The 561259-nt window shown below is 55.2% G+C and overlaps 12 protein-coding genes across 66 annotated transcripts in view; 9 read left to right on the top strand and 3 right to left on the bottom strand.

Annotated features, from left to right (window-relative positions):
- Positions 1 to 13748, bottom strand: part of PCNX3 (pecanex 3) — a 26843-nt gene extending 13095 nt beyond the window's left edge. Inside the window, exons 1-17 of the mRNA XM_054035956.1 lie at positions 12489 to 13748; positions 10070 to 10266; positions 9613 to 9718; positions 9029 to 9068; positions 8212 to 8307; positions 6447 to 7826; positions 5906 to 6035; positions 5411 to 5580; positions 4540 to 4636; positions 3869 to 4004; positions 3372 to 3532; positions 2912 to 3065; positions 2363 to 2395; positions 1743 to 1914; positions 1325 to 1435; positions 909 to 1000; positions 429 to 538 (exon numbers count right to left, since the gene is read on the bottom strand). Of these exons, the coding sequence (XP_053891931.1) occupies positions 429 to 538; positions 909 to 1000; positions 1325 to 1435; positions 1743 to 1914; positions 2363 to 2395; positions 2912 to 3065; positions 3372 to 3532; positions 3869 to 4004; positions 4540 to 4636; positions 5411 to 5580; positions 5906 to 6035; positions 6447 to 7826; positions 8212 to 8307; positions 9029 to 9068; positions 9613 to 9718; positions 10070 to 10266; positions 12489 to 12641 (3338 nt within the window). The 5' untranslated portion in view covers positions 12642 to 13748. The remainder of the gene's footprint in view (positions 1 to 428; positions 539 to 908; positions 1001 to 1324; positions 1436 to 1742; positions 1915 to 2362; positions 2396 to 2911; positions 3066 to 3371; positions 3533 to 3868; positions 4005 to 4539; positions 4637 to 5410; positions 5581 to 5905; positions 6036 to 6446; positions 7827 to 8211; positions 8308 to 9028; positions 9069 to 9612; positions 9719 to 10069; positions 10267 to 12488) is intronic.
- A 2374-nt stretch (positions 13749 to 16122) lies between these two features.
- Positions 16123 to 30541, top strand: MAP3K11 (mitogen-activated protein kinase kinase kinase 11). Its single transcript, XM_054035951.1, has 10 exons — positions 16123 to 17238; positions 21446 to 21626; positions 21872 to 22020; positions 22236 to 22411; positions 22993 to 23233; positions 23798 to 23911; positions 26856 to 26997; positions 27330 to 27421; positions 28000 to 28518; positions 28837 to 30541. The coding sequence occupies exons 1-10, from the start codon at positions 16548 to 16550 to the stop codon at positions 29304 to 29306; spliced, it is 2775 nt and encodes a 924-aa protein (XP_053891926.1). The 5' UTR covers positions 16123 to 16547; the 3' UTR covers positions 29307 to 30541.
- Positions 30542 to 37687: 7146 nt separating this feature from the next.
- On the top strand, positions 37688 to 57670 carry LTBP3 (latent transforming growth factor beta binding protein 3). 3 transcript variants are annotated; one of them, XM_054035943.1, is made up of 28 exons: positions 37688 to 38449; positions 42092 to 42424; positions 42826 to 43061; positions 43246 to 43351; positions 45285 to 45377; positions 45582 to 45704; positions 45902 to 46060; positions 46429 to 46614; positions 47292 to 47308; positions 47556 to 47640; positions 47806 to 47901; positions 48270 to 48395; positions 48932 to 49063; positions 49339 to 49467; positions 49958 to 50077; positions 50340 to 50462; positions 50901 to 51023; positions 51768 to 51887; positions 52468 to 52596; positions 52697 to 52864; positions 53218 to 53301; positions 53676 to 53804; positions 54162 to 54299; positions 55360 to 55500; positions 55900 to 56061; positions 56492 to 56572; positions 56823 to 56954; positions 57246 to 57670. In XM_054035943.1, the coding sequence occupies exons 1-28, from the start codon at positions 38191 to 38193 to the stop codon at positions 57398 to 57400; spliced, it is 3885 nt and encodes a 1294-aa protein (XP_053891918.1). In that variant the 5' UTR covers positions 37688 to 38190; the 3' UTR covers positions 57401 to 57670. The 3 variants fall into 3 exon arrangements, with proteins under 3 accessions (XP_053891918.1, XP_053891919.1, XP_053891921.1); XM_054035944.1 differs by lacking the exon at positions 45285 to 45377; XM_054035946.1 differs by lacking the exon at positions 50340 to 50462.
- A 76-nt stretch (positions 57671 to 57746) lies between these two features.
- MEN1 (menin 1) lies at positions 57747 to 66952 on the top strand. 2 transcript variants are annotated; one of them, XM_054035952.1, is made up of 10 exons: positions 57747 to 58202; positions 58906 to 59356; positions 59688 to 59896; positions 61628 to 61756; positions 62082 to 62122; positions 63198 to 63285; positions 63658 to 63794; positions 64072 to 64210; positions 64732 to 64902; positions 65133 to 66952. In XM_054035952.1, exons 1-10 carry the CDS (start codon positions 58158 to 58160, stop codon positions 65577 to 65579), a joined length of 1857 nt encoding a protein of 618 aa, XP_053891927.1. In that variant the 5' UTR covers positions 57747 to 58157; the 3' UTR covers positions 65580 to 66952. The 2 variants fall into 2 exon arrangements, with proteins under 2 accessions (XP_053891927.1, XP_053891928.1); XM_054035953.1 differs by lacking the exon at positions 57747 to 58202 and adding an exon at positions 58436 to 58536.
- Positions 66953 to 68414: 1462 nt separating this feature from the next.
- MAP4K2 (mitogen-activated protein kinase kinase kinase kinase 2) lies at positions 68415 to 91580 on the top strand. Of its 2 annotated transcripts, XM_054034720.1 has the most exons (33): positions 68415 to 68590; positions 70789 to 70899; positions 72981 to 73038; positions 73449 to 73539; positions 73775 to 73839; positions 74460 to 74515; positions 74967 to 75014; positions 75430 to 75472; positions 75897 to 75969; positions 76419 to 76550; positions 76822 to 76884; positions 77146 to 77227; positions 77624 to 77731; positions 78330 to 78408; positions 78855 to 78913; positions 79563 to 79603; positions 79967 to 80005; positions 80480 to 80510; positions 80596 to 80755; positions 81381 to 81493; positions 81804 to 81845; positions 82046 to 82130; positions 82517 to 82596; positions 82969 to 83029; positions 85093 to 85216; positions 86245 to 86303; positions 86438 to 86541; positions 86800 to 86977; positions 87290 to 87358; positions 87445 to 87531; positions 87756 to 87826; positions 88078 to 88133; positions 91393 to 91580. In XM_054034720.1, exons 1-33 carry the CDS (start codon positions 68495 to 68497, stop codon positions 91478 to 91480), a joined length of 2652 nt encoding a protein of 883 aa, XP_053890695.1. In that variant the 5' UTR covers positions 68415 to 68494; the 3' UTR covers positions 91481 to 91580. The 2 variants fall into 2 exon arrangements, with proteins under 2 accessions (XP_053890695.1, XP_053890697.1); XM_054034722.1 differs by lacking the exon at positions 70789 to 70899 and having other exon boundaries at positions 68416 to 68590.
- Positions 91581 to 94218: 2638 nt separating this feature from the next.
- On the top strand, positions 94219 to 111178 carry SF1 (splicing factor 1). Of its 7 annotated transcripts, none has more exons than XM_054036335.1 (13): positions 94219 to 94765; positions 96876 to 97004; positions 99804 to 99879; positions 102740 to 102892; positions 104030 to 104119; positions 105055 to 105238; positions 105642 to 105757; positions 105856 to 105963; positions 106963 to 107143; positions 108045 to 108285; positions 108852 to 108911; positions 109004 to 109174; positions 109698 to 111178. In XM_054036335.1, exons 1-13 carry the CDS (start codon positions 94234 to 94236, stop codon positions 110033 to 110035), a joined length of 2379 nt encoding a protein of 792 aa, XP_053892310.1. In that variant the 5' UTR covers positions 94219 to 94233; the 3' UTR covers positions 110036 to 111178. The 7 variants fall into 7 exon arrangements, with proteins under 7 accessions (XP_053892310.1, XP_053892312.1, XP_053892311.1 ...); XM_054036337.1 differs by having other exon boundaries at positions 94262 to 94765; positions 108857 to 108911; positions 109698 to 110040; XM_054036336.1 differs by having other exon boundaries at positions 94262 to 94765; positions 109004 to 109178; positions 109698 to 110040.
- A 17890-nt stretch (positions 111179 to 129068) lies between these two features.
- Positions 129069 to 146226, top strand: PYGM (glycogen phosphorylase, muscle associated). Its single transcript, XM_054035397.1, has 20 exons — positions 129069 to 129474; positions 132017 to 132118; positions 132287 to 132365; positions 135387 to 135490; positions 135873 to 136004; positions 136637 to 136748; positions 137117 to 137199; positions 137927 to 138070; positions 138301 to 138393; positions 138553 to 138699; positions 139128 to 139291; positions 140021 to 140135; positions 140769 to 140870; positions 141120 to 141267; positions 141736 to 141794; positions 141898 to 142039; positions 142676 to 142883; positions 143393 to 143527; positions 144002 to 144068; positions 144764 to 146226. Exons 1-20 carry the CDS (start codon positions 129232 to 129234, stop codon positions 144914 to 144916), a joined length of 2532 nt encoding a protein of 843 aa, XP_053891372.1. The 5' UTR covers positions 129069 to 129231; the 3' UTR covers positions 144917 to 146226.
- Positions 146227 to 149101: 2875 nt separating this feature from the next.
- Positions 149102 to 164888, top strand: RASGRP2 (RAS guanyl releasing protein 2). 4 transcript variants are annotated; one of them, XM_054036079.1, is made up of 17 exons: positions 149102 to 149186; positions 152142 to 152345; positions 153873 to 153975; positions 156516 to 156578; positions 156871 to 157002; positions 157704 to 157854; positions 158096 to 158269; positions 158459 to 158575; positions 159182 to 159463; positions 159759 to 159836; positions 160222 to 160344; positions 160711 to 160826; positions 161208 to 161349; positions 162317 to 162353; positions 162774 to 162932; positions 163813 to 163881; positions 164226 to 164888. In XM_054036079.1, exons 2-16 carry the CDS (start codon positions 152273 to 152275, stop codon positions 163869 to 163871), a joined length of 1809 nt encoding a protein of 602 aa, XP_053892054.1. In that variant the 5' UTR covers positions 149102 to 149186; positions 152142 to 152272; the 3' UTR covers positions 163872 to 163881; positions 164226 to 164888. The 4 variants fall into 4 exon arrangements, with proteins under 4 accessions (XP_053892054.1, XP_053892052.1, XP_053892053.1 ...); XM_054036077.1 differs by having other exon boundaries at positions 159759 to 159848; XM_054036078.1 differs by lacking the exon at positions 149102 to 149186 and adding an exon at positions 150546 to 150729 and having other exon boundaries at positions 159759 to 159848.
- Positions 164889 to 181006: 16118 nt separating this feature from the next.
- Positions 181007 to 478141, top strand: NRXN2 (neurexin 2). Of its 28 annotated transcripts, none has more exons than XM_054035003.1 (23): positions 181007 to 181104; positions 203483 to 204638; positions 229232 to 229249; positions 238714 to 238743; positions 275747 to 275815; positions 292441 to 292742; positions 296105 to 296149; positions 315446 to 315607; positions 316440 to 316878; positions 325519 to 325902; positions 327176 to 327379; positions 330937 to 330963; positions 336666 to 336785; positions 337478 to 337862; positions 338296 to 338486; positions 343066 to 343239; positions 344031 to 344150; positions 402331 to 402512; positions 428221 to 428392; positions 435110 to 435199; positions 448711 to 449033; positions 462349 to 462427; positions 473965 to 478141. In XM_054035003.1, exons 2-23 carry the CDS (start codon positions 203921 to 203923, stop codon positions 474858 to 474860), a joined length of 5130 nt encoding a protein of 1709 aa, XP_053890978.1. In that variant the 5' UTR covers positions 181007 to 181104; positions 203483 to 203920; the 3' UTR covers positions 474861 to 478141. The 28 variants fall into 28 exon arrangements, with proteins under 28 accessions (XP_053890978.1, XP_053890979.1, XP_053890995.1 ...); XM_054035004.1 differs by lacking the exon at positions 181007 to 181104 and adding an exon at positions 196435 to 196457; XM_054035020.1 differs by lacking the exon at positions 181007 to 181104 and adding an exon at positions 196469 to 196548 and having other exon boundaries at positions 296105 to 296128; positions 337481 to 337862; positions 474556 to 478141.
- A 16948-nt stretch (positions 478142 to 495089) lies between these two features.
- On the bottom strand, positions 495090 to 503819 carry TIGD3 (tigger transposable element derived 3). Its single transcript, XM_054035131.1, has 2 exons — positions 503702 to 503819; positions 495090 to 502448 (listed from the first exon to the last, which is right to left on the bottom strand). Exon 2 carries the CDS (start codon positions 502392 to 502394, stop codon positions 500949 to 500951), a length of 1446 nt encoding a protein of 481 aa, XP_053891106.1. The 5' UTR covers positions 502395 to 502448; positions 503702 to 503819; the 3' UTR covers positions 495090 to 500948.
- Positions 503820 to 509531: 5712 nt separating this feature from the next.
- On the bottom strand, positions 509532 to 518710 carry SLC25A45 (solute carrier family 25 member 45). 14 transcript variants are annotated; one of them, XM_054034490.1, is made up of 8 exons: positions 518418 to 518508; positions 517884 to 518028; positions 515787 to 515856; positions 514974 to 515017; positions 514229 to 514300; positions 513772 to 513957; positions 513124 to 513391; positions 509532 to 512840 (listed from the first exon to the last, which is right to left on the bottom strand). In XM_054034490.1, the coding sequence occupies exons 2-8, from the start codon at positions 517926 to 517928 to the stop codon at positions 512572 to 512574; spliced, it is 954 nt and encodes a 317-aa protein (XP_053890465.1). In that variant the 5' UTR covers positions 517929 to 518028; positions 518418 to 518508; the 3' UTR covers positions 509532 to 512571. The 14 variants fall into 14 exon arrangements, with proteins under 14 accessions (XP_053890465.1, XP_053890472.1, XP_053890467.1 ...); XM_054034497.1 differs by lacking the exon at positions 518418 to 518508 and adding an exon at positions 516214 to 516644 and having other exon boundaries at positions 517884 to 517899; XM_054034492.1 differs by lacking the exons at positions 514229 to 514300; positions 514974 to 515017 and adding an exon at positions 516062 to 516644.
- An 84-nt stretch (positions 518711 to 518794) lies between these two features.
- On the top strand, positions 518795 to 537270 carry FRMD8 (FERM domain containing 8). 2 transcript variants are annotated; one of them, XM_054035172.1, is made up of 11 exons: positions 518795 to 518870; positions 519685 to 519769; positions 520724 to 520891; positions 523685 to 523786; positions 524257 to 524315; positions 525938 to 526104; positions 528321 to 528539; positions 528924 to 529047; positions 529423 to 529569; positions 529972 to 530170; positions 530761 to 537270. In XM_054035172.1, exons 1-11 carry the CDS (start codon positions 518865 to 518867, stop codon positions 530880 to 530882), a joined length of 1398 nt encoding a protein of 465 aa, XP_053891147.1. In that variant the 5' UTR covers positions 518795 to 518864; the 3' UTR covers positions 530883 to 537270. The 2 variants fall into 2 exon arrangements, with proteins under 2 accessions (XP_053891147.1, XP_053891146.1); XM_054035171.1 differs by lacking the exon at positions 518795 to 518870 and having other exon boundaries at positions 519667 to 519769.
- The last annotated feature ends 23989 nt before the right edge of the window (positions 537271 to 561259 follow it).

Below are 561259 nucleotides of genomic sequence, written 5' to 3'. Positions count from 1 at the left end.
CCTTAGAGGTGGAAAAACCCCAGCCTTGGGCTGTAACTGCCCTGTTTTAAGCAATTTGTCCTGAATTGGCACTCTCAGTTGGGTCCCGCCAGAAGCAGCTCGTTACAGGGGGTTATAGGAGTTCGTTCCCTCCTCACAGGAGCAGCATCGGGAGTGGGCCCCGGACACCTCAACCTCTCTCCACGGGGCCCAGCCTGGCATCCCCACGACAGAGCATCCCCCTGCCGCACTCCCCAGGACAGATTTGCCATCCATGGCCAGGGGACAAACCTTTGTCCTCCCAGAACTAGGGCTTGAACCCAGGAGTCCTGACTCCCCGCCCCCACTCTATCCCAGCAGAGTGGGGATAGCAGGCAGGGGCCCTGGCTCCCAGTCCCCGCAGTGGAAGATGGCCCAGCCTGGCTCTCCCCCAGCCCTGGGGTACACACCACAGCACAGTGGGGTCGCTGCTCTGGCGACTCAGGTGGTAAGACAGGGCGACCAGGAGGCCGCAGAACACGGAGAAGAGGACGGGGACGTGCTGGTCACCCCACGGGGCCTGGAGAGGAGAGAGGAGAGAGCATGAGTCCCGGTGCAGGGAGGCCCCCCCAGCCTCAGAACCCCCGGCCCATCGGCACTCACACATCACACTGTGCCTCAAAACACAGCCCAGCCCACACGGAACCAGAGTCCTGGGACTTCCACCAGTCCTCCACCCTGGGGTTGGACTGAAACCAGGGTTGCCTAGAGGGGAAAGGCCCCATACCCCATTCGCCACCCCCGTCCCACCACCGCAGGGCCAGATGGGAGCTGGCGCCCCCTAGAGGGCAAAGGCCCTATACCCCATCCTGAGTCAGCCAGTCCCCCACCCTAGGGTTGGATCGGAGCCGGCGTCCCTTAGAGTCCTCCTCCCCCATGCACCCAGGTACCTTAATGGCTCCGAGGCAGAAGCCATAGAGGAGGACAGCGACCAGGAGACTGCGCAGGAGACTGAAGAGGGCAGTGAGGGGGCTGGTGGCAGCTAGGAAACAAGAGAGGTGGCAGGGTCAGTGTCAAATAGGAATATCCTCCAATTGCCCCGTCCAGGCCCTGTGCACACACCAAGGTTGCAGCACCACCTGCTGCCCAGCACTGGCACGGGGCAGCAACAGCAACACACCTGCCAAGCTAGAGAACCCAGGAGTCCTGGTTCCCAGAACCCCCTGATCTAACCCACCAGACCGCTCTCCCTCCCTAGAGCTGGGACAGAACCCAGGAGTCCTGGCTCCCAGACCCACCCTGCTCCCACTACTAGATCCCATTCCCCCTGTGGAGCTGGGACAGAACCCAGGCATCTGGGCAGTACCTGTGCCGCCAAAGATGTGCATATCCACCTGCTCCAGCAGGTACATGAGGCAGGTGTTGACCTGGGGCAGGAGCCCGAAGAGGAAGATGGCAGGGAAGCAGAGGGTGAAGACTGTGAAGGACACCACAAATGCGGGGGTTAAATCAGTGACCCCCACCCCCGAATTCCCACTGCAGAGCGGGACTGCCTCCACCCCTACCTAGAGAGAAAGCCCCCCTCATACTGGTGAATGGAGTCCACAGAGAAACCTGGATAGCACCCCTTAACTCCTCGCTGGGGCACTGCAGAATCACAGAGCCCCTTACCCCCGGCTGGGGCGGCGGGGGGGGGCTGCAGCAGGGCACGGGGAGGTGGTGCCCCTTACCCCCGGCTGGGGAGGGCGGCAGCAGGGTGCAGGGGGATGGTGCCCCACACTCACCAGTGGTGACATCCCGGACACCGTAGAAGAAGTCTGTTGAGAAGAGGGTGAGCCCGTAGAAGGTGATGGGTGGGAAGGGCACAGCCCGGGCGCACAAGTCCAGCACCCAAATCAGCATGCAGGCCACGCAGAAGTAGACAGGCCGGCTGTAGGCAATGATCCAGTTGTGCCCCTGCAAGACAGCATGGGGTAAGGGGCATGGGGGCAGCCAAGGGGCTGGCCCTCCCCACATCTCAGGGGTGAGGGGCAGCCGAGCTCCCAGCTGGCGCTAGGGGCCCCCCCTGCCGCCAGCCACAGCCGACAGACCGGGCACTGCACGGGCCAAGGGGCCTGCACCCAACTCCCAGAAACCCCCAGCTCCCAGGAGTCTCCGTGCCTGCAGCACTAGGCACCAACCTACACTGAGGACTCCATGGCCCATTTATACAGAGATCCAGCGCTTGGTGCTGAGATGCAGCTGCCTCTGGGGTGGGGCACATGGCTGGTTAGAGAGGAATGGTTCACCCGGAGCTATAATATCCCACTCCCTGTAGCACAGCACAGGGGCATGGGGGCCAGCACTGATTGCAAGGGGAGAGTGCCCCCTCCTGGCCCTGCAGTCCCCCAGGAAGGTCACTTACGTGCATGGGGGAAGCAGCATCAGGCTGGACGCTCTGAAAAACAGAATCAAGGTGATTTTAGTGATGTTCGTTTCCCCAGTAAGCACTCACCGGAGCGGGGCTGGGAAGTAAAACGGGCCCAGCACCCCGCTGGAGGCGAGGAGCTGGGATTTTTGTGATTAGCCAGTGTCAGGGGCTGGATCTCACAGGCGAGCAATTTAAAAGGGCTGGGGTGCCCCCTGTTAGCCTGCCACAGAAGAGAGTGGTGGCACTGCCAGAGGAGAGTGCGTGAGTGGCTGAAAGGCCAGGACTGTCTGGGCACCGACAGCAGCCAGGCACAGGCAAGACTCCGTCACTCTGGAGGCAGGGGTACCAGTGCAGCTCACTGTGCTGGGTGCCCCGAGAACTGTCATAGTAGGGCTGAAGGTCAGGGTTAAGTGATCCCAGCAAAGCTGGGGCAGCCTGAGCGCACCCAGGGCTGAGATAGCAGGGGACTGTGGGTGAGGACTGCGGGGCAATGGCAAAGCTGTGCAATGCCCAGAGGACATGGCCACACAGGCGGGCTCTCACCTTGAGCAGCGAGTACTGGCAGCTGGCGATGACCAGGCAGAACTGGAAGACCCAGATGTCGCGGAAGAAGCCCTGCAGCAGCAGCAGGTAGCCCAGGAAGGCCACTAAGGACCCCAGAGACACCACGAAGATGTTCTCCATCACTCGCCGGTTCCTGGGGGGCCCAGAGCATGAGGCGGTGTCAGCCACTGTGGGCAGGTGCCAGCAGGTTCCCCAGGCACCCAGCGCTGCCAGGGCCCCAGTCTATACAGCCATAACCCGGGCAGCCTGCTGGATGGGCTTACGGAGCTGGTTCCGGTGGGGCGATAAACCAAGCTGCATGGGCCTATGGGGCTGATCGGTGTGTGCGGTGGGGAAAGCAGGCTGGACGGGCCCATGGGGCTGATCAGGGTGGGGTGGGGGGCAGTAATCAGGCTGGACGGGCCCATGGGGCTGATCAGGGGGTGGAGGAGAAACTGACCGGTCGAGAAGTGCCAGCAGCGCCAGCCGGTCGTAGCGCACCCGAATCCAGCGCCCAGGCAGCACCCAGTACTTGTAGTACTGCCGCGGCTTGGACTTGTCCTCGATCATCAGTGTGTTCTCCTGGGACTCGTGCAGGGACTCCTGATCCAGCAGGTCAAACTGGGGGGAGAGCAGGCTCAGTGGGGTGCAGGCACCCTGCCCATAGACCACCAACAGCCCAGCCAAGCCATGATAAGGGGGTGCCCCCTCCAGACAGCACAGAACCCCCCAGCAAACCACACCCCATGCAAACCCCCCCCAACAGAGATCCCACCCCTCTCATGGGTAACCCACTCACACTGAACGGGGTGCCCCCCACCGCAGAGACCCTGCTCCATCACAGAGACCAGGCCCAAAGTCAACCCTCCCCGCATCAGACCCCCCCAAAACCTCCCCCCATCTGCCAATAGAGCCCCCTTAATGGCCCAACTCCCAGGGCATTGACCCCCCCCTTACCTCAGGGATTTCCAGGGGTACCCTGCGCACCTGCATGCCCTGCAGCACCACAGGGCGCGGCTGCAGCAGCGACAGGGCGGGCGTCCCCTCGGGCACGTCGGTGGAGTTGAAGCTGGAGGAGTGCGAATGCCGGTCCCTGAAAGGGCAGCAGGGGTCAGGGACATGAGAGGAGAGAGTGAAGGAAGCAGCCCCGCCCCACCACAGCTCCAGATCCTGGACTCACGGCTCCACCACTGCATAATGAGCAGCACAGCGCCCCCTAGGGCCACACTGGACACTGGGGCCAGCACTGCCTGTGAGGGGGGAGTGCCCTCTGCTGGCCTCTCGCCCTGCAGCACGGCGCCCCCCTAGGGCCAGCACTGCCTGTGAGGGGAGAGCATCCCTGCTGGCTCCCCCAACCCTACAGCACAGCACCCCTTAGGGCCATGCTGGGGCCAGAACTGCCTGTAAGAATGCTGCCTACTGGTCCCTGCCCTGCTCCCTGCAGCTCCCAGGATTTCCCTGGGGGTTTGCCACCCAAACGCTGACCTGGCCCCTCCCAGCTTAGTAGAGGGCACCACAGACCCTGCCAGTGATTTCCCCCAAGCCCCGCCCCTCCCCGGGCACTCCCTAGTGCTGGGGACAGGGAGCAGCGTGCCATGACAAGCGGAGGAGAAGGGGGTGTCACTCACCAGGCGCTGTTGGTCACATGATCCACACTGACCTGCTGCCCCACTGGGTTCTCGTAGCCGCCTCCTGCCAGGCCAAAGGTGTAGGAGCGCCGCACACCTGCAGGGGGAGGCAGGGAGCCAGCTAGACTGGGGGACGTGTAGCAGTTGAGGAGGGGAGACCCCACAGCCATGGGGCTGGAAGGAACAGCCCCGCGATGGGACCAGCCCCTGGCTACAGTCACCACATCAGCCAGGGAAGCCCTGGCAAATTACAGGCCCCCCTCCGCAAGGGAATGCCCCCCGACTCTACCTCAGGTGGAGGGTGCCATGGGGAATAGACAGTTCCCCCCCCCCCGCTGCAGATTATTTATAAGAGCAGCAGCCCAGGGCTGGGATAGCAGGGGGCTTGGATAGGGATTGGGGGCACTGGCAGAGCTGGGCAGGAACCCAGGGGTGAGAGATAGCAGGGGGCTGCAGGTCAGGATTGAGGGGCACTGGCAGAGCTGTGTGTGGGGAGCCCAGGGCTGCAGTCGCAGTGGGGTGTGGGTAGGGATTGGGGGCACTGGCAGGGCTGGGCAGGAGCACAGGGCTGGGATAGCCGGAGGCTGTGGATAGGGATTGAGGGGCACTGGCAGGGCTGTGGGGGAGCCCAGGGCTGGGATAGCCGGGGGCTGTGGATCAGGATTGAGGGGCACTGGCAGGGCTGGGGGGGGTGGGGGGAGCCCAGGGCTGGGATAGCCGGAGGCTGTGGATAGGGATTGGGGGCACTGGTAGGGCGGGTGGGGGCGGGGGAGGTCAGTGGCACTGTTAGATTGCCACACTTTGTAACCTCCCCGCAAGCCCCAAGGCCCCTGAGGGGGCAGGGCAAGCCATGGGCAGTGAGTGTACTCACCACTCTCGTCGTAGAAGTAGTGCACGGCGCCCTCGGAGGTGTCGTCGAAGTTGCAGGCCTCGTGGATGGCGCCTCGCGGGAGCAGCAGGGAGCTGGCGAACTGCAGAGCTGAGGGCAGCGTGAGCGCCCGTGAGTGGGAGGAGGCACGGCCCCGTTGCAAGTCTTGCAGGCTGCAGAGAGAGGGGGACAGGGCGTCAGGCTGCGCCAGCCAAGGCTCAGCCATGAGCACAGTGTGGGGAGGCAGTGTTAGCAAGACGGAGGAGCAGGGCTGGGATAGCTGGGGGTTGCGGGTCAGGACAGAGTGGCACTGGCAGGGCTGGGGGGAGCCCAGGGCTGGGACAGCAGGGGGCTGTGGGTCAGGATCAGGGTGCCCGGGCCAGGCTGGGGGCTGGGGCCAGGCTATGCTGTTAGCAGACTCTGGGCTGTTTGGGGTGGGACTGAGCGAACATCTGCGTGGACCGGTGTGTCAGTGTCTTGTGTGGGGAGAAGTGTCACCTGGGTGGGGACCCCATCACTGAGGATGGGGGTGTGGGGTTGCTGCCCGCGTTGTGCCTCCGCCTCATGGCCTGGGTGCGTTTGACACTGCTCGCTCGATCCCGCTTGCTCCCCTCCTCACCTGTGGCAGCTGCAATGGAGAGAGAGAGAGCTGTCAGGAACCCCGGACTGAGAGTACCCCACCTAATGGGGACCCCCTCCAGAGGGCGCTGGCTCCGATCCAGCTCTAGGTCAATAACGATTACAAGTCAGCCCCATCTGTGAGACGAGCGTGCTGGGTCTCAACCAGGTTCCTAATGGGCCAGGAGGCCCCATCACACCAACCCCAGCCCTTCAGAGACTGAACAGGCCACAAAGGCTAAATCCCACTCTGTCCCTGGACCGGGGGGTCTCCATGCCAGCTGTGGGCTCACACACAGGACCCTGGGGCTGAAGGCTGGGGTGGGAGCAGTGTGCATGTTTGTATGTGTGTGTGGGGGAAGGGGCACATCACTCCCCACCCCAGCTCCCAGGGCTGCCAGAGCCTCCCGCGGCTGCTCACCTCCCCCGACGGCCCCCTCCTCCAGCAGCTCCCCCCTCCAACCAGGCTGGTTCGCCGACTGGCTGCGGGTGCTGCCCCCCGACTCCAGCCGCCGCGGGGGAAAGTGCTCCTGCTGCCCTGTTCGGGCCTCTAGGTCCGACTTGGAGACAGTGAGCACCGCAGTGGCCTTGCTGTCCCCACTGCCCCCGTCCATGCTGAGCACGCGGGCATGGGTCTTGGCGCTGGCCGTGCTGGCGCTGCGCTGGGCGTAGTGCGGGCGCTTGGGGGGCTCAGCAACCTCGGGGGCTGGCTCGGCCTTGGGGTTGCGGCGCGGGCGCTGGGGTACGGCCTCCGGGGAGTAGCAGGAGGTGCTGGAGGAGGTGTCGGAGCTATAGTTGTGCTGGGAGGGCAGGCTGGAGGCATGGCTCAGGTCACTGCCATCGCTCGAGTCCTCATCCTCAAAGAAGGTCTCGCTGTAGGCCTTGCTGTCTAGGATGGCGCGCACGGGGGCATAGTCCCGCGGGTACCCGCTGTCAAAGCTGCTGCTGCCCCCACCATGTTTGCGGGAGGGGCGCCGGCGCCCTGGCTTGTGCCCCGGGCGCAGCAGGGCCAGGTCTTTGGGCCGCACCACCTGCTCGGCTGGGCCCTCCCAGGGCTCCCCGTCGCCCCGCACAGTCTCCAGCGAGGCCAAGGTGTTCTGGGTATCGTCTGTGTGGCTGGCGAAGCTCAGCTCCCCCAGCAGGCCCTGCTCGGGCGAGCGCAGCAGCTCGCTGTCCGACAGGGCATCAGTGTCGCTGCCGTCCGGCAGGACCCCAGTGTCCAGGACCGGCGCCGCGTCCCCTGCTGGCCCCAGCGAGGGGCTGTCCAGGTGGGTGGAGTTGGTCTTCTCACTGCGGTAGCTGCTGAGGGTGCTGGGCGTCTCCTTGTCGGTGCCACTGAAGCAGCTGTCGGAGGAACCAGCCTTGCGGGAGCGCTCCTCGCTGGGCTCACCCCGCCCCTCCAGGGGCCTGTAGTCAGTGCCCGAGCGTCGCTTCTCCTTGCGGCTGCTGGTGCGCAGGATGGTGCGCTCGGGCAGCGCCAGGCTCAGAAAGCTCTGGCTCAGCTCCTCGCTCAGGCTGCTCTTGATCAGGGGGCTGAGGGGGGTGTCGCCCGCACTCTCTGATTCGCTGGCATGCCAGCTGCCAGGCAGCTGACGCGGGGCCCCTCCGCCCGGCCTCACCCCTGACAACGATCCCATGCCCAGGGGGGACTGGTCGGAGGAGTCTGTGCTCTGGATGGACGTCTGAGCTGGCAGTGAGGGGGGTGGCTTCTTCCCAGCTGCAGGGGGCTCTGCCTTGGGAGGGGGCACTGGGGCCTCACCACAGGACCCTGGGGCGAGAGAGGCCAGCTGCGAGTCGCCAACTGCAAGGGAGCAAGATAACATGGGTTACACAAACAGCAGGGAAACTGAGGCACGGGTAGGGCACCATGCTTACCCAATGAGCCGGGAACTGGGAATAGACCCCAGGAGTCCTGACACCCAGCCCCCCTACTCTAACCCACTGGACCCAGTCCCCTCCCAGAGCTGGGACAGACCCCAGGAATCCTGACACTGCACTCCAAGCAGTAGACCCTTTCCAGCAATAACACAGTGCCCCCATCCCAGGTCCCTCCTGGGTGCAGCTCACAAGCTGTTTACTGCACTGGAGGCGGAGATGCCCGGTTCCATTTTGTCCCCAGGAATCCTGGGAGCCAGGCTCCCCCCAGGCTGTACAGCCCCACCTCACCCCCCACGCAGGGCACCTACTGATGTTCTCCTGGGAGCCACGCTTGAGCAGCTCGCGGTCCGCCGAGGTGACAATGACGTTATTGCTGCCCTGCTCCCGCACTAGCTCCTTGATGTCTGAAGGGCGAATGGAGAGGGAAGGAGGCATTACTGGAGTGCAGGGGCTCCTGATCCCAAGGGGAGACCTGCCTTCCCCGCTCCCTTCGCACCCCATGCCACCCAGAATCGCCTACACTGCTGCCCTCTCCCCACCTTACACCACCGGCTAGAGACACCTAGGGCACCGCCGGGCTCCCCCCTCAGGCAGTGGAGTCAGGGGTGGGGCTTCAATATCCACAATGGATCCAGCAACTAGTGGGGCTCAAGTCACTTTAAAGGGGCTCCAACATACAGATGTTGCAGCTGTGCCCCCTGGGTACCTGCAAGTCTGAGTTTCTTTGGGAAACCTTGGTCTAGGTGGCTTAAGGAATGTAACATGGGGCCTTTCCCCTCTAGGGGGCGGTGCCTCCGATCCAGCCCCAGGGTTGGGGGACAACCTGGGCATGGAGAAGAGGATACAAGGCCTTTCCCCTCTAGGGGCCCCCAGCTCCAGTCTGGCCCCAAGGCAGGGGAGTCAATGGAATATCCACCCCCAACTCTGTGGTTCTGGTTGCCAGGGGAGGGACAAGGCAGGATATTAAGCAGCAAAAGGCAATCAGGGAACACCCTGGAGAGGGGCAATTCCCACAGCTGCAGCCCGGGGCAGGCTCCTCAAAGGGTCAGGGACCCTAGTGGGGGGCAAAATATTTGCACTGGGCCAGCTGGGCTACTGGGGGTGGGGAGCCTGCCACCCACTCACCTCTCACTGCTCCCGCGTCCTCCAAGTGGGGCAGCAGCTCCTACGAGGGGGAATCAGTCAGGGGGTTACATGCCAATGTCCCCAGCCAGGCAGGCCCAAGAGAGCCCTTCGCTGCAGAGGGCCCAACGCCCAGCCCTCCTGATGCACTGATGGGGCCTGCGGGGCATGGATGGGGTTTTCTAGACGCCCTGCTGCAGGGCAGCCACCACAAACCCTGATGCAAGCGTAACTGACCCAAACGCCAGGCTCAGGCTGCGAAGAGCATGCAGCAGTGGCTGTGGGAGGGCCAGGCGCCTCACTGATTGCACCGGGGTGAGGAAAGACAACTCTCCCTCCTCCCACCCCAAAGAGCCAAAGTGCTTTATAAATTAGAGAGGACTCTCCACCCCCAACACCCACCACTCACATGCAGAGGGGCTAGTTGTACATGGACCCCTTGCCCAGCACTCACACACACATACGCCTCAACTCCCTGGGCTGGGGAAGGTTGTAGAAACCCAGCTCTCCCAGGACGAGGGATCGCCAATGGGCACATCCCAGCCAGGAAGGCAACAGGAAGCCCAGAGGATCCCCCTAGTACTCACCATGACTTGGTTGAAACCAAATACTGAGTGCTGGGAGCTGCATCTCACCGGGGGTGTGGAGCTGACTTTCCGGAACACTGTCATCTCGACTCCCCCTCCCGGGTCTCTGCAGAGAGAGGGAGGGAGCATTGCATGGACATGCACTGACGGTTGAGCACAGTTAACACAAGCACAGAGGAGAGCAGTGTGAACAGACCTGATGCCCCGGATCAGACCAACAGGCCCCCAATGCCTGATTTTATATATATATATCCACCCCCCCCACACACACATAGTCAAGACCAATGAGCCAACCTGAGAAGCAGCTGAATCTCCATGTCAGGTAAAGGATCCCTGTATAAACAGCCCCCACATCCCACCGGCAGCTGTATCTTAGCACGAGGTGAAGGATCCCTGTACAAACATCCCTGGATCTCACTGCTCTCCCCTTCATGCACCCCAGATGCTGGAGACCCACCTGGCCAGGTTGCTGTCATCCCCTGCAGTGCCCTCCTCAGCCTTGGCCCCATCAGTCAGCACCGAGCCGGCCTTCTCCACAATCTCGCCCTGGTCAAACATGGTGTGCAGTCGAAAATTGATGGTCTTGATGGTGGTGAAGAAGACGGCTATAACCGCACAATATACGCCGGCTACCAGCATGCTGGGCGGCAGCACCTGGCAGAGAAAGATGGGACAGCATGGGGTTAGCACCAATCGGGGCATTAGGGGGCCACCATGCTCTCCACCAGGGACCTCAGCCTACTTCGCCTGCTACACAGAAACTCAGGCACTGACCATGACTTGTCAGGCTAAACCCAGGAGTCCTCCCAGGCCCTCCTCCTCCTCCCCTCTAACCATTAGACCCCACTCCCTTCCCAGAGCCAGGGAAAGAACCCGGCCTCCCAGCCATCCCCAGCCCTACTTTAACCACTGAACCCCACTCCACTCCCAGAGGCAGAAATAGAACCCAGGAGTCCTGCCTCCCAACCCCTCCCCCTCACCCCCAACCACTGGGTAACACTTCTGGTTGTAATCCATGGGCTCTATACACTCTTGGCCCCTTGGGGAAGCTGGTAACAGAGCTCCAGGTCAGCAGCGTTTGGGTCGCTTTCTCTGCCATCGCCTCCGTTAAAGCTGCTTGTTGAGATAGTGTTTAAGTGTTTTCAGCTGCCAAGGGACATTCATGCACAGGACTCCTGGTTTTTATCACCAGTGTTGGGAGCACAGTGCAGCCTAGTGGGTGACAGCAGGGTTCTATCTCCAGCACTGCCCACCGACTTGGTGTGCAACACTGGGCACTCTGACTCAAGTGAAGTTGATTTTTATTTACCACCCGTAACACCACAGTGCCAGGAGCCCCAGCCATGGCCCAGCACCCTGTCCCCAACACAAACTGGGCGAGTTTCACAAAATATCCCCCTGTTCTCTTTGGCTACAAACATTCCCCTGCAGCATCTGCCACATGCCCTCCACCCCGAGCCTTGGGTCAGAGGAGTGAAAGTGGCTTTCAATGCCCTTTTCGCAGCTAGGCTATTTCAATCAGTGCAGGTACAGGGCAGGGAATGGCATTGTGAGGGCCGGTATCAGGCCTGCTCTGGTTCTCTCGGTTTTCACTGCCTCGGGCATCACTTGTAACAGCAGCTCAAGCAAGGCCTTGTCATTATTTGTTTGTGTTACGGTTGCACTTACGAACTGCTTCCAAGCTCAAGCCTTCTCTTCCTCAGCAGGTATGCTCATAGCACGCCAGCCTCCAACTGAAATTGGGCACCCTGGTCACACCAGGAGCTGCCTGGACCCCTCTACTGCTCTTTGCCAAGATCAGGGGCACCCTCATGCCACACAGACCACTCAACTGCCCTAGGCAGAGATCGGGCAAGGACCCCCTGACCAAGACTGTGCCCTCCTCCCCCCATGGCTCCAGGCACTGTACAGACTCCTCTCCCCACTGAGACTGAGGCCCCCATTGTGCTGGGTGCTGCTTGGATCCCTACCCCCAATCATGACCAGAGCCCCCCACCACTGCACAGATCCCCCTCCTCCAACTGAAGGCTGCAGCTCTGTTGTGCTAGGAGCTGTGCAGACGCAGTGACAGGTGGTCCCTGCCCCAGAGAGCTCACAACAACAGGCAAAGGTAGGATCATCTCCCCATTTTACAGATGAAGAAAGTGAGACACCGAGGCAGGGCAGGACTGAATACAGGCATCCTACACTCCACTCCAACCCCTCACACACAAACCCATCACCCCTCTCTGAACCCCAACATGCCAATCACCCCCTCCACCAAAGGCTCAGAACTCCAGGGCCCCCAGTGACAACAAGGGACCGAGAGTCCCCTCTCGCCTAGAGTCTCCCACGCTGCTTCTAATTTCTGTGCCAAGTTCAGTGGTGAGGGGAGCTCATTTCCAGGGGAGAGTTAGCTCTGGGGATCAGGCCCTACATTACAGAGCAACAGCTCAGTGCAAAGCAGGGTCAGGGAGGCGCGGTGAGAAAGATACAAGTTCTACTCCCAGCTCTGCCACCTGTGGGGTGACCTTGGACCACATCCTTCACTGCTCAGTGCCTCAATTTCCCCTCCCACCCTTTGCCTACTTAGACTGGGAGCTCTTCAGTGCAGACAGCCTGTCTGTGCACAAACGGGGCAGGGGGCAACCTCAGTGAGGGGTGTCTTTACAGCACCCAGAACAACAGGGGCCCTGGTCAGAGTGCTAAGCCCTACTGAAATACATATGCTAAATCATGCCAGGGCATAAATGCAAGATCAGGTGTTGCAGGACCCCAAATTGGGGCATCAATGCCAGGACCCCACACCCCAGGTTACCAAGAGTGATGTGCACGAGTGGCACTAGTGTCAGGAGCCTAACTCCAAGTCTGCAGTGAGGGGCCTGAAGTGGACTCACCATGTAGAGCAGGAAAGGGAAGGTGAGCAGGAAGATCCAGGTATAGAGGTGGAAGCAGTTGGAGAAGGTGCTCTGGTGGGGATCGAAGAACCAGCCGCCCGTCAGCGAGGCCCAGACGCCCTGGCGCAGGATCTGCAGCACCTGCGAGCCCATGGCCACGGCGGTGCCTCTTCCTCCTCCCCCTCCGCCCGTTCCTGCTGCTCAGGGAACGTGACTGCCAAGCTTACACCTGTAATATCCTTCATCAAGGCAACTTGAAGGCCATGATCCACAGGCTGGGACCCCAAACACCAACCCCACCCCCCTCTCCCTGTTAAACCAGGCTGCACTCCTCCAGCAGGGATGGGCACCTCACACACCCACACGTGAGACCCTCAGCTACCGCTGCTGTGAAGTCTCACTAGCCATCCGGGGGGCTCTTCTCTCTCCCCGTCAACAAGCCTCCTCTCTCCCTCCACATTCACCACCTGACACTCCGTTCATGCCATTATGATTACTGGAGCGGGGTGGTCTCCACTGTCACAAGGAAATTACAATTAAACAGGCTGAGGAAGGAGGTAGGGTGGCAGGGAGCTAACTCTCCAGTGGAGGGGACTGCCTCAAGTAGAGGTGGGACCAACTGGGGGCATAGGAGAGGGCGCCCTGGGGAACAGGCTGGCACCTGCCTTGTTGCCGCTGAACAGCAGCCCAGCAGATGGGGACCCCAGGAGAGGGGCGGCTCAGTGAGGTGAATGGCCCAAGAAGGGTAGTGGTCAGCACAGTGGTGAGGGGGGACCGTGGGTGGGAAAGCACGACCCTGTGGAAAGAGTAGCTGGTGCAGTGGGTTAGGGGAGCAGGGCTGGGGAGGCAAGCAAGTGGGGACCAAGGCAGGAGGGTTGGGGGGCAGGGGAGCCAAGACAAGAGGGAGCTTAGGTAAGGGGCAGGGGTGGGGAACCCCACAGGTGAAGGACCCAGACAGCTGGGGGAACCCGAGGGTCGGGGGGCCCAGGAATAGGGGATGCGGACAGCGGACCCCACGGGTGAAGGGCCCAGGCAGCCTGGAGAAACCGCGGGTAGGAGGGTCGGAGCCAGCCCGAGCGGCGCCCACCAGGCACCCAAGAATGCTAAGGGGTCCCAAGATCTTGTTCACTTCCGGGGTCAGAGGTCAGTTCGGTAGCCCCGAGCGGAGGGGGCACCCGGCCGCGGCACCTCAACCCAACTAGAAACTGGGGAGGCCGGAAGAGGAGCCCCGGGAGCAGCAGGAACAGCAGGAGAAGCACGCATGCGCCGATCACCTCCCCCCCCCCATACACACACACACACACACACACAGACAGGAAGCGGAAGTGAAGGTGCTTGGGTCAAGTGAGAAACCGCTGACGGCTGAAGCATCACTGCGCATGCGCTGAATTGTTCCTCTATACGCATGCGCACTACTACCACGCTCCCCGGCCCAATGAGAAATTGTCTCTGTACGCGTGAGCAGATTTCGCGGAACTTTGTTCACGCATGCGCATTGGGTTTATTACCGCCATTCTTCCCTCTCAATTGGGTCCTTCGAGCGCTGAGGCGCTCGGAGGTGCGCATGCGTACACAAGTTGAGGGCCCTAAATGGGCAACTGATCCCCAAGGCGGATAGAGGATGGTGAACTGCGCATGCGCATGGTCCGTTCGTTCGTGCGCTCTCTACGTCTTAATTCCTATTGGACTGGGTAGTTTGATCGATATTTTATTCCCCCAATGAGCATTGAGGAAGGTTAAAGGGGTGTGTTGGGGGCGCGAATGCTCCCTAACTAAATAATAGGCTAGAGAAGAATGGGGTGGGGGTGGTGAGTGGGAGAGCTGAGCTGCATCAGTCTGGACTTCCGGGTGTCTGCCCGCCTATGGGGCCCGGTTAGCTGGGCACTGGCAGTCCCCATGGAGATGGATTTGGAAGGGTAGCCCAGGCTGTGGTAATGTCCATCCTGTCTCCCTACCAGGTTCCCAGGGGATGATGTTCACTGCTGCTTCATCAGGATCCCAGGCTCCTGGGTAGGACCTGGGGCTCTGATGGGGCACTGGCTGCCCCAGATGTATGGGGCCCACAGCCAATAATCTGTGACCCCGATTTGGATGCTTGATTCTTTTCCCCATTACAGGCTGTCAGTGGAGCTTGAACAACTCCACCCAGGCCTCCAGGCACCATCCTCAAAGCTTCACGTGTCACTTTGTTCGCTAGCTGCAGTAGTAGGCTAGTATGAAATAGGAGCCCTGTATGGAATATTGGGGGTAGAAAACTGGGTCAGAGTGAGTGGGGTTAGGAATAAGCAGGGTTCATACCCCTCATCCTCTCCCTCTTGCTGAGGGGAAGTCAATGGAGTGATGCCCAAGGATCAGGCCCCAGTAGGAAGCAATGAGGATTGACAGTTAATTATTATGTATTATATGAATTGCAAAAGCTTTCTACACAGACACAACGTGAGTGACAGTCCCTGATCCAAAGAGCTCACAGTCTAAATAGTGTGAGGGAAAGGACTCAGTTAGGGTCCCACAGCAGACCAATGTCAGAATCACAAATAGAACCCAGGAGTCCTGAGTCCCAGTCAAGTGCTATCAGTATGGGGTCAAGGTCCATACAGTGCCCAGTGCAATGGGGGCTCCGATCTTGGTTCAGGTTTATACAGTGCCTAGCACAACATGGCCCTGATTTCAGTCAAGGTCTGTGCAGCAGCCAGTTGGAGAGGGGCCGTGATCTCTGTCAGAGTCTGTCCAGCACTATCGTATACACACACTAACAGTCTGAGACAGTCCTTGCCCCAGAAAGCTTACCACAGGCCCCCCCGCCTAACTCACTCCGCTGCCGCTCCCAGAGCTAGTAAGAGAACCCAGGCGTCCTGGCTCCCAGCCCCTCCCCCACTCTAGTCGGACTCCTGAACTGTGTCTCCGCTCTTGTTCCTTTTCCTTTGTCCCGGTAACAATGTGACCCGCTCCGCCTTCCTGGTCCCAGACTCCACCCCAGAGCCTGTGCGGGGCGGGGGGACGAGCCAGGCCAGCGGGCGCTGCACTGGGGGAGCCGGAGCACACCCCGGGAGAGGCGGAGAGACTGGGCCGCCGCCGCGGACGATCGATCTTTGCGCCCGGAGCCCGCTGGTTTCCTGTGGGTGCCGGGGGTGTCCAGCGACCGAGGGGCAGAGGCATTTCCCACGCCCGGACCGGCCGGGATCCTGGAGAGACGCCCCCAGGAGCGGCGGCTTCCAGCCGGGGAACTTCTCCAGCCGAGGCATTTCCTCCTCGCTCTACCGCGGCTTGGGACAGAGCTCGGGCCGGGCCAGGAGGGAGCGGGGTCTGGGCACGGCAGGGCGCGGGGAGCCGGGGCCTCTGGGTACTTAGAGATCGCCGGGGCCGTAGCTAGATCGGAGTGCAGGACCCTGCAGGCAGAGGGGCACTTCTGTAGCCCTGGGGGGATAGGCTGTAGGGGGCGGCCCTGGGAGAGGGGACAGGCTGTAGGGGGCGATACTGGCCCCTGTGTGTGTGTGGGGGGGAACAGGCAGTAGGGGGGTGATCCTAGCCCCTGTGGGGGGGGGGCTGTAGAGGGTGATCCTGGTCCCTGGGGGAGGGACGGGGTGTAGGGGGCTATCCTAGCCCCTGTGGAGGGGGGCAGGCTGTAGGGGATTATCCTGGTCCCTGTAGGGGGTGAACCTGGTCCCTGTGGGGGGGAGCAGGCTGTGGGGGGTGATCCCACCCCTTGTGAGGGGGAATAGACCAGAGAGAACAAGTCTGTGTCCCCCGGAGAGGGAAGGGGGAATAGACTGCCAGGGATCATCGTGGCCCCTGGCAGGGGGAATAGATTGTAACTGGGATGAATCTGCCCCAGCAAGAGGGGGATTAAACTGTAGGAGCTGATCCTGGTTCCCAGATGGAAGGGGACTCCTGTAAGTGGGTGGGTTTCCCAGCCCCATAACCACCCTTCTCCCGTGAGACCCCTGTGAGCCGGGACCCCCAGCCTGGCCTTGCAACACCTCTCTGGGAAGATGCCCATGCCGTGAAGGGCCACATCTGGGCAGGGTCCCACTAGAGGCTGCCCCCAGCCTCTGACCCAGGATGGAGCCATTGAAGAACCTGCTGCGGAAGGGCGCATGGGGGCCGGAGCGGAGTGGCGGGGCGGCCTACACCAACCCGGTGTGGACGGCGCTCTTCGACTACGAGGCGGCAAGCAGCGATGAGCTCAGCCTGCGCCAGGGGGACCGCGTGGAGGTGCTGTCATGGGATGCCACTGTGTCTGGTGATGAGGGCTGGTGGGCAGGCCGAGTGCGGAGCCAGGTGGGCATCTTCCCCTCCAGCTACGTCTCCTTGCAGCCCGTCGGCTATGGCGAGGCTCCAGTTCACGCCGACTTCCGGGAGCTGCGGCTGGAGGAGGTGATTGGGGTGGGGGGCTTCGGCAAGGTGTACCGCGGCAGCTGGAAGGGCGAGCTGGTAGCGGTGAAGGCGGCGCGCCAGGACCCGGATGAAGACATCAGTGCCACAGCGGAGAGTGTGCGCCAGGAGGCCCGGCTCTTCGCCATGCTGCGCCACCCCAACATCATCACCCTCAAGGCCGTCTGCCTGCAGGAGCCCAACCTGTGCCTGGTGATGGAGTATGCGGCTGGGGGCCCACTCAGCCGCGCCCTGGCCGGGCGCAGGATCCCTCCCCATGTGCTGGTGGACTGGGCGGTACAGATTGCCAGGGGCATGCAGTACCTGCACTGCGGGGCCATCGTACCTGTCATCCACCGCGACCTCAAGTCCAACAACAGTGAGTGTCACTCTGCAGTCACACTGTCCCATGGGATCCCTCTAGCTCCATTGGTGTCCCTCAAACCCGACCTGCAGGTAGTGGCAGAATATCCATTTGGCCAATGGGGCCTGTGCCCAGGGGCCCTGGTCAGTTGGGTGGCCCCTGGAAAAATGGGCACCCTGTGCCCTGACTAACTCTGCCTGCCTGGCGCTCCTGCCAGGGAAAGCCCCTGCATCCCAACCCTGCTCCCCAGCAAGAGCGCTGGAAGGGGGGGCAGGGCAAGCCCCCACACCCCAACCCCATTTCCCTGGCAGGAGCGCCGGGACGGGGTAGGGAGACTGCAGGCAGGAAGGGGTGGGGAGGGCCCTCCACTTGCTTTGGCCCAGGGCCCCACAAACCCCTAATCTGCCTCTGCCTGCAGTCCACTAGTGTACCTCAATCCCAACCTGCAGCCTCCTGCTATCCCAGCCCTGCCCCCCTCCCTGCACCTCTCACACAGCTCAGCTGGTGCATCTGAGTTCTGACCTCACTGACCCTGGGCAGCAGGAAGTGATGACAGTTATGGGACCTTAGAAAAATGTTTGATTTTTAACATGTACATAAAATGCAGGGGGCAGGGAATGGGATTCAGGTTTTGGCCCTCCCAGGGGCACTGGCTCCGATCTAGCCCCAGGGTCCGGGACTTGCTGGCTCGGGGGTTCCATTGGATTGAATGAGATACCAGGAGTGTTAGGGCATGTCTACACTGGGATAAAAGACCACTGCACAGCCACAGCTGGTCTGGCTCAGCTGACTTGGGCTCGCCAGGGTCTCAGAGCCTGGTCTCCAGCCTGAGCCCAAACATCTACACTGCAATTTTACAGTCCCGCAACCCAAGCTAGGTAAGCAGAGCCGGGCTCAGACTCGGTGCTGCGGGTTTGTCATCACAGTGTAGACGTCCCCTTAGAGGCTTGAACGGTGAGGGAGCCTGGGGCCAGACTGAGCTTGATTAGGAGGAGTGGAGGTGAATGGTTAGAGCAGGGGAGGCTGAGAGTCTGTCCCCAGCTGTGGGAGGGGAGTGGGACCTAGTGGTAAGAGCAGGGGTGGGGTTAGAAGCCAGGACTCCTGGGTTCTATCCCTGTTCCTACCTAATAAATAATGAACTGGTTAAGTGGAAGGTTGGGGTCATGACTTTCGCCCTGGTTGACCCTGTCCCTGTTAGGATCCCACTGGCTCCTAAGGAGCTGATTGGCTGGCACTCCCTTGGACTAGGCCACCATTGAGTTCCCAGCATGCCCTGGTGCAGGGGGTGGGCAGGCGGGGGCTGTGGCTTGTGTGGTGCCTGGATCAGCACTCCTGCAGCACTGGGAGGAGCTGGGGTGGGCAGCTGGGGCTAGAAAGGGTCACAGGGCAGGGGGTGGGGTGGCGAGACTGAGGGGGACTAGACACATGCTGGCAGGAGGGCACAGGGACACATGCCAGCTGCCCCTTGTGTTTGTGCCTGGTGGGAGGCACAGGCTCACAGCTGGCTCTGTACAAATGGCCCCTCCCAGGCTGAATCCCCAGGTTCCCTCCCCTTTCCGGGGCTGCAGCCAACCCCCAAGGCAGGGGTGGCCTTCCTCAGGGACTGGGAGAGGGCAGCATTGGGGAGCAGGCTGAGATTGGGACCCTCGGAGGCTTGATGCTATACAGATCACGAGCCCCCCAACTGAGATCAGCGCCCCATGGGGATGGACTCCACACAGACCCTGACTCCCACCCCAATTGAGATCAGGGCCCTGTGGGGCCAGACACTGCACAAACCCCCAACTGAGATTGAGGTCCTGTTGGGCCAGGCACTGCACATTTCCAGAATGAGAGAATCTCTGCCCCTAAGAGCGCACAGTTTGAATTGACTAAAGGGTGGGAGGGGAAACTGAGGCACTGGGGAAGGAAAGGGACTTACCCAAGGTCAGAGGCAGAGCCAGCAATAGAACCCAAGAGTCCTGACGCCCAACCCCCACTGCTCTAACCACTAGCTTCCACTCCCCTCCCAGAGCTGAAATCAGTGTGGTTGGTGGTGGGTGCAGTCATTAGCCCACACTGGGGGGGAGGGGAATGTGTCAGTCTCTATGACCCATCCCGATATGGCTGCGGGGGTCGTGTCCACAGGCTGAGCCCCTCCCCCACCCTGCCCGTTTCCTGTCTTTCTAAATTAGACTGGTTCCTGTCTGCCCAACTAGCTCTGGAACCGGCTCCACTGGAGGTGCCTGTAGCTGGGGCGGTGTTTGGAGGAGGGCAGTGCTGCCTATCCTGCCCCCACACAGTGAGGAACTCCCTTTAATGGAGTCCTGGCCTGCCCGAGGGGCGTATAGGCTTTGGGGGACACGGGGAGGGAGGACACTGCTTGGGCAGGGGTCTGGTTTTGGGGTGGCTGAGAGGGACTGGGGAGGGAAGGCCACAGTATGAGGAAGAGACACTAGGTTGGGGAGAGGAGTATTGGGGGGCTGTGGTGGGGATGTAGAGCACTGCAGCATGGCAGGATCCAATGGGGGGAGGTCACAGCATGGGGAAGAGGGATAAAATTGGGGCTGTGGGGGAGGGGAGGAGTTATTGGGGTGGCTGTGGGGAGGGGGCTATTGGTGGACTGCAGTGGGGGAGGGATTATTGGGGGATGCAGGCTGGGGGAAGGGCATTGAATGGGGGGCTGTGGTGGGCATTGGGGGCTGTGGTCTGGAGAGCAGAGGGGGTGTGGGATGGGACAGTGGGGGCTGTGATCTGGGGGCCCCTAGGGTGGGGGAGGGAGTATGGGGGGCTGCTGACAGGGGGCGGTTGGAGCTGTTGTCCAGCCGTCCCCCCGGCCCCCAGCTGTGGGAGCGCCTGGCCTGGCCCAGGGCCTCCCTTCTCAGCTTCCTTCCGGCAGCTTCCTGCCCTGGTTTCCTGCCCCCCTCAGCTGGCAATGGTGGGGGGAGAAGAGAGAAAACAGCAGACCGGGAGGGAGTGTAAGTGCAGAGGACCCAGGAGAGGGGATGGCAGAGGTGAAAAGGGGAGGGACTCAAGGCGGGGGGGGGGGGGATTCCAGCTGTGCTCTGGTGCCTGGGAAAGGGACCCCTATCTTGCTCCTCCCCCTCCCTCCTGGAGGGTCCCCATGGCAGATGGCTGTACTGGAGAGAAAGGAAGGAGGGAGGCAGTGGCTGCAGCGCTAGGGATGTGGCTGCAGCGTTGGTGGGGAGGCTGGCGGGGGCAGCGCAGGGGGTGTGGCTGCAGCGCTGGGGGGGACTGGCAGGGGCAGTGCTGGGGGTGTGGCTGTAGCGTTGGGGAGGGACTGGCGGGAGCAGCGCTGGGGTGTGGTTGTAGCTCGGGAGGGGACTGGCGGGAGCAGCACTGGGGTGTGGCTGTAGCTCGGGGGAGCTGGCGGGGCTGTGCTGGGGGTGTGGCTGTAGCTTGGAGGGGGGACTGGCAGGAGCAGCGCTGGGGGTGTGGCTGTAGCGCTGGGGGAGCTGGCGGGGCCGTGCTGGGGGTGTGGCTATAGCTTGGGGGAGAGCTGGCAGGGGGCAGTGATGGGGGCAAATGGCCAGGGGCAGCGCTAGGGGTGTGGCTGCAGCTGGAGGGGAGCTGGCGGGGGCAGCGCTGGGAGTGTGGCTGCAGCATTGCGGGGGGGACGGACTGGCAGGGGCAAAAGACAAAGCACTAATTCTCCAGCCAGCCATGCACAATGGGCCGCTTAGTGCAGCACAGTCCCAGGGAATGTTTCTCTTTCGCCTACGGGTCATGGGGCTACAGAGCCCAGCTGGGCGGAGCTGGACGCCAGGAATCCTGGGTTCTCTCTCCAATTCTGGGAGGCGAGTGCGGGCTAGTGGTTAGAGCAGGGGGGCTGGGAGTTGGGGCTCGTGAGTTCTATCCCCGGCTTTGCTACTGAGACTCTGCGCAGAGTTTGCCCAGGTCCCTCCTCCCTGCCTCAGTTTCCCCTGTTGTGAAATGCTCTTGAGCCAGCTTTGCCAAGGAGCAGCTGCCGGTGATCCGTCCCCACTGGCACCTGCCTCAGCATGAAATAGCCCATGAGCCCTGGGAAAGGGGAAGTGATACCAGGCCTCTAATATAAGAGCTTATGTCTCTACAACAACAGGAAACGTGCTGTAAACAGCACATCAGCCATGGCTGGGAGGCCTTGGGGCCTGTCCCCTTTAAGAGGTGTGGGCTCCGATATGTGGGACATGGCGCCTTTCCCCTGCAGGGGCACTGACCCCTGTCTCCCTCACCCCCCAAGTCCTGCTGTCCCAGCGTATTGAAGAGGAGGACATGAATGGGAAGACGCTGAAGATCACAGACTTTGGGCTGGCGCGAGAGTGGCACCGCACCACCAAGATGAGCGCAGCTGGCACCTACGCCTGGATGGCACCCGAGGTCATCAAGGCTTCCACCTTCTCCAAGGGCAGCGACGTCTGGAGGTGAGCACTCACAGGCCAGCCAGGATGCCTGGGTTCCATCCCAGCTCTGGGAGGGGAAAGGGGGTCTAGTGGGTTGGAGCCAAGGAGGCTTGGAGGCAGGATGCCTGGATTCCATCCTAGTACTGTGGGGGGAGGGAGTCTAATGCCCATTTCCCTCTTTCCTGCCCCTCCTTGGGTTACCACGGGGATGAGGGATGCTGGGGATGGTCTCCTCTCATCTCTACTAACACTCTCTCCCCTCCTAGCTATGGTGTGCTGCTGTGGGAGCTGCTGACTGGGGAAGTCCCGTACCGCGGCATCGATGGGCTGGCTGTGGCCTACGGCGTCGCCGTCAACAAGCTGACGCTGCCTATCCCCTCCACCTGCCCCCAGCCCTTCGCCCAGCTCATGGCAGGTAAGGGCAGGGAGGGAATCAGGACTCCTGGGTTCTATCCCAGCTCTGGGAGGGGTGTGAGGCCTAGTGAGTAGAGAGACAGCAGGACCTGTGTCTCACCAGGGCCAGATCCTGGGTGGCTGGGCAGAGTGTGAGCGAGGCAGAGTTTGCCCCACCTCTGCTGGATGAGACAGACCCTGACATGTCCTGTTTCTCCACCTCCCCCCCTCCCCCAGAGTGCTGGGACCAGGACCCCCATGGGCGGCCCAGCTTCGACTCCATCCTGGCCCAGCTGACGGCACTGGAGGCCCAGGTGCTGGAGGAGATGCCCCAGGACTCCTTCCACTCCATGCAAGATGACTGGAAGCTGGAGATCCAGGGCATGTTCGATGAGCTCCGAGCCAAGGAAAAGGTACTGCTCCCCCATGCCCCCTTCAGCCCAGCCTCCTACTCCCCACTGAGTCCCCACAGCCTGGCCTCCCCTCAACCCCCACAGTCCAGTCCCCCACTCCCTACTCAGGCCCCACACTCCCCACTGAACCTCTGCAACCCAGCCCCCCCCCAATCCCTCCACTTTGCACTGAGCCCCCCCAGCCCAGCCCCCCCACTCCCTACTGAGTCCCCCCCACTCCCTACTGAGTCCCCAAAGCCCAGCCCCCCCACCCTACTGAGGCCCCCCCTCCCACTGAGCCTCCCCCCCACTTCCCACTCAGCCCCCACAGCCTTGGCTCCTACTCCTTACTGAGCCTCCCCACTGAGCCCCCTGACTGTTCCCCACAGCCTGGCATTCCCATTTCCCTCTAAGCCCCCCTCCAGCACAGCACCCCATGCCAAGTCCACTCCTGCCCCCCTCCCTGCAGCACAGCACCCCTTCCCTGCTCCCTCGTGCCCCCTAATGGTGCCCAGGGGCACTGCGGTCAGTGCTGGCAGTGAAGCGTGAGCCCCCTGCCCTCCCCCCAGCGGCGCGGTGACCCCATCCTCACCCCACGGCAGGAGCTGCTGAGCCGGGAGGAGGAGCTGCAGCGGGCGGCGCTGGAGCAGAAGTCCCACGAGGAGTTCCTGCGGCAGCGGGAGCACCAGCTGGCACAGTGGGAGCTGGAGGTGTTTGAGCGGGAGCTCACACTGCTCATCCAGCAGATGAACAAGGAGCCCCCCAATGTGAAGCGCAGGAAGGGCACTTTCAAGAGGAACAAGCTCAAGGGGCGGGACAGCGAGAGGATCAGCATGCCCCTCGGTACAGGCCTGGGGGCTGCGGGTTGGGACGCATCGGGAGAGCTGGAGGGAGCCCAGGGCTGGGATGGCAGGGGACTACGGGTTGGGATTGGGGGCACTAGCAGGGTTGAGGGCTAGGGCAACCCAGGGCTCATAGCAGGAGGGTTGCTCCCCCTCCCTTGCTCTGAGTCCCCATTTCTCCCTCTGCCACCCTGCTCCCCTCCGTGGCCATGTGCCCAGGCCACGCCCCACTCTGGGCTTTGGCTGGGAGTATGGAGGGCTCCAGGCTGTGGTTACTCAAAGCTAATTACCTTGTTTACTCTTCTTTCCCAGCAGGGGCGGGTGCGGGTAATGCTGCTAACGGAGACACCCGGTGTAAATCTGGAGTGTCCGGGCAGACACCAGTGTGGAATCCAGCCCTGACCCCATTGCAGTCAGGGAGTGACTCTGGATTGACCCTGGGGAGCTGAGATCAGAATCCGGCCCTGACCCCAGTACAGTGGGGTGCAGTGATCTTTTGGAGGTGGTGACTATGGGGGAGGGGCAGGGGACTGTTCTCACCCATCTCGTTCTCCCTGCCCCCTAGATTTCAAACACCGCATCACGGTGCAGGCCTCTCCCGGGCTGGACAAGAGGAAGAACGTCTTCGAGGTGGGGGCTGGGGGCTCCCCGACCTTCCCGCGCTTAAGAGCCATCCAGTGTGAGTGAGACACTGCAGCTGTAAGGGGCCAGGAGCTGGATTAAGGCTCTGTGCTTGCACCATGCCCCCCACCCTAGGGAATAGTGGCTTGGTGATCCCCTGAACTTACTCCATCATTTGGGGTGTATCTGGCTGGGGAGGGAGAGCTGTGCTGTCATCACCTTCTGGCCAATCAGAGAGGCACAGGTGATGATATCATAAGTATTCACCCATGATGTCATTTCCTTCTGGTCAGTCAGAGAAGCACAAACTATGATTAAGGCTACGATTATGTCACAAAATCTGTGATTTCCAGAGACCTCCGTGACATTTTCTGCTTCAGCCCCAGGGCCATGGGGCTGGAGCTATCAGCCAGCAAGGGCACCAGAGCTCTCAGCTGCCGGGGCCCTGAAGCTCCAAGCGGTGTCAGGGGACCCCACACACACACAGCTCCCAGCCCCCATGGGCAATGGGGGGCCTTGCAGCTCCCAGGTGCGTGCCCAGAGCTCCAGACAGCCAGAGATCTGAGCTACAGCAGGGGGTCTCCACAGATCTGAGTCACCATAGGCGGCCTCCGGAGCTCCCACTCACCAGTCCTGGAGCTCCGAGCCTCCACGGGCAGTGGGGGCCCGCAGCTCCCAGCCGCTGTGAGTTGTAGCAGCGGTGGGTGCTGGACCCCCCCACTCCCCATTTTGTCAGGGTTATTTTTAGTAAAAATAGTGAATTTTTGTGTATTGCCCGTGACCTGTCTGTGACTTTTACTAAAAATTTCCTTGACAAAATCTTAGCCTTAACTATGATGTTATCACTATTTGGCCATAATTAGGGTTACCATACGTCCGGATTTTCCCGGACACGTCCAGCTTTTTGGGCTTCAAATCCCCGTCCGGGGGGAAATCCCAAAAAGCCGGACATGTCCGGGAAAATCGGGACATGCGGGGCCAGCGGTGCTGGGCCGGGGGCCGGGGACTGGGCCGGGGGCCGGTGGTGCTGAGCCGGGGCCCGGGGCCGGGCCGGCGGTGCTGAGCCAGGGGCCGGGGCCCGGGGCCGGCGGTGCTGAGCCAGGGGCCGGGGCCCGGGGCCGGGCCGGCGGTGCTGAGCCAGGGGCCGGGGCCCGGGGCCGGGCCGGCGGTGCTGAGCCAGGGGCCGGGGCCCGGGGCCGGGCCGGCGGTGCTGAGCCAGGGCCCGGGGCCGGGCCGGCGGTGCTGAGCCAGGGGCCGGGGCCGGGGGCCGGGCCGGCGGTGCTGAGCCAGGGGTCGGGGCCGGGGGCCGGGGCGGCGGTGCTGAGCTGGGGGCCGGGGCCGGGGGGGCGGTGCTGAGCCGGGGGCCGGGGCCGGGGGCCGGGCCGGCGGTGCTGAGCCGGGGGCCGGGGCCGGGGGCCGGGCCGGCGGTGCTGAGCCGAGGGCCGGGGGCCGGGCCGGCTTTGCTGAGCCGGGGGCTGGGGGCCGGGGTCGGGCTGGCGGTGCTGAGCCGGGGGCCGGGGCCGGGGGCCGGGCCGGCGGTGCTGAGCCGGGGGCCGGGGCCGGGGGCCGGGCCGGCGGTGCTGAGCCGGCGGTGCTGAGCCGGGGGCCGGGGCCGGGGGCCGGGCCGGCGGTGCTGAGCCGGGGGCCGGGGGCCGGGGCCGGGCCGGCGGTGCTGAGCCGGGGGCCGGGGCCGGGCCGGCGGTGCTGGGCCGGGGCCGGGCCGGCGGTGCTGAGCCGGGGGCCGGGCCGGCTTTGCTGAGCCGGGGGCCGGGGCCGGGCCGGCTTTGCTGAGCCGGGGGCCGGGGCCGGGCCGGCGGTGCTGGGCCGGGGGCCGGGGCCGGGCTGGGCCGGCGGTGCTGGGCCGGGGGCCGGGCCGGCGGTGCTGGGCGGGCCGGGGGTGCTCGGCCGGGAGCTGGCCTGGGGCCGGAACCCCAGGGCCCGAGCCGACCCAGGCTGGAGACGCCGGGGGGGCCAGACTGGGCCGCGCCTCCTTCCCCGCCTTACCTGCTTCAGGCTTCCCGCGAATCAAATGTTCGCGGGAAGCAGGGCAGGGGGCGGAGTTGGGGTGGGGACTTTGGGGAAGGGGTGGAGTTTGGGCGTGGGCGGGGCCGGGGCCCTGTGGAGTGTCCTCTTTTTGGACACTCAAAATATGGTAACCCTAGCCATAATATAATTTTGTACAATAAGAGCCGCCCCCAGGGGTCAGTTACACAGGGTATAATGATCCATGGGTTGCTTTATATTCCCCCCTCTCCCCATATACACACACACACACACACACACATATACCCCTCCCCTCAGCACCGATTGGCCAGAATTAAATTACATCACTGCTGTGCCTTTAGCATGTCCATCCTTATGTTGATTGGATGGAGTGAAGTGACATCACCTGTTGTTGAGTCTGATGACTCAACATGGTGTTGACTGGATGAAGGAAAACGATATCACAGGAAGTTGCTTGTGTTATCACTTCCTGTGACTAGCTCCGATTGGACCAGAGTAAATTACACTGCGGGAAGATGCAGGGATTTGCTGTTCCATTGTGGTCTGTGCTTTGTGCTGATTGGCTGACAAAATGACATCACATCTTATGACAACATTACACAAGTTGATCAGAGAGAATTAAATCTTATCAGAGCATGTGACCTCATCTCTTGGGCCTCCCTGGTCAGCAGGAAATGACATCACAAGCGATTATATGTGACACAATTGCTTGTGATTTCTGATTGGTCTGAATGAAATGATATCACACAAAGATTGCATGTAACTTAGTTATGTGTGCTTTTCTAATTGGCCAGAAAGAAATGATGTAATTAGGATTATATGTGACATTACTTGTGCTTCCCTGATTGATCAGAAAGAAATGATATCACGGGGGACATACTGACATCACAAAATATTCACCCACCATGTTCTTTTTTTCTGACCAATGCTCTCCGTCCTGAGTAGGGGGCCCGGCATAACATCATCCCCCACTGAACCATGTGTTCCCTCCCATGCAGTGGAGCCCGCCGAGAGCAGCCAGAGCTGGGGCAGACAGGCACCACGCCGCACAGATGAGGCCTGGAATGGGGAGCGCCGCCCTGGCAAGAACTGGGGTCCCGGATCCCCCAAGCCCTGGGAGGGCAGCACCCAAAATGGCAGGTAGGGGATGCTGCTTCCCCTCTCCCATACACCCTTCCTTTCCCCTCCCTAAGCCCCTCACCTTGGTGTTTGGGGTTGGGGGAGAAATCCCGGCTGACCCCGATGATCACTAACTATAATATTAATAATGTTGAGCCAGGTACTGAGATGGGAGCCAGGATTCCTGGGTTCTTTCCCAGCTTGGGGAGGGGAGTGGGGTCTAGTGGGTTACAGCAGGAGGGCTGGGAGTCAGGATTCCTGGGTCTTCGTTGTCCCTCCTCTAGCTGCTGCTCCTGGCTGTCCCCCCTCCCTGTCCCTCTCAGGATTCTAATCCCCACCCCCATCCCCTGCAGAAGGAGGTCCCGGACGGAGGAGACAACCTGGTATGTTGAGCCGGAGGAGCCCAATCCTGTGGAGCCAGCCCCACCCCAGCCTGCCCTGAACGGTGAGTCCCCATGGGGCAGGGGACACGGGCTGGCTCTGGTGTCAGGCCCAGACTCCCCAGCATAGGGCCTGGGGAATTCAGCACCCAGAGAGCGTGTCACTGCATGTATGAGAGGAGCTCCTGCTGATGTCCTGAGCACCGCACGCTGCCCTCGACTGAGGTCAGGGCTGGGCAGCACATGCTCCCCCTGCTGAGATCATGGCCCCCCTTGGGCCTGGCACCACACAGACCCCCCTGGCTGTGAGCAGGGGCCCTCTTGGGCTGGGCTCCACCCCCCCCCCCCCCCCCCCAGCTATGATCAGGGACCCCCCTTGGGCCCGGCACTGCACCAACTCACAGAGAGACAGTCCCTGGTCCAAAGAGCTCACAGTCTGAATAGCTGAGTGTGTGTGAAGATGGATGGGGGCAGAGGAGGAGGGGGGATGGATGCGAGGGATCTGTGGGAGGGTGAATGGATGGAGGGGAATTTGCTGGGGGGAATGGGACATGCTGGCTGTGTGTCCTGTTCCCTGCACTATCCCAGGCAGGGGATTCCCAGCATGGGCGTTGTTGCTTATGGCTCTGTCCCTTCCTTGCAGGTGATGTCCTCTCTCTAGGCCCCAACGGGACCCAGGAGTCCGAGGAGCAGCGGGCACCGGCTCCGGAGCGTATCAGCACCCCCAAACTCATCCAGAGAGCACTGCTGAGGGGCACAGCACTGCTGGCCTCTCTTGGTCTGGGCCGAGACCTGTCACAGGCCCGACGGGAGGAGAAGGGGGAGCCCCCACCCGTGCCCACCCCCCCGCCTTCTCCTGAGCTCATCCGCTTCTCCCCCAAGGACACACACTGCCCCGCCCTGCTGGTGGAGCTGGACCAGGGTGGGCTGGCCCGGACGCCAGGGTCCATGAAGGAGGACCAGGAGGGGCTGGCCCAGACACCAGGGTCCATGGAGCAGGGCCAGGAGGGGCCGGCCCAGACACCAGGGTCCACGGAGCTGCTCATCCACCTGGTCCCAGGTGGTGATAGAGGGTCCCTGACCCCCTTGTGGGGTCAGAGGTCACCAAAGAGCCCACGATGTGAAGAGGAGTGGAGTCCTGGCAGCAGGGCGGATAAGTGGGGTAAGTGGGGAGTGACGAAGATGCAGAGACTTTTCCCACTCGGGGTGCTGGCTCCAACCCAGCTCCAGATGGGGGATGGGTTGAGTCAGGTGGATGGGGAATGGAGCCTTTCCCCTCTAGGGGGTGCTGGCTCTGACTCAGCCCCAGGATGGGGGATGGGGAATGGGGCCTTTCTCCTCTAGAGGGCGCCAGTTCTGACCCAGCCCCAGGGCAGGCGATGGGCTGATTCAGCTTGGGGGTTGGGGTTTGGCTTTGGGTTTTTCCAGTAGGCACTCACCCACTTGTTGTTCTAACATCCCCTGTTCTCTCTCACCGTAGGTGGGTCCCTCCCATCGCCCTCATCCCCCTGCAGCCCCCACTCACCACGCCCCTCCCCACAGACCAGCCTCATCTCCCGGCCCCGCCCCTCCCCTGTGCGCAGCCGCATCGACCCCTGGAGTTTTGTGTCGGCTGGGCCCCGTCCCTCCCCAGCCCAGTCCCCCCAGCCAGAGCCACGCCGGTGTCGGGCGGTGACCCCCGACTCCAGCAACCCCTTCATGACCTCCGACCCCTTCTTCCACCCCTCACCGGGACCTTTTGACTCGGAGACCTTTGACCCTTTTGCCTCGGCGCCCAGATTGACCGGTCTTTCCTGCCGCCTGGACCATGGCCAGCTCAGTCCCTACCCCTCGCCCCCTCCACGCCACTCCTCTGGCTTTCCTGCCCCTCTGGAGCAGACCAAAGAGACCCACCCTCTGCCATGGTGGGTGGCCAGAGCCCCGCAGGAGGACAGCAGAGTCCCAAAGTGAAATGGGCGATACAGGAAGTCCTGGCCTCTTTGGACAGTTGCACACAGGAAGTCCTACAACGAAAGTGGGCAATACTGGAAGTCCCACCCTCCTCAGACTTTGCATGGAGGAAGTCCCGCCCTATTTGGACAATTGCACACTGGAAGTCCTGCCCTCCTCAAGTTCTGGGCACAGGAAGTCCCATCTTGCATGGATCATTGTACCAGATACAAGGCTCAGGTTGGGGTGGTCTCTGTGTTGGATGTTTGGGGAGTGCTGGGAGCTTTCACTATACACTGGAAAGGTAGGGGAATTCGGGGGAGCTCCTGTGGGGTAACTGGGGCACCTCCCCTCTCCTTAAAGAAGAGACTAACAGTGGCTTGGATGCCCTCTGAGCCTGGTGCCATGTTACACATGGCATGAGGTTGTCAGGTCTCTGCCAAACTCCCACCCTGGTCCTCAGAACCACTGCATAGGTAGTGATCACTGTTTGGGAGTGAGGGGCACTGGCAGAGCTGGGGAAGCCCAGGGCTGGGATAGAAGGAGTGAGGGGCACTGGCTCAGCCCATCTGTTTCATGAACACTAATAATGGGCCCCCTCTGTTCCCAGCGTGGGGTTCTGGTGTCCGGGTTGGGGACCAGCCACCCCTCCCACAAGGTAGCAGCCCCTTTTGCTGAGAGCACGGGGTGTCTTGGGGATATCCCTGGGTGCGGGGAAGGACACTGGGAGGGGTCGAGATGGGATCACCCCCCGCTTGCTACATTCCCGAGCACAGACTGGCTGCAGGTGAGCGTGCGCCTTGGTGTGCAAGTGTTGGTGTGTGTACAAGGCTGGGAGTGCTGTGTACTCAGGCGAGTGTGCAAAGCATCAGGGGGTGTGCGTGCCTTTGTGCTGGTATCTATGGGCGCGTGCGAAGCCGGAGGCGTGGGAGCACGTGTGAGGGCTGGCCTGGGTGGGGCTGTACTGATACGTGAAGCTGGGCATGCTCGCCCATGCATGGGCTGGAGACAGGTGTGCTTGGGAGCAGCTGTGCCATCACCTGCACTTCCAGCGTGGGAGTCTGCTGCTTCCCTCCCCCATCTGTGGGGTCCCCGTTAACTCCATCCCTTCCTCCTGCTGTGAGTTCCTGCCCTGGGGACGGGGGGGGGCAGGCCATGTCAATACCCCTGTAACTGCACCAAGACCCCAGGCTGGGGAGCAGCTGAAGCCTGGGCTGCCTGTGGATTGAGACCAAATAAACTCCCAGCTGCCTCCAGCTGCTACCTGCTGCTTCCATTCTTGCCCCTGCTTTGGTTCCGTCCCCACCCACCCCCTGCAGCTCGCTGCACCCTCTCCCCCGGGTTATGATCTCAGAGCACCAGTAGGAGAATGCACAGGGTGCACTAGGTCCAGGGCAGGCCCTTGAGAGGCTTGGCCACCTTTGCACACCTGCCCGGTATGGGCATGAGCCTAGCATGGGAGGGAGCAAATGTGGGTGTGCGAAGACCTCTGGGTGCAGAAAGGACTCGGCTGTGTGTATGCCCCTCGCATGCCTGCCTGCCGCAGTGCCAATCACTGCTGCTTTACACTGACTGCCTTGCTCTCACGGTGGCCCTGGGTGCATGGTGCTATCCAGGGCACGTGGCTCTGGTGCCTGTGTGAGGGCATGCATGAATCTTGCAGGTGCCACATTTTGCTCCTGGCTTTGTTCAGGCTGACCCCGACTCCAGCCCCAGGGAAGCTCAGGACACCAAAGTGGCTCGGCCCCATTTGCATGTCCATGCATGTGCATGCATGCCCCTCGCCCGCGGAGGTGCCAAGTGTGGCTTTGAACATCACTGGGGGCTCAGCACTGACCCAGGTACTCTGTGTGCCCATGCATGCAGCTCTCCGGCAGTGCTGCTAGTGCCATGCGCCCCTGGCACACGGGAGGAAGAGGGGCACCAGTGACTGCTGCACACGTGTGCCAGCATGACCCTTTTGCACAGTGATCTTCCCTGGGTGAGGGGATTCCACCCACCACCCTGAGCATCAGTGGGGCTGGAACTTCCCAGAGCATCAGCATCCGCAGCCTCCAGCCAAAGCAGGAATCTCCCAGAGCTGTTAGCCACTTGCGGGGGAGCAGCTGGGACTGTGTCCAGCAGGGGGCAAGAGAGACACACACAGAGCAGGGCTCATTTCCCCAGCAAGGGGATGGACACAGTCTCCCAGCTCGCCCCTGACACATGCAGGTGTAGGGGGTACCTCCGCCTCCCACCTACACACACTTCTGAAGGGAGAAGCCTGTGCAGGGGCCCAGCCCGGCCTGAAGAGTTTCTGCCCCAGGGGGCATTTGGAGGATTGGAGCATGGGTAGAGAGGGGGAACCACTTCTGATTGCAGGAGATTGGTTGTGCTGCTATTATGTGTACTACTGTAGAACCAATACATGCCCCCCCCCGCCAACTGAGATCGGGGCCAGGGGCTGCACAGACCCTCACTGAGAGCAGGGCCCCCATTGAGCTGGGTGCCACACAGACATGCCCCCTCAGATTAGACCCCCGTCGAGCTGGGCACTACACAGAGCCCCCGATTTATTTAGACTGTGAGGGACCACTGTGCTCAACTAGTCTGACCTCCTGCATAGCATGGGCCATAGGATGTCCCTGCATGAGTTCCTTCTTCTACCAGAGCAGCTCTGTTAGAGAAACATCCCTGCGAAATTTTAAAACGGGCAGTGATGGAGAATCCAGCACCGTGGGTATAGTGTCCCACTGGCTAGTGACCCTCCCTGGGATCAATGGGGATCTTATTTCCAGTATGATTTTGTCTAGCTTCAACTTCTCGCCACCGGATCTTGTTAGCCATAGCCCTCCCTGGGCTGGCTATCTATCTATAGGAACAGAGGCTAAAATAGGGAAAGAACAAGTTAAAAATTACTTAGACAAGTCAGATGTCTTCAAGTCACCAGGGCCTGATGAAATGCATCCTAGAATTCTCAAGGAGCTGGCTGAGGAGATATATGAACCATTCGTGATTATCTTTGAAAAGTCATGGAAGATGGGAGAGCTTCTAGAAGACTGGAAAAGGGCAAATATAGTGCCCATCTATTGAAAGGGAAATAAGGACAACCCGGGGAATTACAGACCAGTCATCTTAACTTCTGTACCCAGAAAGATAAGGGAACAAATAATTAAGCAATAAATTTGCAAACATCTAGAACAGTGTTTTTCAATCCGTGGCTCACGACACAGTACTGGGTCACGGCATGTAAAGCGCTGGGTTGCCTTGCTCTGGTCAGCACCGCTGACCGGGACGTTAAAAGTCCCATCAGCAGTGCTGCCCAGCTAAGGCAGGCTAGTGCCTACCTTTTCCAACACCATGCTGTGCCCCAGTAGCAGCCAGCAGTGGTCCGGCTTGTAGGCGGGGGAGCCACAGGGCTCTGCACGCTGCCCCCATCCCAAGCACTGGCTTCCCAGTCAATGGGAACTGGGGGTGGGCACGGAGCCTTTGGGCAAGAGTCACGCGGAGCTGCTTGCGTGCCTCCACCTAGGAGCCAGACCTGCTGCTGGCTGCTTCCAGGGCGCAGCACGGTCTGCAGTGCACCCTGGCTGTGCCGCTGACCGGGAGCTGCCAGAGGTAAGTCTGTGCCCGTACCTCAATGCCCCAGCCCTGAGCCCCCCCCAAACCTGGAACCCTTTCCTGCACCCCAAACCACTCATCCCCTGCCCCAGCCCAGAGCCCTGACCTCCTCCTGCACCCCAACCTCCTGCCCCAGTCCTGAGCCCCCCCAAACCTGGAGCTCCTCCTGCACCCCAAGCCCCTCAGGCCCAGCCCAGAGCCCTGACCCCCTCATGCACTCCAACACCCTGCCCCAGCCCTGAGCCCCCCCAAACCCAGAGCCCCTCCTGCATCCCAAACACCTCAGCCGCAGCCCAGAGCCCAGAGCCCTGACCCCCTCCTGCACCTCAACCCCCTGCCCCAGCCCAGAACCCCCTCCCACACCCCAAACCCCTCATCCCCAGCTCCATTGGGTCGCATGCATTTTCTTCAACTAGATCCCCAGAAAAAAAGTGTGAAAAACACTGATCTAGAAGATAATAAGGTGATAAGTAACAGCACGGATTTGTCAAGAACAAATCGGGTCAAACCAATGTGATAGCTTTCTTTGACAGGGTAACAAGCCTTGTGGATGAGGGGAAGTGGTAGATGTGATATATCTTGACTTTAGTAAAGCTTTTAATAGTCTTGCGTGACCTTCTCATAAACAAACAAAGGAAATGCAACCTAGATGGAGTTACTATAAGGTGGGTGCATAACTGGTTGGATAACTGTTCCCAGAGAGTAGTTATCAGTCGTTCACAGTCAAGCTGGGAGGGCATAACGAGTAGGGTTCCGCAGGGACCAGTTCTGGGTCCAGTTCTGTTCAATATCTTAATGATTTAGATAATGGCATAGAGAGTGCACTTATAAAATTTGTGGATGATACCAAGCTGGGAGGGGTTGCAAGTGCTTTGAAGGATAGGATTATAATTCAAAATGATCTGGACAAACTGGAGAAATAGTCTGAAATAAATAGGATGAAATTCAATAAGGACAAATGCCAAGTACTCCATTTAGGAAGGAACAATAAGTTGCACACATACAAAATGGGAAATGACTGCCTGGTAAAGAGTACCACGGAAAGAGATCTGGGGGTAATAGTGGACCACAAGTTAAATATGAGTCAACAGTGTAACACCATTGCAAAAAAAGCAAACATCATTCTGGGATGTATTAGCAGGAGTGTTGTAATCAAGACATGAGAAGTAATTCTGCTCTACTCCGCACTGATTAGGCCTCAACTAGAGTATTGTGTCCAGTTCTGGGCACCACATTTCAGGAAAGATGAGAACAAGTAGGAGAAAGTCCAGAGAAGAGCAACAAAAATGATTAAAGGTCTAGAAAACATGACCTATGAGGGAAGATTGAAAAAAATGGGTTTGTTTAGTCTGGAAAAAAGAAGACTGAGAGGGGACATGATAACAGTTTTCAAGTATCTAAAAGGTTGTTACAAGGAGGAGGGAGAAAAATTGTTGTTGTTAATCTCTTGAGGATGAGACAAGAAGCAATGGGCTTAAATTGCAGCAAGAGAGGTTTAGGTTGGACATTAGGAAAAAATTCCTAACTGTCAGGGTGGTGAAGCACTAGAATAAATTGCCCAGGGTGGTTGTGGAATCTCCATTATTGGAGATTTTTAAGAGCAGGTTAGACAAACACCTGTCAGGAATGGTCTAGATAATACTTAGTCCTGCCGTGAGTGCAGAGGACTGGACTAGATGACCTCTTGAGGTCCCTTCCAGTCCTATCTATCTATCTATCCCCAATACCCCCTCTATCTATCTATCCCAGGGATGGGCAAACTACGTCCTGCGAGCCGTTTTAAACCAGCCCGTGAGCTCCCACTGGGGAGTGGAGTCTGGGACTTGCCCCACTCTGGCGCTCCAGCCGGGGCGCTGGGTCGGGGGGCCGCACCATGTGCATGGCCCTGCTCCAGCTATCCAGCTGGGGCACAGGGTTGGGGGCCGCACCACTGCTTCTGGGAGCTGCTTGAGGTAAGTGCCACTCGGAGCCTGCGTCCCTGAGCCTCTCCCCACGCCCCAACCCCTGCCCCAGACCTGATCCCCCTCCCGCTCTCCATACCCCTCAATTCCAGCCTGGAGCACCCTTCTGCACCCCAAACCTCTCATCCTCAGCCCCACCCTAGAGTCTGCACCCCTTCCCACACCCCAACCCCCTGCCCCAGCTCTGATCCCCCTTCCGCTCTCTGAACCCATCCCAAAGCACCCTCCTACACCCCAAACTCCTCATCCCCAGCCCCACCCCAGAGCCTGCACCCCCAGCCAGAGCCTGCACCCCCTCTCACACCCCAACCTCAATTTTGTGAGCATTCATGGCCCGCCATACAATTTCTATTCCCTGATGTGGCCCTCAGGCCAAAAAGTTTGCCTACCCCGATCTATCCCAATACACCCCCTCTATCTATCTATCCCCATACAATCCCTCAGTACTAGGTTTACCATGCGCCGGGCCCAGAGTCAGAAGGGGCCCCGGCCAGCCCGATATCCCTGCCAGCTGCCACGCCCCTGCTCCGCCTCTTCCCACCCCTGCTCTGCCCCAGCCCCACCCCCACTCCACCCCTTCCCCCCCCAAACCCTGTCCCCTGAACTACTTGTCCTGGGGGACTGCAGCAGGGGTCAGGCCGCCCTGCACTCACCAGAGGGAAGTAGAGCAACCCGGCCCCAGCCTGCTTCACTCTGCCAGCTCCCAGCTGCGCTGCCGGTGACTGCTGGGGGCAGTACCCCCCTACCCCCCAAGTCCCAAGGCTGGGAGCCAGGAGAGCAGAGTGAAGTGGGCTGGGGCCGGATTGCTCCACTTCCTGCCGCCCCATGAGTGCAGGGTTGGGCCTGCCCTGCAATCATTGGGCAGCAGGAACTGGAGCAACCGGGATCCAGCCTACTCCGCCGGCTTGTGCTGGGAGGCGGTTCCCCCCTACCCCCAAGCCTGGGGAGGAGATGGAGCGGTGGGGAAGGGGCATGGGATGGGGAAGAGAAGGATAGGGGAAGCAGGGGCAGGGGGGAAGAGGCAGGGGAGAAGGAAGGGGGTGGGATGAGGAGGAGATGAAGCGGTGGGGAAGGGGCATGGGATGGGGAAGAGAAGGGGATGGCAGAAGCGGGGTCAGGGGGGACGCTGGAGCCCAGCATGCGGTATCCCCTTGGCCGATGCTGGGGCTCCCTTGATAAGCAGGCCCATCGAACCCTCACCCCGACAAGCCCCACCTCCCCTGCACCTGTACCACCCCACTGAGCCCCCCCAGACACCCTCCACACTGAGCCCCAACCACCTGCACCTGGACCCCCACCCAAATGAACCCCACATCCCCTGCACCTAGACCCTCCCTGCTGAGCCCCAAACACCTTCATCTGGATCGCCTGCAGAGTCCCATTGCCCCTGCACCTGGAACCCCCCCAATGAGCTTCTGTGCATCCAGATCTCCCACTGAGCCGCCCAGACTGCCCCACAGAGAACTCTTACCCCCACCTGGATCCCCCCACACTCAGTCCCTCTGCACTTGGCTCCTGCTGCTAGGCTGAGCCTGCTCACCCACACCTGCTGTGCCTGGCACAGGAGGGCAGGGCCCTAGGGTGTTTCTGGGGCAGACCTGGGCCTTGCACTGTGTCAAGGTCGGGTTCAGCCTCACTGCCGAGTCCCTGTCCCGGGGTGGGGTGGGGGAAGGCTGCAGGGTAATCTCCCACCTCCATGCAACCAGTGGCCTGTGCTCCCCACTGCCATATTGGAGCCTCCACATTTATTTATTGACAAATAAAATTTGCAGAATTTTAAAATATTGTGCGCAGAATTTTTAATGTTTTGGTGCAGAATCCCCTCAGGAATATGGGGTGCTGTGCAGCTGTGATGGTGGGACTGTGAGGAAGGTGCTGGGCAGTGGGGAGATCTATGGGCGGGGGACACTAGGCAAGCGGTGTGGTGTGCAGGGTGCTGTGCAGTTGTGGTGGGAGGCCAGCGGGGGAGGTCTCTGGGAGGGGTGGTGGCTGGGCATAGAGATCTGTGGTGGAGGTCTCTGGGCGAGGGGGCGCTGAGCATAAGGGTGGGGCACTGTGCAGCAGGGCTGCCCAGAGGATTCAGGGGGACTGGGGCAAAGCGGGGGAGCAGTGGCGCTTGTACTCACCTGACGACGGTCCGGGTCTTCGGCGGCATTTTGGCGGCGGGGGGACCTTCAGTCGCTCCTTGTCTTCCGCAGCACTGAAGGACCCCCCACCGCCAAAGATCCAGACCGCTGACAGGCCAGGGCTCGTGGGGCCCCTGCGGGTCCTGGGGCAAATTGCCCCCCCTCTGAGCGGCCCTGCTGGGCAGGGGAGCGGTGTGGTGCAGGCCCACCTTCAAGGGGAAGGGACATGCTGGCAGTACAGGGCTGGGCAGGCCAGTGTGCATCTGGCAGCTGCAGGTTTGTAAACAGAGCCCTCCTGCTGGGCTGCTCCCACCGCACTGTGCCTCATTGCCCCCAGCCCACCCTTCACTCTGGAGACTGCCCATTCCGACCCCTGCACCTTACCCCATGGGGGTCCACAAATATGTTTGGCATTGGGCCCACAAAACGTTAATCCGGCCCTGCACCCCTTCTATCTATCTATCTTTCCCCAATACACCCTAACTATCTATCCCCCCCTACGGAGAGCCCATGCCGCTCCGATTGGGGTGCTGCCCCCCTCTGTCCATCCCTCCCCCTTGTGGCCGTGTCCTGGGCAGGGCTCCGAGGCGGGGAGTGGGGACAGCCCCTCGGAGCCGCCCTGCTGCCCGGAGCCAGCCCTGGCTCTTGGCCCCCGGCCCAGATTCCTGCCCCCGGCCCGGGATTGGCTGAGCGCGGCACAAACAGCCGGCCGGCCAGCCGCCCCGTCTCGCTCCCTCGCTCCGCCATCCCGGCCCTGCGCCTCTCCCCTTCTCCCTTCTCCTTCGCTCCGTCCGCAGCGGCGCGCGGGGAGACAGGCGCCGGCCGGAGGCGGGGGTGGCGACGGGGGGGCTCCGGAGCCGGGCAGAGCTTGTCTGTCGGTCTTTCCTGCCCTCGCTGTCTGTCCGGGGGGAGCGAAGGAAGGAGAAAAGGCACCGGAGAGAGGGCGGGGTGGCCAAGGGGGCTCGGGGAGGGGAGCGAGGGTTTCGTTCCTTCCTTCCTCGCCGATCCTTTCCCCGTCCCCTCCATCCTCGCCCTCTTTGTTTCCCTCTGCCCGGGCCAGCGGAAAGGGGAGGAAGGAGCTGCAGAGAAGGAGTGTGGAGGCGGTCCCTGGGCGGCTGAGCTGTCTCCTGCTGGCTCTTGGCTGCAGGGGCTCCCTTGCCCCCTCTGACCGCCTGCCAGGCGGCTGGTGCCAGGGCGGGGCTGGGGGACGATGTAAAGATGCCCCGGGGGCTGGCATTCTGGGTGCTCCTCTTGCCCTGGCTCTGTGCCCCCGGGGCACAGCCCGCAGCACCCGCAGCCTCGGAGCGGGCGGCCGTAGCGCGGGAGCGCTTCAAGGTGGTCTTCGCCCCGCTGGTCTGCAAGCGGACCTGCCTCAAGGGCCAGTGCCGGGACACCTGCAAGCAGGGCAGCAACATGACCCTGATCGGCGAGAACGGGCACTCAGCTGACACCCTGACCGGCTCAGGCTTCCGCGTGGGTGAGCACGGGGTACAGGCCGGGGCACGGAGGAGGGACAGCAGGGGTTGGCAGTTATGTGAATAGGGGCATTGGGGGCTTTGGTTGTCCAGGGAGGGGACTGAGCGGCACTGGGGATGGGCTGTATGGGGGAGGGGGTGCACTGGAGAGCCCCTCTGGGGCAGAGGGAGGTGCTGGGGGCAGATCAGGGACGTGGGGGATAAGGGGCTATTGGAACACGTCTCCCTGATTTCCGCTCTGCGTCAGCATGCAGGCTCTGCCTGTGTGGCTGCACTCACCTGTGTGGCTCACACCTGTCTCACCAGCATCGGTTGCACGCAGGCTTTTGCACACTCACCCTGGCGCACTTTGGACATGGAGCTGCTCATATGGCTCCATTTCACCTGTCACATGCTTCTCTTCACATGCGTGTGCCCCTGACATGCTGACACCAGTAGAGGCCCCCAGCCCCTCACCCACACATGGTGCGTGGCCGGGCCCCTTGTCTGCGCACACATTTGTGCACTCACAAATCTCGCATGTTGTGCCACCGTCGTGCTCAAGTGGGTGCATTTCCTCCTGTGGGCACTTGCCGACGCACTAACTAACACTCAGAGGCTTGCACGCTTGGCATTCACTTAGCCGTGCGTGCACTCTCCCCTCTTCCCTGGCAGTTCTTCCAGCAGCAGTTCAGGGCTGGAGGAAAATCTCGCCTCAGCGAATGGCCCCGTCCCAGCTCCCGTCCCCTGGGGCCCGTCCGACGCCTGCACCTCCGGCAGCCGGCCTCCAGTTTAACACGCACATGCGTCACACGCACACACATGGAATCCAACGCACACACAGGCAAGGAATCTAACACACACACACTCTCACACACCCAATCTAACACTTGCACACATGCAATCTCATGCACACACCACGCAATCTACCATATGCACAAGCTAACACACCCAGTCTAACATATGTATGTGCACACACAAACACAATTAAATGCACATGCATACACCCACTCACACAATCTAACACACACGTGCGTGCAATCTCACTTACCCATACACACTCATACAGGTTCCCCCACACACTCTTACCCCCCCCCCACACACACACTGGCACACACTTGGACATGTGCTCTCACACGCACACTCCTTTGCACTCACAGGAGCCTGGGCCAGCTCCAGCTGCGAATTCCCTGGTTTGTAACATTCCTCAGCTGATGCTGGTGCCCCTCCTGTCAGGCACCATGCCAGCCCCCCCCCGCCCCCTCCGCAGCTGGGGGAAAGATCTCTGATGCCCCTTCATCCTCCTGCTGGGGGACGGCTGGTATTGGGGGTGGAGTGACCTCTGGGGCTAACTGAATCCAGAGTTGGGCTGGATCCAGCCCGGAAAATCCCCTCCTGGCCCAGGGCGGGCCCAGCACCTGCACCCAGCCTTTGGTGGGGGAGCGGGAGGGCTGGAGGGTTCAGGGGAGGAGAGTTTTTTTTGGGGGGTGAACTCTTTGATCCTTGCTGAACCAGTTCTACCTCCCCACTGTGGGTCTGACCCAGACCTCAACCCCTCCAGTCACCCAGTCACAGACCCTTGGGGAGACCCTCCCCCTGCCTCCCAGCTGGCCCACCCCACATGTCCCTCCCCTCCACACTCCTCCCCCCATGCTCCATCCTTCCCCCAATACCCCTCCCTTCCCTGCCTGCTCCCATTCACCCCCATGCACCCCATCCATGCACCTCACCCCATCCATGCACCTCACCCCATCCTCCATCCAGCCCCCCTCCCACTGTGTGCACCAGCCACACACACTCTGCTCCCCCCAACTTCCCCTGCCCCCCTCACTCAATCCCACCCCAGCATGTGCCTGTCTCCCCCCCCCCCCCCCCCCGTTTTGTCTCAGTGACACAAAGAGACTAAAAATACCTCCGGCTCCAGAAACCGCGGCCTTTATTGACTTTGCACTTGGGAGGGAATGAAATTGAGTCACTGCTGGAAGTGAGGGGGCTGGAGCAGGCGCCAGGTGACCCCCCTTCGCCCACCAGTGCTGACTCGCAGCCCCCTGTCATCCCAGCCCTGAGCTCTGCCACACAATCGCTCAGTCCCGACCCACAATTTTCTCGGTCCCTGAAATCCCTCTCCCACCCCAGCACACTTTTTCAACTGGACACCATGATTCTCCTTCACTTCCTGTCCTACCATGGTGTGTGGCTGATCAACAGCCCTTCACGCCCCACCCCAGAGGTAGCCACATCTCAAGCCCTGAGTGTGCAGTGTGTCGGCCTTTTCGATGATGGGACTGCCGCAGGAGCCATCTGCTGTCTTTTTGATATTGTCCTGAGTGTTTGGATAACTCCCTGCTCCAACACTGAGTCACCCGCTCTTGAGCCAGGGCAGCTGGCTGGGCCTGGGAACCGGGTATATACGCACCACTCCCTCCCCTGAGCCAGGGCTGGTCAGCTGCCCCGGCAAACTCCCCACTCAGAGAAATAAACCAAACCAGCCTCAGCCTGGGAGTCAGAGCAGGGATGGTGGTGTTTGCTGGGACTGCTGGCTCTGGGAGGGGAGTGGGGACTAGTGGCTAGAGCAGGGGGCTGGGAGTAAGGGCACCAGCTCTGATTCACTCTGTGACCTGAGGGATGTCACTTCCCGCCTGGATAGCCTCAGCTGGGTATTTCACCCTGTGTGGGTTTGTGGGGAAGGATGTGGGGGAGGAAGGGCTTGTGGTTAAGGCCCTGGGGCCAGGAGACCTGGCTTCTTTTCCTGCCTCTGCCACAGACACCCTGTGTGACCTCGGGTGAGCCCCTTCCCCCTCCAGGCCTGTGTCCCCCGCCATCCTATGTCTATTTAGACTGTAAGGCCTGTCTGTCACCATGAGTCTGTGCAGTGTCTGGCACAATGGTTCCTGATCTTGTGTGTGTGTGTGTGTATATACACAGCACTCAGCACACCGAACCCTAATCTCGGTGGGGTGTGTGTGTGTGTGTGTGTGTGTACAGCACTCAGCACACCGAGCCCTGATCTCGGTGTTGTGTGTGTGGGTAGCACCCAGCTCACTGGGCCCTGATCTTGGTCGGGGGCCTCTAGGTGCTGCCCCAATACTAACAGGGATGTTAACACATTGGTGTTACATTAGTCCGTGGAGGCCCAGCTGAGATCACAGACTCACACAGAGGAAGAGTTCCTGCCTCTTGTGCTCTGGCCAGCTTCCCCCTCACCTTGTGTGTACCCTGGCTTGCCCGCCGGCTACCCCCACAGTGTGTGCTCTGGCTTGCCTGCCAGCTCAACCCCATGTGTGCCCTGGCTTGCCTGCCGGCTCACCCACCACGTCTGCCCTGGCTTGCCCGCAGGCTCCCCCCCGCATGTGCCCTGGCTTGCCCACCGGCTCCCCCCGTGTGTGCCTTGGAGCAGGGGTTGGATGAGGCAGGGAGCAGGAGGTGGATGGGGCAGGGAGCAGGGGGTGGGTGGGGACAGGGGCCAGGGAGCAGGAGGTGGATGGGGCGGGGGTAGGGAGCAGGGAGTGGGTGAGGCAGGGAGTAGGAGGTGGATGGGGTGGGGGCAGGGAGCAGGGAGTGGCTGCGGGTGGGTGGGGCCAGGCGACTGCGGGGTGGACACAGGCGGTGCGGCAGTGGGGGCAGCGTGGGGGTCCCTGGTCTAATCTCCCTCTCTCTCCCCCCAGTGGTGTGCCCGCTGCCCTGTATGAATGGCGGGCAGTGCACATCCCGTAACCACTGCCTCTGCCCCCCCGAGTTTACGGGGCGCTTCTGCCAGGTGCCGGCGAGCCGCCAGGCCCAGGCCCAGGGGGGGCAGCAGCTGCTGCAGCCGGCAGCGCTGGGGCCCCTCGAGGGCCCGGCAGGTGAGACGGGCTCCAGCAAACACGCCATCTACGCCGTGCAGGTGATCTCCGACGCGCATGGTGCCGGGGAGCCACCCGCCGGCCACAGCCCCAAGGCCACCGTCAGCCACTCCACCTTCATGGTGCCCCTGGGGCCTGGGCACCACTCGTCTGAAGGTACTGCTGCTGGGAGTGGGGTGGGGGGCCTGGGGAGTGTGATGGGGATGGAGGGCAAGGAGGGAGTGATAGGGCGAGTGGGGTGACAGGGTAACTTGGAGTGAGGGGGTGATGGGGCAGGGGAGGGGTGACTGGGTGAGGGTGATGGGGGCAGGGGATGTTGGGGGTGAATGATTGGGCAGAGGGGTGATGGGGGCAGGAGACGGGTGATTTGGGTGGGGGTGATGGGGGCAGGGGTTGTTGGGGGTGAATGATTGGGCAGAGGGGTGATGGGGGCAGAGGGTTAATGGTGGGGGGGCCTCTCTCATTTAGGGGAAGTGCCGGGTGTTGTTGCCCGGGGAGGTGGGGGTCAGTGTCAGGGGAGGGTCTATGTGCTGACACCCACTCGGGCCCCACTCCAGTACAGGTCCACCCCCCTCTGCTGAATGTGCGCGTCCACCACCCGCCCGATGCCTCCGTGCAGGTCCACCGCATCGACAGCATCAGCACCGAGGGCACCGGGCCGGGCGCCCAACACCACCTCATCCAGCACCCGGCCCAGAGCTCCATGGGCCAGAAACCCCCCACACCCCATGCCCGGCCCCACACGCACAAACCCCTGGGACGCTGCTTCCAGGAGACCCTGCCCAAGCAATCTGTGAGTTGCCCGCTCCCCCAGGAGGCGCTGTGCTAAAGGGAGGGGGGCGGGAGTCAGCAGGGGGTGCTGTGGTACAGGGAGCAGTGGGGTCAGCAGGGGGTGCTGTGCTGCAGGGTGAGGTGGCGTTCGTGGTCTCACTTGCCTGTCGTTTCTCTCTCCGGCGATGGGGGGCACCATTTCTCAGTGTGGGAGCAACCCCCTTCCAGGCCTGACCAAGCAGGAGGATTGCTGCGGGAGCATCGGCACCTCCTGGGGGCAGAACAAGTGCCACAAATGCCCCCACCTGCAGTGTAAGTAATGCCTGCGGCCCCCTTCCCCATACAGCCTCACAAGCCCCCCTGGCCTGCCCCCTGCTAGTGCTCCTGCCCCCACCCCACAGCGCCCCCTGCTGGGAGAGGCTGGGCCGGAGTAGCCAGGAGCTCCCCCAGCCAGTGACCCTGCAGCCCCTCTGCTAGCGAAGAGGGGCTGCCCAGTGCGGGGGAGCCAGGACGGACCCACTGAGGGTCGGTGAGGGCTGGTGTTTGGCTGGTGCTCCCACTTCTCCCCCTGGCCTGGCGCCGACCTCTCCCAGCCTGGCACAGGGTTTACGGGAAGCCTGGATGGGGCCTTATGTAGCCAGGCTGTGGCCAGCTGGGCTGCCACATTCCAGCATCTTGCCTTGGGAGCTGGCTGGGCAGTGCCCACCGGTCCCTCCCAGAGCTTCCAGGGCACCATGGCGGGGGATGCGGGGCACAGTGCCCTATGCCCAGCTGGCTAAGATGGGGAGGAGATGGATCAGGTAGCAGGTTCCAACCCTCCATTCTCCCCCTCCCCCTGCACCTACCCCCCTTCCTGGCGCTCCCACTCAATGACTTTTCCAGCTCCCGGGGATCTGTGAGCCGCAGGGTGTTTGTGTTAGAGGTAGCCAAGAATGTGCTTCATGGCCTGGCTCCTTGTTCTCTGGCTGGGCAGGGCCCCCCACCCCTCTCCCTTTCATCACGCTTCGGCTCTTCTGGGCAACTTCCTGTCTGCAGCCGCCACCCACCCATCCCTGTGGGAAGCGCTGCCCAGCCCCTGGGGGTGAGAGGAGCATGTGGGGTAGGAGAATGGAACCGTTTGTTACCTGAGGGAGTACACGGGTGCTGCCACCCTAGCCTCTCCCAGCAGGGGGCGCTGCAGGGAGTGGGGCAGGAGCACAGGGGGAGTTCTCAGCTGGCCATTCTGAGCTAACTTGCCCCTGGGGGCAGTTTCTCCTTACCCATCAGTGAGTAGCCAGCTGTGACTCGGGGGTGGGGGGCTGTCCCTGTTCCCCCTGTCTCTCACTGCCTCTGTTGCCCACGTGAGATGTGATAATGCCTCACCCTTTTTCTAGACCTGCCCTCTGCACAGGCCAGTGGTGGTGAGTCTGTCAGGTTAATAATTCCCATGGTCCCTTGGAATTCTGTTGCCTTTTGAATCTCACTGGGACAACCCCCCTCATCCCCAGCATCCCCCCAGCGCATCTTTCTCTTTCTTCTCAGTCTTTCTTTCCATCGCTCCCCCCCCTCCATGTTCCCCAGCTTGGACGGATCAGGAGCAGCCTGGCTGCACACGCCTGCTGGAATGAACATCGTCCCATGTCCCCGCCCCCCGCGCCTGCTGGCCTGGCTGTGGTAGTGAGACCAGCGCAGGCGCTGGCTAGCTGATCGCTGCTTCCACCAGCACCACCCCCACCAGGGCCGCTGCTGATGGGGGCGAGGAGCCAGAGACCCTGGGCCAAGAGACAGCGCGTCCAAACCGCCGTCTGTGCAAGCGTCTGGCACCCGTGCTGGGCTGTGTCTGTGCCTCTGCTATTGCAATGGTGATGCAGACTCCCATATCCCCCACAGCTGGAGATTACACCGTGTCTGGCTAGGTGCCGTGCAGACCCTCATAGCCCCCTCCCCCATACCTGAGGTCTGGGCCCTGCCCAGGCTCTGCGCAGATACAAGAGACGGTGTCTGCCCTGTTGGGCTCAATGTCTAGACAAATGAATAGGAGGGGAAGGAATGGCACCGAGTGGGAATGGGACTTGCCTGAGGTCAGTGGCAGAGCTGGGATAGAACCCAGGAGTCCTGAGTGCCAGTCTCTCCCTGCTCTAACCCGCTAGGCCCCACTTCCTTCCCAGAGCCTGGGCTAGACCCCAAGAGTCCTGCCCTCACTTGTACACCACGCTGCGTCCTCGCTCCCGCTGATTCCCCCTCTGGGGTTTGTTGTGTGTTGCAGACTCGGGGGTGCAGAAGACAGGCCCGATCCGAGGGGAGCACGGGGGTGATTGCCCACAGGGATACAAGAGACTGAACAGCACCCACTGCCAGGGTACCCAGCGGGCGCTCTCTGGGTGGGGGGACTGAAGACCTGCTTCTGTGTGTGTGTTGTGTCCGTGGGAATGTGTCGTGTGTTGGGCTGTGCTGTGCTGTTGACCCATCTCTCCTCAAACACACTTTAATGAGTGTGTTCTGTGGGCAGTGTGCGTTGTGTTGTGTGTCGTTGTGTTGCTGACCCCTCTCTCTCCCCGTGCAGACATTAACGAGTGTGCCATGCAGGGCGTGTGCCAGAATGGCGAGTGTCTCAACACCCAGGGCAGCTTTCGCTGCGCATGCAAACCTGGCCACATGCTGGGCCCATCCCGCAGCCAGTGTGTCCGTATGTAGGGGGACCAGGGGTAGGCTGGGGGGTCAAGGGGACTGGGAGGGTTGGGCAGGGGGCTTGGAGCTGCATTGACCCTGTCTCCTGGGGGGGGTGATGGGGGCTCAGTGTCTCTCTGGGGAACCCAGCTGGGGGCGGGGGGATGAGGAGAGGGGCTCGGAGCAGCACTGACCCTGTCTCTCCCGGGGTTGCAGCAGAGAAGTCGGGGGAGAAGAGCCTGTGTTTCCGGCTGGTGAGCCCAGAACTCCAGTGTCAGCACCCACTGCCCACTAAGCTGACCCGCCAGATGTGCTGCTGCAGCGTTGGCAAGGCCTGGGGGGCCCGCTGCGAGCGCTGCCCGGCTGATGGCGCAGGTAAGGAACCGCAAACTGGGCGGGGATGGAGTATCTGCCACAGCACTGCCACGGGGAAGCTCGCAGTGCTGGAGTCACCGGCTGGGGGCACTGCCACGGGGAAGCTCACAGCGCTGGAGTCACTGACTGGGGCACTGCCACAGGGAATTTCTCAGTACTGGTGTTCCTGGCTGGGGCACTGCCACAAGGAAGCTCACTGCGCTGTAGTCCCTGCCTGGGGGCATTGCCACGGGGAAGCTCACAGCGCTGGAGTCACTGACTGGGGCACTGCCACAGGGAATTTCACAGTGCTGTAGTCCCTGGCTGGGGCACTGCCACAGGGAAGCTTGCAACACCAGCGTTAACCTGTCTTTTCTCCCATCTGGCAGCTGCCTTCAAGGAGATTTGCCCAGCGGGGAAGGGCTACCACATCCTGACGTCCCACCAGACCCTGACCATCCAGGGGGAGAGTGACTTCACCCTGCACATCCACCCCGACGGCACCACGGACCTGCAGCAGCAGCGCGAGTTGCCCAGCCTGCCACCCCTCGAGGGGGACTCTCAGGAGTCCGAAGGTCAGAGACCCTGGGGAGGAGACTGGATTGGGCACGGGGGCCAGGGCGGTGCCACTGGCACTGTGCTCACCAGGACATGGGGGTTCCCTAAATTTTCCCCTAGTGAACCCCAGTAATAGCAGGGGTTGTACCCCACGTTGAACCCCAGTGTTCTCACAGGCTGTACCCTACATTGACCCATGATGAATCCCAGTATTCCCAGGGGCTGTACCCCAAATTCTCCCATTGTGAAACCCTCTGTGAGAATGTGGGGTTCACAGACAGATAATTTGGAGGTCCCTATATTCTCCGAGGGACAAGCCCACATTCCCCAACAGTGAACCCCATGTTCTCACAGAGGTGTGCCCCACATTCTCCCATGGTGAACTCCACGTTCTCTGGAGCACCCCAAATTCACTAAGGGTGAACCCCACTTTCTCAGATCTGTTACTCCCTTCTTTGTTGGCAAACCCCCAAATCTCAGGGGGCAAACCCCATGTTGTCAGAGCTGTTACCCCAAATTCTCTAAGGGCAAACCCCATTTTTCAGGAGTACACCCTGTTGTCTAAGAACCCCAGAATCCCAGAGCTGGGAGACCCTGCTCTCAGAGCAAACCCCCCACTCTCAGGAGGTGAACCCCACATTCTCAGCCTGGCATGGCAGGATCTGATCCCGGGCCCTGTGTTTGTCTTTTGCAGCTGTCACCACGGCCATGGTGAGTAGGGCCTCCAGAGCAGCAGAGGAGCAGCGGATGAGCGGAGGGGTGATGCGGGTGTGGGGGGAGGATGGAGGGAGTGGGAAAGGAGGTGCTGGAGGGTGGTGGGTGAGAAGGAGGGAGGAGAGGAATGAATGAAAGAACAAGAGAGGGGGAGGAATGAAGCGAAGCAGAGGGAGGAATAGGGCACCCGGCTGGGTAGTGGAGAAGAGCAGGTGCCCCCACCGTTTAACCACTCCCCCTCCAGCTGCCAGCGTATCGGACCAACTCAGAGGAGCAGTCAGTGGACCAGTTCTATGCCAGTGCAGCCACCCTGGGCGCCCGCTACCCTGGTGAGTGATGGAAGAAAGGGCACTGCTGCGGGGAAGCTCGCAGCGCTGGAGCCCCCGGCTGGGCACTGCTGCGGGGAAGCTCGCAGTGCTGGAGCCCCTGGCTGGGCACTGCTGTGGGGAAGCTTGCAGCGCTGCTAACCCTTTTCTGTCTCCATTGGGTCCCAGAGGTGGTGGCCCGTCCCACGACTGCCATGGTGCAGAAGGTGCTGCCGGATCAATACACGCGTAGTGCCGTGGAGATCGCACCCACGCAGGTGACAGGTGAGAGCCTCATGGCAGGGGTGGGGGGCTGCACGCCAGCAACCTCCCCCTCCCCTTTGGGAGAAATTTCACATTCCATGGACCAAACTTCCCTGCTGGGGCCCCACTTAATTATCGAGGTGAACCCCAAACATTCCCCAGCGACGTGCATGTTCTCAGGGGGGTCCCCCAAGTCCTTTCCGGGCCAACGATGTCTCCTGAGCGCCCCGACCCGATGCAGTGTGGTCCCTGCAAGCTGCTATCGCAGCGGCCCTAGGGGTGGGGAACTCCTGGCTCTTCTGGGGATCAATGAGAAAGAGATCTCCTGGCTCCTATGTCTGAGCCATTCGTCCTGATCCCCCCGGGACTGCGTCTGTCTGTCCCTGCAGAGACGGATGAGTGCAAGCTGAACCGCAATATCTGTGGCCATGGAGAGTGTGTCATGAATTTGTCCGGCTACACCTGCATCTGCTACCCGGGCTATCGCTGGCACGCCCAGCGCAGGTTCTGCACAGGTAACATGCTGCCTTGCCCTCCTTTGTGGATGTGCGACACATGCCCAGGGACAGGCATGTGCATGGCTGTGCGGTGGCACATCATGCCCACTCCGCTGCATTCACGGAGGTTTCAGCACCCTGGAGGGTCACAAGCATCTGTATGATGGAGTGACCCCCGGGTATGCCTGCATATACAGGTCTGTGATGCCCCCCCCAGCCTGTATGCAAGGGTGCGACGTGTGTCCGCACAACAGGCATGCGACATGCCTGCACAGCTGCACAACAGGTGTGCAACATGCTTGCACAGGTGTGACACGACCACACAGCTATACAATAGGTGTGTGACACACCCACAAGTCGGCCTGTGGAAGTCTGAGACACCCACCCTGCTTGCGCATGCTGGTAGCTAGGCCTGTAACACATGCACAACTACACATGCAAACCTGTGACCCCGGCCCCTGACATACGCATGTGGCCAGGGCTGTGACAGGCCGGCATCCCGGCATGGCGGGGGTCAGTCATTCTTTCTCCTTCCCGCCCCCCGCCTACCACAGACGTGAACGAGTGTGAGGCGGAGCCATGTGGCATCGGCAAGGGCGTCTGCATGAACACGGGCGGCTCCTACAACTGCCACTGCAACCGGGGGTACCAGCTGAAGGTGCACAAGGGCGTGCGCTCCTGCGTGGGTGAGCACCCTGGGGGCAGGGGCTGGGGGAGGGGCTGCTGGGAGCTGGGGAAACGGGGCATGGGGGAAAGGGGGTGGGGGGATGAGCTGGGGGAAAGGGGAGCTGAAGGATGGAAAGAAGGGCTGGGGGCTGGGAGAAGGGGGGCTGGAGGGAAGTGCGCATGGGGAATGGGAAGTGGGCATGGGGGATGGATAGGGAGTTGTGGGGGAAGGGGTGATCAGTAAAGTCCTGTCCCCCCCCCTCCTCTGCCCTGTTCACACCCACCTCTCCGGCAGACATTGATGAGTGCTCCAAGCCCCACATCTGTGGGGACGGGGGAGCCTGTGTCAACTACCCTGGGCACTACAAGTGTGAATGCCACCCCGGCTACCGTCTCAAGCCTTCCCGCCAGCCCCTCTGTGAAGGTAAGGGCTGGCTGGGCTGGGCTGGAAAGGGAGAGGGAGGAGAGAGCCCCAACAGCCTGGGAGACAGAGACCCTACAATAACAAACCAACGGCCCTGAGAGATTCTATCATAACAAGTGGGTGTGCACAGCTGAGCAGTAGTGAAAGCCAGAAATTTCCAAAGACCCTACAAGAACAAACAGGTGCACACAGCTCCAGAGTTACTGAGAGACCCCACGACAACAAACCAGTGCCCCGAGAAACCCTACAATAGCAAACCAATGTCTAGGCCCAGAGTTTGCACGAGACCTCAGAACAAGAAGACAGTGCCCCTGAGCAACCCTTCTCACAACAACCTGTCGAGTAGAGTTGTCAGAGACCCTACAATAACAAACCAACTCCCCACTTGCCAAAGGGCTCGCTGAGTCCTCAAGGGCCCTGCCCTGTGCTCTGCCCCTTGTGGGGCTCCCCCAAAGGCCCCTCACCCTTCACCTTTTCTCTCTCCCCACAGACATTGATGAGTGCCTGGACACCGGCACCTGCCCCGACGGGAAGTGTGAGAACCGGCCAGGCACCTACAAATGCAGCCCCTGCCCTCCGGGCTTCCGGGGCCAGCATGGGATTTGCTATGGTAAGCGCTGGCCACAGAACCCAGGAGTCCTGGATCCCAGCCCCCGGCTCTAACCCAATAAACCCCCATCCCCCTAGTGCTGAGGTTAGTGCAGTATCTGGGGTGTGACTCTCATGCCCCCGTGGTGGGAGGTGCCCTGTGCAGCCCCCAATGGGCTGGGGGACATTCGGCCCAGACCAAACTTGGCTGCAGGGGACTGGGTTGCAGGTCAAAAGTTGCATGGGGGACAGGGTTGGGATTCAGTGTCTGTGTCCCCCCCCAGATGTGGATGAGTGCTCCGAGGAGACCCCGTGCAAACACGGCTGGTGTGAGAACCTGCCCGGCTCCTTCCGCTGCACCTGTGGGGAGGGATTTGCACCCACACCCAATGCCCGGAGCTGCCTGGGTAACTAGATCTCCTGCCCTCCCAGGGCCTCCCTGCTCTAACCACTGCACCCCACTCCCCTCCCAGAGTCCCCTGCTCTAACCACCGCACCCCTCCCCTCCCAGGGCCCCCCTGGTCTAACCACTGCACCCCCTGCCCTCCCAGAGCCCCCTGCTCTAACCACCACACCCCTGCCCTCCTAGAGCCCCCCTGCTCTAACCACTGCACCCCACTCCCCTCCCAGGGCCCCCCTGGTCTAACCACTGCACCCCCTGCCCTCCCAGAGCCCCCTGCTCTAACCACCACACCCCTGCCCTCCTAGAGCCCCCCTGCTCTAACCACTGCACCCCACTCCCCTCCCAAGGCCCCCTGCTCTAAGCACCGTACCCCCTGCCCTCCCAGATCGGAGGACAGAAGCCAGGATTCTGACTCCCTGCCCCCCGCTCTCTCTCCCTGCAGATGTGAATGAGTGTGAGGATCGGGGGCTTTGCCCCAACGGGGTCTGTGTCAACACCCTGGGCTCCTTTAAGTGCCAGTGCCCAGCTGGCTTCCACTCAGTGAAGGACAGGCCACGCTGTGAAGGTGAGGGGCTGGGCCATGGGGTGGAAGGGTGGAGGGGGCTGAGCTGGTGGTTGGGGGGCATGTAGGGCTCAGGGTGAGGGATCTGGGCCAGGGAACTGCCTGTGGGCACTGGGGCTCAGTGGGGGGGTCAGCGGGTCGGGGGGGCTGCCTGTGGGAGTAAAGCAGCTGTGTGAAGGGGCTGGGTGGAGGGGTTTGTGGACATGGGAGCTGTGAGAGGGTCAGGCTGGGTGGCCATGCAGGGGGGGCTGGACGAGGGGGCCAGGCTGGGTTGCCACGTCTGGGGTGGGGCTGGGTAACGGGGCCAGGCTGGGTGGCCATGTCAGGGGGATTGTGGGGGAGCTGGGCTGGGTGGCCTTGTTGGGGGGGGAGAGGGGGCTGGGTGAGGGGGCTGGACCGGGTGGCCATGTGGGGAGGGGATGGGCGAGGAGGCTGGGTGGCCATGTCTGTGGGGGGGCTGGGTGAGGGGGTTGAGCTGGCCAGCCATGGGGGTGGGGGCTGGATGACCATGTCCAGCAGGGCGCTGGGTGGCCATGTCCGGGGGCGGGAGGGCTGGGTAAGGGGCCAGGCTGAGTGGCCATGACCGGGGAGGCTGGGTGGCCATGTTTGGGGGCAGGGCTCGGTGACAGGGCCAGGCTGGGTGGCCATGTCCGGAGGGGTGGGTGTGGGTGAGGGGACCAGGATGGACGGCCACGTGAGGTGGGGGATGGGAGTGGCCCCCTGACCCCGCAGCTCTCCATGTTGCAGACATTAACGAATGTGACTTCCCGGCCGCCTGCATCGATGGCGAGTGTGTCAATTCTGTGGGCTCCTACCGCTGCCTGTGCCGCGCCGGGTACAAGCTGGTGAATGGCAGAAAGTGTCAAGGTGAGGTGAGGGTGTGGCACAGACAAGTGTGAACATCTGTGTGTGTGTGGGCACGGCATGCCAGGAGTCTGGTGTTCCACACATGGGAGTGTGACACAGTGAGGAAAGCGTGTTGCACTGAGTGTGAGCAGCTGTGTGTGGCAACACAAGGACATGGCACACAGGGGCTAGGTAGGAAAGTCTGGGCATGGCGAGGTATGAAGGCCCGTGAAACACTAGGCTTCAGGAATGCCTCGTGCCCAAGCGTGAGCCTGATATGCTGCAAACTGGGCCTGCCACGAGTAAGAGCAAATACCAGGGTGTGTGTGAGGGACAGAATGTGTGGAGCTGCACAAAGCAGTGCAAGGGCCCATGCATGTGTGTTTTAGTGAGCGTGGCACACTGGAAAAGGAATGAGTACAAGCCTGTGTGTGTGTATAGCTGGGTGTGAGTGTGAGTTTGTGTACTGTAGGGTGCCACACACGGGGCATAGGTTTGTGGCGTGGATGAGTGTGTATCTGTGAGTGGGCACAGGTGTGGTTGTGCAGCAAGCGTGCCATTGCACATCCCCTGCCTCTGTCTCCCACTGGTCTCCTCCCAGATATCGACGAGTGTGCACTGGACCCCAGCTTGTGCCTGCCCCACGGGACGTGTGAGAATGTGGACGGCTCCTACATGTGCGTGTGCAATGAGGGATACACCCCATCTGAGGATCAACATAGCTGTGAGGGTGAGAGTGGGATGGGGGGGCCTTCCCCTCTGAGGGGCACTGGCTCTGATCTGGCGCCAGGGTGGGGCACTGTGGGATTGATTTACCCTCTTCCCCCCAGATCTGGAGCCCCCCGACCACAAGAAGGAATGCTACCTGAACTTCGATGACACTGTTTTCTGTGACAGCGTCCTGGCCACCAACATCACCCGCCAGGAATGCTGCTGCTCACTGGGGGCTGGCTGGGGTGACCACTGTGAGATCTACCCCTGTCCCGTGCCCAACTCAGGTGGGACACACCCTACCCCCTCCTCCATGCCACCTTCCCCCATTCCCACTGCCACCAATGAACCATGGAACTAACTGCTACTGCACATGGTGTGACTGTGAACATCCAACTCCCAGGCTCCAAGGCAACTACTAGAATCCAGATGGGGGGGTAGGGTGTCAGGAAGGCATTACCCATAGAGGGAGTGGGGGGATACTGGGCAGGATGGGCCACTTGGTCTGATGTGGGGGCAGGGAGGGGGGATACCAGGCTGGATGGGCCAAAGGTCTGATCCATGGGACAGGGAGAGGGAATATCTGGTCTAGACATTAATCCCTCTTCCCCAATGTGCATGTCCTCCCCTTCCCCTGCAGCCGAGTTCCACTCCCTGTGCCCTGATGGGAAAGGATTCATCCTGGATGACAACATCCTGAACTATGGCATCCCCGCCCACCGGGGTGAGTGCCAGGGCCCACACCCTGATCTGCTTGGCGCCTGCACTCGAGGGTTGGGGGATCAGAAGCCAAGATTACACCTTCCCTTGCACCCTCCCCCATGAGTCACAGGGATTCCAACCCTGCAACCCTCCTACCTGGCCATTACAGCCCCCCACACTCCACCCCAGAGGCAGCTGCATCTCAGTGCCAGCCAAGGGATCCCTGTATAAACAACCCCCATATCCCACCCCAGAGTTGGCTGTATCTCAGCACTGGACAAGGGATCCCTGTATAAACAGCCGCCGCACCCCACCCCAGAGGCAGCTGTATCTCAGCGCTGGGCGAGGGATCCCTGTATAAACAGCCCCCCTTCCCCACCCCGGGGCTCCTTGCAGACATTGACGAGTGCAGCCTGTTCAGGGAGGAGATCTGCAAGGAGGGGAAGTGCGTCAACACGCAGCCGGGCTACGAGTGCTACTGCAAGCAAGGCTTCTACTACGATGGCAACCTGCTCGAGTGTGTGGGTGAGGAGGGCGAGTGGCATCAATTCGGGAGGGCAGATACCCTGGTCTAGAGCTGGGGAGGGGTGGGGGGGCAGACAGGGATGCTGTTCTAGGGGGCGCTGCTGTGATCGGGCCTTGGTGGGGGCGACTGGCTGGCTCAGGGGGGTGAGTGGGGAATGCGACATGGGACCGGTCCCCTCTAGGGGGCGCTGCTGTGATCTGGCCTTGGCAGAGGGACTGGCTGGCTTGTGGGGGTGGGGGAATGGGACACAAGCTTTCCCCTCTAGGGGGCACTGGCTGTGATTGGGGTGGGGCCAGGTGGCCAGGAGGGGTGCCGAAAGAAGGGACTAGGCTCTGAGCCATGCCCTTTCCCCCCAGATGTGGATGAGTGCCTGGACGAGTCGAACTGCGTGAATGGGCTGTGTGAGAACACGCGGGGGGCCTATGTGTGCACCTGCCCTGCCCCTGCCGTCTATGACTCCAACCACAAGAAGTGCCTGGCACCCAGCGAGATCGGTGAGTCCCCTTCACGCATGACATGAGCTCACTGGGTCTGAGCTTTGGCCCTGGCCAGGTGGGCAGCCCCATCACAGCCCTACCTCCTCCTGGCCCCTTTGCAGGTGGGATGCTGGGGACAGAGCTTCCTTCCTCCCCAGGTGAGGGGCACATTGGTGGGGTGTGGATTTGTGAGCAAAGATGCCCCCTGCTGGCCCTTGGTGTCATGATGACCAATTTGGGGTCCTTGGTGCCATGACAACCCACTGAGCCTGTGACATTAGAGCAGGGGTGGGCAAACTTTTTGGCCTGAGGGCCGCATCGAGTTTCGTAAATTGTATGGAGGGCCGGTTAGGGGAGGGGTTGTGGACCGGCCCCCACCTCCTATCTGCTCCCCCCCCCAGACTCCTACCCCATCCACACATCCCCGCTCCCTGTTCCCTGACCGTCCCCGGACCCCCGCCACCCCATCCAACCCCCCCTCCTTCCTGACTGCCCCCCCCAGGACCCCTGCCCCCATTCAACCCGTTCCCCCCCCGACCAACCCGACCCCATCCACACCCCTGCCCCTGACCACCACCCTGAACTCTCTTGTCCTCTATCCAACCTCCCCCCCCCCCACTGTGCCCCCTTACCATGCTGCTGGCAGTGCTAAAGCTGGGCCACCACGCAGCACCAAGCACCGGATCATGCCAGCCTCTGAAGCTGTGCTGCCCCAGGAGCTCACAGCCCCGCCACCCAGAGTATTGCCGCGGAGCGAGCAAGCTGAGGCTGTGGGGGAGGGGAAACAGCGGGGGGGAGGGACTGGGGGCTAGCCTCCGGAGGCAGGAGCTCAGGGGCCGGGCAGGACGATCCCGCGGGCCATAGTTTGCTCACCTCTGCATTAGAGGTGATTCTTGCTGGCCCCTGATGCCATGGTGACCTCATCAGGCGCAGTGTTACCATGTTGACCCTGGCTGGCCCCTGATGCCATAGTGACCCTTGTCAGTCTGGTGGTGCCATGGCTATCCCTGCTAGTCCCCAATGCCATGGCAACCCTGTCAAGCCCCTGATGCCCTGTGACCGTATCCTGGTCCTGCAGATGTGGACGAGTGCCGGGACCCCGGGGCCTGCCGGCACGGGCGTTGCATCAACACGCTGGGCTCCTTCTACTGTGAGTGCAGCCTGCCCTGGATGCTGGATCCCAGTGGCAAGGAATGCCAGCTCCCCGACATGCAGGCAGGTGAGGGGCACGCAGGGCTGAGTGCTACTGCACGGGCCCAGGAGAGTGGGGGTGCTTGGGATTGTGAACCTGACTCTGTGAGCGAGCAGGGGAGCGAGTGTGAATGAGTGAGTGTGAGCGTTTCACTGAGTGTGAGCAGGAGTGACTGTGTGTCCCTGATTGTGAGCCGGGGTGAGTGTGAGCACGTCACTGATTGTGACCATGGTGGTTACGAAGATTGTGAGTGTGTCCCTGTAGTTGCCGGTGCCCGTGTGTGGGTGTGCACCTACTTGGGTGTGCAGTGAGTGTGGTGGTGTGCACAAGGGCCCGTCCAGCATGCCAGGCCCTGTGGGAGTGTCTCCTGCGGGTGCTGGCAGGGACAGTGCTGTGGGCTCCCCTCCTCTCTCTCTTCCCTGGCAGACCGGGCAGCTGATCGGCGCGACATCTGCTGGCAGCACCGGGGGGAGGACAGCATGTGTGCCTCCCCACTCAACGGCTACCACCTGACCTATGAGGAGTGTTGCTGCCGCTACGGCAAAGGCTGGGGCTTCCAGTGCCGCGCGTGCCCCCCCCGCAGCCCAGGTAGCACGCATGCCCAGTCTGCCCTCTGGGGCTGTTGGCTTCAGTCCTGGGGTGGGGGCTCTGGCTGACTCAGGGGATGGGGAGTGGGGTGTGGGGCCTTTCTCCTCTGGGGGCTGCTGGCTCCTGTCTGGCCCCAGGGTGGGGGCGCTAACTGTCTCAAGGGGATGAGGAATGGGGTAGGGGACCTTTCTCCTCTGGGGGCTCTGGCTGGCTCAAGGAGATGGGGAGTAGGGTATGGGGCCTTTCTCCTCTGGAGATTGCGGTCTCCTGTCTGGCCCCACAGTGGGGGGACTGGTGGCTCAGAGGGGCGGGGAGTGGGGTACAGGGTCTTTCCACTCTGGGGGCTCTGGCTCTAGTTGCACTGGGCAGGATCTGATGGGATGTGATTCACTGCTATGTGTCCCAGGCTGGTTGTTGTGGTTCCTTGCAGGGCAGCAGTGTCAGCCATCTCAGAGCGAGAGCAACTCCTTCTGGGACCTCAGCCCCTTGTTCCTGGGCAAATCCCGCAAAGGTTAGTGATCCTTCTATACACTGCCCCCATGTCCATCCCAGAGGTGGCTGCATCTCATTGCAGGCCAAGGGGTTCCTGTATGAACAGCCACCTGCGCCCCACCCAAGAGTCAGCTGCATCTCTGTGCCAGACAAGGGATCACTCTTCCACATGTCCCTTCCCTCAGTTTCAGCTGCATGGGAATGGGCTCCCTGCCATTCCCATGGTTTCATCTGTGTCCCCCCCACCTTTGTACCCTACCCCCTCTCAGAGGATGACACCTCAGAGGAGGATTCAGATGAATGTCACTGCCTGAACGGCCGCTGCGTCCGGACCTACCACGGTGCAGTTTGCGAGTGCCCTGCTGGCTTCCAGCTAGACGCCACCCGCATCCGCTGCCTGGGTAAGAGTGCCAAGCCCCGTGAATTACATGCACTGCAAAGGGATGTGCTCTCCACACCACCAGGGCTCCTGAGTACTGTCTTGGGACGGGAGTCTGGTCTAGTGGATTAGAGCAGAGGTGGGGTTGGGAGCCAGGACTCCTGGGTTCTCTTCCCTCTTCACCTTTCACAAACAGTGCTGCTAGCTGTCTCTCGGTGCCTGGTCTATTGGGAGATGCAGGTTGAAGACCCATACTCACGCTCCAGACCACAGCCACTCCATTAATCCTTTCCCTCCCTCTCTCCACCCACAGACATTGACGAGTGCCGGGAGCTGAACCAGCGAGGCCTGCTGTGCAAGAACGAGCGCTGCATCAATACCAATGGCTCGTACCGCTGTGCCTGCAAGCCAGGCTTTGTCCGATCCCGCCACCATGGGGGCATGTGCATCCCCCAGCGTCGCCGATAGCCCTGTCATCCACCGGGGGCGCTGCCAGCTGACACAAGAGAGACACTCTGTCGCTAAGGGTTCACATCCTGTTTGGGGGGAACGTAATATTTTTTAATTGCTAAAAATGGGGCATTTTATTGGGTTTTCCTCCATCTGCAAGATTTTTTTATTAGCATTATCTTAGGGCTGCATTTGCACTCGTTTCTGTAGGAACCAGGTATACAAAAGCCATCAACCCTGTAAATAATGAGAAGGAAGCTAATTAATTAATTAAATTGCGGGAGTGGATCCTGGGCTAGGTGTTTTGTGTGCTGTGCTGTCTGCATTGGTGGGGGAGGGCAGACTCTACAGCTGCTGCCCCCCAACAGTGGGTGCTGTGACAAGGGAGGCAGGGCAGCCTGCATCCTTGCAACCCAACCCAACTCAGCCCTCCGAATGGCCCCCCGTGGAAAGCCTGGGCACAGCTCTGACATCATGCAGTACACCCGTGATGTCATCAGCCACACTCCCCTAGACTGTAACTCCTGCCTTGCAAGGCTGGCTCCGGCACTGTTGTGGGGAAGCTCACAGCACCACGGTCAGCTGTTGGGCCAGGACTGCAGTCGATGATGACATTAAAATTCCCACTCTGACTTGGACAGCTCAAATGGCCTCAAGGTTTAAAAAAAGTAAAGGCCCAGACTGGCGCTGGGTGCGGACAGCCCTGCAACGCCTCCGGCTGGAGTAGGCCATGCGACTACTGTGCCCGTAATTCCTTGAAGAACTACAAGTTTCAATGCACTGCCAGAAAAACTACAGCTCGCAGCATGCACCACGGCAGGTGGGCCCTCCCCCTCGGGCGCCAAACTTCATTTCCCAGGAGGCCGTGGGCAGTCAGTTAACGGGACCACCACTCCCAGCATGCCGTGGGGCACACTGGCGTCCCTACCCAGGCATCAGACTACATTTCCCATAAGGCACCGGGGTTAATTATAAGCTATAACTCCCAGCATGCCTGGGAGACATGGTGTGATTGGCTGGCCAGGCGGACTACAATTCCCATCGTGCCCTGCGGAACTGCGGCTCCCATGGTGCCTTGCGGGCCTAGCATGGCTGCTGCTGTACCTGTGCTGGGGGAGTGAAGCTGGAGGGGGGCGGAGGGGCTGCTGCTTCTGGTAAAGGGTGCCTGGGGGAGGGGGAGCGTCGTGGAGGGAGGGGGACCAGAGAGCAAGTGTGAAAAATAGGGACACTTTCTTTTCGGGTGGGGAGGGATAGTTGTCTGTGTAAGACAAAGCCCCTAATGGCTGGTCACCCTCGATGGGGGGCGAGGGTCCCTTTCAGTGGGTGGCGGGGCGGAGAGAGAGACAGAGATGGGGGTCCCCTTCAGTGGGGGTGAGAGACAGGGGTGGGGGTCCCCTTCAGGGGACAGGTGGAGAGAGAGGCAGACACACAGCTCCTGACTCCCAGGTCTGGCTGTCTGACCTGGCTCTGGGAAGGCCCTGGCCCTCTCCTCAGCCACACCTGATGCTTTCTTCTCTCCCCAGCTGCCCGCCATGGGGCTGAAGCCATGGCAGAAGGCCCTGTTCCCGCTGCGCTCGGTGGAGGACGTGGTGCGGTTATTCATGGCCGAGCTGCAGCAGGAGCAGCCCGATCTGGTGCTGCTGTCGCTGGTGCTGGGTTTTGTGGAGCATTTCCTGGCTGTGAACCGCGTCATACCCACCAACGTGCCGGGCATCAGCTTCGAGCCACGCCCGGGACCTGAGCCCGACAGCCTCACCTACTTCCCTGTGGCTGAGCTGTCCATCGTGGCCGCGCTGTACGCCCGCTTCACCGCCCAGATCCGTGGTGCTGTCGACCTGTCCCTCTACCCCCGGCCCGAGGGCTTCTCCTCCCGTGAGCTGGTCAAGAAGGTGTCGGACGTCATCTGGAACAGCCTCAGCCGCTCCTACTTCAAAGACCGGGCCCACATCCAGTCCCTCTTCAGCTTCATCACAGGTAGGGGGCCCACTAGCATGGGGGTGGGAACAGTACCGCCCTGGCCCAGTGTGGGGCGCTGCACTGGGGCAGCCCGAAAATACTCAGCTATGCTTTTCCTCTTGCCTGCTCCTTTGCAGCACAGCACCCCCTAGTGATGGCTCATTGGAGTTGGGACTGACTGAAAGCAGAGCACCCCCGACTGAGCTCCACCCTGCTCTTTGCAGCATAGCACCCCCTAGCACCACACTGGTGCAGGGGTCAGCACTGACTGCAAGGGGAGAGCGCCCCCAATGAGCCCCATGCTGCTCCCTGCAGCATAGCACCCCCTAGTGCCATGTGTTCCTTGCAGGCACTAAGCTGGACAGCTCAGGGGTGGCCTTTGCTGTGGTGGGGGCCTGCCAGGTGCTGGGGTTGCCGGATGTGCACCTGGCGCTCTCGGAGGACCATGCCTGGGTGGTGTTTGGCCGGGACGGTGAGCAGACGGCTGAGGTGACCTGGCACGGCAAAGGCAATGAGGACCGGCGCGGGCAGACCGTGAATGCTGGCGTGGCTGAGCGGGTAAGTGAGGGGAGGCCATTAGCTTTGAGGGGTTGGGGGGTTGCAGTGAGACGTAGCTGCAGAAGGTGGTGCAGTGAGGGGAGGGAATGGGGCTTGGGGTCTGTGCAGGGCTGGGGCTGTCTGCTTGTATCAGAAAGCTGCTGTGCAAGACCCCCTGGGCTTTAACCTTAGTAGATGGTGCAATTGGTAACTAATAACTGATCCACATTAATTGCTGTCAGTAAGGTATCTCCCAGACTGAGATCAGGGCTCCATCCATGGGGCCAGCTGCTGCTCAGACCATGGGCAAGATCTGGGGGGTTCTGTCACATTCTGGGGCGTAATGCAGACCAGTGAGGGGTGTGTCACCACCTGCCCTGGGTGCTGCGCAATGTTTTGCTGCTGTAGCTCCCACCTGGGCTTCCCACAAACAGCATAGCAGCATGCAGGTCCCACCCTGAGTGTCTGTGGATAGCCGCAGTCCTGGTCCAGCAGCTCTGACCCCAGCAGCCTGTCAGCAAACATCAGCCATTCTCTGGCTTCCAGCAGCCTTAGTTACCACCCGCAGGGCAACTCCAGCTCCTGGTCCCAAATTTTTTGCACTGTCCAGTCCATCCCTGGGTGGGTCAGATATTAGAGGTCAGTATGCAGCAGTTTGCTATTTTAACTGGAGTTACCCAGACGGCTCAGTTGAAACACAGCACAGGATTGGACTTGATTTAAAAAGAATAAAACCAGTTGAATTACAGAGAGAATGTGAGTGAGAACAAGTGTGTGGTGTAAAGTCAGAAACAGTTACAAGGGAAATCCCGATAAAGCGCATTCTAGTAACTAAACGCAACAAACTGGACTTCGCATGTGCTCCCAGCAACAGGACAGCCCCAGTTTTCTGGTCAGAATCCCTCACAAAGGCTGGTTCCTTTGTCTTCTCAGGTGTGAGAGAGAGAGAGACAGCCCCTCCCCCCAAGTGTGTTTGCCCCTCATTTTCCTAGTCTGTCCCCTTTGACATGCACTGTCCTGAGGTTACCCCTAGATCAAGTTCCTTCCTGCGGTGAGGATGGAGCCATGGGGTCTTGTGATAAAAGTGGTTCCATGCTGTTTGCTAAAATGCAGACTGCTCTGTTCCTTCCCCAAAGAGTGGCCACTTGGCTGGTGTTTGCCAGTTAACTCTGGTGACACCTGGCTAGAAGTGCCAGCTTGTCCTTTGAGGAACAGTCCCTTCCGCCCCTCTGCCTTGTCTGGTAAACACATTTCAGTCATAATGTCTGCTTACGTTTGTTACTCTCCATATAGGGCTGCTCCACACATCCCACCAGGATATTACTGAGCAGGGAGTTGTTACTTTTCAAATCATACCTCACAGGACATATTTGATACAAATATTACAGTGGTGTGCAGGGTGTGAATACAGTGGTGCATTCAGTCACTGGCCCCCATCAGACCAAGTGCCACTGAGACCCTGGCTGAGATCAGCTCCCCCCGCATCGGACCAGGTGCTGCTTAAACCCCAGCTGAGATCGGGGCAGGGGCTGCATGAGGACAGGGGCTGCTCAGACCCAGTGAGAGACAGTCCCTGCCCTGAAGAGCTCACAATCAGAATAGAGGCATCAAGAGGGGAAGGGACTTGCCCAACATCAGAGGCAGAGCTGGGGATAGAACCCAGGAGTCCTGGCTCCCAGCCCCACCCCCCAGCTCTGGGCTTAGGGGTAGCCTGGCCCAGCTCCCTCACTCACTTGCCGCTGTCCCCCGCAGAGCTGGCTGTACCTGAAGGGCTCGTACCTGCGCTGTGACCGGCACATGGAGGTGGCCTTCATGGTGTGCGCCATCAACCCCTCCATCGACCTGCACACTGACAGCCTGGAGCTGCTGCAGCTGCAGCAGGTGGGACATGCCCCCTCTCCATGTGTGCGCGTCCAGGCCCCTTCCCCCTGGGCACACCCCCATGCCTGCCCTATCCACAGGCCCATCTACTCACTCCCTCCCCGCATGGCCCCCTCTAAGGTTGTTCTAGTCTCCTCTACCCCACATCCCTCCAGTGCCGCGCGCACCCCACACCCTTCCATGTTCATCCAACCATTTGTCCCTCCGCCATGCACGCCCCTCCCTTCCATCGAGATCTTATCTACAGGGGACGCGGGTCTCATCCCCTACCCCCACCCTCCATGGCTCTGTGTCCTCAATAACCCACCCTCCCCTTTCCTTGCAGCGGCTCCTGTGGGTTCTCTACGACATGGGGCACCTGGAGAGGTCAGTACAGCTGGGCTTTTGAAACCACAGCTCAGGGAGGGAGGTCTAGTGGTTGCGGGCGGGGAGGCTGGGAGCCAGGAATCCTGAGTTCTATCCCTGGCTCTGGCAGGGCAGTAGCATTTAGTGGGTTAGAGCTGGGGCGGGGGAGGGAGGCCTGGGAGCCCGGACTACTGGGTTCTATCCCAGTTCTGGGGGGCAGTGGGGGGCACCCCTTGGACGTGAGCTATCACCTCTGATCATTAGTTTCTCCATCTGCAGGGTGGGGATCATTAGGCGTGGCAGACGCAAGTTTTTATTTTGTATAGTTTTGACAGCTAACATTGATGTTTATTTGTAAGCGTTTTTCCTGTTTGTATTGATTTTAAATGTTCAGCTCTGGGGGACGTTCTCAGGGTCAGCCTGTTGTTTAGTGATGGGAGCGGTTGAGATGGCAAAAGTTTGCAGCTTTGTAACCGGTAGCACAAACTGTCCCCGTCCCCTGTCCAAGTACGCCAAGGAGATGTCCTTCAGCCGGCCGCCTTGGCGCGCTCTGCTGACTTTGCCTGGCTGTAAACATTGTTTTTTAGCGACTGAAGTGTATTTTCACTGGTTTGTGCGTGGTGGAATCCCTCCCAGCCTAGGGCTGGCGACCCCGGCCTCCCTTCGTAAAGTACGTAGAGCTCCAGGGCTGGGAAGCGCTGGCTGGGACCTAGGCAGGGTTGGTGGGGATGGAGATGTTCTCTAGCAGAGCCCAGCTCTGGGCCAGGTCGGCTCTTCTCCTCCTGCCTGTGGGGCTGGCCTGTGAGCATGTTCCGCTGGGATGTGTGTGCCAAGGAGTCGCAGTGCAGAGCACACGGTGCAACAGGGGATGGCACTGGCAGGAGCCAGTGGGTGGGTCTTACCCAGCACCCCTTGAAATCAATAGGTCTTTTACCATCTGCTGCATTGGGGTGCCCCGCCCCCAAGTGCCAGGCATTGCAGTGCTGCCCCAGTGCTGCCTGTTGGGGGCAGAAGTCAGGATACAGGGTCCCTCCCCCCCATTCCAGCTGCTTGTCTCCCCAAGGTAACACCCCTGTCTGCTCTGCTGCCCGGGCAGGTACCCAATGGCACTGGGCAACCTGGCTGACCTGGAGGAGCTGGAGCCGACACCAGGCAGACCAGACCCCCTCTCCATCTACCATAAGGTGAAGGGGTACAAGCTGGGATTGCAGGGGTGGTGGGTCGGGCTCAGGGGCACTGGCCGAGTTGGGGGAGCCCAGGGCTGGGATCGCAGAGGACTGTGGGTCGGGACTGAGGGGAGCCCAGGGCTGGGATCGCATGGGACTGTGGTTCGGGACTGAGGGACACCGGCAGAACTGGGGGAGCCCAGGGCTGGGATCGCAGAGGACTGTGGGTCGGGCTCAGGGGCACCGGCAGAGCTAGGGGAAGCCCAGGGCGGGGATTGCAGGGGGTTTGTGGTTGGGATGTAATTTGTAAAACATAAATGTTCCTGAGTAGTTTGGTGAGAACGTCCTTTTATTCTGTGTCTTCTTCTGCGCCAACCCCTCCTCCCCCAGGGCATCAGCTCAGCCAGGAAGTACTACAACAATGAGCACATCTACCCCTACATGTACCTGGCTGGCTACCACTGTCGCAACAAGAATGTCAAGGAGGCGCTGGAGGCCTGGGCTGATACAGCCACTGTCATCCAGGAGTGAGTGCCCCAGGAGCCTGCCCTATGGCCCCAAACCTTTCCCTTCATTAGGGCCTGGCTGGCCACCAGCCCATGGAACTGCTTGCCTAAAAAGGAGACTGGAGTGATTCATGTCTGGAAGGACATGGTGCCTCTCTCCTCTCGGGGGTGCTGGCTCTGATCTGGCCCCAGGCCTGGGGATTGGCTGGCAGCGGGGGAATGGGACATAGGGCCTCTCCCCTCTATGGGGCACTGGCCCCAGCTGCTCACTGCCTCCCTTGTTCCCGTCCTCCCCCAGCTATAACTACTGCCGTGAGGATGAGGAGATCTATAAGGAATTCTTCGATGTGGCCAACGACGTGGTTCCCAACCTGCTCAAGGAGGTGGCCAACCTGGCAGAGCCACTGGAGGAGAAAGGTGCTGGGGAGAGAGGAGAGGTGAGAGGGGTACTGAGTTGGATGGGACTCTGGGATGGGAGGGGGGTGATAGAGGGACACCAGGCTGGAGGGGCTCTGGGGCTGATCTGTGGGGGTGGGGGGACGACACCAGGCTGGAGGGGCCATGGGGCTGATTTGTGGGGACGACGACACCAGGCTGGAGGGGCTCTTTAGCCCTTGGCACGTTGGGCCCCTGGGAGGCACTCACCCAGGGGTCGGCAACCTTTCAGAAGTGGTGTGCCGAGTCTTCATTTATTCACTCTAATGTAAGGTTTTGCGTGCCAGTAATACATTTTAACGTTTTTAGTAATATATAACTAAACTATTGTTGTATGTAAAGTAAATAAGGTTTTTAAAATGTTTAAGAAACTTCATTTAAAATTAAATTAAAATGCAGAGCCCCCCGGACCGGTGGCCAGGACCTGGGCAGTGTGAGTGCCACTGAAAATCAGCTTGCGTGCCGCTTGGCACGCGTGCCATAGGTTGCCTACCCCTGCACTAACCCCTCTCTCCCCGTTCAGGGGTCCCCGGTGCAGGCTGGGGGCTCAGCCTTGCAGGACCCTGAGTGCTTCGCCCACCTGCTGCGCTTCTATGATGGCATCTGCAAGTGGGAGGAGGGCAGCCCCACACCTGTGCTGCACGTGGGCTGGGCCACCTTCCTGGTGCAGTCGCTGGGACGCTTTGATGGGCAGGTGAGGGGGGACCCTGGCAGGGGTGCGTCTGGGAAGAAGCGTGCGTTGAGTGGTGAATCATCTGAGCTGGGGGGCTCAAGTGGTATTGGGGGGGATGGAGAGTGTTGTGCTGAGTTTGGGGGACTTGGGGGGTCCCCGCTGGATTTGGGGGCTGGTGCTCTGGGGGGGCTTGGGGGTTTGGCAGTGGCTGTGGGGTGCTGGCCCCTCCCCTGACTCCCTCCCTCCCCCAGGTGCGCCAGAAGGTGACAATCGTGGCGCGGGAGGCGGAGGCCAATGAAGACGATGAGCAGGGCAGTGAGGACCCCCGCGAGGGGCGCCGGCGTGGACCCCGCCGCGAGTCTAAGCCTGAGGAGCCCCCCCTGCCCAAGAAGGCCTCCGAGCGCCGGCGCCCCAGCTCGGGCCAGCGGCCAGACAAGCCCCCTGCGACAGAGAAGGAGGAGGGGGGGGCCCCCGCCCCGGGGGTCCCTCCTGTCCCTCCCCCTGAGGGGCCTGTCCTCACCTTCCAGAGTGAGAAGATGAAGGGCATGAAGGAGCTGCTGGTGGCCGCCAAGATCAACTCGAGCGCCATCAAGCTGCAGCTCACGGCCCAGTCCCAGGTGCAGATGAAGAAGCAGAAGGTGTCAGCCCCAAGAGACTATACCCTGGCCTTCCTCAAGCGCCCCCGCAAATCCCTCTGAGCCCCATGGGGGACGCCGGGGTGCAGTGCTGCCCCCTGCCAAGCTCTGCCGGACTCAGCTTCACGGGGCGAGGAATTGTTGCCTTTAAATAGGGCATGGGGAAGCGCCCTGCCCCTGTCTCTCCCAGGTGCAGGGGCTGCCTCACCCCTGCTATAGCTTTCCTGGGCTCCCCATGGTGTGAGGGAGGGGGCTCTGTGGGTTTGATGCTGGGGCAGGGGGGAGCTTTAATATTACTCCCCCTCTGAGACAGGAGCTGACATGGCCTGAGCCCTCTTGAGCTCTGGGGTTCAGGGGTGATGAGTTCTGTGTGTTCTCCATGTATCTGGGAGAGTTGCAGGAATTGAGTGGAGGTTCTCTCTACCTTGCACTCCTTCTGCTGAGGAGATATGGCCCCCTCCCCTCTGATACACACTGGGGTACTTCTGGGTGAGGTGTCTCCAAAATACAGACCCACCTGAGCCAGCCCGTGCCCTGCCCATGGGCCGGGCTTGTGCCCACACCCTCTAGAGGAGAAGGAAGCCGCATCCCATTCTGTGCCCCCAAGCCAGCCATGGCGGGAGGGGAGCTCTTTCTCTTTAGGCTGGGAGTGGGTGGGTTAGCAGCTGACTTTGATCTTTCCAGAGTCCAGCTGCTGTGTCCTGAGCTTCCAAGGCATCTTCCAGCCCTGCACAAAGCCCCGGGTAGAGCCACAGCTGTTCAGCGTGGCGGATGCGGGGCTTTGTACCTCTCCCCCCCTCCCCCCGGAGTTTGTAATGTAAACTTCTTCCTCCCCCGTCATGCTCCCTCCCCCCCATCTCACCCCTCTAGGTGGTCATGCTCCCCCTTCTGTTCTCAACTGAGGCCTTTCCCTTGAGAGCACTGGACCTGCTGTAAGGGATAGGGGCAGACAGCAGGGGTTGCTGGGGGGAATCTGAGCATGCCACCGGCACGAGAATAATGGGGTGTGACCAACCATTGGGAACGCAGTGGGCTTTCTGTTGGGCTGTGATGGGTCCCGCTAAACAAGTCCCAGCAGGGCCATAGTATTCATAGTGGGCACTGCCTTCCCCGTGCAGCTCAGGCAGAGAGCTCCTGAGGCTGTGCTAAGTGGGGAAGCCCACGGACTTCTAAGCAGCATGTCCTGCTGGACCCCACTGTCTCCCTCCAGTGGCTGACATGGGGTTTGCATTGAAGGGCCATGGGGGGCAGAGCTGGGGTGGGGGCAGGCAGGGCTTTGTACAGTTAGAAGGGGGGTGGATGGTGCTGGGGTGGGACAGCTTTGGCAAGACTGATAAACAGCCTGAGGGTTCCCAGAAAGGGGGGGGGGAATTCGTCTACTAAATGTGTATTTTTTAGTAGCATGAAGGGTTAATAAAAAAGTTGGTTTTAAAATAGTCTGTCCCTAGTGGCTGGTTTGTTTCTTGCAGGAGCTGGCTGGGGGGAGCTCCCAGCTACTCCAGTCCTGGCCTCTCCCAGCAGGGGGCGCTGTAGGGAGTAGGATAGAGGGCCCCCTGCAATACACTCCCCTCCTTCCTCCCTGGCCTCAGGCCCCTGCCAATCTCTCAGCCCTTAGGCCCAGACAAGCTAGTTTTCCTGCTGCCTTTGCTCAGGGCTTGGCTGGTGCGTGGCCTGTGTCCATGGGCACCAGGTTTGTATAATTTTTGGTGGTGCCCAGAATGGGTCCAAGCAGAGCCCTCCCATCCATAGGATGGACTGGGGCTACTGCCCCCGGCCCTACCCTTCAGGGGGATGTGGGGTGCCGAGTATCCTGGCACCGGCAGCAGCAAGTGACCTGGTCCCAATCTGCTCCGCCCTGCTCATTCCTGCCATTGCTTGGAGGTGGGGGTGAAAGTTGGAAGGAGGCGGGGTGAAGGCTTGGGGGAAGGGGTGGAATGGGGGCGGAGTGGGGCCTTGGGGGAAGGGTGGAGTGAGTGGGGGCAGAGCAGGGGTGGAAAGAGGGGCTGCTCACTGGGGCCAGGCCCCCTGATATCCCCCCAGGCTGCCCTGGACCCGTGTCCCCCTGAAGTGTGAGGCCCCTCAACGTGTGTCCTATGGACAGGACGGCTCTGAAAATATAAGCCCAAACAGTGGTGGAGCTGGGCCCACATTCCTGAATATTGAGTGCAGCATGGGAACTAGGGGCCTAAATAACTTGCCGCCTATGTCTGTGTCTAGTTCTAGCCTACAGTGGGGTTTCCTGCAGTGCCAAGGGGGGGAGAGGGGGTTCTTGAGCCAGCCCTGCGCAGGCTTTGTGGCGGGCGCTCGGTTCAGGCTGTCAGAAGTGATCAGTGATGTTTGCAGCAGAGAAAGATAATTTAGTGCTGACCCCAGGCGGGAAAGGGGGGTGGGAGATGCCTGTTCAGCTCAGAGCGGGGATGGATTTTCCTGCCCATGTGTAGGTGGGTTATAGTGCCACAAGACTATTGGGGGTGCATGGCCTTGGCCTAGCCCTCTGCAAAGGGGCATCTCAGATTTGGGTACAAAACCCAGGAGTCTGACTCCCAACCCCTCACCCCACTAGGCCCCACTCCCCTCCCAGAGCTGGGCTAGAACCCAGGAGTCCTGACTCCCAGCCCCTCTCCCCCCCAGCCCCTCTCCCCCCCCACTAGGCCCCTCTCCCCAAGCTGGCCGAAAGCCATGGGGGGTGGCCGTGCTCTTTGCAGGCTCCTATTTTTGGGGGGCGGAGTCTCCAGCAGGAGCAGCATGTGTGACCCCTGTGCCCTTGCCCTGGCTGCTCTCCCCACCAGCAAGGCTGATTTTCTCTCCCCTTCCCCATCCCATCAGCAGGGCCTGTCCCCTCCCCTGTTTGGGGGTGTGACCCCCTTCGTTCTCCCCGCCCCCAGGGGGGCAGGGCTGGCTCCGCTTCCCTCCCCGCTGGTTCCCCGGCCGGCCGGGCCGCGCTGCGCCGCGCCGTACCCTGCGGCTCCCCGGGGACCATGAGCCTCTTGCGGGACGTCTCCCTGCTGGACCCCCGGCTCCGCTACGAGCTGATCCAGCGCATCGGGGCGGGCACCTACGGCGATGTCTACAAGGTGAGGGGGCGTCGGGCTCACGGGCCGGAGTGGAGGGCGGGGGGTGCACGGGCCGGAGAGGAGGGACTTGGGGCCAGGGGCGTCTTCAGGCACCAGCACAGCAAGCGCCTGACTGCCGTGCTTGGGGCGGCAAAAAACACAGAGCCGTCCCTGCTTGGGGGACGGCTTGGAGGTGCACGGCCGTGTGTAGAGGGGACCCTAGGGCATGGGGAGCTGGGGTAGGGGCAGGGGTATGGTGGGGAACCGAGGAGGAATTGGGGTGCGTATGGGGGGCATGGCAGGGAGCCATGGGCTGAGGGGAATTGGGGTGGGGGCAGGGGTCATGGCAGAGAACAGAGGGGGGCGTGGGGAGCTGGAGCAGTGGTCCTATGGAGCAAAAGAGCAGGTATGTGGGGTTGGAGAGATGAGGTAGGGTGCATGGTGGCCCAGGAAGATAAGAGGGGACACTGGGGCCCTTGAAGCTGGGGTGGGGGTTGCAGGGAGCTAGGGGATTTCCTGGCCTTTGGGAGGTATGTGAGTCAAAGGGTCTTGGGGACACTGGAGGGTGGGGGCTGCAAGGCAGGAGGGTGGATTTTGTGGCCTGGGGATGGGGAGTAGCCTGGGGGTTTAGGAGCTGGGATACAGTGGGGTGTATGAATGGGGGAAATGAGGGCTCAGGGGTGGGCCTGGCTAGCCCAGAAATCAAGGGGAGACTAGGGTGGATGAAGGATCTTGGAGTATTTGTGGGACTCCTAGGGAATTGGGGTCAGAGGATCCCTGGGAGATTCAGGGGGAGCTAGGGGATATATGGGGGCAGGGGAGCTGGGGGTGCATGGGGGGGCAGAGTTGTTTGGGGTTGTGCTAAGGGCAGGGGGTGTGTGCACAGGGAAATCTAGGGGCTGGGGGCGCCTGGCAGGATTTTTGTCCTGGGCGATAGAGCAGGATAGCAGTGGTTGCCAAGACCAGCTTGATGCATGGGGGGCATGACCCAGATGCCTGCGGTGGGGTTCCTGTGAGGTTCCCTTTTCGGGCAAGAGGTGGGGGATTGTCCTGGGAGTGGATGGGGGAAGTGCACAGGGCATTCTGAGGAAGGGGCTGATGTTCAGGTCTGAGGAGTGTATGTGGGGGGAGGATACAGGCATAGGCAGGTGGCGAGGCATTGTGCATGGGCAGAAACGTGTGGGGGAGCCCCTTGAGGGGTCCCTGGGGCACTGTCAGAAACTCAAACCACTGCAACTGGCACTTCATTGCCAGACCAGGAAGGTGTGAGGGGATGGAAGGGGAGCTGCTAAGACAGGGAGGGCCTCCCTCGAGAGGGGTCCAGTGCATGGGGTGACCTGTCCTGGGTTTGAGCAGAGGGCCCGGGAGCCAGGACTCCTGGGTTCTACCCCAGGGAGGGGAGTGGTTCTATTCCTGCTGGTGGTGCAGACTTAGCCCTGCCTACACTTGGGGAATAGCTCCACAACACTGAGCATTGCGAAGCATGAGCTGACATTTGCATCAGCTAATTAGGGTTCATTCCCGAGGCTTCCTTTGCCCCCAGCACCTGAGGTACCATGGCTGTGGCTGGCTGGATCTGAACCAATTTCAGGCCATTTGGGGGGATCTAATGCTTCCCCTTCCCAGACACTAGGGTGGCCAGAACCCCTGTGCTGCCAGCTGTTTCTGTGCCACCATTATGCCGACTCAAAGGTGTTGTGCAGCCGGGGTTGTGTGGGGGTAGACAGGCTCTGTGCCCCTTGCCTGCTGGGCCACTCATAACACTCCTCCTCCTCCCAGAGCTGGGCCCGCAAGGTTAGCTCCAGGGCTGAGATCTGCCAGGGTCAGGAGTGAATGAGCGGGGCCAAGAGGCAACCATTCCATGCTCAGACTCGTAAATTGTTTTTCTTTGATGGAGGAAATGGGGACACAGAGTCCCTGGAATGGGAGCGGGGGAGAATGTGGAACCTGGTACTGGGGGGAAGGAGCGGCACAGAGCCCCTGACATACGGGAAGCACCGGATACCTGGCATGTGGGCACAGAGCCCCTGGCGTGAGGGAGGGAAGCTGCAGGGAATCCCCGCGATGGAGGGGCTGGGAGGGTGGCCCCAGGGAGCAGTGTGGGGCTGGAGGGAGGCAAGGAGCTGGGGTGGGCAATGCGCTGGGCCTACAATCGCTGTGAAGCCTGCGCCTCCTTGTGCTCTCTGGTTTGAGAACCAAGGGCCCAACATCTTGCCCAGTCTCCTACACAGCCTGGGCGCAGACTCCCCGCTGCGATGCCTGCCCCAGCACAGGTCGGCGTGCCAGGCGGGAGCAGAGCTTTGAGCGATGCCCAGAGAGGCCAAGCGCTGGTGAGTTCATTGCACGCGACTGGGAGCCAGGACTCCTGGGTTCTATCCCCAGCTCTGGGAAGGGGGTTGGGGTCCGGCAGTTTAGACCAATGGTTCTCAACCCAGGGTCCATGTACCCCTGGGTACGCTGAGGTCTTCCAGGGGGTACATCAACTCATCTAGATATTTGCCTAGTTTTACAACAGGCTACGTAAAAAGCACTAGCGAAGTCAGTACAAACTAAAAAATTCATACAGACAATGAATTGTTTATACTGCTCTAGACACTATCCACTGAAATGTAAGTACAAAATTTATATTTCAATGGATTTATTTTATAATTATATAGTAAAAATGTGAAAGTCAGCAGTTTCTCAGTAACTATGCTGTGACACTTTTGTATTTTTAAGACTTATTTTATAAGCAAGTAGTTTTTTGGTGAAGTGAAACTTGGGGTACACAAGACAAATCAGACTCTTGAAAGGGGTACAGCAGGCTGGAAAGGTTGAGAGCCACTGGGTTAGATGGGGTGGGAGCCAGGACTCCTGGGTTCTATTCCTGACTTTACCACTTAACTTTTCCTGACTTTACCACTTAACTTGGGCATGTAAATTCCTCTCTTGGTGCCTCTGTTTGCCTTCCCATCCTGTGTCTAATTAAATTGTGAGCTCTTTGTGGCAGGAACTGGTGCTCACTGTCTGTGCAGTGCCTGGCCTGATCTCAATCAGGGGGTTGTGCAGGGCATAGACAGGTAGATCTTAGGGGCGTATTATGGCCTACAGGTCCCTGAGATTAGGGGTGAGAGGGTTCCTGGGAGTCAGGATACCTGGGTTCTCTCCCTGGCCCTGGGAGCCTCTGGGGTCTAGTGGTTTAGCGGTGGGGGTGGGACGGGGGCTGGGCGACAGAACTCCTGGGTTCTATCCCAGCTATGGAAGCAGAGTTGGGTCTAGTGGTTAGAGCGTCTCCCTCTTCAATGCTCTTTATAAAGCTGAAATCATTAATTCCTCTCTCCCTCCCCCACACGCCTCGGGCAGGTGCAGGGCTCAGAGCGATAGAACAAACCGGAGACATGGGGAGGGTGAAAAGGAAATTGCTTAACGTCAGGAGATGGCGTCTGTGCAGTGGTGTGGCTTAACTTGTGTCTGTGGGCTGGGGTGGGCACCTGGCCCTGTCATGCCTGTGTCCTGGGGAGGGGGCATCAGAGCCCCCTGCCCCCACCCCAGCTCTGGGCTGCTGGCATGGGGAGTTCACATCCTGTCTGTCTGTCTGGGCATCAGCACAAGGACGCTTTGCAACATGTCCTACCTGCCACAGGGCTGGGTGTTGGAGAGCTCAGCTGGGATGGGGAGGTATCTGTCTCTCCCCATCCACCCACCATCTGCAGCTAGGCCCCAGGATGGGGTAGAGTTGGAGGCAGGAAGTGCTGGGTGGGGCGGCGGGGGGGGATTGGCACCGGAAACCCGGAACAAGGCTGTTTTGGTGTCAGAAACCACGAGTGTGAACAGGGGAGAGACCCTGAGATGGGGAGGAGGGGGAGAATGTGGTGGGGGGGAGGACAACAGAGGCTCCAGATCGGGGAGAGAGGTGGGTAGGGAGGGGTACCCTCTCCTCAGGGGGAAGGTGGGGTACAGAGCTGGGAGAGACGGGCCCTCAGGTTGGTTGGAGGAGAGGTGGGGCCTGGGCTGGGGGGGATCCCAAATTCTGGGGTTCAGGGAGGGGTGCAAAATGGATCTCAGGCTCAGAAATGGGGTTTGGGGGAGCTCCTTGGGGGGTGTATCTAGACCCAGGACCATTTGGGGAGTGGGGAATCCTTCTGCACTAGGAGACTGGGGGCAACTCTGGGCCCTGAGAACGGAGCCTTCCAGGCAGCAGGGTGTGTTGGGGGAGGCGGGGCTGGGCTGGTAATGGTGGGATACCAGCCAGGCCTGGGGAGGCGGTGGGGTGATGGCTGCATCTGGGAGACAACCTTCCCGCTGCAGCCCAGAGGAGGGTGGGGGCACTGATCTGGGAAGAGCTGGATCCCGATCCCCCCCCCCACCCCATAGGCGCATAGACAGCTAATGCTGAGGCCCCTGCGAGTGATGGCCCCTTCCCTGTTCCTAGGCCCGGGACACCCAGACAGCGGAGCTGGCTGCCATAAAGATCGTCAAACTGGACCCAGGTAAAAATCCAAACCTCCCCCCCAGAATCACTGCTCCAGTGGTCCCCACATCACGCTCATGACTCACCCAGAATCACTGGCCTAGTGTGTCTCTAAGTGACCCCTAAATTGCTCCAGTCTACCCCCAAATTGGCCCTGAGACTCACCCTGGTGCACCCCAGTATCACCCCCCAGTGCTCCCCCCACCCCCATTGCAGTGCTTACCTTTGGTCCATAAGGAACTATCTGTGACCCTCCTTAGCCTGTTTAGCCCCTGGTGCTGCCTGGGCCCCCTGTGGGTGAATGAGGAGCACTGCAGCCAGCTTGCAGGGGTTAGCTCTTGTGGAGCTGGCTATGTCCCTGACACAGCTCCGTTGGGATGATGCCCTCAGCCCCCTCCCTGACATACCCCCAACTCCTCTCATTCCCAGGGGATGACATCAGCTCCATCCAGCAGGAGATCACGACGCTCAGGGATTGCGGGCACCCCAACGTGGTGGCGTATTTCGGCAGCTACCTCAGGTGAGACACGCCAGGGGCGCTGTGCTGCAGGGAGCTGGGTGGGGGTGCTCTCCCTTCACAGTCAGTGCAGCTCTAGGAACAGATCACCTCAGATAACTCCATTCAACATCCCCCCCCTCCCCAGATTTTACATGAGTTTCCTTCACTTCCTGTGCAAAACTTGGTATCAACAGCTCCACCCCAGAGACGGCTGCATCTCAGCGCTGTGCTGACATCTCCTCCCTTGCTCCCTCAGGAATGACCGTCTCTGGATCTGCATGGAGTTCTGTGGAGGAGGATCCCTGCAGGAAATCTACCACAGTGAGTCCCTGCCCTGGTGTAACTAGAAACAAGGAGGGAGGGTGGCAGCTGGGAGTCAGGATTCCTGGGTTCTTTTCCCCACTCCTCTTCCAGGGACAGTAACCAGGACTCCTGACTCCCAGCCCCACAGCTCTAACCCACAAGGCCCCACTCTGTTCCCATAGCTGGAATCCTGGTTCCCATGTGCTCTGACATTGGGAGACAGAACGTTCTCTCATCAGGATGTTGTAAGAAGAGGCATTTGTTTCACTTTCTGGTCGGTTTCCCTTCCTGTTTGCAAAATGCCTCTGGTTCCTGGTCATGTGGGGGTTGGGGTGGATAGGAGGAAGTGAGAGGCAGGGGGGTAGATAGGAAATGGGGGGCAGGCAGGGGGGCGGATGGGAGGAAGTGGGGGGGCAGTGGTACAACATGGAGAAGGTGATGAGGCAGAAGCTAGATGTGTTGGATTGTGTGTGGGGGATATTTGGGGGGCTGTGGTAGTGGGGTAATTGGGGTGTTTGTAGCTGGGCATTGGAAAAGATTATGGGGAGTGTATTTGGGGAGTGGTTGGATTGTGGCAGGAGAATAGTGACCCCCCCCCCCCAGGTGTGTATCTGTCCACGTCTGTATGTCTCTTCCAGCCACAGGTCCCCTCTCTGAGAAGCAGATTGCCTATGTGTGCAGAGAAACGCTGCAGGTGAGTAAACAGAGAGCCGAGGGTCAGATTGGAGACTTCGAAGCCTCTGTTGGGCACCTCACATTTGGGGGCACATGAGATTGGGGATGAGTGCCTGTCCCCAGCTCTGGGAGGGGAGTGGGGTTTGAGGATGGTGGGGAGGTGGGCTGGGAGCCTGGACACCTGGGTTCTCTGCCTGGGGCTGTGTCTGATGGGGCCTGGGCCAGGCAGGAAGTCCTTGTTTCCCGTTGATTGCCCTGCAGTTTCCTCTGTCCCTGGCGGCAGGAAGAGCTGTGTGAGTTGCAGCACAGGCTCTAGCTTCGTCACCATGGAAGGGGGGGGGGGGGTCCACAGGTGGCTGATGCCCTGAATATACCAGCATCCTCCCCAGGGTCTGGGAGGTCAGTCTGGGGGGGGCGTGGCAACATGTGTGGATGGGGGGACACTCAGAAGGTTATTCCTCCCTCTCCAGGGCCTGAGCCACCTACATGCCAAAGGCAAGATGCACCGGGACATAAAGGTGAGGCCCATCCAGCCCTAGATCCCCCGCATCAGACCCATGGGCCCATCCAGCCCCAGATCCCCCCCTTGGCCCCCTGGGTCAGACCCATGAGCCTATGCTGGGGATCACCTTTGCTTATTAATCCCCTTTTCCCAAGTTAACACCAATAGGACCCAGGCAGCTGACTCTGTTCGCCACCCACACTTGGCCCTTCACTGTGGTAACATTCTGTAGCATGTTGTTCCCAGGGTTAACAAGGGTAGTGGGAGAATCCCATTGGGCTTGGGGAGGGGAAGGATCAGAGAGTGACGTTCCCCTCCCTCCTTCACCAGCCCATTGGGTTCATCTCCAGAGCAGGCTGCTTTAGCAGGGGCGGTCACTCCAGTGGAGCAGTGGTTCTTCCTGCACCGACACTTTCCCTTTTTTGGTGCAGGGAGCCAATATCCTACTCACCCTCTTTGGAGATGTGAAACTGGGTGAGTTACTTGCTCTTCCTCCTTCCCCATAGAAAACCTGGATCCCTGTGTGGGTTGGGGGGAGCCCAGGGCTGGGACACCAGAGGGGTGTGTGTGTCAGGACAGAGGGGCACTGGCAGAGTTGGGGGTCAGGGAGGAAGTCCAGGGCTAGGATAGTGAGTGACTGTGGGTTAGGATTGAGGGACTCCAATGTGTGGGTGGGGAGAGCCCAGGGCTGGGATAGCAGGAAACTGTGGGTCAGAATTGAGGGGCCCCAGTGGAGCTGTGTGTGCCCACCTGTCTTCCATCCATGGTGGTGACTAATGACCCATCATGACAGGTACTGTACAGACCCACAATATGCATATGGGGTCCCTTCCCCATAGTGCCCCCTTACAAGGGTTCCTGTTGTTCCCCCCCCTTCTCTCTCCCCCACATCTTGCAGCGGATTTCGGAGTCTCAGCTGAACTCACAGCATCAGTGGCGAAGCGGAAGTCCTTCATTGGGACCCCCTACTGGTACCTCACACCCCCACCCTCGCCCCCGCTACCCGCCAGGAGAACATGGTGGGGGGTAGTAGAGTGAACTGGCCAACCCAGCCTATCTCACCATTGGGACACCCCATCTGGGGCTGTCTTGGAGCTTGGGGAGGTGGTTTGGTGGGGCAGAGGGAGGCAGCATCTTGGTGTTTGGAGTGCGGGGATGGAGGAGGGTGTGGGGGTGCTTTGGGGTGCCCAGCAGCTGGGAAATTGGGCTGGAAAGCCGGGAATGGCTTGTGATGAGGAGGCTGGTGAGCTGAGCCTGATGCCTGGACCCCAGGGGTGGCTTGGCAGGTGTGTGTGTGAGGGGGATGTCATGGGTATAGCTGGATGCCTGGGTCCCCTTGAGAGCTGGGAAGCTGGATGCCAGAGTCCCATTCGTATGGCCTGGTGTTGTCTGATTGGTCTGCGGCCCCTCCCTCATCTAGGATGGCCCCTGAGGTGGCCGCAGTGGAGAAGAAGGGCGGCTATAACCAGCTGTGTGACATCTGGGCCATCGGCATCACGGCCATTGAGCTGGCCGAGCTGCAGCCCCCGCTCTTCGACCTTCACCCCATGAGGTAAGAGGCCAAAGAGCGGAGCACCCCCTTGGCATGGGCCCAGCTGGTCTCTCTCCTCCCCACAGCGAGGAAGTGACGTGAGTGCAATGAGGGGGAGGAGAATCGGGTCGAGCTGCTGGAGGCAGAGTTGGATGCAAGGGAAGATCTGGGATCGAGCCCCCCTCCCAGCTCTGTCTGTCTCCCTCGCAACCCTCAACGTGCTGGTTCTGTCTGTCTGGTTCCCCTGCCCCCTGATCTCTCTCTCTCTCTCTCTCTCTCTCTCTCTCTGCAGGGCCCTGATGCTCATGTCCAAGAGCAGCTTCCAACCCCCTAAACTGAAAGACAAAGCTCATTGGTGAGTGTTGCTGCCGGCCTCTCCCAGCAGCAGCCACTGCAGAGAGCAGGGCAGGAGCTGGCTGTTGGGGAGCTCCCAGCTACTCCAGCCCCAGCCTCTCCCAGCAGGGGGCGCTATAGGGAGTGGGGCAGGAATGCTGGGGTTGGAGGGTGAGGATTCTATTTTAAAAGTGATGGAGAATTTGGGGGGCTTGGCAGGGCTGGGGGGTCTCCTGAGGGACCAAGGGGGATTTAATGATTCCCCCTTTGCCCCCCCCCCCAGGTCCCCAGAATTCCACCACTTCCTCAAACTGGCCCTGACCAAGAACCCCAAAAAGCGACCCACAGCGGAAAAGCTGTTACAGGTGAACTGGCTGAAGGGGGTGGTGGCTGAGCAGGGGGGTAATTGGAGTGAGGAGTGTGGGAGCCATTGGGGGTGGTGTGGGAGAAGCTGGGGGGACTGTACTGGAGTGGGGGGCAGGGTGTGTGTCAAGGAAATGCGGGTTCAGTGTGGCAGGGTTGGGACGTGGAGAGTGGGGGGCAGGTGGGGGCAGTGCAGGGTGTATGCGTGGGGGAGATGGGGGCAGTGGGGCTGTGAAGTGTCAGGGGAGAGAGATCGGGGCGTGAGAGAGCTGGGGGCAGTGTGTGGTCTGGGGAGGGTTTGGGGTGGGGAAATGGGGCATGCTTCGTTGGACAGTGGGGGGCTGTCTGGGGGGAACATTTGTCTCCCAGTTTCAGCACCATGACCCTTGTCCCCCCAGCACCTGTTCACCAGCCAGCCCCTTGCCCGCACCCTGGCCATCGAGCTACTCGACAAGGTCAACAGCCCTGACCTAGCTGCCCCGTCCCTGGATGACGGAGACTTTGAGGTACCTGCCCTGGGGGAGACTCCAGGCCCGCCCATTATGCCCCTGCAGCCTCTCTGGGCACTGACCCACCACCTGGCTCAGCTCAGTCGCTAGGCTCGGTTACCATGACAAACAGCCAGTGATGGGGGCAGCCTGGCTCCGATGAGTCCCCTGTCCCAGTGCCCAGCTCCCCGCCACTGAAGCTGAAGCCTGTTGCCCCAAGATGATGTGTGTGTTGATAGAAATGGCCCTGTCCTGGGGTGGAATTTGACCAGCGACCGGGCAGCCCTGCGCACCCTGCAGCTCCCAGTGATGCTGCCCCGCTCTGGGGATGCATAGGACTGTGTGTGTTTGGTTTCTGGGGGCTGCCGAGCTGGCACTTACCCCGATCAGCCCCCTCCACCATTACAATCCAGCCCCACACCACGAAACCAGTTGGGCCCAGTTCTGTGAACTGGCTGGGAAGAGGGGCCACGGTGAAGTGGGAGAGTTGGGGACTTGAAATGGACTATAAGTAACTGTTCCCCATCTCCCTGCCCCCTCCCCCATCCTGTCTGTGTGCCCCCCAAATCTCCTTGCCCCCTTTCTTCCCTCTCCCCCCCCCACTGTTTCCTATAAGGTTTACGACATCTTTCCAGACAAAATCCACTCCCGTGGGGCACATGGCCAGGCAGAACGGACGCTCTCTGAAATCCAGTGTAAGTCACCCCTGCTGCCCCTAGACTGGTGTACCCAGATCCAGGCACCCTAGCACAGTCACCACTCCCCCCCGTTTATTCAGGGATCCATCGCATGGTGCTGAGATGCAGCTGCCTCTGGGGTGGTGTGCGGGGGCAGTTGAACAGTCACACAGCAAGGCTACACAACAGCTTAGGGAAGAGAAGATGAATCCTGAATCCAACTGGAATGATGGGGGGAAGGATGGGCAAAAAGAATGGAATCTCCCAGAGCTGGGTTTTGGCCCGGATGCCTGGGTTCACAGGATCTTCAAAAAGCAGGAGTGGTTAGCAGCAGGGCTGTTTGCCTCACCCCTGAATTACAGCTGATGCCTCCTGCTAGTCCTAGCTGCTCTGGGGGCGGGGGGGAGGGGAATGGAGTGTGTCTCAATCAGCAGATGAGCCAATTTGTATAATTTGATTTTCAGTTAATCAAGTTAAATTCGGGCCCCCACTGAGAAAAGAAACAGAACCATATTGTGGTCTGGTGAGTGGAAACACCATTAATTCTTTGCCTCTCCCAGAAGGGGGTGCTGTAGGGAGCAGGGCAGGAGCTCTGGCCGTGGGGGGAGCTCCCGGTTACTCCAGCCCTGGTCTCTCCCTGCAGGGGGCACTGTGAGGAGCGGGGCAGGAGCTGGCTGTGGGGGGAGCTCCCAACTACTCCAGCCCCAGACTTGTCCAGCAGGGGGCGTTGTGGGGAGCAGGTAACTCCATATGGGTTACAAGCAGTAGCGTAGCTGAGGGGGGAGCGGTGGGCCCCCACTGAGCACAAGTGGTGCCTTGTCAATTTCCTGGCGCCTTTGTACTCACCCGGGGGAGCGATTTAAAAAAAAAAAAAAAAAAAAAGCGCCACCCGCTGCGGCGCTTTTATTTTACTCACTCGGTGGCGCTTCGGGTCTTCAGCGGCACTTCAGCAGCAGGACCTTCACTCGCTCCGGGTCTTCGGCGGCATTTCGGTGGCGGGACCTTCAGTGCCGCCGAAGATCCGGAGCGAGTGCCGGTCCCGCCGCCGAAGGTCTGGAGCGCCACCAGGTGAGTAAAAGTGCTGAAGCGGGTGGCGCCTTTTTTTTTTTTTATTGCTCCCCCTGTCCCTCCACCTGGCTACGCCACTGGTTACAAGTCTTGTCCTTCCACAGAGGGAAGAGGAGGATGATTGGACGTTGCTAGGAGCTGAAGAGTAAGTATCTGTCTGGTGGTGGGGAGAGGAACCAAGGGAGTCTTGGGTTAAAAGTTCGGCCTCCCCTGTCCTGCCTGGAAGTGTCGCATCAGGGGGTGGGGGTATGGGGAACTGAGCAGCGCCTCCTACTGGATAATCTGGGAGCAGGGGGGTTGATGGCTCCAAGTGCAGGTAAACAGGCAATTTAGTCAGCTCTAAGGATGGGGATGGCTGTGAGCACTGGGCTCTAGTGGGTTACAGCAGGGGAGGCTGGGAGCCTGGACTCCTGGGTTCTATCCCACCCCTGGGAGGGGAGTGGGGTCTAGTGGGTTGGGGGGCAGGTAATGTGTGGCCCATATCCCTACCCCCTCTCCTTGTCTTTAGGAGTCTCCTGCAGTCTGTGGAGGAGGCGTTGGAGGAAAGGTAAAGCTGAGACTCAGGGTGGAGTTGGGGCAGGCAAAGTGTATGTGTGGGGGGTCCCTTCACCTTCCACCAAGCTGTAGAGATCAGGTCATTTCAGTGGTGGGGGGAGGGGCAGTAATGCAGAGTCCCTGCCCCCACACAATGAGTTTTACAAGCATCCTTGCCACTCCCCCCTCACAGAGATGCGCCTGGTGCGTGTGTGGCGGGGGTTGACACGCGGGCTGTTTTGGGGGGCAGGGGCAGCGGTGTGAACTCTGCTGACCCTGCTCTCTGCAGCTGCTTTGTATCTCCCCCTCCTCAATCCCAGATCTGGAACATGGCAGGGATGAATGTCGGAGACCCCTGATGTCCCCTTGGAGACTCCCCAGAGGAGGGAGTTCCCCCCCCCCCCCAGGGCCCCCACTTTTGCTCACATAAGGGACTGTCCCTCTCCAAGCCCCACCCCTGACCCTTCTCTCTGTCTTTCCCTTACAGGAGTTTGACCATTCGCCCAGCGTCTGGAAGGGTAAGTTCTTCTACACACATCTCCCCAGGCAGCTGCCTGTCCTGGCACAAGTCCCCTCCCAATCTATGACTGTCTCTCTGCCCAGGTCCCCACCCCAGAGGATCAGCCTGTGGACCCCCACTGCATCCCTGAGAACGAGACGGGAACAATCAAGAGAGCATCACTATGGGACCCGATGAATTGGGAGCTGCAGGTCATGGAGCCTGGGGGTGGCTCAGAGACCATGAGGAGACAGACCTCAGCAGGTACCAGGGTTTGACACAAGATGCGGAGGACTGGCTGGCTTAGAGGGGCAGGGAATGGGATACGGGGCCTTTCCCTCTAGGGAGTGCCAGCTCCAATCCAGCTCCAGGGTGGGGGACTGGCTGGCTCTTGGGTGGGAGTGGGACACAGGGCCTTTCCTCTCTAGGGGGCGTCGGCTGCGTTCAGGCCCCAGGTCCGTAGTGAATGAAAGTTGTTCCCACCTGTGAGATGAGTTGGCTGTATTTCAGCCCATTGGTCCCTAGCAGGATGGGGCCTCCCATCACACTGACCTCCTTATTGGCAGAGAGGCCAGGGGGCTGAAGAGGCTACTGGGGACTCTGCTTCCCTCACACCATGACCCCAGATCGGCAGGCAGAGTGATGAGGGACTGGGGGAGGGGGCCAGTGTGTGTGTGTGACACTCTGTGGAGGTGCCCAGAGGATCCCCTGCCAGGACGATTGCAGGGGATAACAGGGCCGTTTAAGCACCACAGTCTAACGCAGGTGAGGAGTAGGGATCTCCAGTGGGGCTGAGAACTGCGAATGGAGGGGGCCCCTGGGTGGGTGGGGGCTGCCAGGGCAGAGCTGACTCTGATAGGCAGGTGCTGTGTGTGTCCCCCACCTCCAGGCAGCCCAGAGTCAGGTGACGTCCAACCCCCCCTGCACACTGGCTCCCCAGAGCCTGGAGCCTCCCTGCTCTCCACCGAATGGGCCACCATGAAGAGGAGGGAGGAGACAGAGGTAGGTGCAAACAACTGGGGGAGCAGGCCTTGGTAGAAAAGGGGGGGGTAAGAGATTATGGGGGGGCCTGGCAGTCATGGTGCATAGGCAGCAATGCAGCAGGACTCCTGGGTTCTATCTCTCGCTCTGGGAGAGGAGTGGGATGCAGTGGTTAGAGCAGGATGTTGGGAGTTAGGACTCCTGGGTTCCAGCTTGATGTCTGGGTGTTGGCTGGTGCCCCAGTGCTCTTGTTGCCTCTCAGGTGGGGTGGGCAGCTCGGCATACTTCTTTTGGTGGTGTGTGGTGTTGATTGGCTTTCTCTCTCTTTCAGAGATCCAGCTGCCATGGGCTGCCTCCCACCCCCAAGGTCCATGTAAGTGCCATTCCTCAGCATCTCCGTGCAGGGAGTGCTGTAGACAGGGTGGGAGCGCTGCCTGTTGGAGTTGCTCTTGGCTACTCCAGGCCTGGTCTGTCCCAGCAGGGGGCGCTGTAGGGAGCTGGGCAGGAGTGCTGGCAATGGGGGAAGCTCCTGGCTACTCAGGCCCAGCCTCTCCTCTGGTCTCTCCTTCACAGATGGGTGCTTGCTTTTCCAAAGTCTTTAATGGTTGCCCTCTAAAGATCAACTCAGCTGTGACGTGGATCCATCCAGAGACACGAGGTAGGGCCCCCGGCTGCCTCCAACACAGCTCTCTGCTCCCCACAATGTCCATATTAACCCCATCTCCCCCCGGCTGCTCCATTTGGGGCTAGGGGGAGGAGGCTGATTCTCCTCCTACATTCAATTCACTGATGCACTGGTTCAGTTTCACCCTATGCCCTCCTGTTTCCCACCATCCTTGCCGCACTCTCCAGCCTTTGTCATAGCTGAGCCAATCTGGGGACTTGATTTCCCCGCCTCCAGCCCCTGGGTACCAGCTCTGAGCTCCCAGCCATTGGGCTGAAGAGGGGCATGTGGGTAGGAGGGGAGCAGGCACACTGCTGGCTTCTAAGTGGGTGCTGGGACTCCGGCCCTTCCAAATCTAACTCTGGCTGGCCTTGTTTCAGATCAGTACCTGCTGGTAGGGGCTGAGGAGGGGATTTACGCACTCAACCTGCATGAACTCCATGAGGACACCATGGAGAAGGTGAGATGCCAGGAGATAGAGGTATAGCTTAATGCTGTGGGAGCTCCTGACCTCTCCCAGAGAGGCGGCACTGTAGGGAGCAGGACAGGAGCACTTGCTGTGGGGGGAGCTCCAGGCTACGCCAGCCCTGATCTCTCCCAGCAGGGGTCGATGTGGGGAGTGAGGCAGGAGCGCTGGCTGTGGGGGGAGCTCCTGGGTACTCCAGCCCTGGTCTCTCCCAGCAAGCCGTGCTGTGGGGAGCAGTTAGTAATTAACTAACTAAACGATGGGCAAGATGGGCAGAGATAATGGCAGTGCTGCATGTAGTTTCCTGATTAAGTTGACTGAAGAGCTAACTGGTGAGGTGTCTGTCGTCCCCTCCTTCCCCCCCAGCTCCTGCCCCACAGGTGCTCCTGGCTGTACTGTATGAACAACGTGCTGCTCTCCTTAGCAGGTGAGTGAGTAGGAGAGGCACCAGATCTGGGCTTCCTCCCAGTCTGGAAACTGTAGATTCCTTTGGCTACAGCTACTGTGAGATGCACAGAATGTCATACAAGTTATCAAGGGGCATCAGCCGGGAGGTGGAGGGGGCTGAGGTAATCCAGGCTGGGATGGCAGTGGATCTAATTTACCTCGATTTCAGTAAGGCATTTGATATGGTTCCACATGGGGAATTATTAGCTAAATTGGAAAGGATGGGGATCAATATGGAAATTGAAAGGTGGATAAGGAACTGGTTAAAGGGGAGACTACAATGGGTCGTACTGAAAAGTGAACTGTCAGGCTGGAAGGAGGTTACTAGTGGAGTTCCTCAGGGATTGGTTTTGGGATCAATCTTATTTAATCTTTTTATTACTGACCTTGGCACAAAAAGTGGGAATGTGCTAATAAAGTTTGCAGATGACATGAAGCTGGGAGGTATTGCCAATACAGAGAAGGACTGGGATATCCTACAGGAAAATCTGGATGACCTTGTAAACTGGAGTAATAGTAATAGGATGAAATTTAATAGTGAAAAGTGCAAGGTCATGCATTTAGGGATTAATAACAAGAATTTTGTTATAAACTGGGGATGCATAACTTGGAAGTAACAGAGGAGAAGAAGGACCTCGGGAGTATTGGTTGATCACAGGATGACTGTGAGCCACCAATGTGATATGGCCATGAAAAAAGCTAATGCGGTCTTGGGATGCATCAGGCGAGGTATTTCCAGTAGAGATAAGGAGGTTAGTACCATTATACAAGGCACTGGTGAGACCTCATCTGGAATCCTGTGTGCAGTTCTGGTCTCCCATGTGTAAGAAGGATGAATTCAAACTGGAACAGGTACAGAGAAGGGCTCCTACAATGATCCAAGGAATGGAAAACCTGTCTTATGAAAGGAGACTCAAAGAGCTTGGCTTGTTTAGCCTAACCAAAAGAAGGCTGAGGGGAGATATGATTGCTCTCTATAAATATATCAGAGGGATAAATACCAGGGAGGGAGAGGAATTATTTAAGCTCAGTACCAATGTGGACACAAGAACAAATGGATATAAACTGGCCATCAGGAAGTTTAGACTTGAAATTAGACGAAGGTTTCTAACCATCAGAGGAGTGAAGTTCTGGAATAGCCTTCCAAGGGGAGCAGTGGAGGCAAAAGACATATCTGGCTTCAAAACTAAGCTTGATAAGTTTATGGACGGGATGGTATGATGGGATAGCCTAATTTTGGCAATTAATTGATCTTTGACTGTTAGCGGTAAAATATGCCCAATGGCCTGTGATGGGACATGAGATAGGGTGGGATCTCAGTTACTACAGAGAATTCTTTCCTGGGTGTCTGGCGGGTGAGTCTTGCCCGCATGCTCAGGGTTTAGCTGATCGCCATATTTGGGGTCGGGAAGGAATTTTCCTCCAGGGCAGATTGGCAGAGGCCCTGGGGGTTTTCGCCTTCCTCCGCAGCATGGGGCACGGGTCATTTGCTGGAGGATTCTCTGCACCTTGAAGTCTTTAAACCACAATTTGAGGACTTAGAATCATAGATTATTAGGGTTGGAAGGGACCTTAGGAGGTCATTTAGTCCAACCCCCTGCTCAAAGCAGGACCAATCCCCAACTAAATCCCCAAATGGCCCCCTCAAGGATTGAACTCACAACCCTGGGTTTAGCAGACCAATAGCTCAGACATAGGTTAGGGGTTTGATACAGGAGTGGGTGAGTGAAATTCTGTGGCCTGCATTGTGCAGGTCAGACTAGAAGATCATAATGGTCCCTTCTGACCTTAAAGTCTATGAGTCTATGAGAACTGCAGGTCAGGATTGAGGGGCACCAGCAGGGCTGGGTGTGGAGCCCAGGTTGGGATGGCCAGCAGCTGTGGGTGGGGTGAGGGGCACCGGCAGGGCTGGGATGGCCAGGGCTATGGGTGGGGGTGAGGGTCACCCTCAGATCTAGGTGCAGTTTCCTTAGGATAGCACATTAGGATCCACCATCCTAGTATCCAGTGCAGCTCGCTCTCTCTCTCTCTCTTTCTGTGCAGGGAAATCCTCCCAGATCTCCTCTCACAACCTCCTGGGCCTCTTTGAGCAGCGGAGGCAGCTGCAGAAGCGGCAGGTCCCCCTCTCCATTGCCACCAACCGGCTGACTGAGCGCATCATCCCCAGGTGCTGTGCTTGGCTCTGCATCTGAAACTCCACCGAGCCGGGAGGGACCGAGGGTCAATCCCCAGATGGGGCTGGGTGTCCTCATAGCCTTGTAATTGGCCACTTCAGGCTGAGGTTCCCTCATGTTCCCTTAGGGCCCAGTATCCCCTTGGATTAGATCAATGGGCCCCTCTAACCCACTGCCACCCTGGGTCCATCCAGAGTAGTATCCCGCATCTCATGCCTGCCATCCTGAACCAGACCAATGGGCCCATCTACCCTGGTCTCCTGTCTTCATTTGCAGCATCTGCTGGATGCCTCATTTTCCAATGCTACCTTGAGTGGGGGAAGCTCCTTCCTGACCTCCCTGGTTGTAGTCAAGCCCTGAAACCTGACCTTTGTGAAGTGTACAATTAGCCTGTGGTACACTCTGCCACTGGCTGGCGCTGAGGCGAAGAGTATAGTGAGTTTCCCAGAGGGACAAGTGCTCAGTGAAGAATGAGAACGACCAGATTTAGACTAGCTCATGGTAATGAATTTGGAAGGAAGCTAAATCCTTCTGCTTGAAGGTTTAAGAAGATCCCTGTTAGGGATTAGGATGAAACCCTCGTGAGGGCAGATTATCCCAATCGGCCTGATGTGGGGCTTCCTCTGAAGCTATTGTCAGGGACGGGACAGTGGGCTAGAGGGCTCCTGTCTGATCCAGTCTGGTGGCTCTTGTGTTCCTAAGAGTCCAAAATAACCGTCAGTCTTACCATGATGGGTGCATGGATACATCTCACAATCCTAACAGCAGCCGCGATCTTCTCTCTGAAAACTCCCCATCCTTCCTTCAACCCTCATCCAGTTCTTTGCTTCTCCACTATTTTATAGCGGAGAGTTCTATGGGTTAACTGGCTGACAGTTCTCCTCCCCTTAGGGTAACTGTGGGTGGATTTGCATCATGCCTGGCTGTAGAATCCCCTCTCCACTCAGCCCCTCATCCTGCCCCCTTTAGTCCTCCGGTGGCAGCTCATTCCTTCCTTCTGTTCTGTTCCTCCTCCCTGCAGGAAGTTTGCGCTCTCCTCCAAGATAGCAGATACCAAGGGCTGCCTCAAGTGCCGAGTGGGTGAGTGTGATTCTGACACGCCACCGGGGTGCCTCCTGTGGGACGGATCGCTGTCTCCCTGGGGACAGGGGAGCCCCTCAGCTGATTGCTCTCCCCCTGGGGGAACCCATTCACCTGCCTTGGTTGCCTTTCAGTTCGGAACCCCTATTCCGGCAACACCTTCTTGTGCGCTGCTCTTCCCTCGAGTCTGGTGCTGTTGCAGTGGTACGAGCCCTTGCAGAAGTTCATGCTGCTGAAGGTAGGTCTGGGGTGTGGGGGGAAAAAGGGGTGCTGGAGCCACTGGTGAACCCAGGAGTCTCATTGACTCTGATGTAGGCCTGCATGGAGCTAAAATCTGCAGGGCACTGCTCTGGAGGGACACTTGCCCTAGATTGGATGCTGCTCTGGTGGGGAAAATTTGTCAGGTCCTTTTCACTGACGGCACTGCCCTAGGGAAGCTCGACACATGGGAGAACCCATTGCTGCTGAGATCTCAGCCTCCCCTCCCTCACCCCAGCACTTTCCTGTGGCCCTGCCCATGCCCCTGAGCCTGTTTGAGCTGCTTGTGGTGGACACGGAAGAGTACCCTCAAGTGTGCGTGCGTGTTGTGGACCGAGACCGGCCGAGCCAGGAGCTGGAGTTTAACGTCCTCTCGCTCAGCACCAACTCCAGCCTCAGCACCGAGCCCTCTGCAGGTAAGAGACGCCCAAGCGGAGAATGGGACATGGGGCCTGTCCCCTCTAGGGGGTATCAGCACATATGGGCCCCAGGGTGGCAGGGGGATGAATGGCTGGCTTAGGGGAGGCAGGGAATGGGACTCAGAGCCTTTCCCCTCCAGGGGGTGACAACTTCAATCTGGCCGCAGGGTGGGGACTAGAACTCAGGGCATTTCCCCTTTGGGGGAATTGGTGGGCTCCAAGGGGAGGGAACGGGGTATGAGGCCTTTTTCCACTAGAGGGTGCCAGCTCCCCTAGGGTCTCAATGTGTCTCTCCGGCTGTTGTTGCAGATGGGGCCTCCAGCGTGGCCTGCCACGTGACTCAGATGGACAGAGACACAGTCCTCGTTTGCTTTGAGTGTAAGTCCCTCCCCCAGCATGGCCCTCTCATTGGCTCAGCCTTGGCCACAGCTGGTGCTGACTGCCTCACTCTTTCTCCCCTGCAGACTATGTAAGGACAGTGAACCTGTGTGGGGCCCCCAAGAGAGCCCTGGCCCCAGAGCTGACCTTCAACTTCCCCATTGAGACAATTGGTGAGTGGAGGGAGGTCTCTTGGGGAGAGAACTGCCACTGGCCGGCTCATCTCCTGGCCCACACTCCTGCCTGGCCTGGTGACCTCAGGAGCTGTCCAGCCTTCTGTTCCAGCACCCTCCTCCCTGCCCTGGTAGCAGTGTCCTCCATCTGCCAGCTTCCCCCAGGTGGGGGTCATCCATACCACCCGCTGCTCACCCCCTTCTTTCTGTCCCTCCCACCGCAGTGTGCCTTCAAGACAGTGTGCTGGCCTTCTGGAAACATGGCATGCAGGGCCGCAGCCTGGAGGGCAACGAGGTGAGTGCAGATTGGGGCTTGGGTGGACATGTCTCCTTATCTTCCCCAAAGAGGGGGATCAGACTCTGCAGGGGGGATTAACTTGGAGATGATGCATGGAGTTGGTATTGCTCCTGATGGAGACCACATGGTATTGGAACTGTCCCCTTCTCTCCCACCACCCTGGTTTGGGAGGGGGATGGAGATGCACTGACCCAGGAAGGAGCTGGACTGGGAGAACTGTGTGCTGATCTGACCCTTCTCCTTGACAGGTGACCCAAGAAATCACAGATAAATCCAGGGTGTTCCGGGTGCTGGGAGCCAACAGGTGAGGCCCCAAAGTGAGAATGTGGTCAGGGCAGGTTGCAGCAGGGAGTGCACCACCAACAGAGAATTCTTGTTCTGCTCTCTCCACTCTCTGATCAAGTGGTGTGGCCTGCTCCGGCTGGCTACCCCTGTCTGGCTGTGCCATTGGTAAGAACTTGTTGCCGGGCTGCAAGGCTGGGACAGTGGGAAAATTATCTGGGGACTGGGAGACCAGGAGCTGTGAACTTCTTTTCCTTCCTCTTGCATGGGCTGGGTCACTTCAGTAGCCGGTCACCTGACTCTTTATTGTGTCCATCCTGTGCCCCTGTTCCTGCTGGATGTTATGTGACTGGGTGGATTTGTAGGCCTGTTTTGAGGATGCATGGCGCTGTCAGGGTTTGGGCTGCATTCTGGGGTAGCTGGAGGTTCTTCTTCGAGAGATGTCCCTGTGGGTGCTCCACTACAGGTGTTGGTGCGTCCCTGCGCCTTCGCCCGGAGATTTTTGCAGCAGTACTCATAGCGGCCACGCATGCTCAGAATCTGCCCCCCCGCTGTGACTCTAGGGTAATAGAACGCATGCGTGGCCGGTCTCCTCAGTTCCTTCTCAACCGTCCCCGGCCTGAGACGGAGCTCAGCAGACTCATTAGAGAATCCTTCACTATTGCCTTAATTATCCTTTAGAAACCAGTTTTTTCTGTCAGAACAACATCCGGGTATCAGCTGCTTATCTTCCCGGAATCATGAACACCACAGCGGACGAACTGAGCAGACGCTTCCCATGGGACCACGAGTGGGAGATAGACGAGAAAACCATTCACAACGTATTCAGCATCTGGGGTTACCCAACAATAGACCTCTTTGCAACTGCAAAGAACAAGAAATGTCTCAATTTCTGCTCCAGAGCAGGACTGGGCAAACATTCCCTGGGGGACGCATTCATGATCTCATGGCACCGAAACCTATTCTATGCGTTTCCCCCGATACCAGTTCTCAACAGGGTTCTGATAAAAATACGAACGGATCGAGCCAAGGTGATCCTCATTGCCCCATCGTGGCCCAGACAACCATGGTTTCCCTTCCTCACCAGAATGTCAATCCAACCACCAATCTCCCTGCCGCTTATTCCGAACCTTCTATCTCAGCAGCACGGTCGTTTTCTCCACCCCAACCTGTCCATGCTTCACCTCAAGGCCTGGTTCCTACGTGGTTCTCCCAACGCGAATTAGATTGCTCCGAACAAGTTCAGGAGGTGCTCCTACATAGCAGAACGCAAGCTACTCGCAAGACCTATCTTCAAAAGTGGAAACGATTCACACATTGGTGTTCTGCCAAACATCTTTCTCCTACCTCGGTACCTCTTCCGTTTATATTGGACTATCTCTTGGGCCTTAAGCGATCCGGCCTTTCTTTCAGCTCCATCAGGGTCCATTTAGCTGCTATTACGACTTTCCACGACAAAATTGATGATACGTCTGTCTTTGCTCACGCTACTACGAAGCGTTTCCTCAAGGGCCTACAAACCTTATATCCAGACATTAAACAACCGACCACCCCCTGGGACCTTCATCTGGTACTGTCTGCCCTAACTCAGCAACCCTTCGAACCCCTAGCCACGTGCTCCCTTTTACACCTCTCCATGAAAACAGCGTTTCTAGTGGCAATTACTTCTGCCAGACGGGCAGGAGAAATAGCAGCTCTCATGGCTCATCCACCATATACGATATTTTTTAAAGACAAGGTTACCCTCAGATTGCATCCCAAATTTCTTCCAAAGGTTCACTCATCATTCCATATTAATGAACCCATACACCTCCCGACTTTTTTCCCGAAACCACATGCAAACTCCTTTGAAGCCTCAATGCATACACTAGATGTTCGCAGAGCCTTGTCATTCTATTTGGATAGAACCAAACCCTTTAGAACCTCCTCTAGACTTTTTGTCTCTGTTGCAGAGCGCTCCAAGGGCATGCCTATTTCTACCCAGAGACTCTCGAACTGGATCTCCCAGTGTATCCGACTGTGCTATCAGATGAAAGGGGTTGCACCTCCAGATGGCATTAGAACACACTCCACTAGATCTCTGGCTGCCTCCATCGCGTTCTTACGCAAAGTCCCCTTGGCTGACATTTGTAAAGCAGCCACCTGGTCATCTGACCATACTTTTGTTAAACACTATGCCCTTATTCAAGGCCCTTTATCTGACATACGCTTGGGCAGGGCGGTACTCTCGACGGCGTTCCTACCAGATCCGAAGTCCCTACCTCCTTAAGATACACTGCTTTTAAGTCACCTGTAGTGGAGCACCCACAGGGACATCTCTCGAAGAAGAAGAGGAGGTTACTCACCCTGTGCAGTAACTGACGTTCTTCGAGATGAGTGTCCCTGTGGGTGCTCCACTACCCACCCTCCTCCCCTCTACTTCAGAGTTGGGGGGCCTCCGTGGTAGAGAAGGAACTGAGGAGACCGGCCACGCATGCGTTCTATTACCCTAGAGTCACAGCGGGGGGGCAGATTCTGAGCATGCGTGGCCGCTATGAGTACTGCTGCAAAAATCTCCGGGCGAAGGCGCAGGGACGCACCAACACCTGTAGTGGAGCACCCACAGGGACACTCATCTCGAAGAACGTCAGTTACTGCACAGGGTGAGTAACCTCCTCTTGCGTGGTGAATGTGCCGCATTGGGGGCTGGATTTGCATGGTTGGGTTAAGGTGGGTATTGCATGGCTGGGATGAAGTTATTCTATTCTATATAGAGTTTTATACTGTGCTTACCACTGCAGTATCACAGCACCTGCCAGTAGCGCATTAGGCATAGTGGAGGTGGTTCTCTCATTGTCTTGCCAGGAAAGAAGCATGTGCAGGGAGTGGCACATGCTTGGTTTGATTGGGGTTTATATAATAAAATGCTGCTGTTTATATTATAAATGGTGAGGTCAGAGAAATGTGCCCAGCACTTGAATCAAGAGTGGATTTTGCATGGTTGGGTTGGAGAGGCTGGTTTTGCATGGTGGTCAGGGTTGGGGGGCTGGAGCTGCATGGTGGGTTTGGTTTTGTGTGGTAGGTGGGTTGCATTCATGGCTGTGGGACTGTGATGGGGTCTGGGTTGGGTGGTGGGGTACAATCATGGCTGGGGCTGGCTTTGCCGAGTTGCATTTCTTGCTTGGGTATGGCACCTCTCAAATCATGTCTGAGTTACCAATCTCCCCTTCTGCTCAAAACGTGCTCTGCCCATTTGTCTCTCCACATTCACTCATTGCTCTTGCCTCTACCCCTCCTCCCAGAGATATCATCCTGGAGAGCACGCCCACGGAGAATCCCTTGGCTCACAGCAACCTCTACATCCTAACGGGACACGAGAGCAGCTACTGAGCGTGTGGAACTGCCTTTCCAATATCCCGTGTGGAGGGGGAAATCCTGCTGTGATGTTTAAACTGCTGATAGCTGAGAAGCTCAGTGGAGGCGCACAGATAGCGGGAGCCTCGGGGAACTATTCCCATGAGCGGGGCCTGTCTTCTGCTGCAGGAATCCATGTCAGATGAGTTCTACTCTATAAACTCTACAGTCCACTTGTCCTATTGTCCAAAGTCTTCCTGAGATACCCCTACTTTCCAGGAGTGCATGGAGAGATTCCCTCCCCCCTTTTAGGGCCAGCATCTCCTGAGACCCTTATTTCTGCAATAATTGACTACAGCCAGTCCAAAGACACCTCCGCAGTCTGTCTTGACTGATACCTGTGCCTGCTGAATGCTTCCCCCCCTCCCCAGTTCTTAACCCTAAGAAGATGTCTTCTGGAGACACAGGGTGTGAAAGTGTCCTCCTCCTCCAGCTTCAAGATGAAGACAATCGGTTTTCCAGTGGGTGCGTTGTGTTCCCCATGTAGCACTTAAGGTCCAGAAATCTGGCACACGCCTTCAGCTGCAAAAGGAGTGGGAAAGCAATTCTGTGTCTCGTCATTCAAGGTGTGAGCAACAAGCAATGCCTGAGGTGGGACAAACCTATTGAATTTAATCAGTGGCTGGGATACCTGTTTGACTATTTTGGTAATGGTTGGGCCGATTGCTTGGCTGGATGGGTTCTGATGGGGATGAGTGGGATGGCTAGTTGAGCATCCAGATAGGCTGGTTTGAGCAGCTGGCTGGTGGCAGAGAGAGCTTGAGTGCTTGTTGGTTGGGTGTGGTGATTATTAGGATGGGTTTGGTTGATGGGGCAGGTACAATGGCTAGGTGAGGGACTTGGTTACTGAGCAGGCCAATCGCTTGGTTGAGTGGGTGGCTGATTGAGGTAAGAGAGGTTTGAGTGTGTCTGCTATGGAGGGGCTGGGTGCATGGTTGGCATGACTGCTATTTTGAGTGTGAAAAGATGGGTGGATGGATGGCTGCTTTGAAATGAAGCAGAGTGCTTCATACTGGCAGGCAGTATGTTGCATTGGCTGCCTGCTGGGATGCCTTGTTCTTTTGCTACCTTGGAAACCAGTGCCAACCCCAAATGCCAGTGTGACAGAGACCAGGATCCTGGGGCCAACAGCTCTACTAACTCAGGCAGTGGAAGCTTCCCTTTCCGTTTTGCTAATTTCTCTGTGGTTTTTAACTGAAAGCTGGAATTTATGGATAAAAGAAACCAAACTTGAAAAAAATATGCTATTTAAAAGATAAAGAGACATTGATATTAAACCTGTCTTTCATTTGCTTGGTGTTAATTGGGTGAATCACTCAAGGGAAGAGCCACTGGGGCCTCTTTGCCTGTTCAGCTCTACTGCTATTCTAGCTTTCCTCCCTAATCTTTAATACTGTCACCCCTATTGGTAAGGACTGGTCTTCAGTCCTGCCTGAAACCTCCTTCTGGCCTCTATGAAAATGGGGGTTGGGGGAGCACAGAGCTCTATCCAATATCACTGGGACCTGGGCAGGGATAAGGAAAACAAGAGAACTAACACGGCTGCTACTCTGAAAAGAGAACTGATGTTTGTTTGGGGCTGGGACTGTGCTCGCCTTGCAAGTGAAAAGCAGCCCCACAGCAGGAAGTGGACCCTGGAGACAGGAGTTTTGTGGAGAAGGAGAAATAGCTGCTGAGCGGGGAGCCCGAAGGGAGAAGAGTGCACTAGATCAGGCCCTAGCCTACTGCTCAATGACTCCTATGCCCTAACTGCAGTCGGGGGGGGGGGGGGGAGCAAGGACTCCCGTGAGTGCCCCCAGTCCTATCACCATGGTACTTACCTTGGCTCCTAACCTGCTCCTTAGAAGGCCCTGCCAGGTGTAGGGGGTGAGATTCAACCTGAGCATGCCCAGTAGTGACTGCAAGGTGTGGCCCCTGCCCCCTCCTGCTGGGCACATCCCCCCCCTTGGTGTGTGCGGGGAGGTAACACACTTCCCTTGGCCTAGCTCCCATGAGCCTCATGGGCTCCTAGCAGGGTGAAGGGGGGTTGGTTCCCATGAGCCCTTGGGGCTCCTAGCATGGGGGGGAGGGGTGTCTACTACCCTCCCAACACTGACTGGGGCTTAGTCAGCACCCTGCCTCGCGCTTGCCCTGTCACTCACCAATCAGGGAAAGAACGCCCCGTTAGTTGATAGGCCTCATAGCCCAACCATGACCGCCCGCGCAGCGTACTGCCCAATGAGAGCGACCCTCCGCATTAACGTCACTACCAACCACCCCCGCACAGTACGGGGTCTTCCAACGACCTTTCCAAAATCTCTAAGGCGCACCGCGCGTGTGGCAAAACCCCTGCAACCAATCCCGACGCGGCTCGCCACCCCGAGTGCCCGCCCTCCGTCTCTTCATCCAGTACCAACACGGACACTGAACTAGGCTCCCGCCCACCGTGCCATACAGCTAGTACCGCGCCTTGCGTTCCCAGTCAACCAATCATAACTTGTCTTTCCCCCATGCTGCTCACCCATCCTGCCTCTCAACCATTCCCACCGCAGTTCGCTGCAGAGTGACATCTCAGCTGACCTATGCGCGTTGCCTCCACCACTCGACTGCTCTTCTCCAATCGCTTTCCTTCACTGGAGCGGCTCGGCCAACGGGCCGCCGCGGAAGGCCAATGGACGTAAGAGTCTGCCAATGGAAGGACGCGCGAGTGTGACTGACATCTCCACGGCCAATGGCTTTCGAGCAGCTTTATGAGGTGCAAAGGCTGGAAGGTTCGCGAAACGCGAACTGAAGAGACTCTAATGGCGGCGACTGGAGCCAACGCCACGCCGCTAGGGAAGCTCCATCCACCCCCACCGCCGGGGAAACCGGGCTACCCGATGCCTCCGCCGGGTCCCCCAGGACTGGTCCTTCCAGGGCCCCCACCTCCACCACCCCCAGGCCCGGGCCAGGCCCAAGCAGCTCTGCTGGGCCCTATGGCGGCTGCTGCGTACCCCTTCGCCGCGCTGCCGCCGCCGCCTCCTCCGCCACCTCCGCCCCCTCCGCCGCCCCAGCCTCAGCCCCCGCCGCAGCAGCCGCAGCCCCCACCGCCCCCACCCCCGCCTCCTCCTCCGCAGCAGCAACAGCCGCCGCCTCAGGCCGGGGGGCCTCAGCCCCCACCTCAGTACGGACAATACCGGTATCCGTCCCCGCCGCCGCCCCCGCAGGGCCACGAGCAGCAGCAGCCGCCGCCGCCGCAACAACAGCAGGATGAGAACGGCCCGGGAGGGGGCAGTAATCACGGTGAGGGGCAGAACAAAAGTGGGGAGGGGGCAGGGTAAAATGGAGGGGGAGGAAGAACTGGGTTGGGTGGGGGTCAGTTCTATGGATAGGGTTGAGGCTGGGATTAGAGGAACTACAGGGCAATGGGGATATATAGCAGTAGAGTTAAGCTCAGCAGGGAAGAGGTGTGGAAGTTAAGGGGCTGGAGTGGTGGGGGATACACTAATGGGGCAGTGCTAAGGGGTGAAGGGGCAGGCTTGGGGCCTTTTGAGGTTCGTTGGTAGCATAGGCTGAGGGAGTAAGTTTGGAGAACGTTGCACTGAAAAGCAAAGGGATGGGGGGGCTTGAGATGGTCCATGGGAGTTGAAGGGGCATAAATTTAGGGGTGGTTATAATTTTGGCAATTGTGGGACGGGATAGAAACTGCAATGGTGTAAATTGGGGGTTTAAGGGTTTATGGGATGGGAGATGGCTATGAGACTATGTTGTAGGGGTATTTGGGGGGGGATGAGGTAGATTTGAGAATGGGAGGAAGAGATGATGTTGGGTGCTCTAGGAGAGGAAAGAATTTGGGGTAAATAAAGGGGTGGGATGGGGGTATAGAAAGGGTAGGTAGAGAGTAGACTGGGAAAGGGGGAACTGAGGCACAGTAGGAGAAAGGGATCTGAATCCTGCCAAATGTAGGGAAATGAGGATGGGGGCCAGGATGGGGTTGAGGTGGTGGCTGCTCTCTTTTCTGAGGGAGGGAATGAAGAGAATATTCTTCTTAATTGGTTGGAGAGACATGGTTTGTGGTAAGAAGGGAATGTAAACAGATCTAGGGGTTGGTAACTTAAATGGGGGTTCTAGGTAATACACGTGGGCGTGTGCTAGTCGGGGAGCTTTGGACACAAAATAACTGCAGTTCCTAAGGCACTGAACAGCCTGACATGGGTATTCTTGGAAGAGACGAGGCCTGGTGTTGTCTGTAGGAGTTAGCAAATTACTCATACAACCAAAATGGAGGTCTCTGTAGGATTGGGAAGAAATGGAGGATAAAGGCTGCCCTGGTCTCTTTAACTTCCTATTTTTATTAGTCTCCCCCTTTAGCTAGATGATTAGGGATAGTTAATCCTGTTAAGCTTTTAATGTTTTTTAGAAGAGCACATTTTGGAAATGTGTTCAATCCTACGACAAAATGCATGCTCTTCTGGCCATACCTGTGTGAAAGCAAGTCATAGATCAGCATCATAAAAAAAAGGGAGGATTAACAATTTCCGATACTACTGTTCAAGGAAAACTGCTGTGGGGTTTTAATAGTTTCCCATCACATCCAACATAAATATCCCTAGAACGTTTACTGTTCCCTCCAGGGATCTTGTAATGTGTGCAGAGAGACTAAATGTGAAATGGTGCTGTGGGAGGCAGCCATGTTGCTTTGCTGACGAAGATCAGAACTGCAGCGTTCCCTTTAAAAATGGTGGCTGAAGTGACTAGAAAAATGTTAGTTGGATTGGAGAGCAGTTCTTTTGCTTTGGAAAGGTGATCTTGAAGCATCTTCCTGTTTTCCCGTTTGTCTTACCTTATGGAGGGGCATAACTTTGTAGTTGATACCACTGTTTTGTTGAATTTCAATCTCACTGCTGGTTCTACCCCTTGCTGATTTGCAGATAATAAATAAGTCTTAATGTGGCAACGTTTGCTGATTAATTTCTGCCGTGCTGCTATTATCTATATTATGGTAGCACCCCGTGGCCTCAACAGAGAAGCACTCCCACTCTGCAAGGTGCTGTGCAAACATGGTGACAGTAAGATTAAAGGCTAAATAGACAAGGGGTGAAGGGAAACAGGCACAGAGAGATGAAGTGATTTGCCCAAAGTCACATGGCAGGTCAGTGATTAGACTAGAATATAACTTTGGTTCAGTGTGCTACCCTGTAGACCTTACTGCCTTTGTGTGCAGTTCTCCACATCCCAGTGAGTTTTGGTATTGAAAGGAGTAGGTAGCCTTGACAGTATTTCTGACTTAAGGGAATTGTGTGTGCTCAATGTTGCAGCCATTATTGTTTATGTAAGATGTATGTATTAAGTCAAATTGTATGCATGAAGGTATTTCTACAAAGTGTGTCTAAAGAAGGATGCTTGCCCTTAGATTTCCCTAATAAGAAGCGGAAGAGAAGCAGATGGAACCAAGACACCATGGAGCAGAAGACTGTCATCCCAGGAATGCCCACTGTTATCCCTCCTGGACTCACTCGTGAGCAAGAGAGAGCTTATATAGGTAAATACACGTTCTTCCCTTTTTCCATCTGATCTGCTATCTGGTAATCCTGAGACTATTTCTGGTTGCTGAGTGTTTGGAAAGTTAACTATGTTTTTTCTAGACTTCAAGTTATTGTGGCCTTATTCCATAACTTCAAATCAGTAATTCACACATTTTTTGCTCAGTCGTGCCCTGTTGCAGGTCCCGTCGTGCTTGTGACAAGAGTAGTGTTCTCCACAGGCATGGTGAAAATGGAATGCCTAGAATAGTTTTTGTAGGGGTGGGGTGATCCTTTCTCTAGGTATATTAGCCTCTATTCTCAACATCTATTTAGTAATCTCATTACAGTCAGTGGGGGCCTCTAGGATTACCTCTCCAGTGGAGAACACTGCCTGCCGGTACCTCTTTCACAGCACAGCCTTGCACCAGAAATCCCCTCAAACCTAGTCTGACTTCCTTTTGGGCTGCTTAATTTTTTAAAAAATGACCTCTGTAGAAGTTCAATTTTTGTGTTCAAGGTGGCATTGGTCATATTGGTTTTGCTCTGAGGGAAATTGAGAAACTTTTGCTTCTGTTCTTTGTGGCAAGAAATCTAAACCTTCAGCATCTCTTCTAGTTTAGAGCTCTGCTAAATGAGCTCTATTCACATGCACACAGACTGCTGGGAAAGGGATACTGCTTAGACCTATGGGAATGAAGGGTTTTGAAATGTTAATTGTGAAAACAAGGAATTTCAAAGGTTAAGATTTGTCTTTGGGACTACACCATTCCTGTATGGGAATAAGAATGTTTAAGTGACTTGGTTTATAAATACAAGGTTTAACATTAACTTTGCCTTCAATTGCAAACAATGATGCTAAATTCACTTTTCATGAACTACCAAATATAAGCCAGGAGGGTGAAAAAGGGCAAGAAAGTCCTAATCTGTCTGAGACTTTGCATTGTCACATGTAATTCTAGTCCTTGCATTTTACATAAAGCAAGCTCTTCTTCACAAGACAGTGTGATCCAGTTCATCTCTCTCGGGTTGAAGATAATCCTTGGTTTCTTTCTTCTGCATAACCACTGAGAATTTTGACTTGCTTTGTAACTAGTCATCTTGTTCAATGCTGAGATCTGGTTATGGTTTACTTAAGTTTGTTAATAGTTTACTGTCAAGGTTGCTAGGTCAGTTTCTAGACTGTGGGTTTTGCCCTTGATTCTGTCAGTTTCTGTACCAGAATATCTTCTCTAGGCAGAAATATAAAGCAGATTTTGATCCAGTATCATAAAACAAATATCTGTTATTTAAAGGAAGAGCCAGGTGTTAGCTGCATTGCCAACTACTGCTCTACAGAAGGAAATGAGACATGAATAGTCTGACTTCCAGATTTTCTGAAGTTGCTGTTTTGTTACTTGTGTAGAGCCCTATGTGTACGTGCTATTTCAGCAACAAAGCTAAGACCTGTATCATGCCCCAAAGAGCTTATGATGTTTGCATAACTTAAAACACAGGATATGAGATTGGAAGAGGGAGACATGAGGGATTGAGGAGGAGAGATGTGGGGTTTGGGGGCTAGGCAGAGCCAGGATTGCTTGAAGAACAGTTTAAAGAAGAGAAGTGATTGGTAGGCAAGGACAGTGAGTGTCCCAGTTTCTCAGAGGCTCTAAATATCATTTGAAGGGAGTTAGAAGAAGTGCAAGACATATTGCACACAAAAAGAAAGCAAGGTTTCTGTGCCAATGATGCAATCTTAAATTGGAACCATCATAAAACTGCTGCCAATTGGATGAAATAACTGCAGCTCAGAATTCTCAGTCTATGCTAAGGTAAGAAGCAAATGTAACACCAGCACTTTTATTTAAAAATAATAATAAATGGGGCAGGGATTTTGAAAAGAAATAGTGTGGATCAGATTAGCACCCCTCTCCCACGTGCTATTCAGCTTCTCCAGAAATTAACCAAATCACATTGCTCGGGGTTCAGAGATCCTGATCTTTCTTCTTTTGTACAGCGTCAGGGACCCAGAACTGAGTCAAGCTTAACTGCTTGTACATTTTAGTAATTTACCATCTGAAAATTGACCCTGAATTTTTCTGACTTACCTTGTCCATGATCTATGACAGCAGCAGACTTTTTGGAGTCTGTACATAGTGTGGGTTAGTTAGCATGGGTACAGTGCATGCAGTTTCTGTATGTTTGTTTTTATTTACCTTAAGGAGTTCTGTTAAGAATAAAGACATGCACAGGTGCATGGCCCATGTGCTTTTGCCTTAGGAAAAGAAATGAGACCTTTTCTAAACTGGTATGTCTGACTTCAGCAATATTAATTCAAGTCACATTTTTAATTGGCTCTGAAATCATCAGTAAAATTATTTTGATATTTACAGACATTGTTACTCTGCTATGGGAAGAAGAAGTCCAGTAGGACAGTGGAATTGCTTGCAAAGGCATCTTCCATTAGGCCTGGAACTAATACCAGTTTTAGCAGGTCAGAAAGAGTTTTGGCTTCCAGTGACTTGCTGGTTGTAGTCTCAGAGATCAGACAGTTCTTTCTGCTAACTCCATTTCAGTTGAGTACTTTGCTTTCTAATTAATAATCCTCTTTGAAGAAGGCTAGCTAGATGTAAATAAGATCAATGTGGGCTTTTCTGGATTCCTGCTGAACTTAGCTGGCTGACATAACATTGTGCGGGTCTCCTTCGATTTATTCACAATATCAGTCGTCCATTGCAAAGTTTCCCGTTCTTCATGCTTTGATGTTAAGATTTGAGATGTTATTTGGTAACAATGTCTTTTTTCCATCCTTTTTTCTTTCCTAACCTGGTTTCTTCCAGTGCAACTGCAGATTGAAGACCTGACTCGTAAACTGCGCACAGGAGACCTGGGCATCCCCCCTAACCCAGAGGACAGGTTGGGAAACAGTTTTAACCAGCTGACAGTAACACTTTTACCTTTTTTAATACATTTTTTTGGTGGCATCATAATGTGTCAGTTCAATACAATCCTGCTCTAGTCAGATGACTGCAATGCTCTTTGTGGAGGAGAGCTGGGGTTTTTCTGTTAGGGAAGATGGAATGGAACCAATTCTAGCCCTACAAAAACCACAGGGAAAAGGGTAATAAGGGTATATCATTGTTTTTGATTTTCTAAGGTTGTAGGTTTAATTAACCTGACTTGTTTTAAGGGAAATTAAGGTAGCCAATTAATGTACTTTTTCAGGGTCTGACTTGTGCACATGCCCAGTATCTAGAGGTCTTTCTCACAGGTTCACCTTGCAAACTTTTAAGCACTATTTTATTTTATTTTAATTTTAATTTTTTTGTTTGTTTTTGCATCATTGAGTTTGAGCAGCCTGGAAACATACTCTGATCAGCTTATATGGCAGAGCTTTCTGCTTGGTGGTTGAGGATGATTTTTTAAAAGCCAGATGAGTTTTCTAACCAATTTCTTTGCTGCCAGCTATTGTACAGCATTGGCCAACATCGGGGAATTCTGGGGACTCAAGGTGGTGGGGTAATTCCAGCCTCGTTTACTCTTTTTGAAGTGAAAACGTTGCAATAGGTTTTTGGACAGCTGTGGCTATGTTGGGCTTCAGTGACATTCTGAAAAGTAACAGCATTTAACCACTTTATTTTTGTAGTTGGGTTGTTAGCATGGAACAGCAGAGTCTGGATTGTTTACCGGAGGGGAGTAAACCCCTCTTTCCCCCCCAATCTTCCAGCTAGAATTTGTTGTGTTATAGCATTTAGCACAACTGAAGTAGTTTTGCATTTAAAATGGGAGTGAAACCTTCTTTGGCTTGATTTCTACCCAGCTGAAGGTGTATTAGATCAGTAAGATGGTGTCATGGATGTTAAAGCCATTCACTTCTGCATCTTTGTTTAGCCTTGCTAGGAGTCAAATTATTATGCCTTATTTCCTTGCAATAACTAGTTTTCTTTAGCACACAAATTTTGCACTCCCATTGCACTTTTTACATTACAGGGCACCACTGCATAGTGTCTTTTTGACTAACTTTCACCATTATTACAAATTACTAGTAAACTTTGAAAGTTTTTTTTTTTAATCCTTTTATTGTCAGGAGGGAATAGATGTAAAGTCTATCCTTTTTCCCTTGCTCTTGGTTTTTAAGATTGAGTTGGAGCAATTGTCCTAACTTGACTGACAGATTGGCATTTCTTATGTGAACAATAACCCAGACTGATGAGGGGAGACTTATTGGTTTCTTAATTTTTTTCCTGTGAAGGTGAGGCATTGCTGTAACAGCCTTTAACATTTTTAATGATCAGTTTAGCAAAAGACCCCAAAGCCAAAGTTGTCTGATCTGTCAAATATCAAACCTGTTAGTGGTTTAAAAAAAACAATTTATTGGAGTTTCTGATTCAGTTACAGAAGAGTCTAACTCTTAATTGCTCCTCAGCAGTTCAACAGAATCAAATGCATGAAATGACTGTCTTAGCATTAATTTCTGAAGGTGTAATCTCAAAGTTAAGCCATTTAATAATTCATTGTTACTTGAATTCTTTAAAATGTGTTTCTAAACCAACTACTAGCTAACATGAGTTTAAAATGCTTAGTAAAAACAAGCTGGGAGGGTGATATCTTGTATTTTTGTGTTGCTCTCTCTGCTATTGGACTGTGTTACATTTATTCAAATCCTAGAAATGGAGGTGTAATTTAGACATGATTAGTCCTGATCAAACCTGACCTTTTATTCCATGTGTTGATGGTTCACTTTAGGCTCAGAAGACAGTGGGATCAACTGATTTTAATCCTTGCTCTAACCCGGTAGAAAAAGTTTCTCTTAACCTAAAACAAGGGTGTAGGTTTCTGATTACTTCCGGGATGTATTTTTTTAATAACCTGATCCACATAATCTCTTCCCTTCTTGCAGCTAATCCTAAATTTTCCTTCATGTTTTAAAAAAGGTCCATAACTTAATCAAATTTCTAGGAGTGTGACTTTTTTCTTACCGCAAACACAGCTGTGGTAAATCAAACTGACTCTTTTATTTTAGCTTTACAACATTTTGCTGTTAAAACAAAACAAAAAAAATTCTGCTTTCTGGGCATCTAAACCCTGTGGAGAAAACAGGGCTCTCCATAGAGGTTTACAGGTCCAGACTGTGGACCAAGAAAAGGCGGTTTGACCCAGCCTCTAAGCCTTAACACAGAAAACAGGTTGAGAGTCGGCCTTGAAGCTGCCAGCACAATGATGGAAAAGCCAGGACAGAAGCCATGACCGTCTCTCTACACTGGGGCAGTGAACTAGATTTAATGGGTGTTGCCAGCAGGATTAGTCACCTTTGATTAAAGACTAATCTCTTTTGTTACTCTGTTATGGTGTTAAAAAGTCCACGTTTAACCTGCATTACCTCCTGCGTTAGAAGTCTCTCTAAACTCATGGCTGCATTGCCTAGTGACGCTGGAAAGTTTGTTCTCCGTGCGAATTAACTCTCTCCACCTTCCCCTTTAAAATCATGAACACACTCGTGGCAGAGTTGCTGTCATTGTAGCTGTTTACAGCCTTGCTACCCCCATAAAGCACCTTATTTCCCCCCTCCTCGTGGCATACAGTGTTTTGCTGCAACCTCCTTATCCATGTAGTCATAAGACAGGCATGAATGAACTTACACCTTCCTTTCCTGTGGTCTTAATAGCACATTTAGCCCTGATTTGCCTAAATTATGCTAGGGTTGAGGGGAAGCTGTACTTGTAAGTGGACACTTGGGTTTGACCACGGGAGGAATAACCATGGGTGTTTTCTGCAGGTCCCCTTCCCCTGAGCCCATTTACAATAGCGAGGGGAAGCGCCTGAATACCCGTGAGTTCCGCACCCGCAAGAAACTGGAGGAGGAGAGGCATAACCTCATCACAGAGATGGTGGCCCTCAACCCGGACTTCAAGCCACCAGCTGATTACAAGTAAGTGGAGGGAGAAGATCCTGCCAGATGTTATGGGTAGGCCTTTGCACTGTCATTCCTGGACGGTTTCATCCTGTCCCAAAATCCAAGTTTGACTATTGCCCTATCCCAGCTTCCTCTGCACAAGTGCTGCTGTGTAAATAGCTCTTTGGTGACCACTGCTTTATAGGTAGATCCCAACCAGTTGATCATAATTGACTGGACAATCCTGGGGACTCCCGCAGTTGACTGTGATCTCAGGTGGTGTAGCGAGGTTGCTCCCTGCCTGTCCTGACCCCACGCTGCTCCCGGAAGCAGCCAGCGCGATCCCGAGGTGGCGGGGGGTGGGGGGGTCTGGCGCGAGGGTCTTGGTGCGCTGCTCCTGTCTGCCAGCACTGCCCCCACAGCTCCCATTGGCAGCTGAGGGGGTGATGCTGGCAGAGAGGGGCAACATGCAGAGCCGTGTGCCCCATGCCCCCCCATAGGGGCACGTTGGCCCTTTCTGTGAGTGGTGTGGGGCCGGGACAGCCTTCACCTTGCTGCGCTGCCAACCGAGAGCTGCCTGCGGTAAGTGCTGCCTGATGGGAGGCTACGCCCCAGTCCCCTCCCAGAGTCAGCACCCCAAATCACCTCCTGCACCCCAACCCCCTGCCCCAGCCCTGACACCCTCCTGCACCCAGAACGCCCTCCTACAGCCCTGAGCCCCCTACCAGAGCCTGACATCCCTCCCCACCCCACCCCCCCGAGTTTGCTCCCCTCCTGCACTTTGGCCCCAGGCTCAGTCCGGAGCCCCCTCCCACACTGCAAACCCTTCAGCCCCCGCCCAGAACCTGCACCCTTTCCCAAACCCCTGCCCCAGCCAGGTGAAAGTGAGTGAGGGTGGAGGAGAGCGAGCGATGAGGGGAGATGGAGTGGGCGGGGCTTTGGGGGAAGGGGCAGGGTAGATCCTGGGTTGCCCTTAAATTCAAAAAGTGATTTTGGGCTTAAAAAGGTTGGCGACCATTGCTATAAAGCATATAACCACTGTTTCCCTGGACTACCAATGCATTCTGAACTGGGGAAAGAGTTCTGATCTGAGCTGGCTCAGGTTCCTTGTGGAGATGTCTGTTGGCTAGCTATATGCAGGTCTTGATGATGATACTTGATTTTTTTTTTCAGGCCTCCAGCGACCCGAGTGAGCGATAAGGTGATGATCCCACAGGATGAATATCCTGAGATTAACTTTGTGGGGCTTCTGATTGGACCCAGGTGAGCTGCTACTCGTCTCTGTGAAATGAGGGTAGTTCAGAGGTGATCAAATTTGGAGTCCAAGAGTTTGACAGTAATGGAGAGTGCTGGCTTATTTGCTTATGCTTGAGAGATGGTGCTGGTAAAAGCACATCAAGACTCTAGCAGATAGATGGTGTGACATCAAGACCAGAGTAGAATTGGCAGCCTTTAAAATGGTTCAGAACATGTCTCCAAGAGCCAGGCTGAATGTACTATGGGATTTTAAAGGCAAAACGATCCAAGTAGCTTTACTGCCTTGCTGGGCGCTTGGAAGCTATTCCAGTTCTAGTCTCCACCCTGCAAGTCACCATATCTTAATGTAGGACTTCGTGGCACTGAAACAGACTACCTGTCATGTTATCTTCTGACAGGACATCCTCGATAGCATGTCTGACATAGTGTGTTTATGCTTTCTCTGGGAATGCAGAAAGATTCCTTGTGTTTGAGGAGTGTGTGCTTGGCATTGACCTAGTGCTGGATATACGCTGGGAATTTACACCAGCATAGGTGCATCTCTCAGGAGTGTGAAAAATCCATACCCGTGAGAGATGTGCTTATGCTGACCTAACTCCTATTGTAGACAGCACTAGGTCAATGGAAGAATTCTTCCAGTGACGTAGCTAACGCCTTTTGGGAATGTGGCTTACCTATGCCAACAGGAGACTGCCTCCTGTTGGTATAAGTAGTGTTTATACTGAAGTGCTACAGCTGCAGTTGTGCTGCACTAACGGTTTAAGTGTAGACATACCCCCTAGAAGTGTTCTAAACAGGGTGTTGATTGGGGTAAAACTGACCCCACATGAAGAAGAGTACTTGAGGCAGTGATACAGTCCCATTGGGAGTGAAGTAGCATCGGGGGGGAGTGGAGAAATCCCCCAGTTGGCATGGGAATAACACAACCATTTGTTCTACAGAGGTAATACACTGAAGAATATTGAGAAGGAATGCAATGCCAAGATCATGATCCGGGGGAAGGGGTCGGTGAAGGAAGGGAAGGTGGGCCGAAAAGATGGCCAGATGCTACCTGGAGAAGATGAGCCTCTTCATGCTCTGGTCACTGCCAACACCATGGAGAATGTGAAGAAGGCTGTGGAACAGGTATAAATGCAAAGCTCAGGATGGTCAAACCAAAAACATCTGGGGGAGTCTGTCTCAGCTACGGTAAAAGATCACATTGTGGAAACTCAACTCAAGCTTGCCTCCTGCATTGTAATCCATTGCCAGCCTCTTATTCTGCGTACTTGCTTTTATTTTTGAGGCAAAATGATGAAATAAATAAGACCTGTCTGGGAACTTTGGAGGAAGATTCAATCTCAGCACTCCACTCATAGGAGTGATATGGAGGAACATAGGAAAGGAATTGGAATGAGGGGGCTAGCTTTATCATTGGCCTGTAGGGGAGCTGGAATTCTAACGGTGTAGACCTGCATTTGGGAGCTGAATTTCTCAAAGGCAGATAAGGGTTTGAGCTTGATACCACTAAGCAATATGTCTCTTCCAGATCCGAAATATTCTGAAGCAAGGCATTGAAACACCAGAAGACCAGAATGACTTGCGGAAGATGCAGCTGCGTGAGCTGGCCCGGCTTAATGGGACGCTGCGGGAAGATGACAACAGGTAAGTACCTGCCAGTTGGAAGTAGCAAAGTCAGTGCAGCTGCATATGTTTGCTGCTGCTTGAGTGTCAAGCTGATCTAATTATGCTTTATCGCTTAGGATCCTGCGGCCATGGCAAAGTGCGGAGACCCGCAGCATCACCAACACCACTGTGTGTACCAAATGTGGAGGAGCTGGACACATTGCCTCTGACTGCAAGTTCTCTAGGTAAATTTCCCAGGCCAGCTTGTTTAGGCAATCTTCTGTCAGCTGTGCCTGCTCATCATTTATGTCAGCAGATGGGCTCTGTGATTGGAATGCTATAGCTTTCCAGAAGGGTGTCTTAGCAGCTAATTGCAGCAGACCATCCAGCTAGTCCTAGGAAATCATGTACTATCAAACGCAGAAGCACTTGACAAATCAGTCTTCCTCTTAGCACAATACCCAGGGAAGGGGTAGGAGTTAGCGAATACTAGGCTTGGAAATTAATCCTATACAATACCTAATGGTGATTAGAAATGGGGGTCCAAACCAGCCTCTGATTGGGATAAAGGAACTTTTCCTGGGATAGGTTATTTCTTAACTGTATGGTTTCTGGTACCTACCTTTTGAAGCAGCGGCTAGTGGCTGATGCTGGAGATGGGATAGTGGGCTAGATGGAGGCACTGGCCCAATCCATGCTGGTAGTTTTCTGTATTCATTTAGCTTCACAGCTTACTCCATATGAAGCCTAGGAGATGAGTGATGTAGCTTTGGATCCATCGGTCCTGTACAGTGGACTCAGCTCCCCTCCCATAGCATTGGTATCTGGAGTGTGGCTTAGAGCAGTGGTTTTCAACCTCCGGTCCACAGACTATCTAAGGGGTCTGCGAAAGGTGACAATAATAATAATAATAAAAAATCCAAAGGCATTCTGATTTTCTGATCAATCTAAAGTATGTGAATGCTCCCACCTACAGGTCAAAACCCCAAATTGTTGTCTTTACCATAGAAGCCCACAGTTTAACACCCTTTCTCAAACTGCATCGAATGTTGTCAAGCACGTGCAACTTTTATAGTTGAAGTCTGTTCAGTTAGACTAAAAACTAACTTCTGTGGTAGGGGTCTGCAGACCACAGGTTGAATTTCCAAAAGGGTCTGCACCTCCATTTGAAATTTTTTAGGGGTCCGCAAACAAAAGAAGGTAGAAAACCTCTGGCTTAGTGGCATGTGACTTTTTGCTTCCAGACCTGGCGACCCTCAATCTGCTCAGGACAAAGCCCGCATGGACAAAGAATACCTGTCCCTGATGGCAGAGCTGGGAGAAGCTCCAGTCCCAGCATCTGTGGGATCTTCCTCTGGCCCCACCAATACACCTCTGTCAAGCGGGCCCAGACCTTCGGGACCAGGAAACAACCCGCCTCCTCCTGTGAGTGATTAGGCCTTTTCACCTGCTAGTATTTGCTTGAAAGGAAACACTTTACAATAGGCCCCTTTTCTCCATCCCCATGCACTGCGGTGTCCGTCCCACAGCTTTTCAGTGGTGGTGACAGGAATCAGTCCCCCTTTTTTTTGAATGGTTCATAGGGAAAGAAACAAACAACTGTGCAGTCAGTTCTGGGTTTTGTCCTATTTTTGGGTGCTCCAAACTATGTTGAGGGAGTTGGAAATTCTCATGTAGAGAGAATGAAAACGTTGGGATTGTTTAGGGAACATAGATTTATAAATGAATCTCCTAGAGAACGGAGATCAGGAGCTTCTGTTCTCCCTGTACTTACTCGCAGTACAAGCACAAGGGAACACAGTGAAATTGAAAGGTGGCGATTTCCGAATGAGCCACAGAAATACTTTTCCACACTACAGATAATTGCCCTGTGGCACTCATTGCCATAATACTGAGGCCAAAAAGTGAGCTAGATTCAAAAAGGATTGGACACTTCTACAAACACCAAGAATATCCAGAGTTACAATAGCCAATGTTAACAAGCTTTGACAGGGATGTTACACCACCTGCTTCGGAGCTTACCCCAGTCTGTAACTGGTAAGGAACAGGGTGAGACCTAATGTCAAGCAGGTTATCCCACATCTGGCTGATACAGGGTGTGGTTTCTTGCACCTTCCTCTGAAGCGTCTGGCTCTGGCCACTATCAGACAGGGTATCACACTAGATGGACCCTCCAAGTCTGGTCCTGGCTTGTAGTTCCCATAATACAACAGTTAATAGTTAGCAGTCTGGTTCCACCTTTCCTCTCTGAAGTACATGATCAGATGATGGCTTTGATTGTATTTAAAGGCATGTCTGAATAGCTCCTTTCTCTCCCCCACTGTAGAACCGTCCTCCGTGGATGAACTCCGGCCCCTCTGATAACCGGCCCTACCATGGGATGCATGGAGGACCTGGGGGTCCAGGTGGGCCTCACAACTTCCACCACCCCATGCCCAACATGGGTGGGCATGGTGGCCATCCAATGCAGCACAATCCCAATGGCCCACCACCCTGGATGCAGCCACATCATCCACCCATGAACCAGGGGCCACATCCTCCAGGTCACCCGGGCCCCCACCACATGGGTAAGTACATTCCAAGGCACTGCGGGTACGGGGGGGTTGGCTTGGGCGGGGACTGGTGTTGGGGAGTGCTCTGTAGTTGAGATGCACTCCACTAATCGGCATGCTCCCTCTCAAAGCAGAAGGGTTTATCCTTACAGCCTCAGGGTTTAGGCTACAGCAGATACTCAGACCTCAGTGGTTCAGGAGCCAAGTTAGTGATCAGCATTACCCAAAAGAGCCACAGCAATGTGAATGACAGGAGAATTATTTAGTGTTTTTACACACACGTGCACAGCAAATAAGTTAATAACTTAGTGCAAGTTGATAACTTAATTGGTTAATTGGGCAAAGTATCCTGATTGGTGGTGGTTTAAATCAGTGTTTTAATATGAGCTGCAGAAGACACGTTAAAGAGCCACTTGAGGCTGGAGAGCCACAGTTTTGTATCCCTGGGCTACGGTGTCTGCATGGGCTCTTGTCTGTGGACAGGGCTATTAGCTAACGAGTTGACTTATTGGGGGAGAATGGGGAAGAATCTCCTAGTCTCATTAACTGGCACTAAGGCTACGGTCTTTCATTCCCTCAAGATCAGTACCTGGGAAATACGCCTGTGGGCTCTGGGGTCTATCGCCTGCATCAAGGAAAAGGTGAGTGTCTTGTGTCACAAGCCCTTAACCAAGTCACGATTCAGTGTCGCCTCGATGCCCAGCCCCTAATCGGCCGCCCCTCTCCCTTGCAGGTATGATGCCGCCGCCGATGGGTATGATGGCCCCGCCGCCCCCTCCGCCCAGTGGTCAGCCTCCCCCGCCTCCCTCTGGTCCTCTCCCCCCATGGCAGCAGCAGCAGCAGCCTCCGCCGCCACCTCCCAGCAACAGTATGGCGTCCAGTACTCCCTTGCCATGGCAGCAAAGTGAGTAAGAGCAATTCTCTTACCTTCATCCCCATCCCGCATGCGTGCGAGAAAGGGACACTACCCCACTCACCCATATGGTTACATGGGTGTAGAAGGCGGAGTAGGGGAGGTGGGAGCACGGCAGCATGTTTGCAGAGGCTGGGGTGGTACAATTTCCCCATCCCCATTGCTGCTCTCCGCTGCCCATTGGCAGGGAAACACTGTCATAGCAGTTAGTTCCCCTCTGCTGCGTTTGGGAGCTGCACTCCTGCACCCCACTTGCCCAGCTGTTAGCTGTGCCAAAGCAAAGATGGAAATAGCTCTCTGCATGAAGAGTTCTCCATATGACTCCCTTGCCCTGACTGACGCCAGAGAATACTCCCTACACTCCCAGGACCAGTAGTGCCCTCTGTGCATGTGGTGAGCCTGCATCCCATGACAGTCCAGTCCCTTTAGCGAGGCTGACACTTCCCTTACCTACAGTTACTCCGAGCTTCACCCCTGATCCTTTCAAGTGACCTTTTTCTTCTTTAAATCCCAGATACGACGACCACCACCACCACGAGCGCTGGCACCGGGTCCATCCCGCCATGGCAGCAGCAGGGGGCTGCGGTGGCGGCTTCTACGGGGGCCCCGCAGATGCAAGGCAACCCCTCCATGGTCCCTTTGCCTCCAGGGGTCCAGCCTCCGCTGCCGCCCGGGGCCCCGCCTCCTCCGCCGCCGCCGCCGCCTGGCTCCGCGGGCATGATGTACGCCCCGCCCCCTCCCCCGCCCCCCATGGACCCTTCTAATTTCGTCACCATGATGGGGATGGGGGTGCCGGCCTTGCCACCATTCGGCATGCCCCCCGCGCCTCCGCCACCCCCACCACAGAACTGAAGGATGGATTTTTTTCTATTCAATTGTTTCATAAAATGCTGAATCTCACCTTATGGAGCCAGGAATCGGAGGGGAGAGGCACGTGAAGCCAGGCTGCTGGGAACGTGCCAGAGATTACATCTCACACCCTCCTCCTTACTCTATTCAGAATGAAGGCTCGGGGCTTTGTCATGTCCGATTCCTGTCCGACTGGTGTGTTTCGGTAGCAGAATCCACACTAGCTCTCAGGGCACTGTAGCACGGAGTTTCTCTTCTGAAGCAGGGGCTGCCGGGGCTCCCAAAGTGAGATTGGAGGACTCTGGGAATGCAGTGAGGACACTCCCTCAGCAGGAACCTGCCTGTAGCTGGCTGGTGGCCATGTTGGGAGAAAGGACAGTTCTGTGAAGCGACGCAACTCTTCCCTTGAAGAACGCGGTCGGAACGCTGGCTCCATATTGTGAACCTGTTTGTTACTTTATTTCCATTCTTTCTCTCTCTCTCTCTCTCTGCAACTTAAATTTGAAATCCATCTGAAGAGAGCAATGCTCTCTGAGTCTGGACTCTTTCCAGCACTGCCAGTGCCTGGAGGTTGGAATGCGGGCAAGGGGCAAGCAAATGGATTTTAGAGATCTCCTTGGACATGACTTCATACCAGAGGAAAGAGGCAGGAAAGTACCATAGCTGATCTTTGGGCCCTGTGAACCCCAGTGCTAATACACCCCAAGTCAGGGCTTTGGCTTGGGGAGGGTTGTTTCTGTCAAGGGGCTACTATACAAGACAATGGTGGTAAGCATGCTGGAGGGGTGGGGTCCATTGTCCTCTTAACTGTGGGTATTGGAATGCCCCATAGGGAGCAGTAGCGAGTTGTTAGTGGTTAATTGGGTAGTTAGGAGGTTTCAGTAGGCACTGAGAAGGCCCTGCTACTGCATACACTCAAGGTCCATTTGCTTTTCACTTGCCATGTGCCTAGAATCTTTTTAACATCTGAATGTTTTGTGGTCTGGGGTCCCCTTGCCCCCCAAATTGGAGCGATTTCTGTTGACGATAATGTGTAAAACGCTCTTCCGTTCAGTCACCCGCAGCCATTTCTTACTGCTTTTTGTGTATGAATAAAACTGCATTAGAGGGGAGGTTCCAATGAATAAAAGCAGTTTTTTTTATAAAGGCCTAATTAATTCTCAGTGACTTGGATGGGGGAAACCCATTACCATTTGCTGCCAACAAGTGGTGCTATGCTCCACTGCAGGAGTTGGGCTATATTTCTTAAAGGCGGGGTTTGGGGGTATGATCCCTTGCACATTTGTATGGAAAGTGTGTGCTCCTGAAAGCTCAGCTCTTCTTGAGGCCTTCAGCCTTACAAACAAGGTCCTTGCTGCGCTGGGAGGTCAGTGCCACAGCAGCAATCCAACTGCAGGATATTTCTGACACCCCTGTTGCTGGGATGGTTGGGAGGGCTGCATGATCTGCTGTCACATTGTCTGACCCATTAAAGGGTCACTGGCTCAATTAACAGTTCATGCTCTGTAGCGCTACCCACTCCTTAAGCCAAGGGCTAGCTAAAACACCAACAACTCTTGCATGGCAATACTGGGTGGCGTGGTTCATCCAGTCACTGCTACCACAGTCTCCATGCCCATGGCAGATGTGAGCAGAGATGACTGAACCTCTCACTCTAGTCCCCTGAGGAGCATTTCTTCCACTTCACTGCAGTGTGCTGTTCCTCCTCCAAGCACTGCACATCATTTGTGTGAGTAGGACCAGCAGAATGTCCCTGCATTGTGCCAGTTTCCCTAGTGGATTTGGGTCAGGAAAAGCATGCAGTGACTGCGTATAAATACTTCAGTTGATCATCTAGCTCTGATACAACTATGGGCACAGTTGACTTAGAGGTGTAGTAAAATGGAGATTTAGATTCCCTCTCACTTGTGTAAATACTAATAAGTGTGAATGGACAGAATGACATCAGCCCAGGTCTGTTTATTGGCTGAGTCTCCGCTATGTGGTGCTGAACATCAGCCTCTCCTTCCATCTTTGACTCCTTTAAAAGAAACTCGGTGTTGGTGATGGTTGCAAAGTTACCAAACAGCAGCTAGATCACCTGCTCTGATCACATGGATAGCACTTTAATCTCAGTGCACTTTAACACTCAAGAGTTAGGTCTCCCAGCTCCCCATGTAGGGAGGCAGATCGGTGTTTCTCCAGCAGTAGAATAGGGATGATGTGTTTGGAGTGCCTATTCACAAGATAACATGGATGAGTGGCAGAATTGGGGTTGGGATCGGGTCCTCTGGTGCCCGGTCCCTTACTCGGTCTTTAGTGAAATTAACCAAGATACTGAAGCTTGGTAATTGTCAGACTCTTGTCACTGAGACCATTTACTCTGGCATGCTGTCTCAGGGCCACTGTGAAATAACGTGCTGGTGTAGTTTCTTCACAGCCTGCTGTAACTGTGTGCTCTTGTTATCAGGGTCTCAACTTTTTAATCCTTATTCAGGTGTGTGTGTGTGTGTGGGGGGGGGGGGTGTATGTAAAATAAAACCCAGTTCTCAATGACTCCTAGTCCCTACTCCCCTCCCAGATCTGGGAATTGAACACAGGAGTCCTGACTCCCAGTGTCCCCTGCTCTAAGCATCAGCCCCCACTCTTTCCAGAGCCCATAGAGCCAGGGGTCCTGGCTCCCAAATCTATCTAAGCCACACAGATCCCAGTTAGGAGGGGTATCCTCCACCAGTTGCTGATCATCTTCCTTAAGCTTCCAAGATCCTTGAAACAGGAAAATTTTTGAAGCAAAACCAAGCTGTGTGACAGGTGCCCAAATACATTCCTTCTTCCTGCTTTACAAGAGGAAGATGATCTATGGGCAGAGGTGGTGTGGCCCATGCGACAGTATTAGGACGCGGAACACCTGGGTTTGATTCCTGGCTCTGCCAATAATCCACTACATGATCTTGGGTAAGATGCTTCTCTTTGTGCCTGTCTCCTTTCCCACCTTTTTGTCTGGGGCTCAGGAAGCTACGGACTCCTCTTGTGACTGGAAACAGGGTGATCCTGCTTGAGTCTAGGCTGTAAACTTGAAGCAGGGACTCTCACCACATGTGCACTGTCCCTGGCATGACAAGCCTCCCCCCTTCAGTCGGGCCTGGGCTGCACCTTGTATGATGTGGGGGTAGAAGTGCGCTGTATTGGTCAGGGCCTCTAGGCCTACCTGAATCTGAAGAGTCTTGCTCTATTGGACCTTTTTCAACTCCAGGTAGCTTGGCTTAAGTGCAGGAGAGTGAAAGCTTGTCTGCTCCTGCAGTTCAGCTGTTTCAGAGGCAGTGAACAGTGGTGGGGTTTGGGACGGGCTGAGGCAATACCTCAATTCCCCATAGGCATGGGGGAAGGCTGGGATTGTCATGATGAGGTGCTGCGAGCAGCCCCATGTCCAACCCTGAAGCCACTACTGTGCCAGCATTGATTCCTTTCCACAGCCCCTTATTTCTGCCAAAATGTGGGAGGCTGGCGAAGTAGAGCCATGCAGACCAGGAAGCAAAAAAGACTGCAATCTACCCATGCACTGGAAGTTCCTGTAGCTCCGAGTGTGGCAGAAATGTCCCTTCCCGTTGTCCCTGCTCTGTGACCTATTGATGTGTGAAAAGCTTTGGTGAAGGAGCCCTTTCGTGAGTATGGCTGTGCCTGGAATATAAATGAGGCCAGCAGAGATGGTTCTGGTGGCAGTCATGGATATGAGTTCCACTCCAGAGGGCCGCCAAAGCGCTGCAGAGAAAACAGGCTGTTTATTTGATCAGCAAAACAACCCCTTCCTGTTGGGATTCAGAACCTGAAGCAGCCCCTCCCCAGCTCTTTGTTAAAAGCAGGGTGATCCTGGCATGCTGTAGACCCCCAGGTTTGAGGCATGCCAGCTGTCTCCCGTCGCCTGATGTGACCTGAAGGAGGGCAGACAGCTGGAGAGAGTCTGAGGTTCCTTTCTCCCCTGGTGCTGCAGGACAGGATTCAAGCTAGTGCAGTCTGAGGAGCAACCTGTTCACCTGGATGTCCAGTCTGGTATCATCCAAGCTCCCAAAAGGGCTTTAGCTTCCCAGGGTGGGTTGACTTTTTTTAATGCAATGGTTCTCAAACTTTTGTCCTGGTGACCCCTTTCACACAGCAAGCCTCTGAGTGCAACCCCCCCCCCATACATTAAAAACATTTTTTAATATATTTAACACCATTGTAAATGCTGGATGCAAAGCGGGGTTTGGGGTGCAGGCTGACAGCTTGTGACCCCCTGAGGGGTCCTGACCCCCAGTTTGAGAACCCCTGTTTTAATGGAAATGAAGTGTGCAAATCCCCTGGCACCACTGTCTCACCTGAGCCTTGTAGAGGTTAGTGGGCCTGAGAGTTGTCTTGGGTGTGAGACTCTTGCCATTCCTGGCTCTGTCACAGCCTTTCTTGGGGCCTTGGGCAAGTTGCTTCATTATTCTGGGCCTCAGCTCCTATCTGTAAAACAGGGATAATGCTCATTCTTTTCTCCCATTCTCTTCTGCTCTCTCTAGATGGCAGCTCCATGGGGGCTGGGACTCTTGCCCTGTCTGTCCAGCACCTGGCATGGCAGCTGTTGTGGGGGGGTCTGGTGGCACCCACCCTGCTGGGGATCCTTGAGCTTGGATGGGGCTGTTAATCTAAATGGACAAGGCAAAGGAAGGCCCCCCCACTTTACAGATGGGGAATTTGCACCCAGCCAGGAATGCAACTCTTGCCCGCATTCACGCAGGAAGCTTATGGCAGTGTTGAGAATGGGCCCCAGGAGTCTCCAGTCCCTGCAAAGAAAGGCACCTTTGCAGCGGGGGGGCAACACACTTGACTGTTGAGCTATTGATACACACCCCCGGCTCCTGACAGTGCTGGCTCCCAGGGCCTGCTCCTTGTGTTTTCCCCACAAGCACCTTGGTGCTTCCTCTCCTAATGTCTGGGAGGAGCCACCAAACCACCCTTTAGGTGCTATTGCTGACAATAAAAGCAATGGCCATATTGACTGGGAAGCACTTTGGAGCACAGCCTGTCGTCTTGTGTGTGAACAGCACCTGGTGCAGTGGGGCCCTGGCCTGTGCCTGGGGCTCTTTGCCATCCAAATAACTGCGGGGAGAGCTGGACACAGGCTGCCTTGCTTTAACATGGGAATATCTTCCCCTCAAGCCTTGGCTGGTATTTCATAGGGTTGAAGGCTAGAAGGGACTGTTCAGATCATCAAGTCCATCTTCCTATGCAAAATCCTACCTAGTGGTTCCTGCCTCCTGCCCATATCTGGTGGTTGAGCTAGAGTGGGGCTGCCAGAACCAGGGCCAGCTCCAGGCACCAGCCCAGCAAGCAGGTGCTTGGGGCGGCCAAGGGGAAGGGGCGGCACATCGGGCTGTTCCGCGGCAATTCGGTGGCGGGTCCCTCTCGGAGGGAAGCACCTGCCGCCGCATTCCCTCCGAAGAAGAAAGCAGCGCGGTGGAGCTGCCGCTGGAGTGCTGCCGCTCGCAATTGCGATCGCGGCTTCTTTTTTTTTCCCTGCCGCTTGGGACAGCAAAAACCCTGGAGCCAGTCCTGGCCAGAACAACCCTCTGTGCTGGAGAATCCACCACATCTCAAAGTAAGTTGTTCCCATTGTTAATTGATCTTCTCTGCTCCTCTTTACATCCCTCCACTGGCTCCCCCTTCTTCCTGTCAAACACAAGCTGCTTCTCCTCATCGTCAAAGCTCTTCACTGCCTATCCCCGCCCCATCTCTCATTCGCTAGTGAGCTGTCGGTTCCTGCCTCTGATCAGCCTATGATGTCAACCACCACTTGTTCTGTTTTCAAACAAGCCCCCTGGTGCTTTCTCCCATGCTTGGGAGGAGATTCCCATAAACACCTGCAAAACCACCTAGTTCTCCTCCTTCCTCCTCAAAACTCTTCTTTGCCGATAGTCCTACAAAAAAAATGACTGTGTCTGGGCTGCTGGTGTGCAGAGATCACGGCCTAGCGTGCTGACCAATATTGTCTCATTGTTTCCTCGTACTCCCCTGGCTTTCTGTATTCTCTTGTCTTAGTGTTTAGGCTGTAAGTCTTTTGGTCTCTCTGTACAGCGCCTTGTGCAATGGGGTCCTGGTGCATGACTAGAGCTCCTAGCTGCTACCCCACTACAAATCATCTATCCCTCCTCACATCCCAGAGCCCATCCTGATTTCCCACAGAGATTGCACCAGCTTCCAGTCCTCTAGTCTTTGGACTCTTGTCAATATCAAGCCAGCAAGGTTTTCTACGTGCCAACAGGCTCAGATAACTGCTGGGGTTGGTTCTTCCCTCTGCCTCTCCCTGCTCAGGAGTGGGGGCTGCAAGTGGCCTTAAGGCTCTGTGGCCTTTAAGGCTTGCTCTAGATTCCTGGTGGATTGGGTTTCCAGCCCCATAACCAGAGGTTATGGATTCCTGGCACTCGGGTTATCTTTCTCCTGCCTCCACACGCTGCAGCATCACATCCTACTCTGAAATCACCCGGGCAGATCCTTACAGGGAAACTTTAACTGGCCTAAGGGTGTGGGAGACTTGGAAGAGACTAGGACCCTCCCTATGCCAGTAAACTGTATTTGGTAGAGCCTGTGTCCCTAATCAAGCTCTAATGAGCCTTGGTATTAATAGAAACAATGGGCTAATAAGGTCTTGTAGGGTCAGTGCTTCTAATTTTATGCCCACTATACAAAGAGCAGAGGAGAGGTAACCCTGCAGTCAGGACTGCTAGGTTCTACTCCCAGCCCTGGGAAGGGGGAGTGGGGTATGGAACGGGGGGAGTGGGGCTGGGAGCCAGGACCTCTGGCTTCTTTTCCTGGCTTGACAGGGATATGGTGAAGCAGCTAGAGCACCTGAGAAGCAAGACTGCTGGGCTGTATGTCTGGTGCCGGGAAAGGAGTGAGATCTAGTAGGTTAGAGCAGGGAACTGGGACACAGGACTTGTTTCTCTTGTCTGTACTGAAATTTCCCCCTTTGTGACGCAGGATGGTAATGCTTGTTCTGAAAGTTACAGCTGCCAAACTGCAGCCCAAGAGCCCCATAGGAAATTCTAAGTGTTCTAGCTCTCCCAACAGGTCCACTATGGTCTCTACCTCTGAGGGCTCTAAAACACAGTGATTGTCTATAGCAGTGTTTCTCTAACTTTTGTATTGGTGACCCCTTTCACGCAGCAAACCTATGAGTATGACCCCCACTTATAAATTAAAAACACTTTTTATTTTTAATTTAACACTATTATAAATGCTGGAGGCAAAACGGGGTTTTGGGTGGAGGCTGACAGCTTGTGACACACACCCCCCCGGTGTAATAACCTTGCAACCCCTTGAGGGGTCCCAACCCCCAGTTTGCAAACCCCTGGTCTATAGGACCCTGCACATTGGCCTAAGTTGACCAGGAATGATGGTTGTGGTCCTCTAGCTGGTTCCGTAGCTGCCTGATTGTTACCCTCTGAGCCTACTCACTAGCAGGCATGAAAATGGACAGGGCTCAAGGAGTGGGCAGGTGTGGGGCCTAGTGCATACCACCCATCTCCCCACTGCGCTCTTTTTTCCCTCCTCTCTGGTCAGGGGTGAACTGGCTAATGGTGTCACTTAAAAATACCACCACTAGGTTTCAGTTGAAGGCCTAGCTGCCCTTTAAATCCATGGGTGTCAACATGAGCAACCCCCTCCTGTTTAATTTCACATTAGATTCCAGAGTGAACACGTGACTGGCATTTGCACTGCTGCCAGAGTGACCCCCGCCACTTGCATCTTGAATTGTTGCCAGGAGGTACCAGCGTGAACACTCCCTTTACATGAGGTGGAGGAGTTCATGCTGTTCTCAGAGCTGCAGACTCAGGCAGACCTCAGCCTCTAGCTGACCCTCTCTTGGCATTTTGAGGAGTGTCCTTACCACTGTAAGCAGTAGGGCCGGGATTCCTCTTTTCAATTAAATCCTATGGTCAGAAGCACTAGAAGCCAGAGCCAGTATCCTGGTTGGGCTCTGGGGGATGTGCTCTGCCACGCCCCACATGAGGCCTGGGCAGGTTGCTCAACTGTGTTTCTACATCAATCAGACTCAAGCCATTATCTTCTTAAAGGTGAGTCAAGAACAGGCCAAGCCCCATCCCCCACGTGCTGCCAGGTGCACTAATCCTGCAGCCTTAATCTCTGTAGCTGGCTCGGTTAATCTCCTGGCTCGCTGGGAGCAGTCTCACACCTCAGGAGTCCAGGGAAAGGGATGAGCGTGGGGAGATGTGGCCTTCGCACCTGCATTGGGAGCTTCTCTGGGCTGGGAGGCTAGAGCCTCTGCTGGGAGTGGAGTGGGCCCAGTGCCCCAGTCCTGTGCAAGGGGTCACTATGTTGCAGGGAGCAGAGTCGGGGAGGATGTTAAAGGGTGCAGTCCCAACAGTTGGTGCTAATGATGGTCCCATGCTAGAGGGCGCTGTGCTGCAGGGAGCAGGCTAGGGGATCAGTTGGGAGCACTCTTCGCTCAGTCAGTGCTGACCCTAATGCCCCTGAGCAGCAGTAGGGGGCGCTGTGCAGCTGGAAGGTGCCATATTGCAGATAACAGGTACAAAGAAGGTGAGAAGCCTTGGCATATTAAATGCCCCTAAACTTCATGAATGCAGAGTTAAGGTTGCCCAGTGTGCCCTGGATCCATCCACAATATGGAGAGCGGCTGAACTTAAACCTCTGACAACCAGAAAGAACCTTAACTCTGCCCCCTGTGCTGGCACTAGCCAGTAGTTTGATGGTTCAGGAAGGGTATTGCAAGGGTTAACCTGCTACTGCCATAGGGGGTGGGTTCTCCAGCTGTCGCCCTTCCGATCAGCCCTGGCTGCCTTCCTGGGAGGCCCTTTGGTCATATGTGAGTGAGGGGTCTCAGTACAGGGGGATCAACGTGACGTGCTCTGGGTAGATGATCTATCAGTCTTCCTGGCCTTCCAACTCTCCACTCAGGAGCGCCGAGGAAGGTATTGGAGGAGGTGCCATTGTTTGTGTTGGGTGGTATTGTGTGGACTCAAATTCCTGCAGTTCCCTGCTTTCCCTCCAACAGCAGACTCTGGGGCTGGGGTGTAGCTGTGCTGAACTGGGAGGGACTAGCTGGGGCAGCCTGGCACTGTGCTGTGGCACGAGGGACATGTGCTCCTTAAGGGATCATTTCAGCCCTGAGAGCTGTGGATTAGGTCCACAGGGCTGCACCGGGGTCGCGGCAGACATGCCAAGGACTGAGTGACGACTGTGGCTCAGAAGAGATGCTAAGAGACGGGATCACGTAACATGCCCAGGGTGGGTTGTGTCATGGTGCCGGCTCGGAGCATCAGCCTGACCCAAATCCGAGTTTTGCCTTAGCACAGAGATGCTGTTTGGTCCCAGGGCTCACACGCTCTGTTCCCTGCAGCATCAGCGAGGGCGCGGCGCTGGTCTGAGGCACAGCTCTGGGCCACATCCGTGTGCCGCTGTAGTGCTGTAGCATAGACACTCCCTACGGTGCCACAAGAGTGAATGCAGTTAATGTACGTCTGCGCTCCCTACCTGTGTCTACGCCAAGCTTAGCTCCGCCTAGCCAGGGCCTGAGACTTCACAGCCTTGTGTGCCAGAGCCTGGGGGAGCGAATTTTCAAGCAGGCTGGACAAGACCTCCCAGGAGAAGGGAGGCAGGCAGGTTGAGCTAGGGCCTGAAGGGAGCAGGGGCAAGGGCTGGGTCCCTGGGGAGGGGAGGCAGTGGGGGATCCAGCTGGGAGGAAACAGCCTGGGAGAAGCTCTGCAGGGCCCAGGAGTAGGAGCCGAGACCCTCAGGGTAGCCCCCGGGGATGGGGGACAATGGTTAGTTGGCAGGGCCGGCTCCAGGGTTTTGGCTACCCCAAGCAGTCAAGAAAAAAAAAAAAAAAGCCGCGATCGCGATCTGCGGGGCAATTCAGCGGAAGGTCCTTCACCCCAAGCAGGAGTGAGGGACTGTCCGCCGAATAGCTGGACCTGCTGCCCCTCTCTGGAGTGGCCGTCCCAAGTTCCTGCTTGCCAAGCTGGTGCCTGGAGCCGGCCCTGTTAGTTTGGTATCAGGAGTTGGCCCTTCTGTTACCCCGCAGGGGTGGAGGCCAGGCAGTGGAAGCCCCAGACAAAGCCCTCACAGGCAGGGCCGGTGCAACCATTTAGGCAAACTAGGCGGCCGCCTAGGGCGCCTAGTGGTTGGGGGTGCCTAAAAGCCTGCTCAGGCGAGGAGGTGGAGTGGAGGTGAGCTGGGGTGGGGGCACGTGGGGAAGGCCACCCGCAGTAACGGGGGGAGGGGGCCGCACAGGGGAACCACTACCCGCCCCAGATCACCTCCACTCTGCCGCCTCCGCTGAGCACTCAGCCCCCCCTCTAAGTCTCCTCTAATCGGCACCGCAAGCCTGGGAGGGGAGGAGAATTAGAGTGGCGCCGGCGTGCTCAGCGGAGGTGAGCTGGGGGGGGCTCCCCGTCGCACGGGTGAGTCTCCCCAGGTGGGGTTAGCTGCCGTGGGGGCGGGGGGGGGGGGTGTTAGCTGGGTGGGAGAGTGGCGCAAGGTGACGAGGACCCCTGGGAAGCAGTCAGGGGTGCTGGTGACCAGGACCCCTGCAAGGCCATGCCCAGGCTTGAGGGGGTGCCCCTCAAGATGAGCTTACCTATGTACCACCCTGGCTGTGTGCTGGAGCTACCCCTCAGGGGGAGTCTAAGCCCTTTTCCTGGCTCCCCATGTGTGAACCGGGATCTGGCTAGGGGACCCTGCCCCTCTGGAACGGTATGAGCCTCTCTCCCTGGCCCCACAGGAGCTGAGGTCTGGGGCTGTTCTGCCCCTCTGGGAGGAATCTGACCCTCTACCCCAATGTGTGAGACGGCATCTGGGGCCCCTGGCTGCCTGTGGAGGTCTGAGCTCTTCTCCTCACCACCCTTTTTTGAGGGCGTATGTGGGAGGCCCAGCCCCTCTGGGGGAGGGGGTCTGAGTCGCATTGCCACAGCTGTTGCAATGGGAATTCCACTCATTACAAGCAAGGCAGCATCCCCTGGGACCAGAGCATGGGAGCCGCTACCAGAGACCCAGGGTGCTGCAGGATTCTCCCATCAGACACACAGGGCCCTTGGGATTCAGTAGAGCCCTGGTGGCATTAAAACAAAGCCTTTTCTCGAAGCCCACTGGGAAACCAAGCCAATGAGGCAGTGCGAGCGGGAATGGATCCCGGGGCGGGCTCTATGAATCACTTAAATCCCATCTCAATCCTGGCAATAGGGATTTACAGCACGCACAGGGGGTGACTGTCACGCAGGGGCAGGGATTAGAGGATAGAGAGATTAGACTGATAATGAGACTGGGGAGCTAGAGAGTGAAATTAGGGAGATCAACAGAGAGCTTAGCGGGAAAGAGGGAGCTTAGACAGGTAGGTAGAGAGATAAAGAGAGACTGGGGAGGGCTGAAATGTCGGGGGATGAATAGATGGCTGGCTGTGTCTGGAGATGAAGGGGTGTGTATGGGGATGGATGGACAGGTATGGGGATAGAGAGAGACAAGGTAAGTAAGGTATATCTTCCATTGGACCAACTTTTGTTGGTGGAAGGTGCGAGCTTTTGAACGACAGAGAGGTAACCTTCAGGTCTGGGGAAAGAAATCTGAGTGTCTGAGCTAAATACAAGTCAGGACAGATAAGCATAAGGGGTCACGTTGCAGGAAGCCATTTGAGATGGAGTGGCCGACCAGGGTGAGATTGTGATGTAAAAGGCGTTTGAAATGCGCCATTAAGGGTTAGCAGGCAGGTGTGTGCTATAGGTTCCTGTAATGCGCCATGAAACCAGTCTCCCACTAAGTCCATGGGTGTTAGTGTCTAGCGGCACTATGGATTTATGCTCCCAGGCGTTGTGCAGGTTTCATTTGAGGATGAGTCTGGAGAGGTCTGATACAGAGTGAGCATTTGCTGAGGTGTTTGCCCCTGGGTGACAGGGTGTTTTTGTCTTTTATCATTTTTCTATGTGAGTTCATTCAAGAGTGTAGGCTGGTGCTGCTTTGATTTGATGGGTCCTTGTCTGTGGGGAGTTTGCTTCTGACCATGAGCTTGGCAAGATTGGGGGTTGTTTGAAGGCCAGAAAGGGAGTTCAGGAAAGACTTTTTTCCAGGATGTGGTCCCCATGGAGTATGGGTTGAAATTGTTTGAGGATCACCCATGTGGGTTCCAGTGTGGGATGGTAAGTGACAGCTAGGGGTATGCGACTGATGGATTATTTTTTTTTCTGTATTGAAGCAGGTTCTCTTGGGGTATTGGGTGGCCCATTCAATGATGCGATCTACTTCTCTGATGGACTGTCCTTGTTTGGTTAAGGTGCTTTTAAGTTTAAGGGGTGTATCCCAGACTTTCTCCTCAGCATATTCTCTGGCATCTGAGTGCCTGGGTGTAGAGAACAGGGGTGGTTGCTGGATCAGTGGAGGTGAGTGTGGTGATCTGTGGGTTTCTTGTACATAGTCATTTATAGAGTTCTGTTGCTGAAGCTAATTAGAGTCCAGGAAGCTGATGTGGGTGTGGGTATGTTAGAGAGTTTCATAGATAGGGAAGGTTGTTGAAGTCATAGGCACCAACTTCCTCTCTGCTTGGGGGGAGCTCAACTCTGCCCCCAGCCCGCCCCCACTCCACCCCTTCTCCCAAGGCCCCACCCCCGCCCTGTCTCTTCCCACCTCCACTCTGCTCCAGCTCAGCCTCTTCCTGCCCCCACCCCAGAGCATGCCCCATCCCCACTCCTCCCCCTCCCTCCCAGCGCCTCCTGTATCCCATGCAGTGTGCAGGAGGCGCTGGGAGGGAGGGGGAGGAGTTGATTAGCGGGGGGCAGGAGGCGCTAGGGGGAGGGAAGAGTTTGGCTGCCGGTGGGTGCTGAGCATCCACTAATTTTTTTCAGTGCCTATGGTTGAAGTTGTGGTGGAATCTATGAAGGAGTCCAGAGGACAAAAATATAATGTCCCTCAGGTATCTTGTTGGCTTCATGGCACGTTTTTTTTTCAGAAATTCTTCCTTGAGGTGGCCCATGTAGAGGTTGGCATATTGGGGAGCCATCCTAGTACCCATGGCTGGTCCCATGGTTTGGACTAAGTGTGTGTTTGTTAAATGTAAATTGTTATGGGTGAGGATGAGTTTGGGGTGGATTTCTGAGGGCAGGCAGTGATGTTCTCCTGGTGAGGGATGTTGGTGTCTAGGGAGGTGATATCCATGGTGGTGAAGATGGTGTTCTGAGGGAACTGGTTAATGTTGAGGAGTTTCTGGAGGAAATTGGTAGCATCTTGGAGGAGGTCTTTTGTGTGGTGAGTGGTTTGAGGATGGTTTCTATGAGTCCTGATATTCCTTAAGAAAGAGTGCCATGGCCAAATATGATAGGTCTGTCTGGGTTCCCTTGTTTGTGTATCTTGGGAAGCATGTAGAAGGTCTTTGGGGAGGGTTCGTGGGGGATGAGGTTTCGGGAAAGAATTTGATGATCTCCTTAAATACCTGGGTGAAATGTGGTTTGGGGTCTTCTTTGAATTCTTTATAGTAGGTGATGTCTGAATGTTGTCAGCTGGTCTTGTTGACGTAGTCATCGCAGTTGAGGACCAAGATGATGCCCCATTTATCGGCATGTTTGATCACTATCTGGCAGTTGGATTTCAGGGACTGTATAGCTGTCCTCTCAGTGGCAGAGAGATTGTTGTGGGTGTGATGTTTGTTAAAGATTTCACTGTTGATTGTTTTCCTGAAGCAATTGATATAATGATACAGTGTGTGGTTTTGTCTGATGGGTCATGGTCAGTCAGATGATTCTTTTTTCTTATGACTATTGGTGGGGATGAGGTAGTTGTGGACGATCTCATCTTTGTGAAAGAATTCCTTGAGGTAGAGTCATCAGAATTCTTATAGTTAGTACGGGTTCAGGTTCGATGGTGGGCAGAAGTTCAGTCCCATGGAGAGTACAGATATTTTATTTCAGTTCAGGTGGGGGTAGTCTTGATAGGTTGATTATATTGGGGTGTTGTGTCCATGTGCTGGGTGCTGGTGTCATGGTTTCACTCACAGGTGGTTGTCTGTTGGTTGTTGCAGTAGGTTTCACTTGTTGTTTGTGCTGTTGGATGGCTCTCATCAAGTTTTTTTTTTAGATAGATGCTTTTGGTTTCCTGCATGATCTCCAGGTAGGTTTCCTGATCATGGGAGCATGTGATGATTTCTTGTTTGAGCTGGTCTGCTTTGCAGTATGTAAGGTGCAGGAGATGGTTCCTCAGTTTTTCTGAGAAATAGACAGATACAATAATGGTGTGTGTGAGGATGGGTAGATTAGTTGATGGAGGATGTATGGGGATGGGTAGATTAAGTTGACAGCTGTTTGGGGATGGGCAGATGAGATGATGGGGTGTATGGGGATGGGTAGGGGGTGCATGGGGGTAGGTAGATTAGCTGATGGGGTGTGTGGGTGGGGGTGAGTGCATGAGTGGGGGGGTAGATTAGCTGATGGGATGTGGGGGTGGGTGGGTGCATGGGGGGGTGGGTAATTAGCTGATGGGGTGCATGGGTGGAGGGTGAGGGGGTAGATTAGCTGACGGGGTACGTGGGTGGGGGTGAGGGGATACATTAGCTGATGGGGTACATGGGTGGAGAGTGAGGGGGTACATTAGCTGATGGGTATGTGGGTGAAGGTGGGGGTGAGGGGGTACATTAGCTGATTGGTATGTGGGTGGGGGGGTACATTAGCTGATGTGGTGTGTGGGTGGAGAGAGGGGGTACATTAGCTGATGGGGTGAAGGGGGTGTGAGAGGGTACATTAGCTGATGGGGTGGGTGAGGTGAGTAGCTCAGATAACCACCTGACTCTCTCCGCTGTCCGCCTGTGACAGCCCATCAAGCACTTTACTGACATGACCTTGACACGGGTCAAGTTACCGACCCAGCTGCCGCAGCGTCACACGCGCACTGCGGCATGTTCCCCGCAGCCGCTCGCTCGCGCCGGCAGGGGCCTGCCCAGTGCAGAGCATGCTGGGAGTTGTAGTCCTTGCCTAGCCTGCCAGGACAGAGATTTGCACGGCTCCCTCTCTCTCTCCCCCCATACACACACTCTGCCTACCTGTCCCACCCCCTTTCTTTGCCAATCATTCACCCGCCTTTGCGTGCTCAGCTAGTGCGGAGCTGCAGTGTAGCTCTGTGCATGGACTGGGAGAAGACCTGCGGGAGGCACATGGGGAGGTGCCAGCTGGGAAGGAGGTTGAGGAAATACTGTCATTCAGCAATTCTAGTGCCAAGGTGCTGAGAGCTGCTTACAGATATTCCCTGGCCCTGGCTTCGATCCCTGGCTCGGGGAGGTGGGTGGGAGCCAGGACTCCTAGGTTCTATCCCTGGCTTGGGTGGGAGGGGGGTCTAGTTGGTTAGAGTAGGGAGGGGCTGAGATTCAGGACTCCTGGGTTGTATTAGAAGCCCTGATAGGTAATGGTATGTATTAGCTAGAGTGGGGCTGGGTGCCTGCATTGAACCTGTGGGGCTGATACTGAAGCCCGGGCTACGCTAGCAATGTTTCAGACAAGGGTGATTTTTTTTTTTTTTAAGTGACATTGCTATATTGGCAAAAGCCCTAGTGAAGAAGCAGCGATACTGGCAAAAGGGTGCCTGTGCTGGTAGAGCCTTATTTCACTCAGGGCGCTAGCCTCAGCTCGACCCGCCAAAGCACTGATTTGCTGGTAGAAGCTACGTCTCCACTAGGAAGGTTTGCTGTGATAGCTATACTGGTTTACATATACACCTCTACCCCAATATAATACGACCCGATATAACACGAATTCGGATATAACGTGGTAAAGCAGTGTTCCGGGGGGGCGGGGCTGCGCACTCCAGCGGATCAAAGCAAGTTCAATATAACGCGGTTTCACCTATAACGCGGTAAGATTTTTTTGGCTCCCGAGAACAGCGTTATATCGAGGTAGAGGTGTATATAATATACACACACACACCCTTAGCTTTTGCCATAATGGTTTGAAGTGAAGTCTCAGCCATACTGCAGTATTATGAAGGAGGAACTTGGTTCTGGTTGAGGAAAAAATACTGGTAACCTTGGAAAAGGGGAATATCAAAAGGGGGACCAGTAGTAAAGAAAGACCTTGATCTCCCATCTTCCCCTTCTCAATGCAGGGGGGACAGGATTGCAGTCCCATCTGTTCAAAGAAAACCCAACTCCCCAGTAATATGGTGTGGAAAGCTCACCCACACTCCTTACGAATGTGTGCGCACACACTGACACACACAGCCTCACACTCATGGATGCACAAACACACAGTACTCACATTTGCGCACAGCTTTGTGTGCACACAGAATAAGGCTTTGAGAGTTGAGGCCCCTGAACTGCATGCCAGAAATAGAAATGAATATGACAGGGCAATCTTCCCTTGCCTGATCCCTTCTTAGGGGTGAGGGGAAAAAATAGCACAAGGTTAGCACACCGCTCTTTTCATAACTCAGCTCTTCAGGGGAGGGGTTTTGCTCAATTGCTTATTCATGAGGGGGAGGGGTGCACAGAGAAGGGGATCTGGGCCATTTCAATTCTTGGGCAATGGTTCTAATCCAGGCCCTGGGCTGGAGGACTGGCTGGCTTGGAGCAAGGGGAGGGGGGAAATGGAATATGGGGCCTTTCCCCACTAGGAGATGCTGATTCCCATACTGCCCCAAGGTAGATATTGATTGGCTCAGTGGGGGGCAGGGAATGGGATATGGGGTATTTCCCTTCTATGGGTCACTGGCTCTATTGCATGTCCAAGGCAGGGCCCTGGCTGGATCGGGAATGGGAGTACAGGTGGACTCTTGAGTTTGCAGTCATTTAAGTGTGCAATCGTGTGTGTCAAGTGCACGCTGGGCTGCCAGTGTCGTGTTGTAATCCCGACAGTGGGATACTGTCCTGTCTAAGGGCCTCGGTCCCCTGCAGCAGGAACCAAGCAGCCCAGCCAGCCAGACTCGCAATAGTGGAGGTCAAACTCACACACTAAAAATAGCAGGGTGGCCATTGCAGCTGCAACGGAGAGTTGCGCTAGCCACCTGAGCTCTGATCCAGTGGGGCCCAGCAGCCTGATCTGCTGCCCAAGCTGCAATGTCCACATGGCTATTTTCTGTGCACTAGCACAAGCTTGTTGGTCCAGGCTGGGCTGGTTGCTGCCTGCAGCAGTGTAGACATTCCCTAAGTGACCAGGCAGGCACCCACCCTGTAATCTCCTCCTGCCCCCAGTGTCAGGAGTTTGTGTGCATGGTGCTGTGAAATGGAGACAATATGTACTCGGCACACGGAGTGTGGGGGCCCTTTCCTGGGGTTTGAACACTTTGTCAATAGGAAAACTAGGGCATAGAGAAGGGAAGTGCAGGGTCATGCAGGGTGTACTTGGTAGGCCAGGGAGAGAACCCAGGCATCCTGCTTCCCAGCATTCTCTGCTCTAACCCACTAGACCCCACTCCCCTTCCAGAGCTGGGAATAGAACCCAGGAGTCCTGGCTCTTAGTCCCCTCCTTCTGTAATCATTAGAACAAAGTCCCCTCAGTCAAGCCATTTATAAAATAAATCTAGAGCCAACAACAAATAGATTAATAATACAGTTATACATTGAGAAAAACATTGTCAGCCCCTATTGTCTGAGTGTCTAGGACACAAAATGTTTTGAGATTGCCAGTGCTTTGACTACGTGGAATTCTTCCTCTATCATTTCTTTGACTCCATCCTTAATCTAATTGCATCCTAGTCTAATTACATCTTATTGCTTTATGATTCTTTCCATTCATTCCCTTCTATTATTATTCTAATTTCTCCATAACAGTCTCAGCCTGCCTTCTAGCTGTTCCATTGCCTTCTGCTAACTGAATTACGCTGTCGTTCTTACCCACTAATTTTCATTGTCTTGGCTGCTAATTAATTTGAAAATCATTACACAACAGTAAAAATTAATATGCCAGCCACCAAGAGCAAAGTGACTCTGAGAGTATGTATGTTGCCACTGCACACTAAGCCAGAGCGTGGGCTGAGGTTTGAACCGAAGGCCCCCTTCTGTCTATGCATAAATCAGTCAGATTTTGGTCACCAACCAATCAGAACCTGGGTTATGGGCCTGCTTGGAGGTGGGTCAGAAAACAAATTCTGTTGTGACTCCGGTCTAAGCCCTGTAATTTTGCAGTATGGCTGCTCATGTGCAGGGTTGGAAACAGCGGCTCCACAAAGCCAGGTTTACAATGCAGCGTAGCATATGCTCAGATGCTAACGGGGTGAGGGACAGAGAGATGTAAGGGGATAGATTGAGGTTGTGAATGGCGATGAATACATAGAGGGTTATATATGTAGCTAGCAAGTCCTGTTCTGGGAGGGAAGGTTAGATGGCTAGAGGGTGAGTATGGGGATGGATATACAGAGTGAGGGTTTCACAGATAGACAGTGAGTCTGGGGCTGGAGAGATTAGTTAAAGCACTGCTTAATATTTTATTAGTCCATGTAACAACAATAGCAGGAGCCCTTTACCAGCACTTCCCATGTTGTGATTAACCCCTTCTTGCATCTGAAGAAGTGAGGTTCTTACCCACGAAAGCTTATGCTCCCAGTACTTCTGTTAGTCTCAAAGGTGCCACAGGACCCTCTGTTGCTTTTGACAGATTCAGACTAACACGGCTACCCCTCTGGTACTTAACCCCTTCTGTCAGTGCCAGTGCTAGCCCAATCGGGGGCCAAAGGAAGGAACATTTATCTTCTCTCCTCCCTCCTCCCCCACATACTAATAATTAATAGGGGTCCCTCAAGCTGCTCAGGACCCTAAGCCATTGCTTAGTCTGTTTATGCCTAGCACGGGCTCTGCCCTCTGTTGTTTTCACCTCTACAACTGTTCAGCCAAGAGGGCCCCCAGCGAAGGGGGATTCCCAGAGAGGTGTGGGCGGGATCAGAGGAATAATTGATAAGCCAAGGGGAGGAGCCTAATGAGCCAGGAGGCGGGGCGAGGGCCTCCCCCGCTCCCTCCCGACCTGGAGGAGGGGCTCATGAATAATGCACCAATCTGGTTAGGTTAATAATACATGAGGGGAGGAGCTTAGGACGCATTGCTGCAGCGAGCGGGCTGGGCAGAGCAGAGATCCAGGCTCCTTGGTGTCCCTCCTGGCAGCTCCTGCTCGCCTGGCTCCCTGGTGCCGCAGTGCCAGGGCCTGTGTCTCCCCGCGTGAAAGCCCCCGCTGTGCGCACAGACTAGCCAGGGCCCTGCCGGTGGCTGCAGGATGTCTCTGCCGCTGTCGGATTATGAGAAAAGGAAGCAGATTAGCGTGCGGGGCCTCGCCGGGGTGGAGAATGTCTCCGACCTCAAGAAGAACTTCAACCGGCATCTGCACTTCACGCTGGTGAAGGATCGGAACGTGGCCACCCCCCGCGACTACTACTTCGCCCTGGCGCACACGGTGCGCGACCACCTGGTGGGCAGGTGGATCCGCACCCAGCAGTACTACTACGAGAAGGACCCCAAGGTGAGCGCACGGGGGTGCGTTGGAGAGGGGCACGGCGGAATGGAGGGATGCCCATGGGCGCAGTGGAGAGCGGGCGCCGGGGGTGTGTGTGCAGGGCTAGGGGAGAGTGCACTGGGGTACTCTGGAGAGGGGGTACCGGCTGGCTGTGTGTTGGGAAGGTGGGAGTGCTCAGGGGCACCCAGGGGCAGGCAGGGATAACACCCAACAGCTGAGCCAGGGGAAGGGCACTGGGGAGGGAACCCTAACCGGGAGAAGGATCTGGGCACAGCAGCAGTGCTATGTGAGAGATTCCAAGGGGCAGTGAATGCGAGGGGCGAAGGATTAGGTGGGAGAAGTGCCAGAAGGGTCAGAAGCAGGGGGGCACCCGAGCAGGGTCTGCAGCCAGTGGGACCACCATGAAAAGGGCAGAGAGGCAGGGGAGGGGACAAAGTTGAAGGATGTTGGGGCAGGGCATGTCTGGGGCAGGGGGAGCACACAGCGGAGGGGCTACCAGGGCAGGTCAGAGCTGCTGCTGGGAATAGCGGGGCCAGGGGTGTCTGGCTGTTGGACAGGCCCCTTGTTCTAGGGCAATGGGGATGTGGGCAGTGGATGGCTCACAAACCAAAACCCCCCTCCCATATGTGAGCCAAGCTCTAGCCTTCTGCTGACACCTGGGAGCCAGACTCCAGTGCCAGGCCAGCTTGGCGTGTGCTCCACAGAGGGTATAAATACCAGCTGGACTGTTGCCACCAGCTGCCCCAGACCCTTCAGCTCAGGGAGTAAAGGCCTGGGCTATTGGCGCTGAAGGGCTTCGGATCAGACCCACAGGCCCATCCAGACCAGTACTCTCCTTTCCTGGCTCCCCTCAGGCCCATGCGGCCCAATGCCTGGTGGTTCACAGGACAGCATCCCTGACTAGTTGTGAGGGTCAGTGGGAACTGAGCAGAGCCAGTAGGCTTCCTTCCTTGGGGCAGGGATGGGTCCCCATCTGAGCCTGGTTCCCCCCAGAAGTTGGCAGAGGGAGGGCGTAACTCATGGGGCGGTTCCTCCAGAGACCCAGGTGGGACCCCAGACCCACTTGCCCTCCCCCAGCCACCTCTGCTCCTGCCCTTCCCCCACTCCCTCTGCTGCTCCTGCCCTTCCCCTCTTCCCCCACATCATCCTTAAGCCCTTTGCTCGTTGCTCCCCCCTAGGTTTTCTGTCCCCCATTTATCTCGGACGCTCTTCCACAGTGTCCTCCTGTCCCATCGTCCCTCGTTCTTTCCCTCCCCAGGCCCCCACGCCTCTCTGAGAGCACCTTGGCCGTGATTCACCCCTCCCAGCCGCCTTCCCCCAATCCCTGGCTAGCCCCCAAGTCCTGGGTGTGTGTGAGTCAAGGAGTCAGCACAAACTGCCTCTCAGAGACCCGCACTGGGGGCTGAGCACCTGGTCTGGAGAATCACAGTGGGGGATGGGGCAGTATGAGGGGATTGCAGGTCATTAATCCCCTTCCTGTTCCGGGGGGGGGGGGGGGGCGGGACGGGACGGACACAAAGGTAGCAGTGGCTGGAGATTTGAGCCAGTATGGCAGATATGAAGAGTTAGTGGTGCCGCCCGGCATGCTGGGAGATAGGGGGACCTGCAAGGGGGGAGCTAGGATTGGGGGAGAGGTTTAGGATTAGAGGGCAGTAGGTTTCGGGGGAACATGTTTGAAGGATGAAGGAAGCAGGCGATTGGAAATAGGGTCTTTCCCCTCTAGGGGGCGCTAGCTGTGATCCAGCACCAGGGCAAGGGGACTGGCTGGCTCAGGTGGCAGGAATGGGACACTGGACCTTTCCCCTCTAGGGGGCGCTAGCTGTGATCCAGCACTAGGGCAGGGGGACTGGCTGGCTCAGGTGGCAGGAATGGGACACTGGACCTTTCCCCTCTAGGGCGCGCTGGCTGTGATCCAGCACTAGGGCAGGGGGACTGGCTGGCTTGGGGAGCAGGCAGTGGTACACTGGGCCTCTCACCAGAAGTGACAGGTAGTGGGGGGTAGGGGAGGAATCCCAGCTCTCAAGACCCCTGGTTCTGATCCTATCTCGGCGTCCTGGGATGGGGCACAGTCTGGTTAAATTTAGCCCAGCCTGACATTTGCTGTTGACTTTTGCCATTTAATCTGGGAAAGAGCCTGTGTCAGCCCGTGGGGTGGGGGACTGGTGCAGGGGGGGCTGGGACACTGGATAGGGGCAGCGGCTGCATACCCAAGTTGGGTGCCCGCCCTCCCTCCCCCAATGAGTGCCTTTGAATGGCCTGTTGTATTCAGCAGCAGGGGCTTGATCTATGGGCCCCAGCAGCCAGTCACATACACACACACCCCACCTGCCCCCCTCTGCCCCCCATAGAGTGTCCTGCCCAAGTAGGGTGGTAAATGGGATATGGAGTGTTTCTCCTCTAGGGGACGCTGACTCCAGTCCAGCCCCAAGGTGGGGCAACTAGTGTACTAAGTGGGCCAGGGAACAGGGCATGGGGCCTGTTTCCTGGGGGTGGGGCTGACGGGCTCCCCAACCCTTCCCTACCCCGTCTCTGCCTCCTCTCTCTGCAGCGCATCTATTACCTGTCGCTGGAGTTCTACATGGGCCGCACCCTGCAGAACACCATGGTGAACCTGGGGCTGCAGAATGCCTGCGACGAGGCCATCTACCAGGTACCCCAGCGCCGGCTGACGGGGGGCAGGTGGGGGAGGTAGGGGGATCAGGGAGGAGAGGGGGTGGAGCAGGGAGAAGCAGTGATGGGGGGGCGGGGGGAGCGGATGGCGTGGACTAGAGGGGACCGGCTACTCTTCCCTAATGCCCCCTTTTTCCTCCCCCCACAGCTGGGCCTGGACATGGAGGAGCTGCAGGAGATCGAGGAGGACGCTGGGCTGGGGAATGGGGGCTTGGGGCGCCTGGCAGGTGAGGGGATCCAGTTTGGCACCCATGGAGCCCGACTACCCTGTGTGCCCAGGGCCAGGAGAGCTCCCCCAACACACACCTGGCCCCCCAAAACTCCCCCCAGACACACATCCGCCCCCTGACACTCCCAGCCCCTCGACACTGCCTCCCGACACCCGGCCCCCAGCACTCCCCCCCCCCCCCCCAGACACACACCCGGCCCCCTGACACTCCCAGCCCCTCGACACTGCCTCCCGACACCCGGCCCCCAGCACTCCCCCCCCCCCCCCCCAGACACACAGCCGGCCCCCTGACACTCCCAGCCCCTCGACACTGCCTCCCGACACCCGGCCCCCAGCACTCCCCCCCCCCCCCCCCGACACACACCCGGCCCCCTGACACTCCCAGCCCCTCGACACTGCCTCCCGACACCCGGCCCCCAGCACTCCCCCCCCCCCCCCCCCCCCAGACACACACCCGGCCCCCTGACACTCCCAGCCCCTCGACACTGCCTCCCGACACCCGGCCCCCAGCACTCCCCCCCAGACACACGCCCGGCCCCCTGATACACCCAGCCGCTCGAAACTCCCTCCCTCCCAACACACACCCAGCCCCCAGACACTCCCTTCTGACACTCCCTCCTCACACACACACCCAGCCCCCCAAAACTCCCCCCCCAGACACACACCCGGCCCCCCGACACTCCCTCTTGACACACACCTGGCCCCCTGACACACCCAGCCCCTCGACACTCCCTCCCTCCCTCCCAACACACACCCGCCCCTCCGACACTCCCTCCCGACACACACCCAGCACCCTGAAACTCCCCCACAGACACGCACCTGGCCCCCTGACACTTCCTCCCAACGCACACCCAGCCCTCCAAAACTCCCCCCCCGAGACACACACACACACAGCCCCTCAACACTCCCTCCCTTCCAACACACACCCGCCCCTCCGACACTCCCTCCCGACACACACCCAGCCCCCTGAAACTCCCCCACAGACACGCACCTGGCCCCCTGACACTTCCTCCCGACACACACCCAGCCCTCCAAAACTCCCCCCCCGAGACACACACACACAGCCCCTCAACACTCCCTCCCTCCCAACACACACCCGCCCCTCCGACACTCCCTCCCGACACACACCCAGCCCCCTGAAACTCCCCCACAGACACGCACCTGGCCCCCTGACACTTCCTCCCGACACACACCCAGCCCCCTGAAACTCCCCCACAGACACGCACCTGGCCCCCTGACACTTCCTCCCGACACACACCCAGCCCCCCAAAACTCCCCCCCAGACACACACACAGCCCCTCAACACTCCCTCCCTTCTGACACACACTCGCCCCTCCGACATTCCCTCCTGACACACACCCAGCCCCCTGACACTCCCAGCCCCTCGACACTGCCTCCCGACACCCGGCCCCCAGCACTCCCCCCCCCCCCCCCAGACACACAGCCGGCCCCCTGACACTCCCAGACCCTCGACACTGCCTCCCAACACCCGGCCCCCAGCACTCCCCCCCCAGACACACAGCCAGCCCCCCCCGACACTCCCTCCTGACACTCGGCCCCCTGACACTCCCCCCCCAGACACACACTCGGCCCCCTGACACTCCCCCCCCAGACACACACTCGGCCCCCCGACACTCCCCCTCCCCCCCAGACACATAGTCAGCCCCCTGACACACCCAGTCCCACGACACTCCCCCCCCAGACACACACCCAGTCCCACGACACGCCCTCCCAACACACACCCAGCCCCCTGACCCTTCCTCCCGACACACACCCAGCCCCCCAAAACTCCCCCCAGACACACACCTGGCCCCCTGACACTCCCAGCCCCTCGACACTGCCTCCCGACACCTGGTCCCCATCTCTCCCCGTCCCAGACACACACCCGGCCCCCCGACACTCTCTCCCGACACATATCCCCGCCTCCTGACACTTCCCCTCTTGACACACACCTGGTCCCCTGACACTCCCCCACAGACAAAACAACCTCCCACATTGCCCCCACAGACACACACCCGGCCCCCCAATGCTCCCCCCAGACAAAACTTCCGACACACAGTTCCCCGACCCTCCCGCACAGACACACACCCAGCCCCCAACACTCCTCCCCAGACACACACATGGTCCCCGACACTGCCCCCCCAGACATAACCACCCCTAACACTGACCCCTCACAGACATACACCCAACCCTCTGTCCCCCCAAGACATAACCGCCAACACTGCCCACACCCAGCCCCCCGACACTGCCCACCCAGATAGACACATGGACCCCCAACACTCCTACAGAAACACACCCAGCCCCCTGACACTGCCTCCCCAGACATAACAACACCCAACACTGCCCCCTCACAGACACACACACACCCAGCCCCCAAACACAGTGCCCCCAGACACACACATCCCGACCCCCAAGACATGACATAACACCTGACACTGTCCTCACCCAGACACACGCCCAGCCCCCCAACACTGTCCCCTCACAGACACACACATGAACCCCCAACACTGCCTCCAGACACACACCTGGACCCCCAATACTGCCCCCCCCCGACACACACCCCAGCCCCCCGGCTCCCCAAGACAACACTCGGCACTGCCTACCCAGACACACACCCAGCCTCCCAGACACTGTCCCCTGACACTGCCCCCCCCAGACCCATGGCTCTGCCCAGCAGTCGAGGAAGAAAGGAATCCAAGGGCCCCATTCAGCATCTGCACCCACGTGAGCACCTGCCCCAGGCACCGTGCAAGGCAACCCACCCCCATCACTGTAACCCCACTGCCTGACCCCTCCCCCCACCCGCATCACAGTCATTCCACGCCTGCCCCCTCCTCCATTTCCCACCCCATCACTGTGACCCCACTGCCTGTCCCCCTTCCCTCTTCCACATCTCCTCTACCTGCCCCCCATCCCTATCCATTTTCCTGCCCCCTTGGCCTGTCTGTTACTGAGGTACCCCCCCTTTCCCCTTGATCTGGCTGTAATGCCCAACCCCTGCCCCCCTTTTCCCCCTCAGCCTGTTTCCTGGACTCCATGGCCACCCTAGGACTGGCCGCCTACGGCTACGGCATCCGCTATGAGTTTGGCATCTTCAACCAGAAGATCTCTGGGGGCTGGCAGGTGGGTCGCACCCCCCACGGTGCAGGGGGGCTAGGACGGGGGCTCCTTTCCCCCAGGGGAGCAGGCAGGGCACTGGGGGGATGGGATGTGTGTTGGGGGGCTGGATGTGTGTCTGAGGGGGACAGTGTCGGGTAGAAGAGGCCCACGATTTGCCACCAGTTTGGGGCAGGAGAGGCCTGGCAAAGAGGTTGCCCAGGGGCCAGTGTGGGGTGTCCTGGGTGGGGAGGCAGCAGGGGTTGTGGGGCACAGGTGATCGCAGCAGGAGATGGGGTGTTGGGTAGATGGGACGCCCTGGGTGTGTATGTGAAGGGATCCCAGTGGGTGGGGGGGAGCAGGGAACAGGATGGCACTAACCCCTCCTCCTCCTGCCCTCCCTCGGCAGGTGGAGGAGGCTGATGATTGGCTGCGCTATGGCAACCCCTGGGAGAAGGCCCGGCCCGAGTACATGATCCCAGTGCACTTCTATGGGCGTGTGGACCACGGGCCCGACGGCACCAAATGGGTCGACACGCAGGTGAGTCTGGGAGGCCTGAGTGAGTTGTGAGTGTGCATTTGCACAAGCGAGGCTGTGAGTGTATCTGTATGTGAGGGCCTGGCAGCCATGCATGTACCCCTGCATAAGTGAGTGGTGATTGTGTGGGAGTGTACATTCACATGCAGGGCCGTTGGTGCACAAGCCATATTAATGGGGGAGAGGTGCATTCAAAGGCCTTTGCACATAGTAGTGCAAGTGTGTAGGTATGCCTGAGTGTGTGCATTTGCAAGCACACAAGTGGGCATTTCCTTGCAAGTGTGAGATCCCTGTGCACCAGTGGCCTGTGCGTGCTCACATGTACCTTTGCACAGTGCCTCCATGCATGTGCGATTCCCCAGAAGCACAGGTCCATTGCACGAGTGTGTCAGCACACTCAGCAGCCTGGGAGTATGTGCGCAGGGAGCCAGGACGCCTGGGTCCTCTCCCTGATTTGCTGGGAGATTCAGTTCCCCTGTTTGTCCTTTAGTCCCCCCACCTGTAAAAAGGGGGAGGGGAGGGTATTATCGGATGTGAGGTCGAATGGCCTTCTGGGAAAGGCTGGGGTTGGGCGCTCTGCTCTTCATGCTCACTGGGGTGCCGTGGCTGGCACTGACCCTGCTGTCCTTTGGCAGGTGATCCTGGCTCTTCCCTACGATACACCCGTACCTGGTTACCGCAACAACACTGTCAACACCATGCGCCTCTGGTCCGCCCGGGCCCCCAATGAGTTCAACCTCAAGGACTGTGAGTGAAGGGGGGCCCCTCAGGCTGGGCGAGGGTCTGTGTCTCTGCTGGATTCATCACAGCAGCCAAGGGCCAGGCATCAGACCCCCTCTGCTGAGCAGGGCTGGGAGACAGCTACTGATAACCGGGGATGGGGGCTCAGTAGGAGGCAACCTCCCCTCCCCTGCTGACCCCAATGCCCCACCATGAAGGATCCCTGTATAAACAGCCCCTCCCAGGCCCCACCCTGGAGCTGGCTCCAGAGCTGCTGGGTAAAGGATCCCTGTACAAAAAGCCCCTGTGCGCCCCACCCCAGAAGTGGCTGCATTTCAGCACTGGGCAAGGGATCCCTGTGTGAACTAAGGCCCCATTCTCTTTTTCCCCCTCAGTTAACGTTGGTGGTTACATCCAAGCCGTGCTGGACAGGAACTTGGCCGAGAACATTTCTCGGGTGCTGTACCCCAATGATAACGTGAGTAGCCCCCTGCCCACTCCAGTGCTCCCTGCATCCACTGCAGGGTTTCTTGAGGGGAGCTGGTCCTTTAAGGAACCTGTTAGACCTGGGGTGTGGATTATACATTGTATGTATGGGGGTGTTCTGGTTCCACACCCAGCCCCCAATTCCGGCAGCAGTGATAGGGCCCAGGGGGTCAGGTTGGTCTAAATCTCACTAGCCAGGAGGGTTCACCTTTGGGATATCCCTCTGCCCCCAGATCCCTGCCCCCATGATGTGTCCCAAATAGGGTGACCAGATGTCCCGATTTTATAGGGACAGTCCCAATTTTGGGGTCTTTTTCTTGTATAGGCTTCTATTACCCCCCCCCACCCCCTGTCCCGATTTTTCACACTTGCTGTCTGGTCACCCTAGTCCCAATTGTTACCCCCTTCAAGGTCTCTGCAGCCATGTGGGAGCGTGAGACACCTGTCTACTGCTTGGGGAGGCTGGGAATCAGGACTCCTGGGTTTCATCCCCTGCTCTGGGAGGGGAGGGGGGATGTAGTGGTTAGAGCAGGGAGCCAGGGAGCCAGGACTCCTGGGTTACATTCCCAGGTCTGCCACTACTTTCCCTATGCTGTGAGCAGGGGCTAGAGAGAGCCCATACCGCATCTGAAGCCACTGGTCCATTCTGCAGTTGGGATTGTACAGGCCTGGAGTGGGTTGGTGAATGCCCCATCCTCACCTGTCCCTCCTCCCTGCAGTTCTTCGAGGGCAAGGAGCTGCGTCTGAAGCAGGAGTACTTCACTGTGGCGGCCACCCTGCAGGACATCATCCGCCGCTTCAAATCCTCCAAGTTTGGCAGCCGGGACCCCGTCCGCACCTCCTTTGATGCCTTCCCTGACAAGGTACCGACCTCTCCCAGCAGGGGGCACTGTAGGGAGCAAGGCAGGAGTGCTGGCTGTGCAGGGCGCTCCAAACTACTCCAGCCCTGGCCTCCCCCAGCAGGGGGCACTGTGGGGAGGGGGGCAGGAGCTAGCTGTGGCAGGAGCTCCCGGCTACTCCAGCCCTGGCCTCTCACGGATAAGCTCCTGCATCCTCTGTCATTGGTGGTCTGAATTCTGCCCCTCTCCTGTAGGTCGCTATCCAGCTGAATGACACTCACCCCTCCCTGGCCATCCCTGAGCTCATGAGGGTGCTGGTTGATATCGAGAAACTGGACTGGGACAAGGTAAGGGGGGTGTGTGTACGTGTGATGTCGGGGGCCCTGTGCTGTAGGGAGAGGGGGTGTCGGTCGTCATTCTTCTGTTGAACAGTCCCCATGTCCCACCCAGAGGTTGCTGCATCTCAGTGCTGTGCTGGGGATCCTCACGTGCTGTCTCTCTCCCAGGCCTGGGACATCACGGTGCGGACTTGCGCCTACACCAACCACACGGTGCTGCCTGAGGCCCTGGAGCGCTGGCCCGTCAATCTCTTGGAAACCCTCCTGCCCCGGCACCTGGAGATCATCTATGAAATTAACCAGAGATTCCTTGATGTAAGCTCCACCCCCAGGATGGGATGGGGTTAATCCAGTGGAGAAGTCTCTTTCCCTCCATACGTGGCAGGAACTAGGGCTCCTGGGTTCTGTCCCCAGCTCTGGGAGGGTAGTGGGGTCTAGTGGTTTAGAGCTGCGTGGTGCTGTCAGGACTCCGGGGTCTTTTCCCTGGCTCTGCAGCCGATTCACATGTGTTCTTGCTGGGGTGAGGTTAGGGAGGGGGTGGGGAACCAAATTTGGCTTGGGAGGGAACCACGGGCATTTGGGATTGGCTCCCACTGTGGGGCAGGGTGGGTGTTGAGGGGATGAGTGTCCTAGGACTAGGACAGTGGGGACCCCCCATTTTCCTCCTAGGAGGGCTCAGTTGCGGAGCTTCTCTCTGGGGGTGCCTGCTCCATCCGGATTCTGCCATTCCCTTCCCCCCCCAGAAAGTCAATGCCATGTTCCCCGGGGACTTTGACCGGCTGCGGCGCATGTCCTTGGTGGAGGAGGGCGGCATCAAGAGGATCAATATGGCGCACCTATGCATCGTGGGCTCCCATGCCATCAACGGGGTCGCCCGCATCCACTCTGACATAATCAAGAAGTCTGTGTATGTGCCCTGCCCCTTGCCATGCTCTGCCCCCTTACTGTCCTTACACTCTCCTGCACCTCACTGTCCGTCACTCCCCCGCTGCTCCCATTCCTTCTCTTCCTGTTCATTCCTTTCCTCTTTCATCGGCTCGGTTCTCTTTTCCATGCTGCATTTTTTCCCATTTCATTCTTCCCTCTCCCCCCCCCCTTCTCTCGTTCCTTTAATTTTCCCCCTTTCCCTTTTTCATTCATTCTCTTCATTCTTTTATCTTTCTCTTCTCTTGTTCCTTCCTATTTCATTGTATCTTACCCTCTTTTTCATTTTCATTCATTCGCTTCTTTCTGTTCTGTTCCTGTTTTTCTATATATTTCATTCTTTTTGTCCTTATTTTTTCTCCACTTTTGCCCCTCTGTATTTTTCCTGTTTCATTCATTCTTTTCCCTCTTTTTCTCTTTGTTTCTTAGACCTTCATTTTTTCCTAATTCATTTCTTTGTTCTTTTATCTCTTCTTTCCTCTTTTGTTCTCTTCCCTTCATTTCCCCTGATTCATTTACTCTTCTCTTCATCCTTTCTTTCCCTTCTCATCGATTCTTGTGTTTGTTCACTCACACATTCTTCCTTTCTCTTCTCTCTCCTTTGCCCTTTTGCCCTCTAGTTTGTTTTTAGTCCTTCTTTGATTCTTTCTCTCCTTGGTCGTCTCATTCATTTATTTCCTGTTTCGTTCCCCTTCTCTCTCCCACCCTCCAGCTTCAAGGATTTCTATGAGCTTGAGCCGCACAAATTCCAGAACAAAACCAATGGGATCACACCTCGGCGCTGGCTGGTTCTGTGCAACCCAGGGCTGGCTGAGGTCATTGCCGAGGTGAGTGCAGCGAGTGGGGAGCCTGCAGGGTCCCTGGGGGGAAGGATCCTAGGTGGTGATATGCAGGGATGGGGATGCGGTGGGAGGGGGGTTGGAGGATGCACAAGGCAGACAGATAAGTGCAGGATCTTTGGGGGGCACCATTAAGTGATGGTGGGGTTGACAGGGAGGGGAGAGTTGGGGGGCAGGCTGCCATGTGAAGATAGGGGGCTCTGTGGGGTGAGGGGATGCTATACACAGTCACGGGGGGTGACCATTCTGAGACGGGGGGGGCTCTATGGGGTGTGGGATGCTAGATACAGACAGGCATTGGGGGGCAGGTTGCCATGCAGGGATGGGGGGCTCTATGGGGTGTGGGATGCTAGACACAGATAGGCATTGGGGGGCAGTCTGCCATGCAGGGATGGGGGCTCTATGGGGTGTGGGATTCTAAATACTGACAAAAAGAACAGGAGTACTTGTGGCACCTTAGAGGCTACAGACAGGCATTGAGGGGCAGGCTGCCATGCAGGGATGTGGAGGCATTCATAGGTTGGACCCCTCTCCTCTGCCTTGCCCCTGGAAGGGCAGAGTGAGGGGGTGCCTGCCTACTCTCCTGTGCCAGGCCTGGCTCTGACCCTCCTCTTTCCCCAGCGTATCGGGGATGAATACATCTCTGACCTCGACCATCTGAAAAAGCTTCTGGCCTACGTGGATGATGAGGGATTTATCCGGGACGTTGCCAAAATTAAACAGGTACCGGGGTGGGGAAATGGGACATGGGGCCTCTCCCCTCTAGGGGGCACCGGCTGTGATCTGGCCCTAGGGCGGGGAAATGGAACCCAGGACCTCTCCCCTCTAGGGGGCACTGGCTGTGATCTGGCCCTAGGGCGGGGAAATGGAACCCAGGACCTCTCCCCTCTAGGGGGCGCTGGCTGAGATCTGGCCCCAGGGTGGGGGATGGGATGCAAGGCCTAGGTTCCCATCTCTGCTCTCCCACGCCAGGAGAACAAGTTGAAGTTTGCTGCCTATCTGGAGAAGGAGTATAAGGTGAAAATCAACCCGAACTCCCTCTTCGACGTGCAGGTGAAAAGGATCCATGAGTACAAGAGGCAGCTGCTCAACTGCCTCCACGTCATCACCCTTTACAACCGTGAGTGCTGACCCCCAGCCACATGCCACAGTGAGAGGGAGAACCCAGGTGTCCTGACTGCCAGCCCCCCTGCTCTAACCACTAGTATCCACTCACCTCTTCGGTGGCGCTGTCAGTGACCGGGACATGGGCAGCCATACCTAGATTTGGAACAGGAGTCAGGCCCAGGGGCTGCAGCAGGAGTCGGCAGCCTGGAATCGGAGTTGAGGTCAGGACTGGGTCATCTGGAATGGGGCAAGGCGGGGGCAGGGCCTGGGCAAGGCAGGGGTTATCACTGCCAGTGGCAAAGGCTTTGAGCAGCTGCTGCACTGCTGCTGGCCTTCAGAGCCGGTCTGCTGACTCTTCCCAGCTACGAGGCCAACCTCCAGGCCAGCTGTGCTCACTGGGGTGGCCAGGGACTGGCCAGCTGCCGGCCCTGCTACCTGGCACACTGGCCCTGACCCTGCATCTCTCCCCGTCCCCCTGCAGGGATCAAGAAGGAGCCCAACCAGCATTTTGTGCCACGCACTGTCATGATCGGCGGCAAGGTGAGACCTGGGGGCCAAGGCCCACCCCTCTCGGTGCTGCTGTCCCTTAGTGGGAGGTGAGGGTAGGGATTAAGCAGCAATCTCACCCTCCGTCCCCCCGCAGGCCGCCCCTGGCTACCACATAGCCAAGATGATCATTAAGTTGGTCACGGCAATCGGGGACGTCATCAACAACGACCCCATCATCGGCGACCGCCTCAAGATGATCTTCTTAGAGAACTACCGCGTCTCCCTGGCTGAGAAGGGTAGGGAGGCCGTGACCTCTGACCCTGCTATCCTCCCCCCAAACCTGCCACCACTGCCCTAGATTAGGTTAAGGGCCATCTACCCCACACAGCAACTTCTGCCACCCCTGGTGGGAGAATAGTGGGGTCTGAAGGTCCCTAAAAGTTGGGGGAAGGCCATTGGCACCCAAACGGTGGCTCTGCCCCCCATGCCACCTCTTCTCCTTAAGGCCCCTCCCCATACCACCGCTTCCTCCGAGACCCTGCCCCTGCACTGCCTCTTCCCCCCCCCCCCCCCAAGACCATACCCCCATCTCACTCGTCTCTGCCCCTCACCCCCCATTGCTCGCCCTTATGGCTGATAAAAAGTGGGGGGGCCTGGCTCTCCAGGCTCTTCCCCCCCCCCCCCCGTTCTGGCACTCCCATTTCCCACCCCAAATCAGGCCAATGGGGCTGTCTGCTCCTTGCAGCCTCCTCTGACCTCCATCCCTTCCATTCCGGTTCAGGGCTGGGTCTAGCCCACATGGCAGCTTCTGACCCACCTTACTTACCCCCCCGCCCCCCGCAATTGCCCCGGATCAGGCAAATGGGTCCTTTCACCCCACATGGCGACCTCAGACCTCCCACCCCAAACCGCTGATCCCGTCTCTCCCGCAGTGATCCCAGCGGCCGACCTGTCCGAGCAGATCTCCACGGCCGGCACAGAGGCCTCGGGCACCGGCAACATGAAGTTCATGCTGAATGGGGCGCTGACCATTGGCACCATGGACGGCGCCAACGTGGAGATGGCAGAGGAGGCGGGCGAGGAGAATTTATTCATCTTCGGCATGCGGGTGGAAGACGTGGAAGAGATGGACAGGAAAGGGTGGGGGCCAGACTCCTGCCCCTTCCTTGTGCAGGGAACCCCTCTGCCAGGCCTCCCTCCCATGCCCCCTTCCCTGCCTCTGGATTCCTGCTCCACCTTCTCTACACCCGCCCCACCTAGCTGCCAGAATCTTCTCCTCCGCTGCCTGGATCTCCTACCCATGGTGCCCCCTAACCCAGTGCCAGATTCGCACCCATCTTCCGCTGCCAGGACCCTCCCGACGCTGCCTGCCTCCCCTCCTGCTAGGATCCCTTCCCAATTTCCCCCCCCGACCTGGGCTCCTCACACTGTTTGCCTGCCCTCCTGTTGGGATCCTGCCCCCATTCCCTCAGCATGCCTTCCCCATGCTGCTGGGGTCCCTCTTGGGGGCTGGAGGGGGAGCCAGGTTGGGCAGGGGGCTTGGGGAGTCCTCTGGGGGCTTCTGGTTTGGGGGGAGCCCCTGAGGCCACACTGGGCTGGGGTGGAGCCATGATGCTGAGGTAACCTGCCCCCCTTCACCTCCCCTCCAGCTACTGTGCCAAGGACTATTACGACCGCATCCCGGAGCTCAGACAGGTGATCGACCAGCTGAGCAGTGGCTTCTTCTCCCCCAAACAGCCCCAGCTCTTCAAGGACATTGTCAACATGCTGATGAACAATGACAGGTGGGAGGAGGCACTGGGGGGAGGGAATAAGGGATAGAGGCAACCAGGCCTGGTGTGGGGTGGAGGAAGGGGGCTCTATCCAGTGCTTAATTTGTAAGGAAAGAGGTGCTGGGGCTCAAGCAATTTTTTCACTTTCATAACTGACCTGCCCTGCCCAGCCCAGAGGTGCTGGGGCTCAGCCCTGGCACAAATGAAGCACTGGCTCTGTTCCCAACTCTGGGAGGGGAGGGGCGTCTAGTGGATTATGGGAAGGGGAGCTGGGAGCCAGGACTCCTGGGTTCTGTTTCCACGAGTGCACCCATAGTGAGGGGCAGCTGAGGCATTGGGGGAAGGGTTTCCCCAGAACTTTGGGTGTCTGCTGTTGGCTATGTTCTTGGGAGAGGCTCCAGGTGTCGATCCTGTCTGTGGGCAGCAGGTGGCAGCATGCACAAGGGCCCCCAGCCTGATACCCTCCTGCTTCCCCTCCGTCTTCAGGTTCAAAGTGTTTGCGGATTACGAAGCCTACATCAAATGCCAGGAGAATGTCAGCGCCCTCTACAAGGTGAGTGTGCACCCTAGTGGCCTCCCTGGGGTACTGCACCCAACACTGGGAGGGGAGTGGGGTCTAGTGGCCGGGACAGGCTGGCAGGCAGGACTCCTAAATTCTATTCCTGGGCATCCTGGCTCAGTTCCAGGCCCCTCAATCCCCAAGAAACACTGACAAGCTCAGGTGAGAACCACAGCCCTGCAGGGGGCTGGAAAGGGGGCAGGATGGAACTTCATAGGGAGAAATGGAAAGATCAAAACCCATCAAGCTCAGCCCTGCGGCATCCTGATGGCCAGGGGATGAGAACCAGGCACAGTGCTAGAGGTATGTAAAGGGGAGCTCAGGGGGGCTGCGATGTGTGTGTCGGTCGGTCTGTCTGTCTGTCCATCCTTCTACTCACCTTTATTTCAAGGTGTTTAAATGTTATGAAAGTCAGTGGTAGTTACTTGGATTCACCCATCCATCCCTGCGCTCAGCCCTCTTCAATCCATCCATCCCCACGCTCATCCCTCATCTGCAGACACTCATCTATCCATACCCACTCCTCTATCTAGCCATCCGTTCCCCATCCTACACGCTGTCCCTCTATCCATCCCACGCATGGCCGGCCCGCCCCATTAACACTCATCCAGCCATCCCATCTGGCCTCCCCGGCCCCATCCCCCAGCAGTCCATGTGTGATTGCCACTGACCTGCGTCTCTCTCCCCAGAACACCAAGGAATGGACCAAGAAGGTCATTAAAAACATCGCCACCTCGGGCAAGTTCTCCAGCGACCGCACCATCGCGCAGTACGCCCGTGAGATCTGGGGTGTCGAGCCCACCCACCACAAAATCCCTGCGCCTGATGATCCCCGTGAATAGTCCCCCTGAGGCCTGCCTGACCCTGCCCCCTGTCACCAACCAAGCGCCACCGGGTGCCAGCAAACAGACACTGCGCTGGCTTCCCCCAGATGCTCAGCATGTTCCCCATTATGTGTGGGGATCTTCCCCCCCCCCCTCTGTGTGGGGGATCTCCCCTGCACCCCGCCCAGGGAGAACTGGCCACTACTTCCTGCCTCTGCCTAGCTGAGGATAAGCAGAGGGACATTTGGATTCCTGTCCCTTCCTTCTTCTCCACCCCCAATTCCATAGGGTTGGGGGATGAAGAAACCCAGAGAAAAGGGATGCGGGGGGTTAACTTCCCTCTCCCTCCCCCCCATAACATGCTATTTATTTAAGGGTGAGAAATTCCCCTCCCCCATTATAACCCCCCACCCAACCCACTTAGGGGGTGAAAACCCAGCTATGTTTTGGGGCACACCCGTTCTGTAGGTTTAAAATCCCATGGTCCCCCATCTACTAACGAGGCAGAAGGTGTGTCAGTTCCTTAGGGGGAGGGAGGGGAGGCGTGGGAGTTGTCCTTCACAGGCCCCCAGCACTGTGACCCTCTTTCTAGTGCACCATTTTTGCACCCCACTCCACCCCCCCTTTGCGTGTGATTATCTGGGGTGGGGTGCCCTGCCTCTGCTACCCTGATGTGGTTTTAAATTTGGGGGGATCAGTCCCCATCCAGTGGTGACTTTTAAAATAAACAGAGTCACTCCACCCACCCCCACCAGCCTACATCTCTGTTCATACATCCGTCCTCCCGCCCCGCATTTCCCCCTTAGGCAGTCTCAGTGCCTGGTGCTAATCCCCACCTAGCCCATTGCTACAACTTGGAGCGTTGTGTATTGTTTTTTTCCTTCCTGGTTTGTGGGAAGCCGCTGGGTATGGGTGCCAGGACTCCTGGGTTCCATCCCTATTGCTGTATCTCAGTGACTACTGTTTTTCCTGGGCCATGAGACTCCTATCCTACAGCCAATAGAACCCAGAATACGTCCTGCCACGTACTTGTGAATGTTTAGGGGGCATTTATGTTTATTATTTTTAGGGGTCCTTTATAACTTATGGCGGGGAATCTGTGCAAATACCCTGTGACTTTCAACTCTTAATGTGGAACAGGGGGAATGGAACAGGCTGGGGATTTGTTGGTAATTTTAATTATAGCCCCATATGTGTGTGTCTCAGCCACAGCCCGCACTGGGCTGGGAGTCCTAGGAGCTGTGGGGTATGCTGCTCTACCCCCCACTTTCCCCAGCTGTGGAGGGTCTGGGGCTGTGAGCCAGCAATAAAGATGATACTCAACACTCTCTGGCTGTTTTGCTTTTTTCCCTCCTCATGGTCCACCCCACCCCGCCCTCACCCAGAAACTGGGGTCTTGCCCCCAACCCTGCACCTGTCCACACCTGGTGCCTCCTGAGTTCTATCCAGCTCTGGGAGGGCAGTGAGGGCTAGGGGGCTAGAGCAGGGGGGCTGGCAGCCAGGAGTCCTGGGTTCTATCCAGCTCTGGGAGGGCATTGGGGGGTAGAGCCGGGGGGTGGGTGGGTTGTATCTCTTGACCTTGGGCCAGTGCCTGCCCCACCTGCCAGAGCTGCTAGTCACAAGAGTGAGTGAGGGGGGCCTAGAGAGGAGATGGGAGAGTGGGTGAACCCCCACCAGGCCACAGCAGCTGCTCATTACCACCCAGGGAGGGGGAATTGGTGCTAAAAATAGCTCCCCCAACACAAACACCCAAGCAGGGGGGGAGGAGATTCCTAATGACAGGAGGGAGTGGAGTCCTAATGGGTTAGAGTAGGGGTCTGGGTGCTAGGACTCCTGGGTTTTATCCCCAGTTCTCAGGGGGGCTTGGGGCCAGGACTCCTGGGTTCCTTGGTTTATGGTATTTTTGTAAATCATGAATGTAAAGGATTGTTCTTTTTTTATCACAGCTCCAGTAGCATCCCCCAGCACTACCCCCTCCCCCCCAGGGGTGAGCAAGCTGGCAGGCACTGACACCCCCCCACCTCCCCCTTCAGGCAGCAGGCGCTGCACTTACCATAATTGGTTTCAAGGCTGCTGGGAGCCGCAGTGATTAATTGGCATCTCAGCAGGGCAGTGAGCCCACAGAGAAAAACACAACCAGCCAGCGGCCCTCCCACCCACCCAGCAAGTGTGTGTGTGTGCGCGCACACACATATGTACAGAGCCAGCGTGTGCACACGCACACCCACCCAGCCAACATGTGCACACGTGCACACACCGAGGCAGCAGGTGCACACACTCAGAACTCCTGAACACTCTTGTACTCATGCTCTGCCAGCTCTCATACTCAGCTGGCTCTTGTGCATGTGCACACTCATACCCGCTGAGCCGGCGCACACAGAAAAACACACACTTGTACACATGCTCTGCTAGCTCTGCCGGGTTAAGCAGCAATTCCTGATGTGCACATAAGAGGGTGCCAGAGAGCAAGGGAATAACTGTAGCAGTGACCCCACATGCCCTCTTGCTGCAAGGCTGGGACCCAAAGGGGCTTGGCCCCATTTACAAAGGGGAAACTCAGCCATCGGCTTGCCCAAGATCTCACAGACGTCTGAAAATAGAACCCAGGAGTCCTGGCTCCCAGCCCCTGCCCTGCTCTAACCACTAGACCCCACTCTCTTGCCAGAGCTGGGGATAGAACTCATTGTACGTAATCCATCCATCCCCCGAAATCTGAACCAGTCAATGGTGCCCCCCAGTCCCCTCTTCTGTACCGGAAAAAAGCCTGGGGCCTGACAAATGCCTCCACTGCACAGATGGGGCTGCAACCCCTTAGCAAGCATGGTGGCGCTGCCCCCCTTCCCCCATTCCATGAGCCAGGGGGTGGGGCTCAGGATTTTAGGACAGCCCCGCACACCCACTAATGCACTAAGGTTGCGCCTGCTCTTCTAGGTTAGTGAGTAAGCAAGTTTTGACTCTTGGGGAGACATGCACCCAATCCAGAGGGGTGATGGGAAAGGGGTTGGGGTAAGGTGGTGGGGCAGGGTGGGAGGGAGGAGAGGGAGTTCCTCACCCTGCCCTAGAGTTTAGGACTGTTTGCCAAGCACAGAAACGCGCATGGCATTTCTGTTAACCGCAGACCACTTCCCCCCCACCCAGCCTGCTCCACCCTGTCCGGCATGGTGCCCCAGCAAAGGGGTGGAGACTGTTCTCCATGATCACTGCTGGGCCACTGGGTGCTAAAATGGGGTTCAGAGGCTGACAATCTGGGCCTGAAGGGGGGAGGGGTGGATGATGCTGCAGGTGGCTGGGCCTGAGGGGGAGAGAGTGACACTGAGACTCCTTGGGCTGGGGGTGGGGTGGGAGGCTGAGACCAGCTCTCCCCATCCCCCACCTGCTTAGCCCAGCACCCACATCCACTGCCTGGGTCCCCATTCCCCCCTCCTGTGGGGCTGGTTGCCATGACAATTGTTGGAGCTGGTTGCAGCCTCGGGCTCCTCCCCCCCTGCCCCATGAATGGGACTGGGACTGGGACTGGGACTGCCCTGTCCATGGCTGAGCAACATAGGGCCCAGCAACACCCGCCCCCCGGCTGTGTGTGCACCTCAGTTTGGGGGGAGGGAAGAGTTCGTCACCCCACCTCCTTTGCTCTATTACCCCCCAATCGCCCCGCACATTAGCTCATGCACATGAGACTAGGGGGAGAAGCTGGGGGTCCCCAGAGCTGCCCCCTCCCAGAGTAACTGGTGCATATGGAATTGGCGGGGGCTGCTCCCCGCTTCGCTTTGAGCCCCCCCTCCCCAGTGGCGCTGGGTGAGGGCAGCGCACCCGGCACAGGAGGGGTTAAGAATTCTGCAGTGGCACCTGCGGTCTCTGGCTCTCCTGGGGGGCGAGCAACCATCGGCGTGAACGAAGGGTGTGTGCGCCCCTGCCCAGCCCCCTTCCCCCCCGCCGCCTGCTGAGACCCTCGGCCGGCTGCACCCCCCTCCCCGCCTGCTGAGACCCCTCGGCCCGCTGCGCCCCCGCCCCTCCCGGTGAGACCCCCTCCCGGCCCGCTGCGCCCCCCCCCCGCCTGGTGAGACCCCCTCCCAGCCCCCTGGCCCGGGGCGCCCCCCAGCTGCGGGGCAGGCGGCCCGGCCGGGGCGCTCCGCGCGGCGGGCGGAGCAGGCGGCGTTTGGACCCGCACGACCCTCCCCGTGCCGGCAGCAGGAGGAAGTCGGGGCGGGGGGGGTGATAAGGAGACACAAGCCGCATTGTGCAGCCCGGCCGCGTTTGAATATCGCCCAGCGCAGGAGCAGAGCGGAGCCGGGTGAGCCGCACTGGGGGGGACCCGGGCCTGACCCTCTAGGGGGCGCCGGCCCCGGGGCGGGGGGCCGGGGAGCGGGACAGGGCCTGCCCCTCTAGGGGGCGCCGGCCCCGATCGGCCGCAGGGCCGCAGGGAGTGAAAGTCACTCCCACCTGTGAGACGAGTTTACTGGGGCTCAGCCCCGTTTCTCCAGCCGGACGGCCCCGGTCACACCGATTTTCACCCCTCACCCCATCACACCGACCCCCCTTCACACCATTCCCCTGCCCCTGCCCTATCACACCGACCTCCTGCCCCCTGCACGCCACCCTTCCTGCCCACTTCACCCATCACACTTCTAGCCTTGTCACACTGCTCCCCCTGCCCCGGCACACCCCCAGCCACTGCCCCCATCACGCCACCCCTTCCCCTGCCCCCGTCACATCAGCCGCCTGCCACTGTCACACCAACCCCTAGAGCCCTGGCTGGTGGGGGAAGGGACTGCACTTCCCTGTCTCCCCCCCACACACACACACACACAAGGGAGGCACACGGGGGCTCTCCCTGCTGCCACCCCTACTTTGGGGATGGCTGGGGGCTGCTGAGCTGGCACTGCCCACTTAATTGGGGGGGTTGAATGGAGTTGGAAGGGTGGTGGGTGCACTGGGGGGCATAATGGGGGGCTAATGGGGGGCTCTAAAGGCAGTGATGGGGGCAGGGAGCAGGTGCCTCAGAGCCATAGCTTAGTAGTCCTGACTGAAGAGTGGGGCCCATGTCACTGGGGTGGGGTGACCCCCCGTTGTATTGTAGCTAATAAAAGCTCAGAGGCCTGGCTGAGATACAGGAAGAGGATAAAAAAGGTCCTTGTCCCCCATGCAGCTGGGACCCACAGCCCAGGGGTGTGTGGGGGTGCCAACAGGCTATGCAATGATGGGGTTTCATTTTGGGTTCAGCATGGTTGTGCCTGTGTGTGCACAGTACACTATGGGCCAGGTGTGTGCACTGCGGTATAGTGCATGCAGCATGGCCGTGTGTGTGTCTGTGCACACAGTACACTATGGTCGAGGGGTGTACAGTGCAGTATAGTGCATGCAGCATGGCTGTGTGTGTGTGTCTGTGTGTGCACAGTACACTATGGGCCAGGTGTGTGCAGTGCAGTATTGCGTGCAGCAGAGCTGTGTCTTGGCAAAGCTTTATGCCACACAGTGTGATCGTGCGTGTGTGTGCAGTGCGACTGTGTGTTTATGCTGCATACAGTGTGTACAATGTGTGTGTGGTGGCGTGTGTTTATCCCAGAGATGACTGTGAGGCAACTGACATTTGGCAACACTGTATTTTGATTGATATTTTGCAACATGGCTGGTGCGTATGTGAGGGACATGCAGTTAGTAGGAGGTGCTGTGCAAACAAACAGCCAAATGGAAAAGAGGGACCATCCCCCCCAAACGCCTTTCGTTCAGTCCTCCCCCCTCAGCTCACTCACTCATTGTTGCTTCTAACTAACCATGAACAAAAAGCTGCCTAAAAATAACACTGCAAGAAACCCCAACCCTCAATTTACAGCGTGGTAAGTTGCACACACAAAAGCTTGTTTTAAAAGATTAATAATAATCTTGTCTTACTACAGAGCAATTACACAAAGGGATCCCTTGCCTGATGCTGAGATGCAGACAACTCTGGGGTGGGACGTGGGGGCTGTTTATAGAGGGAGCCCTTGTCTGGTGCTGAAATGCAGCCACTTCTGGGGAGGTGCTGTTTATGCAGGGATTTACAACACAGATCTAAATCCATTCCCACTGGATCCCAGATATGGATGGCACCTTGCGCACCAGGCCCCTGATTCCCCCCCCCCCCCCGATCGCTAATCCATCAGGAGCCGTTCCCTAGATTCCAGCTCCGCACACAGTGCAGCTCGAATTCCCGAGATGTGAGCCCTTGTCTAAATTAATCTCTCAGCCTGAGTCATTGTGGCCGGATTCCTGGGTCCTTCATCTCTCTCCAAACATTCCTTGGCTCTGGATCTGACCCAATCCCCTGTTGTCACGTTTAACCCTCAGATATCTTTACCAGGGGGATAGAACCTGAGAACTTGCTTTCCACCTATGATCACCCCTCTTTACAGCCCCCCAACCAAAGAGCAGACAGCCCCCCCGCCTCTCCTCACCCTCCAAGCGATGTTACTATGCAAAAGGCCACTTATAAATTCCATCCTGGTCCTTTAACAGCCACAGGGCTCAGAATAGCTCAGTGGGCCCCAGCTGCGGGGGCTGCTCCTTTGGGCTTTGTGCAAGGTCAGAAGAACTTGGGGCTGGGTTCCAGGATGCTTGGGTTCTGTCCCCAGCTCTGGGTGGAGAGCAGGGTCTAGTGGGGGAGAGCAGGGGGGGCTAGGGAGCCAGGACTCCTGGGTTCTATTTCCCCACTCTGTGATCATGGGCTAATCTCTCCGCGGCAGTTTTCCTGCTGGGATGTTGAAGTTGCACATGCTTTGTGTTTTTAGGGTCAAAGTGGAAGGTTGTAACTTAGAGGAGGAAGGCCCATGTCTCATTCCCCTCATCCCCGAGCCAGCCAGTCTCCCCACCCCGGAACCAAATTGGAGCCCGTGCTCCCTGGAGGGGAAAGTCCCCATGTCCCATACTTCTACACTCCCAGGGGCAAAACAGAGCCCGTCTCTGACCCGGGCCAAGGCAGGAAGCCAGGATGGAGGAAACATTTTGCAACTTTACCCGAAATTCTCTAGCTGTTTTGTTTTGCAACAAACTCTCCCTCCCCCAGTGTTCACAGCATCAGGGCGAAGGGAACAGAAACACCCTAGAGCCTGGACGGCCTCCCTTGGCTGATCTCTGCAACTACCCCTCTGGGCAGCGCTGACCCCAGTGCACCTCAGCCTCAGGCAAGTGATCTCTGTAGAAACAGCTCCCCTGCCCCAGGGGCGGCTGCATCTCCTAAGTGTTATAACTCTAGCCCCATCTCCTCTTTCAGTGGCAGGTTCTCGCCAGGGATCCCTGATCTTAGGGGGCCGCTGACACATTGCCCCTGAGCTGGGCAGCACTTGTCTGTGGTGGGACCCCAGGCTGGCAGAGGGGGAGCTGGCCGGCACGGGAGGAGCAGAGATGAGCGGGACGCTGGACCTGGACAAGGGCTGTACTGTTGAGGAGCTGCTGCAGGGCTGCATTGAGGCCTTTGGTAATGCGCTGCGGGGGAGCTGTTATTTAGGAGCATGTGTGGGAAGAAGGGGTTGTTGGTGCAGGTGGCTGTAAGGGGTGAGGTGGGGTGTGAGCCTGGGGAGGTGGCATATGGAAGGCTGGGGCTGCCCAAGGGACTGGGGTCAGGCTGGGGCTTTGGGGTTTTCTTCAACCTATAGGGTCAATTGTCCTGACCCCTAGAGGGCGCTGTGCTGCAGGGAGTGGGGTGGGGACTCAGCCAGGGGCGCTTTCCCCCTTGTAATCAGTGCTGACCCCAGTGAGGGTCTGGGGACGCTGTGCTGCAGGGAGTGGGGCGGGGGCTCAGTAGAGGGCGCTCTCTGCTCCCAGTCTGCTGATCCCGGTGAGGGGCTGGGGGTGCTGTGCTGTGGGGAGCAGGGTGGGGGCTCAGCAGGGGGTGCTCTCCCCTTGCAATCAGTGCTGACCCCAGGACCCTGGTGAGGGGCTAGGGGGTGCTGTGCTGCAGGGAGCAGGGTCAGTATGGGTTGCTGAGCAGTGTGTGTGTGGCGGGGGTTTCTCTGTGGCTATGTCCACATGGTGAGCGGCAGCCACGCAGCAAGTCTCCGAGCCTGGGGCAACAGATGCAGGGTCCTAGGGCTCATGCCCCGGGGCTAAGAATAGCTGTGTAGACACTGTCACCTGGGCTGGAGACCCCCGCCCCCAGGCTTCACAGCCCGAGCTGCGATGTCCACACAGCGATGTCTGCCCAGCAATGTCTGCAAGTCTGCGACCCGAGCTCTGAGCCTCACTGCCAAAGGCTGTGCAGATGTAATCTGAGTAGGTTGGGGGGTCAACAGGGGGTGCCGAGTCGGGGAGGGGATCACTGGGGTCTCTGGGTTGGGGAGTCAGTAGGGGTCTCTTGAGCGGGTTGGGTGTAGGGGGTCTCTGTGTGGGCGGGTTGAAGGGTTGTGGGGGATCTCTGAGTGGTGTGGGGGCTCTGAGCAGAGTGGGTGGTTGCGGGGGTTTCTGAGCAGGGTGGGGTCTCTGAGTAGGGTGTGGGGTTGTGAGGGTGGTGTCTCTGAGTGGTGTTGGGGGTTTCTGAGTGGGGTGGGGGTCTTTGAGCAGACTGAGAGTCTGTAGGGGGTCTCTGAGCAAGGTGGGGGGTTGCGGGGGGTCTCTGAGTGGGGTGGGAGGTTGTGGGATGGGAGGTTGCGGGGGATCTCTGAGTAGTGGGGGGGATCTGAGAGTGGTGGGTGGTAGTGGGATCTCTGAACAGGGTGGGGGGTTGCAGGGGGAGTCTCTGAGTGGGGTGGGAGGTTGCGGGATCTCTGAGCAGGGTAGGGGGTTGTGGGCGGTGTCTCTGAGTAATGGGGTGGGTCTGAATGGGGTGGGGAGCTGTGTGTGGGGGGTCTCTGAGTAGTGGGGGGTCTGAGCAGGGTGGGGGCTTGCGGGATCTCTGAGCGGGGTGGGTGGTTGCGGGAGGTCTCTGAGCGGAGTGGGGAATTGCGGGGGGTCTCTGAGGGGGTGGTGGGTTGCCGGATCTCTGAGCAGGGCCTACTCTCTCTTGCAGATGATGAGGGGAAGGTGCGGGACCCCCAGCTGGTGCGAATGTTCCTGATGATGCATCCCTGGTACATCCCCTCCTCCCAGCTGGCCGCCAAGCTGCTGCACATATATCCTTGTGAGCCCTCCACCCCCCTTCCTGCACCTCCTTCCCTCATTCACCCCCCCACCTGCCTCGAGGCAACCTACTGCCCCCCTTTCCCTCCTGGGCACCCCCTCCCTTCACAAAGCACATATCCCTGGCTGGTGAGGACAGAGCTGGCTTATTCTTCTAGCTGGGTGTCTCCCCAGCTGGGGCTCACCAGGGGACCCCTGCAGGACCGGGGGGTCCGCATACATTTCAACAACACCTCAGACCAACAGGGAGGAATTGGTTGTGCATGTGAAGGCAGAAGGCAATCTGGGTGAAAGTGACCCTGAAATTACACCATTTCATGACTCTAAGGAAAGGAAGGAGTGGGGGCAGCAGGATCAGGACAATGGGCTTCAAAAAAATGGACTTCAACAGGTCAGAGAACTGTGAGCTAAGGTCCCAGGGGAAGCAAATTGAAGGGAGAAAGCTGGGAGTTTCTCAGCGACAGTGTTAAAGGCACAACAGCAAAGTAGGCTGATGCGAAGGGAAGACACGAAAAGGCCAAGGTGGCTCCCTCTGGAACTCTTTAATAATCTTAAAAGCAAGGAAGAATCCCTCAAAAAATGCAAATGTGGACAGGAAGAGCACAGAAGAATTGCACCAGCAGGTAGGGGCAAAATCCGAGAGGCTAAGGCACAAAATGAGTTACAGAAAGGCAGTCGGAAGAGGTTCTTTAAAAACATTGGGAGCAAGAGAAAGATGAAGGAAAGTGCAGGTCCACTACTTCCTGAGGAAGGCGAGCTAATTGATGACATCAAGAAAGCTGGGGGGTTTAATGCCTAATTTGCTTCAGTCTTCACTAAAACGGTTAATGGTGACAGGTACTCAGCACAATGAATATTAACAACAAGGGGGAGGAATGCAGGCCAGACGGAAAGAGCAGGTTAAAGAGTATTTAGAGGAGTTCAATCTATTCAAGTTGGCAGGGTCTGGTGCAGTTCACTCTCGGATCCTTAAGGAAGGAGCTGAAGCAATCCGGGAGCTGTTAGCGATTGTCTTTGAGAAATGGAGAACGGATGAGGTCCTCAGGGACTGGAGAAGGGCAGACATAGCACCTGTCTCTAAACGGGGGAACTAAGAGGACCCCGGGGATTATAGACCAGGCAGCCTAACTTCCATACTTGGCAAGATACCGGAACAAATTATTGAACAATCAGTTTGTAAATCCCTGGAGGATAATAGGGTTATAAGAAATAGCCAGCGTGGGTTTGTCAAGAGCAAATCCTGCCAAACCAGCCTAATATCCTTCTTTGACAGGGTTACTGGCCTAGTGGCTGGGGGGAAGCAGTAGACATGATAGATCTTGATTTTAGTAACGCTTTTGACCCAGTCTCCCATTCTCATAAGCAGACTAGGGAAATATTGTCTAGATGAAATTGCTAGAAGGTGGATGCAGAACTGGTTGAAAGCTGCTCTTTGAGGACAGTCTATCAGTGGTTCTCTGTCAAACTGCGGGGATGTATTGAGTGGGGTCCCAGAGGGGTGAGTCCTGGATCTGGGGCTAGTCAATATTTTCATTAATGACTTGGATGATGCAGTGGAGAGTAGGTTTATAAAACTGGCGGATGACACTAAACTGTGGGGATTGTGAGCACTTTGGAGGACAGGATTAGAATTCAGAATGACCTTGAGAAATTGGAGAATTGAAAGAAGATGAAATTCAATAAAGACAAGTGCAAAGGACTGCACTGAGGAAGGAGAAATCACAAAATGGGGAAAGACTGGCTAGGTGATAGTCCTCTTGAAAAGGATCTAGGGGTTGGCTCACCAAGGGAATCTAAGCCAACAGCGTGATGCCGTTGTGGAAAAGACTGTTATTGTCCGGGCTGTGTTAACGGGAGAGGCGTGTGTAAGACACCGGAGATGTTACTCGGCACTGGGGAGGCCTCAGCTGGAGTACAGCATGCAAGTCTGGGTGCCAGGCTTTAGGAGAGCTGTGGAGAAATTGGAGAGCATACAGAAGAGAGCAACAAAAATGGTAAAAGGTCTAAAAACCTGCCCTGGGAGGAAAGGCTAAAAAGCTGGGCATGTTTAGGCTTGAGAAAAGACGGGGGAGGGGAGACAACTGCTAACAGTCTTCCAATATGTTCTGCAGAGGACGGTGGTCCAGCTGTTCTCCACGTCCACTGGAGGTAGGACCAGACGTCATGGGCTTAATCTGCAGCAAGGGAGAAGTAGGTTAGCTTTTGGGAAACACTTTCTCAGGCTAGTTAAGCTCTGGAACAGGCTGCCAGGGGAGGCTGCGGACTCCCCATCACTGGAGGTGGAAGAACAGGCTGGACAAACACCTGTCAGGGATGCTCTGGGTTTGCTTGGCCCTGCCTCAGCATGGGGGGCTGGACTCGGTGACCTCTGGAGGTCCCTTCCAGCCCTGCATTGCTGTGATTCTAGAACACTGACTCCTCCCAGCCTGATCCAAGGGCCCTAAATCCATGGCCCAGCTCCTCCCCCTTTCTCCCCCTTCCCCCAGTCTCTTGTGCCTGCAATGTGGAATTCACCTTAACTCTGCTCTTGCACCTACCAAGAGTCTCGTAGCTCAGAAAGCAGTTCCCTGCAGGTGAAAACCTGCCACCTGGTGAGGTGAGTCTAGAGGAGCCCCACATTTCTGGGCAGCATTCTCAAACCTCAGGGGCAGAGCTGGCCCCAGTGCGGCATTCAAAGGCACAGTGCTGCAGGGAGCAGCAGGGGACTCAACATAGGGCATCTTTCCCTATGGGTGAGGGATCCCTGTATAAACAGCCCCCGCACCCCACCCCAGAGGTGGCTGCATCTTAGTGCTGGGTGAGGGATCCCTGTACAAACAGTCCCTGCACCCCACCCCAGAGGCGGCTGTGTTCCGGGTGTTGGCTGTCATTACCCCTCCCGCTCCCAGGTACTGGATCTCAGCATTCCCGGCGGAGTTTGATTTGAACCCGGAGCTAGCAGAGCAGATCAAGGAGCTAAAGGAGGTTCTGGGCCGCGAGGGGAACCGGCGCCACAGCAACCTCATCGACATTGAGAATGTGTATGTGGCGGGGGTGGGAGCATGGGGAGTGGGGGAGTTGGGAGATCTGAGGGGGCATGGGGATGGGGTCGAGGTGGTGGGGAGCTGGGGGAATGGGAGGGTCAGGGATAGGGGTGAGGTGTCCCAGAGCAGCTGTCACCCCAACAGCACCCTGTGTGTGAGCAGGGGGCCTGTATGGGCTGAGGAGGACTGAGGAGTGGGTGTGAGCTGGGGCACAAGCGTGTGCACAGGGGTGTTCCAGTGCATGCTTGTGAATGAGTCTGTTGTGTGTGTGCACTGTGCATGTGTGTGTCAGAGTGCATAGGGCATGTTTGTGTGGGCATGAGCAGGGCATGCACATGGGAGTGTCCAGGACATATGTGTGTGCACATGGTGTGTGTGTGTGTGTGTGTGCATGGTGTGTGTGTGGGAGTGCATGAGGCGTGTGTTTGCACATGGCGTGTGTGCGTGTGCATGGTGTGTGTGTGGGAGTGCACAAGGCATGTGTTTGCACATGGTGTGTGTGTGCATGGTGTGTGTGTCGGAGTGCATAAGGCATGTGTTTGCACATGGCATGTCTGTGTGTGCACGGGGCGTGGGAGCACGCAGGGGTCTCTGGGCTGTGCATGCGTGTGCAGGAAGAGCGTGTGTCGGCAGTTGGGTCCAAAGACTGGCTTGGCTCTAACATACCCCCCCCCCCCGCGCTATGCCTCCCCCCCCAGCCCTACCTACAAGTGGAAGCGCCAAGTGACCCAGCGCAACCCGGTGGCCCCGAAGAAACGCAAGATGTCGCTGCTCTTTGATCACCTGGAGTCCTCCGAGCTGGCGGAGCATCTCACCTACCTGGAGTACCGCTCCTTCTGCAAGATCCTGGTGCGGGGCGGAGACCCTGCGGCAGCCAGGAGGGGCTGCCAAGGGGCTGGGGAGGCTGCTGGGGGTAGAGGACTGCTTTGGGAATGACCTTTCCTCCCCCCATGGGGCAGGCACTTCCCCACCCTCTATGTCTGTGCGACAGGCACTGAACTCCCATGCTCCCCCATGGGGCAGGCACTGCCAGACCCCCTATGTTCCCCCCTCCCGTGGGGCAGGCCCTGACGCCCTGTTTCCATCCCAGTTCCAGGACTATCACAGCTTCGTCATGCATGGCTGCACTGTGGACAACCCCATCCTGGAGCGGTTCATCACCCTTTTCAACAGCGTCTCACAATGGGTGCAGCTCATGGTGCTGAGCAAGCCGACCGCCCAGCAGCGGGCGCAGGTCATCACCCGCTTCATCCTGGTGGCGCAGGTGAGGGGCCCCTCAATCCTGACCCACAGCCCCCTGCTGGCCCATTGTACGCTAAGCCCCAGCTGGGCTCCAGGTGTGAATGTCCCCGGGTCCCACTCCTCTGTCCTTGGAACTAATCCGACCTCTCTCTCCCCCACTGATCTCCACCGTCCCTCGGCTGGATCCCCCTCCGGCTGGCCATCCCTGCAGAGACTCCTGCAGCTGCAGAATTTCAACACGCTGATGGCCGTGGTGGGGGGGCTGAGTCACAGCTCCATCTCCCGCCTCAAAGAGACCCACAGCCACGTCAGCTCTGAGACCACCAAGGTACAGGGTGCAGGGCCGGGGGGAAGAGGGCTGGGGTGATACTCGAGGGGCTGGGGCAATGCTGGAGGGTGGGATGATAATCAGGCGGTTGGGGTGGGGTTGGGGTCTCAGGGGCCTGGGACAGTGTTGGGGGGTTTGGGGTCTTGGGGGGGTTTAGGGTGGGCTTGGGGGGTTGAGGTCTGGGGCAGTGTTGGGGGTTGGGGGAGCTCTGGGGCAGGGTTGGGGTCTGGGGGGTCTGGGGCAGGGTTGTGGGGTTGTGGGAGCTCTGGGGTGGGGTTGGGGTCTGGGGCAGGGTTGTGGGGTCGGGGGAGCTCTGGGGTGGGGTTGAGGGGTAGGGGAGCTCTGGGGTGGGGTTGGGGGTTTGGGGGAGCTCTGTGGCAAGGTTGGGGTCTGTGGCAGTGTTGGGGGGGGTTGGGAGAACTCTGGGGCGAGGTTAGGGTTTGGGGCAGTGTTGAGGGGTTGGGGGAGCTCTGGGGTGGTGTTGGGAGGTTGGGGGAGCTCTGGGGCGAGGTTGGGGTCTGGGGCGGGGTTGGGGGGTCGGGAGAGCTCTGGGGCGAGGCTGGGGTCTTGCTCTGGGCCCAGCCCCTGACCCCCCGTCCTTCCCAGCTGTGGGAGTCCATGACAGAGCTGGTGACCTCGCTGGGGAACTACAGCCGCTACCGGCGCCGCCTGGCCGATTGCGTCGGCTTCCGCTTCCCCATCCTGGGTGTGCACCTCAAGGACCTGGTGGCCGTGCACGTGGCACTGCCTGACTGGCTGGACCGGGCCCACACCCGCGTCAATGGCACCAAGATGCAGCAGCTCTTCGGGATCCTCAACGAGCTGGTGCTGGTGCAGAGCATCAAACCGCCCTTTGAGGCCAACATGGACCTCATCAACCTGCTCACAGTGAGACCCCGCCCTCTGCACCCCCATTGCACCCCAACTGCTGGACCTCTCACTGCACCCCCATAGTACCACCTGCACTCCAGCCCCTGAACCTCACTGCATCCCGATTGCATCCCAACTCCCGGACCCCCCACCGCATCCCTCATTACGTCCCAACCTGCAGTGCACTCCCTTCCTCCCTGTAGCTCCCTGCACCCCAGACCATCAACCCGCTCTCTGAGGCCAACGCCAACCTTGTCAGCCAGCTCCTGGTGAAACCCCCACCCCCACTGTCTGACGGGCTGTGCTCCCCCAGGTGTCGCTGGATCAGTACCAGACAGAGGAGGAGATCTACCAGCTGTCGCTGCAGAGAGAACCCCGTGGCAAGTCGGCCGTGAGTGCGTGTGTGAGTGCACAACACTGTGTGACTTGTGCCCCGTCCCCCCCAGGGCCATGACCCTTTGGTTGCCCCCTGTGGGGAATGGGGGGGAGCAGCAGGCCATGGCGTCTCTGTCCCATCCGGCCCCAGCAGCTGGTTTCCCAGGCGCATTCGCAGCTGCCTTCCGCTCTGCTCCCTGGGGGCTGAGCTTCCTGTCCAGAGAGAGGGAGCTGCCGGGTCCCACACGTTCACTAACACCCCCCCAGCTCCAGCCCTTGGGCCGCAACACCGGGCAAGGGATCCTGGTATGAACAGCCCCTGCGGTCCACCCCAGAGCTGGTTGCATCTCAGCGCTGGCCAGGGGATCACTCAGAGAATATGTCTCTGTATGTCCATCCAGCCGTCCAGCCCCACCTCCTGTTCCCCCCCAAGCCGACCGGCTGACATAGATGAGTGGGCCTTGGCTGTGAAACCAAAACCGGACCAGACGCTGGTGCGGACACACATTGAGAAGATGGTAGAGGTGAGAGCAGGGACCTTGGACACCATGCTCTGAGTTTTTGTGGGTGGGGGGTGCTCTGAGACTGTGTGTTAGGGCAGGGTACCTTGAACTGACCCCCCCCCCCAATCTCTGCTGCCCCCTGTAGTCCGTGTGTGGGGGGCCTCTGGGGCTGCATAGAGGGTGGCGTACCCCTAGGGATGACCCTCCCTCCGCTCTCTGCTGCCCCCTGTAGTCCATGTGGCCTGAGGCCGGGAGCAAAGACCCGGGTGTGGGGCTGGCAGCCCAGGGGCGCTGCAGCACCCCCCGTACTCCTTGTGCCTGGGGCTGTGTAGGGGGTGGCGTACCCCTAGGCCTGACTCTCCCTCCGCTCTCTGCTGCCCCTTGCAGTCCGTGTTCCGGAATTTCGACGTGGATGGAGACGGCCACATCTCCCAGGAGGAGTTCAAAATCATCCGCAACAACTTCCCCTACCTCTGCAAATTTGGGGACCTGGATGAGAACCAGTGAGTGCACAGGAAGGGGGACCCCGTGGGCCCCTCACACCAGAAGGAGGGGTGACGTACTGGGGCCAGGGCTCCTCCTAGAAGCCTCATCCCCCATAATGCTTTCTTGCTTTGTTGGAACCTGGGAGTCCTGACTCCCAGCCCCCAGCTCTACCCCCCGACCCCAGGCCCCACCCAGAGCCAGGTGCAGACCCTGGGCATCCTGACTCACAACTGCTAGCTCTAACGCTCTGGCCCCTACTCCCTGCCCAGAGCTGGGCGCAGACCCCGAGCACTCTGACTCCCAGTCCCCTGCTCTACCCCCCTGGCCCCCAGTCCCCGCCCAGAGCCACGTGCAGACCTGGGCACCCTGGATGCCAGCATGACGCCGTGTGCCCCCAGGGATGGCTGCATCAGCCGGGAGGAGATGATCTCGTACTTCATGAAGTCCAGCGCTGCGGTGGACGGGAAGATGGGCTTCATCCACAGCTTCCAGGAGACCACCTTTCTGCACCCTGTGTCCTGCCGTCACTGCAAAAGCCTGGTGAGTCACTGCTGCCCCCCGGGAGGGTGCAAGAGGCTGGTTGCTCTGGGGGCTGCCTTCTGTGGCCCCCCTGTGAGAACACAGGACCCCCAAGCTGCCACCATCCATAGATTGGGGGGTTTGTTCCACATGACTGGGGGGTTGATTCCGCGAGGGAAAGTCGCACCACGCTAGTGGGGTGTTTTGCGGCCACGGAGAGGGCAAAAGGGAGGTTAGACCCTGGGGCAGGGGAGATGACTGAAGAGACGCAGACTCCATCTCAGCACACAACAGCTCTCCAGCTTTCCTTGTCCCGGCCTAGTTATCACAGGACAACCCCTTCACCCAGAGAGGGCCCAGTTAGACTGGGGTAAAGGGACTTCGCTGTTCTCAGAGGATGAGTTCTATGGGGGGAAGGCACCTTTATCCTGGGATAACTGTGCAAGGGATTCCTGTATAAGCAGCCCCCGTGCCCCCCCTCGCCCCCGAGACAGCTGCATCTTAGTGCTGGGTGAGGGGTAGTGGTATAAACAGTCCCCACACTCCACCCCAGGACCAGCTGCATCTCGGCACCCAGTGAGGGATCCCTGTATAAACAGACCATGTGCCCTACCCCAGGACCAACTGCATCTCAGCACCAGGTCAGGGATCTCTGTATACACAGCCCTGTGTCCCACCTCAGAGGCAGCTGCAACTTAGTGCTGGGTGAGGGATAGCGGTATAAACAGCCCCCACCCCAGTCAGCTGCGTCACAGCAGGGATAAGCGTCCCAGTGTCAGCTCATCCCCCTCACCAGCATTGGTCGATGCTCGGCTTGTCCGTTCCCTGGGCGATCCCGAGAACCGGACACTTGGAATTGGGACAGAAAGCTGAAACGAAATCTTGTGAAATTAGCTCATTTCAACTGTAGCAATTCGACTGCTGGAGTGTAACTGAGCATGCCCCCCACCACCTCGCTGACCCCATCCCCTCACATCTTTCTCCCCAGATACTGGGAATCTACAAACAGGGGTTAAAGTGCCGCTGTGAGTATGGGGGGCAGGGGGGGAGGGGGTTGCCTGGGGAAATTATGGGTTCTTGGGGGGGAAGCTGTGGCTGCGCTGTGGGAAAGAGGCTTTGGGTGATTGTATTCTGGAGATAGGGGTGCATTGGGGGTATATAGGGAGGCGTGGGGCCATGGGGGGGGAGCTGGGCGTGCTTTGCAGAAGATGGAGCGGTGCATTGGGGGCACTGGGCCGTGGGTGTGCACCAGGAAATTGGGGAGCTGGGATGAAGGGATGCATGGGGGAGCTGGAAGTGCAGGGGGAATTGGGAAGCTGGGGCCAGGGAGGTGTGTGAGGGACCTGGGCTGCATTAGGGTATATGGGGAGGTGTGGGGCCTTGGGGGGTTGCATCAAGGGGAGCCGCAGGGCCGACCCCCCCTGACCTCCCTTGTTGCCCCCCAGGCTGCGGTGTGAACTGCCACAGGCAGTGCCGGGAACACCTCTCCCTGGAGTGCCGCAAACGGGCCAAGAGTTTCAGCCTGGCCAGCCCTGCCCACGTCCCCGCCCGCTCCTTCAGCTTCTCACTGCCCCGCCCGGCCTGCAGATCCCCACGCCACACAGGTATGGCCACCGGAGGGCAGCCCCACCCACCTACCCCAGAGCTGAGGGCGCACCCCAACCCCTCCAGCACTCTCCTACTAGAGCTGGGAGAGAACCCAGGAGACCTGACTCTAGCCCCTCCCCCACTCTCCCCATGGCCCTGGTGTTGTGCCGGAAGCCAGCTTGCAAGCCCGATAACACCTCCTCCATGTGATTTCCTGACCCCGCTGAGGCCTCAGTGCTGGCCCACAATAGTGCACCATGCTGCTTCCTGTTTGTGTCGCTGCAGATGGTGCGGAATGGTGCTCTGAGCCCTGGCAGCTATTTTGAGACACCCCCACCGTGGGCCCCCGGCAACCAACACATTGTGTTATCCCAGCCTGCTTCCGCACAGGCTTCCTGTCTACACAGCCCCCACATCCCACCCCAGAGGCAGCTGCATCTCAGCGCTGGGTGAGGGACAGCAGTATAAACAGCCCTCACCCCAGGGCCAGCCACATCTCAGCACCAGGTCAGGGATCCCTGTATAAACAGCACTCCCACGCCCCAGGAGACTGCATCTCAGCGCTGGGGAGAGGTCCCTATACAAACAGCCCCCATACCCCACCCCAGAATCAGCTGTATCTCAGCACCAGAATAGGGATCCATGTAGAAACAGCCCCCACACCCCATCCCAGAGTCAGCTGTATCTCAGCACCAGAGGAGGGATCCCTGTACAAACAGCCCCCATGCCCCGCCCAGAGGAGGCTGCATCTCAGCGCGTGGGAGGGATCCGTGCTTGTCAAAGTGCATTGGGAGTACTGGCCATAATGAATCCTAGCTGAGTGTCTCCCCCTTGTGGTGGGAGTGTGGGCTGCTCCGTTGGGGTTGCAGCCGCAAAGAGCTGTGTGTGTCTCTGCAGAGATCCGCGAGGAGGAGGTCCAGGATGTGGAGGACGGGGTTTTCGACGTCCATTTATAAAGACAAACGCGTAAGAGCTGCAGGGAAGGGAAGGGAAGGGGGCCTAGCACAGTGTTTCTCAAACTTTTGTACCGGTGACCCCTTTCACACAGCAAGCCTCTGAGTGTGACCCCCTTATAAATTAAAAACATATTTTTATATATGTAACACCATTCTAAAAGCGGGGTTTGGGGTGGAGGCTGACAGCTCGCGACCCCACATATAATAATCTTGTGACCCCCAGAGGGGTCCTGACCCCAGTTTAAGAACCCCTGGCCAAGTGGGCAGGGCTCGAGGGTTTTGTTCTGGGCTCTGAGAGGGGAGTGGGCTGTAGTGGTTAGAGCTAGACTGACCCCTCTGCTCTGTGTGTTTTAGGGTCTGCTCTTCCTCACCAGCTGTGGCTCTTCCTCCCACTCCTCCTAAGCTGGGATCTCCTGTCCCCCCAAATCTGCCAGCTGACTTCCCGGCTCCCCCACTATGGGGTGACACAGAGACGAGGCAAAGGGGCGTCTGAGGAGAGGGTGTAGGGCAAGGGCGAGAGACAGCCCTTCCAGTGGGTGCAGAAGCTGCTCTGGGGGCAATTGGATGGGTCCTTTACTGGTTGAGGGGGTGGGGAGGTGGCTGCATGTCAGGACTCCTGGGTTCTATTAATGCGGGATGGAGACATGAGTTAACGTGGGGAGGGGGTTGTGAAATTAGTAAGATCTCGCCTGACATCCCTCAAACACATCCTTATGCGCTCCAGCATCAGGGTCCAGTGTGGGTCCACAGGGGGCAGGGTGACTTCCCTTACTCTGGTAGAAGCTGCCTTGGGTATCCCGCCTGCCCTGCAGGGAAGAGGAGGTTGCCTGGGGGCTGATGCATGTGGCTGATGATGGAGGGGGAGTGCAGGGGGTTGGTTTGGGAGCGGGAGGGTGGGGTGTGGGTCACAGTCAGGATCCCCCCCTTCCCCTGTGAGCCCAGCTGTACAGATTCCTTGCTGTGTATATTTGTACCTAACAACAGGATTCAGAGATGTAATAAATATAATAAAACCAATGGTCCCAGTTCCCATCTGTCCCCCACTTGGGTCCGTCTGTCCATCTCACAGCCCCCACCCCCAAGCTCATGTTGGGAGCCCCCTGCCAACCCCAGCCCCATCTCTGCTTCTTTCCTGTGCCCTATCAGGGGGTAGCCATGTTCATCTGTATCCACAAAAACAACAAGGAGTCCGGTGGCACCTTAAAGACTAAGATTTATTTGGGCATAAGCTTTCGTGGGTAAAAAATCTCACTTCTTCAGATGTATGGAGTGAAAATTACAGATGCAGGCATTATATAATGACAGCTGAAGAGAAGGGAGTTACCTCACAAGTGGAGAACCAGCGTTGACAGGTCTTCTGGAGCTGAGGGATGGCGGGGAGGGGAATGGGGTCTAGTGGTTAGAGGGCGGGGCTGGGGGTCAGGACTCCTGGGTTCTATTCCCAGTAGTGGGACGGGAGTGGGGTCTAGTGGCTAGAGTGGGGTGGGGAGGCTGAGGGTCCTGGGTTCTATTCCCAGATGTGGGAGGGAGCCCTGCTGTCTGTCCCCGGAAGATTCTAGGGGCGGGAGCCCATTGCAGAGCTGGAGGCTTAATGTGTTACTGGCTGAGGGAGGGGTCAGGGGTTGGGTCCCCCTCCCTCTCTGCTGAAGCCCGTGTCTGTGTATCTGTTGCCCCTGCTGGATGAAGTGAGACTTACGCTGTGTGTGTCCTTGTTGTGCCTAGTGGAGGAATGAGACTGTGTCCCTGTCACTCCCTACTGGAGGGAAGGAGCCCTGCTCAGTGGAGCCATGTGTCCCCGGTGCCCCCTGCTGGCAGGGTGAGCCCTGCTGTGTGTCAATGCAAGAGCGGGAGCATTGCCCACCCCATCCCCCCCAGTGCCTGTTCCCAGACGCCTGCCCCTCTAACATGCCTGGTTATTTGTGTCGCAGTGACATGGGAAGAGGAAATCGCTCTGATAAATATGTCAATAACAGACAGATCATCCTGGCTGAATCCGCCCCGGAGTCAGCACATTCCGCGCCAGCCCGGTAGTGCTTCACCCAGGAGACAGACATTTCTGTAATGCCCCAGCCCAGCCTCAGAGAAATGGCTAGCAGGGTGCTGAACAAAGGAGATGCAGCTGCCTCTGGGATGGGGGGCTGTTTATAGGGATTCCCCCTCCTGGTGCTGAGATGCAGCTGCCTCTGGGGTGGAGCGCAGGGGCTGTTTATACAGGGATCCCTCTCCTGGTGCTGACATGCAGCTGCCTCTGGGGTGAGGCATTTCTTTATACAGAGCCCAGACACCAGAATAGAGGTGGGGGAAGCAAATCTGTTGCATGATTATATATTTTTTTCCCTAACGTTGCTTGTCAAATCACACGCAAGACAGAAAAAATAAATAAATAAACCACTATTGATTTTCCCCGGGTGACAGATTATATTTATCATTCTGTATTGCACATGTCACAGCTGCTGTCATACCGGCCTCAAATTAGGAGCTGGGCCTTAATATGCTGCCACAACCCCCCGCCCCACCCCCCCACAACCCAACATGTTAGACACATTCTCCCCCTCCCCGCCCATCTGACAAAGACAACGTTAATGGAACAATCTGGTCTCTGCAAATAGATTTGTGTTGCCTTTATCTATATATTTATTTCCAGGGGCGTGTGCCTGGCTTGGGAGCACTGAGGGTGTCATGAATTGGACTGGCATCCTTGGCCCTGGCACCTGCCCAGGACTCAAGGGTTCAAATCGCAGCTTTGCGGAGGGGGGAGGGGTTGCCCCGGGAACTGTAGTGCCTAGGGTGGGTTAGACCATCGGTTTTAGTTCTCATCCAAAAGCCAGCACCCATTGCAGCACTGCGCCCTCTAGCACCGCGCTGAGGCACTGGGGTCAGCACAGGCTGCAAGGGGAGAGCGCCCCACCAGGGCCCCCGCCCTGCTCCCTGCTGCACAGTCCTTGCTTGCATAGCAGGGCATGTCTTTCTGCTGCAGGACGATTGGGTCCCCAACCTGAATGAGAGGGGCATTATGGAAAGTGATTAATATCCCTGCTACAGCTGATGGATGAGCCAGGAGGGCGGGGGAGGCAGCAGCTCCCAGTTGGCCAATAGGACCTGTTCCCAGGTGGGCCAGATCCATATAGCAGCAAAGTCATTGGAATCAGTGGGAACCCCCTCTGCAAGAGTCACAGGACGCAGGGGAGGCTTGGGCGGGGATAAAAATCACTTTACACCCATAAGTGAGATGCTCCAGGGAGCCCTGGCTGCAGGGGGAGAATCCCGGCTACTCCAGCCCCAGCCTCTCCCAGCAGGGGCTTCTTTGGGCAGCACTGTGTGTGTTAGGTTTGTCTCCTTGTGCGGTTCATTTCTGGCCCCAGTGGCGTGGGTCCATGCGGGGTGTGTGTATGTGTCTCCCCGCCACTTGCAATGCCAGGGGTGGTGTCCACCGCACTCCCCAGCATCTGACATGGTGTCAATTTCTGAACTGTTGTGTGAGCTGCCAGTTCACTGCTCCCCTGCCCCCCCTAAAAAAAACCTCTTCAAGCCTGGCTCCCAGTACAGCCTCCTCATTTGGTACACGGGGGCACTTCACCTTTGCCACGTGTTTGGAGGGGGCTGAGGGGGCCGCCTGCCGCAAGTCATCTGCCTGCTAAGCTGACCCTGTGGCAGCTGCCTGTAGAGCTCATCCTCTGCTCGTGGGAGAGAGGCTGCTCCCCAGATGCACTCGCAGCCTCTGCATTGAAGCAGGAAAACAGATGCAGGGTGTTGCAGTACCAGACTACACCACTAGGGGATGCTGCAGTACCTGCCAAAAAGGTACACGGGATGCTGCAGACCCATCCTGCACCACCAGGAGATGCTGCAGTACCTTCCAATATATACCCAGGGATGGTAGAGTACCAGCCCCCAAATGCGAGGGGACACTGTAATGCCAGCTACAAAAATACTGCAGGTCACCAGAGTATCAGCCACAAAAAAATAGGACCTGCTACAGTAGCAGTCAAAGTTACTCAGTCCCAAAGCAGAGCCAGCCTAAAAATACTAGAGGCTGATGCTACAGTATCATGTAACTATACTATAGCGTTAGAGGCCCAGGAAAAAATGCTAGGTGATCCTGCAGTACCATCCAGGAATACTAATGAGTGCTTGAGTACCTGCCTAAAAATTGTGGTGCTGCAACATTAGCTGGTGCTGTTGCAAGGCCACCAGACATAGTCAGGGATGCTAGCGCAGTGCTGAAAAACATGGAGTTGTGCTAGAGAGTAACCCACAAAAATACTCAGGTACCAGCCTCTATTATTAGGGGATACTGCAGTGCTATTCAAAAATACCAGGCGGTACTAGCGTAGCAACCAAACCACTACTAGCTGAGGGACTATATCCCTCAACACTCAAGCTGCACCCGTGTCATATGACAAATATGAGGCTAGTCTAAAGTAGCAACAAAAAATACTAGGACACTAGCTGCAAAGACTCAGTAATGCAATAGCAGGAACTAACACTTCTAGGGGCTGCTACAGTCTAATTTGCTATACCAGGGAATGCCAACGTACCAGCCTAAAAATGGGGGGAGGGGCCTGCAGTGTCAACTAAAAATACTGAGGGAGCCCACACTTCCCGAGCTGTAAAATGAGAGTAATTCTGCCATTCTCCCTGCCTTTATCTGTGTAGCTGTTGAGCTCTTGGGGACAGATTGTCTCTCACTGTGTGTCTGTGTAGCACCAGGGCCCTCGCTCTCCATCAGGGGCTGTGCAGAGCCTGGTACAATGAGGTCTTTTGACACTACTATAATGGTCTCTCCCAGCAGGGGGCGCTGTGGGGAGCGGGGCAGGAGCACTGGCTGTGGGGGCAGTACCTGGCTGCTCCATTTAAGGACATGGGGAGGTTAGGAAGGAGGGGGAGTTGTTCCCCAAATCTGGGGCAGTTGAGAAATTGAATTATGAAAGGCATTGATTGGGAATATGGATTGCAGAGACAGATAAGTGCTGTCTGGTATTAACCAGGCAGGTAAACACAAGCCACTGCCTCCCCTGTAAGCGGATTAGACACAGAAATCAGACGTGACCTTTAAACTGCACCCTGTCAATGCTCTCACCGGCTCTGGGTAGGGAGTGGGAGCTGGTGGCTGTGAGTCAGGACTCCTGGGTTCTCTCCGTGGCCCTGGGCGGTGACACTGCCCCCAGAAAGCCAAACAGTGCCAGTTGAGACTCCTGCCTCATTGCTCCCTGATCTCAGACCCATACTTGTTTTACAGGGGATGGGACACTCAGTAGCATCACAGTGGAGCCAGATAGGAGTGGTGCCCTCCTTGTGGGAAAAAGCCCCATATCCCATTCCCGCTCCCCCCCAGGCAGCCAGTCCCCCCACCCTGGGGCTAGATAAGTGCCAGTGTCCCCTAGAGGGGACAGGCCCCAAGACCCATTCCCTGCCCTCAGACTCCCCCAGTCCTCCCGCCCTGGGGATTGCGGCTGGCGCCCCCTACAGTGGAAAGGCTGAGTTTGTACTGGGAGTCTTAGCTGTGGGTAGATAAATAAAACCCTCTGAACTCACTCGAACCCACCCGCTGCCCCCCTCACTCTCTCTCCCAGGAGATGGACCAGTAGCGATGGAACGAAACAATGAAATGGAAAGAATGAGTCGGCTCATCCCTGTACTGAATCCACCAGGCAATTAACCAGCGGCGGCTCCCATGGCATCAGCTTGGCTGAGCCTGCCGGCCCCAGGCTGGAGAAGGGCTATTATGGGGTGGCAGGGGTATTGTTATCCTTGTCCCTAGAGACACGCACAATGGGATCCCCATTCCCTCCCCTGATTGCTTCCTGCAGCACCTGGTGGCCGGCTGGCTTGTGGAATGGCTCTGAGGCCCAAGGGGGGCAGGGTCCTGCCATGTTATCAGGATGGGGCTGAGATAGAGGACAGCTACTAGCCGGGCTCACAAGTCAGTATGAATACAAATTAGAAACCAATGAGCATTAATAGCGAACAATAATTCATCCTTTAGTACTGGCCCATGTCCCAGCCTCTGCCTCCTCAGCCAACCAGCCCCCACATCCTGGAGCCAGAACGGAGCTGGTGCCCCCTAGAGGGAAAGGGTCTATGTCCCATTCCCCATCCTCTTGAGCCAGCCACTCACAGCCCTGGTGCCCTGTCCTTGAGTCACTCAATCTGGGTTTAGCACCAAACTCAAATATTATTGTAACCTTGGTAATGGCTAATTAAATTTGGTATATTTGCAGAGCCCAGAGTCCAAGAACGGGGGTGGGGGGAAGGCGGTTCGTAGACACAGAACTAAAGCCCAACGAGGAAGTATGATTGCAAGACTGGATATGGGGTCCAGTGGTTAGAGGGTGGTGGGCTGGAAGTCAGGACTCCTGGGTCCTATTCCATATCTGGGTGGAGAGTGAGTCTAGTGGAAAAGACTGAGGTGGGGAATGGGAGTCAGGATGCCTAGGTTCTGCCCCTAACTCTGGGAGGAGAATAGGGTGTGGTGGTTATTGGGGGGGGTAGGGCTGGAAATCAGGACTCCTGGGTTCTAGCCTAGCTCTAGGAGGGGAGTAGGGTGTAGTGGTTAGAGTAGGGGGTGGGGTGGGGAATCAGGACTCCTGGGTTCTAGCCCAGCTCTGGGGGGGGAGTAGGGTGTAGTGGGTTAGAGTGCAGCGGGGGAGGCTGGGATTAAACGTCTTGAGAACATGACCTATGAAGGAAGGCTGAAAGAATTGGGTTTGTTTAGTTTGGAAAAGAGAAGACTGAGAGGGGACATGATAGCAGTTTTCAGGTATCTAAAAGGGTGTCATAAGGAGGAGGGAGAAAACTTGTTCACCTTAGCCTCTAAGGATAGAACCAGAAGCCCTGGGCTTAAACTGCAGCAAGGGAGGTCTAGGTTGGACATTAGGAAAAAGTTCCTAACTGTCAGGGTGGTTAAACACTGGAATAAATTGCCTAGGGAGGTTGTGGAATCTCCATCTCTGGAGATATTTAAGAGTAGGTTAGATAAATGTCTATCAGGGATGGTCTAGCCATGCGGGCAGGGGACTGGACTCGATGACCTCTCGAGGTCCCTTCCAGTCCTAGAATCTATGAATCTATGAATCTGTTACTTCATGTTCCTGGTTTGGATTCTTTTGGGATCACACTTTCCCGGTTTCTCTTCAGCCCTGTGGGCTAGGACCTGGCTTCTTTGTTGTAAGCCAAACCTGAGACTCTTCTTATCACATGACTCCAGCAGCTGGAAGCTTCACCAAATCAGCAAACATTGGCAGACTTGGCACCTGTGGGAGTCAGTTCTCAGCTCTGGGCCCCAGCTCTAGTGGGTTGGAACAGGGGACGGGGACACCTGGACTCCTGGGCTTCACCCCGGGGCAGGACGGGGCGAGTGACAGTGCTTAGTGGGTGAAAGAAGCATGGGGGAATTATCAAAAATTGGGAGCAGAAGCTTTAGTAAAATGGCACTTAAAGGTCAACCCAGCTTGATTTTTAAATCTTTTATTTTTGCGGGGAGGGGCAGGTCTGTGACCCTTTGTGAACCCTCCTCCCACATTAAGCATTGTTTAGTGGGTTACAATAGGGGAATCAGAACTCCTGGGTCCCATTCTCAGCTGGGGGAGGGGAGTTTAGGGGCTGGGGCGGGAGTGTATGTGGAGAGAGCCAGGAAGGACTCCTAGGCCCTGCTCCTAGGGAGTGAGGCGGAGTGGGGAAAGCCTGGATTCCTGGGTTCTGTTACCCCTGGGCGGGGAGGTAGTGCATCTTAGGGAACCCTTCTGAGAGTGCCGCTCTGTCTGCCTGGGATGCGGTAGCTGGGACTTGCTGGGCACAGGCTCTGCCAAGGGCGTTTGCCCCTGCTTTGCCCCGTTGGCTGTGGGGGCGCATGGATGTGCTTGTAACCTCCGACTGAGAACTTTGGACCTGCTGATGCAACCCCTGGAGCGGTACCGTGAGGCTGAAGCGGGCCAGTGCCAGCCACTGCTGGACAAGACTGGCCCAGCCGGGCGGAGTGGGGGCCAGCAAGGTGAGGTGGAGTGGTGCTCTGTTGGCTAGTGGCTGGGGAGGCAGAAGGGGGCCTGGTGGGTAAGTGATTGGTGGGGGACTCGGGACAATGGGGTTCGGTTCCTGGCTCTGCTGCAGATGCCCTGCGTGACCTGGGGCAAGTCACATCATTGTTCTGTGTCTCAGTTTCCCTGTCAGTCAGACAGGGAGAAGAATCCTTTCTGCGTCTGGCCTGTGAACCGATCGGGCAGGGCCTGGCTTTCACTGTGTGTCGGTGCAGCGTCAGCTCTGGGGGCAGCCCTGACCTGGGTCATGGGGGCTGTGTAGCATCTGGGGCAGCGAGGCCCCAGAGCTTGGCTGGCTGGGGGGCTGTGCGCCACATGGCATGGTGGTGAGGGGCCTCGTCTTGGACAGGGGTCTGTGCAGTTCTTGGCACAACAGGGCACCCAAACATGGTCGGGAAGTTCTGCAAGGCACTTGGAGTGATGAGGGGTCACAGCGTGGCACAATGAGGGGATTGCGGGGGGGTCTGTGTGATGAGAGGGCCAGGACGGGAGGGGTCTCAGCAGCACCCAGTGCAATGAGGAGGCTGCGAAAGTCTGTGCCGTGGGAGCTGTGTGTGTGTGGCACCCAGTGCGATGCGGGAGCCGCACTGTGTGTGCGTGGTGCCTGGTGCGACGAGAACCCGACACCCAGAGCCATCTGCTGGCACCAGGCTGATACTGATGTGTTTGGGGAGAGAGAAAGGCCCCCAGGTTTTTTCTTTACATTCTGTTGCCCAATGGTGACTGAGGATGATGGATTTTGCTGTTTTGCCCTTGACCACTGCCATGTTCCAGCAGCCTGCTGTGCTCGCAGGCCTGGGCAGGGGGCAGTGGTGGGGGATTGGCAATGCAGCGCCCAACAGGGGAGTGTGTGTGTGCGCCTGCGATAACAGCGCAGTGCTGCGGAGCCCTCTGCAGGGGGTGCTGATGGGGGCGATAGCCAGGCCCCCTCTGTGTGCCGGTCAAGGTAGTTACCAGAGTGTCCCATGAGGGTGATGGGGTGTGGGCTGGAGCCTAGGGCAGGCTCACACCGGGGTCGGTGCTAACTGGGGGACTATTCCAACTCCTTCTGGGCATGCAGTATTTGAGGGGGGAAATTCAGATTCCCCCTGTCCCGTGTGTGGTAACAGTGCAGGGCTGGGGGCACCCTGCAGGGGGTGCTATGCTCCTGTTTTGGAGGCAGTGCAGAGTCAAGCAATGCCTTGGGGCAGCATGTCCAGGGCCTTGGCAGACAGCAGCCCTGGGGCCCACAGGCTAGGGATGAGAGCTCCGTTAATATTAATCAGCAGAGTGGGGGCCGGGGGGTGGCAGACAGACAGGCAGGGACATGAGGCATCGAAAGGTGAATAAACCAATGCCTGTAAGCCAAGTCTGCAGCCCACCAACACCTCCCTGGGCTGCGGGGTCTGTGCACCAGCCAGCGGCCAGAGCTGTGTGGGCAACCGCTCTCGCATGAGCAGGTGGGAGCAGTATTGGGATGCAGGATTAGTAGGTGGTTGTGGCACAGTACAAGTAAACACTACTGCTCGCAGCAGTAGGGAGGGGTATTATGGGAGAAGGAGTAGTGTTAACAAGGCAATTTACCAGCATTATTGTACTGGTCTAGTTATACTGGATTAACTCCCTGTGTGGATGCTCTCATTTGGAATAAAATGGCATGACTCTGGTTTAGCTTTAAGGCTTGTTTACGAATGCATTTGTGGCTGATGAAACTCCATAGGTGGATCTTTGTCTCCAGACCTAGAGCATCCACACCCAGAATGAGTCGGAAATGGCCAATCTGCTTTAAATTCGCCACCTCCCTGACGCCAGATTAATTATCTACCCTTGAAAAAGCTCTGAATTCAAGCCACTTTTATTCCAAATGAGAATGTCCACACAGGGCCTTAATCTGGATGAACTCATCCAATTTATAGTCATCCCTTCAGTTTTTCCAGATTATTTTTCCTTGGAGACAGTGCGTTGGTGATGTTTGTAGGAAGGGGTGTTAGTAATAGATAGCGTTGTAAGGCGTATCCTAGTAGGCGGATTAGCAATCTATACTAGTAAATGGCGTAAGCAGTGGGCAGTGTTAGTAGGTGGTATTAGTTAGTAGTTAGTGGGTAGTAGTAATTGTAGTATTAGTGAGGAGCATTAGCAGGCGTAGATAGCATTAGTAAGTGATCCCTGTATAAACACCTGTCACGTCCCACCCCAGAGGCAGCTGCATCTCAGCACCGGGGGAGGGAATGCTGGATAAATGCAGGAGGCAGCGTTCGTGCTTACAGGACGTGCCACGTTCCTGGTGCCGGGCATCGGGTGGGAGAGATGCCGCGTGGAATGAAGCTGTGTGAAGAGATCCCCTCCGCCAACTGCTTGGGCTGCCTCCCAGGGCCTGGCCTGGCCCAGCTCTGCCTTTCCTGGCTCTTGTGTCCTCTGGGCTGTTTTCTCCTATTCTCATTCATTCATTCTCCTCGTTGCTCTCCTGCATTTCCATCCGTTCGCTTGTTCGTTCTTTCTTCAGCCTTCACGGTCTGTCCGTTCGCTCATTCTTCAGGCTGGTTTTCTTTTTCCGCTTTCTAGCTTTCCAGCTGTCTCTGGCCGTGTTTCTAGCTATCTGTCCTCCATGTTCCTCCATGTGCTTTCATTCCATCCCCCTCATTCCAGCTCCACTCCTCTGTCTCGCTCCCTCCTTCCCCCAAGGCTCATGATAACCACACAGCTGCTTTTCCTCTCACCCTGTAGCCCTGTGCTCCCACCATCCTCGACCGGTAGCTGGGCACCCTGGGCCCTGTGGAGGGCACTAGATGGCTCTTATCATGCATGCACTTCTCTGAATGTACCAGTCTGAGGATGAATCCCCACCACACACACACGCTATGCCCTGGTTGGGGGGGAGGCCAGGGCAGGACCCCCTAGACGTGCCGTGGCTTGGATTCCTAATGAGGTCTTGTCTGTAACCCTCTGACCTGCTTGTCACACTGGATCTGAGATCTCAGCTCTGACAAACACACGGACTTTTCTGCTTTGTCTTTTTTTTTTAATGTTTTCTGCAATTTTATTAATTTACAGGAATCAGCTCAATTGTCTGGACTTCCCGAGTAAATCGGGAATTTATACAGGAATCCCTTGTCCTGTACTGAAATGAGGCTGCCTCTGGGTGGGGCGCAGGGGCTGTTTACACAAGGATCCCTTGCCCGGCGCTAGATGCAGCCACCTCTGGGGTGGGACTCCGGGGCAGTCAATGCAGGTGTCCCTTGCCCATGCTGAGATGGTGCCGCCTCTGGGGTGGGGCATAGCATCTCTTAGAATGTGTAACAATACTGCTCAGCAGTTTAAGACAGGAAGTATCTTGCATCCAATTGAAGAGCAGAGAATATTCAGAGAGTCAGACTGGCATCCCTGGCACCTGCCCAGGACTTGAGGTTTCAAACCACAGCGTTGTGGGGAGGGGGGTTGCCCCGGGAATTGTAATGCCTAAGGCGGGTTAGACCATCGGTTTTAGTTCTCATCCAAAAGCCAGCACCCATTGCAGCACTGCGCCCTCTAGCACTGCGCTGAGGCACTGGGGTCAGCACAGGCTGCAAGGGGAGAGCGCCCCACCAGGGCCCCCGCCCTGCTCCCTGCTGCACAGTCCTTGATTGCCCGGCAGGGCATGTCTTTCTCTTGCTGGATGCCTGGGTCCCCACAGTTCTCAGTGGAGAGTGGGGGAAGCGGCTGCCCAGGATTGGCCCATAGGACGTGTTTCCAGGAGGGACAGATCCATTTAGTAGCAAAGCCATTGGAGTCAGTGGGAGCAGGAGCCACAGGATGGGGGGAGGGGCTGGGAGGGGATAATAATCACTTTACACTCATAAATGAGATGCTCCAGGGAGCATGGCTGTGGGGGGAGAATCCCGGCTACTCCAGCCCTGGCCTCTCGCAGCAGGGGGCACTGTGGGGAGCGAGGCAGGAGCATCATTTAGGACCTGCCGTGCCCCACCCTAGGCTGGCAGCAGCTGGGGAGGTGCTGCCCTGGGGCAGTTCATAGCAGTCCGAAGTGGGATTCTGCCCAGGGATCACCCTCCTCCCTCCGTCTTCTCTGTGCCTGTCTCATTCCCTCCCTCTGCCCTGGGGGAGGCTCCAAGCTGCAGCCCATGCTCTGTTGTCGAGACACCCCCCCCCCCCACGCCCGGTTCTGCATTCACTGATTTAATTGCTTCTGCCATGCAAGGGCAGGAAAGGTCGCTCAGCCCTCCCCCCTACCCCAGCCTCCCCTAACAGCCAAGTGTGCTCCAGGGCTGCTAAGCAACCAGTGGCTGCTCCATGCCCAGCCTAAGGGGGGGGGGGCTGGCACCACAAGGCAGCCCTCTTCTGCCATGCTGGGGGGCTGTAGTGGGGCACAGGAGGCAGCACCACAGTGCCCTGGACTACCTCCTTGCTGGGGAGGATGCAGTGGGGCCTGGAGGGAGTGAGGCAGTGGCACAGCACACCCTGGGGGCTGCAATGGGGCCTGTGGGGGAGCAGCATGGCACCCCATCCCATTGCTGGGGGGCTGCAATGGGGCCTGGAGGGGGAGCAGCCTTCCTGCTCCGAGCCATCAGAGCTAATTGCACAGTGAGCTGGTCCTGGGCATGCAGCCCTTGGCACTGCTGGGGATGGGCTACTGGGCATGAGTCAGTCTGGTGCGTAACTGGTTCTCTGGGTGCTCGTCTCACATCCTGCAGATGGGGGGTGGCTTGGGGGGGCAGACAAGCCCCTAGCAGCTTGGGCACTGACCATCAGCTGCACAATATCTGCATGCAAGGATTGGTCTGTGTGTGCCCCTCCTGGGACTACTCACTCCTCACCCGCAGCCCCTTGCTATCCCAGCCCTGGGCTCCCCCTCCAGTTCTGCTAGTGCCCCCTTCAGTCCTGACCACAGTCCCCTGCTAGCCCAGCCCTGGGCTCCCCCCCAGCATTGCTGGTGCCCCCCAGTCCTGACCTGCAGCCCCTTGCTATCCCAGCCCTGGGCTCCCCCCTCTTCCCTCCCCCCCACAGCATTGCTGGTGCCCTTCACTCCTGACCTGCAGTCCCCTGCTACCCAGCCCTGGTCTCCTACTCAGCAGACAGTCTGTTGTTGTGTGTGATGGTTTTGCAAAGCAGCTGGCTGGGGGCAAAGGGGGGGCATTGGCTTGGGGCTGCCCATGCTCTGCTCCTGCTCTCTGATTCACTGGATTCCAGGGTGAAGGTTACCCCAAGGCTCCCCACAGAGCCCCTTTTCCCAGCAGATCTGAGAGCTAGTCTAGAAGGTGTCCCAGGACAAATGACCCCCATCCACCCTCAGCCATTAGCTGCAGGGGGCTCCTGACCCCCTAGGCCGATGCTTCGTCTATGGGGATGGGGGTGGGGTGACTCCATTCCCAGCCATTTGGGGCCCTGTGTGTGTAACGAATATGTCAAGTCTCAGCCTGGCAGCTGGCACAACCCCCCATCATTCGGGCTAGGCGAGGGGTGAACGGACCCCAGGGAGAGGTCCCTGTGGGCGGGGTGATGGGTCAGTGTGGGGGAAGGGGGTGCGGGAGGTGGAGGGCTGGGGAGGGTGTGGCTGTGTTCGAGTGATGGGGTTGAGGAGTGGGGAGGCTCTGTGGGAGTTTGGGGATGTGAGGGGGTTATGTGGGGGGCAGAGAGGCTGGAGGGACCTGTGGGGCCTGCTGAGCTGGCACTGTCACCCCTCCCCCCACGCTGAACACATTGCACTGTATGAGAGGAATAAAGCCTAGAAGCTAACAGAGCATATGGAGTTGGACTGGAGCCGGCTCTGGCTCGTGTTTCGTTCCCTGCCTCCCTGACCCAGCCGGATCCCCGCCCTGGTGCCGGATCAGAGCCGGCGCCCCCTAGAGGGGAAAAGCCCCATCTGTGTCCCATTCCCCGCCCACGCCCCCTGCTCTTCTGTTCTATCCCTGGCCCCCTGGTTGGGGGGTGGCTCGGGTGGGCCCAGGTGCTTGTGGTCTTGGGTTGTTATCGGCAAGTGGGGGATGGGATGGGCTCACTCTGACCTTCCTAGGTCACGCTAAGGGCTCCTCTTAGCCCTGCAGTCAGCGCTTTCCTCCCTCCCACACACCCGAACCGGCCCTGGGATGCCCCTCAGTCCTGGCCCCAGGACATGCTCCACACAGAGCTGTGGGGAGCAGGGCAGGAGCTGGCTTGGGGGGAGCTCCCGGCTATTCCCGGCCTCGCCCAGTAGGGGGCACTGTGAGGAGCGGGGCAGGTGGTGAAGCAGCGAGTGCAGCAGGGGAGATGATGGCAGGGAGCGTTTGAAGTCTCCCAAGGCAGTGGCCAGTCCTCGGGGCCCAGCTGTGGGTTTGTTGCCCATAGGGCTAGTGTCATGGACTCACAGATTGTGCCCACTCTTGGCCCCGTGCGGTCTGTGGGGGGTGCCCCTTTCAGTGAGACAGCCCTTCTTGGGGGTCCACTCTCTCTCAAGGTCAGGCCCCTCCACCTCCTGGAGCTGCACCTGTCTGAGCCTTAGCACGTCTGTCTCTCGCCGTGGGCCCCCTCAGGGAGTCCACTCGCTTTAGACCCCCGGGGCCTCCACACTCCCCACCCCGAAGGGGATGATGCAACGCTGTTCTCTAGACCAGAGTAACACAGGAGGGTTCATTGAGCGACTGAACACAGCATAGGAAACCCTCTGACCCTCAGGCCTGGCCTCCCTCAGCACAGCACATCCCAGTCTCCCCTGCATCCAGGTGGGCTCTGCCTGCTCCCCCTCTCCAGCCCAGAGCCCCCCTGCTTCCCAGCTGGGCATCTGAGATCACCAGCCCCAGGCCCTGCCTCTGTCCATTGTCTTCTTTCCAGGGTCATAGGGTCGTCTGGGCCTCCTCTCCTCTCTGACCCCCTCTGGCTGGAACCGCTGGTCAGGTCACTGGGGTCCTCTCTTCGCAGCCCATTGTCCTCCCACTGGCCAGAACTGGCTGCGACTCCTGAGCTGGGTCTCCAGTGAGGGTCGCCAGGTCACCAGTCGCCGGGTGTCCCTCCTCCAGGCCATTGACTGGGACCCCAAGTTTCCTCTCCGGTCCTCTGCAACAACAAACTCCCTCTCCCCTCACCTCGGTAAACCAGTAACACCCAGGGGCACTGAGTCCCACCCCCTCTGCATGCAACCCGCTGGAAAACCACGAAAAGATAAGAAAATCCCCCACTTCATCACAGCTAGCGATGGAGTCCCCACTTGGAATCCATCTCCGCAGTGGCTGCTCTTTTAATTTGAAAGTGTGGCTTAAAAGGAATTGCAAATAGAGGCGCAAGTGGGGGTGGGTCTCTTGGGGGCTGGGGAATCACCTTCACACCCTCCCCCCCCAGCCTTTGCTTCAAACCAGAGCACCTGGGCAGGTAACCCTGAGCTTGCAGCCAGCTACAGTTGTCCCCGCCAGGCAGCGTGCTGCATGGGTCCACAGTCAGTGTGAGCTCTCCCACTTTTAGATCTGGGCGGTTCCCTGGTTCAGTCCCGGTGCCCGGTCCAAGAGGCTGGCCAAGGCATGTGCAGTGGGGATGGGAGACCTACAGGAAGGCATCTGTGGGGCTCAGTGAGGGGTGCTTTCCCTTTTCAGTCAGTGCTGGCCCCAGTGTGGTGCTAGCAGAGTTGGAGTGTCAGTAGGGGGCGCTCTCCTTCACAGTCAGTGCTGACCCCAGTGCTGCGATGCTAAGGGGGTGCAGTGCTGCGGGGAGCTGGGGAGTCAGCAGGGGGTGTTTTCCTCTCAAAGTCAGTCCCACGGGGCGCTGTGGTGCAGGGAGCGGGCTTGGGGCTCAGTAGGGGCACTCTCCCTTCATGTCCATGCTCCAGTGTGGTGCTAAGGGGAGAGTCTGAGGGCTGCTGGAGAAGTACCTGAATGGTGGGAGAATGGAACTAGGGGTGTTGTGCTGCAGGGTGGTGGTGTGGGGGGCTCAGCAGGGGGCCCTGTGCTGCAGGGAGTAGGGAGGGATCAGTAGGGGGTGCTGTATGCAGAGAGTGGGGACAGGGTGGAGGGCACTGTGCTGCAGGGAGGGGGGAGGGGCTAAGCAGGGAGCCCTGTGGTGCAGGGAGCGGGCTGGGGGCTCAGTAGGGGCACTCTCCCCTCACATCCAGGCCAGCCCCACTGTAACAGCACTTTATGTTACTTGGTACATTCTCAAAGGGCTGCAGCAGCATCTCACCTGTCATTGACTGTATCTGTTTGTGCCCTTAAATCCCATTCCCTCCCAGGGCCCCGGGCTGGTTGATGAGCAGAATGGAAGGAAAGTGTGGTAATTTACTGCCTCTCAGGACACCTGAGTTCTATTCCTGGTTCTGCCATTGACCTTGGGCAAGGCCCTCCCCTCTGGATGGGCCATCCAGCCCAATATCTCTCCCACCCCCTCCCTGTCCCACCTCAGACCAATGGGCCCATTTAGCACAAGTCCCTTCCCCCACTGGTGCCTCAGTTTCCCTTCCCACCCTCTGTCCATTCAACTGTAAGCTTGTCGGGGCAGGGATGGTCACCAATCTGACCTCCCACAGAACCCAGGAGTCCCAAGTCCCAGCCACCCCCTTCTGTAATCCCTTGACCCCACTCCCCTTCCCACTTGAGAGGGATGCAGGAAATCTAGGTTCCTGTCCCCTAGAGTTTGCAAATGTATCACCCCCATTTTATCATGTGTGTGTTTGGGGGGAAATTGTTCAAGTGGTGGACAGATGCAGCTTTGCAAAACTGGGGTCCTGGCTCCCACCCACTAGGCCAGGCTGCCCCGACATTGCAATAATGGAGTCCTGGCTCCCAGCCCCACACTCCACCCACTAGGCCAGACTGCCCCAGCATTTCTATAATGGAGTCCTGGGTCTCAGCTCTGTACTCCACCCACTAGGCCAGGCTGCCTAGCTCTTCATGGCTCGGTCCCTATCCTGGTGCATGGCAGCGGTGGGAGAAATCTGGCTCCCAGGGTGTACTGGGGTGGGTTCCCCAGCCTGGGGCTGTATTTGCTCTGTGCATGCCCCCCACAGTGCCAAATTGCCTGCACAACCCCCCCGCCCCTGCTGGGGAGGGAGGGGCGGCGGGGCGGCGCTGTAGCTGTGGTGCTGATGCTGCCACTCATATTTGCAGGCGGATTGCGGGAGCAGCATCCAGCAGCATCTCTTGTTGCAAGGGAGCCAGGCAGGGAGGGGGGGGCAGAGAGAAGAGGAGGAGGAGGAGGAGGGTCCACCACCTTTCTATTGTCTCCTGCCTTCCTCTGCAGCAGCTGGACGTACGAGGCCCCCCCCGGAGCAGGTACCGGGATGCTGCGCCCATCGCTGCCCTTGGGGGTGGGGGGCGATGGGAGGGGGTGGGGGTGGGGTACCGCTGCATCCATTTGCACTAGCCTCCCCCCCCTCACCCTTTGCAGCCGTGGCAACCGTGGGGGTTTCCATAGCATTGCAAAGCAGCAAGGTGGTGGGGATGGGTTGTGGGGGGCATCACTTCAAGGGGATGGGGTGTGGTGGAGCTACAGCCGATCCATGCACATTTCAGGGGTGGGGAGCACCCCCTTCTCACCCCGACATCTATTTTAAGAATCTATGTGTGGGGGCTAGGGGTTGCATTGCTGCTGACACAGAGCCGGCAGAGGTGGCATTGGGGTCTGTGGATGGGGGGGGCAGCAGGGGAGTCATTGCTGCATTGGAGTGGGGGTGAGGGGATATCGGGGGGGTGTAACGAGGCGAGCTGAGGACATTTTAGCTTTTGCTGCGCTCTCCAGTGGGGGTGGGGACCTGGCAAAATATTTTTTCCCTGGGGCTGTCTTTTATATATTTATTTTACATGGTGTGTGTGTGTGTGTGTATGCGCGCGTGTGAACCTTATCTATAAGGTTGAGGTTATCTCTCTGAAGCAAGCAACTGGCATTTGGAGTTGATATCTTTGCATTAGGAGGAACGCCGGTGGATAGATCATCTGAAATGCTGAGTTAAAAAAATACATCTTGCCCAGACGGAGGCAGGGAAGAAAGCAGTGTGAATATTAGCCGTATGTTGGTATTATTCTTTAATTCCAGCATGGTCTGAAGAACAGCACCACTGCTGCGATTAGACTAGGCTTAACATATTCGTAAATAGCGATATTCTGTTTCCAGATGGGTCTGGCTGAAGATTGGTGGTTGTTATTAAGGCTTCACGTTATTATTTAATATTAATGGGATGGTTTCATTTGGATTGGAGCAGATCGGGGCGTCCATGAATTGTGCCTCTTGTGTGTGTTTTGTAGTGTTGTTTCTCACACACAAACACAACACCCCAAAGCTTATGAAATTACACTGTGGGGTGGGGGGCTGGCGGGGGAGATGAAAGCACAATCTGACAAAATGTTGCTGGCATTGGCTCAAAGCTCTGAACCTCTCTTTCCGGAGTTAACTGTAGTGTCTGTATCTTGAAATATTTTGACGTGGGATGGGAGCATTTCTCTTAGCAAAGTGGGGGTGGGAGGCTGTGTTGTGCCCTTTAAGGGGAGTTTGTCTGGAGAACATTATTAATTATATTGGAAATGAGCGGAGGGTTCCCAGCAGAAATTAAAGGCATCCTTGGAAACAAGTGGTGGTATGTGAAGCCCTGTATAAAATAGGATTTGAAAGAAAATTACCCCCCCCCACCATAGAAATAGGAGTCAGTTGAGAAGCTCCTGGCTTGCGTTTCACAGTAGGGGCTGTTAGTTAGCGCAGGCTGGCTGTTAGATATCTCTGCTGGCATGTTGCAAACATTTTTATTATTAATTTTGTGCGTTAGATTACTCCAGCCTAGCACCTTATCGCTTTTCCAACCCTCTGTCAGACACTATCGCAGCATCGGGGGCAACGTACCGCTGCCTTTGGAAGAGGGAGGAATTTTTCCTAGATAAATCAAACAATAGCATCTCCGTTTCCATGATTTTGTATGTGGCTGGCGCCCAAGGGCCTTTCTCCCACCAAATTAAATGAATGTCTGATTTCTACACTGAGAATAAGCCCCCACCTGACAAGAGCACCCTGTGTGTGTGTGTGGGGGGGTATCTACTCAATTCAACTACTCTAATGAATTTTATTAGGAAACCAACGGCAAATCTCCCAGTGTGAATGGCCCAGTTCTGTTGTGTCTGCTCAGCCCAGAACTGGACTGTCAGGGCGAGAGGGAATGATGAATATGGTTCTGAGGGAAATGCGTCTGTGTCTATCCATCTCATGTAGCCATGTATTTACATCCCACACTTATTATGTCTCAGGTGTTTGGCTTTGATTTACAGACACCTGCCACGGTCTTTCACCCCAGGGAATGGACTCCAGGATCGGATACAAATATGCAGCTAGTCTATTTTATAGCTGTCTTTTAATTCTGGCCTCAGCCACATGCCCAGCACTCGCTCTTTGGGGATGGAGGGGAATCCAAGCAGATTTTTAGCGTGGCCCTTTGCCCACGTGAGCAGTTCTCTCTGTCTGGATGCAGAAGCCAGGTGTTGCAGCGGGGTTGTAGTTCAGTAGGTTTGTCCGACCCCCTGCAGCACCCAAGCCCTCTCTCCAGCATGTCCACTTGCTTGGGGGCTGGCTCTGTCCTGCCAAATGATTTTTGGAGACAGGGTGCTGGAAATATTCATATGAAATCAAGTTGGGTGGATCCAGACTCACAGCCTCACCCCTTCTTGCCCCACTGGGGTTGAACTGAGGCTCAGCAACCATGCAAAGTACAGGAGGGATGGAACCTGAGCCAGATGGGGCTTCCCCACACACCCTGTCCCTCTGGCAGTGTTTTACACCCCAAATGCAGCCTTGCCTAGAGGCTAGATCCCTGCTGTGGCACTCGGGAGGCTGAATACTGCCATGGGCCTGCTGGGTTACCTGGGGCAAGTCACTGCTTTCCCTGTGCCTCAGTTTCCCCATCCATAGAAGGGAGATGATGACACAGGCCTGCTTTGGAGAGCACTTGGAGATCGCTGGATGCAAAGAGCTGGGGGCTCTCAGCCTGTGCCTATGGAGCCAAAGATTGGGTGGGCCAAGTGGGGTGGTTTCAATGTTGCATGGGGCATATCGACACTGGCTTAAAACTGGATGAAGCCGGCTGCTGCTGGTCTTGAACCAACGCAATCCGGCCCCCCAACATTGATTTCTCAGGGCCTACGGGAGGTTTCCAGCCTGGATACATAGTCTGAAAGGCCAGAAGGGACTGTTAGATCTTTTCGTCTGCCCTGCTGCGCAACAGGCCAGAGAACCTCACCCCTGCACTGAGCTCAAGCCCTTGTGTTTATCTAAAGCTGTGGTATCGGCCTTTCCAGACGACTGTCCCCCTTGCAGGAGTCTGATTTGTCTCACGTATCCCCAAGCTTCACCTCGCTTAAAAACGACTTGCTTACCAAATCAGACATAAAAATACAGAAGTGTCATAGTTCACTGTTACTGAGAAACTGCTTCCTTTTGCATTTTGTCTGTATGAAATTTTAGTTTGTTCTGACTTCGCTAGTGCTTTTTGTGTAGCCTGTTGTAAAACTAGGCAGATATCTAGATGAGTTGATGTACCCCCTGGAAGACCTCAGTGTACCCCCAAGGGTACACGGACCCCTGGTTGAGAACCGCTGGTCTAAAGCGTCTTCCGGAATGGCAGCCATCTGGCCTGGAGATGAGAACCTACCCCTGCCCTCGGGGGTTTGTTCCAGCAGTTAATCCCCCTCCCTGTTAAAAACTGGAGCCTTGTTTTTAATTAGAATGTGTCTGACTTTCCGCTTCCAGCCATTCTTGTGCTGCCTTCCTTGGCGTTAGAGCCTTTACTTCAGCGTAGCCTAAGCCCATTCCCGACTGGCCTAAATGAAACCGAACTCCGCCTGGACGTCCAGGTGAGAACTGGTGTGCGATTGGGCCCAGACACAACGCCTGTGAGACAGAGAAGAAAACCTACTGAAAGGTTGATTTCCTCTCCCTCCCTCTCGCGGTGAATAGTTGAGAAGGGTTCTCCTTGGAATATTTCACTCGAAGAGTTTTATCACTTCAGATAAAACAGCCCCACAAAAGCCCTGGAGAGCATTCTCCTTCTGTTGCTTTTCCTTATCGTCTCGCTACAACGTTCCACCCAGGAGTTCAACTTTCTTTAATTCGCTCCAAATTCTGGCGTGTGTGCCTGCATGTTTATAAACCTGCTTGCTTGGCTATTGCTTTTTCCTCTTTTAAATTTCCTTCTGCTGCCCCTTTCCTCCAATTATAAAACAAAAGCCGGGGCTGTGACTAATTGATACATTTGAATGTTGCTGGAGAAGGGAAGAAAACCCCTCCTTCCCCCACGTCTTGTGCAATCTCTCTCCTTGTAGTTAAGGGGTTTGTAATTTCTTTATAATTTTCCTTTCTTTAAAGTGGTGGCCCAGATAAATGTGACGGATTTCTTTCCCTGCAGCCAAAAGAAGGAGCAAAAAAATAAATCCCACAGACCCTTTCTGGCCTTAATTCAATAGCTCGCCCCCCCCTCCCCCCGCAAGCACCAGGTTTAATTTACAGTAGTTTGTGCAAGCATGGATTTGCACCTGATTTTGCAAACTGGCTTAAAAAGTGATCCTTTATTTGTAAAAAAACCCAAACCTTCCCAGTTGTACGCAGCCTTGTAATCCAGCGTGATTGCTTTCCTGTGTGCAAGGTTTACTGCCAAAAAAACCTGGTATTTATATGAGAGTGGCATGCAGATGCTTTGACCAAGATTGGGGCCCTGTCATGCCAGGCGCTGCACAGACCCACAGTGAGAGACTGTCCCTGTCCCTAGGAGTTCACAGTCTATTTAGACAAAGAGCGGGAAGGGAAACAGAGGCATGGAGTTGGAGTTACCCAATGTCAGTGGCAGAGCCAGGAATAGAACCCAGGAGTCCTGACTCCCAGCCTTCCCTGCGCTAACCCATCAGACTCCAATCCCCCCCGAGAACCAGGGCTTGAAACCCATCTTTGGAGCCCCCTCAGACCACTGACTTCAGGGGGCTCTGCAGAGCTGGGTCTGGTGTTAATTTAATGACTGCTAGTAGCATCAGCTGGCTGATGCCCCTGTGAGTGTCTGGCTCTGCCCTCATCCTCTGCGAAGGAGAGGAACCCAGCTGCTTTGATTCCCCAAGACCTTGGCAGAGTCACTTAAGGACCAATTTAGAGCTGTGTGACCATTTTTGCCCATGTGCATGGCACTGGCAGAGTGTGGAGCCTGTCTGCTCCCATCCTGGTGGCTGAGGGGGCAGTAGGCATTGTGGGCAGGGCTGGGCGAATTGTCCTAGGGTCCATCCCGTGTCTGCACCAATGGGAGAGTGGGGCTTGGGTGTCTTGTGCCCTGGCTGTTCCAGATGGCATGGGGGGCTGTTGCAGGGCAGGCAGGCTGGATCGATGGGTGATTGGGGGGAGCTGCATGGGAGGTGTATGGGCTGCACCCTCAGCTTTGGCACCTTGTGGCAGGGGTGCAGAGGACAACATGTGGGTAGAACCTGGTCCACCACCCAGTGTGGGAAGGGAGAATTGGTAACTGGAAGAGTTGAGGGAGATTTTGTTGCTGGGTTTATCTGGCACTGGTGGAGCAATGCCGTGAGGAGGAAGGGCACTGCAGAGGGTGGGGTGGCACTGGAATGGCAGCTGACACTGGAAGGATACTGCAAAGGGCATCATAGCACTGGAATGGCAACTGGCACTGGAATGGCAATGCAAGAAGCCACCTATTTCACTAGTGGGGAAGATTCATGGGGCTTTGGAACTGCCCCATCTGGAGAGTATAATCTCCCTGGGATCTCTACTTTTACTGGAATATCACTGCAGTGAAGATGCTACATCTGAATGGGGGGTGCATGGAGTGCTGGAAAGGCATTGCAGTGTGTGTGTGTGTGTATATAATCCCGCATCATTGCAGTGGAATGGAGCTGCAGCGTGTGTGGGATTATAATCCCCTGGCATTGCAGTGGGCACTGGAATGGGGCTGCAGCTTGTGTGGGATTATAATCCTCCTGAAGCATGGGAATTTTGTGTCACTTGAAGAGATAGGCCTGTCGGGAGGGGGCAGACTGAATGCTGTGTGGGTGGGGGGGAGGGAGCGCAGTAGGGCAGAACAAAGGGGAAGGGGACTAGCAGAGACCCCAGGAGTGGGTGAATACAAAGGATCATAGAGTATCTCCCTCCTCTGTCTGTCAGGGCTGGGTGTGGAGAAGCCAACACGGCCCCCTCGGATTCGCCTTGCCCAGCTAATGGGGGTGCAAATGCAGTGGATCCTGTGCAGACTTGGGGTTAAAAGCTGCTGGTTAACATGAGTTTATATCCCATCTTTGATCCTGGTGGGCCGGATTCTTGGAGCTGTGACCCAAGGGGGTCAGATGTCAGGGTTTTTTTAAGGAATTCCCCCAAAAGCAACTTTTAAAGTCATAGTCTGACCTCTGTAGAACCCAGGAGTCCTGGCTCCCAGCCCCCTACCTCTAACCCACTACCCTTCCTGAGTTGGGGATAGAACCCAGGCATCCTGACTCCTAGCGCTCTCTGTTCTAACCCACTAGACCCCACATCCCTCCCTGGAAGGTTTGGTGTAAAGGCATTCCCCATCCCCACACACATCCTAGTGCTCAGTCGTGCACCAGGGGGCTGCTCTGGCAAAGTAATGTTATCCTTCCTGGTAAGTGTTAGGGGTCAGGGCCTTAGACTATGACTCCTTGGGGGCAGTGCATGTCTCTTTACTTCCTATAATATCTGTGTCAATTTACAGTGCTGTGTAAAGCCAGTGTGTTAAACAGCCCCCTGTGCTCCACCCCAGAGGCAGCTGCCTTTCAGCCCTGAGCAAGGAATCCCTGTATAAACAGCCCCCATGCCCAACCACCACAGACATGACTGAATCTCAGCACTGGGTGGAGGATCCCTGTATGATCAGTCCCCCCACTGCACCCCAGAGGCAGCTGCATTTCAGCACCCAAATCCCAGTGTTGTTGGGAGCATGGAAGGCAACTGCAGCAGTGGTAAGGATGGATTCTGTTTGTATGGAATGGAGGGGGAGGCAGAGTTGGATGCTGTATCGGGGGCAGTTGTAGGGAGGAGTACGGGGGGCCGTGTGCGTGTGTGGGGAATCCCCACTAATTCCATCTGCTGCCTGCAACGGAGCAATTGCTGGGCTCCGAGTTATTTCAAGGCGGTTAATTACACACGCTGCGTGGATGGAAGAGCTCCTGCTTGGTGCTCAGACACAGCTGATGCGTTGGCGTTTCTCCAGTAATGATTGCACGGGGCAGCTTGGAGATGAGGTGGGGAGTGGAGACTGGGCACACTCGGTGCCTGGCATAGGCCCACCCTGGGGAGACCAGGCATGCTCAGTGCCCAGGCGGGCTCTGTGGCTCCGCTCCTCTCCTGGGTCCCATCAGGGTCACAGAGGAGGCCCAGCTGGTAAGCGAGCAGTGGTAAAGCATGGCCCTTTATGTCACCCACAGGTGCCCTTGCTATGCCCTCCCCACCATCCCCCTTCCCCCTCAACAAGGGAAATTCACCACTCAAAAACTTGGTGACAGCAGAGAATGCAGAGCGACGGTGGCGTTTTCTCTGCCATCTCCCTGTCCCTGCTGGGGACCCGAGGGCTGAGTGAAGAGGGCATGCTCACGGTATGCCCTCGCCCTGACTCACAGTCGGGGGCTGAGCCAGCCGCCTGTGCTGCCTCTTTGCGGTTCCAAACCAGTCACTTGGTCTTAAGCCCCATTCGCTCCTCCTTGCACTGGGACTTCCCTCTGCCCCAGTGCCTGCCCCAGGGGCTGCCTTTTGTGGCCTGATGGACAGGGCTCTACTCCCAGCTCAGCCACGGCCTGCGTTGTGACCTGGGACGAGTCACAACACTGCGTTGTGCCTCAGTTTCCCCCCTGTACAATGGGGATAATGAGGCTGACCTCCTTTGTAAAACACTTCAAGATCTAGGGACGAAAGGTGCAGAGCTCAGGCTGATGACACTGTTGTGGGGCCAGCGCACTGTGGGCATTAACACAGCACTGGGCAACGATGGGCACTGGGGACCAGCCTGGCTGCATCTCCTGCTGGCCACTGCTCCGGGTTGGTACAGCGACACGGATTGCGCTAGGTGCTGTACAGAACTAACAGGCGGTCCCTGGCCCAGGGAGCCTGCAGTCCGAGGCCTGGCCTATACTATAAACATCTGTGGCACAAGCATGATCTCCAACCAACATGTCTGTGCCAGCAAATGCCCCTAGTGCAGAGCAGCTAGGCTGGCGGAGCAAAGTTTTACCACTCCAGCTTGTTCCACACAGGGGCTGGGATACGCCATTGTGTGTCAGGCTAAGCTGGGTCCACGGTGGAAGGGCTTTGCCGGTACCATACTGGGGCGGCGCTCCCAGCACGGCACTTCTGGGGTGGACCTGGCCTAAGTGTAAGCCCAGAGATAACAGGTGGAGACAGCTGGACAGGGCAGTGCGATGTGACAGGCCTGGCCAGCGCTGACAGGCCGTGATCTCTACCCGCCAGCAGCCTCACCGTGCTCAAGTCTTGTGTAGCCACTGTGGCTCAAGAGGTGGCTTTGTGGATGCAACGGGGAGCTGGGCCCCGGTGGGTGGGGCAGTGTGGTTGGAAGGCCTAGTGCAGGGAGCGGGAGGAGGGCGTGAAGCTGTTTGAGTCTGTGTCTGTACAGCCCCTGGTGCAATAGGATCCTGGGCAATACAGTCATCAGGACGCATAGAATTGTGCTGGATGAGGGCAAGGTGTGTCCCAGTTCCACTGCCAGCAGCAGGGGCAGAGTTAAGGCTGCTATGCAGTGTGGGTGGCATAACTCTTAACCCTCCCATAACCCGGGAAATGGGTCTAGCCACCCTCCATGCCCAATGGGGACCCTGACCTCGGTCAGGTGTGTGTGTAGCTGTGCAGTGCCCAGAATGACGGGGGGCCACAATCTCAGTTGAAGAGGTCTGTGCAGCCCCTGGCACGATGGGGCCCCTGATAGCAGTCACAGGGACCTGTGTGGTGCCTGGTCCGACAGGGACCTCGATCTTGGTCGGGGTCTGTGCAGTGCCCGGACCTTGGTCAGGGTCTGTGCAGCACCTGGCACAATAGGGGCCCGATCTCGGTTGGGGTCCGTGCAGTGCTTGGTGGGATGGGCCCCCCAATTCCTGCTGTGGCTTGTAGGCGTTACCATCAAACGGGAAGCGGTTAAGATGTACCTTCCTTTCCTCGCCCTGGGGGCTGATCTGGGCTGATCTCGTTACCCTGAAGGCCCGTCTGTCTGATCTGTGATTGCAGGGGGAGCTCAGGGCTGGATTTAAAGGCCTTTCATTAAGAACGTACCCCACCTTCCCCTCTGCTCCCGTACGTCTGCGCTAACCAGTGATATTTTATTTATTACTGATCCCGGCAGGACAAGCTAAGCCCTAATCTGAGCTGACTGCTGCTGAATTATTGAGAGAGCCTTGTGTGTGTAAATATAAAAACAGGCGTCTCCCCCTTCCACGCCCAGGAGCTGGCGGGCGGTGTGGGGTGTGTGTGGGGGGGACACCTTGCTTGGGGCCTTTTATAAGGGCATAAGGGAAGAGGAATTGGTTTAAAGGCAGCGTGGCACAGCGGGGTGGTCAGGGAAGTAGAGTGCAGGGCTGCTGGGTTCTATTCCTGGCTCAAGTCCTTTCCCACTCCCCAGCTTTGTCCGTTCAGACTGGGAGCTCTTGGGGCAGGGCTCTTTCTCACTGTGTGTCTGTGCTGCGCGTGGCGTGGTGAAGGTCCCAGCTCAGTAATTCGGGGTGTGTGTAGCGCCCAGAACAATGGGGGCCCTGATCCTGATTGGTGTGGGGGCCTGTACAGTGTGAGAGAGAGACCCAGTTTCTGTGGGCACCTGCTTGTATTGCAATCTCAGTTGGGAGGGGTCAGTCTGTATAGTGCAAGGGGGGCCCCAATCTCAGGCAGGGGGGTCAGTGTGGCACAAGGGAGGTGATCTTGGTTGGGGGAGACAGGGTCTGTGCTGAGAGGGGGGAGGAGGCCCAATCTTGGTCGGTGGGGGGAAGAGGTCTGTGCTGGGATGGGAGAGGTCCGATCTGGGTTGGGGGGAAGGGGTGTGTGCTGGGATGGGGGAGCGATCTGGGTTGGGGGGAAGGGTCTGTCCTGGGACTGGTGGAGGGCTCGATCTCGGGTGGGGGGAAAGGGAGGGAGATCTGGGTTGGGGGGAAGGGGTCTGTGCTGGGATGGGCTGGGATGTGGGGATGATCTCAGTCAGTGGGAGGAAGGGATCAGTGCTGGGACCAGGGGGGGAGGGGGTCTGGATCTTGTCGGAGGGTGGGAAGGGGTCAGTGCTGGGACCGGGGGGAGGCCCTGAACCGGGGGGAGGCCCTGATCTCGGTTGGGGGATGGGAAGGGGGTCTGTGCTGGGGGGGTGGGCGGTCTCAGTCGGTGGGGGGCTAAGGGGTCTGTGTTGCGGGGGACAATCTCGGTCGGTGGGGGGAGAAGGTGTCTGTGTTGGGGGGGACAATCTCGGTCGGTGTGGGGAGAAGGGGTCTGTGTTGGGGGGGCGGTCTCGGTCAGGGGTGGGAAGGGGTCTGTGCTGGGGGGGCGGTTTCGGTTGGGGGTGGGAAGGGGTCTGTGTTGGGGGGGCGGTCTCAGTCGGTGGGGAGAAGGGGTCTGTGCTGGGGGGGCGGTCTCGGTTGGGGGTGGGAAAGGGTCTGTGTTGAGGGGGACGATCTCGGTCGGTGGGGAGAAGGGGTCTGTGCTGGGACGGGGCCGGGGTGATCTCTCAGATTTTCTAGGTGATCTTGTCACACAGCCTGACTTCTGTGTGTGTCCCCAGAGGGGGGGCAATGGCAGGGGGAGGCCCCCCCGGACAGGGACACACATGCGCGCACACACACAGCTCCCCCCACACAGCTGAGTCAGTCCTAAACCTTGGGTCCCCCCAGGGAGGACTGGGAAGTGCCATCTCTGTGGCTGACTCAGTCCTGCTGCTGAGATCCACAAATAGGAAGGTGGGAGGGGCGGGGGTGGTGTAAGGGGGGATGGGAGTGCAGGGGGCTGCTGTGATGGGGGACTGGTGAGCCCTGTCCTGCTAGGGACCAACCAGGCTGAGACCCAGCAAACTTGTCTTATGAATGGGACGAGGGTGGGGAATGGGTCAGGGTCAGTTCTGAGGCCCTGGGAGATTGGCTGGACAATTCTCTCTTGGTGAACGCAGGGCAGTTGGGGGCAGAGTGTGTGTGTGTGTGTGTGTGTATGTGTGTATGTATGTGAGGGGGGTGTGTGTGTGTGTTTGCATGGAAAGGTGGCCCAGCAACACCCCAAGTCTATTCTGGGCCCAGCATGGCCAGGCTGGTGGTAACATGCTTTTGGGGGGTGGCACAGTTCCTCGTTCCCTGAAATGAGGTTTGGTGCCTCTCAGTTGCACCCAGACCTGACTGCTGTGTTTGCCCACCAAATGGGCTGTACCCCGGGGGGAGGGGGTGTGACTCTCCCCACACCCCCATGCCAGGGCACAGGAATGAGATGGGGAGGAGAGCCAACCCCCCTTCCTTCCCCTTTTCCTTCTATCCCCGCCCCACTCCTGACTCTCCCTGCTTGGGTGCAGTGCCTGGGAGGGGCTAGAAACATGGACCAACTGGAGTGTGAGTGGAGGGCAGGTGCCAGGGAGGGAGGTGCAGGAAGTTGTGAGTTCCAGGCTGGAGAGGGCTAAAGTATGGGGCTCTTAATTGGGGGGAGCAGATTGGAAGATGAGGGAGCACTAGGGAGAGGTGTGGGGGGGTGGGAAATAGCTGAGACAGGGGTTTTTTAATCCGGGGTGGAAATGCCATATCCTAGTGACCCGGGGCAAGGATGGACTTTTCACAGCCAATCCTTTAATCTCCTGAATTATTGTGACACTTATCAGATTTCCTGGGATGGGAGGGGAGAGGGGTCTAGTGGGTAAGAGTGGGGTGGGGTGGGGTGGGACTGGGAGGCAGGACTCCTGGGTTCTATTCTGAGGTTTGCCATGTACTCACAAGATCCTCCATAAAATGCAGCCATCTCTGGGGTGTGACTCAGCAGGTTTCTAACAGTCACATTATATGGAGGAATTTTAAGGGCCTGTTAGGGGAGAGTGCCCCTTACTGAGGCCCTGACACCACTCCCTGCAGCACAGCACAGCACCCCCTAATGCCATGCTGTGTCAGCACTGGTTGTGAGGGGAAAGCGCTCCCTACTCTGCAGCATAGCGCCCCCTAGTGCCGTGCTGGGGCATTGGGGCCAGCACTGACTGCCAGGGAGAATACTAGCTCTTCCCCCTTGCCCTTGATGCGGTGGCCTGTGCATGCTGCGTAGGCTGGTGTCTTGGCCTGTGATGGGAGCGATGACAGCTGCTGATTGATCGCCCAGAGCTGCTCCCCCCGCTGTGCCCGCTCCCCCAAGGGACTGCACTGATTAGTATTTATATTTTCTGCCTTTGCTGCAAGCTCTGTCTGTGAGAGTCAAAAGCAGTCACTTCCCTGCTTGGAAACCAGCTCTGGGAAGGGAGTAGGGTCTAGTGGTTCGAGCGGGGGGGGGGGGGGGGGGGGGGGCAGTCAGAACTCCTGGATTCTACTTCTGGCGCAGGGCTCTGCCTGCTAGAAGTCACCCCAAGGTTGCAGAGCCGCTGGATCCCCCCTCCCCCAGGTGCCAGTCTGGCACCGCGTGCCCTGGCTGCACTGATAATTCTGGTGCCGCATGGCAGGATCAATTCAAGCTGCCGACCTCAAGCTCCCTGCCTTCCGTTCCCACCCTGGCTGCGCCATGGGCCTAGGCTTTGTCCAGAACTCTGAGGAGGTATGGTGGAGCAGGGAGGGATACCTCAGTGCCCACCCACACTTGGACAACCATACAGCCCCCCTCTGTGGGCACATACCAGCTCTCAGTTTTGAGTCCCCTGAGGGGCAGTGACTTTGAACCTGGGTGGCTGGGCTCATAGCCAGATGCAACCCACAGGGGTGCCAGACTGTTTAATGCCTTCTCAGCATAGATGGAGTGAAATTCACCCCCAGTACTGGGGCAGCCCAAGGACCCTGCACCCCACCAACATCCCCCAGGACACAGGAGTCCTGACTCTCCGCTCTGCCCTTGCTCTATCCCATTAGATCCCACTCCTCTCCCAGAGCCAGGTATAGAACCCAGGAGTCCTGGCTCCAACCCCCCATCCTCCTTATCCCACTTGACCCCACCTGCATCCCAGAGCCAGGGATAGAACCCAGTAATTCTAAGCCCTAAGTAAAGAACAGAAGTGGGAGCTAGGACTCCTGGGTTCTGTCTCCAGCTCTGGGTGGGGAGTGGGGTCTAGCGGGTTGGAGCCAGGGGGCTGGGAGCCAGGACTCCAGGTGATTATATTTTCATGCAGCTCAAGTGCTCCCGAGTTCAGGATTTGGATTTCGGAATCGCCCTGGATCAGAGTCTAGTCGGGGGTGGGGCTGAGGGAGGCAGTTCTGTTCTTGACATAAACATAATTTGAGGTTAGTTAAAATTAACAGCACAAACTCAGTGCCTGACGCTGCCCCCTCCACTGTCCCTTCCAGCCCCCCTGATGCTGCATCCTCCAAAGCCTTTTAATCACCCCTCCACTCCTGCCCCCATTTCACAGAGCTCAGTGTCTTTTTTGAGAGAGAAGGTGGTGGTTAAACCCCTCAGCTGGAACTGTGAGGAGATGGAATTGATGATGCCTTAGAGGGGAAAGCCCCCTCTCCCTCATTTCCCCTGAGCCAGCCTATCCCCCTGGGGACAGATCAGAGCTGGCGCCCCCTTGGAAGGAAAGGCCCCGTGTCCCACTCCCCCATTTCTCTCCCAGGCTGCAGGGATCCCCGTGTTGCCGTTAGGTGTCCCGCTTGCCTTGTATTCATAGACAGTGGAGCCCGTGCTCCTCTGTTGAGTCAGGGCATGCGTGTGTGAAAGCAACAGCTTGGTGCTTAAATATGGAACAGGCAGCTGGGAACTCCGGCACCCTCGCCCGTCTCTCACCACAGGGCCTGTTACGCACAGAGCCGGTGAATTCAGAAATGCATGTTGCTGTATGTATGATGGTTGTGCCAAGAGGCTCCAGGCACTTCACTGATTCCCCCCTCTGCCTGCAATGGAGATTAGGTCCCCCATTGGGCCGGGCATTGCCTGGACCTCAAGTGAGATCAGGGCCCTGTGGGGCTGGGTGCTGCACGGACCCTGACTGTGATCGGCCCGGGCGCTGCACAGGCCCTGACCCAGAGCAGGGGCCCTGTGGAGCTGGGCGCTGCACGGACCCTGACTGTGATCGGCCCGGGCGCTGCACAGGCCCTGACCGAGAGCGGGGGCCCTGTGGGGCTGGGTGCTGCACGGACACTGACTGAGATCAGCCCGGGCGCTGCACAGTCCCCGACCCAGAGCTGGGGGCCCGTGGAGCTAGGTGCTGCACGGACACTGACTGAGATCGTCCTGGGTGCTGCACAGGCCCTGACCAAGAGCGGGGGCCCTGTGGGGCTGGGCGCTGCACGGACCCTGACTGAGATCGGCCCAGGCGCTGCACAGTCCCCGACCCAGAGTGGGGGCCCCGTGGAGCTGGGTGCTGCACGGACACTGACTGAGATTGGCCTGGGTGCTGCACAGGCCCTGACCGAGAGCGGGGGCCCTGTGGGGCTGGGCGCTGCATGGACCCTGACTGTGATCGGCCCGGGTGCTGCACAGGCCCTGACCGAAAGCGGGGGCCCTGTGGGGCTGGGCGCTGCACGGACCCTGACTGAGATCGGCCTGGGCGCTGCACAGGCCCTGACCGAGAGCGGGGGCCCTGTGGGGCTGGGCGCTGCACGGACCCTGACTGAGATCGGCCTGGGCGCTGCACAGGCCCTGACCGAAAGCAGGGGCCCTGTGGGGCTGGGCGCTGCACGGACCCTGACTGTGATCGGCCCGGGCGCTGCAGTCCCCGACCCAGAGCGGGGGCCCCGCAGAGCTGGGTGCTGCACGGACACTGACTGAGATCGGCTTGGGCGCTGCACAGGCCCTGACCGAGAGCGGGGGCCCTGTGGGGCTGGGCGCTGCATGGACCCTGACTGTGATCGGCCCGGGCACTGCATGGTCTGATGCGGAGCAGGGACTGGGGGATATCGGGGCTAGATGGGCCCTTGGCAGAGGCCTGGGGGTTCTTATCTCTCCCTGGAGTCGATCTGTCCAACACTCCCCCCACCCGGGTCTCCTCCTCTGCTTGACCTTCAAGGCGCCCTGCAGTGGCAGTGCTGAGCGACGATCGATGCCTGCCCTGGCTGTGTTTGGGCTGAGCGAGACACTGCTTGCTGGGGCTGTGGGGCTTTAGCGCCCCTAGGTTGCGTTCCCTCCCTCTTTACTGCCCCCTTGCTCCCACCCAGCATTCCCCTCCCCTCTTCACTCCCTTCCCACCCTGGGCTCTGATCATGTTAGCTATAGAAAATAAATTAAGAATGTCAGCAATTCTGAGGGCCCAGAAATTTCACCTTGAGCCAGGAGTCCTGGCTCCCGATCCCCCTTCTCTAACTGGGAGACTTGCTCCCTTCCCAGAGCCGGGGAAAGAAAGAACCCAGGAATTCTGTAGTAAAGTGGTCATCATGGAGTTAACTGGGTTATTCCCGACTGCCATGGTTGGGAGCCAGGCTCCACTCCTCCCATGCTTCCTGTTTAGCTTGTGAGTGTTTTCCCCCACCCTGGTGTTTAGCTGAATAAAGCAACGCCATTCCCAGCCTGCAGTGCTGTAAGTAGTGTGTGTGTCTTGTGCACTGAGCCATCTCTTCACAAGTCCTGATTCCCCCAGTCCCACCAACCTTCTCCCCTCCAAGACCCAGGTGAGAACCCAGGAGTCCTGACTCCCAGCCCCCTGCTCTAACTACTGTACCCCACTGCCCTCCCAACTGGATTACTTGAGAGCATCTGGCCAAAGCAAGACCCAGCAGATCATGTTGTTTACCCAGTTGTTGAAATAGGAGGGGGAGGCCCTGGAAGCCGGTGTTGGGGGCTGGCAGTTTGGGGTTGAGGTTAGGGGTGGGGACTTGTGGGTGGGGGGAAGGCCCGAAGGGGAAACAGTGTGTGTGTGTGTGAGGGGAGGATCGGATGGGGCAGAGGCCTGACAGAGGACTGGGGTGTGTGATGGGGGGGATGCAGTGGGCGGGGGAGGCCTGGCAGGGGATTGGAGTGGGGGGGGGATAGGCCCAGCAGGGGATCAGAGTGTATGAGGGGGGAGGCCCAGCAGGGGTCGGGGTGTGTGTGGGGAGGATGGGATTGGGGGAGGCCTGTCAGGGGATTGGAGTGGGGGGGGGGAGGGGATTGGGGGGAGGCCTGGCAGGGTGGGTGTGAGGGGGATGGGATGCGGGGAAGGTCTGGCAGAGGATCGGGGTGTGTGAAAGGAAGGATAGGGGGAGGTCCAGTGGGGGTTGGGGTGTATGTGTGGGAGAAGGAGGGGGGGAGGCCCGGCATGGGGTTAGGGTGTGTATAGGGGAAGAAGAGGAGGTGGGAAGAGTCCCAGTGGGGGTCGATGTGTGTGTGAGTGGGGGATGCGGTGCTGGGCAGGGCCGGGGGTGGGAGGGTTTGGAGGGGATGGGGTGGGAGGAGCCCTGGGTTCTGGCTGGGGGGTGTGATGGAAGCAGAGGGATTTGGGGAGGCAGCATGTCCAGGCACGGTGCTCGCCTGGCTCGGAGCAGTGTGTGGCTGGCAGCACTTGGGGAACTGGAGAGGGAGACGGCTCTTCACACGCTCTGAGCAGCCTGCCTGCCTGCCCTAATGCAAGGAGACACCCTTGGGCCGGAGGCAGTAGACTGGAGCAACTGTGTGTGGGGGGGACAGGGGATGCTGGACTCCTGGGTTCCTGTCTGCCTCCCCCATTGGAGGTGGCTCCCCCCAGGGCCAAGAACTCCTCCAGGAGCAGGTTCTCTGGACACTGCTCCCTTACCCTTCCTCCCCTGATCGCAGCCCCGCAGGCCTCAGGTGTAGCTATTTTAACATTATTTCTTTGCCCTGCACAGGACTCCTGGGTTCCATGCCCAGTTCTGGGAGGGGAGTGGGGGCCAGCAGGTTAGAGCTGGGGATGGCCCTGTGCCCCTCAGTGTAGGTTCTTGCCTTTATGGTGAGGGAGGGGATAGCTCAGTGGTTTGAGCATTGGCCTGCTAAACCCAGGGTTATGAGTTCAATCCGTGAGGGGGCCACTTAGGGATCTGGGGTAAAATCAGTACTTGGTCCTGCTAGTGAAGGCAGGGGGCTGGACTCAATGACCTTTTAAGGTCCCTTCCAGTTCTAGGAGATAGGATATCTCCATTAATTTATGGTGGAAGCCAGTGGAGGTTATGGCATTGGGCTGGCATGATGGCAGCTTTTATTAAGAGCTGCCTGGTAAACGTGTAGTGTGAAGGCCACTTGCTGTGTCCGTGCTGCACTGCCTGTTCTCTGTTAACCCCCTTCCAGAAAAGCTGGGAGGGCAGGGTAAATAAATCGGCCCAGGTACTGGTAGGCTGGATGGTACCTGTGTTAGCTAGCCCTAAGCACCTATACCATGTTGTTGCGGGAGGGCAAGGAGTAACAGAGGCACAGGGAAGGGGAAGCAAGTGGATGAGCCAGGGGTAGAACCCAGGAGTCCTGACTCCCCGCCCCCCTGCTCTAACCACTAGCCCCAACTGTCCTCCCAGAGCTGAGAATGGATCCCAGGAGTCCTGATGCTCAGTTCCCTCCCCCTTCGCACTGGTGTTACCTGTGTGCATGTGCCATGGATAGCATGGTACATGATTGGGTCTGCCGGTGTGTTCCCCGCTGTGAGGGATTTGTCCTGCTGATGCACGTGTGTGTGTGTGTGTGTGTGTGTGTGTGTGTGGGCGCGCAACTGGATGGGGGGGGCTGCTGTTTTTGTGCAGGCATGTGCTTGCACAGGGTCCTGGCCGTGTTGCATGTGTGTCCTTGCACAGGATGATGGGGCTGCAGGGGCAGGGAGGGGTGGGCTCACATGAGGTTCTGGCCATGTGCACATGTGTGTGAGTATGTGTCCTTGCATGGGGTGATGTGGCTGTGGGAGCACATCTGTGTGTGGACTCACAGCAGGCTCTGGCTATGTGCACTCACGCATGTGTTCTTGCATGAGGCAATGTGGCTGCATGTGTACGTACCTTTGCACGCTCCCATGGCACTTCTTGAGCCCATGCATGTGTGCTCGCACAAGACTGGCCCTGCTCACAGTTGCTTGTCTCCGGAGCTGCGTGCCTCCTTGCACACCACGCTGAGTGGCTGGCAGCCCCTGTTGCAGGATGCTGCCCTGCAACCCGGCTCAGAAACAAGGATCGGGGGAGGGAGAGAGATCCCTGCCTGTGGGATCCAAAGGACATTGCGTCCCCTGAACTCCCCGCGCTGGCCTGGCTGCCCAGCACAGAGCCTGCGGGGCTGGCAGAGTAGTGCGGGGGAGTATGAGCACGGGGTCCTTCGTACTTGTCTGCTCGGCAACACGCTTAATCTGAAGCGACACCCCAGGGCTGCCGTACCATGCTGGAACTGTGATACTGAGGACGGTATGGGGGCAGGGACTCATGCCTCTCCGAGCAGATCCATGAGGATGGGAACTGGTGTGGCAGAGTGGCTCAGGGATCCAATCTTGGACTCCCAGGATCCCCGTAAGGGACAGCACCTACACTCGCTGCTGTGCTGCTCACCTGTGGAACTTCCTGCTACATGATTTTGTCACAACCATCCTCGGGATCTTGGCACTTCGAGGTCAAAGCACAGTACACCCAACCTGAAGGATGGGTTGCAGGGGGTAGTGTGCTGGACTGGGAGCCAGGACTCCTGGGTGCTAGCCCTGGCTCTGCCACTGAGCTTGGGCAAGTCTCTTTGCCTCTTGGAGCCACTGTTTCCCCTCCTCTCTTTTGTCTGTTTAGACTGTGAGCTCTTTGGGGTGGGGATTGTTTATCAATGTATGTCTACACGGGCCCTGGTGTGGCGGGGCCCGGGTCTCAATTGGTGCACCATGTGGCATGTCTGGGCTCTGATCTCAGCTGACACCAGTGCAAATAATAATGCGTCAACTCTTCTTAGAATTTACCCGCCCAGGATTTAAGTGGTGGCTGTTCCTGGCTCAGTGGTGTAATTCTACTTGTTGTGCTGTGCTTAGACACCCAGGTTGCTATGATATGGAGAGGAAGAATGAGAATTGTTTGATCATTTTCTTGTAGCAGAGAGTTCCTCAGGTGAACAGTGTAGCACTTGAGAGCCTGTTAGACAAGAGCCAGTGGGGGTTTCACCCAAAGTTCATTGGATGTTGCTGCTAGCACCAATCTTGTTCTGCATCTGTGTGCATAGTGGGGTGTTTAGGGGAGAGCACCCTTGATTTGATGTGCCTTAAACTTAATCAAGACCATACTGCTCTTGACCCTGATTTGGGGTCAGGAATATATTGTAATCCAAGCTTCATGGCATGAATCCTAGTTGTGTTTCTCCTAATTCCCCAGAAGAGCTGGGTGGAAGGAGGCCTTTGTGGTTAGGGCACTGGGATTCAGAACTCCTGGGTTCAATTCCTAGATCTGCGACAGACTCCTCCCTGAACCCAGGAGTCCTAACTCCCCCTCCCCTGCTCTAACACATTAGACTCCACTCCACTCCCAGAGCTGGGAATAGAGCCCAGGCATCCCGATTCCCAGCCCCCTCCCCCCCCCAGTAAACTCCACTACCCTCCCAAAGGTGAAGATAGAACCGAGGCCTCCTGTCCCTCCCCCGATTCACTGTGTAAAACCAGCCCCCATGTTCATTCTTTTTCCCCATCCCGTGTTTGTGACTGCATTGCTCCAAACTGTGGCTGCATGGAGAGCCCACCATCCCCTTCCAGCTCCCTGTATCTCCCCCGAGGCTGACCTGCAGGCCACCACCTGGCTGGTGGGAATGTGACCCCATCACTCTGGGCAGCAGGAATCAATAGTTAATTAATTTCCTCCTCTAAAATAGACAAGGGGGGTGGGGATGGTAAGGGAGCTGGGAGTAGAGGGTGCGATAAGGTAAGGGGGGACAGCGGGCAGGGGGAGGAGGTGGGGATTGTAGGGGGGGAGAGGGAGGGAAGGAAGTAGGATGGTAAGGGGGAGGAGGTGCAAGGGTGAGGCGAGATGGGGGTTGAGGGGATGAGTTGGGGGAGTGAGAAGCCTGGGGAGGAGGTTCGACTGAATCCAATCCTCCACTACAGTCTCATCCCTTGGTGCAGTCTGCTGGGATTTGGTGGGGGCAGGAAAAACTACCCCGCACCCCCACACACACCCGAGCGACCCAGTGGGGATGATGGCGCTGAGGAGGGAGAATTGAGGGGCTCAGAGCCCAGCCCCCCAGCACACTGCTCAGGCGTCAATCAGTGCCTCCCCTCGCACAGGTGCAGCATTTAATGTGATTGGCTAATTATGCAGCGCATGCTAATGGCCCCCATTACCCAATGAGGGGCACAGACGAGGCACAGTTATAAATAACCTGCCGTACCTCATTTGCATGATGCCATATCCCCGGTGCTGTGTTACCGCGGAAACCGCCCCTTCCCCCACCCCATTTACATTTGTTCTTTTAATAGATTTTTGGGGTGACAGGGTGTTAATAAGGGTTGGTTGCCATGGTCGCTGGGTAGGGGTAACAGGTTCGACCAATGGGCCCACCCACCCCAGTATCTCACCTCCTCCTGCCGCCTTGCATCAGATCCATGGGCCCATCCAGCCTGATATTCTCTGACCCACCCCCAGATAAGACCCATCGGCCCATCCAGTCCCTGCTGCCTCCAATAAGACCTACTCTGTTCCCCTCTGTCCCACCCCCTCCTCTTTCTGCTCCTTTCCCCCTCTCGCTGTGCCCCCCCTCTGCCTATAGTATGCCAGTGGTGGTGGGTTATAAATAATACCTGACTGACAGCGCAGTGATGAGATGCAGATTGTCGCAGGGGGGAGGGGGAAGGCTGTAAATGGCATATGGCCCACGGGAAGGGTCTGATCAAATAACATGGCAGTGGGGAATGGTCTGTGCAAAGAACGGGGTGGGCTGGGATTGTCCCTGTGCAAATAAGCCAGTGTGTGTGGGGAGTGCTGGCGGGAGCCACCCTAGTCCCCTGGAGGTTGGCATCGAAGGCAGCTGCTCTGGTCACCTACCCCTGGAACAACTGGGGCTGGGGCCCTGTGCAAAGAACACAGGGTGTGTGGCTGGGAGAGCAGTCGGCACTGGGCCCTCAGCGGGGTTGCTTGGGGGGCAGATGTCAGAACAAGTCCAAAGGGAGGGTGGAGGAGCAAGGAGTAGACTGAGGGGAGGAGGGAGCAGCATCTGTCCCTATGACAATGGTATGGCCTGCTCTGCCCCTCCCCCCATCCTCCCTATGAGAATAATATGACCTGCTCCCTCCTCCCCCCATCTTCGCTGTGAGAATGGTACAGCCTGCTCCCGCCTCTCTCTCCCCCCCCCCCGTGAGAATGGTATGGCCTTCTCCCACCTCTTCACTTTCCTCCTCATTGTGAAAATGGTACAGCCTGCTCCCACCTCATCCCCCTCCTCACTGTGAGAATAGTATGACCAGCTCCCTCCTTCCCACCCATTCTCACTATGAGAATGGTATGGCCTGCTCCCCCCTCTCCTCCCATCCTCACTGTGAGAATAGTGTGACCTGCTCCCTCCACTCCCCCATCCTTGCTGTGAGAATGGTAGGGCCTGCTCCTGCCTCTTCCTCCCTGTTCTTGTTATGAGAATGATGCGGGCTGCTCCCACCTCTCCCCATGTCCTTGCTGTGAGAATGGTACGGTCTGCTCCCGCCTCTCCCCTCCCTTCACTGTGAGAATGGTATGGCTTGCTCCCTCCTCTCCCCCTCATCTTTGCTGTGAGAATGGTATGGCCTACGCCCTTCTCTTCCCCCCTCCTCACTGTAAGAATGATATGGCCTGCTCCCACCTCATCACCCTTCTCCTCTCTGTGAGAATGGTACGGCCTGCTCCCACATCTTCCCCCCCCACTGTGAAAATGGTATGGTCTGCTCCCACCTCTCCCCTCCCTTCACTGTGAGAATGGTATAGTCTGCTCCCGCCTTTTCACCTTCCTCCTCACTGTGAGAATGGTACAGCCTGCTCCTCCCTCTCTCCCTGCCCATCCTCGCTGTGAGAATAGTATGACCTGCTTCCTCCTTCCCATCCATTCTTGCTGTGAGAATATGACCTGCTCCCTCCTTCCCCCCATTCCTCGCTGTGAGAATGGTATGGCCTGCTCCCACCTCTTTATCTCTCCCCTCCCCATCCTTGCTGTGAGAATGGTATGGTCTGCTCCCGCCCCCCCCCGTGTGAGAATGGTAAGGCCTGCTCCCTCCTTTCCACCTGTCTTCCCTGTGAGAGTAGTATGATCTGCTCTCACCGCTCCCACTCCCTGTGAGAAAGGTACAGCCTGCTCCCACCTCTTCCCTCCCCTCCCCTCACTGTGAGAATGGTATGGCCTGCTTCCTCTTCCCTCTCCCCTACCCAAAATCCTGTTGGATGGGGGGTGGGGTGCTACTTGGCCTCCTGCGTGAGCTCTGATTGGCCACCCTCCCACAGGAGGTGGGGAAAGTGGGGAAGAGCAACCAATCAGAAGAGGTTCTGGGCTGGAACTACTATGAGAAGAGGAATTTCTGGGGAGAGTAGCCAGCTCTAGGGTTGGCGGAGGGGGTGTTCCCTGAATGCCTGGGTTCAGCCCCCAGCTATGGGAGGGTGGGCTGCGTTGTATTAATCCTTTAGTGCACGTGGCCTGGCCTCACACGTCTCCTCTCTCTCCTCGCAGCTCCGCCCTCCTGTGACGCGACGCCGGAGCTGGGCTGAGCACGCCCTGTGGGCGCGGCTGGCTCTGCACCCCGCTGGAGGAGGATGCTGTAACTTGCTGGAGCTGGACCTGGAGCCTGTGATTGGTGGAGGCTGGGTGGGGGGAGGGGGTTGAGTTGGTGGGGGCCTGAATTTGTTCTCTCTGACTTCTGGATATTTGGATTCTGGCATCCCATTGCCCCTTGTCACTGAGTGGTAGTGAAAGGCCACCACCCTCCCTCTGAGCGGAGCCCCCCACTCATCTCCACCTGCTCCCCGGCCTGCAAGGAAGGCAACGGACCCCAACCCCGCCTGCCCCTCCCTCCCCCCATCCAGCCGCCTGCCCCCCCCATGAGGATCTGAGGCTGTGGCAGTGGGGGGGCGGCGCCCAGCATTTGCCTTGAGGGGGGGGCAGGGACAGATGAGACTGGGCGCCATGGCCAGACTGCTGCCCTTGGCACTGCTCATGGGTGCCCTGCTGGGCCCCGGGGCAGGCGGGGCAGCGCTGGAGTTCGGTGGCGCCACGGGGCAGTGGGCCCGCTATGCCCGCTGGGACGCCAGCTCCTTGGGGGAGCTGAGCTTTAGCCTGAAGACAAATGTCTCGCGGGCGCTGGTGCTTTACCTGGACGACGGGGGGAACTGCGACTTCCTGGAGCTCATGATCGCTGACGGGCGCCTGCGCCTGCGTTTCACCATCTCCTGTGCCGAGCCTGCCAAGCTGCACCTGGAGACGCCCGTGGATGACGACCGCTGGCACATGGTGCTCCTGACCCGCAACTACCGGGAGACCATGCTGGTGGTGGACGGTGAGGCCAAAGTGGCCGAGGTCAAGTCCAAGCGGCGGGACATGGCGGTGGAGAGCGACCTCTTTGTGGGGGGGATCCCGCCCGACGTGCGCCTCTCGGCGCTTACCCTGAGCACCGTCAAGTACGAGGTGCCCTTCAAGGGGCTGGTGGCCAACCTCAAGGTGGGCGACACGCCGCCGGCCCTGCTGGGCAGCCAGGGCATCCGCAGCGACACGGAGTACCTGTGCACCAAGCAGAATCCCTGTGCCCACGGGGGGCTCTGCAGCGTGCTGAATGGCGAGGTGCAGTGCGACTGCAGTATGACCGGCTTCCAGGGCAAGTTCTGCAGCGAAGGTGAGACCCCAGGAGACAGGAGGGGAGGGCGAGGGTTTGGAGCAGGGGTGTGGCCCAGATGGCTCACTGTCCCTCCCCAGAGTGGGGGCATTGCCGTAGGGACAGGCTGGGCAGCAGCAGAGAGAGCTCGACCCTCTCACACCCTCACAGCGTGCTCTCCCCTTTCCCAGGGTGGTGTCGGGAGAGAGGGGCTTGGACTTGTCAGTTCCGTCAGCCCTTGGCCTCTGCTTTGTGCCACTAGGAGTCTGGCTGAGCTGTCACAGCCATGGCGCCTGACTGGCCGGGATGGGCTCTGTGCAAACTGGGAGAGAGTTTGGGGTGTCAGCTATCCAGGTTTGTGGTGCAGATTTGGGCCTGGCCCCATCTCTTCTTTGGCACCTTCTAGCAGGGAATTCAGAGGAGGGGACAAGGATGGAGAGGCTGCAGGCTGGAGCCTTTGTGGATGTCACTTTGTGGGGATCTTATTTATTTTATTATCGGGGTTTGTTTGCAGGTGTTGCTGTTCTGTGCTGGTTGTCGAGGCTTACAAGGTTAGAGCACGGGGCTGGGAGCCAGGACTCCTGGGTTCTATGTCAGCTCTGTGAGGGGAGTGGGGTCCAGTGGTTCTAGAGGCTGGGTTGCTGGAGTGGGGGAGTCTCTGGCTTAGGTTGGTGGTTGGGAACTGGGTTATACTGGCTTGGGGAGGACACTTTACCAGCTTAGCCCAATGAAGTTTGGCTCCTGGCCTACTGGGTGTCCTGGGGCAAGTCACTTCCCCCTCTGTGCAGCAGTTCCCTAATTTGTAAAATGCAGGGAATAATCTGACTCTGTGTGTCTGGGCAGCGCTTCCCTGACGGGGGCCCCGAGCTCAGTGTGGGGTTTGGGTCAGTGCAGCGCCTGACCTGACAGGGGCCCCGAGCTCGGTTGGGAGACTTTTAGTGCTATTGTAAGGTCTGGCAGGTTCACGGGTACCAGGCTGGCCTGTGTGTTGTCCATCTTCCTTGAAAGCCGAGTGAGTCAGACAGATCGGCACAAAAAAACTCATATTTTTTTGTGGAAAATTTTGAAAAAATCCTTTTATTGCCCATGCAATTTCCTGTGATTTCTTTTTAATGAAAACCCACCTGTCTTCCCCCCCAAAAATCAGTTCTCAAATAAACATTTTGGTCCCCAACTGATTTTTTTCCCCGCCTCATTTTCAGTTTTTCAACCAGAAATCAGAAAATTTTAAAGGGAAGAAAATTTTTCCGAGAGGATTTCCCATTCCTTTAGTAAAACGTGTTATTTCAAAAATAAAGTGTCTGTGAACACTTCCTGTCTGAGCCCTGAACTCAAGTCACATTCGTGCTACGTGGCCAGTGAGTTTGTGTGGGTGGCTACTGTCTTTTTAAGTGGTCCCGCAGGACCCGCCTTGGGCCTGGCTTTGTGTTTCCCAGCACCTTGGCCAGCCATTGTCACCGGTGCTGTGACTGTGACGTGCTCAGAGGGTTTTGCACCAGTGCACGGGGATGCTCATGCTCAGTGCAGCTACAGGGTCAGCCCCTGCCCTGGACAGTTTGTTTTCTCAGTAGATGAAGGAAGGATGATTATCCCCTGTTTTACAGATGGGGAAACTGAGGCACAGGGTGATGACAGGTAGGAATTGAACCCAGATGTCCCAAGTCCCTCCTCCTTCCCTAAGCCCGAGTGCCCCTGGAGGTCGCTGTGAATGTGTGAAATGGGCCAGCATGCCTGAAGTCAGTATCTGCTTTGGGAATACAGTGGCCAGTCGCTGTATAGGGAGGGGTGGCAGCGCCGTTGGAGTGGGTGCGTTCTAATGGGGGATCGAGTAGGTGACCAAGGTCAAATGGCTGCATTTCCATGGGGACAGCAAATTGTGGCATCAGTGTTATCAGGCTGCTTGGGAACAAACTACCCAACAGGGCCTGCGCAGACATGCACTGACAGGCCACGCCCCAAAGAACTTACATGCGAAATAGACAAAAGGTGGTGATGGGGAAACTGAGGAATTGAGCGGGAAGAGACTTGTCCAAGGTTGGGGCAGAGCTGGGATAGAACCCAGGAGTCCTGACTCCCAGTCCAGTGCCCAGCCACTGCAATCTGCTGTCTCCCCAAAAATGGCAAAAGGGGGTTTACACTGGTGAGAGCAGAGATCACAGAGGTGGGGAGCATTTGGCTGGGGCGGAGTGCTGGAGGGATACACAGTGAGGATCGGACAGAGAAGGGAGACAGGAGCTTAGGAATAACCAGACTGGATCAGATCCATAGGCCCACCCAGCATCGTCTTCCCCAGCCTGGTATCCCCCCCTTGCCACCCCCAATCGTACCTGAGGCCTGCCCAGCCTGGTATCACTCCATCTGTCAAGGCTGATTCCCCACTCTGGCATGTTGAGTGTAGAAGATGTGGGCCTGCAAGGATTCTAAAAATTAATGCTGGCCATTCCAGGCTGGTATTAAACTCCCAAGGTCACAGCTTCTCTCTACCATCCCTGTGGGGTACCCTCAAGCCCTTTCACCCCCCCACCTCCCGGAAGAGCTGAGAAAGAAAAACAAAGGAAATCAGCTGTTGCCACCAGTTAATTAAACAACATATGCACAAACGTCTTAGGACACAAAAAAAAAAAAACCAATCCTATTCTTAAAAAAGGTAAATTTGATTAAAACCAAAAAGAAAGAAAATACATCTGGAACTTAGGTTATTGCTAGATTTAAAAAGAGCAAATATAATAATTAAGCATCAAGAATGGTTTTCTTGAGGTCCAGGTTAATGGTTAAAAGCAAAACAAAAGCATTTAGGGACTAACCCAGAGGAATTCACAAGCCAATAAGGGGGGAAAAAAAGAGAGAAACCTAATTGTGTCTTCCTAGACATTCTCTGATCTACTTACATATCTGGGAGTTTCAAATAACCAGTTTCTAGGTATAATCTGATGGTTTTTCATATGTAGTTTAAAGCTTCCTACAGCATAGTTCAGCCCTGGTCCTGCTCTGTCTTCTCTCCCTGGAGAACAACAGACAGACAGACAAAGGGAAAGTTTTTTCCCAATTTTAAAAAGTCCTAGCCCTCCCATTGGCTCTTTTGGTCAGGTGCCCACTCCCTTCCTTTTACCTTTGGGCTTTTTTAACCCTTTACAGGTAAAGCAAGTAGAGAACAGCTATTAACAGGTATTTTATAGCTGGTTGGGTGTCCATAAAAAGAAAGCCCCCTCCCCTTCATTTATCACACGCCCCCCAAATCACAGACGGTGTTGGCCAGCTTGGTTCAGGTCAGGTCCACACCAGCTGGGATTTCTTCCTGAAGGTTTAGGAAACAGAGTTAATAAGATACGTGCACCTCTAATTTTACTGCTAATTACATGAAGAACTAAACAGTATTTTTCACATTTCAAGGACTACAATGATTTAGAATACAGGGACATTTTTACCCGGCTGATTCTGGGAAACCTTCCCGGGAGAGTGCATCAGCCACTTTGTTAGAGGCTCCTGAAATGTGTTATATTTTAAAATCAAAGCCTTGAAGAGCTAAACTCCACCGAAGAAGTTTTTTGTTAGTTTTTTTGGCTCTGTGAAGCCACTTCAGTGCAGCATGGTTAGTCTGCAGGTGGAAACGGCATCCGCAAATATATGGGCGTAGCTTCTCCAGAGCATACACAATGGCGTAACATTCTTTTTCTGAGACTGAGCAGTGGCTTTACTTCTCAGAAAGTTTTTTGCTGAGAAACACGACAGGATGGAATTGTTGATCTGGTCCTTTCTGCATTAAAACTGCTCCTACACCACACTTGGAAGTATCTGTGGTTACGACGAACGGTTGGTCGAAGTTCAGGGTCCTTAGTACAGGGTCAGACGTAAGGATCACCTTAAGCTGGTTAAAGGCTTTGTGACACTTTCTCAGTCCACTGAACTGCATTTGGGTTTCTTTTTCTGGTTAGGTCTGTCAGTGGGGTGGCAATTTGGCTGTAGTATGGTACAAATCGTCGCTAATACCCGGCCAAACCCAAAAAGGATTGGACCTGCTTCTTTGACTTAGGGACAGGCCAATTTTGGATAGCATTTACCTTAGCCTGTAGGAGGTTGATAGTTCCTTGATCCACCTGAAGTCCAAGGTACGTTACCCTGTTTAGGCCTATTTGACATTTTCCAGCTTTAACAGTTAACCCTGTAGCCTCCCTTGTGTGCTGGAAGACAGCTTGGAGGTGTTCTGCCCATGAATCTGAGAATATAGCCACATCATCAAGGTAGGCTACTGCAAATTCCCCAAGTCCAGCTAGAAGGTTATCTGCCAGTCTCTGGAAGGTTGCGGGTGCATTTCGCAGTCCGAAAGGGAGCACATTAAATTCATACAGCCCTACACGGGTGATGAAGGCTGACCTTTCCTTGGCTGGGTCATATAGCAGCACTTGCCAGTACCCCTTAGTTAAGTCTAAGGTGGAGATGAACTGGGCACATCCCAGTTTCTCCAATAGCTCATCTGTGTGTGGCATTGGATAGTTTTCTGGGTGAGTTACAGCATTTAGCTTACGGTAGTCCACGCAAAAGCAGATTTCCCCGTCTGGTTTGGGAACCAGAACCACTGGAGAGGCCCATGCACTCTCAGAGGGGCAGATTACACCCATCTGTAACATGTCCTTGATTTCCCTTTCTATTGCGGTTTTGGCTTGAGGAGCCATCCAGTAGGGTTGGGCTCTAATTGGGCGAGCATCACCTGTGTCAATGGAGTGGTACACCCGTTCTGTCCATCCTGGGGTGGCTGTAAACATTGGCACGAAGCTGGTGCACAGCTCCTGGATTTGCTCTCGCTAATTACGCCCAAGGGTGATGGAAAGGCTCATCTCTTCTATGCCACCGTTGCTTTTTCCTTCATAGTAGACTCCTTCAGGCCACTCAGTGTCATCTCTTTCCTGGGCTGTAGACTGGAGAACCTTGATTTCTCAGGAATAAAAGGACTTTAGAGAATTAGCATGGTATACTTTAGGTTTTAGGGTAGGGTCTGGGAACGCTATGAGGTAATTAACAGCTCCCAGGTGCTCTTGCACCATAAATGGCCCCTCCCACGACGCTTCCATCTTATTGGCCTGGAGCGCTTTCAGGACCATGACTTTATCACCTACTTTGAAGGAACACTCTCTGGCATGTTTATCATACCATGCCCTTTGCTCTTGTTGAGCATCCTGTAGGTTTTTTCGAGCAAGGGCTAGAGAGTCCTTGAGGGTGTTTTGCAGGTTGGTTACAAAGTCCAAAACGTTAGTTCCTGGAGAAGATGTAATCCCCTCCCATTGTTGCTTTACTGACTGTAATGGCCCCTTAACTTCGTGGCCATAAATGAGTTCAAAGGGTGAAAACCCCAAACTGGGATGTGGTACAGCCCTGTAGGCAAAGAGCAACTGCTGCAACATTAGGTCCCAATCATTGGAGTGCTCATTCAGGAATTTACGTATCATGGCCCCCAAGTCCCATTAAACTTCTCCACTAGACCATTTGTTTGATGGTGGTAAGGGGTGGCAACCAAGTGGTTTACCCCATGAGTTTCCCAAAGACGTTTCATGGTCCTGCCAGAAAGTTAGTTCCCGAATCCGTAAGGATGTCTGAGGGCCAACCTACACTGGCAAAAATGTCTGCCAATGCCTGGCTCATGCTTTTATCCCTGGTGTTGCTTAGAGCTACTGCTTCTGGCCATCGGGTGGCAAAACCCATGAAGGTCAGTATGTACAGCTTTCCTCTGGGTGTCTTCTTAGGGAAAGGGCCCAGAATATTCACAGCTACACGCTGAAATGGAACCTCAATGATGGGGAGTGGCTGGAGAGAGGCCTTGTCCTGGTCTTGCGGCTTTCCCACCCTCTGGCACACCTCACAAGACCGGACATAGATAGAAACATCCTTACCCATTCCCTCCCAGTGGAATGACTTCCCCAAATGGTCTTTGGTCCTGTTCACCCCAGCATGGCCACTAGGGTGATCGTGGGCTAAGCTCAAGAGCTCTTCCCTATACACCTCTACCCCGATATAACGTGACCTGATATAACACGAATTTGGATATAACGCGTAAAGCAGCGCTCCGGGGGGGTGGGGCTGCGTGGTTCGGTGGATCAAAGCAAGTTCAATATAACGCAGTTTCACCTATAATACGGTAAGATTTTTTGGCTCCCGAGGACAGCATTATATCAGGGTAGAGGTGTACTTAGTTGGAGCTACCAACTGTCTCTGAGGATGCCAGTCCTCCTTGTGCCCACAGAAAGGATTTTCTTGTACAAGAGTCCTCCTTCTACAACAAACCTGGACATATTGGAAGAGCTGAGAGGCGGTGGATCACTCCATGCCACCGTCCAAACTCCCTTAAGGCTTTCATCCACTTTTCTGTTCTGCCTGGAACTGCTCCCTTGATGCTAGAGACATTAGTTTCTTGCGGGGTTGTGGACTTGGGCTTGGTCCCACTGGAAGCGATGCAGGTGATGGGGGTGTCTCCATTGACTGTGAACCGCTCTCTGCTGGTGCACTGGGTTGTATTTCAGGTTCCTGTTGATCATCTTGTGCTGGTTAAGCTGCTGCTGCAGGTGCAGGCTCTGTGGCACCATTTGGTGCTGGCTCCCCTGACTTTGGTGGGGTTGCAAGCACGGGCTCTGGTGCTGACTGCTCCACCAGTCCCATTTTTTGGTCTGGTTCTGGCTGGTCCCAGGAATTGGATCTACAACCGCTGCCAGAGACTTTGGTCTGGTGTCTGGTTTCACCACCTCTGGCTGGATCCCTGTAGGAGGCTTAGGAATGGAGTTAGGTGTAGAGGCCTGTTTAGCTTGGCTGCAGGTGACTATCCCCACCCGTTTTGTTAGCCTCACATGGTTGGCTAAGTCTTCTCTCTGCAGCACGAGAAGAAGAAAGCTAGTAGCAGTTGGTGCAGATGCCAGAAGGGGCAACCCGAGCAGACACCACACCATCGGTGTCATCCCAAGGCCCCACCTCGCAAGGAGGAGCCCTCCACACAGGGAGACCCCAGATGCCCTCTCATCCCTCCATCCTACTCTCCAATCACCCATCTCACCCCAGCCCACAGTCAGCTGGATGATGCTTCAAATGTAATGAGCTGGGGCATGTGAAGGCCAACTGCCCCAAGAGCACCAGCCGACTGCAACTCATGACCCTGGGGTCCCAACAGAGCCTTCAAGCCCAGATGCTTCGCAAATACCCCCAGAGCGAAGGGAAACTGTGAATGTGGGCGGGAGGAAGATTACTGCGTGGAGAGACACTGGAGCACAGGTATCAGCTATCCACCAATCCCTGGTGGACCCCAAATTCATCGACCCAGAGGCCCATGTGACAGTGCAACCCTTTAAGGCCAACTCTTTTAACTTGCCTACAGCCACGTTGCCTGTCCAGTACAAGGGCTGGTCAGGAATATGGACTTTTGCAGTCTATGATGATTATCCCACCTCTACCACCATTGTTGTCAAGGCTGATTCCCCACTCTGGCCTGTTGAGTGCAGAAGGTGGGGGCCGACAGGGATTCTAAAAATTAATACTGGCCACTCCAGGCTGGTATTAAACTCCCAAGGTCACAGCTTCTCTCTGATGCTGCCACCACCCAAGTACAAAAAACCCCTTTGAACCCAGGAAGGCACACTTGGGAATTCATCCCTGTGGGGTACCCTCAAGCCCTTTCACCCCCCCTCCAGGGAACAGCTGAGAAAGAAAAACAAAGGAAATCAGCTGTTGCCACCAGCTAATTAAACAACATATGCACAAACGTCTTAGGACACAAAAAAAAACCCAATCCTGTTCTTAAAAAACGTAAATTTTATTAAAACCAAAAAGAAAGAAAATACATCTGGAACTTAGGTTATTGCTAGATTTAAAAAGAGCAAATATAATAATTAAGCATCAAGAATGGTTTTCTAGAGGTCCAGGTTAATGGTTACAAGCAAAACAAAAGCATTTGGGGGTTAGCACAGAGGAGTCCATAAGCCAATAAGGAAAAAAAAAAACCGAGATAAACCTAATTGTGTCTTCCTAAATTGTGTGCATCCGAAGAAGTGGGCTGTAGCCCACGAAAGCTTATGCTCTAATAAATTTGTTAGTCTCTAAGGTGCCACAAGTACTCCTGTTCTTTTTGTGTCTTCCTAGACATACCCTGATCTACTTACATATCTGGGGGTTTCAAATAACCAGTCTCTAGGTATGATCTGATGGTTTTTCATACGTGGTTTAAAGCTTCCTACAGCATAGTTCAGCCCTGTTCCTGCTCTGTCTTCTCTCCCTGGAGATCAACAGACAGACAAAGAGAAAGTTTTTTCCCAATTTTAAAAAGTCCTAGCCCTCCCATTGGCTCTTTTGGTCAGGTGCCCACTCCCTTCCTTTTACCTCTGGGCTTTTTAAACCTTTATAGATAAAGCAAGTAGAGAACAGCTACTAACAGGGATTTTATAGCTAACTGGCTGGCTGGGTGTCCATAAAAGGAAGCTACCCCCCCCCCTTCATTTATCACACCACCCTCCCTGCCATCCCAGATCAGACCCAGGGGTATTCATCGCCTCCCCCGCTGCCACCTGGGGCCCATCCAACCTGGTCTCTGCAACAGTGGCCAGTCTCAGTTGCTTCAGAGGAAGGAGCCAGAACCCCTCACCGATGGGATAACGTGTCCCCCAGGAAGGTCTCCCGGCCTCCCATGGAGATCAGTTTAAAGCCTGAGGCAGCGCTAGGGTTTGCCCAGGATAACTGTGGTGGTGCCAGATCACGCCCTTCACCTGCATAGTTATACCAGGACCAGCACTGCGTGTGCGTGTGTATGGGCGAGAGTTCCACCAGGAATCCTGGGTGTGGGATGGGGCCCCAGAGCCCCTGGCATGGGGGGTGGGGTGGGGCAGAGCTCCTGGCATGGTCCAGCAGAACCTGCCTTGGGCCTGGCTTTGTGTCTCCCAGCACCTTGGCCAGCCGTAGTCACCAGTGCTCCCCTGGCAGGGGGTCACAGAGCCCCGGCATGGAGGGAGAATAGGGTTCCTGGCATGGGAGGGAATGTGCTGGGCCTACAGTCGCTGTGAAGCTTGCGCCCCCTAGTGCTCTCTGGCTCCATGGGGTTTCCCTGTTGCTGCCCAGCAGGCGAGGGAGCTGCGGTGATGTGTGTGTCTGACTGTGTGTGTGTGTGTGGGGGGGTGCGGGGCAGGGCAGAGGTACAAGGAATCACAGCCTCATAGGGGGCATCTGGGGATGTTAAACACCTAAAATCCTGCAAGTGCCTCTTCATCTGCACAGTGATTCCACACTGCCAGAGTGACACTGCGCAGAGAGACATGGGGGCCCAGTGGTTAGAATGGGGCAGGGGGTCTGGGATTCAGGACTCCTGGGTTATGCCCCAGCTCGGAGAGGGGAGTGGGGCCTACTGGGTTAGAGAATCAGGACTTCTGGGTTCCTTCTGTGACTGACCAGCTGTGTGACCTTGGGCAAGTTCCTTTTCCCGCTAAATTAACTGGGGACTTGTGTGGGGTGAGATTGGGCTCTGTTTGGGGGAGCAATCCTATCCCAGCCATGCGGTGTTTGTTTAGCCAAAATGTGTGTGTTCATGGCCATGTCTGCTTGGCTGTGATCCCGCGCTGGGTAAGATGTGTCTGTGAGTTGCCCCAGCCAGCAGAGGGGGAGCACTCCCAAGCCAGTCACTAGTGGTCTGTGGGGGAGAGCGTGTGTGTGTGTGTGTGTGTGTATGTATTTATGCAAATACAGACATTTACTCATGACACATCACCCCCCCCCATACACTCTCTCAAAACCACACACAGATAGACAATACTCAGGCAAACTCTCACAGCATGTGCATGCACACACAATGACACACTCTCAGTACACACAGGCAGATGTGCAGTACACCCACCCAGTTAGCACTCACATACATAACACACAAAAACACTCACACAAAACATACATATGTACAAACACATGGAGAATGACGCAGTCACACACTGTTCACACAGGCAGGCACCCAGTAACACATAAACAGTCACGCAGCACAGACACATGCTCACATGTGACACTCATAGATTCATATATACACACAGAGATACTTTCTTAAACACACAGATAGAAACAGGCACTCTCAAAACACTTTGTGCACACACACACACTACTTATAGATGCACAACAAATGTAACGACAAACACACAAGAAACACATCCACTCACAACATACTCACACACACTTTCTCTTACAGACACACTCACACACCCCAGTCATACAAACACACCTGTACAGACACAATCATGCAGACACACAACACACCTTCCCGACTGTCACACAATACACCCACCTACTCACACAACATACACAAACACGGCAGATGCACACAAGACAGCTAGCTACTTGCTCGCCCACCCACCTATGCACAATGCACTCAACCACACACAGACACACATCTCCCTCATCTTCCCTGCACAATCCACCCACACACCTGCCCACACTCTCTGAATCCTGGGTGACAGTTGTCTAGGTTGGTTGCCATGGAGAGAACTGAGACAACTATTGACTGCTTGGTGATTGTGTTTCTTGCCCATTTGCTATGGAGACAACTGGGCCAATCAAATCTTCATTGGCTGTTGTCTATGGCCGCTTGCCAGGGATACGATTGCACTGGCTAGCTTCTTGGCGGCTGTTGTCTAGAGCTGGTTGCTATGGAGACAGTTGGTTGGGCTGGCTGACTCTTGGCAACTGTCCATCATTGCTGCGGAGATTGTACTGACTGAATTCTTTGGCTGAGGCCAGTTTCTATGGACAACGGTTTGGTGACTCCTCAGTGACTGTTGCCTAGTCTGGTTGCCCAGGGGACAGTTTCGCTAACTACTCTTCAGTGACTGAGGAGGTTTGGTTGGGTGTAATGGGGGGGGTTGCTGGGTACAATGAAATGGTGTTGGGGGAGGACACTGCGTGCTAGGGTGTGTGGGGTTGCTTGGCTATGTTGCATGTAGGAAGATGAGGTCATAGGGGTGCTGTGTACTGGGGTGTTAGGTTGTCTGGATGGAGGATTCTGTTGTGTGTGTCTCTCTGCACAAGGGACAAAGGGTGTTGTGCACTAGGGTGTATGGGTGAAGGATAGACCTACCAGTAGTGTAGGGTGTCAGGTTGAAGGATTGTGTTATTTGGCAGTGTGCAGAAGGTGTTGTATGGGTGAAGGATTATGCTGTGTGAAGGAATAAAAGTATGGATATGGTCTTGTGGTGTGTTAGGACCTTGTTGTGTGGCTCTGTGAAGAAGGTATTATGTATGAGTGAAGGACTACACTGTCTGTATATGTGTGTTTGAATACAAGGGTATGGTGCCGGGGTGCTGTGTAGTGGGATGTTTATTGTACGGGTAAAAGATAGTGGTGTGTGGATGTGTTTTCAAGTAGTTTAGGGTGTTGGGTACTGGGGTGTTAGATTGCATGGTTCTTCCTGTGTATGCTGTTTTTTGTGTGTGTAAATACTAGGTGTACAGGAGTGGTGTGTACTAGGGTGTTAGGTTGTAGAGTTGAAGGATTATACTCTGTATATGTGTATGTACACAAGTGGTAGACAGTGAGTTTTGGGGTGTTAAGTTGTATGAGAGAATTGTGGTGTGTGTGAGTACAAGCATTATAGGAGGTAGGGATGTCAGGTTGTATGGGTATGCTGGGGTGTATATGTATATAAGGAGTATTGAGGTTGTTTGGGAGATTTATGCCATATGTGCATACAATGGACGTGGGCCGTAGAGTGTTGTGTACAAAGTTGTAGTGTGAAAGTTTATGCTGTGTGTATACAAGTATATAGGGTGTTGGTGTGCAGGTGTAGGGTTATGCTCTGTGTGTACAAGTGGAATAGAGTGTCAGTTGTAGGGTTGTATGTGTATGCTGTGTATACAAGTGTGATAGGATGTTGCGGTGTTAGGCTGCACGCCTGTAGAATTATGCTCTCTGTGTGTGTGTACTGGTAGTGTAGGATGTCAGGGCAGTGTGAGGGTCTAGGCATATCAGTCCTGCTGTGTGTGGAGGTGTTGTGGGATGAGTGGCACAAGTTGGGACTGGTGTGGTGGCAGGGGGTGCCTGCATGCTGTATGTTAGGCACGGGTTAGGGGTACAGCAAGTGCCCTGGTGGGTCTATGGGTCAAAGGCCATGTTGTGGCAGGGTTGCTGGCTGGAGGGGGGGGGGGTGCATGCTTTATATAAGAGGGACTGTCCCAGCTTGGCACTTGAACCCAACTGCATGGGGAGGTGCCAGCCTGCCTGTCCCTCCCATCCCCTCCCACAATGCAGGGTCAGGAGCCCCCAGGGTGACTGGTCTGGACAGGGTCTGGGGTGTGTGTGAGAGAGGGTGGTGGTAGAGGGTGGATCAGATTCTGGATGGGAAGAACGTTTGTCGTCTCTCCCCCTCGTTCATCACTGAGCCTGCTCAGGTGCCTGTGTTACCCTGATCCACATTATGTCACAGCCAGGAAGGGGCAGTGAAGGGGCCGCAGGGCTAGGACAGGGTGCCAAGTCCTTGAGGTGTCCCCCTTTCCCTGTACTCAGTTCATGTTCCTGACCTCCCTGCTCTGCCCCACTTCTCCCTGCTGACCCCCCTGCCCAAAACCCTGTTGATATTTTCTTTTTTTTCACTTTTCCATTCATTCTTTTCTTCATTTCTTTCCCTTCCTTTCTCATGCTTGCATTCCTCTTTTCTTCATTATTTTGTTTCCCTTTCCATCTATTTTGTTCTTTTCCTCCTTTTTTCCATTCATTTGTTCTTTTTTATTCTTTCATTCCTTGTTTCTCTCCTTTTTATTCTTTCATTCTTTTGCTCTTTTTTCCTCTTTTATTCGTTCTTCTGTCATCTTTCCTTTCTCTTCCTGTTTCTGCTTTCCATTCTTGCTCTTTTTTACATCCTTTTATTCTCCTCCTTTTTGCCCTTTTTCTCATTCTTTCTTTCATTCATTCACATTTTTCATCCTTTCTCCTCTTCCCCCCCCCCCATTTTTTCATTCTTTTCTTCCCCCCACCGGCCCTGACGTCCCCGCCCCGGTGCCCCCCACCTGCTCCTATTAGCACTGCTCACATGTGGGGAGTGCTGACTGTGGTGCTTTGGTCTGAGCTGTGCTGCCGCCTGGCCTGGATCCCCCCAGCGTGTGTCTCTCCAGAGGGTTGGGGGATGCTCTCCGGGCCCAGCCATCCGCGCTCAGTCTCTGCCTCTGCAAGGACAGCCCAAGGTCAGCTGGTGAAGAGCTGCCAGGAGACGGGATGTGGAGAGAGCTTGCCCAACCCCGCCTACATGCCCTCCGGGAGGATGGCTTTTCCGCATGGCTTGTGCCGCCTGAACCCTGTGCTGAACAGCTGGGCACCACCAGGTGGTGCTAAGGAGTCCTCCCCCCCACCAGCTGTGCCACTGCCCGCAGCCGGCAGGGAGTGTGAAATTCGCTCAGTGGAGCCAGTGTGGAAAGCAAGGGGTGTCTGTGCAAGGGAGGGAGGCTGCTGGGAAAGCTGGGATCTGCCTTTGCATGTAAGTGTGTGGAGGTGGGGGTGAGGTTCACTTGGAATCGAACCCTCCTCCCCCTTTGGGTTGGGTTCAGCACAAAATGCCCATATTTGCCTCCCTGAATGACACAGAATTCCTGAGTCATCTTATTGCGATAGTGTCTGCCTGCCCCGGCTGAGATCAGAGCCCCTAGCAGGCCGGGTGCTGTACGGACCACCCCACCCCCCACTGAGATCGGAGCCTCCAGAGGGCCAGCTGTCTCTCAGACCCCCAACCGGCTGAGATTGGGGCCCCTGACAGGCCAGGGGTCACACAGCCCCCCCCCCCCATGGCCAAGATCAGGGCCCCAGGTGGTCTGGGTGCTGCACAGACCCCCTCACCCTGGCTGAGATCAGGGACCCCAGCAGGACAAGCCCTGCACGATCCCACCGGGCTGAGATTGGGGTCTCTTTTGGGCACTGTACAGACATATAGTGAGAGATAGTCCCTGCCCTGGAGAGCTTACAGTCTGAACAGACAAAGGGTGGGAGGGGAAACTGAGGCATTGAGGGGGGAAGAACTCTCCCAAGGTCAGTGGCAGAGCTGGGATACAACCCAGCCCAGCGTCTGAACCACAAGCTCCCCGCCTAGCTGGAGGATTCTCTGCTACTTGAAGTCTCTAAACCACAGGATTTGGGGACTTCAACAGCAGAGTTAAGGGAAAGGATTGGGACGGCTTTGTGGCCTGCATCATGCGTGAGGTCAGACTAGATGATCATAATGGTCCCTTCTGACCTTAAAGTCTATGAGTCTATGTCTGTGCTGCATCATCGTTCTGATCACTGTGCACGGTAGAGAATTCCCACAGTGCGGGAACACACGAGTGTGGGGGTGGGGGCTGTGGTTCATCATTTACTTGAAGCACGGGTAGCCTGGGAATCTTGTATGAGTCAGGGTCAGCCCTGAAATGGGTTCCCTTAGGACGGTCTAGATTCAGCCCTAGTGTGGGGGCTCTAGCACAGGTCTTGGGCACAGTGGAGCGGATTGGATTCAGCCCTGGGGTGGCAGCATAGAACAGAGCTCGAGCACACTAGAGGGGTTGGATTTGGCCCTGGTGTGAGGGCTCTAGAACATGTTGAGAGAGGGTCGGGCCAATGTCCGTCATTGCTCGGTTGGTCAAGAGGGCTGCCCGGGGAGCAGTGTGCCTCGCTAGGGCATGAGTGTGGGGACTGCACGGGCTCCCCCTGTATGGGGCGGGCAGTGGGCATGGGCCCTTGAGCACTATTAGTGAGCAATGTGTGCCACTGTTCTGCCTGTCTCACCCACTAGTGAACATGCTGTGTGCTGCTGTCCTGATGCCCCCCTATGCAACGCCGTGCTGTGCCGATGAGCTGCCTGGCAGCTGCTATGTGAAGCGTGTGCCAACTCCATGTTGGGGACAGGTTGTCTGGGAGCCCAGAGCTCCTGCCCAAGCCAGCGGGGGACCACACCGCAGACAGACAGACAGAGACATGCATACATTCCGCAGACCCATCAACAGACGCATAGACAGACAGACAGACACACCCTGCAGGCCCACAGACAGACCCATGTACATTCCACAGTTCCACACACACCCCACAAACCGACCCCTGCACACATGCATGCACACCCCACAGACAGACAGATCCACATACATTCCACAAACCAATCCATGCACGCATGGCATGCACACCTTGCAGACCCACAGACAGGAACACCCCTTCCCTCCATACAGACCTACAGACAGATACACCCCTGCTCTGCAGACCTACATGCAGATACACACCCCGCAGACCCACAGGCAGACAGACAGACCCATGTACATTCTACAGACCCATGCACACCCCACAAACCTATTCATGCACACATGGCATGCATACCCCACACAGACCTACAGACAGATACAGCCCTCCTCCGCAGACCTACAAGCAGATACACACCCCGCAGACCCACAGGCAGACAGACAGACCCACGTACATTCCACAAACCGACCCAGTGGCAGATTTAGAGTTAGTGGGGCCCTGTGCGCAGCTTCATTTTTGCCCCCCCCCCCCCCCCTCCCAGGACACAGTCAAAAAAAAGAACATTCTCTCTTATCTCCTCCCTGTTTTTCATTCTTTTCTTCATCCTCCTCCTATATTATAAGTAATGGGAAGTAAATGAAAATAAAGTGAGGTACCTTGATTGGGGCAGGGGGTTGGGGTGTGGGAGGAGGGGTGAGGAGTACGGGCTTTGGGAGGAAGTTTGGGTGCGGGCTCTGGGCTGGGGCTGGGGCAGGGGGTTGGCGTGTGGGAGGGGGTGAGGGGTGCGGGCTCTGGGAGGACATTTGAGTGTGGGGTGCAGGCTCTTGGCTGGGGCAGGGGATTGAGGTGCCTGAGAGGGGCAGGGGGGCAGCGCTTACCTCGGGCGGCGTGGCTCCCAAAGCAACTGGTGCACACACCCTTCTGGCAGCATCTCCTAGGCGGGGGAATAAGGGGTTTCCGCGCACCGCTGCCCACAGGCACTGCCCCTGCAGCTCCCATTGGCCGCAGTTCCCAGCCAATGGGCACTGTGGAGTTGGCGCTCAGGGTGGGGGCAGCGCGTGGAGACACTCCCCGCTCCCCCGGGGCTTCAGGGACATGCTGGCCGCTTCCTGGAGCGAAGTAGCGTGGACAGAGGGAGGCAGAGTGGGCAGGGAACTGCTTTAGCCCTGCTGCTGGCACGTTTCTACATGCCCCTTGCGGGGCAGGGGGCAGCGGGTCTCCGTGCGCTGCCCAGGGTGCAGGCAGCGTGCGGAGCTGCCTCCTCCCCTCCCCCGCCAGGGGCGCACAGAGACGTGCCAGAAGCCAGCTGCTTCTGGGAGCAACGTGGGGCCACCGGCCATGGCATGCAGACAGCCTGCCTGCCTGAGTCCTGCTGCGCCGCTGGCCAGGACTCAGGGACAGGTTGTCAGATATTTGTCCTGCATTTTGGGGACCACCCTGGCGTTTGGGCCCTGTGCCACCGCGCGGTTTGTTTCATGGTAAATCCGCTCCTGAACTGACCCATTCATATGTGGCATGCACACCTTGCAGACCCACAGACAGATACACACAGCCCGCAGACCCACAGACAGATGCGTGCCCACCCCTCCGGCAGACCTACAGGCAGAGGTAGACCCACATGTGCATGCCTAGAGTCGCTGTCTCCTCCTTTCTCCCTAGCCCCAATGTGCCCCATTTCCCCACCCCGGCCTTCCACATTCGATGGCTGTTTCAAGCCCCCAGACTCACTGGATCATCCCTGCTGCCCTTTCCCAAGATTCCCCCTTGCCCAGCAGGGCGTGCGGTGGGGCAGGGGGCAGAGTCTGAGCCTGGCACAGAGCCTGGAGTGCAGGGGCTGACCCATTGGAACAGCCAGGCTTCTAGGGGCAGGGGGGCGCTGGTCTCCCAGCAAGGGCTGCTCCCCGCAGTGCCTGGCCCCCATGGGGGGAATGGCCCCTTCCCTCCCACAACGCATCTGGCATGACATGGAGTGGGGAAGGGTCTCCTCCCGGGTCATGCTGGAACCCAGGTGTCCTAGCTCCCAGGCGCCCACTAGACCCCACTCTCTGCCCAGGACTGGGGATAGAACCCAGGAGTCCTGGCTCCCCCAGGGTGACGGGGAGGAGTAGGTTTGGTTGGGGATGCCCTCTTTTTTCCATCCTCCTCCCGCCATGTGTTAGAGCGCACGTCATTCTGGCCAGCCTTCTGTTTGGGGTTGCCATGGAAACCAGCTCTTGCCACCTGCCCTGCTCATTTTGCTCAATTATCACTAAGGAGGATCCAGAGGGGCCTGGTGCCTCAGCACCCCTCCCCCACCCTGCCATGCAGAGTTGGGGGCATTGGGGTTTCTAGTGGGAGTATCTGGGGTTCATTGGGGTATTTGGTGGGGGTATGTGGGGTGCATTGGGGTGCTTTTGGTGGGGATATCTGGGGTATGTGGGGTACCTTGAGGTGTCTGTGGTGAGGGATATCTGGGGTGTCTGGTGGGGGTATGTGGGGTGCATTGGAGTGTTTGTGGTGAGGGATATCTGGGGTGTCTGGATGGTATGTGGGGTGCATTGGGGTATCTGTGGTAGGGGGTATATGGGGTGCATTGGGGTGTCTGTTGTGGAAGTATATGGGGGATGCTGGGGAGTGCATTGGGAGACTCTAGCCACTTACTCCACCGCAGCCCCCCCTTCACAGTGGGGTCTGGAAGAGAATGACCCCTCCTCCAACACACTGACCCAGCAGACTTATCACAACCCCAGCACTTGGCTGTGGGGGAAGAGAGCACAGAGCCGCGCATGAACCTGCCCCCCCCGCCCCCCTGATCATTTGCATACAGAGTTAATGATGTTGCATGGGGCGAGGGCTGATCAGTCCCTGGGAACAGCTGGTGGGAGTGCAGCCATTGGAAGGGGCAAAGGCAGGTGTGGGGAGACATGGGCAGAGTATTCCTGACTCCACCCCATTTTATGGAGAGCAGAGTGTGTGTGTGTTGGGGGATCTGTGTGTGTGGGTCAGGACTGTGGGGCACCAACAAAGATATGGGGGGAAGTCCAGAGCTGGGATCAAAGGGGCTGCAGGTCAGGATTGAGGGGGCTGGCAGGGCTGTGGGGAGCAGGGAGCCCAGGCCTGGGATTGAGGGTCACTGGCAGGGCTCTGGAGGATGAGTGCTGGGCTGGGATGGCAGCGGGCTGTGGGTTGAGATTGAGGGCACCGGTGGAGCTGTGTCGCTCTCCCTTAGCTGTTTTGGCTGCTGTCCCTGGTCTTGGTGGCTGGAGAGGGTGTCACGGAGTGTGGGGGACACAAGGCCCTGCACCCCTGGCTTCCTGCGATTCACCATGACTCTCAGCCAGCCAGTAAGCAGAAGGTTTATTTAGACGACAGGAATACAGTCCAAGACAGGTCTTGCAGGCACAGACAACAGGACCCCCCTCAGTTAGGTCCATCTTGGGGTCCCAGGGCGCCCCAGCCCCCTTGGGAGATCGGAGCCCCGTCTGCCTCCCAGCCAACTCAGCAGCCAGCTTCTGAAAAACCCTCCCTTCAGCGACCCCTCCCACAGCCTTTGTTCAGTTTCCCGGGCAAAGGTGTCGCCTGGCCTCTAACCCCTTCCTGGGTTCTCATGTTACATGCTCAGGTATTCTCCGTTGGTCAGTCTCCTATCCCCCAATGCAGACTATCCTAGCCACACTCCCCTGTCAGCATTCAAAGCCCACAGTAAGAACAGTCCCAGTTCGTCACATCTCTCCCCCTTTCGAGAACGAACTGAGCGGGGTCACTTTAGCCAGTGACCTGGGGAAGTTAGAACCTACCCCCTTTCCCGTGGATGCCCCAGCATCCCTCCCATTCCTGGGTAAGAATTACACCAGGCCCCTCCAGTTTCACGCCCCCCCTTAGGTTGGGGGTGCTCGATGGCACTCGTAGTTCGCATGTGGGAAGGTTTATGCGGTCTGTGCCCTTTTCCCACCCCAATACCCCTCCCAGTGTTCCAGTCTGGATGTCGGTGATTCGGGCTCTCTTGGTTCAGAGTCCCCCTTTTTACCCTGGCCACCCTCTGGAAAGGCTCCTCTATGTTGGGCAAGGTCCTAAAGCCGTTTTCCCCTTGTCCCGGGCCTTCCTCTCCCTCTGACAGTGGTCACAGGATCGGCAGTACTGTCGGACAGTAACAAAGACCCTAGGCCAGTAAAAGCTCCGTAGCAGCCTCTGCTGGGTACGCCAGGTTTCCTGGTGCCCTGAGAGGGGGGTGTCATGGGCCCGGCACAGCAGCTGGCGGCGATACTTCTGGGGTACCACCAGCTGCCTCCTGAACCCTCCTGGCTCCATTTTCCCTGGGGGAGCCCATTCTCGGTACAGGAACCCCTTCTCCCACAGGAACCTTTTCCGGCCACTTCTCCCCATGGTCTGTACCGCACTGAGGTCGGCCAGGTCCCTTATCTTCCGCAAGGAGGGATCTTTCTGCACCTCGGCCTGGAACTCAGCAGCTGGGACAGGGATGGCCACCTGTTCTCTCTCACTGGCTGGGCCTGAAGCCGCAGCCTCCTTGAGCCGTGTCCCTGGGTGTTCCCTCCCCACCAGGTTAGGGTCCTGTGCCTCGGGCAAGGCACCCTCCCCAAGGCCAGGGCGCAGTGCCCCTCGCCGGCTCTGACTGCGGGTCACAACCAGGGCACCCTGGGGGTTGCTTGGCCAGTCCTCCAGGTCCCCCCCCATCAACTCCTCAGTGGGCAAATACGGGTGTACCCCCACGTCCTTGGGGCCCTCCTTGGCCCCCCACTTCAGGTGTACCCTCGCCACAGGTACCTTGAATGGGGTCCAACCCACCCCTGTCAGGGTCAGGTAGGTGTCGGGCACCACCCGATCTGGGGCCACCATCTCGGGCCGGGCCAGCGTCACTTCTGCGCCCGTATCCCAGTATCCATTGACCTTCCTCCCATCCACCTCCAGGGGAACAAGGTACTCGCTCCGGAGGGACAGCCCCGTGCCCACCGTATAAACCAAAAACCCTGAGTCTGGAGCACTGGGCCCGTATGTGGCCTCTCTGGCCACAGTGATAGCAGCCCATGTCCCGTGGGTCCCCTCGAGCGGGTCGGATGGACCTGACGCTGGATGTTTCCCTTTGGTGGGGGTTCTCCATATTTCCTCGCTGGGAGGTCCCATGGTGACTCTCGCTCTGCATTGTGGTGGGACTGTTCATTTGGGACTCCTCCCTGTTATCCCCTGCCCAACTGTTCACAAACTCATCAGCCAACTGGCCTGCGTGCTGCGGGTTCTCTGGCTTTTGGTCCATCAACCATTGCTTCAGGTCGGATGGGCACTGCTCATACACGTGCTCCAGTACGAATAGGTCAAGCTGGTCCTCTTTAGTTTGGGCCCCAGCTGTCCACTTGTGGGCATACCTCTGAGCCCGGTTGGCTAGTTGTAGGTATGTGATCTCACGGGTTTTACGCTGACTCCGGAACCTTTGCCGGTACATCTCAGGGGTCAGCCAGAACTCGTGGAGCAGGGCCTTGCTGAACAGTTCGTAGTCCCCTGTCTCCGCCCCTTTCAGTCGGCTGTACACCTCCCTGGCTGTGGGGTCCAGTGAGGGGATGAGAAACTGGAGCCTCTGTGCAGGGTCAACCTGGAGCAGCTCGCAGGTATTCTCAAAGGCCGTCAGGAAGGTATCCATGTCCTCACCTTCCTTACGCTGGGCCAGGAAGCACTTATCAAAGCTCTTTGCAGTCTTGGGTCCCCCCTCGCTCACCGCAGCTGGGGTCCCACTGCTCCTCAGCCTGGCCAGTTCCAGCTCATGCTGACGTTGATTCTCCTCATGCGGACGTTGGTCCCGCTCATGTTGACGTTGTTTCTCCTTCTCTTCCCGCTTCTGCTTCAGTTCTTGCTGCCTTAACTCGAGCTCGAGCTCTTTCAGTCTCAGCTCCCTGTCATATTCCAGTCGCAACCGCTCCCGGGACGGGGAGCTCCGCCGGGACGATCCCCTGCTGGCTGCCGGGGTCAGGGTGCCCTCGGTATTCACTGGGCTTCCCCCAACCCCTCCCCTAGGTATAGGTAGGCCGGGTCTCAGGATGTCCTTGGCAGCAGTCTGACCCCTCCCAGCCATGTCAGGCCCCGGGGCCCGCGCTGCATCCACCGGGCGGCTTCTCTCAGGGACAGGGCTCGGTTCATCCAAGCGATCCCTCTCCTCCAGCTGGGCAATTAGCTGTTCTTTGGTGGACCTCCCAATGCGCAGCCTCCTCTGCCTGCACAGCTCCACCAGGTCGCTCTTAAGGCGTTTAGCATACATCCTCCTGCTGGCCACTCGCCGGCTTGTGCTCTCTGCTTTCCACCGTTCCAGGGGGACCCCTAGTGTGCCAGCCCTTCTTCAGGTCACCACCTCTCTGCCAGGGTTGAGCTGCAGACTCCTCCGCCCCAGGACCACTCACTGCGATCCCCCAGGGAACCCTGTTATTGCAACAGTCCTTCTCTCTGGTCACACACTCCCAGCGGTTAATCGCCGCCTGAACCGTCTCTCTTTGACTCTTCAGCCCGCCTGGTCCCCGTCGATCCCCCTTCGTTTTACTGCTCCCCAGTCACTTACTGCAGGAAGCGCCATCCACAGGGTGCAGTAGATCCCACCTCTGCCACCAGTTGTCACGGAGTGTGGGGGGACACAAGGCCCTGCACCACCGGCTTCCTGCGATTCACCATGACTCTCAGCCAGCCAGTAAAGCAGAAGGTTTATTTAGACGACAGGAATACAGTCCAAGATAGGTCTTGCAGGCACAGACAACAGGACCCCCCTCAGTTAGGTCCATCTTGGGGTCCCAGGGCGCCCCAGCCCCCTTGGGAGGTCAGAGCCCCGTCTGCCTCCCAGCCAACTCAGCAGCCAGCTTCTGAAAAACCCTCCCTTCAGCGACCCCTCCCACAGCCTTTGTTCAGTTTCCCGGGCAAAGGTGTCGCCTGGCCTCTAACCCCTTCCTAGGTTCTCATGTTACATGCTCAGGTATTCTCCTTCGGTCAGTCTCCCATCCCCCAATGCAGACTATCCTAGCCACACTCCCCTGTCAGCATTCAAAGCCCACAGTAAGAAAAGAACAGTCCCAGTTCGTCACAGAGGGGTCCATTGGTGCCAGCGTGAAAGGGGGGAGGGCTCTGTGGTTAGCCTGTTCGCCCCAGTTATTGGCTGTGAGCCTCTTTCCTTAGTCCCTTGTTATGAATTGCTTTACTTGTTGGTTTGGCTCCGTTCTGTAGGAGGGGACGGGTTGTGCTGAGGGGTGGGAGCCTTGGGCCCTGCCCCATGTGTTGTGTCTGGGGGGTGTGGCTGGTCACACTGTTCAGACATGGCCTTCCTTCAGCAGCCCGCCAAACTCCAGCCCTCGTGGTCACAAGGTGAGGCCTGCCTTAGTCTGCAGTGCCTGCTATCCCAGCACAGGACTCCATCTCCAGGCCTGCTGGTACCCCCCAGTCCTGACCGGCAGCCCACTACTAACCCAGTCCTGGGCTTCCCCCCCAGCTCTGCCAGTGCTCCTCAATGCACACCTGCAGCACTCTACCGTCCCAGCCCTGGTGCCAGAAGGCCTCACGCTTCCTCACTCAGTGAGTCTGGGAATGGTAGTAAGAGACTAAAGAAATAATAAAGGTTGGTCACAAAACATTTAGTTACAGCAGAAAGTGTCTGTCCCGCATTGAGCTCTGTGCAAAGCCCAAGGGTCAAACCCAGGCATCCTGCCTCCAGACCTGGCCCTCTACACTCACCCACTGGATCCTACTCCCTCCCCAAAACCAGAGAGAGAACCCAGGAATCCTGACTCAGCCCCACCCCTTGCTCTAACAACTAGACCCCACTCCCCCTGAGCTGGGAATAGAATCCAGGAGTCATGGCCCTTTCCCAGGGAGGGCACTCGCAAAGATGAGTGAGCTCCTGGCTCCTGTATAGCCCCACCAAAGCAGCTCAGCCAGGAGTTTACAGCATCAAAAGGGCCTTCTGTGCAGGGCTCACATCCAGCCAAGGACGGGGCTCCTCCCGCAGAGCAACGGCCGTTTCTGAAACTAGCCCAATCAACACATTGGAGAACTGGTCTGAGGTAAACAGGATGAAGTTTAATAAAGACAAATGCAAAGTGCTCCACTTAGGAAGGAACAATCAGTTTCACACATACAGAATGGGAAGAGACTGTCTAGGAAGGAGTACGGCAGAAAGGGATCTAGGGGTTATAGTGGACCACAAGCTAAATGTGAGTCAACAGTGTGATGTTGTTGCAAAAAAAGCAAACACGATTCTGGGATGTATTAACAGGTGTGTTGTGAGCAAGACACGAGAAGTCATTCTTCCGCTCTACTCTGCACTGGTTAGGCCTCAACTGGAGTATTGTGTCCAGTTCTGGGCACCGCATTTCAAGAAAGATGTGGAGAAATTGGAGAGGGTCCAGAGAAGAGCAACAAGAATGATTAAAGGTCTTGAGAACATGACCTATGAAGGAAGGCTGAAAGAATTGAGTTTGTTTAGTTTGGCAAAGAGAAGACTGAGAGGGGACATGATAGCAGTTTTCAGGTATCTAAAAGGGGGTCATAAGGAGGAGGGAGAAAACTTGTTCATCTTAGCCTCTAAGGATAGAACAAGAAGCAATGGGCTTAAATTGCAGCAAGGGAGGTTTAGGTTGGACATTAGGAAAAAGTTCCTAACTGTCAGGGGGGTTAAACACTGGAATAAATTGCCTAGGGAGGTTGTGGAATCTTCATCTCTGGAAATATTTAAGAGTAGGTTATATAAATTTCTATCAGGGATGGTCTAGACAGTATTTGGTCCTGCCATGAGGGCAGGGGACTGGACTCGATGACCGCTCAAGGTCCCTTCCAGTCCTAGAATCTATGAAACCCAGCTCCTTCAAAATAGCCCCCACCCTTGCTCCGTGGGCTCCCAGGCTGCCATGTGGGGCTGGAGTCAGGAAGTGGATCACCAGCAGGGGGCGGGGTTTGCAGCACTGTTGTGGGGAGGAGAGCTGGGATGGGTCCATGTTGAGAGAGCTAGGGGTGAGGGGCACTGGCAGAGCTGGGTGTGGAGCCCAGGCTGTGATGGCCGGGGCTGTGGGTGAGGGGCACTGGCAGGGCTGGGTGTGGAGCCCAGGCTGGGATAGTTGGGGATGTGGGTGGGGAGGGGCACCAGGGGGCATTGGCTTGCACAGATCTTGTCCTGTTATGATTGGTTTGGCCTGTCACCCCTCCCCTCTCACTAACCCCTCCCCCCAATATCTCTGGCACTGTGGTGTGGGGAAGGGAGATTTAGTGTCTATAAACTGGGACCCCAGACCCTACCAACCTCATCCCGGGGAGTCTGGGGGCCAGAGTGAGGGCTCCGCATGGAGATCCCCACCATAGTCCTTTGGCTCCCGTCCTGCCCACTGCCCTGGGGAAGCCCACAGTGGGGAAACTGTGGGGCAGGACTGGAGGATTGGAGAACACAGCACACTGTGCTCCTCCAGCCTATTTCCCCCTTCCCCGGGACAGCGTGGCCCCCTACCTTCTATCCCCACCCCCCAAAGGCAGCGTGGCCCCCTACCGTCTATCCCCCCCTGGGGGGCAACATTGCTCCCTATGGTCTCTTTACCTAGTTATCTGTAAGTGTGTGCCTATGCTGGTGGCCTGGCCCCCCCTCACTAACTCCCTTTCTTTCTCTCTCTGTGTGTCTGTCTGGCTGCGTCTGTGGGGGTGTCCCTGGCAGAAGAGCACACGATGGAAGGTGAGTGACCCCTTTGCATTCTCTATGCTGGCTGTGGATGGCATGGGTTGGGGCCATGCTACAAGAAGCAAATTCATGTTTTGCTATGGGGGGGGGTCTGTTTCCTGCTCCCTCGCCCTGTGGGGGTCCATTGAGAAGTGCCTGGACTTGGGGGGCTCCTGGGTGACTGGGTTGGGGTTCCCCTGTGTTCCAACAGCGCCCTAGCTCTGTGCTCCCCCTACATGATGGTGAATTGGATCCCAAGGGGTCACTTACTGCCGGGGTGTCTGTCTCGGGGTTGCCCCTACAGCCAGGCATCGCCAGTTGTCTTGGGGTTTCCCCAGCCCTCCAGGGTTTGTCTCTGTGTGTGTGGTAAGAGCACAGTAATAGCAGTCTGTCTCTGTGGCTGTTTGCCCCACGGGAGGAGGGGTCATATACCGCTTTGTCGCTGGGGCGGGGTGGGGGTACGTGTTGGATCCTGTGCATGACTGAGGGGGTTGGGGAAGGACTGGATCAGAACCGAGATATTGGGGTAGAGAGCTTCCCAATCTCCACAAACACAGCCCATAAAGCCCCCCCATTGCTCTCCTAGACTGGAATAGTCTGTAGGGGGCGATCCTGCCCTGGGGGTGAAATAGACTGCACCACACAAATTAGAAGGCACCCCCACTTCTGTGGCCTTTCCAGCCACCATGCTCTCCCTCCTACCCCCAAGCCCCTCCTCCCTGGGCTCTGGACCGTCCCCTTTCTCCCTACTCCTTTAGGGTTGTCTCACTTGTGGATGTAGCCTTGGCATTTGGGGGCAGGGTTGTGACCTCAATTTGATTGTGATTTTTGTGCAGCTTGTCTAAGAGACCAGGGAGGGGGGTGATATGGGGAGGGGGTGTTGCCCTTGTCTGTCCCCCATGCAGTAATTGGGGGATGGGTTGCATGGGGAGTTAAAGGGGGCAGAGAATGTGATTCCTATGGAGGGATTGTTGGGTGGGGGTGCTTTGGTGTGTCAGTATAGTGCGTGTGTGCTGTGTGGTGAAGGCAGTGCATGGAGGTGAGTCTGTGGAGGTTGTGTGCAGAGGTTAGTGCATGTGGGAGGTGTGGGGTGGGTATGTGGTATGTATGACTGCATTGTGAATGTGTGTACAGTGAGCATGCACGAGCACTGTGTGTGTGTGCGTGTTCAGAGTGCGAGTGGTGTGTGTGTGCGTGCTCTGAGTGCGTGAGTGGTGTGTGTGTACACTCAGAGTGTGTGAGTGGTGTGTACGTGCTCAGAGTGCGTGAATGGTATGTGCGTGCTCAAAGTGCAAGTGATGTGTGCAGAGTGCGTGGTGCTGTGTGCGTGTGTGCAGAGTGCATGAGTGGGGTGTGTGTGTGTGTGAGTGGTGTGCATGAGTGGTGTGAGCATGCGTGCTCAGAGTGCGTGAATGGGGTGTGTGTGTATGGGGCACGTGTGTATGTGTGCTCTTTTGGATGTTGATGTGTGTTGTGTTGCTTGTAAATACAAGTTGTGTCTGTGAGGGATGTGTGTGTTGTATATTTGATTTCTCAGTTGTGGTCCCAGATGAGAAAGCATCTGATCCCCATGGGGGAACCCGGCCCCCCAATGCATCTCCCCATCCCCTCTCCCAGTTACCAGGGCCAACAAGGCATCCCAGAGTATCTAGGGAGTGCAACTCCAAACCCTGCCTCCCCCCCCTCCCCCCGTCCCCGTCCCCCCGGATCCCTGTATGAACAACTCCTGTGCAGGGGCTGCATCTCAGTGCTGGGCAAGGGATCCCACAGGCATCTGCATCTCAGCACTGGGTGAGGGATGCCTGTATAAATATCCCCGGCACCTCATTCCCACATACTGCTCTCCATCCCCACACACACACTCTGCCCCTCACTCTTCTTTTCCCCCAGAGCTTCCCAGTCAGTTCCTACACACACACTGGAACTGGGTCGTAGCAGGTGCCCCCTGCCAGAGGGGAAAGTCCCCATATCCCATTCCCCGCCCCCCTGAACCAGACAGTCCCCGTTCTGTCCCTGGCTCTGCCTGCTGGGTAAATTCATTTTTTCCATTCATGTTGAACCTCAGCTGGGAGCTCAGGGCAGCAGCCATTTCCCTCTCCAAATCCCATCTCGTATTGCATTGGCAGGTGTGTTACTGTAGGGTCTCCTGGGTGTGCTGGGGTTGTGTGGGCTGGTGTGTTACTGTAGGGTCTCCTGAAGCACTGCAGCTACTCTCCCATGTCTGTTACTGTAGGGTCTTCCCAGAACACAAGGGCAATGCGGCATGCGGAATGGGTGCTGTGCCGGGCTGGGGTGTGTATGGCGGTCAGGGGCTCTGGGCCCATAGGGGGCTGGGCTTGGGAGGCTGCCCCCTAGCGGGCTGGTGTGCTCCAGGGAGGAGAGTTTGGGGCTGGATGAGTTGGGGTGTAGATAGCATCCGTTTTGCAAGCAGACCCAGGAGTCCCCAAGCATGGGGGGAATCCAGCCAGTGGCTCCCTGGTCCTTTCCCACAATCCCCCTGGCAGCTGGCTGGCTGAGTGCCACAGTAAATAATGGGCAACGGAGGGGGGTTGGCAGTTGCGGGGTTTCCAGGGCCTGAGGGGAGCCGTGGGTGTGTGTCTGGGAGCTTAGGGGTTCTCAGGGGACCTGTGAGGGGAAGCCTCTTGCCTGTATTTTCTCTGCCCCCTCCCCCCCACTCGCTGTGTGAGGCTTGTCCCTGAGCAGCCATCTTGAGACTAACCAGCTCAGGGACCATGCTCCCCTCTAATGTGCTCTCTATTGCCCCCATTGCAGAGACCCTGCTCCAGCACGCCCCACATCCACCCACAGAGATCATGCTGCCTACCCCCATCACAATCCACCCCACACAGAGACCATGCCCCCCCACTCCATTGCAAGAGCGGGCTTAGAGCTGGAAGCCAGAACTCCTGGGTTCTAATCCAGCTCTGGGAGGGGAGTGGGTGTTGCTGGTTGGTGGAGCAGGTTGTGTTTCAGGGTGGGGGCTGGGCACTCTGGGGGCTGCTTCCCTGGAGTGTGATTGTGCCGTGTCACGAGCAGGGGGACGTGTGGGGCATCTCTAGTGGAGCCTGGATGCAGTGTGTGTGTGGAGGGGAATGGGACTAACTCTTTGGGGGGATGGTGTGTGTGTGTGTCCCTGCTTGTATCTCCCTGTCCCCCGCTTCTATTGTGCTGCTGTGTCGTCGCACAGCGCCTGTGTGGAGTTTGTGTGTGTGGGCGTTTGTGTGTCAGTCTGCCCTTGTATCCTGCCACCATTTTGTCCCTCGGTGGCCTAATGGGGAGAAGGTGACTGGCCGTGTGTGTGTGTGTGTTTGAGACTGTCTGTCTCCCTTGGATTGTGTAGGGGTGCAGTTGTGCGTGCGTGTGTGTGTGTGTGTGTCTTTTCAGGGGGTTACAAATTGTGTGAGTGCACTGACTTTGTGTGTGCGGGGGTACAGTCTGTGTGTGTGTGTGTGTGTGTGTGTGTCCTGGCACCCCCTGGTACTGTGTGCTGCAGTGCGGGGGATGGACAGGCATCTGTGCCGGGGAGATAAGATTTAGCAGCATGGTGACTTGATGCCGTGTCTGCTCAGAACGGGGAATTGCTGAAGAGAGGGGTAGGGACTTGGGTGCTGCAGCCTCCCCATCCCACTGGGTGAAGCGGCAGGGGGCATAATGGCGGGGTGAGTTACGTTAAGGGGAGGCACTTGGTTTGCACAGACAAGAGTATGGGCACAGCAGCCTAGGTATCGTGTGCGCGGGGGTGTAGAACCTGTGCCACTGGGCATGGGGCGCTGCACACACGTCAGTGCACACAGACACTTGCCTCCCATGCATTGTGTGGGTATAGAATAGGTGTGCAAATGTGCCATGTGAAATATAGCCCTCCTGCGTGTTTTCTGTGCATTCCCCCCTGCTTGTGGGTGAATGTTTTGCATGGAACGTGCCTCTCCCGTGTGTTTGGCTCGTGTGGCACATGTCTGTGTGTAAGCATGTTGGATGCATGATGTGCTTCCTGAGTATTCTGTATGTGTATATGTGTGAGCATGCCATGTGGAACATGCACCTCCGGTGGTTTCTGTGTGTGCAGAGTATGGCTGTGGGTGAATGTGTTGGAGCACCCCCCTTTCCTGTGTTCCCCATGTGTGGGATGAGAACATGCATACAGTTGTGCTCTGCTTAGCCATATATGGACACACACAAAGAACATGCCACCTGTGGAGCCTGCATATGTCTGCATGGGAAATGAGATGCCTGTCTCCTCTGCATGTATTGTGTTTGGAGCGGGTGCTGCCCATGGGGGTGTGCATATCTGTGTGAGTGTGTGTATATTGCCTGTGTGCAGAGTCTGTACGATAGTCCCCACCTTTCCCTTGCATGTGCAGAGAAAGCAGTCCTATGCATCCTTTGTTCTGCACATCATTGACATGAAAGATGTGTACATGCTCACATGCGTGTGCACATACACCTTGCCATGCCTCCTCTGGCTCCTTGCACCTCCCATCCATGCCCCACAACCCCCCACCCCTCCCACACAATGAATTTCCCTTTCCTGGCTCTCCCCATTTGAAGGCTGGGGCATACAGCTGCAGCTCCCACCCCATTAGTCCATGACTCCCAATCCCCCTGCCCTTATTCCCCCCAGCATCCAAACTCCTGAGGGCCACTGGCCTTGTGTTATGCTAATGAAGGGGGGCATTGGAACCAATGGGCTGGTGTTTTGCTAATGAAAGGGGTATTAGAACCAGTAGGCTGGTGTTATGCTAATGAAAGGGGCTATTGGAACCAATGGAGTATTGATATGCAAATGAGGGAGACTGGAACCAATGAGCTCATGTTATGCAAATACATGAGCTGTGATTTGCATTATTTGGGGCCCTGCGCTGTTATTAATCTCCCGAGCAGCGGCTCCATGCCGATTACGAGCCTGTCATTAACCGACATGATCCGAGACAATGCAGGGCATGTTATCTGGGCGCCTGGGCTAGGCCAGTGGACGAGGCCATTAATCACCCTCCACCCCACTAGCGAGGCTGCTGTGGGCAAGCACAGGCTCCTATGTACATGAGTGGGTGGGCATGTGTAGCGTGCACACACGTGTGAGTGCATGATGGTGTGAAGGATCGGATCAGGGTGTGAGGGGACCTACCCAAGTGTGTGCATGTGGATACAGATGTGTGTGAATGGGTGTGTAAGGGCATGAGGGAGGATGTAAGGATGTGAGTGTCACAGGGTTTAAGGCCAGGAAAAACTGCCTGATCTGTAAAGCACAGGCCAGCACCCGCACACCAAACCCAGCACCTGCAATGAGACTGAAACCCACTGGAGAATAGACTGTTCTGTGCCACAGGCAGAGAAGAGGAGGGACCAGAGTGCGCTAGGGCCTGAGGCCGATGAAGTGAGAAATACCCAGGTGATCTTGGCAACTGACCTGCGCCCACACACTGCAGAGGAAGGCAGATCCCTCCCTCCCCCCCCCCGCGCCAATCTGACCTGGGTAAAATTCCTTCCTGACCCCACATGGGCCACCAGCCAGAGCCTGAGCATATGAGCAAGAATGAGCCAGCCAACACCTGGGCAGAGAATGCTCAGTGCCACCTCAGAGTCCTGGCCCTCCCCACCCAACGTCCCATCTCCAGCCATGTGCAAGGCTGTGTGGCATATTCAACAGTGCATGTGTCACGCTGTGACTGTAACGGTGCGTGTGCATGCTGCAGATGGTGAATGTCGGGGCAGGTGCAAGACCATGTAGGAGCATGTTGTACATGTACCAGAATGTCCTGGTGTGTGTGGGTGTGTGTGTGTGGGTGTGTGTGTGAGAGAGAGAGAGTGAGAGAGATACCCCAGTATGTCACCATCTTCTGTTGTATGTGTGTTTGGCATGTGTTAGCATGTTGGGAATGTGTGTGTGGCGTGTGCCCATATGTGACTGTGTCACTGTGTGTTTGTGTCCATAGGCTAGGCGGGTGCACATACATGAGAGGTATGTACTATGTGTGTGTCTGCATGGGGGCATGAAGGTAGGAGTGTGCATGCAAGGGAGGGGCTGTGTAAAGTGAGTGTGTGAGGGAGAGTCATGTGGCATGTGTGCAAGTGAGGACCTGTGCGGTGAGTGTCAGGAGAGCACAGGTGCTGGGGGGCCTGGTAGCATTGGCTGTCTGTGCTCACACAGCTGTGAGCAGTTGCCAGTAAGGAGGCTGGGGTTGGACCCTGGCGGGGACTGGGTGTGATTTACAGCCTCCCAACTGCCAGAAGCTGCTGCATAATAGAGCGGTGGTCTCCTGGTTAGTGTGGGGGGAGGGTGGCTGGGATAGCAGGGCTGCAGGTCGGGATTGAGGGGCACCAGCTTCATCCTTCCTTCTTGTGGTGCCAGTGGACACTGTCCTCTCCCCATGGCTTTCTCTCCACAGGGCCCCCATCCTGCCTGGGTGTTGGGGGGAGGCTGTAGTGTTGGAACAATATGGCTGCCACCGTCATGCCTGAGGGATCCTTGGAGCTGGTCTCCATGGTGACGGAAGGAGAGCAGACAGCATCCTAATGTGCCAGGCCTAGGCCTATGGAGGGGGGTGTTTGGGCCTGGCCTCAGCCTCCATACAGCTCCACCCCCATCCTTCTCTGCCCTCCCCAGTCCTCCCCCCCACACTGCAGCCCCTACATCTGCACAGAAGTCTACTGTACCCCCCACCCACCTTCCCAAGCTCCCCACAACTGTGGCCATTAACTCTTCACCCACTATAGCCCTCACAGCCCCAAGCTCCTGCTCCACACAGAGACTCCCCCTGGCAGTGTGTCCCCAGCATGCAGTCTGGGGGAGTCAAGTCTCTGGCTGCAGTCGGCTCCCAGTAGCCAGGTGGCCAGTTGGGATGTCACTGAGCAGCACAGCCTACTGGGAGTCAGGCTGATACCCAGCAGACTCGTTTCACATCGCCCTGTGGAAGATGGTGAAGGGATAGCGGCTTCGTATCACCCACACTGCCGCCAGCCACCCCCGCCTTGGATTGGAGCTGGCGCTTTCCAGAGGGGTAAGGCCCCATGTCCCATTTTCCACCCCCTGAGCCAGGGGTTAGGGCATGAGGATTCCTGGATTCTGTCCCTGGCTCTGGGAGGGTAGTGGGGTGTAGTGGTTAGAACAGGACTGCATGAGTTTGGAGCCAGGACTCCTGTCTTTGAACATCAAACTCCCCTGCCCCCGCAGGGTATAAGCCCTACAGGCTGCAAGTGGGTGCCTTTGGGCTCGGTGGGGGTGGTGATGGGTAAGGGGGAGCATGTGTCTTGGGGTGGGACATCTGGGTGTGGGGCAGAGAGGGCTCCATGCCATTTGCATGAAATTGCCTGATGTCTTGGAAGCAGCTGCCTGGCGCGGGGAGAGGAGCGCACACGATGATTAATGATGCGGGAGGCGCTGGGGTGGGCGGGAGAGGAATATTAATGCCTCCTGCTCCTGCCTGCCCATCTTCATCCTCGCCTGCAGGGGAGGGTTGGGGAGGAGCAGAAGGAGGGGCTGTTTGGGGAATTAGCTACCCTCTGCTCTTGGCCTCCCCTCACAGTGGCTCCATACAGTTCCTTCCATGGGAGACAGAGGGTTGGGACACTTGGCCTGGTGGATCCCCTGTGATCTATCCCCCCATACCCCAATCTATCAGGAGGCAGCATTGGGGCTGGGCAGAGTGGATTCCAGCAATTGATCCCAGGAGCTCTACCCCCCACACCCTGATCTCTCAGAAGGGAGCACGGAGCCTAGTCTGGGTGAGTCCCAGTGGTTGATCCCAAGGATCTATCCCCCCCTAATCTGTCAGAAGACAGTGCAGGTCCTGGACTGGGTGAATCCCAGCAGTTGATCCCAGGAGATCTATCCCCCACACCCTGTTCTCTCAGGAGGGAGCATGGAGGATGGGGTGGGTGGATTCCAGCAGGGGATCCCAGGGGATCTTTATCCCCTGTTTGATCTATTGGAATGGAAGATAGCATAGGAGCTGGACCCAGTTGTCGATCCCAGGGGATCTACCCTCCCAATACACTCTATCGTTAGGCAGTGAGGAGGCTAGGTTTGTTGGATCCTAGCAGCTGATCCAGGAGATCTGTTGATTGCCACACACTGATCTATCCGGAGGTAGCACAGGGTCTGGGCTGGGTGGATCCCAGCAGCTGGACCCCAGGGATCTATCCCCACGGTCTGTCAGAAGGCAGTGCAGGTCCTGGGCTGGGTGGATCTCAGCAGCTGATCCCCACACCCCAGTCTTCTACACCACCGCAGACTGACATATGCAGCATGTGAAGCTGAGTTGCAGTGATCAGGTCAGGAACTGAGGTGTGAGCAAGGGAATCTGCCCAAATGCCATCTCTTCAGTCAGTGTTTCCTTTCTCTGTGCGCTGGGGGGTGCCAGGCTGGGGTGGCAAAATTGCCCAGGAGCAGCAGGTGTTGGAGGTGCAAGGGTGCTTGTCAGCAAAACTGTTGGTGTTGAGTGACTCTCCGCTGGTGCCGGAACAGCCACCTGTGTTCCTGTGAGGTGATTGATTTGCCCTGGGGCGAGCACGAGGGGAACCAGCCCAAGTGAGTGCCATGGGGTTACTCTGGGTCTAGGCTGGGTGGGCGAGAGGGGAACCTGCACTGGTGGCTGCAGCGGAGTTACTCCTGATTTTCAGTGTGTGTGTGTGTGTGTAGCTCCTCTGGCTTTGGCGGTGTTCCTGTGTCAGACTGGGGGAGGGGAAGAGCAATCAGCACTACTGCCTTCCCTGGAGTGACTCCTGATTGACACCTGTACATAGCTCTTCTCATTGTGATGCAGTTAGCCCTGCTTCCCACTGGGCTGCGGGAGGGGAAAATCCTCCCCATTGACAGCCCGGGAGTTGATAGCTCATTGATTTACACTGGGGGCAGCTCCTCTCGCCTGACTGGGCTTACTCCTGAGTCACTAGGGGGGTGCGAGAGGCCAGTCAGTCCCCAGCTAGCCCTGGTGACCTCCCACCACTAACTCCCTTGCCTCCCAAAGCAGCAGTACGCTCCAGTTCTTCCTGCGGGACCCTCCGGCACCAAAGGCAACATCGTCCCCTACATGCCTTCTCAGGCCTTGGTTTGTGTCTCTTTCTCCATTGTTATTTTTTCTTAATTTTATTGTTTAACCGGAAAAAAAAGAAGCATTTTCCTGTCTCTCTGCCACAGAGGGGCCCCGAATGCTTTTTTTTTTTTAAAGAGACTAATAAAGACCCCTCCCAGACTCTCTTCTGTCGTCCTCTTTCAATTTCAGTTCGATCTGTCCGGGCTTTTGAGTTCTCTCTCTCTTTTTCCTTCCCTTTCTTTTTTTTGTTCACTCCGTTTCGGCATCCGAACCCCTTTTCTCTCTCTCCCCCCACCCCTTTTCTCTCCCCCTGGGGCCTGGATGTCTGTCACAAGTTAAAAACAGCTTTTAAATTGTGGCAAAAAGATTAAACCCTCCTTTTTTCTGTGCGTTTATATGACTAGTCTTTTTTCTTTCTTTCTTTTTATCTTTTCCTCTCCCCTCAAGGTCCTGCTCATCTGACGTTAAACAGCCAAGGTATGACACTTTACCTTTGTTATTTTCACCCCAACGAACAGAAGTTTTAATTTCCACTCTTCCCTTCTGATCTTCCCACCATCCCTCCTTCATTTCTCTCTTCCGGTTATTTTTCTTCCCTCTCTCCCTCCCTCCCATCCGCTTGATTCATCTCTCGGCTCGCGGTGGTTTCTGCCATGGTCCCAGATGTTTTGCTCGGACAGCCGTGTTGTACAGCCGGGTGGTAGAGAGTCAAGCATGTGCCAAAGCCAAAAGGATAAAACTAGTTTTCCTGCAATGTGAAGCAGGGGCAAACAGCATGTGGCTCAGGGCGATGCTCTGATTGTTAGCAGCCATGTCTATGGTGATGGCTGTGGGGGGATTTTGAAGGCAGGGGGTGGACCCCTGAGCCAGGAGGAAATCAGCATAGCTGTGTTGAAACCAGCTGAAGTGTGCCGATTTGCACCAACCTGGGATCTGGGCCTCTGCTTTTTAACTGGTGTTTGCTTAGCATTGCTTGTGTGCAGTCAGTGATGATGCACAAGGGTGTCTGTGAGTGTCCCGGCGGTGCGGACCCTGAGGGCATTTATATGTTCACTGGCGCTATGGATCCTAGCAGTGAGACATGAGGGCATGTGTGCGTGTCCTGGCAATACAGAACCTTGTAGGGGGACACATGTCCTGCGTGTATCCCTGTTGATACAGACCCTCATGCTGAGACACACGTGGGTGTGTATGTTTGAACTGGCGGTACGGCCTGTGGCAGCAAAACATGAGGGCGTGCCTGTGTGTTCTGACTTTATGGAGCTTGAAATGACACATGAGGGTGTGTACGTGTTGTGGTGGTACAGACCCTCACACTGACACCCAAGGTCATGTGTGTGTCCCAACTCCCAGCAGAATAGATCCTTTCACTGAGACACGAGGGTGTGTGCATCTTGCCATGTTACGGACTCTCACATTCAGACGGGGGTGTGCACGTGTGTGTCCTGGTGGTATGGACCCTTGAGATGTGAGGGTATGAGTATGTGCATCTCAGCGGAACGGAACCTCACACTGACACCTGTAGGTGTGTGCATGTCCCTGTGTTACAGACCCTTGCTCTAAGAAATGAGAGCATGGATATATACCAGTCTGTTCTATGGACCCTCACACTGAGACACAGGATTGTGTGTGTGTGTTCTGGTTGTATGGACCCTTGAAATAAGGCATGAGTGTGTGTGTGCATTGGGGTACGAACCCTCGCACTGAGACACGAGGGTGTACGTGTGTATCCCAGTGCTTCAGAACCTTGCACTGAGATGCAAGGGTGTGCACATGTGCCCCAGGGTGTGAACGCTCCCACTGAGACAGGAGGGTTTGCGCGTGTGTCTCAGGGGTATGCACCATCCACTGAGACAGGAGGGTGTGTGTGTGTGTCTTGGGGGTAGGAACCGTGACACTGAAACAAGAGGGTGTGTGTGTGTGTCTCAGGTGTATGAACACTCCCACTGAGACAGCAGGGTGTGCGTGTTTTCTCGGGTGTATGAACTCTCCCACTGAGACAGGGTGTGTATGTGTGTGTGTGTGTGTGTCTCGGGGTATGAACTCTCCCACAGAGACAGAGGTTTTATGAAGGCTCACACTGAGACAGGAGGGTGTGCATGTGTGTCTCGGGTATAATCTCTCCCATGGAGACAGGGTGTGCGTGTGTGTCTCGGGGGTATGAACCCTCCCACTGAGACCGGAGGCTGTGTGTGTGTGTGTGTGTGTATCTGGGAGGTATGAACTCTCTCAATGAGTCAGGAAGGTGCATGTGTGTGTCTCGGGTGTATGAACACTGACACTGAGACAGGAGGGTGTGTGTGTGTGTGTGTGTCAGGGGTTTGAACCCTGACACTGAGATAGGAGGGTGTGCCTAGGGAGTCTGAACCGTCTCACTGAGACAGGTGTGTGTGTGTGTGTGTGTGTGTGTCCTGGGGGTATGAACCCTTACACTGAGACAGGACAGTGTGTGTGTGTCTCGGGTATGAAGGCTCACACTGAGACAGGAGAGTGTGCGTTTGTGTCATGTGGGTATGAATCCTGATACTGAGACAGGAAGGTGTGCATGTGTGTGTCTCGGGAATATGAAGCCTGACACTGAGACAGGATGATGTGAGTGTGTGTGTATGTGTGTCTCAGGTGTATGAACGCTCACACTGAGACATGTGGGTCTGTGTGTGTGTGTCTTGGGGGTATGAACGCTCACACTGCAACAGGAGGGTCTTGGGAATATGAATGCTCACTTAGAAATAGGAGGGTGTGCGTGTCTGTCTCGGGGGTATGCACACTCCCTCTGACACAGGAGGTGGTGCTTGTGTGTCTCGATGATATGAACCCTCTCACTGAGACAGGAGGGTGTGTATGTGTCTCGGGGGTATGAACCCTGACACTGAGATAGGACAGTGTGCGTGCGTCTCCGGGATATGAACTCTCACACTGAGACAGGAGGGTGTGCGTTTGTGTTGCGGGGGTATGAATGCTCACACTGAGACAGGAGGGTGTGCGTTTGTGTCGTGGGGGTATGAACCCTGACACTGAGACAGGAGGGTGTGCATGTGTGTGTGTCTCGGGGGTATGAACGCTCTCAGTGAGACAGGAGCGTGTGCCTCAGGGGTATAAGCCTTCTCACCGAGACAGGATGGTGTGTGTGTGTATGTGTCTGTCTGTCTGTCTCGGGGATATGAACCCTGACAATGAGACAGGTGGTTGTGTGTGTGTGTGTCTAGGGTGTATGAACATTGACACTGAGACAGGAGGGTGAGTGTCTCAGGAGTATGAACGCTCACACTGAGACAGGAGGGTGTGCATTTGTGATGCGGGGGTATGAATCCTGATACTGAGAAAGGAGTGTGTGTGTGTGTGTGTGTGTCAGGAGTATGAACCCTCCCACTGAGATGAGGTGTGCATGTGTGTCTCGGGGATATGATCCCTGACACTGAGACAAGCGTGTGTGTGTGTGTGTGTGTTTTGGGTGTATGAAAACTCACACTGAGACAGGAGGGTGTGTGTTTGTGTCATGGGGGTATGAATTGTGATACTGAGACAGGAGGGTGGGTGGGTGTGTCTCTGGGGTATAAACCCTACCACTGAGAAAAGAGGTGTGCATGTGTGCCTCAGGTATATGAACCCTCTCACTGAGATAGGAGGGTGTATGTGTGTGTGTGTGTCTGGTGTATGAATACTCACACTGAGACATGAGGTTGTGCACATGTGTCTCGGGGGTATGAACCCTCCCATTGAGACAGGAAGGTGTGTGTCTCGGGGGTATGAACGCTCACACTATGACAGGTGGGTTTGCGTGTGTGTGTGTGTCTCGGGGGATATGAATGTATGAAGGAGTGTGTGTGTGTCTATGTGTCTGTCTGTCTGTCTCAGGGGCTATGAACCCTCTAACTGAGACAGGAGGATGTTTGTGTGTGTGTGCATCTCGGTTGTATGAATGCTCACACTCAGACAGGAGGGTCTGCTTTTGTGTTGCAGGGGTATGAATGCTCGCACTGAGACAAGAGGGTGTGCCTGTGTGTTTGTCTCGGGAGTATGAACCCTCCAACTGAGACAGGAATGTGTGCCTAGGGGGTCTGAACCTTCTCACTGAGAAAGGAGGTTGTGTGTGTCTTGGGGCCATGAACCCCGACACTGAGACAGAAGGGTGTGTGTGTGTGTCTCGGTGATATGAACCCTCTCAATGAGACAGGAGGGTGTGTATTTGTGTGTTTGTGTCCCTGGTGTATGAACCCTGACACTGAGACAGGAGAGGGTGTGTGTGTGTCTCTTGTGTGTATGAACCCTGACACTGAGACAGGAGGGTGTGCGTGTGTGTCTCGGCAGTGTGAACCCTCCAACTGAGACAGGACGGTGTGCCTAGGGAGTCTGAACCTTCTTACTGAGACAGGAGGTTGTGTGTGTCTCGGGGGTATGAACCCTGACACTGAGACACCAGGGTGATGGTGTGTCTGTGTGTCTCGGGTGTATGAATGCTCCAACTGAGACAGGAGGATGTGTGTTTGTGTTTGTGTCTTGGGGGTATGAACGCTTACACATAGATAGGACGATGTGTGTTTGTGTCATGGGGGTATGAACCCTGACACTGAGACAGGAGGTTGTGTGTGTCTTGGGGGTATGAACGCTCGCATTGAGATAGGAGGGTGTGCGTGTGTGTCTGAGAGGTATGAATCCTCCCACTGAGAAAGGAGGGTGTGCCTCAGGGGTATAAACCCTCTCACTGAGAGAGGAGGGTGTGTGCATGTGTGTGTCTTGGGGGTGTGAATGCTCCCACTGAGATAGGAAGCTCTGTGTGTGTGTGTCTTGGGGATATGAACCCTCCAACTGAGACTGGAGGGTGTGTGTGTTTGTGTTTCAGGTGTACGAACCCTCTCACTGAGACAGGAGGGTGTGTGTTTGTGTGTTTGTGTCTCGGGGGTATAAATGCTCTCATTGAGACAGGATGGTGTCTGTGTGTGTGTCTCGGGGATATGTACTGTCCCACTGACACAGGAGGGTGTCCGTGTGTGTCTCGGTGGTATGAACCCTCTCACTGAGACAGGATGGTGTGTGTGTGTGTGTCTTGGGGGTATGAACCCTCCCACTGAGACAGGAAGGTGTGCCTCAGGGGTATAAATCCTCTCGCTGAGAGAGGAGTGTGTGTGTGTGTGTGTGTGTGTCTCTCTCTCTTTCTCTCTCTCTCTCTCGGGGCCATGAACCCTGACACTGAGACAGGAGGGTGTGTGTGTGTGTGTATGAACCCTGACACTGAGGCTAGGTCTACACTGGGTGGGGTGTGGGGGGGTCAATTTAAGATACGCAAATTCAGCTATGCAAATAGCGTAGCTGAATTCGACGTATCCGATCCGACTTACCCCGCTGTGAGGACGGCGGCAAATCGACCGCCGCAGCTCCCCCATCGACGGCACTTACGCCTATCTGGGCTGGTGGAGTACGCGCGTCGATTTGGGGATCGATTGTCGTGTCCCGACGAGACACGATAATTCGATCCCTGAGAGATCGATTTCTACCCGCCGATCGAAGCGGGTAGTGAAGACAAGCCCTCAGACAGGAGGGTGTGTGTGTGTGTGTTTCGGGGGTATTAATTCTCCCACTGAGACAGGAAGGTGTGAGTCTTGGGGGTGTGAACTCTTCCACTGAGACAGGATGGTGTGAGTGAGTGTGTGCATGTGTGTGTGTGTGTGTGTCGGAGGTGTAAATGCTCTCACTGAGACAGGAGGGTGTCCATTTGTGTCTCGGTGGTATGAACCCTCTTACTGAGACAGGAGGGTGTGTGTGTGTCTCTCGGGAGTATGAACCCTCCCACTGAGTCAGAAAGGTGTGCCTAGGGGGTCTGAACCTTCTCACTGAGACAGAAGTGAGTGAATGTGTGTCTCGGGGCCATGAACCCTGACACTGAGACAGGAGGGTGTGTTTGTGTGTCTTGGGGGTATGAACGCTCACACTGAAACAGGAGGATGTGTGTGTGTTTGTCTCTGGGGTATAAACCCTCACACTGAGACAGCAGGGAGTGCGTGTGTGTCTCAGGGGTATGAACGCTTACTCTGAGACAGAAGGATGTGCGTGTGTGTCTCTGGGGTATAAACCCTCACACTGAGACAGCAGGGAGTGCATGTGTGTCTCAGGGGTATGAACGCTTACTCTGAGACAGAAGGATGTGCGTGTGTGTCTCTGGGGTATAAACCCTTATACTGAGACAGCAGGGAGTGCGTGTGTGTCTCGGGGGTATGAACGCTTACTCTGAGACAGAAGGATGTGTGTGTGTGTCTGAGGTATAAACCCTCATACTGGGAAAGCAGGGAGTGCATGTGTGTCTCAGGGGTATGCACCTTCTGTGACAATCCCGTGGTGTTGTCTGGACCGGTGATCCACTAGGTCACTCCAATCCTCGACTCTAGGAGCCAGCCTTACCCTGCTCTGCTGTGAGAACCCCCACTCCTGGGCTGTTCACGCACAGCCTCTGGCATGGAAGCTGCTCACAGCTACTTGCAACCGAATGACACTAGCCAATATCTCCGGTCCCAGACACAAGCCTAAGAACCTCCGTCTTGTAGTGTCCAGTTATGCCCGCTGGACGCTGCAAGCTTATGTGAGTTTGTCAATTTAACAAAGAAGTTGATATGTATCAGGCTTGTTATCCCAAGGAGAGTCTCTGACATGCTCCAAACCAAACGCACTGCTTCAGGTAGAATAAACAAACACATTTATTAACTACAAAGGATAGATGTTAAGTGATTATAAGTTAAAGCATAACAAGTCAGATTTGGTCAATGAAATAAAAGCAAAACGCATTCTAAGCTGATCTTAACACTTTCAGTGCCCTTAGAAACTTAGATACTTCTCACCACAGGCTGGTTGGTTGCCCTTCAGCCAGGCTCTCCCCTTTGATCAGCGCTTCAGTTGCTTGGTGGTGGTGTCTGTAGATGGAGGTGGAAGAGAGAGGAAGAGCATGGCAAACATCTCTCCCTTTTATCATGTTCTTTTTTCCCTCTTGGCTTTGCCCCGCCCCCTTCAGGGTCAGGTGACCATTACCTCATCATAGTCCCAAACTGACCAAGGAAGGAGGGTGGGGTGACTCACTTGAGAGTTCAACAGATCCTTTGTTGCTGCTTAGGCCAGTGTCCTTTGTTCCTTTGAGGCTGGGCTGGGTTTATCCCATACATGCCCTGATTAGATGTGAACTGCCCCTCTGTTCCTGGAGAGTTTTGCCTGGGCTTGTTTTAAGCCCCGAGGATACATTTTCAGCCTCATAACTATATACATGAAATTACAACTTATAACATTACTATAACAACAATGCTCAGTGCATCATGAGCCTTCCGAAGACACCCGACATGAGAAACTTTGCATTGGATACCACACAATCATATTATAAGAATGAACATGGGGGTGCAGGGTGTTCCCCCGAGATACAGTGTCACACCCTCCCACTGAGACAGGAGGGTGTGCGTGTGTGTCTTGGGGGTATGAACCCTCTCACTGAGACAGGAGGATGTGTGTGTGTTTGTCTTGGGGGTATGAACGCTTACACTGAGACAGGACGGTGTGTGTTTGTTGCGGTGGTATGAACACTCACACTGAGACAGGAGAGGATTCATAGATTCTAGGACTGGAAGGGACCTCGAGATGTCATCGAGTCCAGTCCCCTGCCCTCATGGCAGGACCAAATACTGTCTAGACCATCCCTGATAGACATTTATCTAACCTACTCTTAAATATCTCCAGAGATGGAGATTCCACAACCTCCCTAGGCAATTTATTCCAGTGTTTAACCCCCCTGACAGTTAGGAACTTTTTCCTAATGTCCAACCTAGACCTCCCTTGCTGCAGTTTAAGCCCATTGCTTCTTGTTCTATCCTTAGAGGCTAAGGTGAACAAGTTTTCTCCCTCCTCCTTATGACACCCTTTTAAATACCTGAAAACTGCTATCATGTCCCCTCTCAGTCTTCTCTTTTCCAAACTAAACAAACCCAATTCTTTCAGCCTTCCTTCATAGGTCATGTTCTCAAGACCTTTAATCATTCTTGTTGCTCTTCTCTGGACCCTTTCCAATTTCTCCACATCTTTTTTAAAATGTGGTGCCCAGAACTGGACACAATACTCCAGCTGAGGCCTAACCAGAGCAGAGTAGAGCGGAAGAATGACTTCTCGTGTCTTGCTCACAACACACCTGTTAATACATCCCAGAATCGTGTTTGCTTTTTTTGCAACAGCATCACACTGTTGACTCATATTTAGCTTGTGGTCCACTATAACCCCTAGATCCCTTTCTGCCGTACTCCTTCCTAGACAGTCTCTTCCCATTCTGTATGTGTGAAACTGATTTTTTCTTCCTAAGTGGAGCACTTTGCATTTGTCTTTATTAAACTTCATCCTGTTTAACTCAGACCATTTCTCCAATTTGTCCAGATCATTTTGAATTATGACCCTGTCTTCCAAAGCAGTTGCAATCCCTCCCAGTTTGGTATCATCCGCAAACTTAATAAGCATACTTTCTATGCTAATATCTAAATCGTTGATGAAGATATTGAACAGAGCCGGTCCCAAAACAGACCCCTGCGGTACCCCACTCGTTATGCCTTTCCAGCAGGATTGGGAACCATTAATAACAACTCTCTGAGTACGGTTATCCAGCCAGTTATGCACCCACCTTATAGTAGCCCCATCTAAATTGTATTTGCCTAGTTTATCAATAAGAATATCATGCGAGACCGTATCAAATGCCTTACTAAAGTCTAGGTATACCACATCCACAGCTTCACCCTTATCCACAAGGCTCGTTATCCTATCAAAGAAAGCTATCAGATTGGTTTGACATGATTTGTTCTTCACAAATCCATGCTGGCTGTTCCCTATCACCTTACCACCTTCCAAGTGTTTGCAGATGATTTCCTTAATTACTTGCTCCATTATCTTCCCTGGCACAGAAGTTAAACTAACTGGTCTGTAGTTTCCTGGGTTGTTTTTATTTCCCTTTTTATAGATGGGCACTATATTTGCCCTTTTCCAGTCTTCTGGAATCTCTCCCGTCTCCCATGATTTTCCAAAGATAATAGCTAGAGGCTCAGATACCTCCTCTATTAGCTCCTTGAGTATTCTAGGATGCATTTCATCAGGCCCTGGTGACTTGCAGGCATCTAACTTTTCTAAGTGATTTTTAACTTGTTCTTTTTTTATTTTATCTGCTAAACCTACCCCCTTCCCATTAGCATTCACTATGTTAGGCATTCCTTCAGACTTCTCGGTGAAGACCGAAACAAAGAAGTCATTAAGCATCTCTGCCATTTCCAAGTTTCCTGTTACTGTTTCTCCCTCTTCACTAAGCAGTGGGCCTACCCTGTCTTTGGTCTTCCTCTTGCTTCTAATGTATTGATAAAAAGTCTTCTTGTTTCCCTTTATTCCCATAGCTAGTTTGAGCTCATTTTGTGCCTTTGCCTTTCTAATCTTGCCCCTGCATTCTTGTGTTGTTTGCCTATATTCATCCTTTGTAATCTGTCCTAGTTTCCATTTTTTATATGACTCCTTTTTATTTTTTAGATCATGCAAGATCTCATGGTTAAGCCAATGTGGTCTTTTGCCACATTTTCTGTTTTTCCTAACCAGCGGAATAGCTTGCTTTTGGGCCCTTAATAGTGTCCCTTTGAAAAACTGCCAGCTCTCCTCAGTTGTTTTTCCCCTCAGTCTTGATTCCCATGGGACCTTACCTATCAGCTCTCTGAGCTTACCAAAATCTGCCTTCCTGAAATCCATTGTCTCTATTTTGCTGTTCTCCCTTCTACCCTTCCTTAGAATTGCAAACTCTATGATTTCATGATCACTTTCACCCAGGCTGCCTTCTGCTTTCAAATTCTCAACGAATTCCTCCCTATTTGTTAAAATCAAGTCTAGAACAGCTTCCCCCCAGTAGCTTTTTCAACCTTCTGAAATAAAAACCTTCTGTGCCCCGCTGTGTTACTTTCCCAACATATATCCGGATAGTTGAAGTCCCCATCACCACCAAATCTTGGGCTTTGGATGATTTTGTTAGTTGCTTAAAAAAAGCCTCATCCACCTCTTCCACCTGGTTAGGTGGCCTGTAGTAGACTCCTAGCATGACATCTCCCTTGTTTTTTACCCCTTTTAGCCTAACCCAGAGACTCAACACTTCCGTCTTCTATGTCCATCTCTACCTCAGTGCAAGTGTGTACATTTTTAATATATAAGGCAACACCTCCTCCCTTTTTCCCCTGTCTATCCTTCCTGAGCAAGCTGTACCCATCCACACCAACATTCCAATCATGTGTATTATCCCACCAAGTTTCAGTGATGCCAACAATGTCATAGTTGTATTTATTTATTAGCACTTCCAGTTCTTCCTGCTTATTCCCCATACTTCTCGCATTTGTATATAGGCATCTAAGATACTGGTTTGATCTTTCCTCCCAGTTTTGTCCTGACCCTCCTTTCTCTCTGCCAATATAGCCCACACTCCTTCTCGTTTCTGACCCATCTCCCAGGTCTCCATGTTCCCCACTTACCTGTGGGCTTTGCTCACCTGTCCCCGTCGAACCTAGTTTAAAGCCTCCTCACTAGGTTAGCCAGTCTGTGTCCAAATAGGGTCTTTCCCCTCCTCGAAAGGTGAACGCCATCTCTGCCTAGCAGTCCTTCCTCGAATAGCATCCCATGGTCTAGGAAGCCAAAGCCCTCCTGGCGACACCATCTTCGCAGCCAGGCATTCACCTCCATGATGCATCTGTCTCTGCCCGGGCCTCTACCTTTGACAGGAAGAATCGAAGAGAATACCATCTGCGCTCCAAACTCCTTCACCCATACTCCCAGAGCCCTGTAGTCACTCTTGATCTGCTCAGTGTCACACCGCGCAGTATCATTTGTGCCCACATGGATGAGTAGCATGGGGTAGTAGTCAGAGGGCTGGATAATCCTTGACAATGCCTCCGTAACATCTCGGATATGGGCTCTCGGCAGGCAGCATACCTCCCGAAATGAAATGTCAGGGCGATAGATGGGCGCCTCCGTCCCCCTCAGCAGAGAGTCTCCGACCACCACTACCCTACGTTTCTTATTCGCAGTGGTGGCAGCAGACCTCCCAGCCTTAGGGGTACGAGGCTTCTCCTCCTTTACTGTAGGGGGTGATTCCTTCTTTCCTGTATCAAGAAGAGCATAATGGTTACCTATTACCACGGCAGGAGGGTTCGGAGCAGGGGTGGAGCACTGCCTGCTGCCAGAAGTAACCAGCTGCCAGTGTCCACCCTGAGCCATCTCCTCCTCCACCAGTGGTGTATCAGCAGTCCTGTGTACTGGGACAGCTACCTCAGCTCTCTCCACATGGACACTGTCGAGGAATTGCTCGTGGATTCGGATGCTCCTCAACCTAGCCACCTCCTCCTGTAGCTCTCCCACCTGCTGCCTGAGAGATTCCACCAGCAGGCACCTCTCACATTGGATGGTCCCCCCAGCCTGGATATCAGTAAGTGGAAATTTCAAGTTACAGTCTCTGCAAAACCACACCAGGATCTGGGTACAAGCATCCATGCTCAGGCGCTCTGTTTGGCTACAGGCACAGGTGGAGGAGACAGAAGCAGTGCTGGCACAGGTGTTGCGGGTCTTCCTAACCATCGTAAGCCTCCCTCTGTCAAACTCCCGTCTGCAGCCCCCTGTCTGCTGAAAGGGTTGTTTAAGCAAGAAGTTTTGAATGTAGTTGGCTTATAGGTTTTAAGGGGAATAAAGGGAAAACAGATAGAACCGGCAAGGGACCCTCGCCCCCTTCCCACTCCCCTTCCAAACTCCCTTGCGAAACTCCCTGTTAGCAGCCCCTGTTCGCCAAAAAAAATGCGTGTCTGTCTCAGGGTTATGCACTCTCACACTGAGATAGGAGGGTGTGCGTGTGTTTCTTGGAGGTATGAACCCTCACTGTGGAAACCTCTGTGCTACAGTTGGAAACATTCTTCCTAGCTAAACATAACAGTGTATCAGGGTGTAGCATGATGGCATTTCGGGCCACCTGCCAGACTACAAACCTGCCCTGGGCAGCTAACCTGAGCTACTGTCCCCAGATACACTGCTTTTAGCACGCTTGTTCTAGCAGAGCTAGCACGTGTCTAACTACCCACCCTGGGAAGCACCCTCCCAGCCGCTGCGTAGATGTGTGGTGCTGGTATGGACCGTCGCCTTGGGATGTGAAAGTGTATGTTTGTTTCCCAGTGGTATGGAAGAGGGCTTGCGTGTGTGTATCCCTGTGGCACAGACCCTTGCAATGCCACATGAGGGTGTGTGTGAGTGTTCTGGTTGCTGACTCTCGCACTCAGACGGGGATTGCATGTGTTTATTGGTAGTACAGACCCTTGAAATGAGATGCATGTGTTTCCCGGTCACACTCTGACAAGCGAGGTGTGTCCCGGCAGTATGGATCCTCACACACAGAGATGAGACGTGTGACCTTCCCTGTGGTATGGACCATCGCGTTGGGATACAAGGACATGCATGTGTGTCTAAGTAGTATGGACCCTTGAAATGAGATGCAAGGGTGTGGATGTCTGTAATAGCGGTAGGGACATTCACAAGGGCGTGTATATGTGTTCCAGCAATGCGGACCTTCACGCTGAGACAGGAGGGCTTGTGTGTATGCATGCCAGGACTTCACTAACCATTGCAGTGAGACACGAGGGAGAGTATGTGTGTCCTGGCACTACAGCCCCTCGCACTGAGACATGAGGACATGTGTGTCATGTGTGTGGTAGGAACACACGTGTGGTGTGTACACTCACAGTCAGACACAAAGGCCGACTTGTGCATCCCGGCAGTGTGATCCCCTCACTGAGACACGAGGTGCCTGTGTGTTTCCTGTTAGTCCACTCTGAGCATTGAGGCAGGAGGGCAACATGTGAATGTCCTGGCAGTACAGACCACTGCACTCCGATAGAAGGACATGTGTAGGTGCTCAGGTGGTACGGTCCTTTGCACTGAGATACGAGGGTGTGCCTGTGTGTCCCCGCTGAAAGAACCCTTTCAGTGATGCATGAGGGTGTGCATGTGTGCCTTGGTGGGAGAGACCCACACAGTCAGATAGAAGGGTGCAGATTTATGTCTAAGTGCAGACCCTCGCATTGATTGTTTGTTCTGGATGTACTGACCCTGTCAGTGAGACACAGGGGTGTTCCTGTGTAACATGCTTGTATGGACCCTCTAAATTAGATGGAAGGCAGGCGTGTGCCTCCCAGCGGTACAGACCCTCACACTCAGGAGGCTGTACGTGGGTGGCCTGGTGGTATGAGCCCATTATGCATGGAGACAGGGGGCATGCCTGTGTATCTTTCACAGCGAGACATAAGAACGTGTTTTGTGTCTCCCCGGTGGTACATGTACTCACAGACAGGCACAAGGGCCCACGCATGTTTGTATCCTGGAACTACGGCCCACGCACTGAGACCTTAACACATGCACCTGAGGCATGTATGTTTCCTGTTAGTCCACTCCTACCACAGTTGTGACAGCATGCATGTGAGTGTCCCAGCAGCATGAGCCCCTACCCTCAGCCACAAGCGTGTGTGTGTTTGTGTTCTCGTGGTACAGATCCCGGGTATGCATGTGTGTCCTGGCAGTATGAACCATTGAACTCAGACACGATGTGCATTTGTGTCCTAGTTGCCCATATCATCGCATTGGTGCATGAGGACATACGTGTGCCGGCAGCAGAGACTCTCTCACTGAGATGCGAGGGTGTGCACATGTGTCCTGGTGGTACGGACCCCAGCACTAAGACACACGGACATGCATGTGTCTTCCGGCAGTGTGGATCTTCTCACTGACACGTGAGGATGTGTGCACACACCCTGGCTTTACGGACAGTCACAGTGAGACTCAAGGGAGTGCATGTGTCTCCTGGCAGTACAGCAGGACCCTCAGAATGAGATGTGGGGGGGTGTGTGTCGTTCCTGGTGACAGAGAATCTCACACTCAGACAGGAGGGCGCACATGTGTGTCCCTGTGATATGGATACTTGGATTGAGACATGAGGGCATGTGCGAGTATCCTGGCTGTATGGGCTGTTGTAGTGAGACATGAGGATGTGTGTGCACCTCCTGGTGGTGGATATACTCACAGTCATACCATTGTGTTCCAGTGGTATGACCCTCTCACTGAGACAGGAGGTGTATGTCTGTTTCCTGTTGATCCAGTCAAGTGTATGCCCTTGTGTCTTAATGCTCTGAGTGTCCGTCAGTATGGACCCTTGACCCCTTGTGCTGAGATACAAGGATGTGCGCATGTGTGCTGGTGGTGTGGTCTCTTGCAGTGAGATACGAGAGTGTCTGTGTGAGTTCTGCTGATGGTATGAACCCTCACAGTGAAATACAAGGGCATGTGTGTGTCTCCGGGTGGTATGGACCCTCGCAGTCAGACTGGAGGGGATGGGCAGCAGTACAGACCCTCACAGTGAAATATGAGGGCATGCATGTGTCTCCTAGCAGTATGGAGCCTCGCACACAGACAGGAAGGATAAGCAGTATAGACCCCCACAGTGAGACTGGAGAGCATGTGTGTGTATCCTGGCAGTATGTACCTTCATACTCAGACACAAGGGTGTGTGTTTGCGTTCCAGAGGAACGGACTCTCTCACCGATGCATGAAGATGTGTGTGTCCTGGCAGTATGGACCCTCCAAATGAGATGTGAAGGTTTATGTGTGTGTCCCGTTGGTATGGGCTCTAGCAGTGATTCACGAGGCTGTGTAAGTGTGTGTACAGACTATCACAGTGAGGGGGCGTATGTGTGTGTCCAGGCAAGATGGATCCTTGCAGTCAGATAACGGGCGTGTGTGCATGTCATGATTGTACAAACCCTCGCAGTAAGACACAAGGGCAAATGTTTGTGTCAGAGCAGTACGGGCCCTCGCACTCATACATGAGGGGTACAAGTCCTGGTGGTATGGACTCTCACAGTGAAACACGAGGACATGTGTGTGCTTCCTGGCAGTACATATGCTCAAAATCAGACAGGAGGGTGTATATGTGTGTGTCCCAGCAGCATGAGCCCTTCCCAGAGACATGAGGCACGTGTGTGTGTCTTTGTGTTACGGACCCTAGCTGTTAGACACAAGGACTTGTGTGTTGTTCCGGTGGTACAGACCCTTACAGTGACACACAAGGGCATGCATGTGTGTCCTGGCGGTGTGGACCCTTGCGTGCAGACAAGAGGGTGTGCAGGTGTGTTGAAGTGGCACAGACCCTTACACTGAGATAAACTGACATGCGTGTGTGTCCCTGTATGGACCCTCACAGTGAGATATGAGAGTGTGCCTGTGTGGCTTGGTGAGATGAACCATTGTAGTGAGACACAAGGACGTGTGTGTCCCAGTGACGTACCCTGGCATTTATACATGAGGGTGTACGCATGTACCTGTTGCTACAGACCTTTGCAGTGATACACTCAGGAGTCCGTACATAGTTGACCTGGTGGTATGAGCCCATCATGCACAGAGACAGGGGGTATGCCTGTGTATCCTGGCTGTCCAGACTTTCACAGCGAGACATAAGAATGTATGTGTGTTTCTCAGTAGTATGTACACTCTCAGACAGACACAAGGGCCTGTGTGTGTGTGTCCTGGCAGTATGGCCCCTCCACTGAGACCTGTACACACATACCTGAGATGTGTATGTTTCCTGTTAGTCCACCACTAACACAGTTGTCATGGCATGCATGTGAATGTCCTGGCAGCCACAAGCCTGTGTGTTTGTGTTCTGGTGGTATAGACCACAGCACTAAGACTTAAGGACATGCTTGTGTGACCTGGTAGTGTGGATCTTCTCACTGACGTGAAGGTGTGTGCATGCACCCTGGCTGTATCATAGAATCATAGAATACCAGGGTTGGAAGGGACCTCAGGAGGTCATCTAGTCCAACCCCCTGCTCAGGGCAGGAATAATCCCCAGACAGATTTTTGCCCCAGATCCCTAAATGGTCCCCCTAAGGATTAAACTCACAACCCTGGGTTTAGAAGGCCAATGCTCAAACCACTGAGCTATCCCTCCCCCCTGTGTATGGACACTCACAGTCAGACTCAAGGGAGTGCATGTGTCTCCTGGCAGTACGAACCCTCAAAATGAGATGTGAGGGTGTAAGTGTCATTCCCGGTGATATGGATACTTGCACTGAGACGTGAGGGCATGTGTGTGTATCCTGGCTGTATGGGCTATTGTAGTGATACATGAGGATGTGTGTGCGCCTCCTGGTGGGGTGTATACTCACAGTCAGACATAGAATCATAGGACTTGAAGGGACCGTGGGAGGTCATCTAGTCCAGTCCCCTGTACTCATGGCAGGACTAAGCATTACCTAGACCATTCCTGTCAGGTGTTTGTCTAACCTGCTCTTAAAAATCTCCAATGATGAAGATTCCACAACCTCCTTAGGCAATTTATTCCAGTACTTAACCACCCTGACAGTTAGGAAGTTTTTTCTAATGTCCAACCTAAACCTCCCTTGCTGCAATTTAAGCCCATTGCTTCTTCTCCTATCCTCAGAGATTAAGAAAAACAATTTTTCTCCCTCCTCCTTGTAACCTTTTATGTACTTGAAAATGGTTACCATGTCCCCTCTCAGTCTTTTCTTCTCCAGACTAAACAAACCCAATTTTTTCAATCTTCCCTTATAGGTCATGTTTTCTAGACCTTTAATCATTTTTGTTGCTCTTCTCATGACTTTTTCCCATTTGTTCACATCTTTCCTGAAATGTGGCGCCCAGAACTGGACACAATACTCCAGTTGAGGCCTAATCAGCGCGGAGTAGAGAGGAAAAATTACCTCTCGTGTCTTGCTTACAACACTCCTGCTAATAGATCCCAGAATGATGTTTGCTATTTTTGCAACAGCGTTACACTGTTGACTCATATTTAGCTTGTGGTCCACTATGACCCCCAGATCCCTTTACGCAGTAGTCCTTCCTAGGCAGTCATTTCCCATTTTGTATGTGTGCAATGATTGTTCCTTCCTAAATGGAGTACTTTGCATTTGTCCTTATTGAATTTCACCCTATTTACTTCAGACCATTTCTCCAATTTGTCCAGATCATTTTGAATTTTAATCCTATCCTCCAAAGCACTTGTAACCCCTCCCAGCTTGGTATCGTCTGCAAACTTGAGGGCCTACATTTGTGTCCCAGTGGTCTGACCCTCTCACTGAGACAGGAGGTGTGTGTGTGTGTGTTTCCTGTTGATCCACCCATGTGTATGCCCTTGTGTCTTAATGCTCGGAGTGTCCAATAAGTATGGACCCTCGCGCTGAGATACAAGGATGTGCATATGTGTGCTGGTGGTATGCTTGCTTGCAGTGAGATACGAGAGTGTCCGTGAGTCCTGGTGGTATGGACCCTCGCAATCAGACAGGAAGATGTGTGTGTGTGTGTGTGTGTATGTGTCTAAGCAGTATAGACCCCCGCAGTGAGACTGGAGAGCGTGTGAGTGTATCCTGGAAGTATGTACCTTCATACTCAGACGCAAAGGTGTGCGCTTGCATCCCAGGAGAATGGACCCTCACACTGATGCATGAGGATGTGTGTCCCGGCAGTATGGACCCTCCAAATGAGATGCGAGGGTGTCTGTGTGTATCCTACTGTATGGACTCTAGCAGTGATACCCGAGGGTGTGTAAGTGTGTCCTGCTGGTACGGATCATCAGAGAGAGACCCAAGGGGGGTTATGTGTGTGTGTTCAGGCAAGATGGATCCTTGCAGTCAGATAACAGCATGTGTGAATTGTTAGGCTATTTGGACCTTCACCTTGAGGCATGGGCGAGTGTGTGTGTTCTGGTTATAGGGACCCTCACTACAAGACCACAGAGTGTGTGTCTGTGTGTGTTGTTCTGGGTATAGAGACCCTTGATGTCAGACAGCAGAGTGAGTGTGTGTGTGTGTATGTGTGTGAGAGAGAGAGAGAGAGAGAGAGAGTGTGTGTGTGTGTTCTGGCTAGAGACCTTTGCCATGAGACACGAGGGTTAGTGCATGTTCCAGCTATAAGGATCCTTGCCATGGGACAGAAGGGTAAGTGTGTGTGTGTGTGTTCTGGATATATGGACCCTCACTGACACACAGGAGAGCTAGTATATGTGTATGTTCTGACTATGGGGACCCCACCATGTGATACTATGGCGAGTGTGTGTTCCAGCTATAGGACCCTCACTCTGACACTTGAGGACGAGTGTGTGTGCACTCTGGATATATGGACCCTTCACATGAGACAGGATGGTAAGTGTGCATTCTAGGTATAGGGACCCTCACCCCAAGAAACGAGGGTGACCGTGTGTGTGTTCCTCCTATAGGAATGCTTGCTGGCAGACACGAGTGTGTGTTCTGGTTATGGGGGCCTTTGCCATGAGATTCGAAGAATGTGTGTGTGTGCGCGCGCACGTGCTGTAAAACAGGAGGGCGAGTGTGTGTTCTTTATATATGGACCCTTTGCGTGAAACATGAGGACGAGTGCACGTGTGTTTTAGTTATAGGGACTCTTCCTGTGAGAGAAGAGGGTGAGTGTGTGCGATTTGGCTATAGGTGACTCTTGCCATGAGACATGATTGTTTGTGTGTGTGTGTGTATTCTGGATATATGAACCCTCACCGACACACATGAAATCAAGTGTGTGTATGTGTGCTGGCTATAGGGACCCTTGCCGTAATACATGAGGGTGCTGTAAAACACAAAGGCAAATATGTGTGTGTGTTCTTGTCACGGAGTCCCCGGGCAATGCTCTGGAACTGCTCCCCACAAAGCCAGTCAGGACTTTGGGGAGCCTCCTCTCCCTCGGAGCAGACAGTCTTCAGGGCAAGAAGCTCACACGGCTTCACCTCCTGGGTCTCTCCTGGGAGCATTCAGCATATGCCCCTCCCTGCGCTTCCCACAGGGAGTCCACCCCAGCGGGGTCCTGGGGAAGTCAAAGGGTTCTGCACCCCCCACTTCGCAGTCAGACGTGACTCTCAGCCAGCCAGTAAAACAGAGGTTTATTAGATGACAGGAACATGGTATAAAACAGAGATTGTAGGTACAGCGGCGAACGGGACTCCTCGGCTGGGTCCATTATGGGGTTGAGAGAGCCAGACACCCACGTCTGCCCTCACTCCTAGTCTCCAGGTAGCTCCAACTCTGAAACCCCCTCCGGCCCCTCCTTCTCCTGGCTTTGTCTCTTTCCTGGGTCAAAAGAAGAACAGGAGTACTTGTGGCACCTTAGAGACTAACAAATTTATTAGAGCTCTAATAAATTTGTTAGTCTCTAAGGTGCCACAAGTACTCCTGTTCTTCTTTTTGCGGATACAGACTAACACGGCTGCTACTCTGAAACCTTTCCTGGGCCAGGAGGTCACCTGATCTCTTTGTTCACCTTTAGCTATTACCTTGCAGGGGGGAAGGGGCCCTGGCCATTTGTTGCCAGGGAGACAGAGTGTCAGTGATTTATGTGCACTGGCCTTTCCCCACCACCTAGAGACTTAAGAAATACATAGGGGAAACTGAGGCACCCACACAGTATTCAGAGGAAACATTAAGAACAGTCCCACTTCGTCACAGTTTGTATATATGGACCCTTCACGTGAAACACAAGGGCAAGTACACATGTGCTGGCTATAGGGACTCTTGCTGTGAAACTCAAGGGTGGGTGAGTGAGTGTGTGTTCCAGCTATAGGACTTCTTGTCATGAGGCACAAGAGTGAGTGTGTGTGTGTGTGTGTGCCACAAGACATGAGGATGACTGAGTGTGTGTGTTCTGACTATACAGACTCTCACTGACATACATGAGGGTGAATGACTGTAGGGACCCTTGCTGCAAGATATTATGGCGAGTGTGTGCGTGTGTGTGTTCTGACTATAGGGACCCTTGCTGTGAGACATGAGGGCATGCGTGTATGTATTTTGACTATAGGTACCCTCTCTGTGACAGAAGAAGGCACATGTGTGTTTAAGCCATAGGGATCTTTGCTGTGAGACAAGAGGGTGAGTGTGGGAGTGGTGTGGTCTGGCTATAGGGACCATTGCCATGATACACGAGAGAGTGTGTGTATGTGTATTCTGGCTATAGGGACCTTTGCTGTGAGACATGAGGACAAATGGGTGTGTATTTTGGCTATAGGGACCCTCGCCATGACAGAAGATGTGTGTTTAGGCCATAGGGATCCTTGCTGTGAGATACAAGGGTGAGTGTGTGATTGTTCTGACTCTAGGGACCCTTGCTCTAAGACGTGTGTGTGTGTGTGTGTGTGTGTTCTGGATATATGGACTCTCTCTGAGAGACATGAGGGACTGTGTGTATGTTTTGACTATAGGGACCCTCCCCATGGGACACAAAGGCGAGTGAGTGTTCTAGCTATAGGGCCCCTTGCCACAAGACACGAGGGTTAGTGTGTTTGTGTTCTGTTCTGGATATATAGACTCTCATCGACACACACAAGGGCTAGTGTATGTGTATGTTTTGACTATAGGGACCCTCGCCGTAAGATACTATGGTGAGTATGTGTTCTGGCTATAGGGACTGTCGCCGTGAGACATGAGGATGAGTGTTTGTGTTCTGGCTATAGGGATCTTTGCTGCGGGACATAAGGGCAGGTGTATGTGTGTGGTGTGTTCCTGATATTAGACCCTCACCGAGACACATGAGGGCAAGAGTATGTGTGTGTTATGACTATAGGGACCCTACCCTAGCCGCAAGATACTATGGCAAGTGTGTGTGTGTGCGCGTGTGTGTATGTTCTGGCTATAGGGACCCTCGCCATGGGACATGAGGGTGTGTGTGTTCTGGCTCAAGGGACCTTTGACACAAGGGTGTTTGTGTGTGTTCTGGCTATAGGGATCCTCGTTGTGGGACATGAGGGTATGTGTGTGGCTATTCTGGATATATGGATCCTCACCAGGAAACACGAGGGTCGGTGTGTGTATGTGTGTGTGTGTGTGCGCGTATTCTGGCTTTGGGAACCCTCGCTGTGAGATAAGAGGGCGAGTGTGTGTGTTTCCTGGTATCGAGGCCCTCGCAGTGAGACATGAGAGTGGGGGTGTTCTGGTATATGGACCCTCATCGACACACATGAGAGGGGATGTATATGTGTGTTCTGACTATAGGGACCCTCGCTGTGAGACATGAGTGCGAGTGTGTTTGTGTGTTCTGGCTGTATGGACCCTTGCTGTGAGAGAAGGCGGTGAGTGTGTGTGTGTTGTGGTTATAGGGATCCTCACCAGGGGACAGAAGGGCGAGAGTGTGTGTGTCTTGGCTTTACATACTTGGGAGGAAAGTCCCAGCAGCCTACTTTCCCAGGACAATTTCAGGGCCCACCAGGATCACTGAAGCGGATCACTTCAAACCTTGATTTAGAAATTGAGGCGCTCAAAGAGACATCGCACAGCCTTATTGATATCCTGGCTGCAGCAACTCCATCCAAGGTGGCCCTGCCCATCAATGAGGCAGTGATGGGGCCAGTCAAGGCCCTATGGCAAACTCCTTCTCTGGCCCCCACTTCAAAGAGGGCAGAGAAAAAGTAGTATTTGCCAGCAAGCAAGTTCGATTACCTGTACTGGTGGTGTCTGCAGCGAACAAAAGGGAGAGGCAAGGCCAGTCGAGTGCTACCCCGCAACAAAAAAATGCTAAGAAAACAGACCCTTCGGAAGAAAGATTTATTCCAGGGGTAGCCTCCAGCTGTGTTGCCAATCAGCAAGCTCTGCTGAGGAGATGTGATTTTATTCTATGGGACTCCCTAAATAAATTGAAAGATTCCCTGCTCGAAGAGTCGAGACAGGAGTTCGCTGTGCTATTAGAAGAGGGTAAGAACGTGGCCAGGACTCTCTCCAGGCAACTCTGGAGGCTGCTGACTTGGCGGCCTGGACAATGGCTTCCGTGGTCACCATGAGGCGCAGTTCCTGGTTCCAATCCTCTGGCCTTCCCCACAAGGTCCAAGTGTCCATCCAGGACCTCCCATTTGAAGGCTCCTCCCTATTCTTGGAGCAGACGGACATGAGACTTGATCGACTGAAGGACTCGAGGGCCACTCTACAACCCTTAGGCCTGTACGAGCCATCTGCCTCCAGAAAGCACTTCAGGCTCCAGCAGCCTCCTCGGTTCTCGGGGCCTACAAGACAGGAGCCCTACAAAAGCAAAGGCAGAGGTTATAAACGGTGCCAACCACGCCCGTCCACCTCAGCCTCCCAGTCGGGGGCTCAGAGATACTCCGGTGAGCCCAAGCAGGCTTTCTGAAGGAGTGCCCGAGGGCGCTGTACCAGTCACCGTTTCAGATCTGCCCTCCTCCCCCTTCAGTTTTGGACCATCTGTCGCTCTTCAGCCCAGTTTGGGCATAATAACATCAGATCAATAGATCCTGAGCACAGTGACAGTCAGATATACCCTTCAGTTTCTTTCCACCCCTCCCTCCCATCCCTATCCCTCTTCAGGGACCCTTCTCATGAGTAGCTCCTTGTCTAGGAGGCACGAATCCGATCCCTCCTACCTATGGGGGAAGTTCCTCAAGACTTGAGAGGGAAGGGGTTTTACTCCTGGTATTTCCTAATCCCAAAGGCCAAAGGGCAGCTCCAGCCCATCCTGGACCTGTCTCACCTCAACAGATATCTCAAGAAACTGAGGTTTTGCATGGTCTCCCTGACCTCCCATCATTCCCTCCCTAGACCCAGGAGACAGGTACACTGCCCTCGACTTAAAGGACATGTACTTTCACATTTCTATCATCTGTGGCCACGGAAGATTTCTCAGGTTTGTAGTGGGTCAACACCACTGTCAATTTACTGCCCTTCCCTTCGGCCTATCAGCAGCCCTGTGGGCTTTCACAAAGCGTATTGCGGTTGTAGCAGCCTTCCTCAGGCGGTGAGGCGTACAGGTCTACCTGTACCTCGACAGCTGGCTGATCAAAGGTCCGTCGCAGGCTTAGGTACAGAACAGCATCAGCACAGTCTGAGCCACCTTCGGGATGCTGGGTCTGCTGGCCAACGAGCAGAAGTCAACTCTTGTCCCGGTTCAGAGAATCGAATTTATTGGAGCAGAGCTCAACTTGACCCAAGCTAGGGCCTTTTTGCCGGAGGCCTGCTTCCAGACCATGGCAAACCTGATATCCAAGGTCATGGACCACCCAATCATGACAGCTCAGGTCTGCCTCAAGCTACTGGGTCACATGGTGGCTTGCAGTTACGTGGTTCAATATGCAAGGCTGAGCCAGACCCCTCCAGATATGGCTAGCGCCAATATACTCCCCGAGCAGACCCCACTTGGACTCAGTACTTATATTCCTTTGCCTAGTCCTCACCTCCTGGGCTGGTGGAAGGAGCCAAGCTCAGTAATGATGGGGATACCCTTTGTTACCACACAACCATTGGTATCTTTAATCTCAGATGCGTCAGACCTAGGGTGGGGAGCCCACCTCAGGACCAGGGCCTCTGGTCCCGGGAAGAACTCTCCCTGCACATAAGCATCAGGGAGCTCAGGACGGTACATATGGCTTGCCATTATTCCTTCCCCAGGTCTCAGGCAATGTGGTTCAAGTCCTGACAGACAATACTGCAGGCATGTTTTATATCAACAAGCAAGGAGGGGCCTGATACTCTGCCCGGTGTCAGAAGGCCATTGCTCTATGGGGATTTCTGTGCGAGACATTCCATTCATCTCGAGGCGTCTCATCTCCGTCCATATTGGTGGGTCACTTCAGCAGATCCTTTTCCTTTCACCACAAGTGGTCTCTTCATCCAGAGGTCATCAGTGTCATCTTCCAAAAGTTCCCCACGTGGCCCTATTCGCCACCAGGCAGAACAGAAAATGGCATCAGTTCTGGTCACTGCATGGGCACAGTATGGGCAGGGCCAGCTTTAGCATGTGCGGGGCCCCATGCCGGGACGCGAATTGTCTTGCACCGCACCACCCCCACCCTGACTCCGCCCACTCCCTGCCCCATTGGATCCGTCCCCAAATCCCCGCCCTGGCCCCGCCCCCTCACTGCCCCATTGGATCCCTCCCCAAATTCCTGCCCTGGCCCCGCCTCTTCCCCAGCATGTCGCATTCCTCCTCACCCCTCCCTCCCAGGCTTGCGCTGATCAGCTATATGGTGGCGCAAGCGCTGGAGGGAGGGGGGAGAAGCAGGACGCAGCTTTTTTTTTTCCGCTCCGCCGGCAGCCCTGGACGTTGCGGGGCCCTCTTAGGCGCAGGGCCCCATTCCGGGGAATCGGACGAATTGGCTTAAAGCCGGCCCTGAGTATGGGCTCCCTCTCTGACACCTTCCTGGTCTCGTGGGCAGGCCACCTACTGTACACCTTTACAATGATTGCCTTGGTTCACAAGGTTCTCCTAAAAATCAAATGGGACAAGGCAAGAGTTATCCTGATAGCACCGGCATGGCCGTGCAACATTGGTTCGGTACACTTTTGGACCTCTTGGTGATAGCTCCACCCTGCCCAGACTTGATTTCCCAAGACCACGGCCAGTTGCTTCACCTGAACCTCGCCTCCCTGCATCTAACTGCATGGATGCTCCATGACTGAACTGTGAAGAACAGGCCTGCTCGGAACAGGTTTGGCAGATCTTGGCTAGGTAATACAAAGTCTTCCACCAGGGCTACCTACATGGCCAAGTGGAAACGTTTCACTTGTTGGGCCTCTGAATGGGATCTCTCTCCCTTCCGGTCTTCTCTTCGGTCTATCTTGGACTGTTTGCTCTACCTAAAGCAGCAGGGTCTGGCCCTCTTGTCTATTAGCCATCTCAGCCTTCCATCCCCCCAGTGAATGGCAGATCTGTGTTCTCCCATGGAATGACCGTCCAATTTCTCAAGGGGTTGGAAAGACTCTATCCTCAGATTCGCGAACCGACCCACCAAGGGACTTAAACCTGGTCCTGTCGAGGCTTATGGTGCCCCCCCTCAAGCTGTTAGCATCATGTTCCCTGCTACTTCTCCCCTGGAAGGTCGCCTTCCTGGTGGCAATCACCTCGGCCAGAAGGGTCTCTGAGATCAGGGCCCTTACATCAGAGCCACCTTACACGGTGTTCTTCAAGGACAAAATCCAATTGCACCCCCGTCGGGCCTTCCTGCCAGAGGTGATGTCACAATTCCATACCAACTAGGTAATTTTTCTACTGTCTTCTTCCCAAAACCTCACAAGACCTCTGAGGAATGTCGACTTCATACGTTGGATGTTAGGTGGACTCTCACCTTTTATATTGAGAAGACTGAACCCTTCCACAAGTCCACGCAACTCTTTGTAGCAATAGCAGAAAGAATGGAAGGGCTGCCTGTGTCAACCCAGAGAATCTCGTCCTGTTTAGCTGCCTGTATTTGGGCTTGCTACGAACAGGCCAACATCCTGCCACCAGCCATTGCGACTGCTCATTCCACAAGTGCCCCAGCTTCGTCAGCAGCATTCCTCGCGCAGGTCCTAATCCAGGACATATGCAGAGCCGCGACCTGGTCATCGGTCCATACCTTTGCTTCCCACTAGGCCATCACCCAATAGACCCGTGACGATGTCCGTTTCGGGAGAGCAGTGTTGCACTCAGCATGTCCATGAACTCTGAGACCACCTCATGAGGTACTGCTCGTGAGTCACCTAGCATGGAATGGATGTGAGCAAGCACTCGAAGAAGGAAAAATGGTTACTAATCTTTCGTAACTGTTGTTGTTCGAGATGTGCTGCTCATGTCCATTCTATGACCCGCCCTCCTACCCCTCTGTCCGAGTTACCGGCAGGAAGGAACTGAGAGGCTGTGTGGAGCCAGCAGCACCCCTTATACCAGCGCATATGCGCACGGCTCCAAAGGGCGCTAGAGCCAGCCCAACAGATACCACTAAGGGAAAATTTCCGGCCACAGTGCACACAGCGTGTATACACCTAGCATGCAATGGACATGAGCAACACATCTTGGAGAACAACAGTTATGAAAGGTTAGTAACCATTTTTTCTTCCATGGACCCAGCTACCCCCGAGACACCTACATACCTCAAACCTTCAATATGCAGGCTAACTCACCACTAGGATAACACCCCCTTATGAAGAGCTTGGGGTGGTGGCAGGGTGGCTAATGGCAATGAGGATACGGAGGTAGAAATTACCACATCTGAGGTGGAAGTCAGACTCAAACAGCTTAATGGGACTAAATCTGGAGGGTGGGGAGATAATCTCCATCCAAGAGTATTAAAGGAACATGAAAATCGGGGTTCATACCCTATGGCTGGACAATTGCTAATATAGTTCCTATTTTTAAGAAAGGGAAAAAAAGTGATCCAGGAAACTACAGGCCTGTTAGTTTGACCTCAATTGTGTGCAAGGTCTTGGAACAAATTTTGAAAGAGAAAGTAGTTAAGGACATAGAAATGAATGGTAATTGGGATAAAATACAACATGGTTTTATAAAAGGTAGAGCATGCCAGACCATGAGAAGTTGTATTGAGAAGATAACTGATTTTTTAGACAAAGGAAATGCAGATCTAATCTACCTGGATTTCAGTAAGGCATTTGATACAGTTCCACACAGGAAAGTATTAGTTAAATTGGAGAAGATGGGGATTAATATGAAAATTGAAAGGTGTATAAGGAACTGGTTAAAGGGTCATGCTGAAAGGTGAACTGTCAGGCTGGAGGGAGGTTACTAGTGGAGTTCCTCAGGGATCGGTCCTGGGACCAATCTTATTTAACAGTTTTATTACTGATCTTGGCACAAAAAGTGGGAGTGTGCTAATAAAATTTCTGGATGACACAAAGCTGGGAAGTATTGCCAATTTGGAGAAGGATCGTGATATCCTACAGGAAGATCTGGATGACCTGGTAAACTGGAGTGAAATTTAATAGTGCAAAGTGCAAGGTCATGCATTTAGGGATTAACAACAAGAATTTTTTGCTATAAGTTGGGGACGTATCAGTTGGAAGTGACAGAGGAGGAGAAAGGGGTGTGATGGGGCTGTGCAACAGGCTAGTGCAGTCCTAGGATGCATCAGGCAAGGTATTTCCAGTAGAGACAGGGAAGTGTTCTACAAGGCTCTGGTGAGACCTCATCTGAAATACAGTGTGCAGTTCTGATCTTGCATATTTAAGAAAGATGGATTCAAACTGGCACAGGTACAGAGAAGGGCTACTAGGATGATCAGAGGAATGGAAAACCTACCTTTTGAGAGGAGACTCAAAGAGCTTGGCTTGTTTAGCCTAAGCAAGAGAAGGCTGAGGGGAGATATGATTGCTCTCTATAAATACATCAGAGGGATAAATACCAGGGAGGGAGAGGAGTTATTTAAGTTAAGCACCAATGTGAACACAAGAACATATGGCTATAAACTGTCCATCAACAAGTTTAGGCTCAAAATTAGTTGAAGGTTTCTAGCCATCAGAAGAGGGAAGTTCTGGAACAGCCTTCCAAGGGGGGCAGTGGGGGCAAAAAACCTAACTGGTTTCAAGACTGAACTTATGGAGGAGATGGTATGACAGGACTGCCTACAATGGCCCATCGGCGACTGCCAGTAGCAAATATCCCCAATGGCCAGAGGAGGGATGCTAGATGGGGAGGGCTCTGAGTTACTTCAGAGAATTCGTTTCCATGTATCTGCTTGGAGGGTCTTGCCCGCATGCTCAGGGTCTAACTGATCGCCATATTTGGGTTGGGAATGAATTTTCCCCTGGGGTCAGATTGGCAGAGATCCTGGGGGGAGGGTCAGGGCGGGTGCAAACCATTAGGCGACCTAGGCGGTATTTCGGCGGCGGGACCTTCCGTCGCCTCTGTGGGGGGGGGGGGTGGCATTTTGGGGTGGGACCTTCCACTGCCTAGGGCGGCAGAAAAGCTGGCAGCGCTCCTGGGGTTTCGCTTTCCTCTGCAGCACGGGGCACAGTCACTTGAAGGTATAAACTAGTGTCAGTGGTGGATTCTCTGTAATGTGAAGTCTTTCAACCATGAGGACGTCTGTAACTCAGCCAGAGGTTATGGGTTTGTTACAGGAGTGGGTGGGAGAGGTTCTAAGACCTGCAATGTCCATGAGGCCAGACTAGATGATCAAGATGGTCTATGAGTCTGAGAAAGAAACACCCCTACACCCATACCCTCTTCTCAGGATAATGCCCCCTGCCAGGCACAAACACCCTCTGCCTATCTCCCCGACATCTCCCTCTCCCCCAAAAAGCCATTCAGAGACTGCCCCAATGGCTATATCCCGCCCCATCCACAGACGTGTCCCACAGCCATCTCTCTCCCCCCTGCCAGATAACCCCTTCCTACATCCAGAGAAACCCCCATGGCTATCTTCCCCTCCCTCCCCCTTCTATAATACCCCCCCAACCAGAGAAACCCTCTATGGCCATCTGCCCTCCCCCGCCCGGATAACACCCTCCTCCCATCCAGAGACACCTCCCATGGCCACCACCCTCCTTCACCCAGGCACACCCCCACGTCCATCTTTCCCTGTCTCTCTGATGACTCCACCTTCCAGGGACACCCCCCCCCCCCCCCGTGGCCATCTCTCCCCTCCCAGGTATCCCCACCCTCACAGCCAGACACACACCCTGTCATGGATCTACAAGCTGTGCCTCTGGCTTTGGAATAGTTTCTTGGAGGAAGTGCCAGACCCCAGGGCTCTCACTCTTCCTCCAGGGCAGGCCACCCGGTCTCCCTGTCTGCTGAGACTGACCCTCTGGGGTCCAGCCCTCCTACTTCCCCCTGAGCTCTGCCCAGCGAGTCCAGCTGAGACAGGCTCCTGGCAGGGCCTTGGCCACCCCTCAGGACTGATGCCCCTCAGCCGGCATTTCCAGTGACCCTCGAGCAGCGTCCCCAGGGCAGCCGGTTTATTAGTCACCTGGCACCAGCAGAGGCAGCCTGTGGCTTAGCACAGAGAGCTGAAGGTTAAAGCACAGTCCATTCTGCTCAGCCCAGAGCCCGGCCCTGGGGTCAGGCTCTGTCTGTCTGTCTGCCCGCCTCCATCTGTTCCCAGGTGGGAGTTGCCAGCTTCCTCCAGCAGCCAGCGCTTCTCCCCCAGCTCCCGCTCCCAGTCCTTTGTTCTTCAGCTGGGGTCTCGGCTCAGCTTCCCTGCTGGGAGTGTGTATCCCTGAATCACTGGGGCTGGCCTGGTCTCTCTGGCCCCTTGTTCTGGGTTGGCTACAGCTGGTTCCTGGAGGGCTCTACTCATTCCACCCAGACAGGGAGGTGACACTCGCCCCTGTGTCTCTTAGTCTGCCCTGAGACAAACTTAATCCCACTGGGTAACAATGCAACATATAAGGGAAACTGAGGCACAAATGGGGTCATAAAATATTACACAAAATTCTCACTTTGTCACAACCCCCCAGTGCCATCTCCCACTCCTGGATAGCCCATTATCCCCCATCCAGAGACACCCCCACAGCCATCTCCCTCCCCAGATAACTACTTCCCACCATCATAAGAACGGCCATGCTGGGTTAGACCAATGGTCCGTCTAGCCCAGTATCCTTTCTTCTGACAGTGGCTGGTGCCCGATGTTACAGAGGGAATGAACAAAACAGGGCAATTACAGAGCGATCCATCCCCTGTCGTCCAGTCCCAGCTTCAGGCAGTTGGAGGCTTGGGGACACCCCAAGCATGGAGTTGCATCCCTGCCCATCCTGGTTAATTGTAATTGATGGACCTCTCCTCCATGAACTTATTGAATTCTTTTTTGAACCCTGTTCAAGTTTTGGCCTTCGCAGCATCCCCCAGCACCGACTGACTGTGTGTTGTGTGAAGTAGTACTGTCTTGTGTTTGTTTTAAACCTTCTGCCCCCAGATTCCTGTGCTAGGTAGGGGTAGGGTTATGAAAGGGATAAATAACTTTCTCCACACCAATCTCTTTACTCTCTCCTCATGCAGAAGCTGTTTCATCCCCCAAATCATTTTTGTTGCCCTTCTCTCTACTTTTCCCAGTTCTAATATCTCTTTTTTGAAATGGGGTAACCAGAAATGCACACAGTATTCAAAGTGAGGGTATACCAATCCAGAGATAACCCCACAGCCATCTCCCTCACCCCCGGGATAATGCCCTACCCCCATTCAGAGACAGCCCCCATGACCATCTGCCCCCGATAATCCCCATCTAGTGATATCCCCATTGCTATCTCCCGCATGAGATAGCCCCCTACTCCTCATCCAGAGACACCCCCCATGGGATAGCCCCCTACCTCCCATCCACAAGAGACAACCCCCATGACCATCTTCCCCCTGATAATCCCCATCCAAAGATAGCTTCCATGGGATAGCCCCTTACCCCCCCGCCCATCCAGACACGCACCCCACAACCATCTCTGCCCTGGACATCCCCCATCCAGAGACACCCTCCCAATGCCATCTCCCCGCCCACATAGCTCCCTACCTCCATCTAGAGCACCTCCCTATGGCTATCTCACCCCCCTGAAAATCTCCCCACCCCCACCCAGAGACAACCCCTATTGCCATCTCCCTCCTCCCCAGATAGCTCTCTATCCCTGCATCCACAGAACCCCCCCCATCGCTGTCTTCCCTCATAAAGAGACCCCCCCCCAGCCACCTCCCCCCATAACACCCTCCACCTCCTCCAGAGACAATCCCCAAGCGCCTGGTGTGCCGCCTTGTGCTCACACCCAGGTCTGTGGGACCTGGGCCCCAGTGTCTTGAATGTTCCTGTCATCTGGTCTAGGGACCCTGTCTGGGAAGTGGGAGTGGGTGTGGGGCCACCGGGCGTTGCTGGGGGCGTCAGGCTGGGTGTTATTGGGGTTGGGGTAGGGGCACACATCAGGTGTTAGAAGAGGAAGACTGTGGAGCGCTGTCAACAGAGAGATGGTGGAACCTCTGGGCGTTACTGCAGGTAACAAGGACCCACATTAGGGGTTATGTGGGGGCGTGTCGCATGCCGGGGTATGATTGGGGGAGGGTTAGCAGTAGGGGGCTGAGCAGGATCCAAGCAATGGGCCCCTCCCCCAACTCCCCCATGATGAGGCATCCTGAGAACTACCAAGGACATGAGGGCATGTGTATGTGTCCCAGTGATACCGGCCCCTGCAGTGACACACAAAGACGGTGTGTCCTGGCTGCACTAATTCTCACTTTGGTGTGTCGCCTGGTGGGTGGAACGTAAGCTCCCAGTCAGACATGAAAGTGTGTATGTGTCCTGGCACTACAGACCCTAGCGCAGACAGGAGGGCGTGCGTGCAAAGCGTAAGTGGTATAGACCCTTGCCCTGAGATACGTCTGCAGGTGTATCCTGGCTGTATGGACTTGAGAGTGTATGTATGTGACCTGGTGGTACAGACTGGTACAGTGAGACATGAGGATGTGCACGTGTGTCCCAGCAAAAGTACCCTCACACTCATACACAAGGCTTTACGTGTGTCTCGGCAGTACGGGCCCTCATTCTGGTACACAAGTTCATGTGTCTGTGATCTGATGATATGGACCCTTGTTGTTAGATATGAGGGGGTGTGTGTGTCCCAGTGGTCCTGACCCACGCACGCACACCCAAAGGCCTGTGTGTCGTGGAGGTGAGACATGAGGGCATCCCTCTCTCTTCCAGCAGTACAGTCATAAGAGCAGGTGTGTGTGTATCGCAGTGGTACGCACCCTCGTGCTCCTACATGAGGGCCTGCGTGTGTCAACAATATGGACCCTCCCATTCAGATGGGGGCTTGCCGGTGCGTCCTGGTGGCACAGACTCTGACTCTAATATACAGGATAGGGGGTTCATTCTGGCTGTACAGACCCTGAGTCAGACATGAGGGCATGTGTGTCCTGGTCCTGACAATACAGACACTCAAATTCAGAAGTGATGGCGTCCGTGTGTGTCTCAGCAGTACGGGGGAGGGGGGTAGAGTGGATTAGAGCAGTGGTTCTCAAACTTTTGTACTGGTGACCCCTTTCACACAGCAAGCCTCTGAGTGCGATCCTCCTTATAAATTGAAAACACTTCTAAATATATTTAACACCATTATAAATGCTGGAGACAAAGCAGGGTTTGGGGTGGAGGCTGACAGCTTGTGACTCCCCATGTAATAACCTCGCGACCCCTTGAGGGGGTTTGACCCCCAGTCTGAGAACCCCTGGGTTAGAGGCTGCAGTTGGAGCCTGGATCCAGGACTCCTGGGTTTTATCCTGGCTCTAGGAACCTACTTATGGATAAAACAATAGTCTTTTTTGAAGCCTAGTAACCAGCCTGGGCAGGGAGAGGGATTGGCTGGTGGATGGGCTAGGCCCAGCCACAGCTCATTAGTCACACAACATGGTTGGGGCCTTTTGGGACCTGGCTCTAGGAGTCCTGCATAGTGGGGAAGGGCTCTCCTGGGGCAGGTGCTTCCTGTGCAGCGGTTGTGGGGTTAACAGAGAGGTTCTCCCCCCCCCATGCTGTCTGGGGCACTACAGCAGGACAGCACATTCCTCTTGGGATGCCCCATCACAGGGAAAGTGGCCCATTGCTTGGATCCTGCTCAGCCCCCTACCACTAACCCTCCCCCGATCATACATGTGGTGCGTGACATCTCCCCATCACACCCAGTGTGAGCTCATGTTGCCCCCAGTAGTGCCCAAGGGTTCCCCCCATCCCTCTTTCAACAGGGCCACACCATCTCCCTGTACTAATACCTGATGTGTGCCCCTACCTCAACCCCTGATAACACCCAGCCTGACACCCCCAGCAACGCCCAATGGCTCCACACCCTCCCTCGCATACTTCCCAGACAGGGTCCCTGGAGCAGGGTGATGAGGGCATTCCGGGCTCTGGGTCCCAGGTCCACAGGCCCTCATGCGTCAACACACCTGGGGTGGGAGGACTCTATCGTGGACACGGTTATCCAGGGAGGGGGAGCTGGCTGGGGGGTGTCTCTGGCTGGGAGGAAGTGGGTGTAGGGACGTTTGGCTGTAGGGGCAGGGCGGTACTCCGGGGACGGGGAGAGATGGCCACAAGGTATGTGTGTCTGGCCGGGGGGAATGGAGTAATCCCAGGGGGATGGTGTGTGGGGAGTGTCTGTGGCTGGGGCATGGTGTAATCCCGTGGAGAATGGGATCTCTGGCCAGGAGGATGGTGTGTGGGGAGTGTCTGTGGCTCAGGCATGGTGTAATCCCATGGGGAATGGGATCTCTGGCCAGGAGGATGGTGTGTGGGGAGTGTCTGTGGCTCGGGCATGGTGTAATCCCATGGGGAATGGGATCTCTGGCCAGGGGGTTGGTATGGGAGGTGTGTCTCTGGCTGGATCATGGCGTAATCCTCGGGGGAATGGGATCTCTGGCCAGGGGGATGGTATGGGGGTGTGTGTCTCTGGCTGGGACATGGTGTATTAGGCAGCAGGTTTAAAACAAACACAAGGCAGTACTACTACACACCACGCACAGTCAGCCTGTGGAACTCGGTGCCAGGAGACGTTGTAAAGGCCAAAACTATAACAGGGTTATAAAAAGGATTTGATATGCTCATGGAGGATAGGTCCATCAGTGGCTATTAGCCAAGATGGTCTGGGGTGCAGCCTCATGCTCAGGTTGTCCCTAAGCCTCTGATGGCTAGAACCTGGAGCTGGACGACAGGAGATGGATCATTTGATGATTTCCCTGTTCTCTTCATTCCCTCTGAAGCACCTGGCATTAGCCACTGTTGGCAGACAGGACACCGGGCTAGATGGACCATTGGTCTGACCCAGTATGGCCATTCTTAGGAATGGTATGTGGGGCTGTGTCTGGCCAGGGAGATGAAATAACCCCAGCGGGATGCTGTAGGGAGGTCTCTGGTGAAGGGATGGTGTAATCCCAGGCAGATATTGTAGGGGAGATTCTGGCGGGATGGAGGAGGATGGTGTAATCCTAGGGGGATGCTGTAGGGGGATCTCTGGGTGGGGGGGATGGTGTAATTCCAGGCAGATGTTGTAGGGGGTTTTCTGGGTGGAGGGGGATGGTGTAATCCCAGGAGGATGCTGTAGGAGAGTTTCGGGGTGGGGATAGTATAATCCCAGGCAGATATTGTAGGGGAGATTCTGGCGGGGCGGGGGAGGATGGTGTAATCCTAAGGGGATGCTGTAGAGGGATCTCTGGTTGGGGGGGATGGTGTAATTCCAGGCAGATGTTGTAGGGGGTTTTCTGGGTGGAGGGGGATGGTGTAATCCCAGGAGGATGCTGTAGGGGAGTTTCGGGGGGGGGGGGGGGGGAATAGTATAATCCCAGACAGATATTGTAGGGGGGTTTCTGGCTGGGGGTAGGGGGGATGGTGTAATCTCAGAGGGATGGTGTAGGGGGAGTCTCTGGCTGGGGGATTGAGCAATCCCAGACAGAGGATGGGTGTCTGGCTGAGGGATGGGAGAGTTTGGGGGGTAGTTAGCCTGTATCCTGAACGTTTGAGGTATGTAGGAGTCTGTGGGGAGGCTGGGTCCATGGTGTGAATAGTTTTGGGGAAGGAGCGTTCCCCCAGCATTTCCCGATGTGTGTTCTGTGCTGGGGGGGCTGTATCCCACAGGGCTGCAACTCACCCAAGCGAGGAGACATCTCCCTGCCCCACTTCCCCCATCTACTCTCCCTCACTGCCCTCGGATGGGGGGGGAGGGGCAATGAGAGCACCACACCTGTTTCTTTTTGTATCTGTCTCTCCTCTTCCCTCTTCCTGGGTCTCTAACTCCCCTTCTCCCTGCCCCCCACACCTGCTTCCCCACTCTGCGGATGGGATGGGCCCTGGCACAGACCCCAGCCTCTCCCAGTCAGTCCTAAGGCCGGATCCCCTTTCACACTGGTTCTGAATTGGGATAACCCAATGCGGTTACTTCTGAATTACACCGGGCAATCTGTCATATTGACTAGGAGGTTAGAGCAGGGGGCTGGGTGTCAGGACTCCTGGGTTCCATCCCCAGATCTGAGAGGGGACTAGGGTCCAGTGGGCTGGAGCAGAGAGCCAGGGGCTGGGAGGCAGGATTCCTGGGTTCTTCAGTTGTTGCACTTGGTTGCTCTGGGCCAGTCCCTTCCTCTCTCTACCTCCCCCTTTGGGCCCTGCTGCCAATGGAGTGAGTTGGGCAGGTTTCAGCAGATGAGTGGGGGTGAGGGGAGTCTCCTTGCTCCCCATGAGGGAGCTGCTGGGGATCCCAGCAGGGTGAGGAGCCCCCCAGGTCACATTCAAAGGCAGGCAGCGCATCATCCCCATTCTTCAGGACTGTGGGGACAGTCCAACCGCTGGGAGCTACTCAGGTCAGCTCCACCCCCCACCCCTCCCTGATTTCCTCCCCCTACTGCTCTCTCCTTGCTGCACGCACCTCTGCCATTTGCTCCTTCCTGCCCCAGGGCACCCGCCTGCCCACACATCCACAGGCATCTCTGACTTTGGCCTCTCTCTTCTTTCTGATTCATTCATTCTTTCATTCCTTCGTTTTCTTAGATTCACTCTCACATTCCTTTGTTCTTCGATGCACTCATTCGTTTACTCCTTTCTTCCTCCTTTCCACTGTATCCATTCGGTTTTTGGCTTAGTTCTTTCTTCCTTATTTCTTCATTCATTCTGCCTTTTTTTCCAGTCCTTGATTGATTAGTTCATTCTCTCATTCTTTCACATTCTTTCTATCTTTCTTTTTTTCTGATTCTTCCTTTCCTCCACCTCATTCATTCCTGCTCGAGCCCTCTATCTCCCTCGTCTCCCTGACCCCCCTCACACACCCTCTGTCACCTTCATCTCCCTGTACCCCTTGCTCGCTCCCTCTGTCTCACCCCCGCTCACGCCCATTGTCTCCTTCATCTCCCTGAACCCCCCTGCTCACGCCCTCTGTCTCCTTCATCTCCCTGAGCCCCCCCTCACCCTCTGTGTCCTTCATCTCCCTAAACACCCCTCGCTTGCGCCCTGTCTCCCTCATTTCCCTGAACCCCCCGCTCGTGCCCTCTGTCTCCTTCATCTCCCTGTACCCCTTGCTTGCGCCCTCTGTCTCACCTCCCTGAGCCCCCCCTCACGCCCGCTGTCTCCTTCATCTCCCTGAACCCCCCGCTCGCGCCCTCTGTCTCCTTCATCTCCCTGAACCCCCCTGCTCATGCCCTCTGTCTCCTTCATCTCCCTGAACACCCCGCTCGTGCCCGCTGTCTTCTTCATCTCCCTGACCCCCCCTTCGAGCCCTCTGTCTCCCTCATCTCCCAGAAATTCCCCCCCGCTTGCGCCCTCTGTCTCCCTCATCTCCCTTCACCCTCCCGCTCGCGTCCTCTGTCTCCCTCATCTCCCAGAAACTCCCCCGCCCAACTCGTGCCCTCTGTCTCCTTCATCTCCCTGAGCCCCCCTAGGTTGCACCCTCTGTCTCCCACATCTCCGTGACCCCTCCGCTTGCACAGTCACACTGATCTTCCCCTGCTTGTTCTATCTCACACTGACTCCCTGCTGGCTGTCGCTCTCTCTCACACTGACCCCCGCACTCAGGCTCGCTCTCTACCATACTGAACTCCTCGCTCGTGCTCTAGCTCATTGATCCCCCCACTCTGCCTTGTGCTAGCTCAGCACTTTTGCCTCAGGCTGCTGCTGCTCCCAGTGCCAGATGCCCCACATCCTGGCCTGAAGGGGCAGACACACCTGGGGAATAGGCCAACATGAGCCATGAGGGGGATAGGAAGCAGCGGAGATGCCTGTCCAACTCCGTTAGCCCTCGTCTTGTGCTGAGATGCAGCTGCCTCTGGGGGCTGTTTATACACAGGTCTCTCATCTGGTGTTGAGATGCAGCCACCTCTGGGGCGGGACATGGAGGCTGTTTATACAGGGATCTCCCACCAGGCATGGAGGTGCAGGAGCGTGTGTCCCAACCTCCCCTGAAGGATCAACACTCCCTCTTTGCTGTCTCTGAGCAGGGCTGATGGAGTGATGGTTTGAGGATTATACAGTATCCCAAAGTGACCTGAAAGTGTCACTGGGTGTTGCAGGGTGCCCCAAAGCTTGGGTGGGGAGTGGGAGTGAAGGGCCAGTGCCCCCTGGTTCCTGGGCCTTGAGACTTGCTGTATCCTGCCCCCAGGGTCGCAGGGAGAGGCGGGGGTGGGACAGAGGTGCAGTCTAATCTTCCCCTCCCCTGATTTGTTTGTCAAGTGCAGAGGGGCAACCTGAGAGGGCCTTGCCCTGCAGTCCCTAGCCCCAGTCCCAGCTTGTGACCCTTCAGTAACCTTCCCCCCCCCCCCGCACTCAGGAAAGGCCCATCAGAGGGTGGGCTGGCCCTTTTAGGGAGTGGGGCTTGGCTGATGAGCTGGAGGGAGGCGGCAGGCGGGTTAGCTAAAAGTGAAAGCTGGGGCCGGAAGAGCTGGGTAAGGGCTAGGCTTGCTGTGGGTGCTGTTCTGTGGGGTCAAAGTGGGGCTGAAATCTGGAGGCTCTTGGGAGTGGGGGTAGGTACCTGCACTGGTTTACCAGACTCTACAATAATAAACCAGTGTCCAGTGCGTAGGAGAGATCTACAATAACAAACCTAGTGACATTTTCCTGGCCCTGTGGCTGTGTGTGGGTATTCTGTGGGAGCTGGGGAGGGTGTCTCAGCAGCTGGAGTGTGGTAATGGGGGTATCGGCAGCTGGTGGGAGGGTTGTTAGTGCCTACTCCCTAATCCTGTGGTTCTGCTTTTCCAGTAGGGTCCATTCTGTACTCGGAAGGGGGGGAAGGGAGAGGAGCCAGTGAGGTGCAGCACACATCGAAAGGTCAGTGCAACCCACCGCCCCCAGAGAGACAGCTCCCCATGGGTCCCCCTCATGCTTCTCTGCAGTCAAGTGTTCCACTCTCCTGAGGCTGAGATGCAGCCGTCTCTGGGGTGGTGTCTGGGCCCTGTTTATACTGAGACCCCTCTCCTAATGCAGCCTCCTCTAGGGTGGGGCGCAGGGGCAGTTTATACAGGGATCCCTCGCCTGGTGCTGAGATGCAGTTGCCTTTGGGGTAGGGTGCGTGGGCTAGTTAAAAGCAGTATTACAGGCTAGTTTAGCACAGGAACTGAATGGGGGAAACTTTTTGTATCTGATAGAAAGCACAGGAGGGAATTTTAGGGAGGCAGATTTCTCTGGGCTGAGATTTAGCCAGGAAGCTAGGGGTTTGCAGCAGGACTCATGGGAAAACTGCTAGAGGATATTTAATGACCCAGAACAGTCAGGTCCTTAGTTTATATCTCATGTGAAAGAAAGACCCTTCCAGCACCACAGCGCCCCCTAGCGCCATGCTGGAGTCAGCACTGACTGTGAGGGGAAAACACCCCTGTTCAGCTACCTTCCCCACTGCCAGCACTAGTGCGCCTCCTAGCACTGCCTCCAAGAGCAGAATGCTCCCTAACAATTCTCCCCTTGATGTGAAGATGATAAATACCTGGTGTGCCCAACCCCAGAGGCAGCTGCATCTCAGCTCTGGGTGAGATATCCCTGTTTGTATGTCTCCTAGCAAAACAATTTATACCTTGATTGTTTAAGAGAAGGTAGGATTATTTAGTACACCTCTACCCGGATATAACGCGACCTGATATAATACGAATGTGGATATAAGGCGGTAAAGCAGTGCTCCGGGGGGGGGGGGGAGGGGCTGCGCACTCTGGCGGATCAAAGCAAGTTCAATGTAACGTGGTTTCACCTATAACGCGGTAAGATTTTTTGGCTTCCGAGGACAGCGTTATATCGGGGTAGAGGTGTAGTTAGATTAGTGGTGACTGGGAGCCAGGAGTCCTGGTTTCTATCCCTGGCTCTGGGAGGGGAGTGGGGCCTAGTGGTTGAGGGGGGTGGGGATTGGGTTGAGCATCAGAGCTCCTGGGTTACATCCCCAGCTCTTCCACTGACTTGCTGTGCACTTCCCCGCTCCATGCCCTTGTGCTGTTCACCTCTGCCATATCCAGGCCAGGAGCCTCTACTCCAGGCACCCAATGGAGTAGAGGCAGTTGTTCATTCAGGGATCCCTCACCCAGTGCTAAGATGCAGCTGGCTCTGGGGTGTGGTGTGGGGGCTGTTTATATAGCGGGATCCTCCAACCAGCTGACTCACCCCAACCCCCTGGTGGCTACATGCCAGAGCTGAGCATACTCTGGGTATTCTCTCCTTCCCGCTTCTTGCTTCCCCCTACTCTGTTGCAGGGACTGTCTTTGTTTTGCTCCAGGGAGCACAAAGCACATGCTGATCCGGCTCTGTTCCATCTCCTTGGCCTTGCTGCCCACAGTCACGTCTTTCTGGGCTGAGCATTGGGAGCTGTGTGATGAGCCCGGTACTGAGAGAGATACCCAGAACCAGGGATAAAACCCAGGAGTCCTGACGTCCAGCCCCCTGCTCTCACCACTAGACCCCACTCCCCCCATAGAGCTGGGAATAGAACCCAGGACTCTTGGTTCCCAACCCCACTCCCCTTAAGCCCCACTCCATTGTTTGGCAGGCTCTTTGTCCTCCACCTATTTGGACTGGTTTTCGGGGGGTGTCTCTGGTGTAGTGTCTGGGAGAGGGTGTAATTCAGGTCATGGTGACCTGGAGCCAGAGGCTGAGTCCTTCATTGTGGGGGGTAGTTTGGGGTGTGTGTGTGAGAGAGAGACACTGCATGCACATGTGTCACTGTGACTGTGTGACAGTGAATGTGACTGTCACTATGTGAGTGTGATAGTGTGTTTGTATCTCAAGTTTGATAATGACAGGTTTCAGAGTAGCAGCCTTGTTAGTCTGTATCCGCAAAAAGATAATGTGTGTGTATAAGCATGTGTGACTGTGCATGTGGGAGACTGTTTTCTTGCATGTGAGAGCATCATGTAATTGTCTCCAATATGAGAACATGTTTGTGTCTCTCTGCCTGTGGGTGTGATTGAGTATATGCTTTTATCTCTAGTGTGACTGTGTGATTGTGGATGTTTGTGAGTGGCTAGGACTGTCTTGATACATGTCTGTGGGATTGTCTCTCTGTAGGAGATTGTGCACGTGGCTGATTGTGAGGTTTTGTGTGTGCATCATTGTGTGATTGTGTATGCTGTGTGATTGTGCATGTGAGACTGTCTATATGATAGTGATTGTGTGTTTGTGGATTGCAGTTGTGTAGCTGTAGGTGGTTGTGATTGTGATTATGTGGCTGTGCGATTGTGGTTGCATAGCGGTGGACATACTGCTTGGCGGCACCCCGTGCCAGTCCCTGCATTGCAATCAGCCTCCCCCGGCCTGTTTGGAGAGAGCCAATTCCCAGCCTCAATATTTAATTAGGACGTGAGCAATTAATACGTCCCGCCCGGGTGAGGGGAGGGGGGCTCCCGGGGATCGTTAACATTAATGATGCATTCAATACAAACGAGAGGCCATTAATATACAAAAGGCTCTGATTGATTTTAATCAGGAGGTTCTGGAAGGAAAATATTGTGGGCAGGCAGGGCTGACAGATGACACTGCCCTGCATGCAGCTGCCTCTGGGGTGGGGCGGGGGGCTGTTTATATAGGGAACCATGGCCCCGTCCATAGATGCAGCTGCTTCTGGAGTGGGTCATAGCAGCTCTGTATACAGAAATTGCTTATCCAGTGCTGAAATTCAGCCACTAATGTGAGAGGGCGCTGCACAGACCCCGACCCAGATCGGGATCCCCATCGCGCCGGGTGCTGCTCAGACATACAGTGGGAGCCGGTCCCAATCTGCTCAGACTGTGGATGTTTTATTCTCTCCCATTTCCAGATGAGGCCAGGAGAGGGGCAGTGCCATGTGGTTTCTCGGGTGCTTGCAGTCAGCCCCCCAGTTCCCAGTATGGGGTGCACCTTGTGGTCATTTGGTCCACATAACACCCAGGTAGCAGGGAGCCAGCGATGACGGAAGTGGCGGCTCCTTGGTGTATTGGGGAGGAGATCTGTCTCCCCATCTCTTTCCATTTGTCCTGTTGTGTGTCATTCCCCGAGCTGTGAGCTGTGCCCTGGCCCCCCTCTGCTGCTGGCTCTCCCCTCTGGGGCGCAGGTTCTGGGTACCCCAAGGGCGTCCTCCTGTCTGTGTAGATTTGGTGAGTGGCTGGAATCAAACAGCATGGGGGGAAAGTAGAGGGGAGGGCATGCTGTGGCAAAGTTATTGATAAGGCGTCTGGCTGGGCAAAATGTGTGGATCTCTGGGTAGGCTCAGTGTGTGTGTGTCTATGCACAGGGACATGCATGAGGTGTGTCCAGAGAGACTGTGTGTGTGTGTGTCTATGCACAGGGATGCGTGTGGGGTGTAATGTGTGTATGCGCTGTGGTGAGTATCTGTTGATGGGCTCAGCCCTGCAGGGCTCCAGCATCTCTGTGTGACCATGACTCTGTGGGCATCTCAGGCTGGGGGAGGGATTTGCTATTTCCTGGCCATGGCAACAGCTGAGGGTTGGGGGGCATGCAGGGCCCTCCTAACCACACAGCCCAGTCACCCAAAGGCCCACGGGAAACTGCTGCTACAGTGGTGCATGCAAGTGATTGGGCTGTGCCCATGCATCCAGAGACTGTCAAGAGCCAACAGCCGCAGCCATGCAACCATAGATACTGGAACTAGAGGGGTCCTGCCACACCCCCTGGCTTGAAGTGGTTTCCGTCATATACAGAGTTTACAGTTTGGTTCAATGGCTCTCAGCACCCCACTATACAGATTGTTCCAGCGCCCCTGCCTGCAACGGGCTCCTGGAGCTGCACTAGCACGTTCAGGGCACAGCTGTAGCAGCACATGCAATTCGGATTGCACGACTGCATCCACCATCGCCTGCAACAGTACAAGCAGCTGCACAACTGGTAGCTGCAACAGCACAGCTGCAGCCGGCCAGTCATGCAATGGCAACTGTGCACTGTGCTCACCCCACTGTGTCCTGGTGCAGCTGCAGCAACACACACACACTGCTGCAGCGGCAATCACATTTGCAGGCTGGTAGACAAAACTATTCCCACACCAATATCAGGGCACATGCATGTGTTCACACACACAATGGAATGTGCCCAAATGCACAGTGTCTCACTCTTACACATGCACACAATTGAGCATATGAAAATGCACAGTCGCTCACACATACACAGCTCAACACGCACAAATGCACAATGCAAGTAATGTGCACCTACATGAGGCACACAGCAGACAGCACAGCACACACAAGAGCCGGCCAGTCCCCGGGGGAGGGCTGTTGTGCGTGTGTGTAAGATATCTCCTGCAGACACTCACCTCATGCTTTATCTGAATTGCCGCACACTTGAAAACTCCCTCCCATCTGTCTCCTCCGTGCTGGGGATGGGGCGATATGGCTGGGGGAGCTGGAGTGCTGGCAGGGAGACACACGGCTCTGGGATTGCTAGCTGCTGTGATTGAAATTCTGCAATGCCAAGGAGGTGTGTAAAGAAGGAGCATGGAGCACATAACTGCACAGCATCACACACAACACATCACAAACACATGACACACTCACACCCTCCACACAACCCCCTCCGTCCTACACAAATACACTCACCACATTGTATGCACATACGTCCCCCCAACAACTCAATCCGCGTACACGCTCAGTGCATCTTGTACAAATACACACTCACTCGGGCTCCCAATAGTGTGTACAAACCACACGCCCCGGTGACACATACAAACTGCACAGCCTAAAGCACAGAAAACGGTTGCGTGCAGAAAACAAGCCTGCAGCCCCCGAACCACGCCCGCGCCCCACACGCTGTCTAGCCTAGGGATGTCCATATATGCACAGCTTCACCATCAACCAAAACAGCCCTGTGAAAGAGACTCGTTGTTGTGTGTGCAAATAGAACAATGGCACAAGAATACAGGAAACCATAGCGCGCACACAGCTGCAGTGCCACTGTATGCAGCTGTTTACCAACGGGGAGCAGGGCAGGAGCGCTGGCTGTGCGGGCAGCTCCCGGTGCTCTAGCCTTGGCTTCTCCTCGCAGGGGGCGCTGTAGGGAGTAGGGCAGGAACGCTGGCTGTGCAGGCAGCTCCCGGCTGCTCTAGCCTTGGCTTCTCCTCGCAGGGGGCGCTGTAGGGAGTAGGGCAGGAACGCTGGCTGTAGGAGAAAGCCGATTTTGCTTGTGGAAGTGGGGTTATTTCCATCCTGTGTTGTTAATTTTGAGGAGGTTAATGGAGGGTTATGGGCATGTGAGGCAGGAATCTCTGTGGCACGGGGGGAGGGGGACACATGGTGCTTAGAGGCACCGCCCCTCGGTATTCTTCTCTCGTGGTGGTGGTCACTAAGCAATGTTGAGGAGACGATAATATCCCTGGATCAGGCCGCGGGCTGGTTGCCATGCCGACTGGACTCCAGGATGCTGGCACGCTGGGTCCCTGGGGAGATGGGAGGAGCCGGGGATTAATTGTCCTGGTCTCTCATGTCGAGGAGCTAATGTCTTAAGCAGTCTGTGTGCCAAGGGGGGCAAGGATGATGTGCCACAATGTGACTGGGGGTGTGAATCCTGCCACTAGCACCCCGGGGCACGGATCCTGCCGGGATGGGAATCCTGCCACTAACGCCCCGGGATGTGGGGTTTTGTGTGTCTAACCAGCTCATGGGTCCAGTGTGGAGGGGGTTGGGGTGTGTCTCATCTTTCTAGCTGGCTCTGGCGGTGCCGTGTGTGTGTGTGTGTGTGTGTGTGTGTGTGGAGTCATCTCTCTAGGTCTTTGTGTGTCTACTACAAAGTTGCACTGAAGGCAAAGGTTGGCAGACTAAAGTTAGTGCTTAGGGTTGTGGGGGCTTAACTCTGGCCCACATGATCTGACTCCCTTCCAGTCTGGGGGGGAGATGCGTCCCTGCCCCCAGCTGAGACCACCTGATTTTTAGGCCAGTGTGGCTGGAGGGACAGATTTTGGAAGGGGGAGGTGCCACAAGGGTGAAGGCAGCAGTCCGGGGAGGCTGATCACAGCCGCCATGACCCCTGCACTCTGCCTGCGGGGGAGTTGATGCCAATGCGGTGTTAGCTGGGCACCATGCGGCTCCTGGCAGCGAGCGATTGCTGTGGGACTCGGAGTAGGGAGTGGGAAATGCTGGGTGGCAGCGAAGTGTGTGCTCGCTGGGCCGGGGGCAGTGTAGGCACAGCATTCACGCCCATACACCTTCCCCGTTGGCCAGCCAGTGCGTGCTGCATGCTAAAGACCCGTCCAACTGCAGTGTCAGAGGGGACATCAGTGGGGATGAGAGTGCCAACTCTGTGTGTGTGTGTGTGTGAATGCATGCACCAATGAAAGGGCAGGTGTGCGTGAAGCATATTTGAGTGTGCGTGCACACGAGGGAGAAAGTTGTGCACAAGTGCATTAGTGTGCACACAAATGAAAGTGAGCACACGAGCGTGTGTGTGTGCATACAAGGGAGTTTGGGCATGCATGTGTGCAGAGTGTTTGGATGAATGTGAATGTGCACGAGTGTGCAAAGAAACAGGTATGTGACACTGTAAATGAAAAGGCATGTTCATATGAGTGTGTGAAATCCAGCCCTGGCCCCAGTGCGGTCAGTGGGTGACTCCGGATTGACCCCGGGGACCGGAGAGCAGAGTCCGGCCCTGGCCCCAGTGCGGGTAGGGGGTGACGTTGACTTTTCTTTCTGTTGTTAAGGGGCTCTTGTTTTCTCTTAGGGTTTTCTCTCCCAACAATAACCCCCCCACACCCCTAATGAGCGGTGATAACTTTATCACCGGGAGCGCGTCTCCCAGCAGTAAAGCGCTGTCTATACTGGCGCTTTTCAGCGCTAAAACTTTTGTCGCTCAGGGGTTGTTTTTTCACATCCCTGAATGACTAAAGTTTTAGCACTGAAAGTGGCAGTGTAGACACGGCTGTAAAGGCGCAGGGGTGGCCAGAAGACTGTCATGGCAGGGGGTGGGAGCTTTAGGGGAATCTTCTAAAGCAACTAGACACTCAAATTGAGCCCTGATGGGTGTAGGGGGATGGGCGGTGCCAGCCGGCAGGGCCCTGAGGCGTTGTGTAGGGCCCAGATGGCTGGCATGCCCATGGGCATGATGCATTGTGTCTGCCGTTCCAGATGGACCTGAGAGTGTTTGTAGCAGCCCTGAGTGTTGCTGGGATGGGGGGCAGTCTAGAGGGCCACCCTCTCACCCCTCCTCCTCTCAACAGCTGTGTCAGGCTCCATCACTCTGTTATTGGGGTGACCTGCCAGTCCCAGAATGGGGGTGGTCACACTCCTTTGTCCCCCTCTGAGTGAATGCAACAACTTATTCTATTGCAGAGACCCTGCAGTTTGAAGTGGGAGCAGTGCAGGATTCCAGGCTCCTGTACCCCACCTGAGAGGTGGCTGCATGTCAGTGCTGGGCAAGGGATCCCTATATAAACTGCCCCTTCATCTCACCCCAGAGGTGGAGGCATCTCCCAGTGGGGGGCGCTGTAGGGAGCAGGGCAGGAGCACTTGCTGTTGGGGGAGCTCCTGTCTGCTCCAGCCTTGGCCTCTCCCAGCGAGGGATGCTATGTGGAACAGAACTGGAGTCCCAACCTAGGGTGTTTGACCCAGAGGCTGGGTTCACACCTTGTTTCTGTCCCTAGTCGCTGGAGCCCCATTGGGGTGGAACTTGCAGGCACAGAGCCAGGAGATGGATGGGGGAGAGGGCAGGGTGGTATCTTCCACACTTCCAGTTTGGGGTAAGAGCTCTCCACGTGGAGAAGGTGCTCTGGGTTCTGAAGCCATGTTGGGAGCCAGCCTGCTCCATCCCAGCTCCCCTTCAGCCCTCAGATCCCACAGCCCCTCGTCAATTCCAATAAGAGAAGACACAGGAAAAAAAACCTGCTGATGGCCAGAGGGGTTAAAGGAGGGAATTAATTTCATCCTTGTGCCTCCCCAGAAACAGCTGCCACATCAGCTCGGGGAGATGGTGTTCCCCTCCCATGTATACCCCTTCTCCTCGAACCCTGGGCCCAGGAAGGAGTTGGGAATGACAGGCGAGAGAGAGAATCCCATCCTGGGTCGCTGGTTACATGCCAGCCCTGGTTGGAAATATAGCTAATGGATTTCTTGCCCAGTCACAGAGATGCAGCCAGCTCTAGGGTGAGATGCGGGGACTGTTTATACAGGGATCCCTCACCTAGCACTGTGCGCTTTATTAACCACACAAGGACACCATGACCGGAAGCAGGGCATGAAGGAGAATCCCAAAGCCGACTTCAGGGGCAGAGGTTGGTGGGGAATGGTCCGAGCTGGAATTTGTCTGGGACAGAGTGAGGATTTCAAGGTGCCCTGACTATATGTGAGGGGCAGGGATGAGGGGAGTATGGTGGGTTCTGGGTGGTAGATGGGAACCGCAGTTGCTGCCGCTTTGCCTTGGGATGTTCCAGGGCTGGCCGGAGGAGGCAGGGATGTGGGGAGAGCATAATGGGAGCGGGGGAGAGTGTTTGTTTTCCTGCTGCAGGCACTGGGAAAGGAAAGAAAATAGCAAATTTGTTCCATTTAAAATGTTCTGCTCTCCACGCCTGCCTCGAGGTGCGAACGTTTCCCCAGGACTGGAGTCGATTTTCATTCTCTCTGCACAGGCACAAACATATTTGTACGATAAAAATGTCAGGTCAGAGTGGGGGAAATATTCTGGGTTTACTGCAGCCTTGCCTGCCTGCGGGAAGGCCATTCCAAGCTCACAGCCAGCCACAGGGGCACATCTGGTCCTGGGAGAAATCAGGATGAGTTGTCCCAATAGTTTGTGGGGCTCATTATTGTGATAGCAACTACAGGAGCCCATTGTGCTGGGCACCACACAGGCCCCTGTTGGGCCGGGGACTGCACAGACATACAGTGAGAGACAACCCCTGCCCTCAAGGGGAAACTGAGGCACCAAGAGGGGAATGAACTCTCCCAAGGTCCCAGTCTCCTCTTCCCTAAACCACAAATCTCCACTGCCTTCCCAGAGCGGGGACTAGAGGCCAGGAGTCCTGGCTCCCAGGCCAGATCTCTGCCCACTGCACTGTGCTGCCTCTTAGCTTTAAGCTCAGAGCTATTGGCATGTTTCTGCTAAAGTTCCATGTTTGCACTGCAGTAAGTTGCTGTGTGTGTGTGTTTGTTTGGCTTCTATGCAATGTACTGTGTGCCCCCTGGTGCGTGCTCCCTGCTGCACCCAAGCTCTGAGTGCTGTCAGGACCTGTCGGATGGGGCAGCACTGCCTGGCCTGGCACCCTGCTTTGTCCAGGAAACAGAGAGCCGAGCGTGGGAGAGGAGCCGGCAGGCTGTGCTGCAGAAATGCACGTGCAGCCAGCTAGTGCTGCACAGGACTGGGAGCTTGGGAGGGATGTGTGTGTGTGTGTGTGGTCTGGATGTGTGCAGGGTATGTGTGCTCTGTGTGGGTCTGTGCTTAGTGTGTGTGCAGTGTGGGTATGTATGAATGTGTATGTGCTGTGGGTGGGTGTGCTTAGTGTGTGTGTGTAGCATGCACACGTGTCTGAGTGTGAGTGCATGAGTGTATTGTATGCTGTGTGTCAGTACATGTCTGTGGTAAGTGTGTGTCCTGTGTTTATGTGTGAGTCTGTGCTTAATGTGTGTGCAGTATGTTCAGGTGCGAGTGCATGTGTATCTGTAGTGAGTGTGCACATGGGATGTGTTTCTGTGCATGTGGGGGTGTCTCTGTGCACACTCATCTGTTTGGGGAGGTACCTCTGGTGCTGAGTGTGACAGGATCGTAGGCCCTCCCAGCCGTGCTTACAAAGGGGATGAGTGTGGGGCCCGGCCCATCTCCAGGCAGAGGTCCCAGTGCGGCAGGATGGGCGCCATGCCCTCATTGCAGTGCTGAGTGACAGCCCTTCCCCTTGCATCTATCCCCCACAGAGCTCTGCACCCCAGCCCATGTGCCTCTAGCAAGGGATGGGAGCCAGGACTCCTGGGTTCTATTCCAGCTGTGGGAGAGGCATGGGATGTGTCCCATAGCTCCTCACACTCTCAGACAAGGAGAGCTCCCACATGACTTGCATCTTAAGAAGCCAGTGACCCCCTGAACCCTACTCCCCCTCCCGCCCCCTGCCCCCATGTCCTATCGATCGTAGCCTGGCTATCGATCCTGCTGCCCCGAGGCTGGGAGCTCATGCTGGAGAAAAATAGTGACAATTAAAATCTCTAATGATAATGCAGAGCCAGCACCCCCTCCATTTATCCCCATACAGAGCCTTCATCTTCCTACAGGGAATCGACTGCAGGGGGCAATCCTGCTCCCTGGGGGGGGAATAGAATGTAGGAGCGACCCTGCCCCCCTCTGGGTTGTAGGGTGCGACCCTGGGAAGAGGCTGTAGGGTGAGACCCTGCCCCTGGGGTGGGGGAAAATAAGCTGTAGGCCACCGTCCGGGGAATAGACTGCAATTCCACCCCAGTTAACAATGCACAGAGTTTTTCGCCTGTAGGTCACCAGGTCAAATCCAACCCCAGCTGGCCCTTCCCTCTCTGCCTGAGATGAGTTTGCTGGCTCTCCGGTGGGCTCAGACAAAGCAAGGGAGACCAAGATGCCCTCTTCCCCAGTGTGGGGGCACACTGGGGGAAGTGTGTGCTGGGGGAGGGGTCACTCCCTGCTTCTGTCTCTGCTCTGGGAACACTGGGAAAATTCTGGCTGCCACTAATTAAGATCCACGCCCCATCCCAGTGCCTGTGCTCTGGGTGAGATGGGTGGACAAGGAGAGATGGGGCTGGGCTAACTGGGGTGTGGGATCCTGGTGGGACAAGGTGCAGGGACAAGCTGGTGCTGGGAGAGGCGTGGAGAGGTTGTGACTGGGGGTTTTAACTGGGGCAGGCTGTCTGGGAGGTGTGTGTGTGGCTGGGGCAGGCTGTCGGGGTGGTGAGGTGGCTAGGGCAGTCTGTCGGGGTGGGGGCAGTTGTGGCTGGGGCAGGGTCTCCGGGGTGGGTGGGTGGCTGGGGCAGGCTGTCGGGGGGGGAGGGCAGTTGTGGCTGGGGGGGTGGAGGAGGGGAGTTGTGTCTAGGGTGACCAGATGTCCCGATTTTATAGAGACAGTCCTGATTTTGGGGTCTTTTTCTTATATTGGCTCCTATTACCCCTCATCCCTGTCTCGATTTTTCACATTTGCTGTCTGGTCACCCTAGTTGTGTCTGGGGCAGGCTGTCGGGGGAGGAGGAGAGGGGAGTTGTGGCCAGGGCTGCTGGGAATGGGCTGAGTGCAGGATGCTAACATGACCATGTGACTTGCTTGTGGCTCTGGATGGAGGGAGCTGTGCCAGGCCAGGCCAGGCCAGACCAAAAGGATGGGGATGGGGAACTCAGCACAGGGGGGCTGGGGCTCTCATAGCTCAGCCCCCCCCCTTCCACCTCCCAAGTGCTTTTGCCATGTCATCGTCCAGTTGGGAAGTGGAGACCGCAGACTCTCCCGCCCCTGGGGTATTAGAATATAGGATGCAAGGGGGGGAGGGGAGAGAGTACAGGCGGGACAGCATCTCGCCACCTTTAGGCCCTAGTGGGAATCACTCTGGCTGCCTGGCTTGCCAGGTGGGTTTAAACTTTATGGGAAAGGAGCGATCGGACAGATAATCGGGGCTGGAGGCAGAGCAGGGAGTTATGGGAAAGGCTAAAGCTGTGGGGGTCACTGAGCCAAGGGAAACACCGTGTGGGATAAAACCTAATAATCCCTCTCGATACACTCCTGTCTGCCCTGCTCTGCCTCTCCCCCAAACGCACCCCCATCTAGCTGTTTGAATGGGGAAACTGAGGCACAGAGCGGGGTAAGTGACTTCTTCAAGATCACATAGTGAGTGAATGGCCAACCTGGGGATAGAACCCTGGAGTCTTGACTCCCAGCTCCCCTGCTCTAACCCACTAGACCCCACTCTTAACTTGATTCTTAGCAGAAGAGTGATTGTTTCAGATGTTGTATCAACCTATTAGCTCAGAGTCTCTGCACATGCGGGCAGGTGTTACTGTGTCCCTTGCACTTGGGCAGCTCTCCCTTCTCGCAGCAATTGGCTCAGGCTCTCTGCACACTCAGGCAGGTGTTGCTGCATTGGTCAGTTACTCTTGTTTCTGTGGTTATTGCAGTGACCGCAAAGACTAGAAACATTCTGTTAACGCAGGTTCTGGCTCTGGGGCAGTGGATCTGGGGTCCTGGGGCTCTGGGGAGTGGTTCTGGGGTCGTGTAACTGGCAGGATAGGGGGGAGGAAGTGGCAGTGCTGAAAGAGGTGGGCATGGGGGATGTTCTTAGCTTTGGCTGACTTCTTTGGAAAGCAGCCTTGCCAGCAGCTGCACACTTCAGCTCAGAGCAGGGCATGGCCCTGGGCAGAGACCATGACCTCCAAGGTTCTTAATGCCAGTGGGTGGGTGCTGTGCTAATGGGGACGGGGTATGGTGGGGATTGGCAGGCTCTGATGGCTGTTGTCAAATGCAGGCTCCCTTGACTGGTTGGGGGATGCTCCAGTAGGAGGCGCTGTGCTGCCTGGGCTAACAGGGACTCTTGTCTCAGTGTAAGTTCCCTGCTGAGGTTCCCCTGACGCATCCCCGCACAGTGTGTGTGAGCCTGCACGGCCGCCTGCTGCGGGGGGAGGCAGGAGCATGTGAACACTCAAGCCCTCGCTCTGTGCTGGGAGGCTGCCTTGGCATGCTCCCTGCCCCCACCCTGCCCCTTGCGTCTCCAGAGGGCCCCTTCTGCAGCTTGGGAGACAAACCCCTTTTGGCCTGCAGCCCAGCTCAGCACAGGGACCCACCATGTACAATGCAGTGCGATGGCTGCTGTCTGACAGGCCTCTGCCCGACCCCCTCCCTTCTCCCCTATTGCCTCCTGCGGCCACAGCCAGAACCCCCTCTCCTCCCCCCATGCCCTGCATGGCCTGACCAGAACCATCTCCTCTCCTCTCCTCTCCTCTCCTCTCCCCCCATACCCTGCCCTGTGGCCGCAGCCAGAACCCTCCCCCATACCCTGCCCTGTGGCCCCAGCCAGAACCCTCTCCCCTCCCCCATACCCTGCCCTGTGGCTCCAGACAGAACCCTCTCCCCTCCACATCCCTCCCCCCCACATCCCTGCAGCCAGTGTGCCCTCCCCCATACATGCCTTTATCTCTGAATGCATGCATCCACTCTCCTGTACACATTTATCTATTCATCCATCCCTTCAAGTCTTGTCTCTTTCTTTCCCTTCCTATTTGATTCCCCCTTTTCCCCCCTTCTGTGTTGTCCCTTGGGGTCACCCTTTCTAAGCTCTTCTCTCCCAATCACTCCTCTCCCTCGTACTCCAGGTCTGGCTCGGAGCCTCCCATGGGCGGCTGTTCCATATGGGGTGTGAGCAGATGGGACTAAGGGGGATGGATCCAGTCCAAGGTCATGGAGCTTCACCAGAGAGAAGTGCTTACGGAGGGGCCGAGAGGTGGGCAGGGGGATTGGGTGGGAGCCAGGCAGTGTGCCCCTGGGGTTAGCAAGGAATTAATTGCTCCCCCAGCTTGGCCCTGCTGAGGTGATTTATATCCTGCCAACACAGAGCCCTGAAGAAGCAATTTAGGAGCCTGGCTGCTGTGAGGGAGGCCAAGGGGTCGAGTTGATTGGCTACTTAGCACTCCCTGTGCGGTGTGGGAGCAGGCTGGGACAGCCATGCCCCCCAGAGGGTGCTGTGCTGCAGGGAGCAGGCAGGAGCCGAGTAGGGGGCGCTCTCCCCTCTCAGGCCATGCTGACCCCAGTGCCCCAGCATGATGCTAGGGGCGCTGTGCTGCGGTAAGCTCTGGTTTTCCAATGCGACATAGAGCCAATGTGAACCCTTGTGTTCATTAAATCCTCAGGCACTGAACCTGGTGTCTTGGCAAAATCCCAGATGGGTGAGTCCATTCTGTCTTGCCGCAAAAACTGTTGTTTGAATTTGATACGGGATTTTCCTTCACTATGTGTCCACAGAAGTCAGGCTGTGTTGCTGTGTGGGAGTTAAACAGTGCAGCATCCCACTCCAGAAGTGGCTGCATCTCAGTGCCAGGCGAGAGATCCCTGTGTGAACAGCCCCCACTTCCCATCCAAAAATGTCTCCCTCCCAAGGTTACTGCTCTTCTGAATACACATCTCTCAAAGTCACCCTCCTCAGCTGTCAGATGGGCACATGAAGGTCTCACCCTAGTTCCTGTGGACACCGGTACCAGGAGCCTGCTGGCAGGCTGAGGTGGATCTGTGGCTGGTTTTTAACCCCTTCTTGGAGTGAAAGAATAATTTGTTTCATTTAGATTTTATAATCTTTGCCATAAAGAGAGGGAGAAAACGGAAAAGTCAGGCCGACAGTGCAGAGTCCAGGTGCTGTTAGGAACAGAGTTATAGAGGTGCTGTGTGTGACATAGGTCTAGTGGGTCAGGGGAGTGTGTGTGCTTGGGGGACATGCTGTGGTGGTGTTAGACTGATCTGAGATGCACCTTCTTCTGGGGTGATGCAGTTGCAAGCAGAGGGAGAGTTTGCTTTGGGCCTAGGGCTGTGTCTGAAGTGCAGAGGAGAGGGGTAGGGAGGCCGTGTGGCCTAGTGGGCACTGGTCTGGGACTCCACTGACCTGGGTTCCATTCCTAGTGCAGCCACTGGCTGCTGGATGACCTTGGGCAGATCACATCTCTGCTCTGTGCCTCAATTTACCCCTCTGTAAAGTGGGGTTAATAATGCTGACCTGCTCTGTAAAGTACTTTGAAATCTACTGACGAAAATCCCTAGATCAGAGCTACGTATTATTATTGTTTTACACTGAGGCTACATCTACACTACAGGGGGGAGTCGATTTAAGATACGCAAATTCAGCTACGTGAATAGCGTAGCTGAATTCGACATATCGCAGCCGACTTACCCCGCTGTGAGGACCGCGGCAAAATCGACCTCCGCGGCTTCCTGTCGACGGAGACAAGGCACTGGAGTTTTCATCATCAGGGTCAATCCTGGTGTGCTGCAGTGTGTGGAGTGTGGGGTCACTCTCCTCTGGCAGTCAGTGCTGACCCCAGTGCGGCAGCAGGGGACATTGTGTTGCAGTCTGTGGAGTGGGAGGCTCACTGGGGGGTGCTGTCCCTGGGTCAACCAGTGACACTGATGTAAAAATGCCCCGTGGTTTTGCCCAAGACTCTCTAAGTGGAGTCGCTCCTAAGTGCGACGTAACTCCTGGCGAGCCAGGTGTTGGTGCTTGGGCTGAGCTGCCTGTCTGTGGGCTGATTTCATGGCGCAAAAAGCCGGCTCTTCAGGAAATTGTGTTTTCCCGAGCGGGGGATTGTTAGGGAACCAGCCCCCCTGGCCTCCCCCAGTCCCTGTGTCCTGACGGGCTCTGATCGCTGCCACGAACGGCTGGCGCTGACACTAACACGATGATTGCGGGGGCCGGGCACAGGCGAGACAGGCAAATTTGTTTCCTCAGCATCACCAGATGGCAAGTTAATTGTCAGGTGCCAGCAGCGGAGAGGCACTCCCCTCACCAGCGGCGCTGGGCCGGAGGGTGGGGGTGTCCCTGCTGCCAGGGCAATAGCTGCTCAGGGAATGGGAGATGGGGAGTGAGAGCACACTCAGACAGACAGACAGACAGACACATGCACACGTACAGTGACACCACTGCTTGAATTACAGACTCTAGGCCCCCTTACTACCTTTAGGGGCTACCTCGCTTCTACCTGAGGGTCCCTGTACCTGTTTAAATTCAAGCAGGCCCCTTGACAGGCAGGGCCCCCCTCTTTTCTTCCCCATGCTTTGAGCACTGAGAGACGTGCACAGACACACACAAAATGCTTTAGCGTAGAGCAGCCTAGGGGCTAGCAAGGGGGCCAGGCCTCCTGGGTTCTGTACCAGGCTCTGGGATGGGAGTGGGGGTCTAGCACGCGGGGGACTGAGAGCCAGGACTCTTGGGTTCCATCCTTAGCTCTGGCAGGGGAGTGAGGGCTGCTGGATTACAGCAGGGGCAGGCTGGGAGTCTATTTTCAGCTATGCCACTGACTTGAGTGAGTCACTTTTCTTCCCTCATTGCCTCAGTTTCCCCACCCACCCTTTGTCTAGACTGTGAGCTCTTTGTGATACGGATTGTCTCTCTCTGTAGGTCTGTGCAGTGCTCAGCAAAAAGGGGCCCCCAATTTCGGTTGGGGGATCTGTGCGGCACCTGGCATGATGGGGCCCCGATTACAGTTGAGTCCTCTGGGCTCTTCAAATGAATAATAACGTAGACACAAAATTATGATGATATTTACACACCCCTCGTGCACCTGCCCTCTTCTCGCACGCTCTCATCGCACCTCGTGCACACACACTCTTCATGCATCTGCCCCCTTCTTGCACGCTCTCATTCTGTCCCATGCACACACACTCCTCGTGCATCTGCCCCCTTCTCGTACTCTCTGATCCCGCCTTATGCACACACACTCTGTGAGCTCCTGCCCCCTTTTTACATGTTCTCTAAACCTTGAGTGCACACACCCTCTGTGCACCTGCCCCTCACTCTGTGCCACTTTCTCTCTGTGCAGGGAAGGAGGAATACGTGGCGACCTTCAAGGGCAACGAGTTCTTCTGCTACGACCTGTCCCACAACCCGATCCAGAGCAGCACTGATGAGATCACACTGTCCTTCCGCACCCTGCAACGCAATGGCCTCATGCTGCACACGGGGAAGTCGGCCGACTACGTCAACCTGTCGCTCAAGAGCGGGGCCGTGTGGCTAGTCATCAACCTGGGGTCGGGCGCCTTCGAGGCGCTGGTGGAGCCCGTCAATGGCAAGTTCAATGACAACAACTGGCATGACATCCGGGTGACCCGGAACCTGCGCCAGGTATGCACCAGCGCCAGCTGGGACCCGCGTGGCTGGTTGGGATGGGGGGGCTTGCACTAGTGATCCTCCCTGGGCAGCGTTGTCTATGGTGTGCTCCTGCTGGCATTGCTGGGGGGATGTGCCCCAGTGATGTTCCCACCAGGGCAGCATTGTCTGTGGAGCGCCTCCACCCCATGGCATTGCTGGGGGGACATGCCCCCAGTGATGCCCCCCCCAGGGCAGCATTGTCTGTGGTGTCCCCCTGCCCCATGGCACTGCTGGAGGGACATGCCCCAGTGATGTCCCGTCCCCCCCAGGGCAGCATTGTCTGTGGTGCGCCCCCACCCCATGGCATTGCTGGGGGGACATGCCCCAATGATGCCCTCTCTGGACAGCATTGCTGGGATGGGAATTGCCAGCCAGCCAGAATGCCCTCCCCCAAATATTTCATGGTGCCAAGGGTGGGTGCGGGTGGATGGGCCATGGTGCCAGTGGGCAGGGGGTAAATGGGCTGGGAGCTGGGCTTGGTTCTTGTTTACTTCTTTGGTCCCCGGCAGTCCAGATGCCAGCAAGAGGATGTGTCGAAACAAATTCACCTAGGGTCCCCTCAGCCCCCTAAATTTCTCCCCATCCCTTCTCCAAAAGAGGAGCATTGCCTCCTAAAGTATACCCCCCACCCAGAGACGAGCTAGCGTGGAGAGGGCCACAATGAGCTAGTGACACCTCCACAAGGTGCCTTAAATTCCATGCACTGAGCTCAGGGCACTGCCCCATTGCCCCCTGGGGGTCCTGAGCCTCCCCCAATGAAGACAAGGGGCTGGGTGTTGCAGTTAGCCACCACAGCTAATAGGAAGACTGTTCTGTGGCTGATTTGGGGAATGGGACATGGGGTCTTTCCCCTCTAGGTGGTTTTGGCTCCAATCCAGCCCCAGGGAGGGGCTGGCTTGGGAGGGAGGACTGGGAATGGTATATGGACCTCCCCCAGAGCTGGGGAAAGAACCCAGGAGTCCTGATTCCAAGTTACCCCGCTCTAATCCAGTAGACATCACTCCCCTCCGGGAGCCAGGCAGAGAGCCCAGGAGTCCTGACTCCCAGCCCAGGCAGAGCTGGGATATGGGCTGCGCTCTACTGATGGATCCCTCTATGCCGGGCTGGCCAGGTGTGTCCTGGGTGTGGGTACTGTTCCCCCCACCCATGGGTCAGATCCCCCCTTTGTGGCTGGTGCGGGTGAGAGGAATTGTTGCCTGTGGGCATTGTGGCCCATGCACTCTGCATAAATCCACCCGTTGCACTGATCAGAACTGGCAGCTCCCAGTGTCTTTGGATATCTGGACCTGCATGATGCTGCAGCGCAGGAGCCAAGGTAAAATGGATGGGCGCCCTCCCACCCCCTGCCTCTCAGGGCTCGGCATGCCCCCGCCCCAGCCACTCATCCCGCTGCTAAACACCCACTAATCTCCCAGCAGTCTCATGGAAGGGTTCCATCCCAGCTCTGGGAGGGGGCTGGGGTCTAGTGGTTAGAATGGAGGGGGACAGGGGCTGGGAGCCAGGACCCTGGGGGATTTGGGGAATGGACAGAGCATTGCGTTGCGTTGGGTGGTTATGCACCACGATATCCCCTGGCTTAGACACCCCACTCCTCTCCATGGTGTCTGGACTGCAGGACCCCTTCCACCCCACGGGACAGAGACCACTGGGTCTGACCGACCAACTGGCTAGGCTGTTCTTATTTCTTTGTGACTGTTTGGGGGGAGCCTCATTCTTAGGCACTGTCTGGTGACTCATAGGGAGTTCCGGGGGCAGGGACAGGCTGCATTGAGGCCTGGGGGATTGGGGGTGAGGATGAAGTGGAGGAGGTTGGGGGGTGGAGGGAGTTGCAGGAGGGATTGGGTAGGCAAAGAGGGAGGGCTTTGGGCAGTGGGAGGAGGAGCTGGGGTGGAGTGGAAGCTCAGGGAAGTAGAGGAGTTGAGGTGTGGGTTGTAGGTGTGTATTGGGCAGGTAGGGAGAGTTGGTGTGAGGGGAGGTGTGTGGGGTTGGTATGTACTGGGGGGAGGTGGGGGAGGTTGGGTGGGGATGAGGGGGAGGTTGGGTGGGGGGAGGGGAGGTGTGTGTGGGGAAGCTAGAGGAGATTGGGTGCGGGTGAGGGGGAGGTGTGGGGCTGCTGTGTATGGGGGGATGTTGGGGAGGTAGAGGAGGTTGGGTTCAGGTGAGTGGGTGTGTGTGGGGCCGGTATGTACTGGGGGGAGGTGGGAGAGGTTGGATGGGGGTGAGCGGGAGGTGTGGGGCAGGTGTGTACTGGGGGGAGGTTGGGTGGGGGCGTGGGGGAGGTGTGTGGGGTTTGTGTATACTGAGGTGGTGGAGGAAGTAGAGGAGGTTGGATGTGGGTGAGGGGGAGGTGGGTGTGGCTGGTATGTACTGGGGGAGGTGGGGGAGGTATAAGAGGTTGGGTGGGGGTGTAGCAGACATGGGGAAGATGGTGAGGGTGTAGAAGAGGTTGGGTGGGAGTCCAGGGAGTGGGTGCATGGGGTGCATCTGACTCACCCCTCCCCCTCCCTGCCTGCAGACTGAGGCTCCCCCTCCATACTGGCTTCTCCTTCTAACCTGGTTTCTGATTCTTTCCCTTTTTTGGACTAAAGTTAATTAAGAAAAATAATTAACAAAAAGCAGGACAAATTTTTAACAGTCTCAGGAACTGGAGTGGGGGAGCTGGTTCCTCTCCCCCCCAACTTGCCCCCAGCACTCCCCCAATAATACACTCCTCCTCACACAACATACAAGATAAAATCTGGACTCCCCTGGCTGGGGATACAGCCCACTCCCCCACTCTCTGCTGACCCCAGAGCCAGCCACTTAGGATCTACTAATCCTGCTAACACAGGCCTTGCTTTTCCTCCTTCCCCCTCCCCACCCTTCACCCCCCAAACCCCCCACCTCGTTAGAAATTACGTTGACAACTTTTTTGTGTGTGTGTTACTAACACGCTTCTTGAAAGACTCCAGCTCTCAACCAGAGACGCCAGAACTAACCCTCCTTGTCTCATCCAATGGAATGTCGGTCATTTCTTTTCAAGTCTTTAATTTAAATAGTCTCTTTTCCTTTCTTTTATTCTTACTAACCGAGATCTCTCTCTCTATAATACTTTATGGTTGGGAGGGGGAGGAGTTTGGTCGGGGGATGGGGGAGAGCGGGATGTGCAAGGGGAAGGTGGGTGGAGTCTTTTTAAAAACAAACAACCTGATCGCCCTTCTTGCGATGGGAAAATTGATTTTTTCCCTCTTTTATCTCCCTTGATTTTCATGGTTGGTCATTTTTTTCCTTTTCTTTTCTGTTTTTTTTATTATTCCCCCTTTCCCTCATTTATTTTATTTTTTTAATACATATAGCACGCAGGAATTGGACACGCTATGGTAAACAAACTGCATTACCTGGTAGATATCACTCTAATTGTCTAATCGTTTGGTTTGCCGTGGGTTTTATCTTTTCCCTTCCCTCCTTTTGGTTTTTACTTAATTAATTGGGCTTTTAATTATCATTATTTTAATTTCTTAATTTTTTCTTTAAGTACTACACAAGAAAGTGAAATATAATTTTCAAAACTTAAAGGTTGAAATAAACTACCCAAACACACACAAAATTAACAACTAAATAATCAAACTGTGATAAGTCTAAAATCAAGAACTGGAAACAAACTGGTCAGCCACTCTGGAGTCAGTGCAGAATCAACCCTGCTGCCAGAGCAGAGTTGGCATAAAATGAAAAGAATCAAATACTCACCGTACAATCAAACTTAGGTTGGTGTAGATTGAAAACCAACCAATCGACCAAACCAAGGTTGGTATAAAGTTGACATGAACCACAAATCAATGTCAGTATAAAATTGACGATATCCAATACCCCGGGTTGGTATAAGATTAAAACCAACCTACCAAATGTGGTATTAAAAAAAATCCATTGTTTTTGAACCGCTCAAGCTTGTAATTAAATTTTTTTTAACCAAAAACATTTTTTAAAAGTCTTTTTCTTTCTTTTCCAAAAGCAACATTTTTAAATTTGTTTATATTTTTATTTATTTTGGGGGGGAATTTTTTTTTTCTTTTCTAAAAGCAAAATTTTTTTAACTTTATTGGATTTTTTTTCCAAAAATAAATGAAAAAAAAATTAAAAATATATTATTTCTTTATTTTTATTCTTGGTTTTACATTTTTTATTCCTTTTACCTCCCCCTCCCCCTCAAAAACAACAACAACAACAAAAAATCCATGGAAAACACCATCCCATGAAGCAACTTCTGTGCGCGTCACATCTGCTCCATGGCGGCGAACCCGCCAGGGATTGTGGGAAATGGGCTAATGGCAGCCAGTGGGGTCAGGACCAGAGGTTGATTGGGGGGTGGGAGCAAGGGGGCAATGAAAGATGGACCATTAATTTGGATGTTTTGGGGGTGCAAGCCACATTTCCCCCTCACCTTGCCCTTCTGCACTATGCATCTGGGGTAGTTCCATGGGGTTATCCGCTCACACCTTCTACAAAGCTGAGTCTCTCCATCACTCTCAGTGGGCTTTGGACCAGGCCTATAAGAGATGTCCCCCCAGCCCCATTGGGAATCCCACCCCAAGGGTGTGGCTGGCTGCAGGCTGGCCTGTTAACCCCACTGGATGTCCTGGCTGTCATCCCGACTCCCGCCACGGGTGGTGCCACTGGCCCTCCATATCGCATGGCATGCTGGGACTGACTGGGGCATGCTGCTCTTGTGTCCGGTTTTTATTTTGAGAGCGACTCTCTGGGGCTGAACTAACACTGTGTCTGACATCATCCTTCCCACCCTCCTCCCTTCCCCTTCCCTGCTGTCCCCCACCCCACTCCTCCCACAGCTCTGACTGACTGCCAGGGCCTTTCTAACAGGAGCACCGTAGTCTGGGCCAGTTCAGGAAGGATGTGGGGCCAGGGACCATAGCTCCAGCCTGTGTGTGATTAGGGAGTGTGCAGGGGGGTGGGGGGAGTGAGCACATGGGGCATGTGCATTGGGGGTGCTGTGGAGTCTGTAGGGCGTGTGCACTGGAGGGCTGTGAGCCTGTAGAATATGTACACTGGGACAGGGGATAGTAAGCCACTGAATAAAACAGTAACACGTGTACGATGGAAGCCAGGCATTCAGTTGCCAAACGAGGAGGTACTGCTGCATCCCCAGCACCCCTTGTTCCAGTGCCCTGCCCGGGGGGAGAGGGGTGCATTGGCAGGATGAGCTTGTAGGGAATGTGGAAGGAGGCATATGAGTGTGAAGGGTGTGTGCATGGGGGTGCAAGTGTGCAATGATGTGAGCCGGGGTGAAGGAGTGTAGGGCATGTGCATGGAGGCATATGAGTGTGTAGGGTGAGTGCATGGAGGGGTATGTGTGTGAGGGTTTGTAGGAAACATGAAGTGAGGGTATGAGTATGTGAATGTATAGATCTGTGCAGCTCTGCCATGCTCTGCCCCAGAGGTGGCTGCATGCAGTATCTCTGGGTTCTCAGTGTTAAGATCCCAGGCGACGCCATGGAGTGTGTGTGCGGGCATGTGGGGAGGTTCACAATTGACACTGGTCTGTGAGTATTACACATCCCTCCCCACTGGTCTGGGGGACTGAGACAGCTACCATGGTGCATGATTCCCTGGGATGGTGCCAGCTACCTATAACCAGCCCATTCCCCTCTATCAGTGCAAGGGTAGCTCTCCCTTCTGATCTCACCAGCCTGGAGAGTTTCCTAGGACTCCATGTGTGAGCAGCAGCCTGCAACAGTCCTTGCGATATGAGTATCTTGGGGTGGGGAGGGAGCCTGCGAGTTGGGAGACACAACCCCTCCCCATGCATAAGTGGGTGAGGGATGATGGTGATCCACTAGTGTGATGTGTGTGAATGAAACACATCACATTGCTGTCAGTGCACGGTGATGAGTGTGATTGTTCAGCAGACTTGTGGCCTCTTGTGCTTGTGCACACACAGGGGGACAGTTTCATGGTCCTCTTGGGGTGGGTGATGGTGCAATGGATGTGTTGCCCCTGCTTGGGCATGTGTGTGCAAGCTGATTGTGGACTTAGGCATGATCGTGTACTGACATTGCCCCTGAGCGTGCAACACTGATTGTGGAATATAACACACAGTTCCTTTAGTATGTATACATGTGTGTGCAACCAACACTCTTCCGCTCTGTGTGTTTGTGCAACTCACACATTGCTGCTGAGTGTGTGTGTTTCTGTGCATAGGTGTGCAATTGCACAATGAAAACCTTGCTCCTTTACACTTTTTTGTGATTGTGCAATATACACACTCCCCCTTGGTGTGCAGGTGTGCAGCAGCGACATCCGACTCCCTTGAATATGCATTTTGCCCATTACTGAAAAGCCAGCACCTAAAATCTATGCCCAGAGTTTTAGGATTCAGATAGGCAATGTGATGGGAGGAAGGGGGAAAGCGCACTGGTGTGTATGGTGGGGGGGTAATAGCTTTGGGGGGGGGTGTAGGTGGAATAGCTCTGGTGCGTGTATGCAGGTGTGGGGTAATAGCTTTGGTGCCTCTGTGTGTGTGTGTGTGCACGCGTGCATGCACAGGTGGAATAGCTTAGGTGTGTGTATGCAGGTGTGTGCGGTAATAGCTCTGGTGCCTGTGTGTGTCTGTGCAGGTGGAATAGCTTTGGTGCATGTGTGTGTGGAGGGGGAGCATGCTGGTGTGGGGGGGAATACTATGGGGTGTATGTGTGTATGTGTGGAGTAGATCTGGTGTGTGTGTGGGACAATAGCTCTAGACACGTACACGTGTGTGTGGGGCTATAACTCTCGGGGCAATAGCTCAGGTGTGTGTGTTGGGCAATAGCTGTGGTGCGTGTATGTGGGGGTGAATAGCTCTGATGCATGGGGGGGGGGCTGGGAATAGCTCTGATATGTATGTGGAGAGGGCAATCACTCTGATGTGGGTGGGGGGTGGGAATAGCTCTGTGTCAGGGACTGGGAGTCAGAGCCAGAGTCAGGATCAGGGCTGGAGCAGACTGGAGCTGGACAGGAACTAGGCAGGAGTAGGTCTGGAGCAAGGGTGGAATGAGGCCGGAGCATGGCTGGAGTAAAGCTGGGAACAATTCATGCACCTGCTGCTGCTGAGATTAAATGAAGACCTCTTGGCTCTTTTCCAGCCAATCAGGTGGGCCGGCCAGTCAGGCCCAGCTGGGCTCATTAACCTGCCTGAAAGCTGAACCGGCCAGCCCTCAGGCTTAGCCGAGGGAACGTAAGCCCACAGTTCCTGACATATCGACCCCTTTCAAGGGTGCCTTCTAGGGGCCCTCAGCCTGTGCTACTTGGGATGGGCCTGATGAAAGTCCTGTAGTAACCGTGGTGCATGAACTTTCTCTGCCGGTTCCCATGACTGGTCATTAGGACCATAGCCCTCCCATTTCATTAAGTAATGAAGCTTGCCCTATACTTGCTTGGAGTCAATAATTTGTTGGACAAGGTATTTTTCTTGTCCAGGGACTGCAATGGGTAGCAATGACAGATTGTATTGACCTGGGAAGGGGTCCACAAGAGGGAGCTATGGAACACCGGATGGGTCTTCATTGACTCTAGTAATAGAAACATGAATATCTCTGGGTTGATCTGCTTGAGAATCTTGAATGGGGCTAGCTATTGATGATAGCTGAGTTGATCTGAGATTTCAAGTTGATAGCCAGACTTTGTCCCCAGCGCTAAAGTGAGGTGTGGCATGGTAGCCCTGATCAGCATAACACTTGTAGGTTTCCTTGGAGGCTTCCAGATGTTCTGTAAGTTCTTGTTGCATGTGATTCAGATACGTGACCGGTCCGCCGCTGCAGGAACTGGGGAGTTTGTGGGCAATGGTGGGTGAAAGCAGAGATAAAAGCCGTAATTTTTGTGGAATGAGCTCTATTGGGTGGAGGCATGGATTGAATTGTTGTAGGTGAACTTGACTTATGACAGGAGGGAGACCCAATTATCCTGGTGATAATTTAAGAACCACTGGAGGTATTGCTCTATGATCTGGTTTATCTGTTCTGTCTGTCCATTGGCCTGAGGTAAAGAGCTCTATATGCAGGAGTTTTAAAAGCCTGTGCCAGAAATGGGAATTAGATTGTGGGTCTCTGTCTGACACAGTGCCAGTCAGCAGTCCCTGGAGCCGGAAGACATGCTTTAGAAAGAGGCGGGCTGTTTGCAGGGTTGTAGGGAATGTGTGAGAAGGGACAAAGTGGGCCATTTTAGTTAAGAAGTCAACTGCACCTAGCACCACTGAACAACCATGGGAGCAAGGTAATTCTACAATGAAGGCCAGGGACTTGGTGGACCAGGACTATGATGGGGTGGGCAAGGCCTGGAGGAGACCAAGTTGTAGGAATTAACATATTTCATGGTATACTAGTCCATACCAATGCATACATGGCCACCATGAAGTTCCATGAAACTAAGTTTCTTCTTTTAGTTCCACCAAAGGGACCAGCGAGCGGTGAGTCATGACATGATTTCAGAACTTCGAGCATAGGCTGACCACCTGGGACATAAATGCATAGTTCCATAGATAGATCATCAGGTGATATAATACACCTGAGGAACTTGATCGTACTGTGATCAAATTCACATTTCTCCAATTTAACAATGAGATAATTCTGGCAAAACCTTTCCAAAACTCAAAATACATATTGGTCATGAAGAGCTTGATCCTCAGAAAAAAACAAGAATATTGTTTAGGTAGAGAGCGATGAATTGATCTAACAGGTCTCTGAAAGTGTCATGGATAAAGTGTTGGAGCACTGCACAGCCTGAAGGCCATTAGTAAGTATTCCAAATGCCCCTATCAGGTATGGAAGGCAGTCTTCCACTCATCCCTTTCCCAGATACAGATCAGGAGGGTTAATCCCTTTTCCAGATATTTTTGTAGATACTCTTGGAGCATCCACAACTCAGGAACTGAGAGGGAGTAAATATATCCAAAAGGGATGTCGGCCCCTGGCTGGAGGCCAATGGGACAGTCATAGTGACTGTGAGGCAGGAAGATATCAGCCTTCCTCTTGTCGAAGAATTCTGCAAGGTCACAGTATTTCATCAGTATTGTCAAGGCAGGTGTTGACTGAGAATCTATTGGACTCAGCCTTTCTGTCCCAGGGTAACCAAAAGGTCAGGGTTTCCTTGGGGTTATACTAAAAATTAGCCTCCAACTTGAGACCCGGTTCAGGGTGACAAGACTATTGACAGTAGAACAAGAGGAAACGAATCATTCCTGCCCTCCAGAGGATGTGTGGATCATGAGTGTGATAACACCGTGGATGTCCAGGAAGTGCGGGAACAAACCAGACCCAATTGAATGGCTTTGTGATGCCACTGAAGGGTTGTGACTTTTAAGGGCGCAGTCTCAGAGGTGATGGGACCTGATGAGAGGAGTGATCCGTCAATGGATTCTGTTACATTGGGTAAGTCCTTGTGCTGTGCTGGGATCCTGTGTGCGCAAGCGAAGTCCAAGTCCATAAAGCTTCTGGAGGAGACAGATAGTCAATCATTACTTTCAAGCTGACCTCCATCAGAAGAGGATGCCATAGACAGAGTGGAAGCAGAAGGTGCTTCGGTGCTGATTGGATGCCACACCAGTGGGGAAGTCCGGGGGCTGTGGCCTGGCATTTCCCAGTTGAGATATGGAACTAGCCTTTGCAGGACAGGTCAAAGCAAAGTGCCCAAATTCCCCACAGTAGAGGCAGAGACCCAATACCTGGTATCAGGCCTTCTCCGCCATGACCACCTACACAAGTTCAGACTGTGCAGTGGGCACTGGATGTTGACTGACCGGTGCTGTTGAGACGGATGTGAATTGAGAAGCCACTCTCCTTTCTTGGCAGCGTTCCAATAAGCAATTGTCAGTCTTGAGGCATAGGTTGCTAAATGTGTCCAGAGTAGTGGGGAAATCTATCCATGCAAGCTCATCTTTGATTTCATCATTTGGATCAAGCCGGAAACGATAGCACTGAGAGGCCTTGTTTTCATTCTGTGTGTGTCACCTAGTGTCAAAAATCTGCAGCGTAGTTAGCAACTGGCTGGCATCTTTGCCTCAGGATCTGTAGCATGGCTTCTGCCCTGTGCGTACAATTCGGGTGGTCAAAGATCACTGTTGAGGCTTGGACAAACTCCTTGAACTCACTCAAGAGGGGAATAGATTTCTCAAGCAGTTGAGAGGCCCATGCCAATGTTTCCCCAGTCATCAGATTAATGATGAGTCCCACCCTGGTTCGGTCTGTGGGAAACAACTGCAGGTCCAGCAAGAACAGGAGAAGGCACTGGTTTAAGAACTTGTGGAATTTTGTGTGGTCACTATCAAACTTGTCAGGTATTGGGATCTTCGGTTCTGGAGGGGCCTGAGTCACTGATTATGTGGCTAGCACCCGCAGCACTACATTATGTTCCTGCAGGGCATCGACCTGGGTTTGTAGGGGTCCATCCCTGCAGCCAAATCGGGTCTTCTCTGTTCTTTGGGCTGCTCAAACTATCAGGGACTGGGATGTGGGCAGTCTGACCTAATGGTTAGAGCCAAGGGTCAGAGCTGAAGTCAGAAACCAGGAGACGAACCAAGGGTCAGAGCCAGAGTTAGAAGCCGGGCAAGGGAGCAGGGCTGGAGCAAGGCTGGGAACAAAGCAGGCACAAGGAATATTGCAGCTGCAGGTGTAAGCATTGAGCAACCATGGACTGCTGCCACTGCTGAGCTTAAATGCAGACCTGCTGACTCCTTGCAGCCAATTGAGTGAGTTGGCCAATCAGGTGATTCTGCTGCTGCCCAGCTGGGCTCATTAACCTGCTGGAAGGCTGAACTGGCCAGCCACAAGCTCAGTTGAAGGATCTTAAATCCATAGTTCATGACCTTTGGAGGAGGGAGGAATAGTCCTGGTGTGTGTGTGTGTGTGTGTGTGTGTGTATGTATGAGTGTGAACAATAGCTCCCTGTGTGTGTCATGAACTGGGGCAGGAGTGGTAAGGTATAGTGGTCAGAGCAGTAGTCAGAGGCCAGGAACAGAGCCAAGGGTCAGAGCTAGAGTCAGGAACAAGGCAAGGGAGCAGGGCTGGAGCAGGACGAGAACAAGGCAGAAGCGGGTCTGGAGTAAGGCAGGGGACAAGGCAGACACAGAAGAAATTGCAGCTTTGGTCTTAAATGTTGAGCAGCCACTAGCCTACTGCAGCTGCTGGGCTTAAAAACAGTCCTGGTGATACCCCTCAGCCAATTAGGATATCTGCAGGTCAGCTTGCTGGTCTCAGGCTCATGATTCCTGACAGTACCCCTCCTCTTTGAGGAGCACCTCCTAATGGCTCTAGGGCCAGGCATCTTGGTATAGTTTGGAGGAAGTCCCATAGTTGGTCTGGGACATAGATGTTCTCTATTGGTTCCCAGGAGTGTTTGTTTGGACCATAGCCCAGTCCACCAGATACTGGAATTTTTCCTAACTCATTGTGGGGCGTCAAGAATCCGTTGTACCAAGTATCCTTCCTGCCCTCTAATGGTTATGAGTGGTAGCAGTGTGTTGGAGCGGTTCAGGAATGGGTCTCAGTGTAAGGCTTTAGAATGGAGACATGAAATATAGGATGGATCTTTAGGGACTTGGGTAGCTGTCACTTGAATGTTACTGGGTTCTCCTGGTTTGAGATTGTGAATGGGGCCAGGTATCACTGCTCTAGCTTGGCTGATGGATGAGCTGATTGAAGATTCTGAGTGGATAACCAAAACAAACCAAACACCATGGCAAGGTTGCGGGTGATCTGGCAACCTTGGCCAGCATTGTGCTTGCAAGCTTCTTTAGCAGATCACTACTATTCCTTGAGTTATTGGTGCACTTGGTGCAGGTGGGTGGTCAAGTCCATGGCAGCAGGTACTAGGAACTCATGGATGTGTCTGGATGGCAATGTGGATGAAAGCCGTAGTTACCAAAAAATGGACTTTGTTGGGCGGAAGCATGGGTTGCATTCTGTAGGCAAATTCTGCACAGGAAAGCAGGGAAAACCAGTTATCTTGGTGGTAATTCAAAAAAACAGCGGAGATATTTTCCAAGAATCTGGTTCACTCGTTCTGTTTGCCCATTAGTTTGCGGGTGATAGGCAGATGAGGTGAGAGGCTCAATGCCAAGAAGTCTTAGAAACTCTCGCCAAAAATGGGAAATGAACGGGGGATGCCAGTCTGACATGGTGCCAGTTGGTAATCCATGATAACAGAAGATGTTCTCTAAGAAGAGATGTACCATTTCCAGGGTAGTAGGGATGGCGTGGGACGGAACCACGTGCGTCGTCGTAGTTAGAAGATTGGCCACGATTAGGATTATTGTGTGCCCATGAGAGTGAAGCCTCTCCCCAATTAAATCACTAGATACAGTCGACCAGTGCTGGGGTGGAATAGGCAAGGGTTGGAGGAAGCCAAGCTGTCTGGAGTGTGGACTGTTGGTTCCAGAGTAAAGGTTTGCAGGACTTCATATATTTCTTGATGTAAGTGCATAGACCTGGCCACCAGAAAGTTAGCCAAACTGGGCTCCTGGTCTCGGATTGACTGAAGTGACTAGCAAGCACATGTCATGTCATAATTTAAAGACCCGAAGTCTAGGCTGGCTCTCTGGAACACAAATTAGATCCCTGTGATAGAGAACACCATCTTGTAGTCTGAACTCTGAGTCTGGCTGGGCATCTGCACCTCCTAGGGTCTGGCAGATCTGGATTGCAAACACATCGATGGGCAGCAGAGAATGAATGCAGGGCATCAGACTGCTTTCTACAGACTCATTGACAAAAATTGGGCACTTTAGGAACGGTTAAAGGAGGTCCTCCACCAGGTTCAAGATACTCATCCTTGGAAGACAGAGCATTCACCTTTCAATATCCTGTTCCCAGACAATAGGTTACCATGAAGTCAAATCAGGCAACAAGGAGGGACCAGCGGATCTGGCATTGATTGTGGTGTCTGGCCATTTGGAGGGATTCCAGGTTCTTGTGGTCCATAAGGACCTGGACTTGGAACTGGGCTCCCTCTACGGGATGATGCCATTCCTCGAAGGCCACCTTGTCCCAGATATCATAATTTCTTTCCACTGGAGTTAGTTTACAGGAATGAAAGGCAGAGGCATGAAGTTGGCTAGGGAGGCCCGCTTGTTTTGATAACACTGCACCGATGGCAAAGTTTGATGTGTCAGCTTCCACCATGAATGGCTTAGTGGGATCTGGATGGATAAGGATGGATGCTGTGGTGAATGCCTTTTTTAGCAGATCTAAGGCAGGGTGGGCTTCTGAGGACAAGATGAACCTGGATCCTTTTCACAAAAGCATTGTCATCAGAGCAACCAGGCTAGAAAACCCCATTAGCTGTTGGTAAAGTCGCCCAAGCCCTGGAATCACTGTACCTCTTATGTGTCCTTTGGAAAAGCCCAGTTGGATATGGCTGCCACTTGTGCGGGTCCATAGTTAGTCCCTTTGGGGAAACAATCTACCCAAGGAATTTGACTGAGCCCTGATCAAATTCACACTTCTTAAGGTTGGCATATAAGTTCTGGCAGTCTCTCTAGGGGCTTGTCTACATTTACCAGGGGATCGACGCGCGGCGATTGATGAATCAGCGGTTGATTTAGCGAGTCTAATGAAGACCCGCTAAATCAACCACAGATCGCTCACCTGGCGACTCCTGTACTCTGAATGAGAAGCGCAAGAGGAGTCAACTGGAGAGTGTCTCCCGTTGACATAGCGAAGTGTGGACTCTGCGATAAATAGATCTAAGTACGTGGACTTCAGCTATGTTATTCATGTAGCTGAAGTTGTGTAACTTAGATCGATCTCCCCCCGTTCTGTAGCTGCAGTGTATATGTTGGTTGTGGAGATCTGGATCTGCAGATGAAGGTCCTCAGAGGATGTCATCAAGGTAAATAATCACAAATTGGCCCAGCATGTCCCTAAAGATATCATTAATGAAATGCTGGAAAGTCAACGGAGCATTGCACAAGTCAAATGGCATAACCAACTACTCCAAGTGTCCATACTATGTGCAGAAGGCAGTCTTATATTCATCTCCTTCTTGAATCTGAACCGAGTTATGAGTTCCACAAAGGTCCAATCTAATGAAGACCTTGGCAGAGCAAAGTCTTTCAGAGAGCTTGATGAGGGGTAAGGGGTACTGGTTCCAGATAGTAACATTGTTTAATGCCCAGTAATCCACACAAGGCTGCAGGGAAACCATCCTTCTTACTCACAAAGAAAATTGAAGCCCCAGCTGGGGACATGGAGGGATGGATGAATCCCTTGTGCAGATTTTCTTGGTGATAGCTCTGGAGAATTTGTAACTCATGTTCTGAGGGAGAATATATATGCCTGAAAGGTCCCTCTGCTCAGTCTAGAGGTCGGTGGGGCAGCAAGATGCCAGCTTCCTTTTTGTTGAATACCTCAGCTAAGTCTTGATATTTGGTGGATACCGAGGCTATTGGGAAGGCAGTGGGGGTTGCCGAGTTTCCCTTTGGACTAACCCCCTCTGTCTTGGAATACTCCTGGAGGCAGGCAGAGCTGCAGAGGACTTCTGCTCTGTGGTTGGATTTCAGGAAGCAAGATTACCAGCAGTATGGTGAGCTAAAATGCCTCATGCCTGTCATCCAGCGGATATGTGGGTCATGGGTGATGGTCCAGGGAATGCGGTGCATGGATCAACCTGCATTGAAGGATTTCTTGATAACCTTGAAAGGTAGTGACTTCTAAGTGGGCAGACTGGTGAGTGACTGGGTCCAAAGAAAGGAGTGAACCATCAACGGACTCTACCAAGTCAGGGGTAATTTTGCACTGGGTGGAGACATTATGCACTCAGGCAAATTCCAAGTCTCTGAAATTACCTGAGAAACTGCTGTACACTTGCGCTTCCAGGTAAACCTCTGACATTGTGGGGTGCCATAGCTGGAGCAGGAGAAGGGGGTGTGTCAGGCGCCAATTGGCCATCCAGAGTACTAGCAGAGAAATGTTTGTGCAAGGTACTAGAGTGAGAGGTAGAACCGCAACCTGAGTCTACAGGTTCTGCAAGATGAGACAGGAAGATGGCCTTAGCAGGATCCATCCCAGTAGTGGAATCTGTCCCTTCTCCATTTTTAGGTGGGCTACTCAAACTGGCACGGACCAGGGCATGAGCAGTCGCGTCTAGTTGCTATGGCTGTCAGACCTAGTGATTGCTCTAGGGGTCAGAGCCAGAGTCAGGTACCAGTAGGATGACCAGATGTCCTGATTTTATAGGGACAGTCCCAATTTTGGGGTCTTTTTCTTATATAGGCTCCTATTACCCCCCACCCCCTGTCCTGATTTTTCACATTTGCTGTCTGGTCACCCTAGGTACCAGGCAAAGGAGCAGGACTGGAGCGGGAGAGGAACAAGGCAGGAGCAGGCCTGAAGCAAGGCTGGGGACAAGGCTTAGAACAAGGCAGGCACAGGAGCAATCATAGGAGCAGATGTGTGTTGGTGGGGACGACAGTTCTGGTGCTTCTGTGTGTGTGTGTGAATAGCTGTGTTATGTGTGTAGGGTGAGTAGCTCTTGTGTGGGAGAATAACTGTGGTGCGTGTGTGTGAGTGGGTAGAAATAGCTTTGGTGTGCGTGGGGGGGAATAGCTCTAGGTAGGTGTGTGTGTGTGTGTGTGCAGGCGGAATCTCTCTGCTGTGTGGATGTTTGGAGGGATAGCTCGTGTGTGCATGTGAATGTGAGAAGTAACTCATTTAATGGGGAAATGGGCGTGTGAGTTCTGGGGTGTGGAGGGGGAGAACTCTAGTGAATGTTTGATGGGAAAGCTCTGGTTTGTGTGTATATGGGGCTCTGTTGTGTGCAAGGGGGAGAGCTTTGGTGTGTGTTGGGGATACTGTGTTGTGACTCGGGGGAGAGCCCTGGCCCATGTGTATTGATGGGAGTTTCAGTGTATGTGCATGGCAAAGGAGAGCTCTGGGGCATGTGTGTGTGTTTGAAAGAGAGAGACCTCTTGCGTGTGTGTGGAGGGATAGCTAATGTAGGTGTTGGGGCGGAGACCTCTGCTGTGGAAGGGGAAGCTAGCTCTGCTGTATGTGTGAGGGAGGAGCCCTTGGGGGAGGGGGGGAGAAGCGTGTGTGTATATGTGTGTGTTGATGGCTCTGGTGTGTGTGGGTGTGAGGGAGGGTTTTGGAGTGTGTGCGGAAGGGGGATAGCTCTGGTGTGTGTGTGTGTGTGTGTGTGTGAGAGAGAGAGAGAGAGAGTGAGAGAGAGGGTTCTGCAGTGTGTGGAGAAGAGGGCTATCTCTGGTTTGTGTGGGGAAGGCTGTGTGTGTGTGTGTACATATGTGTGAGCTCTAGGATGTTTGTGAGGGAGGGCTCTGGTGTGTGTGGGAGGAGGGTTCTGGGATTGTAGTACAACCCACACTCTTGTTTACCAATCACACAGGTGCTCCCGTTACAAACCACCCCCCAGCCAGCCCACTCCATTTCCATCATTTTAACCCCCCCCCCGTGCATGCCTCAGCCTGCATCTCTCTCTTTCTCTCTCTCTGCCCCCCATTGGTCCATGACCCCCCCTTGGAACCCCCAAACCTGTCTAACATGCACGGCTCTGGCTATCGCTCATTCTGCCTTTCTGCCCTGCATGGCTTTCCTCTCTCTCTCTCTCCATCCGAGTCTCTTTCTCTTCGCCAATCTCTCTCTTTCTCTCTCTCTTTGATGATTAATTAATTAATTAACCAAGAGCCATGATTAATGCCAGCTGATAATTAACTCCTGTGGTACTAATACTGTGCTAATGAAGATTGTCTTACTGTTCCTACTAACTGCCATTTTTCTGTCTGAACTTTTAAGTTTGTCTGAGGAAAACAGATCCCCAAATTCTTTTACTAATCCAAAACATCCCCACTCCCTTCCCCACAGGGGCGCTCTGTCCTATGCGGGGCCTGTCGGAACTGGGATCCCTCCTTTTAGATTAGCTTTTTAGTGGGGGCAGTTTGTCCGCAGATGAGATTTTTGTTTTTTAACTAACAGATTTCTAGCCTGCCTCTGACAGGGGAGTGGTGTCTAGAGGTTAGAGCAATGGGATGGGGGGAAAGCTGGGAGGCAGAACTCCTGGGTTCTGTGCCCAGCTCTTGCAGGGAAGTGGGGTTGAGTGGGTTAGAGTGTGTGAGAGGTGGGGCTGGGAGCCAAGACTTCTGCCTTCTATCCCAAGCTCTCGGTGGGGAGTGGGATTTGGTGGTCAGAACAGGGTAGGGTTGGGAGTCAGGATGCCTGGGTTCTGTGCCCAGCTCTTGCAAGGAAGTGGGGTCCAGTGGGTTAGAGCTGGGGGAAACGGACTAGGAGTCACAGCTTCTGAGTTCTATCATTGGCTCTGGGTGGGGAATGGGATCTGGTGGTTAGAGTAGGAAGGGCTGGGAGTCAGGATTCCTGGGTTCTATTTCCAGCTCTGGGAGGAAACGGGGGGTCTAGTAATAAAAGCAGAGGGAGCTGGGAGCTCCTGTTTTATTCCCAGCTCTAGGGGTGGGGAGTGGGAGGCTGTCATCTGTCTGTCCCTGACTCGCTCTGTCTGGGAGCTCCCTCTGCTGTTTTCACCCTGGGGCTTGTAGCCAGGTCAGGATCCAGGAATGACTTCAGCTGCTGCATATTCTGTTAGCCGGAATGTCATAGGGCTTGTCTGAGTGTCGCCCCCATGTAGTGATGTGGGTCTTCATTGGCCTGTGCTTAATGGAGTGCTTAATGGAGCCTCTTCCAACCACAGGGTCAGCCTGTCTAGCAGCTTAAGGGACAGTTCCACCCCAAGGCTTTAGCCTTTGACAGCAGGACTTGGGGAGGAGCACTGTCTACAAGGAGGGACCCCAGCTTGGACTTTATGCCTTCCTGCCCTTCTCTTCCCCTTCCTATTCTAACTTCTTTTGCATGTCGTTGTACTGACCAATACTAATGTGACCCCCCACAGCCTCCCCTCCCCCCCATTCCCTGCTTTATGGGGAAGAGGAAATGGACCAATTGAAAGGAGTTTAACAAACCACAATCCCCCACCCCCAAATCCTTCCCCATAACCTCTCACCCATGCATTCCCACTGAGTATCAAGAAACAGCCCCCCAACAAACAGTCTCCCCAACAAAGAAAAACACAACTAGTCCTCCTGGCCACCTTTCTAGTCCCCCAATAAACACAATGGTTCCTCCAGGCCAGAGCCCTCATGCACAAGATTTGATGGGTTGAAACAAGAATTGGGAGGGATGGGGGTACAAAATGCAGCCCCATCCTGTCTCCCCCAAACCTCGTGACACGGGGTTAACAATTTGTGCTAGGGTTGTTGTGGTACCTATATATCAGGGGGAAATGCTTCCAGGAGAGCCTGACTTACCTTATTCCACTGCTTCAGAGATCAAGCCTGGATCAGAACCAGCACCCAAAGCAGTGGGGTGGACTTTGGATCTGAACTAGAGCCAACACTGTGATCCGGTTAGCGAGCATTGTGGGGCAAAGCCCCCATATGTGCTGCAAGCGGTTGCTGCAGCATTGGGGTTCAGGTCCTCCCTCCGCAAACAGGATGGATGTGCAGGGCATCAGGGAGGGCTGGTTGGGTAATAGAGGATTTATCTGTGTATTGATACACCCTTGGTGTGTGTGTGTACTACCACTGGAATAGGATCAGAACAGCCTGTATAGCATGTGTGTGTGTGTATATGCGTGTGCATACTGTCCCCTACTGGACAGGTTCAGAAATGCCTGTGTGTGTGTATATGCTTCTTCATAGTGAATATACAGGGGCAATTCTGATTTTGTTCTGGGTGGTGTGTATGTGTGTGTGTGAGAGAGAGAGAGAGAGAGAGAGAGAGAACACTCTCTGTGTGTAAGTACTACCCCTATTGGATAGGATCAGAACTGCCTATGTGTGCATGTGTACACTGCTCAATCCTGGGATAGAATGAGGACTGCCTCTAGGTTTGGTGATGTTCTGCCCCCCTCCTAGACAGGAGCAGAATGGCCTCTGTGTGTGTGTATATATATATATATACTGCTCATAAATGTATTGTTCAGGACTGTCTGTATGTGTATTTGTGTCCTGCTCAATACTGCATAAACGGAGGACTGCTTGTTTGTCTACTAGATAGGATCAGAAATGTGTGTGTGTGTGTGTGTGTGAGCATACATGCACATGTACTGCTCTCTACTGGAGTTGATCATAACTGTGTGTGCGTGTGTACTACACCCCACTGCACAGGCTCAGAGCTGCCTGTGTGTGTGTATACTGTTTCATACTGTACAGAATCAGAAGTGTTTGTGTGTATGCATGTGTGCGTGCACATATACTGCCCCCTATTGGACAAGATCAGAACTGCCTCTGTGTCTGCATGTGCGTGTACTGCTCCATACTGTATATAATCAGAACTGCCTGTGTTTGGGCATGCTTGTATGTACTGCACCATACTAGAAATGATCAGGTGTGTGTGTGCACATCTGTGATGTTTCCTACTAGATAGGATCAGAAGTGCGTGTGTGCAAATGGATGTGTACCGCCTCCTACTGGAGATTATCATAATTCTCTGTGTATGTACTGCCCCCTGCGGAACAGAATCAGAATCAGAATTAGAACTGCGTGTGTGTGTGAGAGAGAGATACTATAGAATCAGAACTGCCTATATGTGCGTGCTTATGTGTATTGCCCCATCCTGGACATCAGAACTGCCTCAGTGTGTGTTTATGTGTATGTGTGCGTTGCTCCCTAATAGACAGGTTCGGAAGTGTGCATGTGTTCATGTATGCCTATTGCCCCCATGTCAGATATTCATCATAACTGCTTGAGTAAGTGTGTGTATTACCCACTACTAGATAGGATCAGAACAAACTGTGAGTGTGTGTGTGTGTGTGTGTGTGAGAGAGAGAGAGAGAGAGAGAGAGAGAGAAAACGAGAACTGTCCCCTACAGGATAGAATGAGAATTTCCTGTCTGTATGTATATGGACTGCTCCTGGATAGCTAGGATCACAGCTCTGTGTGTTTGCATGCGCGCAAGCAAGCAGTGCCCTCTACTGGACAGGATGAGAAATCCCTATCTTCCCACACACCGCAGAAAGGCTCAGAACTGCCTTCTCTTACCCCAACCTACCTCACCCTGAACAACCATTACCCGCAGACTATCTGATACCTTCCCTCCCTGTATCCCCCCTGTGGGCTGGCTATTACTCTTCCCACAGCCTCCCACTGACCAACTGTTTCTCCCTTCCTACTTCTCTCCTGGCCAACACACACACACACGCACGCACGCAAACCCTGTTACAGCTTCCCCACAGACCATCTGTTACCTCCCTCTAACCCCTCCTATAATGCCTGTTAACTGCCCCGAGCTTCCCTTAGAACAGCTGTTACCCCAACTTCTGTAATCTCCACATACCAGTTGTTACCCACCCTCTCCATACAACCTTATCACAGAACAGCTGTTCCCTACACCCATACCACAGTGGCCATTGCCACCATAGCCTCCTCCCGGAACAGCTGTTCCCCTTGTCTCCTCCCAAAGCCACTGTTACCCATTGTCCTGCCCCAGATTGGCTGTTACACCCCTACCCACAGCCTGCTCAGGGAACAGTGGTTATCACCCCAACCACCAAATCCTCACTGAATGGCCATTCCCCCTCCAACAGCCTCCTCACATAATGGCCATTCACCTTCAACACCCTCCTCATTGAATGGCTATTTCCTGCCCCCCCCCCCCCCCAGCCTCCTCACAGAACGGCCATTCTGCCCCCTGACAGCCTCCTCACAGAATACCCATTCTGCCCCTCTGCCCAGCCTCCTCACACACCGGCCATTTCCTTCCCACCTACTCACTTGAACGGCCATTACCCCTCCAACAGCCTCCTCACTAAATGGCCATTTTCCTCCCCAGCCTCCTCACAGAACGGCCATCCACCCCCAGCCTCCTCACAGAATGGCCATTCCCCCCCCCCCAACCTCCTCACACAACGGCCATTAACCCTCCAAAAGCCTCCTCACAGAATGGCCACCCCCACCCCCCACACACAGAATGGCCATTTCCCCCGCCCCGGCCGCCAGCCTCCTCAGAGAATGGCCATTCCCCCTCCTACCCCAGCCTCATCACACAACGCCCATTACCCCTCCAATGCCCTCCTCATAGAAGGGCCATTCCCCGCCCCCAGCCTCCTCACAGAACAGCCAACACCCACCCCAGCCACCTCACACAACTGCTATTCCCACCCCACCCCCCTGCAGCTCCTCACTGAATGGCCATTTCCCCCCCCCCCCCCCCGCCAACAGCCTCCTCGCAGAATGGCCATTCCTCCCCCCCCCCCCCAGTTCCCACACAGAATGGCCATTTCACCCCCCCACAGCCTCCTCACAGAACGGCTATCCCTTCCCCTCCAGCCTCCTCACACAACGGCCATTCCCCTTCCTTCCCCAGCCTCCTCACTGAATGGCCATTTCCCCTTCCAACAGCCTCCTCACACAATAGCCATTCCCCTTCCTTCCCCAGCCTCCTCACTGAACGGCCATTACCCCTCCAACAGCCTCCTCACACAATAGCCATTTCCCCACCTCCCCCAGCCTCTTCACACAATGGCCATTCCACCTCCAACAGCCTCCTCACACAACAGCCATTTCTCCTCCTCCCCCAGCCTCCTCACCAAATGGGCATTTCCCCTCCTCCCCCAGCCTCCTCACCGAACGGGCATTTCCCCTCCTCCCCAGCCTCCTCACCGAACGGCCATTTCCCCACCTCTGCCAAAATCCTCATCAAACGGCCATTTCCCCTCCTCCCCCAGCCTCCTCACTAAACAGCCATTTCCCCTCCTCCCTCAGCCTCCTCACACAATGGCCATTCATTCAGCTTCCTCCCCTCAGCCTCCTCACTAACAGCCATTGCCACCCATCCCCACACAGCCCATACATTACCCCTCCCCACAGATGTGCCTGTACCCCCATCTTTTCTTGGACCTGCCATTATGCCAAGTGTGTCAGAGGTCCCAACTGCCCAAACTAAGGCAGGGGAGATGTGTCATACGCCCTAGGCCAACCAGGGTGGACAGTGGGAGGTCCCGGCTTGGTTTAGGGCAACACTGTCAGCTTTGCACCCCAACCTGGACCTCGGTGAGGAGCTGCAGCTGTGGTGAGTGGGGTGCAGTCGGGGGTGGGGTTTGGAGGGCAGATTGGGATGGGATATATGGCGCTTATCCATCACCCAACAGGTCTAGCTGCCTATAATATCACTAACCCCCCTGGCAGGGCTAGTGACAGGCCATCAAAACTGGTGCACCCCTCTTCCCAGCCCCCCACCAAATCTTGTGCAGACCCTCCCCAACAAATCTGCGACAATCCCCTCCCCAGCCCTCTTCCCCCCATTAAATCTTGTGAACCACCCTCCCTTGGTCAAATCTTATGTTCCCCCTTTTCTAGCCCCTCCATCAATTTTTGTCCTCTCCCCCTTTTCAGCCCATCAAATATTGTGAACAACCCCATTGCAATCCACCTCCCACATAAAATTTTGTGCCGCCTCTTTCAAGCCCCCATCAAATTTTATTCAACTCCCCCTTTCCCCAAGTCCCAAATACTGGCATTCCTCCAAAGAGACAACCAGACATAAAAATGGCTTAGCCACCTCTCCCCTCATCACCCCCCAGCCCCTCACCAGCCCCAGGCGGTTAATATTCTGTTGTCTGCTTGTTTCCACCCCTCCCGCACCCCTCCCACTTCCCTGCCACTGCCCCACCCCACCCCTGCAATTATGACGGACAGGTGACCATTTCCGTGGATGGCATCCTGACAACGACGGGCTACACACAGGAGGATTATACCATGCTGGGCTCAGATGACTTTTTCTACATTGGGGGCAGCCCCAACACAGCTGACCTGCCGGGGTCCCCAGTCAGCAATAACTTCATGGGGTGTCTCAAGGATGTGAGTATGCAATGACATGCAGCTGCCTCTGGGGCTGGGTGAAGTGTCTATGTCAGGGGTCGGCAACCTTTCAGAAGTGGTGTGCCAAGTCTTCATTTATTCAATCTGATTTAAGGTTTCCCGTGCCAGAAATAAATTTTAATGTTTTTAGAAGGTCTCTTTCTATAAGTCTATAATATATAACTAAACTATTGTTGTATGTAAAGTAAATAAGGTTTTAAAATGTTTAAGAAGCTTCATTTAAAATTAAATTAAAATACAGAGCCCCCTGGACCAGTGGCCAGGACCCGGGCAGTGTGAGTGCCACTGAAAATCAGCTCGTGTGCTGCCTTTGGCACGCATGCCATAGGTTACCTACCCCTGGTCTATGTCTATGGGGATCCCTTGACCAGCGCTGTGATGCAGCCACCTATGGGGTGTGGTGCAAGGACTGTTTAACATCCCACAGCAACGCTGCCCAAAAGTTTAGGGTAGGAAATGCAGGAGTATCTCTCATCAGCGGCAACTGAGGACCATTTCCATATGATCCTTGTTTGGGGGCTGGCAGGGATGGAATTTGGTGTGTGATGTAGACAATAGGAACCAGAAGGAGACCCAGGAAACTCATTACACATAGCAGCCATCAGATAGAAACAGCGCTAGATCATTGTTTACTTGAAGCCAGATTGGAACTAGAGGGAAAAGACCTTGTATTCCACCCCCCACCTCCCTGCAAGCTAACCAATCTCCCTACCCCCTGAGCCAGCCAGCAGGTCCCTGCTGGGGGCCAGATCGAAGTTGGCACCCCTTAGAGGACAAAGGCCTCGTATCCCACTGCAGCTCTCCCCACCAGGTTGTGTACAAGAACAATGACTTCAAGCTGGAGCTGTCGCGCCTGGCAAAGGAGGGCGACCCCAAGATGAAGATCAATGGGGACTTGGTGTTCCGCTGTGAGAATGTGGCAGCGCTGGACCCAGTCACCTTTGAGTCGCCCGAGGCCTACATCTCCCTGCCCAAGTGGAACACCAAGAAGACTGGCTCCATCTCCTTTGACTTCCGCACCACCGAGCCCAATGGGCTGCTGCTCTTCAGCCATGGGCGCCTGCAGCCCCCGCGGGAGGGCCGTGCTGAGCGTCCACACAAGGCTGACTACTTCGCCATGGAGCTGCTGGACGGCCACCTTTATCTGCTGCTGGACATGGGTTCTGGCGGCATCAAGATGCGGGCCAGCAACAAGAAGGTCAATGACGGCGAGTGGTGTCACGTGGACTTCCAGCGTGATGGGCGTAAAGGTGAGAGGGCTCCCCTGCCCTGCTTTCAACACCCCAGCCTATGGGGAACCCCATGCTCACCTCTGTCCCCTCATCCCCTGCCTATTGATGGAAACCCATGTCCCACCTCTGTCTGCTCCCTGTGCCCTGGCTGCCTGGAACTCTGCCCACCCACAGGGAGTGCCATGCCACCTCTGCCCTCCAGACTGTGCCAGCAAGTCAACTGTCTACAGAGACCCCTTCTGCCCAGAACAGAGACCCCATGTGCTCACATCTACCCCCACCCATGAGGAGCTCCCAGCTGGGGTGTCTGGAGTTGTGCAGCAATGTGGCAGGGTCATGGTGCCACATGGTGGCTCTGCCATGCATTGGGGGCTGTAGGGGCTGCAATTGGGCTTTGGATGAGGGCCAGCAGGTGAGGTGTCAGGGGTGTGGGGGGAACTGCTGAGTCACAGAGCTCAGTGGTGGCACTCAGGCTGAATTGTGCTTTGCACTTTGGGGTCAGGGAGCAAATTTGATCCTAGTATAGTCCTTGCCCAAGGACCTGCCCAATAGAGAGCCCAGAGCTGTCTGCCCCCCCACACCTTTTTTTTCCCCTCTCACTGCTGATTGGCATAATGAATTGGCTGCTCATTAGCGGTTCATTAGAGAGGTGAGAAAATAGGCCCAGGAGTGGCAGGAAACAGAGACAGAAGCATCTCTTCCAGCTCTCCATAAGTGGGGTGGAGGGAGAGAGAGATAGAGATAGATGCAGTGCTGCCCCCTACTGGTTGAAATATCTCAAAGCCTGTCTAAATCGATATAAGTTCTCATTTTGGCCATATGTATATGCACAGTACCTTACTGATAGGGACATGTCAGCACTGTCCCTATGTGCATATCAGCTCCCTCTGTGTATGTGTGCATTTATGTTCAACCTGTGGAACTCTTTGCCAGAGGATGTTGTGAAGGCCAAGACTATCACAGGCTTCAAAAAAGAACTAGCTAACTTCATGGAGGATGGGTTCATCAATAGCTATTAGCCAGGCTGGGCAGGGATGGTGTCCCAGCCCCTGTTTGCCAGAAGCTAGGAATGGGCCAGAAGGGATGGATCACTTGATGGATTACCTGTTCTGTTCATTCCCTCTTGGGCACCTGGCATTGGCCACTATCGGAAGACAGGATACTGGGTTAGATGGACCTTTGGTCTGACCCATTATGGCTGTTCTTATGTTTATGCATGTGCATATATGTGTGAGAATCATGCATGTCTGAGTGAGCGTATGTGAATTAGTGTGTGTGTGCATGTGCATGAATGCATGGGGATGTGTAAATCGTTGTGTGAGTGCATGTGTGTGAATCAGTGCATATGTATGGGTGCATGTATGTATTGTGACCTTGTTTTGACCCAAGCAGTAAGCCAAAAATTCAGTCTTGAAGGTTGTTCTAGTTAGGAGGAGAAAGTGGTGATGGATGCAAACCTGTTTATTTACAAAGAATGGACAAAGTCCTGTTTCTCTGAACAAGGCAGGAATCAAACAGAGATCTTCTTTGCTCATAGCTCCAATCTCCTCTGTAGCCAGCACTAGGCCCAAAAGCTCTCTCTCTCTTAACTTTTTCCAAGGGCTATGCTCACAGTGCTTTTGTGACTGCATGTGGTGTTTCCTTGCTGCCTTTTCCTTTCCTTCCTCTGGTCTTTCTGCCTCTCTCTCACAAAGACACACACCTCTACAAAGCAACAGCCAGTGAAACCTCTCCATCCATATGTGCCTTTGTTTTGAGCAGTAACACCCTGTGTTTTGGTTGGAGGGCCCAATTGTTTCAGCTGGCTGGGTCACTAAAATATCTATAATGGCTTCTTACAACTATCTTAAATGAAGGGTGGTGTTTCTGCTGAATAGTAACAGCAAGGTTTATCCAGAGCCTGAAAACACCCCTCATCTTATCTTCACCCATCACCTTGATGGAGTCCAAAATGGGGACATCCTGAGCAACCCATCCCAGATAGAAAGAAAAGTAACTATTTAACAAATTACATATGATACAAGCTTAACTATTTACATATTTACAGTGTCTTTCTGTCTGGACATTTCACGTAACCAACCCCAAACAATTTTACTTCCATCCAAATCTTCTTGGAACTTTTCTTTCCCTGCCCCATTTCCTTTCATCCACAGCCAGGAGTTCCTTTTGAGTGGTGCAGTAATTTCACTCCAGAGAACTTAAACTTTTGCTGTAATAAGCAATCATATTCTCAAGTCCTTGATGTTCTTGTGTCAATACTGCCCCCAATCTGTAAGCACTAGTATTTGTGTCAATATGAAAGGTCTTTTGAATCACGGACAGTCCAAGATAGGCGCAGACGCAAGAGCCTGTTTGAACTCTGAAAATGCTCTGCTGACCACTGAAATGGTTTCCCTTTCTCTCCCAACCTATGCAGCATTTTTGCAATATTGGCAAACTCACAAATAAACCTTCTATAACAGGAGCAGAGTCTGACAAAACTTTGCACATCTGTGAGTGTCTGGGAAGTTTGCCAGTTCTGCACAGCCTCAATTTTCTGTTTGTCAGTGAAAATTCCCTCCTCCCTGATTGTGTGCCCAAGAGATATTACCTTTTTTTTTTAAACAGCTCACATTTCTTTGAGTTCCGTTTCAGATTGGTATCCTTCAGCTTACCGCAGACCATTTGTAGATGTATCAGTTCCTGTTCAAAAATTTTAGCATGCACTAGGATATCATCTAGGTGTAACAGACAGGCTGAGAGAGACATGCTGTGTCACACCCTCTCCATTAGCCTCTCAAATGTGGTTGGTGCACTGCATAAGCTGACAGCCATCCCTTTTAATTGCCACCGGCCTTGTCCTGTGGTGAAATCTGTCTTTTCCCTGTCCTTTAGATCCTCTGACACTTGCCAATACCCACTTTTAAGATTCAGTGTGGAAAACCAGATTGAACCTGCCGCACCACCCAGAGTATCATCTGTTCATGGTAGTGGATAAGAATCCTTTAAAGTGACTTCATTTAATTTTCTATAGTCCACACACAGTCAGGTGCTGTCATCTTTTTTTCTTAATCAGCACTGTGAGTGAACCCCAAGAAATGGTTAAAGGCTCAGTTATGTCTTCCACATTTCCTCAGTGGCCTGTAAGACCTCTCCCCTCTTTGTTACTGGTAGCCAGTGAGATGGCTGTTTAGTGGGTCATTTTCCCCCCATTTCAATCTTGTGCTGGATTAGTGCAGTACAGTCTGTATCTTTGTTGGATGAGGAGAAAAACTCCTCTGATTCCTAGCCAGAAAGTCTCTCAGACTGTTCTGCTGCTTTTCGTTTAAATGTATGGCACTGCACTGGAACAAGTCTAACAGAAACTCTGGGAGCTCACCTTCCCCCCACCCCCAGTAGTTTTCTTCTATACCAGCAATTACTAGATCCACTGGTTCTTTAAGTGATAGTCCCTATGGAATACAGATTGGGATCACACATCTCAAAGAACCTCTAGTTATAGGTAAGTAACCTCCTCTTCACGTTTTGCAACTGTGGTTCCCTTTATTATTATTTACTGCTTGTCAGAAACATGTAGCAGAGGAACAGACCTCCATTCCTAATTCAGCTCCACAAGAGCTTTAGCAGCTGAGATTCCCCTGAGACCCTGGGTCTCAAAACAGGTTTTAGCTACTCCCCATCTTTCTTTGCTGGAAAGCTACCACAGCATGTAGCTGTTATAATGGTTTCTCCCCCTAGGGGCAGGATGACTCCTTCACTGCAAACTAATTGCCTACAAATCATCTGTCTCACCTGAGCCAAGTATTTAAAGGGAATTTCCACAGACTGACACTTTTCCTGGCATTTATTACACAGTTAATAACCATAAAGAAATCCAAACTGATGATTAGCTCATCCACTATCTTGGCTATCCAGACTTTTTATTCAAATTCAAGAAGTCCAACTTTGAAACCTAATTTTCAGACAGATGCATGTTCAACCCCCGTCATCCTGCCATTTGGGACCAATGAGGCAGATCAGATTTAGATCTCCTATTCCTAGCCTTTTTAGCATGTCTGATCTAATAACTATTATATTTGAGCCAGTGTTGGTCACCTCAATGCATTTCACAGCTCCTATTATACACTTAATAGCCAATTCCTATTGTTGTTTAACTCCCCAGATCTAAACAAAAACTGTGGGGCTGATCCTTGTACCCCCAGGTTTTGCCCCTCCAGCATGGTGTCTCCCCGTTTACCGAAGTGGGTGAGGAACTTTCACTAGGCACCTGTGATGCTTTGTCCTGGCCCGCTTTTTTTAACAGACAGATTTTTCACAATACAAACATTTAACTGAACTGCTTCCCTTAATTTTTATGTTATTGCCAATTTCCCTTGTTTTACAAAGTGAATTTATCACTTTTTCTGATCATTCCAAAACATCATGAGCCAGATAAGAAGCTCTTTTTCCATCATGTATATTAGACACAGCTGTACTTACAGGGCTCCTGGTGATCAGCTTCCATCTTACTCACTAGGCGAGCAGTTGCTTCCTATTTTGGTGAGCTGCTGCAAGGAAAGATTCAAGTTCTGTTGTAAATTCCACAGTCTCTCAGACTGTCTTTGGCCTCTTTTCACTGATCTTGATCTGCAAGTCCAAGTTCAGCTGAGCATCTGTAAATTGATCTGTTCCCAATTTATCTTGGAAGTCCTTTTCAGTATCTAGATATGCCAGGAACATGAGTCTTTTCAGGTCCTTTGCCAATTGAGGTGTGGTATCCTCTTTCCCTCTCCAAGGCTCTGTCTCCACTAGTGAGCTTACAGTGGCACAGCTGTACCAATGCAGCTGCACTGGTGTAAGATGGCTCATGTAGCCGCTCTATGTCGGAAGGCGAGAGCTCTCCCATCGACATAATAAAACCACCTCAACAAGTGGTGGTATCTGTGTTGGTGGGAGAAGCTCTCCCACCGACATGGCGCTGGGCACACTACCACTACTACTGGCAAAACTTATGTCGCTCAGGGAGGTGTTTTTTTCATATCCTGGAGCAACATAAGTTTTGCTGACATAAGTGATAATGTAGACATGGCCTAACTCTTGGCTGTGCATTGGACGCATTGCATTTAAAAAACAAGGGACTGTTTTCTTAGCATCCCACCCCGCCTCTCCTCCCAATATTATCATTAATTATTATTATTAACTAATTATTATTGTTAATAATTAATAAGTAGCAGTCATCTGCATTCGTGGGGGTATTTCTTGCTGCTTTTTGCAGCACTCAGCAACTCCCAATCTTATTGTACAGAGGTGAAAAAATAAGGGACGTCCCTTGTAATAAGGGACTGTTGGCAACCCTACTTGGACATCTCAGAATGATGGCTGGCTTCAGTGGTGGAATCTCCATAGACGTTTTTAAGGCCTGGCTTGACAAAGCCCTGGCTGGGATGATTTAATTGGGGTTGGTCTTGCTTTGAGCAGGGGGTTGTACTAGACGACTTTCTGAGGTCTCTTCCAAACCTAATCTTCTATGATTCAAGCCACATATCAAGGGATTGTATCAGATCTGGACAACTCAGTTTGTTTTCTGGGGCTAAGTTCTGTAGCGCTATCAGAACTGGGCCACTCAGGCTGGCTACTAGAGCCCCCTCCCCCCCATTTTTGTCCATCTCAGTCATTTGTATGATGTTGAACTGAGCCAAATAAGCCGGGCATTAAGTTTTTCCATCAAAGATAGTGAGTGGGTATCATGGATCCACAGGTCTGGTGTTCTGAACAGCTCTGGAACTGTCCCTGGTAGGGACCCTTCAGTGTGCCAGACTCCCCCGTAGGGTCTCACTTTTTTACCAGGGTAAACCACTTGGCTTCACTGCTTCCTTCGACCAAATCTCAGAGCCTTCACCACCCCTGCTTTTTGCCGTGAGCTCCCTTCAGTGAGCCCACCGGAGTTGGACACCTCAGAGATACTTGTACATCCAAAGGGAGCAATGCACTCACACCTTCAGCATCTGCAGTGACTCTTAGCCAGCATTATTACACAGCATAGAAAGTCCTTGGTTAGCATAGAGAAAAGAAAGTTACAGCGTGCTCCATTTGGGTTAGCCCAGGGCCCCATCAAGTGGTGTGTCCCGTCCCCCCCTTGGCTCCCACTCTATCCCCCTTTGTCAAAGTTCCTGAGCCAGTCCCACCTGCCTCCTCTTCAGTCCGTTGTTGGCCAATTGGTCAAATGCATCTGGCTTCTTGCAGAGAGTTGGACCATCCATGGTTGTTAGTTGGTAGGTAGCAAATGTCCTGGGGTTGGCTTTGCTGTTGTCTTCATGGACTCTCTAATGACATGGGCCTCAAACTCAAGACAGCTAGACATCAGCCACATCTGTGTGGCAGCCTGCCTGAGAGTAAACAGCCCTTTTTTACCCCTAGGTGACAATGCAGCCTATAGGGGAAACTGAGGCACACACAGTATTCATACAAAATATTTACAGAACATTCCCATTTCATCACTGTGGGGTTTTGCATTATTGAGCTGAGATAATCCAATCTCTTCTCTCTGATTCTCTGGGGGTTACAAACAAGGTAGAAAACCCTTGTAAATGTCTGGTCTTACCCAAGTCTTCTGACTGGCCCAGTTCCACATCCAGGCCTCTGATTTCCACTGTGGCCCATGCCCTTTTGATTTCCTTCTCAAGGTGATTTCTCAGCTTCCTAAGTCCTTGCTGCAGCTCATTCTGTTAGCAAATTCCAAGTTGGCTAAAGCTTCCCCGGCCTCACCTTTCTGGTCTGTGGCAGTCAAGTTGCTGGTCACCTCATTAATCCATCTGACCATTCCAGTCTGGGAGTGTTGCAGCTGGGCTTCCCAGTCTGGCTGAGCGCTTTGTAACTGTTGCCTCAACAAAGATTTCCTTTTTGCCTACAAGTCGTCTTCCAGCCCTTTCTGGGAAACCTCCAGATGCTGCTTTAATTCTTTTTGTGATGCCTCCAGCACTTGTTTTAGATCTTGTTTTAAATCCTTTTGGCCACCTTAGAATTCTGTGAGCACCTCCATCATTTGTTCCATCTTGGTTCAAAAGAAAGACCAGCTCACATTTTCTCTTCTTGGAAACTGGATCCTGCTCCTGATACCAGTGTTACCCCTTTTTGACCTGAGAAATTAACTAAAAATTCAGTACACACCTAGTTGCTCCAGTTAGTAGGAGAAATTGGTGGTGGAGTCAAGTATCTATGATGCAATCCTGTTTATTTGCAAGGAATGTACAAAGTCCTGTTTCTCTGAGAAGAGCAGGAATCCAACAACAGGAGACAGTTTCTTTGCTCGCAGCTCCAAGCCCCTTTCTAGCCAGCACTTGGCACAAAAGTTCTCTGTCTTGGCTTCTTCTCAGGTCCCATTTGCAGTGCTTGCTGCCTTCTCTCCACTCCTCTGCTTTTTCTGCCTCCACACACACACCTCCACAAAGCAACAGCCAGTGAAACCCCTCCACCCACGTGTGCTTTGCATTTGTCTTTGTTTTGGGCAGTGACTCTGCCTGTGTTTGGGATGGAGACCACTCATTTCAGCTGCTTGTTCCTAAGGGTAGGTCTACACTATCCGGTAGTTCGGCGGCAAGCAAATTGAACTTCTGGGTTCGACTTATCACGTCTTGTCTGGATGAGATAAGTCGAACCCGGAAGTGCTCGCCGTCGACTGCGGTACTCCAGCTCGGCGAGAGGAGTACCGTGAAGTCGACGGGGGAGCCTGCCTGCCGCATCTGGACCGAGGTAAGTTCGAACTAAGGTACTTCGAACTTCAGTTACGTTATTCACGTAGCTGAAGTTGTGTACCTTAGTTCGAATTGGGGGGTTAGTGTAGACCAGGCCTTAGAGTTTAAAGCCAGAAGAGACCATTAGAACAATCAGTCTGACCTCTTGATAGCTGCGGCTATTAAATTCCACTCAAATTACCCCTCTGTTGAGCCAAGTGACTTCAGTTAAACCAAAACATTTCAGTCCTCAGGATACTAATCTGTTGTGAGCCTCAGAAGAGAACAGGAGAGACTGAGAGGACACCAATGCCTGAAGTCCCAGCAGTGGCAGGAAATTGACTAGATGAGAAGCTCAGGTGATCCCAGTAGGTGACCCATGATCCATGCTATAGAGGAGGGTGAACCCCCCCAAAGTTCCTGCATATCTGACCTCGGGGAAGTTCCTTTCTGACCCCGCATCTGGTGATCAGTTAGTCTCTGAGCATGTCAGCAAGACCCACGAGCCAGGCAACTAAAACAGAGGATTGTCTGCACCACCTGATAGCACTGGCCCTCCCCAGGCGACTGTCTCCACCTCTGGCTGATGCTTCAGAGAAAGGTGAAAAAAAAGCCACACATTACAAGGTATCAGGGAGAAAAAAAACTTTCTTGACCCTTTCAGGCAGCCAGCTGAAACATGAGATTAGGTGCTAGTCATTCTCATAGTACATACATAAGATACATAATCCCTAACGCCTGCTGCCATAAAGGAGCTTAATGGCTTCTTACAACTACCTTAAATGAAGGGCAACAACTACACCCAACCCAGAACAACCAGGTTTAACCTGACCCCTGTTAGTATTGTGTGCATGTGTGTGGGGATCTCTCTGTGCGCACCACCTTCCCCTCCCTCCTGGGCCTTGCTGGTGTGGTGCCTGCTACCCATGCAGCCCAGTAATGGCCTGTGGTGCCCGGCTCCCCACCACAGGCTCCATCTCAGTGAATAGCCGCAGCATACCGTTCCTGGCCAGTGGGGAGAGTGAGATCCTGGACCTGGACAGTGAGATGTACCTGGGGGGCCTTCCCGAGAATCGGCTGGACTTGATCCTACCCCCTGAGGTGTGGACTGCCTTCCTCAACTATGGCTACGTGGGCTGCGTGCGGGACCTGTTCATCGACGGCAAGAGCCGGGACGTGCGGCGCCTGGCCGAGGTGCAAAGCGTGCCCGGCGTCTCCAGCTTCTGCTCCCGGGAGACCCTCAAGCAGTGCAGCAGTGCACCCTGCCGCAATGGGGGGGTCTGCCGTGAGGGCTGGAACCGCTTCGTCTGTGACTGCCTTGGCACTGGCTATCTGGGCAGAGTGTGCGAGAGAGGTGAGGGGGTCATGGGGGCACTGGGTACCTGGGCACAGTGTGGGAGAGGTGAGGGGGCTATGGGGATACCGGGTATCTGGCCAGGGCATGGGAATGGTGAGGAGGCTATGGGGGCACTGGGTACCAGGGCAGGGTGTGGGAGAGGTTAGAGGGACATGGGGGGCACTGGGTACCTGGTCAGGGTGTGGGAGAGGTGAGGGGGCATGGAAGTGGTGAGGAAGGAATCCAGGAGGCTACCTTCCCCAACTGCAGGTGGGATTTCTGTGTTAGGGTCAGTCATGAGAAACGTGCCACTGCCTGATTGCCTCTTAGTGAGACAGATGGGCCCTGGCATCAGGACAGAGTTGGTGAAAAGCTGATTCCTCAGCTCACTGGCAGCTCTGAAAAATCAGGGAAAGAAGTGAATTTGGGTCAAAGGGAATTGGAACTTTCCTGAAATTTTCAACCAATCTAAAAGTCGACAATAAGTCTGTCTGGGGTGAACGCAATGGGCTGGTTGGGGACATCTTTAAAGGGCTGGACTCCTAAAACGGCTGAAGGAGGAGTATGAGGGGTGCCTCCAGTATAACTTTTAGCCCCATGGTCAGCGCACTCACCTGGGATGAGAGAGCCCTGGGTTCCAGTCCCTGCTCCAACAAATGCACAATTTATACAAAGTGGCCCAGCTCCAACAGGCCAGACGGAGAGAGACCCACCCCAGAATAGCCTGTAGCTAGGTATTGGGGCACTCACCTGGAGTGGGAAGACCTATGGTTAGGTCACTGCTCCAGAGGGGGTTCTCCCCGAGGTGAGTGCTCTAACCACTGGGCTAAAAGTCATCCCCTCTGCCTCCAGCTGCAGTTTTGTGAATGGTACCAAAGTCCCACTATGAGCCCAGCCCCTACATTTGTTTTCTCTGAAACTATTCAGTGAAATTTGCAAAGAGTTTGGGGTTGACCGAAGCTGCGTTTTGGGATTAATAAACCATTTGCCCAAAAACCTTTGCCCAGCTCTAAGCAGGACTCCTGGGTTCCATGCCTAGCTGTGGGAGGGGAGTGATGTTTAGTGGTTAGAGCAGGGAGGCTGGGAGTCAGGACTCCTGGGTTCTGCGTGGGGGACTGGAGGAGGCTGGGATTGGGAGGAGGGGCTCTCTGGGTATTGTGGTGTAAGGCAGAACCTAACACATGTTCTCTCTCTCTCTCTCCCCCCCATTTCTGTTCTTTTTTTTACCATCTCTCTCCTACCCCCATTGCCCCATCTCAACCCCCATTCCCTGTGCACCCCCACCCCTCAGAGGCCACAGTGCTGAGTTATGATGGCAGCATGTACATGAAGATCATGCTGCCGGGGGTGATGCACACGGAGGCCGAGGATGTGTCCCTGCGGTTCATGTCCCAGCGTGCCTATGGCTTCATGCTGGCCACCACCTCCAAGGAGTCAGCCGACACCCTGCGCCTCGAGCTTGACGGCGGGCAGATGAAGCTTACCGTCAACCTAGGTAACAGCCCCACCACCTGGGGATACCCCAATGCTGAGGGGGCTAACCAGCTCCCTGGGGGTCACCCCATCCCTCTTGGCAGCCGGTTCCAGATGTCCCCTGGGAAGAGGTGACCCTAGGGTGCACCTTTGCTGAGGGGTCAGCCCCTGCTTTGGAGCCCTCCTGCGCCCATCTGGTCTTTAGAAAGACACCCCCTTTTCCAGGGGGATTCACCTTCGCACCCAGTTTGGTCTTGTTGGTGCCAGAGGGCGGCTCCCTGTCCAACATGGGACCCGCTTTCTCCACTGCGCCTGGCCAATGGGGTGAGAGGGGCCCTTCAACTCACTGGCACCCTATTGGCTGGCAGGAGTTGCTGGGCCTGAGGGGGAAGAGCTCCCCATCTTTCTAAAGGCCTGGCAGGGTTTGGAGTGATTTCTAGCTCGCTGTTTTTAACCCTTCATCGGCGCAGACTCTGCCAGCCCAGCAAGCAGCAGCCGGGACCAAACCCCGCAACCCTTACCCACTCTCTCATCCCCCCAATTCCCCCAAACTCTGCCCATCCAGAACCCCCCAAATCTCACTACATCCCTAGCCTCCCAAACCTCTGCAGACCCACAGACCCCCATCCTATCTCCACAACCCCCCAAATCACATCCCCACATCCTCAGACCCCCACCCTTATCTCCATAACCCCCAAGTCCCACCCCCAAACCTCTGCAGACCCACAGACCCGCACCCCATCTCCACAACTCCCCAAACCCATCCCCAGACCCCCAAAACGCTGCTGACCCCCAGACCCCCGCCCCATCTCCACAACCCTCTTACTCCACCCCAAAATCCTGAAGTTCCACAGCCCCCGCAACCAAACCCACAGCTCTCCCACATCCCACCCACCTCAGCGCAACTCCCTGTGGATACATTGCACTCCCAAACCTCACACCTCCTTCCCCTTGCCACACCTACCCTCATCTTCCCATCCCCCATGGGATTACCCTCTTTCCCTCCCTCCTTCATCCCTCTCCCCCCATGGAGTTACTTCCTTCCACTCATTTCCCACCCCCATAGGCTCCCCCGTTGGCTCTTTGGTCCCGTGCCTGTTTGCGCCCCACTGTTCTGTTGCGGTTGACAACGTGCGTCAGACCCAGCCGTGTAGCCTGTGGGAATGGGGCCCCCTTTCCTTTCTCCCCAGGGAACCCAGCACCTCCTGTCCACCGCAGAGATCAGGGAATGGCAAGAGCTCCCCGCAACCTTCTAGGTAACGGAGGGCAGATCTGGGGTGGCACACTGTACCCCACCACTCCTTTAACCTCTCCTCATCTGGCTATCTTGGGTTGTGGGGCACCTCTATAGTGGGACACTGATGCCCTCCATATGGACCCAAGGGATGCCCCTGTGCTGTACAGCACCCCCAGCTTCATATAATGCCTCTCCCCCAGATTTGCGGTCATTGTCGGCACCCCAGAATCTGTATATAACCCCTCCCCCTCATCCATGGGGTCATGATTGACAGAATCTCTGCCCCCCCCACCACATCACCTATTCATGAGGTGCAATCAACACGCTAGAATCTCCATGATCCTCCCCATGCCCCTTTAATTTGTTCCCCCAGTTCCAGAGGAGCTGTGAAATAGGGTCTCCCAGATAATGTGGAGGATGCCATAATGTGCCTGCCACCATAAGGAACAGTGTCCTGGGGGCCAGAGTGGGGGACTGGAGAACCCCAGAAAGGGGGGTAAGAGCCCACCCTGAGCTGCATTTGCTAAGTAACCCCCCAAATTCCAGCCACCCTCTATAGACCCCCCAGCACCCTCATTCCCTCCAGCACCCCGTATTCTTCAGTGCTGCCCCCCCCCCACAGAATGCATTGGTGCTGGATCTAATGTTCCCTGATCTCTGCACGGTTCCAGGGCTGCCCAAGGAAGATGGAAGTGGTAGCAAGGGGGGGCAACCCAAGCTTGGCCCCCTAATCCATGCTGGGTGCAGGGGGACCCTGGTTGGGGGAGTGAAGGGGAGAGGAGGTGCCCCCCATACATCTGAGCATGAGGCTGCTCACCAGGGGTTAAACCCCCCCTTGTTTTCATCTTCCTTGTGGCACTGTTTGGGGTGCCAGGGTGGGGGAGGAAGAAGGGGGGGGTCCATCCTCCACATTGCCCGCTGCACGGCTGGTGTTTGCAAGGTGGCCATTTGTCAGAGGGGTGGGGATTATCCCAACAAAGTGGGGGGAGGAGAATGAGCCCCATGAACTGGGGGAAGTTGACTGCGAACCCTGTTAAAGGTTATAAACCTTTCCTCTCCCCCAAAAAAGAGAAACCTCAGCCTAGACCATGCCTGTCACAGATCTGGCCAATCCACTTTCTAAACTGCTTCCAAGTTAATCCACTTTCTAAAGTGGTTCTGGGCTAATCCACTTTCCAAACCAATTCCTCCTAAACTGGTTTAAACATGTCAGCCCAGTCCTTGTAGATGGCATTCAGACTGAGCTGAGGAATTGGGTCCCAGCCCAGGTCCTGGCTCAGATTCCCAAGCGTAGCTGGCCCAACATCCTACCTTGAGGTGGGACTGTAAAGCTGCATCCAAAACCAGATTGACAAACCCAGTTAGAAACCCAGTAAACCGGGACCTTTCTGTGACCCTGTTTTTGGTCAGCTTTCTCATCCCATTCCTCATTGCCTCCCCAACAGTGCCAATCTGCTTCCTAAACCGGTTTAGGCCAGTTTCCTTTATAAACCAGCTCAGGCCAATTCCCTTCAACAAACTAATTCAGGCCTACAAGTGAGGACACAGTTATACCAGGATAAAGGTGCCACATGGGGAAATTTCCCAGCATAGCTACCGCGGAATGGTTATTAATTGTTAATTATTAACTCCCAGTATGGACACTCTGTTCTGGAATGAAAGTGATTTTATTCTGGGATAATTACTCCGCTTGCCAAGCTCTGCCGGGGAATTTCCCCATGCGGAAAAAAATCTCTCATCAGAAAAGCTTATTCCCTGCCCCTACAGGAATAGCTATGCACTTTTATATTGGTACAACCATGTCCACATTAGGCAGCACTGTTCCGCTTTAGACTGGGGAAGCTAAAGCAAGACAACTTGTGTGTGTAGCCAAGGCTGGAGATTGGCAGCTCTTTAGGAGCAGGGAGTTGCTTTTTGTTTGGTGTCTGTCCAGCACCTGGCACAATGGAGCCCTGCTGCATCATTAGAACGACTGTTTATGACTTGAATTGCAGAAGTGCCTGTGAGCCCCCATCTTGGTTGCACCAGGTGCTGTACAGACACAGTCCAGTTATCATACGCAACAAGAAATGATGCAGCCCCACTGCTGTCCAGGAAGGTAGTTTGGGGCTGTAGGTGGGATACTTTTAAGGGACCAGTTCCTACCAAATTTGGGGTCCCCTTCCTCAGTGTGAGAGGTTTCCGTTCCCCTGGGCTCCAAATGGCCACCTTGACCCGCGTCTGTCCCCGGATGGTGGGCTGTGAATTGGATGGTTGTTTGCAGAAGTAACTTTGAAGGATGTAAAACTGTTGCGTTCTCTTCTCTCTCCCCCTACCCCCCATCACCCTGGCCCCCGTCTCAGACTGTGTCAGGATAGGCTGTAACCCCAGTAAGTCACTTCTTTACCTTCGGGGTTTTTATTTCATGTTCTCTCTCTCCTGCTCGTTAAATGAACCGGGTGAATTTTGGGGGTCAATCCTAATGGAAAGGTGACAGGTGCTGTATGACTGTAGCTGATTTGCTATGACGCTGCACAGAAGAGGTGGAGGGGCTGGGACTCCTGGGTTCTATTCCTGGCTCTGGAAGGGCAATGGTGTCTAGCAGTTAGCGTGTGTGGGCTGGGAGGTTTTTAACTCTGCGAAGGGAGCGCGTATAGGGGTTAGTGCAGAAGGGCTGAGTGAGAACTCCTGAGTTCTATCCTGGCTCAGGGAGAGAAGTGAGGGCTGGTGGTTAGAGCAGCAGACTGGGAGTCAGGGATCCTAGGTTCTATCCCCAGTGCTGCCCATTTTAGGGTGTCACCTTAAAATGAGTCACTTCACTGCTCCTTGCCTCAGTTTCCCCTTGCCTCAGACTAACTGCACCTGCCCTGTATGTGCATGTCCGAGCTTTATACCCCTACTGCATGTTTGATGCTTACAGAGCCTCATATAGGGTGAGAGGGTTGGCTAGAAATTGCCCTGCACCCCATCCCCACCTGGACCTGAAACACCCCAAGAAGACAGGACCTGCTATTTCCCCCCCACCCCATGCCTTGGCCCCTCAGGCACTGTTGACACACTACCCTCCTCCCTGCAGCCTGTTTGCACCACTGCTCCTGCAGGCTGGATTCAGAAACACACTATGGGGTGTCATAAGCCCTCCTACTGCAAGCAACTGATGGGGAGTCTCTAGTTCATGGTTCTCGCCCTGTCCAGCATGGAGCTGCTCAGCAAAACTGGGGTAGGGGAAAATTAAACACACACACCTGTGTCCCCACAGGTGAGTGGCAAAGCCCTGGTGGTAAGTGACTGGCACCTTGCTTTGGGATGATAGGTGCAGGGCACCACAGCACCTTGGTCCTTTCTGTGCCCACAACACACACCACATGCACAAGCCTCACATGGTTACATAGACTCACCCAGCCACACCACAGTCTGCCCCAGACACACACAATCAGCTACACACACAAAAACAAACTTTCACACTTATCACACATAAACAAAGAGTTTCACACAACCACAATTGCACCAAACCACCACACCCCCATGCAGCAGGTCTCATTCACTCACGTAGATGGTAATGCACACATACTGAGGAGAGTAGGTCTTACTCCTTCCAGCAGGGGGCAGCATGCATGCACACATACACACACACACCCAGCAGGGGGACACTGATATGCACACTGGCCATGGAACAGATCCAAATGCATGTTTGCATGCCAGTTGGGGGAACATTGTACCACACAAAGACTGTTGGGGTAGGCACCGATTACACATACATGTGTGCCAGCTAGGGTCTGTGTCACACCATTACATACATGCATGTGCTGGTCAGAGGGGCACACCATTACATGTGTGCCAGCTGTGGTGCGTTTCACACCATTACATGAATGTTCCATCCAGGGGAGTACACCATTACATATACATGTGCATTGACTGAGGGGCACACAGTTACACGCATGTGTGCGCTGGCTGGGATGCACATAGTTACACCCGTGTGTATGCACTGGCTGGGGGGGCACAGTTACACACATGTGTGCACTGGCTGGGAGGCACACAGTTACAGGTGTGTATGCACTGGCTGGGAGGCATATGGTTACACACATGTATGCGCTGGTTGGGGGCACACGGTTACACGTGTATGCGCTGGTTGGGGCACACAGTTACATGCACTGGCTGGAGGACACACAGTTACATGTGTGAGTGTGCTGGCTGGGGGCCACGGTTACACGGGTGAGTGCGCTGGCTGGGGGGCAGCCATGGTTACACTCACGTGTGCTCAGGGCTGCACTCGTGCCAGCAGTGACATGCAGCCCCCAAGTGTGATGCATCTCCTGACAGCGAGGAGCTCCACCCCTTGGACTCAGGTGCGTAGATGGGCCAATGGCATTTCATTGGCTAGAAAGGGGTGGGGCCCCATGGTGGGGATAAGCCCCAGCTCTTGTGCATGTGGGTTCCTAATGTGTTGGGAAGAGAACACCTAATCACAACTCACCCTTGTGCCAGGCAGGTGAAGAATTTACTATCAACTCATGGAAGGGGAAGCTGAGACATAAGGAGGGGAAGTGACCAGTCCCCAAGATCACAGAGACAGCTGGGGAGAGAACCCAGGAGTCCAGGCTCCCAGTCCCAACACAGATTGCCATGTCTCCCATATAGTCCTTGATCTAAATTGCTGAGTTGCTTCCCCACCCCCCCCACCAGGTCTGGGAAATCCAGCCAGGATTCACTCTGACAAAGAGTCCCAGGTGTTTGGTGGGTGGGTTCCAGCTCCAAATGAGCCCTAGAATTGGGAGGAGAGCCAGGGGTGGGGGGGACGATGGAGGTCCCTACACCATGGGGCAGAGACTTAGTGCAGAGAGGTGTGTGGGTGTAGGGAATATGCATGGGTGAGGATTGGGAGTGGGTATGAGGAGGGGGAGTAGGGATGATGATATGTGGAAAGGTGGGGGTGGGGAATGAGGTGGGATGGCTCTGGAGATGGGGTGGGGGACACAGAGGTGAGGATTGCAATATGTAGAAAGGGGCTAGGGATTGGAGGGGTAGTGATTAGGGGTGGGGTGAAGGAGTGTATTTCTCACTGCCTCTTCAACCTCCATCCCTAGATGTGAGGGGATCCCCATCCCCAGGTGCGTTGCAGCCCCCAGGGCAGGGAAGGAAAGGTCTCAGGGGTGGGGAAATACAATTGGGCCTCCCTCCCCCAACTCAGGTGAGGAGGGGGCTCTTTTGCTTTGGGAACCTGTGGGAGGTCAGAATCCCTTGAACAGCCCCTCCCCCCCATCATTCCCTGCCCTCCCCAGAGTCCCTTAATCCAACCAGCAAAAGGATGCCTCCATTGCTGGACGAGGAGCTGCAGAGTCTGGGTCCCCCCCCCCCCAGGTGGTAGAACTCACCTAAGCAAGCCTGATTTACCTGGGCTAATGGAACTTAGGGCAGCGTCAGCCTGCTAATGCAATAGCTGATGCACTGTGCCCAGCACCTGGGGAGTGTGTGGAGAAGAATATTTCCCATTGTCATCCACCTGCCCCCTCAAAAATGAATAATCTAGGCCCAACCACACTTCAGAGTATAAACAATAACAGACTAGCCATACTCGCTGTAAACCTGGGCTGATTAGCCTCCATGCAATGAACGTAGGTCCATCTGCAATACAAATACATAATAATTAGCTCATCTCCCTACCCAGCTGGGTATCAGGTATCAACCCCTGTGCAATTAATAACATGCAAAATAATAATTAATGAACCACTTCCTTAGATAACTTGGATTGTTAAACCATTCAATTAATATAGGTCCTACTCCAATACAGATAGCTGCAGATAATTTAGTCCCTCCTCTCCCTATGGCTCAAAAGTGGTTAGAGTCCCTGCAATTAATAATGTAGGCCGGGGTTGCATGACTGGTGGCCATGATGGGGCTGTATCCAGCCCACCAACCAGGAGACTGCTCCCTGGCCCCTGCTGGAGGAAGGAAAATGTGTCCCTGGGCAGGGGCACAAGCTCATCTGCCTTCCCACAGATTGTGGAGCTGAGCAATGGCAGGCAGGTGTGTGTGAGGTGACATCATACAGTGCGGGGCTGTCGCTGCAGGACTCACTGCTCTGGCACATGTTCTCACAGCAGCAGGGACCACTTCTTCCTAGACCACACCAGCCAGCCAGAGGGGCTGGTGGGGCCTCTGCTATCTTAAGTTGCCCATCCCTGCATTAGGCCCAAAGTAGAAATACCATAATTAATTAGCCCCTCCCCTATGCACCTGGGGATTATTAGCCCCCATGCAATTAATAATATGCAAAATACTAATGAACCATTCTCCCAGAGACTTGGGGTTGTTGGTGCCTTGCAATTAATGTTGGTCCTACTGCAATACAAATAATTAGCCCTTTCCTTCCCCGTATACCTGGTATCGACACCCCATGCAACTAATATGCCAATTGATTAATTATCCACTACCACATGCAATTATTATGAATACTAATTTAGGTCCTTCCTATATAGCTGTGTTTATTAGCCCCCATACAATTAATAATAATGAACCATTCCCTCACAGACCTGGGGTGGTTAGAAAGCATGCAAATAATGTAGGCCCTACTACAATACAAATGCGTCCCTCCTGTCACCCCATCCACCCGGGTATATTAGACACCCATGCAGTCATTAATAGGCATGGTGATAACTATTAAATAGCCAGATCCTCCCATGCAGTGACCTGGCATTAACCCTTCCATGCAATGAATTAGTTGCCTAATGGTAATGATTCATTAGCTACTTACAGGCTCTCAGCCCTGCCTCCACCCTGCTCTAAGCACACCTGGATGGGGAGGGGGTGATTCAGGAGGGGGGTCGCTTAGCAGCTGGCTGTTTATTGGGTCACCCCTACCAGCTAGCGGTGACTGAGAAGATGAGGTGCTAATGGGGGGAGGAATAGTGGGTTAGGATTGGCCATGGATATTACTTTTTTCCTAACCTGTGGTTTACGGGGTCACCAGTTCCCCATTTCTGACCTGGGAGGTTTCCTTGGAGATGCAGGGATGGATTTCAAGATGATCTGTCATTTCACTTGTTCTCTTGCTGATTCGCTTGCTCACCAGCAGGTGGTGATACACACACACATTCTCCAGTAGCAAGCCTCATTGTTAGTCTTTGGTCCCTGTGTGTGAGAGACAAAGAGACTAGCAAGGTTGAGAGCTGAATAGAGCAGTGTAGGTGTGCTCTGGACTGTGTGTGCAATTGCACCTAGCACTAGAGTGCAGTGGGGTGTAGGTTTACTCAGGGCTGTGTGTATGCAATTATACCCAGTAGGGTGTGTGTGTAGGTGTGTTCAGGGCTGTGTGTGTGGCTATACCCAGCAGGGAGTTGTAGTGGCGTGTGGGTGTGTATGGTTACACCCAGCAGGGAGCTGTAGTGGCGTGTGGGTGTGTATGGTTACACCCAGCAGGGGGTTGTAGTGAGGTGTGCTCAGGGCTGTGGGTGTGTATGGTTACACCCAGCGGGGTTGTAGTGGGGTGTGGGTGTGCTCAGGGCTGTGCATGCAGTTGGAAGCTGTAAGGTTTGGGCCTGAATTTCCTGGGGAGCTATTTTTTCCCAGCCCTGAGCCAGAGTTTCCCCTGAGCAGCTGTCACAACCTCTCCAGGGTACTGGCACCATCCCAGTGTAGCAACTGCAGAACAGGAGTGCAGTGCGGTCAGGACTTGGGAGGAATGGAAGGAGTGATGAACTACCCCATCCCTCACCCATCCCCCTGTGCACTCTTTGCCCTCAGGGAGTGTATGGGCTCTAGGAGGGTGGGGTGTATATTGGGGGCCTGTATAATCCCGGCCTGTTGCTAGCTGGGGCAGTCTGGCGGGGTGTGTGTGTGTGTGTGTCTGCGTGGGTTCAGTGTGTATCTAGGAGGGAGTGGGGAGGGGGAGATACTACCTAAGTTGCTATGGGATGGGGGGGAGTTGGGGGGGGGGGTGTTGCCAGCTTGGTGAGTATTGGGGGTTGTGTGTGTTCAGGATGTATCCAGACAGGCAGGGGAGGGGCTGGCACCTGGGGGCTGTCTAGGCCTTGTGCCCATTCCCCCGACCCCATTGGAGCACTAACCCCCTGTGCTGCCCCCCTCCCCAATTCAGGTAAAGGCCCCGAGACCCTCTTCGCTGGCCACAAACTCAACGACAATGAGTGGCACACAGTGCGGGTTGTGCGGCGCGGGAAGAGCCTGCAGCTCTCGGTGGATAACGTCACCGTGGAAGGTACGTGAGGACCCCAGACTGGGATAGCAGGGGGCTGAGGGATACTGGCAAGGCTGGGGTGGGGGGAGCCCAGGGCTGGGATAGCAGGGAGCTGAGGGGCACTGGCAGGGCTGGGGTGGGGGGAGCCCAGGGCTGGGATAGCAGAGGGCTGAGGGGCACTGGCAGGGCTGGGGTGGGGGGAGCCCAGGGCTGGGATAGCAGGGAGCTGAGGGGCACTGGCAGGGCTGGGGGGGGGAGCCCAGGGCTGGGATAGCAGAGGGCTGAGGGGCACTGGCAGGGCTGGGGTGGGGGGAGCCCAGGGCTGGGATAGCAGAGGGCTGAGGGGCACTGGCAGGGCTGGGGTGGGGGGAGCCCAGGGCTGGGATAGCAGACGGCTGAGGGGCACTGGCAGGGCTGGGGGGGAGAGCCGGGGGCTGAGGGGCACTGGCAGGGCTGTGGTGGGGGGAGCCTAGGGCTGGGATAGCAGGGGGCTGAGGGGCAGTGGCAAGGCTGGGTCGCAGGGAGCCCAGGGCTGGGATAGCAGGGGGCTGAGGGGCACTGGCAGGGCTGGGGTGGGGGGAGCCCAGGGCTGGGATAGCAGGGGGCTGCCAGTTGGGATGGAGGGTCACCGGCTGGGGTGAGGGCACAGGTCTGGAGTCTGCCCCCGTCCCACCCTGGTGTGTAACAGTGCCCTGCCCCCCTCCCGCTCCAAGCAGGGCAGATGGCCGGCGCGCACACCCGCCTGGAGTTCCACAACATCGAGACCGGCATCATGACGGAGCGCCGCTTCATCTCCGTGGTGCCCTCCAACTTCATCGGGCACCTGAGCAGCCTGGTGTTCAATGGGCTGCCCTACATGGACCTGTGCAAGAATGGCGACATCAGCTACTGCGAGCTCAATGCCCGCTTCGGCCTGCGCAGCATCATTGCCGACCCCGTCACCTTCAAGAGCCGCGCCAGCTACCTGGCGCTGGCCACGCTGCAGGCCTATGCCTCCATGCACCTCTTCTTCCAGTTCAAAACCACCGCCACCGACGGCCTCATCCTCTTCAACAGCGGCAATGGCAACGACTTCATCGTGGTGGAGCTGGTCAAGGGGTGAGACGCAGCCCCTGCCCCCAACCTCCCCACCCCAGTGGGCAATGGGCCTGCCCCGGTCTGGGCTCCTCGCCCTGCCTGCTAGGCAATGGGCCCTGCCCCAGGGAGCAGGCCTAGTGCCCAACCTCTGATCCACGTGCTATGCCCTCTGGGCCTGCTGCATCCTCAGGCACAATGCTCCTCTGCCCTGCCCACTAGGGTCTTCTTTCCACCCCACTGCCCTGCCTCCTGCCTCGCTCACTGCCCCTCACAGGGAGCCCTGCCCTCACTGACCCCAGCTCTGCCTCAAGTGCTGCCCACAGGGCGCTGGGCCTCAAGCAGGGGCCTAGGTCTCCTGCCCATTGTCCTGCCCTCTGGGCACACGCTCCTCCCGCTGCTCTGCCAACCAGCCCATCTGCCCACCCCCTCACGCTCCACTGCCCGCTCCACACAGGTACATCCACTATGTCTTCGACCTGGGCAACGGGCCATCGCTGATGAAGGGGAACTCGGACAAGCCGGTTAATGACAATCAGTGGCACAATGTAATCGTGTCGCGTGACACCAGTAACGTCCACACGCTCAAGATCGACTCCCGCACTGTCACCCAGCACTCCAACGGTGCCCGCAACCTGGACCTCAAGGGTGAGCCACGCCAGCCAGTGCTGGGCCATGAGGGCACTGGGGGCACACTCCCCTTACAGACACTGCTGGCCCCAGCATGGAGCTAAGAGGGGCTGCACTGCAGGGGGTCGGTATGGGGAGCTGTGCTGCAGGGTGCAGGGGGTCAGTATGGGGGGCTGGGCTGCAGGTACAGGGGGGTCGGAATGAAGGGCTGTGCTGCGAGGGGTCGGTATGGGGAGCTGTGCTGCAGGGTGCAGGGGGTCAGTATGGGGGGCTGGGCTGCAGGTACAGGGGGGTCGGAATGAAGGGCTGTGCTGCGAGGGGTCGGTATGGGGGGGCTGCGCTGCAGGGTGCAGGGGGGTTGGAATGGGAGCTGTGCTCTGGGGGTGTTGGTGTGGGGGGACTGTTACAGGTTGCAGTGAGGGTTCAGTATGGGGGCAGGGCCGGTGCTTCCATTAGGCGACCCTAGGCGGTCGCCTAGGGCGGCAGGATTTGGGGGGCGGCATTTTGGCGCCCTCAGCGGAAATTCAGCGGCGGGGGTCCTTCCGCTCTGGGTCTTCAGCGGAAATTCGGTGGCGGGTCCCGGAGCGAGTGAAGGACCCGCCGCCGAATTTCTGCTGAAGACCCGGAGCGGAAGGACCCCCTGCCGCCGAATGCTCAGAGGAGGAGTGCTGCTGCCTAGGGCGGCAAAAACCCTGGCGCCACTCCTGTATGAGGGGGCTGCGTTTCAAGGAAGCAGGGGGGCAGCGTGGGGGGGCTGGGCAGCAGGGGTGTGGTGGTGGCGGCGTGCTGGTGTGGGGTGATCTCCCCATGCAGCCAGAACTGACTGTATCTCAGATTGGATTGTTTTGCTGAAGCTCCCCAGCAGTGCCCATTGAGTTTGGAATTCTGCCTCACTTCCTGACTTAAACTGCTGTGTGGATATGAAAAGCCCCGTGCCCCACCCCAGAGGTGGCTGCATCTCAGCACTGGCTTAGACTGAGCCATGCACTGGGGTCGGTATTCCTGCAAGCGAAAGGACCCAGAGGATCCTGTCCATTCCTTCACTCCTGTGTGCATGGATCACTCAATCGGCCGGGAGCAGGCCGGCGCTGGGGGGCTGTCACAGATCCACAGGCTCCAGGCTGCGCCCCCAGCTTTGTGGAGAAATCCCTTCGCTGCGCCAGACCCCAGGGCTCTCACTCTTCCTCCAGGGTGGGCCACGCAGCCTCCCGCCTGCTGAGACTGACTCTATGTCTGTCTGTCCGCCTCGGTAGTTCTCAGGTAGGAGCTCCTAGCTTCCTCCAGCAGCCAGCACTTCTCCCCCAGTGCCCCCTCCAGTCCTTTCTTTTCCAGCTGGGGTCTCGGCTCAGCTTCCCTGCTGGGAGGGTGGATCCCTGAGTCACTGGGGCTGGCCTGGTCTCTCTGGCCCCTTGTTCTGGGTCGGTTACAGCTGGTTCCTGGAGGGCTCTATTCATTCCACCCAGACAGGGAGGTGACACTCTCCCGTGTCCCCTAGGGCTTGTCCTCACTAGAAAATTAGGTTGGTTTATGTACATCGCTCAGGGGTGTGAAAAATCCACAACCCCTGAGCCCGTAGTTAAGCCAACCTAAGCCCTGGGCTACACTACAAAATCATCTCAGTATTACTATGTCACTCAGGGCAGTGGCGTAGCCAGCTTTTAAGAGGAGGGGGAGCAAAGATAAAAAAGGCGCCCTCCCTTGGCTCCTCCTCTGGCCACGCCCCCTTGACTCCTATCCGGCTGCACTGACCCTCCCACTCCATGGCTCCTCCGGCCCTGCCGTGCCCCCCCCGTGGTCCCCCCCTCGCTCCTCCGGCCGCCATGCTGCGCCCCCCTGCCCCGCTCCTCCGGCTGCGCCCGCCGCCCCCCCATGGATGCCAGCTGCGCTGCGGGCCGCCAGCCTGGGCGCCCCCTCGCTCCTCCGGCCCAGCCGCGGCTGCCGGGCCGCCAGCCTGGGCCTCCCCTCGCTCCTCCAGCCCAGCCACGGCTGCCGGGCCACGAGCCTGGGCCCCGCCTCGCTCCTCTGGCCCGGCTGCGGCTGCCGGGCTGCGAGCCTGGGCCCCGCCTCGCTCCTCTGGCCCGGTCGCAGGTGCCGGGCTGCGAGCCTGCGTCCCCCCCTTGCTCTGACCTCTGGCCTGGCCGCGGCGGCCGGGCCACGCTGCGGGCCGCCAGCCTGGGCCCCCCGCCACCTCCGCTCCTCCAGCCCGGCTGCTGGGCTGCCAGCCTGCGTCCCCCCTCACTCCGACTTCCAGCCCGGCCGCGGCTGCAGGGTCGCGCTGCGGGCCGCTAGCCTGCGCCCCCCCTCGCTCCTCCAGCCGCTTTTGGAAAGGCGGGGGAAGCGGCTGCTTCCCCTGCACCCGCTAGCTACACTAGTGACTCAGGGTGTGAATAATCCACACCCCTGCATTGCTGTGTCCGCAGGAGGGCTACCCCCTCCACAGAGCTACTGCCTCTTGCAGAGGTGGAGTAACTACACCTATGGGAGACGTTCTCTCCTCGACATAGGAGCATCTTCTCTTAAGTGCTACAGCCGTGCATCTGCACCAGTGCAGTGTTTTAAGTGTAGACCTGCTCTTAGTCCTTTCCCCCACACTGAGTAACAGTGCAAGATATAGGGGAAACCAAGGCACACACAAGGTCATGTCTGCACTGCCACTCATGTCACTGAGGGGGTATGAAAAAACCACCCCCCTGAACAGGGCCGGCTCCAGGTACCAGCGAAGGAAGCAGGTGCTTGGGGTAGCCAATGGAAAGGGGCGGCACGTCTGGGTCTTCGAAAGCAATTCAGCAGCGGGTCCCTCCATCCCTCTTGAAGCGAAGGACCTGCTGAATTGCCACCAAAGAATGAAGCGGCACGGTAGAGCTGCTGCCGAAGTGCCGCTGATCGTGGCTTTATCTTTTTTAGTTTTTTTAATTTTTTTTGCTTCGCCACTTGGGGCGGCAAAAAAGCTGGAGCCAGCCCTGCCCCTGAGCGACGGATGTTTCGCCAGCATAAGTGGTAGTGTGCACAGCGCTGTGGCGGTAGGAGAAGATACTACCACTCATTGAGGTGGCTTTATTATGTCGATGGGAGAGCTCTCTCCCATCGGCACAGAGTGGCTACCGGAGCGCTCTTACATCGGTACAGCTGTGCCGCTGTTAGACATGGCCTACGCGACTCACAAAAATAGTACCCAAAATTCCCGCTTTGTCATAGCCTGCACCCCAATGAACCTCCAGCACTGCCCCCATCCCAAAACCCACTCAGCACCACCCCATTGTGGTGCTGGGGTTCATGGGGTCAGGGCAGGGGTGAAAGTAACTTACAGGACTTACCGGTACAGGCAAGTCGCATCTTAGGCGCATTTAACATGCGCGAATTCAGCTTTGCACGGTCGGCAAAAACAGGAAGAAAAAAAGAAAAACAACAATATAAAAACTGCATCTGTAGTGCGGGCAATTCTGCCCGCCATTGAACTCAATGAGTGTTTTACTATACATGGTTTTCGCTTTACACGCTAACCGCGGAACAGAACCCCCGCATAAGATGAGACTTGCCTGTACTGCCGGAGTCTTGAGGGGTGTGTGGCCTCATCAGGAAGAGGCGGGGCCTCTCAAGATTTAAAGGCCCTGGTGCACTGGCTGTGGCTGGGAGCCCCAGGGCCTTTAAATCAACCCGCAGCTCCCCGCTGCAGAGGTGGCTGGGAGCCCCTGGGACTCAGGGGAAAATTAAAGGGCCCCGGGCTCCGGCCGCCGCGGAGCTCCGGGCCCTTTAAATCCCCACCGTAGCTCTGGCTGCCGGAGCTGCGGGCAGGATTTAAAGGGCCCGGAGCGCCTGCCGCTGCGGGGAGTCCTGAGCCCTTTAAATCCCCGCCGTGGAAGCCGGTGTGGTCCGGCATGGCGTACTGGCTCTTGCCGGTACGCCGGACTGGACTGGCTTACTTTCACCTCTGGGTGAGGGCAGGCCTGGGGTGATGGCGGGAGAAAGCGAGTTGATTGTGGCACTTGGAGACTCACGGGGTAGGAGCAGCCCTGGGTTGATGGGGTGGGGAGAAGGGTGCTGATTGGGGCACTGTGGGCTCATGGGGTGGGAGCAGTGCTGGGCTGATGGGGTGGGGAGAAGGGATGTTGATTGGGGCACTGGGGGGCTCATGGGTAGGGCCCTATCAGATTCACGGACATGAGAAATGTGTCACAGACCGTGAAATCAGACCTCCACTGTGAAATCTAGCTAGGGGAGGGGCAGGGCTGGGGGCACCTAGCCAGGGGCTCCTAATGGGCCCCGGCTCCAGCTGTAGTCCCATCCTGGCTGGGGAAGGATGGGACTTACTCTTCCCCTGCATAGCCGCTCAGGGGGCGTTGTTCAGACCCATCTCCAGGTACCTACCCCAGCTGCGGTCCCTTTTCATGGAGTCTGGATTCGTTTGCTCCCCCATCCCCAGGGCACGGTTGTGTGGGGCAGACGGGGCAGGGGCACATGGACCAATGGGGGATGGGGGAGCTTTAGCTCCTCCCTCGGCCAGGTCTGTTCAGGGGAGGGGAAGGTGGTGGGGCAGCCCTGTGGCGTGCGGGGGGCTAAAGGACCCTTTGCCCGCTGACGTGTCTCGTGCCCTCCCCAGGAGAGCTGTACATCGGGGGGCTGAGCAAGAACATGTTCAACAACTTGCCCAAGCTGGTGGCCTCGCGGGACGGCTTCCAAGGCTGCCTGGCCTCCGTGGACCTCAACGGCCGCCTGCCTGACCTCATCGCTGACGCCCTGCACCGGATCGGGCAAGTCGAGAGGGGCTGCGATGGTAAGAGTCCCCCTGCTGCCCAGATCCCACCTTCCTCTGGCCCAGCCTTGCCCAGCAGGGGGCACTGTGGGGAGCAGGCAGGAGCACTGACTGGGTGGGGGGGAGGAGCTCCCTCCTCTTGCCCGGCTTCGCCCAGCAGGGGGCGCTGTGGGGTGCAGGCAGGAACACTGACTCAGGGGGGAGCGCCCTCCTCTGGCCTGGCCTGCAGGGGGCACTGTAGGCTCAGTGCTCAGCCTACAGACTAGTCTAGTTCCTAGTGCCCCCGTCTCCTCTCCTGCTGATAATGGGGATTGCGCCTCGGAAACCAGCCTGCTTCCAGCGCAGCCCATTCCCCCTGTGGGGGACGCTTGCCCCATGATGGGGGGGCTGTGGGGAGGACCAGAGAGATGCAGATACCTTCATTAGCTGCCAGCTCCCAGCCATGAGCGTTATGTCTCCTCAGATGCTGCCTTGCGTCAGCAGTGGGATATGGGTGGAGGCTGCCAGGGACTCCCCCCATCTCCCCTACCGGCTCCAGCTCCTCACCTGCCATTCCTGCCTCCTTCCCCCACCCTGGTGTACTATTCCTGGGCACCTGGATGCTACCCAGTTCTGGGAGGGGAATGGGATCTGCGGGTTAGAACGTGGAGGGTGCAGGGGTGCAGGTGCTCTGCCCCTGACTCGTTGCAGGTCCCCTCCTCTCTCTCACCTGCTTTTTTCCACTCTGCTCATGGGGGTTATGACCCCAAGCCCTGTCCCAAAGGGCTGGGGGAGCCAGGCCAGTAACTCCCATCCCTGCCTCTTGTCCCCAGGGCCCAGCACCACGTGCACCGAGGACTCTTGCGCCAACCAGGGCGTCTGCCTGCAGCAGTGGGACGGCTACACGTGTGACTGCACCATGACCTCGTACGGTGGCCCCGTATGCAACGACCGTGAGTGCTGGGGCCCAGCACGCCTGGCTGGGGAATGGGGAAGGATCCCGCAGGGGGAGCTGCATGCTGGGATGGGGGATAGAAGGAGGGGGAAGGATCGCGCTGGGGGGCCGCAAGCTGGGGGACTGCAGGAAGAAGGGTGGGGTACTCACGCTGTGATTCTGCGAGTCTGGAGCATCGGGGGGAGCGTGCTAGGACTGGGGTGCCATGTGCCCAGCTAGGGGATGGACAGGAGGAGGATGATCATACGGGGGGGTGACGTGAGCTGGGAGCATCAGGAGGCCAGAGGAGCACTCCCATGGGTCACTGGCTTTTGCCTGGCTGGGGACTGTGGTTTGACTGGTCTCTGGGACACCCCTGAACTGATGAAATTTGGGGGGCCCTGGGCTGGGTCTGTGGGCCTGGGTCATGGGCCCACATTGAGCCCAATGGCTGGGTCCAGAAACTGGAAGGATACCAGGGGGTGGATCTGTGTGCCAGGGCTTCTGCACAGGTTGTGTCAGAGCTGTGGGCCATGTTAGTGCCGGGGCTGGTTGGCACTGTAGGACAGGTGGGCACTATGGGCTCTGCCCATGAGGCTGGGTCCTTGGTCTGGTTCAGCTCTGTGGGGTGGGTCCATGGGGCTGGATCTGTGGTCTGGTTTAGCTCTGTGGGGTGAGTCTGTGGGGCAGGGTCCATGGTCTGGTTCAGTTCTGTGGGGTGGATCTCTGCAGTGGAGTCTGTGGGTTGATGCAGGTCTGTGGGGCTGGATCCGAGCACTGGTTTGGCTCTGTGGGGTGTGCAGGGTCCATGGTCTGGTTCAGCTCTGTGGGGTGGGTCTCTGGAGCATAGTCTGTGTTGATGCAGGTCTGTGGGGCTGGACCCGAGTGCTGGTTTGGCTCTGTGGGGTGAGTCTGGGGGGCAGGGTCCATGGTCTGGTTCAGTTCTTTGGGGTGGGTCTCTGCAGTGGAGTCTGTGGGTTGATGCAGATCTGTGGGGCTGGATCCGAGCGCTGGTTTGGCTCTGTGGGGTGAGTCTGTGGGGCAGGGTCCATGATCTGGTTCAGCTCTGTGGGGTGGGTCTCTGGAGCAGAGTCTGTGTTGATGCAGGTCTGTGGGGCTGGATCTGAGTGCTGGCTCTGGATCTACAGGTCTGTCACATCTTACGCGCATTTAACATGCGTGATTTCAACTTTATGCTGTCGGCAAAAACAAAACAAAAAAGAGAAAAATAACAATTTTAAATACTATACCTGTAGTGCGGGTGATTTCGCCCGCCATTGAACTCAATGGGATTTTGGCTATACGCGGTTTTCGCTTTACGCACTAACCGTGGAACGGAACCCCCGCATAAGATGAGACAGACATGTATATGTTGGCTCAGGGCTGTGGGGCAGCTCCATGGATTGTGTGAGTTGGACAGTGAATTGAGTCCACACCTCGGAGATGCCTCCTGTGACGGCTTCTCAGCATTGCCCAGCAGCTGGGCCTAGGGGACTGATCCATTCCCCACAGCCACCCCTCCGAAGCAGATCCTGGCATGGGGACTGGGGCTGGGATCCAGGCTATGGGGAGGGACACCCAGCTGGGTGGGTGGTGGCGAGAGGTCTGTCCACTGGTAATGGGGGTGGGGCACGTGTGAGTGATTCTCATTGGCACTGCATAGTGGGCATTGGAGTGTGGAGTGTCCTAGCTGTGCTCTTGGCCCAAGCCCATCACCAGGGCATCTGACGAGCCCCCAGGAATTCCTGTCCTCTGCAGTATCCTCTCCCTCTGGAATTTCATCCTCCCCCCCACGCCCTCTGCACTGGGCATTGTGCATCTGTGTGAGAGGGGAAATACATTCCGGGAGTGTAAAGGGGAGCCATGGGGAGTTGGTCACGGGTATGAGGGCAGGGGCTGGGGACAAAACAAAGCCTGGGTTAAGGAATAGAATCTAGTGTGAATCGTGCAAGGAATGAATTGCATGTCCCTGCTGCCTGAGCCCTAAGGGGTGTGTGTTCTGCCCCCTGCTGGAGTGGGGGAGCCCTGCTCTGCATGTGCACTGAGGAGTGGGGGTGTGGCGGTGTGTTCTGCCCCCGGCTGGAGGGGGTGACCCCTGCTCTGTGTATTTGCTGTTTTGATTTTGACTCACTCCCATGGCATCACATGCTGTGGGCTGGGGTGTCTTGGGTTTAGTGCTATGTATTCTGAGCACTGTTTTGGGGGTAGAGGTGCCATTGTTTTAAATGATTGACAGCTTTGGAGGATGATTAAACAACTAAATCTAGTCACCTATGGCTTTTATGAGTGGCTGCCCCCGAAATGCTGGGAGCGGCAGTGGGTGGGACAGCACCAGAGGGAGGTTGTGTGTGAGTGTATCTTGTGCTAGATCCTCATTGCTAATGTCAGTAAATAAAAAGATTCTTTTTTGGGATGCAGCGATCTTGGGGAACCCCAAGGAGGTGAAACTGGCAAAAGCCAGCTAGAATGCTTCACGTTTTGTGCGAGGATGTGAAAGTCTGAGTGTGGAAAATGTCTAGAAAGTGACCGGGCCCCTTCACAGGGTGTGTGCAATGGGTGCTGCAGAATGTGAAAGGGGCTTAAACAGGACAGAAAGGCAACCAGCTTGCTCTCTCTTTGCAAGCATATGGAAAGTGGGGTGGGTGTGATTAGAAAAGGGAGGGGTGCCTACCACTGTTTGGGTGTGACTATCCAGACGGGAGAGGGATTTGAAAGGAAAGTAAAAGTGATCAGCTGTCTCCGTTTGTGCAAGCAAGTGACCACTGGAGTGTGAACATGCCAAGAACATGTAAGTGCCCTGGCACGTTTCACTGGTGGGGGGGGGTCATGGAACCCAGAACAGGATGTGAACGGAGGCAGTCGTGAGCGTGACCAGGCCTCGCACTGCGTGTGCGAGCATGTGAAAACCGAGGACTGTAAAGAGAAAGCGAGGAGGTGGTTTGCTAGTGTGAGCATGCAAAGGGCAGAGACCAGCAGGGCGAGGTGTGCAGGGGCCAGGTGGGGGGTCTTCCCCCCCCCCCCCCCCCCCCGCTGCAGGGGGCTGTTAGTTAGCCCAGTGCAGGATCTGCATTTTGCCAATGTGGTTTTCATCTTGACAATCTCTCCAGCAGGTGGCTGGGTGGGTGGGGGACACGAGGAGTTGTAATCATCCCATGGTGTTTGCTCACTAGTCCTCCTGGGTCTCGTGGTTGGGGGGCAGGGCTAGGAGGCGGGACTCCTGGGTTATATCCCAGCTCTGGGAAGGGAGAGGTGTCTAATGGTTAGAGCAGGGGGCTAGGAGCAAGGACTCCTGGTTCTATTCCTTGCTCTGCCATAAACTGTCACTATGACCTTGGCTTCAGTCACTTTAATCTCCCTGTACTTCAGGTTTCTCCATCTGTAAAATGGGGAGATGATATTGACCCCCTGGACAGGGAATGAAAGAGGGGAGCAGAGGAAAGAATGGATGGATGGAGGGGATGGGGGTGAATAGAGGAGGAGTATGAAGGGGTGGGTGGGTGGATGGAGGCGTGTGGGGTGAATAGAGTATGAGTATAAGGGAGTGGGTGAGTGGGGGTGGATAGAAGGGTAGTACAGGGTGTGGATGCGGGGGTGGATAGAGGAAGAGTATGAAGGAGTGGGTGGGTGAGAGTGAATATGGGAAAGTATGGGGCGTGGATGGTGGGGGTGGATAGAGGAGTAGGATAGAGGAGTGGTGAAGGGAGGGTGGTTAGAGGAGTAGGACGGAGGTGATGGTGGAGGGGGGTGGGGTGGATAGAGGAGGAGTATGAAGGACTGGGGAGTGGAGAGGGGGCAGTATGGGGCATGGATGGACGGGGTGGGGGTAGATGGAGGAATAGAATGGAGGAGTGGTGGAGGGAGTGTTTGGGATGGATGGAGGGGTTCATGGGGCACGCTGCAGAACTGAGTCCTGGATCTGAACCCCTGATGTCTCTATCCCAGTGCTACTGGGGGCCATTTCTCATCCCCGCACCTATTTGTCCTCCCTTCGCCCACTCTGTGCTGCCGACCCCCCACCTGGGGGCCCCAGCGAGGGCTGGAGTTTCCACCCTGCACTGCGATGGATGGGGGCGGCCGGCCTGACGTGACAGCCTCGCTAGTGCTGGGCACGGGGCACGAGGGGACAGGCTCCGTCCGCGCTGCCAGCTGGATTAATGGGCCTACAGCGCAGGAGCTGCCCTGGGCATCGCTCACACATCGCAGGAGCTGAAGGCTCATTTATCCCCCACTCCCTCCCTCCCCAAACTCCCCTATTGTTAAATAGTCATTGTCTGGGCTTTGCTTTGGGGACGTTTCATCTCTGCACTGACAGCCTCCAACGCCGCCTGCTGGGAGAGGCTGGGGCTGGAGAAGCTGGGAGCTCCCCGCCAGCCAGCGCTCCATCCCACTCCCTATGGCGCCCCGTGCTAGGAGAGGCTGGGGCTGCAGCATCTGGGAGTTTGCCCCACACTCAGCACTCAATAGGAGGTGCTCTCCCTTTGCAGTCAGCGCTGACCCCAGTTCCCCAGAACAGCACTAAGGGCTGCTGCACTGCTGAAGTTTCCAGCTTTGACTGGCTGTAAAAACAACCTGCCCACTTTTGTTCATTAACGATCCATGGAGTAATTAAACTCTCTGCCCCATCCCAGAGGTGGCTGCATCTAGTGCCAGGTGAGGGATTCCTGTATAAACAGCCCCCCATGCCCCTCCCCAGAGGTGGGTGCATCTCTGCACTGGGCGAGGGATCCCTGTCTTATAAGAACCTTTGAGATGCTGTAGGGCAGTTAATGGCTTGTTGGTTATTTCAGGCACCTTTGTGACCCTGGGGCTGTGTGTTTGAGAGTTAGGTACTTTGCCCCAATCTCCATCTCACCTTCTCCTCTCCCTGGGCTCTGATCTCCTAGGCCGAAAGAGAAGCTCTGCCCCTTACCTCGAACTGGCAGGCACTGATGGAGCTGCGTGTGTATTGGGGCTGACAGCCCCATCCATTTCCATGAGCCACTGACTGCCTATGATACCCAAGGATTTGTTAAGGAGTCTCTTCACTGGAGCCACTGCTCTCTGTTCCCTGCACCGAAGGGGTGTCACAGATTCATTTGCTCCCTCCCTTCCCTCCTCCGTTTCATTGGCATAAACAGCCTGCTCCTCCTTGTCCCATTCTGCTGCTCTTCGCCAGGGGGTGGCCGGGTCAAATCCAGCTCAGGAGGCTAGCTGCCCAGTGCCAGAGGGGGACAACAGCTCATGGGCTGGTTCACAGCTGGAAGGAAACACATCCCAGGCAGCCAGTGGGGCAGCGGGAGAATAGGCTGCTCTATTGCCCCGAGAAAGGATGGAGGGTTATGGGGGAGGGTGGGAAAGGGGGCGCTGCCAATGCCCGAATAGAAGCAGTGGGGGGAAGATGCAGGGCACTGGGTAAGAGAATCAGGGCCCAAACCATCAACTGTGGACCAAGGTGGTGTTGGATCTTTCTCTATTTACCCCAGTGTAAATCTGGAGCAAGTCCCTGCATTGGATCAGAATCCAGCCCTGGCCCCATTGCAGTCAGGGGGTGACTCTGGATTGACCCTGGGGGAGCAGAGATCAGAATCTGGCCCTGGCCCCACTGCAGTCAGGGGGTGACTCTGGATTGACCCTGGGGAGCTGGAAGTAGAATCTGGCCCTGATCATGCTTACTGCCCTCATAGGAAATCCCTCCAACTGCCAATGGATCTCTGCTCTCCCATGGGGCTGGGCTAGGAAACCAGCTGGTAAGGGGGCAGCAGGTAGGAGAGCCATTAGTGAGCTCCCTCACTGCAAGCGCTGGCCTCCTTACTCCAGCAGCCCTGGCTCTGCAAACACCTCTCAGGTGACCTGTGCTTGCAGGCTCCAGCTGCTGCATTGGAGCATATCAGCAGCTGCAGGGACCATCCGTGCAGGGATTGCTCCCCCATGCCAAGATGCAGCCCCTGTGGGGCAGGGAACGGGGCTGTTAAACAGCAGCAGAGTAGTAAGAGAAGGGATATGGAACTGCTGTCAGTGGGGGTTGGCCAGGGCAGAAAGGGTTAACACCCCAACTCCATGGAGGGAAACAGGCCAGGGGATGCTTTAACCTCAGTTACACCTCTTCTTACTTCACATAGCCTTGGTAACGCAGCGCCCCCTAGTGCTGTACTGGAGTCAGCACTGAGTGCCTGGGGAGATCGCCCCCTGCAGCACAGCGCCCCTACTACGCAGGGTGTTATTGGGGCCAGCACTGACTGCAGGGGCCCCACAGTGCCCCTAGCACCACACAGGGCCCTGGGGGCCAGCACTGACTGCAGGGGCCCCACAGCACCCCTAGCACCACACAGGGCCCTGGGGGCCAGCACTGACTGCAGGGGCCCCACAGTGCCCCTAGCGCCACACGGGGCCATGGGGGCCAGCACTGACTGCAGGGGCCCCACAGCACCCCTAGCGCCACACGGGGCCATGGGGGCCAGCACTGACTGCAGGGGAGAGCACCTACCACTGAACTCTTGCCCCACCCCGTGGGTTTGGTCTTCCATACAAGTACTGGTGAGATGGGATCAGCCCCAAAGGTAACTGTCTCCATGGCTCTGCCCTCACCCACAGCACCCTCACTAAATCCCTGTGACTCTGGAGCCATGTCATTAGGGTCACCTGTAACCCTGAGTCCTGGACAGTATGAACACCTCCCCCAGGCCCATTGGGCTGGCGCATCCTCCCCTTGGGCCCGGGTGAACCCTAACCCAGCACACACACACACTGAGGAGGATTCGTCCCCTCCAGCAGGGCTCAGCACTCTTTCTCTCTGAGCAGGGCTCATTCCCTCCACCAGGGGACAGCACACAGCCACTCCTGCAGCCTTCAGCCCCCCAGCTGCTTGCAAATGTCATGCCTGGTTGAGATGCTGGAGTCCTATCACCTGTTTCCCTGTACTCTATTCCTTCCAGGGTGGGGGTAGGCGTGCAGACAGGGGTAGTTATAGGTGTCCCCAGTGGCAAGATCCCCCTCCCTTGCATTTCTCCCTCTTGTAGAGATCAACCCCCATGCTGATAAATCTCCTGGGATCCATGGCCTGGCTCATTAGGAGCTGATGGTGAGTCAGGACTCCGGGAGTCTGTTCCGTGCTCTGGGAGGGGAAGGGAGTCTAGTGGTTAGAGCGGGGGGCTGGGAGTTCCTTTCGGTGTCTGTGTGTGAGGGAAGGTTAGTTGTGGGGGAGTCCCTTGATTCCTTGTTGCTTTTGAGATCCTCTGATGTTGGGTTTTGTGTGTCTGTCCATCCGTGCCCAGCTCTCCCATGCACTCTTCTCCTCTTCCCTCCCCTCCCCCCTCCTCCCCCCCCCCCCCCCCCCGGCAGTGAGCACAGGCCAGGGGCCTGAGCCATGTTCCTGGTGCTGTAAACAGAGCCATTTCCCAGCTGGGCTGTATTTCTCAGCCTGCTCTGTAAATCTGGGCCCAGCCATTAACGCTCTCCTGCTTGATTTACAGCCTTTCCCTCTGCCTCGCTTGCTGCACTGCACGCCTGGAGACTTGCTGGCTTCTGGGGGGGAGGTGGGGGCCTACTGGGTAGAGCAGGGGGCTGGGAGCCAATGCTCCTGGGTTCTGTCCCGAGCTCTGGGAGGGGAGTGGGGTCTAGTGGGTAGAGCAGGGTGGCTGGGAGCCTGGGCTGTTTGGGGTGATTCTGAGCTGGTTCCAGGAGACTGGATGAAGGGCTGCTGTCTGCCTCCATGCATCTGGCCCCATCCTGGGCAGTGGAATGACTTGCAGGGGCAGGTCAATGGTGGGCCCTGGCCATGTCAGGATGTGAGCACCCTAACCCTGGGCAAACCCCGAGCTGCCAGCTGGGAGCCCTGAGTCAGCAGCCTGGCTGTGTCTGTGTCCCAGCCCTCATGGCTTACTCGCTGCAGGCTGGCCATGGTCTCGGCTCGCTGCCCCCTGCAATTGGGGCTGTCACCTGCCCTGCCTGCAGCTGTGCTTGCTCTACCAAGAGCGGAGCTGCCAATGTGCCAGGAAAGCAGAGAGGGGGCTGCATGGCACTTGCGGAGGTATGTGGCAAGGGGGAGCTCCCAGCTACTGCAGTCCCGGCCTCTACCAGCAGGGGGTGCTGTAGAGAGTGGGGCAGGGTGGTTTCTGTGGCCCTGTGAGTTTGGGGTACAGGAATGCGGGGGGGGGGGGGTTGATTTCTATGGGGCTGGGGGACACAGTGGGTTCTGTGGGGCTGGAGGATGCTTCAGGAAGCCGATTAGCCCGACTCTGCATCCTCCCCTTTAATCTCTGCATTTGTGCCCCTGTGAGCACCGGGCGCTCTGGCAGGAGTGAGTGGTCAGTTACTCTGGCTAAGCAGAAGCGACAAACTCATGGGAGGCTTCTTTAGGGGCATCTGGGACTGGGGGGGGTCTCCCACAGGAGGTGGGACCACGGGGCTTGGGTGGACACCAAGGATGGGGCAGAGGGGCAGCTACCCCCAAGCTGGTTTAGTGCCTTGTGGCTGCAGGGCCTGCGTCTGATCTGCCTCTCGACCAAACAGGATCAGGCAAAGTCAGTGCTTGGCTGGGAGATCACCAAGGGCCTGTGGAGTCTCTCTGCTGGGTTGGTGTGCCATTGGGGGGTGCTGTGCTGCAGCAAGTGGGGCAGGGAACAGGCTGGGGGCTCAGTGGGGTGCTGTGCTGCAGAGCATGGAGCTGGGGGCTTAGGAGTCCTGACTCCCAGCTTCCCCTGCTCAGACCTCACTCCCCAACCTTCCCAGAGTTGGGGATAGAACCCAGGAGTTCTGAATCCCAGCCTCCCGCTCTAACCGCTAGGCCCCATTCTCCTCCCAGAGCTGGGATAGAACCTACCAGTGTGAGGGTCAGAGGCGGAGAGTAGGCGCTCTTTCACTGGAGAGAGCTGCCTGGCCCTGGGGGGGAGCATGGGTGGGGGGTGGCTGTGGGATCTGTGATGGGGAGAGAGGGTGAAGAGATGGAGCCTTGCGGGGGCACCCCCACCCAGACACAACATCCAGAGCATGAGATGAGTTGTGCAGGCCTCAGCACTGTCCCTTGCAAGGTGGGAATCCCCTATTGCCAGCAGGGAGTCTGGGGAATGAGATCTCTCCCCCGCCCCACTGTCTCTGTCCTGGGGCACACAGAGCTCACTGGTTGCCCTGTCACACAGGGCTGCAAGATGGCACCCAGCACTGCTAATGGCAGTTGTGTGCGAGGGAGGCCTGGTGTCCGGCCACCTCTGTTTGGCCCCTGTTGCTGTGCCGTTCATCAACAGCCCATTAGTTGCTAATGGGATTCGGGGGCATGGACCTTCCCCTGTAATTACTGCCCCCCTCGCTCTGCTAGGAGCCGCGATGGCAGTGCTGCCTTTCATTATTCACCTGGAAGGGGAGAGGCAGGAGCCGCTTCCTATTACACCTGCAGGGACACAACTGCCCCACAGCACCTCCTGCTGGGACTGGGGTAGCCAGGAGCGCCCCCTGCAGCCAGGCAGTCCTGCCCCACTCCCCATGGCGCTGCAGTTAGCACTTCTGCCTCACTTCCCATGGTGCCTCCTGCTGGGAGAGGCCAGGGCTGGAGTAACCAGGAGCTCCCCCCACAGCCAGCTCCTGCCCCACATCTCAGCAGTGGGGAGGGATTCCTGTGTAAACAGCAATGTGCCCCGCCCCAGACGCATCTCAGCGCCAGGTATGTACAAGGTGCTTTGCAATCAAATACACCAGGAAGCTGCTAGTGAGTAGTTGTCATACCCAAGTCCCTGCCAGCTGGCTCTTCTGTGTCCCCCGTAAGAGGTCTGGGGTTGGGTTGCTGTCTCCACCAGACCTGCTGGGCTCTCTAACCCTCCTGGGCAGGGCTGTGCCGGGGAGGGGGGAGATAAGGAGGTCTTGGAGGGTACATTTACAACACCCCAGGGGAAATCAACACAGCTGCAAACTCCTCTGGCTTTTGGTGTGGGGGGGACTTTAGGGGAGAGGAATGATATTAAAACGGGCCTGGAATTAACATGCGGACGGCATACTGGAGCTGTGAGCCAGCCGTGGGATTGGAAAGCCAGGGTCCTAGCCGAAGTGTCCCACGTCATTAGAGTCACTTCTCTGGGCGGGGTCGGGCAGCCACCATCCCTTGTGTCTGCAGGGGTGTGGGGGGAAACCCGGGGCTGAGGCAGTGGCAGCCCCAACACGAATAGCTCAGCTGGAGGTTTGGGAACCACCCTGACATGGTAATCCTGTGGCAGACAGGGCTGGGCCACCCAGCTCATGTTGGGGTTGGTTTAATGTGTGTTACTAACTAGAGCCAGGAGCTCCCCCGACAGCCAGCGCTCCTGTCCCACTCGGTTCAGCGCCCCCTGCTGGGAGAGCCCAGGGCTGGAGTAGCCTGGAGCTCCACCTACAGCCAGCTCCTGCCCTGCTCCCCACAGCACCCCCTGCTGGCAGAGATGGGAGCTGTGGGGCTGCCCATGGTATATATTCCTCACCCCATTGCAAAGCAGGGCTCTGTGCTGATCACCCTCATTCTAGGTTACACAGAAGGGCTGCCTTGGAGGCCAGTACCTTGTGCTCCTTAGATTTCTGCACAGTCACTTGGTCCCTGCTGTGCCAGGCCAGGGCGGAGCAGGGTGCTGGGCTCCGCGTCATACCCCCAGCTGGAGACAAGCAGTGCTGATGTGCTGGCAGCGGAGCGGGCATGGGCCGTGCCAACATCTGGCAGGAAACAGCTGGACCGTGCTAATTGTTTTTCCTCTTTGCCTCAAAAAGTGGCTATATGTGCTCAGCAGTGGGAGCCTCACCCACTGTGGGGGAAAAGGGGGTGCCCAAGCAGGGGCTGCTGGGTGCAAGCAGAGGCCCACCCCCAGGCACAGCCAGGCAGGAATAGAACCCTAGCATCCTGGCTCCTGGGCTGCAAGGGGGCAGATCACCCCATACAATCCATTTCTCCCCCTGTATCTGCTAAGACCCCTGTGTGCCCATCCCCTTGGTATCTGGTGCCCCTGGGTGCCTGGCTCCCATCATTGCCTGACTCATGTCACACCTCGGGCGTGCTATTGCTCACACTCCTCTCTGTGCGGCCAAGTGAGGCACCCCGGGGCGGCTGCAGGTGCGAATTGTGCACTGTGATGAGGTGCTGATGCTAGTTACTAGGAAAGTTGGGCAGAGAGGCGCTTCAGTCTGTGGGGGGCGCAATAGACCCAAGCCCCTCCCAGAGCGAGGGATAGAACCCAGGAATCCTGGCTCCCAGCCCCCACCCTGCTCTAACACAGATATCACCCCCTCCCAGTCCAGTGCCTTAACCACAAGATCATCCTTGCTGGTTGGTTGGCTGTAGACTGAGGAGACTGGGTGGCTCAGGGCAGCAGGGAATGGGATCTTTCTCCTTTAGGGGGCGCCAGCTTCGATCCAACCCCATTGTGGAGGGCTGGGTGGGGAATGGAACATGGGGCCTTTCCCCTCTGGGGGGGGGGCACCGGCTCCAATCCAACCCCACTGTAGAGGGACGGATGGGGAATGGGGCCTTTGGCTCTAAGCTGGCCCCACAGCAGGACACTGGTTGGCTCAGGGGGTGGGGAATGGGTTATGAGGGCTTTCTCCTATAGGGGGCACCAGTTCCAATCCAGTGTTGGTATGTAACCCATCCATGTAGTGAGTTTGGCAGCTCTCAGCACAGTTCCCAGCAGGGCAAGCACCCGGAGGCCCAAGACCACCAGTGATGGGTAGCGTGAGCTGAGAATGAGGCTGGGGAGCTGGTGCTGCCCTGGACGGCGATGCTGTTAGTCAGACAGACAGGGACAGGTGCCCAGACGAATGCCTGGGTGGGAGCGCCACTGCTCGTCCTGTTGCTCATTTCCACATGCCTCCTTTCCCTGCCTCCCTCCTTCCTTTGTTTGCCGCTCTCTGTCCCATTCCCCCGCCCCCCGGGCTGGACACCTCTCAGCTCTCTCTGATTATCTCCCTGTGCCAGCCCCGCAGAGTCAGCCAGGGTGGGGGGAGATTAGCAAACCATTTGGGGATATTAACATTTCATTTCTCAGCTGATATGGGCTGGAGGGAAGTGGGGAGCACTGGGCAAGGGAGGAGTGCTACAGGTGGGCGAGTGCTGGCCGAGGGGAGCCCACTGCCATGCGGATTCCTCATGGCGTTTGGTATTCTAATAGAGTGTCACTCTGTGTAATTGTGTATGTCCCCATGTCAGTGCAGGGGACGCAATGGCAGGAGCAAAGAGCTTTCGTGAGGGTAATAAACTGGAACAATTTGTGTGTGAGCCGTTTTGGGGATTAGACACAGAGAGAGGAGACAGGGAGAGAGAGCTATTCTGGAGCTGGGGATAGAACCCAGGAGTCCTGGCTCCCAGACTCCCCCTCCTCCCCCCGCTTAACTGGGGTTGGGAGCCAGGACTCCTGGGTTCTAGCCCCAGCACTGAGGGGGAAGTGGGATCTAGGGGGTGAGAGCGAGGGCATCTGGGAGCCAGGACTTCTGGGTTCTAGCCTGAGCACTGGGAGGGAAGTGGGGTCTAGGGGGTAGAGCAGGAGGGGCTGGATTGTGTTCCTGGCTCTTCCTCATACCTGCTGTGTGACTTGCAAGTCATTTTCCTTGTGTGTCTATACCAGAGAAGACTTGAGCAGAGCAACAGTTCTCAATATTTGCTAAAATGTGTGTGCAGAGGCAGATTGCCTTGGAAATTAGTGTCCCACTTCTGAGGCAGGGCTAGAGTAAAAGGGGCTGATTTGGGGTTATTTGGTCCAGGAGTTTCCAAGAGAGGCCCCGCTCCCTCAGCACCGGAGCAGTGTGTTATATTTGTGCTGAGCTGGGCATCACTTAGACTGTAAGTCTGTGGGGCAGGGCTCTGGGGCACATCTACACTGGGGGTGTGCAGTGATAGACAAAGCTCCCGGGCATTTCACAGCCGGGGAGTATTGAGACTAAATCATCAGGAACTGGAGGAAGAATGGGCATGTGGGGGAAGCACAAGAGTGGAAGTTAGAACCTAGGAGTCTGGGGCTGTTAGCCCAGCATCCCCCTCCCTGACAGCGCCCCCTGCGGCCTGGGTCAAAGATTCTCCCCTGCTTGGAGTGGGGTTGAGCTCAGGCCTCCCTTGCGAAGCCCATGCGCGTTGTGTGGCTGCCAACCCTTCTCTTCCAGTGAAAGCAAGACCCACGTTCACACAAAGGGGACCCTGCCCCACAAGCGTGGGCTGGGATTCCCTGGGAAATGCCTTTTCCCAGCCCCAGGCGCAGCACAAGAGCACAACAGGGTTAGGGCTAGGAATGGAGGGAGGGAGCTGAGGAACTACCTAGCCCCAGCCAGTCATCCCTATAGCCCTCTCTAGTGCTAATTACCTAATGAGATCCTCACCTGCTCTTCCCCCCCTCTGGGATCTCAGCCCCAGACACTTGCTGTGCCCACTCAGCCTGGGGGCACAGAGCGGAGCTGGAGCCCGAGAAGGCCCAGATGTCTTCAGAGCTAATGCGATCATCCAGACCTGGGAGGGCTAAAGTAGCCAGTGGGGTGGGGGAAGATAAACCTCATGCTCCAGCACTTAGCCAGACCTCTCTCTGCTGGGGTCAGGAGGGAACTGCCCTGGGGCAGGGGCTGGGGTTCTTATTGCTGCAGTGTTCCTGGCACTGGCCTCTGAAGTGGTTGGCACTTGGATCCCTGGGCTGGATGGGCTCCTGGTTTGATCTGGGGTGGCAGTTCCTGTCCCCTCAGTCTGTGGCAGTGCCCTGCTATCGTGGCTGTGTCAGGCTGTTAGCTTTGCAGTCTCCCCTGCGTTACTGACACTACCACTGCCACCCCCCGGGGAAACTGCAGTTTCTGTATCAGCTCAGCTTAGCTTTGGGTTCTCAGGTGTTGACTGAATAATGGCAGAACGGAAGGTTACATGAGGCGGGGCCTAGGGGAGCACTGTCTTGGCACCAGAGTGGGAGTCAGGACTCCTGGGGTCTGTCCCCAGCTGGGGGAGGGGAGTGGGGTCAGGTAAATTTGAGCGGGGAGGGGGGAGCGGGGAATGGTTGGGAGATCTCAGGTTGGGGCTCTGTTGTGCCAGGCTCCGCACACATAGGGAGAGATACTCCCTGCCCCAAAGAGCTCACAGGCTGAATAAACCATGGGTGGGAGGGGAAACTGAGGCACCAAAAGAGGAAATGATTCACCCAGACTATACTGCACCTCAGTGACAGAGAAGGAAGTAGATCCCAGGAGTCCTGACTCCTAGTCCCCCCCCACTCTAACCACTAGACCCTCCATCCCCTCCCCTCCCAGAGCAGGAAACAGAAGTCAGGAGTCCTGGTCCCTCTCCTCTAGCACCTGCAGCCCCATGTCCTGCCTGCCTCACGCTGGTGACTGGCATCTCTCAAAACTACCCCCAGGACCGAGTGCTGGAATTCGCCTCGTGGATTGTGACTGCAGCGCGAGTTCGGTTGTCTCTGGTGCTCACTTTGAGCTGGATTCCACTTTGGTTCCTGCCCGCCCCCAGATGGACGCCCACCTCGTCTGTCATTCTATCCATCTCCTCGTATTTATAGCTCGCAAACAGCTCGTGCTGGCTGCCGGAGCCTGATGTGTGGCAAACATGCAGCACGGGGGGGACACAACATGTGACTCCTCCAACCCCCCCTCCAGGGGCTTCTGACCCCTTGCCTTTACCAGAGCTGGGACTAGGAGCCCTGGCTCCCAGTCCCTCCTGCCCCCCGTGAACCCACTAAACTCCCCTCCCCTCTGAGAGCTGTGAATGGAACCCAGGAGACCCAGCTCCCCGACCTGCACATCCTGCCCCAGAAATAACTCAGTAGACCCCACTCCCATCCTAGAGCTGGGGACAGAGCCTAGGACTCCAGACACACACACCCACCCTGTCCTCAGCATCTGTTGCTTTGATCCTGGCATTTGGCAGTAGCACCTTGCTGCCCTCCCCCTACCTGTGTAAACCCTCCTCAGGGAGGCTCCTTTGTGTTACCAAGGACCATTTGGGGGCAGGAGGGGGAGCATGGACCGGGGCAGGTCGATGGGCTTGTCTAGTATCAGGATTGCATGTGTGGAGGCAAGGGCAGTTGCATAGCGTGAATCCCGTGTGTGTGTGCCAGGATTGTGTGTGTTGTGAGGGTTGTATGGCAGGATTGTGTTTATGGAGGGGTTGTGTAGCAGGGAGGGGGTTGTGTGTGTATCTGTTGGGGTTGTATAGTGTGAATGTGTGTTGGTATGGAGTTGTGTAGCGTGTGTGTTGGGGTTATGTAGAGGGAGCAGGCTGTGTATCTGTTGGGGTTGTATAGTGTGAATGTGTGTTGGTATGGAGTTGTGTAGCGTGTGTGTTGGGGTTATGTAGAGGGAGCAGGCTGTGTAGTGTATCAGGATTGTGTGGAGGGAGTGGGGTGTGTCAAGGTAGTGTAGTGTGTCGGGGTCATGCAGAGGAAGCAGAGTGTGTTGAGGTTGTGTAGTGTATTGGGGTTGTGTAGAGTAGAGTGACCAGATGTCCCGATTTTATAGGGACAGTCCTGATATTTGGGGCTTTGTCTTATATGGGCACCTATTGCCCCCAACCACCTGTCCAGATTGTTCACACTTGCTGTCTGGTTATCCTAGAGTAGAGGGAGCGAGCTGTGTGAGGGTCATGTAGAGGAATAGGGTGCGTTGGGGTCGTGTAGAGGTAGCACGGTGTGTCGGGGCTGGGAAGGGGGAGCGGGGCGTGTCGAGAACAGCAAAGGGGAGCGGGGCGCATTGGACCCGGGTAGAGGTAACACAACGCGTTGGGGCCAGAAAGGGGGAGCGGGGCACGTGAGGGCTGGGTAGAGGAGTGGGGCGTGTCAGGCCCAGGTAGAGGAGTGGGGCGCGTCGGTGCCGGGTAGAAGTAACACGGCGTGTGGGGGCCGGGTAGAAGTAACACGGCGTGTCGGGGCCGGGAAGGGGGAGTGGGGCACATTGGGGCCGGGTAGAGCTAACACGGCATGTCGGGGCCGGGTAGATGAGTGGGGCGTGTCGGGCCCGGGTAGAAGTAACAGGACGCATTGGGGCCGGGTAGAGGAGCGGGGCTCGTCGGGGCCGGGTAGAGGTAACATGGCGTGTCGGGGCCGAGAAGGGAGAGCGGGGCGCATTGGAGTCATGTAGCGGGAACAGGGTGCATCAGGGCCATGGAGGGGGAGTGGGGCACGTCAGGTTCATGTAGAGAACGGGGTGTGTCGGGTCATGTAGTGGGAACAGGGCGCATCAGGACCATGGAGGGGGAGTGGGGCACGTCAGGTTCATGTAGAGAATGGGGTGTGTCGGGTCATGTAGTAGGAACGGGGCGCATCAGGACCATGGAGGGGGAGTGGGGCACGTCAGGTTCATGTAGAGAACGGGACGTGTTGGGGTCATGTAGTGGGAATGGGGCGCATCAGGGCCATGGAGGGGGAGCGGGGCACATCTGGTTCATGTAGAGAATGGGGTGTGTCGGAGTTGTGTAGCATTTCAGGATTGTGTAGAGCGGGGTCCTGGTGTGGGGCAGCGGGGGACCCCTGAGGACTTGTTCAAGTACTTTATGGGGACGGGAACCCTGAGTGTTGGTGGGCCCAGCGCTAGCTGCAAGGGGAGAGCGCCCCCTGCTGAGGCCCAGCCCTGCTTCCTGGAGTGCCATGGGTCAGGGTCCTCTCCATAGCCCTGTCCAACTCCAGCACTGGCTCGCCTCAGTGTGTGGCACCCGTTACACCTATCTTGCCATTGCCCCTTGCCCAGTACCCCCATGTACAGTGGTCTCCAAACTTTTGAGATTCGCGCCCCCCCCTTTACCCCTGTCCGCGCCCCCCTCCTCCCGGAGCTGGGGCTGGGAGTGGGGCTGCAGCTCTGGGGGTGCGGGATACTGACACGGGGGCCAAGGCTGGGGCCAGAGCTGGGGGTGGGGCTGGAGCAGAGCTGGGTGGTGCTCCCTTACTGCCCCCCATGGGGGCTGGCCTGGGCCCCACCATGCCTCCCCGAATGTTACTCCGAGCAGTTTGGGGACCTCTGGCCTAGTACCTTACATCCACCTGCCCCTCCCTCTGCTTCTCCACTCCCTGCCCATCTGCCGCCTTTGCTGATAAGTCCCCACCCCCTTATCCCACCTCCCGTCTCCCCTGAGCGCTGGCGCCCCTCCCCCCTCCTGGCCCATCTGGGGGGGGGTGACATCATGGCAGGATGAGCTCATCGCTGGTGATTTACCACCACTGGGCTGGTGAGCTCAGCTGCCTTCATTAGGGAGAGGTGGTGAGCTGCTGGTAGGCCAGCCATCCCCCCGCCAACCTGGCCCCTGCACATACTCTGACATGGCACCACAGGGAGTGAAGGACGGAGTTCCAGCTGGGGGCACTGCCATAGGGAAGTTCACAGCATTGGAGTCCCATGTGGGAACTGAAAGGACCTTCCTTCCTGGGCATTTCATCTGACATTTCCATTGGCATTCCCAGCAGGGGGCACTGTAGGAAGCTGGGCAGGAGCGCTGGCTGGGGGGGAAGCTCCCAGGGAGGGCTGGCAGCAGGTAGGGCTGGCAAATAGAATACAGCTCCCTCCTCCAGCTGGGGGGAGCGCTGGGGGACAAGGGTGTGTCGGATGGGAGGGAGAGGGGGGATAATCCAACCACACAGGTCTTGGCTATTCTTCAAGAAGCTTGTTCCCCCCTCCCCAGCCCCAAAAAGAGGCTTGATCCCCCATTTCCTGATCCTTCCCTTGGCCCCCCCAACCATGAGACCCAGCCCTTCCCGCACTGCTGAGCCCCCCACTGTGCCACATATTTTCACGCCTCCCCTGCTACTGAGTGCCCAGTATGCCAACCCTCCTTCCGTATGCATATCCCCCTTCCCAAAGCGTGGACTCTCTAGCTTTGGAGGGGTTACACTCGCAGTGAGAGGGCTGTGTATGTAGTGGGGGGCTGCGTGCACTAAGAGGTATATTGGCAGTGGGGGGGCTGTGTGAGGTGATCAGGGCGGGGTACATTGGTGGTGGGGGGCTGTGTGTACTAAGGGGGGTACATTGGCAGGGGTACATTGGCAGTGGGGGGTAAACTGGTGGGGGCTGCGTGTACTAAGAGGGGTACATTGGCGGTGGGGGTGCATTGGTGGGGGGCTGTGTGTACTAAGGGGGATACATTGGTGGGGTACATTGGCAGTGGGTGGTGCACTGGTGGGGGGCTGCGTGTACTGAGGGGGGTACATTGGTGGGGTACATTGGCAGTGGGTGGTGCACTGGTGGGGGGCTGCATGTACTGAGGGGGGTACATTGGCAGTGGGGGGTGCACTGGTGGGGGTTGTGTGTACTAAGGGGGGGTACATTGCCGGTGGGGGTACATTGGCGGGGAGCTGTGTGTGAGTGGGGTTCACTCTCCTGCCTGCTCCCCCAACCCCGCTCTGGACAGACAGCAGCATCCGGCTCTGATCTCCATCGACCCAGCGCCTGGCTCCACACGCAGCCCGTACAGCTCCCATCCCTGAGCTCGGCAAGTCTGATCCTTGTCCCCCAGCCCCTGGATGGGCCCCTATGTCGGGCTTTGCCAGCCCAGCCGCCCCAGCCCCTGCTGCCTGCTGGGTGTTTGCACACACATGGCAGGAGGCCGGTGACCTTTGGCAAAGATCGATCAGCAAAGCCAGGGCTGCACTGGAATCCCAGCCCTTTGCTGCCTGGTCTTTCCCACAGGGGGTGCTGTGGGGAGCGGGGCTGGCTGTGTGGGGAGCTCCCGCCTACTCCAGCCCTGGCCCCTCCCGCAGGGGGTGCTGGGGGGGGTGGGGTGGATGTGCTTGTTGGGGACAGCGCCCAGCTACTCCAGTCCCAGCAGGGGGCGCTGTGGGACACAGCACAGGAGCCCTGTGGCTGTGGGGGGAGCTCCCAGCTGCTCCCATCCTGGCCTCCTCCAGTGAGCAAATTCCCTGAGGAGGGGGGTTGGCTGGAGAGCTGAGCCATCACACCTGCCCCTGCCTCCACTGGGCCTGTGCTCAGCCTTCCCCCCACCCATCCCCTTTCGGCTCCTCTGATCACGCAGCCTCCTGGATTTTTATCTCAGTCAGATTTTTCATTAGCCTTGGGCTATGGGGAGAAAAACAGCCTGCCTCCCCAGCTCCCACCCCCAGTGTACAGTATTTAATTATCTGTCAGTGATCCCCCCCCAATACAATCTCTAGCTGGGGGAAAAAGCAAACTGCTCTGGAGAAAACATTCTGCTTGTGTTTGCACGCCTGTGTGTGTGTGCACACCTGTGTGTGTGCGTGTGCCTGTGTGTTTGCGCATGCCTCTGTGTGTGTGTGTGTGTGTGTGTGTGTGCGCACCTTTGTGTCTCTGTGTGCATGGGGTGTAGGGGGGGTGCAGAAGCTCAGAGCTGGGGAGCAAGGTGATTGGGGGGAAGAAACTGTGTGTGGGGATATGATCACTTTGAGTGGGGGAAGGGCAGTATGGGGGGTCTCTCTCCCTTACAGAGTTCGGAGGGGCGAGTGGGTAAATAATCAGGTGTTGGGGGTATGTTGCGCCTGGACTCGGTCTGTAGATTGCTTCCCAATCTTGCCCAAAAGGCAAAGGGGTGGGGATCCAGAATGGGGAGCAATGAAGATACAGGGGGTCAGTCCTGCTGTCTGGAGGTGAAGATACAGGGAGTCAGTTCTGGTCTCAGGGAGGGGGTGGACTCCAGCCTGCTGCTGCCGCTGCTAGGGGTCGGGGGGAGAATTGAAGATGGAGGAGAGCTGGGGAGCGAGGGAGCGAGAAAGAGATCAGGGAGGAGAGCGCTGCATCTGTAAAGAGATCTCGCAAGCTCTCCCTCCCTTTGAAAGCAAGGAGGGCTGGGGGGGAGCCTCAGTAATTCAGCAGCCTTGGGGGGGGTGCCAGGTGCAATGAATTAAGGAGCTTGGAAACGCTGTCATTAGATTTCGGAGCGATTCGGTGCTCTGGTCCTCCCCCCATCCCCTCCCTCCCTCCGCCGACCCCCCTTCTTCGCTCCCTCCTTCCAGCCGTCCCTCTCCTCTGCAGCACACTCCAGCGAGCGCTGTGCCATTCCACTCGGCTCCCCCCCTCGCTCGCTCTCTCCGCGCACTGCCTTCGCCTTCATCCTTTTCTTTCTTCTCCTTCGCCAGCCCCCCTCCATCGGCAATTCTTACCCCCATCTCTCCTTCGCCGGCCCCCTCCATCAGCAATCCTTTGCCCCAGCCATCGCTCGCCCTGACACCTCCTCGGCTCCATATCCCTGCCCTGAATTCAGAGGCTATTTTCCTCTTCACATCCTTCCCTTGCCTTTTCTCCTTCGTTTATTTTCCTCTCTTCCTTCTCCTGTCTGTCTCCATCCCTCCATCCTGCCCCCCTTGAAGGATGATGCACGACTCTAATTGAAACCCATCCCTTCCTCATTTATTTCAATTTTTTTTGCACTTGTCCTCTGGCTTTTTTCTCTCGTTCCTCCTTTCCCTGGATGTTGGGGACCCTTTGATGCTTCCCCACCCCCCTCACCCCACTCCCGTCCTCCCCTCCCAGGGGAAGCTGGATGTACAGTGCTGCCGCCGGATACTGAAGGATGGGGACTTCTCTGTGAATCAAGGAGTGTGGAAGTGGAGGCGGGGGAGGAGAGGAGAGGAGTCCTGAGCCGTCGCATCCATCCGTGGATCTGACCCCGGAGTTTATTTTTTTGGCACTTTGGATTTTTTTTTGAGGGGGGTTAACAATTTTTCAACCCCCCTCTCCCCACTTTTCGGTATTTTTTGCCAGGTGGATTTTTGGTGATTTGAGGGGTGTTTTTCTCCCATCGGCGAGCAAACCCGCGGTATGGACGGCGTCGTGCCTGGGATCTGACACCGTGACTCCCCTGGGGGCCGCCCGCCCCTCCCCGGCGCCCTGCGCCATGAGGAGGAGGAGCAGGGGTGGGGGCGCAGGGCAGGGGGCGCCATGGGCTGTGCTCGTGGCCGCGGCGCTGGCGACTCTGGCTGGGCCAGCTGGGGCGGCACGAGTGTCCTCCAGCCTCAGCACCACACACCACGTGCACCACTTCCACAACAAGCACGGCACGGTGCCCATCGCCATCAACCGCACGCCCTTCCTCACCCGTGGCGGCCATGGTAAGTGGGGACCCTCCCCAGATATCCCCTCTTTCCTCCCAATATCTCCTTCTCTCTCCCTGGTATCCCTTAGTATCCCCAACTCCCTCCCCAATATCTCCTACTGTCCCCCATATCCACCAGGTATCCCTGCCTCCCTCCCCCCTCATTCCTCCCCGGGTATCCCCTACTCCCCCAATATCCACCAGGTGTCCCCTCCTCCCTTCCCTCCTCCTTCCCTGGTATCCTCTACTCCCCCAATATCCACCAGGTATCCCCGCCTTCCTCCCATCTTCCTTCCTCATTAGCCCCTCCTCCCCAGTATCCCTTCCTCCCTCTCCTGGTATCCCCTACTCCTCCCCATATCCACCAGGTACCTCTCATCCCTCTCCTCCTTCTCCCCAATATCCCCTCCTCCTTTACCTAGTCCTTCCTTGATATTCTCTATTCTCCCCCTCATATGCACCTGATGTGCCCTTCTCCCTCCCCTACTCTTCTCCATGTATCCCCCCCGGTATTCCATTCTGTCCCCCATATCCTCCAGGTATCCCCTTCTCCCTCCCCGTTCCTTCCTCAGTATCCCCTCCTCCCTCCCTGGTATCCCCTCTTCTCCCCATATCCACCAAGTATCCCTCCTCCCTCTCCTACTCTTCCCCTGGTATCCCTTCTTCTCTTATCTACTCTTTCCTTAGTATCCTCTATCTGCTCCCCATATCCACCTTGTGTGCCCTTCTCCCTACCCTATTTCTTCCCCAGTATCTCCTCCTCCCCTGATATACCCTACTCCCTCCCCCCATGCCCACCAGGTATCCTTTCCTCTCTCCACCACTCTTCCCCTGGTATGTCCTCTTCCCTCCCCTGTATTCTCTCCTCGGTATCCTAAAGTATCCCTTTCCCCAATAGCCCCATCTCCTTCTCTCTCCCCAGTATCCATATTTCCCCCAATATTCCCTCCTCTCTCCTCCTGGTATCCCCAACTGCCTCCTAGTATCCCCTTCTCCCTCCCTGGTATCCCCTCCTTCTCAGATTTCTCATGGTGCCCATTGCTATCAATCACATCCCCTTCCTCACTCACCGTAGCCACAGTAAGTAGGGACCCTTCTCTTCTCCTAGTATCTCCTCCACCCTCCCCTCTGATATCCCTCCTTCTCCTAGTATCCCCCAGTATAGCCTTCTCCCTCCTCCCCATACCGTCCTTCCTCCCTTAGTATCCCCCAGTATCCCCTCCTTCCCAGCACCCACACAGTGCCCATCGCTGTCAACCACAGGCCCTTCCTCACTCATCGTGGCCGCAGTAAGTTGGGACTCTTCCTTTCTTCCAGTATCCCCTCCTTCCTCCCCACTAATGTCCTCTCCTTCCCCCTGGTATCCCCCTGTATGCTCTTCTGCCTCCTCCACATACCATCTGACCCCCTGCACAGTGCCCATTGCCATCAACTGCACACCTTTCCTCACCCATGGCAGCCATGGCAGAGACTCTTCCTTCCTCTGGTATCCCCTCCTTCTTCCCCACCCCCATAACCTTCCCTGGTATCCCCTCCGGTATCCCCTCCTTCTTCCCCACCCCCATAACCTTCCCTGGTATCCCCTCCAGTATCCCCTCCTTCTCTCCCCCATAACCTTCCCTGGTATCCCCTCCAGTATCCCCTCCTTCTCCCCCCCATAACCTTCCCTGGTATCCTCTCCAGTATCCCCTCCTTCTCCCTCCCATAACCTTCCCTGGTATCCCCTCCAGTATCCCCTCCTTCTTCCCACACATAACCTTCCCTGGTATCCCCTCCAGTAATCCCTTCCTTCTCCCCCCCCCCATAACCTTCCCTGGTATCCCATCCGGTATCCCCTCCTTCTTTCCCCCCCATAACCTTCCCTGGTATCCCCTTTGATATCCCCTCCTCCTTCCCCCCATAACCTTCCCTGGTATCCCCTCCTTTCTATCTCCTGCACATTGCCCATAACCCTCAGACATATGCCCTTCTTCACCCATGGCAGCCATGGTAGGTGAGGACCACTCCATCCTGGTATCCCCTCTGCTATCTGCTTCCTCCCCCCTTATCGGTATCCCTTCCTCCCCCACACAGCATCCTTCGCCATCCACCGCACACCTTTCCTCACCTGCAGTGGGCATGGTATCCCACGCTTCCTTCCCTCAGTATCCCATACTTCCCCCTCCCACACATAGTGCCTCTTGCCATTAACCACACAACCTTCCTTACCTACTGGTATCCCTCTCTCCTTCCCCATGTGGCATGCAACCCTGCTCCTCATGGTCTCTCTCCCTCTGTATTCCCTACCTCCCCTCTTCCCTCCCTGTGGCCCTTCTCTCCCTCTTCCCCTCACAGTGCATTCCTCTTCTTAGTATCCCCTCCCCTCTTAGTATCCCCTTCTTCTCCTCCCCTCCCTCCATTCATGGTACCTCCCTCCCCCTGCCCCCATCGGATCACCTCTTCCTCACCCTCCCCTCACAGTGCATCCCCCAGTACTCCACCTTCTTTCCCCTCCCAGTATCTCCTCCTCCCATCTCCCCAGTGGCTCCCTCTCCCCATGTAGCTCTCCAGTCCTTCCTGTCATTGATGAATCCTGCTCCCCTCCCCCAGGGTTCCTTCCCTCTCCTGATCTTGCCCTTTCACCCCCCCCATACCCCTCCTCCCTCCCATCCCTGTCCCCAACCCCCCACTGCTTCAGCAAGGGCAGGGGAGGGGCCCCAGCCAGGCATTGCTGGTCATCTGGAGTGTCATGAAGAGAGCTTCTTGTGCCTGATCAACTTTTCAACTCATCCCCGCCCTGCTGGCATTGCTAGCTGAGTCCTAGCAAACTTGTATCACAGGTTGAGTGCAGGTCATGGGGTCAATGCATCCCCTCTGGTCTGTATAGCTGAGTCCTGGCAAACTTGTCTCAGATCTTGAGGGTGGGGAGCTGTATTGCGTGTTCCTTGGCATTTTTGCTGAGCCCTGACAAATGTGTATTATGGGTGAGGGGGTGGGAATGGTGGGGAGGGTCCTGTTGTCAATGCATGGTCAGTTCCATACCTGAGCCCTGGCAAACTTGTGTTGTGGGTAGGGGAAGGAAAGCAGGGAGGGTCCTGCCATCAATGCGTCGTCTTTACTGGGTGCCCGAGCTGAGAAAGGCACACTCATCTCAGATCTCAAACTTGGTGTGTGGGGGGGTACTGCTGGCTGCTGCACTGACCCCGCTCAAACTCTGCTCCTGTGTCTAGGGGTTGCTATGCCCCACATGGTGCTGGTCGCCCGCCTGAGCCCTCATGCACTCGGAATGTGGATTGGGGTTGGGGGATCCTCCTGCTCCTCCTGGCCAGTACCCCTCCCCCACATTAGCATCTGCTTCAGCCCCACTCACCACCAGCTGAGCCCTAGCAAACTCCTCTCATTCCCCTCTGTCCCCCAATTGTCCCCTCCCCCCAGCACAATCCCCCCCATTCCCAGGGCAGTGCCCCCAAACCTTCATACTCTCTGAGCAAGTGAGCTGAAGCGTCAGTTTGTGGGGGGGTTGTGTCAGCTGTGTCCAGCCCCACTCTGGCTGTGGGGTGAGAGGGGAGTGAGTGGGCAGAGGGGGTGCGGTGTGGGGAGCACTGGGGGAGAGTGTGGGGGAGCACTGGGGTCAGATGTGGGGATGGGGTGAGGGGGGGCACTGGGGAGGGAGAGTGTGGGGGAGCACTGGGGTCAGGTGTGAGGATGGGGGTGAGTGTGAGGGGAGCACTGGGGAGTGGGAAGTGTAGGGGAGCACTGGGGTCAGGTGTGAGGATCGGGGTGAGTGTGAGGGGAGCACTGGGGAGGGAGAGTGTGGGGGAGCACTGGGGAGTGGAGAGTGTGGGGGAATGCTGGGGTCAGGTATGGGGATGGGGGTGAGTGTGAGGGGAGCACTGGGAAGGCGGGAGTGTGGAGGAATGCTGGGGTAAGGTGTGGGGATGGGGTGAGTGTGAGGGGAGCACTGGTGAGGGATAGTGTGGGGGAGCGCTGGGGAGGCGGGAGTGTGGGGGAACGCTGAGGTCTGGTGTGGGGATGGAGTGAGTGTGAGGGGAGCACTGGGGAGGGGGAGTGTGGGGGAGTCCTGGAGTCAGTTGTGGGGTTGGGAGAAGTGTGAGGGGAGCACTGGAGAGCGGGGAGGGAGGAATGCTGAGGTTGGGGATAGGGGGGAGTGTGAGGGGAGCACGGGCCAGAGGGAGTGTGGGGGAGTGCTGGGGTCAGGTGGGGATGGGAGGTGAGTGTGAGGGGAGGAGTGGGGAGTGTAGGGGAATGCTGGGGTCAGGTGTGGGGATGGGGGGTGAGTGTGAGGGGAGCACTGGGGAGGCAGGAGTGTGGGGGAGTGCTGGGGTCAGGTGGGGATGAGGGGTGAATGTGAGGGGAGGAGTGGGGAGTGTGGGGGAATACTGGGGTCAGGTGTGGGGATGGGGGTGAGTGTGAGGGGAGCACTGGGGAGGGGGGAGTGTGGGGAACGCTACCTAGCTCCTGCCCCACATGTGTGGGGATGGGATGGTCCCAGGTGATGGAGTGAGACATTGATGCTTGGAGGACAGAATTACACTCAGGGCGAATTAGCACGCCCCCCATCACTCCTTCCTGCTTTGGGGATCAGAGAGGGCACCAAAGAGCTAACTCACACCCACCGGTGGGGGGATAGGTATAATTAACTCCATTGTATAGAGGAGTAAACTGAGGCACAGAGAGGAGAAGGGACTTGCCCTATTAGATACAGGGATAGAACCCAGCCCCCCCTCCTCTGACCCGCTAGATCCCACCCCCCTCCCAGAGCTGGGGATAGAACCCAGGAGTCCTGGCTCCAATCCCCCCACTAGAACACATCCTGTTGGTTGCTGGACCCCCCCTCCTTGACCCCCTGGATCCCTAGAAGCTGGCTTGTGCTCACAGCTGATGGGGGGTAGGTACTGGTGCGGCGGGGCTGTGCCATTGGGGGAAGGGGTAGATCCTCCCCAGCCTCTGGGAATGGATTATGTGGTCTGTTCAGTGCTTGGCTTTACATCCTGTTGAAACCGGGGGGTAGAAAAGGAGGGGAAGGAAGGAAGGAGAAGGAGGGATGAAAGAGAAGAAGCGAAAGGAATGAGGGGTGGAGATGAAGGGAGGGATGAAAAAGAGACCAGCTTGCGGGAAGGAGGCTGCCTGTCATTCTACCCCCCCCCCCCTCACACACACTCGATAAGTAGGTAGCTCTCCCCACTCTACATATTATGTAACACCTGGGCTGCCCAGATGGCTGATTGGTGCTTGGTGGCTGCTGGGAGCACTGAACCCCCGCCCACAGGTAGCCTTTGGAGAGTAGGGCATCGGGCTAGGATCACCACATTGGGGTGTCCTGCCAGCCCCGCCCCCCCCCCCCCGATCCCCACACACCTGGCCTTCTCCATCATGTCCAGAGTGCCCCACCATTTAAAGCAGTCAGTTCCCCCTGCCCAGGCGGCAGGATTATCTCCTATGTGAGGAGGGGAAAGGAGTGGGGTCTAATGGATTGAATTGGGGCTGGGGGCCAAGACTCCTGGGTTCTAGCGCTAGCTCAGGGAGGGGTGGGAGATCTAGTGGTTAGAGTGGGGGCATTGGGAGTCAGGACTCCTGGGTTCTATCCCCTGGCCCTGGCCCTGTTTCAGTGTTGCTATTATTCCAGTCTCTGTCCATCTTGAGCCAGGCCCCTACCCCTGTTAGCTAATGAGCCAGGCCTGGGCCTAGTGATGAGCTCGACTTGGATTAGCCAGGTCAGCAGGGTGTGTGTGCTCAGGACCCAGACAGCCCCACCATGCCCTGACTGTACAAGGGGTCCTCCAATCCCCCACTGGGCATGGGCTGGATGTGACAATGGGTAACTGCTCTGACCTAGTGTGAAAGGAGGTGCTCTTGTAGGGGGCTCCCAGGCTGCCCATGGTGGGTCTCCCCCTAGCACCTCTTTGGAGCAAACAGCCCCCTCTTCCAGCTACCCCTGACAGTGCGGGTGCCCCCATGCTGCCAGCATCTCTGCCTGGCTGGGAGTGAAAGGCCTGGGCAGGTTTCTGCAGAGCCAAGGGGGATTCAGTTACTCAGGGAGACTGTGCTTGGCAGTGGATTTTGCCTGCAGCTTTGCTTGCCCCCTCCCCCCCCCAGCTGCAGTTGTGGCCAAGTGAAGCAGGGGGCACTGGGCGTGGGGACCTGCAGCAGAGGTCTGCTCTCTCCCTTGGGCTGCTGGCGCTGCTGGCCCTGGTGCTGAAATGGCCTGAGAGCCTGACCAGGTGGGAGTCTGTGCTGAGCAGCCTGGGGCCTTGTTCGGTGCTTGGATGGGAGCCCCCCCCTTGAGCCCTGGGGACACTCTCCCTGGTGGGTCAGTGCTGAGGTGAAGGGGGGAAGGGGTGGGGGTTGCTGTCAGAGTCAGTTCTGACCCCAGTGCCGCAGTGTGGCACTAGGGGGCAGTCTCCTCTCAATCAGCGCTGGCCCCAGCATGGCACTAGGGGGCGCTGTGCTGCAAGGAGGTGTAAAAAAAACAGTCTGGTTTGTGCTCATCCAGGCCTTGGGAGGTGAGTGTGTTTAGATCGTGCACCCCCAAGGCTGCAAGGGGTTAACATCATCTCCCCACCATATAGCCTTCAGCCCCATGATACCTCGCCAGCTGTGCATGATTAATGCCATGCAGCAAGGCCCCCTCACACACACACTTATGGGGGCCTCACGGGGCATGCAGGGCAGGCGCTGCCCCCTACTCCCATCCCACCATCTCTGCAAGGATTTCTCTCCTTCCTTTCTCTTTTCCCCTTCCCTCTCTCAGTCGTTCCTTTGTCTCCATCTCTCTTTTCCCCTTTTCTCCTGCCCTTTTCTCTTACTCCACTTTCACATCCTTCTTTCTTCACCACCTCCCTTTTTCTGCCATTTTCCTTCCCCTCCCCCAGTCCCTCTTCACCGTCCCTCCTTGGATTCCTTCTTTGTCTCCTTCCCCTCTTGTTTTCCTTCTCCCTTTCATTCCCTCCCCTTCTCTCCCTCCTCCTCCCCCCCTTGCCTCCTCTCCTCCATTTCCACCTCCCCGCTTTCTCCAGTTCCTCTCACTCCTTCATTACTCATCTGCCACCTTCCCCATAATGCAGATGGGGGTTCCCCAGGCCCCTCTCGCCCTGAGAGGGGAGGCGAGGATCTCCCTGGCCATGCCAACGGGTCCCCCCTCCCTTGTCTGCTCGTCTGTCATTAAGCTCTGGCAGAGCAGCCCCTCGAATTCCCCCAGCGAGCAGGCAGATGCTGAGCCTGCAGTATCCAGCAGGGAGAGCAGGGGGAGGCAGGGCTTGCAGACGCAAATCAAAGAAAGGACAGATTTCTCCCCAGTAGGGGACGGGGGACTTTGGTCTGTCCATCCTGGCTCACTGGACACACAGACAATCCAAAGGACAACAGCTGGCTGGAGACACAATCCTGGAAAGCGTGACCTGGCTGCCTTCGGGTGGTGCGGGGGACGGGAGGGAATGGGGGAATGCACTGCAAGTCTATGGGGTGTAGCGGGGAACAGGAGGGAATGGGGGAATGTACTGCATGTCTAGGAGATGGGGGAGCTGAAAGTCAGGACTCCTGGGTTCTGGCCCTGGCTCTAGGAGGGGAGTGGGGGCTAATGAGAGCCAGGATTCCTGGGTTCTATTCCAATTCTGGGAGGGGTCTCTGGTGGTTACAGCAGGAAACCCGGCTTGTCAGTGGGCAGGATCTGGGTGTCTGCTCCATCCTTGGCAGGACAGTTGCCCTCCTTTCCATCCCTCTGGCAAACAGTTGGTGGGCTCCATCAATTCCCGGCCGGCAGGCGATTTATGGCATTAACCCGCTCGTTAATTATTACTCAAGCGTACAGTTTAATATGCTAATCAAGGCAGCCCCGGCTCGGGCCCATGGTTATGGCGTCGTGACACTATTTACGGTGTGTCCCGCTCCAGGTTACAGCAGCCCAAGGATTTATGGGCCTCACACACAGATGGTTTTATTAATTAATTGCTGCTCCCCACGTGGTTCGCTGCGGCTCACGGAGGCCAGGGTCATGTCCAGAGCCCCAGCTAACCTGAGACCCTCACAGGCCCTGCGGCCCACAGAGCCAGTGAATGTGCAGCTCCATGGGACCCAATATGCCATGGGCTTTGTGCTTCTCCATCGATCCCCATCATCTACCTGCTATCTAATGCCAGCCAAAGGCCGGCCCGTGTTCTACATCTGAGATGCCCATCACTGTGGAGCTGAGCCCAGCTCCAGACTTGGTAACCATTGAAGAGTCTAACCCCTGGGAAGGAAGTTGTAGTTACAGAGCTGTGAAAAGAGCCCCTGAGTCCTGACTCCCAGCCCTCAGCTCTGTACACTAGAGCCACTGCCCTCCCAGAGCTGGGGATAGAACCCAGGAGTCCTGACTCTCAGCTCTGTACACTAGAGCCACTGCCCTCCCAGAGCTGGGGATAGAACCCAGGAGTCCTGACTCTCAGCTCTGTACACTAGAGCCACTGCCCTCCCAGAGCTGGGGATAGAACCCAGGAGTCCTGACTCTCAGCTCTGTACACTAGAGCCACTTCCCTCCCAGAGCTGGGGATAGACTCATGACTCCCAGTGCAGCCTCTGCTAGCTGGCCTGGCTTAGTGAGATGCCAGGTGTTGGCACTGGGGTAATTGAATCCAGGCTTCAGGGCACTGGGGGATCATCTCCAGCATTCAGAAAGGAGCCTTGCCCCCTCCCATGTGGTGTTTCCCAGGGGATCCAGGAATTAAGGATTCCAGGAATTCTTTCTCAGAAGCACCCATATTGACACCTGCTGGCAGGGGGGATGACAGGCTGGATGGACCCATAGGTCTGATCGGCGCTGGTGTGGCATACCAGGTTGGATGGGCCCCTGGGGCTGTTCTGGGGAGGCGGGGGCAGGGGATACCAGGTTGGATGGGCCCCTGGGGCTGATCTGGGGTGATGGGGGCAGGGGATACCAGGCTGGATGGACCCCTGGGGCTGATCTGGGGAGGCGGGGGCAGGGGATACCAGGCTGGATGGGCCCTTGGGGCTGATCTGGGGAGGCAGGGGCAGGGGATACCAGGTTGGATGGGCCCCTGGGGCTGATCTGGGGTGATGGGGGCAGGGGATACCAGGCTGGATGGACCCCTGGGGCTGATCTGGGGTGATGGGGGCAGGGGATACCAGGTTGGATGGGCTCCTGGGGCTGATGCATTGGGGCATGGGGATATGCCATGAGATGTTGCCCTAAAGTCAGTAATTTCGTAGCTCCAACTGCAATCCCAGAGTAGTGCTGGGGGAGCAGAGGGAGGGGGGCTGTGATGGGGGCCGCGAGGGGCTCTGTGCACTGTCTCTCTCTGGCGTGAAGGGAGAGCACTTTGTAATTCATGAAGTATGACACGGGGAGCGCGTGCGTTGCCGATAGACACGGCGCAATTGAATTCCGGGGCCGAGCGAAAGCGATTTCCCTGGGACTCGGGGGCGGGGGGAGATGAACAGAGAAAGCGAGCGTCAGCTCCGTCCGACTGGCTGCAATACACGGGAGGGGAATTTATTAGGCTGCTCTTCCCAGCCTTATGAGGCGGAAATACGGTTTGTTGTAAAGAGCTGTTTGTTTGAGAGCTGAACTCTCTTGGGTGAGAGGATCCATAAGGGAGCGCGTGTGAGTGTGCACATGTGTGTGTATGTGTGTGCACGTGCAACAGGCCAGGGCTTGTGACAGCGGGCATTCTCCAGAGAAGGGCACACGGGCCTCTGGGACCCACCCCCAGGGCAGGGGACTGGCTGGCTCAGGGGGTGGGGGACAGGAGCTGGGGCCTTTGCCCCCTAGTCCAGCATCAAGGGGCTGGGTGCGAGGTCTGGTGTTTCACCCCAATGGCTGGAGGGGTCAGTGGCATTGGAACAGTTCGCATAGCGGGGGCACTGAGCCATTAAACAAAACTGCAAACCCTGGATATAATGGAACCCACTTCAAGCCAGGGGGTGCAGCAGCCCCCGCAGCACGCCTAGTTCCAGCACCTCTGGGAGGCGGTGTCTGTGTTTCCGGTTCCCCTGCAGCCACTCTGACCAGCACAGGAGTTACCAGGGAACTGTCCCGGGGCAGGGGCATGGGAGCTGGGGTCAGGAAGAAACATCTGCCTCCAGCCAGGGATTGTCCTGTGCTGGGGGGTGGCAGGGTGTTCTGTTTCCAGGCTATGTTAGCAGTGAGCAGAGAGGGGATCCCAGGCTGGATGGGCCCATAGGTCTGAGCTGGGGGCAAGGGGATGGAGGCAGAAGGGATTCCAGGCTGGATGGGTCCATTGGCTGCATTGCGTCTAATACGGGTAGCAGTACGGTGAGTATTGAACACCCCCTCTCTCCCCTGCCCTACCTCCTCCCGTGCAGCTGCAGCATGCAAAGGGTTAATCCCCCTTCTCATCTGGAGGGCAGGCATCAGGCTGGTGGAGGGAGGGAGCTGGGTATTAGGGTTGCCGTGGAAACGGCAGAGATTCGGGAGTACTGCAGTGATGGGAGCTCTGGGGCTCATTAGTGGCCTCACTCCCCCCTCGCTCAGAAGGGCAGAGAGAGAGATATGGCTGGGGGGGCCCAGAGACAGGTGGTCCTGGTGGCTGGAGAATCTGGGGGGCTATGGAGAGGGGTGATCTCAGGGGTGGGGGGGTCTGGGGGCTGGTGGACGGCAGGTACATGGCTGGTGGCCTGTGGAGATCTTGGTGGCTCAGCAGGTCTGGGGAGGCGGGAGCCCCAGTGTTTGTGGGGCCCAAGCAAGGAGCAGTGAGGAGGAGCCCTGTGGTTTGGGGATGGCTCATGGGGGGGGGCAGTGGCTGAGAGTCCATCGTGAGCCTAGGTTCTGGAGCTTGTTGGCTGCAGGTGCCTGTGAGGTATGGGGATTGCAGTAGGGGGGTCCATGGGGACCCAGTGAGGCAGCAGGAAGGGACCCAGTGGCTGGGGGGAATCATGAGGAGGGGGCAGTGTGTGGAGAGTCCATGGTGAGCCTGGAAGTTGAGGGGGCAGAGTCTGGGGGCTGGTAGTGGTGGCTTTGGGGGAGCAGTGGTTGTGGAGGCCTCAGGGGACAATGACTGTGGGGGCTGGTAGCTAGGGCTGGGGTGGGAGCAGTGGCTGGGGAGGCCTGGGGAGACAGTGATGGGGGCGCTGGTAGCTGGGGCTGAGGGGGCAGTGGCTGCGGAAGTCTGGGAAGCAGAGGCGGGGGGGGGGCTGGTAGCTGGGGTTGGGGAGGGCAGTGGCTGGGGACACCTGGGGAGCAGAGGCTGGAGGGGCTGGTAGGTGAGGCCGAGGGGGGCAGTGGCTGGGGAGGCCTGGGGGTCAGAGGCAGGAGAGCTGGTAGCTGGGGCTGTAGGGGGCAGTGGCTGGGGAGGCCTGGGGGGACAGCGATGGGGGGACTGGTAGCTCAGGCTTGGGGGGACAGCAGCAGAGTTGTGGGTTTGAGAGCGGAGACCCAATTATTGTGCTCTGAGTGCACAGGCTGATTTTCGGGGGGGTGGGGTGGTGCGTGTGTTGAAAAGGGAGAGAGAGGAAGGGTTGGGAGGCAGAGGCTGGTGGTGGGGGGGGAATGTTTGTTCCCAGGAGATGACCCCCAGCAGACTGGGATGCTGGGAGGACTGGTGGAGATGCCCCCCAACATGGGGGCTAGGGAGAGGTGCGGTCTCTGCCCCCCTTCACGTATGGCAGCGGTTGCTATTCTGAGCAGGACTAGGCTAATGAGACCTAATGTCCTTGTGCTGCCTCTAATGGGTCATTTCCCAGACAATTAGCTGCAGTGGAGGCTGGAGCTGGCCTGGGATCCCTGGGCATGTGGGTCCCCCCGCCCACCCCGCCTTGACCGCTGGCCTCCCCTTGGAGAGCCCACAAATGGATCACAGCCCCCCACAGCTCGCTCCAACCACAGCCCTGCTGGGGCCAAGGGCTGCGGCTGTATGGCATCTGTCTCTCTCTCCATCCAACCCCAGCCACACACCCTGTAGCCAATCACCCCAGGCCAAACCTGCCCCCAGCCCCTCAGGCCAGTCTCTAGGCTGCATTTTCGAGACCCCATCCCCCGGTGTACATTAAATGGATGTGATGTCGCCGATAGACAAAGTATTATGGGAACCTCCTGGCTAGCGACTGGGGAGCCCCCCTCATACACAAGGTGTCTTTTTCACAGTGTTTGCAGGGCAGCAGAAAACTGCAGTGCCAGGTACTCCGGGGCAGGTCCCTGCATGGACTCTCCATGCTGTCATGGGGCTGTGGTATGTGTGAGCTTATGACGCATGTGTGTGCTACACCATGAGTGTCTGTGATAGTCCACGCATGTGTGCACTACACCCTGTGTGTGTCGGATCGTTCATATGTGTGTTACGCCCTGTGTCTGTGATGTGTGCGTTGAATATGGATCCTGCACTAGCTTTTCCTCCCTTTTGCACAGAGAGCAAATGGATTGGGGGGGCAGGGGAGATTAGGGGCTGACTGGCTGGCCCCCCCAGGGGGAAATGTGAGCCGAGTGCCTGCCACTTCTATTGACATTTCCAGCACAAATGCCTCTCTAAGCCAGGTAATTACAGGAGTCGGAGAGATATTAGGTGCTTTTGCTTAGGCCTGTGATTTGCAAGGAAAATGAGGCACGCTGCAGGCTTTGCCCAAACAGCTGCCCCGGGCAGGGATCAAAGGTGGGTTGGGGGCAGGGCTGGGCTATTCCAGGGAGGGGGAAGCCATGCAGCTGGGGCAGCTGCAGCCAGCTGGGGGTGTCTCATGGCCCCGCACAGCCGCCTGTCTGCATGAGGGGGTGAAATGGAATGCGGGTCTAGAGCCTTGCAAGGCTTTGGCTTCGTACAGTGCAACAACTGGAGCAGAAAGGATTGGCTGGCTGGCTGCACCGCTTCCCTGGAGCCGAGGAGCCAAGAGCTCCCTGTACTGAACTCAGCCCGCGCTAAAGCCCTGATCCTGCATAGGAGGCACAACTACATCCCCCACTGTAGACCTGGCACAGAGGCAATGGCATTCTCCTGCTATACACCTGCTCATGGTGTGGGGAGACAACCACATCCCGCCCCCACTATAGACCTGCTTGTGGTGTGGGGACACAACCACATCCTGCCCCCTGCTATAGACCTGCTCGTGGTGTGGGGAGACAACCACATCCCGCCCCCCACTATAGACCTGTTCATGGCACAGGGAGATAACCACGTCCCGCCCCCCGCTATAGACCTGTTCATGGTGTGGGGACACAACCACATCCTGCCCCCGCTATAGACCTGCTCATGGTGTGGGGAGACAACTGCCTGTCCCTCCTCCCCTCCCCCTCCTCGTCCCCCCTACTATAGACCTGCTCATGGCACAGGGAGACACCCACATCCCACCCCTCACTATAGACCTGCTCATGGTGTAAGGAGACAACCACATCCCATCCCCCACTATAGACCTGATCCTGGCACAGGGACACAACCATGTTTCCCAGAGCCATAGACATGATGGTGGCACAGGAACATCCCCACACTGTAGCCCTGATCCTGGCACAGGACTACCATCATATCCCCCTGCTATAGATCTGACCCCTGAGCCAACCTTTCTGACATGTTCCTGCATTCCCCAGCCCACCTCCTGCCCACATCTGCCCTGGCGTTCTCGGCGCTACGCGGGCTTGGCCCTGGTTCTGATTCGGTGCCCCTTGAGCCATCTCTGATGGCTCTGATCAGTGATTCCTGCACCAGGTTGGGGCAGGGTGGGGGGAGCAGGACTTTTCACTGCCAAGGACACCTCGTTAGGCCCTTACTCTCTAGACTCACAAGGAACCTTCAAAGAATGAGCAGGGATTGGCATCCTGCCCCAGCACTGCCATGAGGGACCTGCCCCACCCTCCCTGTCACTGGGGAGGCAGGGGGGAGATGCCCCAAAGAGAACTAGCTGAGTGGGGGGCTGGGCGTCAACACTCCTGGGTTCTATCCCCACCTCCGTGAGGGACATGGGGTCTAGTAGTTAGAACAAGGGGAGCTGGGGCCTGAGAGAAGAGCTGGGAGCTCCAGCACAGAACCCTGGGGCATATACTGTAGGGGATGATCCTGCCCCTCTTTTCCTGCAAACAAACCCTCCCCTGTTGGCTCCCCCCAGCACATGGATACACACACTCTCGCTCTCTCACACACAGATAGAGATGTGTTCAAATGCACATGGATACACATACACACTTTCTCACACACAAATACACACACATACAGAGATACATGCACACACACACAGATGTGCACACACACAGATACACACACAGAGATACATGCACACACACACACTTTCTCACAGTTACACACACATACATTCTCTCACATGCACCGATGGAGATGCACACTCACACAGAGATACACACATTCTCTCACATACACAGAGATACACATGCATTCTCATACACACAGATACACACACACAGATGCACGCACAGAGATACACACGCTCTCACACAGAGAGATACTTATGCTGCCTCACATAGAGATGCACACCATGTGCACACACACAGATGCCTGTATGCACACTCACACACAGAGAAACACACCACACTTTCTCACACACACACACAGAGGTATACAGACATGCACACTCACCCACACATGGAGATATACGCACATGCACACTCACTCACATGGAGATACACACGGAGGTACACACACACAGGGAGACGCAGAGATACACACAGGCTCTCACACATACACGGAGATACACACGCAGAGATATACACGTGCTCGCACACATACACGGAGATACACGCACACGCAGAGATACACATGTGTTCTCACACATACACGGAGATACACGCACACGCAGAGATACACACGTGTTCTCACACATACACGGAGATAGTGAACTCGCACACACTGACATTTTCTCTTCCACACACACAAGGCGATACATGCTCATGGATACGCACTCTTTCTCCCTGTCTCACACACACATCCCCATGGACCCTCACACACACTCTGGAAGGCTCCCTCTGGTCGGCTGGCTGAGCCCAGAGCCATGCAGCAGGTGGGAGGCTGGTGTTGGCACACGCTGATTTCTGAGGGGCGGGGATTCACAGTGACCTAGATTGAGTTTGGCGCACGGACATAAACACCGGCACAGGGAGCCCTGGTGCCGCCTGCACTGCCCTGCCTGGGACTGGCCTTACACACAGCCAAGGAGCTGCTCCTCATCAGCCACATCCCTTCCTCACAGCCCTGGGGATCAAATCCCCTGCGTGGGGCACAGCATAGCCCAATACTTAGGGCATTGGAGTGGGAGCCAGGACTCCTGGGCTCTATCCCCTGCCCTGGGAGGGGAGTGGAATCTAGTGGGTGAGATGGGGGTCGGGGGCAGGACTCCTGGGTTTTATCCCCAGCCCTGGGAGGGGGCTGGGAGCCAGGACTCCTGGGTTCTATCCCCATCCCTGGGAGGGAAGTGGTTTCTAATGATGCCCTGTCTCCCCCAGTGCATTGATAGAGGGTCTCCTAATCCTTATTCAAAGTGTGCCTGTAGATCCCAAATTCATGTGTCCAGTGGTTGCTGAGGCCACCCTCCCCCCACTCCTTTGTGGGGTGCCCTACCCAGCAGAACTGGGCTGCATGGGCTGTCCTACCCCATGGCTGTGCTCTCACCCCCACCCGATTGTGCTGCAGGAGCAGGTTACAGCCCAAACTTCCTTTCCCTATCACGCTGGGGGGGGGGTGTGGCTTGCTGAAACTGAAATCCTCCCTAGAAGATGCCCAGCCCGCACCCTAGGTCCCCTCTGTCCTGGCACAAAGACTCAGCAGCAGGCAGCTCAGCCTGTTCCCTCCAGCTGACATGGCAGCCAGTCACAGTTTTGCCCAGGCTACATGCCCACCTAGTGTGAAAGGAGCAGTGTTGCGCCAACTCCAGATGACAGGGCGTCCCTGACAGCGACCGCTTTGGCTGGCTGCGAAAGCGTGCCTAATCCCGTTAAACTTCCCCTCGTTAGCGCCCGTGGCTCAGTGTCTGGGGACTGGCTGGCTGGCTGCAGTGGACAGCTAGCACTCTGTCTCATCCTCAGTGCTGTGCCAGGTCCCCTGCTGGCCCACGCACCATTGTCTCTGCTTCTTCCTCTTCCTCTTATCTTGTGTCACGCCCAGTCCAGCCATGGCGAGGAGTGACAGCCCAGGAAGAACTATGGGGAACATGCTCTGACTGTAACAGGAAGGGAGTAGGGTCTAGTGATTACAGTAGTGGGACTAGGAAATAGGGTGACCAGCTGGTCCCGATTTTATAGGGACAGTCCCGATATTTGGGGTTTTTTCCTATATAGGCTCCTATTACCCCCCACACCCTGTCCCGATTTTTCACACTTGCTATCTGGTCACCCTACTAGGAAAGAACTCCTGGGCTCTATCCCTTGCTCTGGGAGGGGAGGGGAGGGACGTGCCCCCAGGCTGTAACCACTCAACACCACTTCCCTCCTAGAGCTGAAGATAAAACCCAATAATCCTGCCTCCTAGCCCTGCCTGCTGTAACCCGGCAGAACCTACTGTCCTTTCAGAGTCAGGGATAGAGCCCAGGAGTCCTGGCTCCCAATCCCCCTATTCTGATCCCTGGACCCCACTCCCCTCCCAGAAGTCCTGGCTATCAGCCCCCCTGCTCTAACCCACCAGACCTCATTCCCTTCCCAAAGCTTGGGATAAAACCCAGGAATGCTGGCTCCCAGCCCCCTGCTCTAAACCACCATTAGCACTTCCAGGTGCTGCACAGAGAATGACTGTGTCTATTTATGTGTTGTTGAAATTAAAAAGAGAAAAAGATAGAAAAGAATTCAGATAAAAGATAGAGAACATGCAGGAGTAGAAACACTGAAGGAAAAGACCGACAAGAAATGGCAGAAGAATGATGGACAAAAGAGAGAAGAATGTAGAAAAGCTTGCAGATAGAGAGAAAACACAGAAAAATAGCAAAAAATTCTGGGGGGAGGGGAGATGGCAGAAAAAAATTGCAGGAAGAGCAAATACAGGAAAAATAGTAACATTTGCTGGAAAACAAAAGCAAGGAACTGCTGAGGCCTGAGGTTTGGCAGAGCCCAGCCCTTGGGGGGTCTCAGCGCTTTCTCGGGAGGAATTGTGCTCGCTGGTTTCAACACTCTTTTGGCCTGCTCTGTAGTTTGTATTTTCTCCCCGTAGTTCACGGTGCCCTCTAAGACACCTTGGAAATACAATTTCTTTCCCCTGCCTGGTTGTATTTCCCCTCTCCTCATCCTCTGTCCGTGAGCACGTCCCTGATTGCAGCTAACCCCCAAAGGGCAGGGTCGGCAGACGGAACTGAGCCGTGCAGCTGGCGGGATGGTTTGCTCCTGTCTAGCCTGTTGGCTCCGCCGCGGGGTACGCTGGGCCTGGGGCATCGACACCCAGCAGAAAGGGTCTTGCAGAGCAGTGCTGCTCCCAGCGCAATTATGCCACTTTTTGTGTCTCCTAGTGTTACCCTCCTTCACACACACACACACCCCCCCGAATGCTGCCCCTGTCTCCCACCCGCACATCACTGCTTTAGTTCCTGGTTGGCGGCTCTAGTGCGGTTCCCTCCAGACGGGAGCGGGAGGTAGTTGGGAGTGTGTGAATAGGGAGCTGTGTGTGTTGTTGAGGGGGCTGCTGTGTGTGTGCTGGGGCCTAGCGGGGGGCAGTGTGTGTGGAGGGGGGCTGCTGTGTGTGTGTGTTGGGGGCTAGCTGTGGGGAGGCTATGTGGAAGGGACTAGCTGCTGGAGGGCTTTGTTTATGTGTGTGGAGGGGCTGTGTGTGGTAGGGGCTGTGTGGAATTGGATGCGGAGGGGTCTGTGTGTGTGTGTTGGGGGCTGTGGGGAGGGGCTGCGTGTGTTGGGGGCTGTGTGTTTGGAGGGGACTGTGTGTGATGGGGGCTTTGTGTGTGTTGGGGGCTGTGTGTGAAGGGGGATGTGTGGGGGCTGTTTGTGTGTTGGGGGCTCTGTGTGTGTGGAGGGGATTGTGTGGGGGATGTGTGTGTGGAGGGGGCTCTGTGTGTGTGGAGAGGGTTGTATGGGGGCTGTGTGTGTGTTGGGGGCTGTGTGTGTGTGTTGGGGGCTGTGTTTGTGTATTGGGGCTGTTTGTGTGGAGGGGGTTGTGTGGGGGCTGTGTGTGTGTGGAAGGGGTTGTGGGGGGGCTGTGTGTTAGGGGCTGTCTGTGTGAAGGGGTTGTGTGGGGGCTGTGTGTGTGTGTGTGTTGGGAGCTGTGTGTGTGTTCGGGGCTCTGTGTGTGGAGGGGGTAGTGTGGGAGCTGTGTGTGTGTTCGGGGCTGTCTGTGTGGAGGGCATTGTGTGGGGGCTGTGTATGTGTGTGTTGGGAGTTGTGTGTGTTGGGGGTTGTGTGTGTGTGTTGGGGCTGTGTTTGTGTGGGGGCTGTTTGTGTGTTGGGGGCTGTGTGTGTGTGTGTGTGGAGGGGGTTGTGTGGGGGCTGTGTGTGTGTGTTGGGGGCTGTGTGGAGGCTGTGTGTGTGGAGGGGTTGTGTGGGGGCTGTGTGTGTGTGCTGGGGGCTGTGTGTGTGGAGGGGGTTGTGTGTGTGTTCGGGGCTGTCTCTGTGTGGGAGGGGGTGCTGTCCCTGCTGTAGCCCCCTGCCCCCCCACGCCTGAGGCTGCGTCCCAGCCACAGCAGGGCCTGCACCATGTGCCTCTGGGACGGCTGCTGTGTAGGGTCAGGCCCCTCTGAGAACAATACCAGGCTCCTTGGCCAGATTAAGGGATTTGCTGGATTCAACCCTCTACTAAGAGCGACTTTGCTGGAAATCCTCCCTCTTTCTCTTCTTTTAAAGGGACAGGCCGCTCCTGGCTCCCAGTTGTGGAAGGGGTGGAGAACCCCCTGTTCAGAACCCCCACCATTCCAAACCGCCCTGATCTCCAGAGCCCACGTCTGGGCACCAGTCCCCCAGGGTGGTGAGTTTGTCCACACATAGCCTGGCCACAATTCAGTTTCAAACGAGTTCTATTGAACCCGGGGCTGTAGGGACACTGTTCTTCCAGCTCATCCAGGCTGGCATCACTGCTTAACCTGACTTGGAATGGGATTATGCCAAACCCAGCCCAGTGTGCTTTCTCCTCACAACAGAGCATCCAAACGGAGTGTAGCGTCAGTTCCACTACCCCAGTCTACTTCAATGCCGCAGGGTGTGTTCTTCCCAGGGGAGTTTGCACACGAGTTAGCCTAGGCTGCAGGTCACTCGAGTTTTAACGCATGTATTGCCCCTAGCATCCGTCCAGCACAAATCCCTCCTGCCAGTGCTGTGGGGCTGGCCTGGCCAGAGACAGGTGACACATGAGTGAGCCCAGCTCCTCCTCAGCCCACCGCTCTGCAGTGTGGTTGCAGGCTAGCTCCATGGGAGTGCCTCTAGTCTCCAGTGCCTTCCAACAATTCCCCCGCCTGCTCAGCAAGGACAGACAAGTTCTGCCACAGGTCCCCGGGGAAGAATTCCCCTCAGCATGGCTCCCCTATCCACACACCCACACAACTCCCCTGCTAACACAGCCTCCATAACCACACACAGCCCCCCGTTCACACACACAGCTCCTCTTAACACACCCCAGTACCCACACACATGGCTCCCCTTAATTGAGTTCCTCTATCCACACACATGCCCCCCCCTTCACATACACAGTTCCTCTTAACACAGCCCCATTAACATCCCTGGTACACACAGACACAGGGCCCCCCTGAACACAGCATCTCTGTCCACACACAGCCCTCTTAACACAGTGCCCCTACTCACACACACAACACAGCCTTCTTAACACAACTTCACTACCCATACAAATGCAGCCCCCACAGATTCACATCACTGCAGTGCCAAGACCCATGGGTTGCACCCCCAGAAGTCCTAGCACCCCCTATGCAGCAGCCTGCATGTTCCAGTGCCATGTGGCTGCTCTCACTGGAGCTGGGCTAACCTGAGTGCAGATCCCTGAGTTAACTCTGCTGTGCAGACCCACCCGTGCAGACCCATCTGCTGTGCAGAGCCTGTGGCGCTAGGATGGTCCCTCAAGGGCCCTCCCACCAGTGAACGCCCCTTTTCTCCTAGTGAAGACAAGGCCCCCAATGCCTTGTCCACCACCGAGAGCCGGACCAGTTTAACATAGGCCTGATCTGCCCATGGAGGGGGAAACCAGCACAGCAGTGTGTGCATTCAAACCTCAGTGTCAGATGGCACAGGGACATTTGCAGGTGGGAGCCAGCCCCATCGCTAAGCCAGGATGATGCTAGCAGAAGGACCCTCGCAGGCCAAGCTGCCCCAGTTGAAGGACACCAGTGGAGCGTTCCCAGAGAGAAGGCTTCCCCCTGGACTGGCTGCATGTGCCTTTGGGGGCCAGTGCCCAGAGCGGTGGTTGTGAGACCAGCTTGGGGAATGGAGGCTTTCCGTTCGGTTCACATGTGTCTTGGTTCATGGAGCTTGAGTCACTTAGGCATGGGGTTCAGGCAATCAGCCACACTCACACTGAGAGCGTCCACACAGGGGGTTAAAGAAGTTGAACTGAATGGAGGCCAGGGCATGTGTGGGTGGAAGGATAGGCTAGTGCGCTGTCCGGGCACTCAGGAGAGCAGGGTTCAAGCCCCTGCTCTGCCCTAGCCTTCCTGCATGCCCTGGGGCTAGTTACCTAGACCCTCAGCTTCCCCTGCTGTAAAATGGGAATAATGGTATCCGCTGGTGAAAGGCTGCACTGTAACTCCTGCCCCGGGGCTGGGATAGAACATAGAACCAAGGAGTTCTGATTCCCAGCCCTCGCCCCCTGACTAGACCCTTCCTCCTCAAGCTGGAAATAGAACAGAATAAGGGGGGAGGAAAGAGAATCTCTAGCATCTTGGGTTGGGGGGGTTCCCCAGTATGTGTTGGGCAGGGAGGATCTGGTGGGAGGATGACACATTCCCCAGCATCCCAGTGGGGTAGGAGGGATCAGCGTGACTCTCTGGGGGTATGTTCCCCAGCATCCCAGTGGGGAGATCAGTGTGATGGGGAGGGGGTACATTCCCCAGCATCCTAGTGGGGGTTGGGGGATCAGTATGACTCTCTGGGGATATGTTCCCCAGCATCCCGGGGAGGGGGGGTCAGTGTGACTTCCTGGGGAGGGCAGTAACTGCCCCATGCACACCCCTAGTCTGAGCACAGACAGCCCTGGCTGGTGGCAGCTCTAAGCGCCCTAAAGAGAATCATTAGCATAGACAGGGCTCTGGCTATTACTATTTAATTAAACTCATTATAAATGGAATATGCCCTAAAGCTGGAATGGGCCGGGCTCCATGGCAGCGAGCTGGGGAGAGGGGTGAAAAGCAAGTGTGTGGGGTTGGGCAGGAGGAGGTATGATTGCTGGTCTTTAGCTGGGAGGGCTGACAATGCAAACCCAGGGACACCGGCTGGGAATTGAGTCTGATATTAACCACGGAGACTTGGCTGGCTGCTTGCGGGGAGACATCCGCTGGGCCTCTGGGAGTTCTGAGAATGGGGCTGGACTAGCCGGGGGTGAGCAGAGGGGCAGAGATAGACATTTGCACTGTCTGCCTGTCTCTGTCCCCTACACACCGTCTATCTCTCCCTGTCTATTCCCACACACTTTTCTGTCTCTCTAGCCCCATATTATTTCTCTCTCTGTCTATCCCCATATTCACCCTCTCTCTCTAGTCCCAAATCCTCTCTCTCTGTGTTCATCTTGCCCATACGCACCCTTGAGCTCTCTACCTCATACGCTCAGTCACTATCTATCTAATCTCCATCCATCCATCCATCCCCATATTCATGTCTTGTGTCTAGACAGACAGGCATCGGTCTATTTGTCTATCTAGGCATGTTACATGAATAAACCCATAGCCCAGGGTATATGGCTGGGGCATGGGCCTGTACGTGCGAGCGTGTGTGTGTGTGCGTTTACAGTGACTTCTCCGTATCTAGCTCTGGGTGCAAAAGCAGCCCAAAGCACTCACTGCGATACACTCGCTCACCCTGCATTGAAAGGCAGTGCTGGGGGGCAGTGGGCTTTCGGAGGTGGCTACATCTCAATGCTGGGTGAGGGGTGGCTGTATAAACACCCCTGGTGCCCCACTCCAGAGGTGGCAGCTTTCTGAGTTTCCACCCAGTCCTGCTGCATCCTGGGCTTTGGGTGAGGTAGAGAGGATTAAACCACATCTTAATTAAACCTTCCCAAGGGAGTTGGAAGGATTCCTTTCATTTCACATCCGTTTGTCCTCGTTCCCGTTCATCTCTCTAGTAAATCCCATTTGTGGTTTCACTGCCGGTCTCGGTTCATATTCCCGGGCCTCTGAGCTCCCAAGCGGAGATCTGAAACCCAGTCATGTGGAATTGTTGAATGAGAGGCCCCCATATAAATGGCCCCCACACCTGCCCCAGAGATGGCCGTATCTCAGCTCTGGGTGAGGGATCCCTGTATAAACAGCCCCTATGCCCTACCCTGAGGATGGCCACATCTCAGCGTCAGGTGAGGGATACCTATATAAACTGCCTTTGCGCCCCACCCCAGAAGCAGCTGCATCTCGATACTGGGCAGGGATCCCTGTATATATGCAGCCTTGCTCATGTTTACACACATGTCCCTGCTCACCTCGTATGTCCCCCACCCCGTCTACTCACTCATGAATGCCTCGCATGCTGTGTTCAAACATGCCCCTTCCGTGAAAATCCCCCACTCTGGTCATTGTGCACAGCTGCCCTTAACACAACTGTCCTTTGCCCTCTATGCCCTCCCCCTTCTCACTGTCCCTTCCTCCCTGACTCTCCCCAAGCCCCTTTGCTTCAGCCTGACAAGCTAATCAAGGCTCTGAGGAGCTATTGTCCTGCAGCCCCAACCCTGGGCTCCAGCTGTGTGTGAATTGGCCTCTCACTCAGCAGATGGCAGAGGCTTGCACTTGCTAATTTGTAGACATGCCTACCCGGCCTGCTGCTGGGGGTGGGTAGGGGGCGCCATCCAGAGGGGAGGCTGGGCAGAGCCGGGAGGGGATCGGCAGAGCTTCTCCTGCAGAGCTAATTAACTTGTTCCTAAAGGACGATGATTGAGGCCGACAGCATGGAGCGTCATCTCCACTGTGTAGTGTCATTGGGAGCATTGTGGGGCGCGGGGGCTACGCATGGGGGAGCAAGATAGTGAGCTCCTGCCTGTCCTCTTCGCAACCCTTGTGCAACCCTTGTGCAGGATCCATCTACAGGGAACCAAGGCCATGTTGCACCCAAATGAGTGTGTCCAGGCAGGATTCAGCACGCTTCAGCATCAGCTTGAGTGGACTTGTCTGAACCTGAGTGTTCCCAGATAGACCAGCCTTCTTGCCAACAGTCTGTGCAGCACGCAGCCCAGCAGGGGCTCCGGTCTCAGTCGGGGGTCTGTGCAGCACCCGGCACAATACGGATCCCTGATCTCAGCTGGGGGGGTCTGAGCGTCACCCAACCTCACGGGGGCTCTGATCTCAGTCAGGAGGAGGTGTGTGAGCAGCACCCAGCCCAACGGGGCCCCAGTTTTGATCAGGGTCTGTGCAGTACCTGGCATGATGGGGCCCCTGATCTTGGCTGGGCTGTGAGCACTGATAGAGTCCTCAGTCGGAAGCAGATTTGTTGGCTGTATGGGGGTTGCCATGACAGCGCGATTCCCCCCACCCATACTCAGGTGCGTGCATCTCTGTTAATGAACGAGGAGATGCTATTCTCATCCCATTAATTCACCGCCTTTTTAAAATAAATATTGATACCAGCGCTGGCGCGCCCTGAATGGGGCTGTTATGGCATGAATAATGGCAACTAATCGGGGGTTATTTTTAAACCATGGAAACTGACAAAGATCATTAGAAACTTAATAGAAATTCCTTCATTAGCATAAGTGTCGGAGATTAAAGGAAGAGATCTCTCTATTTCCTACCATCTACCCCCACCCCCCTCTGCTTTTGATGGAGCGAGAGGTAAAGGAACAGTCTTTATAGAGAACATTCGCCCACATGCTTGACATGCAGCCCCATGCTGGGGGAGGGGTGTACTCGGGGAGATCAGCTGGGGAAGGGGGTTATTAAGGAATTGGCTGGGTGGGGCTATTGGAGAATCAGCTGCGCAGGAGGGTGTGTATTGGGGGATCCTTTGGACTGGGGATGTTAGAGGGAGGATCAGTTGGGCGAGGGGGTGTTCATATTGTGGGTACTGGTTGGGCAGGGATGTTTTGAAGAGTTGGCTGGTCTGGAGGGTGTATTTGTGGGGGGATGCATGGAGGGGAGATGTATGGAGGATAGTTTGGACTGGGGGATCAGTTAGGTTGGGGGGTATTGGGGGAGATTGGCTGGGCAGGGGTGAATGGATATATTGGGGGATTGGCAGGGTGGGGAGTATGCTGGGGTATCAGCTGATGGGGGTGTATTGGGGAATCAGCAGGGTGGGGGTGTACTATGGGAATCGGCTGGCTCGGGAGATTACACTGGGAGGATTGGCTGGGTGGGGATTATTGGGGGATCAGGTGGGCAGGGGGAGGTACTGGGGTGATCAGCTGGGCAGGAGGTGTATTGGGAGGATTGATTGGGTGGGGGGTATATTGGTGTATGGGAGGATCAGCAGGCAGGGAGTTGTATTGGGACTGTTGGCTGGGTGGGAGTGTACTGGCAGTTTGGCTAGCTGAGGGGATCAGCTGGGTGGGGGAGCATATGGGGGGATCAGCTGGGCAGAGGGCTGTATTGAGGGATTAGCTGGGCGGGGGGGCATACCAGGGGATTGGCTGAGTGGGGGCTGTATGGGAGGATCAGCCGGGCGGAGGGGGCATATGTGGGGATCGGCTGGATGAAGGGCTATACTGAGGAATCAGTTGCGTGGTGGGCATATGGGGGGATCGGGCAGGAGATGGATGGGGGATTGGCTGGATGGGTGGGGCATACAGGGGTATCAGGCAGGGGATGTACCAGGAGGATCAGCTGGGCAGGGAGTGTACGGGGGGATCAGCCGGGTGGGTGGAGGTATACTGGGGGGTCAGCTAGGTGGGGGGAATGCGGGAGAGAGGCTGGCTGTGGGGTGTACGGGGGATCAGTTGGGCGCGGGATATACGAGGAGCGACTGGGCGCGGAACTATATTGGGGAATCGACTGGGCGGAGGGTGTACAGGGGCAGTGGCTGGGTGGGGGATATTCGGGGGGAATGGCTGGGCAGGGGGCTGTATTGGGGACTCGGCTGGGCAGGGGGCTGTATTGGGGACTCGGCTGGGCAGGGGGCTGTATTGGGGACTCGGCTGGGCAGAGGGCTGTATTGGGGACTCGGCTGGGCAGGGGGCTGTATTGGGGACTCGGCTGGGCAGGGGGCTGTATTGGGGACTCGGCTGGGCAGAGGGCTGTATTGGGGACTCGGCTGGGCAGGGGGCTGTATTGGGGACTCGGCTGGGCAGGGGGCTGTATTGGGGACTCGGCTGGGCAGGGGGCTGTATTGGGGACTCGGCTGGGCAGGGGGCTGTATTGGGGACTCGGCTGGGCAGGGGGCTGTATTGGGGACTCGGCTGGGCAGAGGGCTGTATTGGGGACTCGGCTGGGCAGGGGGCTGGATTGGGGACTCGGCTGGGCAGGGGGGCTGGATTGGGGACTCGGCTGGGCAGGGGGCTGTATTGGGGACTCGGCTGGGCAGGGGGCTGTATTGGGGACTCGGCTGGGCAGGGGGCTGTATTGGGGACTCGGCTGGGCAGGGGGCTGTATTGGGGACTCGGCTGGGCAGAGGGCTGGATTGGGGACTCGGCTGGGCAGGGGGCTGTATTGGGGACTCGGCTGGGCAGAGGGCTGTATTGGGGACTCGGCTGGGCAGGGGGCTGGATTGGGGACTCGGCTGGGCAGAGGGCTGTATTGGGGACTCGGCTGGGCAGAGGGCTGTATTGGGGACTCGGCTGGGCAGGGGGCTGTATTGGGGACTCGGCTGGGCAGAGGGCTGTATTGGGGACTCGGCTGGGCAGAGGGCTGTATTGGGGACTCGGCTGGGCAGGGGGCTGTATTGGGGACTCGGCTGGGCAGAGGGCTGTATTGGGGACTCGGCTGGGCAGGGGGCTGTATTGGGGACTCGGCTGGGCAGGGGGCTGTATTGGGGACTCGGCTGGGCAGAGGGCTGTATTGGGGACTCGGCTGGGCAGGGGGCTGTATTGGGGACTCGGCTGGGCAGAGGGCTGTATTGGGGACTCGGCTGGGCAGGGGGCTGTATTGGGGACTCGGCTGGGCAGGGGGCTGTATTGGGGACTCGGCTGGGCAGAGGGCTGTATTGGGGACTCGGCTGGGCAGGGGGCTGTATTGGGGACTCGGCTGGGCAGAGGGCTGTATTGGGGACTCGGCTGGGCAGGGGGCTGTATTGGGGACTCGGCTGGGCAGGGGGCTGGATTGGGGACTCGGCTGGGCAGGGGGCTGGATTGGGGACTCGGCTGGGAAGGGGGCTGTATTGGGGACTCGGCTGGGCAGGGGGCTGTATTGGGGACTCGGCTGGGCAGAGGGCTGTATTGGGGACTCGGCTGGGCAGGGGGCTGTATTGGGGACTCGGCTGGGCAGGGGGCTGTATTGGGGACTCGGCTGGGCAGGGGGCTGTATTGGGGACTCGGCTGGGCAGGGGGCTGTATTGGGGACTCGGCTGGGCAGAGGGCTGTATTGGGGACTCGGCTGGGCAGGGGGCTGTATTGGGGACTCGGCTGGGCAGGGGGCTGTATTGGGGACTCGGCTGGGCAGGGGGCTGTATTGGGGACTCGGCTGGGCAGGGGGCTGTATTGGGGACTCGGCTGGGCAGGGGGCTGTATTGGGGACTCGGCTCGGTGGGGAGGGTGTACAGGGGGATCGGCTGGGCGTGGGAGGAGCGGGAGCACTGTGGAATGTTGTAGTGTCATGAGGACGGGAGAACAGGAGTCAGGTCACATGGGCTCTCTCTGTGCTCCCTGGTGCCACACTGCGCTGCAGGGAGCAGCATGGGGGGGGTCCTCAGGGGTCCCAGATTCTATATGGGCTACATGAGGCATTGCCCTGAGGTGGGGGTGGGGGAGGATTATGCTGACTGGTAGCTTAGCACACACTGGTCAGCAGTGTGTATGTGTGTGCACACGGGGTGAGGTGAGTTGGAAGGTGTGTTTGTGGCTATCAGACGGCCCTCTGTGACGCCAACGGTTACAACCTTGTAACCGGGGGGGGGCTCATAGGCAAGAGCAGTCTTGTACCTGGTGCCATTCGGTGTTCACTCATCCCACACACTCGAAGGCCTGGAGGTGGGGCCATCAGGGCTGCGCTTTCCCTGAGCAGATGAAGCCAGATCGGAGGCTATGTCTACAACACAAATTACTTTGGTATAACTATGTTGCTCAGGGGTGTGAATAATCCACCTGTGTGTGAATGGATGGTATTTGTCTGTGCGTGTGTTTGTGTGAGGTCAGGATGTGCACGTCTAAATGGATGATGCGTGTGTGAGTGAGTGTGTGTGTGTATGGATTGTGCATGTGTTTGTGTGCATGGGATATGCACGTGTGTGTGTGTGAACGGATGGGAGGTGCATGTGCGTGCGTGTGTGAACAGACTGGCTGTGCACGTGTGTGTGTGAACGGATGGGGTGTATGTGTGTGTGTATGAACCGACAGGATGTGCACGTGTGTGTGAACAGACGGGATATGTGTATCCGTGCAGCAGTTTTCCCACTTGCACTGTGTGTGTGACCCCTTCTGCCTGTAGCTGCCTTGGCCTCCCCCCAGTTTGCCTGCCACTCTATTGCACACCCCTCTCGTGTGTGCCCTCCCCAGGCCCCAGTCTCCCCTGCCTGCCTGCTCAGCTGCTCCTGTTAGCCAGCCCTGTGCTGCTGCCTGGCAGCCCAGCCCCTAACTGCCTGTCTGGCTCGGTGCCAATGGGCCTTTGTTGGGAGGCAGAGATCCAGCGAGGGCAGCGCAGCATTATCTGTCTGTCAGTGCCTAGCAACCTCTGCCAGCTCCCTTCGCACACCCGCCTCTCCGGAGCCATTAGCTATGGGGAAGTGGCTGTGCTGACCCCGCAGAGGCCCCAATTACCTACCTGTCAGGTCAAGCTGCCTCTAGCTGCCGGCAAGGCCTGGCTCGGGAGGGGAGATGGGCACCACCTGGCTTAGCGCCGGGGAAGGGGAGACTGGCCCCACGCGACATAGCGCCGGGGAAGGGGAGACGGGCCCCACGCGGCGTAGCGCCGGGGAAGGGGAGACGGGCCCCACGCGATGTAGCGCCGGGGAAGGGGAGACAGGCCCCACGCGGCGTAGCGCCGGGGAAGGGGAGACAGGCCCCACGCAACGTAGCGCCGGGGAAGGGGAGACGGGCCCCATGCGGCGTAGCGCCGGGGAAGGGGAAGTGGGCCCCACGTGGAGTAGTGCCGGGGAATGGGAAGCGGGCCCCACGTGGAGTAGTGCCAGGGAATGGGAAGTGGGCTCCACGCGGCGTAGCGCCGGGGAAGGGGAAACGGGCCCCTCGCGACGTAGCGCCAGGGAAGGGGTGACAGGCACCGCCTGGCTTAGCACTGGGGAAGGGGATACAGGCCCCATGCGACATAGTGCTGGGGAAGGAGAAACAGGCCCCACGCAGCATAGTGCCGGGGAAGGGGAAGCGGGCCCCACGTGGTGTAGCACCAGGGAAGGCTTGTGGTAGGGGGTATCTAGGTTCTGTCACAGAACTGGCAGCACCAGGGCACGGTTCACATGCACACATACAGGTAGCGTCACACACAACAGACAACCCCAACACACATACACGCACACCCAGAGTCACCACTCACCCATACCCAAACACCCCCCTCTGTCATCCACATACCCCCATGTGTACACACACACACACACACGTACCCACACATTCACACACACATACTCCGTGTACACCCACAGACACCCACACACACATCCATACAAACATGCAAGAAGTCACACATGCACACACACAGCAGCACACACACACACACACACACAGAGGCACACACACAGACACACTTAACTGCTCACCCCCTATACCACACATACACATTTATACACACACCCGTGCATACCCACATACACACAGCCACCTCCCCCCACAGCTCTGGGTACCCTCCCCACACACAGCCCTGCACACATACGTGCACACACCCCCATGCACCCCCCATACACACCCACACCCCCTTCCCCCCACAGCCCTGTGTGCACACATAAACACACACACACCTCTCCCTACCCCCCACAACCACCCCCCCACCTATGAGGTGTAGGAGTATTAGGGCAGCTTTGGTCCAGATTTCCGCGTCTTTGGCTACTGCCAGACAAACCATTCAGCACCACCAGCCCCTGCCCCCCCACCAATGCAGGGATCCCCCCTCCCCCCAGCAGAACAAAGCCCTCTCTGGGCCAGTAACAGGCAAGGACAGTGCCCATGATTGCCTTCCACATGCACCATCCTAGATGCCTTAACCAAGCAGCGGGGCTGCAGCGGCTTCCCCTTCCTATGGGAGGGCAGACCTCCCCCCCAAAGTCTCCTAGTCTATAGGGCAATGCAGAATTGATTGCCAGGACAGCTCCCAAGGAGAGAGGACGACCATTCATCGCCCACGGACAGCCTAGACCCTGTGCCCTGCAGCTCGTTAAACCTCCCCAGCACTTTCCCTAATAGCTGGGGCGTGAACCCCAGCGCCTGAGCGGCTAATTGCATCCCAGCTTCCCTTCAATTGCTTCTGCAGCGCACACAAAGGGAGCCTTCCCACCGCCTGGTGTTACATGGGGATGTTAAATGGCCCCTGGCGCCCCACCCCAGAGGCAGCAGCATCTCAGCCATGGGTGAGGGATCCCTGTATAAACAGCCCCTGCGCCTCACACCAGAGGTGGCTGCTCTCCTCTCTCCTCCCTCCCAAAACTCCTATAGACTCTTTCTCTCTCTCCTTTTCCAGCTCCTAATGGGGAGATGAATTATTTAGCACCACGGCCCCTTCTCCAGAGAAAGTGCCAGAGCTGGCGTGTTCCCACCTCAGTGACCTACATTCCCCTGCCAGCCCCAGCCTCCTCCCCCATCACTGGCACCTCTCCCCACTGGGGGAAGGACAGAGATGGAGTGCCTGTCCCCCACTCCATACCCATTTGCTAGCCAACACCTCCTCCTGCCCACCCACTCCCTTAAAGCCAAAGTGCCAGGACCTCAGCTCGAGAGCAGCACCCGCCTTGGGATGTGAATTGGGGCTTGAAGGGGGCTTGAAGGGCCCCTCAGAACCAGGCACCATGGGGGAGAGTGTTAGACCTGGAAGGGGCCTAATTCTGCCACCCCTGATTTCCACTGAGACACACTAGGGTCTATTGGGTTAGAGCCAGAGGGGGCTGGGAGTCAGGACTCCTGGCTTCTTATCCCGGCTCTCTGAGGGGTGTGGGGTCTAGTGGTTAGAGCAGGGGCACTGGTTTGGTCTCTGCCTCTGTGCCCCTGGGTTGTTTATCAGCTTTGCTCCCTTCCCCCACAATCTGGGCAGTACATTGGCCAGAGCCAGGAGTGCAGCTACTGAAGGAATCAATACCCTGGCTTGTGGGAGCAGGGGAGGGGAGAGCCCAGGGGAGGAAGGGTGCTAAGGGAGTGGAGGGGAGGAGGGTGTGAGAACAAAGGGCATTGCGGGGGGCTGGCATCTGGCTGTAGAGTGGGATGGATATTAAATACAATGCTGCAGGAATCGCCACCTGCTGCCGCTGCTTTCCGTCAGCTCAGCTATTTTGAATCCACTGCCAGGAAGGGGTGTGAATGCAGAGGCGGCTGAGTGCTAAAGGGGTGGGGCTGGGAGTCAGCGTCAGGACGCCTGGGTTCTATCCCCAGCTCTGGGAGGCAATCTGCTTTGTTATTTCAGGGTCACACGGTAGCACTGGAGTGCATACATGGCTTTATTATTCTAGGGACTTTGAGAGTGCTGGAGCTCCAAGGGCTGGTGTGTTACTGTAGGGGTCTCTCTGCAGACCTGGGGCTGTGCAAGCCGTTGTGTTATTGTGGGGGTCTGTCTAGTGCTGGGGCTGCAGTGGCTGGTGTGTTATTGTAGAGTCTCTGCAGCATGGGGGCTGTGGGAGCTGGTGTGTTATTCTAGGGTCTCTCAAGCCCTGGGGCTGTGTGGGCCAGTGTGTTATTGTAGGGTCTCTCAAGCCCTGGGGCTGTGTGGGCTGGTGTGTTATTGTAGGGTCTCTCAAGCCCTGGGGCTGTGTGGGCCGGTGGTTATTCTACGGTCTCCCCTGAACTGTGAGCCAGAAATGCCATGCAGGCAGGAGCCATGCCCTGCCCTTGTCTCCAGCCCTGCAGCCCTCCTTCCCATGGTGCCCGGCTGCCATCTCTCCCTCTGCCTGGCGCCATCACATTTCCTGGCTCTGCAGCAGGGCCTTTATGGCCCTGGGACTGATCGTTTTCAAGGTAATCACTGTGGTGACAGTGATGGATGGAGGGGAAACCACAGAGCAGGGCCACTTCCGCCCCCGCCCCCCCCTCAGCACTTCCCCTCCCTCCTCCTTCCACCACAGAGAGACAATCAGCCCCCACCCCCACACACCCCAACCCTGCCCCAGGGCAGTGCTACCAGGCGCTCTCCCCTCACTGCCAGTGCCAGCCCAAAGCCCTAGTGAGGCACTGCTGCAGGGAGCAGGGTGGGGACCAGTAAGGGGCGCTCTGCCCTCACCATCAGTGTTGACCCCAAAGCCCCAGAGTGGCACTAGGGATTGCAGGAGGGGGCTGTCACGGATCCACAGGCTCGGGGCTGTGCCCTCGGCTTTGGAACAGTCTCTTGGCGGAACCCCTTCACTGAGCCAGACCCCAGGGCTCTCACTCTTCCTCCAGAGCAGGCCACAAGGCCTCCCGCCTGCTGAAACTCACCCTTGGGGTCCAGCCCTCCTACTTCCCCCTGAGCTCTGCCCAGCGAGTCCAGCTGAGACAGGCTCCTGGCAGGGCCTTGGCCACCCCTCAGGGGCTGATGCCCCTCAGCCGGCATTTCCAGTGACCCTCGAGCAGCGTCCCCAGGGCAGCCGGTTTATTAGTCACCTGGCGCCAGCAGAGGCAGCCTGTGGCTTAGCACAGAAAGCTGAAGGTTAAAGCACAGTCCATTCTGCTCAGCCCAGAGCCCGGCCCCGGGGTCAGGCTCTGTCTGTCTGTCTGCCCGCCTCCATCTGTTCCCAGGGGGGAGCTGCCAGCTTCCTCCAGCAGCCAGCGCTTCTCCCCCAGCTCCCGCTCCCAGTCCTTTCTTCTCCACCTGGGGTCTCAGCTCAACTTCCCTGCTGGGAGTGTGGATCCCTGAGTCACTGGGGCTGGCCTGGTCTCTCTGGCCCCTTGTTCTGGGTCGGCTACAGCTGGTTCCTGGAGGGCTCTATTCATTCCACCCAGACAGGGAGGTGAGGTGACACTCGCCCCTGTGTCCCTCAGGGTTTGTCTACACTAGAAACACTACAGCTGCACCTGTGCTGCTGCAGCACTTCTGAATAGACACTACCTGCGTGGCGGGAGGGGTGTCCCCAGTGTAAGTAATGCACCTCCCCAAGAGGCGGGACCTAGCACTGCCTACACCAGGGTTAGATTGGCTTAACTATGTCTCTCAGGGGGGTGGATTTTTCACACTCCTGAGCGATGTAGTTGGGTCAACATAACTTTTAGTGTGACAACAAATATAGTCCTTTCCCCCTTCCCCCCGGGTAGTCATGCAACATATAGGGAGGGGGAACTGAGGCGCACATAGGCATCATAAACAATATTATGAAAATTCCCACTTCCTCCCAGGGGCTCCATAGGGGGTGCTCTCTCCTGTTGTCAGTACTGACCCAGTGTGGTGCTATGCTGCAGGGAGTGGGGTGGGGGCTCCAGGTACGCTCCCCAGGGGCACTCAGGAGTGAGAGGCACCTCTCCACCTCCTGCCCTTCGCATGAAGCAGGCCTGCTGTAGCTTAGCTCCCTGAACCCACCAGCCTCTGGCCACAGCCAACCCCTGACTTCCAGGTCTCCACAGCCCTCGCCTCACTTGAACCAACTAGTGACAGACACACACCAGCCCCCAAACCCCTCTGGCAGTGACCCCCTCTGCAGCACCCAGCCCGTCACTGGACACTCACTGAAATAACCAGGTACGCCGTCTCCAGAGAGACCGCGTGTGCACAGTCTGACTGGCATAAGGTGACCAGACAGCAAATGTGAAAATCGGGGCAGGCGGTGGGGGGGTAATAGGAGCCTATATAAGAAAAAGACCCAAAAATCGGGACTGTCCCTATAAAATCGGGACATCTGGTCACCCTAGGCTGGCACAGCTCAGGATCAGGGCAGCCCAGCGCTGGAAATGACCAGCCGGGAAAGTGAGTGTACCTTTATTTAGAATGGTTATGATCTGAGAACTAGTGAGCAAAGACGGTAAGACAAACAGGTGATGTGGGAAATGCGGGATAACACACTTCCTGGAGCCTGAACTGAACCTGAACATGCTAAAATCCTTGTCTGAGCCATTTCGCACCTACGGCAACCTCCCAGTGTCACGAGCCCCCGCGGCCAGCAGCCAACTTTCAGGAATGCACAAAGCCTTCTCCCATTCGCTCGCCCAGAGGTGGATGAGAAAGGGGCCACCTTCCTTCCTTGTCTAGTCCAGCACACCTTGGCTGTGTCCCTTTGGCAGCACGCCCCAGAGAAGACTCTTCGTCCCCCTTGCTTGCTGTCTGGTGCACACACACACACACACACACACACACACAGACATACACACAGACACACACACAGTGATTTCATGTCCCCCCAGCCTATTTTTCCGGTTACCTTCACAAGCAAAGGGGGCTTCTGTTGTGTTGGCGTCACAGGGCTGCACTTACTTCCGAGACGGACCGAGGAGAACTGATGTGCACCTGTCTGCCAGAAGAGCTGTTTGTCTGCTCTGCCTTGTTTCCTACTTTCGGGCGTCAGTTCAGATCTGTACACAGCTCCCTGGGCAATGTCAGTAAGAGCAAGGCCCCGAGTAGCTTCGGCTTTCACTCGATACCTTACAAGACACCATCTGGATAAGCATAGTGACAGCAGTGTGTTGGGTATAGAGAGTTTGTCAGGCCTGATAGGAGTTGCTGACACAGAGTAGTAAATCCTTAGCCAGCTGACACCAATGTTCCTCTGTGTCACAGCTCCCTACGGCAGTGTCAGTTGGATTCAGGATTCTGCTTCACCTCTTGCTCCAGATAGATGTGCATCATTCTCTGTGACTTTGTAAATAGGTGCTGCGCCCCACCCCAGAGGTGGCTGCATCTCAGCACTGAGCACCATGTGGAATATCTTGTGTCAGTAGTTGGTAGGTGGTATAATCTCGTGCAGCTCCTAACCTTATTTTCCTCCCTTCACAATCCCACCTCTAGCTCACTGCCGTTGTGTATGTACCACATGCCAGTACAGCATAGGTCCAGCCCACTGGGGTGCCAAGAGGCACCGTGAGGCAGAGGGCTCTGTCCACCATGGGCTGCAGACAGCGGAGCTGCACTGGAGGGCATTGGGGGTTGGGGGAGGCTTAGGTGACCAGGCCTGGCTCTGGGAGAGTCATGGAGCCGTCAGACAGCTCAGCCTCACAGTTTCTCATCCTGACCCGGATTCCCAGTTGATCTCTCTCTGCCTCACAGTTAGAGGGTGCTTGTGGGGGCTATGACTGGTGAGCTTGAGGCGCCACAGACACGGCAGCAGATATGGCAGAGGGGTGGGAAACAGCGCTAAATCCTGATTGGAGGGTAGGCAGGGAGTCCGGAGTCCTTGGTTCTAGCCCACATCTGGGAGGGGAGTTGAGCAGGGACTGGAGCCAGGATTCCTGGGTTCTAGTCCTGGCTCTGGAAGAGCATGGGATCTGGTGGGTTAGAGTAGGGGGGCTGGGAGCCAGGACTCTTGGGTTCTCTCCCCAGCTCTGGGAAGGAAGTGGGGTCTGGTGATTAGGGACTGTCAGGATCCCTCCCCTCTCAGAGCAAGGAACCCAGGAGTCCTGGCTTCCCCTGTCTGTGATTGTCCTCTCCAGAGTCTTGTCTCAGCACTGCTGGTGACACCCCCCATCTACCCACTGTGTACCTAGCCATGTTCCTTTGTGGGCCCAGCAGAACACTCCACCATGAATCCGCTGTCGGTGCTGGACCTGATGGATGGGCCCTGATCACTGGGGACAGGAACAGCTGTGCAGGGGGCAGCAAATGGAGCGGTGCAGGGAGCCGGGTTATTGCGGCGAGAGCTGAAAGAGCTTTTAGGAGGTAGTGCAGGAAACGTTGCCGATCTCATGTCGGAGTCAATTCCTGTCAGTGAGATTGGGGGGCGGGAGGGGAAGGTGTCTGGGAACTTGCTACTAAGAGATGGGGGTCTGACAGCGCCAGTATGGTCCTTGGGGCAATTGGAGGGTGGGAAGCAATTGTGTGTGTGTCCTGGAATTGGTGTGTGTTTGTGCGAGTGTGTTTGCATTGGAATCAGTGTGTGGGTGTATTGCACTGGTGAGTGTGTGTGCAGTTGTGCAGTTGTGATTTTGCATTAGAATGTATGGGAGGAGCTGTGTTTGTGTTAGGAAGTGTGTGTGCCGTTTGTGCATGTATGCATTGGTGCCTTTGTGGGTGTGGATGTTTGCGTTAGCCTGTGATTGTGTGTTTGCATCTGTATGCGTGCAGGTGTGTTTGTGTGTTTGCATTTGTCTGGTTGTGTGTGTGTGTGTGTGCGTGTGCAGGGAAATCAGGTGTGAACACACACGTGTCTGTGTGTGTAGGCATCCCAGATCTGAATGCTCACACGTGTGCGTGTGAGCCCACCTGCATGTCTGCATTTATGTCCGCACTGGTGAGTGTTTCTTTGAGTGAGTGTGGTGATGTTTGTGCCTTTGCATTTGGCCAGGATCCCTGTGCATTTGTGCTGGGTGTGCAGTTGCGGTTGGCTGTGTCTGTGCTTGTGTTTGCAATTGCCATGTGCATGTGAGTTCATTCTCCATGTTTGTGAGGGGCAGATAGAGAATTGGGAGAATGGGGGACCCAGCTGGAAACCCCCCCCCCCAATTATTCCTCTTTGCATTTCCCCCACCCCCTGTCCATAAGAACAGTCATACTGGATCAGCCCAATGGTCCATCTAGCCAAGTATCCTGTCTTCTGACTGGCCAATGCCAGGTGCCCAAGATAGGATGGACAGAACAGGAAATCACCAAGTGATCCATATCCTGTCACTCATTCCCAGCTTCTGGCAAACCCCAGAGCCCAGATCAAACTCCACCTAGGGTAACATCATCCCTCTTCAATACTTCCCACTGGATTCTCCTGCACTTCCTGTCCCAAACTCATGCAGCATTGCTGTGTGCTGTTAAACAGACACTGCCCTTACCTAGGAGCTGTTCTCAGCTCAGGGCGAGGGATCCCTCTCCTAGCAGCCCCAGGCCCCTCCTCAAGGCAGCGAGCACAGGGCCATCCATGCGTACAGGGTGAGTATCGCATGGCGCTCTGGGCCTCTTTGCAGCCTCTGGACTCCTGGCCCTCTAGCACTGCAGGGCGTGGCCGGGGCTCCCAGCTGCTCTGTGGTAGGTGCTACTAATTGCACCTGAGTTGGGGTTTGTTTTTTGCAAACCACTTGGAGGAAATTTCAGCCCGGCCCATCTTCCGAGTTGGGCCAGGAACAGACACACGCATGCCAGCTGCCTTCCACTATCATGAGTACTTGTGGTGTTTGTTAATTGCTAAGTGGCACCAGTTAAATCCCCCCCCCCCCCAAACCAACTGTGGTTAGTAGTGTGTGAGCAGTGGCTGAGGGGTGCTGGAGCTGTTTGCACTGGCTATGGGGTGCGGAGGGGTGTTGGTGTTGGGTGGCATCCAAGCTGGCTGGCTGGTGTTCTGGGGTGTCCGTGCTGGTGTTGTGCCAGCTGTCCATGGGGGCGGGCTCAGGCTCTGGGCTCCCATCACGCTCAGGGGAGGCAGAGGGGAATGGGAGGCCTGTTTGACCCCTGAGCTCCCTGCTGAGGGAGGATTTATATTGAGGGTACCTTGGGACTGGACTGAGACAAGTCTCGCTTACTAATGGGCCACTTGCTGTGGCTGGGCTGAGGTAGAGGGCTGGGGGGCTCTTTGGCCTGATCACTCCTTGAGTGAAGGAGACATGGCTGCTGCTCTGGAAGAGAGGTGGGCTGGAGGCTGTTGGGTTGGACTGAGCAGCAGTGGCAGAGCTGTCGGGGGGAGCCCAGGACTGGAATTGCAGGTGGGGGAGCAAGATTGAAGTGCATTAGCCATATCTTCAGCTGTTCCTGGGGTCTATCCCCAGCTCTGGGAGGGGAGCGGGGTGGAGCCTGGTGGGTTAGAGTGGGAGAGGGTTGGGAGTCAGGACTCCTGGGTTTTACTGAGTAGCCTTGTCTGAGTTGTTTTCTAGGATCCCCTCTCATTAACCTTGTCTCTCTCTCTCTTCCCTCCCAGCTGGCACCACGTACATCTTTGGGAAGGGCGGGGCGCTTATCACCTACACCTGGCCGCCCAACGACCGGCCCAGCACACGAGCCGACCGGCTGGCCGTGGGCTTCAGCACGCACCAGAAGAATGCCATCCTGGTGCGGGTGGACAGCGCCTCCGGGCTGGGGGACTATCTGCAGCTGCACATAGTAAGGAGAACCTGCACCTGGGGGGCTGCCGGCGGGGGTGCAGGGGGCCAGCGGTGGCAGTGAGAGCACTGCTCAGGTCTGCACCCTGTAACTGGAACCAATCCCCCCAAAAACCTGATCCTAGTGCTTTCCCCAGAGGCTTGGACCGCCCCTGCTGCCCCCCAGCAGCTTAGACTGAGCCCCTTCTTTAATCCCCCAGAACTGCAATCTGACCCCCCACTCGGAGCCAGCTGGATCCTCAATCGTTTGCCACCCAAATGTTCAGACTCAATCCAACCCCCAAACCTCTGTTCCCAGAGGCTTGGACCCAGACCAGGCCCTGATAACAAGTTGGGGGGGGGGGGGGGAGTTTGTGCCGTCTCTAGTGTCTCTGGAGGAGAATGTTGGAGTTGGGGGCCCTGTGTAGGGGGGTCTGGCAGGGTGGGGGATTCAGCTGTCCCCCCCCCCCCCCCCCCCAAGCGTAACACTGGCTCAGAATATGGCTGCATCCCTTGCTGCACACTGCCCTGGGGCACAGCTGCCCTGGGTGCACGTTGTTCCCGAAGCATCAGGCACCTGCTTGGCTCTGCTAGTGGCTGGCTGGGGCCTCGTCTGCATCAGGCTGGGGCAGTCGCCCCCCATCCCCCACTCATGGCAAGTGCTGTGAGCGATGCCAGGGCATCCCCGCACACATGCCAGGGCTGGGCTCACAGTGCCCCTTTCTGACTTCCTCACACATGCCAATGCCCTGATGATCGCTGCCAGTGGTGGGGCCCGAGGCGGCTGGTGCTTAGGGTGACCAGATGTCTCAATAAAATCGGGACTGTCCCGATATTTAGTTGTTTGTCCCGATCAATGTATGGTCGGGACGCCGTTTGTTGCCATTTGACGCACTCCGGCTTTTTTTTTTTTTTGCTTCGGTGGCACCCCCCCCAATGTGTCCTGATATTTTGGTCTTGTCATCTGGTCACCCTACTGGTGCTCGTGCAACGACATGCCATCTGTGCCATCCTTCACCCTGGCATCGGGGCGCCTCCCACACGTCAGGGTGGCAAAGCGAAGTCTCTGCTGGAGGCAGGGGTTGCTGGGAGTTCCATGCTACTTCTTTGTGGACAGCTCTTCCCCAGGGCAGCCCTTGGGGCTGGACCCCTCCCTTGGCACTGTCCCCGGATTCCCCCATGCCTCCAGCCAAGGCTGTGTCACTCATGGAAGAGTGTGGTCTAGAGGGGAGCATGGGGCGGGAGATGGGCCCATGAGTGTGATCTGGAGAATGGGGGGTAAGGGCGATACTGGGCTGGATGGGCCCAGGGGCCTGATCTGAGGGGGCAGGGGCTGGGGGGTACCAGGCTGGATGGGCCCAGGGGTCTGATCGGGGGGGGGGGGACAGGGAGCGGGGGGTACCAGGCTGGATGGGCCCACGGGTCTGATCTGGGGGGGGGGCAGGGAGCGGGGGGTACCAGGCTGGATGGGCCCACGGGTCTGATCTGGGGGGGGGGGGCAGGGAGTGGGGGGTACCAGGCTGGATGGGCCCAGGGGTCTGATCTGGGCAGGGGACAGGGAGTGGGGGGTACCAGGCTGGATGGGCCCACGGGTCTGATCTGGGGGAGCAGGAGGGGCAGGGGATACTGGACTGGACGGGCCCAGGGGTTTGATGGAATACATAGTGCCCTCTGTTGACTCAATCTGTGCACTGTACCATCACCAGCTGAGTTTGTTTCAGGACAGATGTTGAGAGCAGCAGCACACACGCCCCATTCTGTACCACTGCCCACCCCATGTGCTCTGCAACCAAACACGTGCACACTCTCCCGCACTGCGCACATGCCCCTGCACACACACACCCCACTCTGGAGTAAGCAGGACCTCCCCTCATAGCCAGTGTTTCTGCCCCGCTCTCTGCAGCACCCCTTGCAGGAAGAGGCCAGACTTGCTGCCAGTTGTTTATCCTGCCCGGGGGCAGCTGTCTCCCATTACCAATGGTGTGTGTCATGTAGGCTGCAGGCAGCTCATCGGTCGCTTTCATCCTTGTTAATATTTATGTGTTAACAGCTGTGGGTGGAAGAAGGCGCTCGGTACTTATTAAAATCTGGGGTGGGTGGGGGGGAGATGCTTCTGTACCAACATCTGTGTGTGTCTAAAGGGACTGCTATGGGGATAGATTGCACATGTTAAGGATAGGGGCATGGGCCTTTCCCCTCTAGGGGGCAGCGGTTTTGATTAGCCCCAAGGCAGAGGACCGGCTGGTTCAGGGGGCATGGGGTTGTCTGTGCCAAAGGCTGCACATTGCTAGGTGTGTTACAGTGGCAGCAACAGGCCCTGACTGAGGGAGCAGCCCCATTGTGCTGGGCTCTGCACAGATGCATAGTGAGAGACCGTCTGTGCCCCAGAACCCCTGGGTTCTACCCCCAGCTCTGGGAGGGAAGTGGGGTCTAGTGGTTACAGGGGGCACAGAACTCCTGTTCCCTGCTCTGCTGACTGCAGCTGTCTGGTGGGGGAAGGAATGGGGAGCTGGGCATCGGTGTTGGCACTGTATCAAGGGCACCCTTGTCTCTGTGATTGCCCCGTGGCATGCGCTGGGCCCAGGCACCTCAGCTAATGCTGTGTGGCAGTGGGGAGCAGCCATGCTGGCTGGGGGAGTGCCCCGTGTGTCAGGAACAACTGCTCGGCCCCTGCGGGGGCTCCAGCACGCTCTCCTCCCGTCGGCTTCCTCATCACAACCCCGCCAGGCTAACACGGGCCGACAGCCTAACCTGGTGGCACGGAGATGCCTGTCTCATCTTACACGGCTCGCACAGAGCTCCCTGCATCCAGGCACATGGCACTGCTGATGGAAGGAGGGAGCCAGGACACTTGGGTTCTAGCTCCAGCTCTGGGAGGGGTTGGGTGTTTAGAGCAGGGAGACTCCAGGCCCTGGGGTTGGATCAGGACCAGCGCCCCCTAGAGGTGAAAGACCCATTGAGGCGCTGCTCCCCCATGCTTCACTCATGACTTTGGCACTGTCTCCCCCAGGGGCCGTGCACGCGCTTGCTCCCCCACCCCGGCCTGGACATCTGCCACGTGGCTGGGAACGTGAGCTGGGCAGGTGCAGCTGGATCAACCCTCAGGGCAGCATCAAGACAGGCTAGAGGGAGGGGCACCGCCCAACTGCCTGGCATCCAGCCCCCCCAGGCTGGCGTGGGAGCATGTTAGCATCTCCTCTTCGGCCCCCTGTGACTCACAACGGGTTAGCCCCGGCCCCATCTCCTGTACCCCAGTCTCACCGCCACTGTGCGCTGAGCAGGAGCCCCTCCCCACTCCTCTCCCAGCCCAGCTGGCTGCTCCGTTAGCTGCACTGGCCTGCGGGAGAATGGAAGGACAGAGATGGGCCCTTCCCTTCCACGCGACGCAGGCTCTACTCTGGCTTCAAGGTGTCTGGCTGGCTAGCTCGGGGTGGTGGGAAATGGACATGGGACTATTCCCCACTAGAGGGTATCTGTTCCCATCCCTGGGCCAGGAGCCTGGCTGGCTCATGGGAGTCATGGTCTCCAGGCCCTGGGTGCCCCAGCCAGGTTGTTCACCCTGCTCCCTGCTGCACTCTAGTGGGGGGTGGGGGGTGCACCTGGTTACCAGCCTGGCCCGATCCTACTTAGCCACGAGATGAGTTGGCATCTCAGCCCAGCTGGCTCCTGAACTCAGAGCTAGCGAGGGGCACAGTGTTCTGAGCAGGTGCTGCACGTGCCAGTTGTCTGCAGGCCCTGGGCGCTGTGTAGGAGGATGTGAAGGCAAGTCAGTGATCGGGCTGATGGGGAGGTCATTTGCACAGCTGCCCCCCTCATGCACCCTTACGCCTGAGTGGGCTTCCAGCATCTCTGGTTGGGGGGCTGCATGGGGGCACCTACACCTACCCTCCTAGATACACCAGCCCAAACACAGTTGTGCTTTGTATGTGTCAGCTGTGTCCCCAGCTGTGCGAGCAGCCCTGAGCACAAGGATACGTGCACACCAGTGTGGCGAGGCGTCTGGATGTCTCTATGCACACCTGTGCACCAGTGTTGTGTGTGGCCCTTGGCACACCTGGACACAAGGCATATACAAGCCTGTGCACTAGCAAGCATTCCCACTAGTGCACTTCCACACTCAGATGTGTGCCCATGCACCCCCACACCTGGGCTGCTGGGCCCCGTCCTTCCCAGCACCCCGCAACGGAGCCAGAATCCTTAATGAAGAGAAAAGTCTCGCAAAAAGCCTGGAGTCACTTTTTAATTAATCAGAAAATCTCCCGATGAACCAGTTTCACGTTTTCGACTGCGGCAGGGGAATCTGGGGGCTTTGATAGGAGAGTCCTGCTGTGTCACTCGCTCTGGGAATGGGGGAGACGCAGGGGCCTGCAGGAATGATGGATGGATAGGAGTAGATAGAGGGCTGGAGGGGAATGGATAGAATTGGGTGAGGGTATGGGGGAGGGATAGGTGGATCGATGGAGGAGGGGTGAAGGAGTTTGGGAGGGAGGGATGGTGGAGGGGGGATTGATGGAGGAGGGGTGGGGGACGTGGAAGGAGATGGGTGAAATGAGCACTAGATCCTCCTAATAATGCTGCAGAAAGGCCAATAGGCCCTGATCCTGAACCCATCTCCACTGCCCCCTCCCCACCTCAGTACTGAGGGCTGGGTTCATGGAACTCTTTCCCCCCTCCCCCCCCCCCATGTGGCATTGCACCAGCCTCACCACCTTGGCGCAAGGGTTCTGGCTTCTCTCCAGCCCCCATAGCCTGATGCTGGGTTGGGTCAGGAGGTGGGAGCACCTTGCCTTGCCCAGACAGTTGGGGTCACTCGCTGCTAACTATGAGGGGAGCTGTCCTTGCAGAGCTCAGCCAGTGTCATCTTGTTGCATTGAGACTGGAGACCAGCTGTGGGGCTGGTCTAGGGCCTGGAGGTTCACGGTAGCTGGTGTGCACATGTGCGTAATACAGTAGGTTTGGTGTGCACTTCTGGATGTGGGGCTGCATGTGTACAATACACAAGGGGAGTGTAGTTGCTGTGTGTATAGCAATCAGATAGATTGTATAAACATTTGCGTGTACTGGTCTGTGTGTGTAAACTGTGCATATAGCTGCGGGGGGCTGTCTCTGAATGTGTGTGTAAATGCCCTGTGGATTTCATTCACACAAACTTTCTCAGTTTTGTTGTTTGCAGGGGGTGCAGGACTCGGAGCAGCCCCCACCCCCTGCAGGCTGACCACCCTGTGTGTGCCAGAATGGTCAGGTGGCGTTTCCCCAGCATGCAGCCCTCCTCTCCACCCCCGGAGGTGGCAGAAGGAGATTCGACCTCTAAGGCCCATTTAGCTGCTGACTGAGGCTGTCGACCAAGCAGATGTTTGTCTTGGGATTCTGTGTGGTGAGGGCTTGAGTCCTGCTAGGAGCTGGTCTGAGACCTGGCAAATGCATCTCACAAAGGGGCCCCAATCAACAATGAAACTCATTCCCATACTACCTCTGGGAGCTCGAACTGAGTCGGTGTCTCTTAGAGGGGAAAGGCCCCTGGTCCCAGTCCCTCCACCCTGGGGCTGGATCAGAGCTTGTGCCCCCTAGAGGGGAACAAACCCATTGCCTTCTCCCCCTGCCAGTGGCTGCATCTCTGCTGCTGAAGCCCCTGGCAGGTGAGGGGGTCCCTGCAGCTGGGCGAGGTCAGAAGCTGGCCCCGGCGCTCCCTGATTAGAGCTGTCGCTGCATTACACCGAGCGCGCCGGTGCAGCTAGAGCCCTGATTGCTCCCACTCGTCAGCCTTCCATGCTTAATTATACCCCTTAGGCTTCCGTTTGGCGGCAGCCCTCCGCCTCCGCTGCCGGAGTGATGCCAGCAATGACTCTCCCACCAGGGCGGGGCCCAGCCCCTCGCCGTTAGGGCCATGCTCCTCAGTCTCTGCACATGGAGCCTCGCTGACCGAAATTTGGGCCCTGTTATGGCATCTGCTTTATTAGTAGCATTACAGTTGTGCCTGGATGCCACATTATGGCGTGAGCTTTATTAATAGCACTACAGTAGCACCTAGAGGTTCCATTATGGCATGTGCTTTGTTAGTAGCATTACGGTAGCATTTAGAGGGCGGGCCCCAGCTGAGATCGGGGAGCCACCCTATTAGAGTGTGTGTGGTAGCAACAGGAGACCCCATCTGATAATGGGCACACAATATTGGGACCGCAGTATTAGCAGCATTATGGTAGCACCAAGATTTCCTATCTGAGACTGGGGCCCCATTATGTGTGAGGAGGAGGGGGAAAGTCGGGCGGAGGGGAATGTGCAGAGCTGTGCGGGGGCAGGGGGTGAGCATGCAGGACCGGGGGTGGGACACATGAGGTGGCAGTTGAGTGTGCAGGGCTGTGTGCTGAGGGCACGGTGGTGGGAGTCCGAGGGGAGGGGAGCATGCAGGGCTGTGCTTGGGGAGTGGGTGGTGATGGGAGCGGGGAAGGGAGGGGTGCCTGTAGAACTGTGCAGGGGTGGGAGGGCTTTGCGTGGGGATGCAATAGAGCCGGGGAGGGGTGCCTGAAGGGCAGTGCATGGAGAGGCGATAGGAGCCAGAGGGGCACGTGTAGGGCTGTGCATGGGGAAGCGATAGGAGCCAGGGGGGCGCCTGTAGGACTGTGCAAGGAGGGGCAGCACAGCTGTGCATGGTGGTGAGCTGTGCTGTTGTACTGTGTCCCCCCCCCTTCCTCCAGGCACCCCCTAGAATGCTGTATCTCTCACAGCTCCAGTTACCACATCAGCTTCATCTCTGGGCTGGGAGACCCTGGGGAGGGGAGCACAGGTGGAGGGAGGATGGGCACTCTGGGTGGGATCTATGCCAGGCAGCACCTTGCAGACAATTTCACTCTAGCAAATAGGACTCAGGGCCTGGCTTGGGCTTGGGCCTGTTAATATCTCCCAGTCCTCCTTCCCCCCACTCCAGCACCAGGGGCCAGCTCTGGAGAACCCCAGGGCCACTAACTTTACCAGGTGGGGGCTTAAGTGAAAATATTTTCCCTCTCAGAGGAAGCCAGCTGGGCAGCTCATCCCCACACTGGGCATGGAACTCTCTGGCTGGAGAGAACCCAGAGGGCTGCAGGGAGCAAGGCTTGGGGCAAGGGGGCCCTCAGAGTCAGTGCTGACCCTGGCATGGCACCCACTTCATGCCTTGCATCTCAGCGTTAGGTGAGGGATCCTTGTACAAACAGCCCCTGTGCCCTACCCCAGAGGTGGCTGCATCTCAGCACCAAAGAGCTCCCGGCACTTGGGGTGGATGATAACTCCATCACTTTCCTAATGAAGCACAACATTTAGCACAAGCTCTTGCATTCCCATAACTCTGTTAACCCCATCAGCTCCCCCAGCCCATCAGCCTGGCTCCCAGCAGGCTCCGCACCCCCCTCCACTCTGCCCCTTTGTGCTGCAGGAGATGATGGACATTGTGACCCTGGGAAGCTTAGCAGTAAATTGCAGGAGTGGAAGGGTGTTGACATTGTCAATGGTGCAGGTGGGCACTTCATCACCTGCTGAAGGAACCAATTTTCAAGGACTACCTGCCTCATTCCTTTCCCTGCCCCACCTCCAGGGATGGGATGTTACTGGCTCGTCCCCTGTCCCCGGGCTGGGCTCAGGACCCCTTGCATGCAGCTGTGACCACGGGGGTATACATTGAATAGAATGGCTCTGGTTAGAAGCAGTGGGGTCTAGCGGATAAGCTGCAGGGCTGGGGCTCAGGATACCTGGGTTCTATTCTTAGCACTGGAATGGGAGCGAGGTCTCGTCGTGGTTGGAGGAGGGGACCTGGGAGTCAGGACTCCAGGGTTCTTGGGAAGCCATCAGGATGGTGGGGGAAGAAAGCCATGAACCAGTGTGGAAAGACACGAATACCACGACAAAAGGGAGCTGGATTGAAGCATCAAAACTGCTCACTCCTGGAACAAAGGCGGAGAGTGAAGATTTCAAACCCCAGCTCTGCTTTCCCCCTACCTGTTCCCTGCAACAATAGAGAGACTGTCAGCTAGTTGTAAGTTATTAATTTCTAATGCCACAATTACTTCATTATATGGCAGGGCGATGAATAGCTGGGGGTTTTGCACAGGCAAATAATTATTTGAGTCAAAATTAATTTACTAAGTGGAGCAATTCTTCACGGGAAATGTCAGGGGGTTTTGTCTCTTCTTTTTTTTTTTTTTTACTCCCAATCCTACATAATAAAGTCATCATGGGAAACACTGCTACCATGTGTCATAAGTCCCATATGGGATTTTAAATGGTGAGGGGTTTTGCTCCCCTGCCTCAGAGCCACAGCAGGAGAGAATGGGGTGTGCAGGGATGGAGCCAGAGAGGGAACACATAGTGAGGTGGAAATGGAGGTAGGGGTAGCTGGGGATAGGACCCTGCAGTCCTGACTCCAATTAGTCCCCCCTGCTGTAACCACTTAGTCCCCCACGCCCCCTTAGAGCTGGGGATAGAACCCAGGTGTCCTGTCTCCCTTGTGTACTCAGGCCATTAGTGCCCATGTGCCAGGCTCTGAGTGGGCCAGTACTCCCTATGCCACCATTCCCCTTCCCCCCAACCAGTAGCCCAGCCCAGGTGGTTACTTGGGCTCCAGACCCCATGGGTGACTCATCATGGCGGGGACAGGACACTGATTCAGGAGACCCCTTCGTGCGTGGAATGAGGCAGGGCATAGCAGTGTTTTTTAGTGGGGCATGTTCATACAGGTGGGGGAGAAGGGGGCTAGGTGGCAGGGATGGGGAAGAGGGGGAAGATAGTGCAGAGGGGGAGGGACAGGAGGGGTATATTACATATTAAAGCTGGAAGGAGCCTCAGGATCGGGGAGTAAGGTCCCCTCAACCCCATCCAGTTCAGAGGCAGGGATTGGGATTCTGCCCCACGAATACAACCCCAGGGACTCCAAGAAGGGCAATGGGCTTAGGGGGCTAAATGGGAGGAGCAGGGAGTCAAGACTCCTGGGTTCTATCCCCAGCTTTCCTACTGTCGCCTTGTGGGGAGGGACTGGTCCCTTCCCTCCCCATGCCTTGGTTTCCCCCCTGCATGAAATGGGGACTGCCCCTCCCCTGGAGGCTGAATTCCCACCTGAAGAGTGCTGGGAGATCCATGGGGAGGCGGGTGTTGTGTGATAGTGGGTGTCAGGAGGGGCAAGTGGCTGGAGGGGGCAGATGCCATGAGGGGGAGGATGTTACAATGGAGGGATGCAGGGGTCACTGCAGGGGGCACCCCAAATCTCTGGATCTTTTGGAGGAATCCATGGCCGGCTCCCTGAGTGTGTCTTCCTACCCCGGCAGGGCCGAACTGGCACAATCCTGCTGTGCCCCCTAATCCTTTTAGCACCATGGACAATCTGTGATGCCCCCCATAATTTTCTCAGCCTCTCTGTCCCTGGGGACAGATTTCCCCCCATCTGCAACAGAGGAATGAGGAAGGCAGCCAAGCAGTGGACAAAAACTGAGTGGGCCCCATGGCAGGTCAGTGGGGCGCTCTGGAATTAGCTGGGATGTGGCTAGTGGCCCCTGCCCCTTAATCCAAACTGCTGGCACCTTCACTCTATGTAATGAGAGCTGGGGAGGGGGTGGTGCCGGGCTGGATGGGCCCATCACGACAGAGACCCGATCACGGTTTGGGGCTGTGCAATGCCTGGCACAATGGGGACCCAGATCACAGCTGGCACTACCCTAATACAGCTAATACTCCTTACTGCTAATCCAGCCCCCCAATCCTGCCCCCTGCTCTGGGCCCAGAATCAAGCCCTGCTTCAAAGCCCAGCTTCCACCACATGGAACTGACCAGTTAAACCAGGCTCATCTCCCAAGGGCTTCTCTTTGCCTCATATCCCATTGGCATGGGGGCTCTCATCTTTGGGCCTGAGCACTCTGGGGAGGAGCGACAGCCTGATCTCCCCCCCACACCCACGCGACCGGATGAAAAGGCTCAGCATGATGGGCCTGAATTATGCAATGATTGCCGCTTCCTTTGGGTCTGGCTACAGCGGGGGTGGGAATCCAGACACCTGCATCCCAGCTGGGGGGGGGAATAGGCCGTGGGGACCTGGTCTCTGATGGGATTGGGTGGAGGTTGAGCATGTGGAAGAGACAGGCGGTTGGGAGGGGGAAGAGAGGTGGGAGGTAGATGAATGTGGAGTCTCTGCTCTAACCCCGTAGAGCCCATTCCCTCCCCTGCCCCAGAGCTATGGATAGGACCCAGGAGTCCTGGCTCCTAGGCCCCCTGCTCTAACCAGTTGATCCCACTCCCCTGTCACAGCTGGGGATAGAATGCAGAAGTCCAGACCCCACCCCCATCTAACCCACTAGAGCCCCCAGGATCTAGCAACAGAACCCAGGAGTCCTGGCTCCCAGCCCCTCTGTTCCAACCCACTAGACCATGCACCCAGAGCCAGCTGTAGAATGCAGGTTACCGACTCAGCTGCATTGCTGCTGCCTAATGCATCTCTACCCGCACCCCCACTATATGGCACCCCAGAGGCAGCTGCATCAGCCCTGGCGAGAGATCCCTGTACAAATGGCCCCCACAACCCCCCAGAGGCGGCCGCGTCTGAGCGATCTCTGTGTCTGGTTTGCATATTGCTCAAGGAGCACTTTGGAAGCGGTGAGGGTGGAAGGTGCTAGAGAAAGCCGCGTCTTTTGCTCTGATGAAGATATGTAGAGGCAGGCAGGCCCTGAGTTTCTCTCCCTGCGTCTCTCGCTGTGCTTGTGCTGTGTGCATGTGAAAGCCCAGCGCTGCTGATTGCTGGCTCTTTTTCCATCTAGGTCACCCAACACGCAGGGAATTTAAAGGGACGCTCGCAAGACAAACCCCCTGGGTTTCAGCGGCAGAAATCACTCCTTTCTTCCCCTCCCCCTCAGGCTGCCCCAGCCAAAAGACCCTTTAAATAGTGAATTTGGCTCCCAGCTGGGCCCTGCTTGTTCCGTTTGGCTGGGAGGGTTTGAGTGGGTTTGGCTTGCAGCTCCTAGCGTTGGGGATTGTTAAGGCTGGGTAGGTTGTTCTGATTGTCTGGTCAGAGCTGTATAACCCAGCCAGGGGTTCCCCCCAGGGATCCCTGCATCCAGCCTGAGGCAGCTTGAGCTAGAGCAGACCTGTTAGACAGAGGTGAGTCTTAGTTTGCCCATCCAGCCGGTATCCATCCTCTTCTGGGGTGGGGTCTGTGTGCGCCTGGTGCCTCTCTGCTCCCAGGGACGACTCGGGGTGGGGTCAGTGGATTGTTATTAAATTCCACACCCCCTAATGGGGCTGTAAGTTGTTGCTGGGGTTCCAGTATTGATGCTCACTGGTCTGGCGTCAGCTACCGCGAGAACCTCTCAGCCAGGGGGAGAGCACTGGGCTCCTGGATTCCCTCTCCAGCCTTGGGGTTAGAGCAGGGGAAGGGGGAAGAGAATTGGGATGTAGAGGTAGAACTCTTGGGTTCTAGCCCTTGCTTTGCTCCCCCTGGCATGGCTGACACTGGTGGGGGAGCTCTGTCTCCGCTCAGTGCCTGTTTCCCTGGAACGCTGCTTCTCCTCACAGTGGAGACCACGAGAGATTTCATGGCCTGAAGGTCTGTTAGGAGCATCCTGCGGACCTGGGTTGGAGTCTCTCTCCCACCCCATCCAGCCCAAGCCCAGGGCTCGAAATCAGGCCTGTCCTCCAAGGAAAGGGTGAATTGTGTGCGTGGGGCTGAGCCCGCAGTGCGTAGGGGCAGCTGTCACCCCACGGCAGCTGTGTCATCGCTCACCCGCACCCCACACTCCCTCCGTGCCACGCCTGCCGCACAAAGGAGAGGCAGAGAGGAGCTTGATGAGGCCGCTGTGAGCTGCATGTAAACCAGCTCCCTGCACCCACCTCATTCAGGACCCTCTGCGTGGAACTTGGAGCACAGCTGTGTGCACGCGTGGCGGGGGGGGAGAATCTGGGGAGGGGGATCATGCGTGTGTGTGTATATACTTGGGGAGGGGTGTGTATACTTGGGGAGGAGTGTGTGTGTATACCTGGGGAGGGGGTTGTGGGTGGGTGTGTACCTAGGGAGGGATGTGCATGTGCGTGTGCATTAGCTCTCCCTGATGAATTGCTGCCACCTTCCTGAACCTTAGCAACCCTTTTCAAGCCAAACGTTAACAGTTTCTTGTTGAAGAAGATGTGGGGGGTGGCTTATTTCCCTCTCCCCCAGTCACTTGCTCCCCTGGGCTAAGTGAGGCCAGGCCCAGCCAGTGCTGAGATGTGAGATGGCCAAGGCAAAGACCATGACCCACAGTGCTGCCGGGAGAAGGGCAGGGGCGTTCTCTCCTCACAGTCAGTGCTGGGCCCAGTGCCCCAGGGCAGCACTAGGGGCGCTTTAGAGCAGGGCAGGGGCTCTCCTCTGGCAGTCAGTGCTGAGCCCAACCCCAGTGCCACTTTCTGGCTGACCTGCTCCTATTAGTTCTGTAACCTTTGTTTGTGTGCATAGCACTTTCTCCTACTGGCCTGAGTCAGACCTGCCCAGTTGCTGATGGTTTATGGGGGTAACTATAAACAGGGCTGCTGCAATTGGGAGGCGTGAAGATTTGATAGGGCTGATCACAGTTCACACAAGTGACCCAGTTACACCAGTTGTCCTGGAGGAAGCCTAATAAACCCTTCGCACTGCAGCGGGGGCACTATTTTTATGATGCACACTGTACGGAAATAAACCCCGTGTGCCTGCCCGTCTATCTATCTCTGGTGTGACCTGCATCGCTGCAGAAGTTAAACCCTTGAGCCCACCTGCCGCTGGGCAGGCTGGGGTGTGGACGGGGGAGCCCCCATCCCGCTTTGACTGCCAGCTGTGCCCCTCACCCTGGCCTCCGGTGTCAGTTCACGTGGTACTGCTGAGCGAATTGGCGCGGCGAGAGCTAACCCGAGTGCCTAACCAAGTGGTAAATGTAATTCAGTCGTCCCTGCGACAGACGGCCCAGGGATGTGACGCTGCCAGTTACAATTACGTCCTGCTTTCAAGAGAAAGCGTGGGGATGTGAATGGGAAGAAAACCTATCCCGAGTCTTGGGAGCCCTCTTGAGTTGCGAGTGCTGATAAAAGGTGAGCCTTGTAATTGTGTGGACCATGGAGGCCTGACCCGCTCAGTATAACTGACAGTCAGGAGTGCCAGTGCGCCAGCTAGCCAGCCCTCTGCGCCAGCCGGCGTATTTTTAGATTGCTAACCGAAGAGGAGGAGGGGCTGGAAATCTCCATTCTTGCTTTATTATCATTATAAAGGTTTTATTGGCAGCCACGAGAGATTTCTGGCTTATCATCTCACCGAGCGCCTCAGCTTTTTGGAAAGGTTTGTTAAATTGGAATAATAATTAAGGGGGAGAGACCCTAACTGAGATCGGGGGTCCTGTCGTGCCGGGAACTGCACAGACATCCCCAACTCAGCTTGGGGACCCCGTTGGGCTGGGTGCTGCACAACTGCCCTCCTCCTGGCCGAGATCAGAGACCTTGTGGCAGGCACCGCACAGACCGACTGAAATCAGGCCCTGTGGGGCGCTGGGCACTGCACAGACACCGCCCCCTCCATCTCCGCCACCACCAGCACCCCGAGATCCATGGAATCTGGGATAAAGCTCTCCAGGGCTGGCTTTCTCAGCACGGATTCGGCCTGGCTAAATACACTGCTTCAGGGGGAAAAGCAAACATGGATTTTTCTCGTTTCGTTAGAAGATGGAGGAAAAAGAAATATAATAACGATGCAGCTTTTGTTAGTAAATGGGAAGGAGCTGTGGTGTAATGGGGGAAAGCCTATTCCCAGCTCTGGGAAGAAAGTGGGACTAGTAGTTAAAACGGGATGCCTGGGGGTCAGGACTCCTGGGTTCTACCCCAGTTCTGGGACAGGTGTGGGGTCTAGGGGTTAGCATGGGAAGCCTAGGGGTCAGGACTCCGGGGTTCTATCTCCAGCCAGCGCTGCCCAAAGAGAGATTTTTTTCCCCCAGACTCCCCCAGTTGAGAAGGCCCCCAAACTGAGTGGCACACAGGGTCGCAGTGCTGCTCAGGTCTGGTCTGTCACCTCTCTGCCGTGAGAGAGGGGTGGATGTGTGCCTGGGTGGGCCATTCCTGAGATGCGCTGCAACCCTGTGTGCCATAGCTCAGAATGGGGAGTAGAGCCCAGCCCCATGGGACAGGTGCTGCCGATGTGCGGTGAGTGCAGGGCGGGCTCACCCTCCAACCCCTCTTCCCTCCCTGGGCTCCCCTTAGTGGTAATTTTGTTGGAAGAGTTGCGGGGCCTGTTTCAGATTTTGCCCCAGGGCCCCAAAAACTTCTCTGCAGCCCAAGTCTCCAGCTTGGGGAGGGGAGTGGGGTGCTGGGAGCCAGGACCCCTGGGCTCTGTCCCCAGCTGTGGGAGGGGAGTGGGCTCTAGTGGTCAGAGCAGGGGGTTGGAAGTCACGACTCCTGGGTTCTATCCTTGGTTTGCTAGGCGCCCTCAGCACAGGATTGCACATCTCCACGGTTTGTGCCTTCTTGTAAGATTCTGAGCTGGGTCCCAGGGACGGCGCCGGGTTGTGGCTGAATGTCTGAGAAGCAGCTCTTCTCCCAGGGCACCGCATGGGCAGGAGCCATCTCCGCCCATCACTTATTAATAACCTGCCGCCAGAGGGGAACCTGTTAGTGTGGGAGCCAGGACAGATCTGCCTCTGTCCTGGGCCCACCATTGCTGGGGCTGGGCACCGGCAAGCGGTAGGGGGGTGGGGCAAGGAGAGGGGACAAGATGGGGGGTTGGAGGGGTGAATGGGAGAGTGATTTCCACACCTGGTGGGGGGAGGGTAGAGGGGCTCTTGGGGTGTGGGGGGGGAAGGGGCAGGACAGAGCTTTCTCCTGGGAGGGAGGGAGGGGTGGTCAGTCCCACTGTGAATCGGGGGAATGGGGTCAATATGCCATGGCCCGTCCCCATTCTGCTCCTGTCCCCTCTGCCCAGCAGCCCTGGACGCCTTTGGCGCGGGCGCAGTAATTAAAGCTGCACCAACGCGCTTGGATCCACCTGGCACCCAATCAGACTCGTTAGCTTCTAATTAACAATTACCCTTTATTGCCCTTTAACGAGGAATGGGGCACATGGACCAAGCCAGAGCAGCATCCGCAGCCTCCCCGGACTTCTGTGTCCATCTGTGCCATCACTCCCCTGCCCAGCTGAGCTCCCAAAGGATCCTGAAGGTCCTGGTACCTGGCTGGGAGCGCCTCAGCTCCAAAGGTGACATCATCTGGGGCAACGCCTGCTGAGATGGGCGGTGCCAAAGGGCTGGCACTCTGGGCCAAAGGCCTGTGGTACCCAGGACTGTCGCCCTAGCAAAAGGCTGCCCCAATCCCCACCCACCCTGATGCAGGCAGCGCTCAGCCCTCCTAGACGACTCTATTACAGGTGCACCCACAGGGTGAGCAATGAGCTGTTGATGCAGCCTGACAGCTGGATGGAGCGAGATTGATCCCGTTCAGCTGCCTGGCGGGCGACCTAGAGATTGATGGAGCAAAATAGCTTCCTACCAACAAACCACCCTTGATCCTGGGCCCTGTGCAGGGTGAGGGCTGTGGGTGCCGGGATTCTGATTGTACTATGATCGCTCTAATCCCCACCCAAGAGGCAACTGCATCTCAGCAGCAGGCCAGGGATCCCTGTATAGACAGCCCCACATCCCTCCCGAGAGATGAGATTTTCATTGGGGGATGTGTGAATTTCAGATATTAGTTTGTATTATTAGTATTTGTTTCTACATATTTTATCCCAAACTCAGATTAGTATTAATACATGTATTAGGGTAACCCCTAGAGACCATAATGGAGCTCGGGGGCTCATTGTGCCTGGTGCTGCACAGATCCCTCTCCCCACCCCCCAAGTGTGGGGCCCTCCCTCTGTGCCAAGCTGCACAGTGCGAGGAACGGGGGACAGAGAAATGACTATAGAGACCTGTTCAGTTATGGTTTGGAATGAGGTGAAGAGGTGGGGGAGTTGGCAGAGCAAGCTGCTCTTGCATCCATGGGGGGAGAGGCTGCAGTTCTCAGTTGGGATGATGCGAAGAAGGGGTTCAAAAAAGGGAGTTTGAAGGGGACCCCAAACCCAACAGGATGTATGGGGGGGCAGGAGTTAATGTCTGGGGGCAGCGATGAGGGGCTGGCAAGCTGGACAGGCAGTAGGACTGGTAGCGTAAACAGAGCTGGCATCTTCCCGGGCATGGGGGCCATATAATGCCCCTGACTGTTGTCATCACGTGGGCAGCGTCCCAGCAATCCCAGAATGTGAGCTGGAGGTGGCACTTCAGGGGGAAAGGGCTGCCCCAGCATTAGCGGCTGCCTGCTTTCTTCTGCACCCCTCTAGCACAGTGCCCGCTAGGGCCACACTGGGGCATTGGGGCCAGCACTGACAGCCAGGAGAAAGTGCCCCCCACTGAGCCTCCACTCCCTGCAGCACAGTGCCCCCTAGTGCTGCACTGGGGCAGTGCTGCCTGCGAGGTCCCGGGTGACCATCCCCTGCAGAGCACTGTCCTGACTCCTCCATGTCTACCTGGAATAGCCCCATGTGCCAGGCCAGGGGCAGTAAAGCAGAAAACCACTTTGCTATTGATTTGTCCACCGAGGTTAAGTGGCTGTTGGCAGCCCCAGCACACTGAGATTGGGCTGTAAAGGGCTAGTAGATGGCAGCACAGGTCTGCCAAACAAATGGCACGCCCACAAAAAGCATCGCATGGCTGGCCGGGCACGTCAGGCCAGGGCACAATGGATCGTTCTCAGGGTCGTCAAATATGGGCCACCCCAGAACACCAGACTGGATGGGCCCATTGTTCTGATCAGGGGCAGCAGGGAGAGGTGGGATACCAGGCTGGATGGGCTCATGGGTCTGATCCATGGTTCTGATCCACGGTGGCAGGGAGAGATACGGTGGCACGGAGAGATATGGGACTACAGGGCCCTTTGGTCTGATCCAGGGGCCGGGGGGGATGCAATGGGCTGGAGGAGCATTGATCGGACTGCCTGGCAGTATGGGGAGCTGAGGGAATGTTGGGAAGCATCTCTCTCCTCACAGATGTCTCTGAACAAAGCATCCGGTGTTGGCTTGGGGGCCCATCCAGGGCGTGGTGGAGCCTCCTCCAATACACTGCTCATCACAAACAGACAAGCAAGTAGCCTGTCAGTCACTCCTGACCGGCAAGGAAGCAGGGGCCCAACCATAATCTTGGGGGGAATTCAGGAGGATCCCCTTGATGGGGTTATCCCGGGAGTGTGGAGAACCCGACAGGAATTAGGCCCCAATGTGGTTCACACTGTCCTTAGCCTTTTTGTGCATTGAAAAGCACTGGGAAAGAAAACCTTCCTTCCCTGTTTGTTGGGAAGCAGCCAAGTCAGGGACAGGTGGGTTCATTTGGAGGTGGCATAGATGGTGGCAGCCATTTTGTTGGCGTGGCTGTCGGCAACCATCTTGGGATCACACTCCCAGTTGAGAAGGTCTTAATATTCCCATTGCCCCCTTGCAGTAGACAGACAAGGCTAGTGGGCAGCCATGTGTTGGAGGTCAGGAAGGCAGTGTCTTTTATCTGGCTTGACGTGACTGGCATCAGCTATCTTGGGATCACGCATCTTGTCAGGACAATCCTTGTCTTAATACTCCAAGTGCCTTGTTGAAAGACAGAGAAGAAAAGGTGAGTGGCTGCTGGACGTCTGAGTTCCCTGAAGTGACAGTCATTTTGTTGGCCCGGGTGATGGCAGTCATCTTGGGGTCATATGCCTGGTTGGGAAGGCCAAAGTCTTAATATTTCTAGTATCTTTTTGAGACACAGAGACAGACAGACGAGATTAGTGGGCAGTTCACTAAGGCAGTGGCCATTTTGGTTGGTGTGAGCAGCAACAGCCATCTTATGGTTGTATGCACAACTGGGAAGAGCCCAGTCCTCATATTTCCAGTGTCTTCCTGAGACAGACAAAGAGACAAGATTAGATGTCAAAGTTCAGTGAAGTGGTGGCCACTTTGGTATCTTGCTTGTCAGTAGCCATCTTGAGAGACATAGAGTTTGTTGGGAGGATCAAAATATTAACATTTCCAATGGCTTCTTGACAGATAGATGGCCAGGAATAGCAGACAGTCTGCTGTCTGAGCTTGACTGAGGAGGCGGACATTTTGTTATCTTGCATAGCTTGGGTGATGATACACCTCCCCCTCTTTGAAGAGCCAACTCCTTGTTGGAAAAATCATAGTGTTACGTTTCTGGTGTCTTCTTGAGAGAAGGAAAGACAGACAGCCAAGACTAGCAGGCAGCCAGACGTCACAGTTCACTGAGGCAGGGTCAGCCATTTTGTTGCCTTGCTTGGTGTGGGTGGTAGCAGCCAACTTGGAGATCATACTTCTTGTTGGGAAGATCGTAATATGAGTATTTCTGGTGTTTTCTTGACAGAAAGACAGACAGGCAGGAGTAGCCGGCAGATATCAGAGTTAATTGAAATGGCAGCCATTTTCTTGTCTTGCTTGGCATGGGTGACGGCAGCTATTTTTGGAGCACACTCCTTGGTGGGTAGATCTTAGCATTTCCAGTGCTTTCTTGAGATAGACAGAGAGACAAGATTAATGGGCAACCAGGCCTCAGAAGCTACCTGGTGGCAGCCATTTTGTTGCTTCACATGGCATTGTAGCCGTCTTGGGGATCACGCTTCTCATTGGGAAGGTGGTAATCTTAACAGACAGACAAACGGACATAACTGGTGGGCAAGCAGACATCAGGCTGGCAGCCATTTTGTTGCCTGGCATGGCACAGCGGCCATCTTGGGGATCGTATTGTTTGTTGGGAAGATTGTAATATTAATAGATAGGACCAGACCAGTTGGAAGCAGACATTGGGGAAGTGGCCATTTTGTTGCTTGGAGTGGCCTGGTGGACATTTTGGGGATCATGCTGCTCGCTGAGAAGAGCATAATGTTAACAGACAGACAAAACTAGTGGGCAAACAGAAATTAGGGGTGGTGGCCATTTTGTTGCCTTGTACAGTGGTGGCTATCTTGGTGTGGCTAGAGTGGCTCTTGCTGGTCTTGTGAGGTGCATTGGGCAGATGACTGTGGACAGCCGGCATACCAGAGCAGTTGTGCCCAGGCAGCGAGTGCTTTGCTCTGTCCCAGAGCTTTATTTGGTGTTCTTGCCACTCGGCTTTGTCAGTTTGTTCATTCCCCATGTCCCTTTGAACTTCCGATGCTGGGGAGCAGCTTAAATCTCCCCCCAAGTGACCCTCAGCCCCTGCAAGGGGCTACTGCCCCTTCCCCCAGGGTCTTTCCAAATACTGCCCCAGTTCCTCCTCCCAGCCTCATCACATGACTGGATGGGGCTGCGTCTCCCACCATCTCCTCCAGTCTTCTTCCTCCCTCAGATCTTTTCCCCTCCCATTGTTTCTTCCTCTCCTCCCCCATCTCCTCTCCCTCCAGGTCCCTCGTACTGATTCCCTACCCCATCTTCCCCTCCCCACTCCTGTGCTGGCTGCCCAGCTCTGAGCAGGGAGCAGAGTTACATGCCAGCTGGGTAGTGATGCCACCAGGACTAGCATCTGTGGCTGTGCAGATATTGGGCTGTTGCAGAGCTAATCAGATCTCATGCTCCTGGTCCCTGGCTAATTGCCAAGGGAAGAGGAGAGTGGTCTGGAGGAAATTCCCCAACCCCATCCCTCACCAGCAGGGCAGTACAGTTGATACATTATTGCTTGGGCCTTGGCTCACCTGAAGTATGAGGTACATTAGCCACGATGCAGGAATCCAGGAAAGAAAACCCAGGGGTGGGGGGAGACCAGGTTGGATGGGCCCATTGTCTGGTCCAGGGTGGAAGGCGGAAGGGGAGACCGGGCTGGATGGGCCCATTGGTCTGTTCCGGGGTGGAAGGGAGAGGGGGAGACTGGCCTGGATGGGCCCATTGGTCTGTTCCGGGGTGGAAGGGAGAGGGGGAGACTGGGCTGGATGGGCCCATTGGTTTTTTCCAAGGTGGAAGGGAGATTGGCTGAGACCGGGCTGGGTGGGCCCATTGATCTGATTCAGAACTGTGGAATAGGGGGTGACCAAGCTGGATGGGCCCATTGGTCTGTTCCAGGGTGCAAGGGAGAGGGGGAGACTGGGCTGGATTGGCCCACTGGTCTGATCCATGGCGGAAGGGAGAAGGGGAGATCAGACTGGATGGGTCCATTGGTCTGATCTGGGACAGAAGGGAGAGAGGGAGACTGGGCTGGTTGGGCCCATTGGTCTGTTCTGGGGTGGAAGGGAGAGGGGGAGACTGGCCTGGATGAGCTCATTGGTCTGGCTGTGGCCTTGGGAACAGGGGAGGGTTAATGGGATAGATGGGCCCAATCCAGAGCAGCTAGATGATACCAGATGGGAGGGTCCCCCAGTTCCTCTCCCCTGCAGTCTCCTTCCCCGAGCCCCTGTGCCCCACTGCTCCGCCCCGCTCCACCCCCTCTGCTGCCAGTGACCTGCTTAGCAAAGGCTGAGCTGCAGTGAGGGGCATGGGCAGTAGGGGGCTCTCCAGAGTGCTCTGCCCCAGGGAAGTGCTGCCCCCACCCCATGGCAGTCTGTGTCACAGCTAGGGGCCAATATAGGGGATGCCTTCCCAGTGACTCCAGTGCCCTATTTGCTGACGTGCCCATCTCCCCACAGGCCCCCATAGCACCCAGGAGTAGGTGGGATTCCCCTTTTCGAGGGGCATCCCCAGCACTGCCACACCCAGCTTGGAGGTCCAATATGCACCCCTGTGCAGCTGAGACATAGCTTGTTCCTCTGCCTTTTGTGTTAAAGGGGCAACCCAGCCCAGCCACTAGTGTGTGGCATTGAATGAGTTCCCTGGGCAAAATCCTCCCCACTCCGCCCCACTCTGGGGCAGACCTGAGGTCGATTAGGACCCCTGGGAGCAGGCCAAGCAGGGGGCCAGACTGATCTCTGCTCCCGGGGAGGTGGGTGGTTCTCCTCCCCGCTGGGGTGCTGCAGTGCTGGTACCAGTTAGCCAGGCGCTGTGACAGGGCCATTGCTCAGAGCTTGGGGATGATGGTGCCCTGCTGGCTGGTGAGGAGGGATAGACGGGGGCTGTTTGGGGAGAGGAGGCAGGGGAACAGGTTGCGGTGCACTTGCCACCCCACAGTGAGCCATCTCTGCAGCACTGCCAGCCGCTCTCCTCCTGCAGAGCTTAGGGGTGCTCACCATGCCGGGTACCCAAGGGGCACCCCTCCTCACCATACTATTTGGGCTCCCTCACCACTCTACCCCAGTAGCTCTGGCAGGACAGCAGTGACTGCAAAGGGGCATAGAGTACATGCGTTGCCCCAGTGGTCAGTATTATGTATACCGGCCCAGTGGTCCATATACCATGCATTGCTTTAGTATTACATTATTGTGTGCATTGCTCTAGCAGCGCATACTGCATATGCTAGTCCAGTGGGTCTGTACTGTATGTACTGGCCCAGTGGTCCATATTGGGTATACTGCCCTGGCTTCACCTTATTACAAGGGTAAGCAACCTATGGCATGCGTGCCGAAGGCGACACGCGAGCTGATTTTCAGTGGCACTCACACTGCCTGGGTCCTGGTCACCGGTCCGCGGGGGTTCTGCATTTTAATTTAATTTTAAATGAAGCTTCTTAAACATTTCAAAAACCTTATTTACTTTACATACAACAATAGTTTAGTTATATATTATAGACTTATAGAAAGAGACATTCTAAAAACGTTAAAATATATTATTGGCACACGAAACCTTCAATTAGAGTGAATAAATGAAGACTCGGCACACCACTTCTGAAAGGTTGCCGACCCCTGCATTATTGCATACATTGCCTCTGCAATGGCATATTGCATATACTACACCAGCAGGCCATGTTACATATACTGACCCCGTGTTGCATGTGATGCCCTACATGCATTACCCCATTGATGCAATACTCCATGCATTACTCTGGTGGTCAGTATTTCAAGTAACACCCTGCCACTGCATGTTCCGTGCATTGCCCCAGTGGTCCATATTGTGCATAACACTCTGTAATTGCTTATTTCATGCATTGTTCCAACTGTGCATTATTCCATGCATCTCTCTGTCTGTTCCTAGTACATGTATCTCCCTATCACTGCATATCACATGCATTGCATTGGTGGCGCAATATTCCATGCATCATTCTGGGGGTTCACATTGCGTATAACGCCCTGCTGCTGCATATTGCATGCATTGTCTTGGCAGTGCAGCATTGCAAGCCCCACCCCCACCGGTGCAGCCATGGCAATGCTTCTATTCTAATCCTGCTAGCAATCTCTATATGTGCCCAGCAGTTGTCCCGCAGGTGCACTGCCCTGTCCCGCACTGCGTGTGCAAACCGAACAGCAGGCAGGGCATTACTTCCACCCCCTCGTGCTGTAATAACCCCCGTGTAATGCAGTAATTACATCCACAGCTCTAATAAGCAGCATGAGGCACCATAATAGCTGGGACGCAGCAGCCCATCCTCCCATGTGCTGTTAAGCGCTGGTTAGCACTGGAACCCTTGAGCGCTGCACCAGCCCCCCGACTGCAAGGGCAGCAGAGGCTGCACATATGTATTTGGTGGCTCTCAGCTTTCTGAGGGGGGCCAGGGCTGGGAGGCAGGCATCTCTGCCAGGACTGCATCCAAGGTGTGACAGGACAGAGGGATCCAAATTTCAGAACCACATGGGCCAAGAAATTAGCATTTGGCAGGAGAGAAAAAATAATCCCACACCAGACTGGGTTAAAACCATCTGGGATCCAACATGGTAGGATGGGTCCATGCTAAGCTCCTGCAGGAAGTTAGTGGCAGAGCTGGGCATAGAACCCAGGAGTCCTGACTCCCAGCCCCCCGTCTCTAGCCACTAGGCACCACTCCATCCCCAGAGCTGGGATAGAATGTCTTGGGGCTGGGGCTCACTGGCACAGATGCACATTTTGCAGTGGCTAGTCAGGGATTCATTCAGTCTGAGCCCTTCCCACCTAGCCTCTGGTGCTCTGGGCCAGTGAGCAGTCCCTGCCTGGCATGCTAGCTGTGTGCCCCAGCTGGTGTCAAGGGCGGGGCCCAACATCCCATCCTGTTTGAATCCGGGACATTATGTGCCCAGGGATCTCGATCACTTATTTCAAGATCTTTATTTCCCCATGGCAGGTCCAGTCCAGAGGGAACAGCTGGCTGTGACTGACTGACTACTGAAAACACACAATGTCCGCACACAGAGATAACTGAAATATATACACACAGTCCCAGACAAACACGCACACTCCCAGAGATAACAGAAATACACACCGTCCCAGACACGCCTGCACGCAGAGATAGAAAAGCACAGTCACAGACAGGCACAGACAAGCACACACCCCAAGAGATGATCAGACACACACTCCCAGACAAACACCAACAGATGCTAGCACAGAGAAACATACGCATGCACGTGACCAGAGTGGGAGAGCCAGACCCCCCTACCCCATACCCTAAGGCTGAGGTGCTGGGTGGAAGCCAGTGGCTCCCAGCCCATGCGCAGTGCCGTGCCTGGCTCTGGGGCTGGATCCATTCCCACTCTGCTGCAGACGGGCCTTCATTGTTAGCGTATTGACGACGCAAACGAGCTTAGGGCTGAAATTTCAATCGATGGCTCCCGGAACTGGATTAAAGGGACTTTGATTACTCTGCAGCCCAAGTGAATTAGCCAGAGAGGGGCAGACGCCATCAGGGGATTAAAGAATCAGGGCTAGGGAGAAAAACAGGACTCCTGGGTTCTATCCCCAGCTCTAGGAAGGGAGGGGCGTCTAGTGGTTAGAGCAGAAGGGCTGGATGTCACGTTCTATGCCCGTCTTGGGGAGGACTTTCTCCTCTCACTTTAGCCTGGCGTAAGGGAGCGAGGACTCTGGTCCCAGGTCTGAGCCACGGGGGTGATTGTGTCTTGCACAGGCTGCTGGGAATGGACCTCCCAAGCAGCTGGCTAACAAATCCCATTCCTCCCAGCAAGACTTGGAGTCACAGCAGACGCTTCCCCAAGGCTGTCCTCATGCAGCCATCTCTGGGCTGCCTCGCTAAGCAAGGACAGACCCACTCAGGGCTTGGAGGGGAGACCTTGAAGGAAGCAGCCATGGGGGAGATTGGGGGGGCTCAGCCAGGGTTGCTCTCCCCTCAGACTCACACTACAGGGCACTGTGGTGCAGGGAGGTGGCGCTCTCCCCACACAGTCATTGCTAACCCCAGGGCTGCACTAGGGGGCGCTGTGCTGCCAGGAGTGGGCCAGGAATTCAGTAGGGGGCATGGTGCTGCAGGGAGCAGGGCAGACCCTCAGTAATGGAGGCTGTGCTGCAAGGAGTGGGGCTGTAGGGGGCACTGTGCTCGAGGAATGAGGTAGGGCTCAATAGAGGGGAACCGTGCTGTATGGAGCTGCTGGAGGTCATTAACAGGTGCTGTGCTGCAGAGAGTGGGAGCTTGAGGGGCACTGTGGGGCTGGAACATAAGAACATAAAAACAGCCATACTGGGTCAGACCGAAAGACCATCTAGCCCAGTAGCCTGTCTTCCAACAGTGGCCAATGCCAGGTGCCCCAGAGGGAATGAACAGAACAGGTAATCATCCAGTGATCCATCCCTTGTCACTCGGTCCCAGCTTCTGGCAAACAGAGACTTGGGACACCATCCCTACCCATCCTGGCTAATAGCCATTGATGGACCTATCCTCCAGGAATTTATCTAGTTCTTTTTTGAACCCTGTTATAGTTTTGGCCTTCACAACATCCTCTGGCAAAGAGTTCCACAAACTGACTGTGCGTTGTGTGAAGAAATACTTCCTTTTGTTTGTTTTAAACCTGCTGCTTATTAATTTCTTTTGGTGGCCCCTAGTTCTTGTGTTATGAGAAGGAGTAAATAATATTTCCCTATTCACTTTCTGCACACCAGTCATGATTTTAGAGATCTCAACTATATCCCCCCCTTAGTCGTCTCTTTTCCAAGCTGAAAACTCCCAGTCTTATTAATCTGTCTCCGGAGATGGCAGCCGTTCCATACCTCTTTTCTGAACCTTCTCTGAAGCGGCGCTGTGCTGCAGGGAGTGAGGTGGAGGATTAGAGGGGCACTGTGGGGTGGGGAGCTGGAGAGGTGCTGTGGAGCTGGAGGGGCACTGTGCTGCTGGGAGTGGGCCAGGGGGCTGGAGGGACAATGTGCTGCTGGGAGTGGGCTGGGAGGCTGGTGGGACACTGTGCTGCTGGGAGTGGGATGCAGTTTAATAGGGGGCGGTGTCATGGTGGTGGTCCATCTTTCCAATGAAATACCAAGCCAAGCTCTTTCAAACTTGTGCTCAGGGAAGGTACCTTGGTCCTGCCCCCAGGCCAGGGGACCTTAATTCTGGTCCCTGGCCAAATTCCCACTCACATGATTCCATTTGGCCTCCCCACAATCAGCCAGGAGATTCTCCCTTACTTCTGTCTCAGACTCTGCAGAATCGCTGTGTGACGTTTGAACAGCCCTGGTGCCTCAGCCCAGACGCAGCTGCTTCTCAGCCCTGGGTGGGCCTCCTTCTGGCCTTGAAAAGCCATGCCTGAGAAATGATACGGGGTGCCATGTGGGAGGGAGAATCATTGCAGGGGGCGGGGGAGAGGGGGTAATGCCTGCCTGCTCAAAGCACTAGATCTCACCCCTGCTCCTGGAGCTTGGATAGAACCCAGGAGTCCTGACTCCCTTCCCAGAACTGAGGATAGAACCCAGGAGTCTTGGCTCTCAGCTCCCACCCTCACCCCCTTCTCTGATGTCTCTCCTCCCCCTCTAGGACCAAGGCACAATCGGGGTCATCTTCAACGTGGGCACGGATGACATCACCATCGAGGAGACCAATGCCATGGTGAACGACGGCAAGTACCACGTGGTGCGCTTCACCAGGAGCGGGGGCAATGCCACGCTGCAGGTGGACAACTGGCCCGTCAACGAGCGCTACCCAGCAGGTAAGGCTGGGAGCCGGCCCTGCCGCCCACCCCGCCCCAATGCCCAGCCTGTGTGCCCTGTCAGCGGTGGAGGTCGCAACCAGCCCTCATCCCTGCCCGGCCCTGCAAAGGATTCTGGGTAACACTGCCACCCATCGGAATCAGCCCTGATCTGTGCCCATCCCCCCTGCAAAGGATCCTGGGTAAAGTCACCACCCACCTTGGAACTAGAGAGAGACTCTTGGGCATTATAGGGCATCCAGCGTTCAGTGGTGGGAGAAGGCAGGTACACCAGGGAAGTCGTTTCCTAGCAGGGGCAGACTGAGGGGGACAGTCTGTAGCTGGGGGGGTGGAATCTGGGGAGGTGCCCGGGGGGGGGGGGGCAGTTCCTAGTGGGTGGGGGGGATGAGGTGCCAGTGGGTTGGAGATTTCTAGTGAGGGAGAGGATCAGAGGTGCCTGGGGGGAAATCTGAGGTGCTTGTAGGGGAGCAGGAGGCAGTTCCTCACTGGGAACAGGTATAAAGTGCCTATTGTGGGGGAGGCAGTAGATCTGAAATTCCCTTTCTCAAGGCCCTGGAGGCAGTGGCCCTGCTTCCTGCCCTGGGAGAATTCCCCCCAGCCCTTAGCAGTATAGGTCCTAAGACACACACACTCTGGGCTCTGCCCTCTGGTTCTGCTCCAGCAGTTGCAGAGTTGGGGAGTCAGAGGAAGTTACAGGGAAAGATCAGGGGTTACAAGTTGGTTCCGGCCTCCACTGAGCTCCTTCAGCCCCTGAAAATGTCAGGGGGATGGGGAGATGATGCCACATTTGTATTTGAAATCCCTATGGCTTTTCTGTGTCCTGAGTGGGCAGATTCCTGCCACCCCCCATCATCTCTGGCTGCATCACACACAAACCGGCACCTTAAGAGCCAGCCTGGCAAGCTTAACAGGGATCAGGCTCCTGGGAAGGAGCAGGGGATTTGCTCCCCTCGCACCTGGACTGCCAAACTGCCAATTGTTCCCTGTGTCAGCTGGCATCCCTGCCTGGCGCAGAGAATCTGAGCTAGTTCCCAAGGACAGAGTGTCATGAGTGGTCCTGGCCACCACCGCCCACAAATCCATTCAGGGCTGGAGATGAATGTACACACACACCCATGCTCTCTCGCACATGCACACACATGTGAGCACGGACACACACACACAAAGCCAGAAATGTGAATGCAAATCTGCACAACCACACACAGGTATGCAAAGACACACACATGCAAATGCACCCAAGCATGCACATAAGTTCGTGCACAAACACAGGCATGCAAAGACAGATGTACACAGACACTACAGGTCTCCAAACACACACACGTGTACACGTAGGCAGTTGCCCAGAGCCATCCCCACAACACACAGCAGCAGAGAACTGCAGGTGGAATAGGCCCCAGCACTGGGACAGATGCCTCACGCACACTGACACTCGTCATACTCATTTGTGCACAAAGGTATCTCCCACAACTACACACTGGCGTGCGCTCCTTCTACCTAACAGAGCGGGGATGCCACCCTGGACTAGCCACTCCCCAACGCTCATCGGGCCATGTTTGGCAGGCAGAATTGTGGGTAATCATAAGGGGCGTGGCGTGGGTAATCATCAGGGGCATGTCATGCACATGCTGGATTGTCCCTGACACACTAGCAGTTTCTAGCAGCAGGAGGCCGGCAGTGATATGCAGTGAGACACGCCCCGCCTGTCACGATCATGCCCCCTTCCCTGGTCTCCCTGCCCACCTCACCCCCAGGCTGCCTCTTCCCAGCCAGTCCCATGTCAAGCCCCTCCCAGGAGAGCAGCCAGATAGCACACACACCGGCAACTTGCACATTCAGGCACACCCCCTGCACACTGGTGTCTTCCACACTTATGTGCGCACCTGGAGACACCTTGCACACTCCCCTCACACGCTGTGCACACTCCATACATGCACTCATAAGATTCCATCCCACACAACTGTTCAATCTCCTTCCCCATCTCAGTGTGCTCTCTCGCTGTCCTTCCATCGATCTCCCTCCACAGTCCTGCATCCATCCCTGTGCACACCATCTTCTCCCCCACGTACCCCTCCATCCATCCCCATTCACTCCCCTCCATCCATCCCCATCCACACCATCTTCTCCTCCATCCATCTGCTTCTACACCCCTCCCTCTGTCCCCATCCACACCATCTTCTCTCCCACATACCCCTCCATTCCTCCCCATCCGCACCATCTTCTCCCCCACGTACCCCTTCATCCATCCCCATCCACACCCATCCATTCATCCCCATCCACACTCTTCTCCTCCATCCATCTGCTTCCACTCCCCTCCATCTGTCCCCATCCGCACCATCTTCTCTCCCACATACCCCTCCATCCCTCCCCATCCACACCTTCTTCTCCCCCACCTACCCCTCCATCCATCCCCATTCACTACCCTCTATCCATCTGCATCCACACCATCTTCTCCTCCATCCATCTCCTTCCACACCCCTCCATCCATCCCCATCCACACCATCTTCTCCCCCACGTACCCCTCCATCCATCCATCCCCATCCGCACCATCTTCTCTCCCACGTACCCCTCCATCCATCTCCATCCACACGGTCTTCTCCTCTATCCATGCCCATCCACACCATCTTCTCCCCCACGTACCCCTCCATCCATCCATCCCCATCCTCACCTTCTTCTCTTCCACATACCCCTCCATCCATCCCCATCCACACTGTCTTCTCCTCCATCCATCCCCATCCACATCATCTTCTCTCCTATGTACCCCTCCATCCATCCCCCTTCACTGCCCTCCATCCATCCACACCATCTTCTCCTCCATCCATCTCCTTCCACACCCCTCCATCTGTCCCCATCCGCCCATCTTCTCTCCCACGTACCCCTCCATCCATCCCCCTTCACTGCCCTCCATCCATTCCCATCCGCACCCCTCCATCCATCTGCACCATCTTCTCCCCCAAGTACACCTCCATCCATCCCTGCCGCAGTCCTGCGTCCATCCCCTTCCGCAGAACCTCCCCCCATCCCCATCCCCTACTCTCCATCCATCCCCATCCATATTGTCTTCTCCATCCATCCCCATCTGCACCCCTCCATCCATCTCCATCGGCATCATCTTCTCTCCCACGTCCCCCACAGTCCATCCCCATCCACTGTCCTCCATCCATCGCTATCCGCAGCCCTCCATCCATTGCCATCCCTGCATCCATCCCCATCCACTGCCCTCCATCCATCCCCATCTGCACCATCTTCTCCCCCACATATTTCTCCATCCATCCCCATCCACTGCCCTCCATCCATCCCCATCATCTTCTCCCCACACACATGCCTCCATCCTGCCATCCATCTCCATTTGCCCTCTCCATTCATCCCCATCAGCAGCTCTCCCTCCATCGCCATCCACACCATCTTCTCCCCCACGTACCCCTCCATCCATCCCCCATTCACACCGTCTTCTCCTCCACCCATCCCCATCCACACCCCTCCATCCATCCCCATCCACACCGTCTTCTCCATCCATCCATCCTTACATGGCACCCATCATCGAAGCATCTGGGTATCTCTTTCTGTTAATGCCTTCTCTTCCCTCCCTCCCTCACCCCACCGCCCGCCCAAGCCACCAGTCACGGGCTGTCTGTAGCCCCAAGGCCTCTTTGGGGGAAATGTCAATGGACACCAAAATATCAGAGCCGGTTTTTCTGCCTGGCTGTGCTGTGCCATGCCACTCAGCTGGGTGCCCTGCGGTGGGAGGAGGCTGGGGGGGGAGGGGGCTGGGCTGGTTTCAGAGCCCCTGGACCTATGTGGCCCATACAGAAGCTGGCACTGGGTGTGTGTGTGTGATGTAATGACCCTGAACTGCTAGCTAGAGAATAGCCCAGAGAATGGTAAAGGCTGTTGGGGGTTGGGTTCAGGAATCCGGGTTCCCCCCACTCCCAGCACCTGGAACTCAACAGCATTGCAATACACATATGTATAGTTTGTATGTACACCAACACCCACATGATTACACCAGCCCCAGGCACGTCTTGATATGTAGAGAGTGATGCACACATATGTAGTTTGTATGTACACGGGCATGTCCTGATATGTAGAGAGTGATGCACACATATGTAGTTTGTATGTACACAGGCATGACCTGATATATAGACAGGACATGTGATGCACATACCTGCAATTCCCATGTACACCAGCACTCTCCTGTTTAGCAAGCCCACATGCATGTGGCTCCAATGGCAATCCCCCCAGCCTGCCGGAGTGCTGGCTGCTGATTAGCGACCCAGGTCACTTCCCAGGGATGGTGTGGTTTTAATTAAAGATGTTAATCGCCTCGTTAATACAGGCGCTAATGAGAGCATAAAAAGTCCCTGATCGCTCCTAATTAGGGGGCCAAATGGCATCCTGAATAGAGAGGTGAAGGTGGGGAGATCTCAGAGGAGAGAGCTCACAGGAGGAGTTTCTGCATCCCTTCCCCTCGCAGAGAGGAACCCAGGTTCTCCAACCACTAGACTCCACCCCTCTCCCGGAGCTGGGGAGAAAACCCAGGAGTCCTGGCTCCCACGATTCCTACAGGCTCCCCACTTTAGCACCTCCCACACATCCTCCAGTGTTTAACAGCCTGTTCCTTCCTCCCCACTCTGACACGTCAGCCAGTGCACAACAGGAACCTAGCAGGGCTGCTCCACCCAACCTAACCCCACCCCACCCCCAGCAGCTTCTTCATTACTAAAGGGTTGTTACCTCTATGCACAGGCACGGCGGGGGGTTGTCACTGTGACCACCATGTCTCTGCCAGATAATTAGCTGTCCAGCCAGTGCTGCCTCTCCTCCTCCCCCAAACACAGAGGAACAGCCCGAGCATCTCTGCCATTTCACTCACACCAGGAAAGGTGCCTTTGGGGGTATGGTGCTGGGACTCAGGACACCTGGGTTCCACTCCACTACAGATCCCCTGTGTGATCTTAAGCAAGTCAAACAAGACCAGATTTTCCAGAGAGCCCAGGACTCCTGGGTTCCATTCCAGCCTCCACTACAGACTCCCTGGGTGATCTGGGGCAAATCACTGAGGCCCTCACTTGTCATGCACAACTGGGGCCAATTTTCATTGCTGCTTCTGCTGTGGCAATTAATGGCCTGATTTCCCCCAGGGATCAGCTCCCAGCATGCCAACTTCTTTGGAGCTCTGGTGCCCGCTCAGTGCTGAGACCAGAGATCAAACCAGCTGCAGTCTCTATAGATTGAGCTAAAAACCCAAGGCTCCCTTGCTGGACTGTAACAGACTCTCAGTCTCTGCAAATCAGGCACAGACCAGTGGCTTACCCTGCGCTCATTAGAAAATATGCCCCATAATTGCTCTGTGCCTCAGTTTCCCCACCTGTACAATTATTTTATTTCATCCCAGTAGTACCTAAAGACCCTGACTGAGATTGGGGCCCCCATTGCGCCAGGTGCTGCACAGACCCAGACTGAGATCAGGGCCTCGTTGCACCAGGCACTGCATAGAGCCAGACTGAGATCAGGGCCCCATTGTGCCGGGCAGTGCAGAGAGCCCATCCATTTAATCAGGCACTGCACAGACCCTGACTGAGATCAGGCCCCCATGGCTTCAGGCACTGCACAGACCCTGACCATCACCTCAGATTCTCTCTTGCAAAGGCACTTCCTCCTGCCAGCCAAGCCAACAGGGAATCACAATCAGCAGCAATGGGCAGGTGCGTTACCCACAGCTGAGCTCTCCTGTCCCTTGGCCTCATCTATGGTAGTAACACAGCAGCTTCCTTTACTCCGAACCTGTAGTTTGTGTGTGATGCCAGTTCCAGAGCCCAGTCACCCTGGGAATTCGCTAACCAGCTCATTTGTAAAGCATAGAGGATGAGACACGAGGAGCATTTCTATTCCAGTCAAAGGCTTGGCTGAGGTCAGGGGCCCCGTTATTCTGGGTGCGGTACGAACGCTGAGCTTCCCCTCTGGTAGCACCTAACAGGCATTTGGGATAGAGGGCCTAACTGCGCTGGGTGCAGCTGCTGCACAAACACCCTTCCTGCTAATGCAGGCCTGAGAGAGATCCCCTCTCTTCTTCACTGAAATAAACAGGAAGGCTTGCCCAGCTTCTAGTGCCTTTTGGGAACATTCTTGGATTTTGCCAGCCGGGTTTTCAGAGACAAATGTGAAATGGGATGGGGGCGGGGGGGTGAATGTGACCTTGTTTGTGTGCTTTTTGCAGCGGGGGGAGGGCGTGGGGTAATCGGGCAGAGAAGCTTGGCAAAGGAAGCTAGAAAGGGAAACTGGTGCACAGGAAACGTGTCTTTTCTCCGAGGTGGCAACAGGCCGTGTGTCACTGTGTTTTCGGGATTTGATCTGATTTGGTAGGGACTAAAGGTTGATAAAAGTCAGTTTTAAACCCCAAACTGCACCGGAGCTTTCTCCTCCTAAATGCTGCATAAATCCGTTTAACATCCAGCCGCGCACCTAACACCTAAACTCTACTAAACTGTGTAAATAGCTCTCTGTGCTACCTAAATCGACTAAACCATCAACCAAACCCCCCCCAGCCAGTTAATTTTGATCCAACGCTTAACCACTATTTGACCTCTCTAAACATGCTAACCTCTGACCTTTGACCTTCCAGATGGTGTTATATGTCTCTCTCTCTCGCTCTTATTTGATTTTATCTTTATTTTTTTTCCTTTTAACCGTCTGCAAATCTCTTCTCTAAACTCTTTAAAGGGAACAGTGATAATGAGCGGCTGGCGATTGCTAGGCAGAGAATTCCGTATCGGCTCGGTCGAGTAGTAGATGAGTGGCTACTCGACAAAGGTAATTAACGATAATTAATTGCGGTTAATTAATAAAAAAGATTTAAAGGTGCAGAGCTCTCCCGCTGCCATCCCAACCCTCTCCTCCACCTCCTCTTTAAAAAGCATCTTGTCCTAGGAGCTTAGTTAAAAATTGGTGGTGGGATTTGGATGGTAAAAGAGGGTGGATGCATGATTTCATTGGTCACCGAGAACTTGATATGGCTCGGTTGGTTATGACAGATGCAGCCTATCCTTTCCCCAGCTCTAGGTATCTTGCGTTTGGGTTACAGATTTATGTAACATTATTAGTTTTCTATAGATGAAGGGAGACTGGGGTTAGCCTGATTCACAGCTCCAGCAGGGGGTCAGCAGAACTAGCCTGTGGGACTCACTGCTCGTGGAGGAGGTCAGTGGGGTTAACCTGTGGGACTCACTGCTCCTGGAGGAGGTCAGTGGGGTTAACCTGTGGGACTCGCTGCTCCTGGAGGAGGTCAGTGGGGTTAGCCTGTGGGACCAGGGCCGGATCCAGGCACCAGACGAGAAAGCACGTGCCTGGAGCGGCACATTGTAAGGGGTGGCATTCTGGCCAATCTTGGGGCGGCACATTCCGGCCGCCCTGCCATGGGTTTTTTTTGTTTTTTTTTTTTTGCTTTGGCAGCCCGGTCCACAGCTCCGGAGCCCTCGGCCGGCTCCCCGCGCTCTGCCAGTCCCAGCCCAGCCCTGCAGGGGCACGGACCCCAGCCCAGGGAATCAGGAACTAGCAATCCCCGACGCTCACGGTGCCACCAGGCTCCCAGGGACATGCCACTCCCCGCTGCCTGCACCGGCCTCTGCCTCCCGTGCCGCTCTGAGACCGGCCCAGCCAAGCTGTCTTTAAAGGAGCGGCTGAGGCAGCACCTCCTGCAGCCCCCGGGGGCTTCGCCTGCCCTCTGGGAGAGGCACCCCAAGGCCGGAGGGGGGAGCCCCTCTCACCCAGCTGCGAGGCATCGCCCTTCACCCCCCTGCGAGCCGCCTTGACCACCTTCCACATGATCCCTGCAGCTGACGGGTTTTTTTTTTTTTTTTTTTGCTTCGGCAGTCCACCCCCCCCCCCTTTTTTTTTTTTTTTTTGCTTGGGGTGGCAAAAAAGCTAGAGCCCTGTGTGGGACTCACCGCTCCCACTGAGGAGGTTGGTGGGGTTAGCCTGTGGGACTCGCCGCTCCTGGAGGAGGTTGGTGGGGTTAGCCTGTGGGACTCGCCGCTCCTGGAGGAGGTTGGTGGGGTTAGCCTGTGGGACTCATTGATACAGATTATTTTAAGCAAACATAACTCTTCAGGATTCCAGGCAGTTGTGAGTTGCAGAAGAATAAATACTGCAGATCAGCAAACAGATGGAGCCTGACTCAGAGAGGGTTTGCTATTTCTCCCACAGAATGGTGGGGGTGCAATATGGGGAGGTTCTCAAACCTACAATGCAGGGGTCGAGAATGACAGATATTAGTGAGAGTTATTTTTCATTGGCTCCTGGAGAACTTGACTGAGATCCGGGCCCCATTGTGCCGGGTGCTGCAGGACACATGCTCCCTCTCCCAAAGACTTACAGTCTAAGTAGGCTAATGGGAATCAGAGGCTCAGAGACTTGCCCACAGTCAGCGACAGAGCCAGAGCCAGGAATAGAACCCAGAAGTCCAAGGTCCCACTCTTGTGCCCTACCCACTGGACTACGCCATCTGTCTTGGCTAGAGAGACAGTGAAGGGCATTTTGCTGTTGACTTTAATGGAGCAACAGAAGATACAGCATTTCATCCTGTATCTTCAAACAGCCAGAATCCCTTTCTAGAACTCTGGGAATTTTTTCCACCAGCTTTGTAACTGACTCGACTTTTCATAGCACAGGGTCACACCCTGTTCTCTCTCCGGGCTGAGCTCTGTACCTTTAATGCTTAAACTCAGTTGGGGAAAAAGCAAAACAAAAAAAGTAATTTTAAATCTTCTTTTAACCAGCTAATAATATGCTTTTAACACAAACCGAACGCTAAACCAGTCTTGTAATGTATTTTAAACCGATAAATTCAAAATGTCTTTAAATAACCAATTCTTAGCACGTTTTTCTAACTGGGATAAGCATCTAATTGTATCTTTTAATGTCTGTAACTTGATTGTTTAAACAACCAACAACAACAACAACAAAAATCAGTTAAAGGGACTTTAACAAGTTAATTTATTTAAAACAAAAACAGAGATTTATAGATCTATATTTATATACACCTGGATGAACCAAAAAAAATAGCAAAACAAGATTTAACCCTTTGAGTAGTATGGGCTTTTATGTGTTGATTTTCCACTTTGGATGCTAAATTTCTTACCTTCATCTGGATTATATTTGGAATTTTAAACTGATTTTAAAAAGTCTCTCTCTCTTACCTTGTCCTGTGTCCCTGCCACACACATACACAGACACTCGCAACACATTAAAATGAGATGAACACCCCACCTCAAGAGATCTGAGTCTGGAAGAACTTATCAAGTTTTAAACTCTGACCCTCAGCTGATGTAAATGGATCTATGGTAGTTTACACCAGCTGAGGTACCAGTCCAAGTGGAATGGAAACTTCTGCCAATTCGAGTTGCTTTGTGAGCAAAATTCCCCCTGGTGCAGAAATCCAGCATAAGACTTCTGCTCCACTCAATTGGATTTAAGTGATGCATAAGCAAGTGTGAATTTCACCCTTTAGGACTAAACCACACTTTTTTTTATTATTATTATTTTAAAAGCCTTTGGGATGGGTTGTTTTTAAAAAGAAATCAGGCAAGAGGGGGTTCATCAGATCTGTGCTTAAATGGACACTGTAGCGTCTAAAGAAAAGATTAAATCTCCCACTTCTGCAGAACATTCTTAACTCTTGCCGGGGGGAGGGGGGAGCTATATTTCTTATATCTGATTTCATCATTGATGCCCTACGGTTAACTTTTTTTTACTTGGCGCTTCAATCAATGAAAAGAGACTGGTCAGTTTCAAGCCTGGATCTCTAGTTAGTTTCACAATTGTTTTTAGTGACTTTCACCTTCAGGGCTAGCCCAAGGCTGCAACATTTGGGTTAGGAAAGAGCAACAGTCTCAGCTCACTGGGTTATCTTTTGTTATCTTGGGCCCAATTTTCCTCTCACTTACACCTGTGAAATGCCGTTGACTTCATTTGCAGTGATCAGGAATCCTGTGTCCAGTTCTGGTGCCCTCCTTTGACAAAAGATGATGGAAAAAGTGAAGAGGGTACAGAGAAGAGCAGCAAAAATTATATGTGGGTGGAGGAAAAAATGCTGGAGAGTGAGAGATTTTAAGAGCTCAATCTGTTTAGCTGATCCAAAAGAAGAGGAAGAGGTGACTTGGTTATGGTTAGTGGGAGAAAATCCTGGAGCAGCTAAGCATCCCATTAACCAAGTGTCTTCTTGGGCTTTAACCTAGTGGAAAGAGGCAGAACCAATGGCTGGAAATTAAAGCCAGACACATTCCACTGAGAAACAAGACGCACATTTTGTCCAGGGTGGGCAATTAACCATTGGAACAAACAGGCTGCCTCTCTGGAAAATGCTTTAGTCAAACCCAAGTGATTGGGATCTTCGCAGGGTTAGCTTGGCCACATTCTCAGCCTGTGTTAGACAAGGCAGCAGAGATGATCTAATGGTCCCTTCTGGCCTTGAAAGCCATCAATCTATGAAATATTTGTACTGCTGTAGCACCTAAGAGCCCCCAGTCATGGACCAGGATGCCACTGCACTAGGCAGTGTACAAACACACAGCCAAGAGACAGTTCCTGCCTCATAGAGCTCCCAATCTGAGTCCACTGTTTTCAGTTCTTTTCAAAATCCGGCTGCTTATTGTGGTGCCAAAATGCAGTATTGCCAGCTCGGGGCGGGGTCAGAAATCATGAGATTGGCTTAGAAATCATCACTTTTTTAAAAGGAGAAATTTGGGATTCTTCTTTGTTTGCCTTCTGCATTTTGAGTCTCTAGGACTCACATTTTCCAGCTTTTTTCGCCCCCTGCAACAAGGCAGTGTGTCCTACTGGGCAGAGCACTGGACTGGGACTCAGGGTGTCTGGGTTTGCCTCCCGGCTCTGCCACTGGCCTGCTGTGCCTTCGTTTCCCCTTCTGTAAAATGGGGATAAGACCCTCCTTTGTAAAACGCTTTGAGATCTGTGGAGGAAAACTAGATAATTTAAAAAAAAAAAGTTTTAACACTTCCTGTTTTAAGAGAACAGAAAGTCTCACCTAATCCCATGATTCCTGGAGCTGGGGCTTTCAGGAAAAACACCGGATATGATAATATTCCGAGAGTTGTCACAGCTGAGATCTAATCTTCTTTTATACTAGTGTAAGCGAAAAACAAATTGAGCCCACTGTTTGCAGTGGAATCCTTCAAAAATAATAATTATCCCATAAATACTCCAGCAAGTGTTTTTTTTTTTTTTTTTTAGCGTGGGTTTATTTTTAACACCAACGTTGAGCGTTGCAAAGATGCCCGAGGGTGTCGAGACATCCAGATTCCCCTCTAAGCGAATGGGAATCAAGTGTCTCAATCATCTTGGCTGAAAACACCACAGCTGAGAGCTATGTCTCAGGAGGGGATCTAACCAACAGTGTCACTTTAGCCCTTTGATGACTGAGTATAAGAGATTTTGCTCTTGGGGGCGACGTGTGCTGGGGACTGGGTGAATTTGAAAAGGCCATCTCACAAACACAAGGTCCCCAAGGTTCGAAAGCTGCCACAGGAGTTCAGGTGCCTCCTGCATTTGCAGATGGTCCCTGCAGCAGGAGACTTTGTGGGCTCTTTAAGCATTGAACAGCCTTGTGATGGAAGCAGGTGGTAGCTTCCCAACCATCCTGGGGCTGGATTTCCAAGGGATCAGCACCCACAAATCAGAGCAGGATTCTTCCAAAGTTTAGATCTCCTTTAGATCTGAAATAAAGGAGTCTGATTTCTCCCCGCTCCCTCAATGGGCTTTGAGCTCTTTTGAAGAAGCCCCTTGAGTCAGGCTCCCACCATTCGAGACCTTGGCTGGCCCTCAGGGACCAGTGAAGGGTGGCTATGAAGGAGGTCATCACCTGCCATGCTGTCGCAGTGTCCTGCCAGGCCTACTTGTAAGACTTGGCACCAGTGCTCAAAGGGTTAAAGCTCTTAACGGGCTGCACTGGAGGGGCCAGGGATTTAAAGGTCAATCAGGTGGGGGCTGGCAATCACCTGGTGTCACTGCAAGTGAGGGTGGGTGTGAGGAAAAGGAGTTTGCCCTAGATTGGCACATCCCCACACACCCCCATCCATGCCCCCTCAGAACAACAGGGGCAGCAGCATCCTTCAGGGTTGGGCTCCAAATGTGGAAAATTTCCTCTGGATCAGGGCTGATCACCTGCTCCCTGGAGTTGCTCAGCCAAATGCCATTTCGTCAACCAGCTTGTTGAGTGCCATTGTAAGCGACTTCGAGGGTATTTCTTTCCGGGAAAAGTTGGAAATTTTGGCTTTTTGGTCTCACAGGGGATGGCAAAAATAGTCAAAATCTCACATCGTTTTGCAGGATGGAAAATCCTGCTGTTTTTAAATATTGTCCTTTCATTTCGGTGCTGGATCCTCCCGCAAAAAATCACTGAGCTCCTGAACTCTATGACCCTTCCCAGCCAGCTGTTTGATCCTCTAACCTACCAGCCAACAGATGAGACATGAAGCCTGGAGCAGCTAAGCATCCCATTAACCAAGTGTCTTCTTGGGCTCCCACTCCGGCTGTGGCCTGGTGGAGAGCGCAGAACTGGTGCTCAGGATACCTGGATTCTATTCCTGGCTCTGCTGCTGGGCGACTTTGGGCAAGTCCACCTTTCCGTGCCTTGGTTTCCCCATCTGTGAAAATGTAACGCACTTCGAAAGCGCTGCAGCGGAGCTTGGCATTCCTATGGAAGGAGAGCACACGCGGCCCTTGAGCGGGCCCTCGCTCAGCCACATCAAAGCAGCAACCCTCTTCCTCCTGACACTCCACTTAGAACAACTTCAATGAACAATGCAGTGGGTTCTTGAGCACCAGCTACTGGCACATTAACTAGCTGCATAAGTACAGGCATCTGTCAGGGCACTCTCATAACAGCGTCCCAAGCTGCTCACCCCTTGGGAAGAGCCCAGCCTATTATAACGAGTCAGACAACCCTCATTTGGAGAGGGGATGTGCCTCCTTCCCTACCAGCTCTTCCTCCTTCCTAGGGCAGCGCCGACCAGGCCAGCTCAGGTCAGAACTGACCCCAAACCTCATCCCCAAAAGCTCCAAACAGTCCAGACTTGAGATCTGCACGTCGTCCGCGCCCTTCTCCTCCTTGTTCAGCCCAAGGGCTCACAAGAGGCTGCTTCTGTGCAAATTCACTGCTGAACATCGAGGTGGGGAACAGAAGCCATCAACTTTGAGGGAGCTTCCCCTGCCAGGCAGAGGGGTGCTGGCAACTCCTGCTATGCATGCAACACCTGCAATGGTGTTTTCTATCTCCAGCTGTCCAGCCCCACACACACCCTTCCTTCCATCCCCACACACACCCCCAGCCAGCCAGCCATCCCTGCACACCCCTTGCCTTCCATCCATCCCCACACATACCCTTCCTTCCTTTCATCCCCGCACACCCCCTTCCTTCCTTCCATCCCCTACACCCCCTGCCTTCCATCCCCACAAACCCCCTGCCTTCCATCCATCCCCACAAACCTGCTTCCTTCCTTCCATCCCTGCACACCCCCATCCATCCATCTGTCCTGCACACCCCCATCCATCTCTGTCCAACACTCCCCCCTTTCTTCCTTCCATCCCCACACACCCTCTTCCTTCCATCTGTCCCACACGCCCCCTTCCTTCCATCCCCGCACACCCCATCCAGCCATCTATCTGTCCAACACTCCCCCTTCCTTCCTTCCATCCCCACATGCCCCCTTCCTTCCATCCGTCCAACACACCCCCTTCCTTCCATCTGTCCAATACTCCCCCTTCCTTCCTTCCATCCTCACACACCCCCATCCTTCTGTCCCCCACACCCCCTTCCTTCCATCTCCCACACCCCCTTTCTTTCTTCCATCCCCACACACTCCATCCCCCACACACTCCCATCCATCCATCCCCCACACCCCCTTCCTTTCTTCCATCCATCCCCACAGCCCATCCATACTAACAGACCCACATCCATCCCCACACACACCCATCCATCCATCCCCACACACCCCCTTCCTTCCTTCCATCCCCACACACCCCTATCCATCCATCTGTCCAAAACTCTCCCTTCCTTCCATCCCCGCACACCCCCTGCCTTCCATCCATCCCCACAAACCTGCTTCCTTCCTTCCATCCCTGCACACCCCCATCAATCCATCTGTCCAACACTCCCCCTTTCTTCCTTCCATCCCCACACACCCTCTTCCTTCCATCCGTCCCACACACCCCTTTCCTTCCTTCCATCCCTGCACACCCCCTTCCTTCCATCTGTCCAATACTCCCCCTTCCTTCCTTCCATCCCCGCACACCCCCATCCCTCTGTCCCCCATACCCCCTTCCTTCCATCCCCGCACACCCCCATCCCTCTGTCCCCCACACCCCCTTCCTTCCATCCTCGCACACCCCCTCCATCCATCTCCCACACCCCCTTCCTTCCTTCCATCCCCACACACTCCCATCCCCCCACACCCCATCCCTCCATCCCCCACACACTCCCATCCATCCATCCCCCACACCCCCTTCCTTTCTTCCATCCATCCCCACAACCCATCCATACTAACAGACCCCCATCCATCCCCACACACACCCATCCATCCATCCCCACACCCCCTTACTTCCATCCCCACACAACCCCATCCATCCATCCGTCCCCCATGCCCCCTTCCTTCCCTCCATCCCCACACACACCCATCCGTCTATCCCCACACACACACACACCCATCCATTTGTCCCCACACACTCCCTTCCTTCCATCCTCACACACCCCATCCATCAGTCCCCTCACACTCCCTTCCTTCCTTCAGTCCCCACACCCCCATCTTTCCCTCCATCCTCTCACACACCCTTCCATCTGTCTCCACACACTTCCTTCCTTTCATCCGTCCACACGCCCGCCCTCCCATCCATCCATCACCCCCGACACACCCATCCATCCCTCTGTCCCCCCCACACACACCCTTCCTTCCTTCCCCTCATATCTCTCCATCCATCCCCACTCCCCCATCCATCCATCCGTCCTCACATGCAGCCATCCATCCCCCATACACGCCTCTCTGTTTATCTATTATTTCATTCACTAGTCAATTCATCTGCTTGACCCATGTCTCCCCACACACACTCCTAGCCAGCAGCTCAATCACCTCTTCAGCACCAAGCCATCCCCAACCCTGTCCCGGCCTGGTGCCTGCTGCACTCACAGTAGGTCCGGCCTTTCAACTCGCCGCACTAACCAGAGCCCAGTCTGGCAGTGCAAACCCTGGAGTGGGCTTTGGTCTCAGTGCTACAAGGAGAAAGGCACTGGGAAGAGACCAGCCCTGTCCCCTCAGAGCAGTGCTCCATGCCCCGCTGCCTGTCGGTTTGTGGGGAGACGCCTTTGTGGGCAGCCTAGTTCCCCCAGGCCACCCCTTTGTGGGACTAAGACTAAATCGGACAGCTCTTGATTTCTGGCCTGTGCCCTGGGTGGCTCTGCTGCTGCAGCCTGAACCCAGCTGTGCCGCCCCAACCTGCGCTTAAACCAGGTGCCCAGAGATTGGGAGAAATGCCCCAGCTGGTGGTGGCTGATTCCAAGCAGGGATCCATCCTTGTTCAGCTTCACGGCTTGCCACTTGAACTTCTGTCATCAGCCCTGCCTGAGAGGGGAGAGCCCCCTCTAGTGAGCCCCTGCCCCACTTCCTCAGAGGCCTGACTTTCAGCACTGCTGATCTTTGGGAGATCAGGCTGGGTTGCTGGGCACAGGGGTGCTGCCCATGCGGGATAAGGAGCAAGCATCCCGGGACAGATTGTACAAGTGTCCCTGAAGGATAAAACGCAGGAAGAGATGGAGGATAGCAGAGAAGCAAGCAGGTCTGCCTCAGAATAATGCTTCCCTGGAGGCTTTTCAGCCAGTGTGGTAGCACCAGCTGCTCCATTAGGCTGGCTTGCTCATTCTCCTGGGACGGACACACACACACACACACAAACAAACCCTTCTCCTGCTGGCAAGTCAGCTGGATTTAAACTAAGCCCCAACAAGGGTCTCATGCCTCACAGATGAGTTGATGCTTCCCCTTTTCACAAGCGTCCCAAGGTTGGTGATCATCAGTATTCACAAGCGTGACAAGTTTGGTGAGGTTCTGTTTGCAAGCGGCATGAGTTGTTAACCCTCGGCCTTCACAAGCCTCACAACTTTGCCAGGCCTCCCACCAGAGCAATCACAGGAGGTTGGGGTGCAGGGAGGGAATCCAAGACAAATTTAACACAGGGCAGTATTCTGTGTGTATGCACACATCCGGGTGTAGGCCCTTAAAAAAATCCAGGTGGCAAATAAACCACATAACAAATAAGCTCTTTAAATAAGCAACAAACAAACCAAACAAAAATCCATCTAACAAGAGTGAAAACTAATGAACGCGCTAAACTCCCCCAAACTCAGGGAAAAACAAATGACTTGCAGGAGTCCGGGCAGTTGGGTGCCGATTTCTTAACCCCGAGCAAAGAAAATTAAAACAAAAATAATCCTGTTTTCTAAAAAACCCAAGAAGCTGAAACTCAGAGGGTTAAAAACCTGCCGATTTCCAGAGTATTCATCCAAAGCCGAAGCTGTTGTAAAGTCAGAGCGTTAACCAGCTGATAACGGTTCAGTAAGAGCCATCTGGAGTCGGTTTTGCTCACAACAGAAGGTCCCTTTAACAATCCTCCTCTCGTCTCTTTTTTTAAAAGGCGTCTTTGAAGGCGGGAGGGAGCGAGGAGAGAGCGTGATGGCGGGGGGGTGGAGGGTTGGCCAGGATTTGCTTTCTAAACTGCTCTGCGCCACCTGGATGGCAGCTGGGATGTGGCTAATGAGGGGGGGGCAGGTTGGAAGGCAGAGCAATTTGATGGCACTGCTTCGATCCCCGCATGCGGCCCCCAGATTTAGATCAGCTGCCGGTGCTCCCCCCAAAACACATCCCAGCTAGCACCTGCCTGTGCCAGCCCAGTGTGGGCAACTAGGCGGGGATCCCACTTACACTCATGGGTCCCCCTTGCTCCTCCAGCCAGCTCTGCATCCCCTCACCCCACAGGCCCAGCCCCTCCCCACGAACGCTTCCTCAGCTCTTCCCCCTCAGAGACACATACCCTTCACCAGCCCCTCTCCACACAGCCCTCCCCCATAGACACACAGCCCTCACCAGCCTCCCCTGCCCGCTTATAGACATGTACCCCATTCCTGCCGCTCCCCACGCACCTTTCCCCAGCCCCTCCCCCCATAGACACATACCTCTCTCCAGCCGCTCCCCACGCACACCTCCCCAGTCCCTCCCCCATAAACATATACCTCTCCTTAGCCATTCCCCACACACAGCTCACCAGCCCCTACCCCATAGACACGTACCCCTCTGCAGTTCCTCCCCACGAACATTTCCCCAGCCCCTCCCCCCACAGACACGTAGCCATCTTCAGCCCCTCTCCACACACATCTCACCAGGCCCTCCCCCCGTAGACACCTACCCCTCTCCAGCCCATCCACACACACACCTCCGCAGCCTCTCTCCCCATAGACACGTACCCCTCTCCAGCCACTCCCCACACACACCTCCCCAGTCCCTCTCCCCATAGACATAACGCTGTCCATCCCCTTCCCCCATACACATGTACCCCTCTCTAGCCCCTCCCCTCATAGACAAATACCTCTCACCAGCCGCTCCCCCCATAGCTACATACCCCTCTCCAGCCTTTCCCCCCACACACCTCACCAACACCTACACCATAGACACCTTTCCCCCTCCAGTTCTTCCCCAGCGCGTCCCCCTCATAGACACGTACCCCTCGCCAGCCCCTCCCCACACACACCTCCGCAGCCCCTCTTCCCATAGACACATACCACTGTCCAGCCCCTCCCACTTATAGACATGGACCCCTCGCCAACCCCTCTCCACACACATCTCACCAGTCCCTCCCCCCATAGACACTATCCCTTTCACACACCTCCCCAGTCCCTCCCACTTACACACGTACCCATCCCCATCCCCTCCCCACACATACCTCCCCGGCCCCTCCTCCACAGACACATTACCCCTCTCCAGCTTCTCCCCACGCACACCTTCTCACCCTGTCCCCGCATAGACGTACCCCTCACAAGCCCCTCCCCACACACACTTCCTCACCTCTTCCCCCTCATAGACACATACTTCTCCCCATCCCCTCCCCACACACACTTCCTCACCTCTTCCCCCTCATAGACACATACTTCTCCCCATCCCCTCCTCACACCCACCTCCCCAGCCCCTCCCCCATAGACACATACCCCTCTCCAATTCCTCCCCACGCACACCTCCACAACCCCTCCCCTCATACACATGTACTCCTCTCTAGTCCCTCCTCACACACCCCTCTCCAGCCCCTCCCCTCATACGCACATACCCTTCACCAGCCTCTCTCCAAATACCTGGCCCCCATAGACATGTACTCCTCACCAGCCAGTCCCCACACACACCTCCCCAGTCCCTGCCCCTCATAGACAAATACCCCTCTCCAGCCCTTCCCCCCACATACCTCACCAGCCCCTACACCATAGAGGCCTTCCCTCCTCCAGTTCCTCCCCATGAACACTTCCCCAGCCCATCCCCCTCATAGACACGTACACCTCCCCAGCCACTCCCCACACACATCTTACCAGTCCCTCCCCCCATAGACACATACCCACCAGCCCCTCCCCACACACACACCTCTGCAGCCCCTCCCCCCATAGACATGTACCTCTCTCCAGCCACTCCTCCCACACACCTCCCCCCATAGACACGTACCCCTCTCCAGCCACTCCCCACACACATGCCCTCCCCACAGTCTCCTAGGTGGGCAGGTGCATCTGGCTCCTTCCCCCTCAGCCTGGACAGCTGCACTGCAGCCTTCTGTCTGACATGTGGGGAGGAGGGGCTGCACAGCTCTGATGCTGTGAACTCCTGGGCCAACCAGCTCATGCCCCAACACTGCCCCTTCACCGCACACACTCCTTCCCCATTAGCTGACCAGACCAGAGCCAGCACCCTGAGAGGGGAAGGGCCTCGTGTCCCATTCCCCGCCACCATGAGCCAGTCATTCCACCCTTCCATCTCCTACAGTTGGGCCAGATTGGAGCTGGCACCCCCTAGAGGGGAAAGGCCCCATATCCCATTATCAGCCAGAGGGGATCTAACAATTCAAATGTCTGGGTTGTGCCCAGCGCCTCTCTGTGCCTGCACGTCTCTCGCTCCTCCTCCGCTCACTGTCTCTGTTCCATGCAGGGGCTGTGAATGCAGAAATGGGTCCCAAGGGTCTGGAAGGGAAAGGGGGGCAGTTTGGGAGGGAAGGTAGATAGATAGATGAGTGAGTATGGGGATGAATGGGTGGAGCAGAAGTAGGGATGGCGGAGGTGGATGGATGGAGGAATGGGGGTGGATAGATGTAGGGTGTGGAGGGATAGACGGAGGGGTGTTCAGGGATGTTGGATGGGTGGAGGTGTGGGAGATGGAGGGATGTGGGGGCAGATGGAGGGGTGGGAGGTGTGGATGGGGAGGTGGGGGTATTGGGTTGGGGGATGGAAGGATGTGTCTGGGGACGGATACATGGAGGGTGTGGAGGGATAATGGTGGGAGGAATGTGGGAGAGGTTGGGGGGTGGATCAATGGGGGATGGAGGGAAGGAGGTGGTGATTGAGGGTGGATAGATGGGAGGGGTAGTTGGGCAGATGGAGGGGGGATGGAAGGAGGGGATGGATGGATGGAGGGGATGGAAGAAGGGGTGTGTGGTAGGGGTGGGGGGAAGGCGGGGGTTGGATGGATGGAAGGAAAGGAGTGGAGGGAGAGGGATGGAGGGGTTGGAGGGCGTGGAAGAAGGGGGTGTGGTTGGGGATGGAGGGAAGGAGGGAATTGCATGGAAGGGGGTGGTGGGGATGGAAGAAGGGGGTGTGGTTGGGGAAGGAGGGGGTTGGATGGAGGGGATGGAAGAAGATGGGTGGTTGGGGGTAGAGGGAGGGGTGTGTGACAGCCCGAAGCCATGTGCAGGTGCGTTAGAAGCCAGTGCAGGGGTTGGTGGCTGGCAGGGAGTGAAGTGGGAGGAGGAAGTGAGAACGTGGGGCAGGGGTGTCGCTGTGTCCCCCAGTCAGGACAGTGGCTAGGGGGCTGTCATGGGGACCGCTGCTTTCTGCAGCCCCTGGCTGTCTGAGCTCTGCCTCTCTCCCGGCCCGCCATTCACTCAGGATCTTTCTTTCTCTGTTTATTCTTCCCTCCCCTGCTACCCCCACCCTGCGACTCCATCCCTCCTTCCCCCCATGGGCTTCACCCCTCCTCTTTCTCCCTTCCCCACCCTGACTCCCCTGCACCCCGTCTTGGCAGGTCGACAGCTGACAATATTTAACAGCCAGGCCGCCATCAAGATCGGAGGCCGGGATCAGGGCCGCCCCTTCCAGGGCCAGATCTCAGGGCTCTACTACAACGGGCTCAAGGTGCTGTCCCTGGCGGCCGAGAGTGACCCCAATGTGTGGGTGGAGGGGAACCTCCGGTTGGTGGGTGAGGTGCCCTCCGTTATGACCACCGAGACCACTGCCACCACCCTGCTGGCCGACATGTCCACCACCATCATGGAGACCACCACAACCATGGCCACCACTACCACGCGGCGCGGCCGCTCTCCCACCATGCGTGACAGCATCACCCAGGTGAGTGGGGGGAAGGAACCAAGGGGGGGAGGGGAGAGAGGAAGGTGACGGGGAGTCTGGTACCCAGGGGAGGGGAGATGAGAAATTGAGCGCGGGTCTGGTACTCAGGGGAAGGGAGATGGGAAGGTGGGGGGGTCTGGTACCCAGGGAAGGGAGATGGGAACGTGAGGAGGGTCTGGTACCAGGGGCAGGGGCAATGGGAAGGTGGGTGGGGGTCTGGCACTCAGGGAAGGGAGATGGGAAGGTGGAGGGAGGGTCTGGTACCTGGGGGAGGAGAGATGGGAAGACAGGGGGAGGTCTGATAACTGGGGAAGGGAGATGGGAAGGTTGGAGGGTCTTGTACTCAGGGGAAGGGAGATGGGAAAGTGGTGGGGGGTCTGGTACCCAGGGGAAGGGAGATGAGAAGGTGAGGAGGGGTCTGGTACCCGGGGCAGGGGAGATGGGAAGGTGGGCGGGTCTGGTTACCTGGGGAAGGGGAGATGGGAAGGTGCGGGGGTCTGGTACCCAGGGAAGGGAGATGGGAAGGTGCGGGGGTCTAGTACCCAGGGAAGGGAGATGGGAAAGTGGGGGGGTCTGGTACCCGGGGAAGGGGAGATGGGAAAGTGGGGGAGTCTGGTACTCGGGGGAAGGGAGATGGGAAGGTGGGGGGGTCTGGTACTCGGGGGAAGGGAGATGGGAAAGTGGGGGGGATCTGGTACTCGGGGAAGGAGAGATGGGAAAGTTGGGGGTCTGGTACCCGGGGAAGGGGAGATGGGAAAGTGGGGGAGTCTGGTACTTGGGGGAAGGGAGATGGGAAGGTGGGGGAGGGTCTGGTACTCGGGGGAAGGGAGATGGGAAAGTGAGGAGGGGTCTGTTACCTGGGGGAGGGGAAATGGGAAAGTGGGGGGGGACTGGTACCCGGGGGAGGGGAGATGGGAAGGTGCAGGGGGTCTGGTTACCTGGGGAAGGGGAGATGGGAAGCTGGGGGGAGTCTAGTACTTGGGGGAAGGGAGATGAGAAGGTGGGGGGGTCTGGTACCCGGGGAAGGGAGATGGGAAGGTGGGGGGGTCTGGTACTCGGGGGAAGGGAGATGGGAAAGTGGGGGGGGACTGGTACACAGGGGCAGGGAGATGGGAAGGTGAGGAGGAGTCTGGTACCCGGGGCAGGGGAGATGGGAAAGTGGGGCTTCGGCTGGGGCTGGTACCCGGGGGAGGGGAGATGGGAAGGTGGGGAGGTCTGGTACTCGGGGGAAGGGAGATGGGAAAGTTGGGGTGGGGACTGGTACCCAGGGGAAGGGAGATGGGAAGGTGAGGAGGGGTCTGGTACCTGGAGCAGGGAGATGGGAAGGTGGGGGGGTCTACTACTCGGGGGAAGGGAGATGGGAAGATGGGGGGAGGTCTGGTAACTAGGGGGCCTGTATGGGGATTTTGGGAGTCAGGCAAGATGCAAGGGGACTGAGGGGGGCTGGCTTTCCTATCCTGTATCCCCATCCCCTGCGCTCCCTCAGAGCTGACAACTCCCAGGTAAGGCAGGGGACCGGTGAGATGCCAGGGGATGCCTTGAGGTCTAGTCTCCTGTCCTGACACAGTTGCAGGTCTCACTGCCCTACTGTCCCGCTGCCTGGTCTCTGAGTGCCCCCCTTGTCAAAGATCCACAGGCTCGGGGCTGTACCCCTGCTTTGGAACAGTCTCTTAGAGGAAGTGCCAGACCCCAGGGCTCTCACTCTTCCTCCGGGGCAGGCCACAAGGCCTCCCGCCTGCTGAAACTCACCCTTTAGGGTCCAGCCCTCCTGCTTCCCCTGAGCTCTGCCCAGCGAGTCCAGCTGAGACAGGCTCCTGGCAGGGCCTTGGCCACCCCTCAGGGGCTGATGCCCCTCAGCCGGCATTTCCAGTGACCCTCGAGCAGCATCCCCAGGGCAGCCGGTTTATTAGTCACCTGGCGCCAGCAGAGGCAGCCTGTGGCTTAGCACAGAGAGCTGAAGGTTAAAGCACAGTCCATTCTGCTCAGCCCAGAGCCCGGCCCCGGGGTCAGGCTCTGTCTGTCTGTCTGCCCACCTCCATCTGTTCCCAGGGGGGAGCTGCCAGCTTCCTCCAGCAGCCAGCGCTTCTTCCCCAGCCCCCCCTCCAGTCCTTTCTTCTCCACCTGGGGTCTCAGCTCAACTTCCCTGATGAGAGGTGGAGAAATCCATCTCCCTCTGGGTCCTTGGCTGCTCTAGGTGGCATTGGCCTGGTGATCAGGTTTGCCATTCTCTTCTTGGATTTGCCATTGATTTGGGGTTGGTTGTGACTCATTCAGGCTCAGACAGCAAGGTGACATTCATACCTATGTCTGCCAGCCTGCCCTGAGAGCAGGCAGTCCTTTCTTCCCCATTGGGGAGTCATGCAAAATACTGGGTAAACACATAGGCTTCATAAAACTGTTACAGAAAATTCCCACTTTGTCACTCACCCTCATGGGCCAGGCTTCCTCCAGACCTTTACCTCTCCTGGGGAGATGGCAGCACACTGCAGATGAACCATGCTCCCCCGCAGATGCTACCTTGGGAGCCTGTGGCCAGAGATACACAACACCCAGATAGCTTTCTGAAACCAAAGTGGTGTGCAACTAGCAAGAGGTTCAATGATTCGGAGATGAAAGATGTTTACAGTCTGCACACGTGTCTATCTGGAGCTTGTCTACACAGGAACGCTAAGCCGGATTGAGGGAGTGGGTAAATTGAAAGCGGACTAGCTATTCCTGATTAATTCTGTGTGGGGAGGGGACACTGATTCCAGATTAAGAGCATCCACAGATACAAACCCTTACCAGCCCCTTCTCCCCCAGAAAACTAGGCAGGGCTAGTTTCTCCAGGCGCACTTGATTTGGTCCCCCTTTAAGCCCTGCTAGGATCTTTTGTTCTCCCGGGTCTGCTCTAGTCAAACCAGGAAGACTGGAGCCGGAATCCTGAATACTAACAGACTTGACATGTTGTCCCTTAGCAAGATGGGAGCACTTGGGGAGAAGTGGCTTGGTGGAGCCGTTCTCTGCCCATTCCCTGATGCTGTCCAACCCGCTAGTTCTCATGGGAGACTTCAATCACCTTGATATCTGCTGGGAGAGCAATACAGCAGTGCACAGACAATCCAGGAAGTTTTTGGAAAATGTAGGGGACAATTTCCTGGTGCAAGTGCTGGAGGAACCAACTAGGGGCAGAGCTCTTCTTGACCTGCTGCTCACAAACCGGGAAGAATTAATAGGGGAAGCAAAAGTGGATGGGAACCTGGGAGGCAGTGACCATGAAATAGTCAAGTTCAGGATCCTGACACAAGGAAGAAAGGAGAGCAGTAGAATACGGACCCTGGACTTCAGAAAAGCAGACTTTGACTCCCTCAGGGAACTGATGGGCGGGATCCCCTGGGAGAATAACATGAGGGGCAAAGGAGTCCAGGAGAGCTGGCTGTATTTTAAAGAATCCTTATTGAGGTTTCAGGAACAAACCATCCCGATGTGTAGAAAGAATAGTAAATATGGCAGGCAACCAGCTTGGCTTAACAGTGAAATCCTTGCTGATCTTACAAGAAGTGGAAGATTGGACAAATGACCAGGGAGGAGTATAAAAATATTGCTCAGGCATGCAGGAGTGAAATCAGAAAGGCCAAATCACACTTGGAGTTGCAGCTAGCAAGATATGTTAAGAATAACAAGAAGGGTTTCTTCAGGTATGTTAGCAACAAGAAGAAAGTCAAGGAAAGTGTGGGCCCCTTACTGAATGAGGGAGGCAGCCTAGTGACAGAGGATGTGGAAAAAGCTAATGTACTCAATGCTTTTTTTGCCTCTGTCTTCATGAACAAGGTCAGCTCCCAGACTGCTGCACTGGGCAGCACAGCATGGGAAGGAGGTGATCAGCCCTCTGTGGAGAAAGAAGTGGTTCGGGACTATTTAGAAAAGCTGGATGAGCACAAATCCATGGGGCTGCATCTGACGGTGCTAAAGGAGTTGGCGGATGTGATTGCAGAGCCATTGGCCATTATCTTTGACAAATCATGGGGATCGAGGGAGGTCCCGGATGACTGGAAAAAGGCTAATGTAGTGCCCATCTTTAAAAAAGGGAAGGAGGAGGATCCGGGGAACTACAGGCCAGTCAGCCTCACCTCAGTCCCTGGAAAAATCATGGAGCAGGTCCTCAAGGAATCAATTCTGAAGCACTTAGAGGAGAGGAAAGTAATCAGGAACAGTCAGCATGGATTCACCAAGGGCAAGTCATGCCTGACTAACCTAATTGCCTTCTATGAGGAGATAACTCGGTCTGTGGATGAGGGGAAAGCAGTGGATGTGTTATTCCTTGACTTTAGCAAAGCTTTTGATACGGTCTCCCACAGTATTCTTGCCGGCAAGTTAAAGAAGTATGGGCTGGATGAATGGATTATAAGGTGGATAGAAAGCTGGCTAGATCGTCGGGCTCAATGGGTAGTGATCAATGGCTCCATGTCTAGTTGGCAGCCAATATCAAGCGGAGCGCCCCAAGGGTCGGTCCTGGGGCCAGTTTTGTTCAATATCTTCATTAATGGTCTGGAGGATGGCGTGGACTGCACTCTCAGCAAGTTTGCAGATGACACTAAACTGGGAGGCGTGGTAGATATGCTGGAGGGTAGGGATAGGATACAGAGGGACCTAGACAAATTAGAGGATTCTATGAAAGAAACCTGATGAGGTTCAACAAGGACAAGTGCGGAGTCCTGCACTTAGGACGGAAGAATCCCATGCACTGCTACAGACTAGGCACCGAATAGCTAGGCAGCAGTTCTGCAGAAAAGGACCTAGAGGTTACAGTGGACGAGAAGCTGGATATGAGTCAACAGTGTGCTCTTGTTGCCAAGAAGGCTAACGGCATTTTGGGCTGTATAAGTAGGAGCATTGTCAGCAGATCGAGGGACGTGATCATTCCCCTCTATTCAACATTGGTGAGGCCTCATCTGGAGTACTGTGTCCAGTTTTGGGCCCCACACTACAAGAAGGATGTGGAAAATTTGGAAAGAGTCCAGCAGAGGACAACAAAAATGATTAGGGGGCTGGAACACATGACTTATGAGGAGAGGCTGAGGGAACTGGGATTGTTTAGTTTGAAGAAGAGAAGAATGAGGAGGGATTTGATAGCTGCTTTCAACTACCTGAAAGGGGGTTCCAAAGAGGATGGATCTAGACTGTTCTCAGTGGTACCAGATGACAGAACAAGGAGTAATGGTCTCAAGTTGCAGTGGGGGAGGTTTGGGTTGGATATTAGGAAAAACTTTTTCACTAGGAGGGTGGTGAAGCACTGGAATGGGTTACCTGGGGAGGTGGTGGAATCGCCTTCCTTAGAGGTTTTTAAGGTCAGGCTTGATAAAGCCCTGGCAGGTATGATTTAGTTGGAAATTGGTCCTGCTTTGAGCAGGGGGTTGGACTAGATGACTTCCTGAGGTCCCTTCCAACCCTGATATTCTATGATTCTATGACTCAAACCAACCTGTGCCTTCAGGCCGGGCAGGAAACAACTTTTCTGTCCCATGGGGCTTTTGGCAATCATGTGCATTTGTCCCAGAAGTCAAAATGTGGACAGTGCACAAACGAGGGAAAACCCGTCAGTTGGGGAAATTGAAATCGCTCAGCAGAGAAGACAGGTTCTGGAGCAGCCTTGTGGCGGTGCGTGGCTCTCCGATTTGAAGATGGAACTGGTTCTGTTTCTGACCCAGATTCTCTGATGGCGGTGCATGCAATAGAAGGGTCTGGACTCGGTGACCCAGGGTCCCTCCCAGCCCTGTGGTTTTGATTGGTTTTCCTTCTCTTTTGTCACCTTTGGTCTGAATTAAGTTAATTTGGAAATGGAAATTCATTTTGAGCCAACCCCCCGAATCTTTCCAGTTCAAAAGTATCAACCATTTGGAAGCTTGTTTCTGACATTTTTTTGAACCGGGGAATTTGTTGGAGCCTCCCCGACCCCAGGGACACATTGAGCTTTGACGAATGGGCTCTTTTGGCTATGAAATATTTCATCAAAGCGTTCCTGACCAGTTGGAAGAGTCAGTCAGGCAAAGGGTCATCTGGCAAAGCTGGATTCATAGAGTCCGAGGCCAGAAGGGATCATCTAGTCTGTCTGACCTTCTGCAAAACCTCCTGGATAGGCCTTTGCTGAATTCATTGCTGGGTGAACTAGAGCAGATCTGTTAGAAAAACATCCCAGGTTGATACCCACAGTTCTTGGTAAGCCAGTGCCATCCCCCTGCCAGCCACTGTGCATCACAGCCCTGGAGCCCTGCTCCCTGGGCCGCCATCTCCTGAGAATAGGGCCGAGTTAGCCAGGCTGGCCCCCAAGCAAGTAAACAGCAGGGGGCCGGTGACTGTGGTCCTTTGGGAGGGCAGTCCCTGCAATCACAATGGAGCGATCGGGGGTGGGGGTAGAGCAGGAACGGGATTTAAAACCCCCAAATTAATTTTGGGGAGAGGCATTCACCTCACTGTCAAACACGCAACTGGGTGGGGGGGGGGGTGGGCTGGAGGGAGTGGGACAGGCCTGGGGGACAAGAGGAGGATGGGCAGGAGAGGGAGGAGGATGAAGTGTGGTGGGTGAGGAGGATGGAGGGGAGGTAGGCAGGGCCTAGTGCTGGGGAGGGTTGAGGGGGTGGGCAGGGCCTGGGACTGGGAGGTAGGCAGGGGGCTGGAGGAGGATGGAAGCAGTGAGGGCAGGGATGGGGCACAGGGCAAGGATGGATGGCATGGGCAGGAGCTGCAGCTGAAGAAGGGGTGGGAAGGGGATGGGGAGGATGGATGGGTGGGGTGGGCTGGGCCTGGTGGTCAGGTGTGATGGGCAGGGGCTGGAGAAAGATGGAAGGGTGCAGGACCTGGGGGCTGGAGAAGGGGGGGAGCAGGGGGAACATGGGTGGGTGGGCAGGGGGTAGGGTCCAGAGGAGGATGGAGGGGGCAGGCCAGGGGCTGGTGCTGTGCTGCCTGGATCAGGGTGTAGGGTGTCATTATTCACCTCTGGGGTCACCCTCCCCAGGAGCTGTTGCCGCAGCAGCCACAGGATTTTTCTTCCTCCTCACGCCCATGTGTATGAAAAATAAAAATCGCTGACAAAGTCATCTTCCTGTTGCCATGGCAACCAGAGCAGTAATTAGACCAGCCTGATTTCCCATCCTTGAGAGAGAGGCTGGGGGGGTAGGTTTTGGTGTGTGGGGAGATGACTCAGAGATGAAAGGCAGGGAGTTTAAAGGGGATTCTATTTGCGGTGGGTTTTTCTGTGCTCTGGCACCCAGGCACCCATCCGGAGAGTGTTCTCTGCCCGGGGGGCACAAGGAAGGGACAGTGGCATAGCCCCACCACAGACAAGACATGAGCTGGGCAGAGAGGGGAATAGAACCTAAAAACCTGGCTCCCAGCCCCCGTGCCCTAACCCACTGGACCCCACTCCCCTCCAAGAGCTGGGGATAGAACCCAGGAGTCATTTGCTCAGTCCACTAGAAGGTGCTGGATACGAACAGCTCCTTGTCCCAGGTCCCCAGCAGTTCATCCATCCTGGATGCTTATCCACTCCCTGCTGTTTAGGAGTGGGGAGGCTCAAATCTGAGTGTGGGATCCCTGCTTTGGGGGGCTCCCCAGGCTGGACCTATGGGGACAATGCCCTCCGTGCTTCATGTATAGACATAGGTGTAGTGACCTCTTGTTATGGTGCTGGTTTGCAGTTGGACTACATGCATCCATGGCTCCTCCATGTCGCCGGGGGACAGCCCAGCCGTGGGGCTCGGGAGGCAGTGGTAGGCAGGGGCTGGGCACAGTTGCACGGCAGGGACAGTGAGTCTCATTAGTGGGTTGGGGCCAGGCCAGGATACTGATGGGATTAATGCACTGGCCGTACCCATTCGGGAGGGATTTATGGCTGTCATGAGGGGCCAGCACTGGACACGGGAATGCTGGCACCGAGTCATGAGACCAGAGATCCATCACACAGGACTGCCTCGGGTGTGTTTTGCTATGTGACAGCCACGGCACAGACCCCTCCCCCAACCGAGATCTGGTCCCCATCAGGCTGGGCACTGCACAGACCCCCCCAACAGAGATCAGGTTCCTCTCGTGCCACATGCTGCACAGACCACCTGACACTCAGGGGCCCTGTCGCACTGGACAGCACACAGACCCCCCCCACAGAGAGCAGGGTCCCCACCATGCCAGGCATTGCACAGACCCCCCCACAGAGAGCGGGATCCCCACATGCCAGGCATTGCACAGACCCCTCCACAGAGAGCAGGGTCCCCATCATGCCAGGCATTGCACAGACCCCCCCACAGAGAGCAGGGTCCCCACATGCCAGGCATTGCACAGACCTCCCCCAACAGAGAGTGGGGTCCCCACCATGCCAAGCATTGCACAGACCCCCCCACAGAGAGCAAGGTCCCCACATGCCAGGCATTGCACAGACCCTTACACACAAAGTGGGATCCCCATCGTGCCAGGCATTGCACAGACCCCCAACCGAGCTCAGGATTCCTGTTGTACCTGGCATTGCAAAGACCCAGCAACTGAGATTGGGGTCCCCTTGGGCCAGGCACTGCACAGGCCCCCACCCCCAACCAAGTTCACAGCTCTATGGGGCGAGCTCTGCACTGACACCTACTGAGAGACCATCCCTGCCCCAAAGAGCTTACGAGCTGGAGGCTGGGAGCATAGGCATACACAGCCCATTCCATTAGGGTGTGCACCCAAGGTGCCCTGCCCCCGCCCCCGCCCTGCCCTAGCCCCGCCCCCATCCTGCCCCCATCCACTCCCTCCTACTTCCCACCCCCTGACTTCCCCCCTCAGAACTCCCAACCCCCCCTGCTCCTTGTCCCCTGACTACCCCCTCCTGGGATCCCTGCCCCTAACTGGCCCCCCAGAACCCCACCCCTATCTAAGCCTCCTTGCTCCTTGTCCCCTGACTGCCCCCCTAGGACCTTACCCCCTACCTGTCCCCTGACTGCCCTGACCCTTATGCACATCCCCACCCCCAGACAGACCCCCGGGACTCCCCCACCTATCCAACTGCTCCCCGCCCCCTGACAGGACCCCCAGAACTCCCAACCCATACAACCCCCCCACTCCCTGCCTCCCCCAATCCCTCTCCAAACCCCTGCCTCCTGACAGTCCCCCCCCCAGAACTCCTGACTCATCCAAACCCTAACCCTAACTGCCTCCCCAGGACCCTCCTTGCTCCCTGTCCCCTGACTGCCCTGACCCCTATCCACCCCCTGACAGACCCCGGGACTCCCATCCCCCATCCAACCCCCCTGCTCCCTGACTGCCCCCTCCAGAGACCCCCCCCACCCCTAACCACCCCCCCGGGATTCCACCCCCTATCCAACCCACCCTGCTGCCTGTCCCCTGACTGCCCCCACCCCTTATCCAACCCCCCTCGCTCCCGACCTCTTACCATGAGATGAGGCTCCTAGCCTCCCCACGGAGCCAAACACTGCCCTGCGGGAGCGCACAGCCCCGGCCCCCAGAGCGCTGCGTGCGTGACGGCATGGCTCCAGGGGAGGGGGGAGCATGTCTGCCTCCCCGCAGAGCTGGCCCCCAGAGTGCTGCACGCCCGGTGGCATGGCTCCAGGGGAGGGGGGAAGGCGGGAGAGGGGCCGGCTGCTTGCTGCACTCAGCCGGGCACTCCAGCCCGGGAGCGCAAACCCCGCAGTTTGCTACGCCGGGAGAGGGGGGCCATTTGCCCACCCCTGCATTAGGGTGTGCCTGGGCACACCCGGCACACCCTGTGCGCATGCCTATGGCTGGGAGTCAAGACCTCGGGGTTCTATCCTAGCAGTGGAAGGGCTGGTGGTTAGAGCAGGGGGCTGGGAGTCAGGACTCCAGGGCTCTAGTCCCAGTTGCATCTGGAGGACACATGCTGTTGAAGGCCTGGCAGAATGGCAGCTGCCCCCTCCAGCAAGGACTCAGTCCTGTTGGGAGCAGGGGGTGCTTTGGCAGCACAGCCCATCCTCTCTGCACTTAAGAAGCAGCTTGGTCTCCAGGCCTCCTCTCAGGCTCTGCCCCAGAGCCCTGCTTTTCAAGGCAGCTCCGTTGATCTCTGACACATGCTGTTCATTGGTATGCCCAGACCCTCTCGGCATGGCCAACATGGGCACTGCTCGTAGCCCCTTCCGCAGAGGTACAGCACTGCTAAAGCAGTAGGTGCTCTCCACCCACAGCTTGTGCTGCATTGAGTGCAAGGGGCAAGCGCCCTTGTGGAGCCCTGCAGACCATGCCCCCACCACTGCCTGCGACAGAACACCTCTACTGAGCTCCTACCCTGCGCCTTGCAGCCCCCTGCTCCTGCCTGCCAGCACCCCCTGCTGGCCTCCCACCCCACTCCCTGCAGCACTGCGCCTCCTAGTGCAGCACAGACTGCAAGGGAGAGCACCCCCTACTGTCCCCCCTACTAGCCAAGCCCAGCGCTGCTTAGCTGGGGAATTGCAGCAGGATGCCACTTGCCGTAAGTCCTTCGCCATCTCAGTCGCTATTTCAAGCGACCAGTGGCCAACGGGGAAGCGGCTCAAGAGCCCTGGAGGACCTGATTGAGAGCACTCGCCCCAGGAGGACCTGATTGAGAGCACTCGAGGCGGAGAGCCCTTGGAGGCGTGAGCATGCTGTGCAGGAGAGGCCTTGGGTGGGGAGGGAGCCTGTTGCATCTCCTATTAGCTCCAAAGGAAGCCAGACTGGGAGAGTTAATGAACAGCTGGGGGGGATGGGGAATCCCCCAGGGGCCTGTATCCAGGGCTGACCAGAGGATTCAGGGGCCCCTTCCATAAAAAAGAGTTGCAATACTATAGAATACTATATTCTCATGGGGGCCCCTGTGGGGCCCGGGGCTTGAGGTAAATTGCCCCACTTGCCCCCCCTCTGGGCAGCCCTGCCTGCATCTGCCCCACCCTTTCTGTATCCTCACCTCACCTACCCTTCCTAGCCATACCCTGTAAAGGGGATCCTGGAACCAGCCCCCTAAAATCCTCTCAGGATTTGCCTTCAAGCAATGACTCTTGGGGCCAGGGACTCGTGGATGCCCCCTGCTTTTCAGAGCAGGCCTCTGCCTTTCTGAAGGACAGGAAGGGAGGGGTGGTGGCTCATGAGGTAGCTGGGGATTAAATGCAGGAGAAGGGGGGGGATCAGATACAGATGGGTGAGGGTGAACCAGAACAGCTGGCTGCAGAAGAGGCACGGATTAGACACAGCTGGGGTGGGGGGGGGAGGTGAGAAATGATCAGTCACAGCTGGTTATTTGCGGGGGGGGGGGAAGGGGTCAGACAGCTGGCTGGCTGTGCAGGGAGAGGGGCGATCAGACACAGCTGGCCGTGTGCTGTGTGGGGAGGGGGGATGATCAGACAGCTGACTACAACAGGGTGAGACACATCTGGCTGCGGGTGGAGGGCTCTGTCATAGCTGGCTGTGTGCAGAGGGGAGGGGCGACGATCAGACACAGCTGGCTGCGGGTTGGGGGGGATTTGTCACAGCTGGCGGTGTGCAGGGGGGGATCAGTCACAGCTGGCTGTGTGCGGAGGGGGGATCAGACACAGCTGGCTGCGGGTGGGGGGGGATTTGTCACAGCTGGCTGTATGCAGGGGGGGAGGGGCGATCAGACACAGCTGACTGCGGGGTGGGGGGGGGAAGAAGGTGAGAAATAGACCCAGTGGCTGAGGGGGGATGATCAGACCGCTGACTGCAGGGTGAGGATTAGACACAGCTGGCTGCGGGGGAAGGGATTAGACCTAGCTGGCTGCAGGAGAGGGGCTGATCAGACATAGCTGGCTGCAGGAGCGGGGAGGCATTAGACACAGCTGGCTCCATGTGAGGGGGGCTAGCTGTGTGATTGCAGGGGGGTATCACCCCCCTCCACACACACTCTGCAGTGCTTCCACATTGCCGTTCCTGCTGCTGTGCCAGGGCCTTGATTGATTCCCTGCCCCGGGGTCCCTGTCCAAGTCTTTGTTATGCTAATTCCGACACGCTGAGCATGATCTGCACAGCCAGCTCTGGAATACTGATTGCTGGGGAGCGGGCCTCTCCCTTCCCACACCACATGGCACCCTCGCTGGATGGGGAACAGGGAGATGAATAGCTAGGAGCCAGCCCGAGCCAGCCCAGTATCCCCCTAGCCCAGCTCAGAGCAGTGGGTTAGCAGCCCAGTGTCCCCACCTCCCTTCCATCCCAGATCAGACCGATGGGCCCAGCTGGCCCGGCATAGATGAGATTGGGGCACCATTGTGTTGGGTGCTGCACAGACACAGACAGACCCTGTCCCAAAGACACAGGATTGGAGAGGAAGTAGGGGCAGGGGGTGGGGGGAAGGAGTCACTTAATGTCAGTGGCAGAGGCAGAAATAGACCCTATGAATCCTGACTCCCAGCTCCCCCAACAATTAAGCCCCCTTCCCCTCCCAGAGCCAGGGCTAGAACTCCGGAGTCCCAGGCCAGTGTCTAGCCCAAGGGTAGGCAACCTATGGCACGTGTGCCAAAGGCGGCATGCGAGCTGATTTTCAGTGGCACTCACACTGCCCGGGTCCTGGCCACAGGTCCAGGGGGCTCTGCATTTTAATTTAATTTTAAATGAAGCTTCTTATAATTTTAAAACCTTATTTACTTTACATAAAACCATAGTTTAGTTATATATTATAGACTTATAGAAAGAGACCTTCTAAAAACGTTAAAATGTATCACTGGCACGCAAAACCTTACATTAGAGTGAATAAATGAAGACTTGGCACACCACTTCTGAACAGTTGCCGACCTCTGGTCTATCTACAAGACTCCCAGACCCGACTGCGGCTGCTCGCCAGCCAAGCTGTGTGTCTGACCCAGTGGGACCGCACAGCACGGTCTCCCCTTTGCTTTGCACTGCACCGGGATGTGGGAGATGCATGCCAAGGGGACTGGCCTGGCATAGCAACCTGTGCTGGCCTAGCCCTGCGGCGTACCGCCGGCCTGCACCGCCAGAAGAGGTTTTTCCCGTCAGTGTAGGCACACCGCCTCCCCGAGCCATTCTTCCCACTGCCTCGCTGCGTCTGCACTGGATAGCTATGGGGGCCAGGACGGGGTTCACACCCCTGCACACCGAGACTGTGTGGACCTAAATTTGACATGGTGCCCAGGGCTCAGAGAACTGACTTTGAGGCATGAGGTTCTACCATAGGTGGTGGGGACCAAAACATGAGAGTGTTTGAGGAGCGCCCAGGCCTGGCTGGCTCAGGGTGTGAGGAATGATCCATGAGCTCCTCCCGCTCCAGGGGGCACTAGCTCCAGGCTGGGGGGCTGTGTGCAGGGAGGGTGTGCCCTGCACCACCTCACTGAGCTGTGCTCTCCTCTCTCCCCAGAACACAGACGACCTGTTGGTGGCGTCAGCTGAGTGCCCCAGTGATGATGAGGACCTGGAGGAGTGTGAGCCCAGCACAGGTGGGTCCTTCTCTCTGCTGTTGGCATGTGTGGGTGGGGGGCTTCTACAGGGTGCACTGGACACACACCCTGACACACTGTCCCCCCTACACACGCACACCCTACATACACCCTGGCAAAGACACACATCCCACACACACCCTGACACACTGTCCCCCCATATCTCCTACACACGCATACAGCCACACACATACACCCTACACACATCCTGTTCTCCTTACACACACACCGACGCACTCTAACCCCTGCAGGTACTCACTCCCTACACACATATTAACCTATATACATTGATACACACATCCCTTCACACACACACACACACATTCCTGCATGCATTGAGGCACACACACACTTAGGTGCACTCACACACATGCACCAAAGGTACACACTCACCCACACATTCCTGTGTATGCACACAGAAACACACATGTACAGGCACAAACCTCTGCACACACACTGACACACAAACTCCTGTTCATGAATGTAAAAACCTACACAATCTCTGTGCTCGTGTGCACACAGACACCTGTTGGTGACCTGACACATTGCTACATGCACACCAAGACACATCCCTGTAAACTCATAAAGCTACACACTTGTGTACACTCACACAAAGACACAGCCTTATGAACTCACATAGTGCTACACACACACGCAAGCACATCCCTATGGATACCTGCACAGAGAGAGACAATTCTATGAACTCATCCAGCACTACCCTCTCACCTCTATGCACACACAAATAGAGAGAGAAACCTGTGAACTCACACAGCTGCACACTTGTGCATCCCCCCGATAAACACTGCTCCCAACACACACACCCTGATGCCCCCTTAAACTCCCCACCCCCAGTTCTATGCTGCATTACACTAACCCATTGCCCCTCCCCACTGATCAGGTCCCCAGTATCACACCTGTATTTAGCAGGCACCATCCCCACACCCTTAGACACCTCAGGGTCTGGCTGGCCCAACACATTCAGCCCCAGGCCTCCCTTACCATCCTGTCTGCCTTTCTCCAGGCAGGCGGCAGGTGCAATGGCTCCCCCACACCTTGCCCCTGCTCCAGGATTTACAGGACCTAAGAGTTAGCTGGAGTCACCCCTCCCCAATCACACAAATCAAAGCCCAACTGGGGAAAGTGGGAATAGAACTCAGGAGTCCTTGCACCCAGCCCTCAACCCCTGCTCTAACCACTAGACCCCACTCCCCTCACGGAGCCCGGAATAGAACCCAGGAGTCTTGGCTTCCAACCCCCACTGCTCAAAGCACTGGATCCCACTCCTCTCCCACCACACAGATTCAGGCCCAGCTTGTGAAGCATCCCTTTATTACCTCCTTTCCCATTTGCTGACTGAATGAAAGGGCCTTTAGTGGTTCAGGAAGCATTGCTGTAGTAGACTGTTGAGGAGCTGCTGCACCCCACCCTAGAGGTGGTTGCATCTCAGCACCAGGCAGGGGATCCCCATATAAACAGCCCCTATTCCCTACACCAGAGGTGGCTGCATCTCCGCACTGGAGGAAAGATTCCTGTGTAAACAGCCAGCATTCCAAGGTGGCTGCATCTCCGCACTGAGTACTAAACCAGGGCTAGGGAAACCTAAGAGGTGGACAGTCCCTCCTTGAGCAGGGAGGTTATGCAGAAGGAAGAAGAGATTTTACCTCTGGCTTGCTGGAAGCTGGCTTTGCTCCTTTGTGCCATGTTGTCATTTATGCTGCAATTGGGGAATCCCTCGGGAAGAAGTACCCTGCTGGGAGCGGGGAGGCTGGTGTCCAGGGCCTCTAAACCCCTCTCCACTCCTCACAAATAGCGGATGCTGCAGGAGGAGGCAGAGGGAGGCAGTGATTAATGGGATCTTGGAGGACTTGGAGAGCTTTGATTGGCCCCAGCTCATGTTGCCAGGCTGAGAGGATGGAAAGTGTCAGGTTCCCAACTGATCTTCAGAAATGCTCCCCTCCACCGTGCCATTAGCCAGCGGAACTCACTGCCGCAGGATCTACCCAGGAGTGAGAGCTTAGCCACGTTCCAACGAGGGCTCAGGACTTTAGACAGATACCGGACTGTGCAGAGGTAGAATTCAGCGGCTATGGAAGGAACTGAACTCCTCCGGGTGGGACCAGCTGGGGACAGGGGGACCCATCACTGCAGGGTTCTTTGAACCTGCTTCTGAAGCAGCTGGCGCTGGCCACTGTCGAAGATGGGGTACTGGGTTAGCAAACCTGTTGGGCTGATCCAGCATGTGGGTTATTGGACTGATTTAGAGTGACAAGGGACATTGGGTGATACCAGGCGAGAGCAGCTCATTGGTCTGATCCTGGGGGGAGTGGGGAGGATACTGGGCTGGATGGGCTCGTTGGTCTGATCCGGAGTGGTGAGGGAGAGAGGAAGGATAGTTCAGTTGCTCAGGTGACTAGGGAGACCTGGCTTCAATTCCAGATCCAGGGCAAGAGTGCCCCCTATTGAGCCCTCCACCCCACTCCCTGCAGCACAGCGCCCCCCAGCACTGACTGCAAGGTGAACTTCCCAGTCCCTTGGGTTTGTCCTGCCATTCTCCCTACCAGCGCAATGACCCAACTTAGCCAGGAGGAGCCGCTGTCTCGCGCAGGTTTGTTCTTTTGCGCCAATCCCCTCTGTGGCCAAGTGCTAAGATCTGACAAGATCACAGCCAGAGTTGTTATGGCCAGAGGCATAGAACGAGAGCGGGAAGAGGGGGCGGGGAGTAGTGAGGAAAGAGCCATAAATCCAGGCAGAGAGTGAGTGGAGCAGAGAGCCACATCCCTGGGAGACACTGCATTGGCTGCAGGCAGAACCCCCCCATCCCTGCAGAAACACACCCAGCCACAGATTGATGTGGCTTTGTGTCCTCTCTAAATGGAATGGAAATCACAGCATGGGCTGGTGGGGATAGATCCCACACTCTCATTGACCCCCCTCCATCTGTCCAGCATCCACACCGGTGATTGCTCTTAACTCCCTCCTCTCCACCGCACTATCTGTTCCGCATCACCCAGGCCGTGGTGGGGCATGAAATTTATGCTGTCTCCTCCCTGATGGGAAGCAAGGGGGGATTTATGAGCCTGGCAGTGCAGGGAGCGCCTGGTGCTGCACCGGGCCTGGTTCATTAGCTCCATTCTTTATTGTCTGGGGAGCACCAGGACCCTTCAGTGCATGTTTATCTCCTGTGCCAGGGATGAGTCGGCCTCCCCCCTTGTGTGTGAGATTTCCCAGAGCCAGGCCCCCTTCACCCACACACGCAGGGCCCCACCCTGGCCAGCATGCCTCCCTATGCTTTGGAGAAACCCTGCTCACCCTCCATTCAGTCTCTCTGCCAGCCAGGGGCCAGTTAGATGGCATTCTGAGCTGCACCAGGCAGGCATTACATGGGCGTTGGGTGGGAGATGTTGGTTGCACATCTAGCCCTCACTGGCCAGAGGCTGTAAGGAGTTCAGCAGGGGATGCTTTCATGTAGGAGTCAGATCTGATCCCCACCTGATGTTAGGGGGCACAGTGCTGAAGGGAGCAGAGTGGGGACTCAGCAGGGGGCGCTCTGACCCCAGCATGACACTAGAGGGGCCGTGATGCAGGGAGCAGGGTGGGTTGTTCAGCAGGGGGCACTCACTGGAGTCAGTGCAGCTACTGACTTATCCCAGCTAAGGTTCTGGCTCATGGCCTAGTTTTCAGAAGCACGGCTCACCTTCAATCCCCACTACCGTCGCTGTAGACTCAGGCCCCTGTAACAATATCCCGGTGCTGCTGATTTCCAATGCATCATTTCGCACAGCCGGAAGGGCATAAAACCCAGCTGCATTTCTCTGTGCATTTACAGTGCACCCCCACACAGCTGGAGCGGCAGAAGACACATCTGTACCCTTCAGTCCTGCCGCCGTGCTCACGCATGGCTGTAACTGGGGCTTGCGTACATCACAGCAGCAGTGAGATGCTCTGACCACTGGGGTCCCCATTGTGCCAGGAGCAGGACAAACCCCCAGTGACACAGAGTCTCTGCATAAAGAGCTCACAGGCTGAATAGATGAAGGGAGGGAGGAGAAGCAGAGGCACCAAGGGGAAGGGACCACCGCAAGGGCAATGGCAGAGGGGGGAATAGAACACAGGAGTCCTGCCTCCCAGCCAGTGTTCTATCCACTATATCTGCTGCTGCTCTAGCAGTCAAGTGACAAACACTGAGGGGATATTTCTGTGATAAAATTCGTTTCTTTTCACTCTTTGCCCAGCTCCCTCTGTATTTCAGCTGTCAGTGCCCTCCCCCACCCCTGAATGCAAATGGTACCATACCCAGCTGTATAACTGGCTTGCAGTTACATGTCTATCCAATGGGCTTTTGCAGATCTATATTGTCTGGTGTCTACCTGCAAGCCACTGATATGCTGCACACCCCTCTGTGGGACTAGCACCCCTCTGGGTTCCTCCTCTAGTCTTGCCTCCAGGTTCACACACATCTGTAATTTGGCCAGCACACATCTGTGCTGTTAGGGCACCAAGTTTAGTGGGCGTGTGCCCATGCCGTGCCCACTCTGCTCACAAGTGTGAGTCCATGCATACATGCATCCCTGTAGGAGGGTCCCATTTTCAGCAGGAGCTGCAGGGGGTGCTCACCCCCTCAGGTTGTGTGACTGGAGGTATGAGATGGACAGACCTCCCAAGGATCCGCTACCAAGGAACTTCAGGAGCAGAGCCCCAGATGATGCAAATCAACCGCTTCTTAATTATGCCGTAGTGCCTAGAGATTACAACTGAGATCGGGTCCCCATCAGGCCAGGTGCTGCACAGGCTCAAAGGAAGAGACAGTCCCTGCCCCCAGGAGCTCAGTCTGACTAGACAAGGGTGGGAGGGGAAACAGAGGCATCAAGAGGGGAAGGAACTTGCCCCAGATCAGTGGCAGAGCTGGGAATAGGATGGAATCCAGGAGTCCCAGCCCCCGCTCTAACCCACTAGACCCCACTCCTCTCCCAGAGCTGGGATAGAACCCAGGCAGGAGTCCTGGTTCCCAGTCCAACATTAGACCACGGCACAGGGAAGACCAAGCCCTAATTTCAGGGTAGACACCCAGGCTACTACTGCTCTGCTCCCCAATAAAACAAGGGACTAATTAGCTACTCCCCCCTATATGGTGGCCCTCTCTTGTGAGTTGAGTAATTGCTGGTGCATCCTTTCTTCTCCTCCCGTACTGACGGCGCCACGGTTATGTTATTTCTCTCTTCTTCTCCGTGATCAAAGGCAGCGCGGCTCCTTTGTGCAGCGCTTGCCAAATGTTTCCAAAAGCATCACAATAAAAACCAGAGGAGGGGAAGAGACAGGAGAAAATGAAAGGCCCAACGGGGGGGCTCAGCAAGCAGATAGGGGCTGCTCATTAAAAACACACACACCTTCTTGCAGGCTTTTAATTAATATCGGGAAGGCAGTTGGGGGGCAGCAGCGGGAGGAGTAGGAGCTGGCTGGGGGCAGTAAGAGGACTGGGTGTTGGTCAGCTGTGGTCCCTGTCCCCCTGTGGCTTTGGGTGTGCGCTCCCCTCCCCTTCCCTGCTCCCAAGGTCCTGACACAGAGTGACAGAGACACCAGTGGGACCCAGAGTTCTGAGTGGTTAGAGCAGGGGGGCTGGATCAGGTGGGCCCATCCACCCAGGAATCCCTACCCACTTATGGGGGGGAGAGCAAATAATCAGGACTGCTGCAGGAGGCAGGCTGAGCTCTTCTCCCCCCACCCTCAGCAGAGGAGTTGGTGGGGGGGAGGGGTAGAGAGAGCCTAGCAGCTTGGTCAGCTCTGCTCCCTCTTCCTTTCCTTTCTTCCCCCCTCTCTCCTGCAGACAATGGGTTTCCCCGCTCCCTCTTCCCCCCTCCTCTCCTGAAGACAATGGACTGCCCTGCTCCCCCTTCCCTCCTCCTCTCCCCCAGACAATGGGCTGTCCCACTGCCTCTTCCCCTGCAGACAATGGGCTGGCCTGTCTTCTCCTCCTCCCCCCCCTCCTCTCCTGCAAACAATGGACTGACCTGCCCCTGCTCGTTCCCCCCATCTCTTCTGCAAACAATGGGCTGGCTTGTCTCCTCCTCCTCTCCTGTAAACAATGGGCTGGCCTGCCCCTTCCTTGTCTTTCTGTCCCTCCTCCTGGCCCTGGCTTGGGTGAGAGCAGGTGAAGAGCCCTGAGCCTGGAGCTGCAGGAGAATACAGGTGCAATGGCAGCGGAGTAGAGGAGAGCTGGGACCCTGCATCAGCAAATGCAATGTTGGGGTATAGGGAGAAGCCAGGAGCTGCAGCCCATGCGCTTCTGTTGTCATGCAGTGACTGTGCCCCAGGGTGGGGCAGGGCTCTGGAATCAAAAGAGAAACCATCAAACAGGAGAGAACCTTGAAAAACTCTCCTGGTGTTCTGGGCCCAACTGATGGCTCCTGAACCCTTGGTGATGGCTTGCAGGGAGCTGATAGAGTACCTGTGAGGGAAGGGCTTGGCTGCTGTCTCCAGCCCCCAACTGTGCAGCCCCAGCTACCAGGCCAGGCTTTGCCATGTCAGCCTGGAATCCTTTGCATGCAGCCACCAGCACAAAATAGCCCATCCCTAGCCAAGGCATCTCAGCACATGGACTGGTACCTCTGGGATTGGGTGATACAGTATCCCCTGTCTCCCTGCCACCCCGGGCCAGACCATGGCCCCAGCCAGCCCAGTATCCCCCCAACACCCCAGCTCCGACCTATGGGCCCAGTCAACCCAGTATCCCCCCCTTCCCTGCCACCCCAGGTCAGATCCTTGGACCCAGTCAGCCCAGTATCGCCCCCCCTCCCCCCCCGCTCAGACCGATGGGCCCAGCCAGCCCAGAATACTATTACAATCTATCATACCAACAAGCAAGCAAGGCTTGTAATAAAGAGTCTGGCCAGATTTTTCCAGCCCAGTGACAGGGCTACGGTCACTCTCCAAAGCATGTGGGCCTAGGGAGTAGTGTGGCGGTTTCCATTTCTGATCTGACCAGGAGGGGGAGGGGGATTCTCTGTCAACCACTGGAGACTTTGGCATTGGCGTGTGCAATTGTAGGGAGAAGCTTTTCCTTCCCTGTTATTTACTGCTGCCTTTCAAACCATAATGCAGCCCTGACTCTGTTTTCCTCAGCTGACAAAGAATGCAGCTTTTAATGATAATATTGAGCTAATGTATGTGACTCCAAGCTAGATGAGCTATAGGGATCCTTCAACCACTGTCGAGATGCAGCTGCCTCTGGGGTGGGGTAATGGGGGTCTGTTATACAGGGATCCTTCACCCAGTGCTGAGATGCAGCTGACTATCCCTATGGCTAACGTGCACCACTGCTTGAAGCACAGCACCCCCTAGTGCCACATTGGGGTTAGTACTGACCTTGGGGAGAGAGCACCCCCTACTGAGTCCCCACCCCACTCCCAGCAGCACAGTGCCCTCTACCAGCTCAGTTGCAACCTCTGCTAAGCGCACAGCAGCACTCAACCAGTGCAGAATAGTCCAGGAGTGTGTGTGCAGAAGCAGAGAGAATGTTATACAGCAGAATAGTCTTGTGCCATTGTGTAAATCTATGAGATGGCCCCAGCTTGACAGAAATCACAGGGCAATGAAAATAATTCAAGATTTGGAAGCAGAGAGGCTGGCAAGATCAGGATGTTTAGCTCAGCAAGGAGATGAAGGAGAGGGGGATATGCTAGAGGGGCCTAAAAGAATGTACAGGATCAAGACAGGCAACTGGGATCTGCTATTCACCTTCACTCACCATTCAGGAACCCCTAATGAAATTCCAAGCAACACATGTCAAGTGACTCCATTTGTACTCAGTATCATTAACCTGCGTAACTCCCTGACACATGATAGTTATGGACCCCACTCCCTGCCTCTCGAGCTGCCCTTTCCATCAGTGTATTTTCCACCAGCCAAAATTGGCACCTACAGTCTATTCCCACCACCACCAGTGGCCAGCCTTGTCCCCTACAGTTTATTCCCCTCCAAGTTTTATCCTTTGCTTCTGTTCATCCCATAGCCTCTAATTTCCCTCCAAGCCATTCTCCCCCCACCCAGTGTCTTTTGCACCTATTGGATACCTGGAGTCAGATCTCATGTCACCCTGCGGCTTGACTAAGTCAGTCATGGTGCTCTCTTGTGAGCTTCCTTCATAAACTCACTCAGTCGCCAATGTCCTCTCCCTCTTGAGACCCTGTGTCAAGTGACAGCTCTGAGTCCCAGGCTTGGCTGAAGGCTCTAGCTAAGCAGTGATTTACTTACACTGCCCATCCTGCAGAAGGGGGCACTGAAAACACACAGATCATTGAAATACCTACCGCAGCCTTGTAAAGGAGAGTCACCCTCATATTCCACACCACCTGGCGTATGAGATGTGGGAGCTCAAAGCATGCACGTAGTTAATTCCACCCCATACACTCCCTTGTGGAGTGGTCATGTTATCTCTGATATTGCAAATGAAGGAGCAGCTGAGTGAAGTGACTCGCTGGTAAAGCAACAGAGAAACAGGCCACAGCCCTCAGGGCTCCTGACACCTACCTACCCCTGATCTAACCACTACCCTCCCAAGCCAGGGCTAGACCCCAGGAATCCTGGCTCCTAGCCCCCCTGCTCTAACCACCTGACTCAATTTCCCATCCAGATCCAGGAAAAGAACCCAGGAGTCTGACTCCCAGAACACTAAGCCACTTGCTTCAAGCTGTTGTGTAACTCATTTTCCTTCTACGTTCACCCGTAAGCGGAGCAGAGTATTTGGTCTGTAAACCATGGAGGGTAGTGGCTCTGTTGGGTGCATTCTCATGCAAACCCCCTGTCCTATCACAGCGCCCACTGGTGGTGTGACCACATATGCAGGTTTATGAGCTCACTGCCTAAGTGTCCTCTAAGCAGCCATGCAGCAGCCTATTAGGTGCAGTGCAGGCGTTCAGGCTGCAGCGGGGAGAGATGCCTGTCCCCCTGCCCCTGACCCAGCCCAGCCCCGGACCTGCTGTGGCTGGGAGGAGTCGCCCCTCCCCCAGCCCCAACCCAACCCCGGCCTGGACCTTCCTTGGCCGGCGAGAGGCACCTCTCTCCCCCAGCCCAGGTGCTGCTGTTGTAGCCCCGAGGCAGCCTGCATCCCAAACCCCTCATCCCTGGCTCCACTCCAGAGCCCGCACCCCAACCCTCTACCCCAGTCCTGAGACCCTCATCCCTGGTTCCACCTGCACCCCCAGCTGGAGTCCTCAGCCCCTCACACCCCAACCCTCTGCCCCAGCCCCGAGCCCCCTCCCACACTCCAAACCCCTTGATCCCTCCCCACCACATTAATTTTGTTAATGTGCACCAATATGGAGGTGATGTGTCATACATCACTTCCATATTGGTGCACATAATAAAATTCATTCTGCAGATGGGTGGGAAAAAATAGAGGGAACACTGTCCACTGCATAGGTTCTGATAGTCCCACCCCTTGGGACAGCCTGTAGAGGCTTGGCCTTGGGATCCCTGATGCCCCTGGATTCTATCTTGGCAGGCAGCCCCAATCACTGTACAGACACAGCACTGCTACTACAGGCTGGGCTGTAATGAAGTGGTGGGGAAGAGGGTGCCACTGCCCTCTCCTGGGAAGAATCAGAGTCACAGCTCTGTATGACAGAGCCCCGCACAGTTAACAGTGAGTCTCTTTTAGCTCCAGTCCATGGGCAGCAAGTTTGGGAACTCTAATCCTGCTACTGCCAGGAAGATTGGTGTAGCTAGGGAGCCCATGGCTTTGGCACTGTCGATTGAGAATCTGGTGAGGAAACTGGGAACCAGCTGATGGGAATGGCACATACTGGGAATGGTCTGCCAAGCTCCTGGAGTCCTCATCCTCAGCTGGTGCAGTGGGTGTAACTGCATAGGAGTCAGGACTGCTGGGTTTTATCCCCAGCTCTGACAGTCAGGATTCCTGGGTTCTATTCCTGTTGACATCAGTGGTGCTAGGCATCTGTCCCTCTATCTGCTTTCTTTCCAGTTCTAATAGGGACAGAGCCCACAGATCTGTCAAAACAGCTACTGAAAATATAGTTATGTATGTTTTTTAAACATGTATTTTCCCAACACACACCCGCCAAATTTACAGCCAATGCAAAGGACCAAATAATGTGTGCAGTGTCCTTGTCATTTCAACATCAACTTTGGTTGCCATATGTTAAAAAAAAAAGTGGGGGGAGGGAGAGGTGGGAGGTGGGAATGGAAAATGTAGACAGACAGACAGAGTCGAAAAGTGTGTCTGGGTGGGGGGAGGGAAAGATTTTAAAATATGCAGAAGTTAGAAGATAGATAAATGAATCAAGAAAGAAAGAAAGAAAGAAAGAAAGAAAGAAAGAAAGAGATGAATGAATCTAGATAGGTAGAGAAATTAATCTAGAAAGAAAGAATGAAAGTAAGAAAGAAAATGCATCTAGATGGAAAGACCATAGATTAATGAATCTAGAAAGAAAATTAATAAAGAAAAAGGTAGATAAATTAATATAGAAAGATACAGAAATGAATCTATATAGGTGGAAAGAAGAAAATGGATGTAGAAAGAAAAATTAATCTAGATAGAATGAAAGTAAAAAAGAAAATATGTCTAGAGAGAGAAACTATAGATGGATCTAGAAGGAAAGAGAAATTAATCCAGCTAGACAGAAAAAAGAATATAGACAGACACAGGAATTAATATAGAAATAGTATAGATAGAAACAAAAATGAATCTAGATAAAAAGAAAGAAGATAGATAAAAGAATACAGAGAGAGAGAAGGAAAGAAAATGTATCTAAACAGAAAGACTATAGATAAATTAATCTAGAAAAAGAGGAACAAATCTAGTTAGAAAGAAAAATCAAAGAATATAGACACAAATGAATCTAGAAAGAAAGAGTATAGATAGAAAGAAATTAATCTAGATGGAAAGAGAGAAAGAAAGAAACATAGAAATGACTCTAGAGAGACAATTGAAAAGGCGAGTGGTAGAGAAAAGAGATGTTTAAAAAAAAGAAAGAAAAAAAAGTTGTTTTTTCTCCAAAAAAACATTCTTACCTAGTTTTCTTTTTTGTAATTTTTTTTCTTCATGCTAAAATCACATGGCCAATTTGTTGATGTAAGTTGATTGAATTCTGTGGTTTGCTCTCTTATTTTTAAAACGAAAAGAAAAGGGAAAAAATGAAATGAAAGAGAAAAGGAGGGGAATAAAAAGAAATGTGAAAAGCAGTTTGCAATTAGGTTTTTTCTTTTATTATTACTTAATTCTGCTGTTTGAAAATCTGTTTAATTGTTTTGCATTAAATGACTAATTTCTTTTTTTTAATTCTTTTTCTTTAAATTTATGATTTCTCTAGATTTTGTTGTAAAAAGCTACAGTTTAAAACGAAAAACAGTTGTAAAGATTCGTTAAAAAGCAGCCAGAGATTGGGGAACAAGTCTAGTTTTAAATTCAGTTGATCAGTTTGATTCAGTTTCTTGTGTCCAAATGTGGCAGTTTTTCCTCCGGTTCGTATTAACCCATCTCTCCTTTTCTGTTTCTCTTCCCCCTTTATTTCTCTCTGTTCTAGGAGGTGAATTAGTATTGCCCATAATTACCGAAGATTCCTTAGACACCCCACCAATTGCCACCCGGTCTCCATTCATACCCCCGCCACCTACCTTTGGCCCCTTCCTAACCGTAATAGAGACCACCAGAGACACCCTAGCCCCTTCTGCCAATCAAAAACCCCCGTGCTTAGCCGACCAAGAGGACAGCGATTGCGAAGAGGGCATTGAGGCCTCCGGTTACGCCTCGGGTGAGGTCTTCGACTCCAGCCTGCCCCCTACTGATGACGAAGATTTTTACACCACATTCCCCTTGGTCACAGATAGGACCCTGCTGGCCAGGCCAGATGGAGCATCTAAAAAGTCCCAAGGCTTCAGGCCCAACATTAGGACAGGAGTGCCAGCTTCATCCTCAATCCCTGAGCTCCTGACCTCCACTGCCTCTCCCGATCTGGTCCGTAACATCCCCGCCGGCAAAATGAACAATCGCGAGGCCCCCAAACCCCACCCAGACCAGTACCCCCCTTTGCCCACCTCTTTTGAACTCGAGAACCGTAACAGGCATAAGTACCCCAGTATAACATCTTCCCCCAATTTCCACAATCTACCCACAGCTAACCCCACCGGCTCGGGGGAGAGGGGTCCCCCGGGAGCCGTCGAGGTGATCCGCGAATCTAGCAGCACCACGGGGATGGTGGTCGGCATTGTGGCGGCGGCCGCCCTGTGCATCCTCATCCTCCTCTATGCCATGTACAAGTACCGAAACCGGGACGAAGGCTCTTACCAGGTGGATCAGAGCCGGAACTACATCAGCAACTCGGCACAGAGCAATGGCACGGTGGTGAAGGAGAAACCCACCTCTGCCACCAAAACCCCCAGCAAGAGCAAGAAAAACAAGGACAAGGAGTATTATGTGTGAGTCTCCGCCCCCCCTGGCCCCGCCTCCCTCCTGTCCCTCTGGTGGCGAGCGCGAGAGAGAGACGATCGCAAGGTGAGACCGGCTCAAATCATGCCAACCTTTGGATACAAGAGACCAACGAAACCTCCCAGCCTTCCTTTCTCCTCCCTCTGCATCACAGAGGCAACCAGTGGATCCTGCCCCCCACCTCCACCCTACACTGGTTTCAATTTGTTCATTTCTCCCTTATTTAATTTTTCAGTTCATCCTCATAAATTAATAACAACCACCCCAAAATCAAAATCACGCTCGCTTCCCACCCCGGATTCCTTCAGATCTTGGGGGTTTCTTTAATTTGTTTTCCTTTTAGCAAACAAAGTGGGGGAAAGAACAGGGCAGGGGGCGATCAAATCACACATGCCATGGTTAGAGGTTGGCACCGGAAATAAGCAACCACTCGGAAAGAGAACAGAAAACGAGGATCTGGGAGGGGTAGATGGATTGATGAAGGCTTCGGAGCTCCCTAGATAAAGCTGAGCCAGGATTTTGCCTTCAAGATATATATATATAGAGAGAGAGAGAGGTGACAGCTGATTCCCCCCCTCTGTTACCCCAGGAGGTTAGATGCTTCCTCATCCGGATGAAACTTTGGGGTACATCTCCCCACCCCTTTTAGACCCCTCTCCCATGCCCTGTTTGGAAACAGACTAATCCAATTGGGATACAAATGATTTGATTTTTCTCTCATAACTATCGACAAAATTACGACGCGGAGCAGGATACAGCTGGATCCAGAAAACTTGGCTGGGCAAAGATTTTGGGGACGAAAAATCGGTCTCTCTCGGAATTATTATTAAAACAATAAAAGGGGGGGTCTTTAATTATAACTGATTTTTTTTTCTCTCTCTTTGTTAATGTGTCAGAGTCTTGGAAATGTGTGGAGTAAACCGAACCGAAACAAACAAAATCACGAACTCTCGGGAAAATAAAAATGAATCCATTAATAACGATGGTGGTAAATAAAGCAGTTAACATGGATCTTGTCCAACTATGGAACTGATCAGCCATTCGGCTCTCTGCTCTGTAGTAACAAAAGGGGGTGCTATTCTCAAAAGGGTTAGAGTTGGGATGGTGTTGGTTTTTGCATAAGCAACAGCGACGGGAGCTGAGACTGGTTTGGGGGTACCTGCTCGGGATGTGTGGGGGTGGGGGAGATGGGAAAATATATACAATGTTTCTGTTTTGTTTTCAGGGGATTGACGGCGTAATTCCTTTTCCCCCATGCATCCTCCACTCCCATCCCCTTTTCTCCATGCCAAGGTGCTATTGTGATCATCCTTTAAGTGTCTTCTCAGAGCATGTCCTTAAATTGTGTTGTTCTTTCAAGGTATCTAGGACAGGGGGGTAAGCAGCTGTTGATGGGAATTTGCAAATGAAACGGGGGGTGGAGGCGTTGGACTATTTCCTTCACCCGCACCTTCGCCCCTCACTGGGGGAATTGGAAAGGCTTTTCAAATGACTATATATAAAGAGAGCTCTATATATATATAAAATATATATATATATAAATATATATATTATATAACGTATATGTGTGGACAGTTTAACACAGAAGAATCAAAGAGAGTTTGGAAGGACGTTTGAAAAGGAGCTAGAGACAAAAAATCTCTCCCCGCCATGTTACAGGTAGGATCCCTCGATGATCTCTGGGCACGGCCACTGGAGACCAACTCCCATCTTTGATCCCGATTCTGCAAGACTCCAGCCCATCCTTCTGCATGCAAACTGGCCGACAGGGCTGGCCCCTGCTTCCAGACAGGTCGGTGCCACAGGGCTTTGCTCTGTCAGGGGCTTTTCAGCTGGTTCCAATGCAGCAACGCACTTCAGCACCTGCCTAGCTCAAAGCATAGGGGTCGTCCGGTCAAAGCCAGTAGGGAAAGAGTCACAGATTGGAAGGGAGACATGGCAGAATTTTGCCTAGAGGTTCCTGCACCCAGCCCATGACTTGCGTCCCAATTAAACCATATCTATTGGACGATAGAAAGCCCTCAAGGGATGCAGAATCCGCATCCCTTGGGGAACGGCTCTAAAATTTCATTCCTCATCTCCACCGGTAAAAACGTACATCTTACTGGCGCCAGCTCCAGCCATCAGATCTCACTGTCCATCTGCTAGATCTAGCAGTAAACCCCTTTTCTCGGGGGCGGTATCAATGAAGCTAAGGGAGCTGTGCTGGATTGGGGTTGGAGAACTCCAGCCCTACCAGGCTCATGCCCATTGCTGGGAAGAGTGTAGGAAGACGAGGAATTTGGATCGGAATTCTTTCTTTCAGAGTGATAGGATGCAGGTGAAATAGGCACTTCAATTTCTCAAGCCTGGCAAAGTTATTGCAAACTCCCCTCGCCTTCAATGCTAAAATGCCAAAAGGGGCTAGCATCGAGCTGAAGAGAGGGTGATATATCTGCCATTGTAAGCTGTGAACTGAAATAATTTCATATTAATTTTCAGGCTTTGAGGTGTTGTTTTTTTATTAAGAAAAGGCATCACATTTTGCAAAGTTTCCAGGGTATTTAGGCTCCTAAACTTTTTGAAAATGAAATTTAGGCTCCTAAATCTCTTAGGTGCTTTGAAGAATGTTAGCGAAGGTGAAATTTGGTGGACATCTCTCAGCATCTTAGACCACTGCATGAGCTCAAGTTCTGTATTTTTCTCTTACCAAAAATCCCAACATTTTTTTTAAAGACGCAGATAATTATTGGAGTTTCGTTCATTCCAAACTTCGCCACTGAATGGAACTGTCTGCAGGGTGAAGGAGGGGGATTTCTGTCCGTTTCTCTAGGAGTGTAATGAACATTATCAACTGTAAATTAATTTGTACATTATTAATATTTTATTTTTGTTTGGGGGAGGGGCTCGGGCGGAGAAATGAAGGTCGCAAACTCTATTTTAAAAATATGACACTCTGATAAATATCCTCTTTTTAAAATATCGAGAGAGAGATTGGTTTATTTTACCAATAGAATTCCCAATCTTTTTCCTTTACAGCATTCCAGGTGGGGAGGAAATAAATTTTTAATTCATTCTTTTTGTATCAGTTTTGGTTTAGTTTTTTTAATGAACAGAAACCCCTTCCTGATTGTTTTGGGGGAAATACTCTGTGGTTCTGCATATTTACCCTGTAAACTTCCTGTACTCTTCAATGTTACTGTAAAGTGTTACCAATTATGATGAAGTCAAAAAAAACTTTCAACCCATGTACATTACCGCAAAGGGGAATACAGTTGATTCTATACTTCGTACAACTCTGGAGTTCTAGTCCTCATTTTGTGTGGGCAGACCGGGCCGAGAGACGGTTAAGGGATTGACCGAGGGCCTGTTTCTCCATTGCTTTGTACCTTGTCTATTATGGGTTATATTGCAGTAGCATCCAACAAAGAGTGGGGCCCTGTCAGGCTGGGTGTTGGGCCGAGATCAGGGCTCCTGTCACACAGGTGCTGCACTGACCCCAACCAAGATCAGGGCCCTAGTCATGCCAGGCACGCACAACACCCCCGCCCTTGCTGCTGAGCGAGATCAGGGGCCCGCTTGTGCCAGGTGCTGCCCAGATCCCCCAACCATGGGCGGCCGTGTTCCCATTGCGCTGGGTGCTGCACAAACCCCAGACCGCGATCAGGGCCTTATTCGGCCACTCACTGAGACCAGGTCCCCACTGTGCTGGGCCCTGCCCCAAAGAGCTCAGTCTAACTAGAGGAAGGATGGGAGGAAAACAAGCACCAAGAGTCACAGGGCCGTGCGTAAGGTAAGTGACAAAGCCTGGAGTGGACCCAGGTGCTGAATGCTCCACCTGCCCAGACCCCAGCCAGTCCTGAGATGAGCAGCAAGCAGCCCCAAGAGAGCTAGTCCTGGGCTGGGCACTGAGCTCTGGAAATACTCAGGTCTGCGCCTGTGCTCCGAGCTCACTAGAGAAGCCAACCCCTTTGCCTTTGACCCAGCCCAGCGCTTTGGCAGCTGCTTCACTTGAGGCAGGCAATGACCCCGCCCGGGCCAGGTGATGGCTCCTGGGGCTGGTGCAAAGCACACGCCGACATGCTTGGCTGGATCAGCCACCTTGCAATGCACAGTGAGCATGGGATGCTAGTAGGTGGTGCCGTTCTCGCTGTGCCCCCTGCAAATGGCACACAAAGGAGAATGGGGCTCAGCTGCTATTTCAGGCACAAAGGGACCATTGGGGTCGTGTAGGCCAGAGAATCCAGCCAGCAGTTCCTGCCTGAAGCGCAGTAACTTATGGTCGACCGTGGGGCTTGATCTCCGGGGTGTGATCTCAGCACGTTAGCCTTCGGGTACTAAGCACCTTGTAGCTCTTCTCCAGCGCCCTGAGTTGGAATGGGCAGAAAGCCCTTGAAGGAACGCTGTGCCTGGCCACGGGCCCTGCATGACACAGCAGCAGCCCCAGATGGATGGGATGACAAGATTCCATTCTTCTCTCAGCCCAGGTAAAGGGGAGAGGAGGCAGCGGGGGGATCTGGCCAGGGCAGGTTTGACCAGAGACCCAACTGATACCAGGGAGCAGAGAGGGTTTTATCGCTGTCCTCTAACCTGGAATGGTGCAGCCTCTTAGCTGTGCCCGGGTTGGACCAGATCCCCAGCTGGAGCCAATCAGCCGGAACTCCGGCTGAGCCGATGGGACCAGATCCCCAGCTGGAGCCAATCAGCCGGAACTCCGGCTGAGCCGATGGGGCCAGATCTCCAGCTAGAGCAAATCAGCCGGAGCTCCGGCTGAGCCGATGGGACCAGATCCCCAGCTGGAGCCAATCAGCCGGAACTCCGGCTGAGCCGATGGGACCAGATCCCCAGCTGGAGCCAATCAGCTGGAACTCCGGCTGAGCCGATGGGGCCAGATCCCCAGCTAGAGTCAATCAGCCGGAGCTCCGGCTGAGCCGATGGGGCCAGATCCCCAGCTAGAGTCAATCAGCCGGAGCTCCGGCTGAGCCGATGGGGCCAGATCCCCAGCTGGAGCCAATCAGCCGGAACTCCGGCTGAGCCAATGGGGCCAGATCCCCAGCTGGAGCCAATCAGCCAGAACTCCGGCTGAGCCGATGGGGCCAGATCCCCATCTGGAGCCAATCAGCCGGAGCTCTGGCTGAGCCGATGGGACCAGATCCCCAGCTGGAGCCAATCAGCCGGAGCTCCGGCTGAGCCGATGGGACCAGATCCCCAGCTGGAGCCAATCAGCCGGAGCTCCGGCTGAGCCGATGGGACCAGATCCCCATCTGGAGCCAATCAGCCGGAGCTTCGGCTGAGCCGATGGGGCCAGATCCCCCCTGGAGCCAATCAACATCGCTCCTTTGGAGGCAACATCCCCCAAAATTGAGCCTGGGGCTCTGGCCCCCATTCCAGGGGCTTGGGTACAGAGGGGGGCAGAGACTGTAACATTGTCCCTGTCCCAGCAAAGGCCAGAGGCAGGACTCACAGACACTGCAGTGTGCGGGAAGGAGGACCTGGCTAAATCCTCAGTGCCTTGGCCCAGGTCCTTCCAGGTTGGAGGAGCTCTGCTGGCAGGAGCGTGTCCTGGAGACAAGGCTTCACCCCTGAGAACAGCGCATGGTGTAGCTCCCACCCCAAACAGGGCTGGAGCGGTGCCCAGGCAGGAACTGCCCTGGGGCAGGGCCCTGTGCTGCAGCGGTGCTGGGGTGTCCATGGGGCAGAGCTATAGGAGGAGGGTCCCATGGTTGAGAGCTGCTGCAAGGCTGAATGGCCATTAAGAGATGGGGCTTGCTGTAGTGGCCATGGTTCCATTGCCATGGCTTGCATGGTGCCCTCTCTCCCAAGAGTTGCCTGGGGGGCAAATTTGCCACTTGGCCCCGCAGAAATGGAGAACGGCACCTCCCACCGGGGGCTGGTGCATGAAGGACGTGAGGAGGATGTGGATTGGGCAGGATGAGGAGCAGGATCCTGCACGTGCCCCAGGCCGCTCACCCCCAGGAGAGGGGAGAATGTCAGTGCAGAGCAGAGATGCCCACGCATGGAGGGGAACGCAGACTGGTAAGAGACAGGGAGTCCTCAGCAAGTGGCGTGGAGACAACTGGGTGGGGATGGAGCCCCAGAGAGGGTCGCCAAGCCTGTTTGTGGATGGGGGAGACTGGGATGAATGGAAATGGGGACGTGTCTTGGAGACTTGGGAGAGGCATTTCCAATCTGAATGGGTGCCTGGAGGAGACTGGGACAGACTGGCCATGGGGTGTCTCCAAGTCAGTTGGTACAGAGAAGAGACTGGAGTGGATGGGACATGGGGCCCTCTAGCCTCAGGACAGGTGTCTCCCTGTGATGGTGCAGAGAGGACACCTGGATGGAATGGGTCTGGAGGCATCTCCTTTTGCCAGGGGAAGGCGTCTGGAATCAAAGGGCCACTGAGATGGGAGCTCCATCGGCGATGGGTGTGAAGTCTGTGGCTACATCTCTAGAGCAGAGTGTGCTGGTGCCTGGGCTCCCATGCATGCACCCTGGGCTAGCCAAGCCAGCCACCCCGCAGAGCCGCACGCACCCAGACCCAGGTCGTGCTGCACTGACACGGGGTTGGTGCTAGGATCTCTGGGGCGTATCCCACCCATGATTTTTAGCTCACACGAGTGGAGCCACTCTAGGGCTTGGTTCGCAGAGGTTTGTGGGAGAACTTGTCTGTCCCCGAGCCCCCATGTGGAAGGGTCCCCAGCCCAGCGACGGGTCCGACCGAGGCACGCCCAGGTCTGTTGCTCCTCGTGCCTGGCTGCTCCAGCGGGTGCCAAGCCCTGGCTCCTGCCTGTTTCTTCCCAGGGTAGCCCTGGTATTGCCAAACACAGACAGCGGCTCTGAGAGAGGGGGGTGGAGATTTCAGAGGCAGCATCTATCCTCCAATAGGCAGGGGCTCTCCAAGGAGGGCTGAGCCCTGGCCCTGGTGAGGCCCCTGATCTTGCTGGCACAGCTCAGAAATGACACCCAGTGGGCAGCAGAAGGGACGCACGATTGGCAGCACAAGGTGCAGCTCTGCCCCCTGCCCATGAAGGCGTGGTCCTGCCTGACCCTCCAGTGTGACGGGGATGGGGGGCAAACGTGAGTGAGGCATTGGGACTGGTGCACAGGGGGAGCCCATCACCACAGACAGGCTACAGGCCCAAGTCTGAGTGGGCAAACTGGGCAGTGGGGTGGCCAGTGCAGCATCTTCTTACCACTGCTGTGGGGCCGGTCCCTGCACCAGGGCTCCTCGACGGGGTCTGCCCAGCCTTGCCCTGCTTCCAGCAGCCCGTGGCCCCTCTCAGGGCTGGCAGGATGGCACCAGGGTGGACCTGGCTGGAAGGGGGCCGATGGTTCGATGGGTGAGGCACTGGGCCTGGTGACTGCAGCGGGGATGGCTGCACAGGGACTGATGGCATGGACCCTGGGAAACATCTCTGGGGTACCCCTGGGGCGCAGAGCGATTTCCCAGGACCTCTCAGCCAGGGAGTTTCCATCCCAGGCACCTCGGGCGCTCCAGCTCCGTTCCATTCTGCCGACAAGTGCACCAGCCTCCATATTCAATTCATTAACAAATTTGCTGTAATTATTTGTGTGCGCCAGAGAAAATTGCACTGGCGGCTTATTAGATCCAGGCTGATTATGGAGAGCGGCGTTCCCAGCGCCAGACCCGCCCCCTGCAAGCGCCAGGAGGGATGCCCACCTCCGTCTCATCGCGCTGGGGCGTCAGGGAGGGCTCCCAAGCCCCTCTTCGTTGTGTTGTCCCCCTGCACCTGGCAGGGATGGGTGGGTCAGAGGCATACTAGGCAACTAGGAGCTCACATGACGGGGCGGGGGGACTCAGGGATCACTCGTGGCTGTGGCATAGGGCAGTCTCCCAAGGTCACACAACAGGGACGAGCTGGGAATGGGACCCAGGAGACCTGACTCCCAGCCCCACCTCTGCTCTAGCCCACTGGACCTCCCCCCGCCGCCCCCCGCCCCTGCCAGAGAAAGGAATAGGAGCCAGGGAGCAGCGCTGGGAAATGTAGGCGGCATGGCGGGCACAGGCCAGAGAGGGGATCAGGGAAGGATCCTGGCCATGCAGGAGGCCGGTGAAGTGGGGAGCACAGGCTGGGGTGGTGCGGGTCAGAGAGGAATCCCAGCATCAGGGAGGCCGGGGGCATGAGGACACAGTGTGGGGACTGGGGGGGTGGAGAGGGGACATCGGGGGGCTCCATGCAGCCTTGACCTTTGCCTCGCTCCATCCACAACCCCTCCCTGAGCACCCCCCTTCTTTGGATGCGTCCGCCTCCTGAGGGGCTAAACCCGCCCCTCCAGCCTGGTCACATAGTCGCCTTTCCAAGCTTTTCAGTTTTCAGCTTCTCTCAGCCTTCTGGCTAAGAGAGGTGAAAACATTATAAAACAATTGACAAGAATTCCCACTTCTAAGGCACTTGGATAAAGGTGGCTCCAGGAGCTGAAATCGCAGAGATTGGGCTTTTCAACACCCCCCCCCCCCCAGCTTTTCATTATTAGTTCTTCCCTTTCTACCTTGACTGGCCTTTATGTTTTCATCACTTCTATTTTATTCCTAATGGACTCGTTTGATTGTTTTGAACAGCCTTCATTCCCCCCTCCCCCTCCTCCTGAAGAGGAATTTAAATAACTGCAAACATCTGACACATTAATGAAGTGATTATGTGGCTTGGAGTCAATTTCCAGCCCCTCAGCAGAGGAGGGTTTTACTCATTGCCTGACTTATTTATTTATTTACTTGGTCCCTTCTCCCCCCCCCCCCCCCCACCCCCTTTAATTTACATCAGCTGAGAATTTGACTCAGGCAACTAAAGTCCAGGCCCAGGGAGCAGGGCAATGGGGCCTTTCCCCTTTAGGGGGTGCTAGCTCTGGTCTGGCCCCAGCGCAGGGGGGACTGGGTGGCTCTTGGGGGCAGGGAATGGCACATATGGTCCTTCTCCTCTAGGGGGCGCTGGCTCTGATTTGGCTCCTGCTTTGGGGGCACTGCATTGGGCCAGCACGTCCCAGTTGTATGTCCTGGGACCTGTGCTGCTCCCCACAGGCCGGTCTCTGAGGACGACCATGCTTTGGGCTGAAGGAAGGCGCTGGGCTGGGGTGGAATGGCCTGGCTGGAGTTAATGCAGGAGATCAGCCTGGATTGAAGGGTCCCTGGACCTGGCTGTAACTCTATGAAACTGACGTGTGACCATTGTCCTGTCACGCTGTCAGTCAGTTTCCTCCGCAGGCCAGGTGGGGTGGAGGTGTTAAATCCAGCTGGGGGGAGGGGTGGGGAAAGAGACTATTAATTGGTGCTCATGTGATCAATTAAGCCTTGTGCAGGGGAGAAGAGAGTTTAGAGCTAAAGAAAAGCCGTGGTTCTTCTCTGGCACGGGCACAGGTAGTGGTAGTGTTTGGGACCCCATTGGACCAGGTGCTGCACAAACCCAGAAGAAAGAGGTTTGTGTTTTATTGTGAGATTGTTACATGTTATTTGTGTCTCCAAAGTTCCCTCTAGTGCCAGGCCCTGCCCAGACCCTGACTGACTGCGGAGGGGCTCTGGGGGGTGGGCTGGGGAGCTAAGGTCAGGGGGAGGAAATGGGAGCTGTATCCTAGCAGAAGGGGAGGAGGGTGGTGTGGGGAGTGCAGGCTGTGGGGAGGAGATCCCAGCACTGGAGGGTGGGGTAGGAGCACAGGCTGGGGACAGCCACAGGAAATACATGTGCATTGAGCCAAACCACCGACTACCGTCTCCTGGGGCAATGAAGAGCTAAAGCAATTAAAAAAAACTGAGTTAATAAAGAAGAAAACACAAATCTGGGATTGGCTCGAAGAACAAATGCAACAAACCTTCTTGAAAAGCGTCTCTCCGGAGCCAGCTGTGCCTGTGAAATCGAAGGGGAGCTTTTGCCAGAATTCTAATGGCCCGTCGGAGGGTTTTGTTCCCTCATTTTCATTTTGGTCTCAGTTTATTTCAGCCCCTCAGCAATATGGGGGGGATCAGCATCCTGGCATTAGCGAAGTCATGCAGGGGCCTGCTTGGTGTGTGAACGGAATGCCTTGCAATCGGAATCGGAGGCGCTGTGGTTAGCAATGTATTGGGTGGAGCGCTGGACTGAGACTCTGGAGACCTGTCCCCTACTCTTGGCTCTGGCATCTTGCGCAAGTTCTACCCCTCTCCATGCCTCAGTTTCCCCATCTGTAACATGGGTGTAGTGATACTGTTATCATACAGCACACTGAGCCCTGTGGCCATGATGTGCTGTCTGGAAGCTGAGCAGTGGTGCTGGAAGGCCAGGATCCCGAGCAGAGGGATGTTAGCCAAACTGGCCAGGACAAGGCGCTGTTGCTTCTGGGAACTGGATTCCTGGCATGTTACCTTGGTGGTGAGTTGGTTTCTCTGTCCAGTGACTATTGCTGTGTGGCCAGAAGGGCCCATTAGAATTAATCGTCAGCTCTGTGCTCCAGTACAGCACAGGGCGGAGGATGTTACCCGGTCACCGCTGCACAAAGCCAAATCACTTAGGTTTGCCTGGAGCGTCTCCTGGAGAGGCAGCCAGCCTGGAGATGGAGATTCCAAATCTGCCTGGAGGTGTTTGTGTCCATGGTCAGTCGCCCTCCCTGGACAAACTTGGAGTCTTGTTTGTGACTTGAATCCAACCATTGATTCTTCTTCTGCTTTTTGTGGTGAGGATAGAGAGCTCTTCAGTACCAAGATCTGCTCCCCAGGATCGCAATCAAATCCCCTTTCAGTGTGCTTTGTGAGAAGCTAAACAGCCTCCCACTGGCAAGCGTTTTCTCCAGTCTTGGGTGGTTTGTGCAGCTCTTCTCTGCACCCGCTCTGGTTTTCAAACATCCCTTGTAAAATGCGTTAATATTTTGTTAGAACCCAGGATTGTTAGCCGCCCGCCCTGCTGTGTGGTGTCCGTAGTCCTACCAGAAATGCTCACACAAAACCAATTGGGCAGGTGTTTGTTCTAGGAAAGCCTTTTTGTTGTGTCACACACTGCTGGGCGGCAGGCAAAGTAGTTAACAATGGTGGCATTGTCAGTCCCATTTTGCTTCTGAATTAGCACCTTGAACGGGGCAGTGCAGCAGTCCAGAGCAATCAGCTCAGACTCTCTGCAAATTCAGGCATGTGTCACTTTGTCAGTTACAGGTCCCCCCTCATGGAGCAATTAGCTCCGGCTCTCTGCAGACTCAGGCAGGTGTCTCTGACTCAGGTCACATTTTCAAGGTTTTCTTCACAACCAATGTTGTGCTTGAGTCTCTCCTTTGCTTTCATTTATATATTTAAAAAAAAAAAGAGAGAGAGAGACTTTGCAGAGTGTTTACAAGGTCAGGAGGCTGTGCAGCCCCTGACCTGCTGGGGACCCTCCAATGTTGGTCGGGGGGTGCATGTGACATTTCCATAATACGCCACCTAAATTGTTCTGTCTCACTCCCCATGGAATGGGGATGAAACATATCTGGCTGCTGTGATCCCAAGTGTATGTGGGAGGCTGTATCACCCTGTCCCTCAGCCCCCAGTGTGTGTGACCACTGCTAACTTAGAAACTAGCCATCTGCCAGCCACCGTGTTGATGGATATTGTCAAACTGTCATTATTTCCTGCTATCCGACAGGATAAATCTGATTTTTTGCCCCCACCCAGCCCTGTGGGAACAACTGGTGAATGTTGGATGTTTTGTCTAAAATACATCCTGTGATCTAGTGGTTAGAGCAGGTGGGGGCTGGGAGCCAGGACTCCTGGGTTCTCTTTCCCTGGTCAGGGAGGGGAGTGGGGTCTAATGGGGGCAGAGACAGTGTGGCAGGACTCCTCAGTTCCCTTCCTGAACCATTGCTTTTCTCCGCCTCTGCCCCTTAGGTGTGAGGGAGGCTATAGTTAGATATGGGCTATATTGAGCGAAGCACCATGTGTCTGCAAAGACACGGGGTTCCTGGTATAATTCCTTCACCACGGTCCTTTCAAGCCCCAGCACTTCCCCATCCTTTGAAGCCTCTGTATTGAGGACGCCATTTGAATCTGACCTGCTTTTGCGCGGGGGGGATGAAACAAAATCAGAGAATTTTTTTGTTCGTTCTTTTTTTCTTACAGAGAGAGAATTGAAGTCAGCCTGTCAAAATATGTTCGTCTCGTGGGGCCTCCTGGGATGGGGGGGGGGGAGTTGTAGTGGGATTTATTATGCAGACTAATTTTATATTTATTCAGGCGCTTTGCATATAATTCTCCAGGCATTAAGTATTCACGGGGAGTAACGCGCTCCAGCAGGTTTGCCTCTTAATGATACTGGGACGGGGAGAGAGCAGAGAACCGTCCATCTTGAGGGGGGTGTGTGTGTTGTGTGTGTGTGTGTGTGTGTTGTGTGCCTTCCCCATTGAGGATGGATGGATGCACGCCTGTGCGCGCGCACGCACACACACACACACACACACAATGCAGACCTCTGTAAAGCAGCCTCCCTGCTGGCACCCAGTGTGTGCCCATGGAAGGATGGGTAGGAAATCATTAAAATGCAAATACCCGCACTGTGATTAGTCAGTTTCTCCCCTCTCCTCTGTGTGTGCTGGGCATATGGAGCAGAGCAGAAGAGAGGTGGGACCCATCCATAGAGTTGCCTGGATGGCAGGCATCTAGAGGGGCAGGACATGGAGGGAGGGAAAGGGGGAGGTATGGGAGACATGCGGGGGGGAGAGGTGTCCACCCCAATCTCTCTGCGGGGGGGGGGAGGAAAAGCATCCACCCCAACCTCTCTAGCAGGATGGGTGTCCCCTTCTATGCGGGGAGTCTGTGCATGGGGGGTGGGGGTCATATCACCCCATATGTCTGGGACTGGGTGTATGTCCCTATTAGCATCCTTCCCCCTTTTTGCTGTAGGGTCTTGCGCTGCTGGGAGCGTGATGGGAGGCTCCGTAGGGGGTGCACTCCTCTTGCAGACACTGCTGGTGCCCTGGTGTGGTCTGCGGTAGGGAGCAGGATGGGGGGACTCTCCCCTTGTAGCCAGCACTGACCCCAATGTCCTGGTTCTGGATAGGTACCAAGTCCTCCTGTCCTAGTTCTCTAAGAAGCTGCATTAATTAGCTTTACCCCTGGAACTCTGTGGATACATGGCGTTAGCAAAGCTAAAACCACAATCTTCCTGGGCCTTTGTTAAAATGAATTCCCACCAGCTGCTAGCAGTATAGGGGGAATGAGACACAGTGGTGCAGTTCTGATACCCTCCACCAGGAGGCAGTGGTGTGGAAATGGTCTTTCCCCAGCTCCCTGCACTGAGCAGTTTATATCATTCTTTGTCTCCTCTCCACAGGACTTGGGAGCCATTGGCTCAAATTTCCAAGAGTGACTAGTTATGTTGGATGCATCCATTTACTTGCCTTAAGGGGGGCACGTGGCTTTTCAGAAAGAGCTGAGCACTGGGGAAGATAATCAGCCCCCTTTAAGGCTGCAAAACCTGCCCCTGCCTCACCCCCCGGAACCACTCGCCACTGCTGGAAATTCTAAATATGACACGAAATGGATCAGGGGAAAACTGAGGCAGAGGGAAAGGGTGGGCAGGACTTAACCATCTTGCACAGGTGAGGAATGGAGCCCAGGTGTCCTGCATCCCTTCAGCATGAGGGGGATTGTTGCTTGGGCTGGCACTCGGGCCTGGTATGGGGCACACAAACTGCACCTGATGTGCTGCATGGGATAGTAACTAGTATGACAGGCAGGCGTTGGGTTTGGCTGCAGTGCCCCAGCTCAGCAATCCACTCTTGGAAAGTGGCACAGACTGGCATGATACCTCATGCCGCAGGCCGCCAGAGCTGGCTCCAGCCCGGTCTCCAGCTAAGCAGGGTGGGGGCAGGTCAGTGTGTGGGGAGAGCAGATGCCCTCCGAACACCAAGGGTGTTCTCCCAGCAGAGTTACTGGAGTTACTCCCAGTGCGGTGCTATGGGGCCCTGAGCTGCAGGAAGTGGGGTGGGGGCTCACTCAGTAGGGGGTGCTCTCACCTCAGTGCTGGCAGCAAACCCAACTGAAATGCTGGGGGTATAGGAGGTGCCGTCTTTTGGATGCAGTGCAAAACCAATGTCCTGGCTGCTCGTAGTGATGAAAAATCCCCTGTATAAAGGGATCCCACCCAGCCTCCATGCCCCACCCCAGAGGTGGCTGCATCCCAGCATCAAGAAAGGGATCCCTGTATAAAAGCACCTGCCCCAGCCCAGAGGCAGAGTGTAAAAACTTGCAAGGGTTTTTCTAAGTATCAGCGTCTCTCAGATCTGCTGCGCCTGGATTTTTCTTCCTTTCCAAGGTCTTTATTTAGTGGGTGGCAACTTTATTCATCTTTATCGCCAGGGAGATGGTTACAAATGGGGCCAGTTGTTCGTCCCCAGAGATTTATCCATCCCTCCAGGAAGGCGGGTGGGGGGAGAGAGAGGAGAAAAGGGAAATTCATAAAACACATGAAATGGCTCATTATTTCCTGAAACAGATGGAGATGCCGTCGCCAAGTCACCCCTCACTCTGACAGCGCCGGGGCTGCGCAGGGGGCGGGCAGGGAGAGACGAATGGGAGATCAGCTCTGTGTGTGTTAGGCCTGGCGGAGACGTTTGGATGCAGTTTCTTTGCCCCCAAAATGGGAGACCCATTGGAGGTTTTGGCTAAAGCGATGGAGTTCGGTTTCCACTGAACAGCAAAGCGCCGCCGTGTTTGGCAATGAAGCGTGGTTTGTTCAGCAGCAGACCCCTGGGGAAAACCACCCAGAAACGACCCCTTCCGCCCCCCCGTCAGTTTGGGGTCGAATGAAACATTTTGTTTGACGCTTTAGTTTTGGTTTTTCATCTTGGCCGTGTGTGTTTGCGCCGACGGGCATGGGGCACACGTGCGAGGTGCTCTTCAGCAAGATCTCCCTCCCACCCCGAACAATCAGGGAATAGTTGCTGCACTTTGCATTTGGGTATAAGCAGGGGAGTGAAGATGGGGGGCGGGGGGGGTCCATAGGGAGGATCAGGCAGGTTTCAGGTGTGACTGTATGTGGGGAGGGGATGCATGTGCAGGGGGAGGAGAGGCATCACCCTCCCCCCCCCCCCAATAATATCTTCTAATTTCCATCCCCAGTATCTCCAAGGCTTTTACAGACAGGAATGATCCCTGTTTAACCCCACTGTATGAGGGAGAGAGGAAAGAAACTGAGGCATGGAAAGGTCCGGGACTTTCTCCCTTCCCAAAGACCCACAGGCCAACAGCACAGAACCCAGGAGTCCTGACTCCCAGATCCCCCTGCTCCTACCTACTAGATAAGTGCTTCTCAAGGTATCTGATGTGGGGGACCGGCAATTTTTTTTCCCCCCAATGTGCCAGGGACCAGTGCCATATTATTATCCTATTCAACGCTCTTATGAGGAAACTCGCCGCGGACCGGCACCGGTCCGTGGACCACCACTTTGAGAAGCACTGTACTAGATCCCACTCCCCTCCCGGAGCTGGGGCTAGAACCCAGGAGTCCAGATGCCTAGTCTATAGATTGCATAGACTTGGGGTAAAAAATCTAGCAGTCACAAAATCTGTGGTCAATGCTTGGATGGGTGACTGTTAAGGAAAACAGTCTGTGCTGGCCCCACTAAGGCATTAGGGGTACTGTGCTGCAGGGACGGTGGAGGTGGCTCAGGAGGGGGCGTTCTCCCCTTGCAGTCTGTGCTGCCCCAGTACACCATTAGGAGGCGCTGAGCTGCAGGGAGCAGCATGGTGGCCAGGGAGCAGGCTCAGATGGGCGGGTGTCTCTGGCTTGACAGCCAAATTAGCACCAATCGATGAACCTCTCCATCTGTGGCTGTAGCATCCCCTGTGTGAGGATGTTCTCAAGCTTCTGAAAATAGCCCCCTGGGCTGATAGAGCTGGTATCTCCATCCAGAGCCCCTTGCCAGATCCCTGTTGTGACCCTAGAGGGGCCGTCTGCCCGCGGGGCCTAAAGTATCAATTGCACAAACTCTCCCCACCCTGGGCCAGAACTATGTATTACAGAACAAGTTTGCCTCTTTAGTCTCTGGGAGGGAAGTGGTGTCCAGTGGTTAGAGCCAGGGCTCCATTCCCAGCTCTGGGAGGGGCGTGGGGCTAGTGGTTAGAGCTGGGGGGTGGAGCTGGGAGTCAGGACTCCTGGGCTCCATTCCCAGCTCTGGGTGGGGGTGGGGGCTAATGGTTAGAGCTGGGAGGGCAGGGGCAGGCCTATGTCCTGGGCAGCAGCGATGTACCTAGGATGTGGCCTGGCATGGCAGGTGGATGGATGGGTAGCCTTGCGTCACGCCCCCAGCTCTCTTAGAGGCCAGACTGACAGAGCTGAACACAGGGGCGTAGGGGCTGTGGGGGCAGGGCTGGTTCTGCAGAGATTAGGGACGGTGAGCCAGTGACATCCAGATTTATCAGCCCCAAACTTGACCTACTTTTCGCCTCTTCAGTTCTGCCTTTGAAAAAAACATTTTCTTTTTCCTGAGCTGGGGAGAAGCAGCCTGAGTGAGACTTGGAGCCTGGCACTGTCAGGGGAGTGGGGTCTAGTGGTTAGAGCAGAGGGTGCTGGGAGCCAGGACTCCTGGATCCTATCCGCAGCTTGGGGGTGGGGGGTCTAGTGGTTAGAGCAGACAGGGCTGGGAGCCAGGATGCCTGGGTTCTGTCCCAGGTCTGGTGGGGAACAGAGTGACTGGGATGAGGGCCAGGGTGTGTTTCAAGACTATGTGCCTCAGTTTCTCCACTCCAGGGGGCCCACCCGCTAACAACGTTGGAAGCCAGGGCTTGCTCGGCTACCTCCCCAGCAGGACAGAATGTTCCTGACCAACAGCAACGGAGACCAGCTGCCCGTCATCTCTCGCTGGGCTCTGACCTGCCACAGATGCTAATCCCACTGGCTGGGTAGAGGATGCCCTGCTGTGCTTGCTAGCTTCAGGGGTCTGTTGCCATCTGGTGGGAAACGTGTGAATGGCAGCCCTAGAACCCAAGGGGGGGGACTAGTGGGTTTGCACTAGTGCAAATCCTTCAGTACAAGTTGTGACAAAGTGGGGGATTTTCTTGTTTTCTGTGGGTTTCCAATGGTTTGCATGCGGAGGGGTTGGACTCAGTAACACCCAGGGTCACTGGTTTAACAAGGTGAGGGGAGAGGGAGTTTGTTAGAAAGGACCAGAGAGGGAACTTGGGACCCCAGCCGATGGCCTGGAGGATGGATACCCCAGTGACCGGTGACCTGACGACCTGGAGACCCAGCTCAGGAGTCGCAGCCGGTTCGGGCCAGTGGGAGGACAATGGGCTGCAGAGAGAGGACCCAGTGACCTAAGCAGCCAGTTCCAGCCAGAGGACAGAAGCGAGGAGAGGAGGCAACTCTGTTTACCTGGAGAGAAGACAATGGACAGAGGCGGGGCTTGGAGCCATTGATTCAGATGCCTAGCTGGGAAGCAGGGGGGCTCTGGGCTGGAGAGGGGGAGTAGGCGGAGCCCACCTGGATGCAGGGTGACTGGGTTGTGCTGGGCTGAGGGAGGCCAGGTCTGAGGCCCTGAGAGTTTCCTGTGCTGTGTTCAACTCTCAGTAAACCCTCCTGTTTTACACTGGCTGAGTTGCTCCGGTCTAGAGAACAGGGTTGCATCATCCCCTTCAGGGGTGGAGGCCCGGGGGGTCCAGAGCAAGTGGACTCCCTGAGGGGGCCCATGGCGAGAAACAGCTGTGCTAAGGCTCAGAGAGGTGGAGGGGCCTGACCCTCAGAGAGGACCCCCGAGAAGGGCTGTCTCACTAAAAGGAGCAGCCCCCACAGACTGCACGGGGCCAAGAGTGGGCATGATCTGTGAGTCTGTGACACAAGTGCATTTCACCAGGGAGGTTATTGCAGCATGGGTGGTGGGGCCAGTGCCAAATCACCCCCAGCTTAAATTCCTGCTCCAGCGTGTCCGTAATGGACTGTTGGCTCCATGCCCTGGCAATCAGAGGGCCTCAAAAGTCCTTGCAAATGTTCATTGAGCTCAGTGCCCCAAAGGTCACATTTTACAGCTGGGGAAACTGAGGCACAGAAAGGAGCTGTTCCCCCTCCCCCACCTCACAAGTAGCAGACTTGGGATATATGGGACAGAGAAGCCAGGAGTTCTGACACACACACACACACACACACCGTCCCAAATGCTTTGGGAGGGAAATGGGTTTTGGTGGTGAGGGGTGGGAGTCAGGACTCCAGGGTTCTGGTCTTGGCAGTGGGAGGGGAGTGAGATCAAGTGGTTAGGGCAGAGAAGGGGCCGGGATTGGCCACTTAAGATTATTTTTCTGTGTGTTAAGACAGTCTGAAGCTTTTTAAAAAAAACTCTGCAGTCACCCGATTTCCCTCGTTATTCACAGCCAAATTGGTCTTAACTTAATGAATTCACCGTTAAGTGTGTGTGCGCTGCCAGAGCTGAACAATGTGCTGGAATTGCTGCCGCCATTAGCGTCAATAACTTTATTTGAGGTTATTAACTCAAGTGATAAAATAATATTCGGTTATTAGGGTCATGGTCTCTAGGGAGCTGATTACCTGAGTGAGTTGGGTTGTTAGTAATTAATAGCAATGGTGGGAGCGGATATTTCCACAGCGCCTTTCTTTGCTAAAGGAGTCCAAAGTGGTTTATAGAAAAGCCTTGCCTGGCACTGAGATGCAGCTACCTCTGGGGTGGAACGTGGGGGCTGTTTACACACATATCCCTTGCTTTGCACTGAGATGCAGCTGCCTCTGGGGTGGGGCACAAGGGCCGTTTTATACAGGGATCCCTTGCTTTGCCTCTGGTGTTGAGTTCAGCTGCTTGCTGACACTTGACACACACCTTTAGAATGCAGAATTAAGGACACTCTTGTGTCCAGCTGAAATATGCAGGGGGATAAAGGGAGCTGAAGCAGAATGTATCCTGGCCATTCATGCACTATCTTGCTGCCCTGGTATCGTTAACAAGAGGTGGGCAGAGCCTGTCTTCACAGCTGAGAAATTATGTCCCAGTGCTGCACTGGGGAATTGGGGTCAGCACAGACAGCAAGGTGAGAACACCCCCTACTGCGTTTCCCAGGCTGCAGCACAGGGTCCCCTAGTGCCACATAAGGGGGTTGAGATCAGCACTAACTCTGATGGGAGAGTGCCCCCTGCAGAACAAGTTGTGATCAAACACTAATTTCTCATGTGTGAAATTATGCCCTCTGATATGGAGACCAGGAATATCCAATCTCTACTCCCTTTCTGGAGTCTTGCTAAGCAATTGGTCCCCATGACTTCCTGCGGCAGGGAGTTCCACAGGTTAATGCCTTGTTGTGTGAGGTGAGCATTTCCTTTGATTGTGAATTTCCCACCTTTTAATTTCATTGAACAGCCCCTTGTTCTCATGGAACGAGACAAGGAGAACAGAAGCTCTCATCTCCCTTCTCTAGACCAGTCAGTATTTTAGAGACTTTGATCATGTCTCCCCTCCTTTGTCTCCTTGAAACCCATCCCAGTCTTTTCAGAGAGTGTTTCCAGGCCTCTGATGTCTCTGCTCATTCTGCAATACCCTTTTGGAGATGGGGTGACCAGCAGCACATGCAGAACCTAGCTCAGGTACCTGTCTGCACCCCATTACCCTAGTCACTGAGCATCTCACTGGCCATAATGCATTTTTCCTCACCACGCCCTGGTGAGGCAGGGCAGTGCTATTATTCTCATTGTATAAATGGGGAAAGTGAGGCACATATAGACTAAGGGACTTGCCCAAGGCCATACAGGAAATCTGTGGCAGAGCAGGTAATTGACTCTGGGTCTCCCAAGTCACTCTAACCACTGGGTCCTCCTTCCTATGCTAGCTAGTATTGCAGATGAGGCCGCATCATTGACATACAGAACAGCAGTAGAATATTTTCCCTATTATTCTCCACCCTGCAGCCTTTTTTGCCCCATGCCCCACATCTTATCTTCCACGCGAGATTCCTCAAGTACCATCTGTGCAAGGGGAAGGCTGTGGATTGAAAGGCCGGGGAAGTGAGTGGCAGCGCTGAGGGCAATGCTAACGCAGCCAGAGGGCACAAACTGTGGGGAATGTGCATGCATCCCAGCACCCCCTGCTGGATAGAAGCAGAACTGCTCAACCATGTGTCCTAGATCCAGTATTGCCAAAGGGCAATGAGGATTTTCCTTTGGGCATGGTGGGGGGAGGGGATCAGGGCTCAGGCCCTGCTTGTAGCCAACCCATGGTCACTATTCCTAGGGCCCAATTCTGCACTCAGTATCCAGAGGCAGCCCCACCGTGGACTGACAGAACGGCATTTCGATAGAAGGACTTATTGATAGCATTTTAATTTGCATTCACATAGATTCTCTGAGAAAGAAAACATGGGAAATGACACAGAGGGGGGAGGAAAAGGATGCCTTCCCCCCACCCCCAAAAAACCTTTGTATTAATTGTTACTGGGTCTTTCTGTTCACTATAGCTGCTGTTTCTCACTGTGGCTCTGAATTCGAGAGGCTGGGATTTTCAGGGGAAGTTCAGGACATTCGGCACCTAACTGGAATCCTGTTCTCTGGCCCACTAAGCCAGCCAGTCCCGCTAGAGGGGAAAGGGCCCATATCCCATTCACCTGCCCCTCCATCCCAAGTCAGCTAGTCCCGTCACCTTGGAGCCAGATGGGAGCTGGTGCCCTTAGAGGGGAAAGGCCCTGCATCCCGTTTCCCACCTCTCTGAGCAAGCCGGTCCTGCTGCCCTGGGACTGGATGGGAACCAGCGCCCCCAAGTGGGGAAAGGCTTTCAAATCCCTAACACTCTGACGACCCTGAATCTCCCAGCCTTGTGTACCAATATCCAGGCTCCATCTGATGACTGTGCTGGTCATGGGGCTTCAGGACAGTGTTAAATTAATTGTGGGCTTGGAATAGATCCTGTCTTCTAGCTCCCTCCCAATCTAAGCAGCACTAAAACCCTCAGTGCCTGGTGAGCGTGAGCTACATGGAACACGCTTGCTCTTTTGTCCAGCGGTTCATTTTCCCCTTCATTTGATTCACCTTACAAGAAAACCACTGCGGGATTCTAAAAAAACCTCTTTTCCCAGCATTGCCCTGGTTTCATGATATTTGCTGCTTTCTTGTTAAAGCTCCTGCTGTCCTGGTATTATGAGACTCGTAAACCCAGTGTACACTCGGATTTTGCCCCTGGTAAAACTGTCAGTTACAGGTGTGATTGTTTGGCTTGTTTTAACTGCTTTATTCAGATCTGTACATGTCCTAGCGTGGAGGCAGTTAAAGATATGATGGTGACTTACCCTAGTGTATTTATCCAGGAATACCTGTAGCACTGTAAACATACCTAGCTCTCACACCGCACTTGTCATTAGATCTGCCAAAGCACTGGGCGTGGGCCGCCTGCTGGGATCATCCAGGCATGTCTCATCTCATCAATCCCTGCCTCACAGAGGCCTCGGGGACCCTCCGTCTCTCCTGTTCTCTGTCTGGGGCTCAACAGTGGAGTTAAAACACAGTCCTCAGGAGACTAAAGTCATTGGACTCAACACAGGGATATTTGGATGGAATTGAATGGCCTGCGTTTCTAAAGGAGGTCAGGCTAGATGATCTAATGGTCCCGGCTGGCTTTAGACTCTATGAAACTAATTCAAAGCACTTTACAAAGCAGTTGGTATCACTAGCCACATTTTACAGCTGGGGAAACTGAGGCCTGGAGCTCTGAAGTGACTTGCCCAAGGTCACCCAGCAGGCCAGGGGCAGAGATGGGAATAGAATCCAGATCCCTGTCCACTGCTCTACCCACTAAGCCACAGCTCTTCTGTATAGACACGGGCTTGGTTAAACTAATGCGACTCGCTGTGAAGACGTGCTTGTATTGCTTCAAACTGGGTGCAGAGCTGCTTGGCTTGCTTCAGTAAATTTGCAGGTGCCGGCTAAACCAGTTGGAAACCAAAAACCAGTTTAAGTGAAACCAATGCAATCCGTGTGTGCATGTGTGTTTTTGTAGCAAGTGTGCTTTAATATTTCCAGCCTGTGGGTGTAGGGAGAAGCTTGGAAACAACTGAAAACCCAGAAAGTAGATTTACGGGGGGAAAGTGTGTGTTTCAAAAACAAACCACAAAACAAAAAACATTTTTTTGTTTAAGTCAATAGCATGGTGATTTTTCAGCTGGCTCATGATTTTGGAACTCCTAGGGGCGGTGAGACTGATTTCCAGCCGCCTGATCCAATCCAAAACGTTGGCTGTATCCCTGGGAATTGTTTAGCTGTGAAGCGCCAAGTGAATTGGAATGGTGGGGTCACATACCCACGTGGTACTGATGGCAATTCTTAGATTTCTGAGACTGGAAGGGCCCATTGTGATCATCTGATCTGACCTCCTGTATAGCACAGGCCACAGGTCACCCCTCAACTAATTCCTGTTTGAACTGAAGCAGATCTGTCAGCCCAACATCCAGTCTTGATTTCAAAAGTGCCAGTGATGGAGAATCCACTCCAACCCTTCATCAATTGTTCCTTGGAACTTGTTTGTCTGGCTTCAACGTCCAGCCGCTGGGTCATGCTAGGCCTTTGCTGGATAGACCGAAGAGCCCTCTAGTCTCAAATTTCTGTTCCCCACGCAGGTACTTGGAGACTGTGACTGCATGAACCCCAGGCTGATGCACAATCCAGGTTGAAAATGGGCCGGAAGGAAAATTTTTCATCAAAAATATTTGTCCCTGGAAAGTTGGGGTTTTGATTTAAAGAAAATATTTTGCAAAAAGCACCTGCTTCCCATGGGAAATGTCTGGGCATTTTTTGTATTGGTTTGGGTTTTTTGGTCAAAAATCAAAATATTTCAATTTGGAGATGCTGCTGCAATGCTTCATGGGAGTTTTAGTTTGGATGCCCCATGTCCTTGTTTTTCCTCTATGGGCTGGTCTTTTCCAGACAGATGACGTTTCCAGTGAGGTACCCTTTCAAGAGGGAGGACAGCGGTGCATCATGGGAGATGTAGTCTGACCTGGGAGCCTGGCCTATAGAGGAGAATGGGAGCATGAGGTAACTGAAACGCAACTCCCATGAGACACGGCAGCAGCAGCAAAATGGTTTTTTGGGACAAAGTTTGGGTTTTGGCTGACGTCCTTCAACCTTTGCTGTAAAAATCAAAATGATTTTTATTTATTTTCATCAAAATTTTGCAAGGCAAAACCCCGTTTCCTGACCCGTTCTGTTTACGGCATTTGCTTTCCTGCAGCGACAACCATGGTGGAAATTTTGTAGAAGACGAGTCCAAACCCAGCGTATCTTGGGTACCGAAGGAGCTGTGGGTTGAATTAATGGAGACCTCAGCCCTACAGTCAGCTCTTAGCGGGGTGAACCGCTGAAGTAAACGGGGCTCTCTGGACACGGGTGCTGGAACAATCTGGATAATGGGGGTGCTGAGCCATTAAACCTAACTGCAAACCCTCTATATAATGGAAACCACTTCAAGCCGGGGGGGCAGCCACACCCCCTAGTTCCAGCACCTATGGCTCTGGAACCACGGCCCCAGACCTACTAACAGCCCCGTCTGCAAAGGGTGGTCTTTTTGCTGGAACTGACTGCAGCTCGGAGCCGACAGCACAGATACCCTTGTTTCAGGGGAGAGCCTGAAACATTAGTCATTAAACTGGATTGAAGTTTGCAATCTCTGCACTTTTCCCAGCCTGGGCTGTGCAGGAGGGCAGATGAGATGATCCTCAGTGGCCCTTGCAGTCTATTGACTAGGTTTGGGGTTTTGTTGTTGTTCCTGTGTAAGGGCCCTGATCTTGCAAACTACTCAGGTATGTGAGTAAATTATTTCTGTTCTGAGAGTGCCTGGCATTTCTGACTAAGACTGGAGAGCCTCCCCCCACCCCTTGGGCCAGGTGCTGCACAGACACAGGGTGACACAGTCCCTGCAAGAGCCTGGAGCCTCAATAGACGAAGGGCAGGAGAGGAAAAAGAGGCACTGAATGGCAAATTGAACGGCTCCAGTCAGTGACAGAGCCGGGAACAGAACCCAGGAGTCCTGACACCCAGCCCACCCTGCTCTACCTCAGTAGATTCAGCTCCCTACCCAGAGCTGGGATAGAAGCGACTCCCACTGCTTTCCCATAAAGCCATCCTGGTATTTCCAGGCAACAAAGCAAAACCACCTCACCAATCCTGGGGCCATTGTTTTTAGCAGCAGAACAAACTGGGAACATTTAAACCTCCCGACAGCAAGTTAAGTTTCCATTGGAAAAATAGGACCATCGGCCATTGTCTGTGCGTCAAGCCAGGAATTCTGTCTGTGGCCCAGCTCCCTGGGGCAGTACCATTTCCATAGGAAATATCATACTATTTTACAGTGTGTTTGTTTAAAGGTGACTTGAAAAGAAGGTGGGGGAGGGGGGAATTAATAAAATGAGGCATCTGCTCCTCTTTATGGCCTGTAAGTCTGGTTTGGTTACCTTGCTTTTTAAAAGGTATTTCCTTGTTTATTAGGAGCATTATGGTAGCACTTAGAACCCCCATTATGCTGGGCCCTGTACACCTAGTGAGAGATGGTTCCTGCCCCCAAAGAGCTGAGTCTAAATAGGCAAAGGGTGGGAGAGGAAACTGAGGCACAGAGAGGATTTGGGACTTGCTCAAGGTCAGAGGCAGAGCTGGGAATAGAGCCCAGAAGTCAGGACTCCCTGTCTACACTGTAAAGTCAGTCCAGGGTTAGTGGAACTGGAGGTTGCAGATCTTGGGTTTGTTAACCTAGGGCTTGAGCATCTACACTCCTTTGTAACCCCAGGTTAGGAATTGTTGAACCCTGGGTCCCACCCTAGGGCTCCAGCATCTATGCTGCATTATGCAGGCCTGAGTTCAACTACTGTCTCCCACACTTCCTTGCGCCCTCCCAAAATGTGGCTGCTCTAGGCCTTGGGTCGTGGTGCAGGGTGGGAAGCCTTGCCTGGCCAGAGTACAAAGAAAGTTGACCCATGGGATTGTGGGAGACTGTTGGCAGAGTCCCAGAGCTTGAGTCTAGTAGGGCTGCCTCTACACTGCAAAGCAATAGGGCTTGAACTTTCTATTCCTGTGGGGTCCTCTGACCCTGGGTTAGCGCAATTTGTGTGTAGACGGAAGGGGGGTTAGGCCTAAATTCAAGCCCTGGGCTTACATTGCAGTGTAGACACCACAGCCCACTCAGAGCTGGGGATAGAACCCAGGAATCCTGAGTCCCAGCCTTCTCTGACCACTAGACACCACTCCCCTCCCAGAGCTAGAAATAGGATCCAGGAGTCCTGACTTCCAAGCCAGTGCCCTACCCCCAGCCTACACTTCTGTTCACCTCTGCAGCCATGGAAGTTAAATCTTCCCATCCAAAGATCAGAGGCTGCTGGCTCTGGGGTGGTGTACTACCTCACATTAGAACATCACTTCTCTTCCTCCCTTTCCTTGGATCCCTGGGAAGCTGAAGGAGGATAAGGTGCCTAGAAAGGAAATCCATTGAATGCGGGGGGCTGTTCTCCCAATCAGGCTGGTGTTGCTATTGCTTTCAGGGGGGTTGGTTTTGTTGAATGCCCTAGCGCTCAAACAATTGGGAGGGAAACTGTCAAAATTCAACTCCTCCTTTCTTTCTTCCCTGGATTTATTTCCTGCAGAAGTGCAGTTCTGTGGGCAAAAGTTTCCAAGCCCGACTCGGGAGTGTTGCAGTAATTGTGATTCCATTAGGACAACAGGAGCCTGACTCAAGCCCCCCTTCTGAAGAGGCCTGGCCCCTTTTGGGGTGGTGACTAGCAGGACAGCCTTGAAATGGGGGGACCCCAGAATTGCCAGTGGAACACTTTTGGCTGAGGCTCCTGCTGAGGGGGTGGTAATAGCAGGAACTAGTAGTGTGGGCTCTTTCAGATCTTTATACGCCCATAAAGATGCACCCAGAAGAAAGAAAAGGGCAGTTCCCTAATTCCTCTCCCCCAGAACCAGCTCTCAGAGGCCACGGCAAAGAATAGGGGCATGAATCCAGTCCCTCTAGTGCCCCCCAGTGGGGGACTGGGGCATGAATCCAGTGCCCCAGCACTCAGGCACTGGGGGACTGGGCTGGAATCCTGCTCTCCAAGCATTGAGTCGGTGGGGTACAGGGCCACCAGCCCCTCCATGCTCCAGCGTTGGGAGGCCGTCAGGGGCAGTGTGGGGAGTTGGGAGATCACTGGCAGCACAGCCGCTCCACCTCCTCCTCGCAGCTGTAGAACTGCTGGAAGACCCCCTCGGCCGAGCCGTTGCACTCGAACCAGCGCCGCAGGGTCCCCAGGGCCTTCAGGGCATCAGCCTTGGTGGGCAGGCTGCCAAAAAGGTCCTCTCCCTCCCCCTCCTCCTCCTCTTCCTCCTCCTTATAGGCCCCAGCTGGGGGCAGGGCTGGGGGACAGGCCAGCTCTGTCTCCAAGTCAACAAAGCGCCAGAATTCTTCCGGGCTCATCCCTCTGGGGGGGGCATGGCTGGGGGGCCCCAGGGACCCCTTCCCCTTGGAGCAGCTGGCCTCCCCAAAGCACCGTTCCACCAGGGAGGGCTGGACTTTGTCCCAAGCGGCCGCCACCATGTGGAGGGCGTCCAGCACGGTGATGGAGGCAGCGATGGAGGCGGGGGAGCTGTTGGTCTCGCTGCCGATGGAGGACACTTTGCCCAGAAGCCTGCGCTTGTAGCAGGACTTGAAATCCCGGACGATATCAGGATGGAGCGGGCAAGGCGAGGGGCCGTCGTCGTGGCGAGGCCGCGGGGGCAGGAAGACCAGGCGGATGTTGGCAGGCTCCGGATTGGGGCAGCGCCGCTCAGCGTCCAGCACTAGCGCCACACTGCGTTGCTGCCGGCCCATCTCCCGGTCAAAGTCCGTCAACCACTCTGAGAAGAGCTCCGGTGTCAGCTGACCATCAGCGCTGCTGCGGTAAAGGACCGGCAAAGCTTCCGTGTTGACCCCAAAGAAACATCGCGGAGCCAGCCGCCTGCTGATCACCACGGGCTTCCGCTTCTCGGTGCCGCTCCCGTTCACGCACAGCGCCACACACAGCCGCTCCCTGCCCTCCCGCTCCCTGCCTGGCATGGCCTTATACAGCAGCACCACCTCCCCACAGCCAAAAACGTTCTCTGGGGCAAAATCCTTCAGCAGCTGGGGCAGGCTGAGGGAAGCCGGCGCCGGCCCCTTGTCGCACGGGGGCTCCGGCGCATGGACTGCTCGTGCTGGGTGCCGCTGGCCAAAGCAGACGTTGTTACGGCGCTTCCACCGCACCAGCCAGCCGATGCTAGGCACAAACTCCTGGCCCATGATGTCCGCGAGCTCCTTGGCTTTCTGGAGCAGCATGGGCCCCGTGACGTCCCACATCTTGGTGCGGGCAATGTGGAACCAGCACAGCAGGGCCTCGTCGATGCTGCTGTATTTGGACTCCCGCTTGCGCTTCCGCTCCCGGTTGGCCGTCCCGCTGCACCAGTCAGCCAGCAGCTTCTCCTTGTTCTTACAGATGCGGGAGATCTGGGGCTGGGAGACTTGGAAGCGACGAGCCACCTCTGACTGGGACATCTTGGATTCATCCAGCATCTCCAGCACCTGGATCTTCTCTGCCAAGGAAAGAGCATGAAGTTTCTTCTTCCCGTTCAGCTCCATGGCGGCCCTGGAGTGGGAGGTGAAGGGATGTGCCAGGCACTGGGGCTGGAATATCTAGAGGAGAAAGAAGAGACCCTCCCACCCAACCCCCCCAGAAAACCTTGGTCAGCCATTGGTAAGACAGGGAGACAGAATCCAAGGGAAACTTAACAACCCTGCGGATAGAACCCAAGAGTCTGGACTCCCAGCTCCTGCCCCCATCTCACTAAGTTCCATTCCCCTCCCAGAGCTGGGACTAGAGCCCTGGAGTCTTAGCTCCCAGAACCATGCTCAGTTCACTCAGCCACAACCACCTAAATGTAATTTTAATAAATATGGGAGACATTTCTGGGGAGACTGTCTCAGCTAGTTAAATGCCTAATTTGAAGGGAACCACCCAGCTCAAAATTGCCCCCAAATTTAGGTTGCTTAAAAATTCAGCTTGTCCAAATGACCCATCGTACACTTCTAAGGGCAGGGCATGCAGCTCCTGGCACAACAGGTGCCTCTGATCTCAGTCAAGCAAGGGCTGGTGCAGAACCATGGGGCCTCATTCTCAGCTGGGGGTCTGTGTAGTGCCTGACACAAGGGGGCCCTGATCTCAGTAGGGGAAGAAAGAGGTGGCCAATGCCCTGCACACGGGGCCCTGATTTCAGCTGGGACCCCTATGTGTTATCACTAACAGCACAGGTTTTCTGTTAGGACATTGTATTGTAATGCCACCTTTCTCCTACAGTGGACACAGCACAAACAGTGCCTCCTTGGGGAAACTGACATGTAATGGGGAAACTGACTACTACAGAAGCCAGGCTCTGAATTCATAACCTGTAGAGGTTTTTAAATAATAGGAGCAGCTCTGCTAGATAAAACCAGTGGGCCCTTCTAGCCCAGCAGCCTGAATCTAACAGTCACCAGTACCAGGCACTTCACAGAAAAGTACCGGGACCCTGCAGCTATAGGATAACTTGCCCTACGAGGGGGAGGGGGAAGATTTTACTCCTGACCCCAATAGCTAGAGGTTGGCTTTATATCCCTTCCAGCTGTTAGAAATCCCAAGTGTGGGGAAAAGATGCCCCACAAACAGGCTTCATTTTAACACCCACCCACCCGTATTTTTTTTAAAGATCCCGCCCCGCCCCCCGCGCACACACACAACTAATTTAGCATGATGCTCCCGGGGGGAGCGAAACCTCAGCGGGCGGGGGAATGGCTAAACCTGGCATAAGCTGCCCGGGGGGTGAGGACAGGACAGCAGATCTGCAGGCCTCGCACACACTTACAGCCCCCGGGGGAAATCCCCGTGCAAGCTGCCTTTGCTCTGTACGTACCTAGGAGAGAGACTGGTCCCCTGGCTCTTCGGGGGCTACAGCAGGGGCCATCCCCGGCCTGGTGGGTTTGAGGGCTTTAGGTTTCCGGATCCTGCTCCCCCCCGAATCTTTAGTTTTCAGTCTGTAGCAGCAGCAGCGGCTCGGAGTAAAACCTGGCAGCTGGATCCCGGTGCTTTGGGAGCGCTGGAGAAACCCATCCGTCGGCTCGTTCGGCTCAGCTGCCCAGGTTTCGGCGATCCAGGATCCGGGTTTATACGCTCCTAAGTACCCTGCAGCTCACACCTTGTCTAGGTCCAGAAAGGAATGTAAATGGGCCAGCAAAGAGAGGAATTATCGGTCATTTCCTCCCCCCTTGCAAGTGCCGAAAGTCTGGGGGCTGTACCGGGAGCCTAGCGGGCTTCCACTTAGCCAGTGGCGCGGCTGATGGGTCCGTGTTTCTTCTCCCGTGGGGAAGGGGGGTGAATTTCCCTGGCTAGCAGGACCTTGGATGTGAAAATCCTACAGCCAACAAGAGCAAGAGTTTTGTGTCAGATGGTTTGTTATCTCGTAAGGGGGCCTGGGGATACTGCTGGCGAATGGCCCAGACCTGAGCATGGTTTTACTTGAAGGAGATATGCTGCAGAGACTTTTTATTGTGGAGAGCCATGTATTTGTGGGTGCATATTTATCCTCCAGTCGTGGAACGACAGGGTGTTGTGTGGCAGAATCAGGACTTCTGGCTTCTCTTCCCGATTCCCAGCCCTCCCCCCCCCCTCCCCCCCCACTAGAGCTTGGAACAGAACCCAGGAGTCCTGGCTGCCAGCCACCCCCATTCCCCTGCTCCAACCCAGGAGTTCCTCCTAGGGTGCAATGGGGGCGATATAAGTTAATCAATCAGCGAAGACTGTGAATGAGGAAGACTGCTAAAAATTGTCTTTAAAATGCATCTAAACCAGCTGGCTGCTAACCCAGTCCTGGCTGCATTGGCATCCCAGGGGCACACTAGAGAGGAACAGCAGGGTGCTGTAGTAAAGACCAGAGCATTGTTTTCATGTCATAAGCAATCTGTTGTTTCCTGTCCATCTTAGGACATCTCACTGTATTGGCTTTACATCCCCCTGAATAAATACAGATGGGGGACAGACCCTCAGTATCTCTGTGCCTATATCTACGCTGCAGAGACCATATCGGCCTACCCCTGGAGTGTAGACGCAGCCTAAGCTGACAGAACGCAGTTTTCCTGCCAGTACAGGAACACCGGGTCCCCAAAGGAAGTTAGCAACATTGATGGAAGCCCTCTTCCATTGACACAGTAGCATCTACACTGGGGATTTGGTCTGCATCTCAGTCAGTCAGGCGTGGTTATGTCAATATCACTTTTCATTGTAGGCCATTGCACTACCAATTTTTCCTGGTATAATGATGTTGGATGAGGTGTGGGATATGTCTGTGACATTTTTATACTGGCATAAAAGTCTTTTTGCCCGTTAGAACTTATTTTGCTCAGGGAACTGGTATAATCTGTACCAGCAACAGGGAACTGGTATAATCTGTACCAGCAAAAGGACTCTTTTGGCTGGTATAAATTACATTTCCTCTAGGCTGGGAGTGGCATCCCACCGAAAGACTTAAAACTATTTAGCCTCCCAAAGAGAAGAGGTTGTGGTCTATAATACTGTACTGACACGGGGGAGCAGCTCTCAGAGCAGAGAGCTCTGTAATGTAGCATGCACAGGCAGGAGATCTGCTGGTTGGGGGCAGAAGTGAGAGAAATTCAGAGGCAAATTTCTAACAAGTAACCATTGGAACATTTGACCTAGGGATGTGGTGGATTCGCTATTGCTTGGGGTCTGTAAATCAAGATCCAGTGTCTCTGTTTAAAATACACACATTAGCTCCACTGCCGGTTATGGGCCTGATGGGTGTTTTTTTTTTTTTTTTTTTAATTTTAGAACAAAAAATAAATTTTTGTGGATTTTTTACCAAATTTTTTGCAGTTTTCAGTGGCTCTTAGCTGAAATTTGTTCACTGATTTATTTTTGTTTTGATTTTCTCCCCAGAAAATGTGCTTTGATTTTTTTTTTATGGGAAAAATAGTTTTTCCCAACCTGCAAAAGTGATTTTTTTTTCCAATGGCTTTCAGCAAATTTTACAGTTCAAGGCAGCTCTTGGCAGAAAAATTTTACTTTTTTAAATAATTTTATTTGGCCAAAATATGTACATTTTTCTGCCAAAAACTATTTGGGAGGTTTAATGTAATGGCTTTTGGCAGAACATTTTATGTGTGTTGGTGGTTTTCATAGAAAGTTTCAGTTTTTTTCCCCTTTTTTGACAATTTTTTCCCATTGTTCATGGTGGTGGTGTAGCCATGTTGGTACCAAAATATTAAAGAGACAAGGTGGGTGAGGTCATCTTTTTTTATTGGACCAACCTCTGTTGGTGAAAGAGACAAGCTTTCAGCTCTGTGTAAGATGGAAGCTTCTCTCTCTCACCAACAGAGGTTGGTCCGATAAAAGAGATGACCTCACCCGCCTTCTTTCTCTCAAATTTTCCATTGACATTTTTGACAAAACAATGCTTTGGTTTTGTCTTCATTTAAACTTTCCCTGGCAGGGGGCAAGGGTGTGAATCAATTTCCAATGACCTCTGATGGCGTCTTTTCGCCTTGCTGAGTTCTACACCAACGCCTTCTAGCAAAACCCACCTAGCTGCTCTGGCTGTCACAGGGTGGAGAGAAGCTGTGTGGGGTGGGGCATGGGAAGTGGAGTGTATAATTAGAACAGCACTGGGGCTGCTCTCATTCTGTTCTATGTAGAGTCATCACCAGGGTATCTGGGCACCTTCCAGTGGTCCACTGAGCAACAAGACGCCACATCTCTCATGTAGGGTTTCTTCTCCCCTCCTCTCCCAGGGGGAGAAGCACGAGAAGTGGAATGTCTTGTTTTGGTAGGTTTTTGAATATAGCTGTTGCTCTGGTATTTGTATTAGCGAAGGCAGGGGAAGGAGATGCACCTTGCACTTGGAGCATAAGGTGGCAAGGTTAGGGATGGGCCTTAGCTCCTTGGGGAGCTCATTCTGCAGCCCCCAGAAAGATCTGTCTCCCCGCACAGATGAGCTTTACCCTTATTGTAGAGTGCCGCTGGGCCAGAGGCGTGGAGTGGGGGTCTCCATCCTGCAATTATAGGCAGCCTTCTTTTGGTACCTTGGGTGCAAGTCATGGAGCCTGCAGGACCCAGACCTTGAACTTGATTCAGCATTGTATGGGAAGCCAGTGCAGAGACCAGAGGACAGGGCTGATGCGTTAACAGTAGCTGGCACTGCTGAGCAGATATGACCACATCAGCTGGAGTTTCCTAAGGGCTGAAGGTGTCACACCCAGGTCACTGCAGTGCTGTGGTCGAGCTAAGAAATGCCCAGGTCATGGTTGGCCAGGCTGGGGCAGCATCTCTGAGCCAGCTGGAGATGGTAGAAAGCATTAGTCACGGAGTGGGCGCTGGTTCAGGGCAGGGCCTGATTCTGATGGGTGCCGGGTAATTTAAAAACATCTGGGGGTTGAACGATAAACCAGACCAGCAGCCATGTAGCTTTGCTTTCTCTGCCTGTGATCAGCAGAGTTCAAGAAAGCTGCATCTTTGAGCCCCCCCATTAATTTGTGTTTCACTAAAGCATTTTCCAGAGTCTGGATCTGATGGAGAATCCACCCCTGTCCTTGGCAGGTTGTTCCAATTGTTAATCACCCTCCCTCCCTTTGAAAAATGTGTCCTGTATTTGAATGTGTCTGCCTTTCACTTCCAGCCTTTGGTTCTTAGTCTGCTTTTCTCCACTAGGTTAAAGAGCCCTTTAGGACCCGGGATTTTCTCCGCGGGAAGGTGCTTACATACCATGATCAACTCACTGCTTAATCTTCTTCATGATTAAACTAAACAGATCGAGCTCCTTAAGTCTCTTGCTGTCAGGTCTTTTTTTCCACCCATCTTAGTGGCTCTTTTCTGCCCCCTCTCCAATTTAACCAACATCCTTCCTAAAACGTGGACCCCAACACTGGATACACTATTCCAGTACTAGTCTCACCAATGTCCATCACCTCCTGCTCCGGCTTGCTACACTCCTCTTTATGCCCTCTGAGGCCCCCTGCTGGAGGCCTCCTGGCCGTACCACAACCTGCCCCAAAACAGAGCAATGGAAAGGGTCCTCCAAGCTGCCTAGAGTGACTGTGTGGGACACAGCCAATCAGGGCCCACCAGTCTATTATAAGAAGAGCTGCAAGGCCAGAGGGAATTCAGTTCCTTGCGGGAGCTGTAGGAGTGTGTGTGGCTGGCAGCATTGCAGAACCCCAGACAGGGCCCCACTGCCAGTACCTGGGGAGAGCAAGAAAGTGCCCTGAGCTGGTTACCAGGTCTCCATTAGGACAAGGCCCTGAGGTAAAGATGAAGATGCTGTGGGGAAGTGGCCCAGGGAATTAGCGAAGCCATATGTCATAGTTAAAGGGACACCGCAGACAGCTGTGATCTACAGGGTCCCTGGGCTGGGACCCAGAGTAGTGGGCAGGCCTGGCTTCCCCCCCCCCACCTTGTTAGCCACTGGGGGGAAATGGCTGGACATTGAGGCACCCCAGAAGAGGAACTGAACTATAGTGGCCCAACTGGAGAGCTGTAGCCAGGAAGCCCAAGAGGGCGAAGACATTATCCCTGCTCTAGGATAGAGCAGTGCCCCAGGGCTTCCTCCCTGGAGACAATCTGTGTGTGTGCAGGTGTGCACACTTGGCCAAGGGGGTGCTCACAAGAGGCACCCTGTTACAGCATCCCAGGACTGGATCAGCCTGTGATGGGGTATCCACCTCACACTGGCCAGTAAGGGGTTAATAAAGCCCTAGGGAGGCTGAGTGAAAAGCAGCCAGTAGGAGAGGGGCTGTGAGGAGTGGCCACTCAGGGCCCATATAAGAAGAGTTGCAAGATGGCCAGAGGAGAGCAGGGTGCGTAGCTGCCTGGAGCTGGAGGATGAGGAAGGTTTGTATCTGGAGTAGGCTGCAATGCTGTAGCACCTTGAACAGAGCAGTGCAGGCAGGACCCCAGGGAGAGGGGAAGGAGCTCCGGATGAGCTGCTGAGACTGAGGAGGTTGCTGTGGCCCCAGTGAAGTGGCCCAGGGAAATGCAGCGATCATAGAGGCAAATGAACGCAGTAAGTGACTGTGAATCAGAGGGTCCCTGGGCTCAGACCTGAAGTAGTGGGTGGGCCTGGGTCTCCCCACTGTGGAAGTAGGAGGACAGTTTACTGAGTCACCACTGAGGAAGTGACTGGACTACTGAGGAGCTAAACCTCCCCCAGAAGGGGGGACATGGATAATCCCATGGCCGGGGGGCCAAGCCACAAAGAGGATGCTGCAGTCCCTGAGGCAGCGAGAGGGGCTGCAGTCACTTGGTGGAGATCAAGTGACAGTGTGCAGACTGTCGACCTTGGGTTTCTCCCCAGAGCAACCTAGGGGAGGCACCAGTCTGGTGGTGAGTAACACACCCTAACGCAGCCCTTTGGGCCACTGTGTTGCACTGGCAGCTCATATCGAATTGCTTGTCCACTGTGACCCTCATATCCTTTAGAGTCACTGCTTTCAAGGATAAAACCTTCAAAATGGAAGCCTGTGTTTGCCTGGCATGGAAAACAGACCCATCTTGTTATCAGTGCTCTTCCCCTTAGTGAAAGGGTTTCCCATGGCATCTTTGGCTGTAACTTTTCTTCCCGTTCAGCTGCACCCCAGAAGTGGCTGCATATCCGTGGGGCCTTCTATATAGACATTGTGTCGCAGTTATGGGGGAAAGACCTTGCACTATATCAGGGGTCGGCAACCTTTCAGAAGTGGTGGGCTGAATCTTCATTTATTCACTCTAATTTAACGTTTCGCAGGCCGGTAATACATTTTAACGTTTTTAGAAGGTCTCTTTCTATAAGTCTATAATACAATAATAGCTTCGTTATATATGTAAAGTAAATAAGGATTTTAAAATGTTTAAGAAGCTTCACATTTAAAATTAAATTAAAATGCAGAGCCCCCCGGACCAGTGGCCAGGACCGGGCAGCGTGAGTGCCACTGAAAATCAGCTCGTGCGCCGCAGGTTGCCTACCCCTGCACTGTATCTAAGGATAGGTGGTCTGAAGGCAGAGAAGTAGGAGTCAGAACTCCTGGGTTCTTTTCCTAGCTCTGGGAGAAGAGGGTGGTGTAAGGGGTTAGATTGGGGGAGCAGGAGGGCTGGGAGTCAGGACTTGTAGGTTCTACTCCCAGGGGCTCCAGGAGGGGAGCTGGGTCTGGTGGATTGATATTGAGGGAGAGGGGGGCTGGGAGTCAGGACTTCTGGGTCCTATTCCTAGTTTGGCTGTATTATGCATAAAATATTTGACTCTCGTTAACCTCCTCCTGGACGATCTAATTAATGAGTCCACACCAGCCAGCAATGGGTTGCAAAGGACCCATGCGTGGGAAAACAAGATACAGCGTGATATTATTTTGCACTGAGGCATCTATTCATCTTGGAGTAGGGATAGCTTCCCAGAGGAACAGTGGCTTTGCAGATCACACACACATGCCCAAGGCTGTGTTAGCTACAGGAAAGATGTACAAGCCCGAACTATCAGCCATCTTGTCCTGGGTCTGATTACACCCACCAGCACTTACAGTGAACATCCTGGGGGCTTGGATGTGTACCAATGAAGCATTGCTAACCCCATCTCACATGTATCCAAGGCCAGGAGAAGCATATTCCTTTGCACAGTGATGTCTCAAATCTCTGCAAGCTCACTATGTATTCACCGCCAGTCTGGGTATTGCTTTAATATACCAGGCCTTTAATCTCGCTTGCCACCGCTTCGGTTCTGACCTCATTTCTAAGAGCAGCTCTGCAGGATTGACAGAGCCTGTGAGGCAGGCTTTCAAACAAGATCACAATGAATTTCAAGCATTGTAACTGGGTGCTACACAGACCCCCTCCCCCCCCCCCCCCCATGACTGACAGGGTAGGGAGGAAGCATCATGCCAGGTGCTGCACAGACCTGGACCAAACTTGGGGACCTTTGTGCTGGGCCCTGCACAGACCATGACCGAGATCAGGACCCCAGTGAGTCGTGCACTGCCCAGCTAGTCCCTGCCACAAAGATCTTCAGGTCTAAGTGGACAAAGGAATAATTATCCCCATTTTACAGGTGTGCAAGTGGAGGCAGAGTGAGATGAACGTTCGAGTAGAAGGCAGGGACTAGAGTCAGAACTTGTGAGTTCTATTCCTGGCTATAGGAGCACAGTGAAGTCAAATGGGTTAGAACAGGGGGTGCTGAGCTTCAGCACCCCTGGATTGTATTCCTGGTGCTGAGCACATTGGTGGGATTTCGTGTGTTAAAGCAGGGGGGCTGGGAGTCAGGATGCCTGAGTGCCATCCCTGGCTCAAGGAGCAGAGTGAGCTCTTATGGATAGAGATGGGGAGCAGGAGCCAGAACTCCTGGGCTCTATTCCAGACTCGCTCTGTGAGCTTCGGGGCATGTCCCTTTCCCGCTCTGCACCTTGGTCCCCAGCCTTTTTTGGCTCCAGCCATGAATTCCAACAGAGTTAGGAAGGGAGTGTCCAATCCTGGCCTGGCTTTCCCTCCATTGCAGTGCAGCGAGCTGTATCATTCAGGGAGGAGCAGAGGATGCTGATTTCCCCCAAGGGAGCCTGCGCTCCGGCACCTTCACCGCAGCAGCAAAGGAATCCGTCGGCACGTTGTCGGCTTGCGTTTCCTGAGACATCCCCCCAGGAGGATAGGAGCAGCCAGAGGCGGCACAGGGAGCTGGCAAGGACACGGGGCCTGCCTCTCAGATCCGTCCCCCGCCTCCCCCCATGGCAGGTAAATGACCTGGGCTGTTGCATCACATCTATGGCAAAGACCCAGCACCCCAGGTGTTGTGGCAAAGAGCTTGTATTGGGGATCTGCCAACTGCTGGGTGGGGAGTGGTGTCTAGTGGGTTACAGCTAAAAATCCCAGAGCAGGGAGTCAGGTCTCCTGGGTTCTCGGTCAGCTCTGGCAGGGAAGTGGTGTGTGGTGTGTTAGAGCAGGGGAGGCAGGACTCCTGGGTTCAATTCCTGACTCGGGGGATATTGTCTAATAGGTTTAGCTCGCCTCCACTGGTCCCTGCACATTGCAGCCTGCTCCAGGGTGGCGGTGGCAGGGTCTCTGTGCCCATCCAACTAGACTGGGCCAACAGTAGAGAGTTTGCTGACTGATGAGAATTAAGTAGATTTTCACTTGCTATGGAAATGCTATAGATGGGTAAGAAGAAATCCTCCTACTCCCAGAAGTCCTTCCCCCACACTGCTCTGCATATGGCCCCTCCTCCCCTGACATGCACCACTAGGCCCCACTCCCCTCCCAAAGCTGGGAAAAGAACCCAGCAGTCTTAACTCCCACCCACTCTAATCCTAGATCTGGCATAGAACCCACGAGGCCTAACTCGTGGCTCAGTCATGCTGCTAAAAAGCACAATTTCCTGTCTCCTACCCACCCCTGCCCCACTCCTCGGTTTTCTTATTCCCTCTTTCATCCCCAGCTCCCAAGTCACTACTCCTCCCCCTCATCACTGACCGGCAGTTCCTCTCCCCGACGTGCTAAGATGCATGGAAATGGGAAGAACCAACATCACTCAGGACATTTAAATCTAGGATGCAGCCTAACCTTGGGGAATAGATTGTAGGAGGGGTGATCCTGCCTTCCTCTCACAGTTGGTGCTGACCTCCATGCCCCAGCACAACGCTAGGGGGCACTCTGTTACAGGGAGCTGGGCAGGGGGCTCAGTTGGGGGTGCTCTCCAATGGCCATCAGAGCTGGCCCTCAGTGCGGTGATGGGGGGGCCTGATGCTGCAGGGAGCAGGGTGGGGCTCAGCAGATGAGTTTCAGGATGGTCTCATAGCTCAGGAAGGTCACCGCGTTGACAGGGAAGGCACGGATACAGTTCAGGGCAAGGCCCTTTAGGAAGACCTGGGGTCCCTCATGCCGAACGCTGATGCGGATGCAATCCAAGACCCCGTGGTAGGATACTCCCTTCACCCCATCCATCTGGAGCCGGGCCTTGATCACGTCCATGGGCGTGGCTAAGATCCATGAGGCGGTGCCAGCACAGCCCCCGGCTACGAGAACCGTCATCGGCCCTGGGAGCAAAGGGGAGAGGGAAGAGAGTTAGGGTTCGGCTGCAGGGGCCGTTACCCCTCAGTCCATGCCACCCCCAGGGCAGTGGTTGTGGTTATTGTATGGTTGTTAAACACCTGTCAGTTTCCACCCAAGAGGTGGCTGCATTATAGCACCCTGTGAAAAGATCTGTCTTAATTGTCTCTGGCCCATCAAAGCACTCATATTACGCAACAGGAATCCCAGTTCCCTACCGTCTCTTCCCCAGCAAGGTGGATTGTAGGGGGTTATCCATTTCCATCTCACCTGGTTCTCGCCCCTGCACTGTCATGGCCTGGCAGAGACTGGTGTAGGTGAGGAAGTAAATGGCCATAGTGGGTGTATCTCGCAGCACCAGGGCCCAGGTGCCCCGGAACAGGCCCATGACCCCCTCCTTGCGGAATATGCTGGCAGCGCAGTGCACTGGGCCCCGGTACTGGGTTCCAGAGGCCCCTGCTGGACTCCTCAGCCCATAGGAGTGAAGCTGGTTCTGTAGCCGAACTTTGATCAGGTCAATAGGAGCCAGGACCACGGCCTGAGATTGGGGCGGGGTGGGTAGGGGGGAGAAAAGAGTCCCCTCATGAGTTCCTTAAGGAAAAATACTGACATGCAATGACTTCTGGGGCTGGAGAGAGAACCCCACGTGTCCCAGCTCCCATCCCCGCTTGCTCTAACCCACTTCGACCCCATTTCCCTTCCCTGAGCTAGGATAGAACCCAGGTGTCCTAGCTCCCAGCCCCGCTTGCTCTAACCCACTTCCCTTCCCTGAGCTGGGATAGACCCCAGGAGTCTTGACTCCCAGCCGTCCTGCTCTAAGCACTGGACCCAACTCCCTTCCCCTCCCAGAGGTAGGGCTAGAAGCCCGGAGTTCTGCTCTCTACCTCTGCCCTCCACATGAGCTGCCTAGTCTCTCACCTGCATCAGGCCAGAGAAGCTGCCAGCGGTAAAGACGTGGGCATAGCTGGGGGGCTTGGCGCGGCGGTCGTGGTGGTGGGTAGCGCTCAGGTACAGCAGGGCATTGCTGTAGGCCCCGAACAGCACTGAGTTAACTAGGGCCACGCTCAGCAGTGGGAAACTCATCCCCTTAAAGAAGCCTAGGACCTGCAAGGCAAAAGGCACCATGGGGGGGATCAACACCAGCCCTGGGCATATGTGACTCATGGCTCGGCGTGAGGGAGTGATTAGGGAACCCCTCTCCAAAGGCTGACACCCATGCGTACACGCACACACTGTTCCCCCTAGCATACAGCATGGGGGCTGGGCTGATCTCCATCAGGGGCAGATGTGCAGACCCCAGCATGAGGGGAGCCTCTGAGCTTGGGCAGGGGTCTCTTGGCACTGCCCTAATACAAATAAATGTGCTGCCTCAAACCGTTTCATTGCGGTATGTTTTGATCATGCAATCCAGGATCCCCCGATAGCCAGACTGCGTCTGCAGCCGCACCTGGAATGAGACACCATCTTTAAGCAAAGAATTTGCAGGGAGATATTAGCAGCAGCAGTTTATGCAAAGGCCAAACTCCTCCTCAGAGGCATTTGGAAGTAGCATTTTCTAGCAGATTGGACTGTGGCCTGGGACTTAGGACTCCTGGCTTCTGTTCACAGCTCTGGCAAGAGAGTGGGATCTAGGGAGTTAAAGCTGGGGGTGGGGTGGGGTGCTGGGAGTCAGGACTCCTGGCTTCTATTCCTGGTTCTGCTATTGAGTTGGGGCAAGTCCCTCTCTGTGCCTCTCTCTCCCCTCCCACCTTGTCTATTCAGACTGTGGACTCTTGGGGCAAGGGATTCTCTCTCACTGTGGGTTTGTGCAGTGCCTCTCCTGATGGGTAGAGGGCCCTGATCTCACTGGGGGTCTGTGTAGTGCCTGGCCTGACAGGGTGGCCTGAACTTGGGCAGGGAGGGTCTGTGCAGACAAAGACCCCTATGTAGGTTAGGTCTACCATCATAAGAAATAAAGGAGTTAAAATAGCTATTGCTTGCCCTTCGAGGTGCTGGACACTGCTCTGAGCTAGCCAGTTCCCCAGCAGGGATGTATTGCCTCATTCTATCTATAGGAGAGAAGTTTTGCCTGTCCCTTCCCACCCCCAATCCCTCTACAGCAGTACCAGCTTCATATTCACCTTCACTGTGTCCATTGGGTGCCCCAAGGCCAGCCCCACAGCTCCTGTGTCCAAAGGAAAAACAAGTCCGTCGGAAATTAGACCCCGCTGCTGTCCTGGTTAGGCGACTGGAACCCAGGAGTCCTGACTCCCAGGCCTGCTGCTGTAACTCACTAGGCCCACCCCTTCGGGGGGGGCTAGGAATAGGACCCAGGAGTCCTACCCTCCTCCACACATCCATAAACACCCCACCGCCACTTCCTCTTTTTCTTGGGGATCCCAATGCTGCCGGCAAACGTTAAAATGGTTGAAAAGGACACAGACCCCCAGTGCGAGACAGGGCTTGATTATTTTTAACTCACTTGTTAATGAGCAACTGGGAAGTGTCATCTTTTTCAGCAAAAAAACTGAATTTGGAACTTAAATTCCACTCTTTTTAAAATGCAACTAAATTGGGGAGGGAGGCCAGCCTTGTCATGGTGCAGCTAGACTGGGATTCAGGGAACCTGGCTTCATTCCCTGCTCCGCTACTGCCTCCCTGGGTGACTTCCCTGCTCTCTGCCTCATTTTCCCCCTCTATAAAGGGGACAGAATAATCTTTCATTTGTCTATTAATTTAGATTATAAATTCTTTGGGGGCAAAAACTCTCTTTGTGTTTGTGCAGTGCCCGGCCCAATGGGGGCCCCAGTCTCAGTTGGCAGGGTCTGTGCCGCACTTAGCCTGGGGGAGGGGGTTCTCAATTTCATCCAGGGTCTGGGCAGCCCCTGACTCTGAATGGCAGGGGCATGTGTCTGGGCAGCACCCAGGAGGGTATGGATCCTTCTCATTCTTACCTGAAATCCAGCCAGCCACAAACTCCTCCACGGGCATGGTGAGTAGAGCACGCAGGGACTGTACAGGGCTCTGGAAAAGAGGGAAGATCTGGTCAAAGTTAATCCATTTAATCCCCCCGGGGCCTGTCCTCCTCCAAAGGGGCTGGAGCTCCGGGGGCCCCCTTTCAGGCCCACACTCAGGGCTGGATTTTCCAAAGCCCTTCACCCTTGGCACACAGAGCTTCTTAGATGCTGAATGAAATTCACGCTGTGCCATTTTGAAAAACAACTCTCACCTCAGGAAGATTCCCAGACAGAGAGAAGCGCGGAGCCTGCTTTCTATGACGGTTGCAGCTGTAAGTGGCTTGCGACGGGTTAGTAAATGACAGCAGGCTGTGCTGAGCATGTTTCAGGATGGGCTGTTATAAAGGCCTGTTCGGGTGCTTACCGGGAGGCATTTGGACGCAGATCCTTACAACGCTGGAGGCACCCAACTCGTGGAGGCACAATTGCAATCGGGGACGGGGGTGGTTTTTGGCTTTCCTCTGAAGCATCGGGGATCACATACAGCTGGAGCAGGGATAACAGGTAATGGGGCCGGCGCTCTGCGGTTTCTCTGATGTAGCTGGCTGGAGGGTGGGTCTTGTTCAGGGTGCAGCTGATCACCTGATGTGGCAGCAGGCAGGAATCCTCCCCCCCCAGTGGCAGGGACCTTCTTTTGCCTTCCTCTGCAGCATGAGGCGGCTGTTGTGCTCATCAAGGTCCTACCTAATCAAGCTCCCCATAATGCCAGAGACCCTGGTTCTCTCCTGTTCTCTGCATGGGGCTCACAACCCCTTCAGCCAGGGGTGGGCAAACTTTCTGGCCCGAGGGCCGCATCTGAGAATAGAAATTGTATGGCGGGACACGAATGCTCACAAAATTGGGGTTGGGGTGAGGGCTCTGGGGTGGGGACAGAAATTAGGCGTTCAGGGTGCAGGAGGGGATGAGGGCTCCGGCTAGGGGTGTGGGCTCTGGGGTGGGGCTGAGGAGTTTGGGGTGTAGGAGGGTGCTCTGGACTGGGACCGAGGGATTTGGAGGGCGGGAGGGGGTCAGGGCTGGGGCAGGGGGTTAGGGAGAGGCTCAGGGCGGTGCTTTTACCTCAAGCGGCTCCTGGAAGCAGTGGCATGTCCCTTCTCTGGCTCCTATGCAGAGGCGCCACCCCTGCAGCTCCCACTGAAGTGCCGGAGGGGGGCCACTGGAGCACGTAGGAGCCAGAGGGGGGCCATGCCATGGCTTCCGGGAGCCGTGTGGAGCGGCCCCCCGACCCTGCTCCCCAGCTGGAGTGCCAGTGGGAGCTTGAGGGCTGGCGGGCTGGATCCGGCCCACAGGCTGTAGTTTGCCCACCCCTGCCTTAAACTCTTGAGGGTGGAAATGTTAAAGTCATTGGGCTCAACCTATGACTGTCTGGGTGAAGTTTAAAGTCCTGGGATATTCAGAAGATCAGACTAGATGATCTAATGATGCCATCTGCCCTTAAACTCTGAAACCCTAGACACCACTCCCCTCCCTGAGCTGGGGATGAAACCCAGAAGAAGAATAGAATAGAATATCAGGGTTGGAAGGGACCTCAGGAGGTCATCTAGTCCAACCCCCTGCTCAAAGCGGGACCAATCCCCTGACAGATTTTTGCCCTGATCCCTAAATAGCCCCCTCAAGGATTGAACTCACAACCCTTGGTTTAGCAGGCTAATGCTCAAGCCACTGAGCTATCCCTCCCCCCAGACCCCCTGCTTTAACCACTGTATCTCCTCCTATCCCACAGCCAGACAGAAAGCTTCCCCTCCCCACCCCCTGACAAAGCAATGCGCCCGCACCTTTTTTCCTAGCCAGGATGAAAGCAGCTTCCACAGTCCTAGGCCAGTGCCTCCATCCCAGCACCCCGAGCTGCCTTTGCAAACCTTTCCTCTCCCTCTAACCCAAGGCCCTGAACTAGTTTGCAGCACGTGGCGTGTGCAGTGGGGCACTCACAGCGAGCTGCAGGCATGGCCAGACCCTCGCAAACCAGCGCTACATCTTGTGCAATGGCCCTTAGCAGCTAACCCTCCAGTCCTCTCTGCACCCCACGGGCAGACTTACCCCATGGCGGTGGAGGGCGTAACGTAGCCGGAAACTAAATCTCATCGACAGCAACCTTGTTTATAGACATGCGCAGAGGTTCCACAAGGACTCCTCGTTGTTTTTGCAGATACCGACTAACACGGCCCATCATATCAAGCTACCACTAGAGGGAAGCAGACACCTACTTCAGTGCACTCGTCTAGGGCAGGGTCTGAAGACCCAAACTGAGATCAGAGTCCCCAGTACGCCCAGTTAATCTTGACTGAGAGCAGGGTAGGGCCCATGTTGTGCCAGGCGCTGCATGGACCCTGACTGAGACAGGGACCCACAGCCCCGCACAGAGACCAGGGGCAGGTCCCACTGGATGCTGCTCAGACCCTGACTGAGGCTGTGGCCCATGTCAGGTCACGTGCTGCACAAACCCTGATCCCGGCGAGCTGTGTGCTACACCCACACAGCGGACAGTCCCTGTCCCGAATTGCTCCCAGCCTAAGAACCACCGGGGGGAGGGGACATAGAGGCTCCCGCGTTGGCAAAGCTGGGAATACTCACCCCTGTGCCTGCTTGTGATCCGTGCCCTGCGAGCGAACGCCTTCGTGCGGGGGGACTGGGTGCAACTGGCTGACCCCAGCGTGGTGTGTCGCCTGCTGCAGCCCCTTTTGCAGGGCAGAGCCCGCCCGTTTCTCTGCTCCCGTTGGCATCGCTGGCTCTGACGGGTTAACGGTTCAGTGTGGGGTTTGGGGGCCCCAGGTTTGTACCTCGGCACCACAAACCTGCCCGGGACCAGGTTAACCCACAAGTCGAATTCCGGTGCGGGCGCCGCCGCCAACCGTCAGGCTCGGCGAGGCGAATCTCCGTGACGTCACAGCCAGCGCGGGCGGGGATTGGGCGGGACATCCCTCCCTCCAGCTTCCGGGGCTCGCCGCCCGCGCTGCTTCCAGCTGCACAGAGCCAGGCAGGCAGCGGGAGAGATTCGGGCGGGCGGCGAGCGACGGCGCCATGGAGGTGAGAGGGGGGGTTGAGAGGAGGTCCCCTGGGGCTTTCCGGGGGTCTGGGCTCCCCTCCACCCAAGGGATTCCCCAGGCTTCCCGCTCTGGGGCCCAGCACCCCTCCCCACCGAGGAGACTCTGCCCCCAGCGCTCCGAGGCCCCTCCCTACCAGTGCCCCACACTCCCTCCAACCCAAGAACCCAATGTTCTCCCCCCTGTTCTGGTGCCCCGCACCCCTCTCACACTCGAGACCCTCTGCCCCGTCCCCACAGGGGACCCTCTGCCCCCCTGCTGTGGGGACTTGCACCCCTCCTCCTTGAGCCGGCTCCCCCTATGGCCCAGCACCCCCTCTTCCAAAGGGCCATCTGTGACCTCACCACCCATCTAGAGGGCTCCCAACCTTGGGGGGCCATGCAGAACCCCAGGATCTCCCGATTCCTCCCCCACAAGGCCCTGGGATATCCCTGGCTTCCCCCCAGGGGGCTCCCCGCCTCCCCCCATCCACTATCTTCCCCCCACCCAAGGGTCTCCCAGTGCTGTTAAGATACCTAACTAGTGGGCCCTTACACTTCTACTTGGAGGCTCCTATCCCCCTACTTGTGTCCAGCGTTGCCCTCCTCCCCACCAGCCCAGGTTCCCTGGTGCTTGGCTTCCATCTATGCCCTCCTCGAAACCCCTGTTCTCGCCCACTGGGGTGTTTACCCCAGTGTGTCTCCCCTCCCGCCCCGAAAAACCCTCTCTGTCTGGGGGTGCCTGTCTGGGGATGTCTCTGTTGGTGACAACCCCCATCATGGTCTGAAACCCCCCCCCCCATGTTTGTGTGTCTGCAGATGGAAGGAGCAGATGGGGCTGCAGTCCCCCCCAGCTTGGCCGATCGCTCCCATCGAAGCAGCATCTCTTCCATGTGTGCCCGATGTAGGTGATATTTGGAAGGCAGGTGGTGTGTCTCAGAGGAGAGTGGGTTGTCTGGTGGTTTCGGGTCAGGGATTGGGAACTAGGACCCCTGGGTTCTTTTCCTAGCTCTGGGAGGGGAATGGGCTCCTGAGTGGGGGGAGGGGGGTAGAGAGGCAAGACTCTTGGGTTCTGTCCCAAACTCCAGGACTGGCTTTACTAGAGTGTCTCACACTTCGTAGCTTGTGTAGGATGAACTCATTACACACCCCGGGCTCCTTACGTCTCTCCATTTCCACATCACCCCTTCCCCCCAGCTCCCTGTATGCCATGCCCCCATTCTCCTCTACTTCAGGAACTCCCTGCAACCCCATTCCCTTTTTCCCCCCATGCCAGGGGCTGTATATGCCCCCCCCCCATTTCTCCCTTTCCAGTTTTTGTGACTTTTTTTCACCAAGTTCTATAGGGGGCTGCCTAGAATATTACTGGAATTAGACAGAGTTGAGTATAAAGGTTGATGTAAGCCAACTCTTGGGCTTCCGTTGAGTCAGCTGTGTCATGGCTACAGCAGGTCAGGAGTTTTTCCATGCATTGTTTGTCACCCAAAGATTCAACTTTGCCAAAACCAAAACTGTTCATGAAACAGGGTCAGTTTTGACAAATCTCCAAGCTCAAAAACTTTTTGGGAAAATAAACAATTTTGCGGTTAACAGGCTGTGTTGTCTTTTTTTGAACCAGAGAGTTCTGGGGGTTTGAGTCAAAATGATGTGTTGTTTGGAAATTTTAGCAAATATAGATTTAAAAAGATCGAAATTGAAATACATCAAAACTGATCTGGACTGAAATTTTTTTCAACTCTTCGGTTTATGAAAATGTTCATGTTTTTGACTTTTTATCTTAGTTTGGGAAGAAAAAATTTGTGGGGTATCAAAAACTTTCATGAAACAGGAAAACTGTGACCCTCTGCTCTCCTCTTAGCGCTGGATGTCCTGGTATATCTGATTGATGATACTGCGGTGCAGCTGAGTGTGGACAATCTGATGTCTGTCACTGTTCATGAGCTACATCGCATCGTCCGGGAAGCCCTGCAGCTTCCTGAGTGTGCCATGGAAGTCTTCGCTCTGTGGCTCATCTCTCCCTTGCTTGGTAAGGTGCTTGGTACATTGTCAGGATCTCTTACGCTACACCCTCTCCTATCACCCAGGGGGGCCTGTGCACAGCCTCCGCTACTGTTGCATTACCCAAGACTTTGCAAGTCTCATCACCCACTTTTACAGGGGAAACTTAGGCACAGAGAAGGGAAGGGGTTGGTCTGAGGTCATGTGTAGAGTCATTGGTGGAGCTGGCAATGGAACCCAGGGGTCCTGACTCCCAGTCCCCTCCACTCTAACCATTAGGCCACTCCTCCCCTCCCAGAGCGGGGAATGGAACGCAGCAATCTGGTTCCCAGCTCTGAGCACTAAGCCACAGTCCTCCCTATTGCTAGGGATAGAACCCAGGAGTCCTGACTCCTGGTCCTGTGCTGAAATCATTAGCCTGCCCTGTCTTTCCACTGACAAAGTATTTATCTGCTTCTCACTTCGCATTGTCTATTCTGGATGTGGTAAATGGTTGCTGTTTGATTTCAGGTAGGTTGGAAATATGTCCCTTGGCTGTTGTGTGACTCAGCCATTGTTTGTTAAAATAAATAAGGAATGAGGAAACTTCCTGTATCCATCCACCTGTGTTCCTAAATAGAGGTTCTGAAATGCTTTCTGTTCTAAACAGCCTCAGCGCCTCACCCCGGAGGTGGCCGCATCTCTGTGTTGAGCGAGGGAACCCTGTATAAACATCACCCCAGAGGTGGCTGCATTTCAACTGTTGTCAAAGCAAATGCTCTGTTTGTAATAAAGTGCTTTTGGAATCTGACTATTGTTTATACAGAGGTCCCTCAGTGGGTACTGCGGTACGGCTACTCCTAGAGTGAGCGTATGATGTTACACTGATTTACTGTGATGAACGCTAGTAACATTCCCTCTCTTGCACACTTCCTGGACAATCATTTGCTTTAAGTGCAACCAGGAACCCTGTGCAAAAGTCCTTCAACTGGCTCTGCCCTGTGGTGCCTGAGCCTCCAGCCGGAGGGGTGTTAGCAGGAAGTGTTGAATGGCAGGCAGTGGGTTAATCTGGGGCTGTTGATCCTGAGTCTTCCCAGCTGGGAGCATGTCGGGAGCAGAACGGAAACTTCCAAGGAACATCCAGGCAAAATGAATCATTTCATGGCACGGTTCCAGCTAGCTTGGCTGATGTCTTTGTCACCTGACTTGCATCTGTTCCCTTATCTCCCATCAGCTTCCCATCCCTAGCACATCACTGTTGTAACCTGTCAGATGTTCCTTGCTTACTCTCTCAGACCTCCCCCAATCTCCCCAGCCTGCTGGTTTTCATTGACCCTCTCCCAGTAATGTCTGACTGTCTTCAAAACTTAGCATCTTGGGCTTTTTAACAGATGCAACCAGTATTGCTGGGTTTGATTCCCTCCAGTGTGAAAGGAGACTGGGAGTCAGGGCTCCCATCGGTTCTATCCCCAGCTCTGGGAGGGGCGTGGGGTCTAGTGGGTTAGAGCACAGAGCCTGGAAGCCAGCGTTACTATGAGTACAAGGTGTTGCATCTGTCATTAGGGCTCAGTCTCTGTCCAGGTGCCTAGATGCTATGACTAAGACTATGTTTTAGTCACAGATATTTTTAGTAAAAGTCATGGACAGGTCATGAGCAGTAAAAAAAAATTCATGGCCCGTGACTTGTACTATATACCCCTGACTAAAACTTGGGCCATGGGTGCTCGGGAGGGGTGGGATGGGGAGTTGGGGGGAGCGGGCCACGGGTGCTCAGGGGGTGGGGGGAAGGGGAGGGTGCTTGGGGCAGGAACTCCACTGGTGCTGGGGGGAGGGTTGGCAGGGCTGGCAGGTTCCTTACCTGGTTCCGTGCAGCTCCCCAGAAGCAGCCAGCATGTCCCTGCAGGTCCTATGGGGGGAAAGCCAGGGGGTCTCTGCGCTGGCTCTGCAGCTCCCACTGGCCAGGAACTGAAGCCAATGGGAGCTGCAGGGGCAATGCCTGCAGGCAGGGGCAACGCACAGAGCCTCCTGGCCCCTCCGCCTAAGAGGTGCAGGGACCTGTCGGCCGCTTCCAGTCCTCCCCACCCCTCCCACAGCCTGACAGACACACAGCCTTAGCAATGCCAACAGGTGTGCTATAAAGAACTGCAGGAAGTGGAATATGCTTCAAATCAATGAGTTTTTGGGGTGTGGTTTTCCATCTGCCAGGCTCCATTGCCACCTGTGCTTCTGCTGCCCTCGGTTAGCAGCACCGCCTCCCCCTGTGGCATCCCAACCTGCTGTGTGAATGGCCTTTGCATCTCCTGCTTGGGACTCCGATGGTCAGGAGCACAGTTGTTACCCCTCCTCTGCACCCTCCCCCTGGTCTGTGGGGACAGAGGGAGCATTCACAAAGCGGGGGGGGAGAGGAGATGAGTTCTCCCATCCCACCCCACCCCACCTGCTGACTGTCCCTGGGCCCTGGCAGTGAAGATTTTAGCAGGTGCTTATAAGTGGTCCAGGAGGGCTGGTCTTTTATTTCTATTACAGTAGTGCCTAGAGGACCCAGGTGACAACAGGGCCTCTTTATGGGGTGTGCATTATTGGTAGCATGATGGTAGTTCCTAGAGGTCTCAGACAAGATTGGGGCCCCATTCTGTGCATTATTCATAGTACTGTGATTCTGTCCTGACGGCTGGGAGGAGAGTGGGGTGCAGTGGGGGCTGGGAGCCAGGACTCTGGGGTTCCACAGTGGTATTAATACCAACTTTGGGCTGTAGCTGGGTTCCCTGGACAATTGACTCTGGGTCTGGCTCCTGGGCTGTAGGGCTGATGCTCTGTTAGAGACTCTCTCTTTCTGTCTTAGAGGTGCAGCTGAAGCCGAAGCACCAGCCATACAAGCTGTGCCGCCAGTGGCAGGAGCTGCTCTTGCGTTTCACTGATTGCCAGGAGGATGAGATCATGCAGGGTGCGTGTGCGAAGCTTCCTCGCTCCTTTCTGGCCTGCTGACACCCCCCGCCTCGACCTTGGATTGCCCTCCTCCAATTGCTGAGCTCATACTGCCTGGCTTAGTTGTACGGGGGGTGGGGGGTGTATGCCAGTGGCTAGAGCTGGGTGTGTGTGAAAAGAGCCAGGATTCCTAGGGGGATGTGGTCAAGTGGTTGAAAGCTTTGGGAGTTAGGAATCATAGGTTCTAGTCCCAGCTGGGGAAGGGGAGGCATCTAGTGGGTTAGAGCAGGGAGTGGCAGTCAGGACTCTGGGTTTCTTGGGGAAGGGGAGGGAGTCTAGTGGGGTTGGTAGCTGGGATTCTAGGGTTCTCTTCCCAGCTCTGACCTGTGTATCCGGCCTGGCTGGCTCCCCAGTTTCCAGGAGGCAGTGGTAAAGCAGACTCTTTTGGACCACATACATGTCTTTACTGGGGTCTCTCTTGTCTCCCAGATGAGCCTTCCCTGCAGTTCAGAAGGAACGTGTTTTTCCCGAAGAGAAGGGAGCTGCAGGTGAGCACATGGGCTCCTATCTGAGTCTCCTCTGCTGGTGTCACTCACCTCTATGACTGTGTGGCGAGGCCTTTAGCATATTGATCAACTTCTTATTGTTTAGCCTCTGATTATCTGGGGAGTTAAGAGCCTAACCCACTGCAAGCCCACAAGAGATGGGGTCCTCGGGAAATCCCAGCCTTGACATTCGCAATTTCTGTTGCAGTAGCTCTGCACGGGTGTCCCCTCCCTGGCAGCCCAGATTGTGGCCCCTGTTGTGCCAGGCACCGCACAGACTATCCCCCACCCCAGGTGAGGGCCACATCATGTGGGGCACTGCATGGGTACATGCTGAGAGACAGTCCTAGAGAGATGGGGGATTATTTTTGCTGTTATACAAATGAGGAAACTGAGGCACAGAGAGGGGAAGTGACTTGCCCAAGATCACACGGGGGAGTCAGTGGCAGAGCCAGGAATAGAACCCAGGTGTCCTGCATACCAATGCCAGGCCCTAAGACCATTCCTCCTACAAAAACATCTGTTCTGTCTCTAGGCTTTTGTAAGATCTTGCTACGACCAACCCGGTGTTCCGGACTTTGTGTCAAGCTGTCAAATCAGTCCCTCTGCCTCCTGCTTTGGTTCCTTAGGCATCATTTACAGCGGGAAAGTCACATTGGTTAACCACAGATTTGAATTCTCACTGGTTCCAGCTCCTCTGGAGATGTTATAAATTCAGTTTAATTTAACTCTGTTCCCGGTGCCATGCAGCGAGAGACTTAAGCCGCTCAGTCTGTTCCTTTTACTACAAAACAGATTGAGAGAGGATCTGTTAGTATGGGATATCTTCATGGGGAGAACCCCACATACCAAAAGGATAGAACTAGTTGGGAATTCGTCAACAAAATGATTTTTGTTTGGAAAATGTCAGCTTGTGGAAACCAAACTCTGCAGAAACCCCCTTTGACACATGTAGCAGGGAAAACTTCTCCAGGCCCGGGAGAGCCACCAAGAGAGAGGCGGGGCAGTAGTGCAATGGTTAGGACGCTTTCCTAGGATGTGAGAAACCCAGGTTCAAGTCCTTGCTCTGCCAGATTTAGATTGGGAGCAGGGTGTTAAATGTGGGTCCCCCACATCCTGCACGAGTGCTTCTATCCTATGGGGGGGCATGAGAAATTTTGAAAAGTTTCGGTTTTGTTCTCCCATCGGAACAAAAACAAATGTTGAAACTTCAAATTTTTCCATGCAATGGAATTGCTTCCCAGCCAGCTGTGCTACAGGACTCTTAACCTAGCAGAGAGAGGTAGAAGAGGAACCAAAGGGTGGAAGTTGAAGCCAGACATGTTCCAATTAGAAATAAGGCACCAGTTTTTAACAGTGCAGGTGATTAACCACTGCAACAAATTCTCAAGGGGAGTGGCGGAGTCGCCATCTTTGAAGCTGGAAGAGCTTGATCAGGGACTGGGCTCAATACAGGGGTAGCTGGATGGAATGTAATGGCCTGTGTCAGACGGAAGACAAGACTAGATGATCGACTGAGCCCTTTTGGCCTTAAAATTAACCACCCAGGCAGATCCAGCTTGAGCCAGAGGTGGAACTGGAGCCACCCTCTGGCCTTAGCTTTGATCACACCCTTTGACCCGCAGATTGAAAACGAGGCTGTCCTGCGGCTGCTCTACGAAGAGGCCAAGTTCAACATCCTGGAGGGACGCTACCCGTGTGACGTGGAGGACTGCGAGCAGCTGGGGGCTCTGGTCTGCAGGCTGCAGCTGGGGCCCTACGACCAGGACCAGCATACAGCCTGTGCCTTGAAGTAAGGGGGGGAGGGAGGCATTGTCTAGAGCAGGGGCATCAGTCATCTGGAGGATCAGCCTTTTAACTTTGGGCTGGAGTATAAACTCAGTACTCCCCTTGGATGCCCAGTAGATCTCCCATTGGTGTTGGTCTGGCCCTGGGAGCAAAGGGAGAGCAGTCTTCATGCAGTTACTGGGGGCTGTACGCTTGGTAGCTTGCGTAGGCCAAGCGCATTGCACAGGGGCTCCGTACATCCCTCCACAGTTCCCTATGTGCCACCCTTCATCTCAGGGGCATACTCTCAGAAAAACCCTTTCCCCCATGCTAGGGGTTCTGGGTGCCACGCAGTCCCCCTACCCCCATATCAGGGTCTCCCATTCTCCTCCCTGTGCCAGGGGTTGTGTGCATGCTCCTATCCTCTTCCCCATCCCCTCCCCCCTTATTCTTTCCGTCTGGGCAATTAGTCATTCGGGGTGTCAACGTGTTACTCTTGGGAGGATGAGCAGAGAGAAGCAGGGGTGGTGGTATGCTGGAGGCGTTAATAGAGCCATCAACTAATTGTTTGATTTATGCACAAGTGCTTGACACTGGCTGTGTGAATCAAATGATAGAGGCTCTATGTGTCCTCCATATTTTCCCCTTGTGGTTTTCTCCCCAAATCCATTGGGTTCTGGCCATAGATGCCTAGAACATTTCCTGAAATTTTGGCAACGATCAGATGCAGCAGTCAAAAACTATTGTTACGTCTATACAGAGAAATGCCATTGAGTTGAGTGTAGAGGCTTTGCAAGCTGTGCCGGCTACGCTTCTGTTCCTGCATCCAATATCGGTCCAGGAGCAAAGCTGTAGGCTGATCATTGCTTTCCCACTTTGGTTCTTCATTCTCCCATCTTCCTTTCTCTTTCTCTCCTTGTTTCTTCTCTCCCTTCCCTACAACAGTTGCTCCCCACCTCCTCTCCCTTTCCATCTGCTAAAATGATCAGCCATGGAATAGTCTGACACTTGTCATCTTAGAGCTTGACTCCAGTGAGATTAATGTGTGTCATGGGGAGTGGACCCCTTAGAGTATCATTAGAGACTCAGGTGTGTCAGTTACATTCAGGGCAGTTTTCCCTCCCCCATCCAAAGCAATTGGTTCAGGCTCTCTGCAGACTCAGGCAGGCCTCACTGTGTTGCTTGCACTCAGGGCATTCCCCCCAATCCATCTCTGAGCTATTGTGTCGCGCTCTTGGCAGACTCAGGCAGGCACTGTGATATCAGTCACACTCCGGTGACATGGGGAAGCTTGAGTTTTTGTACCATTTGTATTTGTGGCTTGCATAACATTCATCATACAGGCCATGCTTGGTCTGCAGGCTGTATGTTTGACATCCTTAATCTAGTTGAGTTTACTTCCCTCCCAGAACTGGGAATGGATCCCAGGAATTCTGGCTCCTGGCCCCCTGTTGCTCTAACCACTGGACCCCACTCCTTTCCTGGAGCTGGGAATAGAACTGAGGAGCACCAGCTCCTAGTCCCACTGCTGAATGTGCTTTCCTGTGCTTGGAGTGATGCTAGCGAATGAAGATGAGGCAGGTTTCCCCCACTCTGTGTAGCTGGACACTCCTGGTAGGGGGTCTGCTGATCCCACGCAGCTCACTCGCTCCCAAAGAATGCAAGATTGGCTGGGATCCTGAGCCAGAATAATGGCTCATTGTCCCACCCAGCAATGCTCTGTCTGTGGGGCAGCTTTTCTGGGCTTGCTTGTGAACAATGGTGCTATTCAGTGGGGTGGTGCTTGTAGCTGTGCAACACCCACCTCTCCTGGAGAGTCTAGTCGCAGCTGTTTAAAATGTGCCCTCCACCGGCCTGTCTGTGCAGAACGGAGATGATGCCAGAGATGTACTCGTAAATCTTCTGTAAGCTGTGATGCTTCTGATCCTGACCGTGGCAGAGCTCGGACTAGAACCCAGGAGTCCTGGCTCCCTTCCCCTCCTTCCTCCCCTCTAACCACCAGACCGGTGGTACCCACACAAGTTACAATCTCAGAGCGGGAGCTGGAGAGGAGGGGGGATGGTTAACCAGATCAGGAGGCTCTCTTAATGGGGGAGGGTGGAATCTCAGTAAAGAGGGTTGGGGGGGAGGGAGGTGTCATAGCCCTGGAGTGGAGGGGCTGAAGGGGAGGGAGCTGTCCTAGCCTGGGGGCTATGGGGGAGCTGCTGCCCCCCTGTTCTGAGAGCTGTGCTGTCCCTGCAGGGAGAAGCTGGAGGCCTTCCTGCCCGCTCACCTGTGCCGGCGGGGGCACAGCCTGCTGACGGCGCTCTGGAAGCGGGGGGCCAAGCAGCCGGCCTACGAGCAGGGGCTGCTCCAGGCCTACCAAGCAGTGCGGGAGGAGGCAGCCTGCGAGGAGCCTGAGGCTCTGCGCCAGCACTACCAGGCCTATCTGCAGAGGTGCCACCAGCTGCCATACTATGGGTGAGTCTGGGCACTTGGCAGATGAATAACCTGGTAACTCCTGCACCTGTCAGTATGGGGGAGGAGGATGGGGGGGAAGTGGTGGTCAGCAATCCCAGTCCAGCAACCCCACCATCTCCCCCATTCACGGTCTGCCTAGGCCCCTCAGGCAGTGGCCTAGTTGTGCAAGAACCATTTCCTGGCCGGAGCATGATAAGATCTCACAATAGCACCTGTATCTTTGCTATCTGTGAGTCGGAGGACATGGGGGAGGAATATGGTGCCCAGGGGGACAAACCCCCAAGCCTTCCCAGTTCTGTTAGTGAGTGCTTTTGCAATCCGAGCACTTCCCCGTGCGAGGCCTACCTGCCCTGGTGCAATGGGTGTGTGTGTCTCTCTCTCCAGTTGTGCTTTCTTCTATGGGGAGATAGACAAGCCAGCCCAGGGCTTCCTGCACCGGGGAGGACGCAAGGCAGTGTCGGTCGCCATCAGCCTGGAGGGTGTGTACGTCATGGATAGCAAGGAGAAGGTAACGCTGCTTAGGGGATCTCCAGTGGCAGGGGGTGCATGAGAGCTGTGCACAGGGACATGGCTGTGGGATCCCCCATATCCCACAGCGCCTCCTAGTGCTGCCCAGAGCCCCCTAGTGCCGCTCCCCACACACTCTAGCGCCTCCTAATACTGCCCATGTGTGTGCTGTTTTCCACCCTGCTGAGCCATCCAGTCCCCCTGCTATGGGGCCGGATCACAGCCAGTGCCCCCTAGAAGGGAAAGACCCCATGTCCCATTCTCCCCCCTCCGCCTCTCCCTCCCCCCCCCCCCCCCCCCAAGCTCTGGAGCTGGATTATAGCTGGCACTCCCTGGGAGAGAAGGGTCCCATGCTCCATCCCTGTTTCTATGGCAGCACGTCTTGCTGGGCCTGCGGTTCCAGGAACTCTCCTGGGACCACACGTACCCCGATGAGGAGGAGGAGCACATCCTCTGGCTGGAGTTCGATGGGGAAAACGAAGGGACCCTGGTCAACAAGCTGCTGAAGGTTTACTCCAAGCAGGTGACTGGGATCTCTGGGGTGTTTTCGGTCTCTGGGCCCCATCCAGCATCTGCCTGCCCCACGGAAGCTGCCAGCGAGCAGCAGAGGGTATAGTCAGTGCTCAGAGCAATGCTCCCGTCACAGCACTGGCCATTTTCCCCTACTGGAGCCTGGATTTGTTTCACAGGCCAAAAAATAGCCACCGGCCTGGGAACAGGCTCTTCTTGGGGCTGGGTTAGAGGGGGAAGTCTCCAGGTCCCATTCCCTGAGCCAGCCAATTCCTCCTGCATTGGGCCCGACCAGACTTGGAGCCCCTATGGAGGAACGGCCTCCTGTCCCATTCCCCACCTCCCTGAGCCCGCCAGCCCCCGCTGCGCCCTAGTGGGGAAGGCCCGGCTGACCGACAACCCCTTCTCCCTGCAGGCAGAGCTGATGAGTGGCCTTATCGAGTACTGCCTGGAGCTGAACGCAGCAGCGGAGGCATCGGCCCTGGAGAACAGCACCCTCCAGAGCCCCACACTGCCACCTCTGGCCAGCAAGCAGCGCCCCAAGCTGAGACGGCAGAACAGCGTGGTCTGCAGCCGGATCCAGCACCTTGCCACTATAGACTACATTGAGGATGGTAAGGGGGTGGGAGGTTCATCCTGGGGTGCTGCACCCAGCTTGTAGCCACAACTGGGCCTGCCCTGCCCTCTACCAGTCCTCTGGAACCTCCTGTATCTCTCGCTCGAGTCACCCCCGGTGGAGTCTCATAGCTCCATTATTACCCCCAGCATTACCGGGGGGACCAAATTGGTGGGTGAGTCAGTGGCAGAGCCTGGGATAGAACCCAGGTGTCCCAGCCCCCGCTACTGTAATCCACTAGACCCAACTTCCTTCCTAGAGCCAGGGATAGAACCTAGGAGTCCTGACGCCCGTTCCTCTGCTCTAACCACTAGACCCTACTTCTCTCACTGGCTCCGGAGGGAACCCAGGCATCCTGGCTCCCAGCTTCCCCCGCCCCTTCCCCCAGTATGGATAGAACCCACAAATCCTCCCTTAAGCGCTGCTGTGACTCTCAGGAGCTGTGTCTCGGGGGAAGCAGTCATTTTGTTAGCCATTTTCAGCTCCCACCATTAAGCTGTGGCCCTATGGAGTCCAGTGAGTGAATCTAGGGCTGACTTGTGCCTGTATCTCTCCTCCCCACCCTCTTACCCGCTCCCTGGGCTCCAGGTAAAGAGATCAAGCGTGTGAAACCCAAGCGGACGGCCTCCTTCTTCACCCGCCAGTTCTCTCATGGCCCTACCTCCTACTCAGCTGTGCAGGCTCCAGCGGAGAGCCTGGAGCAGGGCTGAGTGCCGTCTTCGCCAGTGCACAGGGAGCAATGGACCGATCCATCTAGGGGCATGCCCTGTGCCCAGCACGCTGGCTCTCCTCTGAGCTAGGATGCCTAGGTGCCTCTCTAAGTTATTCTGTGTTAATTTATACCAGTGGGATCCCAGCTTGCTGCATCGAAAGTCCTGTCTGTTCTCTCTTCTGCAGCCATTCCAGCCTGAGCCCTCGGGTGCCTGGGCTCCTCTGGTTATGTTGCTTTGAGTGTTCACTGCAGCTGGGCAGTGACACCCTCTCCCTCCCCTGGGTGGTGGAAGCCTCCCGGTGTGGTTCTACTGTATCCGTGCTGGCACGCCGCCGTTGATTTCAGTTGGCACCGATGTACATGAGGGGAAGAGCAGCCATGCCACCTCGCTGAGCCAGTATTGCTCTGAGATCATCTTGCCCACCCCTCCGCGCTCCTAGGCCTCTGAGAGCTGCCCTGATGGAGAGCGCACTCTGCATTGTTCCTGCCCCAGAGCTCTGAGTCTCTCCTCCGGGGTGAAGTGTCCCATCAGCACAGGCTTCACGGAGTGCAGGGACAGAACCTGCCTGCATCTGCCCAGCAGTTCAGCATGTCAGGGTCCTGCAGCACCTCGCTTGTCCTGAGTGGGGAACTCTCCTGTCTCTGAAAGTCGCCTCCCCTTGAGGGGAGGGATTTGTCCGGTCTCCTGCGCAGGGCGGGAAGGGCTGCGCAGCGTTGGTTCATTCCACATCTGATAGAATGTTGAGGTGTCTTGGCCATATCCCCTGGTGGGTCGTTCCATTTTCAAACCTGTGTGGGAGTCGGATGGGGAAGGGGGATAGTGATTCTGACATAACCCCGCCTGCGTTTCTGGGTGAACTGATTGCGTAGCAGCTTTAAGACCTTTTGCAATTCAGCTCGGGGAGTCTGATTTCAAAGCTGGCCTCGCCTCTGGTCCATGGCTAATTCAGTCCAGGAGAGGTAGGCACGAAGTGTTCAGTGAAGTGAAGCGGGGAAGATTGCTTTGCTGCTGACGCTTCACTGAGAAACAGGCCTCCTGGGCCTATCAGCTCAGGACATCTCACCGGCCCTAAAAATCCCTTCTTGGCTTCTGCATCTACTTCCTGCCCCAGGAACTTAGCCTGCTTTTTGGAGGGGTTTGTATGTATCGCCCTTTCTGTTGATGGGATATTTTTCTCGATGGCTGGACAAGTGAGTTGCTGGTGCAGGAAATGGGTGACTCCCCCACATGAAGCCTTGTTCAGCTGTGAAGGAGACACACTGGGGTATTAACACAAAGGCTCAGTAATTGACTGCAGCAGGTTTCCTCGCTGGATGTACAGCTGTTGGAAGGAACAGGCTCCTTGCCTTTCTGAGGCTGCTGGTTGGTCTATTTCAAGTTGGGTGTGGTGACATATGCCGGGGTCCAAACAGCTTTGCCTTTCCATTCAGTTCAGAGAGGCTGTTTTGAACAACTCAGCCTGTGTCTGTGGTTTGGACTTGAGCCAAAGGGGTTTAGATACACCAGCCCTGTTAATTTTAACAAGAGCTGTGCATCTAAATCTCTTGCTTCATTTTTGAAAATCTTAGCCTTAAAACCCCAGCACTGCACACTTTCCTGTGGGTGCTTTATTTCCCTAATGGGGAAGAGCTCTAGTGGGTGCTTATTAAATGACTGTGTTGCTTGTTAACCTCCCTCCCCCTTTTTAAATCTGCACTGTGCAATCTAGGGTAGGTAGAGACCTCCTTTTAATATGGGAAAAAAACTTTCAGGGTGGGATATTTAAAGGGACAGAGGGGATTTAGTCTCTGAACTCCTGTTGAATTTCACTAGGAATTGGGTGCTGATTGGAAACCTTAGCCTTGCTTACTGCAGTGCTGCTTGGAGAGTGGGAAGCAAGCTGAGAGTATGAAAGTGGAATAAGTCAATTTCCCCATCTAGACAACCCCTTGGTGGCTGGCAGTGACTTTGTGTGCGTGGGCAATCTGGGGGATGAGGGACATCACCCAGGGGTATTGAGAATCTTAAGCTACACAGACCTGCCAGCTACACACCTCAGCTGCACAAGCACAGCACATGCTGCTGGGCTCCCCAGTCTCCATCATGCACGTCACCTTGGAAATCTCGCTCCTACGGCAGCGAGGGTTTTCCAGGGATTGTACCACAACAGTTCGCTTGTTGCCTGCTCAGCACATCGCACCAGGGAATCAGATGTTCCTGCTCGTGGACTGAGCCTGGGTGGCAGTTCATTCCCCTGCACTGCCTAGAGAGGGTAAACGGCCATAAGCTATAGATCTAAACTGCTTATCCTGTGTTAGCGGCACTTGTGCCAAAAAAGCTTTGCCTTCTTCCCCCAGGGGTTGGCAGCTGAGCCCATGGTGCGGTCGGGGTGAGGCTGGCATTTTGAGCTCAGTGTCTTAGATTTCCAAAGGGTTTCAGGCAGCAACTCCCATTGATTCCCCTGCACTCCTTTGGGAAAAACACTAGTCCCCATCTGTTGGCTTTGAGCACTTGTCGATGCCAATCCAGCATCCAAACTGATCAGCAATCAGACTGCTTTTGGAGGGGGGGGATTGTCAGTGCCTAAGGGGTTGAAGTGTTCATCTCAGGTTTCCCTTGAGGATTTCCAGGTGGTCTTGTCCTCAGTTCCTTTGGGCCCTCCTGGCATTGCAGTGTCGCTAAGCGCTGATGTTGCTGATCCAGTGGCAGCAGGAGTGGGAGGCGTAGGCAGACTTTCCTCTGGGGCAGAGTTTGTTCACAGATCGTAAGGTAGAAAGATGGAGTTTTTCTGTGTGTTACCAAGTGGCTTGGCTGGTTTCAGAACCTGTTTGACAGCAAAAGTGTAAGGTTGGGGGGAGATCCAGTTTGGGGAAGGGAAAAAATTAGGCTCCAATTATTTTTAGGGTTGGCTGGAAAAGCTGCAGCACTTAGAAGCAGGCCAGCTGCTTTGCCAGGGCTGGCTGCATTTGCACCCAAATGGCATGCAAAGCTTTGGCTCTTGTCAGGGACTGCCTGCATGTTGGGAGGGCTGGACTGGTGCTGACGGAGGCGTTGATGCAGCAGGCTTTTCGATACGGCACGATGGACGCACCAGTGGGTTAGCTGGGCCCAACTAACAACTTGTCTAACTTCCCTCTGGCTTTATAGCATGTGCAGTCCCATGATTAGTGTATTTCTGGAGCGTGTGCCATTGCCTTAGTGTGAGGTCAGTCAATGACTCTAGGGGTTCTCCAGCTAGGGCTTGGATCCAAGTGTTGGGCTCTGTCCTTCTCATCTCTGTGGGAAAGGTGGTCTGCTATGGGGACTTCATAAATGATTTCGCTCCAGCCTTAGGTTCATCTGGGTCCTGGTCTGATTTCTAGCTCTGCCAGCCAGTGCTCTGGCTCCAGCCGTTCTCCCAGTATGATGGCACTGCCCCTTCTGCTTCCAAGCCATGTTTGTGATCAGCTCTGTTTTTCCCCTGTGTTGTTCTGACCCAGTTAGCATCTTGCGCTCACTTTGCACTAACAGGCGCCAGAGCACAAAGGTGCAGGACAGCGGTGAATCTAGTTCCAAGTGCTGAATGGAGCAGAGGTGGGGGTTGCTAGTGATTTGAGTAAAAATAAAAATGGTGCAAAAAAATACAGGGCATGATCCTGTTTCAAACTGGGGGTGGGGCTTAGAACTTTCCCTGGGGTACCTAGCAATTTCTCACTGTACTGCAGAGTCAACATGTTAATGTGAGCATTGAAGTGGTACACCACAGAAAGTGTACCAGTTTCATAGGGGTAAAAGAAAAGCATGCTGGTTAGAGGTGATAGCCACGTTCTCTGGGCAGAACTCTGATACCCATATGCAAAGGCTGGGCTCTGTCTTGTGCTATGGGACTGAAGCACAAGGCTTTGTGAGACAGACGTGGATTCTTGCAGATTTGGAGTGGAGCACAGGGGGGATAGTTTTTCTCCTGCAGTGTCTGAGGTCTGGGAAGTGGATGCAGGACAAAGCTGGGTGTGCAGAAGGAGACGTGGAGGAACTGCTGCAGCTGTGAATGAGCCACAGGTCAGCTAAACACGAGGGCTCTGGATTTCAGTAGTGAGTTTGGGGGAAGTCCAGCCTGAGACTCCTCCAATGGGACTGGATTTTCAAAGGGCAGGTGCTCAGCAATTCCTGCAAATCAGGCCCCTTTTAAGGGTAGCCAAAAGTTGAAGCACCCAAAATCCTTAGTCACTGTTGAAAATTCTTGGCTGAGGATCATTCATGTTAAACCTGAGACACCCAGTGTCTGAACCCTGAATACTCTGAGCTGTTATGTCAGTAGAAGGCACCTTGAAGCATCTTGTCTCTTTAATGCCGCAAAAGCCTTCAAAGCAGACAAAATGCCTACGTTCTGCATCTGATACGAGGTTCACTGCAGTGCCAAGTGGGTGTGAAACACTGCTGGGTCCTTGCATGCACTCGGGTAAAATTGCTACATGAGGCTGATGGAACCAGGCCCAAAGTATTCAAGGTTCCAGTCCCCCTCTGCGATTGGATTCCGGCTGAGTTGGCGCTTTGGCCAGTGCCTGTTTTGTGATCAGCTTTGGGGACTGCCATGGGGGCTGTTAAAAACGCTGAACTTGGCCTTCATTCTGCACTTCCCGTTCAGCTTGTGGTTAGCAGGTTGGGAGGGGCCACGGGAGAAAATAGTTTGCCTCTTAGCCATTTGCAACTGCTAGTGCTTGCATAACTGGATTCCTCCTTTTACTAGGTCATATGTCACATCCTTCTGAAAATGATCCCACAGTTCTTGTTGCAAACAATAGGAAGACTTTTTAAAAGCCCCTGGGTGATTTTGGAGCACAAATCACTCAGAATTGCCTGATACTTGTGCTCCTAAACACCAGGCCATGCGTCAAAATTCCCCCCTTAATGATTAAAATTGGGCAAAATGTTTTGGGGTTTTTTTTGTTTTGTTTTGTTTTTTTAACCCATTTTATATTTTTCTCTCTTAAGGGCAGTTAGTTACAAGTCAGTTTCACACTGAGGTTTTCATACTCTAGCACAATGGCTGCAGTGTTTTGGGTTTGCAAGATATTTTTTTTTTTTTTTTTTTTTTTAAATAATGTAAACACTGCTGTTGGTTTGAGGTTTGGCTAAAAACGCAGGAGGGGGTGTTTTTTAACTACACTTGGGCAACCTCTGGACCCACTTCCTCTCATTTTTGGAAGGCAAAGGGCTACTGTTTTGGTTCACAGATGCAAATAATGACCTCTAGTACTTTACAAATGATCATCTGGTGTGTCTTCCTCCTCCCCTTCCCCCGGTATATTTCACAACAGCTGCAAGAAGACAGCTTTGTACTCTGATGCACTTGTCCAGATCTTCACTGAAGCTGTGCTGTTTACAGCACCTGGAATCACTGTGTTGATTTAGACCAGCTGATGTTCTGGCCCATTATCAACATAAAACTCCATATTATTAACATAGGTTTTAAAAAACTTACAACACTAACTAGTTGCCACATGGAGAATTTGGAAGAACCACTATGTTTTTCACAATTGATCCTGTGTCTCACTTTTGCATTTACCATTAAAGTTAAACTGGGCGGTTTCCCTTTTGGGCATCAGTTCACTTTCTCCTTCTGATGCAGTTGTACTGTATTTGGGTCTCTGAATGCCATTTAAATCCAAATAACTTTGTCACTGACTTGTTTTATTTAAAAATTCCAAAAAATGTCTATTCACGCCAGGCTCTGTAAACCTTCCCCTTTGTTTTGTATTGAGTGAATTTTGGGTTCTGTGCATAAGTGTTCCTTTCATTCCAGCCTTCTTCTATGTTTAATTCTAGAAGTCTGTGGAGTGAGATACATAGTTTTCATTCTTGGCAAGATTACATGTCATGTTTTTCTGGTGCCATGATGCCTTTTGAGATAAAATTGCCAACATGTGTCTTAAACCACAATCAGTACAGCTGGGTCTAAGATCAGTATATGCCCAGCACCTTGTAAATATGTCTTTAAACGCAGTGCCATGGAAGGAAATTGACTGAAATGTATTCTCTCTGGTAGCCAGTAAGCAAATCATTCTAATGTTATCTGGAGGAGTTGTCCTATCCAGGCTGAATTCTGCCCTCAGAGACCCGAGTTTGTAATGGAGAATCAAGCCAATAATCATTATACACATCTGTCTGAACTGTATCATTCTGTTTTGAGCTCATTGTATCTTGTATCTGGAAGTGTTAATTCTTGTGTGTGTGTGTGTGTGTGTGTTTGAATTCCCCTGAACTGGAAATATGTCATACCTATCTATGATATGCAACACAAAATGGCCTTTTCTTTTTACTGATTTCTGTGTGGATTTCATTTTTACAAAAAAAAAATTGTGTACATACTAATATTTTTCTTTTGTATGCTACAGATCACTCTTATAATAAAGAGGCTGTTTTCAACAAATAAGGTGCTAATTTGAGATCTGCTTATAAAAGGTATTATCTAAGAAGCCAGGTGTTAAGATGGGCAATGTTAATTACAGCATGTGATTGAGAAAGGGAGGAGAGAGCTTGTTTTCAAAGTTACCCCATTTCGACGCGGGGAAGCAGCAGCAGTCAACTCACCGAAGTGAAGACACCACGGTGAGTAGGTCTAAGTACGTCGATTTCAGCTATGTTATTCATGGGGCTGAAGTTGTGTAACTTAGATCGATCCTCCTATCCCGTGTAGACCAGGCCTTAGTATCCTACCTGTTAGAGGGCTTTTTCTCCACTCTCCCACTTCCCTGGTTCTTGTCACACAGACAGCAAGCAGCAAAAGACCAGAAGTCCAAAGTGCAGACAATGCGATGTTTATTGGGGTTAACTTACAGCAAGTATGATTCCAATTTCCCTACATACTTCCTGTTTGACCCCCGTTTATATAGTAATATTCTCAGTTATACCTTAACCAATCATTTTATTGAAATCTATCTAACCAGTCCTAACATATTGTAACATAATTCTCTAACCAACTATATCCCACTACCCTAATTAACTTACAACTAGCAAAATTAATTATACAGCAGACAGAAATAATTAGAGAACCAGACAGATTAACAATAGAAAAGTGGGGGACTTAAAGATAAAACAATACAGAAATGAGGGTTTCACAACCACAACCATCGATACGTGATTTCTTGCCAGACAGGATGCTATCAATCTAAGTTTTCTTTAACCATCTTAAGATCTGTTTGTTTATCTGGTGGTGATGGGCAGTATCAGGACAGGATCATAACAGCCCAATAGCACCTTATTTCAATGTGACTGGTTTGGGATGTGAGGCTGTGATCGTTCGCTTCCCAGTTTATGGCTGCCCCTGCTGCATAGCCACAGGCTTTAGCCTGAGAACCAGGCCGCAGATTATCCTAGTGAGAGAAGGCCCATTCGCAGGCGGACGGTGTTTTTGATTCTTTGTTTTATACCTCTATAACTAGCTAAGTGATAAAAATACACCTAAGTTCTTAAAGTATAGGCCTTTACAGGCAGGCCTGCAGATCTATATTCTAACACTCCATAGTCTTAGTCACTCCAGATCAACTTGTCTCTTTTTGAGTCAAGAGGTGGTCGTTAACTCCAGAGCAATTCAGAATCCGAAGGTAGAGATGTTTCAGTGAGGAGGAGGAATGTGGGAAGATGGTGGTTGCTAGACTGCATCAAAGCACTGGGGCATTTATTTCAGTACCCACATGCTAAGGGGGGGGCCAGTGCCAGCTGGGTCATGGGAAAGTGCAAGAATCCAGGTGGTATGTATTTACAGGATAACTTCCCCACTATTTAGGTAGTGGCTGGTTTATGCCCTGAAGAATGAAGGTTTATGTCCCTTCCAAAATATATATATAAAATTTAATGTTCTAATTCTGAATGTTCTTATACATAGAAATGTTCAGTCCTTGGCATGTCACTGCAATACCATGGATGAAGGTGAACAAAGGGTTAGCAGGAGTTGGAAAGCTCATTTAGCCCACCTAGTTGCACCTGTCCTGGAGGGTGGGTCATTCCTAATTAATGGGGAGGGGATAGGTGATGGTTTAAACAGGAATTGTAGAGCAGAAGGGGCCTGGAGGGAGAAACAACAGTCACTGTCTGCAGTAGGGAGTGAAGAGATCTGTAGGGAACTGGAAGGATCTTGGAGGGTGAGGAGAAAGGCTTGGAAGGAAGACGACCAGGGAGGTGGCAGCAAGAGGTCTAATGGGGTGACCCTGGACTGCCTGCGTAAGAGGACTGTTGGGCCCTTACTGAAACTTAGTGGGCTTTTTGGCTGGCTCTCTCCCAATACTAAAAGAAAGGGGAAGGGCCGATGGGAAATTAAGACCTTGAGACCAACACTCCAGGTCAGCCTGACTGACGGGCAGGCCAATGAGGGAGACAGGAACATGGGGTCCCCGTACTCCCTGTGAGCTGGATCTGCCTGGCCAGAGGGGCCGAGCTAAGGAGAGAGCAGCAGCCAGAGCTGGAGCAGCCCAGGGAGCAGATCCATGCTGGGAGCAGAGCCGGAGCAGCAAGAGCCAGAACCAGGGGCCAGAGGAGCAGCCCAGGGAGCTGCACTGGAGGCAGAGCAGCAGTAGAGCTGGGGTGGGAGCAGTCTGGACGCAAATATGGTGAGCAGCTGGGGAGAGCAAGGGGGACCCTGGGCAGCAGGCCCAGCGCAGGGAGATGCTCCCCACCAGGAGGTCTTGCAGGCCGGACTAGGAGGGGGGTTTGACGGGGAAGAAGGGCCCTGCCACCTGGCGCCTGAGGATGCCACCAGAGCAAGTGTCCAACCCGCTGCACCCCGCACACAGCCAGGGCCTGGGCAGGGGCCTGGGACAGGTGAGGGACAGATTGTGAATGTTCCAGAGATGCCTGGTTGTGGTGTCCCTGTGCCACGGGGGGGGGGAGGGGTTTTCCTTTCACCTTTCCCCTTTCCCATTTTATTTTTTTTTTAATTGGTTGCTGTTTACTAAATTGTATTTGCTTTGAACTGTATGTAATGATCAGTGGGTCAGGGCAGTAGCATAGCTAGCGGGGTGCAGGGGAAGCAGCCGCTTCCTCTCAGCACATGTTCCATAAGCGGCGCCTTTCCAAAAACGGCAGAGGAGTGAGGGGGGCCGCAGGCTGGCGGCGCAGCCGGCAGCCATGGGGGGGCGGCGGGCGCGGTCGGAGGAGCGAGAGGGGGGCGCAGCATGCAGCCGGCAACCGCGGCCGGAGGAGCGAGGGGGGGGCGCAGGCTGGTGGCCTGCAGCTGTGGCCAGCAGCCATGGGGGGGGGTGGGCGCGGTCGGAGGAGCGAGAGGGGGGCGCAGCATGCAGCCAGCAACCGCGGCCGGAGGAGCGAGGGGGGGGCGCAGGCTGGTGGCCTGCAGCTGTGGCCAGCAGCCATGGGGGGTGGTGGGCGCGGCCAAGGAGCAGGGGGGCGCAGCATGGCAACCGGCAGCCGCAGCCGGAGGAGCAAGGGGGGGGACCATGGGAGTGGCACGGCAGGGCTGGAGGAGCCATGGGGGGGAGGGGCAGTGTGGCCGGAGGAGGAGCCAAGGGGGCGTGACCAGAGGAGGAGCCAAGGGGGGGGCGCCTTTTTTATGTTTGCTCCCCCTCCTCCTAGAAGCTGGCTACCCCACTGAGTCAGGGAAGTGTCCAGTGCAGAGAGATCACCCTGGAGTGGGGACACCCTAGACCCTGCCCTAAGTGACCACAACAAGGTTGGGGGTCAAGTCCCCAGGAATCCTGGGCCCAGCCTTGTCGGGGTTATGAGGAGTCTGCCACACAGGAGTGTGGAAGGGGAGAGCACTCGAAGTCAGGCAGGCCACTGGGGGAGCAGGAGCGAGGACTCAGATCCTTTTGCTAGCTAATTCCACCAGGGTAGTGTATAAGCCAGGAAAGTTCTCCATAATAGCGGGATTCATCCCCTGCTTCCCTGTCCTAGGTCCCTGGCACTGGACTGGAACCTAGTGTTTGGTGGGCCCTCTACACTGATAAGGTGGTGTGAGGGCCCTGAAACAGGGATATGGATAATTGGAAGACCTGAGAAAAAGGTGCACAGACCACTGGGCCCAGGCTCGAGGGCTGCAAACAAGGCCGAGCCACTGGAAGGAGGACTGGGAAGGCTGGCCCAGTGCTAGGAAGCTATTACTCTGGAAGGGTTGGGACTAAACCCCAGCTGGCCAGACAGCTGAGCCATGTGAAAGAGACAGACCATGGTAGGGCCAGATCAGCTGTCAGCAGGGGGCGCTAGATGAGGTGAGCCCACTATGCCACACCCAGATACTAGATAATTATTAGTAACTCAGGCCAAAACTTACAAAAAAAGACTAATGATTTGGGGACTCCAACCTGACACCCTTTAAAAGGGGCTGTTTTTTAGTGGGTCGGTGACCCATTTTTTAGTGCCTCAATTCAGGTGCCCAGTTGATACAGATATTGAAAATCTTGTCTGCAACTAAAATCTCTTGCTGGAAGCCAAAGCCAGACAAACACAAGTGAGAAATAAGGCATACATGTAACAGTGCGTATGACTGACCATTGTAATGATCAGCCAAAGGAAGTGGGGGGATTCTCCAGCTCATTTCAAGACTTGGAAGCCTTTCCGGAAGTTATTCTAGTCAAATACAAGTTATTGGGCTCAATGCACCAGTAATGGGGTGAAATTCTCAGGTCTGTGTTATACAGGAGGTCAGGTTGGATAATCTAATACTCTTCTGGCCTTGACCTCGATGAAAAAATCTTCGCTGTGTTGAAAATCTAAGCTCAGAGGCGTGAGGCAGAAAGGGTCTATTGGGCTTTTAGTAGAGCAGCCCAGTTCTCTGCTTGTGAAACTTCTCTGCGATCCATTTCCTGGACACTACTGTGCTAATAAGCAATGGTCACATAAATACCACCCTACTGACCTACTGACCGCTACATTTACCTACATGCCTCCAGTTTCCATCCAGGACACACCACACGATCCATTGTCTACAGCCAAGCTCTAAGATATAACCGCATTTGCTCCAATCCCTCAGATAGAGACAAGCATCTACAAGATCTCTATCAAGCATTCTTAAAACTACAATACCCACCTGCTGAAGTGAAAAAACAGATTGACAGAGCCAGACGAGTACCTAGAAGTCACCACCTACAAGACAGGCCCAACAAAGAAAATAACAGACCACTAGCTGTCACCTTCAGCCCCCAACTAAAACCTCTCCAGCGCATCATCAGAGACCTACAACCTATCCTCAAAGATGATCCTTTACTTTCACAGATCTTGGGAGACAGACCTGACCTTGCTTACAGACAACCCCCCAACCTAAAGCAAATACTCACCAGCAACCACACATCACTGAACAAAAACACTGACCCAGAAACCTATCCTTGTAACAAAGCCCGATGCCAACTCTGTCCACATATCTATTCAAGTGACATCATCATAGGACCTAATCATATCAGCCATACCATCAGGGGCTCGTTCACCTGCACATCTACCAATGTGATATATGCCATCATGTGCCAGCAATGCCTCTCTGCCATGTACATTGGCCAAACCGGACAGTCTCTCCGCAAAAGACAAAAACCAGTGGGAGAACACTTTAACCTGTCTGGTCATTCTCTGACAGACCTGCGGGTAGCTATTTTACAACAGAAAAACTTCAAAAACAGACTCCAACGAGAGACTGCCGAGCTGGAATTGATATGCAAACTAAATACAATCAATTCAGGATTGAATAAGGACTGGGAATGGCTGAGCCATTACAAACATTGAATCTATCTCCCCTTGTAAGTATTCTCACACTTCTTATCAAACTGTCTGTACTGGGCTAGCTTGATTATCACTTCAAAAGTTTTTTTTTTTTTCCTCTTACTTAATTTGCCTCTCAGAGTTGGTAAGACAACTCCCACCTGTCCATGCTCTCTGTATGTGTGTATATATATCTCCTCAATATATGTTTCACTCTATATGCATCAGAAGAAGTGGGCTGTAGTCCACGAAAGCTTATGCTCTAATAAATTTGTTAGTCTCCAAGGTGCCACAAATACTCCTGTTCTTTTCTCTGCAGAATGGAGCTGAAAAAACAGCTTGCAGAGACAAATCCTGCCACAAGGTGGTGCAAATGGACCATGTCCCATGGCTGTTTGTTTTTCCAAGATAGGGCTGTTTTTGTTCCTTTATTCAGAAGCAAAGCTTGCTAGGCCACGATGCCTCCCTAAGAAAGACCCATTGGGCCAGTGCTGCTGCATAGGGTTACCATACGTCCGGATTTTCCCGGACATGTCCGGCTTTTGGGGGCTCAAATCCCCGTCCGGGGGGAAATCCCCAAAAGCCGGGCATGTCCGGGAAAATCGGGAGGGAGGGCTCGGCCGGGGCCTCTTTGGCCGGGGCCGGTGCGGGGCCGGGGTCGCAGTGCCGGGCCGGGCTGGGCGCGGGGCCGGGCGGGGAGCAGCGGGCCGGGAGCCGCGGGGGTGCGCCGGGACGGGGGGCCGGTCCGGGAGCCGGTCCGGGGCCACGGAGCCGTGGGGGTGCGCCGGGCCGCGAGCCGCGGGGGTGCGCCGGGACGGGGGGGTGCGCTGAGCTGGGGGGGTGCGCCGGGCCGCGGGGGTGCGCCGGGCCGGGGGACCGGTCCGGGAGCCGCTCCGGGGTCGCGGAGCCGCGGGGGTGCGCTGAGCCGGCGGGCCGGGCCGGGAGCCGGTCCGGGGTCGCGGGGCCGGGGGGTGCGCCGGCCGGCAGTGCTGGGCGGGCCGGGGGTGGTCGGCCGGGGGCCAGGGCCGGCACCCCAGGGCCCGAGCCGACCCAGGCTGGAGCCGCCGGGGGGGCCAGCCTGGGCCGCACCTCCTCCTCCCCCCCCCGCTTACCTGCTTCCCGCGAATTAAATGTTCGCGGGAAGCAGGGGAGGGGGCGGAGACTTTGGGGAGGGGGCGGAGTTGGGGAGGGGGCGTGGGCGGGGCTGGGGGCGGGGCCGGGGCCCCGTGGAGTGTCCTCCATTTGGAGGCACAAAATATGGTAACCCTAGTGCTGCTTCTGTGTCGGTTGAGCTGTAACATTTTCAGAGCATCCAAAATGTGGCATTAAAAAAATTGGGCTGGACAGCAGCAATAACCAGTGCTAAGGCCCCATGGAAAGGGGCAGAAACAGCTGGATACAACAAAAACTGCTGTCTGGAACCCAGAGCAAGTTCTGCCTTTTCCTTGTGCAAAATGGGGGGGGGAGGTGTCGGGGATGGATGATGTCTTCCTAGGGTCCTGTCCCAGGCCTTGGATACAGTATCTTGTGGCATTTAAATGCCTGGCAGCTATTATTTGTATCTACGACATCTGTCTGTGGTTCTTCCATCCCCCACCCCGACCCCGACCACCGCCACAGATCTGAATGCCGCACACTCTGTCAATGGATCCTCCTGTGAGGGAGGGCAGTGCTGTTACCCTGTGGCCCAGAGAGGCTTTGTCTGCGCTGGAGCTGGAAGGTGTAAAGGCCAGCTCAAGGAGACGTGCAACCACTGGCTAAGTGGTGCGAGCTGCAGGAGGGGCATGTGTCTCAGGTGGGTACGTACTTGAGATGGCCAGCTCCTGCTACTGCAGCTACACTCTGTTTTAGTCTGCTAGCTGGACGAGAGCAAGCATGGGTATGTCTCCTTGAACAGTAGACAGGCCCTTGATGACGTGCCCAAGGTCACGCAGAAAGTCTGACAGTGTTGGGCCTTGAACCTAGGTCTCCCAAGTCCATAACTAGTGCCCCATCACTGGGCCAATGCTACCCCAGTATAACTTCCTCGTGGTAGGGTGACCAGACAGCAAGTGTGAAAAATTGGGACTGGGTTGGGGGGGGGGGAGGGTAATAGGAGCCTATATAAGAAAAAGACTTAAACATCGGGACTGTCCCTATAAAATCGGGACATCTGGTCACCCTACCCTGTGGGGACCCACTGATTTAGAACGAAAGTGGCTTCTTTGATTTACCTTAAACTCCATCCCAAATGCCATAAATTAAACCAAAAAAGACCCTCTTCTACTAGAACAACAATGTCCACCTGGGAGGAGGCGTTGTGCCTGTTTAAATAGATGGGCTTAAATTTATAGCTCAGGCTATTAAGTGAAAATGTTGCCATGTAGACAAAACTTCACAGTACCACAAGATGCTGCAATCAGGATCAGGTCCCTGTGGTTGGGGTGCTTGCTGCTATAAGAGTGCTGTACCAGGACCCGGCCTTCCTCAAACACTGCACTGCTGCTGAATCCATAGTGCAGAGAATATGGCATCTAAGCATTGCCTTTAGGGGAGCACTCACTGAGCCACTTTGCTCTTTGTGAGAGCCGGAGAAGGTGTATCTGAGTGTTTCCATGCACTGAATCCACCAAGGGACAGGGCTGTCTAAGGGTACAGTGAGATAATGGCAGGGGTGGAAATAGAACCCAGGAGTCCTGATCCCAGCCCTGTCCTTTGTTTTAACCTGCTAGAACCCACTCCCTTCCCTCAAGCTGGGACTAAAACCCAGGGGTCCTAGGACCCACTCTTTCCCAGAGCCACAGATAGACCCAGGAGTCCTGGATCACAGTTCTGTACCTTGATCATAGCTCTTTCTACCATATATATATATATATATATATATATATAACACACACACACACATCTATTTCAGTTTCTCTCTCATGAAATGGACACTGCTGTTTCCAAAATCATGAGACTGGCTTTAAAAAAAAAAAAAATCATGAGGCTTTTTTAATTAGCAGCATTGGGTCCAGTCACTTTGCCTTCTGGGTTTGGAGGGCCTAGGGGTCACATCGCCAAGCTAACAAAGGCTGCTAAGCAAAACCCAAATCCAAATGGAGGTGGGGAGTGCTGGCTCAGCTGCTGCAAGGGGTTGGCCTTGTTCTGATGAGGCAGTTGCAAGCTGTGCCAGGATTTTAGCAGTGTAAACCTTGTATTTTTCCACACCGTCTCCCCTGTCTGTTTTCCAGCTCAGTGCTGGTCACAAGACAGGCTTCAAATAGACTGACCCATGCTCTCCGAACCTCTTTAGGGACAGGGACCATTGTTGTTTATACAGCACCTAGCACAGCGGCGTCCTTGGCTGGGGTTCAAAGGTGCTACCACCATGGAAATAATAGGAGTACTTCTGGCACCTTAGAGACTAACAAATTTATTTGAGCATAAGGACTCACACGGCTGCTACTCTGAAACCTGTCATGGAAATACTATTATCTCCATTATTGTTCTCTTAGCTATGGCCTTTGTCTGAAGTTAAACAGGACATGAACCATATCCAGTGCTCGGAGACTACTATTATGAACTGGGTGAAACCTTGTTGTGGTTGAGTTAAAACCTCATTGAGATTGATAGGTGTGCAGTCACCCTTCACGTAAGGTGCCTAAGAATACACCACCCCCCACCACCACCCCCCCCGGGTCTAAGACAAAAAGAGTTTGTGAACATGCCCGGGAGCTTTTGCTGATTACTGTTTAGGGTGTGGGTGGAGGGTGGCAGAACAGACAAAAACCTGGGAGAGACTGAGAGTCAGGGACTGTGGCTGACCCTGGGAGAAACCCCACCATTATGGAAAAGTTTTTGGGTCAGGGGAGCAGGTTGAAAAGCGGGCTCCTGGTGCCATGAGCAAAGGAAGCTGTTTCCTGCTGTTTGATTCCTTCCCTATTCGGGGACTCAGGCCTTTGTCCATTCTTAGCAAACAAAACAGCATCAAAGACAAAACCGATCACCAAATTTCTGGTCCCATCTGGAATGCCCCCAGGGCCCTGAAATTTGACTAGCTATTCGGGTTGAAAAGAGGCAACACTATTGAGAAACTGAGACCCGCGCTAACAATAGCTGGTCTACCTGCATTTGTCCCTTCTGCAGCTGCCCAAACAGCATTAAGTCATTCCTAGCATGCATTTTGCCTCTAGCCGAGCAATGAACGTCAGGGCAGCAGTGGAAAATTCCTTCCACTCGTTCCTGCCTTTTCTGGAAAGAGCCAGATTTGGGCGTTGCCTCTACTGTTGCAGAACTCGGGCACTGTAGAAAAAACCCTTTGGGGACTGAGATGGTGGTGGTTTGGGCGGGGGGGCATAGGATGGTTGTGTGTGTGTGGAGGAGGGGCCCATAGGATGGTTGTGTGTGTGTGGAGGAGGTAGGGGCCATCCTGATATTAGGGGCTTTGTCTTATATAGGCAACTATATCCCTCTCTGCCCCTGAAAAAAAAAGTGTCCCAGTTTTTCAGGAGGAAGGCTGCAGGGAGGCTGGGGGGGAGGTGTGTTTGTTTGGAGTGGGGATGCCTCATGGTGGGGGGGTTGTGTACGAGAGTGAAGTAGAGAAGAGTTTTTTGGAGGGGATGGGTGGAGTGCATTGGCTCCAAGAGGGCAGATGGTTTTGTGTGTGTAGATGGGATCGTTGTGGTATGCAGTGTGATGTATCAGGAGTTGTGGTGGTGTGTGTTGTGTACATAGGGGTGTTCACGGTGTGTGTGCAGAGGGTGCTGTTATGAGGCGACAGAGGTGTGTTGTGATGGGGGCTGGGTGAGAGATGGCGGAGTTGTTGCATTGTGTTGTGTACAGAGAGGCTTGTGCTGTGTGTAAGGCAGCAGGCTCTTGTGGTGTGTTGTGTACAGAGTGGTTTGTACCATGTGAGGCGCCATAGTCATTGTAGTGCGTTGTGTATGGGGTGTCATTCTGTGTGAGGCAGCAGAGTCATTGTGTTGTGTTCGGGCATCGCTGTGTGTGAGGCAGCAAAATTGTTGTGGTGCACTGTGTACAGGCGCTGTGCTGTGTCAGGCGGAGGTTGTTGTGCATTGTGTACAGAGACAGTCGGGTTGCTGTGGTGCATTGTGTACGGGGGTTGTGGTGCATTTTGTGTACTGTGTGTATGAGGCAGGGGTTGTTGTGGTGGGTTGTGTATAGGGGCTGTGCTGTGTCTGGCAAGGGAGTTGTTGTGGTTCATTGTGTACTGGGGGTGTCAGGCGGGGGTTGTTGTGGTGCGTTGTGTACAGGGGCTGTGCTGTGTCTGTCAAGGGAGTTGTTGTGGTTCATTGTGTACTGGGGGTGTCAGGCGGGGGTTGTTGTGGTGCGTTGTGTACAGGGTGGGGTTTTGGTTGTCCAAAGCTCCCCTCCCTCCTAACCAGAGACTGTGATTGTACCGAGCTGTCGGTCCCTTCCCCTCCCCCAGTCACGTCCTGCATGGGCGGCTCCCTCCTCCTCTGCAGTGATGCGACTTCATGCGCAGATATCCCTCCGCCCCGGCCCTGACCCCCACCCCACCCTCCTCACTGTAAACACAAACCAATAAAGGCTAAACCCAGACACGCACTGCGCCCTCCCCGTGCAGGGCTGGCTGCTGGGTGCTCCCCTTGCCCTGCTAGAGCCTGGGATGGTACCTGGCCCCGAAACCAAAATTACCCCCCCACACACATTCCTGACAGGGGCTTGGGCAATATTTACCAACACCCCCTCCCATTCTGCCAGGGACTGGGATAATATTACCCCCCACCATTATCTCCCCTGCCCTCAGTCCTGGGAGGGATTTGTCTTTACCTCCCCTGCAGGAAGTAGGGGTGACGGAGGGAGGCTGGGACAATATCCCCCCCATCTCTCCCATGATAGGATTTATTTTGCATCCCCTAGTTAGGGCAACTGGGACAACAGATGTGGGGATGAAGCTCCATTTGCTCACCACGGCCTCAGCCAGCCTGGCCCCACACCAGTTGAGACCGGCCCCGGGGACTTAGGTTCAGTTCCCTGCTCCTCCACAGACTCCTTGTGATCCTAGGTGAGTCAGTTAGCCCAGTGGTTCTCAACCGGGGGCCTGGGGGCCTCAAACAGGTTTCAGGGGGCCTGCCAAGCAGAGCCAGTGTTGGACTCACTGGGGCCCAGGGCAGAAAGCTGAAGCCCCACTGCATGGAGCTAAGCCCCGCTACTGGGGGCTGAAGCCAAAGCCTGAGCAACTTAGCTTTGTGGGGGCCCCTGTGGCATGGGGCCCCAGGCAATTGCCCTGCTTGCTATCCCTTAATGCCGGCCCTGGCTTTTATAAGCAGAAAACCAGTTGTTGTGGCACAGGTGGGCAGTGGAGTTTTTATAGCCTGTTGCGGGGGGGCTCAGAAAGAAAAAGGTTGAGAACCCTTGAGTTAGCTATGCTGTGCCTCAGTTTCCCCCATCCAGACAGAGGGAGTGATGGCCTTGCCCTGCACCACAGGAAGGCTGTGAGGCTAAATACATTAGTGTGTGAAGTGCCCGGATACTACTGTGAGAGCTGCCATACCAGTACCTAAATAGACCCCAAAGGGACAGCCTTGTCTTTCTCTCCTATTCTTCCCCCGCACCTGAGCCCCTAGGAGACGTCCTGGCTTCTCATCACAACACCACCACCCCCCTCCAATGTGTTTCATACCCTGTTCCTTTGGCTGGATAATATTTAGTGCTTATTTGGAACAGTATTTACCCTCCCCCATCGCCATCCTCCCCCCACCCCCGTGTGAGGGAACTTTCCAGAACCTTCTCCACAATCTATGTTCAAAAGGGACATTAAATCTGATTTATCCACAAGCAGCTTCTACCCGCGCCTGCCTTGATTCACCGCCCACTTCCCCTAGAGTGGGAGGAATGTACTGTTTTTGGAGGGGACAGGCTTATGCGGAGATAAAAGAGAGAGGGACTATTTTTGTTCCCTCTGGCTGGCGGAGGAATTGTCCCGATTTGGTTCTCTTTTGGAAGGTGCTGCGGCCACGGCCGGGGTTATATAAGGAGAGCGAGGCGGGGTGTTGTGGGGCAGGCTGCTGAGAGAGGAGGGAGAGAGCCAGAGAGGAGGGAGGGCTGGGGGTGGAAAGAGGCTAGAGGCAGCTGCAATTGACACAAGAGAGACAGTGAGCAGAGCCAGCATGGGGAGGGGAGAGAAGCACAGAAGAGAGGAGTGAGAAAAGGAGGTGGAAGAAAAGTGAAAGAAGAGGGCAAGGGAGCAATAGAGGGAGGTTGAAAGAAAGCAAGATGGATGAAGTGGGGCAGGGGCAGGGGAGGAGTGAGGTGGAGAGGAAAGGAAGAGTGAAGAGGCAGAAGGAAGAAGACACCGTTTTCTCCCATAGGTGACAACTGCGTGGGACCCCTGCCTTGCCTTGGGTATAACGTGCGTATGGACACCCCCCACAATCCAGGTGGCGGGTGGCTGGACCGCAGAGGCAGGGAGCTTGGGTTTGAGCAGGGGGTGGATGGAGAGCAGAGGCCAGTGGGGTAAGTGTTTCGGTCTCTGGTTGGTGGGAGGAATAGCCCAGAGGTGCCACAAGAACTGCTGAGCAGAACGGCTCCTCATTTCTGTTTTAGGCTATTGGTATGAAAGTCCTAACCCACCTCTAGGGAGGGCCTGGCAGCTAGGGGAACACCCCTGATTCGCCTTTGATCAATAGAAGATGGTTATACCAGGAGATGGGGCGTTGCCTCTTCCTAATAAGGGATAAACAGGCTCCTACATGAGGGCAAATTGAACAGCAGGTGTCGTAAACATTTGGTCACGTTGCTTAATGCAGCTCGATGATGAGTGTGGTGTAAGAACCTACAAAGAATAGAATAAGCGAAGCGTGCTAGTGATGCTGCTTGAACCTGTGGGACTCTTGGAGGGAGGGGTGGTGTGTGCAAACCCTTGTGCAGTTTTCTTTTCCAGGTGGCAGTATTTCTGTCCCTCTATCCCCCACATCTCTCCTTCTGGAGTCTGGCTCTGGACTTGGAATTAGTCTCTTCAGGTCACTTCATCCCGCCCTCCCCTTCCCTCCCTATTAAAATTCAAGAGCCTCAGAGTTGGTAATATAACTTTTTTTTTTAAAATAATTTCTCTCCGGCTACTGGTAACATGGAGGTGTAAAGGGGCTAAGAGCAGCGCGGGGATGGCGGCATAAACCGCTGAGCTGGGAAAGAGGGAAATCCCCTTTATCCATAATACAGCCTGATCGCTGATTCTAGCATTCTTGACTAACATAGTCTTTGGTCTGGGTGGGGATTGGCCTGGGATTTAAAGTAACTTAAGCAACATGTGCTTGGCGTCTTCAGCGGAGGGGTGGGGCGGGTTCATCAAACCAGCTATTTTTAGCCTTTTTTCCAGATGTGCTTCCCTATAAAGTAAAGTAAAAAGGCTTCTTGGCGCATGATCCATTATACCTAGTGTGCTTCGTGGTGATCAGATGAGACAGTAAAGAAATGGAAGCCGTTTGCCAGTGTGATGCCATAAAAGCAGTGCAGGAAAAAGAGAGCTTGTTCTTCTGCCTTGAGGGGTCTTTGCATCACCTGCCATAAATCGATGCCTGCAGTTTAAAGTTTCCAGAGCCTTTTAAAAAGGAAGCCAGAGTTAAATGCCGTGTGCCCTCCTTGCCAGTCTAAAAGCATTCAGATGATCGGTGTATCCCTAGAAGTGCTGTTCTGAATATCCACAGTTGGCTGGAATGATCATGCGGGCCTGCTGAGCAGAAATGTGCCTATGGGGGGGTTTCTTCAATGTCAATTTGCCCTACAAAATGGGGTCTTCCTTTGTGTAGATGTATTGATTCAGTTCTGCACCATGGACTTTTTCCTTCCAATGAAGATGTTTAAGTTAAACGAGTATTTAAACAAAACAACCCATTAACATTGACATCATAAACTTTCTTGCCAGTGGTATTTTGATAAATAGAAGAGCTATTGATGGACCCATTTTTAACAGACTTAACAAAAAAGTCCTTGTATGTGATATACAAGGTTTGAATATATGTTTAACAGAAGGAGCTGAATTTCTAATGCTAAGCAAAAGATAACTGGGAACTTTTGACCTCTGTTTAGCTGATGGTTCATCAAATGTCTAATTGTGTGTTGCTGCTAAGACATGTGGTTAGTTGCAGAATGTGGTATTAATTGGGTTTGGGTTAAACTATGCACCATGCATTAGATTTCTTAAAGATTGGGTTTGTATTATTGTGAGTTTAGAATACATGACCACTGAAAATGAAAAGTTCTCAAATTGTATTGATAGAAAAGGATTTGAACCGTGTATTATCGGCAGGCGCAAAATTCATAGATGTCACATGATCCAGGTGAAGGCCAGTTAATGGGATCAGGCTAAGGTAACAAGCATAATTATAACCCCCTAAACAGCTACTGTTATTAACAAGTTGGTATCATTTGGTTGGTACTTTTTAAGAGTGTACCATACCATGCAGAGGATCATTTCTCTTGGGGAATGGAGGGGTGTGCCGTAAACCTTTACAATATCCTGACCCTATGTGCAAACATGGTTAAACATGGTTTTTGCACTGCAGCTTCACTCCATTCTGGGGGGTTTATCATACATTTCAAAGTTAGGCATTCTTCAGTACCAGCTTCACCTATCTTAATTTCACTTAAAGGGACACTGTCAAGATATTTCATACATTTAAGAAAGTGTGTGTATATTTACAAATACTCTGTGTGTGTGTGTGTGTGTGTATATGTATATATATATATATATATACACCTAAGACTTAAGATGAACCCACTACAACAGTTTAATATAACTTCTCACTGTTTATGCTGTTTTACTTTACAGTGAAACTAGACTCGTCAGCATCTCTTTGATTCTCCTCTTACAGCCGTGGAAAGGTTTCCACTTTCTAACACAGCTGGGGTCTATTGAATTTTTTTTTAAATGAAAATCATCAAGCCAAAATATTTCACTCATCTGTTTTTGCAGAACTCCATAAATACAAAAACTGGAGCATTTCCACTCAGGGTTTGCAACCCTTTTTATCAAAGCAAAACATATTGCAAGCCCCCTGAAATACTTGACAGTGTCCCTTTAATATACTCAGCCTTGTGATGGGAGAGAAGGCTTATATGGGGGGGTGTATGTATTGTCATGAAGAGTGTTCACAGCTTAATCTGTCCATGTTAAGACTGGCACTAACAGGAATCAGGTTCATGGAGTGGGAATATCTGTCATTTATCTCTTGAAATCACTTGAAAGTTTTAATACAACTAAAAGTGGTTGTCATTCTGCATTTAATTAAATGGTACCTCCCGGTGGTTTGGATTGGTCCATGAGCAATGGTGCTTGTGTACACAAGGGTAGCAGTGATCTGAAATATCTTACACCATGAATCTGTAAATTGGCTAACATGAGAAAAAGGAGGTTTTTTAACCAACTCTCTGATCACTGAAATTTGAACAGTTGCATGTCAAGCTGATTTTTTTAATACAGCAGCATTTCTGTCTGGGCTTAGACAGAGGGAGCATGCATAGATCCCATCTATAACATTTTTTCTTATCTAGAACCATGACAAACCACTTTTTATTGGCTACAAATTTAATCATTTCTTGGTTGTTGGGTAAATGATGGTATAACAAAGGGTTGAAAAGGAGTTCCATAAATGGAGGTGATGTTAAAATGACCTGTCCTCTTGTTAACTTTTCTGTTAATGCAAATTTGACCGTGGCTTTTAAAGCAGTGTTCACTGTTCGTATGACTGCTTAAAAAAAAATCTTGTCTGGATGGAAGCTTCTGTATCAATGGTGATAAAGTTAACTTGTTTGTATCATGTCCCACTCCTGCAAAGGATATGCATTCAGAGGAATAATATTTTAAAAACAGTTTTAACTAAACACTGTCCCTCAGGCTAAAAACATTTTTTTAAAAAGAAATCACTGGTTCACTACATAGCCAAGGTTGATATTTTACCTTCAGTGATTATCTGAAATTAGCTTGCGCTAAAGATCTAGTCAATTTACATATCTGAGGTTGATGATGTCACAAATTATTTCCTTTTGGCCCTGCTATGCATTAGAACAGTTTCATAAGTCATCTTTCTTGCTGGATAGGATAACCTGGATTGGTTTTATCCATACTAATATTTAATCAATGTAATTATTACTCAGAGGGTGACCCATTTATTTTAGTTCATTTAGTTAATGGGATTAATGGCCTGATGCAAACGTAACTAAACGAAACTCTAGTGTTCAATATTGTGATCAATGAATGTGGGACAAAGGATCAACAGTAAGTAATTATCAGGATGTTTGTTGTTTTAAATAAGTGTAATATATCATCGAGTGTGGTTTTATGGGAATAAATGTATCTTAACCTTTTTTTTACAGCAATAATCACCATATGTGTATTAACTTTATATTTGAAGGTATTGTCTTTTTATGTTGTAGCAGTCAGCTTTCTTTTTAACTGTCCTATTTTCTTCCAAATAAAGATTTATTTTTTTAAATAACCCAATTCACTTTTAATAATAAAAAATACATTTGAAACTTTGTAATGGTGGTCGACTAAGCTAATTTATTGTCAAAATGGGGGATTATTTCCTGAAATAACTGGGTCATTGTGGAATCAGTACTATGAAATATGGCCAAAATTTGGACAGATAGAATGCTGTCTAAAATATGACAGTTGGGCGGAATCTATTTAACCTGTTAAACTTGATCTGAGTATATTTGTTTCCACATTAATGAAACTGTGGTGTATTTAATACTATGCGGTTCAGTATTTTCACATATTAACTTCGGTTGCTAAAATTTGAGGAGTGTGATTTGATATACAGATATCTTCAAATGGTTACTTAAAATTTAGTCATCCTAAAGGTATGGAAATCAATATATATTCGATCTCAGTTTTGATGTACTTTGCAACAAAGGGTGGTTTTGAAAAACTCTAAACTAGTCACTGAAAACTGTGTAGGCAGTTTCTCTAATGGGTGGCCAAGCTGCATGACTCCAGAGTTTTATCCTGACCTAATAAATTGATTAAACTCACAACTAGGAGATGTGTCCTGTAGTACCAGATAAAGGCTAAAAGGTTAATATTCTCAAGTTGATTATATTTGTGTTCCGATGACTGTATCAAAGTATCCAAGTGCTTCTTTTTCTGTGTCTTCCACATTACCAAGTAGTGATACTGCATCTAAACGTGGTTCAAATCTTTTTGTCACACCAAAGATGTGTGTTCCCAGGGTTAAAGAAGGGGAAAGAAAACAGGTGGTAGAACTGACTGTCTCAAAAACATACCTATAAAAAGAAATGTTTCTGGTGTTTTGGAACACCAAAAATGGGTACCTTGCTTAACAACTTAGTGGGTTAAACTACTTCAAATCTATCATCAAACGGTGTCTGATTGAGCTATGTTAATACCGGTGCATTTAACAAAAATGAATCGGTAGTTCTTTGTTACTCCTACCTAACCCTGTAGTGAAGACTTACAAAACTATTCTGGCTGCTTTTTAAAAACTGGCAATATCTAGAGCTGACGTTAAAAGAAATGGTGCTCCCTTTTCTATGAACCATGCAGACTTAGGCCAAGAAGTACAAAGTCTTTCGTGTTTTGTTTTATGCTTGCGATATACTTTACTCGTTGTTTAAACATTCATCTCGATGAAGCAATAGATCGATTCTGCTTGGGTATGAAATGGTTCTACAGAACATTCAAATGAGTGGATGTAATAACAAAAAGCAAAGTAGTGGAAATGGCTTCCCAAATGCCTCTAGACTATTTTGATGCTTAGTTCAGATGGGGAAGCTTAACATGAGTTAAGGTGCTGATGGTAAAGAGGGAAGAATGTTACATCTTGCAAAACAAAACCAAGAAAACTGTCTAATCATACACAGGACTAGCTTGCATCTTCTGTCAGGCTCCATGGGTCACTTTCTTCCAAACATGTCAATTTCATGAATGAGTCTTGGTGCCAATACAATACAGTATCTGTATCCATTGTGGAGTCCATATGTTAAAGTACACTTAAAGGTTTTCCTCAAGGTTTGAGTCTATAATCTCATATTACCAATAAACTGATACTACAAAATATTTATGAACTTGTGCAACTTATGCAGTGGTGAATTTTCGTCAATGGAACTGGTTTTTAATGATTAATTAAAATGTATTGATGGTGCCGAGAAAAAGTTAATGTGAAAATGGAAAACATTGATTCTGTTTAGCAGTAACTGAAGGGTAGTTTGGTTTAATGTGTGGTTTTCGTTTTTTGTTTGTTTGTTTTTTAAACATAAGCTCCCTAAAAGGATAGAAGCCTGAATACTGGGTAAACTTTTTCTTTGTGATGTAAACAAACTGTTTGATTTTCTTAATATTTAATAAGTTGTTTAAAAGCGCAAGTCCCATTGACTTGTGCGCCTAACTACTATAGTAAGGGATAGATTCTGATCGCCACTGTCACCTTTAGAAGCCTTTTACTCAATAAGTAGTCCCATTGACTTTAATTGGTCCTAACTATGGCTTAAAGTACTATTCAGTCTGTGTTCCGATAATCCGAATCTGACCCAAAATGATTATGCTAAAGAGATGGCATTCATCTAAAAAGAAAATTAATTACTTACCGGAATAAGGAAAATCAAAGGTTCAATTGGAAGTACTTTTAAAAAATGAAAATGTTCATAAATATCTGTCCAGCCAATAAGAATAAGGAAGAAATAACATCAAAGTTAAAGATGGCTTATTTGTTACTGTCTTGACATCAGGAAAGGTTTTCTATAATAGTTCTACTCTTTTGTAACTGAAATCAACTTGATTATATATAATGTCAGCTGATGTGATGATTTCTTCATGCTATACAATCATTTTTAAGCAGAAATCTCCATTGAGGTATATGGGGATTTTTACTTGAAAATTAATGCTAAATCTGGCCCATTGAGCACTCTCACAGGTCAAATTAACCCTTTTAAAATCTAGAAATATGGGTTCACAAGACTCTTCTGGAAAAATTTGTGTTTCAAGAAAGTGATAAAAATGTCTAATCAAGTAGTAAACACGTGAAGGGTTTAAAGCTTAATACAAGTTTATTGGGGTCAACACAAGAGTAACTGGGTGAAATTTAATGGACTGCAATAGCCTAATGGTCCCTTCCAGCCTTAAACTCTCAGAATTTGTGAGGCTAAGTCTTTTACATGTCAAACTTGGTTATATTTTGCATATTGCTGAGTGATCTTAAATAAAATAATGCCTTATAGATTTATTAAAAACAATGGTGTCTAAAGTAGGTCTGGAAAAATTCAGGTGAAAACATCTGGAAATGTATAGATTTGATAAAGTATTGTGACAAATTCTTTTAAATTAAAAAGCAAAATAGACAAAATTTGTAATATTGTATAACAAAAAAAGCAGATTTACTGGGAGACTTAAAATAATGGTGGGAAAAGGGGAACTGACAGGGATAATATGAAGATTTCCCAGGTGTCTTTAAATGTCGGTGGGTTGATGTTTTGGGTGAAATTTCTTCTTTGCAGTATAAATAAGAAATTTTGATTCAAACAGTTTTTTTTTTTTTCTAAAAGCCATTATTGATATTGGAAATCTGGTAAATAAGCAATGAAAATTTGGTTTTGAGTAATGAACTTGGTATAGGACGGGTGATTATCACAATCACTGATTTGAGTTCTGCCTAATTATGCAGAATATAGAGATGCTCCCAGTTGAATTTGAAATGAAGATCATAGGGATATCCTGATATTTTGTGAACCGATATTATAGGTGTGTTATCATTTTTTTTATAATCTGTTCAATACAGTAACTCAAGGTTATATGAAATAGGATAATTGACTTTAATATGCTAATGCTAAAGAATAGATTTTAAAACGGTACAGAGTTTAAGCGTAGAAGTTTCTGGTTATCAGGGAATAATGTACAGATTATCAAGGGGTGCGAAGTTCGGTTTAAAATTGGATGGCATAAGGAATACATAATCTACAATATCCTCGATTGGGGGTAAAAGATTAACGGGTGAAAGTACAGACATTGAAATATGAGAGTCTGTTCATATGATGGCTATGTTCAGGTGTGGAGTATAATGAGTGGATACAATAATGAGGATGGATTGACCTTCATTTGGTGAGATTTAACATTCAGTGAGTTTATGGTTCCAGTTCATATGGTCCAACGGACAAAGTCTCTTGGTCCCATTCACAATGTCGCTCCAGCTCACGCCTCCTGGTACTGTCGGTGGCCGGTGATGTGTTTGGTGTAGATAGGTTTGTACTCTATCTGAAAGTGGAATCTTACATTTAATAGATATTCACATACACAAGTCCTCTTATAAAGTGGAAATAGTTGGTGGTGTTTCTAACAATCAAAAGATTTCTTAACTTCAGAACAGCGACCTTCAAATTACCAGTTTTCAATGACTCTGAACTGGATCTCAGATGTCAGGGATTTCTGCTTAGAGCAAATAGCACAAGTTAACAAGCTTTGATGTTTATATTCTTAGGTTTATTAAGGAATCTGTTCCTTTCAGCTCTGATCCTGCAAACACTGCAACATGTACATATACATGTAAGTAATCACACTGACTCAGTAGTAAAACTCCTATTGATTTCAATGGATTCAGGTTTTTCGCCCTATGACAGTGCTCACATGTGTTAGTGATCACAGGATATGGGGTAACATTATCAATTGAGGCCCAAGTCCCATTTTCAAAAATGACTCAGAGAATTAACTGTCATTCCAAGTAAATGGGACTTAAACGCCTGAGTGACTTCTGAAAATGGGACGTGGGCTCCTAAGTCTTGAACATTTTAACCGAGGGCTTTCATTAATGAAGTGCTATATATAAGTCCTGATTCAGTAGGGACCGAATTAATTTACAACAAATATTCATTGAAGGAGCAAGGCAAATACAAGAGCTATTTTGATTCAATTGAAAACTAATTTTAAAATTATTGGAAGCTTGTTTTATAAAGATCTCTGTTCAGTCACTAAGGATCCAAATTGATTACCGGTATATAGAGGTTGCGTGGCTGATCTGTTACTGTTTTAACAAGGACTGTTCACATCTAATCTTACGTAACTATGGTATATAGATTGTTCCTACAAGCCACATCATTCTGAAAAATTCTGCCTCAAAAATGATCAAATAGCAACATGTGAAAGTGCTTAAAAATAATCTTGATGGGTCTTCATTGTTTTTAAAACTTAATAGTACATTTCAGTTGCTAAATGAAACTTGAACATTAATGCAGTTAGTTCTGATTAAATATTAACATTTTGTGCTGATTCATACTAATGAAACTTCTTAAATAACGCAAATGCCTGTAGAAAAGTTGCATATTTAACTGGAGGGGTAAGGCAAAAATCTCTCTGAATAAAGGCTTATCACTGGGTCTGTTTATACATTTTTACTCTAATAGCATTTCTTCTTGTGTTCTGGACGCAGCAGTAGTTACTCATGTTTATGGACCAGCTGTGAATGAGTAAAGTGCTATTTGGTATCAGTAAAATTTGCAGATTCATGCCCAGTCTCAGGTAAAGGGAAGTTTGTTTTTTTTTCAAATGCACAAACAGCAATTAGGCCACAATAGCTTTCAATGGGAGACTGGCACAAGCTGCCATTTGTGCCTTTTGAAAATCTCATTTAAGGCTGTCTACACTTAAAATGCTACTGTAGCACTTCAGTGTAGACACTACTTGCTGTAGATAATCCACCTATCCTAGAGGTCGTAGCCTGATCAACAGAAGAATTCTTCCATCCACCTAGTGCTATCTATAACGGGGGTTAAGTTGATTTTAACTATGTCTCATCATGTGGATTTTTCACGCTACTGAGCGACGTAGCTGTGCCAATGTAACTTGACTTAGACCTGGTCTACACTGAAAAAGTTATTAGCAATTCTTTGCTAAGTTGTCCAGTGGTTTTTTCCAACAGGGTCTGGTCATCTTAAATAAGGGTTGATTGGTTTAACTCTATTAATGGTGTATATAAAGGAAGTATTTATCAGGAGAATAAAGTTCAGATGAAGACTGGGGGAAATAAGTCTGTTCTAATTAAGAAAAGTTGATGTATATCTTTGCAAATTCTTCATAGCAATACATTTATTATAATCCAAAAGGGACAAAATGGTGAATATGAGAAACTGTGATTTGACCTAACTGGATAATGAAGAGTACAAAGGACGTTGCAAGTTTATGCAATTAAAATAGATGGGACATACCTTTTGGAATGAAAGTTTGGTTGATAAATTATGTGGAAGGGAAGTACTTTTAAATTATTTCTAAAATGTGGTCATTACTATTTGAAGACCATTTTTAAAACAATGAACAGTGAAGGTTTTGTTTGGATAACATTTTCTTTCAAAAGCACAAAGTCACATTTTAAAAAGTGACTTAGTCACATAGGGCCAAGATTTTTAAAGGTCTTAGGTGTTGCTCTGCAGAGCTGTCTGAATTGCTTAGGCCTTGCAACCCCAAGTCTCATCTCCAAAAGTGTTAGTCTCTTAGAGACCAGCTTCTCAAAGGCATTTAGGAGCTGAACTCCCTTTGGGGAGCCTAAATACCTTTTGAGGAGATGTGCCTTAAGAGCCTAAACGTCATTGAACATCAATGCGGTTGCTAAGTGCTAATTTCTCTTTTGAAAATGGAATTCAGGCTCCTAAGTCATGTAGACGCTTACATAAATTTCTTACACAAGGAAGTCCTTATAACAAAAAAAGTCTGAATCCAGAAGTTAGCAGTTTGAGTTTTTCTTTATTCAGAACAATATTGAGATGGTACGAGTTGAACTTGAAGTCAAGTTTATAGGATATCTGCTCTGCTAAAAGAGAAGATGTAAATGATTGGTGCTTTCTAATCTTGTATTTGATTAAAACAATTAAAATAGTACGGTGTGTTAAAATGGATGGGGAATAGACACTTCAGACATTGGTGGTTGACTTTCATATGCTGGGTTTGAATTGGGACACTACAGTAAAAATAATTAAAATTCAATTTGATCAGATGTTGACGTTTGTCTTTTATGCAAAAATTTCAGAGTACTAATAAAAACACAATCTGCTGATGCAATGTTGGATTGAATGGATATTAATATAGAAAGGGTCCTTTTTAAAAGTGCAGATAATTGATGGTGTTTCTAAATAAGTTGTTCTAAAATTTTCTTTTCCCCTGAGAACTGTACACATTAAAAGTAAATTCTTAATTGTACAAATGCCAACTTTCAATAGGTCCTTTGAATTAGTCCTCAAATTTAAGCGTTTTTCTTTGGAGCAAACAGCTGAGTTTTAGTGGTGGTTGTAATCTGAATTTTGTGGAATATACTTTAGTAACTACAGAAATATTATACATATTTTATGTAAAAACGTGAGTTGCAGGAATAAGGAAAATACATGGTTTAGTTTGATTAAATTCAAAACATGATTTACTTTTTAGTCAAACTACTTTATTTATACAATATTGCTAGCCAAATAACAGGGATCAAAATTAGTTAACACAGGCTGGTGTATTACTCTCTCAACAAAAAAATTTTATATCAAGTCTGGGTTTCTTATAACTAAGGTCATTCTTTGACTAGATAAACAATCAAGTCCTTCTGATCTCTGGTTAACTAAAACATGAAAGAATGCAACAATTAATTTATATATTTATGGTCTAAAGGCTGGTTTGCCGAACACGTCTCAAAAATTGTCAAAGAACGAAGTATCATAACTGCTAATGCATTTAGTAGAGTTAGTTAAATGATGTGGGAAGGGTGTGTGTAATTTTAATTTAATCAGTTCCAAAACTA

The sequence above is a fragment of the Malaclemys terrapin genome, chromosome 7 (genome assembly GCF_027887155.1).
Source record: "Malaclemys terrapin pileata isolate rMalTer1 chromosome 7, rMalTer1.hap1, whole genome shotgun sequence".
Taxonomy (NCBI): Eukaryota; Metazoa; Chordata; order Testudines; family Emydidae; genus Malaclemys; species Malaclemys terrapin.
The sequence above is the reverse complement of the archived record's forward strand: the minus strand, read 5'-3'. Positions and strand labels throughout refer to the sequence as shown.

Coding starts and splice junctions, on each gene's coding strand:
- MAP3K11 (XM_054035951.1), top strand. CDS start 16,548: ATGGAGCCATTGAAGAACCTGCTGCGGAAGGGCGCATGGGGGCCGGAG. Junction 23,912..26,855: donor GCGCTTAAGAGCCATCCAGT/GTGAGTGAGACA, acceptor CCTCCCATGCAG/TGGAGCCCGCCGAGAGCAGC. Junction 27,422..27,999: donor ACCCCAGCCTGCCCTGAACG/GTGAGTCCCCAT, acceptor CCTTCCTTGCAG/GTGATGTCCTCTCTCTAGGC.
- LTBP3 (XM_054035943.1), top strand. CDS start 38,191: ATGCCCCGGGGGCTGGCATTCTGGGTGCTCCTCTTGCCCTGGCTCTGT. Junction 52,597..52,696: donor GGATCAACATAGCTGTGAGG/GTGAGAGTGGGA, acceptor TCTTCCCCCCAG/ATCTGGAGCCCCCCGACCAC. Junction 53,805..54,161: donor CAACCTGCTCGAGTGTGTGG/GTGAGGAGGGCG, acceptor CTTTCCCCCCAG/ATGTGGATGAGTGCCTGGAC.
- PYGM (XM_054035397.1), top strand. CDS start 129,232: ATGTCTCTGCCGCTGTCGGATTATGAGAAAAGGAAGCAGATTAGCGTG. Junction 138,394..138,552: donor AGAAACTGGACTGGGACAAG/GTAAGGGGGGTG, acceptor TCTCTCTCCCAG/GCCTGGGACATCACGGTGCG. Junction 142,884..143,392: donor GAAGAGATGGACAGGAAAGG/GTGGGGGCCAGA, acceptor CCTCCCCTCCAG/CTACTGTGCCAAGGACTATT.
- NRXN2 (XM_054035003.1), top strand. CDS start 203,921: ATGAGACTGGGCGCCATGGCCAGACTGCTGCCCTTGGCACTGCTCATG. Junction 292,743..296,104: donor TGACCCGGAACCTGCGCCAG/GTATGCACCAGC, acceptor TAATACATATAG/CACGCAGGAATTGGACACGC. Junction 428,393..435,109: donor CAACGAGCGCTACCCAGCAG/GTAAGGCTGGGA, acceptor AACTCTTTAAAG/GGAACAGTGATAATGAGCGG.
- MAP4K2 (XM_054034720.1), top strand. CDS start 68,495: ATGAGCCTCTTGCGGGACGTCTCCCTGCTGGACCCCCGGCTCCGCTAC. Junction 86,542..86,799: donor AGAAGTTCATGCTGCTGAAG/GTAGGTCTGGGG, acceptor CCCTCACCCCAG/CACTTTCCTGTGGCCCTGCC. Junction 87,532..87,755: donor CTTCCCCATTGAGACAATTG/GTGAGTGGAGGG, acceptor CTCCCACCGCAG/TGTGCCTTCAAGACAGTGTG.
- FRMD8 (XM_054035171.1), top strand. CDS start 519,667: ATGTTTGTGTGTCTGCAGATGGAAGGAGCAGATGGGGCTGCAGTCCCC. Junction 520,892..523,684: donor GCTCATCTCTCCCTTGCTTG/GTAAGGTGCTTG, acceptor TTTCTGTCTTAG/AGGTGCAGCTGAAGCCGAAG. Junction 529,570..529,971: donor TGAAGGTTTACTCCAAGCAG/GTGACTGGGATC, acceptor TTCTCCCTGCAG/GCAGAGCTGATGAGTGGCCT.
- RASGRP2 (XM_054036077.1), top strand. CDS start 152,273: ATGAGCGGGACGCTGGACCTGGACAAGGGCTGTACTGTTGAGGAGCTG. Junction 157,003..157,703: donor CTCATCGACATTGAGAATGT/GTATGTGGCGGG, acceptor CTCCCCCCCCAG/CCCTACCTACAAGTGGAAGC. Junction 160,827..161,207: donor GGGGACCTGGATGAGAACCA/GTGAGTGCACAG, acceptor GTGTGCCCCCAG/GGATGGCTGCATCAGCCGGG.
- SF1 (XM_054036335.1), top strand. CDS start 94,234: ATGAGGTGCAAAGGCTGGAAGGTTCGCGAAACGCGAACTGAAGAGACT. Junction 104,120..105,054: donor GGGCTTCTGATTGGACCCAG/GTGAGCTGCTAC, acceptor TTTGTTCTACAG/AGGTAATACACTGAAGAATA. Junction 108,912..109,003: donor TCGCCTGCATCAAGGAAAAG/GTGAGTGTCTTG, acceptor TCTCCCTTGCAG/GTATGATGCCGCCGCCGATG.
- MEN1 (XM_054035952.1), top strand. CDS start 58,158: ATGCACTGCCAGAAAAACTACAGCTCGCAGCATGCACCACGGCAG. Junction 62,123..63,197: donor GACATGGGGCACCTGGAGAG/GTCAGTACAGCT, acceptor CTGCCCGGGCAG/GTACCCAATGGCACTGGGCA. Junction 63,286..63,657: donor CCCTCTCCATCTACCATAAG/GTGAAGGGGTAC, acceptor CTCCTCCCCCAG/GGCATCAGCTCAGCCAGGAA.
- TIGD3 (XM_054035131.1), bottom strand. CDS start 502,394: ATGGAGCTGAACGGGAAGAAGAAACTTCATGCTCTTTCCTTGGCAGAG.
- SLC25A45 (XM_054034489.1), bottom strand. CDS start 517,928: ATGAGATTTAGTTTCCGGCTACGTTACGCCCTCCACCGCCATGGG. Junction 516,336..517,883: donor ACGCCCTCCACCGCCATGGG/GTAAGTCTGCCC, acceptor TCCCTGCTCCAG/CTGTATGTGATCCCCGATGC. Junction 513,958..515,786: donor TGTGGCTGGCTGGATTTCAG/GTAAGAATGAGA, acceptor TTTGCCTTGCAG/GTCCTAGGCTTCTTTAAGGG.